The sequence below is a fragment of the Ostrea edulis genome, chromosome 2 (genome assembly GCF_947568905.1).
Source record: "Ostrea edulis chromosome 2, xbOstEdul1.1, whole genome shotgun sequence".
NCBI classification, from domain to species: domain Eukaryota; kingdom Metazoa; phylum Mollusca; class Bivalvia; order Ostreida; family Ostreidae; genus Ostrea; species Ostrea edulis.
In genome coordinates this window covers 46,559,146-47,054,145 of record NC_079165.1, presented here as the reverse complement: position 1 = coordinate 47,054,145, position 495,000 = coordinate 46,559,146, and the positions used below count along the sequence as shown (strand labels likewise).

Sequence of the window (495,000 nt, the reverse complement as noted above, 5' to 3'; positions counted from 1 at the left end):
TTATTTTGGTCTTTTGAACCATCTGTATAAATATTAATTGTAGAATGTTTGATTGTTTTATTTCGGACAATTTTTGTTTGAAAACAACTTGATTTGTTTCAGATTTTGTACATTCAGAAAGTGATGTGTCTACTTTGGGTTTTAGTAGTTTCTATCGTGATATTTCAGAAAGTGATGAGGGTTTTGCGATGTCCAAAGTTAAGTTAGAATCGTGTATGTTTTATACCTCGTAAACCGATTGATTTTATTCACATCTTATTTTGGTCACATAAATGTTCAAACTGCGAATGGAAAACGCAGTTAAATGCAGGATTGTCAAAATTCAATTCAATTTAACAATGTATTCTAAGCTTAGTTTTAATTATTCTACGTAGATCGATAGGTGTTTCGTTTGCCCCAACATTTATACTATTTTAAGGAGAGGTTTGAAAAGCTCTTGTGCAGTCGAAGTCCTCGGTGGTGGATTGAATCAAGGACTTTTATTTGATATAGGTAAAGTGATTTCCTACACACAAAGAACACCGGAAAACACTTATAAACAGATATATTCACAAATACACAGAACAACTTACAAGGGGTTAACAAATACAATGACTACAATGCTGCGCAATTAAATCCCCGTCCTCTTGCCTATAGTTCGCGGGTAAGAGAGAGAGAAAAACACGTGCAGGCTCAGAGGACTCCGAGCCCGACCAGAAATACCAAAAATCCACCCCCCAAAATCACAACACTCCCCCCTGTTTTGAGGAGGAATGTCCCAATTCCAATAAATTAAACCTACAACACTGTAGCTTACATTAGATACATACAATCTACAAATAAATGAATGAATTACACCTATGATTTACAGTATGATAAACTTTACTCTATAATATCATAGCAATTTAGCAGTCCAAAAAGTTCACAACACAGAAAGTCACGGTCACACAACGCATCAAAGAAAATCCAGTAACAGGAAAGTCACATCACAGAGTCACATACGGTCACAAACTTTCCACATGAAAACGCCACAGGACAGGCATCATCTTGGACATCGGACACGGCACATCACACCAGAGGACATCACACATTCCAGGTCAGCAGATCCGAAAACCCCACAAGGAAATACCCCTGCCCAAGAACGGCTGGGTTACGGCAGCCTAATCTACCCTTCCCCGCATTTCGGGGTACTGTGTGCATGGAGGAGTTCACACCCCTCACATAACTCATTAACTTTCTTTCGTACCCCCTTGCGATGACCAAACCTGGGTTGTCCCTGGTTCACTGTTAGTTGAACCTGGGATGCATAGCCATCATCCCACGACCAATGGATACTCGCGAAGCCACAAGCAACAAACCCATCCCATTCATTGCTTAGACGTTTATCAGGAGTAAACCTCTCAGTCAGAGAAGGAACACTACTATCCCACCAGGCCGCACCGGACAAAGCCACAAACCCCGCATCCGCGGAGTCATCTCCACGAGAGGCAGACACAACACACCCTCCAGCAGACCAACACACAATGGTACATTTATCAGGTGCCTTGGGGACAGACTCCCCTGGGAACTGATAGGCCACTGCTTCAATCATAGCTGGGGCATTGGTAATGATTAGACTGTGCCGCTCAGCAACAGTCTCTAACACTACAACTGAGGCCTGCATGCTTTCACTATTGCATGGAATACCAACACAGCCCTCATCACAAACCTCCGCGCATGCATCGATTCCAACCTGGAATAATCCAGACTCACTAACATGACACTCAACTGCATCCTCGCCCCCAGACTCGTCCTCTGCATCCGAGTACTGGCCATCAACAGAATGCAAGACCAGAGCCCGTGCCACATCAATTTCCCGCCGTCCAGCACTACTGGTCCAACCACTCAAACTCAGCTGATCATGAGCTGAGAGAGATGATAAACCGATCACACCAGACCGTGCCTCAACCAGACACCCCAACTCGACTGTGGAAGGATCATCATCCACATCGCAGAACACATCAACAGCCATGTCAACATCAAAACCCAGAGAACACCCAGAGCTACCTCGAGAAGTCATATCACTATGGCAACCAACACTATCCCCGGTGTTCTCCAGCCCACCACCCTGGTGACTAACACCTGCCTCAGTGTCCTCCGGCCAACCACACAACTTCTCATCTGCGCCTGGCAGCTCCCCTGTCTGCGCCGACCATGTGTCCCTGACCCCTACTTCACTCCGGGCCCTCTGAACAACCACACCCGTCGACAACAAAACACTACTGCCCACCACAGACTCACAACTACTCGGTTTCACTGGCATCCTGACCTCATGACATACACTGTCGACCGCCGACCCTGCTGTACTGGAGCTACCTAAAAGGGGTTTACGGAGCACTTGCCCCGACCTATTGTGAGCCTCGGTCCCTTGAGACCGACCAACTAACACGCACTGACTAGACAACTTAGGACCATCCCTACTAGCAGCCTTACAGTCTTCTGTACTGACATGCCTAACGAGTGGAGATCTCGACCTTGACCTGCTATGTCTAATCCCACGTCTGACTGGCGAGAGACCGAAACGCATACCCCTATCTGCATTGCCCATAGGCCTCACCGGCACCTCACTCGTCTGCAACTTCAACTGTGATGTACCAACACCTGACTGACCCTGCGAGATGCACTGGTGACATGGGGGGCCCTGGGGAACTCTCGTTTGCATAGATGGGCAACTGATGGGGAGACTGAGGTTGGTCATGACTACCACCACTACTAGTACGGCTAATGTAATAGGTGTTCTCCAAAGATACCGACCCATTACTGCTGAGGACTCTATGGCATGGCCCACCCACCACGCTGGGACAACCAACCTGCTCGTCCAATATAACTGGCAGAGTTGGTTCAGGGTATCCCCCTACTTGACCTACGGACAAGGTATCCCAACCTGGATTTAAAGAGGAAACCCCCAAATCACCCCTGGGCAGAGGCCCTGGGGAAGAGTTACCTACATTCCCAGGACACCCCGCTAACTGCTGAGCCACTACTATGGAACTGTCGCCACCCCTACTGTTTCTCCTAGACATTGCCTGACTGATCATGTTACTAACACTGTTAGTCAACTGTGCCACCTGGGTCTCTAGCATTAGAAACGCCTGTGACAGATTAACTGTCCCGGTCCCATGTCCCTGACCTGAAGCTACAACAGAACCCATTCTATCTAGCTGGTAATTTTGGTCCGTTTCAAGTCCCCGATATGACCCCGCATTCCATCCTTGGGTGCCCGTCACGCCCCGCGTAACATTACCCCCCGGAATACCCCTGCCACCCAGCGACCCCGCATCCCCTACTTGGGTACCCGCCAAGCTTCCCTGCCCGACTGCCTTACCCCCCGTCACCTATCCATCTCGGACTAACCTGACCAGAATACCAGGCCATCAGAATTACTGCCTAGCCACAAACCAGAATAATACAACACAAGTACAATAATTACATTTAACCATGTAAACTAACAAAATTAACTAAAAAATTCTAACATTTCAAAATGGTTCCCACCTGCGACCACGCGGCCCCCACTATGATCCGCGGCGCAGGTGGACGAAATATCCTACCGGCGACGCCAATAAATTGATTTCCTACACACAAAGAACACCGGAAAACACTTATAAACAGATATATTCACAAATACACAGAACAACTTACAAGGGGTTAACAAATACAATGACTACAATGCACGCCCATTTCTTGTTCGAAAATGTCGATCCTAAGCGAACATGAAATGTCCATCAAAATCGGGATGCTGAGACCAAAGTCATACAAAAATGGAAACTGACGTGAGTAACTACACATTTCGTTTGTTCTAAAATTTTGTATCGTTTTATGAATGGCTTATAGTACTATTAGTGTAAGAAAGTAACAATATACGCAAATGCGCCACTCAAATGAAATTTTGATTATGAGTTTCTATAAAACTGGCATATTAAATTGTTAACAAATCCAGCGCCTCTCTTCTGCATTATTCCGAATTGGTGATCTCCGAGGTCAATACACAATTTAGGGCTGAAACGATTCAGGGTTAGCTCGATTCGGTTCGGTTTCGATTCAGAACAGCACGGTTCGGTTATTTTCGATTCGGTTCATGTTAGGTCCAATTTATCTAATGACACCACAAAAATTAACAATTTTAATGAATAGCATATTTGATTTTATTTCATTCAGGTTATATAACTATGTGTCGTCATTTGTAAGCATCATATTTATTCATAATGGCATTTTATAACTTTGATAGAAAAAAGAAAGCACTGACAGTCTATCAAAATTTGTTATATTAATATGCTGCATAAGTTTTGGATTATTAAACAAATCTATAGTGAATCTAAAATGTATATGATATTGTTTTCATTGATATGCAAAAATTCAACAATTCTATCAATTGAGAGTCTTTGGAAATCTCTCCTGTCAAATCTGTTTCATTACCTACGATGTTGATTTCACTCCACCGCTGACAGAAATGCTATATGTCACGTAAAGATAAACTGCAGTGATCTTACGGACCATATTCTGGTGGTATATGAGTGGTGAAAATGCTAACTCTCAACACAGTAGTGATTTAAATCTCTGTTGCATAAAAAACCACATGTTTTCTACATCACTCGGACGCCATATTTGTTGTTTTGGTGTAAGGAAAATCTAAACCGAACCGAATCGAAATCCGGAATTTGTAATCGGTGCATCGAATCGAATGGTGTGAATCGTGGGTGCACCGAAATTTTCGGTGCACCGCACAGCCCTAATACACATTGCAGAATACGAACAGAGATTACTGTCAGGGAGGTAATAATACATATGTCGGCATTTTCTGCTAATTTGAGGGGTTTGTTGCTTCAGATCCACTCTGATTCAATGAAATAATATATAACAGTCTCGTTTAAAGTCAGCATTTCGCAAATTTTATGGTCCTTATAACGATCTAGTTTGCCAATAAAACCTATCATTGGGTCAAATGCTGTCTGAAGTGTTTCACACCGATTGTTAGGCCGTTCTTGGCACACTAATTTTGACTATGGATAACTCCGTTTACCTGATCAAGATATAGGGCTCACTACGGGTGTGACCTGTCGACTGTGATTGTATCTTGCTTAACGTCTCACTCGAGAATTTTTGACTTATATGGAGACGTCACCAAGGCCGGTGAAAGGCTTCAAATTTAGGCTTATGCTCGGCGCTTAGGGCCATTGAGCAGTGAGGGTTCTTTAGCGTGCCACAACTACTGTGATATGGGTCATCCGTTTTTAAGGCTATCTCCGAGGACCCGTGACATTCACACCTGATGCCGAGCGTTTGGCGATGGAACTGTCACGACCTGTTTTAACTACTTAGGTCTGTCGGGTTCGGGACAGGGGACGCTTACTCCTATAGTCCTTGGCACCTGATCCCACCTCTGGTAAATCCGGGGGTCCGTGTTTGCCCAACTCTTTATTTTGTATTGCTTACAGGTCACTGTTTGTTATCTTCGCCTTTCATATTTGTACCATAGTTTGGCGTACTTGATTTTGTTAAAGGTGTGGGTTATCTGTACATAACCAACAATATTATATGGGGTAACAACTACATATTAAATCACAAATATATTATTCTATTTGGCATAATCATGTTATTCGCTCCGCGGTGCAAATTAGTTTGACATGTTTTGTTTATAAACACGTGTTAAGTATTACTTTTTATAATCATGCTATTTATTCCGTTTGTTAAAGCAAAAATCATTCACATTTACGGAATAAATGCTATATCTAAGTTCGTAGAGTACATGCTAATTCGCTCCGCGGTGCGAATAACATGATGATGCCTTCTATTTGATTAAATGAAATTATCTGTATATTATCGGGCCTCCATGGCCGAGTGTTTAGAGCATCGCGCTCTAAAATCACATGGCCTCTCACCATTGTCGGCGTGGGTTCGAATCCCGCTCGCGCCGGTAAGTGAGAAAGTTTCCCAGTTTACTTCCGGAAGATCGGTGGTCTCTTTCCAGGTACATTGTATCTGGGTTCTCTCTTTCACCAATAAAAACTGGGCGCCACCAGATAACTGAAAAATTGTTGAGTGTGGCGGGAAAAATTAAATCAATCAATCATTTATTTAACGTCAATAACAGCTTGTATTACTTTAAGGTTTTTGAAATGTAAGTCCAAGGTAAAGATCACTAGGTCACAAGGATGGACCTGGTCATGAAACATCTGTAGGCTTTGTGAAATATCAAAGCTTTAAAAGTGTGACGCCGAAGCAGACACCAGAGTCATGACAATTATAGATCTCCGGACAGCTAACAATTGTCAATCATGGCTGTACTTTATATTTCCCAACAATACGCTTTACCTATTGAGTGGTGCACGCACTGAAGCGACGAAAGTAATGTGTTGATGCAGGGTGCACGTGTACTTTTGCTGTTCCATTGTAGAGTATATTTTTGCTCAACGAGTCATTTTCATGAAACATATGTTAATAGTTTTTTTATGAAAATGATTTTATCATGCTAGTTAGCATAAATTTACATGCACGATGTGACCCGGATTACATGTCACAAAGGATAACTATGCACTCCGTGGACTTTGACAAGTGTTTTGTACTTTACTTGAATGATGCAAGAATTTTAAATTTGAACTACATATATATTTTGTTTTTATGTTATTTCACGTCCTATTCGAGACTCTCTTTTCTTCTTCATTTATATGGAGACCTCACCGGCTTTCGGTGAAGTGCCACACCGGTGTAACGTATGCGTGGTTCTTTATCGTGCCAGCAGTCATTTAGGGTATTCTAAAACCATCAAGTTTGGTAGTAGGGGAAAGTTGATACTGAGCAAACGAATCGAACATAGCTTGTTTAGTGACATTGACAAGGGTTATAATTTTACCAACGTTTTAGTGTATTGCGGGTCAATCCCGAGCATTTCGAATCACCGGTCCCGTGGTGATCCGGGTTAGAATAGGTCCTCAGTAGCCCCCTTGCTTGTCGTAAGAGATGACTTAATGGGACGGTCCTTCGGATGAGACCGCAAAAAACAGGGCCCGTGTCACAGCAAGTGCGGCGAGATAAAGATTCCTCGCTGCTCAAAGTCAGTAAGCGCTGAGTATAGGCTTAAGTTTTGCAGCCCTTCACCTTTTCCTGTTTAGTTCAGGTAAAAATCATTCATACATGTAGCAATCGTCAACAAAATAATGTTTATATAAATGACTGCAAGCTGTCTTCCTTTTAGTACAAAAAGGGGACAAGGGTTGGTCCTTTATTTCAGTTCAACGGTTAATTTCATTTTATTTCCTGTACTATTTAATCAAGAGTCCCATGGACCACATCGCTCACCTGAGTCACCTTGGCTCATATCTTAAGATTTTTCCTATATATTCGCATGTAAACCTTTGATCCCTATTGTGATCCCAACCTACTCCCGGGGGCCATGATTTTTTCAAAATTGAATCTTGACTAGGTTAGGAAGCTTTCATGTGAATGTAAAATTTTCTGGCCCAGTGATTTTTCAGAAGATTTTTAATGATTTTCCCAAGGCCGAGTGGACTTGCGCACTGGTTTGACAATCTTGCTAGGCGGTGGGTGCCGTACGTCGCTGGTTCGACCCCGGGCTGGGGCGAAAATTTTCAGTACCTAGTTGTGATTATTTAGTGCTTTATATATATATATATACACATACATGTATATCTTTCTCTCGCATTCTATATTTTAAACCAAAATCAAAGGGATGTGTGTGTTGCAACCTCCGTAACCCCCTCCTCTTCTAGATCCTACAGTGTAATGTGCATATCTAATCAGATATAGTAAATTCTTATATTGACGACTGCAACCTATACTCTGACAGGGGAAAATAACTCGCACTGCATTGTGAAAAATGCATCCCATATAGAGGTCTTTTTATTCAATATAAGAAATTTTACCACGTGAATATACGGTAACTATAAAAAATATACTTAGTCGAGGCGAATTAATCGGACGAATGCATTTTCGTATCGATCGATCGCACAGCCGTGTGTATAGCTTGCTGTGGACGTTGGTATTGCAAATTAGTTAAAACCTTTAAAGCTGTATGACCCGATGTTCATGTATCATTTTTGTACAAAATTACTTTAAAGCAGATTCATTACTTTATAAAGTTATTAACTTTCCCTTAATTACATGCTTGAAAACATCTGCATGTAAGAGAAAACAGTGAGAATATTATTTAGAAAGTAAATATAGTGTGGTGCATATATAAATCATCCCATAAATAGACCCACGCGCGTCAGGGGAATCCCAACATGATGTATAAACTCATACGCAACTGTCTAGTTTTAGGCTGAAAGAGCGTAAAACAACGAATTACTAAGAGGTATTTGATATTTTTATTTCTATTAAACTTATGCCACGGTACTGTTGTAACAAAATACACAGCTTTACACAGATAAGACCACCGATGATCTGAAAGTTTGAACTGGTCACGTGGCTGTCACTTGAAATGGCAGAGTGACGCAGTTATTTGTAAACATCGATTTAAAATCAAATATTTTGGGTTAAAACAGGTGAAATAATGTATATGTCATTACAGCCTCTTAACTATATACGTGCGGTGAATTAATAGCGTTTTTACGAGATGGAAAAAAATATTCTAATTCGGACCATACAGCTTTTTTAAAAGTAAGACTAGTTGCATTATTGAGCTAGCAATAAATAGTTACATCATATAATTAACGATTCTTTTCACTTAGCTCTTCCATCTCCGGATTTGATCCAATTTTTTCTTAATGTTACCAACCTTCGCGCTGTAATTTTCTCGCGTTCTTTGGAACACCTTTTCTGAAAATATTAAGTTGGTATACTACCCAATTTTTTCCCGGCCCATAGATTTGGTGTTTGCACCAATGTTTCTTGTCAGTTTTTGATAGGAGTAACTTGAGTAGTTTAACAGGACAACAACTGTTTTCACATGTTGCATACATCCGCTTGTCGGTGTGAGTATCGTGTGCTTCAACCCCCAACCCCCCTTTTGCAGGGTTTCATGTTTTAGTGCAGCATACTCCCCAGTTTCATCAGTAAAGAAGGCAAAGCTGTCGATATTCTGCTGATGGTGAAATTTCAGCCCTCTTGTGACAAAATCAATGTCTAGAAAGTACCGTACAGCATGATGCAAGACCACAGGTGATGATGGAGCCCCTTGGAGGTACTGTATATCTTTTGCAGGTCATGTACATGTATCTCAATAATTTCCTTGTGTTTTGTAGGTTTGGGGAGACCGAGTTGTGTGCGCTCTTTGAAAAGGCCATCTAAGATTTCGATGGCTGTGCGAAACTCCTCGTCCCTGACTATATTTACATCTCTCCGTAGGTCGGCTAGGTGGCGCTTAATGCTGCTCTGATATTGATTAGAGTGTTTTTGTGGTATAGCGTTTCGTCATCTTCACGTTTTCCTTTTTGCCTGGCTTCACAATAGAATCGTGATAGGCGAATCGACAATGTTGAAATTTCTACCGTCTGCATGTCTAATGAGGTAACAAAGACTTATATGTTGATTTAGAAATGGGTATTGCAGTCATGTTTTAGAGACATTGTGTAACTTTTGGAGTCTTGTGTTTGCTTAAGTAATTAATACAACAAATATTGACTCTGGGAAGAGATTTATACAAATGTCAATTTAAAACTTTGAAAACAATTTGCATACTTTGAAAAATTTTGATACTCCATGCTGTATTTCTTTTTGTTGTTTTTGCTTGTCTGGATTAAAACAATCTATTCATATCCTCATTTGTTACAGTTTTAAATCTCTGAAAAATGGGTTGGTATAGAACCATATTCAAGTTTCACTAATTTCCATTGATTTCAAAATAAAGGTTCTAGGCCTACTACATTGTTTTTGCTTTAAAGTTAGAAGTTAATTCATGTATTTATAATTATAAAAGAATCTAATTAAGATGTTTTAATTGTTTCTATTATTGATACCTTTGCTTGTTCCTGATCAGAGGGATTGGGTATTTCAGGCAATTCAAGTTTTTCTTCCACATGTAGATTTACATTTAAGTTACTGCTTTCTGGTAATTAGTCCCCTACCGACGAAGGGGACTTTAGGTTTGCCGTCCGTCTTGTCTTACCGTCATTCCAGTTTTCCGCACTGTTTTTCTCTGTTCTTCCAGATATTTATTTGATATTTGGTATATTGCTTTGCCATTACAAGTTACTGACCAAGAACGAATTTGGTCCCGGTCCGTTGATTTTTTTATTTAGTTATGGCCCTTGGACTTAGAAAAATAGCATGAATTATCAGTTTTCCGGACTTTTTTTTTTGGTTGTGCTTGCAGATATTTATTCAATATTTAATACATTGCTTTGGCATACCAAGTTACCGATCAAGTTCCAATTTCGTCTCAGTCCGTTGATTGTTCATTAAGTAATGGCCCTTGGACTTGGAAAAATAGCATGAATTATCAGTTTTCCGGACTTTTTTGGTTGTGCTTGCAGATATTTAGTTAATACATTGCTTTGCCATAACAAGTTACCGATAAGTTCGAATGTCGTCTTGGTCCGTTGATTTTTCATTAAGTTATGGCCCTTGGACTTAGAAAAATAGCATGAATTATCCGTTTTCCGGACTTTTTTTGGTTGTGCTTGCAGATATTCATTTGAGATTTGGTACATTGCTTTGGCATAACAAGTTTCCGATCAAGTTCGAATTTCATCTCGGTCCATTGACTTTTCATTGGACTTAGAAAAATAGCATAAATTGTTAGTTTACATCCAAGTTTCTTATCTCTGTAGATAAGAGTACTACACTCATTAAAACTTCTAGCATAGTAATACAACAATATAGCTAAATTATTCATGATCACCTGCATGTCACAGTTTATTGACTTGGTTAAAGACCTAATTAAACCTTATTATAAATTTCTTTTTTTTTCCTGGTCTAGTCTCTACTCGAATAGTAGTTGATTTCCTATCCTGGTTCCCCAATTTTCCCTTTTACTATAACCTACATAATGAACTTTGAATAATGTTGTAAAGTCATTTTTGCAACCGGTAGGGGACTATATATTGCCATGCAATACTCTCAGAATGCTTGTTTCACTAGCATGGAATCAAATTCAGTTTCCGAAAACAGTTCTAAGACGTCCATATCCTCTAAATTTAAATTAGGTTGGAATTCGTCATCCATTTTGACTTCATGTAGTTTCTATTGACAATGTTTACATCTAGCATACTACAAGTAAATGTAGTTCCTGTTGTGTATTCATACGCAGTAATACGGTTTAGAGTGTGTTTTAGGAATTTGAATGCTGTAGATTTCCCATGCCTTTCAATTATGAGAAATACACTGAATGTAAATAATATCTCTATGTATATCAACAAAATAAACATTTACAAGCCTTGATTATTATGATTTTTTTGCAAAAGCTTTGATATTTTAAATAGTATATTATAGTTAACAATAATCTTTGTTAGGGTATACAATTTATCAGCATATAGTTCATGGCCTGATTTATAAATCCTTCACTTGTCCCTGAAGTTCATTAAATTATAGGGAAGACTTGAGGTAAAACATAAATCTGATTAAAACTTATTCAATATATGTTTATAAAAGGTCAAGGATTGATGTACAAAAAACAAATTCAGTATCTAAAATGTCAAAGGTAGGGGAAAATATTCAAAATACACCAAGAATATCCTAATCAATTGTCACTCTCACAGCAACTTCCTTAATTATGGTAATTCATTGGTTAATGCACTTAAACATTAACTTTGGCATTAAATTATGAAATATCAATGAGTTTTGCTCTGCCGCGTGTGACAATTGAGGTCATTTAACCGTAGCTATTCATCTGAATGACTCTTATTATCTAAGATGGCTTGGTGTAAATTGCTGACTCTGTAGAGGCGGAGTCACTGTCCAAATTCAGTCAAAGACAATGCTCTGATAAGTTGCATAATTATATATGTATGTAGGGATGGCGTCTCTATTAATTTCAATTGTAGTATATTTACTTTTATTAATTACCTTGAACTCAAATTCGTAGAATTCCATGCAGCCACTATATAGTCAAACATAGTGTGATGCAAGAGAATTAACAGCTATTAGTATAGGCTATATGATCCCGCTGTAATGCTACTGAGCATCTACAAATATAAAGTTGGGGAAACTATGTTATTGTATATATGGCATGTCAAACGTTTCAATTTCCCATTTGTATTCTACATTGTGTATTTTCCAATTGTATTTTATATTTGTATTCTAAATTTTTCATTTGTATGGTATATTTTTCCATCCATATTGTATAATTTTGTTATTATACCCCCCGCAACAAGTTGTGGGGGGGTATACTGGAATCAGGTTGTCCGTCTGTCTGTCCGTCCGTCCGTCTGTAGACGCAATGGTTTCCGGACTCTAAAGCATTATCCTTTCCACCTACCGTCACCATATCATATATATGGACTACCCATGGGATGAAGATGTTCCCTATCGATTTTGGGGTCCAAAGGTCAAGCGCACTGGACATCGAAGTAGCAATATGGTTTCCGGGCTCTAAAGCGTTATCCTTTCCACCTACAGTCACCATATCATACATATGGACTACCCATGGGATGAAGATGTTCCCTATCGATTTTGGGGTTCAAAGGTCACGCGCACTGGACATCGAAGTAGCAATATGGTTCGGTTTGTCATGCCATTTGTTTTTTACACTCAGAAAAGAGGTAGTTTATACCTATTACCAACACCCTTTGGGAGATTGGGGTAAGCGGGGGGTATTCTTAGTGAGCATTGCTCACAGTACCTCTTGTTTGTATTGTATAATTTTCCATTTGTATTCTATATTTTCCATTTGTAATATATTATTTTCCATTTGTATTCTATATTTTCCATTTGTATTATGATTTTCTATTTGTATTTTATAATTTCCATTTGCATTGTAAACTTTTGCATTTGTATTCTATCCGAGTGATAGTTTATTTTGATTTGTGTAAACCATCTTGAACACCTCGCGCATTACCATAACTTGAGATTAATCCCATGAAATCTTTGGTAACAAAATAAACAATTGGTGGGGGCCCAAGGGGTGAAGTCCCCCGAAACTACTGAGTACGCCCGGTGCTGGATTCGCCATTGCTAGCTAAGTGTTCAACTACTCGTATACGGAACCGGTCGTGGTAGGTCAGTGAATTATCGTTTGGTTCGTGACCGGGAGTTCCTGAATTTGAGCCCCATTACCGCACCAAAACTAAGACATAAAATAGATAGTGATTGTTCCTTCGCCAAACGCTCGGCATGTAGAAGTGAGAATCACTGGTATTTCGGATATGACCTTAAAAGCAGATATCCTGTGTTGTGGGCAGGTGTTGAAATGTCTAAATTTGTGGTACTTCACCTATGGCTGGTGACTCCTCAATATGAGTGAAAAATTCTCGTAGGAACATTGATTAATCAAATCCTTCGTAACAAATCAAAATAAACAATCCCTCGGATACAATAAAAATGAAAAAGTTTAAAATACAAATGAAAATAATACAATGCAAATGATATAATATATTATATAAATTTGCATTTGTATTCTATATTTTCCATTTGTATTGTATAATTTTGCATTTCTATTTGTATTTTACATGATTTTATATGATATATGATACAAATGTAAAAATTATATAAAATAAATAGACAATATACAATAGAAATGCAAAATTATACAATACAAATGGAAAATATAGAATACAAATGCAAAATTATTCATTACAAATATGGCATGTCAAACGTTGCAATACTTATATTGCATAATTTTTTATTTGTATTGTATGGATTTTTAATTGTGATGTGGCTACAATGCTTCTGAAAGTTTCAAAGGTGTTATCCATTTTACTCTGTTTCGCATGAAAGTCGTTTTACCAACAATTTTCCCCCTCTCATTAAAATTTTGTACAATGTTGAGACATTCTGACACAATATTTCCACTCTACTTTTTGAACGTCTGTCTGCGAAATATATGACCTGGACGTCATCATGATATCAAAATATCATGATGACGTTGAGGTAATATATTCCGCACTGTCAAACCTGGTCAGCTGATACATTGCGGGGGGTTGTGGGTTGTCGCGAACTGAAAATAGCTCACTGTGGTCTTCTGTAATTCAATGGCTTTACCTACTCAAATTGTATCCGAATCATATCTTGCATAATGTGAGGCATACGGTTATCTATCTTGCTAGTCAGATAATGCATGTTAGGAAAGGTGTGTTGTGATTTAATGTAGGTCACTCTGACCTCATTTAAGAAGATAATGTATGTTAGGAAAGGTGTGTTGTGATTTAATGTAGGTCACTCTGACCTCATTTAAGAAGATAATGTATGTTAGGAAAGGTGTGTTGTGATTTAATGTAGGTCAATCTCGTCTCATTTAAGAACTCCATAGTTATGCATCTACAAATCATGTCCGGATCATAATGATCTTTTGCACTCCGAGGCGTCTATCAAACCGGGTCAGCTGATGCATCTTAGTGGAAAGGTGTGTGTCATGACCCAAATATAAATCACTGTTGCCTCCTTCTGGAATCTTATGGCTATACACACTCAAACCATGTCAGGGTCATTGCTGTGATGTACATGTGTGCTAGATAGTGTTTATTGACACGTGACCTACATGTAGATTTAAGCCCCTGGAAGTTTCCACATTCTAATTTTAGAATGTATTTTAATCGTTTACATTCCAGAAATAGAATTCTCAAAAATTTTGTTTTTGTATATATAGATTGTAAATTTTGTGTTAATAAGCGCTCTGTAGAATTACATTGGATATTACATTACTGAGTACTGCATTTCACGGCCGATGTTAACAGCGCTAGAAACAACTTATTCTCAGCAGTGGTTGCTTTGTGAATCTTGATTACTGCTAGTTAATATTTTTCATTGATATATTCTTACTGTAAATAATTATCAATAAATTGTTAAATCTTTGTTTTTGCTGGACTTAATATACAATTCTTATGAAATTATATCAGCGACACAATTATATTCAGAACATTTCCGTGTTCACAATTCTATACTTTTTGTTGTTGTTATTTTTGTTTTAATAATATTGTACTCAATATTTTTGACATTCTGATTAAAATATAGATCTCTCAAATGGCACTCTGTGTGTGATTCTGTTTACATTTGTACTTCTATATTTTTGTAGTAACAATTTTATTTAACCAATGCTGTATTTTTGTTTTAGCAATATCTATTTGTGTTTGAAATTTCATATTTTTGTTTTTACTATAGTAATAAATATATACATAAAGAATTAGAGAACCATAATCACATACAGACACAAAAATTTGTAACAATGTTATTTTTAGAAAGTTGAAAAAAATGTTAAAACAAAAATACTGAAGTAAAATTGTAAACAGAATAACAAATATCAAATAAAGTATTTTATGAAATGATTGGTTGTATATTATTTAACGTCCTAATCGAGAAATTTTCACTCATATGGAGACCTCACCATTTCCGGTGAAGGGCTGCAAAATTTAGGCCTATGATCGGTGCTTATAGCCATTGATCAGGGAGGGGTCTCTATCGTGCCACACCTGCTGTGACACGCGGCCTCGGATTTTTCCATCCGAAGGACCGCCCCATTTAGTCGCCTTATACGATATGCAAGGGGTACTGAGGACCTATTCTTACCCGGATCCCCACAGGATTATCACAAAATGGAGATAATAAACAGAAATCAATATGTTGGAATAAGACTGTAAAAATAAAGATATAGAATTGAATTAAAAACCGAAAGAAAAATGTTGCAATAAAATTGTTCAAACAAATCCTGTGTTATGGTAGGTATTCGCACGATTAAGAACCTTCACTACTACGGTCGTAAGCGTCATGTTTTGGGTTTAACACCGTTTTGGAAATATTCCAGCCGTTTTACGGCGGTTAAAATATCGTTTTTGAAGGATTTTTTAATTTCCCTGACGGCTCCTCTTTTTCAAAACCCTTTAACTTCCCGCTCGACAGAGATATATATATATATATATATATATATATATATATATATATATATATATATATCCAATAATAAAAGTCAAGAAACACAAAACTCGAATAACTTTTATTATTGGATGTATTTACTGTATCAAATACCGAATTCTTTATTTACAAACTATATATATATATATATATATATATATATATATATATATATATATAGCAGTCTTATAGCAGTTATGTTCATTTAAGAGTTCATTGCTATTTCTGTGCTTTATATGAAATATTTCGAATGCAATGTGTATCATGTATGATCCTCTTAAAATGTAAGTTAAATAACTGTATCCCATTTCCATTCTCAATGACCGTGTAGCGTGTGACAGCGTGTCGAGAATTCCATCATCATCGAAAGCAAGTTTTTAGACTTGCCAGATGGTCGAGCGGTCTAGCGCGCTGGTTACATGCTGCTAGGAGATTCGGTTCCGCAGGTCGTGAGTTCAACCCCGGATAGGGACGGAAGTGGGTATCCAAATAAAGTGAAATTTTCTGTGCTTTATATATATAAGTAGTTATAGTATTTTTCTGTAAAAATCGCATTCTTGTAAAACTTTTATGCCATGATTGCTGATACATATATGGATTTTTTTCCAGGAAGATCCGCACTACATTATTACTGTAATTCATTATAAATATAAGAGTGCAATTTGCTTGGGATTTCCTTGTCTTTGCTTAAGTATGTTTTCTTTATTGCCATTGATAAATGACAATATCAACTACAATGTTAGTTCATGTTTTTCTTGCAAATGAAAAATTGCACTTAACTTTCGGAGGGAATATATGTAAATTGACATCGTTCTTTCCTCTGCATATTTTAGGAGGAGAGACGGGGTTGTGATTAAGTTTTGACAATGAATTTACCCTCTCCCAGTCCACGGTCCGCACTTTACACAGACATTTAAGATTGATAACATTTGAGGACGTTGACTTCTATTATGCAACACTGTATATTTCTGGAAAACAAAATACACCTGTGTGCGTTTTTGTAATTCATGTATTAATCATAAACTTCACCGCTTGATATATATGTAACCAAACACGTGAACGTTTATTTTGAATCTGACTATATATAAAGTATCATGTAAAACTATTTTCATGCCTGAAATGGATCAGTGGATTTTGCAACACATTAGTAATACCTATCACATTCCAATTTATACGTAAATAACATCTGGACCACACCGTAATTTTATCCTTTCTTTACTACATACATGTAATGGACTATTTAAATGATATCAGTGCATCACATTATGACTGTACATTGACCCTTCTCGGAATTCAAGTCACGTTCTTTATTTCTATAGTATTGCTACTCCTCCAAAACTGTGTTATAGATAATTAAAACCTTCAATGCTGAATTCACACGTGACATAACCGAAAGAATCCAAGGACATTTTATAGCAGTTATTGACCCAGCTCTTCCGTTTCTTTGTTTAAACTTAGACATGACAACCTTTTTTCATTAACCCTGTAGCCTTTAGGTTAAGGATATCTATATAACAATTATCAGTAATTTTACATTCTACACCCGATTTACTATACATTTACCCATAAGATATGAATGCAAAAGTATCGACTACCTATGGTAGCTGCTTTCTATACTATACAGCAGGTACTTTACTAAACAAGGGGTACTGAGGACCTATTCTAACCCGGATCCCCACGGGATTTCAGTGTTACATGTAGAGACAATGAACCGGTTTTATTAAACCCAGTGACCTTTGACGATAAGGTCAATGTAAAAGTCGCCTCATTTCTCCCGCAGGTGTCCTTCATTTGACTCGGAAAGTGGATCAAAGATCAATATCAAACACCAAAAGGCAAGTTACCACGATGCAATAGTAACTATGACACACGTTAGGACTTCGTGAAAAGTAAGTTAGCGTGAAGTGGTGCAGTTCATACCCTCAAGTATTTTCAAATTTGAAATTTATTTTTGTATTTACATTCTACTTTCATTTCTGTCGAAATTCCCAGTCGTTAAAATAATGTACTATATTTATCAAGATTCATACGCACATTGTTCGTTCACATTCATGAGGAAATAGCTATCATTATATCGGTAAAAATATCGAAGGCAAAAACATTGGAAATGTAATTCAATATAGAAATATGAATCCTCTATAAAATCACTTAAAATTCGCTTTGATAAGGATGTTGACATGTTTAGCGTATTGATAAATCGTTTAGATAGCACACCTCATTTCAACATAAGAGACGGAAGTTACCATCTTAGAAAAAATATCCCCACTCAGTTCAACGCCCGTTTCTGTACTCAAACTTAATAATTTATTTGATTGTCAAGATGCGATTCGCTACAGCAATGTATATCGTAAATGATGATGTACTTATCACTGGTCGACACGGATTCTATCAAAAGAAAACAGATACGATTTCATCAATTTGAGAGCCATCTCGCCAAATTGGTCTGTAAGGAACGGATGCTTACAAATCGTGGCGCCTGGTTATAAGTGCCAAAATTAAAAACATTAAAAAGTAGCATAAATGACAGGGGCTGTCATGTCACAGTAAAGAACATTCACCGCTGGGGACCTTGGCGCAATTTATAGATGGAAATGTATGGCACTTCACGTAACACTGGTAAAATGAAAATTGGATTTTATTTTAGGATTTGGAAAAGAAAAAAAAACTTTTGATACATTTGATAAAACCATTGAAAAATTATTTTGGACTAGAGTTTTTACGATAGATTGATATCTTATAAAATAACCATACTTTTGGAGTTAAAACAATGGATTTATCTCAAAAACATGTGCGATAACCAAAGGAATACAACAGGGATGACCAATCTCTGTGTTGCTGTTCATACCGTACTTAGTCTAACAACTGAAATTTTATCTTTAAGAGTCACAAAAAATAAACATGTACATGCAAGGTGGAGATAACGAACAGTGATCAATCTCATAACTCCTACAAGCAATACAAAATAGATAGTTGGGCAAACACGGACCCCTGGACACACCAGAGGTGGGATCAGGTGCCTAGGAGGAGTAAGCATCCCCTGTTGACCGGTCACACCCGCCGTGAGCCCCATATCCTGATCAGATAAACGGAGTTATCCGCAGTCAAAATCAGTGTGCCAAGAACGGCTTAACAATCGGTATGAAACACGTCAGACAGCATTTGACCTAATGCGAGGTTGTATTGACGAACTAGATCGTTATAACGACCATAGAATTTGCGAAATGCTGACTTCAATCGAGACTATTGAAATCCCTGTACCATCAACTTGTTTGTCAGTAGCTTACCTCGATTTAAAAACTGACTATACCCAGAACAAGCTCTTGCATATCGAATCAGTTGAAATATATAAACACCATATGCAGGTGATAATGGAATATTGCTACATAAATGTGGGAAGTTGACGATGGAGAAGCTGAAATCATCCCGTTTGTCATACAGTTGAGTTGTCAGTTTGCCGTTAATGTCTACTTTAAATAAAATATCTAAGTATGAAGCAGAAGTGGACGACTCTGTGGTGTCCTTTATTTCGAGCTCACAGGGATATATCAAATCGACATGTGAATGAAAGTTATTATTTTTAATAGTTAAAACGTCGTCGATAGGTCACAGCGAGAGATTTTTTCTTCTCACGTAGAAGTTTTTGAATAAATTCTGCTTCATATGAATATAAAAACAGGTCAGCTTACAAAGGAGCACAATTCGTGCCCATGGGAATTCCAACAGACTGTTGGAAGACCTGATCACCAAAGACCACGAAGATATTGTCAATGAGGAACTCTAGCATATTTTTTATTTCAACTTCAGAGTACTTGTGCGTGGAATCAGAGTGGTGTTTAACAAAGTAAGTTTTTGAATGACTGATCACTAGATATGAATATTTCCGTTTTCCGTTTTTGTTGAAGAAGCAACTGTCTATGATGTCAAAAAGTCTAGTCCTTAATTTATCGTGAGGAATGGTCGTGTATAGTGTTGAAAAGTCATAGGTTTTAATGCTATTGATTTGGGAAAAATTCTGTGATTTCAAGTTTACTAAAAGTTCTTTAGAATTTTTTAGAATCCACATTTGATTAACACCACTTCTGGCATATGTAGTCGCACAGTAAGTTTGAAGTTTCTCCTTCACAGCTGTTAACATTTTCGTGAGGAGCAAAGATAGGGGCTTGGTAGAGCACTTACTGGATCCAGCAATGTATCTTTGTTTGTAAGGGTTTTTATGTAGTTTAGGAATCCAGTATAGGTACGGTAACTCATATTCATTCGACCCATTGACTGGAATATTAAATGTGTCTAAAACTGAAGCATGGTTTTGAAGAATTTCGTCTTTTGAAAGGGCAGTTGGAGTATAAGTATGATTACCAAAAGTGGAATTAATGCCAAGTTCCTTTAAAATACAGTTGTAATAATGAGCCTTACAAACAAAGACAATGTTGTTACTAGCTTTGTCAGCTGGATCCAAAACATATTCCTCATGTAACCTATCTAATTCTTTTATCACTTCTGGTTTACTAAACATAGAAGGATAGATGGTACGTACTTTTGTTTTCATGTGTCTAATGTGGGATTTTAATATCCCTCTTATGCTTTTAACCCATTCTGACAATGTATCAAGTTCTTTTTCATATTTAGCCCATCGTCTGGCATAATCTTCGACAGAACTCATAATAGAGATGAAGTTCTATCGCCAATTAAAAGACCGAGGTTCTCTGTATTTAGGACCTTTAAGAATAAGTGGTTTGAGGTCCTCATTTTCAACTATATCAACATCACCAGTAATGACATGTCCAGCTGGACTATAGTTGAAAGAAGATGAAGAACAAGAACATGTTGGTGGATTACGTATAAGAATGGTCTATATCTAAGCACTGCAAAGTTTGTTTATAATTAAAAAGTTTGGATGCAATAGTAGAAGTATAGCTGTAGGAAATACAGGGTGTAGACTTGAACTTGAAATAAGTTGGAATACACGACTGAACCCTTTTATGACGAAGAATATTGCTTATGTTGACGGCATCTATTCCTTTGTTTGTAAATTTGAGCTTAAGGAACTGACGACATGGTTTGGAAGGAATATCATCCATGGTCCGTGCTGGTTTATAGAGCCTGTGGTAGGTAACATCCATAATCATAGAGTTCAGTCTATATTCAGGTGTTGAAAAATCCAAGTATAGACTAGCCATAGCTTCTTCAAATAACGTGTGTAAGAGTCAATGGAGATAAGGAAGCCTGGGTGGTCGCCGTGGTAACAACTAGACTATGATCAAGGGATTCCTTGCCGGTGGTCGAGCATATGGGCTCTTCGTCTTAAATGCTCTCGTTTTATGGCTCTCAACATAGCTCATGAAACAAAAGAAACTGCATCAATTTTTTTTATCATTATTGTCATTTTTCACTTTCAATTTATTAGTTAAGCATAATATATAATTCATTGCGACTGTAATTTACTTCTGTTAACTTCACTGAATTATTTTTGGAAAGTTTTTGCCTTCGTTTTACATCATGGCCGACCCTAACAGGCTGAGCTGATTTTATACAAAATGTAATAAAATTCGCTAAAACTTGAATAAAATTATGTATTGAACAATTCAATTAATTTAACCTATGTAACGTCCGATTATTTTCAGAAGCTCATTTTACCTTTATCCTCGTGATCCTTCAGATCAGGTTTTTTAGTTAAATTTCTGCCACCTTGCAGCTTTCTTGTTCGGCAGGAAAAGGAAGTTACACTTGAGCATGCCCAGTCGCATAAATATAAAATACTACGAGTTATCGTTCTTGTTATAGTGAAATAATGTGCTCAAAATAACCTAGTTTATCCTGAGTAGATAAACTTTTATACCAAATGAAATGCAGAATCGATCTTGAACAAAGCAACACTGCGCGATAATTTATCAAACTCTGTGAAATCCAATCTGTTGATGTATCACACTATTTTAAAACAGTCTTACATATTACTTTAACTTCACTTTTAAAAATGATTTCATGCACAGAGATGAATCTATGATTTAAAACGTTATTATCATATATAGTGATCCATGTAAGTAGTAAATCACTATTTTTCCTGAAAATATTTTCAGAAAAGTACGTAACAATAAACATTTGGGGCAAACAATAGACACTTGCTAGGAAAGAACTGTACCCCTATATCGAAATGGAAATACTATCAAAATATTAACTGACAGGTTGGAAATATGTTCATATAATAATGTCGAAAAACGATTGTTCAGTCATTTTTATCGATTTTTATCGATAACCTTGACGTGAGTACATGTAATTGTCCAGGTATTGGTTCGAGTTTTAAAATATTCTACAAAGGTATCACGTGGCTCAGTGGTTTCGCATTGCATTCATGTTAAAACAAAATATGTAATAGTATATGAAATACACATGCATGGGTTCGAGTATCACAATATCTGTATTTAAAGTAATAAACAATCTTATAATTTCTTAGTTGATAACCTAATTATGTTGAATGTACGGTATCTATATTAAGAATATTTATATAAATAAATATTGTCTTTCTTTTCTCTAGCTGTATGTGTTTAGAGTTTAATTGTTTACTTAGAAATATGTCACAAATACCATGTGTATAAATCAATGTAAAGGAATACGAATCTGTTGAAGTAGTTAGGACGTCCTAACTTAAGATGTTCCGAAAATACCGTCGGGATACATCCGAAGATGTGTCCTAAGTTGATCATAGGATGTTCCCAAGTTATATCTTTGGAAGTTTTGAGAACATTGATTCAGGCAAGTAAGACGTGGAGTATCTTTTAATCACATCTCTCAAAGCATGAATTTAGATCCATTAGATCTTTACTAAAATATCACAAATATGCAAACCATAAATACTGAAATCAATATCTGATTTTGCCTTCTTTTTTTTATCAATCATTTGCCAACTTTTAAACAGTATACGCCTTTAATTTAATTCGGTCAGTCTTACAGTCAAAATGTCGTCACTGTGTCCTATTTATCGTAACCTTTACCAGTCGGTATTGCAGTCAAAATGTCGTCACTGTGTCCTATTTATCGTAACCTTTACCGGTCAGTATTACAGTCAAAATGTCGTCAGTGTGTCCTATTTATTGTAACCTTTACCGGTCAGTATTACAGTCAAAATGTCGTCACTGTGTCCTATTTATCGTAACCTTTTCTGCGGTGGTGGTCTTATATTTGTAACAAGTTGCTGTCTTTAATCAAGGACTGCAATGCGTGGACCATAGGGATTTCGTTCTAGCAGGAACTCAATATCCCAGGTTGAAATAAAAATGTGTTTTAAAACAGATTTTTTTTTAAATCTTGATACATGCAAATATTTCTTTGCTAGAGCTGTGATGATATATAGGCATAATGGATATGAACTATTTGTAGCTTTGAATTTTAACCTCAGAATTAAGAGTCATCCTTGTATTTGATTTGGATCTTAAAGTAAAAATTCAACAGGGGACACAATCTGGCCTAGATAATAAGCTTTGAGTTTCATACCTTTATCAAATGATGTGCATGTAATTACCTGAATCCAATGATTACGCGGGCTATGCATTTTGTCTGCAATGCTAGCTACCTTTATTACCCCATGAAACAACAAAGAAAGTATTTCATTGTTTAATGAATATATTAATCATTTTTATTAAGAACACTACAAACCGTTTTTAACAAACAATACAAAACATTTTTTTCTTGACAACTCAGAACATTGTATGAAACATTGCCGATCCTGATAAACATGTACTTGTGCAATTCAAGTTGAATTTGCACAGTCACTTGCTACCCTGCTAGATTCCAGTATTTAAAAAAATAAAGGTCGCATCATCAAGCTCCTGTGATCAATCAACTGTTTTCCGAGTTTGCCGTGAAGACGCGAGAAGTTGCGAATTGCAAACATAGCATAGTTTAACCTCGTTTATATATTTTCTACATGAATCGCAAGGTCCACTCAATAAATCTTTTGTAATGAAACATACTTTTCGGAACTTAGGGTGTCCAATGGCACCATAAAGTACGGTAAAAGCGGAATTTAGCAAGGTCGGTTTACATTCTGAAATTCATAGTATTTAATAAATCTTTTAATTGATGACGATTGGTTGACATTCTCCTGTATATACATGTACTAGTACACACTCTTGTTCACACACAAGTAAGTGACGATATTGACTGACAATTTCTACTTGTTAGAAGTATCGCTCCCAGACAATGTCGGGAAAGAATTCTATTTCAAAATTGAATATCTTAAGTTTGAATTGCGCTGTTAGCGTATTATACGTTCTGAATAAAACTGACATCGTCAGTATTCACATATTGTCATTAAACTGATCAATACATAAATATGCCTTGTCTTTAAACAAATGAGGTGTTGCACGTTGCTTTAATGATCTTTTAATAAGTCAGTGTGCAGAATTGAATTTGTGCAGAACTGAATCTTTATCTTTTCCTTATTATGAAATAACTTGATTGTACATTCTAGATTAAAAATGTATTGTAAAAAATCATTAAATATGTAAGTAATTCATCACCGCGTTTTCCTCTACAAGAGACAGTGAATGCTGATTTGATAACAAAGAATCTGAACTTACTTCACCCCTTTAAAAGAGGAAATAACAGCGAATGAACTTTAGAACTAAATTCACAATGACTAATGAGACACATTATCGTGCCAATTCTGGAATCCGGCATCCTTGAACGCCATCGCGTTGATCTTTTTTTTTTAAAACTGTTTTGACCAAATACATGTATATAGAAGAGGTGTTAAACTAAACTAATAGTAACAAAACATGCATATAAAATCTATACGTTTCATAACATCCATTATATCAATTATTGGTTTTCAACAAATATATTTGAGAAACAATGTCATTAGATAATTAATGGTTTAGATGCATTCTCCTTGTAAATTTATTGAAGAAATATTTTTTTTTTAAATATATGAGGGCATGAACTGCGTTGTATTTAAATTTTACTTTCATTTTTGTCGACATATTCCCAGTCGTTAACAGAGTCATACTTTGTTTATCAAGATTCATACGCTTATTATTCACATGCTAAAGATAGGACGGTAAAAACATTGGAAATGTACATATTACAATATGTAGGACATTCCATCATTCACATGTGTATCCATTTTATGTGAAAAGAGAAAGCATTGTGCCAATGTATGAACACGAGCTTGTAAATTCCGGATATTTCTCTGCAACCGAACTCTCTTAAACATTTCTCCAGCAAAAATAAGAACTGGACACGGTCTCGTTGTGAACAACGAGGTCTTCTGTAGTGATGTGATGCGATAAATGCAATATGATTGACAAGTCTGGCCCTAAATTAACAAGCAAACTTTGTTATAAAATGCTGTATAAAAATATCTACATGTAGTTTTAGTGATAGAGAGAAACAAAATTTCAAAGTCTTTATTACGTAACAGATTGTCATGTTGGTCAGTAATCCCTTATAATAGAAGAGGCTTACTTAAGAGGCTTGTTTTGCTAACATTAGTAGTTGCAGAATGTCAGAACAAACAACTTTGTTTCATAACATCATATGAAGCTTCACAAATTCTGTATAGATTTTGAAATATTAAGAAAATAATTTTGGCCCTCCTGGCCCCTTATTTGAAGGGCTGATCCCTAAAAGTTGATTTCGTTGTATGGTTTTTGTCACTATCTACAACTTTTGTTCTGAAACGTTTTACAAAATCTTATTTCTGTTTCAAGATGATTAGTTTACGTGATTCTTTTAAAAGATTCGTAAAAAGAATTTTCAAGATTAACAACCAACTTTGCTTCAATGATGCTTAACAAATTCCTTAAAAATTTTGAGATATTCAAGAAATACTTTTGACCCCTCCTCGTACGTTATGATGTTGTATTTTGCTTTACAAATTTTCGTACATTATTCCCACATAAATTCCTATTATATAAACAGTGATCGTTTGATGATATCAGAATTTGGAGAAAACTTAACTTCAGTAATGCTTAACTGATTCGCTATAGATTTTGATAAATGTAGGATATACTTTTGAAACTTTCTGGCCCCTTAGTTGAGGGACTGGTCCCTAAAAATTGATCTCTCCTATTAGAAAGATAGGTCTTGTACATGCAATATTATATGTAACTTTTGTTCTACAGCATTTAACAAAATGTTAGTAGATTTCGAGATAATTAAGATATTCATTGGAAAAACTGTCCCTTATGAAAGTGGCTGGCCCCTGAAAATTTATTTCATCGAATAGTTCTCGTCATTAATTACTTGGCTTATTTTAGCTGTTAGATAGCTTTCCGCCAAAATTTCACTCGCCAAATATGCACCCAATTGCGACTTCAGTATTTGCAAGAGAGATGAATCTTCCTTGTCCGCCAAAATCTATTCAGCTAAAATTATTAGGATACCTTTGAATCAGCAAATCGCCAAATTGTAGGTTCGCGGGGGAAAAAACCGCTATACAGTAACTAAAGACTTTTTTTGATCAAATAAGTCAAAATTTTTATCATAGCAACTCAAATCATCCAAGTTTTTCCTATAAGATTTTCAAAATCTCAAAGTTACTATAGTAACATAGAGTTACGTGTATATTTTGTAATTCAACTTGTATTCGCGTATGAGAAAATTTCGCAAGAACTTCATCGCCACGAATATTTCTCGTCGCGAACCAGACCTTGAGTGTCTGTCATAAGCTCAAAAAAGCTCGATCGCAAAAATTAATCGTCGCAAACCAGTTTACCACAAGTGAATCCGCGAATAAGTGGTTTACAGTATAATAAATAAATAGTATGGGGGAGGCAGTGGGCTGAGCTTTGCCCAGGGATCGTATATTGCACTAATATTCCTAATCATGACTTTGTACCAAGTTTGTTTGCGAAATTTTCATAACTAAAGAAGAAAATAAGAGCGCATGCAATAAGGTGCTTCGAGCATGTGATCCATATCAGCGTACGGTACCTTAGGGATGTAACTTTCCACATTACCTTGGGGATCTAACGTTCTGAAACATGGCCAAGGACCCTGGATTTTACGATAATCATTACAGGTGCGATGTGGTAGAATCATTGTGCACCAGTGGTTTGTACAATTTGTTGGTATGATTTTTTAAATATTACACTATTTTGGAGTTGTTGATCCCATCCCAGAGGCCCTTGGAATTCATACCGAAAGTTGCTAGGATTTGGTCCTGTAATTTTAGGGAGGAAACTAAAAATGTACCAAAGCTTACTTCAGACATATAGACCTGATAACGAAGAAAGTTTCGCCTAAAATCACGTGAGTTGATAGAAATATATAAGTATGCATGTAAAACACACACACACACACACACATTATTTGAAAATGCGCAACTTTAATATGTACAAATTTCGAAACACAAGGAAATCGTAACTACTTGTACTTCATCGAATTCAAAACTGAAACCACAACATGGAATAAAGATAGGAAAATTTAACAAAACATCTTAAGAATTACACAACTAAAATATGCTGGAGTTCCTCATTGACATTATTTTCGTAGTCTTTGGTGATCAGGTCTTTCAACAGTCTGTTGGAATTCCTATGGGCACGAATTGTGCTCCTTTGTCAGCTGACCTGTTTTTACATTCCTATGAAGCAAAATTTATTCAAAAACTTCGATGTGAAAAGAAAAAATCTCTTGCTGTGGCCTTCAATTCGACATTTAGATATATCGACGACGTTTTATCTATTAAAATTATAATAATTTTCATTTATATGTCAATTCGATATATCCCAGTGAACTCGAAATAAAAGACACCACAGAGTCGTCCACTTCTGCTTCATACTTAGATATTTTATTGAAAGTAGATATTAATGGCAAACTAACAACTCAACTTTACGACAAACGTGATGAGTTTAGCTTCTCCATCGTCAACGTCCCATATTTATGCAGCAATCTTCCATTACCACCTGCACATGGTGTTTATATCTCTCAACTGATTCGATACGCAAGAGCTTATTCTGTGCATGGTCAGTTTTTAAATCGAGGCAGGCTACTGACAAACAAGTTGACGGTGCAGGGGTTTCAACAGTCTCGTTTAAAGTAAGCATTTCGCAAATTCTATGGTCGATATAACGATCTAGTTTGCCAATACAACCTATCATTGGGTCAAATACTGTCTGTCGTGTTTAATACCGATTGTTATGCTGTTCTTGGCAGATAGTAGTACTTTCTGCAATAAAATATTATTCAAATCTATTGTGAAAATATCATGCCATACAATAGACAGAAGTGTAATTTTCGACATCTGAAAAACTTGAAATTACGTATGTGTTTCAATATTAATACATTGTGAAAGATCTTGTTTAAATATTCTACGCGTTTCAAAATTCATTTTAAGCTCTGTAAATCAAAGTCAGCATCCATTATTCGGAGTTTAAAATGTATAACTGGTATTTATAAAATGCACTTAATAAAATGAAGCTAAAGAATATTTACATAAATTGTAATTACGGTATTAAGTATCATCATCATCTTAATTAATATAGAGATAAATATGTAGGTTTGACTATCTCAAATATTAGCATCCATAACATTACCCCCAAAACCCATTAAAAGTCACGAATCTTGTTATGAAGGTTAATTGTGTTTAAGAATTTCTAGCTCCTTAATGATTTCAAATACATTAATATGATCTGGCGTCTGAATATCATGGCATTTTATTAATTAGTGATTGTTGAAATACCTCTCTTTTCCCTTTCAATTTTCATGGTTTTAAATTTGCCTGAGCTTACATTCATCCATAAGTAATCAGACTTTTAGGGCAGACATTTCCTTCTCGCAATTTTATGACTATGCTTTTTTCAAAATGTCAATCCAATAAGTCTATACAAAAACATTATCTACACCAGTGAAACAAACAATTCATACATTTGTATCAATCGTCAAGAAGCATTTTAAAACTCAGGATTACTGAATTACTATTTCAGATGCTAAGACAGGGGAGTATGGGTCATGTGCTTGAAATAGTCAATCTTTAACACCCTCACCCCCCCCCCCCCCCCCCACCCCTGCAGAACGTTTAGCACATAAACTGCATATATATATATATATATATATATATATATATATATATATATTAGAGGGGCATGGGCACGATTAGAGCTGAAAACTTTCAAATTATATTTTCCCATTTTTAATATTTACAATGTTTTACTAAGGTATTTCTAATGATCAACAAAAATTTGAATGTCAGTTGTCGAGTTACAAGAGAGATACAGAGCTCGCAAATCTTTGTTATGTAAACAATTTTTGCTTACAAATATACTAGTAAATGTTTCATTTAAAGCATATTCTTCAATTTACAAGTTAATTCTGAACACAATTAAACAGTTTCCAGTGTTTGTCAATTGTCACATGATATTTTCTACCAAGCAAGCTACATGTATATGTAAAACATGGCACGATCCTTGTTTGCATAACAAACACTTGTGAGTGCTGTATCTCACTTGTAACATTAACATTTTTGCTGATCATTAGAAATACCAGAGTTAAACGCTGTAAACATTAAGAAGTGGAAAATAATTATTATTTTTAAATTTCAGTTCAAACCGTGTCCATGCCCCTTTAGATTTAAATGTTTTGTGAAATTATTTGTATCGATCGATTTGTTTGTCTATCATCGTAGCTCAGTGGTTAAAGCATTGGGCTGGTGAACCGCAGATCTCGAGTTCAAATACCCAGAGTCTATTGTTCATAGGTGTTGAAATATTTTTGTGAAAATCATGTTTTTATTCAAATTTGCAATTTTTTTTGCCTTTTTTTGCCTTTTTGGCATATATACTTATTGTATATTATCATATCTTTTATAATTAAATTAATTCGTACTGATTTGAGAAACTATTTCTGGGTGTAGTGAGCCATCATGACTCCAGCATCAAGGGGTTCAGGAAAAACCATTAAATTTATAAACCTCTTGAAGATAATCATATGTATAATAGTATTTGTGACTTTGGACACAATATTGAAAAATGGCCATCCCTGGGGCCTAGAGTGGAGCAGACAGGGGTGTCAACCAGTGCTAAATCATTCATATGTCGATTCGATGTATCCCAGTGAACTCGAAATAAAAGACACCACAGAGTCGTCCACTTCTGCTTCATACTTAGATATTTTATTGAAAGTAGACATTAACGGTAAACTGACAACTCAACTGTATGACAAACGGGATGATTTCAGCTTCTCCATCGTCAACTTCCCATATTTATGTAGCAATATTCCATTACCACCTGCATATGGTGTTTATGTCTCTCAAATGATTCGATACAAGAGCTTGTTCTGTGTATGATTCTGTGTATGGTCAGTTCTTAAATCGAGGCAAGCTACTGACAAACAAGTTGACGGTACAGGGGTTTCAACAGTCTCTATTAATGTCAGCATTTCGCAAATTCTATGGTCGTTATAACGATCTAGTTTGCCAATACAACTTATCATTGGGTCAAATGCTGTCTGACGTGTTTCATACCGATTGTTAGACTGTTCTTAGCACATTGATTTTGACTACGGATGACTCCGTTTGTCTGGTCAGGATATGGGGCTCACGGCGGGTGTGACCGGTCGACAGGGGATGGTTGCTCCTCCTAGGCACCTGATCCCTCCTCTGGTGTGTCCAGGGGTCCGTGTTTGCCCAGCTATCTGTTTTGTGTTGCTTATTGGAGTTATAAGATTGATCACTGTTCGTTATCTTCACCTTTCATCTAATGATCCTTACTTTTGTTAAAAAATCTCAGGTTTACCCCGGAGCCGCGTCAAACCCAAGACGTTTAAGGAGGAATAACACACCTGGGAAATCTGACATAAAAAGTAGAGGATGTTTTTAAATTGAAAACTTTCCCATTTACCACATTTGGTTTTTTAAACTGCAGTTTTAGAAAAAAGTAATCTGGAAAAAATTTAAAACCCCCGCTGGACTCGAACCGATGATAAACAATTGTTACGTTAAACCTACTAGACTAAATGGAATATACAATTATTGCCGATATCATGTATTTCTATTCATGTTTGAAAAGGAAGTCAGCCATTATGACGATGTATTAACAACTATCCCGCTCGCGCCGGTAAGTGAGAAAGTTTTCCAGTTTACTTTCAGAAGGTCGGTGGTCTCTTCCCAGGTACATTGTATCTGGGTTCTCTCTTCCACCAATAAAAAAAACTGGGCGCCACCAGATAACTGAAAAATTGTTGAGTGTGGCGGAAAACATCAATCAATCAATCAACCTATCTTAACATAAATAGTTCACGTTCCATCGCCAAGCACCTGGTATTAGAAGTGAAAGTTACGGGTCTTTCGGTTCTGTGTCGCGGATGACGTTGGTACGATTAAGAATCCTCACCGCTACGGCCCTGAGTGACACGGATAGGTCAAAGTTTGTGGAAATCACATGATGAAGTCTTTACATAATTTAAAAAAAAATCTTAAATGGGCGGTACATGTAAAACAAAACAAAAACTTCTGTGGCCTACTGCTCAGGTTCTCGGGTAACCGTGAAGGTGCTAGAATTCCTTGTTTCTTAATTATCTGGTCTTAACTTGAAATGTGATTTGGTCCCTCATTTTAACTTGAATTCTCTTCATCAAGTAACGCTTAGATTATGTATGGTTGAAATAGGCCAAAAGGCGCAAATATTTAAAGTTAACATACGCTGTAAGCTATACAAATCTGCACAGAATGACGGACAAACAGTTCAGACACTTTATTTGACATTCTTTATTTAAATCGAGCAAACGCCGTTCGCGTGACCTATATTCTCAAACGCTCTGTTGTCACCGTTAGCTGATATGCTTATTTTGTCCTACATTTTACTAGACACATGTACTATTGTTATACATAAAATCATTTTACTAGACACATGTACTATTGTTATACATAAAATCATTTTTAGGCCAGGCAAGGTCATGAGAAGTCAACTGTTACATTCTCTCTAGCTAAAAATATCATTACATGTATGAATGATGCAACACAGCGTGAAGAATGTCTGATTTCACGTGTCCTGCACTATATAATTACACAGTTCAAATACATGCACTGTGTGCTATAGAAATGTACTTTCATTTTATATATTTACGTTTCCAATCCTTATGAATTTTATAGTTATGTAAACTAGCAATTTTTCTGCTCTCAGAAGATGTAATTTTGATTTTTTAAATAAAATTTCCCAGGGTGCTTCCTCTCCTCACCTGCTTCTTTTTCGGTGCTTCGCAATGAAGCCTTCGACTTCCATACTTTATCATCATCATCATCATCATCATCATCATCATCATCATCATTTTATCATCATTAAATTCCAACATCAGTTACAAATGTACATATACTATCAAACTTCTACACTTCCACACATACAGACACATACGGAAGGGGTTATATATCATAACTGTTGGCACATGTATACAAGATCAAGAATATATGGGAACAAAATATATAGGAATATAGCCTTAGGCATTATTTGGGAAGACCATCTATTTCAAACAAATCCTCACAGTATAATTTCCTTTCTAATAAATAATAATCATCAAGATATAAAAGGACATCATTAAATGTAATTGAATTTTTTTTCTTGACACTTGAAATATATATTTCTTAACTAATAAATTAAAATAATCAGATTTAAACCAACATCTTCATCTACATCACCAATTATAACATTACGTGCATTAAACATAACTGTTTTGCCTATTTTTTTTCTCTCGGATAAAATCTTCCGAAGATGACCAAATTATCTTAACATTATCACAATAAAGAATTAAGTGTTTAATGGTCTGGTTCCTTTGAACAGAGTGTACAGAGTTGGTTGTCAGTAATCTCTGAAAAATACAAACATTTTTTACTCCCAGAATTCTATGCATAATTCTATACTTAAGGGCTTTGTCTTTTGTCAAACATTTCAGATTAGTATACACTTGTTTCCAATTAAAATCATCTTGAAGTGTTAAAATATAAGTCCACTTTTTTCACAAACAGATGATGAACATGTAATTGAGACATGAAGAAATCATATATTCTTCTTGAACCCTTCTTATCTTGACATGAAACTTTTATAAATTCAGGACGAGCTGGTCTTACAACTAAAGTGGGATCCAGAAGTTTCATTTCTGGAGTTGCGTGCGAAATAGCATCCTCATATACAGTGAAAGGAAATTTTACAGAAAATTTATTTGTTATTGCTTTTATATGTAATTGAAAACCTTGACTTGTAAATAAATCAGAAACTACGTGATATCCCATTCTATATAGGGATTTATAAAAATACAGTTATTTTGTACCTTAATCCTGTCATTGTACCATAATAAGCATGTTGTATTCCTCTGCAAATGTAAAAATACAAAAAGTAAGATAGTGTTTCCTTCCAAAAAGGATTTGAAATTGTTTTCATTTTTTGTTTGATTAGTGTAACTTCCCAACCTGTAATTTCTGTAAATAACAAAGTCCACAAGGATTTGGAAGTCAGCATTCTCCTGAACCAAGTGAGTTTCAGGGATTTTATAAAAATTGTCTAAATTAATTCTACAACCACCATATTCATAGTCTAGTTGTAATGTTTTTCCGGCTATTTGATCAGGTTTGTTATCCCATATGAACTTAAACAGTAGAGTTTCTACTTTTTTAGCCACTGTGCACTTGGTTTAGGCAGAATGCTAAGTAAATGAATGAGTTTGGAGAGCAATGTACTTTAACTACTGTTATTTTACAAAAGTTAGAATTTTTTTCTTTTCGACTATGCAATATCTCTTTTTGGATCCTTTCTAATTTGTTATCAAAGTTCAATTGTTCCATATTTTCAAGGTTTGCTCTATATGTAATTCGACTTCCATTCTGGTCTACAGTGTACACTTATAAAGGGAGCAAATAAAGGAAGCAAATTTCATTTTTGAAAATACTTGAGGGTATGAACTGCAACGTTTCATAAAGTATGTCGGCCTGAAGCGTTGCAGTTCATACTCTCATCTACATCGCTCACCTTGGCCCATATCTGAAGACTTTCCATATATATTTGCATGTAAAACCTTAGTCCCTATTATGGCCCAAACTACCCTTTGCAAACTTGAATCTACACTATGTCAGAAAGCTTTCATGTAAATGTCAACTTCTTTGGCCCAATGGTTCTTGAGAAGAAGATTTTTAAAGCTTTTTCCTATATTTGTATGTAAAACTTTGACCCCCCCCCCCCCACTTGTGGCCCCATCCTACCCCCCGGGGGCCATGATTTGAACAAACTTGAATCTGCACTATGTCAGAAAGTTTTCTTGTAAATATCAGCTTTTCTGACTCAGTGGTTATTGAGAAAAAGATTTTAACTATATATTTGTATGTAACACTTTGATCGCCCTTGTGGCCCCATCCTACCCCCGGGGGCCATGATTTGAACAAATTTGAATCTGCAGTATGTCAGAAAGTTTTCTTGTAAAAATCAGCTTTTCTGGCTCAGTGGTTCTTGAGAAGAAGATTTTTCCCTATATATTTGTATGTAAAACTTTGATCCCCCCTTGTGGCCCCATCCTACCCCCGGGGGCCATGATTTGAACAAACTTGAATCTGCACTATGTCAGAAAGTTTTCATGTAAAAATCAGCTTTTCTGGCTCAGTGGTTCTTGAGAAGAGGATTTTTAAAGATTTTTCCTATATATTTGTATGTAAAACTTTGATCCCCTATTGTGGCCCCATCCAACCCCCGGGGCCCATGATTTGAACAAACTTGAATCTGCACTATGTCAGAAAGTTTTCATGTAAAAATCAGCTTTTCTGGCTTCGTGGTTCTTGAGAAGAAGATTTTAAAAGTTTTTTCCCTATATATTTGTGTGTAAAACTTTGATCCCCCCTTGGGGCCCCATCTTATCCCCGGGGGCCATGATTTGAACAAACTTGAATCTGCACTATGTCAGAAAGTTTTCATGTAAAAATCAGCTTTTCTGGCTCAGTGGTTCTTGAGAAGAAGATTTTTAAAGATTTTCCCTATATATTTGTATGTAAAACTTTGATCCTCCCTTGTGGCCCCATCCTACCACCGGGGCCCATGATTTGAACAAACTTAAATCTACAATTTGTCAGGAAGCTTTCAGGTAAATTTCAGCTCTTCTGGCCCAGTGGTTCTTGAGAAGAAGATTTTTAAATGACCCCACCCTATTTTTGCATTTTTGTGATTATCTCCCCTTTGCAAGGGACATGGCCCTTCAATTGAACAAACTTGAAAGCCCTTCACCCAAGGATGCTTTTGGCCATGTTTGGTTGAAATTGGCCCAGTGGTTCATGAGAAGAAGATGAAAATGTGAAAAGTTTACAGACAGACGGACGCCGGACAAAATGTGATCATAAAAGCTCACTTGAACCTTCGGTTCAGGTGAGCTTCAGGTGAGCTAAAAACGAAACGAAATTTATTTCTTAAATATACATATTGTATTTTCATTTTAAACCGATTTCTTTTCTTCTACACTGAGAATTTGAGAATATTGCAAAACTTATCAACACCGTGGTTTTTGCCATTCACAGTTTTGCATGCATCTTTTAATTGTTGTTATTACAAATATTTGAAAATAAAGCTCTGAACTTTTTGATCAACACAAATGTCTTGGACAATAGTGACCTTAGGACAATAGTGAGTCGAGGTTCGGAAAATTTTCTATAGCAAAAAGACCTACTGAAGTGTGAATTCGGGACTGAAATATGCAAGACGACCCAATTATGCCGAAAAATGGAGAGAAAGAAAAAAGAAGTGGGAGAGATGAAAATTCCAAGACCCTTTGACATACAATGTTTTACTGTAAGATTTAAAAGCACGCTACTTAAATACAGCCCGTTGGTTCTTTGGTGAGGACAGCTCTGGAACGTTTGTAGAATTCATCAAAATCAAGTCTGATGGAAATTTTTAATGCCATTTTCATTGGAATGTTCTGAAATACTATAGTATATAGCATCAGAAGATATAAATCATTTTAATCAAAAAGCGCAACTTTATGAGGCAGGGTCTGAGGCCTTGAGGCGAAGCCCTGGTGGGGGCCCGGGGGGGGGGGGGGGCGAAGCCCCCGGAAGCTCCTAGATTTTACAGATTTTATAGGGCTATGAATATGTCTCCTATGTAGTCAATTTTACTATTTTCTGTCATTTTTAATAAGGTGAAATTAATAAAATTACGCAGATTTTAAGAGTTTTTGGCAAAAAAAAAAAAAAAAAAAAAAAAAAAAAAATTTCTCCCAATAAAGGCAAGTCAATAAATCGATCAAAATATTTTGTCATTTATATCTCCGAGTGGAAAAAAGTATTGTCTCTTTTATCGTTTACATTTTTTTTTTTAGACAAGAGACCACGATTTACCTTAGATTTGAAAAATTTAGGGGTCCCCCACCCCCTTAAATCCGCCACTGGTAATAAATTATTCCGATATATTGTCAACAGTGAAAACTGAAAGTAAATATTGACAAAAGAGAAATATTCTTTTTTTCCCCAAACAACCCTCATTTTTAATGACGGGAAATAGCTTGGTATTGTTAAACATCTTAGGTATCTCGGCGTTTTCTTCTGATCTATCAGTATCTCTCTAGCAAAAAGGCAACAAAAGCAATGCACGTTATCTTATTTGTGTTTCCTTGTAATTCGGGTGGTTGCATGTCAGCTGATAATCATCCTTTAGTTGATATATGAACGCAGCGACAGACATTTGTACTTAAACATGATTGGCGTCTCAACGTACGTAAGAGTGAAACAAAGGAAAATATTTAGCCTGGTTCCCGAGGCCTTCCGATTGAACCAGGCTAACAAATATTGAGCAACTCGCAAACTGAGTACTGACCGACTAGTGAACCACATTGCACTTAAATATTCAGGGAATATGTACATGTACACAATACCAACTGTTTGAACGTTCTTTACACACAGATTTTTACTACGAATTACTCCGTTTATTTGATAAAATATAAGGCTCACGGCGGATATGACCGGCCAGGAAGGGATTCTTATCCCCCCTAGGTACTTGATCTCACATCTGGTGTTTTCAGGGGTCCGTGTTTGCCATACTCGCAATTTTGTATTCTTTATGGTATTTATGAAATTGATCACTGTTCGGTATATTCACTTTTTCATGATACAGAAAACCTCTTGATATATTATTCAATGAAATAGTAAAAATAACAAAAATTCAGCTATTTCAACCTAAAGTATTTCTTTCACAGCCAAAACCAACCAGAAAATTAAACAGACGTTATTGTGTATACTTATGAAGATAATAAAAGATGAAAATGCATGGAAATTTCTAATTTATTACAGTCATAAATTAACAAAATACAAATTATCACAAAATAATTCAATCCTTCGCGAATTTTTTTTTTTTTCATTCCTGGGTGAATTGTAATTTTCCTTATATATCTTATAAGCCCTCACATGCGGTTGACATGGTACATGTAATCTCACATATTTCAAAGATATAATGTACATATGTATGTGCCCATAACAGAGGGTATTATAAATTCCCCTTTTCCCCCATATTGTTTGATGCCAATAGAGAATCTTCAGAAATGACTAATTCAGCCTTGTTCTAGGGTCTCAACTCCTGACCTAGGAGCCGCGAATTTCACACCTGATAGAAACCTCCATGTTCATCATTATTACGAAGTTTATCAGGAGTATAGCAGAGAAAGATAGTAAAAGTTTGTACTATATTTGGAGATTTAGTCCCCTTATACTGGTGGTCACGAGAATCACAATTTCTTTAACAATCCAAGCTCTATGGTTTTACTGACGAACTTAACTATAATAGAGCACAACGGATTGTCAAATATCAACCTTGATTTGCAAACACAGTATAAAAGAGGAAGATGTGGAACATGGTGACAAATGTCTTTTGGTTACACAATTAGCATTTTTGAAAGAACTAGCGTAGAGGCATTACTTGAGGACCTGGTTGATTTGCATACATATATGTAGACTAAATCATGCTCCATAAATTCTGCTAGTTTTAAAATTGTCATAATAAATATTTATAGAGTCAATCTGCTTTTCTCGGAGCCAGATATGTGGTCTCTTGGTGTGCAAGAACTCAACCGCTTCCTGGGGTTTCCAGTTATTGACCTACAAAAGTAATAAATATGCATGAATATCATAATTTATAATATCCCTACCATGGGAATAGGGTCATTTTCTCTTGAAATCGTACACGTAAAAGACTTCTATCACAGTCGCAACAAACTCCGTCATAAAACGCTTGGTATAAGGGCATATTAAAAAAAAATTAGAAAGGTGTTTTATTGGGTCTTTTGGTGCCATTTGATCAATTCCTATTTGGTGAAGGCGACATTCCTTCAACATTTGCTAATCAGCTGAAGTATTAATGCAATTATTGTAAAACAACGTTATATCTAGAAATATCAATCTAAAAACGACGATAATGAGTGTTGTGTAGCATATATTTAAGCTGCAAACATGAATAAATACTGTTTTAAGGATTACAAGAAAAATCAGGTGAACAATCGAAGACAGTGACTCTACCCAAAGCATACCCTACACAAGATAACTGCCGTTATCTCATCAGTTGCGACGTCTTCCAGAAACAGTATGCAAGAGAAACAACAGACCTCAGCAAACGGGATAATAATTCTATCGAAACCACCAAGGCTTGCCAGTAGCTGTACACTGCCAGAAATCATCGAGTGGTGGACATTACTATACTGAGAGGTTATTAACCCCAACCCCAACCCCCCCAAACCAAGTTAGTTTGACACCGAAATGAAAAACTCTAGATCTGGAGGCACAGACTCGACCCTTGAGGTTTCAGCAAACCTATTGACTTCACCAGGATGAATATAAGCTGAACCAGAACTTCAGGACTTGTACGCATAAACATTCTAAGAATTTTCTTAAGTAGGCTATATGTTTAAATTTCTCAAGGACATCATTAGCTAAGTAAGGTTCTTCAGTTCCGTTGCACAAAACTTCTAACATGTGAATTGCAAATGATGGAGAAATACATACATTAATTGTGAAAAAGGCAATTGATTAAACGTTTTTAGATCGATTCCATCATTGATGGCGTGTTTATTACCGTCTGCTGCTTTCTAAAAAATTTCTCAAGTATATGCTTAATTTTCTTTCGTGTGTGAATCTGAATATTGCCTGCAATTCAGCGGTTTTCAGTGATTATGGTGGATCCAACGAGGTTTAAACGTCATCATCATCATGACCATAAAATTTGCGAAACTTTTTAAAACCCTGTAATATCAGCTTATATGTAAGTAGTCTGCTTTTGTTTAAAAATTGAAATTTATAGAAAGACGGACGGACGGACAGATGACAGACAACAGGTGATCAGAAAAGCTCACCCGAGGTTCCCTTGCCTTCAGCAGCTACCCTTGGACAGTAGAACATACCGAGCTGTTCCCAGCATCTGGGGGAAAATATTCTAATGATTGACTAGACATTAAATAACTATATAACAGAGAGAGAGAGAGAGAGAGAGAGAGAGAGAGAGAGAGTATCCAAAAGAATGTCTCAGTGATCGACAATACTTTAAATAAGGAATAAAACACGAAAAGCGTAACTAAAGCTTAGGTTTTTCGTGTTCTTATTACATGTATGTATCATATAAAGTTGTAGTAACCCTGTCCGCTCTCAAAAATATTGATGCTAGAAAATTCTTTCTCGAGTGGAATAGGTAAAAATAGCCATTGAAATAGATAGTCCTATATTATAACAGTTTTTGTGAAAGTAGAAAAACTCTTGCTTTCATTTAAGCACTAATAGGGGGAAAATTGTCTATTTTCCGAAAGCGTCTAATGAACTGACATTATAATAACGATTAAAATATTCATTAATTAACTCATTCAAATGTTATCTGCAGGTATCAGATGCATGTTCTTAAAAGTACATCATTATAAGTATCTCGGTGCGTATGTTCCATATACATGTATAGGGTAACTAAGAGCTAGTAAATTAAATCCAAAGACAAAACAACTATCAGCAATTAGGGATTCATTACATGTAAACAAGAAATAAATCACTGTGTAGCATCAGGAATGACGTATTTCCATAATATGTGGCCTTCTTTCACTTCATAATCTGTTTAGCAATACAAATAATACTATGCAGAAATGACATCAGTTGTATAATTATTACGGATAAAATTAGTAGACTGACCGGACACGCACAAGTAACAGTTGTGTAATAACTCACTTTCACTACTGTGTAAAAACAAGAGACTCATGTGACATATCGCTCACCCGAGCAGTAGAAATTTTGAATGAAAAACTTTAAACCCTACGGTAGTCTCACCATTGTCACAACATCATGGTGTTAATAAATTGGACTTTGTGTCTTTGTGGCTCTTTCCCTATATCTTCTCTCGCTAAATGTTAACCCCTACTGTGACCCTCTATAATCAATCGCCGCGGTGGTCTAGAAGTAGAGTGTTCGCCCCACATGCGGAAGGTCGGGATTCGAATCCCGACCGTGACAGACCTAAGTATTTTAAACAGGTAGTGACAGTTCCACCGCCAAACGCTCGGCATCAGGTGTGAATGTCAAGGGTCCTCGGAGATGACCTTAAAAACGGATGTCCCGTGTCACAGTAGGTGTGGCACGCTAAAGAACCCTCAATGTTCAATGGCCGTAAGCGCAGAGCATAGTCCAAAATTTGAAGCCCTTCGCCGGTATTGGTGACGTCTCCATATGAAAGATTCTCTAGGGGGACGTTAAACAAGATACAATCAATCAATCATATTTCAACGATGAAATTCTATTCCTATAATCATATTTCTACTGTGACATTCTATTACTATAATCATATTTTTACAGTGACATTTTATTTCTGTAATCATATTTCTACTGTGACCCTCTATTCCTATAATCATATTTCTACAGTGACATTCTATTTCTAAAATCATATTTCTACTGACATTTTATTCCTATAATCATATTTCTGAAGTGACATTTTATTCCTATAAATCATATTTCTACAGTGACATTCTATTCCTATAATCATATTTCTACAGTGACATTCTATTCCTATAATCATATTTCTGAAGAGACATTCTACTCCTATAATCATATTTCTACTGTGACATTTTATTCCTATAATCATATTTCTGAAGTGACATTCTATTCCTATAATCATATTTCTACTGTGACATTTTATTCCTATAATCATATTTCTGAAGTGACATTCTATTCCTATAATCATATTTCTACAGTGACATTTTATTCCTATAATCATATTTTTACAGTTACATTCTACTCCTATAATCATATTTCTACAGTGACATTCTACTCCTATAATCATATTTCTATTGTGACATTTTATTCCTATAATCATATTTCTACAGTGACATTTTATTCCTATAATCATATTTCTACAGTGACATTTTATTCCTATAATCATATTTCTACAGTGACATTTTATTCCTATAATCATATTTCTACTGTGACCCTCTATTCCTATAATCATATTTCTACTGTGACATTTTATTCCTATAATCATATTTCTACAGTGCATTCTTTTCCTATAATCATATTTCTACTGTGACCCTCTATTCCTATAATCATATTTTTATTGTGACATTCTACTCCTATTATCATATTTCTACTGTGACATTTTATTCCTATAATCATATTTCTGAAGTGACATTCTATTCCTATAATCATATTTCTACAGTGAACTTCTATTCCTATAATCATATTTTTACAGTGACATTCTATTTTTATAATCATATTTCTACTGACATTTTATTCCTATAATCATATTTCTGAAGTGACATTATATTCCTATAATCATATTTCTACAGTGACATTTTATTCCTATAATCATATTTTTACAGTAACATTCTACTCCTATAATCATATTTCTACTGTGACATTTTATTCCTATAATCATATTTCTACTGTGACCCTCTATTCCTATAATCATATTTTTATTGTGACATTCTACTCCTATTATCATATTTCTACAGTGACATTTTATTCCTATAATCATATTTCTACTGTGACCCTCTATTCCTATAATCATATTTCTACAGTGACATTCTATTCCTATAATCATATTTCTACTGTGACATTTTATTCCTATAATCATATTTTTTTAGTGACATTTTATTCCTATTATCATATTTCTACAGTGACATTTCATTCCTATGATCATATTTCTACTGTGACATTTTATTCCTATAATCATATTTTTACAGTAACATTCTACTCCTATAATCATATTTCTACTGTGACCCTCTATTCCTATAATGATATTTCTACTGTGACATTCTACTCTTATAATCATATTTCTACTGTGACATTTTATTCCTATAATCATATTTCTGAAGTGACATTCTATTCCTATAATCATATTTCTACAGTGACATTTTATTCCTATAATCATATTTTTACAGTTACATTCTACTCCTATAATCATATTTCTACAGTGACATTCTACTCCTATAATCATATTTCTATTGTGACATTTTATTCCTATAATCATATTTCTACAGTGACATTTTATTCCTATAATCATATTTCTACAGTGACATTTTATTCCTATAATCATATTTTTACAGTGACATTTTATTCCTATAATCATATTTCTACAGTGACATTTTATTCCTATAATCATATTTCTACTGTGACCGTCTATTCCTATAATCATATTTCTACTGTGACATTTTATTCCTATAATCATATTTCTGAATTGACATTTTATTCCTATAATCATATTTCTACAGTGACATTCTATTCCTATAATCATATTTCTACAGTGACATTTTATTCCTATAATCATATTTCTACTGTGACATTTTATTCCTATAATCATATTTCTACAGTGCATTCTTTTCCTATAATCATATTTCTACTGTGACCCTCTATTCCTATAATCATATTTTTATTGTGACATTCTACTCCTATTATCATATTTCTACTGTGACATTTTATTCCTATAATCATATTTCTGAAGTGACATTCTATTCCTATAATCATATTTCTACAGTGAACTTCTATTCCTATAATCATATTTTTACAGTGACATTCTATTTTTATAATCATATTTCTACTGACATTTTATTCCTATAATCATATTTCTGAAGTGACATTATATTCCTATAATCATATTTCTACAGTGACATTTTATTCCTATAATCATATTTTTACAGTGACATTCTACTCCTATAATCATATTTCTACTGTGACATTTTATTCCTATAATCATATTTCTACTGTGACCCTCTATTCCTGTAATCATATTTTTATTGTGACATTCTACTCCTATTATCATATTTCTACAGTGACATTTTATTCCTATAATCATATTTCTACTGTGACCCTCTATTCCTATAATCATATTTCTACAGTGACATTCTATTCCTATAATCATATTTCTACTGTGACATTTTATTCCTATAATCATATTTTTTTAGTGACATTTTATTCCTATTATCATATTTCTACAGTGACATTTCATTCCTATGATCATATTTCTACAGTGACATTTTATTCCTATTATCATATTTCTACAGTGCATTCTTTTCCTATAATCATATTTCTACTGTGACCCTCTATTCCTATAATGATATTTCTACTGTGACATTCTATTCCTATAATCATATTTCTACGAATCTTTCTAAATGAAAATCTTATTCAGAATTTGACAATAATAACAGCTTAATGATTGTTTGAGAAATCACAAACTACAGACTAAACTTAGTTGACTAGATATCTAACCCTGTGCCAAAATACATCGTGACAATTATCTTTCCACTTTGCCAGTCTTGTCCTTGCACACTGCACTCACCTTGATTAGATAGCAAGCTACGATTGTTGCACTACGGGTTCTTCCAGCTTTACAATGGACATACACACTACTCTGGTTTTGTCTGTGTTTAAGAATAAATGAAACACCTTTGTCTATGAATTCTTGTGAGGGTGAGGCCACAAAATCAGGTGTAGGCAGCTTAAGTTGTTCTACCCCTAAAGCTTTCCATTCCTGAAATAGTGAATATAGTACTCTATATATATATATATATATATATATATATATATATATATATATATATATATATATATATATATATATAATGATTGTGTACAAAGTTCAGTAACTCTAATAAAATAGCTGACCTCTGTTGAATTTGTTAGCCCCTCTGTCTCGAAATCTTCAGTAAGGGAGACAATTCCACGAATATTTTCTTCTTCCACCAGCTAAAAAATAAAGAAGTTTTTATCAAAAGCAAAAGTTGATCATTTTACATGTGTTTTGATCTTTTAGGTTAAATTTCATTCAAGATCAATTAACATATTATTTCTGGAAAATTAGAAGGAGCAAAACTAATCTACATGTATAACAGGAAGTGAAAAAATGCAATGGACCAGATTGGGATTCAATCCCGGGCCCCCTGAATTTCTAGTTAGGTGCTCTACCAATGAGCTATCTGGCCATCAACGATTCAATCCGTCTGACCACCAAATTCATCCCTTCTTAAATGCCTTCACATTTTGAAGATATCAACCAAGGATTTTTATTCTCTAGTAGGCATTTTCACCTGTCAGTTTCAGGGGCTGGTCTTTGGCATCAAATGTAACAGGAAGGGTAAGCACCTGGCCAGAGATTCGTGGGGCCTGGGTTTGAATCCCGGTCTGGTCCATTGCATTTTCTCCCTTCCTGTTACACATGCATTTATTTGAATTGAAAACATCGAACTCCTTCGAAAGAAATATATGGATTAATTAATTTATTGTAAACTCAAGGCAAACTGAAGACATCTTAAATTGTATAGATGTTGGCAATATATGGTAACAGGTTATATCAATGTTATTTCCCTTACGCGATTAAGGTTTGTGAGATCATAAACGTCTCTGCAGCAATGTATGCTAATTTGGACAAGACACATTTGTAACAGAAATGGAGAAAATGCAACCATCAATACTAATATTTGAACCTGATCAGCTATCTGGTCATCACTGATCAAACCCGCCTGACCACCCCATTTCTCCCTCTTAAGATCTTTATCCCCTGGCAGACATCTTACTTCCAAGGACTGGTCACAACACCAAATGTAACAGGAAAGGAGAAAATGCAATGGACCAAATCAAGATTTGAATCCTGTCCCGGGACCCTATGAATCTCTACCCAAGTGCTCGACATGTAACCAATTGAAGGTTTTATTTCCCCACAGGATCTTAATCCCCTGGCAGAATTTTCACCTGTCAATTCCAGGGGCTGGTCTACGGCACCAAATATAACAGGAAGGGAGAAAATGCAATAGACCAGACTGGGATTTGAACCCGGGCCCGCTGAATCTTTAGTCAGGTACGTGCTCTATCAACTGAGCTAACTGGCCACCAGTGATCGAACTCGGCTGACCACTACAAACCTGAAGACATCAACCCAGGATCTTGATCCCCTGGCAGGCATTTTCACCTGCATTTCAATTCTACAGCTGTTCTAGGGGCTGGTCTACGGCACCAAATGTAACAGGGGGAATATGCAACGGACCGGACTGGGATTAGAACCCGGGCCCCTTGAATCTCTAGTCAGGTGCTCTACCAAATGAGCTATCTGGCCACCGGCGACCAAACCCGGATGGCCGCTACACAACTGTATTATAATACAACTTACAGTCTGGTTCCAACTTTTTAGTGGTAGTGCACCAAGTATGACCGTTTCATCTATTCGATCAAACCATCGTCTACTTGTGATGTATGTCATTAAAACGTTGTAGCCCAGGGTAGGATAGAACAAGACTTTTGTTAATAGCGACATCCTCTATAAATAAAATGAAAGTATATGCGGCCTCTTCGAAAGTGAAAGTAAATCTTTTGATGATAGAGGTAAAAAGAGTATTGGGGGAGCATTCATTAAACAGTTTGAGACATACATTTTTCATTTGGAATTACCAAACTAATATTAATTGTAAATGATATTTTTTATTTTATTTTTTATAAAACATTGATTATTTGATATCTATGACAAAGAATACATACAAACTCATATACGATTCAAATCAACATATTCTCCTTGCAGTCCAAAGGTGAACAACCGTGTCAAACAAAACAACGACCGCAAAATGTCAGGGTTTAGAATTTTAGTTGGCTGCAAACGTGTAATTGACTATGCCGTGAAAGTAAGTTCCTCAGAATTCTATTATGCATTACTCCGTTCATTCAAGGATTGATACTACAGGTCATCAGTCCATGTTTCGAGAGTGCTCATTTTTGTTGTTAATTTTCTAGAACGTTGTGGTGTTTCGATCCGAATTTCCTCATTCTTTATTAAATTTGCTTCTGAATTTATCATTAGGTTCGTGTGAAGCCAGATAAAACTGGAGTTGTGACTGAAGGGGTTAAACACAGCATGAATCCATTTGATGAAATTGCTCTGGAGGAAGCAGTTCGAATGAAGGAGAAAAAACTAGCATCGGAAATTGTTGCCGTTTCTTGTGGTCCTCAACAGTGTCAGGTAGTCAGTTCAATCAAAGGTCTCTCTCATCATCAAAATTTAGGTAATGCAATTTTTGATACTGGAAAATGCATATATTATGCAGGATTTATGTTATCCTACGCTAGGTTCCGGATAAAGCACTGGTATAAATCTGTCATACTATGAACATTAGAACTAGAGATTTATTTTGCTAAATTCCAGTATCCCAATTGAAAGTAAATGATGTTTCACAAAATTCTTACACTGACATTTTAGTTCGCTAATACATTTCAAAGGAAACCTTAAGGACGGCACTTGCAATGGGTGTGGACCGGGCTATTCATGTTGTAACAGAACCAAAAGAATATGAAACACTACAGCCAATCCATGTCTCAAAAATTCTGTCAAAGATTGTCACAGAGGAGAAAATTGATCTTGTGATACTTGGTAAACAGGTGTGTTACACTTAATTTAGTTAATGATAAAATGTTGAGGAAGAGTTACAAATAGAAACTAATTCATTTTTGTACGAAGTTGTAATTTACTGTATAGTGGATATTTACTATGGTTGGAAATTTTTGCAATTTGGTCCATAAATGGTGATAAATTATAAATGGTAGTGAATTAAAATTTGTGTGTTTCCAATTTCTGAAGTTGCATTATACTTATATGTACTTCTAAGCATGTATATAATTATTTTGCAATGGTATTAATGTTTTCCTGCTAAAAATGGACAGCTCACTGCAGAGAATATGCATTGTTCGGTTTTTAAGTTTTTGCCAATTGAGCCTAGAGTTGCCACAATAACAATTTATAGTTGATCATCATTCAGTCAAAGGTTGTTGATTTCCGACAATTGATTTGATACTTAATGATCAATTTAGTGTTTATCTAATGATCAATTATAATTGAAAAATCGATCTATTATTTTATTCCCAGCGACAATCAATTTTTTTTTTTTTTGATAATCGATCTTTCGAAATGTATTAACACATGTTTATTCCAGAGATTTTCCAATTCAGGTTTGAGTTTGGTTGAGACATACAGTTTATAAGTACATGTACATATTAATTTTAAATACCTATATTCTCCACATTCTATATTTTGAAATGACCTGTATTTGAATTTATTTTTAGGCTATTGATGATGATTGTAATCAAACAGGACAAATGACAGCAGCTTTGCTGGACTGGCCCCAGGTACATATGCTAACCTTAAAATCGGGATTATTAATTTATACATGTGTATGTGTATCTGTGCAATTTCATTATGATTAATGTAGAAATAAATTATATATTATCCATACATGATTCATGAGTGAAAGTATTCAGGTTATATACATCAACAGGCAACCTTCGCATCAAAAGTAGAGAAGTCAAATGGTGATCTAATAGTAACGAGGGAAATTGATGGTGGTCTAGAAACTATCAAAGTAAAAGCACCGGCAATTCTGACAGCTGATTTAAGGTTAAATGAACCTAGATATGCCACACTTCCCAATATCATGGTAGGTACAAAGTTCTCATGGAGTGTAACTTACATGTATTTTTAAGTTATGTAGTGAACGGACATTGAATTTTAGTGCTTATTACTTTTCATAACCATTTGCAGACATCTGACTTCAGAAAGTTATCAAATCCTTTTAACATTCCAAAGAAGACTTTAAATCCCCTGTAGTCTGCTATGTATATCATGTATTTAATACATAGAGTAAAGCAAAATGGTATCCCATGACTATAAAAGAAAGACTTGTTGTGAATAAAACTACACTGCGATTTGTCAATTGTGAAACATTATTATTGTCATAAACACAGCTATTGTGAAACCCCAACAGACAACCAATATAGTTTGTGATAGCTGTAGGTTGTTTTATCTTATTACAATCAATATTTCAGTCTCCACATAAACCAGTCAAACCAGTTGTTAATTAATCAGAGAATTAACAAAAGGTTATACAAGATTTTTTATTGAATGATAATTCTCCAAGAAACGATTGGGCTAGTAAAAATAAACAACACTGGTGGAAAATAGACTAGAGCAATCAATCATCTTTTGAAAGTGCAACTGTTTTTCCCACCTAGGGGAATGAATATGATAGTTACATTAGATGTTCACTTTAAGTATCTGAAGGTACTTAAAGTAGAGTTACTACAGGTATACTTTGTCAATATGAATAAGAACAGGAACTATGTTATGTTTTCAGAAAGCAAAGAAAAAGCCTTTAGTCACAAAGAAACCTTCAGATTATGGTGTAGACACATCTCCTAGACTGGAAGTGATTAGTGTGGAGGATCCACCTGTTAGACAGGCCGGACAAAAAGTGGAGTCAGTGGAAGAACTAGTGGGGAAACTGAAGGAGACGGGGCTAGCATGATGTCATAACAAAAGCTCAGATGATGTATAGTAAGGTATAGAAATATTAGGTTTGAATGCAATCTGAAAGATTAGATCCACGTGTTTATCTTCACACTAACATACATGTATGATGACATCGCATTGGGGTCATGTTCAGGTGACCTTACATGATCAATGATTTTAGAGAATCACGCACAGCTAACATTGAAAACTGAAAGAGTTTCATAATACTTATTTGTTCTTTGCACATTCAGCTCTTGTATATATACACATGTACATTTGTTGGATTTTTCACATCATGTTTATAAAGTGATGCAGATGGTAACATAGATTATAGATTTATATACCATTCTCGGTAGTGTTGTTGCAGATGATTCTCGGTAGTGTTGCTGCAGATGATTCTCGGTAGTGTTGTTGCAGATGATTCTCGGTAGTGTTGCTGCAGATGATTCTTGGTAGTGTTGTTGCAGATGATTCTCGGTAGTGTTGGTGCAGATGATTCTCGTTAGTGTTGCTGCAGATGATTCTCGGTAGTGTTGCTGCAGATGATTCTCGGTAGTGTTACTTGCTGCAGATGATTCTCGGTAGTGTTGCTGCAGATGATTTTCGGTAGTGTTGCTGCAGATGATTCTTGGTAGTGTTGTTGCAGATGATTCTCGGTAGTGTTGGTGCAGATGATTCTCGGTAGTGTTGTTGCAGATGATTCTCAGTAGTGTTGGTGCAGGAATATTGAGTTCTCTATTAATCTGTTAAACAGAGCAGTTAAAACAAAGTGTTTTTGTGCTCTGTGAGTCATGTATTATACATGTGTAGTGCATTTCGTGTTAGTGTATGTAGAAGCACAGGTATCGGCTCCTGTGGTAGGTAGCAGGTAGAAGACTCTTCCTTGCTAGTCAAATGTCTATGTATCATGTAGCTGATCGGCATAAAATGTTTGATGGGACAACCCTTTTCTTTCAATTGTTTTTGAAAGCTGAAATATAAGAAATGAACAATTATCAAAAGAATTGTGTTTGAAATATTTGATGTTATTTTGATGTATACAGATTTTTTGTGATTTTTTTTAGCTCACCTGAGCTTTTCTTAGCCGAAAGCTTAAGTTAGCTATTATGATCACCCATTATCCGTCGTCTGTCTGTAAACTGTTCACATTTTCGATTTCTTCTCCAGAACCACTGGGCATTCAAGTTGATTCAACCAAATGTGGCAAAAAGAATCCTTGAATGAAGGGAATTCAAGTTATTTCAAATGAAGGGTCATGCCCTCTTCAAAGGGGAGCTAATTACAAAAATTCAAAAATAGGTTGGAGTCATTTAAAAATCTTCTTCTCAAGAACCACTGGGCCAGAAAAGCTGAAATTTACATGAAAGCTTCCTGATATAGTGCAAATTAAAGTTTATTAAAATCATGACCCCCGGGGTTAGAGTAGCACCACAATAAGGGATCAAACTTTTACATGTTAGTATATACATGTAGGGAAAATCTTTCAAAATCTTCTTCTAAAGAACCACTGGGCCAGAAAACTTCTAATTTACAGGACAGCTTCCTGACATAGTGCAGATTCAAGTTTACCCGGGCCGGGGTAAGGGTGGGACCGCAAAAGAGGATCAAAGTTTTATATATGAATATATATATATCTTTAAAAATCTTCTTCTCATAACATTACTTACTGCAAGACCTTTCATGTGATCCAATGGTATGTGATCTTGTGACTTTGACTTGAAAGTTTGACCTACTTTTAATCAGTCCTGTGCAATCTAATTAAAATTTCTTAGATCCTCGTTGTGTACTCTGCATAAGAGTATATGGTGTTGATCTGTGATTTTAATTAGCTTGAAGTCCCATGGGTACCAATGTACCGGGTCACAGTTCAAGGTCGAAAAATATCAAATTTACATTTCCTCGAATATTAAATACAGTCGTCAATTAATGGGGGCACTGGTAGGGGACGTGTATTGCTTATGCAATACTTTCAGTATCCTTGTCATTTTCATTGTATGATAATCCAGTGGGGATCCGGGTAAGAATAGGTCCTCGGTATCGGGGTAAGAATAGGTCCTCAGTATCCCTTGCTTGTGGTAAGAGGCAACTAAATGGGACAGTCCTTTGGATGAAACCATATAAACCGAGGCCCCATGTTACTGCAGGTATGAAACGATAAAGATCCCTCCCTGCTCAAAGGTCGTAAGTGCCGAGCATAGGCCTAAATTTTGTAGTCCTTCACCAACAGTGGTAACGTCTCCATATAAGTGAAATATTCTTGGGAGGAACGTTAAAAAATATACTATCAATCCATCAATACTTTTAGTAAAAATCTAACCTATATAATATGTCTTGAACTATCAAGGTAGATCTTTCATATCTTGTATACATATTTCTTATGGCAATACCTTTCATTTCATATCATGACCTTTGACCTTGAACTTGGAGTTTGACCTACTTTTAAGAAAACATAACTTATTAAATATATTTGGAACTATTTTTGGTGGGGCTTTAGTAAATTGTTTATACAGAGATTCTTTATGGCAAGACATTGTACACAATATATTTGATCTTTTGACATTGAAGTTTGACCTACTTTATAAAAAACAAAACAACTCTGACCTATTGATTATCTCCTGAACTATTTATGGTAGGGCTTTCATATTTTATATTCAAGTTTTTTATGGCAAGACCTTATTAGTTTGTGAAGTTTGATCTTGTGACCTTAGAGTTGGACTTACTTTTTAAATCTCTGACGCGTTCAATATCCTGAACTATTTAAGGTAGATCTTTCATATTTTTTATATAGATTTGTTATAGTGAGAACTTTTATTTCATTATATGACCTGTGACTTTGAAATTTGACCTACTTTAAGAAAACTTAACCTGTTAAATATTTTCAGAACTATTTAAGGTAGGGCTTTCATATTTTGTATATGGATTCTTTATGATGCAATGGTATTTAATCTTGTGACTTTGACATACTTTCTTAGAAACCTGACCTAATCGATATCTCCTAAACTATTTAAGCTAACATCGTTATATTTTGTAATTAAATGCCTTGATATACTTTAATGTTTGACTCACTTTAATAAAATTCTGACCTATTCAATGTAAAACTTATACGGTACCAATTTTAATGCATCAGATACGCATTTCGACAAATAATGTCTCTTCAGTGATGCTCAACCGAAATGTTTGAAGTCCGAAATAACAATGAAGTTTTAGAGCTATTATAGCCAAAAACAGCGTGCCAAAAAAAGTGGAGCCAAATTTGTCTAAGGATAAGAGCTATGCATGAGGGAGATAATCTTTAATTTTGAAATGAATTTCTAAATTTTATAACAGCAATTAAATATACATCCGTATTTTCAAGCTAGTAATGAAGTACTTAGCTACTGGGCTGTAGAGACCCTCGGGGACTAACAATCCACCAGCAGAGGCCTCGACCCAGGGGTCATAATGTAAAACTTACACGGGGGTCATAATGTAAAACTTACACGGGGGTCATAATGTAAAACTTACACGGTACCAATTTTGATGCACCAGATAACTCCTGAAATATTAAAGATAGAGCTTTCATATTTTGTACATATACAGATCTATGACATTGTGAACTTGGTTTTATCCAGAACAGCAAGATCATGTTAGTCACATTGGTGTTGAGGCATCTCTGTTTTTTCCCCCAGATATGTTGTGACCCTTTTGGGCTAGGTTGGGGCCACAATATGGGGTCAAAATTTTTCATGGGAATATAATTAATGTTTATGTAAAAAGTCTTTTAAAAAGTCACAATATCTGAACAATAGTAGGGCCAAATTGACTCAGGTGAGCAATGTGGCCCATGGACCTCTTGTTTCCGGAATGATAAAAATGGTGTTTAGTTTGAGATTTTAAAATCCAAACTTCACTTTGATTTGATTCATAATATAAATATCTAAAAAAAAAAAAAACCTGCAAAGAAGACTTGTATAAATGTTCTAATTATGGGCCTCAAGAATGTTATGCTTGACACAAAGATTGCTAAAGACCAGTTATCTTGATCCTGAAATAAATACATGGTCATAGGTAAAAAAGAAAAAAAAAGGTTAACAAGAACCCCATGGGCCACATTGCTCACCTAAGTCACCTTGGCCTATATTTAAAGATTTTCCCTATATATTTGCATGTAAAACTTTAATCTCTATTGTGGCATCAACCTACCCCTGGGGCCATGATTTGTACAAACTTGAATCTGCACTATGATATGAAGCTTTCAGGCCCATTGTTCTTGAAAAGATTTTTAAAGATTTTTTCCCTAGATATTTGTATATAAATCTTTGATCCCCTATTGTGACTCCATCCTACCTCCCGGGGGGCCATGCTTTTAACAAACTTGAATCTGCACTATATCAGGAAGCTTTCATATGAATATCAGCATTTTTGGCCCAAATAAACTGGAAAGCCCTTTACCCAAGGATGCTTTTTGCCATGTTTGGTAGAAATTGGCCCAGTGGTTCTGGAGAAGAAGTTGAAAATGTAAAAAGTTTACATACAGACAGACAGCGGATAACAGTCTATCAGAAAAGCTTTCTTGAGCTTTCACTTCAGGTGAACAAAAAACTTTGCAATAGACAGATATTAGAAGTTCGTACTTTACATCAAGGTTGGTTTATGACCCAACATTGTAATGTATTATGACTTTGATCCAATTGGTCATTTGGTCAAGATCAATATCGCTCCAAGATATATTTATCCAGGTCGTGATTTTCTTATGGAGAAATATCATTTCTGACCACCAAAAAGTGATTTTGACTTTGTTGCTTTATGATATGTGAAATATAACACCACTCAATTCCTGCAATATATATCCTTTATATGTATATGCCCACTTTCTTTGATAACAGAAAATATTTGATAATGTATTATCATATTTATGATGTAGACAACTTTTCTGGTAGGCTGTTGCTTTTTGATATGCATTTAGATCCATGTCAGGTTATGACATTTAAATAATGACTTTTCAGACAGCAATTTTGCTGCTATTATATACAATGATGTACATGTTGAACAATAATCAATTTAATGATATACATTGTATATACATATTGTACTAAACATGCAAGAATATTCTAAAGAAATTGAAATGGTGAGATGATCAACTGTAATATATTTGTTTTCTTTTTTCAGGAAAGAAATATTATGCAGCGTTATAACCAGGCTTGTGGACCAAGGAAAATCATTTATTAATGAATTACTCTGAACTGTTTTGTAGACTGAATGTTAACACTCTACAAAAGTTGCATAATATGTAAAAACAATACAAGGTTCAATGTGGGACTATTAGAACTTTCTAATAGTGTTAAAGGGCATGTCAATATGTGGTATATTTAATTTGTAATGAAATGAAGAAAAATTAAAATAAAATGTTCAGTTTAGTTGTTGGTATTTAGTTATCAATGCAATGTCCTAATAGGAATCTTAAATCATGACACTTGCAGATAAGGGGTTCTTTATGTAGTGAGAAGAATACAAAACAATACAATGTAAGCGCTAGTTTTTTGTTTGTTTTTGGTATACTTCTTCAGATTATTCTCAATATAAAACTTCCTTGAAATAAATTTTCCTGAAAATGCACCATTCCCCTCACCTGAGGAGCACACTGAACTCCTGGAAAATCGGTGCTACTCCCTGGGACTACTAGTACTCCCTCATTATCATCATCAACCAGTTTTGATTATACAAGCCATGGATTAATCCTCGTATCGAGGGTGTGGCCTGTCTGTCGAGCGCAAAGTCTTCCTCTCCACGCCTGGCGATACAGTGGGTTGGTAGAGTCCATGTTCAGGGCTACACGATCAAGCTTCACGAGTTTGTCCCAAGGAAAACTTTGGTCTGCCTTGACACCACTGTGCTTTGATGTCCCTGCATCTGACCTGCGAGATCCAGCTTTTGCTGTACTCAACGTGTCCAAACCATCTCAGCCTGCCCAATTTGAGAACTTCAGCAATGTCTCTTATTTTGAGCCTAGATAGAATAGTCTAAAAGTGGATGTCATCTTCAGGCTTGACCAGGCAGGTCCATCTTATCATGGCTCTGTTGTTATGTTGAAGGCGCTTGATGGTGCTCGCTGATGTTGCCCACGTTTCAGAACCATAGAACATGAAACTCCTCACACAGCTGGAGTAAATTTGACCTCTAATTGCCGCAGGAAGTTGCTTGTATGTGGGGATAGGAAGGAGTTCTCTGAACTTTTTCCAGGCTGACTTGCACCACATTATGGCTGCAAGCTCACACCCTCCACCGGTATCTCCGAGGTTGCAAAAGGCAGCGACCATGTCAAGTGTGTCACCTTAAACCTAAACCTTGCTTACTGGCCTACCATCTATTGGTCTTCCTGTGCCCATACAGCGTGGGCATGAATATTGTGGTCTGGTCTGGGTGGACCTTTAATTCCACTACAGTTCTTGTGTACATGTACACAGCAATAGCAATTGGTGCAGAAGACTTTTTAGCTCACCTGAGCTGAAAGCTCAAGTGAGCTTTTCTGATCACCCGTATTCCGGCGTCCGTCCGTCTGTCAACTTTTCACATTTTCAACTTCTCAACAACCACTGGGCCAATTTCAACCAAAGTTGGCACAAAACATCCTTAGGTAAAGGGAATTCTAAATTGTTAAAATAAAGGGCCAGGCCACCTTCCAAGGGGAGATAATCAAGAAAAGGTAAAAATAGGGTAGGGTCATTAAAAAATCTTCTTCTCAAGAACCACTGGGCCAGAAAAGATGAAATTTATATGAAAGCTTCCTTATATAATGCAGATTCTAAATTGTTAAAATCATGGCCCCCGGGGGTCAAATGGGGCCTCAAAGTTTTACATACAAATATATAGGGAAAATCTTTAAAAATCTTCTTCTCAAGAACCACTGAGCCAGAAAAGCTGAGATTTATATGAAAGCTTCCTTATATAATGTAGATTCTAAATTGTTAAAATCATGGCCCCCGGGGGTCGGATGGGGCCACAATAGGGGATCAAAGTTTTACATACAAATATATCGGGAAAATCTTTAAAAATCTTCTTCTCAAGAACCACTGAGCCAGAAAAGCTGAGATTTATATGAAAGCTTCCTTATATAATGCAGATTCTAAATTGTTAAAATCATGGCCCCCGGGGGTCGGATGGGGCCACAATAGGGGATCAAAGTTAAACATACAAATATATCGGGAAAATCTTTAAAAATCTTCTTCTCAAGAACCACTGAGCCGGAAAAGCTGAGATTTATATGAAAGCTTCCTTATATAATGCAGATTCTAAATTGTTAAAAATCATGGCCCCCGGGGGTCGGATGGGGCCACAATAGGGGGTCAAAGTTTTACATACAAATATATAGGAAAAATCTTTTCCCCAAGAACCACTGAGCCAGAAAAGCTGAGATTTATATGAAAGCTTCCTGATATAGTACAGACTCTAAATTGTTAAAATCATGGCCCCCCCGGGGATCGGATGGGGTCACAATAGGGGGTCAAAGTTTTTTTGTTTTTTTTGGTTTGTTTTTTTTTCTTCGTTTTTTTGTTGTTGATATAGTGCAGATTCAAGTTTGTTAAAATCATGGACCCCGGGGATTGGATGGGGCCTCAAAGGGGGCATCAAAGTTTTATATACAAATTTATAGGAAAAATCTTTTAAAATCTTCTTCTCAAGAACCACTGAGCCAGAAAAGCTGAGGTTTATATGAAAGCTTCCTGATATAGTGCAGATTATAAATTGTTAAGATCATGGCCCCCGGGGGTAGGATGGGGCCACAATAGGGGATCAAAGTTTTACATACAAATATATAGGGAAAATCTTTAAAATTCTTCTTCTCAAGAACCATTGGGCCAAAGAAGTTCACATTTACATGAAAGCTTTCTGACATAGTGTAGATTCAAGTTTGCAAAAACCATGGCCTCCAGGGGAAGGTTTGGGGCCATAATAGGGACTACGGTTTTACATGCAAATAGATATGGAAAATCTTCTGATATGGACCAAGGTGACTCCGGTGAGCGATGTGGCCCATGGGCCTCTTGTTGACATAGACAGCTGCTTCTTAAGCAAAAATGGAAATCGCAAATATTCCTATCTAGTGATCAGTCAGTCATTCAAAAAATTACACTTTGATTCCATGCACAAGTACTCTGAAGTTGAAATAAAAAATATGATGGAGTTCCTCATTGACAATATCTTAGTGGTCTTTGGTGATCAGGTCTTCCAACAGTCTGTTGGAATTCCCATGGGCACGAATTGTGCCCCTTTGTTAGCTGACCTGTTTTTATATTCCTATGAAGCAGAATTTATTCAAAAACTTATATGTGAGAAGAAAAAATCTCTTGCTGTGGCCTTCATTCGACATTTAGATATATCTACGACATATTATCCATTAACAATAATAATTTTCATTCATATGTCGATTCATTATATCCCAGTGAACTCGAAATAAAGAACACCACAGAGTTGCCCTCTTTTGCTTCATCTTTAGATATTTTATTGAAAGTAGATATTAACGGCAATCTAACAGCTCAACTTTATGACAAACAAGAGGATTTCAGCTTCTCCATCGTCAATTTCCCATATTTATGTAGCAATATTCCATTATCACTTGCATGTAGTCTTCATATCTCTCAACTGACTCGATAGGCAAGAGCTTGTTCTGCTTATGGTCAGTTTTTTAATCGAAGCAGGCTACTGACAAACAAGTGGTGCAGGGATTCCAACAGTCTCGTTTAAAGTAACATTTCGCAAATTCTATGGTCGTTAGAGATCTAGTTTGCCAATACAACCTATTATTGGGTCAAATCCTGTCTGACGTGTTTCATACCGATTGTTTGGCCGTTCTTGGCACACTGATTTTGAATACGGATAACTCCGTTTACCTGATAAAGATATAAGGTTCACACCGGGTGTGACCGGTTGACAGGGGATGCTTACTCGTCCTAGGCACTTGATCCCACCTCTGGTACATCCAGGGGTCCGTGTTTGCCCAACTCTTTATTTTGTATTGCTTATAGGAGTTATGAGATTGATCACTGTTAGTTATCTTCACCTTTCATTTAACCTTCGAACATGTATCTCTGCTGGTGGACAGTCTGTCCCCGAGGATACTTGTCGCTCGATATATGTTCTCTCATGAATATAAAGAATAACGATACAATACTGGCTGATACGTCGCCCAGAATAAAAAGCTGTCACTCTTTGGAGTCTGTAAGGGGCACAGGCTCCAACAGTTTGGTTGGTGTCCCTCGGATTATCCCTCGAGATATAAGATTTGTCGTATGTACAGTCAAATAATAATCAGCTTTGGTACAAAAATCAAAATCCGTATACCCAAATTAAAGATTGCCATGTTCCTTTAAGATATGTTTTTTATGATTCCTTTTCGGATCTCACGTGCTCGATCTCAAAATGTTCCGTAAAAAATGGTAAAACTTGTTATATACTGATCACTAGAAATTCATTGAGTAGTAATCTCACCGGACGTAGATTATGTACCAAGCTTTTGATAATTTGACTTGTAAATCTTCTTACGTTGTCTACGCTATTGAGTGTAACCTATGTGGCTTATGTGGGGAAAACTAGGGGTTCACTTAATAATAATGGTGGTAACCAACTTCTTTACAAGAATTTTAATTCACCGAACCACTCCATCTTGTCCATGAAGGTCAGGATTTGGGGAAAAAATTACCATCACACAAATAGTCCAACATTAAGCAGTGTGGTGTCGACAATGACGAGGTCGTCAGTGTTACAATCACTCAGCTTTTCCATAGCCCACCAGATCACATTTCTTGGCACTCGATCAAAGGCTTTCTCGAGGTCTACAAAAGCCATATAAAGGGTTTTGTTCGCGGCTAACTGCTTTTGTTGGAGTTGTCGGATGATGAAGATGGCGTCGAGTGTACCTCGGCCTGGCATAAAGCCGAACTGCATCTCATCGATGCATAATCAGTTGCTCCGCCACTCTCTCTCTCGAGTATTTTCATAGTCTGATCTAGCAGCTTTAGTCCTAGGTAATTGCCCCTATCAAGAGCATCTCCTTTTACTTTGTAGATGCTGACGATGTAGCTTTCTTCCCAGTCTGCTTGTATACGGCCCTAGCGAACAATAGCTTCCACAAGGTCTCGTATAAGTTCTACTCCAGCCTTGCCTTCGGGCTTCAGTATCTCTCCTATTATTCCAGATGGTGCAGGAGCTTTGCCAATGCGCATCTTACTGAGCGCTTTTTTTGGTCATCTCAGTGGTGATTTGTACACTAGGACCCTCGAAGGGGGGTTCCTCTGAGAGATCATTGGGGTTCCAGGGGAAATGCACATTGAGAAGTCGTTCATAGTGTTGTTTCCATGCAACCTTATTTTCTTCCTCGTCAAGGGAGAGTTCACCGGCGTCATTTTTTATGGGTTTATCGCCTCTAACATCTAGGTTGTCATGGCGCATTTGCTTAGTCAGTTTAAAGACAGTCCCTGACTTTGGGTTGGTGTTGTGAAATGCCTCCTTATCTGCCCCAGTTCTAGCATTGTAGATGGCATGCTTAGCAGTACGTTTGGCATTGTTGTATTCTTCTCTGCTTCCACCTGCTTTCCAGGCCTTAAAGCATCTCTTCTCCTGCACGGCATTCTTCATTGTGTCATTCCACTACCAGGTTTGGTAATATTCATCAATATATTTAACTGTAAGAGGAAGGGAGAAAATGCAATGGGCCAGACCAGGATTTGAATCTGAGACCTCTGAATCTCCAGTTAGGTACTCTACCAACTGAGCTATCTGGCCACCAGTGATCGAACTGCCACATTCCTCCCTCCTTAAATGTCTTCTTACCTTGAATACATCAGTCCACTATCTTTAAATATTCCCAGGCAGGCATTTCCACCTGTCAGTTCCAGGGGCTGATCTATGGCACCAAATGTAATAGGAAGGGAGAAAATGCAATGGTCCAGGCTAGAATTTGAACCCAGGCCCCCTGAATCTCTAATCAGTTGCTCTACCAACTGAGCCATCTAGCCAATGAATCCATCTGACTGTCACATAACCAGTCAAAGTGCTCTGTAGGTGGAGTGTTGCAGGAATCGTGAGATATGTGTCATGTTTTTAGCACACAAGATAACTTAAGTGATGGCTGAAGCTAGGTCAGAAAAATAATCTTGTGAAATTGATCGTTCAGTAAAACAGTTATAGAATGGGTATTTCAGGAAATATCAAATTTATATGTTCCTCTAAAGAAGACCGATACAGTGTAGCTTTTCTGTCTTGAGGGATGATAAATTTGCTATTTCTCTCATTCCCATTTTATAACTGAATATCATTGTGTGAGAAAACTTACTTTTCCCAGCATATAAAAAATAAAACTCGTGAATTTAACAAGACTTTAACCTTTAACTGATAACAAATATACAGTACATATACTGAATTTCATTTAACACCTGATCTTCCTGGAGATCTATTTATTAACTTATATTGCAAGGAACTTACGAAAAACAATACTTGGAATAAACACATGCATATAAATGATAGAGAAGTGTTCTGTGAAAATGTGCATAAGAAATGGAATTTTCATTTTCAGTAATTTCCCTTTTTAATTTGTTTATGTGGATATGCATTGATCATAATGTAAATCAAATACCAACTCCTGTGCTATTTTATTTGAATTCAATAGATTGCTGGAATAATTCTGTATTTTACAATTTGACAGTATTTGTCCCAGTCTGTTCCGTACTTCTCTTTGCATCCCTGGGAGTCCCGTTTCTCTCTGTCAATCAGCAACATCAACAGGAGGACAAAGCCCACATAAGGCATAAAATGTCCCATACCTTTCAGAATAAAGAGAATCATTTTAATGACGGATATGACCTATTAAAACAAAGTCCATCAAATAAAGATCGGTTGCGGTAGATGAGTGGTAAAGCGTTCGCTTCGTGACCGGGAGTTTCGGTATGTTTTAAGATAGATAAACTTTATTTTAAGTCGGCATGCAAGGGCGTCGGCAAAGGGGTGGCGAATAATTTTGCAAAAAACATTAAAAACAAAATTAGAAAGTTTGTGACGGTGATATCTGCTCATTGGAGCGGCGAGTATGTACACGTAACGGCGATCTGTGGTGAATTGAGCGACAAAGTGTGAACGCTATTGTTTACAAAGACGCAAAATGGTAAGGTCATGTTTGTCTACATGTATACCTGTACCGAGCGCACGTGAAAACACTAAACAGGGAGGCTACAGATGCATTGAACTTTTCGGCAGTCACACGATTGTGGCCCCACCCTACTCCCCAGGAGCTATGGTTTGAACAAAATTGAATCTGCACTATGTCAGGAAGCTTTCATGTAAATTTCCACTTTCCTGGCCCAGTACTTTTTGAGAAGAATATTTTAAAAGACTTTCCCTATATATTTGTAGGTAAAACGTTGATCCCCTACTGTGGCCCCATCCTACCTCCAGGGGCCATGATTTTAACAAACTTGAATCTGCACACATGAAGCTTTTATGTAAATTTTCGCTTTTCTGGTCAAGTGTTTCTTGAGAATTTTTTTAATGACCCCACCCTATTTTTTGCATTTTCGTGATTATCTCTCCTTGGAGAAGGGTGATGTCCTTCATTTGAGCAAGCATGAATCCCTTTCACCCGAGGATACTTTTTATCAATTCCCATGGGCACGAATTGTGCTCTTTTGTTAGCTGACCTGTTTTTATATTCATATGAAGCAGAATTTATTCAAAAACTTCTACGTGAGAAGAAAAAATCTCTCGCTGTGACCTTCAATTCGACTTTTAGATATATCGATGACGTTTTGTCTATTAACAATGATAGCTTTCATTCATATGTCGATTTGATATATCCCTGTGAGCTCGAAATAAAGGACACCACAGAGTCGTCCACTTCTGCTTCATACTTAGATATTTTATTGAAAGTAGACATTAACGGCAAACTGACAACTCAACTGTATGACAAACGGGATGATTTCAGCTTCTCCATCGTCAACTTCCCACATTTATGTAGCAATATTCCATTATCACCTGCATATGGTGTTTATATATCTCAACTGATTCGACATGCAAGAGCTTGTTCTGGGTATAGTCAGTTTTTAAATCGAGGTAAGCTACTGACAAACAAGTTGATGGTACAGGGATTTCAACAGTCTCGATTGAAGTCAGCATTTCGCAAATTCTATGGTCGTTATAACGATCTAGTTCGTCTATACAACCTCGCATTGGGTCAAATGCTGTCTGACGTGTTTCATACCGATTGTTAAGCCGTTCTTGGCACTCTGATTTGACTGCGGATAACTCCGTTTACCTGATCAGGATATGGGGCTCACGGCGGGTGTGACCGGTCAACAGGGGATGCTTACTCCTCCTAGGGACCTGATCCCACCTCTGGTGTGTCCAGGGGTCCGTGTTTGCCCAACTATCTATTTTGTATTGCTTGTAGGAGTTATGAGATTGATCACTGTTCGTTATCTTCACCTTGCATCAAGTTTGATTGAAATTAGCCCAGTGGTTCTTGGAAAGAAGTCAAAAATGTGAAGTTTACAGACAGACGGACGGAGGACTGACAACACGTGATCGGGAAAGCTCACTTCAGCTTTCAGCTAAGGTGAGCTAAAATTAGATATCTAAAATAAATATCGTAAGTTACTATTTAGCAATATTAAAGTTTAAGAAAAACAATTTTACTCATTGATGGAAAAGAGAACATACAATAGAAAATAACCGACACAATATAACAGATTGGTTCGGATAAGCTAAACAAATGCATGGGAACACACCACAGATAGGCTAGCTAAACTAAAAACATGGAAACAAAGCAACAAAACAACAGCGTAAAACAAAAAGCAGAATAAAACAGACACCCGTGTACGTGTTGCAACATTTAAACATCAATGGCAGACATCATAGACAAGAACAAGTAAGGTATATTGCAGATGTGATAAATACATATCAGGATTTGTAGTTCGAGCCCCGCTCGAGCAATGACCACGTCAAACCAAAGACGTAAACAGATAGTGACTGCACCTTCGCCAAACTCTCGGCTTATAGAAGTGAGAATCTAACAACGGAGGTCCCGTGTCGCGTCAGGCGTTGGCACGTTAAAGAACCCTCACTGACACGGCCCAGTGCGCTCTTAGCATCGGTCCGAAGAACTAAATTCGACGATGATCATGATTTATAATTCATACAGTTTCAATTGTGTAAATACCAATGCATTGAAAGATTTGCTATAAAAGAAATAATCATTTGTTTTTAATGAAATAAGTGAGTGCAAATAACTACACATGTATAAGCTTAAACACACACAATAATACACATGTGCATGTATCTGCAAGGTTATTTTTAGCTAGCTTTTCCATTGTGACAGTGTCAAATCGTGTGTAAATCTTTTCACTTTCCATAAGGTTCACTCTCAATTCTATTACTTTTAATATTTCTTTGCGCAATACTTGTGATTGATTGATGTTTTCCGCCACACTCAACAATTTTTCAGTTATCTGGTGGCGCCCAGTTTTAATTGGTGGAAGAGAGAACCCAGATACAATGTACCTGGGAAGAGACCATCGACCTTCCAAAAGTAAACTGGGAAACTTTCTCACTTACCGGCGCGAGCGGGATTCAAACCCGCGCCGACAGAGGTGAGAGGCCGTGTGATTTTGAGCGCGATGCTCTAACCACTCGGCCACGAAGGCCCCTACTTGTGAATGAATTTTATGCTCTGTTTACTTAATCCATTGTAGCATTGTCTAGTATGTGTACGTTCGCTGAACACACCTTTAATGTGCTCAGAAAAAAAAATTAACATAGTGTTTATGTACAAATAAATACATGAAAGGTGACGATAACGAATAGTAATATATCTCACAACTCCTTTAAAGAATACAAGATAGAGAGTTGGGCAAACACGGATCCCTGGATATACCAGAGGTGGGATCAGATGCCCAGGAGGAGTAAGCATATCCTGCTGTCGACTGGTCACACCCGCTGTGAGTCATATATCTTGATCAGGTAAACGGAGTTATCCGTAGTTAAAAATCATTGTGCCAAGAACGGCCTAACAATCGGTATGAAACACTTAAAACAGCATTTGACCCAATGATAGGTTGTATTGGCAAACTAGATCGTTATAACGACCATAAAATTTGCGAAATGCTGACTTTAAACGAGACTGTTGAAAACCCTGTAACATCAACTTGTTTGTCAGTAGCCTATCTTGATTTAAAAACTGATCATGCGTAGAACAAGCTCTTGCATATCGAATCAGTTGAGAGATATGAAGACTAGATGTATATGCAGGTTATAATGGAATATCGCTACATAAATATGGGAAGTTGACGATGGATAAGCTGAAATCATCCCGTTTGTCATAAAGTTGAGTTGTTAGTTTGCTGTTAACATCTATATTCAATAAAATATCTAAGTACGGAGTAGATGTGGTGTCTTTTATTTCGAGTTCACATATACATGTATAGCTTCAAATGTACCCACGCGCCATGTACATAATTGATATGCATTTAATTTAGATTAAACAATGCAATTTAATTCATGTGTAAACGATACAAACCATATGCTGAAGAGTAAAATTGAATGAATATGGGTTGCTCTACAATTACTAAATACAAGCACACAAATCGTCTTTCAAACCATAGCATCGGCCGCATTGAATTATCTAGAATTTATTAAAACTTTCGAAGAGAGTCAATTAAGCTTTTCAAATAAAAATCATAGTGCACATTTGCTAAATAAAAACTCGAAACAAATGGCAAAATACGATGAATTGTTTTAATTATGAGTTTATATCATATAGCCTTGTTTTATGACGTCGCATAAAGTAACGTCAAAATGCATTATAACGTTATCGTAAACTATACTGTATTTACGTATGTATCATATATAGGTAAAGCTTCTGACGAACATATGATAATCAATTCATGAAAATATACACCTCATAAAAGAATTTTTACGAAATTCGTTTCATTTGGACGCCGGAGCCGAATTTTGCCCCAAACACACCGAGTCATTTGTGGAACTTCACTTACACTTCTCAATATGTGCGTAAAACAAACAAAACAATTTATATTAATTGAAGGTATTCGGAATCAAATTCTGCTGGAAACGTTTTCCGATCCCCTATTCAAATAAATTTTTCAAGATTCGAATTCTTTGAGGAAGAAAATTTTCTTTGTTTTGCAAATTGATTTGAGGAAAGCAATTAAACTTACCTGTGCATAATGAGTAGCTCAAAGATATCAACAAATCGCCCAGATAATTTGGATGTCTACACACTCCCCACCAACCAGAGATCAGTAGACGTTTTCCAGATTTTGTTTGCATTGACTTCAAGTCTGTTAAGATACAAAAATCAAATGAAATCTATGCACAGTAATCAAAAATGCATGGTTAACACTTTATGGTGCTTCATTCCGAAAATAGCGTTTAGTATACAAACATGCTAATGCAGGATCGTCTGGATTATGCCTGAATTTATTTTTCTCCGAATTACTGGCTCTGTAGATCCAGTATCCAGTCGCTGTAAAATTAAACAGCATTTTCTATACAATTGCCAGTGTCTTGTGTATTATTGAGAGAAAAAATAGCAAACTTCTCAGTTCAAGATTAATTTACCATAAATGGTAAAAATTATCAGAAGCATAATCCAAGAAGATGAGTATCCAGTTGTGGTCACATATCTCGATTGGGTACAAAATGAGAATGGGATCATCAAGAATTGCATGGCTATATTAAATCCAAGACCTTCGTGTACTATGTCACGTGACATAAGAATTCCCTCCTCCAACCAAAAGTAATCCAACACGTAAAAGAACTGGATCACTTCCAACAGAACCAAGTTCGGCGAAACCGAAATTTTGCTCTCTGCGAATGCCAAAATTAAATTTGCAAAGTTCAGCAACATCCAACCAATGATGCCACTCCGAAAAATGACGTACTTCACGTCGATTGGTCCGATTCGAGGATTGAGCTCTCTTCCAATGAACCAATCGTAAAAAGCATGACCTGCAAAAAAAGGGGCAGATAAGTTTGATTGTAATTGAGTTTCATGTTCCTGCAAGACATAATATGAACTTAAACTAGCATTGTGGCAATTCTTAAACGTTCTCATCCAAAAAATCTCATAATTACTTTCGAGCATTTAGCAACGGTATGGCCAATACCAATTCTAACGTGTCAGATTACTCACAACAGATTACCCGCTGGAAAACTAAGCAAACGTTTTACTAATTAATCGCTGTTCAATTTGACAATAAAGAAGTAAAGATTTTGAGTTTCAAAAATGCACCTGTGTTTCCCTTTGGATTCAGCTTCCAGTCTTCAACTTGTGCTGCACAGAGGTATGAAACACAGCTCAACAAAAGACATGCTAAAATCCCGGCTGTCAACAGCTGCAGCATATTCTGAATGAGGGCATTGATAGGTAAACCAACGATGAAAGCCACAACGAGGCCGAGAAGATTTGTGCTCAAGACAAACAGGCCTGGCAATAGAAAGATCTTCATATATAATTTGAATAAGACGATTGTTTTCAAAATATTTTAAGTTCTAGGAATTCATATAAAGTATGGAACGACGTGTAGTAGAATCCGACTCTAGGTACGGAAAATTCCGAGACGCCCTAGAACGATCCGAATCTAGCCACGGAAAATTCCAAGACCCCTGAGAACAAATCTTATTTTGAAATATTTTTTTCGTATTCTGTGTATCGAAGACGATTATTTTCCTTCCATTTGAGATAACTTGTATTGTTTTCTTCATATTTTGATCAGATATAATTTTTGGGGAACAGTAAATGTTTCAGTTAACACGTTTAGATTTATTGTAAACTATTTTAGTTTAGAAATCTTACCATTAAGTCTGTACTGCAGTGTCTTGCCTCCTTTTAGTGTGGGTCCATATCCTATTTTCCCAACCGGTACTGTATACAAGAGTAGCTGGACCACGAACCATGCCAACAGACAAAGGGAACTGGACGTGTCAAACCAATGTCGAACATCCCAATTTATTTTCGGTAATCGGAAAAGAGTCCATTCACCCTAAGATTACGAGGATTTAATGATATGAAGCAAGTTTCGTTATTTGTGGCTTCTTCTAGAATCTGTATTTTATAAATGCACCACTTGCCATATTTTTCTACAATTGGGTGAAGTAAAATTTTGATAACAGAGGTTACGAAATCGCAATTCTATGTGCTGTGTTTGGTTTGGATATGTTTAATGAATGGACACTTTATCATAAAGAAGTATACACATAACAGTATATAGTGATACCGATGTACATATAGTAAATCATCTTTTATTTGATTCTTTATGAAAGTACAGTACTTTAAAGTACTTTGATATAGCACAAACAACACTATTGTACAACATAGTACAAGTATTCAATATAGATATAGTACAAACAACACTAGTGTACAACATAGTACAAGTATTCAATATAGATATAGCACAAACAACACTATTGTACAACATAGTACAAGTATTCAATATAGATATAGTACAAACAACACTATTGTACAACATAGTACAAGCATTCAATATAGATCGGGAAAAACCTATATAATAGCATCAGTTAGGAGATACCCAACCTACAGAAACCTATTAACATCATGTATAAAAATAAATTCACATTTCACTATCTCGCCATTAATAGGCAATAGAGAGGTTTAGCAAACCAACTTGTAAGCGTCCTTGTACATGTAAATTACAGGGTAGTGTTACACGGTCACCTTACATTTCTTGTACATGTAAATTACAGGGTAGTGTTACAGGTTTACGTTACATTTCTTGTACATGTAAATTACAGGGTAGTGTTAAACGTTCAGGTTTACATTTCTTGTACATGTAAATTACAGGGTAGTGTTACAGGTTTACGTTACATTTCTTGTACATGTAAATTACAGGGTAGTGTTACAGGTTTACGTTACATTTCTTGTACATGTAAATTACAGGGTAGTGTTACAAGTTTACGTTACATTTCTTGTATATGTAAATTACAGGATAATGTTACACGTTCACGTTTATATTACATGTCTTGTTTAACACGTGTTACGTATACTTGTAAATTTTCAAATATAAGTCTTCACGCTCGCTCTTAAAGTGGGGAAATCATACATGAATTCTGTAATCCAAACAAGTCTTTATTTAAGGAATGAAGCTAATTTTGACCTATGTTATACGATATAATGTAACTTGGTGCAGTTTACGCTTTATAATGCGCGAAGCGAATGTGTCTCATCATTTTCTTTCCTTTAATTTGCACTTTAAATACATGAATAAGCTTTTACTCCATAACTTTCTAACTATTCTAATGGTCTACGTGTCATGCTTCGATCAGAAAGTGATTTCTTTTATTTATAACAGCATTTTAATTTTAAAGAAAGAAGTGAATTTCTACAGAATGGGGTCTGTTTTGTTGGTTCACACACACACACACACACACGCGCGCGCGCGCGCGCGCGCGCGCGCACACGATAAATGTAGTTTTATTTCTTCATGTGAATTGCTCATAGACTATTTCTGAGGCACATAGAGGATATTCGTGTCAAGGTGTTAGCATGATAAAGGACCCTTACTGCAACAAACCTTGATTGTCAAGCTACAGATAAGGTAACCATTTATGGCACTTCACCTATTGGTGACGTCATCATATGTGTGAAAGATTCTCAGATAGGATACACATGTATATTACAACAAACAAATAAGGACACGTGACTTACAGTGACGCATTTTTCTGTGTTGAAGTAAGTGAAAGCAATATAAAGGACGGACAGTACAGCAGCACCACAGGGTCCGCCCATCTCATACCGTTTCTTCTCATCTAGGTCATTGTGATCAAAAAAGAAAATGTTATTTTACTTAAATCAATTTCATTCAGCAGAAGTTGCAACTGTAATTCAATTGAAGGAATGTCAAAATGATCGCTAGGTAATTGATGGCCCTTCTAATAATTTAAAGCTGTCAAAAATTGCCAATATTGGTTTTAATTCACCCTACATCATAATTTACCAATAACATAGCGCCGATCAGTAATGTCATATGCTTGGTTTTCTAACTTACTACGCTTTAATGAAAACTGCGAGACTTTATTTGATTTTATTGTAGTGAGCAATCCGGATCTTAATGAATTTTTGGAAGTTGGAGTTAATCCTTTATTATTAACCCAAATTTCGCCCTATTTTTGGTGGATTAAACTTCCAATTCTTTCAAACGCAGAGTTTGACTTTTTGCCAAAAGAGATCTTCGTGCATATAAATGAAGTTTGCTCAACGTAGGTTGAGACAATACGAAATGATGCTTGTAAAAATGTGACAAATACTATCATTAGTGTCGCCTAGAACAATAGTCCAAAGGAGACTACAATGTCGCCAGCTAACGTGGGTGAGTGATCTTCGTTTGATCACAAGAACGCGTCAATGCCTACCCAACTGACTGGGAAAATATACAGAAATGAGAATCTAAGTCGTAAAGGAAAAGCAAAATCATAATCTAAAAATTTCTGATCAGTTAAAGGGACTGATTCACGATTTGACCCAAAATTTTGTTTTTCACTTTTAATGATCAAAATCTACTGTCTAATGTGTTTGAAAGATTTCACATGAAAATTAAGGTTATACATCATCACAGAAGCTCATTTTAGAGAGTTTATTAATTGTTTTGTAAACAAAGATTGCGATATGTTATTGTTTACGGAATTTTCAAAAGAAATGGATATCGATCTAAGTATTATTATATCTTTCATTTTTCAAGCATTTTTGGGGTGAAATGTGTCATCTAAAAGTTAAAATTTGTGACTATGCAAAATTAAGGTGCATTGTATTACAAAATCAATATTTCACTTGTTTGTTTGTTTACATAAAAAGACTCGAGTCTTTGTTTATATAACACATATTTAAGGCTAAAATATTGCTTTCATTCATGCATTCAAAATCGTGAACCAGTCCCTTTAAAGCCAAGACAATCTTTCTTCAAAACAGTGGTGGTGTACTTTGCAAATATTTTTACAAATTTAAAAACCTTCTACACATCCTCCCATGATAGTCACTAGTTACTAGTAAGTTCCATGTCAAGTCAGTATTACTCCTTATAAGACGACGAAATGATAACAAACGAATATGTATACTATGTGGACTATTTAAAAACATACCCTGAACGGCAATATATTTCTCATTCGTAAGACCATTGTTAGAATATGCTGATGTAATATGGGAGTCCCATAGTCGAACAACCTATCTATTAAATTCAAGGAAATATCTGCTAAAATATTTATCCACAGAGCTATTTTCATACCAAAACATCCCCACCAAAACCCCGAAAACGCTTTCCAATAAAACGAACCCATCAATGTTGCGTTGAACTAGGTGAACACAGTGATTTTTTTAATGTTGAAAAGGTCCCCTTGTTGCATAACAGAAACATCTATCTAAGCGAAGAAAATACTAAAACTTCACGCTCATTTGGATCCTGTACAAATGTATGTGATGTATTAAATGAACCCAGTGCAATTAACGCACATCATCAGGATGCTGATCTCATTTCAAGAGTAAATTTCTCTTACCTTTTAGTGACATAGTAAAGATAGTTGATATATTTTATCTGAATTGAAGACTGATAAGGTGACAATCTCTCACCAGAGGGCGTTACGCTACTCACCAGAGGGCGTTACGCTACGCTCCACAACACCTGTTATCGTCTAATTTACAAGAATTTTGTAAAACAGAGCGTCTTTGAAAATAAAATAAATCTGCATCATTTTCATAAATAAAACATACATTTATGAGTTAAAAACACATCGGTAGGTATCGAAACGCTGTATTACGTTAGTGCAACCTCCATATTTATGGAACTATTTTGTCTTGTCAAATGTATTAATTTCACTTTCATTTCGTAACTACAATCTCTACCCAGAGTTGTCGTTCCTTGCTCTCACTTACACTTACGTAAGTGAGTGTAGGGAACGATAACTCTGGGTAGAGATTGTCGTAACTATGGTCTCCACATTAGAAAAGTTAGCGAGATTATATGATGATGAAAATCTGACATAACACAAAGAACAGAAACGTGTCTTTCTGTATCTTTTGGAACAGAGGGGTGACGTATTAGTTAATTTACCTGTTGGTTACGGGAAAAGCTTAATTTTTCATCTCCTACCAAAGGTCTTGGGCACCGACAAGTCTTCGCCAATTGTGATTGTCATATCTCCACTCAATATGATCCATAAAGACCAACTCGATAAATTAAGGAAACATAATATATCAGCCTGTAGACTTAATATATGTTCTAACGTGGATGAGACAACAGATGATACGGGACTGTTTGACCTGGATACAAATGTTGATCTTGAACATGTAAAGAATGGACGGTATTCTGTTTTATTATATAGCTAATAAATAGTCTTATTATATAGCTAATAAATAGTATAATATAAAATCTGCGTAAAATCTAGAGAATGTTAGCGTTCAATATCCTGAGAATTTATTGAACGCTAACTTTGCATTGCGTAAAGTGTATGCGCCCGAAACATTCCGAGTATGAGCGTTCAATATTGACGTTACCGTAACGACGTAAACAAGCCAAAATGGCAGACGACGGTCCTCCGAATCTGACAGAGCCGGTATTTGATATTTACTTAAGCAAAATGTTTTACTGTACATAAATTATGATGTCCCCATTTACAAAATCAGTTTGCTTCATGCGTTAGTGACGGGTTAAATATTGAACAGTTAAGAAATGCATGCTGTTATTGCACACTGCCAATATTGATGAATCCTCGTCTATTTTGGAGTAGTTTGAGTGAAAAGGGATATAATTTAACAACTAAATACTTTAGCTATATAATAAAAGGGTTATTGAACTTATATAGGTGAATATTGGCACTCGTTGGCTGTCAAAATGCACTCGCAAGCTCGTGCATTTTGACAGCCAACTCGTGCCAATATTCACCAATATAAGTTCAATAACTCTATAGTATTATGTCATCCGGAGGCCCTCCTCAATACAAGAAAAGGACAAGCTCTACTTACCGACCCTGCGTTTAGGAATAATGTAGTTGCCATGGTAATTGATGAATGTCACATCATCCAGAAATGGTACGTATAATATTTATTTGTATATTTATTTATTGACCAATCAAGGGCCCTCGATCAGGGGGCATATACAATTTTACCCCAAGTGTTCGAGACAGCTTATTTATAGTATACACACAAATAAATACAGAATACCACAATAGGTACATTTCCATTTGTCATGAGCCAGATCAACTTTTGATCATTATTCATGTTACACAAGTTCTTACAGCAGTTATTCACCAATTTATATAAAACAATTTTTTCCTCCTCATTATGAAAACACGTCAGTAAAAAAAGTTCAATATTTAATCTATGAGTTGATATGCGAAAGCATGCAAAACTTCTTCTTTGCTCACAGCTTTTGAGTAATTCCAAATATTTCTCCTGACCGAAATTTTGTTTAAAAGATATGTAATTTTTTGACGTATTGTGAAGTAGCTTGTGATTTACTACATTACACTTCTTTCAACTTAAAGACATAAATAACTTAAACATGAATGAGGTCAATCCCTTATGTCATTTTTACAATTGAAGGTAAATCCTGGGCATACCTATCACTTTAATATTAAGGAGGTATACTACAGTGTCATAATGGCTGACTTCTATTTAAAACATAGTTGAAGATATAAATATCAGCAATATTTGTCAATTTCTCTTTAAGCAAGTTGGCGTGTCGACTGTTGAACTGTATAGCACAGGTTCAAGTCCAGCAGGGTTTTTAATTTAAAACAAAAATTTCAGATTACCGTCATCTAAAACTGCATTTTTTTTCTTCTACTAAATAAAGTTTTTGGAAAGTTTTTCAATTTCCAAACATTGTTGTACATATACCCCACCTTTCATCCACATCAAAATTCTCTGGTGTAGGTAGCATTCCTCCTGAAATGTTTTTCATCCATTTTTATAACATTAATCCTTTTGTCTTATTAGGGGTGAAGAATTCAGAACTGCTTTTAAAAAACTTGGAAACCTGAAAGTTTTTTCCCCTGATATTCCTTTTGTTGCCTCGAGTGGAACTCTTACCAAAGACCAAAAACAACCTATTCCAAAGCAGCTGTGCCTACAAAATTTTATCACCATTGAAGCAACACCTGATAAACCAAACACTTTTCTCGAAAAAGAGAAAAAGCAGGCAAATATGGATGTTCTAAGTGAATATGAACATATAATTTACCAAGTGTGTGATGAACTTAACCAACAGAGAGAATTGTACCCTGTCACATTATTATTTATACCCATATTTTACATGAGTGAGGCACTGAGATATCTAAACAGCATTTTTGGAGTGCATAACATCTACAATTCAATCTACAGTGCCTTATGCACTGGACAGGACTGTGAAGTCATCAATGAAACCATTGCAGATTTAAAAAAGGACAATCCTAGAATTCGTTTAGTATTGACCACTTCAATTTCTGGCATGGGTTTTGACCCAAGCAATGTGACTCAAGTGATTCACACTTGTCCACCAAGAGACCTTTCCCAATATTTTCAGGAGGTCGGAAGAGCTGGTCGCAGAGGACAACGTGCTGTAATGGGATAGCGCTAAGACTATCCCACTTCTGACACCAAAAATTGTAATGGGATAAAATAGATAAAGATGTAGACTTGGCAAATGAAACACAAAGATTAAAATAACTTGAGATGATGGTTTATTCAGAGTATTGATAAATTAATACCATTATTTACAATAAGAGAAAAATTTCACAATCTTATAAATATTATCTCAGATGAAAAAAACACCAAAAGTATATAATAGCTTAGAAAAATGCTGCAGATATCCCCTAAGATTATACTAGAAATAAATAAGTTAAAGAAATAGATTCTTGAAGAAGGGAAATTCAAAAATAAGATCGATTAATTAATAAATGAATCAGAGACAAAACCTACGTCTAATCAAAAATCTGAAAAATGTCCAAGTCCCCGTCAACCGACGCTGACGAGCTTATATAGTCCCGTTTAGGCCGTTACTAAACGGTCCGTTACAATACAACGGAATCCGTTCTAAATCAACGGATAAACGGACCGTTGAAAATCAACGGAAAATAGTTCTGATAACTATTAACAAGAAAACATTACGTTATTTTCAGAAAACATATTAAAATAATACAAGTTTAATTCATTTGTAACTGTAAAATAAATTAATTACCTTAAAACTCATTATTCTTTCTATCCGTGAATGCAAGAATCAAAGAAGTAAAGCGGAAATAGACCATAATGCAATGCGCCGACATTAAAAATAGAACGAAACCTGTCTGCAGCCTAACAACATGTGTTTACAAGAAACAGGTAAAATAACAATGAATACGTAACGAGATTAAATCCCTGAATAGATTAAGCATACATTATAATATCTGTGCAAGTATTCCAATAAAAGACATCGTAAATATTTGAGACATTCAATGTATTTTTCACACGTGTGGGTCTACTTTCACTTTGTCTACGATCGTATGTTCCAAAACAATACAAAGCAGTAGCACACTGCCGCTAAATATTAACATGCTCAAAAATATTCATCTTTAGCAAAGATAAATTACTCGTAAGGGCTACACTAGTAAATACAATATTCATTAAAATTGTAACAGACAAAACTTTATAGTGCTATTCTTTATTATAATAATCGTGACATTGCACACAATTTGCCAGGCATAACAAATGATATAATTGAGTACTGTAAAAATGATTCCAATTGTTTAAGAAATCAGCTTTTAGCTGTTTTTGGGTTCACAAAAGAAAACAATATTACTGGTTGCAAATGCTGTTCTTTTTGCAAAACACAATGCAATTGTACAATGTGTTGTACACATGATGACAAATGTCTGTGAAGTAAAATTCATGCAATTTTTGTATATAAATGTCATTATGATATATTATAATTTTAACAGAAAACTGTGATGACTTTCAGTTTTTACAATACTATATAATCTTAATTTGTTTTAATAATATGTTGATTAAGCAAAAGTGGAGTACTCGTACATGAATAATCAATAATAACAAAGTTTTGTGAGCTAAATAAAACTGAATACATTTCAAACTTGCAATACATGGTTGTTATAATGTTGAAATGTATGTGAATGTCACTAAATATGTTGACAGAATATGAATATTTCTTTTTCTCATATTTGTTAATTCAAAGTCTATGACGATATACATGATGACAAATGTTCAAATGAAACTCTGAAGTAAAATTCTTGCAGTTTTTAAATGTTATGATAATATTAAACAAGAGGTACTGTGAGCAATGCTCACTAAGAATACCCCCCGCTTACCCCAATCTCCCAAAGGGTGTTGGTAATAGGTAAAACTTCAGTATTATGATCCAAAAGGTATCTAGGAACACAGCATCTCCATGCGATGAAAAAAGCCATTAAAGAATTTAAATGGAAACCATATTGCTACTTCGATGTCCAGTGCACGTGACCTTTGACCTTTTGACCCCAAAATCGATAGGGAACATCTTCATCCCATGGGTAGTCCATATGTACGATATGGTGACTGTAGGTGGAAAGGATAACGCTTTAGAGCCCGGAAACCATATTGCTACTTCGATGTCCAGTGCGCGTGACCTTTGACCTTTTGACCCCAAAATCGATAGGGAATATCTTCATCCCATGGGTAGTCCATATGTACGATATGGTGACTGTAGGTGGAATGGATAACGCTTTAGAACCCGGAAACCATATTGATACTTTGATGTCCAGTGCGTTTGACCTTTGACCTTTTGACCCCAAAATCGATAGGGAACATCTTCATCCCATGGGTAGTCCATATGTACGATATGGTGATGGTAGGTGGAAAGGATAACGCTTTAGAGCCCGGAAACCATATTGCTACTTCGATGTCCAGTGCGCTTGACCTTTGACCTTTTGACCCCAAAATCGATAGGGAACATCTTCATCCCATGGGTAGTCCATATATATGATATGGTGATGGTAGGTGGAAAGGATAATGCTTTAGAGTCCGGAAACCATTGCGTCTACAGATGGACGGATGGACAGACAGACGGACAATCCGATTCCAGTATACCCCCCCCCCCCCCCCCCCCCACAACTTGTTGCGGGGGGTATAATAATTTTAACAGAAAACTGATAACTTTCAGTTTTTACAATACTATATAATCTTAATTTGTTTTGATAATAAAACTGGAGTACTCGTACATCAATAATAAAAAAAATTTGGGAGCTAAATAAAACTGAATACATTTCAAACTAGCAATACATGGTTGTTATAATGTTGAAATGTTTCTGAATGTCACTAAATATGTTGATAGAATATGAATATTTCTTTTTGTCATATTTGTTAATTCAAAGTCTATGGTGATATACCTGCTATTCATTTATGCAAAGTGAAGATAACGAACAGTAATCAATCTCATAACTCCTACAAGCAATACAAAATAGATAGTTGGGCAAACACGGACCCCTGGACACACCATGTGTATATATATGTACACATATATATATATATATATATTACTCTGGACAATGAAAGATACATGTTACAAGTATATTTTAACAGTGATATACATAAAGTATAAAAAGTTGCTGTGAAATGTATCATTACAGAAGTCAATTACTTTAGACTGCATAAAAATTATGTAAACATTATCTTAGAATGATGTTCAATGGGCTTTTGCCAATTATTGTAATTGTGTTTGTGCCAATAAATATTTGTATTGTATTTAAACAGTACCAGGGTTTGAATAAAAAAAATATCAGTTACATTCGCCAACAAATATATGTTCGCTATTGCTACAAGCAAGTATCACTACAAATGTTTCTCCTAATAATAAATAACGATTTAGAGGTAATCATCTTCTTCTTCAGAATTATGCTCACACTCATCATTTTCTTCCACTGCAACAGTCTGACCACGTGTTAACCTCCTGATGATATGGTTAATCCAGTTCTTCATCATAGGAATATCCTCAGTGCTAACTGGGGTTGAATGGAGAGAAGAGAAGCCTTGGCACTTGCGCCCGGGAGAATATTTGAATGGTTGTATTTTCCTCAGTTCTCTGCTGATGATGGTCTGATCATTCACAGGGATGGTCTGAGAATGACGGCCACTTTTGGGTTTTATTTGCAAGGTACTGTCTACTTGGGAACATATTTCTGCATTGGCATCAGCTGATGTGGTAGCTCTAGATATAGATTTTTCAGTTTTATTGGCACCTAGGCTTTTGATCAGGCTTTTCTGGTTGCACACGGAGTGTTCTTGAACTAAATCACTCTCGACACATTTTCCTTTTCCTCCATGAGTGTTCACAAACGATCCCTCCAAAATGCGCAAACTTTGTAGGGGAGACAACAGGTACTCTGTTTGAAGTACATAATTGATGTGTTCCACCAAGTACTTACTCAATTTGGAATGAGAATAAAAGAAGGGAAGAGCATATTTGCAGTTCAGTACTGCCCTGTGTACGTCCCCCTCTTTGGCTGTATCATGCATTTCTAGTGTGTGTAGATACCAGTGACAGAGAAGAATGCAGTAGTTGTACACCTCATCCTCTTCTCCGCAGCATGCTTCGTCTTCAAAGAATTGAATGTTCAACTCCTGTCCATTAACATTAATGGTGGTGTTTCTCGCTACTCTTTCTTGAAATATATTTACTCTAGGTATCAGATGGGGCATTTCCACCATTCCATAACCATAAGTCTTCATGAACAAGAGGTACTGTGAGCAATGCTCACTAAGAATACCCCCCGCTTACCCCAATCTCCCAAAGGGTGTTGGTAATAGGTATAAACTACCTCTTTTCTGAGTGTAAAAAACAAATGGCATGACAAACCGAACCATATTGCTACTTCGATGTCCAGTGCGCGTGACCTTTGACCCCAAAATTGATAGGGAAAATCTTCATCCCATGGGTAGTCCATATGTATGATATGGTGACGGTAGGTGGAAAGGTTAACGCTTTAGAGCCCGGAAACCATATTGCTACTTCGATATCCAGTGCGCTTGACCTTTGACCCCAAAATCGATCGGGAACATCTTCATCCCATGGTTAGTCCAAATGTATGATATGGTGACGGTAGGTGGAAAGGATAACGCTTTAGAGCCCAGAAACCATATTGCTACTTTGATGTCCAGTGCACTTGACCTTTGACCTTTTGACCCCAAAATCGATAGGGAACATCTTCATCCCATGGGTAGTCCATATATATGATATGGTGACGGTAGGTGGAAAGGATAATGCTTTAGAGCCCGGAAACCATTGCGTCTACAGACGGACGGACGGACAGCCCGATTTCAGTATACCCCCCCCCCCCCCCCCCCCACAACTTATTGCAGGGGGTATAATAACTGTATTACATTCAGCACATGAGATTTCTGTTCATCTTGGGGTAGTTGATTCAAATTGACTAGTTCTGCATGCTGTGGCTCACTGTCCAGGTCCTCCATGTTGAAAAACTCCAAGAACTGCTCTGTTATCATTCCCTCTCCTACTGACATTAAAAGGTCGAAATGGGGTTGAAACTTTCCCTTCACTTTGCCTGTGACGTTTGAACGATTTAAAAGGGTCTTGAAGTAAGACAATGTTGGAGCGGTGTTACTGGCTTTGTACAATGTCTTAAAGCATTTCTGAAAGGAATATGAAAAGAGTTACACTTACATGCATCTTACTGATCAGATATCCATAGGCATTAACACAGAAAAGTTTATATTTACATTAAAGCTTCATGACATAGCACAGATTCAATTTTGTAAAAAAGCTTTACATGCGAATATCTAGGAAAAATCTTTAAATATGAGCCAAGGTGAATCAGGTGATCGATGTGACCCATGGGCCTCTTGTTATTATAGTGAGCATTATGAACTTTAAATTTGTCCATGCTTAATTTACCTCCAGAAAATCTTGTTTGTTGTGCCACATTTCACATACAATGGGAGACAAATCATCCAGTCTTCTCTCTGGTGTTACAGACAGGCATCTGAGGTTTTTGGCCTCCTGTAATCTGACTCGTGTAAGTTGGTCACCACCAACTGGCACACCAAATTTCCTCAGGACATCTGTGTTTCCTAGTAGTCCAATTAATAAAGCATACATATTGATATTTCTACAGAAACAATCCTTAATATTCCAAAGGTAATTATTTAAATAATAATGTGGAATGCATTTTTATAATGATGTATTTACCAAAAGCATCTGTGTACATCTTTATCAACTGATCTTCGTAAACATCCATGATGGCAAGGCAATCTTCGTGCTCTGATTCATTTTTGAATTGTATGGGAAGTGGAAACACCAAAGACTTCATCTCCATTTTCTTGGCATATTCATGGGGAATGTGCTCAGGTATAAGTTTCCTATACCCCTGAAAGGCAGGAAGATTGCAAAGGATTCTTGCAAGTAAAATCCTATATGCATCTGAGAGTCTCTGTTGTTGAAAACCTTCTGAAGTCAACATGACATTATCTGCAGTTAGTTTGGTTTCATCAACATTTGGCATTTCATTGGACATGTCCATTGTGGCTATATCCGACTAAATATGATGTTTGATGTAAACAAATGCAGATCTTGGTTTCTCTTCTCTGATGTAAGGAGTGATGTTTTCACATAAATGTCAAGGTTGTCCCCTACAACAGCAACACATATTTTAATAGCTTATTTTTAGATATTGAATATCAAGCAGGGTTGGCATAAAAGTGGTCAATATGAGTATTGACCGGCCGGTGGTCAATACTGGTTAAAACCGGTCAATACTAGTTAATTCTGGTCGATTGAAAATGATTTGGTCATTATAGTCTGTGTTATTTATTTCAAATGTTTAAGTGACCATTATGGTAAATTCTGTAATTCATAACATGCACTATCAGTTTATAATATACTTATAAGTCATAATATTACATAGATAATGTACAAATAACTGTTGAATTGGGGAAGATGTAAAAGTTTCTGTTCAAATTTCTTAGTTTAACAAGAACTACCTATAAGTATTGTTTCATCAATCTTCATTTTAACTGTTGTATAAACATTTGAGGGGGTGGGTCGGTGATGTTTTCATAACAATAACAAGCATGATAGTTTTTTGAAATGGTACAAAATCCATCACCAGTTATTTTGATCAATGGATTGGATTTCAGGTTGTCTATTATCAGCTTTAAGGAACATTCATGCACATTCTCTTGGAACCTAATTCTGCTTGGAGTGGATAAAGTCAGTCCAAGATGATTAAGTCTTGTCATGGCCTAAAAGTAAAGGAAAACAATCATCACTATGTAACATTTGGACTATTCTTCTTTAATATTATTTTCACTCATTTTACCAATGTTGTAGAAGGACTTATGATGAAATAAACTTTCTCGAATGATAATTCTCTTGAGAAAAAATTCAAATCTGATATAAAATTTTGACTTTGCTGTAACAGAAGTTTTAAAATTCAATTTTTTTTTATACTTACATTGTTGACTGAACAAAGCAGAAGAACTCATGCTCTTTGTAAACTGTTTTCAAAAACAAAGCAACAGGGAACTGTAACAAGGTCAATAACAATACATGTTATCTTTATAAAATGCAAATATAAGGAAACTGAAATACCATATAAAAATCTCACTCTGGCATACATGTATATCTACATGTAGCTCAGAGAAATTTTTTTTGTGTGTATATCCCTCAATATGGAAATTTAAATGCAAAACTGACACATATATTCCAAGAATACAACAACAATTTTTTTTTTACTTTACATAATTCTATGTTAACGATAATACTGTATATTTACTATTTTAATAACTGCATTGAAATTTTTAGATTTCCAGGTGGAGAGATGAACACTTGTGAACTTGTGAACACTAATTTCTAAATGCATTATCAATCATGGCATTTAACAATATTAGTATCCAATACCAAAACATAACAATGCATATATAATTATCATGTAAAATAAATACCACTATAAAATATTGGTATATATATCATATATATATTTTAACAATATACTAACCAATACCCATACAAATACATGCAAAAAGAAACAAAATTTAATATCTACTTCAGAGTAAAAATCTCACTAGCATGTATCTCTAGCTCAGAGAAATTTTTTTGTGTACATTTCTCAGCATAGAAATTAACTGTAAAGTTGTTGGATCCTAGACATTTTTACCAACTTGAATCTGCAGTAGGTCAGAAAGCTTTCAAGTAAATGTCAACTTATTTGGCCCAATGGTTCTTGAGAAGAAGATTTATAAAGATTTTCCCTATATATTTCTATGTAAAACTAGGATCCCCTATTGTGGCCCCAACCTACCTCCGGAGGCTATGATTTGAACAAACTTGAATCTGCACTATGTCAGGAAACTTTCATGTAAATGTCAGCTCCTCTGGCCCAGTGATTCTTAAGATTTTTAAATGACCCTACCCTAATTTTGCATTTTAGTGATTATCTCCCCTTTGAAGGGGGCATTGCCCTTCATTTGAACAAATTTGAAAGCCATTCACCCAAGGATGCTTTTTTGCCAAGTTTGGTTGAAATTGACCCTGTGGTTCTGGAGAATAAGATGAAAATGTGACAATTTTAAAACGACGACAGACAAATTTTGATCAGAAAAACTCACCTGAGCCAAAGGCTCAAGTGAGCTTTTCTGAAAATAGTTAGTTCTTTTATAAAAGCTACTGTTGAATCATTTCAATTCGTGGGGTCAACGTTTGTGGAAAATTTCACTGGTTCATGGGACGTAATTTTGTGTTTAAATAGTTTGTTGCATTACACATGTAAGAAGATTCAGAACTGTAAAAATATGTTCGTGAGATTTAAATTCATGGTTTAGGGTGAATACACGAACATTGATCCCCAATGAACAATGATTCCACTGTAACTACATGTATAAGATTTTTTTTTCTTTCTTGTACATAACAAACTTTGCATTTAGCAACATTAATACCCAGCATTAATACCCTATCATCCAATCCTCCTTTCATTCCAATAGCTGTCTCTGATATGTTGATAGGTTATGAAATCTGTGTTTCATTATGATTCCATAGCAGGATGCTAAGATTGGAATCAAGGAAGGAGTAATTTTACCATTGGCTGGAATGGCAGCACAGCAGAGCACCTCAAGCAGTAATGGGACTCTAAAACAAACATTATGATAGTATAACAGTTTACTTCACTAATAATCTATTTACTAGTACTAAATATGAACTAAAGAAGTATAGCACACTTGCTATATACAATTTCGCTTACATAAATACTTCTTGAATATCATTTTTTTTTACAAATATTCTGCTATTATGTCAGTTTATATTTGGGGTGGGGGGGGGGGGGGTTATAAATGTGATACATATATTTTAACAAATATTAGTCATTTTCATCTTAACTTCCAATATTTGCAAGTTACAACTTAAAGGGACTGGTTCACGATTTTTGAACAAAATATTTTTTATTTTTGATGTGAAACATTAAAAATATAACTCATTTAATGTTGTCAGACAATATTTTGACCTACTGAATGCAAGAATAAAAGCAATATTTTAGCCTTAAATCTGTATTATGAAAACAAAGACTCGAGTCTTTTTATGTAAACAAACAAACCAGTGAAATATAAATGTTGTTGTATAAAGCATCTTAATTTTGCATAATCACAAATTTTAACTTTTAGATGACACATTTTACCCGAAGAATGCTTGAAATGTGAAAGATATGATAAACTTAGATCGATATCCATTTCTTCTGAAAATTTCGTAAACAATAACATACCGCAATCTTTGTTTACAAAACAAATAATGAACTCTCTAAAATGAGCTTCTGTGATAATGTATAACCTTAATTTTTATGTGAAATTATTTGAACACATTAGACAGTAGACTCTGGTCATTAAAAGTGAAAAACAAAATTTTGGGAAAAATCGTGAGTCAGTCCCTTTAAAGAGAAAAGGAATTTATGTAGTTTCTGTTTGTTTACACTAATTTCCTGTCCCTGTGTGCACAGGATTTTCAAACCGAAATGTGGCTGACGAAAAGCTAAACAAAACTACAAGAAAAGGGGCACAAATGCACAGCATGTAATAAGTAAAAATAGGTCAAGGGAGGAAAAGAACTATTATACAGTCAGAGTTTCGTCAGCAAAAGCGCTATACCTCTTCCTTTCCAATCCAAACAGATTAGGAAAAATATAAATACACCATTTGAAAAGTTTGTTCTTGATTCCAATAAATGAAAACATAAAAGTAAAGTTAATTAGAGTAAATCAAAATTAATTAATTACATATGTAGCATGCAGTGTACCTTTTTCTCATCTCTAAAATGATGTCTTGTAGCAAGTGTTCAGCATTGTCAATAAGGTCTGATACTCCTCTATACTTCAGCAACACAGATGAAAACATGGCTGTTCTTGAAGTCAAACTCTGACACTCACTCCTTAAATTGGTCATGGCTTCATTACTGTTCTCTTTCATGTTATTGTATACATCCCTGAGGATCATCAAAACAGGGTCAGTATCTGTGTTCATTTGTGGGTCAGATATACTCTTCGACACATAGCCATGTTTTATAATATGGGGTAAAACTGTTCCAGTAGCAATGGTGGGTAATGTTTCTGATAAAGCTGTTTCACTTTCAGTAGCAATGGTGGTTTCACCCCCCAGTTTCAACATTTTTCTTGATCTGCACACCGGGAGTGTTGGTAGGGCATTGCTAGAGGCCGAACGGGGCATCAAAGGCGATAAAGAACTAGTAGAGATCTTCCATTGTTTAAGAATACGACAATATCATAGCATTTAAAGTCAAAGACACACACTTGCGCAGAAAACATGTTTACTAATGAAATAGCTAAATTTCATTTACACTAATTATTTGCATAGAAAAGGTTTTTAACAGAAGAGGGTTGTGATCGAGCATTTCTTGTGCAACACATTCCAATCTGAAAGTTAGCAAAATTCCTCATAAGTGTTATCCCCAAGTAACTGAAACATGTCTGTGTTATATATTTTGAAGGTTCTTTAATCTCCACATGAAACAATGCCAAATCTCCTTTTTAAGGTCTTTCTAGTCATGTATTTCTCATGTCATACTGTGGAATGAATTGCTACTCCTCCTACTGCTAGCTAACTTTTTGATCTGAGAACTGACACTCTCAAACTTCCTCAATGAGTCTTTCTCAAAAAGCTCACCTCTGATCTAAAAATTATAAACAATGTCACAAACATCAGTATAATCAGTAAAGATTTGTATCAGGAATAGTAGTAAATACACAATACACATACATTATAAATATTAATTATGTCATAATTTTATCATAGATAAATAATGAAACAAGTCTGTAATTTTTGTAGAAGATGAACAACCAACTGTGAATTTTGAATGTCAATATATTTCCCTTTTCTTCTAAAGTTTTATATTCATGCAGGTTTTACTTACACAAACAAGAGGGAGGGAATGCTGATGTCTGCTTGTATGCATGCCACATTCGTCACTTCCACTCAGAAATTTCTCATTTTCAATAAAGTCATCTGAAGATCTGGCCTCTCCTTTTTAAAAGGATCTGCATGATGCACCTGAAATAAAACAAGGTAGGTCAGTTCATTATATACAAAAAAATCATGCATTTGTCACTACATGTATTATGTTTTATCAATCCAGAAAATGTCAGTATTGAATTTAATCAATTTGGGATTGAATTTCTTCCACTAACAAAGGGAACATATTTTAGAATATGATAAACTTCTTAACTCACCTTTAGATGCCAGAAATAATTGTTTTTATTATTGCTATAAGAGGTGGGAAACTTGAAATAACAGACTGTAACAAATTGATTTAGTTGTTAACCTGTTCTGGAAGTCTGTAATTCTTTATTCAAGTTGGATGTCAATATTCCTTCCAATATGAATTAGTGTGGAGGAGGATGGGTCCTTGAATACCCCTTTAGAAATTCGATCTTTCTCCATCTCTTTCCATCTGGAGTCTGTAGACTACATGGTAAAATAAAGAGATCAATCTGGTTATCTTTCTTTTCTTTTTTCCGCAAAACTATATTAAGAATCATTAATTTGGTACACAAGTACCACTAGACAAAATTTTCAATACAGTGAGAGAAATTTGTTTTTGGGGATGAATGAGGGTTTCTCCAGATGGTGATCTTCTACATTATTTTCTTTGAAGCTTTAGCAGGTGTGAATTTAGTATCAAATCCAAGCAGTACCAACGAGTTTGTGCAAAAGCATAACAATGAATGTTACTATAGCGCCATATTATGTACTTCAAATTATGTAAAATTTGTTTTTGTTGTTAGATACAGAATTCCTGGCTACTACATAAGATTTTTAAATTGAAGTGTATGAACTCAGTTCTCTCATAAAGAAGACAAAGAATTTGAGTTACAAACAAATGCAAAATATAATGCTAACACAAATATAGAATACCTCAATGTATAACATTTGGCAATATATAAAAACTGTGGGCCGACCCACAAATATAATTTTGGACAAGCGGGACTGTGAGTCGGAGAGGAATAGTAACTGTTGACAATGAAATTGTTAGTGATCCCCTCTGAAATCTGCAGAATATTTACAGTAAACCAAAGTAACAACAGAAACTTTAAATCAAGCCTATTGGATCAAGCATAAAGTTGGCAGGTCAACATAAGAATTAAATAATTGACACTGTCAGAGACCATGATACTGAATTATAAAATGCATAAATAGCCTTATCTCCTACACAAGCAATATATACATCTTATTATACCTGTTGGCATGGTTTTGCATATTCATGAAGCATTATATATGAGGGTGTAAGTCGGTGTTTTTTCACCCACTATCATATGTTTCTTCTTTCCATATGTATGGAAAATTATCTGAAATTAAAACAATTAATAGTACACATGTATATAATTTCGAGAATCTGTAAAATTGTACACTTTAAGTCCAATAAAAGCTTAAAACACCTCCATCATCGCACAAAAAAGTAATCGTTTAAACTTCAGCTATAGCCTATATAGTCTTATCAAAGTAAAACACGTCATGAGATCTATATGTAATCAAAAATTGTCCAAAAATGAGTGGAGGAAATTCGATCTGAAATTGCCGGTTCGAAATAGGAAAACTGGTGCGTGTCATCTATAAAACTCAGTCTATATCTTCACCAGCAACCCTATGCAACCCAACAATAGTAGAAAAAATGAAGTGACACGGTTAGATTTAATTTAACACACGTGAAAAATATGCGAGTTGACGAATCACAGGGTCTATGGGTGCATAGAATCACCGAAATTACCAAATAAATGACCGAAATTACCAATAAAGGGACCGAAATTACCTCAGTATATGTTCATCTATATGTCATCTAGTCACATATAAAATTTCATGATGATTGGTAACGATTTGAAGGAATTGTTTCCATAACCGATATTTGTGAAGCGTAATTCCAAGTTACTTCCCTTTACACAGTAAGCGCATTGAAGACAACTGAATCTTCATGAAAAAATGTCAAATTTGCACAACAGGTGCCCGTTTCATTCATCAATAGTATACCCCATGCACATAACGATCGGAGCAAGATAACTGACATAACTGGTGATTTACTTCCCCTGGGGAATATCGTGATTTCTGCCTGTTTTATCAGTGAAATATGAGGCGCGTGTGGTACTTTTTAAATTGAAATAACTTGGTATAAAATCAAGATATTTCCCCCAAAATGGTTTCATTAGAAAGAAGAATGATGAAAATTGCTATTTCAATCACTTATTAATCCAGAATTTATTTATACATTTTTTTAAATTGCTAATTATTTCAAATTTCATATGAGTGAGATCTTTGGTTTTGTGAAAATCTTCAATTTTCGGTACTATAATGGAATCTGCATCTGGTCAATTTGGTATCCTAGAAGAGCCCGTTAATTACGCTTAACAGATTAAACCAAGTTTATACTCACGGGTGATTAGTGTTTCAGATAATGGCCCGCTAATCTGTCAGGGGTTGTGCGTATTTAGCCTTTCTTCAAAGCAGGGGTAACACATTTAGAAGACTAAATACTGGTTAAAACAAATAAATAAGACTAAAGTCTGACTGGATAATATGACGTTTTAAAACGTGTACACAAATCATAAAGAAATCATCCATGCAAATGTTCATTACAATTTTTTTTAGCTAAAACATTTCCTAAATTTTGGTTCCAAAGAAGATGTAGACCAAATATCAAGGGCGCTAAGTATAGTGACGTTGAATTGCAAGTGTTCAAAATGCTCAAAACGGTACGAATATCTAGTGACAAACTTAATATGCAGGACAGAACACTTTAGAAGACGGCAATAGAATTATGGCCTACGCCGTCAGAGCCTTGATATCCTGCTACGGAGGGGACTGTCGTAAATCGTGTCAGAAATATTGCTTCGCGTGTTGGGCCCTTAAAACGAATAATTTAAAATCTTCTGTGTTAAGGAGACATTTTGATGTTTATACGAGTGACCTTGACGGGCATTTACCATGAATTATCTGAATTTCTCTTTAGGACATAAAATTAAAAATAAAATAAAATTTCTACACTCTACGCAGAAATACGAAATCTCTTAATTGGGTTAATTTACAATAAGGACATTGAATCAAGAAGTCATATAATTATGTGTGATGCTTATGAATGTCAAGGAAAGTCCATCTGACAGTTGCGCAAGGCAGGAGGAGGGAGAGGGGTTATTGTGCAATATGCGTATTGTAAAATTGATGTGAGATTTTGATACGTCTTTTGGATGTGTTAAGTGTTAAAACCGCTTACAACTTGGTACAATTGATCACCATGATGAGAGGAAGATGCATGTGTATGATATCAATTCAGAGTGCATTAAGGTTGCTCACTACACCCTGAAATAGTTTCTCAAATCAGTACAAATTGATTTAATCATAAAAGATATGATGATATATATCAAGTTTATATGCCAAAAAGGCAGAGCTAGAATATGCAAATTTGGATAAAAAACATTTTCAAAAAAAATTATTTCAACAAATATGAACAAAAGACTGTGATTTGAACTCGAGATCTGCGGTTCACCAGCCCAATGCTTTAATCACTGAGCTACCATGATAGACAAACAACTCGATCGATACAAATACTTTCACAAACATTTAAATCGCCATCTTGTAATGTAGTGTCACAAAGAGTATAAGATTTAGTGAAGTGAGCCACCTTAATATTGATAAATCACATGAGGATGGAGCTACCTTAAAGCATTCTAACTGTTCACACTATCACAGTTTTATTTAGACTATCTTAAAAAGTATGTCCTAGCTCGATCATTCAATTTTTCAAACAGTTTTGTCCCTTTCATACCTTTTGATGAACAATCTCATTTGACAGTGCAACTGTAATAGTTCTCTGTACTCTGGACAAATCTTTGAATCTTCTTTTCATGAGTATGCCATACATAAGACCGAATTCTGGGATAATGTCTTTGTAATGCTGCAACTGATGTTGTTTTTTTCGACTTGTCGAAATTGCTAATAAAACATCAACCAACAAAGGGTTTAAATCTAACATTTCTTTCAAAACACAGTTCCAGTCAAAAGATGTCAACCCATCAAAGTCAGTATGATTGAGGTAGCTAAGTTTTCGCTGTGTCAAATACTTGGAATCATCTTCTATTTTCAACATGAATAAATTCCACAAGGATTCTCTTAACTTATCAACTTCAAAGATCTTGTTTGCCAGTGAACTGATGGGGTCCATGTTGAGGATACTAGATAAAATGTCTTGAACAGTAGAAGTAGGTAGGGTACTGTTGTCAATGATGTGTTTTTTCAAACATTTTGTCTTCATGATACCTATAGTATCCCCATCAACATCACTGTATTCTTCCTCCATGGGTGTATCAGTCACAGGTTTTTGTCTAAAAAGAATTCAGTGATGTGCAAGATTCATAGCTACTCAAGAGGACAGTAATATATAAATGAAGCATTCTATTATTTTCTTTTTACATAGTGTGCTATATACATTAATTTTTCAAATATCAATAAATATTAAAAAATGCCCTTGTTAAAAACATTGATAATTTCTATTATGATATTTAATTCTATCAGTTAATAATAAGTTAAGGCCAGTTATAGTCCTTTCCATGCAAATGAGAATCTAAGAAACTCAAGACCAATATTTATTTAGTTTAACAATTCATTCATACTCAACTCCTGTGAGCACAGATGCCAAATAACTTGCATGTAAGTGCACTACATCATGTCATACAATGACGTCACTGCTAATATCTAATTTGCACTGATCAGTCAATCTAGCAGAAGATATGCCCTGGAAATTTGCCAGTGACTCTTTTATAAGGTAATGTGGAATTAAATATGCTTCAATGTTATTACTGTCCTAAATCTGTCAACCAACCTGTTCGATTGTTATTTCAAGAAAGCTATACTGAACCATGCACTTAGTCGATTGTTTCAATTGAAGTATTTGAATCATTATTTATGCAATAAACTAATAGCATTTGGGCAGCAATAAGGATATTGTGTAGAGAATTCTGTTTATTCTCATACTGATATTGTCTCAAATTATCTAGTGTATTTCCTCCACCAAAGTTGTTTTGTTGAAATAGTTTGATTTCCTCCATAGAAGTAAGCAAAACATAATGTCATCATATGACATCAACTGGTCAAAGTCAAACCTACACAGAGCATGTCACATATATAACATGAACAGGCTCAGAATATGTACAAGGGAAGTTTTAATGGACATAACACATTTCAATAATCTTATTTGAATAGAATTACTATAATTAGCCCTAACTCGCATGCATATATGGTTTCTTTACTTATGGCCCAAGTATTATATGTGCATAAAGAAAGGATGATGTGGAGTCTTAAAGAGAATCTATTTTTATAAAAACCTGTTTTCTATGACTGGAATTATTAGATCAGTTTGGCATGCAACATCAGTTTTAATCCGAATTTCATTCCCATTTCTGATGTCTTTGAGAGGAGAAATCAACAAGAAATCATTTGAATCCTGTTCTGTTGAGAGTAGAGTTCTGTTGTAGAAACTTCTGCATGATGCCCCTAAAACATTGTATTGAAACCATTAAACAAAAGTACTGTGTCATACTGATTAAGTACTGTGTCATACTGATTATCTAGTTTCAAGTTCAGAATAGTTATAACATTAATAATTCAAATACTATTGTAACAGGGACAAAAAAGTCAGAAGAAGAAAGGAGAAAGAATTCTAATATCAATACAGTGTAACAAAGTTAATGTGAAATCGAATAAAACCAGTATGTTCTCAAAACTGTGTTTGTTGAGCATAATTGCAAGACAACGTATACCTGTATTTTAAAAATCGATAAAATATTACATACAAGTACTTTATAATACATTTAGTATTTCAAGTTTTCTTGATTTTCTTCCATTTTTTTATCAACTTCAACCATACCTGTCCTAGATGAGTTAACCTCTTTGTTAATTGCAGAGGCACAGTTCCTCCAATATTCATTAGAAATTGGATGGGATGGGGGATTTATGTGCATATATTTTTCGAGACAATTCCTCTCTTTGTCTGTCCACTTAACACCTACATTCTAAAATAGAAACACATTTTTGAAATATACATTTCATCCCTTTATCTCTCTTTCCTGTATATTTCTCACATGTGTATGTAATTGTTGCTCATAGTTGTCTTTTCTCAACTGGTTTTGGTGTTTTCCCAGAAGGTGTTAGAGCATCCCTGTCCCTTTTCCTGTTAACCTTTACAGGAGTACTTGTTACAAGTGCAGTGCAGTATGAATGGTCATTATCATATGGAACTATAAAAGATGGTGCCTTTTCTAACTTCCTTGCATATCCATGGAAATTCTATTAAAAATATTTATAAAATTTGCGTTTTATGAGTCTTAAGATAGCTTATTAGTGCTATATAAATATATTATATAAACATGATAAATATATAAATTGATATACATATGCATATATGCCATAGCGGGTTTAAACTATTGCATTTATCCATGTGTTAGCTGCATGATGAAACACACAATAATTTATCTCTGGCCAGACTTGAACTGACATCTGCACACTTCACAGCATGCCGCACTACATTGTGCTACAAAGATTTGCAAAGTACATTCCATCTGCAGTACACAGGACTAAAAGTGCAATGAAGAGATTTTTAACCGTAACTGATCACTTATGAATCGATTAGCATAACATTTCGACAAAGTTCCATTCATAAAACATTCATAAAATGTACGAAGTCAAAGTAAACATACAACTGACAAGTTGCGCAATCACATGTTCTTCGTGTCGTCAGTTCATCGACTAAACTGACCCATTAAAAGGCTGTATCACGTAAAAACAACTATATTACCTGGTAAAACTAATGCAAATGAATAAAAAATTGCAAAAATACGGAAAGTGACACAGCGATTTGAGTCTAAATTCGTCACATAAAATCTATTCCCATTCACTTACCATGGCGGCGTCCATCTTGGATTGTTCCATACTGCGTTCCCCCCCCCCCCCCCCCCCCCATTAAATTCAACTTTCGGCAGCTCCCTGCTACAGAGTTGCGCATGCGCATTGTAACTTTTCCTTTCGCTTTGAATCCTGAACGGTAAACAAATTCAGTCATGATTGCACTAGCTATTTTCTGTGTGGTATGTTCCTTTTTAATCATTTTTTAAATTAATATGTTGACGTCGTTTAATGGAGTGGGTGCCAGGCCTACTGTGCGGAGCATTATGGGTAGGCCGGAACCAGGCTATGCGATACCTTGAAAATAGACAGGAAGTTCCGAATTGCTATTTATAAATCAGGACAATTTTTTTTTTTTTGGTTTGATATTCATAACATTTTATTGTATAAATCAATGCGATTTATAAAACATATTGCACATATCAATATTTGATATGCAAAGTGCAGATATATACGAATGAATCTGCGATATATGTTTGTTGATATAAAACTTGATGAAGTCAACAATGACAATGCATTAATTCCAATATTAATTCCATGCTGATATATCAAAGAAATCAAATATTATTCATCAGTAAATATGTACATAGACTTAGCATGCAAACATAGATGAAATAACAAAAGAAATTTGGATGATTGCAATATATATAACCATTCTAACAATATATTCAACTCATAAAATTGTGTATAACATGATTCCGACAGACCTACCCAGAAGGGCTTCCTTACTATAGGAAACGGTGCTGTTTTAATTTAGATGAAATTTTCATAATAATAATAATAATGATTATATTGGTAAATGAAAGAACAATTGCAGCAAATATGCATATGCTAGCAGCCTAACACTAGTCATCAGATAGCATGGTAGTTACATGCATATCAAAGTAAGTAAAAATAAATATTAAAAAAAAGACATAAAACCAAAAAAATAATAAAGAAAACTCATAAATATGTCTTTCAAAATTTGATTTTAGCAGACCTACCCTTTCGGGCTTCCTTACTAGGAAACGGTGCTGCATAAATTCCTGAACATCTTAACTTAAATGAATTTAAATCTTACATTTCTTTGTGATAGTTGTGGTCTTTGCATTCCGTTTTCTTTTTACCTGTCCTATTTTCTTTCCATGGGCACGAGGAGCAACAAATTTGGTTTTTCCATCGGTGGAAGTTACAGTATTTGGATTTTTTAAAATGAAGTTCCTACATTTATCAAAGTATTTCTGACGGTCTAGGTCAGTTTTTGCTACCCAAACAGTTTTGCTGACTTGGAACTGCTTATAATTTTGAGCAAGTCGAAATTGTCCTACACCTACAAGAGCACGTCTAATATCTTTGAATTGAGCTTGAACATAAGTGTTGATGGCATTAATTATTTCCGTCAGAGGTTTGGATTTCCAATGTGCCAAATGTTTTAATACATGGTTGATGGATTCTGAGTTGTTATTTGTCCAATTTTCAAGATTATGGGGGGGGGGGATCAAAGTTTTACACACAAATATATAGGGAAAAACTTTAAAAATCTTCTTCTCAAGAACCACTAAGCCAGAAAAGCTGATTTTTACATGAAAACTTTCTGACATAGTGCAGATTCAAGTTTGTTCAAATCATGGCCCCCGGGGATAAGATGGGGCCCCAAGGGGGGATCAAAGTTTTACACACAAATATATAGGGAAAAACTTTAAAATCTTCTTCTCAAGAACCACTAAGCCAGAAAAGCTGAGATTTACATGAAAGCTTCCTGACATAATGCAGATTCAAGTTTGTTCAAATCATGGGCTCCGGGGGTTGGATGGGGCCACAATAGGGGATCAAAGTTTTACATACAAATATATAGGAAAAATCTTCTTCTCAAGAACCACTGAACCAGAAAAGCTGATTTTTACATGAAAACTTTCTGACATAGTGCAGATTCAAGTTTCTTCAAATCATGGGCTCCGGGGGTAGGATGGGGCCACAAGGGGGATCAAAGTTTTACATACAAATATATAGTTAAAATCTTTTTCTCAATAACCACTGAGTCAGAAAAGCTGATATTTACAAGAAAACTTTCTGACATAGTGCAGATTCAAGTTTGTTCAAATCATGGTCCCCGGGGGGTAGGATGGGGCCACAAGTGGGGGGGGGGGGTTACATGCAAATATATATGGAAAGTCTTCAGATATGGGCCAAGGTGACTCAGGTGAGCGATGTGGCCCATGGGCCTCTTGGGTTTTTTTTCTTATCTCGAACTTGTTGCTTATTTTTTGGACCTGCTAACTCGTCGTGCTTTAATGTCAAATCATTGTAGACCTCTAAAGGAGTTTTCTGTTTAAGAAGTGATGACATTTCATCCATTACATTTCCTGGGGTTCTAACATACTCTGTTTCATCTATATTTGCGTTCCCATGACTTGAAAGACCAGGAAAAGTTCCTATATATTCACAAATCATAAAACCTGAATCCTCATTAACGAGGCGTGTAATTCGTTTTTTGAACATTTTGTCCTTTTTGAGCGATGAGTAATACCTTTCGAGTGTAATAAGACTAGAAGGAGAGGGCTGTGGAGAGATTTTATCATAAACGATTTTGCCTTTTACTTTTCTCTGAAAATGGTAAATCCCTTTACGCAAGAAAATGAGCTTTAATTTCCCATCATTTGTTCTGAGAAAGACAGATTTAGGGGTAGCCCCAGATTCGGTTGCCCAAATACCACAGTCATCAGGAAATGAACGTTTACAAAAATACGTTTTCATTCACACCAGGGGGGACATTGTCAAGAGCTTTAGACTTATCAGGGTTTTCCAAAATTGTTACCAAAACCTCAACAGGTAAAAAGTTCCCATTCAAAGTACCGTAAGAAAATACGTGATCTGTGCCCTCTGTGTTTGATACATTTGTGGAATCATCAATAGATTCAGGCTCACAACTTTCAAAAACATTGTCTGAACTTTCATTCGCAATACAATCAGATTCACGACTTTCATCAACATCTTGCACCTCAATTGTTGGTATTTCGCCAGTATCACTCAAATTTCTTGACATAAGAGGCACAAAGTGATTTGGGTTGAAAGTTTCGTTGAATGGCAACATTTGTGACCACATGATAGTGCTTATAGCCTGGCCAGATTTGTTCACACCTTCACCTACTACTTTTCTAGAAAATGGTTCTGACAAAAACTCCATTGTTAGCTGAGGTGGAAAGTATGAACGTATTGGCTGTCCTATACATGCACTTAAAGCATAAATATGCATCATCTCCGAAAATGCCCCTGGTGTAGTAACAGATTTCAATAAATCATGATACTGACTGACAAAAATTCTGTTGTCTTGGATTAGATCTACAAATCTTTTGTGTTCAACGTTATAAAACACAGGATTAGATAGCATTTCAATGGCAGTGAATAATCTGTACAATAAATGATGCGATTCAGTGCCTAACAACGATCTAGATATGGCTCTGTACAAACAATTACCATCACCTACAGTCTTGGCAGGATACACACTAGAGAGTATGATTGGATGAAAATGCTTTAGAATGCCACATGCAACGGAGTCCATGCACATTTGAGGTATATTTGGTACAGCACCCGGTAGTTGAACAGCATATGTTGTGAGCAACATGGTCTCGAATTTAAGTATAGCGTTTCTGTCCTTGGTAGAGGCATTCACTGCACGTTGAAGTCTGAAATAAAAGCATATATTATAACCTCTTCTTTTTCCACGGGAATGATATGATTTTATTGATCGTCATGTCGCGTTTGAGGACACCAAATAAGACAGCCTGTATAACCATTTAATGCGTTATTTTTTATACAAATATTTTGAGGAATTGATCAGCCTTTACTCTGAATAGAATGCATATTTGTTTAGATTAAGAATCATAAACTAAATCCGTTATAAGATTGTGTAAAAATCCCAACATTATTAAGTTTAACGAGTTAATGAATAATCAATACATACTTGTGGTTTTTCTTATCACCATTAACTATAATCATAGTTATAGATGTATATGTTTGTTTGTACCGCATGTACCATTGATCTGGTTTTGAGTGAATAAATGAGTTGAACTGAGACTTTATAATTATTTGCTATGAAAACAGCAATTTACATGTGATTGCGTATAATTAAGTTCTAAATCAACACAATGTGTTATTTTATCGTAATTAGATGCGAGTTTAAGAATCATTTGCTCAATCGTTTAAGAATTAAGGTTATAATTAACTGAATATCAAAGTGACATATGTATCTACTGAGTATATGCCAGACAGTGCATGAGACATTGTTTGTGAATTTTGTGCTTTTTATCACTTAATCACAAGTTGTTTACAACTATGTGCAGTTGTTGACATTCTAATTATAGATTCACATTGACGAATGGCCTACATATAAAAGCAAGATAGTTCCGGAATTTTCTAGATTCGTTGTTTATTTAGATATAAAAGCTTCGATGGGCACCAGGACGTTTAAACAAGAGTTGAACTATATTTCTACACCTGCTCATCGACAAACAATATTTTGCTACAAAAAAGTGTGAAATTGTCATAGTTAAAACTGTGACGGATTCATTAAAGAATTCTAAAGAGAAGGGAGACTGGCGTGAAAATGGAATCGCTGATTGATAATGTAACTTTTTTCAGGAATAATTCACCTGATACTTCAAGTGTGTGTCCTGTTACTGAACTGCCGTTGTACTATGAGGAGTGTGCAAAATATCCACACATGGATGTATCTCAAAGGATGAAATATGAAATTGTCAGGTACTCCACATTTAGTACTTTAAAGAAGAAGTGCCCAATCGCTCTCATGAAGCTTTCTAAAGCAGGTTTTTACCACGATGTTGCTTCAGAATCCATCAGATGTTGTCAGTGTGATTTTGTTTACAAAAATATCCAATCAAACGACAATCCAATGGAAATCCACTCCAGAAATTCGCCTAATTGTAACTTTGTGAAAGAAAGCTACACTAATAGTCATTTAGCTACATGTGAAGTGAGCGGAGATAGTCCACACATACACGCCTCTGATATTGGAGGGGCAATAGGCGGATCATTACACGTTCTTCATCAAAGTCCACAACAAAGAAACATCACTCCCTGTGAGACCCGGGCATTAATGCAAATTGTGCCAATGTATTCTCTAGCAGAAAACCAACCTGTTTTTACAGAGAGGAACACCTCAAACCTGACACCTTCTCTTCAGCAAATCCAGCCAGCTCCTAGTCAGGTGATCCATAGTAAAAATCAGCGGCTTGGAGTTAAAACCGAAATATTCAAAGACCTTGGAATTTGTGTTGAAAAGCCGAAGTACCCAAAATATGCCATCTTGGCCAAAAGGAGGGAATCTTTCCAAATGTGGCCAAAATCAAATCTTGTCAGTCCAGATGAATTGTCCCAAGCTGGATTTTATTATAATGGTGCGTAGTTTTAAGCAAATTTATTTTTAGGATTCAAATTTGAAATAATTTAACTTTCGTTGAATGATTTAAGTTATTCTATTGTTCAACGAAAAGCATGTTTTATAGAGATTTTTCCAGATATGTGAAGTTTGAATAAATGGAGAAGAAATGCAGTCAGATTAGTTTAGATATACAGGTCTAATTTCATCAAGTAAGTGACAACTGCATAAAAGGGGCTACTCTTAAGGTGACTGCATCTACAAAATAATACATTTTGACGACCAACCAAATAACTTTTTTTTAATTTTCAAATCACAAAAACAACAACAAGATACAAACATTTTGTTCATTTTAATAGGATCTAAGGATAGAGTTCATTGCTTCTTCTGTGGTGGAGGACTTGGAGAGTGGGAACGAGACGATGATCCGTGGATCGAGCATGCACATTGGTTTCCCAACTGTCCATTTGTTCGGCAATGCAAGGGGGACGATTTCATCAAATGTGCCAAAGGGAAAGTGGATGAGGAGTTGATGGTGAGGTTACAGATAATACTGAATGTTAAGTTAATGGTGAGGTTACTGATAATTCTGAATGTGTTAAGTTAGTGGTGAGGTTACAGATAATTCTGAATGTGTTAAGTTAGTGGTGAGGTTACAGATAATACTGAATATGTTAAGTTAGTGGTGAGGTTACAGATAATACTGAATATGTTAAGTTAGTGGTGAGGTTACAAATAATTCTGAATGTGTTAAGTTAGTGGTGAGGTTACAGATAATTCTGAATATAATAAGTTAGTGGTGAGGTTACAGATAATACTGAATGTGTTAAGTTAGTGGTGAGGTTACAGATGATTCTGAATATGTTAAGTTAGTGGTGAGGTTACAGATGATTCTGAATATGTTAAGTTAGTGGTGAGGTTACAGATAATTCTGAATGTGTTAAGTTAGTGGTGAGGTTACAGATAATGCTGAATGTGTTAAGTTAGTGGTGAGGTTACTGATAATTCTGAATGTGTTAAGTTAGTGGTGAGGTTACTGATAATTCTGAATGTGTTAAGTTAGTGGTGAGGTTACAGATAATTCTGAATGTGTTAAGTTAGTGGTGAGATTACAGATAATTCTGAATGTGTCAAGTTAGTGGTGAGGTTGCAGATAATTCTGAATGTGTTAAGTTAGTGGTGAGGTTACTGATAATTCTGAATGTGTTAAGTTAGTGGTGAGGTTACTGATAATATTGAATGTGTGGAGTTCAAATGAAATTTAATTATGCAACAAATAATAATGATCTGACGCATTTCTGATCCATTCATTCAAGAACATTTCTTGTATACTAGTATGACAATCAAAATGAATGCATTTATTTTCACTAACCAGATGAACGAAAAAGACCTATTTCAAACAGCTGCGTTTCAAAGTTTGTTGGAGATGGGATATACCAAAGAACAGATCGTGAAGGCGTATGAGCAAATAGAAAACAAAGGTTATTCACTATTGTCAATGTATTACTAAAAGCATAATATATTGATATATCTATCGGCAAGTCATATTATTGTCATCGTTTTCACATGTAAACATACGACTTACAGGTAATGTAAGAAAATTATTTCTCTCCTCAGAAGTGCCCCTTTATGCAAAGCAGTTGCTGGAGCTAATATGGGATACTGAGGACAAAAGCAAAGACGAATGCAACCAAGAAAGAAATCAAGGAGCTTGTTCACAAGAAAATCCTAATCAGGATATACTAGAAACACCTTTACAACTACAAATTGCAGAGGAGAAGCAAACAAAACCAGGTGAGGCAAACAAGTTAGGTAAGGAACCAATTCCAATGAATGGATGTCTGGGAAGCAGAGTGATTAGCGCTCTCACCAGACATTCTAACCGCTGAGACCCGGGTTTGATTCTCCTGATTAGCAGTGTTTGTTTGTGAGAGGGTATAGTAGTCGCCCACTCTGATATGTAGCTTTTCTCTGGGCACTCACACTTCAGTGACCCCAGAATTCAAGCCGACGAGAGACACTAATATAAGTTGTAGAATTTGTTTGTTAATTGTTAATTGTCTTAATGTAAATTAAATTTTAGAAAATAATAAATTTAAAAGTAATTAAGATTCCAAATTCCTTTTTCTTTGATTGGTGTTCTATTTTAATTTTTTTTTTTTAATTTCCCACTGCAGATTTTAAGGCATTGGTTACAGAATACGAGGACTTAAAAGGACAGACAATGTGTAAAGTTTGTATGGATGAAGATGCAACTGTTGTGTTCTTACCCTGCGGTCACATGAGTACCTGTGTCAACTGTGCACCTGCCATGCGCAGTTGTCCCATTTGTCGATCGTTTGTAAAAGGAACAGTTAAAGCAATTTTAAGTTAAGATCACTGATATAATACCTACAATCCATATATGCCAAACAGAAATCAATGTCTACGCAATTTTCCTTTCATTCTGTGATTTTTGTAAATTCATTTATATTTTTATAAATGACTTATTTTTGTGTTGTTATATTGGTATGACTATTTTTTAAAAGTTGTTCAATATAATTTGTGCTTAAGCCTTCTTTGATTTTTCATTGTATTCATATTTTGTACATTTTAATTTCTTTTGTGAGTTCATCGTTTGTTTTGTTTTGCATATTGGAGTCATTAAATGAACTGATATATTTATAAAATAAATTTTGTCATTAACTATAGTGTTTTCTACTTCATCAAATATTATTTATGCAATGAGTGACCGCCTTTCTCTAAACGAATGACCAAATTAGTTATTTGCAGTAGGATAAAAGTAGTACACTTTTAAGAAATCACTAACTATACACGATTAAAATGTGTCAAGCTATCAATAACTATACACGATTAAAATGTGTCAAGCTATCACTAACTATACACGACATTGTTTATTCTTATTTTAACAATTCGAACATTTCGTTTAGAGATGTTCTTTATTCATCCACAGTGGCAATACTGAATGCCTGTAATAGCGAGCGAACCTCGCTCCAATGATTACACATATAATGAGTAACGTGATTTGCTCTTCATCAGCTGAAAAAAGATTGGTATTACCCGTAATGCATCTGGAAAAATGTCGCCGTCACTGCGGTATTCTTCATTGACAATCCTGTAATTAAGATAATTAGATTGTTTAGAAAGTACCATAAACGTTTTTAGCTCACCTGAGCTGAAAGCTCAAGTGAGCTATTCTGACCGTCTGTCCGTAAACTTTTTACATTTTCGACTTCCTCTCCAGAACCACTGGGCCAATTTCAACCAAACTTGGCCAAAAGCATCCTTGGATGAAGGGCTTTCAAGTTTGTTCAAATGAAGAGCCACGGCCCTTTCAAAGGGGAGATAATCACAAAAATGCAAAAATAGGGTGGGGTCATTTAAAATCTTCTCAAGAACCACTGGGCCAGAAAAGCTGATATTTGCATGAAAGCTTCCTGACATAGTGCAAATTCAAGTTTGTTCAAATCATGGGCCCCGGGGGGTAGGATGGGGCCACAAGGGGGATCAACGTTTTGCATACAAATATATAGGGAAAGTCTTTAAAAAATTTCTTCTCAAGAACCACTGCCAGAAAAGCTGAGTTTTACATGAAAGCTTCCTGACATAATGCAGATTCAAGTTTGTTCAAATTATGGCCCCTGGGGGTAGGATGGAGCCACAAGGAGGGATCAAAGTTTTACATACAAATTAAGGGAAAATCTTCTCCTCAAGAACCATAGGGCCAAAGAAGTTGACATTTACATGAAAGCTTTCTGACATAGTGTAGATTTAAGTTTTGCAAACATCATGGCCTCCAGGGGTAGGTTGGGGCCATAATAGGGACTAAGGTCATCTTCTGTTCTTGGTTTGCATAAACGACCTACCTATTGCACAACATTAGATGCTAAAATGTTTGCAGACGACTGCCTTGTCTACAAAGAGATCAAGAATAATACTGACGGAGCCAAACTCCAAGATGATATAACATCCCTTGAGGCATGGGAACAAAAATGGCAAATGTGCTTCCACCCAGAAAAGTGTACCGTCATCAGAGTAACCAATAAACGTCAGCCCCTGCAAACACAGTGTCATCTCCATAGAAGTTGTGGGTAGCGGGAGGTACCTGGGCGTGATCACCATCAGCGAAGACCTACGATGGACAAGGCATATTTCTAACACCATCGGAAAAGCAACAAGAACATTGGCCTTTCGTAGAAGGAACTTAGGACGTTGCAAAACATCAGTCAAAGCAACAACCTACTGCACTCTGATCAGACCGTCGATCGAGTATGCATCAAATATATTTGACCCACATCAATCTGTCGTGGAAAAAAAGGAAATTGAACAAGTACAGCGAAGAGCAGCCCGCTTTGTCTTCAACTAATACACATATACCACACCCAGATGCGTTACCTCTCTTCTTGACCAACTAGATTGGGATTCTCTACAGGACAGAAGAACTCAACATCGACTCGTAATGCGTTATAAAATCTAGAACATTCTTTTGGACAACCCAGATTCTTATCATACCCCAGGATATAACAGAACATGAGGGACATAGATATAGACAACCTAGAACCACCAAGGAAATTTTTAACAACTTCTTCCCTCGATCGATCAGAGAGGGAACCACTTACCGGAGACAATGACTACCGGAGACAATGACTGCAGCATTAACATTGGAAGCATTCAGGGCCAGTTTAGCTTCGTGCCCTGCTTCCAACTACTGCACCACTGAACTACAGCTCGTCTTATTCAAAATTATATATTATATGTAAATATGTTCAGTTTTATCCCAACCGGCTATAAAGCCTTCTGTTTTTGTCCGAGCTGGATTTTACCCAACACTCAATCATGAGTTCAACTCCGTAGTGGGAGAAGTATAGCATGCTTAATCTTATGTTATACGAAATAAACGACTAATTTACTAGAAATATTAAAATATCATGAAGGAACCAAAATGGTTAAAAGCATTTGCATATTGAATTTTAATTGTATCTTTATTTGAATTCACATACTATTATGCAACATCGGTCTTTTAGCATTAAACTGGTCCCCATCCCACAATGCTGTTCACGGAATCTCTTCATTGAACGAGTCCGAATATCGTAGTAATTAACACACTTTCACCACTGCGACCCGTGTCCAATCCTTAGTATCGGCGGTGGTTGTATGTGAGAGGGTATTGTGGTCGCCCACTCGGACATGTGGGCTTCCTCTAGTTCCTCCCACGTCCATGACCCCATGCCGACGAGAATTTTTGTTTTTACATGGTGCGCGAGCGGAATCATGCGATCAGACCATTTTGTGTGCTTATGACGAATAAGCGGTATGCACGTTTATGTACATTTATATATTACTAGATATAACAGATATGTATGATATTTATTTCCACCTTGATTAAATACACACGGTTTATATTTACTAATATTTTGACTTCTGGGGGTCGTTAAGAAGTTATATTTAAATTGAGATAGTTGATCTATAAACAATGCATTGGGGATTCCACTGAGGTGTATCAAACTTGACTGTGACGTTTCATTATCTACTGATCTTGTCTTCGAAAGTTACATCAGATCTATTAAAATGCACAAAAACCTGATATAGCCATACTATAGGAAAGAGGTAAGACGTGTACATGAAATACATTTTTGTTTCAAACTTTTGAAAGATGAAATACCTTATCTAACATGCATATTTTTAGAATATGTGTACGTTGTTAAGAATTATTTTTCACATACATTTTTAACTTTGCTTGAATTGTCTTCAGTTTTATATTATATGTCTGATAAGGTGAAAATGACATACACTGTGGACATAGTTTGCAAATTTAAATATTGATTTGTACAAAGTAAATGTGTACAGACATATTACATAATGGGTTTCCCTTGAATGACACAATCTTAAGCTCTTTCAGAGTAAAGCTTTCTGTGTAAACTAACCGATATTAAAATATTTAGCCTTTTCAATGACGAAATCTAGCTAGCCCTTAAACGAAATAGATTATATTAATCTCGGAAATACAACTGCTGCCAACAGTTCCAAAAATGAAGAAATTGATCCCCAGGTTCATTGTTGATATTGTCTGGCATGACTCTGGCCCAGTCAACCCGATACCCATGGACCACAAATTTCACAACTCCAAGCTCATTATAACTACGTTCTCTGTTTATATGATAGAAGTGCAGGAAGAAAACACATTCTAATCATTATTTGACCAATATGATTTAGATATCTCTGAACTCGTCAGCCATGGACCATGAGCTTCCAAATTTTGGTAGAGATCCCCATGTTTTGGATTTATGTACTACATGTAGATAGGTTTTGAAGCTTGTTTTAAAAGGTTTTGAATTTAATATGCATGTCATCTGTTTCAATTTCTGTATTATAAGATGGATTCTTGTCGCAACTGCAACGAGAAAATGACAGACGTTTTGAGGACAATGAAAAATATGGAATCGGTTTTAAACGATGTGAACACTATGGTTGGTGTATTGGTACAAAATACACTTCAACAAACATACCCTTTGGGAGACGTTACAAGTGCTCCTGGTAAGAAACGACGTACGTGTAGATCTTCACATCGCTTTCCAGAGAGTTCAGTTAAAGGTAATTATCATGATATGCGTTAAGTGATTTTCTGAAGCAAGGAAAGTTTTTATAGACTACCAATTTTTCTGTGTTTCAATCATAAATTGCTTATAACAAACAAAGATCAATATCATATATTTAAGCTTCGATTTCTGTGATACTCATTTATTTCCATGTAGTTCGTGCGTTCAAGTCTAGTAGGTGTTTATTTTTAATATTAGGTTCTACTAAACCGGCATTTTTTTTTCACTAAATGGGGCAAAAATGCTTTTCATTTTAGACATATTATTGTACATGTCCACTTTCCATCCATATCAGACCTCTCTGCTGTGTGCGTGTGGCAAGACGGTAACCTTCTCCGACTTCAAAAATTGCTTCACAAGCTTGGATGTTTATCATGAACTAGACGAACACGCCTAAATCCTGACACAGGGTGTCGGTTATGATATTAATTCTTGAGCTTTTTTGGTACAACATCTCGGTAAAACCAACCTATAACACTTTTGCCCTTGGGCACCGGAATTTGTACGGCTATACCATCACATGAGAAGAATATGCAATAAAGAACCTTCTTTGTGCTAATGGTTCTTTTGGCAACTACAGGCCTTCTACCGTGTTTAGTTAGCCATATTTTGTTTCCAATTTTTCTTACTGGTTCGAAATAGTGAACCCATGTTTCGTCACCAGTAACAATGTTTGCAAATTGTCTTTGATTGAATTTGGGAAACAATTTGAGCAATTGCTTAGCGGTTTGTACTCGTACCCGTTTTTGGTCATCTGTCAATATACATGTATGTGGTATCCATCTGGCAGAAATATTTCATACTTTCAAAATACGCTTCAAATGAAATGCATCCGCGATAGTGATATGCCAACAGCTTTGGCAATACCATGAATCGTGTATCTGCCATCACTTTCAATTATTTCCCTGACTTTTGCCTTGCCTGTTACAGTCACAGGTCGGCCAGATTTTGCTGCATCTTTGACGGACTCTGTGCCTGTCAGAAATTTCTCTGCCAACCTACGAACTATCTTTTAAGATACCTTATCAGACCCATAAACTTCCCCCAATTCAGTAAAAATCTGCATTACCGAATGACCGAGTTTTGTGCGAACTTTTACATAAGCTCTAATTTCTTGAATATTCTCAACCCGATTCCCAACCATTCTTACAACAATGGTCAACGACTGGCTCTATTGAAATGACTAAGTTTTAAACTATGTGGAGCTAAAGGCTCGTGTTTATACCGTTGGAAAGGTATTGAATAGAGCTATTCAAGAGTATCAGCATCCATGAAATCGTGCAAAGCGTCATCGCGCTGTGGTACAATACACATTACATATTGAACAGCCCTCGTATGTTTAAAAGAAAAGAAAAATTCTGGATAAATCAAATCTAAAAAGGAGAAATGTTACCCCCTCTTCCACTTGTTTTACACAACAAGCTATATTCTTATCTTTAAATTGTTTTGAACTTAGCACTTAGTTTTACAGACGGCTAGTAATGAACAATTACAATAGCTACATTCGCTTGGGCTCATTCTTGGGTATGTGATCGTGTAGATGTTAAACTTATACGGTTCCAATTTTGATGCACCAGATGCGCATTTCGACAATTAATGTCTCTTCAGTGATGCTCAAGCCGAAATTTTGGAAATTCGAAATGACAATAAACTTGTAAGAGCTAAAAGGAAAACTAGAGTGCCAAAAACTGGAGCCAGATTCGTCTAATGATCAGAGCTATGCATGAGGGAGATATAATCCTTCATTTTGAAATGAATTTTTAAATTTTATCGCAGCAATTAAATATACAAGTGTACATCCGTATTTTCAAGCTAGTAACGAAGTACTTAGCTACTGGGCTGTAGAGACCCTCGGGGACTAACAGTCCACCAACAAAGAACTCGACCCAGGGGTCATAATGTAAAACTTATACGGTACCAATTTTGATGCACCAGCTGCGCATTTCGACAAATAATATCTCTTCAGTGATGCTCAAGCCGAAATTCGAAATGACAATAAACTTGTAAGAGCTAAAAGGAAAATTAAAGTGCCAAAAGATGGAGCCAAATATAATTAACAAATCATATCCAAAGAATACATTTAATCAAATAAAAATACGTCACTACCTGTAACTTTTACGCCCACCCCTCAATCTATGGCATGTCAAACGTTGCAATATTTGATCTTTTCCATTAATTTGTATAGCATAATTTTTTATTTGTATTGTTTAATTTTTCATTTGTATTTAAAATATTTTTCATTTATATTGTACAATTTCTCATTTGTATTATAATTCTTTTTCGTGTGCATTGTATAATTTTTCATTTGTATTGTATCCGAGGGATTGTTTACTTTGATTTGTTATGAAGGATCGCATTGCTTTAAATCATGGATTGATTATCAACATCAGAAAATCGCACATTTTTATTAAAAAGCATAATGAAAATGCATGTAAAATTAATTGTGGATATCAGGGGAATCGATTATTGTATAACAGACATACAACAGAGAAAATACCAGCAGAAGATCTAGAGTTATTGCCTTTGGCTTTTTTAAAATATAGATGATTATAATAGAAAATATAGACTTATTTTGGTATCAAATAGTTCACCAGATTTTTTTAAATTTCTAACGTGCACGAAGTTAATCAAATAAAGATTTTGCAAAACCCTATGATATCACGTTAGGGTGGAGTTACCTTAAAACAGTAATTTAGTGGCGTAATATGTGTGTCTTATATGACGTAATTAGTAGGGGCGACAATTCTATTATTCGTTTCTATGAATAACGATATTTGAATAGGTATATTGTGTATTTACCTTGATTAAAAAATCCCACAGCAGTCAACTTTCAAAAATGGTTTTATTTTTTTTCACCTTGCCTTTACTTGACCTATAAGTTTACTAATGTTTGTGATGGATATGTTTTTTTCTTTATGTAGAAAATGTTCACAAAGAGGTGTTGCAAGAGAAGTACCAACAAATTGTCAACAGACTTGATTTTTCAAAAGATGACATACTAGATAAACTTGTTGAAGGTGAAGCCATTTCACAGTCAGACCATGAAACCATCCTGAAACTAAGCAGTAAAAGAAAAGACCAAAACCGATTTATCATTTCCCGTTTTCGGCGATACGGGACAGACAACTTTGAAAAATTTTTGGAGTCTTTAAGAGATGAATACCCAGACTTAATGAGTGAAATCAGTTTATCTTATGAGGAAAAAATGAATGCATCTACAAAGAGAAGGTGTGCATACTGCATGATCATACAGACTGTTGATATTTCAGACGTCTTGGATGCACTTTTTGAAAATAAGTTAATCGATGATGGAATCGTAGAGCAGAAAATCAATGGGACGTCCGCGGCTTCTTTGTGGATGCAGGTTTTTGTTCAACTGAGATCCGCGCCATCGACACAAGAATGCAAAGACATTCTTGTCGACACTTTGCATTATAAATACAGAGATATAGCAGAAGCAGTAAAAGTCAGTCATTTTCATCAACTTTTTTCGTGTTCTTGCAAGTTAGTTTGTCGAAAAAGAATGTCGATTGCTGGAGGTTTTCAAACTGACGGATCTGGCAGTTTGTCTGATGTAAGTTCAGCCAGTACCATTAACGAGCAATCTAGATCACACCGGTCACGTCCTTCACCAGAAAAAATACCAGGTACCGAGATAATCAGCACTCCTGGCAACAATAGTGTAATTACAGAAAAGTCCGTTAATGCGTCTCGATCTAATGACAAAGAAATCGATGTTTATTTTAGTACATCGGGAACTGGTCTGCTGGACTATGAAGAGGATAATATTCCAAGCACTGTCAAAAGGGACGGGACACGAAGGCATACGGTAGAAATTTCTGAGAACCTTTCCAAATTCCATGTTGTAGAAAATCTAGTGGAACATAAAAACACATGGCCAAAAAACAAATCAAAAGCGAAATATAATCCAGAATTTGAAGTACTGAAAAGAAAGCTGAAATCTGTAATTCTGCCGACACTGCAGGGTGATACTCAAAAGTCAATCAAACCACGCACCTTTCCTTTAAAAGGAACATATACTGGAATTAATTCAGAGCGATACCAACAGTCAGCTAATACAGCTAAGGATGTGTTGATGGATAAGGAAAGGGTAGCCAAAGTTTCAAAGGGTTCACACACTGATGCTGTTACTTATTGCCAAATGTCTAATGAACCGCAATTTGGAGGTTACAAAGAAAGCTCCTTTGAGAATGCTCAACAGGAAAGTGTGTCAAAACTGTCCATGCAAAGGAGAAAAAGAGAATCACCAAGGTTTAAAACAACATAAATTGTACTGAATCAGTGTAGACTGGGAAATACCATATAAATATACGTGTATATGTCTCCAATCTTCATAAACAACTATGTCGGTTTTCAATTCTGGAAGTACTTGACTTGCATATTTAAAATTACTTTTAGTTTATCTAGTCCTCTGAATTTTTAGAATTATATAAAGTACATTCACTTCGTATTAGAAACTGCAACAATGCATATGAACTACTAAATGGAACTAGGTGTCAAGTCCCCGTTAGTTTTCAATAAATGGTATTTGTCGCATGCTTCATATATGAAAAGTAAACAACATGGACAGTAAAACTCTAAGAGGACAAACAGGAATATCAAAGCTCTCATTGTACTATATGCAGAATGAAATGTTATAAATAGTATTCTTGAAACAATTGCATCCATATAATTAATTGCTAATCGTTTCAACATAAGACAGAACCACCACATTATGCTGCAAAATTTTTGGAACAATTAACACAGTTGATACATATTCAGTTCCTTGAAAATAAGCAAATTTAGATATATGAAATCATGACTGTAAAGATTATGACATGTGAAATGTGAGCTTGAATTGAATAGCGTGGGTCAGAAAACACACAATTAAGTATTCTAGGATTTGAAATTATTAGATAGTTAACATTTTGCATTTATAAGACGGCTTTTCAAATTTTTTACGAAGCATATCTTCGTGAGATGTGCTTAAGAAGAAAACCAAATATTGCAAAGAGTTTACATAAACATCAGTATACAAGTACAGTAATCAACGACCCTGTCCACTTCTCTCTAAATTCTAAGTATGTGAAAAAACGGCTATATTACCTACAATTCAAACATTTATATGGGAAGTAACAATGGAGAAATAGAGGGGCCTGTTCAAAACAAATGGCCATCTTATCTATTAAAATAAAACCCGGTGGCGGATGTAGAGGGGCCAGGACCCCTATTTATAGACCAAAAAAATCAACAACAAAAAATAGTAGAACACCAGCAAAAGATTTGACATTATACATACAAAAATACATACAAAAATAAACAAATCGATTATTTGTTGTTATTTATTGATTTTATTATGTATAGAGAATAACAACCCATAAAAGTAACTATAAAGCCTTCAAACCTTGGTCATTGCCCATTTTAACAAACCCTGCATTCGCCACTGACAATCGTCTACCTTTAGACCTTTATGGTGAAGATATTAACGAACAGTGATCAATCTCATAACTCCTATAAGCAATACAAAATAGATAGTTGGGCAAACATGGACCCCTGGACATACCGGAGGTCAATCACAATCCAGCTAAAAACGTGTTATACTTTTGTCTTACAGGGTTCTAAGACTCCTACTGCAAATTCACCAAACCTCTAATTAGGTGCCTTTTCGTAGACATCCGCAAAGGAAAAGTAAAACAAATGATTACATGACAAAAAATAAAAATATTGAACCAATCACCATAAATTTTCAATGAGTCACATCAGGTGAAAAGCTCTACAATACTTTCTTTGATGATTTCATTAGGATTCTGCTAAAATCCTACTTATACACACACTAAGTAATAACTTAAAAATTATACACACTATCTGTAACAAAAAAAATGTTCCTTCGTCCAGGTACAAAAATACCAGTATTTTCTAATGTAAGTAAAAAAGTAAATAAACACTCTAAATAAGAATCCAGTGATTTACATTTCTAATGTCTTCAAAGCATGCAGAAGAGAATCTAACACTGCTTTGATTATGAAATTAAGGAGAGAGTCTTGGTTGTGCCACGCCTTTCGCTAACACTGGTCCATTCTCATGTAAATACAATGCTGGCCAGACAATGAAATCCAGATACCCCCCTGTTTTGGTATACCGCCTCAGGATATCTGTTTTAAATTCTGTTCCCCGTCTGAATTCGAACCGGACAAACACCGGTGGTTCACGGATTCTCATTCTCCAACACAGGCTTGCACAATGGCGAGCGTACATCTTTGTCTTAGTAGACACCGTAACATCAACTTCCTTTAAAATTGAGGGAAGTCTTGTCAGAAACATCTGAAAAATAATAAACGTTTTCTACTTATGATCTTTAACAATTTCTTCGAGCAGTCATTTTAACAAATCCCATTGTATCACATTCACCAGGATGCTGTGTTTATCGTTATTTCTTCTTTTCTTTTCATTTTGGGCTGAACAACGCAAGAAGTAATAAGAACATAGAATGATTTCCCCCCAAAATGTAGGTCTGGTGAGTCGAGACTTCAATAAATGATTCAGTGCTAAATGTCATCCAAAGAAGCTTCATCGGTTTGCAAGCCCAGAATGTCCTTGCCCTTATTTGTTGTCTTACCTCTTCGATACCTAAACAACAAGCATTGCTCAATGATAGGATTAGCTCTGTGAGGGCTTTCTGTACAGGAGCATCCGCACCAGTGATCTGACGAGTCTTGTAATAATTCAAAACATCTTGTGAAATTAATACAAATATTCACGAAAATAGGAAAATTGTACTTATTTCATCTCCAAGCAAAATTTGAAACCTAGAGCATTCGATACCTCTCTAGTGTTCTCATCTGATAACGTAAATGCTGCTTGTCTAATCCTGGTTTCATAATTTGTCTCTGTTCGGTCACAAAAAGTATATGCATCCTGGCCGAGTAAAATGAAAAAGTGTTACATTTGAAATAGTCTACCTAATAATTGATATGTAATACGAAAAGGACGGGAAAATGATGAAAGCTAATCAATTGTGAAAAAATTAAAACCTGTAAAATTTTCAGGAGAGCTTGTATTGTTTCCTCTTCGTTATTAAAAGTATTGTCAAGCTCTTCAAAGGCATCTGTCCACTGATTGTCATACAGCTCGGAGAATTTCTCTGCTAATTTTGTTGGACGGTTGGTGTCACTAAGGTCAGTTATCGCAGCATTGCCTTGAGTTAACTTTGCACCTGCCACCTTACTTAGTCTGCAGTATAACATGCCAATATGAATGTCAATTTTCTCTTACCATCTGTACAAAAAAATAAATTCTTTTAAAGTACAAGAAACATTCATTATTGTACATATCTACCTTGTGAGGACATTATCCTTTTCTTTTGACACTTCGGCAATATCTTTTCTAAGCTGATTATTTTCAGTCGCTAATTGTGCTATCCGTTCTTCTAAACGCTCTGTTTCTATATTCATATCGGAAAGCTGTTGTTCAGTTTGAGAAATCTTCTTATTTAATTGTGTATGTTGCTGTTGAAGATTTTTATTTTCGACTTGCAATTGATTCAAATTATCATTTAAATGCTGGTTTTCTTGCTCAACTTCAGCTTTTCTACAATGAAAGAATTGTGTAAAATGAACTCAATAAATTTAGCGAGTCTTTTAAAAGAGAACCAGTTTTTATTTTACTTTAAACCAAAATCAACAAGATGAAATGAGTATCACACAACACAAAGCAGTTTCATGTGGATTGCGCATGAGTACATCTTTCAAACTTTAGTTGTATGTTGTCGGTTATCTTCTCCATCACAAAATCATGGCCTGGACAAACATTTCTCACTCTTTTTTAAATGACCATGCATGGTTCATGGTCAAACACATTCTCTGGTCATACGCAAGTTTATGCCATCCATAAAGTTAAGGCCTAGAACAAGTATTTTTAATGTTTCTACACGTGACCTAGACCTTGATGAATTGGTATTATCTAAGGACATGACACCACGTATAAGCAACCTATCCTCATTCACAAAAGCCATGGTCCAGACATTTGTTTTAAATTCAATTTGCTAGTGACTGACCAAGTGATCTTGGTTCAGAGACATGTATTGCTTGCTAGCAAACTTTGTGCCAAGTATTAACGTCCGATCTCTCTAAAGTCATGGTCCAGACTTTTGCTTTAAATTCAATTTACTAGTGACTGACCAAGTGATCTTGGTTCAGAGACATGTAGTGCTTTCTAGCAAACTTTGTGCCAAGTATTAACGTCCGATCTCTCTAACATTTTACCGATGATTTTGACCTTGGTCATATATATTTAGACTTTTAAATACATTTTCACTGTTTGATGCACGAAAGTACTTTGAGGTCTCAACCCCTGAATTAGGCGCCATGAATTTGAAAAGTTTTAGAGTGAAGATCACTAAAGATAGAAAACATTTTCACTATGTGAACCATAGAGACTCGTCCCTGTACCAAGAGCCCTTGATCCTACCGGGACCATGGATTTCACAATATAGGTACAGATCTCCATGTTCATTAAAGGGGCATGGACTGAAAAATTTATTTTTCCATATTTATTGTTTACAGTGCTCAACTAACGTATTTCTAATGGTCAACCAAAATTTGAATATCGGTCTTTGAGTTACAAGTGAGATACAGCACTATTCTTTCTTATGTAAACAAGGCTCGTGCCCTGTTTTTGTTTACATATATATTGCTTGATAGAAAATATAATGTTTAAAACAAAATAAAATGTGCTAAACACTAGAAACTATTAAATTAACGTTCAGAATTAACTTGTAAATAGAAAAATCTGCTTTAAACGAACTTTTACAGGTATATCCAGCTTATTTAACCTATGTAAACAAAAACAGGACACGAGCCTTGTTTACATAACAAAACAAATTGTGTTCTCTGCATCTCCCATGTACCTCTACAACTGACATTCAATTGTTATGACCATTAGAAATACTTTAGTGAAGCATTTTAAACACTAAAAACGATAAAATAAAATTTTAAAATTTTCAGCTCAAATCGTGTCCTTGTCCCTTTGTTTGATGCCCTGAAGAAGGAAGAGTTAAAAAACTGAATTATACTTTTATTTTATACTACCCATAGAGATCTACCATAGTACAAGAACTCCTGTACCACTAATACTATTAATTTCCCAATTCTGTAGAGGCTTTGCTTAAATCCTGAATGTAAAATGCACACAGTTGATCTGCTACATTGACAGATTTTGAATGGATTTGCATAATTTTTAAGGGTTTATTCCATTCCATGACTTCCAAAAGGGCTAGGACCATATAACTTCTGCGGAAACGAGGGGAGGGGGTATTTATATTCGGTCTTGAGAGGGATAGGAAAAAACGAATATAAATAACCCCCTCGTTTCCAAAGAATTTAGGAACCATAAACCTAGATTTTATTGTCCCTATTCAAATATCCTATAGATATTGACAAAGCAGTTTCTGAGTTGAGAATGTTGAAATACACGACGAGGATACGCACAAAAACAGATTGCAAAAGGTCACCCGTTTCAAAATGTCACGAGTTATTACCTTCTCAGTGCGTTGTTTCTTCCTTCTAAAAGTTCTGTCATTTCGTTTTCCTTATATCTGATGCGTTCCTGCAATTGTTGTACATCTCTCCTCTTTTCTTTGAGCTCTACCTCTGAATTTTTTAATTCAAGTTCAGTTTTGGAATGTCCACTAAGGAAATATGTAGAGTGTGATTATACTCATGGTATGCTATTAGGGCAAGGCTGAGATGGGATTCTCAAATTATAGTTGCGATATCGGAATTCTATATATTTCGTATTCATGATAGACACAGTATATACAATCCAATAAGTCGATTAAAGACAAACTTCAATAACAGTACATTTTGGTCCTAATTTTGAATGTGATTTTAAACTAATAAATAGCAAAATGTATATATGAATAAAAAGGTGGGAATTTAAAAAAATGAATTTTAACTTTGGAGAGAATTCATGAATTTATCATGTACATACATTTCCCGCCATTTTTCTTTAAATAGCCAATTCTAAGTAGTATGGGTTCATAAAGTTTGGACCGTGTACATGTATCACAATGAAACTAAGATATGTTACTTATATCACAGTATCACATATTTGGTCTACGCACGAGGCCCATGATTTCTATCAGGTAAAAATGTTTTAAAACTTTGTTTTTGGGAAAACATCAAATGCCAACAACTTTATGATATCATTTCGAAAATAAGGATAATAAATCAAAAGAATTCTGTATCACAAATGCCTTCTGTTACACATAGTCCGTTGGTTACGACAGGTTAATGTGAAACATGTAGCTGTAAAATTCAAACCACTGGTAATATTGAACTATAATCAAGTGAGGCAACATCAAAATCAACGTACAATATACAAGAAGTTCAAGACTTTCAAAAAGCATCTATTCGTTTTAGTAATTCTAACCTTTCTAATGCAATTTTTTCTTCTGACAGTTCTTTCCTCAACTTTTCTGCTTTTCTTTCTTCTTTTGCTAGGCGTTCTTCCAACTCTTGGCTTTTTACTTGTCTTTGTCTATCTTCAACCTTCAAACTTGTCAGTTCACTTAACGTTGTTTCATGTCTTCCAGAAATATTAAAAGCAAGATTTTACAATGTTTACGTAGAAAATATGACCAATGACTAATATGAAAATATCATGTTCTTAATATATTACCTTGCTATTGCAATGTCGTTTTCCTTTTGTAGCGTTGAAATGTGTTTACGAAAATTTTGATTTTCTGTCTTCACATTTCTCAATTCCTCCTCCAACTGTTTGTTTCTGTTTCTGATCCCTTCTTCGTGTGTTGGGGGAAATCTCAATGAATGCAAGTTCACATCTGATCTATAGTCATGAATATATAACTAATTTCTTTCATCATAATATTGTGAAACCATACAATACTGTACATCATGATAAAATTGTTGTTTTGAATCACTTTTATTATATTTTTCTGCATAAGGGCGTTAGCTTCGCAACCAAAGGAGGTCTAAGTTCCATCTCATTCCCGGCGACGCATCAAACCGTTTAGTGTCCATTTGATAAGATCCAGGCATTTCAAAGGTATTTTCGTTATGATCATTGGCACGATGAAGAACCTTCACTGTCAAAATTTGTCGCATTTCATCTAAAGGTGGTGACGTCTCTACATTACTGAAAAATGTGGGTTTATAAAGTATGACTTTCCCCTGGAAGTTTAGCTCCAAAGTGAAACTTCTCCCATGAGGAAGATCTCCAGAGCCGGTCTACCCCCCTCCCCCACCCTCTACGTAAAACTTTCTCCAGGGGGTAAGATTCTTCAGTGAGACTTCTCCCCAGAAGTCTGGTTTTAGAGTGATACTTCCAAACTGAAAGTCTGGCTTTTAGTGAGACCCCCAGGAAATTTGCCTGTAGAGAGACCCATTTATGAAACAGTACTCTTATCTCCGCCAAAATCGAATAGGAGTGAGACCCGCCAAAGTTGAATTTTGCGTCTGGAGTGGGAGTATCCTCATGAAGGAAGACTCACTCTGGAACCAGTCTACACCCCCCCCCCCCCCGAAGTCTGCCTCGAAAGTGAAGACTCCATCCCAGAAATCTAGCTTTAGAGTGGGACTTCAACCTCCCATATTGGTATGATCCTTCTTTCACCATCCCATTGGTGCTCTCCAAGGATCATTTGTGTTTATTAGCTGATCGGTGCTGTAAACTCTAGTATTATGAATAATAGAAATTGACTGTTTATTAGTTCAATAATATATAGTGTAAATTATTTCCCGTGACTAGGATTTTTCTTTCTAGGCCTTTCCATGATAAAATTCATTCTCCATAACCATCAAAATAATGTGTAAATTGACCGTCACAGATTTTGACGAAAATTTACACAAAGTATACTTATTTCAGCCTTTTTATCATTACACCTGCAAATAATTATGTGCTGTGAATTGTGTTTCCAGGACATCTATTTAAAATTTTTCTGGATGCTAAAGTAATTAATCTACTTAAATCCTAAGTAGATTTACTTAGGACGCTAAAGTATTTTCCTTAGTTACGTTATAATAGCTGATTTTTCCAGGTACTCCGGCATCTTCCCACACCAACGACCTCCTCAGGAGGTCAGTATGGGGAAGTTTTACTCTAGAGATTCTAGCTTTCTGGGGTAAATCTCAAGACTCTAGCTTTCTGGGGTAAGTGTCACTATGAGGGAAGTCTCTAGCTTTCTGGGGTAAGTCTCACTATGAGGAAAGACTCTAGCTTTCTGGGGTAAGTCTCACTATGAAGGAAGACTCTAGCTTTCTGGGGTAAGTCTCATTATGAGGAAATACTCTAGCTTTCTGGGGTAAGTCTTCCTACGAGGGAAGTCTCTAGCTTTCTGGGTAAGTCTCACTATGAGAGTAGACTCTAGCTTTCTGGGGTATGTCTCTCTACTAAGGAAGTCTCTAGCTTTCTGGGGTAAGTCTCCCTACGAGGGAAGTATCTAGCTTTCTGGGGTAAGTCTCATTATGAGGGAAGACTTTAGCTTTCTGGGGTAAGTATCACTATGAGGGAAGTCTCTAGCTTTCTGAGGTAAGTCTCACTATGAGAGAAGACTCTAGCTTTCTGGGGGTAAATCTCAAGACTCTAGTTTTCTGGGGTAAGTCTCGCTATAAGATAAGACTCTAGCTTTGAGGGAAGTCTCACTCTATAACACCGGGTACTTGGTGAATGAACAATCATTACCCAAGTTCAACGTTTTAAGTTTGACGCAAAGAAAATCAAACCTTATATCCCTAAGCATATGTCCTAACCTCTGACCTACTTTCACTGGTTGAACAGATTGTAAATACAGTATAACAGCAATACTGTAATGAATGAAAAAGGATAAAGTCGTCATCATGCTGATCATTATTTAGCTTAGAACCCTTGAAATTTCTTTTCTCCTTCTTTTATCTTGGTTATTTCATAATACTTTAAAATTGTGTTTGTGAAAATAAAAGGTTGGGACCAAAAATTGCCCACATATGACTAGCCAACTTTATTACGAGCATGCGATTTGTCATAATTTGATACCACCTGCAAACAAATAAAATGAGTGGGGAAAACAAATAATGCTTGAGTAATACCATGAACAGTAAATAATTATATTTAGATGGATCTACAATATAAAATGGTTAGGGTGGGAGATATTTTACAAAACATTCAGCTACAATCCTGTCTTTATTTTCTGTTTGCATTGTCCCCTGGCGTTGAACCTGGGAGATAACTCTTCTAAATAATGTTTCCTAGCAAGCAGTAGAGATAACTCTGTTTACTAATGATTGCCAACAATGCAGTTATGTTAATTGGAGCCGTGGTAATGGTACATTGATATATTTATGTATCGCTTACGCCTCATCGAGTCTATACTTTTAAGTAAAAAAAATTTTAAAATACATAACTCAAGTACAATCTTCAATACTAACAATTTAATCCGCAAATATGTATAAATACCGTTTAAGATAATCCTCAAGACTTTCTTTCAAACTCAAATTCTCCCATTTTAATTTCTCGATTTCCTCGTGCAGGCATTGGTATTCACTGGGTTTTGACGACATTAACATCACAGCTTTCTCAGAATCAATTAACCTACATAATGATATCATGTTTAATGTTGTTGAATTCTTTGACAATGTTTGTGATGTTCTTTTCTATGAGAAAGAAAGAGAGAATTCCTGCATGTGTTTCTTACTTGGATTGAAGAGATCTTAATTCAAAGTCCTTGAGTCCCAAACTTTCTTTTGCTTTCAAAATCTCGCTATCTTTTTGGCGTATTACACTTTCATGCATCAGTGTTTTGTCATTCTTTTCTTGTAAGCTATCACAAATAATTAGAATTAAATCATGATAACTAAAGCATACAAATGATCAAATCTAATTGGTTAAAAAAAATTTTTCAGAAACATGTATGCCCCTGTTGTCCAAAATTGAAAAGGGTTATACACATTATCATTTAACTGATGGTAGTCCCAAAGCAATATTCTGCGGACAATATGTTCCGATGTCCAGAGTGGATTTACCCTTAACCTTTGACCATATAACCTTAAAATCACTTAAGGTCATCTACCACTTAAGATGTACCAGTGTACCAAGTTTGATGTCCATCAAGTAAAGAGTTCTCAAAATATTGAATGGACAATATCTTCCTATGTCCAGAGTGGATTGATCTTTGATTGAGTGTATCTTGTTTAACGTCTCTCTCGAGAATTTTTCACTCATATGGAGACGTCACCAATACCAGTGAAGGGCTTCGAATTTAGACCTTTGCTGGCGCTTACGGCCATTGAGCAGTGGGGGTTCTTTAGCGTGCCACACCTGCTGTGACACGGGACATCCATTTTTAAGGTCATCTCCGATGACCCGTGACATGCACACCTGAAGCCGAGCGTTTGGCGATGGAACTATCACTATCTGTTTTCACGACTTAGGTCTGTCGCGGCCGGGAGATTGACCTTTGACCATGTAAACTCAAACTCAATAGGGTCAACTACTCCTTACGATGTACCAGTGTACCAAGTTTGGTGTCGATCAAGCAAATGCTTCTCAAAATATAGGAGACAATATGTTACTATGCCCATTTTGACCATTGACATTTGACCATGTGATCTCAAAATCAACAGGGTTCATCTACATCTTACGGCGTACCAGTGTACCAAATTTGAAGTCTGTCAAGGAGAGGGTTCTCAAGATATTGAGCGGACAGTATATTCCTATGTCCAGAGTGGACTGACCCTTGACCTTTGACCATGTGATTTCAAAATTATTAGGAGTCAATAAGACGTACAAAGTTTGGTGTCTGCCAAGCAAAGGGTTCTCGAGATATTGAGCGAACAAGACTTGGTCTACGGACCGACCGACAAAACAATATACCCCCTCTTTTCAAAGGGGGAAGGGAGGTTAAAAATCAAAACAAAAGTCTTATTGCGTTATATAATGATTCACTCAAACAAAATATTAACATTATAAAAACAATTTTAGCTCCACAGAAATTAGTCATCCAAACGTTTATGAATACTCCCCCAAAACATCTGGACGCTTTCTATGAAAGACAAATGGCGTTAAATTAGTAAATAAAACTATACTATGAGGATGTGATAGTGCCTTATAAAACTAGTGCGCTCCATGTATGAAATTTAAACAACAATACTTAATCAGAATTCAGTAATTTAAACCATGTTCATTCCAGGCGTCACATTCAAGTTAACATGGTAATTGTGTTGGGAGTCCAGGGGTATCTTTTTCCAGAGGAAAGATGTTCTAAGCACAAAGTTTGTTTTTCTGTCAGTGGAAATTATATGTTTCAACTTCTAGAGTTTGCTTCAAAGTAGTTTCTATTGGCGTCAGCATTACTTTCTGAGAGAGGATTTACATAATTATGGCTAGCTTTCCAGTCTATTTTGATACTTGTACCTTATACATGTAATTACATATTATCACAAACTTATTGAATAAATATTGTTTGAACTAAGCATTACTCTTTTGAATTTGCCAATCAGCATCTTCCAGAATCTCGATAAACCTAACTCAGAAAAAAATATCGCACAAAGCGTCCAGTGTTTGTGGAGAATGTAAGCAAACGTGGGAATGATCCAGATTACATGGAAAGCGAAAGGTGGTGAAAGATCTGTATGATTTAAATAACACGACTTATGAATATTAAAAATCACGTGAAGCACTTTGGGGTTGTTCACAATCATCAGTTAATCATAAATACCGGTAATCTTCTAAGAAGATTACGTAAAAAGATCGTCATTCTTAATATGATATTCTCTTACCGTCGTCTAAGTTCTTCCTCTAATTCTTTATTTTTCTTTCTTAGGTCAGTAAGTTCTTGGCGGAGGCTGAGAATGTCACTAGCGACTGCAACAGTTTGATTTGAAGGGGTCGGTTTCAACCTAGCAGTATCAGAAAAATCAATGATTAGCCGACATTTGGACAGCTATTGTAAAGTAAATACGTTTTCATAAGTTAAGAACAAGTTTATAATTGGTATGTACGTGTATCACTTTTCTAGAGTAAACTAAGAACTTAATTTTAACAGATCAATTACAAAACTGGGTGGCTTACCATGTATCTTCTGCTTCTTTGATTCTATTCTTCAATTCTGAATTCTCATCGCGGAGATCTTTCATTTCGCTTTTGGATACATTTTCAGTATAAATGTATCTAGAAGTAAAAAAAAATTCTTAAGTCGATACAGCAATGTTAACATTTCAATAGTATCTTACAATTGGTGTCTTTCATTATTGATGACAAATAGTGAAGTAAGTTCAGAGATAAAACATACTTACTTCCTTCGTAAATTTCTAATCTCTTCTTCCAGAGTGCTATTCTTTGCAATGACTGTTTGATTTTCTTTCTGGAGCTCAGTAAATCTATTAGAATGATACATCATTACAACAATATCTACACGTAAGCATATAAACACGAGTTACACATACGTACATGTAACTTGCAGATTGTATCTGTAATACACATTGTATCCGTAATACACATGACCACACTTTATCCACATTTATGTAGCAATATTCCATTATCACCTGCATTTTGTGTTTATATCTCTCAACTGATTCGATACACAAGATCTTGTTCTGCGTATAATCAATTTTTTAATCGAGGCAGGCTACTGACAAATAAGTTGGTGTTACATGGGTTTCAGCATGCCCCTTTAAAGTCAGCATTTTGCAAATTCCATGGTCGTTATAATGATCTAATTTGCCAATACAAACTATAATTGGGACAAATGTTCTCTGACGTGTTTCATAATGATTGTTAGGCTGTTCTTGACACAATAATTTTGACTACGAATTACTCCGTTTACCTGATCAAGGCATAGGATTCACGGTGGGTATTACCGGTCGACAGGGAATACTTACTCCTCCTGGGCACCTGGTCCCACCTCTGGTCTATGCAGAGGTCAATGTTTGCCCAACTCGATTTTGTACTCCTTATATTATGTTATGAGATTGATCACTTCGTATCTTCACCTTTCATCCATTATACGCATAGGTACGTTATATGTAGTCAAGATAGTAAGTTGAATGAGGTTAAGTGGGAAACTGTATGAAATCAAGGCAGTAAGAGATACATTTAGCCAAAGTTACACATAGTCATGGCAACAAGTTACCTTCAAACGAACCAATGTTACAGTCAATTAAGAAGGTAAGTTATGTAAACGGAAGAGAGAAAATGCGATGGAGCAGACCGGGATTCGAACCGCGGCCTCCTGAATCTCCAGTCAGGTGCTTTACCATACAGAACTATCTGGTCACCGGCGATCGAACCCATCTGACCGCTACAGTTACATGTAGACAAACAAGTATCCAATTATTCAAGCCATACCTTTGGACCCAGTGAGAGTGTGTACTATCATTCATCTCAGACAGTGTTGAATATCGAGTCTTCCTTCTATCGAGTTCTTGTTCATATTTTAAGTTGTTGAGTTCTTGATTCAATTCTTCTTTTTCCTCTTCGATCCTCGAAATTTGTAACGAACTTAAAATATAATCAGATAACATAACAAATAGCAACATAATATCTTATTCTTTTATCATGTTGAGAGGATATACAAGAATTCAAGGATTCTTATAAAAGAAAATCCATTGACAGTAAAAGCTATTCTTGGGAATTGTATACTCAGAAAGTCACCGTGGCACTACTGTTCTTCTGAAATTTTTTTTTATCCTTTTTGATTCCAGGACAAATTGTGATTCCATATTATGACCCCAACATAGCCCCATGGGGTTATAACTTAATCGAACTTGAATCCACACAACAGAGCATCCTTCAATATCAATGTGACTGATAAAACCTTACTGTTCTGAAGAAAATATCCTTTCTAAAGACTTAAAGATGTTCCGCTATATCCATATATTATGTAAAATTTAGTCTTCGATATAGCCACACCCCAACCTCAAGGTCCATGAAACAAGAAGCTCATAAACCTTATGTCACCCGAGTATTAGTTAAAAATATCATTAGTCCAAAGGACTATCAAATGTAGAAAGAAATGTCCTGTTCTGTATATCTAAGATAAATTCTAATATTCAGCAGCAGTATAAAAACAAGATGTCTTCTTGAAACACAAATGCCCTAAAAGTACCTATACTGATGAAAGACTTTACATAATGTTAATATTTGTCCCACAGATCATTCACACTGAATTTGAAATAGTTATCAAGAAAAAGTTAAAAATGTTCAATTGTTAACGCACAAGGAACGATGGACAACGACGGACGCAGACCAATAGAAATGTCCTTAAAAAACTGAATTCGCACATCATATGATTAAGTGTAGCCTTGCTAAAGGGGCATGGGCAAGATTTAATCATTTTCAGATTTTATTTTTCTCTATGCAAGGTGAAGATAACGAACAGTGATCAATCTCATAACTCCTACAAGCAATAGAAAATAGATAGTTGGGCAAACACGGACCCCTGGACACACCAGAGGTGGGATCAGGTGCCTAGGAGGAGTAAGCATCCCCTGTTGACCGGTCACACCCGCCGTGAGCCCTATATCCTTATCAGGTAAACGGAGTTATCCGCAGTCAAAATCAGTGTGCCAAGAACTCAGTGTGCCAAGAATGCTTAGAATGCTTAACTAAGGTGTTTATTATGTTCTGCAAAAAATTGAACTCTGTGTTATGTAAACAAGGCCCATACAATGTTTTTGTTTACATAGGCTAAATATACAAATAGATGTTTCGTTTTTAAGCAGTTTTCTTCAATTTAAAAGTTATTTCTGAACACGATTAAATACTTCTTAGTGTTTGGCACATCTCATTTTGTTTTAAACATGCTATTTTCAATTAAGGTTAAATATACTAGTTAAAGTTTCGTTTAAAGCACTTTTTTTTCAATTTACAAGTTCATTCTGTACAGAATTACATTGTCTCGAGTGTTTGGCACATCTCATTTTGTTTTAAACATGATATTTTCTATTAAGCAATATATACGTAAACAAAAACATGACACGAGTCTTGTTTACTTAACACAGATTTGTGAGTGCTGTATCTCACTTCTAACTCAACAACTGATATTCAAATTTTGTTTGACTATTAAAAATACCTTAATTACTTGATAAGCATTAAAATAGAAAATAAAATTTGAGAATTTTCAACTTAAATCGTGCACATGCCCCTTTAAGTCCAACCCTAGTCAAATATAAATCTATACTACATTACCATGCGTGTTTATCAATGAAAAACTAAAGATAACAAACAGTGACCTCATAGATCATACAAATAATAAGACTAATTATGGCATGTGGTTCTTGATGAAAAATTTGAAAGATTATATATATTTCTATGTAAAATGTTCATCACCTATGGGGGTCTTGGGGTAATGAATCTGCAGTACCTGAGGATACTGGCATAATAATGCCCTTACAGCGTTTAAGATTTTCATTTAAAAAAATAAACATCGTCCCATGTATTGTGTAAACATTTTATCCCCTATTGTAGCCATGATTTGAATAAACCGGAATATGCACTTTCTGGGGATACTTGCATATTGATATAACTAAATATGGTTCTGCTGGTGTTGAGATTTAAGATTATTTTTCACATATTTCTTGTAAAACTTTTATCCTCTTTTGAAGCCCCATCCTAGCCCCAGGGACATGATTTGAACGAATTTGAATCAGCACTACCTGTTCATACTTGCATACTACTTTGACTAATCATCGTCCTGCTGTTTCTGAAAAGGCTTTTAAAGATTTTCCACATGTATAAATTGATCCCCTATTGTGGACACACTATAAACAGCGAAGGGGGGGGGGGGGTGATTTGAACAATTTTGAATCTCTTTAAGTTTTATCCTTTGTGGTCCAGTGGTTCTTGAGAAGAAGATTTTAAGATATACCATCATATTTTCCGTATTTCTGAATTACCTCCTCTTTGAAAAGGGTACATGTATACCCTTCATTTGAAGAACTGCGAATTCCCTTCACCTAATAATGTTTGGCTGAAATTGGCCCTGTAGTTATGGAGAAGAAGTCGGATAGACAAACAGACAACTAGTAATCAGAAAGGACGTCTCCGGCATAATGGATTTATTCTCTTCATTTTAGGGAGGCTGTGCACATACATGTATATGTTTTCCTGACCTTTCGTTTGATCACTGATATAAAGCAATATAATTCTTTCCTTTATTAATTGACTGCAATAATTTGTAAACTTGTCATCTTACGTTTTATGAAGATTATTCTTCAACTCCTCTATTTCTTTTTTATCAGCAAACATAATGCTGTGCTCCATATCTGAGATTTTCTTTTGCAGACTTATATTCTCCATTTGCAAATGGTGAAAACTGTATAAGTAACACAAATATTAATGTTATACACATCGATAAAATACTTGGAATCCCTTACTGAAACCCATCAAAATATAAACCAAAAAAGACCTTTGTAATTAAATTTTTCTATGTGACATGACATCATCATGATGTCTATTTTTTCTAATCTAATACATATCATAAACTGGAGTATACAGACATACCCTGTATTGAATTTATCTAAATGTGATTAACTGTGTTGTGAGTGTCCTTTGTCTGCTGTACATTACCTGTCAATAACTAATAAAATAACTATCTCACCTTGATTAACTGTATTGTGAGTGTCCTTTGTCTGCTGTACACTGCCTGTCAGTAACTAATAACTTAACTATCTCACCTTGATTAACTGTGTTGCGAGTGTCCTTTGTCTGCTGTACATTGCCTGTGAGTAACTAATAAAATAACTATCTCACCTTGATTAACTGTATTGTGAGTGTCCTTTGTCTGCTGTACACTGCCTGTCAGTAACTAATAACTTAACTATCTCACCTTGATTAACTGTGTTGCGAGTGTCCTTTGTCTGCTGTACATTGCCTGTGAGTAACTAATAACTTAACTATCTCACCTTGATTAACTGTATTGTGAGTGTCCTTTGTCTGCTGTACACTGCCTGTCAGTAACTAATAACTTAACTATCTCACCTTGATTAACTGTGTTGTGAGTGTCCTTTGTCTGCTGTACACTGCCTGTCAGTAACTAATAACTTAACTATCTCACCTTGATTAACTGTGTTGTGAGTGTCTTTTGTCTGCTGTACACTGCCTGTCAGTAACTAATAACTTAACTATCTCACCTTGCATACAGGTTACCATACTTGTCTTCTATCTTCTTTATTTCAAATCTGCATCTGCAAGTGTAAAATCAAAATATTCATAGATTAAGTATATACATTAATTTTCTCAGGCTTTCTACAATACACATAGCTCAAAAGCATATCTCTTGATACTTTATTTTGATTTCAACTATTTATTTTAAACTGTACTTTAATCGTTGTTCTACTTTCATTGACAAAATTACAATTTATTAAGAACTACAATTTTACAAGAAGATGAAAGCTACAATTCATTAAGAATAAATTAAGGTCAATATAAAAGCTCAAATTATGGCATCTGAGGTCAGGAGGGGTCACATTAGATGTACAGTAACACAAAATTTAACACAAAACAGCATTTATGAAAGTTTGATGTTTATCAAGCAAATGGTTCACAAGATATCGAGTAAACTATATTTGTTCAGAGTAGTTAGACCCCTGATCTTTGACCTTGTGACCAAAATCAAAAGGGGTCATCAACTCTTTAGGAGGGTACTAATGTACCTAGTTGAATTCTATCCAGCAAAGCTTCTTCAAATATTCAGGGGACAATATTTTCTTATGTTTATCTGACCTTTGAACTTATGATATCAAAATCAATAATGGCTATCTACTGCTTAAGATTTACATGTATACCAAGTTTGGTGTCTATCAAGTAAAGCGTTCACAAAATATTAGCAGACAATATCTTACGACCCGTCTATTCTTTAGGGAAAATAGTAAAACAAGTTAATTGATGTCTGTCAAGGAAAAGATTCTCAAGATAATGAGCAGAAAACGTATTTAATTTACTATCTCCAGTTTGACCCTTGACACATTGTGACTAAAAAATTAATTGGGAACATCTACTTCTTAGGGGAAACCAGTATACCAGGTTTGATGTCTGTTAAGCAAAGGGTGCTCAAGATATTGTGATAAGACCTTCCTATGGCCAGAGTAGATTGACCCTTGACCTTCGACCATGTGATATCAAAATCAAAAGTGGCCATGTACTCTTTAGGAGAAACCAGTATAACAAGTTTGAGTCAAGTAAAGGATTCTTGAGATAATGAGCTGACAACAATTGGTTTACCAACCGACCGACCAACATACCAACAGGTGTAAACCTATATGCCCCCTTTTCTCAAAGGGAGAGTGGGCACTAAAACCCAGAATCTACAACATCACTTGATATTGAACAGATTATACAAATTAAATGGTCCATACAAGAGAATAGTTACATTTGTATTTAAAGGGACTGGTTCACGATTTTTGAAGAAAATATTTTTCATTTTTGATGTTAAACATTAAAAATATAACTCATTTAATGTTGACAGCCAAACTTTTGACCTTCTGAATGCAAGAATAAAAGCAATATTTCAGCCTTAAATCAGTGTTATGTAAACAAAGACTCGAGTCTTTTTATGTATATAAACAAACCTGTGAAATAATCGTAATCTTAATTTTGCATAGTCGCACATTTCAACTTTTAGATGACATATTTTACCTGAAGAATGCTTGAAATGTGAAAGATAATAACCTTTGATCGATGCCCATTTCTTTTGAAAATTTCGTAAACAATAACATACCGCAATATTTGTTTATAAACAAATAATGAACTCTCTAAAATGAGCTTCTGTGATAATGTATAACCTTAATTTTTATGGGAAATATTTTAAACACTAGACAGTAGATTTTGATAATTAAAATTGAAAAACAACATTTTGGGTAAAATTGTGAATCAGTCCCTTAAAGCGTATCATCATCTATTCTCACAGGATATTTTTCTGCTGAGTCTGATGAAGAGTGTGATTCAGTTTCCAAATATCCTCTTCTCTCTTCGCCAGTACTTCTTCTAGGCTAAAGATATATCAAACTTTATATCTACATCAAAAGCATTCATACTATGCAAAATATCGTAATTATATTAAAGCAGAACATTCAAAACGTAGTGCAAGGTTGTCCTATCATTAGATTTTGTGTTCCAAGCGATTGTTGGCCAAAGAAATGTTCAATGGTCTACATGCAACATACATGCAGGGCTAGCAAACCTTATCTTTTCCGATTCCAGGTCCCTCACTTCCCACCGCAAACTCCAGAGGTGATTTTCTTTCTTTTGTATCTGTCTCTCTAATCTATAATATATGTTCATGTATTTTAAAATATTCTTATTTACAAATGAGTTTATCTTTGACAATGTTTAATTATAAGTAGAATAGCACGATTTTCCTTTGACATCTTACTCTTCATTGTCCCTGAGCGATGTGTGGTATCTCTGTTGAAGACGAAGTACTCGGTCATCATGAGTTTCCACTACATTCCGCTCTCTAATTATGTATGCCCGACTTTAGAAATAAAGATTATTATTATTGTTATTTATTATAAAAAATAAAACTCTAGTACTTTGTAAGCAGTCTGAAATCTTTTTTGGAAAAATAAATGCATTTTCTTGATAAGCACTTAAAATAGTTGAGCTCCCTTGTCATAGACGTAAAAACTACTAAATGAGAAATATTTTGCTATGTCGTAGGTAACAGATGTCATACGTACCACGTTTGAAGTCGTACGTATGAGATAACTAAGTCCGGTGTACGTACGAGATAACTAAGTCCGGCGTACGTACGAGATGACTGAGTCGTTCGTACGTCTTAAATTAGTATGTATGAGATAACTAAGTCCTACGCCCGAGATAAATAAGTAGTACTACGACTGAAGTATGCCATACGACGAGATAATGAGCCCTACATACGAAATATTTTTAAGTCGTACTACGAGATAACTACGTCATTCGTACGACGTAAGTACGCATTCTCTACCCAGAGTTCCGTGCGGTACTCGCACTGTACGAAGTAAGTGAACTTGCGTTACGCGTCCTCTGGTGAGAGAATGGTAAGTGCGAACGCGAAATAATACTTCAATCGTACGTATGACAAATACTGTAATTAAGTCGTAAATAGGAGATATTTATTATGTCATACGAGATATTTATTATGTCATACGTACGTTTAAATGTTTATTACAAAAGAGTATTACTTCCAAATGAAAATATTTGCTATGTCGTATGCATGAGATACTAAGTCGTACGTACAATATATCAAGTCATACGTACAATATAACTAAGTTAAACGTATGAGATAAATAATCCGTAAGTATGACTTAGTACTACGTCGTAAGAATGATTTAATAAGTCGTACGTACGCTCCTACGACTTAAGATAATAAAATATATACGTCTTCATTTGTCACAACTCAGTAGCTTCAGGGGGTTCCAAGGCAGCCACCAGACCCCCTTCCTTTTACTGCCCCCCCCCCCCTTCAGAAATGTTTCAATCCGTCACTGACTAACACTGCTAATTCAAGTAAATTAATTACTATTTGCTAAATGATTGTAAAGTAAGTCCAAAACCAGTTTTCTCGTTAAAATTTTCCACGTATCTCAATTCTAAATCATTTGCAATGTCTGAAGAGGTTTCTGACATTTGGAGATTGCTGTTACGTAGGAGATTTTATCGTCGATCAAATAGCAATCATAGTTAAGACTTCAGTATGCTCCACATTCCACATAAAGTATGCGAGGTTCGAACTCTGAATGACATTTTCATCCAATATTATTGTGATGTATTATTGTGGGGAAAACCCGATCTGGAATGTATCGCAATTTTCTAAAGCTACACATGAAGTTCAGTTTCCCCCATTTCTCTACTGAAATGAAAATATCAGCAATAAAATCATGGATTGACCTCATAAATACAGGTTACTCCAATTATATTGACGTCGCACCTATTGAATTATCTGTTATACTGAAGTAAAAATAAATCCCTAATATCATTATTTATATGGTGCAACATTTGTTATATTGAACTTTGGGTATAATGAACAATACAAGTCGATTTCCTAAATTTCGATAGATCCGGAGTAGACCGTAATTCTAGAATATATTGTTTAAAAACATGTTGGCTGAAACTTCAAAATATCTCTTTAATATTTTATCTCCTCCTGTCTAAGAAGTGAAAAACGTTTCGCGTGATTTCATTTGAAATTCGGGTAAAATAACTTGACTATATAGACGGTATGCAAACAATAGCATAACCTGATCAGATTGGTCTATGTATCATCTATGTTTGCATATCATTATGCATTCTCAGTAGAAACATAACACAATGGCATTTAACAAAAGATTACATGTCTACCACCAAGACTCAGTCACCTAAGTAAATCAAAATAACATTTCCTAAAAACTATGAATCGTAGAAAGACCCAAAAAGTCCTGCTGAAGAAAACGTGTCCCTCGACTTGCATGGATGTCTAAAGAATGATTAATACATCACATGTACTTCCGTTCGGATACTAACTGATGAGGATAATATATATTCAAATGTCAAATTTGGTCCCCTATTGAGGTCCCATCCTAACACCCCCTCCGCACCCGGACCATAATTTGATCAAACTTCAATCTAAAGTAAAAGAGAATGCTTTCATATTAATATAACTAATAATGGACCTGCTGGTCATGAGAAGATTTTTAAAAATTTCCTCATACCAATGTATATTACCATATAAAACTTTGATCCCCTATTGATCCCTGGCCGCTACATTATGATTAATCATGATCGACCCTGTTGCTCTTTAAAAAAGAGTTTTAAAGATATTTCCTATGGCCCAACTTTAACCACGGGGGCCATGATTTGTACATTAACGACTCATTAAGGAAGCTTTCACATAAGTTTTGTTTTCTCTGGTCCAGTGGTTCTTGAGAATTTTTTTTTTCAAATATGCCATCATATTTTCCCAGTCAGGTGAGCAAAAAAGTATTTCTGATTTGCTCTGACGTATGTACAGGATGTTGAAAGGGGTCTTCATATGCACTCACACTGCATGTTCGTTAGAATGATGGAGGTTGTATAGTCCATATTTTCGCTAGGAATTTGATGAATTTAACGTCATCAAATGAAAAGTCAATTTTGTATATTTTAGCTGACGTTATAGAATGTTACGTAAATCTTTAAACATTGTAAAGTCGCTGTCTGTTTCAGGTCTAATAAGCTAGTAATACCGATTTTCTGCCTTTCTTACAACTAGCTACTGCCCTCTCTGTAGATTTACAACGAGAACGTTGGATGATTCCTGAATGTTTATAATTGGGATGTACGGAGATATACCCAGGCTTCCTGTAATGTGGAAAGACCACGATACTACCGGAGGTAGATTTTAGGACATTAATTAGAGGCGCCATAAACATAAGTAGGCATAGGCACAATCTAACATTTTGTAAAAACATTTGCAATTGTCAGCTAATGTTGGATTTATTTGCATTAGAAACATCAAAATTAAGTTCTATACATTTTAGTAAATCCTTATTATTCTTACATTTTTAGCTCCTCTTCAGTGTCTGACAATCTCTCTTTTAACCTATATTTGATCAAAACAAATCATTGATGTATTAATTTCTAAAACTATTCAAAATAAACACTATACGTATGTTGCAAAACTGGTCCGACAGATCTACATTTGTATATTCGTCATAGCAATAATGATAGAACTGCATTTGTATATTCGTCATAGCAATAATGATAGAACTGCATTTGATGAAATATATTCAGCAAACAGTAATTTGTGTTGAGTTTTAAACTACGTATACTGCATTGAAGACGATGATTGTATATGGCAAAAAATGTTGCCTTATGGATGGGGAGCTTATTCTGCGTGTACCTACAATGTACGATCAGAACGTGCATTCTATGTTCTATCAGTGCCAAAACGAGTTAGACTTTCGGTTGGCTTAGGGTAGGGTAATGTAAATGACATCCCAAGGTGTCTCTGAATTTCATTCTTGAGATTGATTGCAGACGGTCTGTGGATGTAGAGTGCCCTTTCCACTGGAACATGGGCTTTGCTTCCAATCCGCACATTGTTGTTAACGATGAGTTGCACCCCGCAGTACCCCAAAGCCGGAATGCAATACTTAAGAAGTCAAAGATTTCGATGGGAGACAGGAATTTCTGCTTACCAGAAGCGTGGAATCTAGGCCATGGGAAAAGTGCGCATCTGATACCAGCCTATGAATCCTACAATGTATGTAGCAAACAGACCAGTTCATTCGCGTAATCACAATGGCGTACCCATTGAAGAGGGTCTATGAACAGTGCGCCGTATCAAAGGATTGTAGCTAATTAATGACCTCGGGGTGTATGTTCAAATGACCCTGAAAAACGTGGTAACCATTGGAGCAACAGAGATCTATCAGCTAAGTTCTACGATGATTAACCATGCCTCTATATAAAGGTAAAAAGATTTTTTTAAAGAAAGGAACACGAAGACATTAAGTAAAACTTTAGCGCCTCATTTCAAATCTTCAGAAGTTTTACATTTAGTAACATAACGACGTTACGTCACAAACGGCGAAATGAATAAACCTATAATTATACACACATACATTACTAATATTTTTGCCTATGATATCTCATCTTCGCTAGCCTTTGGCTAACGAAGATAATGATAGCTCTACAAACTGTACTGATAGCCTTTCCTCATGAATGCATTGCATTTGAAAACAATGCGCGTATGAATACAGATATATATAGTACGTCTATTTTAACGGCTGGGAATTCCGTCAAAATTGAAAGTTGAATGTAAATATAAGAAATAAGCTTCATCTTTGAAGATACGTGAGGGCATGAACTGCAACGCTTCACGCCAGTATTCCAGTATTCCGGCGCGAAACATCGCAGTTCAGTCCCACATGTATTTTCAAAAGTGAAGTTCATTTCTTAAGTAACCCCGATAGGAAGAAGATGCCAAGCTCAAATTATCTATTGTGATTCGCGTCAACTAGCGTTTCTGGAGCATTGACTTATACGAGTACATTTGCAAGATCAGATGTTGCATTTTTAAAATTTGGTTTCATGTAGAAACGTCACCAGCTTCAGGTGCCATCAATTTTGACCTGTGCATGGCGCTCCAGGGCGTATTAGTGAGGGTTCTATATCATGCCAAAGCCCGCCGAGACACGGGACCTCCATAGTGAGGGTTCTATATCGTGCCAACGCCACCGTGACACGGGACCTCCATAGTGAGGGTTCTATATCGTGCCAACGCCACCGTGACACAGGACCTCCATAGTGAGGGTTCTATATCGTGCCAACGCCACCATGACCTCCATAGTGAGGGTTCTATATCGTGCCAACGCCACCGTGACACGGGACCTCTATAGTGAGAGTTCTATATCGTGCTAACACAACCGTGACACGGGACTTCCATAGTGAGGGTTCTATATCGTGCCAACGCCACCGTGACACGGGACCTCCATAATGAGGGTTCTATATTGTGCCAACGCCACCTTCACACTTGACCTCCATAGTGAGGGTTCTATATCGTGCCAACGCCACCGTGACACGGGACCTCCATAATGAGGGTTCTATATTGTGCCAACGCCACCTTCACACTTGACCTCTATAGTGAGGATTCTATATCGTGCTAACACCACCGTGACACGGGATTCCATAGTGAAGGTTCTATATCGTGTCAACGACACCGTGACCTCCATAGTGAGGGTTCTATATCGTGCCAACGCCACCGTGACACGGGACCTCCATAGTGAGGGTTCTATATTTTGCCAACGCCACCTTGACACGGGACCTCCATAGTGAGGATTCTATATCGTGCCAACACCACCGTGACACGGGACCTCCATAGTGAGGGTTCTATGTCGTGCCAACGCCACCGTGACACGGGACCTCCATAGTGAAGGTTCTATATTGTGCCAACGCCACCTTCACACTTGACCTCTATAGTGAGGGTTATATATCGTGCCAACGCCACCGTGACACGGGACCTCCATAGTGAGGGTTCTATATTGTGCCAACGCCACCTTCACACTTGACCTCCATAGTGAGGGTTCTATATCGTGCCACCGTGACACGGGACCTCCATATTAAAGATGCAGTTTCCTTATAATCAGAAGGTATCGCTTTAATATTGTACCCTGGTACTTGGTGATGAACGATTGAGTTGATCATTGGTTACTTTATGAGGAGCAGGAAACCTAGAGTGGCAATACCTAAGAAAGCCCAAATCCTTAGCGATGTTGGTGCTGAAATTACGATTCATTCCATAAAAAATCCTTGTGGGGGAGTCCTATTTGTAATTTTGAAGAATGTTGATAGAATGGTCCCTATAGTTCATTTCCTCACCGGAAGCGGAGGAATCGGGAGATGAAACAACTCCCCAGACTGAACAGCTTCGTATGGTCTCTTTCTCTATGGGTCAATCGAACTAACTTAGGATGACGCGGCGTGTTACAGTGTAGCCATGTCTCTGGGGAAAATCCGGTGCTGGTTAGTCCAGGAGGTAGATTTTGCTCATTGTATTTTGTATGCCACATATACTGGGACTGCTTACAAGTGTAGCACACCTGGAGGACGACAGTCCGGGATATTTCATTTTATTCGATATACGTGTATAGCGAACATAGAGAGCATACGGAGCATACATCATTTTAACGTTTTGCTAAGTTTGTAGCTCCCACACTCTCAGAAAAGCAAATTACAATCAAATATGAGTGAAAATTACTCCAAGTAAAAGCTATTTATATCGGTAAACATCAATTTTTGTTTTTAACCGAAACCTCTGTTAAGATGCTCTTGCAACTAGTAAAACTTATTCAAATTCTGTATGACAATTGGTTTGTTATCTTTTAGCAAATATCAATACTCTGCATCCAAAAATAAACATTTCCTAAATCAATATTTCTAGCCTCTCATCAGTTCTGCTCTTTAGAAAGGTAGACAGACATAGCCTACATCCATTTCTCTTCGCAAACCTTCATGTTTTGATTCCTGAAAACGTATAAAATGACGGAACCGGTGACGGTTTACGCTTCCATTGACATTTGTTTTGACCAACGTTTAGACACAAATATGCCTGGATTTACGTTAGTTGGTTGTTTGTTTTACATCTCGTTGAGAATTGGAAGGGTGCCCATGATAGAACAAGAGTACCGCAAACGGTACAACATACGCCCATCGGACAGTGATATTCAACCTGGAAGCATATTATGCACACTGAATTGATATCACACATATTCTGAATAGAAAAGCCTTAAATTAGGTCATATTTCACCATTCCACCTGATATGTGCATTCTGAATAAGTAGGCCATGGTACACCAATCCATCTGGCATGTGAGCTGATTATGTATTTCTCTGAGAGGGGGGTTGTGACAAAATGTCATTGCAATATCTGTATCTATGATGAAAAAATGTCCAGGAAATCATTTGATCTACTTTTAGAACTAAAGTAGGTCATGGTGTACCAATTGAGTTGAAATGTAAACTGGTTATGTATTTCACTGAGAGGGAGGTTGTGACTAAATTTTAGGGCAATATTTTCATCCGTAATGAAAAAAAGGTGGAAAACTGTTTGAACTACTTTTAGTCCGAAAATTTGTCAAGGACGGACCAATCCAGCTGAAATGCAAACTGAACTTGTATTTCTCTGAAAGGAAGCCTATGGCTAAATTGCAGGGCAATATCTGTATCCGTAATGAAAAAAACCCAAGGAAAACTGTTTGACCTATTTTTAGCCAGAAAGCAAGTCAAGGAGGGATCAATCCAGCTGAAATGCAAAATGAACTTGTATTCCTCCAAGAGGAAGCTTGTGACTAAATTTCGAGGCAATATCTGTATCCGTAATGAAAGAAAGTTGGAAAACTGTTTGACCTATTTTTAGCCCGAAATTAGGTCAATGACGTACCAATCCAGCTGAAATGCGGAAAATTGTTTGACCTCCTTTTAGTCCTAATGTACCTACATTAAGACTAAGAGTATGTCATGGACGGATGGGCCAATCCAGCTGAAATGCACACTGAATTTGTATCATTAAATTTCAGGGCAATATCTGTACATGTATATGTAATATTAAAAAAAAGTCTGGTAAACTGTTTGACCTACTTATAGTCCTAAAGTAGGTCAAGAAAAACCAATCCAGCTGAAATGCAAACTCACTCTTTCTTGAGGTGAGACCAACAAAGTCGAACATGCATCCGTTACGGAAAAAGTCCGGAAAACATGACCGTGGACAGACAGACAGACAGACAGCCATAGAGACACACGGACAACGCCATAACATGATTCATTTTGGATCCCTTCTCATATCTCTCGGTGCAAGGATAAGTTGCTTATGATCAGATATTCTAGTCTCACACATAAACAGGTGAATACGCAGAGCCTTGTCAACGACCTGTATATAGATTGAGTGCTCTCTCCGCTGGATGTTGATTTGCAACTTTCAGCTTCGCTCCACTCCATACATCTCGGCGTTCAACGATGGAAAAATCCCACTAGAGGCCAGGACACAAGTACAAGACGTTTGAACTGTGATAATGAAGGATTTGAAATGGAGGCAGACAGTTTCTTTTACTTAGTAGGTCGAGTTGAGGGGGGGAGTGCGGGTGCTGACACCAGAGATCTAATGAATCCTGCGATGTGTGTATAAAGGAGACCATTTCAACAACCACGCCTAGTCAACAGGAGGCGTGTAGGCAAGATGTACGCGTGGAAAGTGCACCACCGTAACACTCGTCACTAGAAGTACACCACCGTAACACTCGTCACCAGAAGTACACCACCGTAACCCTCGTCACCAGAAGTACACCACCGTAACCCTCGTCACCAGAAGTACACCACCGTAACCCTCGTCACCAGAAGTACACCACCGTAACACTCGTCACCAGAAGTACACCACCGTAACACTCCTCACCAGAAGTACACCACCGTAACACTCCTCACCAGAAGTACACCACCGTAACACTCGTCACCAGAGGTACACCACCGTAACACTCGTCACCAGAGGTACACCACCGTAACACTCGTCACCAGAGGTACAACACCGTAACACTCGTCACCAGAAGTACACCACCGTAACACTCGTCACCAGAAGTACACCACCGTAACACTCGTCACCAGAAGTACACCACCGTAACACTCGTCACCAGAAGTACACCACCGTAACACTCGTCACCAGAAGTACACCACCGTAACACTCGTCACCAGAAGTATACCACCGTAACACTCGTCACCAGAAGTACACCACCGTAACACTCGTCACCAGAAGTACACCACCGTAACACTCGTCACCAGAAGTACACCACCGTAACACTCGTCACCAGAGGTACACCACCGTAACACTCGTCACCAGAAGTACACCACCGTAACACTCCTCACCAGAAGTACACCACCGAACACTCGTCACCAGAAGTACACCACCGTAACACTCGTCACTAAAAGTACACCACCGTAACACTCGTCACCAGAAGTACACCACCGTAACACTCGTCACCAGAAGTACACCACCGTAACACTCGTCACCAGAAGTACACCACCGTAACACTCGTCACCAGAAGTACACCACCGTAACACTCGTCACCAGAAGTATACCACCGTAATACTCGTCACCAGAAGTACACCACCGTAACACTCGTCACCAGAAGTACACCACCGTAACACTCGTCACCAGAGGTGGTAGTAGTCCTATAAACGTAGTGCCGAAACCTGTTAGTATCAGGGACGCATTTTACGTGTGAGATCGCACTCTCTAGCGTCCACATAGATGAGAGAGAGAGAAGTAAAATTAGAAAATAAATAAAGAATAAATGGCTCTGAAAACGTAGCTATGGAGCATCCTGTCTTATAAGATCTGCGATTATCAACTCATGCCACGTACTCCTCAATCAGGAATTTAAAAACTGTTTTATTGAAGTTTGATCTTCATTTAAAAAAAAATGATATACTAGTAATTTATTGTAGAGAGCAGTTTTAGCTATACCATAGGAGTATGAAATTTTATCAATTAAATCAAAATAAAAATCCGGGGAAAAAAATATCCAATCCGGAAAAAAATATCCATCGTCTTCTGATAAAAAGCACTTTTGTGGCCTAGTTCGATCATCAACAATAGTAACTAGAGTTTAACCATAGTACGATCAAACTGCCTATAGTCGAAACCAGAAAAGGTGTTATTGCGCAAGTCTAGTCTACCAAACAACAACCTATGCTTACAGAATGGTTAAACTTTAGTAACCAGACATGCGCACTGAAGAACACCTACGAACAGCAGTTAAATTGCATTAAATCATGAAATTTTACCAGCGTACTAAAATAAAGTGGGGGGGGGGGGAGAAAAATCAAAGGTAATGAATTCCGAATAACTAACAATCATACGTAAAATTAAAATATTAATAATCTGGATCGTGATGCTATAAATCTTCAATAAATTGAATGTTGTTTTCTGGTCAAAATATCGCTAAAAAACAAATACTTTTGATAAATTTTGCAATGTTATTTCATAATCATGTTTATTTAAGTGGTATACATACAAATAAACAATTAAATTGCATTAAATTATGAAATTTTACCAGCGTACTCTAAAGTACTCTAACGTACTCTAGTGTACTCTGTTTAGTAGTACCCCTTTGGTCTGCTTCTGACTTGTTTGATCATAGTGTATGGATCTTTAAAACAATTAGTTGTGTTACGTATAATGTAGAAAAGGTCATACCGATAGTTATTTCTTCTTAGTTCATCCAAGATTGCTTCTGTCCGATATATCACTTCAATTTCTTTATCTCTCAGTTGATCTGAAATCCTGTCATAATGACAAGTACATGTAGCAGAAGTATTCGCGGTTAGTCTTTTTTCCTACACCAAGATGAGATTTCTATCTCATTTATCCGAAAATTGACTCTCATTTCATTTTGTTAAATTACTGGAAAAAACAGTTAAGGATCAGGAAATTCTTTCATAATTACAAAGAAGTATTTTGTAATAATATATAGATTTATAGTATTTGTTATGTGAAGTGATTTTCGGTACCCTCGAGTGCTCAGTAGTCGTGCGCTTAAGAAAATGTTCGTTTCAAGAAAAAGGAAAATGAAACATTAGCTAATCTCACATGATATTTTAACTTACCATGTTTTAAATCTTACATTCTCTTTATTTAAAATATTTCAAAGCGGTTTATCAAATTTATAATTGAGGCACAAAACAAGTGAAGTTCATCGTCGGCCATATTTGTTTAGGACCAGTAGTCGTGCACCCGGATGTAGCAGTAAAATGAGGCCAAGAAAACATATTTTATTGTTTGGTAACTTTTTATCGCATTCGTTTTATGCATTTACACTTCTATACAGTGAATAGAAATAAAATATTACATGAAATCAAATAAATTCCATATATAGCGCCCTTCTCCATGTGAACTTCCCTTTTCACGTGAAGAGTTTGGATGGTGACACTAGGCGTATACTTATTCGCTGCCTTATGGACACTAATGCACACATCCTTGACATACAGATAGACGTTGATAAGTCAACTAGGACTGTATTGTCTCAACTTAGCATTTGATTTTTTTTCTTTGAAGTCTAAAAATATTAAAAGAGATAGCTTGTATGGCTATAGGCTACACTAATTACCGACATTTTGAGCAACATTCCAAATGCATAAGGACTACCAACTTTTCAGTATACGAACAATTAAATTGTTTGGCCTTATAAATCAATCGAAATACACGAAAACCTTCACATTGGGTTGTGCTAATTAGCCATGTGCTTGGTACGGCCACCGGTTGCGGTTCAGCACGATTAACACGTGCTTTCACAGTCTGGGAAGAAACATTAACAAAATGGCGGGTATTTTGGGTGTATAATTGTATTATTATCATTTCTTCCTGTTTGCTTCCCATATCTCACTCATTGTAAAAATATCGATGCTCTCTTTAATTATCTTCGAAAATCAGCCCCTCGTGACGTAATATTTAGGCACGGGCCCCAACAATGACAACAAACAAAATGGCGCATGACTACTGGACACGCACGACTTTAGGACCTTCAGCAACACCTGTTTCGTTCATTTCATTTTTACATAATTGAAACTTATATGGCAAATAAAAGGTAAATGCTTTTCTCACAGACAGGTGCGTGTCCCAGCTTAATCAAGTAAATGATGATTCCTTGACGGTTTGGGAAGGGAGCAAGCCAACACATCATCATTGTGAGGAATTATTCATCCACTGTGAGACCCCAGAGAGTGGTTACCTTATCTTATAGACATAGAACTTTGTATCAGAACATCAGGAGAAGGAAACTGTGGCACATCAAATGTAACCAAGCTGTTCATTTTCAGACCAGTGTATTATACCAGTGGATTATAATACGTTTCCACTTGTCTCTTCAGAGGGAAGATGAAGCAAGAGGGGTGATACCGAGATCCACAGTACAGACGATCACTGAAAACAAGCATGTGACAACGAGATCCACAGTACAGACGATCACTGAAAACAAGCATGAGACAACGAGATCCACAGTACAGACGATCACTGAAAACAAGCATGAGACAACGAGATCCACAGTACAGACGATCACTGAAAACAAGCATGAGAAGTCAGGAGAAAGCCGAGATCCACAGTACAGACGATCACTGAAAACAAGCATGTGACAACGAGATCCACAGTACAGACGATCACGAGATCCACAGTACAGACGATCACTGAAAACAAGCATGAGACAACGAGATCCACAGTACAGACGATCACTGAAAACAAGCATGAGACAACGAGATCCACAGTACAGACGATCACTGAAAACAAGCATGAGAAGTCAGGAGAAAGCCAAGATCCACAGTACAGACGATCACTGAAAACAAGCATGAGAAGTCAGGAGAAAGCCGAGATCCACAGTACAGACGATCACTGAAAACAAGCATGAGAAGTCAGGAGAAAGCCAAGATCCACAGTACAGACGATCACTGAAAACAAGCATGAGAAGTCAGGAGAAAGCCGAGATCCACAGTACAGACGATCACTGAAAACAAGCATGAGAAGTCAGGAGAAAGCCGAGATCCACAGTACAGACGATCACTGAAAACAAGCATGGGAAGTCAGGAGAAAGCCGAGATCCACAGTACAGACGATCACTGAAAACAAGCATGAGAAGTCAGGAGAAAGCCGAGATCCACAGTACAGACGATCACTGAAAACAAGCATGTGACAACGAGATCCACAGTACAGACGATCACTGAAAACAAGCATGAGAAGTCAGGAGAAAGCCGACAACGAGATCCACAGTACAGACGATCACTGAAAACAAGCATGAGAAGTCAGGAGAAAGCCGATTCGCAGAGAGATTAAGACACGCGTTTTCCCGACACTTTCCAATGTATTTTGTTTATTTTACTCTATATAAAGATCAACTTTTTCAACGTATTAATTCAAAACAAAATGAAACGAACGAAGCAAGTGTTATAAAAGATTAAATCTTATCTAAAAATAGGTTTTATCATGAAACATACTAGTACACATTTGCAAATAGCACACATTTTATTGATCCTTAACTATTTTGTCCACTATATTGATACATGTAAAGTAACAAGTACCCACATATTTTCTCGCTCTCTCTCTCTCTCTCTCTCTCTCTCTCTCTCTCTCTCTCTCTTGCACTGACAATGAAAATTGCTGTTATGTTTGATTTGAGAAAATTTGCTCACTGATCAAGTGATTTGGGTTCATATATCAAAGTACATGTATAAGAGCTTGAGTTTGTTTGCTTTTTGTTGTTGTTTTTATATTTGAAAGTGTTTTATTTTAATAATAATTTTATGGATTACGACTATTTCATTGTCGTATATAAATCTAAATGTTTACATGAAAATTCTAGGTAGTGGTAAATGAAGTGAAAATAGAAATAAATGAAAATGAAATTTTTGTTTTTAGAAATAAGAAAAGTTACGTGTTTTTCAGTCGATAGTACTCCTTTTCCATTCTTTCCTTCTCAAGATTCAACTTGGTACAACTTGAACAATAAGATTTTCGTCCCGTGGGCCATCTGTTATTGTACCTTCCATATTTTCGCAGTAGTATCGATTTTGTATCAATGCTGTGAAATAGAAAATAAAAAGAAGGATCGAAGTCTTAATACAAGATCTGCAAACACCACAAGTAAAGCTAACTAAGTAGCTATACAAGTAAAGCTAAATAAGTAGATAAAGTCCTATTCCAGTGTTTCCCGCCCCATTTGGGATTCTTTTTTCACTCAACCAAGGGTAGGTGAAGTGCCACATTTTTTGTCATATGCGTGACGCTCTAGGTTGTAGCAATATTGGTTCTTTATAGTGCCATCGTGAATGTCATCTCTGAAAGACCCGCGACTTTCTCTTCGAATGTAATGCCGGGCGCTTGACGAAGGAACAGCCACTATACCTACAGTGTATGCTAATCATCCCTAGGTGAGGGAACAGCCGGCCACTACCTACAGTGTATATTGCTAATCGTCCTAGGTGAGGGAACAGCCGGCCAATACCTACAGCACAAGCTGGTATTAAAGGTATCACACCGGTAATTGTCCAATGAAAATGAACAATTGTAGTTCCATATATTTAAAGAAATATTTTTTTCCTTGCCCGATTTTTCTCATTTCCTCCTCTTCTTTCCTCTTAATTTTTGCACCCCTAGTTAGGAAATTTTGTGTAATTTGTAGAAATAACCAGGTGTATACAAAGGAACTATTTGCTGTTGGTAGCTGAGGCTACTTCCTGAGGTGTACTCCGGCTGTTTACACACATGTGAAAAACACGTGGATTTGAGGGTAGTCTTGTTTGCGGGTAATTTATTTTCGAAAATGCCGCGTAGGGTGGTGTTTTTCTGGTGTCGGCAGACGAGATAGGTAACATAGAACGTTTCTGACTGCGTTATTCGGCATCGATTCTGTAAACTGATTTTTAATGAATTTTTTTCCTCTATAGTAATATATAGTGAAAATAATTAACGGTGTGATACCTAAACTGATGATAGTAACGATCGTTACTATCGTCCCAAGATGGCGGAAGGAAATTCCGGGAAGACCACGTTTACTTATTGTATCTATTTGTATTGTTTATTTGCGAATGATATGTAGGTAAGAAATATCATACACTAGCAACAATTACGATCAGGTGTTATTTTATCTTTTATACGGCTCATATGAACAGAAAATTCGTCGTCGAAAAAACAGCGAGGATGATAGTAACGGAATGAATGATGATAGTAACGTAAGAACTTTCGTTACTATCATTGGGATTTGTCAACATCGAAATAAAAGTTGTCCATGGGGAATGAATTAGGCCCCTAAAAGCTGAGTTTTTCTTTAAAAAAATATCTAACACTATTTTCACAATAAGTTGATCGAAGAAGGTCGCATTCGATGTCACTGTACCACGTAACTACCTGTCTAATAAACGAGAGTTTTTGAAATCGGGGCTTAACATTTAAATCTGTTTTGTGGCTAATTATCGCAATACGTCGGCGAACGAACTATCAGAATTAATTACTATAAGCATATAACTGTGCATACTTTGAAAACATGCGATGTGTCCCTTTAAAGACAGCCGAATCAATATTCGTTAAATGGAAATTTATGTCCTTATTGATTTAGCAAATATTCCTTAAGATCATGTCCATGTTTTACACGTAAAAAAATAATGATGTTCCCGATCTTACACAGTGAAACTTTCCTTACAATGATATTTCTTCCGGAAGTCTGGCTGTAGAGTGAGACTTCCCCCGGAAGTCTGGCTCTACATCAAACTTCCCTGATCGAGGAAGACCCACTCTAGAGCCAGCCTTTCCATAAAGAATCAAGCTTCTCCCCAGAAGGTATGGCTCTGGAGTGAGATTACTCACCGGAAATCGTTGATAGTGGGACTTCCTTCCAGTTTAGATGTTTGTAGCTATGATCGTCTTAAAGGTTCATCTTGATCCAATGCTGAACTTACCGCGTAGGAAAGGAGAATGTCTCAATTTAGACCTCACATTGTTACAGCGGGGGGTGGGGGGTCTCACTTTATAACAAGTTATAGAGTGATCTGCACCCGAAAGTCTAACTCTGAGTGCAACTTCCTCGGGGATTGTCTGGCTCCAGATCACGATTTCCCCTCAGGGAAGTCCGACTTCTGAGAGGAGGTGTCACTATCGGGGACGTCTCACTCTATAACACTGGAATGTTGCATTCCGATTCAATTCTATATCAGTCTTTGGTCGTACTCGAAACGAAACACAAGATTTTGAAGGGAAAAAAACTTCTCAATTGTTATTTTGTAATAACACTAAGCTGAGTAATTAACTCATAATTAACAAACTCTTACGTTTTATTCACTTGGAAATTTTTCTTCTGGATTTAGTAAAAAAAAAAACAGGGGGGGGGGGCGTATTTGCAAACGAACAAAATGAGGATGAAAATAAAAGACAAGTATTAAATATATCTTGTACATATGAAATTGACTTTCAAAGACTTTTACTTACTTCAATGGAGGCGCCAATAGTGACCCTCTGGCTCTAGCTTGATTGAATTTAACAGGGCTGTAAATTCCAAAGGACATCTTCAGATGGTTATAACAGGTACAGTAATCTCTCTACAAAACAAATAATTGTTGGAATGCTTGATGAAAGCATTTCTATAATATCATTTGTTTCCATACTCTTGTACATTGTGTATCTTTATAATACAGCATCCGGAACGAAATGACAGACCTTGTTTTGATTATTCGAATTGAATACTAGTTTTAATTCTTCCAAAAGCGCGAAAGCAGATCTATTTAAAGAACGAATGAATCGTCACGTGTTTATTGAACTATTTACGTGGACTAAAGCGGATTTTTCATGTTGTTGGTTTTATACATTTAACATGAAGTCAATCTTAACCAACACAAATCGGCCCCTAATTTTTTTTTAAGTATTCTCCAATAAAACGTTTGTAGGAATTGTAATATGACATCTTTTATGGAAACAAAAGGAACACTTTTAAAGACTCACTTTATAAAAAAGTATAAATAATATCATTTATGCAAGAGCACTTGTGTAGTTTTCAAAATGAAATATCATTTACAAATGTAAATATGGAAGTTTTAGGTACACTAAAATAAAAATATTATTTGAAGAAAATTATGAAAATTCCACTTTAGAGATAAATTTCGTTTTTGAAAATATAAGAGAGTATGAACTGCAATGTTGACATACTTCATGAAGCGTGTTAGTGCGTGAAGCGGTGCAGTTCATATTCTCGTGTATTTTCAAAACAGGAGTTTATTTCTTATATTTTCATTGTTCTTACATTCCTGTTGGAATTCCCAGTCGTTAAAGTAGACGAACTATATTTATCTGTATTCATACGCGCTTGTTCACAATTACAACGTATTCATGAGGAAATGGCTAATACTACAATTTGTTGAAATATTAAAGGCAAATAAGTTGGAAATGAGTGCAGGTGTTTAGACATTCAAATGTGATTCATACATTTATGTATACATGTATCTACCCAATGAAAATGAAAGAAAGCAAATTTTTAAACACATAAAAAATTCATCATCAGGAGATTTTGATTGTGGTTTTCATAATTTTTACTTCAAGTTTCATGTGTATTCGGGGTGCTTTAAAGTTAACTCCACCTCCTGATACCCCGGATCTATGTCCAATTTTCACGTCACGGTGTGATGGATTTTTTTAAACGTAAATTTGTCTTCCAATACAGTAATTGATTCAAGTCCCTTATTACTTAACTCCCTTAAATCTAATTCGTTATGTGGTAAATATAATGTAACTTACGACTTATCTTACAGGGCTCACGGCGGGTGTGACCGGTCAACAGAGGAGGATCACTCCTTTAGGGCAACTGACCCCACCTCTGGAACGTCCAGAGGTCCGTGTTCGTTCGGCCTTTCATTCATTAATATATGTATTAGTAAAACTTTTTCGTTTATTCTGGGACGGGTCGTCCTTAGGATTTATCTGGTTGTTCATGCCGTTGGTCATGAGAGAGAGAGAGAGAGAGAGAGAGAGAGAGAGAGAGAGAGAGAGAGAGATGCGTAGCTGTAGCAATTCAACTAAAATAGCTTTTCTATTTATGAATTTATCTATTTCATACCCAGAAACTCATAACGAATTGTTTTAATCATTACACACTGTCATTCTTTGCAAAAAAAATTCGTATAAAATTATGAATAATAATACCTCATTAATAATGAATAAAATTGAAACATATCAATGACAGCAATTAATTAAGATTTATAGTTAGATATTTGAGAAAAAAACTTTTATTAGAACGTTATACATGTAATCGATAAGGAATTATTCTACCGAACCAATAAAAAAAAAAAATTATTTCCCCATACACACTTACAGAGAAAAGAGTACCAATTCATTTCTCATCGACCAATACAAACCTTTGACCGTCTCACTAATTTACTACATTGATTTAAACAAAATCTGCCAACACTAAGCGCTAATAAGAAAAGCTACAAAAATAAAGTGAGTGTCTCGCTGTTTTTAAAGGTCACATTTGTACTTTTTTACAACATACAACGATCCAGGGATTTGGTACTCTCATGCTGTCTAACACACAATCCCTAATAGAATAACATGATTCTATATTGATTCTATATTGTTTAACGTCCCACTCAAGAATTTTTCACTCATATGGAAACATCACCATTGCCGGTGAAGGGCTGCAAAATTTAGTCCTATGCTCGGCGCTTACGGCCTTTGAGCAGGGAGGGATCTTTATCGTGCCACACTTGCTGTGACACGGGGCCTCGGTTTTTTGCAGTCTCATCCAAAGAACCGCCCCCATTTAGTCGCCTCTTACGATAAGTAAGGGATACTGAAGACTCATTCAAACCGGATCCCCCCAGAATCATCACAACATGAACTACAAGCCTTCCGAATTAGATTGTATCAAGGGTTCTGAGGCGATCGGAAGGCCTTTATTCTATTAAATCTACACCCGCATGTATTGCACGTGTACTTATACAGATACACTTACAGGTTATAGTTTAAAACTTCTCACTCAGTATCAAATCCCGTTGATTAGTTGTGTTTATTCACATTTTCAATACTACATTGGTATGGATATATTCTAGGAATTGGTATGGATATACACTGTGGGAATTGGTATGGATATATTTTAGGAATTGGTATGATATATACTGTGGGAATTGGTATGGATATACACTGTGGGAATTGGTATGGATATATACTGTGAATTGGTATGGATATATACTGTGGCAATTGGTATGATATATACTGTGTGAATTGGTATGGATATATACTGTGGGAATTGGTATGATATATACTGTGGGAATTGGTATGATATATACTGTAGGAATTGGTATGGATATATACTGTGGGAATTGGTATGGATATATACTGTGGGAATTGGTATGATATATACTGTGGGAATTGGTATGGATATACACTGTGGGAATTGGATATATACTGTGGGAATTGGTATGGATATATACTGTGAATTGGTATGAATATATACTGTAGGAATTGGTGTGGGTATATCTTGGACACTCGGAAAGAGATATCTTTTCTGTTTTAAGAGATATTTTTCATTCAAAATCTTATAAAAAAGATATGTCTTAAAGTGAAAGAGATGCTTCTTTAACTGAAAGAGATATCTCTATATTCTAAAGATATCTCTCTAAGTGAAAGAATTATCTCTCAAACTAAGAGATATATCTCTTTAATTCAAAGAGATGCCTCTTACTTACTTTAAAGAGATATCTCTTAAAATTAAGAGATATCTCTCAAAGTTGAGAGATATCTCTTAAACTTAAGAGGCATCTCTCAAAGTTGAGAGAGATATCTCTTAATCCTAAAAGATATCTCTTTAAAGAAAGAAATATCTCTTTAAATTAGAGAAATATCTCTCAAAGTTAAAGAGATATCTCTTTTTCGAATAGATATTAAAACGGCTTGTCATACCCACCACCAATGAATTTGATACTTATTTATCTATTTTTATGGTATCTTACAAGGTTTATTAGTGGTGTCTCCGATGCATAAGAGACTCGAGCCTTTGTGGGTTTTGGAAAGTGTGCAGGAATGTAAATACAAAGAGGAATAAGTCAAATATTATAAGACCTGTGATTTTCACTTCTAAATGCAGAGCGTTTGGTGAAGGAACAATCACTACCTATTAATTCGAACCCGAACGATATAATTGCCTGTGGTTTGACGCGGTCATGGCAAGAGCGGGGCTCGAACTCACGAAGCGAACGTTCTACTACTAAGCTACCGCGACCAGCGTTCTTATCTTTGATAGTTTTACAAATTGTAATGATAGTCATTTCCTCATGAACACGCTTCATGAAAAGTATGCAGGCGTGAAGCGTCACAATTCATATCCTCCTGTATTTTCAAAAAATTCAATCTATTTTTCTTTTTTATGAATTACATTCTACTTTCGTTCTGTTTAAATTCCCAGCTGTTAAAATAGGCGTACTATATTTATCAAGATTCATACGCGCATTGTTCACAACTGCAATGCATTTATGAGGAAATGGCTATCATTACAATTTGTAAAAATATCAAAGGCAAAAACATTGGAAATGTAAGTATTGCTATTTGCAATATGTGTACGTGTTGTCATCATACTGAAAATGCTGGGAGGGGGTGGGGTGTTTCTGTGAGTGTGTACAGTTCATTACATCATTAGGATCTATCAAAGTAATGCAACTGCGAATTCTTGTATCCACATGGCAATAAATATCTTAGCTTCAAAGACGGTGTTATTTTTTTCCTTCTCTTTTATTTGTTCAAAAATAGCTTTTGGAAACCTAAAAATAAGGTTCCCCTATAGAAATATATTGTACTGGTACCATCGAACCTCAGTATAAACGAGAAAAACTTACGTCATAAAAGACACATTATTCCAATAAAAATCAAAATGTAGACCAAAATTATTCTCACTCTCCTCTCTCTCTCTCTCTCTCTCTCTCTCTCTCTCTCTCTCTCGCTCTCAAATCACTACGCAGAGTATTCGGCGCGGATCTGTCTGATTTTGATTAGATTGCTCTCTCTCTCTCTCTCTCTCTCTCTCTCTCTCTCTCTCTCTCTCTCAATCTAATTTGTGTAATTGTATACTCTTTGGATTCGCCCGCCGCAAACAGCATATTGATAACAATAACGAAAGTAGATACACAATATATGATCTCCAAAGCTATCAGAAAACGTACATTTAAAGCTTTTTTAAACAATATTTCCAATGCTAAATATCTTAATGTTCTTCGGATTAGTGGGTGGCCACCTAGTATAAATATCATACACATGATACATTGACCTAGTAGAAAGTCAAGACTATATCTCTCCATGTTTTATACTTGACGGAAGATTGCTACCATATTCATACATTTCTGCATTATTTCGTTATATATACACAGATATAAATGTTTTGACAATTGGAGCTTACCTCAACGCATTTCTTCTCCGCTGTGGTACACAACAAAACAGGGGAATCTACTTTCGTTTTGTTATTTCGAACTACCGTCTTGATCGTACATGTTTCTATGTATTCTATTTTCATTTGAGAGAGAGAGAGAGAGAATCGTCACAATATTTCTTTATACTAAGCGTTATCTTAGGCACAGATCTTTACGAAGAAGCGTGATAAATCAGTCTAATTAAAATTAGCCTTTTTTATTTCATAGATAAAAGTGTCGGTTGATACTAATAAGACTGTGTGATCAATCGATATATGTATCTGATCGATTACTGAACTGATCAATTAATTAGACAGTATCTTATCATGATAACGTATCCACTCGGAATAACTTCAAACTTCATAACTGTATGAGACCAGAGTATAATATTTTTTCTTACTTTGTGTCAGCTCTAATGCCCTACATGGACATCAGTGTTTTACAAACACATCTTTGTTTTTTGTAGCAAAGTAATTCTGGTACCAAATGAAAGATCTTGCCACAAGGAATACACACGTGAATTATGAAAGCCCCAGCACTAAGCATTCAAACGTTATGGACAAGGTTCAAGTTTTTGCGAATCTCCGATTACGGGGGCATAAAAAACAAGATTTAAGTTGCACAAAGTTATCACACTGTTAAGATATTTTGAAGATGGTACATCACTAACGTTGAAACAAATGATTATGAAATAAAAATACATGTACCACTTTTTTAGAAAATGGATTCTTCTCGTCTTTCTTGGACGGGTTAAGATAGTATATTTGTCGACAATTACAGAAATAAACATAATGCGCTTCATGAAGTGTGCTGGTGTGATGAAGTGTGCTGGTGTGATGACGTGTGCTGGTGTGATGAAGTGTGCTGGTGTGATGACGTGCGCTGGTGTGATGAAGTGTGCTGGTGTGATGACGTGTGCTGGTGTGATGACGTGTGCTGGTGTGATGAAGTGTGCTGGTGTGATGACCTGTGCTGGTGTGATGACGTGTGCTGGTGTGATGAAGTGTGCTGGTGTGATGAAGTGTGCTGGTGTGATGACGTGTGCTGGTGTGATGAAGTGTGCTGGTGTGATGACGTGTGCTGGTGTGATGAAGTGTGCTGGTGTGATGAAGTGTGCTGGTGTGATGACGTGTGCTGGTGTGATGAAGTGTGTTGGTGTGATGACGTGTGCTGGTGTGATGACGTGTGCTGGTGTGATGAAGTGTGCTGGTGTGATGAAGTGTGCTGGTGTGATGACGTGTGCTGGTGTGATGACGTGTGCTGGTGTGATGACGTGTGCTGGTGTGATGACGTGTGCTGGTGTGATGACGTGTGCTGGTGTGATGAAGTGTGCTGGTGTGATGACGTGTGCTGGTGTGATGACGTGTGCTGGTGTGATGAAGTGTGCTGGTGTGATGAAGTGTGCTGGTGTGATGACGTGTGCTGGTGTGATGACGTGTGCTGGTGTGATGACGTGTGCTGGTGTGATGAAGTGTGCTGGTGTGATGAAGTGTGCTGGTGTGATGACGTGTGCTGGTGTGATGACGTGTGCTGGTGTGATGACGTGTGCTGGTGTGATGACGTGTGCTGGTGTGAACCGCCGCAGTTCATAACCTCATGTATTTTAAAAAATGAAATTTATTTTTTAATTTACATTCTACTTTCATTTCTGTCGGAGTTCCCAGTCGTTAGAATAATGTAATATCAAGATTTATACGCACACTCACAACATGAGGAAACGGCTATCATTACAATTAGTAAAGATATCGAAGGCAAAACCAATGGAAATATGTATAAATAGATATAATGTAGGGGTATCAGATCATACAAGAAAGAGAAAATTATTTTCTCAATTAATTCTTTCCTTAAGAAAAGATTGGGAGTAGGGCATTTAAAATGGCACTCAAAGAGGTAGTAATTCATAAGAATTTACTCTACTCTGTTTTGAAAATCTCTTCTTTGATTTTGTTGTACAAGAGACAAAAGTTAGTACTTTCAAATTTTTCGAATGAGGAAATAAAGTGATATTTTACTACGCCGTTGTGACAATCTCCTATAATCCAAGATCCCCAGACTTCACTTCAGCGTTCAATATTTGATTGATGTAGTTCTATGACCCTCAAGGTTCATAACTGAAGAAAATCTTATTTGTTTGAATGATGACAATGACCCATCCTTAATTAAGAGAACTTTTTTTGATATATGAAGTTCCAATGAATGGAGACAAATCAACACACTTGTGTTTTTTCATACCTGGGATACAGGGGGTGAGGAAAACCACATCACGCAAGAAATTTGTTTGAACATGTAATGGGAATATATTAGGAATTGGTATGGATATATACTGGGTATTGGTATGTATATATATATATACACTGAATATTGGTATGTATATATACTGAGTATCGGTATGTATTGGTATGGATATATACTGAATATTGGTATATATATATATATATATATATACTGAGCATTGGTATGTATATATACTGAGTATTGGTGTGGATATATATAGATATAGATATATATATATATATATATATATATATATACTGAGTATTGGTAAGTATATATATTGAGTATCGGTATGTATATATATACTGAGTATTGGTATGTATATGTACTGAGTATTGGTATGGATATATATACTGAGTATTGGTATGTATATATATACTGAGTATCGATATATATATATATATATATAAGCACTAAAGTTCCAACAACACCCGATACCTCAGAGTGTCGGATCCACAACATGGATACAAGGTCAAATACAAAAAATTATACAAAGCACTAAAATGACCAACGACACGAACAACGAGATTGTCAAATTTTCGGGACGCCCCGTCCCTTCTTCAGGACAAACGAAAAGAATTACATAATGTGGTCAATATCAACAGAGCATAATAACAAAAACTACATATAAATACATCTAGCACTACAACTGCACTAATCTACAAACGTATTTACAACGCAGACTACATGTTTTTGGTCTTTAGGCTTGCCAATCAATGTTAAAAGTGGGGCGAATTAGGACATGCCTTATTCGTCCAAAGAGCTGATCCAACATGTCCGAAAAGAAAAACAATAAACTTAATTAATCTCAAGTGGAACGAGTTAACCCAATTATGTTGACAAATAGTAAAGCTAACTCGTTCGTGTCGTTGGTCATTTTAGTGCTTTGTATATATATATATATATATATATATATATATATATATATATATATATACACTGAGTATCGGTATGTGTATATATACTGAATATTGATATGTATATACACTGAGTATTGGTAAGTATATATACTGAGTATCGGTATGTATATATATACTGAGTATTGGTATGTGTATATAGTGAGTATCGGTATGGATATACAATGAGTATCGGTATGGATATATATACTGAGTATTGGTATGTATATATACTGAGTATTGGTAAGTATATATACTGAGTATTGGTATGGATATACATTGAGTATTGATATGGATATACACTGAGTATTGGTATGTATATATACTGAGTATTGGTATGGATATATACTGAGTATTGGTATGGATATATACTGAGTATTGGTATGTATATATACTGAGTATTGGTATGGATATACACTGAGTATATGTATGGATATATACTAAGTATCGGTATGGATATATACTGAGTATTGGTATGTATATATACTGAATATACACTGAGTATCGGTATGGATATATATACTGAGTATCGGTATGGATATACACTGAGTATTGGTGTGTATATATACTGAATATTGGTATGTATATATACTGAATATTGGTAAGTATATATACTGAGTATTGGTATGTATATACACTGAGTATTGGTATGGATATACACTGAGTATATGTATGGATATATACTAAGTATCGGTATGGATATATACTGAGTATTGGTATGTATATATACTGAATATACACTGAGTATCGGTATGGATATATATACTGAGTATCGGTATGGATATATATACTGAGTATCGGTATGGATATACACTGAGTATTGGTATGTATATATACTGAGTATTGGTATGGATATACACTGAGTATTGGTATGTATATATACTGAGTATTGGTAAGTATATATACTGAGTATTGGTATGGATATACACTGAGTATCGGTATGGATATACACTGAGTATTGGTATGGATATATACTGAATATTGGTATGGATATATACTGAGTATCGGTTGCTTTTCTACTTTTAAACAAAACTTTGGTTTTGAGAATTATTTGAGATCAATTAAAAATTTTGAGCAAAGGAGAAGTCTAACACGTTTCCGTATATCAGCTCATAGACTAAACATTGAAAGGGGACGTTACCAAAAAATCCCTTGTCACGAGATATTTTGTCCAAGATGCAACAACAATTCAGTGGATGACGAAAAACATTTTTTATTCTCATGTAGTCATTTATCAGAAGAAAGGGTTATTTTATTCCAAATGATAGACAAATCATGTAAGAATTTTGTAAAGATGGACAGTGATCAAAAGCTTATCTGGCTAATGACCAATGAAGATGAAAATATCCTCATCCAAATTAGTAAGATGATTTTAAACAGTGGGATATAATACTACAAATGTTACATTTCATTGCATTATGCACATTTTCTTTCTTCATCATATTTTACACCTGTAGGCTGTCTTGGCTACTGGGAGTACAAGACCAACAGTCTGGTACAACAATTTACCACCAGATTGTTAACAGACACTGTCCCTTGGTGCTCCCTGTAATCAGGTCAACATATCGTGTTTTTATTCTCTCATATAACGCTATTCTCTTTTATATAAGTATTCTAACCTTCCTGCTTTAGACATAAAACATTCAAAACAACTGGATCCTACGTGTACATATGTAATATACTTACATGCTGTATTCAGTAAGATGATTTTGAACAGTGTAATGTGATACTGCAAGTACATGTCTTTGCTTTGTACACATTTCCTTTACTTTACACCTGTAAGCTGTCTTGGTTACTGGGAGTACAAGACTAACAATCTGGTACAATAGATTTACTACCAGACTGTTAACAGGCACTGTCCCTTGGTGCAATCAAGTAAACAATTCACGCCTTCTTTAACACTTCGTAAAAATTGTTTTCATTTATATAATTATTCTATTATCTCCCTGCATTAGCATAAAACATTCAGAACAACTGGATCCTACATGTACATGTGTTTTATACTTGCATACTGTTCTTACTGAAATATAATTATACCGATTTGATTACAATTGCAATTTTATATGTATTCACACAACACTATCATTATCTGCTATCCCAGAAACTGTGAAGCAGTTGGGTTATTTTATTCATCATGTTATTAATTTAAATCTTGTCTGTAATCAGTATTTCATATATAATTATAGATATGTGCAGTGCAGAAGTGTGAACTCTGTCAGTATTACCGGTAGTACTTCTAAATGATTGTTATTTATTTTCATTGTTATAATTAATTGCCTGTTAACATGTACATGCCCCCCGAGGGCCCTTGATTGGTGAATGAATATATATATACTGAGTATCGGTATGGATATACACTGAGTATCGGTATGTATATATACTGAATATTGGTATGGATATACACTGAGTATTGGTATCTATATATACTGAATATTGGTATGGATATATACTGAATATTGATATGTATACATGTATATACTGAGTATTTGTATGTATTTCAAGTTTCAACTTTCCTGGCCCAGTAGTTTTTGAGAAGATTTTTAAAGATTTTCCCTATATATTTGTATGTAAAACTTTGATCCCCTATTGTGGCCCCATCCTATCCTCGGGGGCCATGATTTGTACAAACGAAATGTGTGGATTCCCTGCCTATCTCACCCTAATATTGATTTATATATGTACAATCATTTCACTTTTTTGTTAGCTTTAGAGATTTACCTTCTACTGGTATACTAAAATCACGTTAAAACTTACAAAAAGTATGAAACGATTACATAACTAGAAATTAGTACGAGATAGACAGGGAATCCACAAATTTCGGAAAATTGTCGCCGCAAAAACATCAGGGGGTGGTGGTTACAAGTAGTATCCTTACTTCAGGTGCCTGTGTAAATAAACCAAAACGAATAATACGTACTGCTAAAAAAAAAAGGGGGGGGGGGTAAGTGTACTCCAAAAAGATGCAACCTTCTTGATCCATTAAGCGAAAATCCCTCTCAAGAAACTTTACGACCGTTTCCTATATTTTTGCTGTTACTGCCATTTTACAGGAAATTGAGGGCGTGCTTAATTCTGCGTATCGATGCGGTCCTAAGCTTCAGATAAAATACACGGTCGCCTATCTTGCGATCTACTGAAAGTCCGCATTTTAGCATTATAGACAATATTGAATCAGATTGAGTTCTAGATCTCTAAGGTAACTTGAATAAATCGCACTTGCATATATGGTGCATTTATATGCGCATTTTATTGTATCACCCTACATATTATTTGTAATCATACATGTGTAGTACACGCACTCTTTTGCAATATTTCAATCCACTTTGATATACACTATAAATAGTGTGCTTCTGTTTGAACCTCAGTTGTTGAAGCATATTCGTTATAGAATTAATTGAATAATTTTATAATTCAATTATTATTTTGATGATGCATACGAAGTGTAATCTAAAGTAGTCCTTTGTAATTTATCGAAGAGAAACGACAATTTTTAACATTATCATTTCCTCATCAAGACGATTAAAGACTGTATTATCATAATCCCTTTTCTTTTTTAATCAAAATGACAAAATGTAAAAGCACACTTTTTGGGTCACAATATTTACTTTAGGGAGTATAGTTTCTTTAGTTTCGGAGTTTAGATTTTTATTCAAAATTACATGGCTCTTGGGTGAATGGGAAATCTTTGTGTGGCCAGAGCTGGGCAACAAAATTAATGGTTAATCTTAATGATTACTAATTACCGACAGATATCCTCATCTATCGTTTTATATGTACGCGTACGCTGTTTAGGTACGAATTTACCATACTAAGGGGACCTACTTGTTCCGATTAAAACAATATCACGATCACAAAATACAGCAGTTTTTATTATTCGGTGTTGTGGAAATAATCATAGAAACATAAAATGTAGTTTTAATTAATATTTTTGCAAGAGTTGGGTTACTTAAAACCCAGTATTTACAAAGGGGCTGTGGAAATAGGTCAGTGTCTTCGACCGTGTTTGGGTTCCGACATTCACAAAACGTACTAGATTTACCGCTTTTTGGTAGGTGAAAACTCTGGTTTGGTACGTTTGTAGAAGAATTCTCAGAAACAGTTTATATTTTTTATGCACCTAGGTTACAAACAGTAATCTCTGCAAATTTTGAGTTATTACATGAAGCATTAATAGGGAAATCTAAAAAAAAAAATAAAAAATCGCTATCCGGGTCTTTCGGCTTTCGGGTTTCGGTCGTTCTACATTTACCGCTCACCGAGAATAGGACCGCAACGACGTGTTCAATTTCTCACCAGAGGGCGTATTACGCTGCGCTACAACACCTCTGTCAACGTCTAAATGTCAAGATTCTTGGCAAAACTTACCTATACCTATAGCATCATGGATAATAATTTTATAAGTTTAAGTTTTATGCTTTAAATCTTAAAGTAGGTTCACAAAAACAACGAATTCCATGATTATACTAATATTATTGAATGAATGAATATTAAATTTATATAAACCTTCTAATTCGCTCAGGTGTCTCATATTTACCATCTTCTGATTTTAAAAAATTCAGAGAAGTGTTTGATTTGCTCAGATATTATCATTACAGTTCGATATGCTAAGTTAGTTTTTGTACATTTTGATATAACTTTTTAGACGTTGACAGAGGTATTAGTGGAGCGTAGCGGGAACGATAACTCTGGATAGAGATTGCAACGTGTTATGCGCCACGTGTATTCAGGGGGATATAACTCGTGCTGCACTGGGACGAATATAATATTCACCGTGTACAATGCCACATGCGGGGACCGTGATCGGTGTAGCGCGGGGATGTGAATTCGAAGCGAAGAAAGTAGGTCAATAAGTATTCAAAGACTGATTGTGTTTAATCAAAATAAATCTAGATAGCCAAAAGTATTGCACGGAAGACAGTGGTTATTGGCAAGCGAGCACTAGCAACTGGGGAGTTTAGAACTCTTTGGAAATACCCAAACACTTCGACAATATACAAGTAGGGTAGGCGCCAGGTATATTTTTCGGTGTATTTAATGAGAAATCTCCACTCCTACTGCATAAACTCCAAAGTTTTTTTTGACCAGAAACATTACCTTTGAATGGGACTCAATATTCGACTGAAAAAACCAACACAAAATCATGATATGCCGAGTATTTGACTGAAAACCCTGTGTGGCGTAGGGGGGTGAAAATCTTGGAGTAGTCATGTCTAAGGTTTAATTCTGTCAAAGTTATGATACAATTACATGTAATACCATGAATTTCACGAATATCCAGAAATAAAGCAAGATGAAAGCATATGATATAAATGTTTTCAGGCACGTAGGATTTTTTTCTTCAAAAAAGTGGGGAGGGGGGGGGGGGGGGAGAGACGTCCACTTCACAAGCGTCTGAAAATTCTTGAAAAGCAAAAACGAAACAAATTATGGCATGTCAAACGTTGCAATATTTGATCTTTTCCATTTGTATTGTATAATTTTCCATTTGTATTCTATATTTTCCATTTGCATTGTATAATTTTTCATTTGCATTGTATAAATTCCATTTGTATTGTATAATTTTCCATTTGTATTCTATATTTTCAATTTGTATTGTATAATTTTCCATTTGTATTCTATATTTTCCATTTGCATTGTATAATTTTTCATTTGTATTGTATCCAGGGAATGTTTATTTTGATTTGTTACGAAGGATTTCATTAGTTAACGTCACTGATGTACCACAAATGTTGACGTCCTTAGCACACAGGGCCGTAGCAATGACGGTTCTTTATCGTGCCAACGCCTGTGCACCGATACGGAATATCTGTTTTAAGGTCATTACGGAAAGACCCGTGATTCTCACTTCTAAATGCCGAGTGTTTGGCAAAGGAGCAATCACTGTCTTTGTTTATGTCTTAGGTTTGATGCGGCAATGACAGTAACGGTTCTCGAACTCACGACCTCTCGCCCACAAACCAAGCGATATACTGAGCTACCGCGACCAGGTCATGCATGCAGGACTAGTTATTTTTAAAAATACGTAGTTAGCTCTAGTAATGGCGAATCCCCCCCCCCCCCCCCCCATATCATTTTTTTTAAAATAGAACTGTCCAGAAAAGCATGCACATTTTTATTTAGTTAAAATTCAGTAGATTCGGGGGACTTAATTCGGCTCTTGGGTCCCCACCAATTGTTAACATCGAGTTTGGTTTGTTACAACTATTCAATGGATTAATCTTAAGTTTGAATTTGGTAATGCGCGAGATGTTGAAGAGGTAAAGTTCAGGAGCCACGTTTCCCAAGAATGTACCGTATTTGCTAAGTGTAATGGCGTACCCCCCCCCCCCCTCCCCCAATTAATTGATCGCTTTTATGCGTCTAATGTGATCAGCATATTCAAACTAGTCTACTCTTTAACCACTGGCTGATCTAGATAATTCTGAACGAAAGGATGCAGTAAACTGCTGGATGTCTGGGGACTGTCTTAAGATCCCTAGTGAGTCCAGTGCAAATCCTTGGTGGAGGAAGGGGGGGGGGGGTTGCAGGGGAGGGCGAAGTCAGTGGCGGATTTAAGGGGGGCGCAGCCGGCGCCCCCCCCCCCCCCTTAAAATTTTTTAATTTAAGGTAACTCTTGTTATCTTGTTTAGTGAAAAATGTATTAAACGATAAAAGAAGCAATAATTTCTTCCATTCCCGGAGAAATAAATAACAAAATCTTTTGATTTTTTGAATTACTGTATTGAGAGAACTTAATTTTCCCAGAAACCCTTCAAATTTGCGTCATTTTACTAATTTCACTAAATATTAAAAATGACACATTTCAAGCCCTGTAAAATCTGGGAGCTTCCGGGGGCTTCGCCCCCTGGACCCCTACCAGGGCTTGGCCCTGGACCCACTAGGGGCCGCCTCAAGGCGGCCCCCAGACCACCTGCTTCATAAAGTGGCGCCCCCGTAACCGCAATTCTTGGATCCGCCCCTGTAACAAGTGCGTTCTGACAAAATAAAACGTACGTGCATTCTTTTTTCGACATCTATATACAAAATATCATATTTGTGAAGGGAGGGAGGGGGTCTCCAGGCGCAAGATTCCTCATTGCTAGCAACATGTATGTTCAACTAGTCCTTAAATATGGAACTGATCGCGATAGTTCAGTGATATACCCTTTGGTTCGTAACCGTGAAGTCGCATGTTCGAATTCTACTCGTGTCAAACTTTAGACGTAAATTAGTTAATACTTTCCCTTACGCATTACTATCTAAAAGTGAGAATCACGGATCTTTCGGATAATATGACCTTAAAACCCTGGGAGAAAACTAAAATAGGCTGTTCCTGCTACCTAATTCCATTCATGTACTGAGTATTTGGCAAATAGATATATATTGTTTAAAGAATCCCCACTGCTACGCCACTGTGCCCGTACAGTCTATTTGTGGTACGTCACCTGCAGCTGGTGACAGCTAAACATAAGTGGGACCTAAACTAATGAAATCCTTCGTAACAAATCAAAATAAACAATCCCTCGGATGCAATACAAATGAAAGATTTTGCAATGCAAATGGAAATTATACAATGCAAACGAAAAAGTTATATAATACAAATGGAAAATATAGAATACAAATGGAAAATTATACAATACAAATGGAAAAACATACAATACAAATGGAAAAACATACAATACAAATGGAAATTATACAATGCAAATGAAAAATTATACAATGCAAATGAAAAATTATACAATGCAAATGGAAAATATAGAATACAAATGGATAATTATACAATGCAAATGGAAAAGATCAAATATTGCAACGTTTGACATGCCATAACAAATATAACAAAACCCAGTTTAAATCCTAAATCGCGGAGGATGGAGGGCAAGAGATTGATCGGTTCCTTAAATTTTACAATTTAAATATTATTTTATTAATGGAGGTAGTTTATAGATCAAACTTTGTTCGTAAAATTAACTACCTATGCATGTACAGTAAAAAAAAAAAAAAAAAAAAAAAAACCTTTGGCACTCCCTTCTATTGTTACGTGTTTGATAATTATTTTTGTGTACATTTGAGTAAGTTGATTTACACTAAAATTGATTTTCAAAAGATCGAATTACACATGAGTAAACATATTTCAACAAAAATATTGCATTAGAGAAGCGTGTTCGATAAAATTATCATGTTGCGGTCATTGACTCCTGATGTACATGTATATTTTTGTCCACAGTGTGAAATGATTACAAGATAATACTTGCATGCTTTGTTTGTACATGTAATTTCTGAAAAGTAATAATGAAAACTTGATATTTTAATGACATCCTTACCCTGGTATATTTTTTTTAGGACTGCGAAAAATCACACAAGGGACACATAAATATAATCAATGACTAAAAGTATTGTACAGCGTCAGCAATATCATTTCAAATTGTCAGTAATTACACTATTCCTTAACTGGCACTTATTTACATGTACAATCAGAAATAGTAAATCCTTATAATGCTGCAATGAATTGAGGACCGCAACCAAACTCAGCCAGAGTTTGTTTTAACATGGACCGCAAGCATTCTCTCGCCAAAGGGTGCGTTACGCAAGATTCCCTTACATCTCTGTCAACACTTGCAATCACGTGACAATACAATCAAATGATATACACAGCCATTCTCATTTCCTTTCCTTTTAAAAGTTCTGACAACATGTGATACATCAGGCTCTTTCATAGCGCACTGGCACTTTGATAAGTACATTTTTACCATTAAGCTGTTTGTCTCTTATTTTACAAGTGTTATGGAATGTTTTACAGCCTTCCTTACTTTTGATTCCATGTTTACAGTGATCTCTACCACGTGAATGACCTACATTCATACGCATATTACGAAGTAGTTCCAAATTTAGTATCAGAAAACCGCGATTTTAAACAATTTACAGTAAGCACCCATCAAATTGCACCAAAAGCATTTCATAATATGACTAAATATTTAGTCCAAAACATAAATGTTGAATTATTAGAAATTTTTACCAGATTTCTGTAAAAAGCCGTTGACAGAGGTCTAGTGCTCGTACAATCTAATTAGAATTAGATGTTAGATCCGCTCACATACTCGCTACACAAACATCTAACATCCCATAGAGTGTCACGTCAGAGGTCAAATTTGCAACAGCCAATCAAATTTCCCCCTTCATATCGCAATTCCATGTATTGTTTACGTAAGGAAGAGAAAAAATGGCGGCACCCACGATCGTGACTTATTTATCGCGTGTTTTGTTTAAATTTTAAACTATGGCGACATCGGGGGATCTTTTCATGTATACTTCAACAAAGATGACGTGTAGCGAGTATGTGAGCGGATCTAACATCAAATTTTAATTAGATTGGTGCTCGTAGCGCACGAACCTTTGAGTGGAGAATAGGACCGCAACGTGTTATGCGCCACCTGTATTCAGGGGGAAATATCTCGTGCTGCACTGTGAAAAATGCCTTAAGTTTGATTTTGACGCATATAATATTTCTCACACAAATCATATATATGTGCTTGTTTGGTTGGGATTCCATCATTTCCTCTACATGCAATCAGTTTTACTCTGCAAAACACACATAAGTTTAAACATATAGATAACAGTCAATCATACACTGTGATTTTACTTGGGTTCCCTTTGAACAAAATGATTTGAGAATTTTCCATATAATTTTGAATAAAGACAATATTCGCTGTGCTGAAGATGTGTATTTTAGTGAGAAACTTAAAAGGATTCTCGGCCCCCTTACGCCACAAGATTTTCACCCCCCCCCCCCCCCCCCCAGGCCACACAGGGTTTTCAGTCAAATACTCGGCATATCATGATTTTGTGTTGGTTTTTTCAGTCGAATATTGAGTCCCATTCAAAGGTAATGTTTCTGGTCAAAAAAAACTTTGGAGTTTATGCAGTAGGAGTGGAGATTTCTCATTAAATACACCGAAAAATATACCTGGCGCCTACCCTACTTGTATATTGTCGAAGTGTTTGGGTATTTCCAAAGAGTTCTAAACTCCCCAGTTGCTAGTGCTCGCTTGCCAATAACCACTGTCTTCCGTGCAATACTTTTGGCTATCTAGATTTATTTTGATTAAACACAATCAGTCTTTGAATACTTATTGACCTACTTTCTTCGCTTCGAATTCACATCCCCGCGCTACACCGATCACGGTATCCGCATGTGGCATTGTACACGGTGATATTACTCACATAAATCGTATATGTGCTTGGTTGGTTGGGATTCCATCATTTCCTCTACATGCTATCAATTTTACTCAGCATAACACAGATAACTTTAAACATATAGATAACCGTCAATCATACACTGATTTTACTTGGGTTCCCTTTGAACAAAATGATTTGAGAATTTTCCATATAATTTTGAATAAAGACAATATTCGCTGTGCTGAAGATGTGTATTTTAGTGAGAAACTTTGCTTACGTGAATGGGATTCTCGGTCCCCTTACGCCACACGATTTTCACCCCCACCTCCACCCCCTAGGCCACACAGGGTTTTCAGTCAAATACTCGGCATATCATGATTTTGTGTTGGGTTTTTTTCTAGTCGAATATTGAGTACCATTCAAAGCTAATGTTTCTGGTCAAAAAATCTTGGGAGTTTATGCAGTAGGAATGAAGATTTTTCATTAAATACACCGAAAAATACATCCTGCGCCTACCCTACGTGTATATTGTCGAAGTGTTTGGGTATTTTCAAAGAGTTCTAAACTCCCCAATTGCTAGTGCTCGCTTGTCAATAACCATTGTCTTCCGTGCAATACTTTTGGCTATCTAGATTTGTTTTGATTAAACACAATCAGTCTTTAAATACTTATTGACGTACTTTCTTCGCTTTGAATTCACATCCCCGCGCTACACCGATCAAGGTCCCCGCATGTGACATTGTACACGGTGATTCAGTGATTATATCTTTTACTATTTGGAGATATATCTTCAAATGATTCGAGAGTTCTAATTTGAAAAGGTGGTTGCTACTTTTGATAGTGACGTACATTTTCGTTTCGACAAAAGAGGGTGCCCCCTACAAATCCGCCACCCCACCCCCTAAAAATCCGCCACCGTGAATCTCTACACACACACTCTCTCTCTCTCTCTCTCTCTCTCTCTCTCTCTCTCTCATTCTTTTGAATATTGGCAGTGGTGTGAACTTGAAGACCATTGATCTAAACCGTGTTGTCAAATTATACTATCATCGACTCGTTGATCTTTTTTCCTTTTTTTATTTAAATGATAGGGGCTTAGAACGTCTTTTTTGTACACCCGTTAGGAGCCTCAACGAAATATGGGGGCATCTGCTTCATTGTGACGTAAGTACACACGTGATAGGGTGGGCCAGTGTAATTGATGGGCGCCATTTTGACGGTGAGTGACAGTGTCTTTATGCGAGGTAGGCTGTCAATTAGCTGCCAGACTGCTTGTCAAACGTTGCAATGTTTACATTAATTTGCTTCTTATCATTGAAGATGAGGATTTAAAATAACAGATCAATGTTAATCATTAGTATTTTTTAACAGACAAGAAAAGTAAACTATTGTGATGTTTTTTATGTACGATTATTTGCAATTTGACCTATTTTCGACGAAGTTTATTTTTTCCGGCGTTTGGCACGGCCCCAAATTGTCATTCCTAGATCCAACTTGTCCGCTTTTCATCATAAATCAAATTTGATCAGTTACTTTGTATCTAATTTACTTAAGTTTATCATGTTCTGTAAACCTATTAGATCTAGTCTGTTTGCATTTCGAAGCACGAGTACGAGTGTAATGTTGCTAGCATTTACGATTAAACGAAGATCTTGCTTTATTTTGCTGTGAGTAATTTCGATGCTGTGAGTGGTAGCCTAGTTGTGTGTACTTATTTTGTCATTTAACAAGAAGTAAACATGACTGTAAATTTTCAGTGGTTTGAATACAAATGTTGCCGTTCAAGAACAAGACCGGTGTGTCACTTTTTGACCATTGAAAATGTCCATGGTTCAAGGACTCCCACCTACTTACACTGAGTCCAAATTGTTGAATAAAGGAGGAAATGCAACCTCCTCAGATGTTCACAGGTAAGTCGAGATCAAAATGTGAAAATACAAAATAATTTGTTTAATGAAATCATATCTTTACCCATTTACCGACTGAAAATAGAATAGATATTATATACATATTCAATATGTAAATATGATATTGTTTAGAAAAAAATGAAGTGTAACACTGTTTGATTTTTTTTCCCCGGCCGGAGATTAGAAAGGGTAAACATGCATATGAGTGAACTTTTTTTTTTATGTTATTATAGTTCAGTGGAGTCTATGGGGACAATCACAATACAGGAAATTAATGATGCACAGTATGAAGAGGAGAAGAAAAGAATATATGGGTTTGTAATCTGATTTTGAAAAGTTTTGGAAAAATCGTATATACCTTTCTCTGAATTCCATATCAAAAGCTTTAAGGAAACTAAATAATGTACATTTGTATAGGAAAAACTTAAAAACCTAATATATTTAGAGTGTTCTGAATTCAGTCATATAGATTCCTCAGTTGATTGACTTCAGAACTTCATCACTGTTGTGAAAAGTCGTCACAATTTTGATTCTCCTTTTCAGGCATCCACTTTTTCCTCTGATGGAGCTTCTATTTGTGAAATGTGAACAGGCATCTCAGACATCAGACTGTCCAAGTTCTGATAGTTTTGATGTAGACATACAGACATTTGTGCAGCGTCAGGAAAAAGAAAGAAAACCTTTCTTCAGTGACGATGCAGAACTGGACAATTTGGTGTGTGATCAGAATTTTACTGTTGAAATATTCAACAATAAGCAAGATATTTTGTGATAATTTAATTCTGCAGTTTCATGCAGCAATTGGTGCATCCGAACACCCCTAGGAGTTACATCCCTTTCTGAGCATAATGCATTTTTAAATCAATGAATGATATTTTCACTTTCTTTTTGCAGATGGTCAAATCTATACAGGTATTACGGATTCATTTGTTAGAACTTGAAAAAGTGAATGAGCTGTGTAAGGACTTTTGTAACAGATACATTAACTGCCTGAAGGGCAAACTACAAAGTGAGCAGCTGCTTCGTGTGGACACAGACTTTGATGACTTCAGTGAACATGGCTGCTCCCCACCCCTAAGTGGTGGTCAAGGATCAGGTACAGCGGGAGTGGTGTCTAGCACAGGAATGGTGATCCAACAGTCATCTTCGTCAATGCCCACGTTGAATCAGGTGTATCAGATGGTGCAGACACCGCAAGGATTGGTGGCTCAGCCTATACAGGTACTGCTCCTTTCACTTAATTGTTTTTAAAATATTTCATCTACATGTCACATGTTTTTATGGGTTACAATGAAAAAAGACTAGAAAATAGAGAAAGAATAATGATGATTAGATGATTAATTTGGGGAATAACGTAGATAATAGAGGTTTTGAAAATAAATTTTAGATACAAACCACACCATTACAGACTCCCATTGTGTCCAGTCCAGTGATACAGGGGAACACTACTCTGACTCAGTTGGGAATAGTCAACAGCCAGTCAGCTCAGTCCTCATCTGCCTTAGGTATGGATCCTCCTCAGGATAAGTCTTCAAAATCTATTTTCTTAAAGTTTGAATAGAATATTTCTGTTTATTAATTTCATTTCTGGGTGTAGATTCTGATGATGATGATCCACTTGGAAAGAAGAAAAGCAAGAGAGGGGTGCTTCCAAAACAGGCGACTCAGGTCATGAAGTCCTGGTTATTCCAACACATTGTGGTAAGCACAAGTTTATCTAATACAGAATTTTAGTAAGTGAATCTTTCTCTTTACATTTTCTGATTTTTTCAGAATTACTGTCACAAAATCAGTGAAAACTTGCCTAAAAGTTGAAGGCTTACATAATTTCTTCAGTTTTTCTGATCGAAGTTGCCAATTGTCTGTCTGTAAATTTTCCATAATTTCAATTTCTTAAGAGCCACATGACCAATTTTTTTTTTTTTCAAACTTAAGCTCATTTAGTCAAGGTAGATGCTATTGGAAGGTATAGTTTGAATTTGTATCTGGTCAATAACAATGTCAGATATCAACACTTTACAACAAGTTGTTAAGAGTGGTGAATAAAATAACCAAAATTACATTCACAAACACAATGTATTTAGCTCACCTGAGACAAAGTCTCAAGTGAGTTTTTCTGATGGAAATTTGTCCAGCATCTTTTGTCGTTAACTTTTCATATTTTCATCTTTCAATCCTTGAGTAAAGGGGATTTAAGTTTGTTTAAATGAAGGGCCATGTCTCCTTCGAAGGGAAGATAAACAAGAAAAACCAAAAATGGGGGAGGATGTGTCATTTAAATATCTCAAGAACCATTCAGCCAGAAAAGTTGAAATTTACATGAAAGCTTTCAGACATAGATAATCAAGAAAAGGCAAAAATAGGGTGGGATTATTTAAGAATCTTCTCAATAACTACTGGGTTACAAAACTTGAATTTTACATGAAAGTATCTGGACATAGTGTAGATTCAAGTTTCAAATCATTGTGTTCAGGGATAGTGGAGGGTCATAATAGTGGATCAAAGTTTTACCTGGGGATAAATAGGGAAAATCTTTAAAAATCTTCATCTCAATCTCAACAACAGCAGGACCATGATTAGTTATATTGACATGTAAGCATTTATTGGTAGTTAGAATTCAAGTTTGTTCAATTCAAAGGCACTGGCTTTGGGCCACAATGGGAGATCAAAGTATACAGGAAATTAATTAAAACAAATTCTTTTCAAGAGTTGCAGGGCCACACTAAACCATATAATATAATGCAAACATTCCTAAGTTTGTGCAAATTCAAATTTTTTTCTCTCTTTAAATCCTTACCCCTGGGATTAAGGTAGATCAAATTTAACATACTGCATGTATACAGGAAAGAAAAAAATCTTTTTAAAAGTATTCTTCTACAGAACACCAAGGTTACATTAGTCATATTGGTATTGAGACATCCCCATGTTGTGTGAATTCAAGTTTGGTTATGTTGTGACCCTTTGGGGATAGGTTTGGGTACAATATGGAGTCAGAACTTCTCTTGGGAATAAAGATTGCAAAAAAAATCTTTTCAAAATTACAAACTTTGAACAGCAGCAGGGGCAGGGTAACTCTGGTGATTGATGTGGCCCATTGACCTCTTGTTTGTTTTAACATGACACCCCTGCAGTCACACTGTATAAAAACAATAGGTTTAATTTTATATGTTATACAGCATCCATATCCTACAGAAGATGAGAAGAGACAAATTGCCAGTCAAACAAATCTGACATTGTTACAAGTCAACAATTGGTAAGAATATGAATATACTACAGATCTAATTTGAAATTGTAATTTTTTTATGGGGGGGGGGGGATATAACACATCACAACAATCATTGAAATTGAATTTTTGATAAAGAAATGCACAATATGATATACTTTTGTTTGATGTATTTGAAATGATTGCATTTAGGTTCATAAATGCCAGAAGAAGAATTCTGCAGCCAATGTTAGATGCCAGTAACCCAGAACCTACAAAGAAAGCAAAGTCGAAACCTCAAAATCGTCCATTACAGAGGTTTTGGCCAGAAAGTATAGCCAACATTCAGCCCCAGCTACCTTCAGGAATGCAGGCCTCAGTCAAATCTGAGGCATCTACTACGGTCACGGACACAATACAAACACAGCCTATTGTCATACCCATAGTTACTGGTATGTCTTAGTTTGATTAGCCATGGTAAAACAATGCAGAAAATGAGTTCATGTTTTTGAGCACACAACTTGTCAAGTTTACATGTGTCATATCCATAACAGTGAAATGAGCAGGATAGTTGGTAGTCATAGATTTCATGGTTTTGTCAGGACAAAGATGCAACTACATTGTACCTAGTCTGTGGTGGACATTGACTACAAAATATTACCGTGATATTGTACTACTTCAACTGAATTGCAATAAGATATTACTTTACATTGAATAAATTTCAATTTTAAAACAAAACATCTTAGCAAGATTTTTGTTGAAAATTGAAATCCTATCTATCTTAAATAAATGAAGTGAGCTATTCTGATCACTTTTTGTCTGGCATCAGTCTGTTCATAAACTTTTAACATTGTTGACTTCTTCTCCAGAACCACAGGGCTGCTTTCAGCCAAACTTGACACCAAGCATGCTTGGATAAAGTGGATTCAAGTTTCTTTAAATGAAGTGCCACACCGTTTTTGAAGTGAAGATAATTAAGAATTAGTAAAAAATTTGTGGCATCTTTTAAAGTCTCAAGAACCATTGGGCCAATCTCATTCAAACTTGGCGCAAATCATCCTTGTGTGAAGGGGATTCATGTTTCATTATTCATGGTCCTGTATATCTGAAACTTAGACCTTGGTGGTAACTTTTGAATGATGAGTGATAGAGATTTCATATGTGTTTACCTTTGTTTTGGTAAGTTTTTGACCTTGTGACTGTGACCTTTGAGTTTGATCTACTTTTATGAAAATCTAACCTAAGCAGTATCTCCTGAACTATTTAAGGTAGAGTTTTCACATTTTGTATAAAGATTCTTTATGTCAAGAAACTTCATTTGATGCAAAGATCCTTGAATTTGTGACCTTGACCTTGGAGTTTGACTCAAATTTTAAATCTTAAGTTTTACCTGTTCATAACTTTTGAATAGTGAATGTTACATATTTCATATACATGTATGCATTCCTTATGACAAGACCTTTCTTTTTTGGGACCAAAGAATTTAACTTTGTAATCTTGATCTTGGATTTTGACTGACTTTTAAGAAAAGTTAACTTGGGCAATATCCTAATATCCTCTGAACTGTTTAAGGTAAGGATTTCATGTGGTGTGTATGGAAATTCTTTGTATTTCATACCATGATTTTTTTTACCTTGTGACTTTGTATCATGGTTATGTTGTGACCTTATGGGGCTAGGTTGTGATTGCAAAAAAAAACCTTTTCAAAATCACAATAGCTGAACAACAGCAGGGTCAAAGTGTTTCATGTAAGCGTCTAGCGATATGGGCCTCTTGTTATTTGAAAGACTGCATTTCATCTCGTTATCAGTCAGAATTTCATTATAAACAATCTTGTTGTAATAATAAGTTTTATCAAAGAAATATGAAGATATATTGAACAGAGAACCTATCATTATCTTACAATAAGCAACATTGTGTTCTAAGTTCATTGTAAATGAAGTCTGCTTACTACAAGCCAATCAATTGAAATCTATAGAAATTATGTGCTTTTGATTACAATATAAGATGTTGATAGATTTAAGTATTCAATAGTTTACATTGTAATATTAATCAAAATACAGTGATTACTGAGGTATTCTTGCCTCTGGTGATCCTGTCTCATTTTGTCCATTTTTTGTAAATTTATATACTATTTTCTAACTACATACATTGAATAAGAAAACATATACAAGACAATACTATTACACTATCACACAGATATACACATACACACATTCAATATATAGAGGAAATACTCTATATATAGCACTAAACTTGTGGTCAACGAACTACATGTAACCAGTAATTATCATAAATTATTTTAAAATAAAACACTGAGGAAAAAATTTGAATGTGCGTTCTGCAATATCATTTTTAAAGTTATTCTATGAAACACAAAAATTGATTTCTTATAAAAATGGTGATACTGAAAATTTTGATGCCGTTTGGAACAGATAGAACCAAATATTTTCATAGCTCTCTCTCTCTCTCCTTTCTTTTTCTCTCTCTCTAAAAGAAGTAAACACTTCTGTAATTGTATATTATATGTATATATTATGAAGATATACCATGAACTATGTACAGAATGTTGAAAAATGATATTTAAAAAAAATAGCCTGGTATCTAAAAGACTTACACCCATATGTTTGTTGAATAAACTTTGGTAAAACCGCATATTTTTTGTGTCTAAAAGAATATGGTGCATCTTTAATTTGAATAAAATCTTGTAGGAAGGTTTGACATTGTTAAAAATTCTAGGACATTCTAAGGCCATTGTTCTGATGTGTCTGAGTGTAAGACGGTAATTTTGATTGTTTTAAAAAGGTAACTGTTCTAGTTTTTGTATCATTGTATACGAAATATAAAACTCTTTTTTCATTTTTTTTCCCATTACACCACATAGAAAACTTGATAATTTGCAGGAAACTGTTTAAGATCCTATGGTAAAAGCTGTGTATATTACTGGATATTATTATAACAGCATTCCAGAAATATACTGATGTAGTTCAATCAATTTAGGTCTCTTTAAAAGTGCAACCTATATTTAATTATAGTGCCAGCCGAAAGTGAACAAGAGGCATCAAGTGGCCAGGATAGAAAAGATAGTCAAGATTTGATTTCATTATCCAGCAACAGAGAGGCAATAGACTCGTCCAATGAGGCAGATCCACATTGACAAAGAGACAAGAGGAGAGATGAGTTTTAAGCTGCCAAAGACAGTCAACCAGCTATGTGTGTACATGTTATTGCTGATAAAACAAGGTGTGAAACTCGAAAACAAACAATGCATCTTTGAAAGTACTGTTATTTGATTTGTAGTTTAGTTAATGTGCCAAATCAAAATGGTTTTACTAGTTGTTTTCAGAAATGGTGTACAAATGATGAAATAAGTCAAAACTTCCAACACTTACTCATGCATATTTTAAGCCATGTAATATCTTGTACTATCTAAAATTTCAATGTTTGGCAAATGGAGGAAGTCTAGAACAAATGTATTTCCCCAGGAGGTACCAAACAATTTTCTTTTTACCCCGTAGTCTGGGGCATATAGTGTTGCCTTTTCCCATCATTTTGTGATAAATCAGCTTCCATTCATTATCTCTGCTACAGATGACACATATTCAACTAAAATTTGGTATATGTAAATTCTTATTTGGTTCTGATTGAAAAAAAATTGACAAAGTTTTATCCCTTAGACTTAGAAAATTTCAAACCATTCATAGTTTCTGGTCATTATCTCGATCTGACATGCATGGACATTTTGAACTTTTTGAAATTCAGGATATAGATATGTCACAAGAATTCGCAGGTCAAGATGTCAAAAAAAAATTGGCAGAGTTATGTCCCTTGGACTTTTAAAATTTCATTTGTGTTACTTTTATACATTTAGTTAAGAGGTGTTATTCTGCAAAGTCAAACAGATTCTTCTGTATCATAATACTAGTGTAGATGCTGTATAAAGTGATATTTCATACATTTGTGTTATATCTATTTTGTGTTGAAGCTCATACTTGTCAAAGGGTTTTTATGAACAGACATTTTATGCACTTATACATAGAAGGTTTGAACTGTTTATCAATAATTTAATGTACTCTTGCAAAAAAGGTACAGCTGGAAGTTTGAAATGGCTTAAGCATCATTAGATTATGGTGTTCATTTTATGTTTTTAAAAATGTTTTAAAAAGGTTTTGCTCTTATATGGTTTCATGAGTCTGAATGTACGAGTTTCTCTGTCCTGTTTTATTTTACTGTAGATCAGGGTTTTTTTAACAAGAGTGTTCAGTGAGAGAACAAACTCAAAAAAGAATTGGTCCTCGCAATGTTTTCTCTCATTTAGGTTTTAATATTAGTACCCTATCATGCACAAATATTCTTCTAGTGTACATATTCACAATGTTGATTGAACAAAAATAGATTCTGTCAAAAGTTTCTAGATTTACAGTGTGCATCCTATGGATTTACAGTATGCACAGTAAATTTTACCTTGTTTATGTTGGACTTGAATATAAAGTAAATAATGTATTTGTCATTAAAAGGATGTTATATTTGTATTTTCTGGAGAAAAGAAAGATTAGGAGCCAAAGTAACAGTATTTAAATTAAAAGCATTATCGTTTTTATCCATATTGTGAGCACATCATTGAAAGATGAGTTAGCATTTGAAAGCATTTAAGCCATTGAAACATGCTGTTTACAAAAGCATGATTAAGCTATCCATGTGAATAAGCGAGTGTTTGTAAACCAAATTTCATTATGTTAATATGTAAATAGAAATAGCAGTAGATTGTTGCTTCATGTCGATGCCACATTTTGATTATGCGATATCTGGTGCTTAGCTTTGATACGCTGTATATTTTTCCCCATTTTGTACTTTTACGTACACTGTTCTGTTAAAGAAGAAAGAAAAATAATAAAAAAAACAAGAGGAGTATTTTAAAGGAATTTCATTGTGTTTTTGTGGAAAGATGTCATTTGCATTTCCGCAGATGGTGCTTTAAATACAAAATGAATCGACCACAGGTATACCTTTGGTACTGGTGTTTGTCATTGAATATCTCCCTCCTAGAAATTATCTTGGCCATACACATGTTCTTGTATAAATTTGTTAAAGAAATATCAAAGTATTTTCAGTGAAGACGACATTATGAACTGCAATTACTCTGCTGCCATTTTCCATGATGCGCATTAGTCCATTCAGAGTTATACAATATATATTAGAGAAATTCTTCAACAAATCATCTGAACAACAAAATTCTATAATTTTAATGATACTTAATGGATTAAATTTAAAATATGTTTTAGAATTTGAAAAATGTTTGGGCATATAAAGCTGTTTAATGCCACTTGCTCTTTCTAAGCAAGCCTCCTCATACAGTGTAGATTCAATTTTATTCTCGCCAATGTCCCCCTGGGCCACAATGGGGGTTAAACTTTTGCATTTAGTCTTCTGATTTTATGTTGATTTACATCTTGTTCAAGAACATTTTACTCAGATGGAGACATCAACAGCATAAATTTTGACTTGTGCATGTTTCTCCAGATGACTGAGGGTTCTTTATTGTGCCAATGCCTACTCGGATATAAACTTCTATTTTTAAAGGTCATATCTTTAAGACCCATGATTTTCACTTTTAATGCCAGACATAACAGTCGCATTTAAATGTCTTGGAGGCAGTGAAAATCAAACCGAAGAACAGTCTTTTTGAAAATCTTTTCAAGAACCACAAGGGTGCATATGTCAGCAAGTTTTACTTACATATACATTGTTAATTTCTTCTGAAAATTTTTTCTCAAACCACAAAACATATCGAATATGCAAGCATCCTCATTAAGTGTAGATTAAAGTTTGTGCATTAATTTCATGAGGGACTGGTGAGTGATGGGCCTCTTGGTTATTGCTGCTCCTACTGAATGAGGCAACATGGGATACCTCCACCAAACACTATTAAAATGGAGTAGAGATGGAGGCAAGGAATGTATCTGATAGTTATGTATTGTGAACCCAGAAACCTTATTTCGCTCTCCAAGGTGGAATGTCCAGATAGCTATATACCCTCATCATTGGTGGCATCTGTCGACAGCAGGTTAAACTTTTTGATATTGTTTATTTCAAGTAAAGTATTAACTTTACACGATTCAATCTTGCTTTGATTTTGATTCATCTGTATACGTATTCAACCATTTATGATTTGGATGTCATTGCTCAATGACTATTTTCTTCATGCATAAGGTTTAAACTTGTACAAGAATATATTGGGATGCTCACTGCTACTCGTGATATGGATAATGCATTGACCTACACTCTCTGAATGAGTGATCAGTTTAATATTTCTGCTATATGGTTCAAACTTAACTGTGTAACAGAAAATGCAATGGACCAGACCAGGATTCAAACCAAATGAATCTCCAGTCAGGTGCTCTACCAACTGAGCTATCTGTCCACTGGCGATCGAACCCGAATGACACCACATTCCTCCCTCCTTGTCTCCACACCTTGAATACATCAGCTGAGTATCTTTAAATAACACCAGGCAGGCATTTTCACCTGTCAGTTTCAGGGGCTGGTCTATGGCACCAAATGCAACAGGAAAGGAGAAAATGCATTAGACTAGACCAGGATTTGAACCAAGGCCCCCTGAATTTCTAGTCAGGTGTGTTACCAATTGAGCCATTTGGCCACTGGTAATTGAACCCATCTGACAGCTACAGTTGTCTTCCAGCAACTCGTGTACTATTTAAAGACGTAATTGCTTGACCTTAACCCATAAACAAGAGGGCCATGGGTCACATCGCTCATATTTAAAGATTTTTCCTATATATTCGCATGTAAAACTTTGATCCTTATTGTGGCCCCAACCTACCCCCAGGGGCCATGATTTTTTCAAAATTCGAATGTGGACCATGTCCAGGGCTTGAAGCCAACTTTTTATGTCACGAGTCCAGCTGGACTGATGGGGTATAATTTCAACCAGTCCGCAGAAAAAAATACCAGCCAGTCCAACAGTTTTCCAGAAATAATTAAACATATTTCGTTAATGTTATTAAAATGAAATTTAACCCAATATGCCTCAGACAATATTGTTACACTTAAATGTGGGATTTATATTTACGAATCAGATTCGTCTGATATCTACAGATCGAAGCATGCCATATGTGTATAAATTTCATAAGTATATTTTCCAAAGTGATGCTTTAGAAAATTAACTGGTCCCATCGGAATGACTAAAACAAATGTCAGTCAGTCCGCCAGACATTTAACCAGTCACAGACTGACGGGCATATGTTAATTTCGAGCCCTGGTCTCGGGAAGCTTTCATGTGAATGTAAATTTTTCTGGCCCAGTGGTTTTTCAGAAGATTTTCCCTATATATTTGTATGTAAAACTTTGATCCCCTATTGTCGCCTCATCTTACCCCCGGGGGCCATAATTTTTATAAACTTGAATCTGCACTATGTCAGAAAGCTTTCATGTAAATTTCAACTTTCCTGGCCCAGTATTTTTTGAGAAAATTTTCCCTATATATTTGTATGTAAAACTTTGATCCCCTATTGTGGCCCCATCCAATCCTCGGGGGCCATGATTTTAACAAACTTGAATCTGCACTATGTCAGGAAGCTTTCATGTAAATTTCAGCTTTTCTGGCCCAGTGGTTCTTGGGAGATTTTTAAAGATTTGTCCTATATATTTGTATGTAAAACTTTTGATCCCCTATTGTGGCCCCATCCAACCCCTGGGGTCCACGATTTTTACAAACTTGAATCTACACTATGTCAGGAAGCTTTCATGTAAATTTCAGCTTTTTTGGCCCAGTGGTTCTTGAATAGAAGATTTTGAAAGATTTGTCCTATATATTTGTATGTAAAACTTTTGATCCCCTATTGTGGCCCCAACCAACCCCCTGGAGCTATAATTTTAACAAACTTGAATCTGCACTATGTCAGAAAGCTTTCATGTAAATTTCCGCTTTTCTGGCCCAGTGGCTCTTGAGAAAATTTTTAAATGACCCGGCCCACCCTATTTTTGCATGTTTGTGATTATCTCCCCTTTGAAAGGGACATGGCCCTTCATTTGAACAAACTTGAAAGCCCTTTACCCAACGATGCTTTTGGCCAAGTTTGGTTGAAATTGGCCCAGTGGTTCTGGAGAAAAAGTCGAAAATGTAAAAAGTTTACAGACGACAGACAACATGCGATCAGAAAAGCTCACTTGAGCTTTCAGCTCAGGTGAGCTAAAAATCAATAAATGTCTTCCTCAGTCTGTGTTAGGAATTCAGTGATTTTAAGGAAGTTAGTTCTCTGCATTTAAGCACAACTGTGCAGGATGCTATAACTGTTTAGATACTGATCCAATATCATTTCATTTGTCCAAACATGTTATATATTTATTACTTAAACCTATATCCAGTTGAAAAATGTTATGTCAGTTCAAATTTTGAAAGGGTGTGGAAAGGACATCTTGTGTTGGAAGAATTGTTTAAACAAAAAGTTTTTAATTTGCACGATTGTCAATATTTATACCCCTTAATGTGTATTTCAATTTTGTAATTTATGATACAAGTAGCAGATACTTTGAACTAATTTAAATGTTGTAAATTCATTAATTTGGTCGATATGTTTTTTCAGACAAAACAGCTATTCTTAAAAACATCTATATTTAATGATTTACCTGAAATTTTGTATGAAAATTCAGTATTTTGACCAATAATTCAAAAATATGATCCATATAACGCCTCCTTTTTAAAGTTCCATTTTATACATGTATTTTAAGCAAGACTGGCAAAGATAATCTGTATAATGATATGAAGAAAGTTTTACCTCAAAAAATGCCCTGATCTGACAACTAACCTGAAGCAAAAAACTAAATACAGTGAATGATTATGAACTAGGACAGCACTGCATGATCCATACTCAGAATTGTTCCTATACGTGTATTTGGCAAATTGATAAATTGACAAGAGACATGGATTTTTGTATATAACAATATAATTCAACCAGATTTCAACATGCCTTTTGTACATTTTGATCAAATCATGGCACATTTGACAGTCATGTACTATGTATCACAATGAGATAGCAAATAAATATTTTTTCATAAATGTACCGATTTCAGTTCTGTCTTATAACTTTTAAAAAACACCTTTTGACATTCCAATCATCATTTTGATATTTTTGGGTCAAAATACAGTGGATATATAGTAACTGTGCCTACTTTTATACCTGTGACCTTAATCTCTCACTCAATCTTTGTGCCAGTACTACAAAGCTATTAGTATTGCCTATACAAGACTGATACAGATGTATACAGAGTTCTGAATTGTCATTCCCAGTAATTATGTGACCATTTCCAGAAGACCTCGATAGTCTTCTGAAAATCAGGGAGATAACTCTTGACACTAGTGCATCCCTCACTCAATGTAATTAAATGTAATGACTATTAAGTTTAAACTTTTATTGAAAACATAGGTTAAACAACTCGTGAAATATATTTTCACATACTCAAGTTTTACAGTAAGATACACTATAACTGCTGAACATTCACCTATAAACATGATTTATCTATTTAAGATGAATTGTATCACAGAATAGCTCATTGAATCTTATAAACATGATTTCATTCACAGTGAATGATGGTAACATAACTCTTAAATAAATACTCTTTATACCAGGGTGCATCGAAAACCAGTTTCAGATTCGTAAATATAAGTATAGCCTTGAAGAAAAAAGTTTAATGATAGTAAAAATCCATTTGATATGTCAGAAGTTTCAGTCGCACAATAGTTCTGATTTGCAGCCCTAGCCTTATAGATTACTAATGCCTTGAACACTGCCACTGAAATGTTTTTCTGACAATTTGTTTTTAAAGGTTGGCAGTTTTAGCGGCTTTGGAAGTTCATGAAGACCCCTCCTCTTTGCCAGAGTCTGGTTTACCAGGTTTAGCATTCACTGACAGTATATCTTCCCCTTCTTTGTGAATCTCTTTATGAGCTGCTAAGAGATATTTCCGCTGATCTCTTCTCACTGTAATGTTTGAGAAAAAAGCACATTATCTCTATGACTTATCATAAATATGTACACTTGGCAAATAGAGACCAAATGCTAAATTATGCGTATTGCAAATTCTCCCTGAAATTTGCAAAAACTAAAACAAATTTATAAAAATTTGAAAATTTTACCTTTTTCTCTCATGGTGGTTTTCTTAACTTCAGGTAATAAGAAACAATGAACAAGATCAGCAACGATTTCTTCTGACTGGAGCTGTGTTCGACTGAAACACAACCAATGTTTAAAAGATTATTGTCCATGGAAGTGCATATACTGTCTACAAAAGGTATTCATCTCCACAAACTGTTGCTTTTTTAAATTTCATGATGTAAAGATGAATAAAAACAACCTTCATGGTCATTTGTTACATGTAAAATGTGTTGCAATATAGAATTATTTCTCATGCTGTATATACCTGTCCTCTATTTCATATGCCAGATCATTGATTTTCTCAGCCTGTTCCATGATCTCAGCTCGAGCTTGCTCATCTGCTGTCTTGTCAATAGACCCCAGAATAATATCCTCCAGATATGTTTCCACTGACCTCTGGTGGACCTTGACCACCTGTAAAATACAAATTACCATAAGAGAAATGTACATACTACTGTTAAATAAAGATCTACTATTAATATTAATACATGTGATATATAGTGGACCTTGACCATGCACCTGTAAAATACAAATTACCATAACAGAAATATACATACTACTGTTAAATAAAGATCTACTATTAATATTAATACATGTAATATACATTGTATAATACTTTTCAAATACATGTATTTATAACACTGAATTCCCAAAATTTAACATGTTCATAAAAATTGCACTAAAATAATTCATTTCTAGTCATGAGGTGCTTAATGATGACTGACCTGTTTAAAAACTTCATCCTCCTCGCGTCGCCTCCTCTCCTCAACCTGCCTCCTGCCACTCTCCTCAGCCTCTCTGATTCTCCTCTGTCTCTCAGCAAGCATGGAGAACGCATGTATCCTCCTCTCCTCCTGCAGACGGACCAGTTCCTTACTAAGAAAGTCCAGGGTGTCTCCCAGAGAGGAACCCTCCAACTGGCTCATTGCCTCATCAACCAGTAATTCCTGTTAAGGTCAAAGGTGAAGTTCTTTTTCAAATTTCACCATCTCATTATACTACTTGATGTATCCCAAGCAATGCTGCACTGGTTTTCAGTTTAAGAATATGCATTTCACAAACTAATTCCAGAGAGAGAAACTTTAATGATGTCTTTAAATAAAAATTTGAAAATTCCTGTGTGCAGACCTAGAAACTTTGCAGGATGACTTACAAATGAATCTCTTTTAGATGGATATTACAACACTTAAGAAAAACTGCAGTCTACAAATGTTCCTTTTGCAGATAATTAATTATGCATTGGCCTTGTTAATTAAGATCCCTTCATTTGCCCTGCTTCTAATCATATAAAGATCTTGATATATGAATAATAGATGAAATAGGGATTTGGACATGTTGAAATGGTATGTTTTGTGAGAGAAAATCTTTTTGAAGGAAACACTTTAATCAATATTCCAGATTAAGATGATGTAGTCACATTGTGCATTTTAAATAAGAAATATAAAGGCCAACTTGACAAGGAACTATTGCTTTTACACCTTACTGAAAATTTAAAGTCACTAAATGATTTTCCTGTATTTATGATCAAAATAATGTTACAGATTAAAGGGTTTACTCTGCATATATACACTTTACAAGTAATTTGTAACTCTTCCTGCATATCTACAATGTGCGGCATAACGCTAGTAGTATGAAACACTGTTGAAGACAATAATTTCATACCTTGTGTTCATGGAGCCTTCGCTGGCGTTGCAGGGCTAGTGTTGCTTGCTTTTCCTGTTGCTTGATTTGTTGCTCTGCACCTTGCAGAGCATGTGTACTTCTTAATTCCTTGATTAGTTCCTGTCTTTTCTCTTTTCCTTCGAAAATCTAAAGAAACAAGAAATGTTTTAGAAACCTATATGCAGCCCCCCCCCCCCCCCCCCCCCCCCCTCCCCACAAATATTGAAAAGGATTGACTTTAAATTTAGAATAACTAATGATATTGAGAAATACAGATTATCTACTACTTTGGGGCAAACACAATACTTAGTTTGATCTCCATCAGGTAAAGGGTTAAATAAGCACTAGTTTTTAAATCCAGAGTTAATTGATTTATGACCTTGTGAGATTCAAAATGAAAAGGGGTTAGACCTTGCCACTTGAAATATGCGGGTCATATATTCTTTTCCAGTGTACCAAGTTTGATGTCCGCCATGCAAAAGTTTCACAAGATATTGATCAGATAATACTTTTTATGTCCAGAGTACTTTGACCTTTGACCTTAAAATCAATAGGGTCATTTACTTAATATCTGTTCCTTAAGATGTACCAGAGCACCATGCTTGTCTGTCAAGCAAAGGAATCTTAAGATATTGAGTGTACAGTGTCTCCCTACATCCAGAGCAGTTTAGCCTATGACTTTGTGACCTATAATTCAGTAGGGGCTCATCTACTTATGTAGTAGAACCAGCGTACCTAGTTTGATGCCTTTCAAGCAAAGGATTCTCATGTTAATGAGCAAACAATATATTACTATATCCAGTTTGCCCCTTGACCTAGTGACCTCAAAATCATCAGTGGACATTTACGTCTTAGAAGGAACCAGTGTATCAATTTCATTTGACCCTTAACCATGTGACCTCAAAATTCACAGGGATCATCTACTCTTTAGGAGAAACCAGTAAATTATTCAAAAATCAATAAACTATTGTTATTTGCAAATGCATGCATATGTTTTATGATGAAATGTAAATTTTTGGAATGTTTAACATACATAAATTTCAGAGAATGTTCTATTCTTACCATATTCTGTATTGCTCTTCCTCTGATGACTTGTTGCAAGAAGATAACTCCAAGTTCTTTTTCTTCTTCCTCCTAAAATATTATGAAAGTAAACCAACACATTCAGCTTGGGATTTTTATTACATGACTTTGAGTATAATATATGCACATCAATGCCATATATACATCTCGAGTTATTCTTATTCATTTCCATGTTATTTATAGATAATTTATAACAGTATTCTATATACAAACATATACACCATTCATTATCATCAAGTCTAGAAATAAAGAAAAAATGCAGAAAATTTCAACTTCATAATGAGATGGAATGATTAATCATAAAGCATGATTTCATCAATTTTAGTGTTATACGGAGGGTAAAAAATGTTAATCACTCTTTCCACCATATCATAAAACAACTTCTATATGTCATTGGCAAGCCATTCAGTGATGCCTTCAAACCATAGACAATATGCATGCACATCTATATATGCTCCTGTATTTTTTCCACCATTAAAGCATAATTCTTCTGTAAACCGTGCTGCTAAGGCTATATAATACCGAATATATATCACTCGTGCTTGTTAGTTTCTTAAATTCATTTTTATTTTAAAGCAAAAAGAATATGTAAGCCCTGTTTGATATGCATTACATATATTTATTTCCTTTCAGAAAAGGCTTATTGTTGCTAATTAATTCCCATTGTATGCATAACTGTTTCAAAAGAAATAATTCATTGTTTTTCTTATCATTTGTGTATCATTGAGGCACTGATATTTTGTTAAATCTTATATTGATGATTATTATATATTGTTAATTTTTTAACACTAAAAAAGACGTCTCTCATTGAGTGAAAAATTCTCAAGGAGACGTAAAACTCCAAACAATCAAACAACACAAAAAAAGGGGGAAAATTCCCTAAATTCATGCTATGTAAAATGGAACTCAATCACAAGTTTTATTTAGATGATTTAAACAATGGTGGTCAGATCATTAAAATGGTATCAATGGGAAAAAGAAAATAAAGAGTAAAATCCAAATCAGCCACTCGAATTGCTATATGATATTACATTCCGTGAATAATTACTCGTATTACATACTATTTTATCTCCGGCTCGCTCCAGTTCCTTAGAAATACAAGACATTAGTTGTGAAGGATTATCAAGAAAAGCATTAAATCATTCACTACTTCTGTTAATACTTAATTGTCAACATTTTCTAAACTACCACCAGATATACTTGTATTAAGATGTATCAATAAAAAGGAAAAATTAAATGAAATAAAACTGGTAAATATTCTATCTTGGCTTTTAATTCAACTTTTTACAATCTATGAGGTATTTTATTGTAATAACTTTCTGATTAGCTAAGTACTTTATAAATCAATTTACATTTTATTACTCACTAATTGGGTATTTAAGAAATTATTAACTTGATGAAATATATAATACACGATTTAATAAGATAATTCTGAATGAAGAATTTTGTGTGTTGATAAACTAAACAAGATGTGTTTGTGAAATATTGATGCCCCCATGTGAGGGTCATGAAAGTCTTGAGGTAAAAAATTTTGGTACCAAAAAATGGTCCTGTCACAAAGAATACATATGTGAAATACAAAAGCCCAAGCACTAACCATTCAAACGTTATGGCCAAGGTTAAAATTTTTCAAAAGTAGTTAAAACTCCAAGGTCATGAGTTGAAACAAGGAATACACATGAGAAATATGAAAGCTCTATCACCATCCATTGAGAAGTTATGACCAAGGTTAAAGTATATGCAGACAAACTTATAGAAAGATAGATTAAAAACTATACTAGGAAGTCTAGCATAAAAACTATCACAAAAGGACCCTGATTTGTGGAATATTTTGCAAAGGTCAAGGGTTTTAAATCTTTAGAAAATAGGTCAAGAAAGCCCAAAGTCAAACTTGATATGTAACTCGTTGATATAAGTTCATGTTTAAATTTTTAAATCAAAAGCTGCAGGAATATCCAACAAGAGTACCGCAAATGGTACAACGTATGCTGGTTAGACCTTTAGTGCAATATCTTTATCCATGATGAGAAAAAGTCCAGATAACTATTTTACCTACTTTTAGCCTTAAAGTAGGTCATGGTGCACCAATCAAGCTGAAGTGTGAACTGATAATGTATTTCTCAGAGAGGGAGGTTGTAACAAATTTCAGGATTCATAATGGAAAAAAAATCTGGAAAATTGTTTGACCTACTTCAAAGCATGGTCCACTAATCCTGCTGAAATGCAAAACTGAGGAAGCTTGTGACTAAACTTCGGCACAATATTTGTATCCGTAACGAAAGCAAGGATTTGCTACTACATGATACTACAACCTTGAGAAAAAATAGGCATAAGGTTAATGTGTTACAAGTTTGACAGTCCCAGCCTAAATAGTTTGGTCTGTATTCTGCCTATAAGGGTTTCCTATTAACTGATGTTATGACTTTGACCTTTGACCTCTGACCTACAAAAACAACAGGCATCTTTCTCTCATCATGGTGATTATCTGTTTTAAAGTCCCAATAGTTTGGTCTGTATTCTGCCAACAAGGTTTTCCTTGTAACTGACACTACTACTTTGACCTTTGACCACGGACCTTGAAAACAATATGCATCCTCCTCTTATCATGGTGATCAAATGTACCAAGTTGTGAGATCATGGAACTTACAGTTCACTTTGCATCTTGCCTACAAGGTCCAGGCAGAAGGACAGACATTTATAATCAAGGGTGTAAACCTGTGCACTGAAAAGAATTTTTAAATATATCTGTGTGATGTTTTGGTACAAACAGATAATAAACTAATTCTGACTGTAGTGTGTAAATATGAAAACTGAAAAGCAAAAAGATTGTGGAAATACTCAGGGCTCAAGCCATATAAGTTTTGTTCTACGTAACTCTTGGGTATATTCCCACTCTTAATTAATAATAACTAAGACAGTAATTAATAGTTGGTAAATCATATGTATTATAGGATAGCTTTCTGATATGGATGGTAGAAATTTCAATAATTTTATGTAAGGTTAATGACTTATAAGTCAAAGATTTACATACTGAATTCATGAAAATAATGAAGTGATAGATCAGTTTGAACACCAATAGTAGTTTTTCAACTTCAACATTATGAAGTGGTTTTTTTCCAAGATCAGTAAATTTAGGACAAAATTATTGATTTCCTTCACTGTGTTCCCATAAGCATCACTTTGTTTAATCTTAAGTTCAAAACCACTGGTTTCCTAAACATAAATTTTTAACTCTGGTATAAATCAGAATATATTTTTGATTCAATACAAGGACTGTGTTGCGAGAAAGAAAAGTATTGTGAGGTAACATTATTTCAGAAAAGCACTACAATATATCGAGTTATTACATTGATTGGCTTATACACTACAATATATCGAGTTATTACATTGATTGGCTTATACACTATGATATATTGAGTTATTACATTGATTGGCTTATACACTACGATATATTGAGTTATTGCATTGATTGGCTTATACACTACGATATATGGAGTTATTACATTGATTGGCTTATACACTACGATATATGGAGTTATTACGTTGATTGGCTTATACACTACGATATATGGAGTTATTGCATTGATTGGCTTATACACTACGATATATCGAGTTATTGCATTGATTGGCTTATACACTACGATATATCGAGTTATTACATTGATTGGCTTATACACTACGATATATCGAGTTATTACATTGATTGGCTTATACACTACGATATATCGAGTTATTACATTGATTGGCTTATACACTACGATATATGGAGTTATTACATTGAGTGGCTTATACACTACAATATATTGAGTTATTACATTGAGTGGCTTATACGTGGTTATCAAAGAAAGGAAAACATCATTTTTTATTGTTTCTTTTACAATAAATCTATTCTTATAGTGTTTTCAAATAACTTTCTATCTACGAAGATAAAAGCAAAATTAAGATTGATAATTTCTATTTACCATATATTTACCTGTTTCTAAAATGATGTATGTTAATTTTTTAATTTTTATTAAACAATCTTTGATCATTCTGCCAATTATTAGAAATACTCTAATTCTAAAACTAAAACGGGAACATAATACACTCCGGAAAGTATTGGGAAAAAATAGATACTTCATTTAATATGTCGATGTATCATATCAACCCCTTTGCATCACAATATATCGATGTATTGTTACATCCCTATTCAACACAATGTACATGACTGTCTTGAATATATGTAAAGATGAATCATCAACACAAATTTTTATATTTCTTTTATTACAAGTTAAAGAATGTTTTTTAAATAAGAACACCTAAGTCCCATTCACCTTTGCCAGTATATATATAATGGAAATAAACCAGAAAAGAATTGGGTTAATTACCTCTGATGGAACCTCTACAGTGGGAGTGGGGGGCCTTGGAATTGGTTTCTCAATCTTCTGAAGGAACCTCAATGGTTTGGGGTCCATTTCTCCTTTCTCTTTCTCTTCCACAATTGTCTAAAAAAAAAAAAAAAAGGGAAATAGTTTCTCAGGGTGACATGTAATGAAAACTATAAATTTTATCACGTCCGATTTTTTTCTTTAGAAATTTATATGGAATAATCAAATAATCATATAGAATTACTGTATGCATGTCTTTAAGTTCTTGCTCCTGACGATATTTCCTCTTCATGTACCCAGTCTTTGTCACAGTTTTGGGTTTTGGTGCTTTCACACGGGGATTCACAACAAAATCTGGAAGTGAGGCTTCCAGCTCCAACAGACCCTGGTAAGTGCTCAAATGGCGACTCTTTACAACATACTGTTCAGATCCACGATCCAAAAACATTCCAATCCTAGTCAGAGGGGCATATGTCTGAGATCCGAAATTTGAGAACTCTTGAATAATATCTCTTCTCTCCAGTTTGCCTTCCACCCGTCCTCTTTTTCTTGTCAACTTTCTGATTGCTGTAAATTTTCAGAACTTTAAATATTCCTAAACTGACAGCTGGTCACAAAAGTTACCCCTCTGACAAAATGGTTCTATTAGACAAGATTTTTGTATATCATAAAGTGGGAACATGTTTTTGTATTTTGAAGTACAAAATAACACACATATAACTAATGAAAGATTATTATACATACACTTTATGTGTTCATTCCTAATTTTCTTTACTCTATAATCCTTTTCTTTCTGCTTTTTTGTCCACAATTTGTCCAGTCTCTTGATATTCAATTCTGCATGATTTTCTTCCCTCTTTTTCAGAAGTTGTTTCAACACTTCTAGTCTAGCATCCTGTAACCTGAAATTCATGTCACCTTTTAATGTTCTGCTAACATATAGTTAAAATGCTAATTAAAGTAAACTTTCCTATCAAGCTGTTTACATTCATATTACTCTAGAACTGAAATCTTTAAAGTGAATTCATTTTCTTTGTTTTTGTTTAGATTTTTATAGACTTGAATAATAATTTCATACTTTTCAATCTCTTGCTCCCTGAGAGCCCATTCTTTTCTCTCCATCTCATCCATCATCTTTCTTCTTTTTTCAAGTTGAGATACATCATTCAGAGGAGGAAGAGTTGCCTCCCATGCACGTTTGGTACGAGCACGCTCAATCATTTCCACCTCAGCCAAACCAGCAGGAAGTCCTCGACCTGTAATTTTAGAAATAAAGGACCTGTTATATATTTTCTAAATAAAATATTTTTTCTCAACATCAATGTTACAGCTGTGCATACAAAGTTTTCAAGCCAATCATCATAGGTATTTTACGAAACATGTACAAACCATCTTAAATTTCAGAGAACTCTTACCATGTGACAAAGTGGCCAGAGTCAATAACTCTGGGGCAGACCCTGGACGTACAACATACTCTGGTGTGTATGGATCAGTTTGGGCCTCAGAGTCTCTGTAGTCTGTTTGAATTTCCACTGTTTTCGTCAAAGGGGTTGGAGGACGTTCAAGCTGCAACTGGTCAGGTCCTGCCAGCGGATCTTGCCTAGATAATGATTTAAAAACTTCATTACATGTATAACAATCTATATTATGGAGATTTACAATTTGTAAAGAATTTAATGTTTAAAGTCCTTAATAGCTTTCAGTTTTTTTCACAAACAGTATGGTGAAACTTTGTGGTTATTCCAGCAAAAGTTTTACAAGATGTCTATGTTTAAAAAAAAAAAAAGTCGAATGTCCATCCAGATGTCTGATGTTTTCTTGCCCTTATCAAAGGTATTATAAGTGTATAAGGAAGCTAACAATGCAAACACACTATTTTGTTGAGTGAATTTTATGTATTGATCTTCTAAATATAGTTAAGTAATTTTGAAAAATTGAGTAGTTAATTTGAAATAACTTGCATTAAAAAATTCTAGGTATCAATTTCAAAGTGAGTTTATTGTCTTCTGAACTGATAATGTGACTGTTGTTTTTACAAAATCCATATATCCAAAATGATCACCAACAGTACATGTTAATATAATCCTTTGTTCACAAAGAATTTACTTGATTAATTTTCAGTAAATCTTTTCACACCAAATATAAAATATATGATATATATCACTATTTTTTAATTTAATTTTTTTTTGCACTCATAACCTGCATCTATGCGACTTTTTATTTAGAGATAATGGTCAAGAAATGAAAAGATCTTTGAAACCTAACTATATGAATTAATTACTTTGGTCCATAGGGATCTAAATACCAAAACCAAAATTATAATGGATTTCATATAAGGATTTACAACAGCATAATGTTCTGATCACTGAAACTCACAATTCACAAACCAGGAGAGTTTCCTCCCTACAGAAATGAATGCTGACTCAATATACATTATCAATATCATTTATATAAGCCATTTATCAATAAAAGAGAGTACATTTAGATATACAATACAGCCTTGTATATCTAATGGAAAGCAAATGAAAGTTTGTATCAAAGTACTATGGCTTCAAAACAAAGAGTCAAAATTAATGGCAGCTGAAGATAGTTTTCAAAAATATCTGTGATACTAATATGTTAACTTGCTAGTTCATTGGAATCAATTTACCTTGCTGTGGCAAGCATAACTTCTGGTGGGATTTGTTGTAAAAATGGAATTATTGGTCTTTTAAAAAATTTGTATCGATTTCGTCCTCCAACTTCTGCATTTGCATAATGTTTTGGTGGTACTGTGACACTTGGATCATAGTTAAAACTGAAAGTTAAGCATGAAAGTAAATTAATATAAAGTATCTATTTTACATGGAAACTTCACTTGTTCATAGAATTCTATATTGGCAATGCTTCTAATCTTACGTTGTGTAACGCATCATTGCTTCACGAGCTTGGTCAGCATAGCCTCTCCATTGCCTGGATATGAATTTTGGCACAGGATCTGTAACATCTAACCGCATTTGAAAACGGGGATGATGACGTAGTTCACTAAACATAGTATTATACAAGGGCACCCGTTTCTGGAAAATATACCAATGAACACTAAAATATCTGACATCAAGCACACACTAAATATTGTGAACATTCATATATCTGGCAAAAAAAAACCCAACTTTTCATGCTTCCTTTCTTTACTTACAACACGGTCTGTGCTTGTGTGAGCTTTGAACGTGGCCCTGGCATGATCTCTCTCACTTGACATCACATTATGAGGATCTATAAATATTTGAATTTTAAAAAAAATGCATGTAAAAATATTATTAATATTAGATATACATATAATGTTGCACAAGTTTGTGTTTCAAATGATTTGTGTGTGTGTGTGTATATATATATATATATATATATATATCAGAGACCTGTAATTATCCTGTCTGATCGATATAACACATGTAGTTTCAATATGGCATAACCATGTTATTCGATCCGCGGACTTTACGATAGCATTTATTCTTCAATATCCGTAAAGTTACTAAAACTAATTAAACAGTTGATATCTGGTTGTGGACTTTCATATTTGATGGATTAAGTTTCGAGGCTTCAAAGCAATAAAAAAAAAAAAAATAACAAATACAAATAAACAATGAAATCACAGAAACATTCAAGAATAATAACTTACCATAGAGATAATCGTGGACCCTGGCTTGTTGAAAGCCAGATCGCTTCACTGTTTGAGTCTGTGTCGCCATTTTTCTTATTTAATTCAATTTTTCTACATGTATGTTTAGTCTACGGTATAAAGGCGACCATTGTTATAAACAATATGGCGGTAAGTGTCGTCATAGCTACACGACCTTGATGAGTTATCGCGCTTTACATAATAGGCTTAGAGCTAAAGCTCGATAGTAAGTAAGGCCTAATCTGCCTTTTAAGACAATAAAGCAACTGTAGATAAAGATTTAAATAGCTTTTATGATAATTACTTTTCTGCAGGATGTAAAGTTATGTCACTCATTTTTCGGAAATATATCAAAGGAGTTTAGAGGTTCCGAACGTTACGTTCGATAGGTCTCTGGAGTCGAAATCCCGCGACAATTTTGAAGTAGGTTTCACGTTTTGTGAACGATTCGGTTTGTTGAACTATTGTTTTGAAACTGGCAGCGAGAGTAAGTAGTAAAATAGAAAGCTGCTAGCGCAATTAATAGGTGAATCTTTACACGAAACTTGTCTAGGCTTCGAAATTTACTTACGAAAAAAAAAGAAACCCTTCAAAGTACTATAGCCTAATCTCAGCGAGATTCGTCGAGGCTGGATAGGCGTCAGTCCACATATCCAGCCTCGACGAATCTCGCTGAGATTACTAATAGCCTAGCTAGGCATACCGATCCTCTTAGGCTCTAGAATATTTAGTACTTTATACATTTATGTACTATGTCTTGCAGTCTGTAAAATAAAATTGCAAATAGAAAGCAATGAAAGAGAAATCTCAGGGCCGTAAATTACATGGAGGCGGAGGAGGCAGCTGCCTCCTCCAACTTTTGAGCCAAAAAAAATTAAAATTTAAAGTTCATTAGAATTTATGTTGTTTCCAATAACTAAGAACATGATACCTCCCTTAAAAAGCATTCCAAATCTTTCTTTTAGAATGAGTTAGTCAAGTAACATCTTAGAAGGCCCTAGAATCAAGGATTTTGCACGAAACGTGTTCAGTGTGCACAGACCCCCGCCTAATTTCCTGCCTCCTCCAAATTGAAGGTTAATTTACGGCCCTGAATCTGCAATTATTTTGGCTTTATTTAACTTCAAGGGACAGATCACTATTTTTCTTGCAGTGAATCAGAATGATTACATATAATGAAAGTAAACATACGTATGCACTTTGCCAACATTATACAATTATTGATGTTTTTGAGGTCAATACGATGATTTAGACATCTGAGGAGTACAATATTCACTGATCCCGAAGGGCGAGGTGAATATTGTACTTTGAAGGTGGCTAAATCATCGTATTGACCTCAAAAACAGCAATAATTGTTTTATTAAATGATTAAAAAACCCTTCAAGATTGTTCTTTGCTCTAAAATGTAAGTTTCAACGACCTATGTGGAAAAAATAATTCCTTATGTTCACCTGGAAGGTCTATTTTTGGTTCTATGTGGAAAAAATAATTCCTTATGTTCACCTGGAAGGTCACGTGCAGGTAAACATAACGTAGTATGATTTCTACATTGTTGGATCTCAGCCAATTAGAGAGCTAGGAATTATTCAATCATATAATAATATATACATATATGTATTGTTTATTCCTCCAATCAATCGACTACTTTCACGGTTTACAGTTGGCAGTGGCGGATTTAAGGGGGGCGCCGGCTTCCTAAAATTTTCAAATTTAAGGTCAGTCGTGGTATCTACTCTAGTTTAGAAAAATGTTCACAACGATAAAAAAAGCAATAATTTCTTCCTCTCCTGGAAAAATAAATGACAGAATATTTTGATTTCTTGAATTACATTATTGGGAGAACTTAATTTTTTTCCAAAAACCCTTAGAATTTGCGTCATTTTATTCATTTCACCTTATTAAAAATTATAGGAAATAGTACAAATGACTAAATATGGGACATATTTCAAGCCCTGTAATATCCAGGAGCTTCCGGGGGTTTTGCTCCCTGGGCCCCTACCAGGGCTTCGCCCTGGACCCACTGGGGGCCTCAAGGTGGCCCCGATCCCGTCTCATAGAGTGGCACCCTCTGTAACCGCAATTCCTGGATCCGCACCTGGTTGGGTCCCAGTATTTAAATGATAAAGTAGTGCCTTTTTTTTTACTTTAGTGCACCCACCGACTATACACAAGAGAGAAAGCATTTTAATTCAACTAGTAATAAGAAAATACTTATATAAAGAAATTATGCTGTTGCTGTGTTGGAAACTGCTGAGAACTATTTTTAACAAACCCATTGTCTATGTGAAAGAAAATGTGTACATATGGACACATCTTCCATGTAATATTTGACCATTTTTTTCTCGTGATCTTTGCTCTTATTACTTTTAATTTCTTCATTAGATCATTTTCCATACTTATGTCTACAGTTGCTATTTTGATTAAGGTATGACAATGACATTTACAAGTAACACACACTTTGTATTCATAGTAAATTATGCAAGAGCTTCATCATGTATGGCAGTTCTTTATCATATATTTTCAAAAATTGGAACTGCAAACTTCTGCATTAGAAATATCACAGGTCCTGGAACTGAACAACATGCAACTCTGCAACATCGAACAATTACACAAAGTAACCCGAGTAAAATGATTACCAAATTTGTGACATTTTGGGGGATAAAATTCTACATTGAATTTGATGAGTGAGTTTAGTATTTATAGTTGAGAAATATCAAAATGAGAAATATTCTTTAGCCCTATTGGACAACCAAGTAGGCAATTGTGATTTTACTTTTCTCAGGCAGTCGGACAATCATTAGTGTCAATCCCTGGGTGTGTGAAACTTGATGATTGGGAACTAGTCAAATGAAATCTGATGTGTTCAGGCAAGAAAGTGGTGTAGATTTAGAGTATTTTCAAAACTAATTCCAGTGGCCCTGCTAGAGTCTCATTGCCAATTTCAACTCCCACCCATTGTCAATTTCCAGTTATTTTGATGTACTTTCTAAATCTTTTCTCCTATATTTCTTTTGACATTACTTTCATCATAGACAATGACTTCATGTCTGTTGCAAACTTGTTCAATCCAGTAATAAAATGTCTTTCTTTGTTGTTTATCAGGTGATGGTGATAGCAATCATTTCAGAAAAAATTTGCAAAACCTGCTAACTAGAATTATGAATATTTTCTGCAATGCTTGCTACCTTCATCACACAATAAAACAACAAAGAAAGCATTTTATTGTTTAAGTAATCACTTCCCATAAAATTTGGGATTGCTCTAGAATATATATATTTCCTGTACAAAATTATCTCTCACTTTCATGTTGGAGGTTGGCAGCTATCACACCAGTAGAGTGGAATCTTTTTTCTTCATTCACAAATAGTGACTGGACTGATTCCTCTTGATAGTTATGTTTACTTTTAAGTTCAAATTTTCAATCCTCACTGATTATCGAATGTTAAATTGAACTGAAAGCTTTAGAATTGCCTGTGCATCTGTCTCAAGTATCAACATTTGCCATGAATTTTACCTTTGAATTTCAAATTTTCAAACACTTGTTTAGTGAAGTTGATAAATTAGTCTGTCTCTTGGAATAAAACAAAGTAATTTGTAAATTTTTCTTCAACAAAACCTGTTTTTGCTCCACATTGAGACCTGCCACATTGATTTATTGAGAATTGCTGTAAAGAAACATCTAATTCAATACTGGACACCTGAATGCAGATGTCCCATTGGGCTTGTTTAAGAAAAACTATTAACCATCAAGAGGCACCTGTCATGCAAAATGGAAATTAATGGAGTTGAAAGTGACCAAGTCAATGTTTTCTTCACATTTTTTTCTCACTTTAATGATTTAAGTTTGGCTATCACAAGGATTGACCACAGCATGAAATTCATCCAAGAATAGATATATTTTTTTTTATTTTCTTCATACTTTGTGAAGAACAGGTATTTTCTTTACATTATATATACATAAAGAAAAACCAAAAATCTAAGATGGACATTAACAAAACCACATGTATTATAGCGATACACAAGAGCTTGTTCTGCTTATGGTCAGTTTTTAAATCAAAGAAGGTTACTGACAAACAAGTTGATGGTACAGGGGTTTCAACAGTCTCATTTAAAATCAGCTTTTCGCAAATTCTATGGTTGTATAACAATCTATTTGCCAATACAACCTATCATTGTGTCAAATGCTGTCTGACGTGTTTCATGCCGATTGTTAGGCCGTTCTTGGCACACTGATTTTGACTACGGATAACTCCACAACTCTGTTTATCTGATCAAGATACAGGGCTCACGGTGGGTTTGACCGATCGACAGGGGATGCTTACTCCTCCTAGGCACCTGATCCCACCTATGGTATATCCTGAGGTCCGTGTTTGCCCAACTCTTTATTTTGTATTGCTTATAGGAGTTATGAGATTGATCACTTCGTTATCTTCGTCTTTCATTATATGAAGGAAAGTTGGTTTACAATTTTAGAATTGTTTCTACTGATACTGCAGTCATCCATTGTGCAGTACAACAGGTACCTGTTTATTATTGTGTAGCTGATACTTTATGAACAGAATAACAAAAGTTAGAGTTATTCCAGGCTTTATAAGAAGAGTTGTATCTGTGATGTTTCATTGATCTGGTGACCCTTATTCAAGTTAGAATCTTCTCCTTTATTGGATAATTCCAATAAAGGCTACATTTGATTTACTTGATGATCAAATGTCAAGATCTTACAAGTACATGTATCTATCCCTTTTTCCAAAGGTAAAAAAGTTTATTTATTCAGCATCTGCATGGCTGTGGAAAAGAGTTATTGTTAAATTATGTTAATTCATGTGTTTATGTAATACGGCAATACTTTCAGGTGAAAATATAGACAGCTAATTTAAGTGTCAGTCATTTTCATCTGTCCAGTAGCGAAGATGTCCTAGTGATTCTGCTGGCAACAATGACGATTAATTAGCAGAGATTTGTAATCACTGTGTAAAGAATCAATATGATGTTACACTAAATTATCCTTATGGTGGAACTGAGTCAGTAGGAGTATTGAAAGGGTTACCTGATAAGCGAGGGACAGCAGTCATAAATTAGTATAGTTATGATTAAGTTGGCAAAAAATTTTCACTCCCATTATTTAGACATAGGTGTGAAGTTACAGTATGGTCCTATTCTGTGGACAAGGGTGTCCAGCTGTGTGTTTCTTTGTAGGGAAGGACCAGAAAATGTCCAGTGGAATGTTAGGTATTTTTGTACAGTGACACATTATTCAGAAGAACATTTCAAATCTGTATACTTTCTTATATAATGAATCAAAATTACTGGAGAGATTTAGCAATTTGAGAAGGGGGGTGAAGGTGGTAATATTCCACTGATATTCAATCATGTTTCACACTATACCACGAATAATAACATAATTGTCTTTGTTAGTGTATTATCAGAGTATATATGAAAAGTGAAATGACTTGAGTCATAAGGAAAAAATCAGATTACTTCCTCCCATTGAAAAAAACAACCCAAAAAAAAGGTTTTCTTGTTTGAATGAAATTGGTGTATTTAAATCGAAATTTCTTCATACACATTTGAACTCCACTCATGAACATATCTTTTATAAGATGATAAATTGTATTTTCTTATCACACTATGGTATCAAATTAAAATTCCTGGACAAGATATTACAACTTTTTGACAGATGGGATAGAATTACTAAGACTAACTCTGAAATAATCTTCCCTGAGGTTCACTCTTGGTATGGTGTAACATAGCCATATCATATTGCCTTCTGATGTAAAAAATTGTTTGGAAGTATTTGATTATATTTTTTGATAGGTGAGGTTATGTTAGCTTTAACTAGTAACAGAAAGTCTATTATGTTGTTATATACTTCTATACATTACAGAAGGGTCTTTGTACAGAAATGCAGCAGAGTGTGAAATGCAGACCATAATCCTCTGGACCAATATGTGAAGGTTAGATTTTCAACTTGAAATATATCAAAGTGAAATATCTCTGTCTCTCTCTCTTTCTTTCTCTCTCTCCTGCATTAAAAGCAAAACCACATTTTACTACAAATATTTATTGGATTATTAAAACTTCAAATCAATGGATTACCTGAGATCTTGGAGTATTTTAAAGAGTTAAGTTGACTGATGATTCCATGATAGCTATTACTCTAAATTTACTAAATCTGCAGATAAATGGAGCATTACCAGTAGGCAAATAGTCCATTAAACATTTATTACATTTCATATCACTTTGAAACAATGTGCTTTAATGCTGCTTTTTTTTTTTTAAATTATAATCTTCAGCTGTATGCATATTTCATCCCTGTTAACAATTTTTCTAGCCATGTCTTTGTTGGTAAGCTAAGGGTTTTTCATTGCAAATGTGGTTTTAAAGTGCATGAAATGTCCACTCTGTAATTTTGGGACCCTGTGTTTTACAGGTGATTTAACAGGAATTTTGTGGTCCATTTTGTATACAAAAACTTGGGGTCTGTAGAAAAAGTTTTAAAAAGCAGAAAGTCTAGTTATTGGTCACAGAGCAGTAGAGCATGATTATGAAGTTTTACTATGAAGTATCTTTGTTCTCTAAATAACATACTTGCCTCCATCTGTGTAAAATTAAGGGTATCAGGTGAATAATAATTTGTTTGTATTTAGGGGTATCAGTATTTATGGGTTCCAGAAATCAGGGTAAGACGTTGCAGATATATTATTAATATTGTGACTTTGCTTTCTGTTTGTCCCAGGAATTATCAGATTAAACAATCTCCATTTGGGAAAGAAATGTGGCTGATTTTTCTTCCCAAGCAGCACTTTCTCAGTTTTTAATAGTCATTGTCCCACACCCTAAAAGTGATAGAGTTTCAGCATGTTTTTCTTACTCTAACATGTGCGTGTGGTAGGTACTGATATTCTAGTCTCTTGAATTTCAAGACCTTGTATTGTATGTGTTTGTTTTGGGGTGGGTTTTTTTTTAACAACATGATATGCATTTTTCATAAAGTATTGATTAAATGTTTTGAATGGTACTCAGATTTCTTAAGGTAGTTCCACCCTCCTGAGACGTCATAAGATTTCACAAAGTCAATGATTTAACAAGATTTATGCATGACAGGAACATAAATTTTGTTGGAGTCTTTTTCAATAGCTATTGTAAAAAATCTTGTTAACCATAAAATATTTCAAAAGTCTTAAGTTATATATGAATAATCAATTTATGTTTTAAAATATGAAATCCAAGGGCAATAACTCTGTTTTCTTTAAATTATTTATCAATACGCCAGTTTCGAAATACAAACTCTTCTGTATAGGAGGTGCATTTAGTGGAACTTTGAATGCCTAAGTGGGACAGAGTGGATATACAGTCAACGAGGAAGACGATGAAATGTATTAAAAGCGGCTTCACTTTAAATATGTAAATGTGGGAAATACTAAATACTATCGAAAGAAATGTTTTACCGAAGTGGAAACATACAAACAATGTCATATTTGCAAGAAATATCTTGGATATGGTACTTATGAATAGCGAAATAACGTGACAGGATAAGAATTCCATGTATTTAAATACTCCCTAAATACGTATCACTTACTTTGTTTGTGTATCAATCGAATTCGGGTTATCAAACAGCATATGAGAAACTTACTGAGTACATTCACTTACGCTGTGATGAATATCTGTCCCACCCCCGCGTGTAAACAAATTATTTCGCGCCTTACTATGTACGAGAGTTCTCCAAAGGGAAATAACTCGGACGTATCTCGAAACCGGCGTATTCCATTATGCGATAGATTTCCTTTAATTTTCACAAACACTTTGTGTATTTTTTAAAGGTCTAAACAGTTTTATGAAATAGTTATGAACACTATTATTGTTTCAACCAGTTTTTGTTAAATTTTGATAATGCTGTTCAAGGAAAATTGCTATTTTCTGACGTTGACACATGTATGTGTGCTAATTGATAAAAAAAAAAATTATTAATACCGCAACATACTTATTTTATCATTTTTATCTGTTACTAAGATATATTATTTGAAAAATATCAACAATCAAATATAAGATTGAACCTATAATGTAGAAGGTTGGAATTACCTTAAAATTTAGATAATTGTTTGTTTTGTATTTAGGACGATAAAACACCAATAGTTTTGATATACTTATAATAATGTTGAGTTCATCATTTGTATCAAAGCTTGAAGTGAATCAAAATAATGACAGCAAAGAAAACGCCATCACTATTGATTGCAGTACACCTATGCTTGGTATAACCATGCTTAAAGTCCATCTTGTTTCAAAGTAATGATAATTATTTTCATGTTTCTAGTTTTATGGGAGCAAGGGACATTGTTCTGTTCATCACAATAGATATAAACTCCTTTAATAGAAAAGAGAATATCTGTGACAATCTTGATAAGAACTGAACTTCATTTGATAACTTGAGTCTTGGCAACATGCATGAAGTTCAATGACAAATGTCTCTTTCAAATTAGAATGAAATATAGGGGTGTTCTTCAGCGCTCTGTAAGAGATAAATGAGACTTTAATGAAGTATCCTCTGCTGTTTAGATATCAGATGATTCTCCATGGATCACAGTCGCCTTCTATCAGACCATTGTCTAGCCATTATGTTACTTTTTGGCCTCTTCTTGCTTTTTTTGGATGATGTGTTGAAGGCATAACAATGTCCTTCCATAGAATTTCAAATTAATTTTGATAAAAATCTTTCATCTTTTTTAAAAGAAACTTTATATGATCTATGGTACAACTATAATATTTTTAGAAAACCACATGATACACTAGCTGTGTTTTGGACTGCTTAGGAAAACTTTGCTGATGAAAAAAAACATGTTGGGTGGAGAAAATATGACCTTTTTCTGTATACATGTGAAATACTTTATACTGATTTGAAATTTCCAGGGTAGAAAATTTTCTTTGAACTGAAGTAATGAGAAAGAAAAATGATGTTTATCTTGCTCAGAAATTTAAGTTCTGGAGGGAGTTTTAGTTTTGTATCAAGATTCAGTAATATATAATGTACAAATAATCATCAGAGCCTCTTTCACAATTCACTGCTTTTCAAAAGTTTATTCAAGTTTAAAAGATAAAAACAGTGTCCATTGCACTCTGATGCGAGTCTCGCTCTTATTCACTGGAATAAAGAGAGAATTTTTTAAAACGTTTTAAATGCAATATGAATTAGGCCTACTTCAAATCTTGTGTCAACTTTCCTCATTAAGAAGTATCACCAAAATCTCTCCCAATAGTTGATCAACGATTTAAAATCCAGTATATTGACAAATAAATGATACCAAGTATAATGAGCCAATGCAAATCTTCACGCCCCCTGGGGAAATTGACTTTCTTTTTATGGTTTCATACAGGATTCCAACTAATTACGGGTATTGCTTCATTCAGAGGTATTTGAAGATCTTTGATAACACGAAATTTGAATTTACATCATATTTGTAGGCTTTTTGAATTTCTTTTACAAAGAGCGGCCAGCCCAAAGTGGCATCAGAAATAAACAGCAGTTTATAACACTGAAATTGTCAGGAAGGTTAATATAAATATAAGTCATACAGGTACCAGTAGGTGAAACATTCAGTAGAAGATACTCCGAGACAGTGTTTCAGACACTTTTGTGTGGATTTCAAATCATAACACTGATTGGCTCCTACAAAAAAGCCTAGAATTGATGGCAAATGTCATACAGTAATGATCTTGAACTTAAAGATGTTGCAGACTAGTAAGTAACCTGGTGGCCTCAACCAACAAATTTGATGCCCCTTTAGGCCTTATGAGCCATATATTTTCTAAAGCCCAAGTTTGAAATCTGAAACAGCATGTATCAACAGCACAGTGTAGTACCCTGAAATTTGACCACACAAGATCAAAAAGATAATCTTTTTTGATCTGGTAGAATTTTATTTCTGTGAAATTGCTGTGCCATAAAAAAAATTAGCTGAAGATTTTAAAACCAATGACATAAATACTGGTAGATATTTTGTGCATCAGTTAAAAGATTCCCAATTTCCCTTCTACTGGCAGTTCAAAGGGACAGGACTTGAAATCATGTGTATTAATTATTTGCTGCATATAGTTTGGTCAAGAATAACTGAGGTGACTTGTGGCAGGCTAATTCATGTAGGTCAGTTTTTATTAATTTACACATTATTTATACATGAAACTTGCATTGGTAAAAATCATGCAGATCAATTAATACGGGATATCAGAGAAGTTACAAAAATTATGCTTCATTTGGGCAACTCTTGTACGCAAATTAGTGATGAGTAAAGAAGATTTATTTCCAATACATCTTTGAAGATTGTTTTTCTGAATGTTGCAAGCAAATATCTTACTCAGACCTAGTACCAAAACTGAGCTAGATAAAATTTCTGATGTTTGGTATTGGAAGGCAACACAAACTAATTCACAGTATCGCGTATTTCCTCTACTGTATATGGATATTTACTCATTTTGTTATGATTTTCTCAAGTCACTGTAACAATCCATCACTGCAATGATATCAAAAATTGTAAGATCTCCATGCATGTAGCAAAGGTAGGAGGGCACTCCCCCCCCCCCCCTTTTTTTCTTGACATGTGACATACTTTTCCTTCTAATTATAACATACAAAGAGTTCGATTTATTACATGGTCCCTTTTAATAGTAGCGGCAAATGGTAGTGAATATCCATGGTTAAACTGAGTAACAGTATTGAGTATACTGAAGGATAACTTACCCCACCACCCCCACCCCCACCACCTGGTGTATTTCTAATCAAATAGCCATTTTGACCAAAACTAAATGAGCTCAAGAAATATTTAATAGTATCAGTGATATGTGATACACTACAATGCTGTCACTTTATGAAGCTACATCTGTGTCCCAGGTCTGTGTCATACAACAAACACTCACATAACAGCATCTTTGTCTGTCTCGATCCTTCGTGTTTGTGGAACACCCTTATTGAAAGACATTTTACATTCATTTAAATAAATTGGTTTCATCGATTTGTTTGTAGAAGAATTTTCAAGTGCTGTTTTTTTGGTATAAATTAGTTCTGATGTCTTTTTGACATGTGTGTGTTATTTACTTTAGGGCCTGTCTGGAGAATTCCTGGAGATTCTTTCTTGCTTTCTCCTGTTCAGATATAAAAGCCCACTTGAGATAAAATTCTGTTGTTGACCTCACTACCACTACATTGATATCAACTTAGAAATCGCTAATTTGTTTGAATCATAGGAAGTCTATCTATAATGAAGTGTCTCTAAATATTGTTTATTTTTCAAAAATAAAAAGTTTCATCTATTTATATATTTTTTGTTGAGTTTTTACACTTTGAGTTCTTCAAATTGGAGAGGTATACTGAATACATAAATTTTTGTTTGATAATGAAGTATTCAATTCTAGTCTTGTGGTCCGCTCCAGTTACTCTCATACTTGTCCAGACTGGAACATCAATATGAAGAGAGCTAAATTCTCTTCTGGGGTTTTTATACGCCCGTCTTCAGACGGGACGTATTATGGTATGGCGTTCATGTCCGTCCGTCTGTTAGCTTTTTCGTGTCCGACCCGTAACTTAAATACTACAAGGCCTAGAATCATCAAACTTTGTCTGTAGATACATCTTGGGTAGAAGGTGTGTCGCTCATTAAAACCAGGTCACTGTGACTTTTCATTAAGAAGATATCCGTCTGTCCGTCCGTCTGTTAGCTTTTTCGTGTCCGACCCGTAACTTAAATACTACAAGGCCTAGAATCATCAAACTTTGTCTGTAGATACATCTTGGGTAGAATGTGTGTCGCACATTAAAACCAGGTCACTGTGACTTTTCATTAAGAAGATATGGCCATATATGGCAAAAACTTGTCCGGCTCATAACTTGAAAACTATTAGACCTAGAATCACCAAAATTGGTCAACTAATGCATCTTAGGTAGAAGGTGTGTCGCATCCTACTTTAAGGTCACTGTGACATTTAATTAAGGTGATATAAAAAAAAAAAATGTTTTAATGGGTACAATCTATACTGTTAACAATATGTGACGGGCGTATCATGTGCCGTGGCGGTGCACTTTATTTCCCCATGGTTCTTTCTGGCATACAGACTTGTTTGGCACATGTACCTATAAAAAATAAAACTTTGCTAGTAAGGATGAATATAGACAATCTAGCCTAGTGGTAGGGTGCAACCCGAAGTCAAAGTTAAAAATTTGTGGCACTTCACCTAAAGCTGATAAATCTCGATGTGAGTGAAAAATTCTCAAATTGAAAGAAAAACAACATATTTTCACCTATACCCAGTGTGATATCATAATGCAATTACAGTCACTGCATTAGGTCATATTTACACATTTGATATGTATTGAACAGATTGAAATGTAAATAAAAGTAATAACTGTCATATATATGTGGCAGTCAGAAAGGTTTGATCACCATTGGCCAGATTGCTCAGTTGGTAGAGCACCTGACTGGAGGTGCAGGAGCCCCAGGTTCGAATCCCAGTCTGGTGCAATGCATTTTCTCTTTTCCTGTTACATATACATTGGAGGAAGTAGCAATTTTTCTCTTGCTCCTCTATATTTTGATCATCTCATTTGTTAACTATAAAGAGTTATTCCTCAAATGAGTTGGATTTTTGTATCTTCTGCAGTCATCTTTGATGTTTGAGATTTAAAGCTGACATGAATTAATAAATATAGTATAATTCTATATGTCCGCCATATTTCTCTGCTAATCCGCCATATTAGTTGGAATTTCTATTGTTATATATATCAGGGTTCGCATGGTATATAAGGGGACGAGCTTTGCTACGCCTCACTTCACATCAGTGTCTTCGATTTACCTGTGCGGGTAGTTTCGACAGGTAACACGTACATCTCCGATACTAATTTATAGGACATCAAGAAGAAATGATATCACATTTTGAAACACCATGCAGTGCTCAAAATTCTAATAAACATATTGTACAGTAGTAAATCATTCTAAATATATATATTTGGATAAATATATATAGAATGCCTTTTCTTTACGTGAACGTGCGTACATTTGCAGTAAATATGTCAAAACTATACAAATATGCGGTCAAATATTTTATCTTTTATCTATTGATAAAATGGAATAAGCAAAGATTATACGATCTATACCAATTACAATTACTTCAAGTAAAAGGCAAAGACATAAATACCACTATACTTATGAAAATGGCATGTATGCTCGCCATGAAAATGCATCGAATGCGGACGACTATTTACCTGGGCCTACTCGTAATATCTGTAAAGGACCGCAGATGTACGTGTACACTTGTCGAAAATACTCTAAGTAGTAGTAAAACTCCATTTATTTGCATAATCCATGAAACAAAACGATAAACTCCATTTGCATTCCAACAGTAAACAACATTGTCCATTGTACAGACTGCGACACACTTAGCCCGGGCCGATCAGCTATCTTCAATCAGGGGAAGTATCAGAGTATAATATTTACCCTGTATTGTGCATGAATCCTTATACCATATGATTTACTGGTCAGAGTATTGCCGATTTATAAATCAGGAAATCATTTAGGAACATAAATTTGCATATACAACACTGTACGAGTGTATGGGATGAGAGAGAGAGAGAGAGAGAGAGAGAACAACAAGAGAGAGAGAGAGAGAGAGAACAACGAGAGAGAGAGAGAACCGATGATCTTGTAACAATCGTGCTCTTATTAAGACAAATGATATCGCTAATTCAATAAAAAGAGAACAGTACTATAGCTAGTAACTCAATATTGCTCTCATTAATTGATAATACAGATTTATTTGATTCATTTAAAGCACGCAATAATTAAAAATTAAACATTTTTAAATAATGTTATTTTCAATTACTTCATTTTATGCTAATATGGCGCTCAATAGATCTTATATATCTACGCCATTTTGCGTTATTACATTCTGCGTCGAACTCGACGCAAATTGTACTAACGCAAAATGTAATAATCGAGTTTATCATATTATGCGTCGTTATCAAACATCAAGGGGAGAGTACAAGAGTGTCTGTCACCCACCTTTAATAACAATATCCATTTTTTGTTAGTTTGTAATGCAAATAAAAGATACATTGAGTGACAACCCCTCCCCCACTTACCCCAGCTTGAAAGTTCTGATATAATAGTAAAAGACACACACCACCACCAATTAAGAAAATGAAGATATGAGGCACTCTTAGTAGAGGACTAACCACCCCATCCGACCCCCAACGATTGAAGAAAATGAAGTGTAGGGGGAAATTATTGAGGTAGCCAAAGTAAAAGACTCTTTAACCCTTCACCCCCACATTAGGACTTTGAACATCGGACAAAACATCTTGGTTTGTTTGGGTGTTTTGTTTTATTTTATTGCTGTTTTCGTTCATCTTTTTTAATAATTATTTTGAATGGCAAGAGATTTTGAAGAATCCAATTTTCCATTTTTTCCCCTGTTCTACCCCCCCCCCCCCCCCCCCCCCCCCCCCCATGAAAAATGACGATACATGTCTGGTTATTACATGTACATTTTGCTTTGAAACACATGCATGTATACTAATTGTATGGTGCATGTAGAATTGCACCCTTTACCAAGTTTTCCTTCATTTACACAGTGTAAGGAATGGTAAACCAAAATCACAAAACAAAATGCAATAAAGATCAAGATATTTTCAAGCGTAGGAACTTCATTCATGAATACATGTATTCAGAAAAATCGCATGCATGCATTGCAGGACTATAGCATTTGTGTGTTTTAACGTTTCTGTAACATGCCATAATGATTACTTTGAGGCTTGAGTGTAATTTATTCATAAATATTTTCATTTCGTAGATCTGGCGCAATGGCCATACCGCTGTACGTAGAAATTTCAAATTCAAATGTATTCGATAAGATGTTAGTATGCATAAATCAGTAAAATTCGTGTTGAGGTTTTATTTGATATGATACAATGTCAATATACTGTAATGCATTAGTAGGATATGCAAAAGGCAAGAGTATAAACATTTTCTTTTTTCATTATCAGTATCAATATCTATATGATCACGAAAAAAAAAAACCATTATGATAATTTATATCCGGATTTATTTATACCGATTTAGATATCAATAAAAACAAAGCTGCATAGTTTGGGAGAGGGATTTCTAATGAGTCTGATGAAATTAAAAGAAGGAATCCAACATTTGCATTCAAACTAGATGTACTTCAACATAAATTCATTTCTGCTCTGACTGAAAGCATGATTCTAAATTCGGGAACGAATCTTGCATACAAAATAATTAACAGGGGAACACATAAATTCGAGCTCCTTTGGAATTTAATGAAATGTAGATATGCACCTTTCTTTCAACACGAATTGATATGTTGTTCCAGGTACGAAAACAAGGGGTTGGGGTGGGCAGGAAGGCTGGTCTGCTTTTCCCACTTTTTTTGACAATTTACTTTTTTCCCATTATTCTAACATACAAAGTCCGTATTTTCTACACGCACAGTTCAAACTAATATTCTTTTTTTTAAATTTGTAATGAATTCAATTATAAGCATCAACTCCTGTAAGTTTCCAATATATTGTCAATCACAAATTTTTAGATAGCTGGAAATTTTTAATGCTTGTAAGCTTACATTTATGTAAGTGATCAATTTTCTTTCCTTCTGTGAAATGATATATTATAAATCGAAGTAGGACGGTCTCTCTCTCTCTCTGAATATGGACATACAGAGACCGTAAATAATTATGTGGTTCCAAAAGAGACAACAAAACAATATTTTCGTTTATAAATTTCCTTTCATATGTGTCTTTGTGTAATGAACTGTTTATTATGGATTGCAAATGTAATACACGCATTTGCACACATATGTATATTTTCGATCATTATTCCCTTATTTGTATATCCAAGTTTGTATATGATCATCGAGAAATTTTGAATTGTGCACGCAATATATCCAACCAAATATTAGATTCCCCATTTCTATAAACTGCAAAACCTCGACCAGACAAGCATTCAATGCAGGAAAAATTTTCGACTCTGACATCTCCCCTGATTGAAGACACCCTGTTTGGCACGGGTGAAGTGTGTCGCAGTCTGTATAATGGAATGACAACGTGTTGTAAAGTTCTAACGAGATACAAATGGAGTTTATCATTTTGTTTCGTGGATTTATCAGAATAAAGAGAATCTAATATTTTCGGTAAGTGCACATCTCCGATACCTGTTGAATAGACGCCCGTATTTGATACTTTTTTTGGCGATTATACCTTGTGCATTGCATATTATGCATATAGCATGCACCTTTATTTTGCAAGAAGTGATATAAATAATATATTTTATGCTCTTTGCCTATTCCATTCTATCAGTATGTAATTGGCAAATGATTTACCCGCATTTATTTTATTAGAAAATGCAAATACTTGCATGCATTTGCAAGTATGCAAGAAAAGTTTTTTGTTTTTTTGTATTTTTGTCTAACTTATCTAAACTTCCAGAATGTTGCATTAGTATACAATCAATATTTTGTAAATTTGAGCAAAGCATAATGTTTTAATCTGTTATTTTATTTGTTTCTCATTCCCTATATATTACAATCGGAGATGTGCACTGGTCAAGTCCACCTAGAAAAATCACTCAGGTGTGACAATCACATTTGGGGTATATACGGGTAGAGTAAATTAGGCTACCTGAGAGAAATATGGCGGATAAGATGAGAAAGGTGTACGTATTTATTAATTCATGTCAGCTTTAACTAAGATGACAGAGTTTGTACTTCAAATGAAGAAATGAGTCAGCTGTGAGGTTGAGGCATTGATAAGCTGATTGAATTTTCATAGTTGACCATTTTCATTGTACTGTAGTTTATTTATTTGTAACCTGTCTGTGATGGGTTATATCAATAAAACTGCCTTAGCATGCTTATGTTTATTTACTTTTCCTCAGTATCAATGGTCTTTTAAAGTTTTACTCATTTACTGGAAACAGTCTTCAAACAGACACCCATGTTTATTTTTTTAAATATCAATGGGCTTAAATGGCATATATTAATTTATCCACATGATAGCTATTAGCTATAGGAAAAAATATAATCAAAATTAGACATAGGGTCGTCATGCTAGCTTATAGCAGTCTTTGATATATAAAAAATTTACCTTGAAAGTCCATTTTGCCAGCCATAGCATTTGAATAAAGTGTTTGATTAGATAATTTGCTTGACTTTTTTTTTTTAAGAATTTAGATGTATATTCAGATGATACCATTCAGAGATATTAATAGAATGAGATTTTCACTGCTTTCATACTGCTTGATGTACCGTAACCATTTAAGTTGACATCAGCTTATGTGACGCTCAATATATTACATGTATTATGTATTCATCAGACTGTATTATAGATATGAAATGAAGTTATCTCTGACTTATGGCGGACGAAACGTCAGAACTTTTTAAGTCTTTACTATCAAAGTAATTTTATCCAACAAACAGTATTCGCACAAAATACTGATCTGCGAATGAAAAGCAATTTTGTTATAGTTGCTCAGCTTGTTCCTCAAATGGTAAGAATTCACTTTTGAAGTTTTATATTTTAATACAAAGAACATTAAACTTTTAATTGAAGTGACTCGATCAGGTTTGGGTTTTTTCTTACGTAAGTGCTAAATTCTACACAGCTATTAAACAGTTACATTCGAATTTCAAATACAGTTTTGTGGAATAAGTTTAACCACATCTTATAGCACATTTTAAATCTGTTGTGATACAAACAATTCATTTTTATAGACCATCGGAGAATTCAAAGTGGGACCAAACCAGGTAATCAATTTAGATACCATAGGTAGTATTGACCAGAGGAAGATATTGTTTACCTATGTCCCAAAAGGTATTGAATGATTAAGGTAGCCGAATGGGACACTTTGTATAGGGGAATCGGCCACCACTAAAGACTGCTTATTTTCTTTCAATATTTGCGCAAATCAACAACAAATACTGTTTAGGGGTAATCACTAGAAAGAATTTTTACCCAACTGAGCAAAGTGATTGAATGTGGACGTGTAAGGGATCAAAGTAGATCTTGCTTCAGAAGAAATTGGATGGGAAATTGATATTATATTGTAAGTTAGGTTCATTGAGGAATTTTTCTTGTTGAAGAGGTAGGATAATGATATAACGCCCTTGTGATTCAAAGTTTTTGACATATTTCACATTTTGCTTTCAGATTTAAAACTGTAAAAGTGCTTATTTATGCTGGGGGTTAAGTGCGCGTTTTCTACGTCCAACATTACGCGTGGGGATAAATGTGGTAAATGAATATGATATATATTATATCAAATATTTATAACGATACGCGTGGCAGAAATTTACGCGCTTATTATGTGAACGCATATATAATTAATGCAAATTTCTCCACATGTAAATAACCACTTTTACAGTGTATGTTTTTTATATAGATTGTGATTTACAAAGAATTCATTTTTTCATTTGGTGGAAAAAATCATGAAAAAGCATTGTTAGTTTTAAAATATCCATTAACAACATTATCTCTATTCATCCAGATGGACAATTAACTATTCACATTTTGGTCGCCTAAGGAGAAAGCATTATTATTAGTCACTTGGTTAATAATTCTCCTCATTTTTCCAAAAGATTAACCAGTAAGATCTTCGCGGCAAATGTTCTTTGTAATTAGTGATACTGTAGAATTGTTTAAAGTGTGTTTGTATGCACAAAAAGGGGTATCATCTGGAGAACAATACAGGCCTTAGGGTCCTTGTGACCCCTGTCAGCTAGCCATTGTCCATTCTGAAGGCTAGACAGTTCCCGATTCATGGGTTTATTATAATAATGGTGCAGATTGTTTCATGATACCAGGTACAAATTTCGGGTAATCAGATCTTCGTGATGCTGCTTTGAGTCCGTGTCGCTCTTGGGTATGGGACGGTCTCCCTCGTATGTTACCCAGTGCTGTGTCCCACTGTGACTAGGTGAGGCCAAATGTCATCTGTAATTTGTCATGTTTTACAAACTGTACCCTAAACTTGTCAAAGAAAAGTTTATGTGGCATTTCTAACATTTTTGTCATGGCTAATGTCTTGTCAACATTTTAAATATGTGATTGCAGTGTTTGAAAAATATACTCCTTACTGCTCCAAATTATTGTTCATGCAGGCTTATTCACATGTTTGATACTAATGAAGCAATTTGAAGTTGTGGATATTCAGTTTTGTCTATTGTGGTTTTTCAATAATAAAGTTTAGTACATATGTAATATAGTGTAATTTGATTTGAGACAGAGATATAGAAACATAACAGTGGAATTATGTACTAGTGCTTTTGGTGCTGATACAACGCTACGACTGGTGACTCTATCTGAATGAAAACCTAGAAGCTATATGACAGACCTCAGACTCTCAAACATGGTTGAAAATCTCTGTAATCTTACAATACTGTAATACCCAATGTTGCCAAGATTGGCCAGTGTAATATTTCACAAGAGGCTCAAGATAAGCCTCTTGAGGCCGGACATTGATACTCAATTCTGTGCCAGTGGCATCACCATAAGCTGGCGATGACCCATTCTGAACTGTAGGTGACTCTAGGTATCCTTAAGCCTATCTTAACACTGAATGGCGCAGTTTCCTCTGGCCATGGTATAATTGAAGAAAATGAGAAGAAAATCTGAAAAATTGCAGAATCCATGAAAGTGCAGCAACTAAAGTTTTGGCCTCTTGGAAGTTGATCTAATTATTTTTGCAGAGAATGGGCAGATAATTATGAGGGTATAACTGAACAAAGAATTAATGTCCCTATTGTCTGGGAGAGTAGAGAATTGCCCACTCGATGTTTAATTTCAATTTGAATATTAATGAACATGAATGGAAATTGATTGTTTTTCTTTGTGAATAAATTCCAAAGTTTTCATGCTTCATGTGAAATAGATGTTTTCTTATTATGAATGTGCCAAGCTAATGTCCTGCTAAGGCTCTCCCCAACCCAAGAGATGACCATAAGTTGAGTAACTACTGGACTTTTATTTCATCCTATAACAAGCACTGGACTTAAATAGTAAGTTTTATTTAAATTCTTAAATTGAAATTTGTGATTTAACCAAAAAGTTTTTAATCTAGCAAAATTTTACAAATAAAAAAAATCAGACAAAAAACCCCCAAAGAATCTAAATACTGAAATTCAGTACATCTAGTTGTAGATCAGTCTGACTAAAGCCAGCCCCGTTTATTTCACAGCATTATTAAAATAGTAAGGGATTGCTTGTAAACAATGTATAATTGTCCAAATGAAATTTGAGATTGGAGTAAAAAAATCAATCAATCTCTCTCTCTCTCTCTCTCTCTCTCTCTCTCTCTCTCTCTCTCATGATTAAACACCTTTTTTAAAAAATGATTACCCATTCAATTAACAAGTACCTGAACCTGTGTAGGAAGAGGATGTTTTAATGAGACATATACAGATTCCTCATAGATGTGAACTTCAGAATAGATAAGCTTTTCTTTTGAGAAGTGATTAAACAACAGTTGTTTTGTACAGGAAACAAAGAGGCCTCTTACTCTTAGGAGCCACTGCATGATTAAAGTATTTTATGTTTAACATATAATAGTCAAACTGCATGGAGACGATAGTTATACCTTTAAAAGAACAATATGTTTTTAAAATATATAATATTTGCATGGAACATACATATATATGGTAAGATCATACTAGTTCTGATGAGGGCCATAATTTCTTCAAGCCTTACCATCGCATAGTTTTTAATTTGTTGCATTTTTTTCAGCAATACAAATTTATTTTTTAAACCAAGTTTTGTCAGGGGGAAATTAACCATACAATTTGTCAGAAGATCCCTGGATAATTGATCGTTATTACAAATGTATATACTGTATAGTGTTACTTTTGATAACACTTTTTAAAAAAAGAATTTCAGTTAAGTTTTATTGATTGTCATCTAAGATATTTTAGTTATAATGAAGTTGGAATCACCATGTCACTGTTGGTTCAATTAAAAGGTCTTTTTGTTGTCTACACGTTGTTTGTGCTGGAGACAAATTGACAAATTAACACAGGGAGTAAAAATACTTTTTCGACCATGTTTCTATCCTATCTCTTGTATATAATGTGTACAAAACAGCACAATCATGATTGAGAAACAAATGGAGGGCTCGGTGAGGACAGGATCATGACCCCTAGGTGGATTACTGCGTCCACCTTCAACAAAATTCCTCCATCACCTCTCCTTGCCGGAATTAAACCCGAATTAAAGCAAGTGTTTTTATTGACACCATAAATGGCTTTTTAAGACGTAATGCTTGTCATCTTCCCCCAGTGGATAGTAAACCAGGAATTTAGTTTATACCTGTGTACTCAAACTGGGTAAATATTATTAAACTTGAAGGTAATATTTGCCCACTGTGGCTTGATTTGGGATTGTGATAAGAATTTTCAGATGTATGAAGATAAATGAATTTACTCGCGATACTAAAGCCATGGCATTGCATTTTATTTTATTATAATGATTTTTGAAGGACAAATGTTTATGATTTTAGATAAAGTTTCATGTATTTACTTATGAAGACAGAAAGAAAAAACAATGTCATTGATTCCATTCTGAGTGACTCTAACCAGCCTTAGTTAGAAACTGACACCACATTATCATCAGATGAGATCTTGGATATCCCAGAAGTTGCATGGGTTTTTTGGGTGCTTCTGATTTAAGAGTCTGTTTTTCTTACTTATCAAATATTTTGACAGTGTGAGATTGGCTTGATTTATAAAATCAACAACTGTGTGTCATTATTGAGGCGGTACCAGAGCTGATGTCTTTACCAGACTCATTCTGATAATTCTACTGAGTCAGTTTTATTTTGGATTCTTAGGCTTTTCCTTCATATAAATTAAGTATGTTATTTTTTTTTTGTACTACTTTTAATCAAAGCACAAAATTAGGATAAAGGTACATTTGTACATGTACTGCTATTTAAGTACATGTAAGACTGTTTAATAAGCTCACATCATGACTATCTGCAGTATACTGCTTGCAGCTTCTGCATGATGCACGACACCAAAAGTACTGTATCTCCAAAATAAGTGTATCATCCTAAATCTTTGACCTTCAGAAGTTGGGTATATTTGGTCTTCAGACAAGAACAGATCCTAAGAGATTCATGGCTGATGATTTCCAGCTTTTCATTTCATTGTACTGAGTGATTTACTCCTGTTTTTGTGAGGTGTTACTTCCTTTGGATGCAGATTAAAATCATTCTCCCTAGTTCTTGATGTTTTAATGAAGATTTATATAAAGTCAATCTGACATATTTAGTCCTGATGATGTTCATGGATGGGGTGGGGTGGGCTGAATCCTGGAATGAGTGAATGTCTTCGTATATGTCACCTGGAAATAGACTGTGAGGTAAGCTTGCATCATCTGGCATCATTTGAAATTCACAAACTGATATTCAGAAAGTGAAATTAATACTTTTTGGAGATGTTGTACCAGGGAAATGTTTCAAATTTTGTTGTATTTTGCATGTCAAGTATGATGGTGTGAATTTGGTTTAATAGAAATGATCATGATATTGTAGAGCAGTTACACTGGGTGTTTTATCAGTAGCTTACTTTTGAATTCATGCAATCTACAGGCTATTTTTTTATTAGAATAATGAATATGATATTTCCTGCTTGTTAAGAGCCATCAGTTATTTTCAAGTGTAAAGAAAATTGTTGTGTTATGTTGGTTGTCCATGAAAAGACCCTTTCTTTTAATTTTAGTAAATGATCTGATGTGAAAAGGAAACTCTATACAAGATATTTATCTGTTATTTAAGTAAAAAGTATGTCATTATTTATTTCATGAAGGCCATTAACTGCCTTTTTAAGCTTTAAAAGGGTCAAATTGCAAAAGAGAGGACACCAACACTGGTAAAGTTTAAGGAAAATTAGAAATGTTACTGTCTTCATTTAAAAGGCTTGGTCATGGACCATAAAATCATAATTTGTAAATAATTGGTATGAAAATTGCAGAGAAATATAAATGACAGTAGTTCTTGTCATTTTTGAAAATTTGTGGGGGTATGACGTGCGACGTACGCTTCACACCTCTGGCATACTTCATGAGGCACATCGTGAAAAGTATGCTGGTGTGAGGCGTTGCAGTTTATGCCCTCATGTATATTCTTTATATTTACATTCTACTTTCACTTCTGTTAGATTTCCCAGCCATTAGAATAGACATATTTATCAAGATTCACACGCACATTCTTCATAATTGCACTGCATTCATGAGGAAAATCATTACATTTTGTAAAGATTTCATAGGCGAAAACATTAGAAATGTAGCTTAGATATTGTAAAATATATCATTCGAAGTTAGAATTCTTAGTGATGCATGAACATCTGATACATCTTCAAAATTGTAAGATTGTATAAGATATTTACATATACCAGTAGACAGGGGGTAATTTTTTCCCCTTTTTTAAATAAATAGTGAGAAAATTCTCTTTGCAAATTATTTCATTTTTCTGAGTAAAGCATTAAATTGTCATAGGTGATGTAGCCTAGTAGTTAGGATGTGCATCACAACTGTTTCATTCTCGATACTGGCATCATGTCAAAACTAAAATGGTAGACTGCTCCTTTCCTTCACCAAGTGCCTGATACAGTTATATTAGAAGTGAAAGTCACAGGTCTTTTGGATATTGCCTTTAAAATACAAGTCCCTTGTCATGGTAGTTGTTTGCACAATAAAGAACCCTGACTGCTATGATGCTATAAAGCACCATGCACAGGTCATTATTTGGGACACTTCACCTACACCTCTGTATGGGTGAAAAATGCTTGTATTAGAATTATATAAAACAACATACATACATGCAAAGCATAGTACATTTTATGATATAGCTTTAATTGATATTCTGGTTAAGAGAAGTCCGATGCTGTCAATGTTGACTCTGACAGAAATTAAGTATGCTGGAATGTTGTCTGAGAGACTGCATTAATGATATCTTCATGCTAGCTATATTATAGACTCTAAGTTTGTTTGATCATATTCTGAACAGAAATAACAAAAAATATTAATGTTTGAGATATCTCTTCCAAACATGTATTAGCACTTAAATGTGTATAAACGACTCCACAATTATGTGATGTCATATCAAATTCATACACAGATAAACAACCAAGTTAAATGCAGCCATAAAAATTTAATGGGACCTGCCTTGATTTTGCCACTATTCCATTATATGTGGAACATTTTTACTGGAAAGCTGTTAAATCCAAAGGCATGCATCATTAGTTTCTTCCAAAAAAACATACAGCACACAGTCTGATCGTCCTTCAAGGCAACAAGATAAATGGTTTTTTAAAAATGTTATTTTAAAAATCAAAAGAAAAAAGATGTTGATATGTTGATTTCTGAGATATTAAATATTAAAACTGCTGTGTATAGCCAGTCTGATTTCAGATTTGTATAGATGGTTTGAAGTACTAAATATGGTATGATATGGAATGAAATGAACAAGAAATCGGAACACCTTTGAATAATTGATAGCTTATTTTGTTTCCAGATAAAGCCCCTTATTATTATTTGCCGAGATTCACCATAGTTCTTGTTGTATCTTCGTCTCTTACTATTGTTCATGTCCTTCACTATTACTGCTACATGTCATTTGTTTACCATCCAGTAATGCTTCCATAAGTGAGCCTAATCATATAAAAATCAACTCATAGCAATTATATACAAGTTTTAGATTCTAATATTTCATAACTTACAGGATGAACATTTATAAAATTTTGTAAACAGAATAAACATATCTGAAATAATCAGTGTTGAAAATGAACAATAGACTGATAGACCGAGTCTACGTCAAATGGCACTGGTCTATGCCAATTGTAATTGAGATAGACCAAATTTTCTATGCCCATGTTCTAGGTTTAAGCACATATACATTCATAATGCTGTAGCAAATTAAACATTACACAATATATTGATGATAATTTATCCAAATAATGAAATTCATTCTTCATCGGGTCATGTCCTTGCAAGGCACTCTTACGAATGATCTATTTTCCTTTAAGAGGTAATGCTGTCTATGGAATGTCCAGTTGGAGAAATAGGCTGTGAATGTCCTCAAAAAAGTATTTCATAAATATTTACCCTGACTGTAAGAAGTCAGATTCATAAACCATAAAGAGTTTTTCTATTTTTTTTCTGGGTTTTTTTTTGGGGGGGGGGGTGGGGGGGTTGTGTTTGTTTCTAAGATGACACCTGGATCATTGGTGATAAATTTCAAATGGTGAAACTTCCCTTCTCAGGTTCATAGAACATAGTGAAGAAGGAATCCCATCTGAACCTGTCTCTCCTCAAACCAGAGGGCTGTGTTACACATTGCCGAGTTTCTCATGACTTTTTAGCTCACCTGAGCTCAAAGCTGAAGTGAGCTTTTCTGATCGCCTGTTGTCTGTCATCTGTCTGATCTTTTGAATATTCTGAAATAAGTACACAGACAGACAGGATTCACAGATATAGTTATTAGCCATGTTCAACAGCAAACTACACTGTTAGTTATTATCCATGTTCAACAGCAAACTACACTGTTAGTTATTATCCATATTCAACAGCAAACTACACTGTTAGTTATTATCCATGTTCAACAGCAAAAACTACACTGTTAGTTATTATCCATATTCAACAGCAAACTACATTGTTAGTTATTATCCATGTTCAACAGCAAACTACATTGTTATACCCCTATAAAACAGTTCCTATATAACTCCTTACAAAAATAAGTCCAACATTTCGACTGTTCTGGCGACTGTTGGACCGGGAACTGTTAAAATCGACTGTTAAAAAAGACTGTTGGCCGATGACGTCATATGGCGCTAACTCGAGTTATCTTTTCGTGCCGTTTGGATAAAGAGAAATGGCGGATTCACATTTTGCGACAGCAACGGAAGATGAAATTCATTTAATTCTTCAAAGTAGGGACAGCAAGAATATAGAAAAATTATTTGTTCATTTTCTAGAATCAATTGTATAAGATGAAGTTTACCTATTTTTATTTTATTCGTGTTAAAGCTATACGCAAGTCACATGATTCTTGGGTCTGCTGATTTGTTTACGTAATGGCGAGGTTCACTGATCTGACTGGTGATGAAATACAGAATTTAGTTGATGAAAAGCAGAGCAGATACACGAAATATATAATTATCAATTAGGATATTGGGTATGTTTTCTTTTAAACTAGTGGAATCGGTGATAAATGTACGCAATCACACTGTCCTGTTTAAAGTCAACAAACCATGTTCATCTAGTAAAAACAACCTAAAAATGAAGATGTATAACAAAACAGTTATTGACTGGGTCCTCGGACAACAGTTGTTTTGTTTGACCCTCGAACGGATCGGTTGCCCTCAGCCTACGGCTTCGGGCAACAGACCCGTTCTCGGGTCAAACAAAACAGCTGTTGTCCTCGAACCCCGTCAATAACTGTGTACTGTTAGTTATTATCCATATTCAACAGCAAACTACACTGTTAGTTATTATCCATATTCAACAGCAAACTACACTGTTAGTTATTATCCATATTCAACAGCAAACTACACTGTTAGTTATTATCCATATTCAACAGCAAACTACACTGTTAGTTATTATCCATGTTCAACAGCAAACTACGCTGTTAGTTATTAGGTTTGATGTTGACTGTCTACGGAAATATATTGGGTTAATCAAGCCCACAGATGGTAAGGCATATGGGCTTGAAAAACTTGATGAATTTGCGTAGATGGTGAGTAACAAACCTAATACTTGTTACTATTTTATTTTGTTGAGGCCCATACCACAACAGAAGAGTTACAAATCTGTCTCAAGTTCTGCAGTGTCTGCAATATTACTGGCTATGTTTTTGCTACTATACGTCTGTAGAATGTTTTTATAGCATTTTATCCATTGACAGAGGACATTCTAGTCTGAGGTAAAGTAATATTAGATATTAGGGTTGTCTTTGGCAGCTTGCAATGCTGAGTCTTTATTACTGCACGCTGTAGGTAGTGCTCTTTATTAAGATGTGAGTTGAGAATTTGTTGTGCAAAACTTTAGATATGACACAGGTAGCAAACCTTATTATATGTAAGACATCACTTATATTATTTCCTTCTTTTTATAGACTTCATGTTGTTTCCCTGAGATAAAACTTCTCCAGAAAAAAAAAACCAATCAGATATGAATAACTGGGTAATCCAGTCCTGTGTTTTAGAATTTAATGTATTCTCATATCTCGTAATGACTCGTGAATCATAAGCATTCATCTAACAATTTTGCAAGTTTGATACAAAAAGATATGTATACCATAAAATTTTTGGTGTTTTCTGCTATTTCACAAGTAAACACATAGGGATCTCTTTGTCTGTTTTGCTGTCTGTCAGGAGCCAAACATGCAATACACATTTTATCTGAAGACAAGTTGTTTTACAACTAAGGCTGGTGGTATACTATATATGTGGAAATAACAGCAACACTCTTTCCATGGAAGTTCATCAAACATGTTGACTTTGCTGTTGAAAATTTGAAATCATTCAATTCTTTAATCTAGTTTTATCTCTGAATTAGCAGAATTAGTTATTGGTAGACTTACTGAAAAGGAAATTTGTATTTATTCTTCTGACATGGACAAACAAGCAGCAGATAAGCCATTGATGACACAAGAAGCAGACGGGAATTCTCTGCTTGTGAGATCATGATATGTATTGGGTTGATTTTACACTTGACAAGCCCCATCATTTGCATATAATAGAAAACTTGCAGTATGAAAATTTAAGATCAGTGGATATCTGTTATGACAAAGAAAATTATTAGGGAAGGGGTGTTCTCAAATTGATAATGCTAACTAATGAAGTTACCATAAGAATATATCAAATATTTATTTTGATATTTTGAAATTTATTATTAAAGACAAAGGTGACAGAGGATCAAATGAAATGATTAGTGTTATGGGCATTTCTTATCATCAGCATTTACACACACCCTCTGTAAGCTGTGAAATAGTCCGATTTTATCATTGTAACTGTATGTGTCCACAGATAAGGAAGTTAAACACTGATAAGTTATCTGCCCTTTTTCCAATTGTTATCTACCCTTGGTTGGAGAAGTGTCCTTATGATCTACATGGCTGTTAAGGATGGGTGTGATATCGATTGTTTGTGTGGGTCATGCGTAGTCTGAAAACTCGGTCTTCTTTTTTATGGGAAAGTACTTTAACTTTAATGTTAAATCATCTTCTAAATCAAAGGATAGATTTGTGTGCATAGAAAATGAAAAATGCTCAATGAATAATAAATTTGATAAAAATACAAGGTTTAGAAGATGTATGAAAATAGTGCATCCTATAATTGATTTTAAACATTGCAAATAAATTGTTTTTCAGAATATCTAAGCAGATACAAAGATAGTATGTAATATTTTCTTGTTTGAAATTCAGTAGTTTTTTGCACTGTGTGAATTGCATTAGTTCCAGTGAAATTCTGAACGGAGTAATTGGTTTGTGACAAATATAAATTTATATCCTGGTGGGATTCAAGCTTTATCTATTAGATCAAGTTATTTCTAATCAACCACTCTTATCTTTTCTCAATAGTTGCAGATTTATCATAGCAAAGTCAGTTACCAAAAATATTTGTAAGAATGAAGAAAACTTGATCATTCTTCAGATCCAAAGCAAAATATGTAGGTCTTGAAAGTCGATGCTTATATCTATGTCCAGTAAAATAAAATTTCCAGTATAGGATAATTTCACAAGCCCATCCTTTGGTTTAATATTTATATAGATAATCTACACTTTTTATATAGATAATCTACACTTTTTAAAAGTTTCCTCATGTCATTCTTATAATGCCTGTAAGAGTATATCGACGTGACTTGTACTAACAGAATCTTCACACATGTACATCACAGAATAGCTGGATATGAAGAGTAGCTGTTCAGTTTCCCAAAACGTAGTGACAGGACATTTTGAATCCCTAATCTAAAACATTATCTCATGTCAGGTGCCTTTTTGATAGATCCCAGTCTTTTGGATACAACTTTTGATACACATCTGACACAGAAAATTGTGCAAATTTTTCATCAGAGAAGAAATTTTGGATGAAATGAATTTTTTAAAACTTGAATCTTTTCGGAAATCTTGATAAGATACGGGGAATTCTGGTACAAATGATGAGATGTTGATCTGCACCGCAGGACGTCCTAGCTTGCAAAATAAGATTCAGGTGATAGTATCAATGGTAATGTTACTGCAATTCCACTCAAAAAGTTTATAAACAGCGTTATCAGCCCGGCTGACGAATATTGGCTCAAAAGAATGAGAATACTCCCAGCAAAAAGGTTTAGGATTAAATTAAGCTGAAAACAGTAAGTATAAAGTTGTTTTTGGAAGTTTTGTTTTCCTAAATTTCATATTTTGTATACAATATTTCAGTGCTCACTTAACACTGATGAAAAGTGATGATACATTTGGCATGAAAGATTTATTTCTACACATTTTGAAGATGTTGAAAGCTTGGAGAATAATTGGTCTAGATTGATTGGTGCTATCCTCTGTCCATTTCCAAAGTATAGTGGGGGTTTTTCCTGATGATTTGTGGCAGCTCAATTCAAAGTGCAATGAAAAGTTGAAAAGTGATTACAGTGTGCTGCTTTATGTATACACAATATTACCTTTATATTTTCTGTTTTGGGATTTATCTCTATTTCCTTAATATTAGAGTAAAGCAATTAGAAGTTTAAAGCTTTTGCAAAAAACAGGGTCACTGAATGCAGGGCCCAGGGAGGATTTTGAAAAGAGGATCACATGGTCTTGATTTGGTCTTTTGAGTTTGATAATCATGCAAAGATACTGGTACCTATTGAGGTGCGAATTTTCAATACTGAAAATTTTAAGTGGCCAATTTCGATTAATAATGATCATTATTAACATCCTGTGATATACATGTATAAACCATTCAGAAAATTGAGATCCCTTCTATTGCAGTGAACTTTAATTGGTGTTGGAAATTTAAGATAAAGTGTTAGAATTATATAAGGAAGATTTTGAGTAGGTGAGCAGTATAAACACATGATTGAGACACTGGTACACAAAAGAATGATAGCAATAAGAAAGCACATAATTATATGTTAAATGATTTTTTTGTGTGTATGAATTATCATCTTGTCATTTGCCATGGTTGAGGTTAGAAATCAAAACATCTGAAGAACAGATCTCCTGGCTTTTATTTAAGGGATAATATAGCTTCACTGTGCAGGAAATATTTTACAGCTTAATTGATTATAATTTAGATATCATTTTCAAGCTCTATACTCAGCTAACAGAAGGTATTCACTAGTGCTTGGCTTCTTACTGATGTTGGACCTATACAATTTTGTTGACTGATCTTCAAGGATTACATAGTATGCGAGTCACAAAAACTTCCACTTCCTGACAATACTGGGTGATAGTGCTTATATCCTTGTGATGTTTTTATTACAGAATTTAGACAAAATTTACAATTTTATTACAGTAAGACTTCATATTTGAGGTGTTGCATGTTTGCTCTCATCTTTTTGTTTGTCTAATTCATTGAATTTCACTATTCAAAACCATAAATACAGATGAAAAGACAAGGTGGTTTAATAATCCTTTTGGAAATCTTAGAAAAAATATTGCACCAATTTCACCATTTTTACCTGGGTTATTCACAGTGGTATTGCAAGGGACATGCTAATCTCAGAGCTTAAGAACAGACTTTTTAATTTCTTTATTGTCCCAAGTGTAAGTTGTTTATTTTGAAATTACAATAGCCCAATGAATTATAACACTCAATAAATTCCACCTTTATTGTCCCCTCAGGACTTGATTGGGGAAACTTGTCTTATGTCATAAAAGTATAAGAGAACCTTTAATGAGATAGACAGGTCAACCTGTATAGATGTATTCATATGTTTCTTCACATAGCCATACTCTGATTGCTCATTGTTCCCAGAAAGAGCTTTGCATCATGTGGAGTAAGGTAGAGTCTAAAATGGCATTATAACTCTGTGTGGATAATGACAGACCTATGGCCTAAGTATTAGCTTTCCTTCTCTGCTATTGGGGACAAAAGTGTTAGGTGTTTTGATGCAAGGTGTGGAAAAAGCAACAGGAGATTGGATTAGGTGAGAACAGTAAATGGGTTGGGTTGTTTTTCTAACTGCCTTAATCCTTGTCATTGGTCACTAGGAAGTAGCTAAAATTTGGATTGAAATTTGGAATATTGTTGGTGTTCCTTTTCAAAATCATGATTGTGTGGTATCATTACAGTGAATATAGATGGTGATGATGATCAAAATTGAAATGTCAATATGATGCATATATTTAGGTTACAATGTAAATTGGGGAGGGGGTATATATTTTGAGATATGGCCTGTTAACAATCTGTAATAAATGTGTAATATTTGTAACAATTTGGAATTGGAGCATAAAAGTGAAAGGGCTTTAGCAAAAACATTATGATGACTAAATTTTCCTGATAATCTAAATTTTGCCACAGGAACATGTTTTTCCAGGCAACACTCTGCATGAGTAGAAAAGGGAAGATTTTAGATTAGAGTTGAATTTCAGATAAAATTCAGAAGCTTTAATCTTGAACAAGCAGACACTAGAATATATGTGCAGGTTTTTCTACAGAATATGTATTTCCTTACAGGAGGAGCAGGATTTTTATCTGGTAGCACATATTTTCTGTGAACCTTTATCACAACTTTAACATTCTTGCAGTCTTGAGATGGAAGTCATATAGGGAGAAAGAAATAAATGTCCATTTCTTGTTTCTCAGTGAAGTGCCACTACTTTTTATTGAAGAAAAAGTGTCTAAAAATGCTCAATGCACAGCTCCGATTTGTAATCCTTTATCTAAGGTAGTCAGTCTCTAACCCACACGTAGGTCTTGTCTTTACATAATTTCTTTGCTATGAACACGCAAAAGTGTTTTAGTTTTGTTTTGTTTTTTTTCTTTTTCTTTTTGAAGTTCATGAAAATCTTTCATAACCTAGATATGACGATTAAATAATTCATAAGTAAATAATATTAGCAGTAGATTAGGGACAAAAAGGCACTGCAGTTCTTTGAAGTGTTAAAAACTATGATTTTCTGAAGGAAGGGAGTAATTCCTGACACCGGAGAACAGTGGTGGACACCTTAGCGATGGACATACGAGTGATCTGCCAATACTTGTTACAAAGTTCTGTTACCTGCGATCAACATTTTTGTTTCTTCTGACTAAATCATCAGAGAAGCTATTCTACGTTGATGTTTTTGTGTCATTTTGTGATATGTATGTGTCAACCTTTGATCCTGGTGTAATGTAGGGCAGGTGTAAATATGTACACAAACAAACATGTCCATGATAAGTGTACAGACAAAGGCGTTGTACAAGTCTGAGTACCTGATATCTTCTACAGAAAAAGTTCTCTCTCAATGTACAAGTCTGAGTACCTGATATCTTCTACAGAAAAAGTTCTCTCTCATTGTACAAGTCTGAGTACCTGATATCTTCTACAGAAAAAGTTCTCTCTCATCTATTTCCATGCAAACAAAAACATAGTAAAATATCAAAAGGGAGCATGGGCTTTAAGTCTTGTGATTTTTACTACATACTAGTGTAAGAGACACTGGCGATATCATGTGTCTTGTAAATTTTACTTTTACTGTGTTATGATAAAGGAAAGTTCATCTCGAGGTATGAATTTGAGACCAAACTTCCAGTTTTCAGACATTAATATATGATAATTCATGTAAATGACTGTCATTTTCATTTTTTCTGCAGCGAGTGGTCTCTGTGCACCCTTAACTGTCAATCAGACTCCATCTGCCCAATCATCGATCTCCGTGGCGCACAGGTAAACCCCAGGTAAGCAGAACACTTATTGTACAGGCAGCTGGTCAGCTCCTACAGTACCATGGCTGTTTAATGCCTCCTAATCTCCAGAACTTTTATCTGAGGGATTTTTATTAGCCACAACATTTAGTCCTGTAATTGACAGTTTGTATATGTGGAAGTGGTGATCTCTACACTCTGTGGTAAACTGGAGTATTCGCCGATTCGTTATCAAATTAAGGAATTTAATGATAGGTGCTGAATGGATTAAATTTTTGGGATGTTCATATATGTATCTTATGGATATACAATTTATAGAGGAAGACAATTTTCTTTAAAACTTTGTGATCAGGTGAGAGGATATTTATAGATAATTATGACACACTGTGTATGGAGTATATCTCTTGCAATATTCTGTGTTATCACAGTACACTGACATTGTCGTATATGGATGTGAAACAGGCTGTAGATATTTTCTTTATTTAAACTTGCTAAATTACCTCTACATAGATTGTGAATTTTACCATTTTTCAAAATATAACGAAGTCATAAATTGTTTATACATTTGTAACTGTCATATTCCCCAAAGTTTTCTTACTCATTACATAAAATTATAATGATAATTAATAACTGTCACCAAAAATATTTAGCTATCAGCAAAACATTGAAAATGTATATGTTTTCCCTTTTACTAAGACAGTCAAGTTTGACACCTAACCTTTTTATTAAAAAACTGCCCAGTATTGTTGTCATTCATGCCAACAATTAGTTGACTTTTTATCAGGGAAAAACATACAGACAAGGGCTTTAATAAATTTTCTGTCAACTGAAGATTTTGAACAAGGAGACAGAGATGTAGATGTGTGTCTTTCTGAGAAAGGTTGGAAAAGTGAATAAAAAGAAAACAAGATCATGGCAGGTCGGCTTTCTCCACGTTTTTGACAGCAGTTTCACTTGTCTAGTTGAGGTCCAGAGCACTGATGGACATGCACATGGCTTGTTGTTCATTTGAGATACAGCACAGTTTCATTTTGGTTGCATTGAATCTAAAATGTTCCAATTCTCCAGTGCAAGGTTGATTATTTCAGAGATCTGTTGTAAGTAAATCAAAAACTGAAAAGTGGCAGCATGAGGTACAGTCAAAAATACACCATGACAACATGGAGGTCTGTAGATGTTCTTGATTTATACCGGGATATTATTATTTTATAAAGCTTAGTGAACATATTTCATTATTATTTATTGTGCTTCTTCAATTTGTAGCATAATCAACCTAAGTTTGAAGAGCCAGCATCATTTCTGCTTCTCACAGACAGTTGAATAGAAAGGTAATCTCAATTAATTAGAAAGAGTAAATATTGGGATAGTAAATAATCATAGCCAGGCCCCTCAGTGTGTTTTGTACACAGTCACTGTCTATAAACCATTGGTGGTCTCTTGGTGGTTTTGTTATCAGCTTGTACTATCTTGACCATAGTTTGATAATGTGACAAAATTAATGATATCATATTCAGATAATCATTTTAAAGGTGATATAAATATAGGAATTGATGTCATTTTTCTTGGTACAGATAACAAAACACTTCCTCCAGGGTTTATTAAATTTTCAAGTTTTCAAATTGAGCCTGTAGATGTCTATTTAAAAGTAAGAGATGTCCTTGGCTCATACCAGGAGAAATGTCAGTTTACAAGTCAACAATTCATGTCTGTAGTATTTATTGAATGGAAGAAATTGGAACAAAGCACTCAGTTGTATGCCACAACAATTTACCCTAAAATGGCAGCCTTAAATCGGCTTTGTTTACTGTTTTTCCAAACTTTAATTATCAAAGAGGTACACGCAATCATTACAAAGGTGTACATTCTGATAAAGTAATTAAGCATGAAACAATTGAAGGTTTTTATCCCACACACTTATAAGAAAGTCTGGTTTTGCGTTGTGTTCAATATTTAATCGAAATAACTGCATGCAACCAAATGATATTGACAAGCAATGACTTAATGCTGAGTCAAAATCAAACTTCTCTTGAGGATAGGTTAAATACAGGGGTATAGTGAAATATATCAAACTGTTTTAAATAGACATTAAATTATTACCACACCCAGAAGCAGAATAAATGGGCCTTGCACGATTGATGTATTCTTGTGTCTCCAGTAAGTTTGCTTTCAATGATTTAATATCAAAGTTTAATTTCTCAGATATATAATGTGACCAACCAATTCAAGCTAACGATATAATAGATGACCTTATAAACTTGATCTGTATTCAAAAAACTTTTTCATTTTTGTGTAAAATGTGTATGTTCATTGACAGAAAATATGTCCACTGACAATCAAAAGCCAGATATTACAGGTATTATATTAGAAGTAAAACTCCCCTTCATGTGTGAAAAAATGAGAAAGGCGGGATTTGACAATTTGTCGTGGAATCTGTATATAGGAAAGTTTCACAGCTGCTACCATGCTGTATGTAATCAATGCAAGGAAAATATTAACTGGCAATCGGATAAAACTAGTATGACAAGAACTGTTTCACCCACAGACTGGAATTATATGTGATATTCAGGACAAATTTAATCTTCCAGAATTATTGCACCTTTTCAAGAATTTCTTAAGCTATATTTCTGATGTGATTAAAATATTTCAGATATTATATTTAACTCCCAATTACAACATGAGAAATACACATTAATATTTTTAGTGAATTTGAGATAAATTGGAGAAACTAGAGAACATGACCTGTCATACTTTATATATGGAAACAAAATCAGTTGCAGCATTGTGATTGGCTGATAGATGTCATCATCATAGTAATTTTTGTGGGCATCACCTAGAATGAATATTTCCAGATATTTATCATAAATGCATCCTAATAAACTTTTTATACACTATGAATAAGTAATGTTGATTTAATGAGGTGTTGATTAATATAGCTTTTATATAGATTTAAAAATGAAAGTAAAATGACTATGAAATTCTTAAGGTAGATGTCTTGTATCAAACTATTGAATAGTAATGTGATCATTTATAGATATAGAATAATTTGAAGTTTTAACAGATTTTTTTTAGTTGGGTCTCATCTTGGAGTTGGATAAGTTTCAGTCTCCGGACAATAGTGTTTTTGTGTGTGTTGACAAGAATGTTTTATGAAAAAGGGCACTGAATCATTTAATCTGAGACTGGTAAATCCCTGGTACACCCATATCCCATACATCATTTAATACAGTTTACCATTTAAACTCCCCGATATTTCTTTTCTCCAAACATTGAAAAAAGCTCACAAAACAGTTTGAAATATTCTTCTCAGTGGGATGGGAGTTTCTTTTCTTGGACCATCTTCGAAATTCAAAAGTTAAACCAACACTATTGTAAGGACATAGAATTCTGTCTTGATGACCCTTTTTAGGTGTTCAACAAAACTATTATCCCTTGTTTGTATGTTTGCTTAAATGTGTGACAGACCATTTTCCCTCATTATGGTGGCCCCTCATGAGGATTCAGAAGTATTAGCCATCAGGAAAAGTCCCTATCTTCCTTTTCAAGCATTTTATTTCAGCAATTTTCCTTCTTATCAAGTGATAAAGAGATTTGTTGTGCAGGACTAATATTGAAATTGATCACATAAATCTTGGGAAAGGAAATAGATTGAATTTGAATACACATGTTTTAGTTGACAAGAAAAGTTTATTGTGGGCCTCTGTAATAGCATATCCCTGCACTTCTTAGAATTATAAATTACTGCAATATTGAATCATATAATTATACCATTGTTCAAGGCGGCTTCATAAATTGATGCACTTGATAAATCCCAAACTTGGTTTCTTTTGCAATTTCACTGAACTCTTACTGGGGTTGTGAACTGCAAGGTGTTTTAATATAATATTAGATTGATAAATCAGATGATTGTAGTAATGTGAAGTTTAAGGTATCCTGGAGCTCTCAGGAGATACATTGAAGTCAAGCAGGACAAACACTCTTTAGATTTTATGATCTGCAGAAATAATTTTGATACCATTGATGAATGTCTGCAGCTGTTCTTCAATGTCTTGATAACTTTGGGGGTATAGATTGATATCACCAAGCCTTATCCTATAGAGTTGCAACTTGCAAAAATTTAGGTTGGTTCTTTTTTTATAAGTTATCAAAACTTTCGACAGAACAGACTGGAGTGTGTAACTGAAGTATTAGAATCTTGCTGGAATTGGGGATTTAGACCAGATTTACATGAATCAAGATCTTTTTTGATTTAAAAAAGTAAATAATTCAAAATAAATTCTTTTATCTATCAATTAATGACCATGTTTAATTTTCTAATGTAACCTGAATATAAGGTCAGATTTTCCTCCTTACCCTGTGGGAATATGTTTAATAGGAAGACAATATTATTTTTGCACCAGCAGGACATACTAACATTTTGACCAGACAGATGACCGATAACGAGATAATCATGTTCTTAGTGATGCAAATAAATGAAGCTATGTGAAACTGGTAACCACCATTGGGAGTCATGATTACAAGGGGAGATTACTCTGGAACTGGGCTATCATAGCAAAATGTGATTATCTTTCAGAGGTAGAATACAAAGGGACTATTAGATTTCAAACCAAGCTCACAAAATGAATCCAGTGTTTATGATGTGTAGCAAGTTTATATCTTTTATCAAAGTCACAAGATACTGTGTCACAAATAATTACTTTTTAGAGAAAGGTTGCCATTAAATGGAAATTAATAGTGAACACTAGCTGTGTCTATTGGGAGTGGTATCAGGTTTGATTTTATTCTGATGTCATGATGGCCTCATAATCTTTAGCTGTTAGATTAGATATTGTGTCATCAGCAGGAGTATGTGTCTCCATGGCAATAAGAGAAAATTGACAAGATTTGATCCTGAGTTCAGTAGGTGTGCTGATTACTGTTTTTCATTGTGATGCTTACTCAGGTATACAGGTGAATCAGATGTAGGGGGCTGTTACAACCTCATATTGGTCAAATATTTCTCCACCTTTTCCCTGTACCTAAACAGGATGGGAGCTACCCACTACTTCAGATACACTGTCCAGCTCAATAGTAACTAGACTAAAAGCCATCTGATTATCTAGATATTTAATGCTAAAATCACATGTAATTATTTTTACAGAGATTTCATGGAATAGCATTCTATTAATTTTCCTCTGAACTGGTGTGTGTCTTTTTATATGGCATTTGATCAGTGTGACATGAAGGGAGCCAGCAAAGGATTAGAGATGTAGGGATTGTAGTTAGGGTGCCCAATCTTTTCTGGCAGTGGAGGGGAAAATGAAGTTGTTGCTATTAAAGGGATGATTTCAGAAGATGACTGTGTCCTTATTGTGGTGTATTGCTACATAGGTGTCAATATCTCCCTAAGGCTGAACCACAGGCATGCCCAACTCCAATTACAATTAACTATGTCACACCATGTGACTCAGTGTTAAAAAAAAAACCTCTTGTATAATCAGGATGAAGCATATTTTGAGCAAACTATATTCCACTTGTGGATTAAGTATATTTTTTTCTTGAGCTGAGCAGGCCAGACCTGTACATCAGATTGCTTATATAATAGCAGCCTATTACATAGGTTATGCTGCTCTTGCAAGTGTATGTGTCAAGATGCAGATATGTTGGATGATTAAATCATATAAGTGATCTTAAATCACCTGGTAGTTATTTTTTATATATAGATTCTGCATTATTCAAATATTGCTCAGGTACTGTACATCAGCAGGGCTACATTCTTCAAGTATTTACGAATATTAGTTGTAAGTGAAAGAAAATGTTAGAATTCTTGGAAGCTTGATAAGATTTGTAACACAGCCTTAGCCAATTAGTTGACCATGGGAAGTTTATGGACAATCCAGAGATCTTTGAAGGCAGTTGAATAAATATTTTGCTGGCTGAAATCTAGAAAACCTTGTAGATTGATCAATACATTTATGTGCAAGCTGTCTGTGGTAAGAGAATAAAGGGGTGTGGCCAAGTTTGCAGGTAGAAATTTGTTAGCTCTGGAACTTGTTAATGATGTTGAAAGATGGGAAAACTATTAGTTTTGCATTGCCACATTATATGAAAAGTTATATTGATCCCATGAACAACCTGGAATTTATTTTACTGCAAATATTATAGATTGTACAGGTCGGGTTGCTGAGTGAAATTTCTTTGATGGAAATTACAAATTCTTGTATTTCATATGCTGGTGAAAGAAATGTTATAAATACGTTCATGTCCTTAATAATTTCATAAATGTTTTATAATGAACTGTATGTTACCAACTTACCAGATGAATGTGCTAATAAGAAATGATTTGGTTGTCATAGCATTCAAAACAGTTTTCATCTAACATCCTCAATATCTGGACAATTATGACTTTTGAGTGAATGGTTTCATTTACTGGTACAGCTCAGATATTGAAAACAGATAGAGGAATTATTGCATGAGGAGGTCATTTCCCCTTTTGACCCCCAATCAGAATCTGCATTGGACATGCAATAAACAGTTGAACAGAAGGCATGATGTGTAATGATTGACAACTATGATGAATGTCCGTCATTTACAGCTCATTGGACAGACAAACTTTTTATTGGTGATCAGAACTTCTGGATATATTGACGAGGTTGCACACAATTAGAGGTGTTTTTTTTCTTCTTGATGGAATTCTCAGATTACATATACCAGTTTTTGCAGGCATTAATGTAAGTTTCCTCTTTTTTATATCTGTTTAGCCATATATGATTTGTGAAGTGTTTCAAAATAACATTGAAATAATATGTATATGATTTTGTTTAGGAGGAGGGAGTAATAAAAAAAATATTGATGACCTATTCACACCACATATTAAAATGTACCCTGAATTTTGTTAAAAATGTGTTCTAAATGATTTTGTTTAGGAAAAGGGGGGTAATAAAAAATGATGACCTATTAACACTATATCAAATGTATGCCGATCGAATTTTGTTTTGAAAAATTTCAACAGTTGAAATATGAAATAGGATGTCAAAAAAAATTTATTTGAAGTTTTAAGTGTGTTTTACATATAGACCAACTGTTTGTCATTAAGGGATGAGTTAATTTGATGTTATACTTGAATTCAACTTCTTAATTTAAAAAAAAAATTCAAATGCTGATTAGTTCAATGTTTTCAATATGAAGTATCTTACTTTATATATGTATTGAAGTTTGATTTTGTGGTAAATTTACAGAAATCTGTCACACTACAGCCACTTTAAGGGGAAAAACCAAACTTGTAAACATTTTGTAAATCCAGCATGGTGATATTACAAACGGGATGCCTTATTGTCTGTTCTAAGTGCTCAGAACAAGAGTCTAGTCATGTCTTTGTCACAAAAAAACAGAGAAATAGACAGCTGTAATGATGTACAGGTGGTATAAAATAGCTGACCACTTCAGACCCCTGCAGTGATATTTCATCATTGCATGGTCTCTGTTGGTCATTTCCTAACTTGTGCAAGCATCATTCACTTTTTACCTATTATATTTATTTAATCTCAAACATGCTATTATTGGGTGGGGGGTGGGGGATGATTCATCATGAAGTAGAGAACTTATGAAAACTGACTTCCCAGATACATGTAGATTGCATATTCTTCAGAGTTCATGTTGAAAGGAAAAATAATCATGTATTTGAAAATATAATATTTGTAGTTCTTTGTTCATTTGATTCATTGAGAATTTAATGTCTGTCCAGTCTAAAAGCTCCCCCATGTGTGAGGTGTTAGCACCACCAGGTATAAAGGGATTCCCACCTCTTTATCCATAACCTCCCTGGGAACACCAGCAAACCAAAAGCACATAAAATTTTCCCGTTTGTTCAGGGATTGAGTTCCCTTATAATCTTTATGTCAGCCTTATGAAGTGCAGTAAAAGTACCATAAACTGCAGTCCATGCTGTGATGACTGACTTTACAGCTTAGATTTTAATGATGGCATGACTTCTGAGAACTCTTCGATAAAAGGAGTTAGGATTGTTGTATAGTTTAAGGTTTACAAACTAAATTTAAATGTAAATTGAATTGTGGATGTTCTTTTCATGATAGTTTTTATGGACATATCCTTTTCTGTCTGGCCTTTAGATCAATATGAATGTATTTTATCAATTTATAATGGTAAGTTATAAAATGAGGTGTTTGCTCTGTGGGGTTGATGTAGATTGAATTAACAGGTGAGCAAACTGCAAGCAACAGGTAAATAATTAATTTTCACCAAAATATGCAGTGAAATTATTATTAATGCATGGAATATGTATATCACCTTTCTTATTAGCATTGTTACATCTGTATGCAAATTAACGGAGGTATTACAAAAGTAGAGGTACAAAAATAGCAATTAAAAACCTTGATAATTGAATTTAGGTTTGTCTCATTTCTTCCTTGATTTACCCCATAAAAAGAGAGAGTGTCTGCACATAGTGATTGTCAGGATGACAATGAAGAGCAATTTGTCTAGAGCTCCCCCTGTCAAATGTTCATCAATTAAATTTGCAAGATCACCTATAGACAAGGGTCATAAAACACTTAAGCTGGTTACAATCCATCCTCTGGCCTTGGGCACCCTCAGGTAAACCAACTATCCATGTCCCAAATATCAAAAAGAATTAAGGAGAGATTAGATAGGTGGTGTTGTGGGTCCAGACAGGGAAGGTTTAATTAAATATCGATTACTGATTTACAAAGCTGTGAAATAGGAGACCCACAAGTGATGCTTCACTAGGAAAACTGAAAAAAAGATAAAGACAGTAAAAACCAAGACAAACTTGTTTTCAGCTCTAGGTGATAGTATACTATAGATAAAGGACAACCATCATAAATAACAGAAAGAAAAAATACTGGTTATCAGCTCCAGAGGGATATTGAGTTTTGTATGCAAACTGCTAGGTCAATACACTTCTTCTGAATGCATTTTGTCTTCATGCTGATAAAAGCTTGCAAAAAAAGTCTTTTATCATTTATATATATTTATAATTAGTAATTTGAAAGGAAGAGGAGTGGTAAGAATTGTATGGGTAATGCAATTTAATTGTGCAGTTTATAAACATACCTGTGAAACTGACTTCAAGGTTCCATTTTTGTATTTATAAGTAATGGTCATTACTTTCTTATTATATAGCGGACTCTCTTACAGTACAGAGGTTTCCATATATAGCATCAGGAGCCTCTAGTGTATATGACACCTTGTGTAAGAATACTATCAAACATGAAGAAGGGAATGGGCAGTGTTTATGAGGGGTCCTTATCAGAACATCTCATAACACAAAAAAGTTTAATTCACAAAACCAGTGACCCTTTCCTATCATTCATCATAGCACCAAATTAAAATCCACAACTGTCATTGTTTGTGTCTTTAACCCGTCAGTTTGCATATGCTTTTCATTTTCAATTTGCATAAATTTTGTTTCATTAATTGGTACAGGTGAAGGGAGAACTTTGTAAAGGACAGTGAGATCATTTTTTGGAAGAATCCCACAGTGTGAATTATCAGATCATCGTGTGATTTACTGATGTAGATATTATAAAAGTGAAACAAAGGCAAATTCTTTTCTTTGGATTACTTGATTATGATACAAGTCACAGTGAAATGTCATGTAGAATTCACCACATCGCCTGGATAACGCTTGTCATACTGTCCTGTCTTCAAGGTAACCTTCATTGATATTTTCTAAAGGTGAAATTAGAGATACCTATGTTGTATGATTTGTGATTTATGTAGAAAACCTGATAATTAATTATTTTCATTTAAAAAATACCAAATGGATGATAAGGATTTGAATGTACATAAATTAAAAAAAAGACTAAGTTTTCGATATTTTACAAGATTTAGATAAATTTTGATTTTATCACATGTACAGTCTGTCCTCAGTGTGCAAGGTTACTAAGCACATTATTCGCAGTCAACTAAGTTTCTTTTATTTGTAGATGTTCTGGGTGTAGCATGGGTACAGAGACCCGCTGATACAACCTCCGTAAAAGGAGGGAGTGCTGTCTTCACCTGTATATACACCGGAGCATCTCTGGCAACATGGTCCGGTCCTACGGGTACATTGTTCGTAAACAACATGTCCATGACAGGGGATGATCGGTTTTCTATCAGTGGACTTTTCAATCTCAATATACACAATGTTAAAGAGCAGGACCAGGGGGAGTACACCTGTACCGTGCAGAGTCTGCCACCAGGAAAAGGATATCTCAATGTCTACAGTAAGTATGTCTAAAGATATCTCAATGTCTACAGTATGTCTAAAGATATCTCAATGTCTACAGTAAGTATGTCTAAAGATATCTCAATGTCTACAGTTAGTATGTCTAAAGATATCTCAATGTCTACAATATGTCTAAAGATATCTCAATGTCTACAATGTGTCTAAATATATCTCAATGTCTATAGTAAGTATGTCTAAAGATATCTCAATGTCTACAGTGTGTCTAAAGATATCTCAATGTCTACAGTAAGTATGTCTAAAGATATCTCAATGTCTACAGTGTGTCTAAAGATATCTCAATGTCTACAGTAAGTGTGTCTAAAGATATCTCAATGTCTACAGTTAGTATGTCTAAAGATATCTCAATGTCTACAGTAAGTATGTCTAAAGATATCTCAATGTCTACAGTATGTCTAAAGATATCTCAATGTCTACAGTAAGTATGTCTAAAGATATCTCAATGTCTACAGTTAGTATATGTAAGGATATCTTAATGTCTATTGTATTGTATATGTATGCCCCTGGACTGGTTTTATACTGTATGTATTTCCCTGGACTGGTTTTATACTGTATGTATGCCCCTGGACTGGTTTTATACTGTATGTATGCCCCTGGACTGGTTTTGGAGGCTTACTTAGGGAGTTTCAATGATATGGTAAAAATACTGTACATGATTTTTTGAAATGCTGTCTTACTCTTTAACATTGAAAAAACTTACTTTGGAAAGCTAAGGACATTTTATTTTAAAGAATTAATTATGTTTTATTAGGCTGGCCATTGAAGAGTTGTTGTTAGTTGTCGTCTGGGACAAGTTGTTGTTTAGTTGCTGTCTGGGAAGAGTTGTTGTTTAGTTGCTGTCTGGGAAGAGTTGTTGTTTAGTTGCTGTCTGGGAAGAGTTGTTGTTGTCTGGGGTTGAGGGCAACAGTAATGATGTGAGCCCCCAAGGGACAAACTGTCTGATGTGAAGCAGCGAAGAACAGTTCTCAACCCAACAACTGTGTTGTTAAAATCAGTATTACAAACTATATCTTGGATTTCTAATGACATCATTTTCTTGTGTTTGGTGTCTTCTTGATATCACCAGTGTGGGTATCATTGACTATACTGGATAATTGACCATGCCATTTAATGTACTCCATCTACTCCCCAAGTCTAGTAGACCACATATATCAGTTTCTATTTATTGGGGGGAAAATTCATCATGATTTCTTGACAAGATTAAATGAACATTTGTTCATCTATGATAAAACTACACACTGTATGCCATTGTCTGTGACATTTTGATATAATAGCAAATACTTTTGTGACAAATAAGATATCATAGAGTTGTTGTTGCAGGAAATGTCAAGCTAAGCCTTGCGAGTAATCGATAGTTTAAATATATTGATCATTCAATTGTTTTCAAAGGGAAAACATTTCATTAAAGATAGAGAGAATGCATTACAAAACATGATAGAATTCAGAGACTGAGATAATTTTCTAAAAATTATGTTTTTCTTCTTTCAGTTCCTCCCCATAATATATCTGTTATTACAAATGACACTAGATCATCACAAATTGAGGGGGACTTCATTTCTCTGACGTGTTCCTCCATCGGAAATCCCCCTCCAGAAATCACATGGTACCAGGAAGATACACAATTAACAAATAGTGCCACCACTCAGATCATCCAGAAACCCACCATAGGACACGGAAACATCGAGACTCTTGTCACTAGTCAGCTGATCATCAAACTACAATACACTGACCACAATAAAAACTTCTACTGTTCTGCAAAAAATGAAGTTAACCTTAACAACCCCAGTAAAGTTCCTTTCCTCGTACAAGTGCAATGTAAGTCTGAGTAAAGTGAAATCTTGTAAATTGTATGATATTATGATTCACTGGTAATTAACTTTTTAAAACAGTAGTTGTACAGAAGATGAAAAGATTAGATTGCACTTTAAAAACCTCCCATTAATTAAGTAGATGAATTTTCTCAATGAATCTAGGAATGTTGTGAATCCCTGTTGAGCGATACTGAGTACAGTAATTGAATTCTCTGTCTGTAGATAAACCCAGAATTACTCTGGAGCCCTCTCCTCTGAACATTCTCCTGGGCTCTTCCAGTCAGTTACGCTGTATCGTCAGTGCAAACCCACAGGTCACCCAAGTCAGATGGCAAAAAGACACCCAAGTGATGCTGAGTAAGAAATTTATATTTCAGCATTGACCGTTAATTTGAAACAAAACTATAATTTTATTTCTAATTTGAATTTGCATGTTTTAAGTTAATGATCAGGGTAGAAACACATTATAAAGGGCAATTTTAACTTCATTTCAGATACCAATGTAGTGCTACCATTCACTAATGTGGCGAGAACGGCCTCAGGACAATACACATGTTCCGCCTCCAATACAATTAATGGACAGGTCCAGTCAGACAGCCAAAGTACCTCAGTCAAAGTCATATGTAAATATATTACATCTAATCATTCACAGTTTATATTGATTTACAATTAGTTCACAAAATCTGTGTGTTTGGAAATGGCTTTGTATTAAGAGGATTGCAACAATGTTGGACCTCCATCTGTTACAATGCTGTGGATTTTTTTATAACTCCAAGAATATATTTACACATAATTCATTGAGAAGTATCCGTTACAAATTCTCAAATCTTGCAATATTTTTGGTTTTTTTTCCCTCAGTTTGATCATTGTTTGATATTTTAAATGTCATTGAAAAACAAACCCGTAAGTGATCAGACACAAAAGAGATATCTAGATATCTTGCAGAAATATGTAATTATGTTACATTTATAAAACTGCTTTGAATTCATCATAAATGCAACATGACTTCAAGTACTTGCATACCTAGTCTGTGTCACTGTGCTGAGTTTATACTTTGTGAACATGTATTCATCAATTACCTTGCTGTTACAGATGAGCCTGTTATTACTGTGCCAGCCACTGCAGTTGTCAATGAGACAGGAGAATTGAACCTTCACTGTGCTGTGGATGCCAACCCTGCACCTCTATCTGTCAAGTGGAAAAAGCTGGATAATACTCGAGAATCCACTTCTGCCAATTTCACTGCCTCTCCTGTCACCAGAGCGTACTCAGGCAACTACACTTGTATCGTGATGTATCGACTGGAGCCGTCGGGAGAGCCTGTCATACAAAGTCAGAAACTGGCCTACACCTATGTTCATGTCCAGTGTTAGTATATATTCTAAGTAATCAACACATTTTTAAGTCTATCAAATGAAATTTGGAGACTTATTCCTACGTTATCATCGCCATATTTTTGGCTTATGTAGGTTTTGGTGAATTTTGAGTGCCGAGGATGTTTTAACCCATTTCTATACTCTGTGTCTGCAGTATATTCTTGTAAATGTTTATCCTTTTTTTATATTCATTTTCAGTTCCCCCAGGAAATTCTTCAATCAAAGCTGTCTCTAATCCTTTGAACATTGGAGAACGCCTTTCTCTGTCGTGTACCATATCTAATCCAGGTACATAATGTGAACAAAGAGAGATAACCCTTATTCTGAGACATTAACATCAACCATTATTTTAAAACAACCTCAAGAGGAATAACACACCAGAGAAATCTGATATGGATGGAAAGCGGATGATATATACAATAATACTTTGAAATTGAAAAATTTCAAATTTACCTTATTTACTTAAAAAATGTAGTTTTAGCCGAAAGTAATCAAGGGTGGGGGGGGGGGGGGGGGGGGGGGGGGGGGATTAAAAACGGTTAGACATGAACTACAGATCAGCAGTCGACACATCAGCTTATTGAGCTACGCAGTAAATACATGTATTGCTGATATCTATATACACATCAGCTTACTGAGCTACACAGTTAATACATGTATTGCTGATATCTATATACACATCAGCTTACTGAGCTACGCAGTAAATACATGTATTGCTGATATCTATATACACATCAGCTTACTGAGCTACACAGTTAATACATGTATTGCTGATATCTATATACACATCAGCTTACTGAGCTACACAGTTAATACATGTATTGCTGATATCTATATACACATCAGCTTACTGAGCTACACAGTTAATACATGTATTGCTGATATCTATATACACATCAGCTTACTGAGCTACACAGTTAATACATGTATTGCTGATATCTATATACACATCAGCTTACTGAGCTACACAGTTAATACATGTATTGCTGATATCTATATACACATCAGCTTACTGAGCTACACAGTTAATACATGTATTGCTGATATCTGTATACACATCAGCTTACTGAGCTACACAGTTAATACATGTATTGCTGATATCTATATACACATCAGCTTACTGAGCTACGCAGTAAATACATGTATTGCTGATATCTGTATACACATCAGCTTACTGAGCTACGCAGTTAATACATGTATTGCTGATATCTATATTTTCATTCAAGTTGCAAATGGAAGTCGGGCATTATGATGATTTATCATTCCTTCTTAAAGGAGTAAATAAAAATTGCAATTTATATTGCCTTTTCAGGATATCCTGTTCCAAAGTATGAATGGAGAAAGATTGATACCAATGAAGTCTTGTTAAACCAAGGAGCCACATTTACAGTTCAGTCTGCCAGACTGAGTGACAGTGGGCATTATGCTTGCACTCCCTTTAATGTCATGGGTAGAGGTGGCACAGCTACTATCATAGTGGAAGTACTAGGTAGGAGTTCAGCACAAATATATTAAAATAACAATTTCTTGTACTGGTTAAATCCCAATTATTGCCACCTTTTTATAAGCCCGTTACAAATGGACCATATTATGATGTGATGCAGTGCATCCATCAGCATCTTGTGGATCAAATAAAAGCTACTGATAAGGCTAGAATAATCAAACTTGATACACATACTCATCCATCATAGATGGGATGTATAATGGTATGGTGCAGTTTTTATCTGTGTGTCTGTCAGTTCACACATCAAGATTTTACAGGAAGGATAAAAAGAGTACTATTAAGGCTAGGATCATCAAAGTTGCTGTACATGTTCCCTATGGTGTTGGTTCCAAGTATATTTTGAAAAGTAATACTCTCTGGTATTCCAGAAAGTGTCGAAAGCACACAATGAGAGCCATTTTTATTATTATCTGGCAGAAACATGTAATTTACATATCCTAATGTTGTAACCAGAGTGATGAACTTTCAGAAATGAATTTTTTAGCTTTTAAAAGTATTGATCCACCTGAAATGAAGTCTGTGATATTGTTACAGAAATGCTTAGGTGGCAGTAATTTTACCTTGCAATGATTTCACCATGATCCTATTCTAAAATATGAAGTTCAATGGAAAATAAGTTTATTTTAGTGTACAGTGAATAAAAAGTAGTAGATCCTTGATTCATGATACTGTATGTTTTTAAAGTGAACTTGAAACTAGCATTCGGGAATTGAAAGGTCATTTTCAGATTTTGTTTTCATCAAATAATGAGTGCTGATTATTTCAGAATCTCCCCGATTCATCGAGTATCCACCAACCAGTGCCACCATCGCCTCTAGCCAATCCACATATTCCGTCCGTTGTAAGGTGAGAGGCCTGCCTAAACCAAATATAGAATGGCTGAAAAATGGCCAGGTCATCCGAAGTGGGCCACTGTATAACATTACCGAGGAGGTCACGTCTGTTGAAACTTACAGTAAACTGGTCACTTCCAGATTACAATTTGCAGGTATGTTCTCAGAAAATGTGATAAAAGGGAAATAACTCTAGAACTTATTCTATTAAGCCATTGTCATTTAGATACTTGATTTATTGATTCTCTTGATTTGAAACTGAACTGCACTAACAACAAAGAAATAAAGAGTTGATGTTTTTGGTTTGTGTAACAGGTTCTGGGCGTCAAGGCTTGATGATAGATGATATTGGAAATTTCACCTGCCGTGAGGTGTCACGTGGAGAACAACACAATCTGGAGCTTTACATAATGTGTAAGGAGAGGAAATTTTACTTCAATTTATTCTTAATTTCATGAAACTTCAAAACTTGGAAGAACCAACATAATGGCAATGCCTAGCTGAAATTTATTGTCAAACAGAATTGTATTTCAAATTACCATTAGTAAAACAGTTGTATATGTTATCACAGAATTGTAATAGAATGTGAACAATTTGGAGTTGTTCATTGTGAAGATAATTTTCATTTCTCTTTTGCCATAGTTAAACCCTCAATAGATGCTGATGAAAAGGTAGCCACAACAGTTAACCAGTCTACCACCATCACCTGTAAAGGTCAAGGTTACCCCCTCCCTACATTTGAGTGGTTCAGAGACAATACAATCATTCAGACAGAATCCCGGTTTACAGTGAACCCCACCATTCATCTGAGTGCCACTGAGGCCAGCAGTTCTCTGTCCATTAGTAATGTGGTAGCTGGTGACTTTGGGGCATATGTGTGCATTGCTCAGAATTCTAATGGCCAAGGTCACAAAACTGTGCATCTGACTGTTAAAAGTAAGTTTATCTTTATATCTTAGTGTAGAACAGAAACAACTTAATTTTCAGAAACAAGTAATTGAAAGGAATCAGGTGATGACTTTAATAGTAGTTTTTAGCTTACTTAATTTTCTTTACCAAAGTTTGTCCATCACCTATGTGTATTTGTCTGACTGGTGTAAATATCAAACTGCTTCAGAAGAGCTACAGGCTTAGCACAGATGTTCCTGTAATAGTCATGATGATATTTATTGCTTTCTGGCGTAATTGCAATTGTAACCTGACATTTTTTACTTTCCGATGTATAATGAGTACTGTATTTTTGTAATCCCACATGGCTGATTTGTTTCTTCCCATGTAATTGTAAATTCATGTTTGTGGGATATTTTGTTATGCTTCAACTTTTGTTGCATTACATTCTCAGATCGGCCGGAAGCTCCTTATAATTTGTCTGTGATATCGTACACCTGGGAGTCAGTCTTCCTGGGCTGGACACCGGGGTTTGATGGAGGGGAGTCCCAGGTCTTCATTGTCCACTATACCAGTAGTGTTCCTCCAACATACACCGGAGAAATAACTGTCTCACCGGCAGAAGCCACTCAATACAACATCACTGGTACTTGTTCATTTTCAAATTTGTTGTAAATTAATACAGGATCAGTGTATTATAAGTAAAGAATAAATAAATTTGTATTGTATAAATGTGTGCATTTTTTCATTTATTTTTTTTTTTTCTTTTAGATTTGATGCCAGGTGTTGTGTATCAGTTTCTAGTGTATGGCAAGAATTCCCTTGGAAAGGGAAGCAACTCCCAAAAAATAACTGTAAAGACCAAAGGTAATTAGAGTTATAACTCTTTGATTGTTTGGATAAATGAATGCCTCCTCAGTAGAACACCTTCAATCACAGGATATTATTTTTTTCATTTTTCAGACTTTGGATTTCCATTAGTAAATAATATACCTGATTATTCAGCCGAAAACAAAAAATTAGTTATTCCATTTACGCTGAATTCCACATACTGTCTCAAAGTGAAAATAAGTGTAAATGGTGGGACCACATGGCAGACCATTCCAATGGGAGGAAAAGAGTGTTTCCCCACCAGTGAGAACACTCAAGAACTCAGTCTCCAGAGTGATAGCATCAATCGCCTCAATGTCTCCATCTGCTTGTCTGTAAGAAATGATGTTTGTGGAATCCATTTGGCCGCAATGATTAGTAAGTATATACCCTTGTGTTGAATTTGAATGCTTGTTTTTTTTTACTTCAATATGTTGAAGTTATTATATCATACTGTATAGAAAGGAATTTTTCAGACCAAGTGGTCTGACTATGCTATGTATTTGGCATATTCAAGTTTTGGACCATGCCATATTTTCTCTCCTGTGCACTTACCAATATTGGATTTAATTCAGATACTGCTGGGTACTATTATACAAAGCTTGCTTAATTGAAGACAGTGTAAATAATGAAAGGAAAAATAAATAACCAAATGGAGTGGATACAAGTAATCTGTGTAGAATAGTTGTTACAGGAACACTTGTATCCACTGTGTAGCCGTTACTAGTGTTCTGGTGCATACTGAGATTTTCAGTCTCAATTGTATTGCTTTGTAAATTTTAGGTGACTATCCACAATATGGTTTCCAAAGTAAGTGTTGGCTGTTATAAAATGTATAAGCCTTTATCCAAGTTACTTAACTTTTCTTAAAGTCAAAAGCCAGCTTTTTTTTTTTTTTTTTTTTTTTTTTTTTTTTTTTTTTACATTACACTTGCAATATATAATCCAGAAAAATAAAATAGAAGTACTGTAGTGGTTTAACAATGTTCACCACTCATTTTCTGAAGCTTGCTAACAAAGTGCAGGGTTTTTATATATTTATAGTACTATGTATTGTAATGTGTGTGATGTGAATTTCTTGTCTTTATGCGGTTGTTTGGGTGTTGCACCATCTTGTCCCAGTGACATTATTGGGACACTTTTCTGCTCACTTTACATTTTAGCTCTACTGGTCAAAAACCTTTACATGTATGTGATGGTAAAGTGTCCATTGTCAGATGTCTGTATAAAAAAAAAAAAAAAAAAAAAAAAAAAAAAATTTAAAAGGCCACCCTCCTACAGTTCTGTTTGAACTCAGTTGGACTTTGTACAAATTATGTATATTAGTTTTCCATTGCAGTGGCTGCTGTATGTTTTGTCAAATCATTTCAAACCACTTCTCCTGCATAGCAATGTATATCTTTGTACATGTATCAGTTTTCCATTTTGATATTAAACAACATGGCCATTCACTCTAGCATTTCCAAATATTCCTCTGACAAATTTTGTCTGATTTCCACAAAACTTGAAAAACTATATATGAAAATGAATAGTTCTGATTATTCTACGTTTTACTGAACATTACATGTGACAGCAGTTTTCAAAACTAGATTAATCAAGCAATTCTGCAAATCATTTCAAAATGATGCTCCTCCTGCAGTTTTTGTCTAATATCAGTGAGACTTCATACAAATGAAGACTGTATATATAAATTTTGCTTATGGTATCTGTGGGTGGACATTTTCTCTAGAATCTAACAACTCAGTTATTTAATATATGCTTGGGATAAAACAAAAATTAAAGGTGTGTCTTTGCTTGCATACAGTTTTAGCTATGCAGTCTTTCTCAAAATGCCATTTTTTTTCGTCATTTTTTTTTTTTTTAATTTAACTTTTTAATATGAAGTGTACTTGTATAATTTCTGAATAAGGTTTAAATCTTTATATTGTAGTAATATATTATTATATTTTGTATATTGGTGTGGTTAGATTACCTAATTAACAATACAAGGGTCCCGGTTTACCAGGAAAACTGTTGCTAGTTATGACAAAATCTTGTGAACGCTTCTCCTCCTATATGGCTTATCGGATAGACTTGAAACTTTGTACAATGCTTCATTGCCATTTGTAGATGTGCATATTGTAGGAACAGGAGGATCCAATTGTTATCCTAAAAGTTATAGTACAGAGGTTGTAAAATACTGTAAACGTATTATATTTGGCGTGTACTATATTTGGCGGAAATTGTTTTTTGAACAAGTTAGCGTAGATTTGATTTAGCGCATTCCTGAATTACTTTAAACATCTAGATTTACAGATGGCATTTAGCGATGTACTTGATTTAACGGAAGCTGCGTTCTGCCAAAGGCGCTAAATAGAATACACAGCCAAATGTAATACATTTACAGTAGTTTGTTTAAAATTTGCCTTTATGGCTTATCGGAGATCATAATGTCTGTTCCTGCTCATGCTTTCTCCTCCAAACCATGCAGTACATTAAGGGGGGGAGGTTTCATTTGGAGCACTTCAAATTTGGGGAGCTGAGGAAACATTTGTTTTTCATAAAAAACAATATATAGTTATTTCTGATTGATCCAATGATTTTCTTCCCTCTTTTCTACATTAACTTAGTCATATAACATAATAGTCATATAACATATAAACAAATACAACTTTTTGTAAGACAATAGGAGCCGACTCTGTATTTTTAGTTGCCACAATCAGGAATTATCAAAATATATTTATTCTAAAACAGGCCTGATTATAAGCTTTTTTGTAGAATCAAGATCAGATGCAAGTGAATTGTACCTGAAATGTACAAAAAATTATACATAATTAAAAAAAATTCACTCATATGAAGACATCACCATTGCCACTGAAGGGTTGCAAAATTTTGGCCTATGCTTGGCGCTTACGGCCTTTGAGCAGGGAGGGATCTTGATAATGCCACACCTGCTGTGACACAGGGCCTCAGTTTTTGCAGTCTCACCCAAAGGACCGCCCCATTTAGTCGCCTCTTACGACAAACCAGGATCCCCATGAGATTAATGTCAACGGAGTCAAATAATATCTCTAAATTTCATATATAACTATCAAAGAAAAACTGATATGTGATGAACTGATAAAAAGTTAAAGTTTCCTGTCCCATGGTGTGAAAATAGTTGGTTTGAATGTCTAGTGCCATAACTTAATGATCACAATTAACTATAATTTTAATAAGGGGGGGGGGGGGGGGGGCTTTGTCAGAAACACACATATGATATATAGGTATGTCTCTGGCTTTGTATGATAAAATTAATTTAATTAGGGCAATCATTTCTATACAAAACACCTATTGCCAGTGTGATGTAATGTATTTCATACTTGGTTTAAATATTCTACCAAATGAATTATGAATAATAGTAAAAGATACTTTGCGGACTAAACTAAAAAAAAAAAAATCACTTATCTAAAAAAAAAAGTTTACCTGTGTACGTCAAACTATTGCATTGTACCACTTGTAATCCCTTTACTCTAAAATTGAACAATCCAATAAAAATGCAAATATATTAAATAGGGAATAGTCTATTGCTATTACCAGGGGAGGACAGGCTATACCTGAGAAGAAAACAACTCGATCACCTGGATGTTTTGATCCAAGTGTGAGAGAATAGGGGCCACACACAGGATATGTAAATAAGCAAATACACATTTTTCGTCTATAATGTTGCACACAATTTTTATATCTAATCTTTATAAGTCATTCTTTAAAAAAGGAAGAAAAATTGTGCGTCCGTATCAATGGAAAGAGAGTATTCATGGAAAATGCTATTTTCTGTAGACGCACCCCCATATAACACGCATTTGTTTGATTTCAAGCACATTCGCGAAGCAGGCCTTTACCTGACTAAAGTGGAATGAGAAAAATGGCTTCCTCAAGAAAATAAGCAATATTTTGACAGTGTCTCCCGGGTCTTATATTAGTTTGATTATTAGTGTGAGGAGTACATATATGTGTCTACACCTGTACTAGTAAATACATCCGTCTCACAGCCAGTGCTATGTGTTAAGCGTCAGATCTAAGGCAGGCAGTCGTTAGATGGTAATGTTATCAAATTCTGTAATCACTCTGCTGGATTGTTAGTAAATGGACAAGCTTTCACCCTGGGGGCCGATTGTCTACGATCGACCTGACCATCCCAAACAAGTCTGAGAAAAGGGCTTTACCTCACGAACCCAGGGGGAATCGTAATGGATTCTAGAGCCCAGTTCCTGGTGCAGTACTGGTGAATTTATTGTGTTGGATGCAATTTATTAATTACGGACACTAACGTTGATTGATTCTCTGAAGGATAATTGTAGTATTCAGCGCGTTGTGTTAACTGTTTGTGACAGAGTACAATCATGTGGCATTCTGAAAATTTGACATAGAGAACTCTTGCTTTGGTGTGCCTTATACAGATTCAAAAATGTCTGGTAAGATCTCTATTTTGCACTGTTTAATCATTATCTGATACATAACCAGTTTAGGTAAGCATATTTTCTATGTGAAGTCAGTCATTTTCACAGCATTCCTTTACTGATCCTTGATTAATATACTGGAAGGATAATCCACTGTAATCAGATTAACTAAATGGAACAAAGAGTAACAGACTAAACTACAGTCCATTTAATATACCAGAAAATAGCATTGGTGTCTTTTTTCTTATTGAACATGAGAAAAGAAAATATATTAAATGCCTCTACAAGATTGTTAAATGAAAAACCGACATCAGTAATGACTTCTGAGGTAGGTTCTGTTAAATAATGTTCCTTCTGAAGTTCAAAGAACAAAAAACTTTAAATTTTTTGTAAGGTCTAAGACATGGGATTGTGATTTTACAAATAAGCTAAATCACTCATGCTGAAATGAAAGAAGATCAATTGAAAACAGTCCTGTTTTTAATGGAAAAACAAAATTCGGGTCAGTGATCAAGTAGAAAGGTATGTTGCTTAGGTACAATGTAAGCTGTCAAGAGTGTCGTGTACAGGGTGAAGAATTCCGCTTGAGAGATGATAGAATGGTACATAAAAGTGGTCATTGTGACATTAATAAAGGCTTTAGGTTGAAATTGTACATTTGTTCTGTCCAAGGCTACAAGTCATCCTTGTAATTCCATACTTTGGATATATATCTGAGATGATGCTTACTGGATTCACACACAATTAAGTGTCCTGTACAAGGAAACATGAAATTATGAACCTAATCAGTGATATTCATGTATTTGGCAATAGTTATTTTTGATTTTAACTGACAGTTGAAAACATTTTACTTTAAAAGATTTGTGTGTGTGTATATGTGTATATGTATATATAAATGAACAAGATTTTAGTCTAACTTTTAGTGATATAGACCTATTGTGAGGAATAAAGGTAGTCTATTTTTCTAGTGGCCAACAGGTCCTGTCAAATTTGTTTATGCATGAGGCCTATAGAAAGCAGCTACCTAAGTGGTCAGTGTAAGACAATGTTTACACAGGGATAGCTGTTTGTAAAGGTCCCCAGTGTAGGCAAGTAAAGTGCCAAGGTTGCAGGTGGCAATCTGCCAACAACAAAAAAAACCTCTCAGAGCACATCCTTACTGTATATATATGTGTGTGTGTGAGGCTGAATTAAACTGGCATGTGAAAGCATTAGGGAATGAGAGAGGGATGAAAAAGGGATTTCTGTAGTAAATGTACAAAAGTCGTAAACTAATTGAATATCAAGTTTTTAATGTTTTTACAATTGATTGTCCAGTATCATTGAGTATCAATTGTGGGTTGACGCTCATTACATCTAAATAAGAACAGAAATTATAACTAGCTTTTGAGAATCACCTGGTGCATTGGAAGGGATGACTCATAGGACCAGGGATCTTCATTTTACCTAAGCTGTGTATTTACTCTATGCTTTAAACATATTAATTACTCATTAATCTGTAAAACTATTCATCCCTATCAAGTTCCCATGTTTTTCTGGTGTATCTTGTAAATCAGTATATGTGTAACTTGATAAAGGTTTCTGTAAATAATTGATGTCCTACTTTCTCCCCTGTCTTGAGCCCCCTTTGCTGTTCAACACATGGACTTGAGGATTTTCTCTTAGGGGTTTTCTTTGTTCACCAATTTTTTTGACAAGATGTCTTACAGTACAGAAAATGGAGTTAATTTAGAAAGTAAGTCTTGTTCCTTGTCATTCTTGTTGAAATTTATTATTTACTTCTTTTAGACAATTTAAATGTTGGAGAAAACTGTCACAACATGGTCATTGACTATTAATTCCATTAACATCAATGAATGATTATAAGGAGAAGTTTTACATTGATATTGGACATCATACATTTATGATAAAAGGGTGTTGCACCTTTGGGGTTAATGATTTATATCTAGGGAAGCTGTTGCTATGAGATATCCTCTTGCTTTTAAATCTGGATCTACCTGCTCCAGGAATATGGCTTTATTATGCCTATCAAAAATGTTTAATCTGTTCAATATGTGATAAAAAGAAAGTACCCGGAAATATTTTAGCCATGCAGTTACAGAGTTGTATATGTTCAGCCTGACAAATACCTGTATGTTTCATTGCTTGGACTGACAAAATTCTCTTAACATCTGACATTTTCTTGTATTTTGACAGTTTTATGGTTATGATAAAAAAAAATGTTGTGCATCTCTTTCCATTTCCAACATTGTCGTCTTCACAACAATGTTATGTAATCAAATGTCAGGTATAATTTTTTCATCATGGTTGCCAATGCCTCTGAATGAACATGATTTTCACATAAACATTGATATAACAATGATGTTAGGGCATTTTTTTTATATCGTCCTACATCAGTTATATCGGCCCCTCATCCGGACAGTTTTAGGCTGATATAAAGCAACCTTGGCTGATATTATAGGATGTGATTATACTTTTTATTAAATGTCATGTAAGCTAGGGGTTAGATAAAAAAAAAATCACATGTTGGATGAAAAGCAGATTTAAGCAGGGAAGGGTGGGTGGAGAGAGGTATAAATTTCTGACATGCATGGTTACACTGTTTAATTTTGGAAAAAATGAATTTTTTACTGTATATTTCGGGAGTGGATCCAGAAAATTTTCAAGAGTGCAACCCTAGTTTGTACCATTATGTTCCCCCAAAAAGGGGGTTTAAAAAAGACCTCTTTTTGTGAAAAATGTCCAACCAGAGAGAGGGGGGTTGCAACCCCCTTTATCCCCCACTTAAAGTGGCATTGAAAGATTCATTTGTGAAGAAAAGGTATTTGAAGTGTAATTACCCCATTGCGAGAGGGGATAAAGTATTGAAACCATTCATGTGAGCTTGTAGATACTCTTCAGGCCACGCTTTTTGCTTGATTGATTTTATACTTCACATATTATAGCTCTGTTATCAAGAAAGAAAGAACCCTATTGATTTGTTTTAGGTCAAAGGCCAAGGTCAGTACAGGAGTTCATAGAAATAGCTTATAGACACTCTACAGGCCAATTTTTAGTTCATTTTTTGCTCGATTGATTTGATAGCTTTGTTATTGAGAGGAAGAACCCTATTGATTTTGGGGTCCAAAGGTCAAGGTCATTGTGTTACTTTATAGAAAAATCTTGTAGTCACATATTGCGAGTAGATATGACCTGCCTTGCGGAGCTCTCATTAGTACCTGTACTTCATGATGTAGATTGATATTTATCATGTTTATAATTTTAAGGATAGTCTTGATGAAAAGTGTGAATTTAGTTTTTTGTCAGATGGTGAACTTTTGATTTTTGCCCCTTACAATTTCTGTATTGTACATTTATTGACCTCTTATTCTTGCAGATGACAGCTTGACATTTATCTTCCTATTTTTATTGAGAAAAAAAAGTGTTCTTATTGTGCAATAAATAAATTGATATTTATGACCTCAATTTTTTTCAGATAACATTCTTAATATTCCTTAAATAATTGTTCCTTGAACAAAAAACAGGTTTCATCTGACTTGCTTTCCCAGGCCTACATGAGATATTTCTGACATGTTATTATGTAAAGTGATGATCATTAAGTCATTTTACAGCAGTTTAAGAGAATGTTCATGTATCCCACCAGTAGATGAAGCGTGGGAACAGAATCTACAGGCTCTATATACAATGTTCCACCACACTGTTTGTTGTCAGTTTTCTAATAGCTATGCTTTTGTGTTGAGGGATGAACATAAAATTTCCATAATCTTAGACCCATGACTGTATAATCAATGATATATTGACTGGAGGAGGCAGGCAATGTAAAGAAATCTGTCCCATAACCTGTCTGCCAGGCAGATAGAGTGTCATTGTGTCTGTTACTAGGCTCTGTTTACCTTAGTGTAGTCATCATTGAACTTGTAAAACTCCCTAATGCATATGTAATTCATCATTTTTACAATGTGTAAATACTATGTCCATTATGAATAAACAAATCTGTTTTTTAGAATATGTCATAATTTTGCTTTGAAGTGCTCATGCTACATAGTAAATTCATCTTTATATTAAAGTCCTTTAGAATCTTTCATTGTTTTAGCAATGATTTCTGATTGAATTGCAGGACAAGCTCAGAAAACTGATCTAACAGAGACAGAGGTCATCATCATTGGAGTCATCTGTGCCATCATCTTACTTGGTCTTATAATTGTTCTCATTGTCATCATCTGCCGACGTAGAACAAATGGTATGTGAGATTGTGGATAATTAGTCTTCTTGCTCATGATTGTACTGTTCTTTCTGCATTAATGTGTTTAACTCTACATTAGCCAATTTCTTTTTCTGATTTGTACAGACATTTCTGGCAGTGTTGAAGTGTAATATACAAAATCTCCAGACTGATTAAATGGAGCAATTTTTTTTTTTTTTGAAAATCGGAACCAGCTGGGGTTCCTGTTTAAATGTTTGTGAAATAAATACCTTGGTACTTATTATTATTCCTAGACATGCAATGTTTTGTTAATAAAAAAAATTTTGATTTGATTTTTTTAACAGCAAAACAGTTCGGCAATCCAACCAGCTCAGTAAGGTAGGCGTCTGTGTATTACAGTTGTTAGATAACAATACAGTGACCTGTTTCCTTGATAGAAACATGATCATACCAAGACAAAAAAAGGGCTGTATACTACACATTTTCGGGTTTAGCCTTGCTTTATGAAGGTTTTTGTGTCCTGGTAATCTGGCAAAATGAAGATTGAATTGCAGAAAAAATGTCCCTAAAGACAGAAAAATTTGCTCTTGCCTTAACTGGGTTTTATTTCTTCCTTTAATATTTTAATTTTTGTTCTATTAACTTTTTCCTTTAAGACCATTCCTGTACACTGCAAAATATTTGAAATTAAGTTATGAATTGTTAATATTTTTAGTCGGCCGGTGCCAAGTCTTCAGACCAATGGAAATTCAGGTGGCCCGCCCAAACCCCAACGCGGGCAGGACAATCAAGGTATAGATTTCCTCTATCTCGATGGCTTGGGTGTAGCTGGTAGTCGTGGTGTTAGTCACTATAGTAACCATGCATATTGTGAGTACCACTAATTCTGATTTGTCCACATCATGGACAGGATTGAAAGTAAAAAGGTCATGACAAAAATTTCATAATGCATATATCTAAATTATGAATTTTGCAACTATTTTGTTCGTGTCAAACTGATGTAATGCTATTGATGTTCTTTGTGTATTAATATCAATCCTGCTTATGATGGACCAGCATGTGTTGTTCAGCATGTTTGTTAACCTTGCATGATACTGGAATTTAACGATAGATGTACAATGTAATACATAGCTGTAGCCATCACAACAGTAACAAAGTCAAGTATACCAGCAGCATTTCACAGTGACTAACAGAGCAGTCACATTTTCCATAGCTATATGTGGTGGAAATTTTTGTCCCAAAAGTGATTTCTTTCAAGTGGTAATAAAAGTTAAAAATGAGAGGAATTACCTAGTTGTATACCAGGGAAGATGGCTATATACAACATCCTATGTTGTGTAGTCTGTATGTAATTTATGTCTGCACAGCATGGTTTATATCACTTTCATTAGTGTAGGAAAATTAATTCTGTATGACTGCTTGGTGTGTATGCTTAGTAGATTGGAATTTTTATCTTCTACATATTTTCATTCAGATTTTTTTTAAACAGTTTATATTTTACATTGACATGTTTGAGAATGAAAACACGAAAAATTGAAATATATCAGTTTTATTCATATGGTACTGTATATGCATGTTGGCGTATATTTCACTTGATTTTGGTTTGATGCACGTCTTTGACCTTTCATTTGACCCCATGTTGCAGGTTCACTCGGAAATGGTTTTGATCCACCACCACAATACCAAAGTGTCATTAATAATGGGAGCATCCCCCTTGATACCTCATATGATTCTCAATTAGCAAAATACGAAAATGAAATGAACATGCGAAATATGCATAGTAAGTATCCTGAAAATTCTGCTTTTTCTAGGGCTGTGGTTAGGCTTTAAGATGAAGTCATGGCTAGGGTATCCCTTAGTAGGAAAAGGTTAGCCAGATATCTCATTGTGGCGTTAATGTTTTTCTCCCCACAAGTAGACCCGTCTCCCATGTGATCATTGTGTGTTGTGTTTTTGGTGTGTTGTGATGTACTGGTAGTTATGTTTTGTTATGTTGGGATTAATGAACTTGCGGTGACTGAGTAGTCAGTAGTAAATATAGAAAGATCATTGATAGCCATCATACATTCATTTGATACTTCCCTCATGGAATTTAATTTGTGGTTCTGTAACTTCATTAGTTTTTACATAGCACATAATTGACTTGTTTGTTGAAATTTTCTGCATATGCATCAGCTGATATAAATGCAATTTTGATTGTTTCAATAGATCTCCTTAAGAAATTTTAACCACTGAAGTTTGCTTTCTTGTTTTCTACAGATTTAAAGAATGAGGCGTTCTATAGGGGTCAAAATGGTAAGTATCTTATATAAATGTCTGTAATGGAGTGATAAGTATCTTATATAAATGTCTGTAATGGAGTGCTCCACCCAATATACATCCAGTTGTTTTTTCATCTAATCTTTTGATACATGAAGTCATAAAACAAGGCAGTGTTTTATCTTCATACCTCATAGCCTGAAATTCCTGTTTATACTGTATTTCAGCATTCTAAGATATAATAAGCTACAGGAATTGAATTCCATGCTAAATAGTTCTTGAATTAGATTTTTTATTGCCAGATAGAAAAGTATGTTGCATTACTGAAGCAACATATTTTTAAAAGAGGCTGATGCAAAAATAATTTGTTTAAATCCTAGTTATAAAGTGCTTCCCTCTCCCAACTTTATGATAAAGTTATTGAAATTCCTATAGGATTAAATGAAATGCCATTCAAGTTTGCTGTATGTGAAAGATTTGATTTCTGGGTGTGTGGGTTTTTTTTTGGGGGGGGGGATTGTTTTTTTTTTTTTTTTGTTGTTGTTAAGGTAATCCTTTCCTATAATTGGGCAAAAGACCATTAAAAAGAAATTTCTTTTGCTTTAGGTTCTCCATCAACTCTAAGAAAAGATCCTCCTAACTTTCTGGAAGCACAGGACGAAAGGAAGGACACTTCTAAAAGTGGTCAGGAGAGTGGGTACTCCACTCCTGAAGGACAACAGAAACCCAAAAAGGTCATTTACGAAGTTGTTGTATGATGTGTACTCCTGTGTTACACTTCCTACTTCATTATAAAAGATCAACCAATCAAATCAGGAGGATGTCATGTGATTTCAAAGAAAAAAGACTGATAATTCTGCACTTGATTTGTCAAGGTTAGACAAATCGTTCCATGGGAATTTGACCTTGACCTTATTCTAGTCAGGTGACATGGCAACTCTGGATTGGTGGCCTTTATGAATGTGACCTTATCTATGTTGTGAACCCATATGTGCTTCCATTTCTTGGGATGTAAACCATTTCCATGTGAATCATCACTATGGTGTTGTTTGTACTAAGGCCTTGTGGGAAATTATCATGGCAGACCTTCCAACTTTTAAAAGATGGTGCTTTTTCCCTTCATTATGGATGTATCTCATATGTGTGTAAGCAGTACAGAACAATATAACCCAGTGCAATCAAAAGATATGTCCAAGAACATACATAAACCATATGATCTCGTGTATTCACTAGCGGTGTGCATATAAGAGGCAAATTGTGCTTCATGACGCAATTTTATACACATATACTTGTAAACAGAATGAAGCAAAAGAAAACCATGTGGTGCTACAGAAACATGCACTACCATAGAAACAGGAAGTGAAGTATTGCATGATCATTGACATTTATCATACTGTATTATTGCCATGGCAACTAGGGATGAAAGATGGCTCAAATGAGTTTGAATAAAAGTGTAGTGTTACAAAAGATAAAGAATAAATGAAGCTTGTAAATAGTTGGAAATAATAAGATATCTATTTTTCTATATTAAGCACATGTATCTTGAAATACTCAAAACAGCATTAAACTTGCCATGTAGTAAAGATAAAATATTGCACATTTTCAAGAAAACTGAAACTAGTTGATCTAAATAATTTATGTTTAAGATAAGCTCAACAATTTATATATATTCAGTGTAGTAGTAATTCATTTTGTTATTTTACTTTTAGGGGGGTGTTGTTTTGTTTGGGGGGAGGGATACTTACAAATTCTACATTGAAACTGCTATGTATAATAAAAATGATGAATTTGTTGCAAATGTACATGAGTTGTGATGTATATATTGAGAGAGAGAGAGTAATTAAAGACAGTAAAAGTGCCCACCTGTATAGAGTTAAACTCACAGTTATTATTCAGTTCTGCTTGCTGCAAGTATTTGGTGTCAATTGGTCAAATTAGGCATTATCTAAATGGATAAGGGGGGGGGGGACTTCACACCTGTTGTTGCAAAGGTTTTACCCCCAAAAAATTAGATTTAAGTTTCTTAAAACTACTACAACACTGCCATATCCTGTAACTAAATGCTAGTGTATGAATTCCATTGTTTACAAAGTTGTGATAGAAAAAACATTATCCTTTGTCCTTTTTTGAACTTGTACATGCAGTTTTTGTATTTTTCAAACTTGTTCTATAAATTTTTAGTGTTTCATATTTTTTTTAATACAAACTTGTTTCATATTCAGTTCATTTTAGAAGTCATTCATCATCATTATATTTTAGAAGTTGTGCAAGAAAGTTGTATTTATATTGATTAAAAGTAATTAAAACAAGTTATGTTTCTAGTTTTCGACCAGAACTACTTGCTAGGTTACCTGAAGAGGCTGTGTTGTTTATATATAGACGTGGAGGCACGTCACCATTCTATAACAAGTATCGTTGTCCGAGATGTGCATGAAGATCTGCACAATTATTACTGGGGGATTAAAAAACTCTCTCTCAGAAAATGAAGAAATCCAGTGATGATATAAAACTTGTCATCATAAATTTTTGTGCAGTTGATTGACATAAAAAGCATCTCTGCACTAAATGTAGCACATTTATGATTTTTTTTTTTTTCTAAAATACCAAAACTGTAACATTGAAATCAAAATATCCCACTCCCTATCTGTTGTGCATCTTCTGTTGACTTTTAGAATTAATTTTTACCAACTTTGGTGTGCAGCATAATTGGAAAATGGAAAACAAAATGTGACGATGGCATATTCTTTCCATATTACCATGTAATCTTTTCTACGATATAGGAAATTGTAGAAACAATTAAAAAAGTCATTTCTGCAATTTAGTAAGTCTTGCAAACCATTTGAAAAGTAATTTCTGCACTTAAGTAAAGCATATTTAAACAAGAGGCCCATGGGCCACATTGCTCACGTGAGTCACCGTGGCCCTTCCATTGCTCAACTCTATTAATTTTTAAAACATTTTTTATCAATCTTTATTCCCATGAAAAATGTTGACCCTCATATTGTGGCCCCAATCTAGCCCCAAAGAATTACAACATAACTAAAAATGAATTCTCATAACGCAGAAATGCCTCAACACCAATATGACTAACATGAGCTTGCTGTTCTGGATAAGACAAAGGATCATAGATCATGATCATGGTATGATACAAAAGACCTTGCCATAAATCTATACACAAAATATGAAAGCTTTATCTTAAATAGTTAGATATTTTATTATGTATAATACATAAAAGGATTGGACAACAGGCGTTGCCTTTATAAGCCCTCCATACAAATACATGGTCAAGATTCATGCAGATATAGTTATCATATAATGATAATGAAGCAATATAATATTAAATACATTGATATGTTTAACAGTTTTCATTTCTGTGATAATTTACAGCTTGATGTATGACTGACAAATATAATTTAGGTATGGATATAGAAATTTACTACACAGGAAAAAGATATAAACAAGTTGGTTCTGTGGTTTGAAAATGAAAGATTTTAAGAAATTAAACAAATCTATATGTAGACAAAATAAATTCATGTACAATTCTGAAAATTGAATAGTTGAGAAGATGTTGAATAGGTATTACAAAAGATTTTTAATAAAAGTAGGTCAATGTCAAACATTGAAGTAAATCAAGGTCTTGTCATGTACATCTATGTGCAGAATATAAAAGCTTTTATCATTGACCATTTTTAACTTCTTGATAACTACTAATCCAATTTTTTTTTTAATTTGATATGAAGCATCTTTGGGACTAGGGGGACGTAAATTGTAAATTTCGGGACTCCTACACCCTTGGGGCCCTAGGGTTGAAACAAAAATTGACCAATTTTCAAAAATTAATGCATAGTGATGTAGAGCAGGAAGGCATCTCTCAAAATTGTAAATTTCATGATCCCCGAGGTAGGGGTTCTGACCCCAGGACAGAGTCAAACTTAATATATAGTGTTTATGTGTAAAACACATCTTTAGTGCTATTGATACTTAATTAAAACTAAATGAATATTTAGAAAGAGCAGGTAGTCCTTTACCAAAATTGTAAATCCCATGATCCTAGGGGATAAAAGTTTGGTTTCAGGGTGGTGTCAAAATTATAATAATGATTTGAAGGATTTCTTTAAGTTTGCTGATACAGTATAAAATCTAAATAAATACTTGGGAATAGCAGAAAAAGATGTACAAAAAATGGTGAATTTCACAACCAAGGGTTTTGACTCTAGGATGGGGTCCAGATTAGTCGTATTTTTTTAGCTAACATGAGCTGAATTACTGATCGCCTGTTGTCCGTCTGTAAACTTTTTACATTTTCGACTTCTTCTCCAGAACCACTGGGCCAATTTCAACCAAACTCAGCCAAAAGCATCCTTGGGTGAAGGACTTTCAAGTTTCTTCAAATGAAGGGCCATGTCCCTTTCAAAGGGGAGATAATCACAAAAATGCCAAAATAGGGTGAGGTCATTTAAAAATCTTCTCAAGAACCACTGGACCAGAAAAGCTGAAATTTACATGAAAGCTTCCTGACATAGTGCAGATTCAAGTTTGCTAATATCATGGACCCCGGTGGTTTGATGGGTCCACAATAGGGGATCAAAGTTTTACATACAAATATATAGGAAAATCTTCTCAAGAACCACTGAGCCAAAAAAGCTGAGATTTACATGAAAGCTTCCTGACATAATGCAGATTCAAGTTTGTTAAAAGCATGGCCCCTTGGGGCCACAATAGGGGTTCAAAATTTTACATACAAATATATAGGGAAAATCTTTAAAATCCTTCTCAAGAACCACTGGGCCAGAAAAGCTTAAATTTACATGAAAGCTTCCTGACATAGTGCAGATTCAAGTTTGTTAGAATCATGGCCCCGGGGGTAGATTAGGGCCACAATAGGGGATCAAACTTTTACCTAGAAATATATGGGGAGAACCACTGAACCAGAAAAGCTGATATTTACATGAAAGCTTTCTGACATAGTGCAGATTCAAGTTTGTTAAAAATCATGGCCCCCGGGGGTTGGATGGGGCCACAATAGGGGATCAAAGTTTTAAATACAAATATATAGGGAAAATCATTAAAAATCTTCTGAAAAATCACTGGGCCAGAAAAGTTTACATTCATATGAAAGTTTCCTTACATAGTCCAGATTCAATTTTGAAAAAAAATCATGGTCCCCGGGATTAGGTTGGGGCCACAATAGGGATCAAAGTTTTACATGCGAATATATAGGGAAAATCTTTAAATATGAGCCAAGGTGACTCGGGTGAGCGATGTGGCCCGCGGGCCTCTTGTTATGTTAATACATATATCATGTAAAACCTTTTGAGGGCATTTAAGTTTTAAGAACACATCTTGTTTTATACTGTTGCTGAACATTAGAATTTAACTTTAATAGATATTCAGAACGGAATTTTTTTTTTAGATTTCATGGGAGTAGTGATACTTTTCACTAGTACTCAGGTGACTGATAAGACCTGTGGGCCTCTTGTTTTTATCAATCTTTATTCCCATGAAATATTGTCGCCCCAAAGGATCACAACATAACTGAAAATGAATTCACTTACCACATCAAGGGATGCCTCAACACCAATATAACTAACATGATCTTGCTGTTCTGGAGAAGACCAAGGTCAAAGATCATGATATTATATGAAGACCATGCCCTAAGAAATCTACATACATAATATGAAAGCTCCATCTTGAATAGTTCAAGAGATATTAAATGGGCAAGATGAGGTCAACCTCAAGGTCACAGGGTCAAACACCGAAATTTATCAAGGTCTTGCCATAAGAATCTGTATACAAAATATAAAGCTTTAAATTACCTTCAATAGTTCAGGAGATATAAGAATCTGTATACAAAATATAAAGCTTTAAATTACCTTCAATAGTTCAGGAGATATAAGAATCTGTATACAAAATATAAAGCTTTAAATTACCTTCAATAGTTCAGGAGATATAAGAATCTGTATACAAAATATAAAGCTTTAAATTACCTTCAATAGTTCAGGAGATATAAGAATCTGTATACAAAATATAAAGCTTTAAATTACCTTCAATAGTTCAGGAGATATAAGAATCTGTATACAAAATATAAAGCTTTAAATTACCTTCAATAGTTCAGGAGATATTGAGTCAGGTTTTTAAAGAAAGTAGGTCAAGGTCACAAAAAGAAATACGATTGTATCACAAGGACTTATCATAAAAATTCTGAATACAGAATATCACAAGCCCCACCCAGAATAGTTCTGAAGATATTTAACAAGTTATATTTTCTTGAAAGTACATCAGAATTGAAGGTAACAAAATCAAAGGCCATAGTAGTGAATAAAAGGTCTTGCTATAAGAAATCTATATACAAACTATGAAAGATCTACCTTGAATAGTTCAGGAGATATTTGAATAGGTCAGAGATTTAAAAAGTAGGTCCAATTTCAAGGTCAAACTTCACAAAATTAGAAGGTTTTGCCATAAAGAGCCCACATACAAAATGTGAAAACCCTGTCTTAAATAGTTCAAGAGAAATTGAATAGGTTAGAGTTTTTTTTAAAGTAGATCAAATTCAAAGATCAAACACTGTCTTACCCTAAAGAATCTACATGTATACACAAAATATGAAAGCTTTACCTAAAATAGTCCCGGATATATTCAGTAGGATATGTTTTCTTAAAAGTAGGTCAAACTTTTTGGGCCCAGTGGTTTTTTGAGAAGATTTTTTCTATATACATGTACTTCCATGTAAAACTTTGATCCCCCTTTTTGGCCCCATCCTACCCCCGGGTGCCATGATTTGAAAAAAACTTGAATCATCTGCACTATGTCAGGAAGGTCTCGTGTAAACTTCGACTTTTCTGGCTCAGTGATTCTTGAGAAGAAGACTTAAAAATATTTTCCCTATATACTCTTGTGTAAAATTTTGATCCCATATTTTGGCCCCATCCTATCCCCAGGGGCCATGATTTTCACAAACTTGAATCTGCACTATGTCAGGAAGCTTTTGGCCCAGCGGTTCTTGAGAATATTTTTATAGGTTTTCCCTATAAATTCGCACGTAAAACTTTGATCGGGGGGGCATGATTTGAACAATTTTGAATCTGCACAATGTCAGGAAGCTTTCATGTAAATTTCAACTTTCCTGACCCATTGGTTCTTAAGATTTTTAAATGACCCCACCTTATTTTTGCATTTTCATGATTATATCCCCTTGGAGAAGGGCGTTGCCCTTCATTTGCACAAACTTGAATCCCCTTCACCCGAGGATGCTTTTTGACAAGTTTAGTTGAAATTGGCGCAGTTGTTCTGGAGAAGAAGTGAAAATGTGAAAAAAAGTTTACGGACAGACGGACAACAGGTGATCAGAAAAGCTCAGGTGAGCTAACCATTTCAACAAGATGCCTTATTGGTCACCTGGGTATTATTTAAAAGTATCCCTAGCCCCAAGGGCTTTGTAGTCTATAATGATTTTCCTGTTCTGCTTATCTAAGCTAAATTCAAATATAAAACTATAGTAAAATACTAATTTCTGTGGTTCCAAATGAGGGGGTTATCGATGTTCGGTCTTTCCTATCCTCTTATATATAGGAAAGGCCAAAGATAAATAATCCTCTCATTTCCACAGAAATTGGTCAATTGCTGTCTGACGTTAGGCCGTATTAGTTAACTTGCTGATTTCGACTACAGATCACTCCGTTTACCTGATCCAGATATTGGGCTCTCGATGGGTATGACCAGTCGACATGGAATGTTTACTCCTCCTATGCACATGATCCCACGTCTGGTATGTCCAGGGGTCCGTGTTTGCCCGAGGTTTTTAACATACCATCCCATAAACGGAATGTTACATGTATTTTAGTGCGTTATAGAACAAGTTAAATGACTGCTTCACGGAATATAAATTCCAACAGGGAGGGGGGCACAAATTGTCACGAATTTGTGTTCTCTGCGTTGAAGCACGAATATTTCAAAGGAAAGTGCGAGAAACTACATCTAAATGTGTAATAGGTGTGGCACTATCTCTCCGATGCAGCCGCTAACTCGGCCAACGTTTTTGGGTCCTTTTCCTGAGTTGGGAAAGGGAAAAACTTGAACTCTACCATGTAACTATACATCCCAGGGTAGTCGTGTCAGAAGATATAAATCATACATCCCAGGGTAGTCGTGTCGGAAGATATAAATCATACTCGGGAGTGAATTTGATAACGTTGACAGATAGCATTCTCAACAGATGGCGCGTTACGCAAGTGAAGTTGAATGTTGTAACAGTGTCCTCGGGTGAAAGGTCACTGTCCATTATAACATGCTTATTTACGATCAAAGAGAGGTCATTCTGGTTGCAATTACCAGACCGGACCATGTGCATATGCTAAGCTGTGATTTTACACACTCGCAAGCTCATTCACTCGCCTGAGCTGAAAGCTCAAGTGAGGTTTTCTAATCCAGGTTACTCTGTAGTCTGTCTGCCGGTAAACTTCTCACATTTTCATCTGCCCCTTGCAAGAGGAGATTTTAAAAAGATGGTGGAGGATCTACCTAACCTCCGCTTTGCATCAAATCCTCATTCACCCGTGACATCGCAAAATGCAGGCTATTATGAACAGTGGTGACCAAAGGATTAGAAAATCCTGATTTATTTAAAGTGGGTCTCATGGATGTGAAACTATACCCAAGATCTGGCGTTCTCCGATCTAGATGACTAGAACTGTGTTCAAAATTCATTAAAAAAAAATTTTACACTGAATGTTTGTGGGTTAAATCTAAACTAAGGGTACCAGATTTAGAGATTTAGAATTGTTATGTCAAGATTATGTTATTGTCTGCTCTTTTTTTTTTTTTTTGTCTTTTTTTTTTCTTTTCCCTTTTTTTTTTTTTTTATTTTTTTTTTTTTTTTTTTTTGAAACAAAATTAATATTATCAACTTTATTGGTCCTAAATCGCAAAGATTGAAAATGAAGTCGGGTGGCAAAGCGGAACAACTGAAATGTTTTATGGTTTACTTTTTTCTGATCCAGTTGTTTTTGGTTTGTGTATAAGTCATTATAGTTCAATTGATATTTTTATATACAGTGGAGTCTCGTTAATCAGGACACGTTTGTTCCCAGCAAAATCGTCCGGATAAATGAAGCGTCCGGATTAATGAATCGCATTATAGATCTTCGTAAAAGTAACCAATATGCTTACTTTATTGGTGCGTAGTGAATTAAACTGTTCTGGGAACTAATCACAGGCACCTGATCGAAGTGTAATAGTTTGTATAGATCTTATGTACATACCCCCCCCCCTTCTAGAATGACTCAAAATTATTAAGGCTGTCAATGAACGTAAAAGCTCGGGTACGTTGAAATAAATGGCAAAATTAATACGACAAATAAAACGGATATGGCATGGGTTTTAGACGAAAGACATAAGTAGTAAAACATTAGCCTGACGACATATTCGCAGAAATTCCTTCGATAAAGTTGGTTTATGCCCTGTGAATCGGTCTCGAAGCAGGTTTGTTTGTTTACATGATTTGTTGCACACCTTTACTTATATTAGTATCTCACATGTGGTAATCTCAAAAGCTTACAGAAGGTAGAAACTGACTATTCAGAACGACTTGTGAGGGTGATCAGTGGGGAAATAACATAGTTTGGATAAACTATTGGTTCTGTATAAAACAATTTTTTATTCTAGAAGGGCCGGGCTATGTACATAAGATCTATACAAGCTATCCACACTTCAGGTGCCTGTCCACACTTCAGGTGCCTGTCCACACTTCAGGTGCCTGTCCACACTTCAGGTGCCTGTGCACACTTCAGGTGCCTGTCCACACTTCAGGTGCCTGTCCACACTTCAGGTGCCTGTGCACACTTCAGGTGCCTGTCCACACTTCAGGTGCCTGTGGAACTAATTTCATACAAAAACGCAAATGTCCGTTTGATGGGTGATTTTAACACTCGTACTGGAATTTTTGCCTGTTGTTGATCAGATTTATCTGGGGTGGTGGGGACATATTTTATTGTAACTGGGTTTACAAGGGGATTGAGCACAAGTTCTTAAAACTTAGAAAGCTATCTCCCATATTCATATATGTTCATGTATATATATAGCGATTTATTTTGGTATGGGTGGTAAAACAGTCAATGTAAATCTTGATCGCTTAAAGAAAAACTGAGTACTGATAAATATATACAAATTAATCAAAACGACCTCTATGTTTGATACAAGCTTGTATGAGAGTAAACAAATATTCGTTTTCACTATTACTAAGGGAGTTGTCGCCCAAAAGAAGAACATGAGTATTGACAATATGCAAGTTGCTAATTCTAAATATGCCATTAAAAGAATATTTCTGGCTTCTTTATACCTAGGGCATGTAACCAAGTAATGATATTCATCTTCAACTTTACCACAAGTATATAAAGGACTATTAAGAATAAATCTGTTTAATATACAATTGTTCCCAAGCCCTGTATGAAGAACATTTAAAAAAAAATATTCATAAATATCTCCAGAGATTCACTTCGTTTGATTTCAACAGGCAGGGAATTCCATTAATTTATAACAGTTGGTACAAATGAAGTTTTATAGATTTGAAGTTTAGGTACATTGTAATTTAGTGTATTTCTCATGTTGTAGTGTGTAGTTTTGTTTGGAAAAATGTCTTTAAAATAGTTTAAAGTCAAATTCTGGTCCACTTTACACACTGGGTTTTTTTCGCCTAATGTGAGGCGGTTCCCATCCTGTTTCCAAATAGAGATTCTCCTGATGCTAGTAAAGTTAGTCCTATAACTTCTTGCTGCACTTAATCGAAATTTTTCTTCTAACTTTTCAGATTCCATTCGATATATATATCCTCCTCATACTTCTGAGGCGTATGTTAATTGTGGTCTTATAAAAGAAATTTTATCAGCGATAATGTTTTACGATTAAGTTTGAATTTATATTTTTTCACAATCCCCAGTTTTTTCTTGGCATTGGCAAGTAATGAGTTGATATAATGTGACCTATTTAGACCTTGAGAGAAAACAATGCCTAAATGTGATGATCTACAAATTCTAATTGACACTGTAGAAAAGATTGGGATAGTCTACACCTTTCTTTCTAGTGAAAAATACAACCTTTGTTTTTTAAGGATTGAATTTTAAAAACCATTTTTGTTAATGGACAAGATCATTATCTAAATAACGTTCGATCGTTTCCAAATTATCAGATGAATGTTGTATTGTGTTATTTATTGACTAAGAACCATACAGTTCATAGGTATAAAGTATATACAACAACTTATACAATGAAATGATAACAAAACATAATATATCATACTGATGTACATGGACAGGATATATACTGAGGATAGTCTTATAATAACTGAGATCTAATGAACATTTATATAGGTATTTACCAAGTTTACATAATTCGGTAATATTTCCAGTTGATAATAGTTGGATAAGCTTGAAAGTGGAGGGGTGTTTATAATAATATTTCTTTAAATACTGTTTTCTACAATCATTATAAAAAGGACATACTAATATAAAATGATATTCATCTTCAATACTATCTGAACATAATTTATATTTTATTTCGTTTCTTGGAATATTGCTAAATCTACCTTGTTCAATTTCTAATCTATGTGAGGATAATCGGTATTTACTAATATTTTGAACATACATACTTGGAACAGATTTTGTAAGATACAATTGTAAATTTAAAACCTTCATTGACATATTTATATAGGTTACATTTTGGTGACGTCTCAAAAACACTATAAATTTCTTGTATAAACGCATCTTGTAGTCTTTGTTTTACTTCAGATAAAAATTTGTTTTCATTTATATCATAATTTCAATTCCATACATATCCAAATCCTAAAGAATATAATAAATCTCTTGCATATGTCAACCAACAAGTATAAGAATTTGAGTCACAAACATCTAACATTTCCTAATAAATACTCTTTAAAATACAATTATTTGTCTTCTTTAGTTTTAACCAATATTTCAATATTCTATACTTTCTTAGCACATGTAGAGGTGTCCGTCCTAATTCATTGTAGACCATCATAGACATAGTAGACTTCTTGACATATAAAACTTTTTTACAAAAATTCAAATGAACATTTGCCAAATCATTTGCTGGATGTGAGCCCCAAACTTCACAACCATAATTTGCTAGACTTCCTATATACGTATCAAACAATGACAACTGTACTTACATTTAAATGCAATTTTTTTCATTTTGGTTAATAGGCTACTTAAACTTTTTCTACATTGCGCTGCTAAAACATTTTGTGTTTTGTGAAATTTTCCATTAAAATTTAATGTTATACCCAAATCATTAAAATTTTCAACAATACTAACCAGCTTGTTATCATACTTCCAACAATAATTATTTTTTAATTTCCCACCTTTTCTAAAAACAACTATTTTTGTTTTGTCCACATTAACCTTTATATTCCACTTTGAGGTATAATATTGTAAACAATTCAACATATCTTGTAAACCTTGTTCTGTCTCTGAAAAAAGTACCGTATCATCAGCATACATAATTAAAAACAAAACAATATCTTTGATTTCAACTGGGATACACATGTTTTCAATAAATTTCATCTCGAAATCATTCACATACAGAGAGAAAAGAAATGGTGAGAGTGATTCCCCTTGCATCAAGCCCTCGTTACAATTGAAGGGTTCTGATAACTGATTTTTGTGTCTTACACATGATTTAATGTTAAAGTACATAGACTTGATAATTTTTAGCATTTGACAGTCAACATCATGTTTCGCTAATTTGAAAAATAACATTTTTCTGTCTATTTTATCAAAGGCTTTTTGATAATCTACGAAGCAACAATATAATTTCTTACCCTTAGCAAGGTTTCGATTAATTAATGCATGTAAAACAAAAATTGCATCTGTTGTACTAAAACCAGATTTAAATTCAAACTAAGCATCAGAAATAATATCTTCATTGCTTGACCACACATTTAATCGTTCATTAGGTATGGCTGTAAAGAGTTTTGTAAAGGGTTATCATCGGCGTATAATCTACAAAAGGTGACTATTTTATCTGCAATACCATTGATATACTACATATAATAGACATCAGGGCACCAAGAACAGAACCTTGAGGAACCCCTGCACCTACGTGTTTGACATTGTACGTAATAAATCTGACATGACTAGAAACAATAGATGTGTAGGTAACTCGCCAGTAGATAATTTGGGTAAACGCGTACTTGATTTATGTAAAACTCTTGATGTGCATATCATTTACAAACGGAATACTATGTATTTAGAAAATAAAAAATCAAATGGCCAAGTCACCTGTAAGGGACTCACCTGGGTTAATTATTGCATAACATCACCTGGTACCTTTTAGAGGTTTTTAGAATTTGAATTATTATCCTTTGACCCAGCTATAAGTATGTTCATTGTGCATTACACTTTATTTATGTAAAAGAAAAACCTAATTACCCTAGTCACGAGTCTGTTGATGTACGTTTGAAACCCAAGTGGGATAGTGAAAAGAGTGTAGATTGCTTTAGTAATTTGAATGAAGAATGTAAGTTGTCTCTAGCTGTTGCTTACTAGAGACAACTTTTAAAAGCTTGCGCACAACCACCATAAACGTCACTCTTTCACAAATATGCATTAGAAAATCATCGTTTTCTCCTTACATCGTATAGACCAATACTCCGTTAATACCCGTATATAACTTGTCGAAATTATCAAATCGTATTATTCTTAATAGTTTATCATACTGAATCATACTGACAAAACTTTGGTCTAGTTTTGTCACCTACATTCAGATACAATGGTGAAAATGTGTCTGAAGAGAGTGGGTTTGTTATCTAGCTGTCACTTTCTTGAACAATGTTTAGTTTACTGATGAAAACTAGAAGTGTTTAGATTTACCAATTGATATACTGCTTAAACTGTTTGACAGCATATTCGCACGTATATCTCTACACTCTTATGAGGTCTTGGACTTTCAAAATAACTAAACCATTGAAACATTATTTTTCCAATTTTATAAAATGTTTTAATAGTTTTAAACTTGAAAATGTCCTCCCCAATAATGTTTTACTTGGTGAATCAGGCAGATATCCAGTTGAAATATTAAATACAGAATTATTGGCTTTTGACAAAGAATCATCAAGTACGGTAGATTTTGGGGTATCGACATGGATGATGATAGAATGTGCAATCTGTAGAATTTAGAAATATTGCGAGATTATTTCATTACCTCCTCGATTGATTGATCGATTGATTGATTGGGGTTTTACGCCGTTTTTGGCAATATTTCAGCCATTTTACGGCGGTATTACCTCCTCGAAAGAAACTTTTACCTCAATATATTGAAAACACCACTGTAGTTAAAGGGGCATGAACACGGTTGAACTGAAAATTTTATATTTCAATTTTTATTGTTTATGTACTGTGCTTAAAGGGACCGATTCACGGTTTTACTCCACATTAAATGATCAAAATCTACAGTCTAATATGTTTAGAAAGTTTCACCAAAAACAATTGAGATTATTCACCATGACAGAAGCTCATTATAGAAAGCTTATTATTTGTTTTGATAACAAAGATTGAGGCGTGTTATTGTTTACGGGTTTTTCAAAATAAATGGATATTGATCCAAGTTTATTTTATATAAATGTTTTGAATTTGTGATTGTACAAAATGAAGATGCTTTAAATCACAAAAGACTCGAGTCTTTGTTTACATAACACAGAATCAAAGCTAAAATATTGCTCTTATCCTTGCATTCAGGCGGTCCAAATTTTGGTTGTCCACATTAAATGAGCTATATTTTCAATTTTCAACATCAAAAATGAAAAGCATTTCTTTCGAAAAACGTATTTCTAATGGTCAACCAAAATTTGAATATCAGTTTTTGTGTTACAAGTGAGATACAGCACTCACAATTCTTTGTTATGTAAACAAGGATTGTGCCATGTTTTTGTTTACATATAGATTGCTTGATAGAAAAAAGCATATTTAAAACAAAATGAGATATGTTAAACATTAGAAACTATCAAATTATGTGTATAATTGACTTGTAAATAAATAAAATCTGCTTTAAACAAACTTTTAGTGGTACATCAGATTATATGTAAACAAAATCAGGAAACAAAAACAGGGCACGAGCCTTGTTTACATAACAAAGAATTGTTAACGAGCTCTGTGTCTCCCACGTGCTTTGACAACTGACTTTCAAATTTTTGCTGACTATTAGAAATACCTTTTTAATTTTAAACATTAAAACTGGAAAAACATTCAGCTCATATCGTGTCCACGTCCCTTTAAATCTCGTGATTTATTGAATAGTGAGGATCCTTAGCAAACTATGTAAGATTTTGTCGTCAGTAACCAAGAAATGAATAAACTATATTCTGTAACCTTTATATACAGAAATATACTATATCTTATACCGCACCTACATGTAACAAATCCCTTTATTCACATTGTTCCAGTGGTCTGTACATATACATGTATACCCCCGTTGCGCTAGAAAGATTCGAAAATTTTAAAGCAAGAGGGGGGGGGGGGGGGCAAGGGTGGTGTCACAGTAGGGGATCAAAGTTTGAAATGGGGATGTATAGGGGGGAAATATTCTCAAGAACAAAAGGGTCTTGAGTAATCATATTGATATGCGAGCAACCTTAGGTGATGTAGATTCAAGTTTGTTCAAATAATGGCAGCTGGGGTATAGTGGGACCACAATAGGGTAACAGTTTTATATTACACTTTACACATTTTTGACTTCTTCTCTAGAACAATCTAATTAAAATTAGATCCATTGGTCCGCTACGCAAGGTGTGTAGCGATATACATAAGCGGATCAACGGCTTTAATTTTAACTAGATTGTCTCCAGAACCACAGGTAGTAAATTTCAACCAAACTTACCATAAAACACCAGTGGGTAAAGGGAATTCATATCGCTAATTAAGAAATAGTGAAAATATGGTGGTATCGTCTTCTCAAGATACACTGGACTAGAACAGACAAAACTTAATTTAAATAGGGGTATATAAGAAAAACCTTTTCAGCAACAGCGGAGCCTTGATTAGTCATATGAATAAGCAGGTATCCTCAAGCAATGTAGATTCAAATTATGATCACGGTGGGGGTGGGGTGGAGGGGGTGTTGGTTAGGGTGTCGTAATAGGGGAACAATGTTTCATATTAGACTTTACACATTTTCACTTCTTCTCCAGAATTACTTGGCCAAATATTCAACCAAATTTACCATAAAGCATTATTGAGTACTTGTTCAAATGAAGGGTTAAATTCCTTTCATAATTAAGAAATAGCGAAAACATGGTGGCGTCTTTTGAAAATTTTCTTCTCAAGAACCACTGGACCAAAATAGACAAAACTTATGTGAAGGCTTCCCTAGAGAATATAGATTTAAAATTATTTGAATCATGACCCCCAGGGAAAGGATGGTTCCACAATACGGGGTCAAAGATTTGAATGGGAGTATTTTGAACCCCCCCCCCCCGAGAATAGAAGGATCTTGATTATTCGTATTAAAATGCCAATCTAATCAAAACCAGGTCTTCTCTGATCGTTACACTAGAGAATATACAAACGTCCTCATGTAATGCAGATTCAAGTTTGCTTAAATCAAGGCATGGGGGGACACAACAAAGAAATATTCTTTTTATGTTTTAATTAGAAAATATAAAGAAAAAACCTGAAAAATCCCTTTTCCAAAAGTAGCAAAGCAACGATTAAGGATATTAGTATGCAAGTATTCTTAGGTAGTTCAAGTTTATTGAAATCTTGGCCTCCGAGATGGTGGTTGTAGGATAGGGTCTCTACGGGGTGAATATATCCCTTTTTTTAAATCTTAAATTCGGACCAGGGTTAGTCGTATCAATATGCAGGCATCCTCGGATAGCGCAGATTCAAGATCCACAACCCCCTCTTGTGTATGACCAAACAAAGACCGTATCATCACACCTATCGTCGGCATGGTCGGGTCACATTGATATCACATTTCTTTATACATCATATATATACAGGCCTACTCATTAGGGAATCTGACATAAGTCGAAACTAATTACTTGGATTCATATGTGAGATTTTACTCAAATAACAGGAGATATTACTTAGCGAGATAAAAAAGGACAGTCGTTAGGATTATGGAAGATTGATTTTTATTTGGATGCTGCTAAATATTTTTTCGACATACATGTTGCTTGAATTTCTTTATAACTCGCTGCGCTCACTAATATGTGAAATAGATCCCTTTAAGAATGTTTGTTCCAAAGTATGAAAGTCATAATAAATATTTGTAATGAAATATATTTTTATTATCTATGATCTATGATGAATTACAAAATCTGAAAGGATGAGCGAGATGGCATTGAAGAAGGAATACTACACCAGAGAAACCTGAGATGGATGGAAAGCGGAGGACGTGTACAATGATATGTTGAAACTGAAAAGTTTCAAATTTACCTTATCTAGTAAAAAATACAGTTTGAAGAAGAAGAAAAAAAACCCAAAATCTGTAAGACTGGACCGCACGAACTACAGATCTAGATCAGCAGTCAATCCTACTCAGCTAGGCAATGAGATTCAATAGGAAGGATTTTAAACAAGAAATAATTAGATTAACTCGTGTAGGTTACTCGGAGGGGGGTGGGGGGTGGGGGGTGGGGGGTCCTGAACACAAGGCTTGGAACACCTGTGAATACATTATATAGTTGTTGCGCATACAAATTAAAGCGTCTCATACGAAGTATGATTTCACCATTCAAAACAGTGATACAAGCCTCCCCCCGACATTATAGTTACTGTGATCGTTATAATCGAACACCAGGAAGACGGCGATTATATGTTATAGTTTTTGTAAGACGACCTTGATTAACTGTAGGCCTACCTTATAAAATATTAAATTGAATTTTTTATATGGTAAGTCATCATTGCTATATTATTATTTTATTATTGCTATTATTCTGTCTTTGAAAACTGTTGTATGCTCAGTACTTACAGAGGCTAATTAATGCAAAGCACATGTTTGTTTTTAAAAGAATGTCAATGTACATAAGAAAGAATGTATGTTAAAAATGCTGTACACTGATGAGTTCTTTTTATTTCTTTGGAGATATAGCTACTTCATACAATGCGATATTATCTAATGCAATGGAATATTATCCAATATATGAACAATAACCTAAACCTGGCAGAATGAACTAGAATCTATAGAGAAAGACTAAATGTAGGGAAAAAAAATAAGCTTTGATTTTCTTTAACATGAAGGTTTCTAAATGGTTTGCTTTCATACATGTACATTGTTTTGATGATTGCCGTCAAGAAGTTGAGGCCGAATATATGACGTTTAGTGTCAATAAGTTATCTTGAAGTTAAAGGTATGGCAAGCCCTTTCACTATTTATTCGAAAAATAAGATTTTTTTTTAATTAAAGAGATATCTCTTCTTATCTTAAAGAGATATCTCAAGATTGTTTTAAAGAGATATCTCTTTAAAATGAGAGATATCTCGTAATTTTAAGAGATATCTCTCTTTTAAAAAATAGATATCTCTCTCACATAGAGATATCTCTTTTACTTTTAGAGATATCTCTTACACTTAGAGAGATATCTCTGTCCCTTAAAGAGATATCTCCTACTTTAAGAGATATATCTTTCAATTAGAGAGATATAACCTTCAATTAGATAGATATTTCTTTGACTTAAAGAGATATCTCTTTTACTCTGAGAGATATCCTTTTTTACTTTGAGAGATATCCCCTTCACTTAAAGAGATATCTGTCTAAGAATTCCTAAAGGGATATCTCTCAAAATATAAGAGATATCTCTTTAATCGTTGAAAAAGAGATTCCTAAAGGGATATCTTTCAAAATATAAGAGATATCTCTTTAATCGTTGAAAAAGAGATCTTTCTCAAAAACAAAGAGATATTTTTTATTAGTTTGAATACTTAAGGAATTCTCCCTAAACCGGAAGCCCGACAAAGCAAATATTAGGATCTTGTCTGCAATCCCGGGGGAAGATTTTACGTTTACTTCATGTGAAGTGTATACAGGTACCAAAAAACAAAGACAATAAATTGATAAAATATGTGAGCTAGACTGGATTTAACCTCGATAACTTGATAATGTTACCCCAACCACCTCTTCAATTTTTCCCGCCATTTTTACACTAGAAGTATTTTGATTGGTAAAAAATAGGTTATATCATATTAATGGCGATGCAACAGGGAGATGTCATTATGATCACCAGGGGGGAAATTTAAAGAGGTATCTCTTTAAGTTAAAGAGATATCACTTTTTGAAAATTTAGATACCTCCCTAACTCAAAGAGATATCTCGTTTTAAAACATTGATAGAGGGATACCTCTTTACGCTAGAGATATCTCTCTAGCTTTAAGAGATATCTCTCAAAGAGAAAGAGATATCTCTCTAGAGTAAAGAGATATTTTGTTTAAAGAGATATCTCCCTAGTGTAAAGATATCTCTCCAACTTTGAGAGATATATCTACAACCAACAGAGATATCTCTCTAGTGTAAAGATATATCTCTCTTATTTAAAGAGATATCTTATCTTACGAATAAATAGTAAAAGGGCTTGTCATATAAAGGGGCATGGGCACGATTTGAGCTGGAAAAATTTTCAAATTTTATTTTTTCATTTTTAAGGTTTACCCATCTTCACAAGTCAAGGGTTATTGATTCGTTACCTCGCACTAACCCTTGACATCAGTCGCTATTTAAAAGTTGGGCTCGAGAAGAAGCATATGATTGGTTTGCAGCCTGAAGCTGCAAACCAATCAGACAACGGCTTTTATATCGGTCGAAAACAAAACTAAACAGTAAACACGCATGGCGAAGGCATTATGGTGTAAAATTTGTGGCCAATTAGTACAAGACAGATACCGTCGATTGATTTTCGGGAGTTCGTTTTGCTTGAAGAAACAATTAGACGAGGATTTGGGGTATGATCCGAATGAAAATGATGGATTGTCGAAGTACGTTTGTCGACTATGTTTTAACAAATTAAACAAATTGTCCAAAATAATGCGAACAACTTCGTAAGATAGCGATTTACCACTGCCGGTTTTAGTCCCAATAAAAACATCTTTTCCTTCTCTGATACATGATATCGAAAGTTTTGGTTTTCAGTCAAATGATCGATTTGATGTTTTTCACATATCTTTTCGTCAACGGACGCCAATTTTTACTTTCTGTTTATTCCCTTACCAAACTTTCATCTGAAACAAGAAATTCCATTGGCTGATTAATTTTAGCGTATTGCGTCATCCTTCTTCTCGAGCCCAACTTTTAAATAGCGACTGATGTCAAGGGTTAGTGCGAGGTAACGAATCAATAACCCTTGACTTGTGAAGATGAGGTTTACCGTGCTTAGCTTACTATATGTATATATCGAGGATCAAGATGAAAGTAAATCAAAGAGTGATTAATTATCATAATTATTCCCGAACTCATAGAAAGAATACATACATAATATACATATAATTTCAGATCCATAAAAAGCAAAAATACAAAGATGCCAAAGACTTTGAGAAGACTGTCTACTACTCCGACTTCGTACCGTTCGCACATGATCCACCTGGGCACACCTGCGGACTACCTTGTTGTAACAGCGACCTCTACATCCGGCTAAAGGTCAGTGGGCATCATGCTGGTTGTATGTCGATGCCGTTTCAACATAACGAAACAGAAGATGTAGAAAACTTCACCCTTCGCAGAAACCAGCTTCATTTACTGAAGGGAAAGCCAACTTTCAAAAATGGTGGATTTTACTCCGTTCAGCAGAATCGAAACGAACAACGAAAATCAGTCCCATCTTTTTTAACACTTCCACGCAACAAGAATGGTCAGCGTCACTTTTTGCAAGGTAGAGGGATCACTCTCCCGCGCATTGATTCCTCTAACACATCTGATAATGGGGAAAAATTTGGTCAGTTGGAAAGCGATGAAAGTGACTCTAGTTCGGAGTCAGATTTAGATCTTCTAATGCTAGGAAATGTCGAAAAGAGGAAGATACCACAGAGAAGACGTAGTTCTGACTTGCCGCAGTTGCCAAGAATCCACCCTCTTGAGTTGCTAGAGGCCCGAAGAAAGTTCGGCATAGCAGACGATGATTCTTCAAGTAGCACCGACGAATCAAATTATTACAACGAAATTGTTATGAGTAATTTTAAACTTCAACAAAGCGATTCACAAGAAAAAATGACGTCAAACACGTATGACCATTCTGACGACGTATTCATTCCTCAAAAGGAAACAACGTACTGCACGCTCAACTTGGACAAAACATTTGTGTATGACTCAAAAAGGAATACTCTGGAACGAATGACAGGTCGAGAAAAATATCCAGACTTGTCTACATACGAGTCGATGGGTCTTGGAAATTTTCAAGCTAAGGAACCACGGAGTGGCAGAAAATACAACAAAGAAAAGGATGTGATGAATAGCTTTGATATCGACATAACAACACCAGACTGTGATTCGAAAGAATCACTATCATCAAAATCTTATGGAGACCCTAGTACAAAATTTGCTAGTCCAAGCGTCGTACAGTTAAAATCAGCACTGAAATCGAGGTCTCTACAACATGATCAGATGAAAAGGAAATCCCCCCACACCCCAAAGACTGCCAGCCTTGATCGACACGGAAAACTTCTGTATGGCTATGAGAATCGTGGGTTTGTTGATGAAAAGCGAATGTTGAATGGGGAAAAGCATGACGAAAATGTTTTTGCAAGACAGAGCCACCCTCTTGATACTATTGATGAATTACCAATAACCTTGATTCTTTAAACAAGAATTTGGAGTACAACGGAATTCCTTCAGATGTAGATGCCTCGCAGTCTGTTTTATATCAGTAATTCCTTTCAATACAGATACCTTTTTAGAACTGAAAATTGGAATTCTATTAACACGGACACCTACTTTTACAACTATCACGCTATCAATGCCCATTAAAAGATTGACGAGAAAACCAAAATCATCATAGAGGATAGACAACCTGACTATTTACTTTTGTTGTTGTTTATTGTTTGTTGTTCTACGTCCTATTCGATAACTTAGAGACGGTCAACAGCTGTAGCAGAAGTGACACACTAAAAGATAGTCAGCAGCTGTAGAGAAGTGACACACTTAGAGATGGTCAGCAGCTGTAGAGAAGTGACACACTTAGAGATGGTCAGCAACTGTAGAGAAGTGACACACTTAGAGACGGTCAACAGCTATAGAGAAGTGTCACACTTAGAGATAGTCAGCAGCTGTAGAGAAGTGTCTTACTTAGAGATGGTCAGCAGCTGTAGAGAAGTGACACACTTGGAGACGGTCAGCAGCTGTAGAGAAGTGACACACTTAGAGATTGTCAGCAGCTGTAGCAGAAGTGTCACACTTAGAGACGGTCAGCAGCTGTAGAGAAGTGACACACTTAGAGATTTTCAGCAGCTGTAGCAGAAGTGACACACTTAGAGATGGTCAGCAGCTATAGAGAAGTGTCACACTTAAGAGATGGCCAACAGCTGTAGAGAAGTGCCTTACTTAGAGATGGTCAGCAGCTGTAGAGAAGTGACACACTTAGAGATGGTCAACAGCTGTAGCAGAAGTGACACACTTAGAGATGGTCAGCAGCTGTAGGGAAGTGACACACTTAGAGATGGTCAGCAGCTGTAGCAGAAGTGCCACACTTAGAGATGGTCAACAGCTGTAGAGAAGTGCCGCACTTAGAGACGGTCAGCAGCTGTAGAGAAGTGACACACTTAGAGATGGTCAACAGCTGTAGACAAGTGTCACATTTAGAGATGGTCAATAGTTGTAGAGAAGTGACATACTTAGAGATGGTCAACAGCTGTAGCAGAAGTGACACACTTAGAGATGGTCAACAGCTGTAGCAGAAGTGACACACTTAGAGATGGTCAATAGCCGTAGAGAAGTGTCACATTTAGAGATGGTCAACAGCTGTAGAGAAGTGCCACACTTAGAGATGATCAACAGCCGTAGAGAAGTGTCACATTTAGAGACGGTCAGCAGCTGTAGAGAAGTGACACACTTAGAGATGGTCAACAGCTGTAGCAGAAGTGACACACTTAGAGATGGTCAGCAGCTGTAGAGAAGTGCCACACTGTTTTACCTATTCATGGCACTGAAGGCTGTAGCACGAAGGGTTTTCATGAGACATCTGTTTTAGGGTCACACCGTAAGACTTGTGACTTTAGCATCTAATGTCGGTATTTAGCATCTAATGTCGGGTATTTAGCAAAGAACAGTCACTACCTATGATAAACGTCTAGAACTTTCACATACAGAAGTTTTTGAGAAAATAATGATCATTTTTGTCTCCATCAATGAAAAAGCATATGATTAGCTCACCTGAGCTAAAAGCTCAAGTGAGATTTTCTAATCACCCGTAGTCCGGTGTCCGTCCGTCCGTCTGTAAACTTTTAACATTTTTGACTTCTTCTCAAAAACCACTGGGCCATTTTCAACCAAAGTTGGCACAAAGCATCCTTAGGTAAAGGGAATTCTAAATTGTTAAAATACAGGGCCAGGCCACTTTCCAAGGGGAGATAATCAAGAAAAGGTAAAAATAGAGTAGGGTCATTAAAAAATTTTCTTCTCAAGAACCACTGGGCCAGAAAAGATGAAATTTATAGATCAGCTTTATTAGGTAGTGTAAATTCTAAATTGTTAAAATCATGGCCCCCGGGTGTCGGATGGGGCCACAATAGGGGATCAAAGTTTTACATACAAATATATAGGGACAATCTTTAAAAATCATCTTCTCAAGAACCACTGAGCCAGAAAAGCTGAGATTTACATGAAAGCTTTCTGACATAGTGCAAATTCAATTTTGTTAAAGTCATGGCCCCCGGGGGTCTGATGGGACCACAAAGGGGGATCAAAGTTTTACATACAAATATATAGGGAAAATCTTTAAAAATATTCTTCTCAAGAACCACTGAGCCAGAAAAGCTGATATTTACATGAAAGCTTTCTGACATAGTGCAGATTCAAGTTTGTTAAAATCCTTGCCCCCGGGAGTCGGATGGGGCCACAATAGAGGATCAAAGTTTTACATACAAATGTATAGGGACAATCTTTAAAAATCTTCTTCCCAAGAACCACTGAGCCAGAAAAGCTGATATTTACATGACAGCTTCCTGACATAGTGCAGATTCAAGTTTGTTCAAATCATGGCCCCTGGGGGTAGGATGTGGCCACAAGGAGGGGATCAAAGTTTTACATACAAATATATAGGACAAATCTTTAAAAAATCTTCTCAAGAACCATTGGGTCAAAGAAGTTCCCATTTACATGAAAGCTTTCTGACATAGTGTAGATTCAAGTTTGCAAAAACTATGGCCTCCAGGGGTAGGTTGGGACATGCAAATATATATGGAAAGTCTTCTGATATGGACCAAAGTGACTCAGGTGAGCGATGTGGCCCATGGGTCTCTTGTTTGGATACAAGTTTTAGTAGTTATCAAAAGTAGCAAGAAGTATTTAGGATCACTAAAGCAATTATCGGACCAAATAATTTGACATGCAGTCGTTCAGCTATATGAAGCATTGACTGTCACTCCGAAAAGTATAGGCCTAATACATCTTTGGTAACGGAGCATTTGTAAGAAGTATCGTGATTGGGTGTGCAGCCATTCCGAAGATGGAGCTGTACAAAGTATATTTACAAATGACGACGAAGGAGATCCAGTGATGACAATGGTCCACATTGGTCTTCGGCCGGATGTAATGAACAGGAATTACGATATCTGATCTATCCCAGGTCCCAGGCACTGACGAAGCAAATTGTTACAACGAAATATTAATTTGTTATGTGTAATTTTGAATTCACAAGAAAAGGTGACGTCATACACATCTGGCTATGCAGGCCACATGTTTATTCCCCAAATGGAAACAAAGTTATTCCTCGCCTAATTTGGATAAAACATTATTTTTTGTGTTTGACTCAAAAGGAATACATATACCTGGGAACGAAAGGTGAAATGGACAAGTTTATACACCGCTGCAAATGCATGTTTATCCAGTCTGCATTGTAATAACGAACCAGTCAGCAGTTTACATATTTATGTACAAAACGTTAATCAGTTTTATAGTTTTACCCGACTGTAAGTCAGTGAGAGAATCTGGAGTCATTTATGACAAGCCCTTTTACTATTCATTCGAAAAATAAGATATCTCTTTAAATCTTTAAAGAGATATCTCTTTAAAATGAGAGGTATCTCTTAATCTTAAGAGATAAATTAAAGAGATATCTCTTATTTTGAATAGATATCTTTAAAATGAAAGATATCTCTTAATTTTAAGAGATATCTCGGTCACCTAGGAAGATATATTTCACTTAGAGAGGTATCTCTTTCACTTAAGAGTCCAAATATCCAGTCTCGAAAGGAAGAGTCGTCAGTCCAAATATCCAGCCTCAACGAATCTCCCCGAGATTAGTAGAGCACCTGACTGGAGACTCGGGGAGCCTGTATTCAAATTTTAGTCTGGTCCATTGCATTTTCTCACTTCCTATTTCACCATTTAACTTCTCCAAAACAGTACACCATAGAGATATTTGATAAAAGTATCTTTCGATTAGCGTGCACATTCCTATGTGCTGTGCCACAATGATTCGAACATCCTTGAATACGAGTATACACGGTACAATAATGATATAGATCTACTCATGAAAGGCGAAGATAACGAACAGTGATCAATCTCATAACTCCTATAAGCAATACAAAACAGAGAGTTGGGCAAACACGGACCCCTGAATATACCACAGGTGGGATCAGGTGCCTAGGAATAGTAAGCATCCCCTGTCGACCGGTTACACTAGCCGTGAGCCCTATATCTTGATCAGGTAAACGGAGTTATGCGTAGTCAAAATCAGTGTGCCAAGAACGGCCGAACAATCGGCATGAAACACGTCAGACACCATTTGACCCAATGATAGGTTGTATTGGCAAACTAGATCGTCATAACGATCATAGAATTTGCGAAGTGCTGATTTTAAACGATACTGTTGGAACCCCTGCATCATCAACTTGTTTGTCAGTAGCCTGCTTCGATTTAAAAACTGGCCATACGCTGAACAAGCTCTTGCGTATCGAATCAGTTGAGAGATGTAAACACCATATGCAGCTGATAATGGAATATTGCTACATGAATATGGGAAGTTGACGATGGAGTTCAAATCATCCCGTTTGTCATAAAGTTGAGTTGTTAGATTGCTGTTAATATCTACTTTCAATAAAATATCTTAAAGCTGACATGAATTAATAAATATGAACACCTTTCTCATCTTATCCGCCATATTTCTCTCAGGTAGCCTAATTTACTCTACCCGTATATACCCCAAATGTGATTGTCACACCTGAGTGATTTTTCTAGGTGGACTCGACCAGTGCACATCTCCGATAGTAATATATAGGGAATGAGAAACAAATAAAATCACATTTTAAAACATTATACTTTGCTCAAAACTACAAAACATTTATTGTATACCAATGCAACATTCTGAAAGTTTACATAATTTAGACAAAAATGCAAAAAATAAAGCTTTTCTTGCATACTTGCAAGTGCATGCAAGTATTTGCAGTTTCTTATGAAATAAATGCGGAGAAATCATTTGCCAATTACTTACTGATAGAATGGAATAAGCAACGAGCATAAAATTTATTATTTATATCAATTCTTGCAAAATACAGACCCTGTGCATGCCATATGCGTAATATGTAATGCACATGGCATATTCGCCAAAAAAAAAACAAGTAACAAATACGGACGTCTACTCAACAGGTATCGGAGATGTGCACTTGCCGAAAATATTAGATTCTCTTTATTCTGATAAATCCACGAAACAAAATGATAAAACTCCATTTGTATCTCGTTAGAACTTTACAACACGTTGTCATTCCATTATACAGACTGCGACACACTTCACCCGTGCCAAATAGGGTTTCATTCATTCATTCATACTTTATTTCCTCCTTTAGGAGATTATGAAGAAAATACATTTACATCAATATAATTACAAATACATGTACATACAAAGAAAGAAAGAAAAGAGAAAAACACATTATGTACACAATATAAACAAAAATAGAAAAGAATAGGATATTCTTAGTTGTACACCTCAACATATGAGTACATATGGTAGCAGCTGTCCCTTTTAAAGCCAAAGCATATTTAATATAGATATATTTACTGCAGTGAGCATCTGTAGTATAGGGCTGAAGTGCTGCGCACCAATTTAAAGTTCAGCAGACGGAATGATGTGGCGTCCATCTTATTTAAAGGTGTAGATATTTGGCCACCAAGAAGAACAAAGTACCATTCAAATTCCGAGAGCCCACAGAGTTCTGCACACAGTTCGACACTGAAGTTATTAGCGATGGCGTTCCACCACTGTTCTCGTATGCTGGCGGTACTTAGACACAAACAAGACGAGTGACAGAAAACATCCATGAACGAATTACCACATAAATGACAGAAATGAACAAGGCCATTTACATGCATACCTGTATATATTTTGCATATGAATTTGCAAAGTTCAATGTTACCTAATTTCCAAATTGTGGCAGGTTTTATATCTGAAAATATTTGTCTGAATAAATGGAAATCCGGACTGTTCATCCTCAATTGCCGCTGGTCTTGGTGATACAATGATACGGTATTTCTGGATATCCTTTTCCAGGATAACTTATCTGGGAGGAATCCGTTGTCAAGCCATGTACTTATATAATTGGTAAGATTGTATGTTTGCAAGGTTTGAATGCTTGTCTGGTCGAGGTTTTGCAGTTTATAGAAATCGGGAATCTAATCATATACACTGAGCATCTGGTTGGATATATCGCATGCACAATTCAAAATTTATCGATGATCATATACAAACTTGGATATACAAATAAGGGAATAATGATCGAAATATACATCTGTGTGAAAATGCGGGTATTACATTTGCAATCCATAATAAACAGTTGATTACACAAAGACACATACAAAAGGAAATATATAAACGAAAATATAGTTTTATTGTCTCTTTGGGAACCATATAATTATGTACGGTCTCTGTATGTCCATATTGATTGATTGAACAGGAGAGAGAGAGAGAGAGAGAGAGAGAGAGAGAGAGAGTTGGATGTACAATATATAATTTCACAGAAGGAAAGAAAATTGATCACTGATATAAATGTAAGCTTACAAGCATTAAAAATCTCCAGCTATTTCAAAATTTGTGATTGACAATATATTGGAAACTTACAGGAGTTGATGCTTATAATTGTATTCATTACAATTTAAAAAAAAAAATATTAGTTTGAACTGTACATGTAGAAAATACTGACTTTGTATGTTAGAATAACGAAAAAAAGTAAATTGTCAAAAACGTGGGGAGAGCAGACCAGCCTCCCTGCCCATCCCAACCCCCTGTATACATGCCTGAAACAATATATCAATTCGTGTTGAAAGAAAGGTGCATATCTGCATTTTATTAAATTCCAAAGGAGATCGAATTTATGTGTGTCCCCTATTAATGATTTTGTATGCAAGATTCGTTCCCGAAGTTAGAATCATGCTTTCAGTCAGAGCAGAAATGAATTCATTTTGAAGTACATCGAGCTTGAATGCAAATGTGGGGTTCCTTTTAATTTCATCAGACTCATTAAAAAACCCTCCCCCAAATTATGCAACTTTGTTTCTATTGATATCTAAATCGGTATATGAATCCGGATATAAATTATATGATGTTTTTTCCTGATCTTTATATTGATAATGAAAAAAGAAAAGGTTTATACTCTTGCCTTTTGCATATCCTACTAATGCATTACAGTATATTGACACTGTATCATATCAAATAAAACTTCAACACGAATTTTACTGATTTATGAATACTAACATCTAATCGAATACATTTGAATTTGAAATTTCGACGTACAGAGGTATGTCTACTTTCAGTATATATCCATTGCGTCAGATCTACGAAATGAAAATATTTATGAATAAATTACACTCAAGCCTGAAAGTAATCATAATGGCATGTTACAGAAACGTTAAAACACATATATAATCTAGTCCTGCAATGCATGCATGCGATTTGTCTGAATACATGTATTCATGTATTCGTGAATGAAGTTACAACGCTTAAAAATATCTTGGTCTTTATGCGTTTTGTTTTGTGATTTTGGTTTACCATTCCTTACACTGTGTAAATGAAGGAACACTTAGTAAAGGGTGCAATTATACACCATTCAATTAGTATACAAGCATGTGTTGCAAAGCAAAATGTATATGTAATAACCAGACATGTATCGTCATTTTTCATGGGGGGAGGGGGGTACAACAGGAAGAAAAAATGGAGAATTGGATTCTTCAAAATTTCTTGCCTTTCAAAATAATAATTTAAAAAAGATTAACGAAAACAGCAATAAAATAAAACAAAAACCCCAAACAAACCAAGATGTTTTGTCCGATGTTCAAAGACCTAATGTGGGGGTGAAGGGTTAAAAAGTCTTTTACTTTGACTGCCTCAATAATTTCCCCCTACACTTCATTTTCTTCAATCGTTGGGGTGGGATGGGGTGGTTAGAGTCCTCTAGCTACTATGAGTGCCTCATAATATCTTCGTTTTCTTAATTGGTGGTGGTGAGTGTCTTCTGCTATTATATCAGAACTTTCAAGCTGGGGTCAAGTGGGGGAAGGAGGATTGTCTCCCAATATATCTTTTATTTGCATTACAAAATAACAAATATGGATATTGTTATTAAAAGTGGGGGACAGACGATCTTGTCCCCTCCCCTTGATTCTATGTACTTGATAAAGACGCATAATATGATAAACTCAATTATTACATTTTGCATTAGTACAATTTGCATCGAGTTCAACGCAGAATGTAATAACGCAAAATGTCATAGATATATAAGATCTATTGAATGCCAAATTAGCATAAAATGAAGTAATTGAAAATAACATTATTTAAAAATATGTTTAATTTTTAATTATTGTGTGCTTTAAATGAATCAAATAAATCTGTATTATCAATTAATGAGAGCAATATTGAGTTACTGTTCTCCTGTAAATGAATTAACGATATCATTTGTCTTAATAAGAGCGCGATTATTACAAGATCATCACAAGATCATCGTTTGAATCCCCCCTCTCCTCTCAAGTTCATTTATTTTCACTCACACCATCTCTCTCTCTCTCTCTCTCTCATCACTTACACTCGTACAGTGTTGTATATACAAATTATATATGTATGAACAATTTATGTACCTATAAATGATTTCCTGATTTATAAATCTGCAATACTCTGACCAGTAAATCACACGGTATAAGGACTCATGCACAATACAGGGTAAATATTATACTCTGATACTTCCCCTGATTGAAGATAGCTGATCGGCACGGGCTAAGTGTGTCGCAGTCTGTACCGTGGTATTTACTGTTGGAATACAGATGGAGCTTATCGTTTTGTTTCATGGATTATGCAAATAAAGGGAGTTTTACTACTACTTAGAGTATTTTCGACAAGTGTACACGTACATCTGCGATCCTTTACAGATATTACGAGTAGACCCAGGTAAATAGTCGTCCGCATTCGATGCGTTTTCATGGCGAGCACACATGTCATGTGCATAAGTACATTAGTATTTATATATTTGCATTTTGCTTGAAGTAAGTGTGAATGGTATAGATTTTATACCCTTTGCTTATTCTAACTTTATCAATAGATAATAGATGAAATATTTCTCCGCGTTTTTGTATAGTTTTGACATATTTACTGCAAATGTACGTACATTCACATAAAGAAAAGGGATTCTATATTTATTTATCCAAAGCTTTTAAAATGATTTACTACTGTCCGGTATGTTTATTGTAATTTTGAGCATTGCGTGGTGTTCCAAAACGTGATTTCATTTCTTCTTGATGTCCTATAAATTAGTATCGGAGATGTACGTGTTACCTGTCGAAGCTACCCGCACAGGTAAATCGAAGACACTGATGTGAAGTGAAGCGTAGCAAACCTCGTCCCCTTATATACCATGCGAATCCTGATACATATAACAATAGAATATCCAACTAATATGGCGGATTAGCAAAGAAATATGGCGGACATATAGAATTATACTATATTTATTAATTCATGTCAGCTTTTAAGTATGAAGCAGAAGTGGACGACGCTGTGGTGTCTTTTATTTCGAGTTCACCGAGATATATTGAATCGACATATGAATGATTGATTGAATATTGTTTAACGTCCCTCTCGAGATTATTTTGCTCATATTGGAGATGTCAACACTGCCGGTGAAGGGCTGCAAATTTCGGCCTATGCTCGGCGCTTATGGCCTTTGAGCAGAGAGGGATCTTTATCATGCCACACCTGCCGTGACACGGGACCTCGGTTTTTGCGGTCTCATCCAAGGACCGTCCCATTTAGTCGCCTCTTACAACAAGCAAGGGGGTACTGAGGACCTATTCTAACCCGGATGAAAATTATTGTTAATAGATAATACATCGTCGATATATCTAATGTCGAATTGAAGGCCACAGCAAGAGATTTTTTCTTCTCACGTAGAAATTTTTGAATAAATTCTGCTTCACAAGAATATAAAACAGGTCAGCTAACAAAGGAGCACAATTCGTGCCCATGGGGATTCCAACAGACTGTTGGAAGACCTGATCACCAAATACCTCGGAATATATTGTCAATGAGGAACTCCATATTTTTTATTTCAACTTCAGAGTACTTGTGTGTGGAATCAAAGTGGCGTTTAACAAAGTAATTTTGGGATGACTGATCAATGTAATAGGTTGTATTATGTCATTTAAATTTTGAATCAAAATCTCCATATACAATGTAGATCTGTGTGTAAATCACAATGCTACCAGAATTACGAACATACTCATTTATTGTGTGGAAAACATTTTGCATGATGAAAACAACTGAAATAATAATGTAAAGACTCGCTGACAAAATATATCTGTACAAGGAAGTTCACGACATGCGGAAATTTCATCCATCATACACTCCATAATATAAAACAGTCCACACCAAGTCTCTTGCAACTGTTTTCAATAATGCTCAGTCTGCAAAAATGTTTGATCTGCTTAAAGGGCAACTGTTGGCTCTCAATGCAGAAACATTCAAATTGTGATTGTTGTGATAATCATTAAATCTATTTGTGTAATGTAATTTTCAGTTATCTTATAAATGTGAAAATATGGTTCACCTGAATATTCTATAAGCATATATAGGACTGAAGTGTCAATGGACAAGATCGTGAAAATGAAGCCCTACAACATACAAGTCATCCACAGAACTTGTCAACCTACAAAGATAAAAATAACGCGCCTGCTTATTGAACGATTGTTTTTATATCAAAACTCAAAAATATGTATATAATAAGCAGAAATATCAAGTAATTTGTTAACAATATCAACTTTTACATTGAGCAACATATTCACATATGATTTCTGAACTTTGATGCCCTGTAAAACCCCAATATGTAAACCATCAGTTTAAGGACTTTTGCTTGGTGAACTTTAGATGCATTAAAATTATTAGTCAAATGATACACATGCATGTACATTACATTCTATAATAATCTACAATACAGGCGAATCATTCACTTTTATGGGGTCATATTTTTGTGGTTTGAGATTCATAAGCATGTCCAAGGAGACTTGATCTCCGAGTTGTCATTCTTTATTAGTCCCCAGTCCATTAATTCACAGGAGTGTCCATTCAGTGTAGACAATGAAAATAAACCCCAACAAAAATTAGTTATATCACTAGGAGAGGGTGTTCCAAGTTTTAAGAACTTGTGCTCAATCCTTTTGTTATAACATCTCGACAATAAAATATGTTCAAATCAAGGAGTTATACAGGATTTCAAACAACTCCTGCAAAAATCTACCCAACAGCCTTTTTGATAACGATTAACTCTCTCGTACACAAGTTCATGTAAAATCTCTATGGAAGGAAAACCATTTAGATTTGTTGCCCTTAATCATGAACAAGTATTCACGTCCTATTTCTGTACCATAAACTGAAAGCAGCATACAGTAATATCATGCACTTACACTTCTGCACAACATACTGTATTTAAAGCCCACAGCTGTGTTATGAAAAGTACATTGTATCATCATCAAAATTACACATCCACCTAAGCAATGGTGTAACTGGTCTGATGCAATATAGTGTCACCTTTCAAATTGCGTTGGTCAAATTAGACTTGCAAAAAAAAAACAGAAGTCTTTTTTCCCCTGAACATTCAAGAACTTATGAAATACTTGCCTGAAGAAAAAGTGTTTAACCATAACTTCTTTTACAATGATACTTGTTTCTCTTTCTGAAGCAAGATTGTCTGATTCAAACTCTTTTATTACATGTGTAAACAAAAGTATCAACAAGAAATGTTTACTAATGGCAAACTGCGTGCTGATACATGTACATAACAATGTTCTCTGTTGACAACATTCAGGAACTAAAAGAAAGTATACCTGGGGTTTGTAATAGACACATATACAGTATACACAAAATACATATACAAGAAAAATCAGATATACAAAAATCATTTAATTATGATATTTAATACACATTAATTGTAAAGAAAAAGTTAATTTAATATATAATATTACACAACAAATATTCACAGTCACAAGTATAACAAAAGAAATTCATGTATTCTGATTCCCGGTTACTCAATTTACAACAACTTTGATTACAGTCAAGTTTTAATGATTAAAATCAGCTGAAAGTCTAAACTTTCAGCATGCATATAATACTTATAAATAATATACATATGCAGTTAAAACAAACATGAAGAAAACTGATTAACAAAAAAAAAATTTAATAGTTATTTTGTTTAAATATCTATATTCAACTGCTTTCATGAAAAAACTACATTTTATTTGATTCATGAAATATTAACTATGACAGAGTACAATGAACTAGAGTACAATGAACTAAGTATATGTATATCCTCATTTTTGCATAGTTTACAGAGCATTTGGGAGAGTCACAAGCATATACTTAAGTGTAAAGATGAAAATTACTACTATATCGAAACATAACACTACAATCAAGATCACAAACCACAAAATAGACTACTGGTAAATAATGAATTAAACATCTCATTTTATTTATTTGTATGGTACAACTGTAAATGCCATTTTCATGTGCTGAGCTGAAAAACTAGGACCACAAAAAGCTTAAAGTGCCAGGACTAATACCAAAACAAAGCATTTGATTTAGGGGCACTAGATAGACAGTATATTCAAATGCCTTATAAATACATCCAAATCTTTCTAAATGATCTAAAATAAATAAACAATCCTTAGCTATTTAACCAAAGTTACTGCTCACACAAAACTTTTACTGAGCTCATCAATTTATATTGAACCACCGTATAAAGAGGATTATACATGTACGAAATGAAGAAGGTAAAATTCATATATAACGATGTAGTCCTAAACTGATATAAATCTTACTTTTATAAACACAATACATGAGGCTTAAGAGATTTTGATATTTACATTTCTTTTTTTTTTTAAAGATATAAAATTTGGGGGTAAATCACACAGTAAAATTTACAATATGAAAGCCTATTTCCGAATCTCAAAAGCTACAGAAAAACCTAATACCGAATCTCAGACAATTTTGTGATGCAAAATTCAACAATAAGCACGACATGTGTTCCAATCAAACATGACGTATACAAATGTGGGATCTTCAAACAAGTCATTAGTATTGTGATCGCTGTTACAGAAAAAACTGACAAAAATGTGGAATGGGAGATACCTGCTTTAAAGAATGTCACTGAATTTTCTGCATTAAACAAGAGATAAGAAAGGACATACTTTGCAATTTGGACATAACTATAAATGTTAAATTAGAATTTGGATAGACATATTCACAGCTTTAAAAATGTTCAATGTTTTTGTACTGTCAATATGTAAATGCCTATTTATTTGACTGTGGTACATTACAAATAATTTTCAAATGTATTTCAAAATTAAGTCTACAGAAATACATACTTGCAATTGTATATAACCAACAAGAATGCAGACATTAATATACTCCATGTGCCTTTTTCAGATTACATTGAAACTTATATTATGGGGTAAATTACTCAAAAAAACAACAAAAAAACCCCAACACCCCCCAAAAAACATGAGCACTATTCATTCAGAATCTTAAACTTAGTTCAACATACATTAAACAGAATTACAGATGGCAAGATGTGTTCATTTGAGGAAGACCATTTTACCACTAAACTAACCTTTCTTGAACAGGAAATACAAATATGGTACACACAGATTTACTGGCCCTTTCAAACAAAGCACAAACAGTTTTCTAGGCTTTATGAAGGTAATTCTTTCAAATTCTAAAGAATAAGTAATTGTGATAATTGTTGCACACACTAAACACCTGCAAACTAAAATGCTGAGGTAAGTGCAATACATGTACACATACACATATATACAAAATGACAGTGTATTTACACATACATGTATATACAAAATGACAGTGTATTTACACATACATGTATATACAAATGACAGTGTATTTATCAATTTAGAGTTCAAATTGCTTGTGCACACCCATGAACACAAATCTGTGATATGACAGACTAGTTACCACATTGTGTTAAAAAATACATAGCATATCTCATTGAAATTGTGTGTCCACAGCATGTAAATATACAAATCAATTCAAATTAATTCTTGCACATTGCATTCTTTCATTAGTTAATGATCATAATATATCATACACATACTACCATTCCATCTGCAGTAGTGAAAATATAGAGATATCATGTTACACTTGCTGTGGCGATTCATTTACGATATAACAATATATATGTATGTCTTTTATGCATGTTCTATACTATACTTCACATTTGTAACAATAAAAATTCTCATTATTATACATTCAACAATAGAGCACATTCAAAGGTTCCATAAAACCTTATGTTTAACAATACAGCACTTCTAAAGGTTCAATAAAACCTTACATTCTTTAGCACTTAAATTAAGATGTCTTTCAGTACATATGTTACGACACATTCCCAATGTTCACTTTCTTTTATAATCCAATGCCCAATATTTGTTAACTCATCACTCTTCATTGAATAGTGATTGTATTGATTAGCAGAAAAAGTTCCTTCTGAAACAGCATAGATCTATGAAAGACTGTGGTTTGGAATGATCAGCTGGACATGGATTTATTTTCTCTATACCATTCCACAAATTCATCCAATAAAACTGGCCCTGAAATTCATAAATATCAGTCAAGTATAACAATATCTGCAATATATTAATGGACCAAAGCCCTCACCTGACTCAATCATCTTGTTTGTGTAGGGAATTAATTTTGCACCGAGAATCTTATTGTGGCACAAACCTACAACGCCAAAGATTCAAAACAAAACCTGAAGTACATTATACAAGGATGCTTGCACATGAATTTGTTGTTTTCTGTTTGGAAGAAATTTTTAACTACAGCTATGCAACTTAGCAGGTACTGTACTTTCAATTTCAGATGAATCAAATGAATTCATTTGATCATGCAAAATATGCTTGGGAAATGTATTCATAAGATACCAAAAAAATTTGTTATGGAGTTTTGTAAAAGTATTTGTAAATGTTTTAACATTACTAACAAGAGGCCCACAGACTTTATCAGTCACCGGAGTATTAGTTATAAGTATCACTAGTTCCAAGGCCTATGAAATCTAGAATTTTTCCCCCCTGTCTTGAATACTAATATTCAACAAAAGTACAAGGATAAGTTGTAAGAACACGTCTTTTTTTTAAAAATGCCCTTGAAAGTGCCTAAAGTGATGAATTATATGGTCCCAAAGCATTCTTCCTTCCATTATCTTTTATGCTATTGGAAAGGGATGCGACTCTTCATTTGAACTCCCTTGACAAAAGGATGCTTTGTGCAAAGTATGGTTGAATGTGGTAATGTGGTGATTGAGAAGAAAGTTAAGTCAGACAGGTAGATAGACAAATGCCTACTTTGTATGGTTGAATGTGGTAACTGAGAAGAAAGTCGGACAACCAGACAGACAGATGCCTACTTTGTATGGTTGAATGTGGTAACTGAGAAGAAAGTCGGACAACTAGACAGACAGATGCCTACTTTGTATGGTTGAATGTGGTAACTGAGAAGAAAGTCGGACAACCAGACAGACAGATGCCTACTTTGTATGGTTGAATGTGGTAACTGAGAAGAAAGTCGGACAACTAGACAGACAGATGCCTACTTTGTATGGTTGAATGTGGTAACTGAGAAGAAAGTCGGACAACTAGACAGACAGATGCCTACTTTGTATGGTTGAATGTGGTAACTGAGAAGAAAGTCGGACAACTAGACAGACAGATGCCTACTTTGTATGGTTGAATGTGGTAACTGAGAAGAAAGTCGGACAACTAGACAGACAGATGCCTACTTTGTATGGTTGAATGTGGTAACTGAGAAGAAAGTCGGACAACCAGACAGACAGATGCCTACTTTGTATGGTTGAATGTGGTAACTGAGAAGAAAGTCGGACAACTAGACAGACAGATGCCTACTTTGTATGGTTGAATGTGGTAACTGAGAAGAAAGTCGGACAACCAGACAGACAGATGCCTACTTTGTATGGTTGAATGTGGTAACTGAGAAGAAAGTCGGACAACTAGACAGACAGATGCCTACTTTGTATGGTTGAATGTGGTAACTGAGAAGAAAGTCGGACAACTAGACAGACAGATGCCTACTTTGTATGGTTGAATGTGGTAACTGAGAAGAAAGTCGGACAACTAGACAGACAAATGCCTACTTTGATCCAAAATGCTCATTTGAGTTTTGGCTCAGCTGATTTAAAAGTGATGCATTTTAAAAATTATTTCCACTTACATGCTCCGTCTTCATCATAATTGGATAGGTCTGGCAGAATAGATCTACTGAATTCCAAAATGTTACACCACTGGTCTTTATTTATCACTTTATATTTGGACTGCTGTAATTAAAATGTATTCATTATGTTATCAAATGCATTTATGGTATAATAAATCATAAATTCTTTAATCTAACATTTACATTTATATACAAGTCATTTTTTGTACTAGAGATAATAATGAATCAAGATCCCCCCCCCCCCCCTCTCTCTCTCTCGTATCCAGTCTAAATTGCGTAGATTGTTTTTATGAAAAACAAATGTCTCCCCAGCTCCCAAAATTGGAAGTGCTCCAAATGAAACCTCCTCTCCTTAATGTACTGCATGGTATGGAGGAAAAAGCATGAGCAGGAACATAGACATTATGAACTCCGATAAGCCACATAGGAGACGTGTTCACAAACAATTTTACACCCTTCAACTATCAGATCCACTATAACTTTAAGGAAAAGAATTGGATCCTCCTGTCCCAACAATATGCACATCTACAAATGGCAATGAAGCATGTACAAAATTTCAAGTGTATTGGATATAGGAGGACAAGTGTTCACAAGCTATTTTACATCGTCCACCCCTCTTAGATCCACTATAACTTTTAAGAAAATAATTGGATCCTCCTGTCCCGACAATATGCGCATCTACAAATGGCAATGAAGCATTGTACAAAGTTTCAAGTCTATCCAAATAAGCCATTTAGGAGAAACATTCACAAGATTTTGTAACAGACAGACAGATGGACAGAAAGTGCAAAAAAACAATATGTCTACCCCTGAAAGAGGGGAAACATAATAATTTGTTATATGTTAATCTTGTAACTTACTTCTATGAACTGATGAAATGAGCCAAACAATGGCCAGTGTTTCCCCAACAGTAGACCCAACATTGCCTTGCCTGTCTCTACATCCATACTTCTTTGGTCTTTGTTCTGAGGGAAATCAACTTGTTTAAATACTGAACATTTATGTTGAAATGTTTTTCTAAAACAATCAGGTTTTCTTTTTCTTTAAGATTAGCACTAGAAAAGTCTCAAAGTATTATATCAATGATCACTGCAATTACAATACTGGTACTGATAACATTCTGACATTCCTATTTCTTACAACTAAATACAATTAAAAGGGTTTTATATGGAAACCAAATATGTATCCACAAATTACCCTTGCGAAATCGAATGCATATCTGTAGATATTTTTGAAATGTACAGGATCATCAAGAATTGACCGCAAGTAATCCAAACGACCTTGTAACTTTGATATACAGTCACACCTGGAAATAGAAAATTTATAGTAACATACGTGTATGACTGTACAAAAACAGTCCAAGGTAATGATACAATAAAACTCCATTACAGTAAATTCCTGGAGGTCCCATTGATTGACTGTTATCTCCATAATTCCCTATATCCATATAATGAATTATTTCTACAATTAATACCAAATTCTATATAAGAAGGTATAACTGGTAATTACAAAGCCTAGAGGACCCCCCTCCCCTCCCAACATTCATCTTTGTTTATGGAATAAAATTGATGATTACCATAAAAAGCAACACAAAACTACTTGAAATTACTGCAAAATTTCATTTTTGAGGACACATGGAGAAATTATGGAAACCTTTAAAGCTTACTCTGTAAAATGTTCATGTACGCCACTTTGAAACCAGCTAATTCAGTAATACGATCTCAATCAAATTAAACTGATCTTATAAAAATAATTTTTATGTCAAGTATATTTAACAGTAAAGCAAATGATAATCAGTACGTGTGTGACATTCGATTCACATTTGATTAAATTAAACATAGGTTTTGGTTTGGCTAGTTTTACGAAATAAAAAGTCACTGAAACCAGGCTATTGTATATTATTTTTGACACCTTAAGCAAGGCTTGTCTGTCACTTGTACAAACACATGGATATATCAGTCAGGATTCTAATTGATGGTTAGCAATGTTATTTCACTTGACAGACAGAATTAATTATGTGTGGTTTCCAATAGAAGGAAATCTTAATGGCTTTTCAGATTGCCCTTTGTGGGGTCAGCCAAAGGCCAATCTATGAAAAGTCATTCAGATTTCCTTCTTCACCCTACCAAATGTAAGAGGTTACAATTATGAATTATATCTAATTATTAAGTTTTCATACAAGTTTATGGTTTGCCCCAGCCTAGGGCATTATTGTAGTTGGTTGCAATTGATAAAAAGAATAAAAAATGCCAAAGAAAATTACATAGGTCTACATAGGTATAAAATTAGATTTTTTCCCACTGCAAAATGGCGGACAAGGGACATAACTTGCAGTGAAGTGTTGATGTGCTGATTAGTATCTAAATATCTATTGTGAGGGGTGTCCATGGGTAAAAATGAAAGAGGACACAATCCAAAAAATGTAGATGAATTACATGTAAATAAAGATGATTCTCTTGCAAAAAGAATTCATTACACAAATGGGTACAGATATATTATATTGTTTAATGCATTTGGGGAATGAAAATTAATTTGCTATATCCTTAAATTTGCTAATAACCAAATAAACATTAAGATTCAGGAAAACTTCACTGTATCCATAAATTTGTTGTATCCATGTATATACTAAACAAGTTTTACTGTACATACAACACCCATGGTTCATGGGGACTATTTTAATGACAGCTCTAAAGAGCTGTAATCATTGATATAAAAAATCGGGCCCCCGAAACCTTCACACTCACCAAGCAATGCTTTGTGTTTGGACTTACTGTAGTTCTGTCATTCCTTTTAACCATTCTGCTTTTGTGAAGAAACCCATAGATTTTGCATCCAGTTTCCATGCCAAACATAGCATTACAATCTAAATAGAAAAAAACCCAAAAAAGGATACAAAATGAAAAGAAATAAAAGTTAATTTAGGTAAACTTTTAAACAATACTAACAAAAAATACTTGTATATCTATTGTTTTGGAGGTCTGAGCAGCAAACTACTTGTACCCTGTTAATATCTTAAGAAATATATGTATCAAATAAGATCATAAATTATTGCATGTTTTCGGTGTTTCTATGAATATTTCTTACATTTTCTGGTTCAACTCCAATGTCCTCACAAAATTTTTCCATTCCTTCTGGTCCCAATACATCTTCATCTGAATCTGTAGAATACAACACAAATCCTAAATGCCACCAAGAGTCACGAAATTAAACTAGACCTGTCCTAACAGAACTAATCTCAATGCATGGCTCATCCATATTGGGGCATATTTGAAATATTGTATAGTTGAAGACCAGAAAGTCAAATGAGATTCATGAATGCAAATGACTGTAGATTCTTTATTTTACATGAGTACTTAAAATCGTAAAATGACTCGTACAGGTAAAGATGCGAGAACATGAATTTGTGAGTTTTTACGTGCATTTCAGCATACAAAAATAAAAGCAAATAAATATATTTGCAAGTGGTGCCTCTTACTAAATCATGCAATAATGAATTCTTCACATATATTTAGGAATCTACAGTATAGGCGACCCCCGATTGTTATTGATTGATATATACATGGACCATAAAAAGGAGAAAATACAAATTTGAGCGATACTGAAAAACTCTTTGGTCACCAACTTGAATCTGCACTTAGAAATGTCAACCTACCAGCATCATTATCATTTAGAAATGTCAACCTACCAGCATCATTATCACTTAGAAATGTCAACCTACCAGTATCATTATCACTTAGAAATGTCAACCTACCAGTATCATTATCACTTAGAAATGTCAACCTACCAGCATCATTATCACTTAGAAATGTCAACCTACCAGCATCATTATCACTTAAAAATGTCAACCTACCAGCATCATTATCACTTAGAAATGTCAACCTACCAGCATCATTATCACTTAGAAATGTCAACCTACCAGCATCATTATCACTTAGAAATGTCAACCTACCAGTATCATTATCACTTAGAATGTCAACCTACCAGTATCATTATCACTTGCAACCTCCATGGTGTTCCTCCTTAGATTTATATAACAAGATGTGTTCTAAAACACATACACCCTAAAATGCCCATACCGATGAAAGACTTTACTTAATTCTTGCATATAAACTCTTCGACATGAAGACTTATATAATAAATAATGATGCCTGGTAAATAAATTCATCATTGTATAAACATGAAAATAAAGTCTCACGAAATAAGTGATCTACAGTAATCCAGGTGGCAAGGTCTAAACATGTACAGCCAGCATGCGTTAAATGAGAAATCTGCCTTAAAAATTCTGAAAGTCTAACACAATAGCAGACAATGATAGTAATATCCTATTACATGTATCATCCACAAGGCCTTTGTTAAAGGGGTTTAGAAACAATTTGAGCTAAAAAAAATATTAATTTTATTTTCCCATTTTTAATGTTTCCAATGTTAAACAAGAGGTACTGTGGCAATGCTCACTAAGAATACCCCCCGCTTACCCCAATCTCCCAAAGGGTGTTGGTAATAGGTATAAACTACCTCTTTTCTGAGTGTAAAAAACAAATGGCATGACAAACCGAACCATATTGCTACTTTGATGTCCAGTGCTCTTGACCTTTGGACCCCAAAATCGATAGGGAACATCTTCATCCCATGGGTAGTCCATATGTATGATATGGTGACTGTAGGTGGAAAGGATAACGCTTTAGAGCCCGGAAACCATATTGCTACTTTGATGTCCAGTGTGCTTGACCTTTGGACCCCAAAATCAATAGGGAACATCTTCATCCCATGGGTAGTCCATATATATGATATGGTGACGGTAGGTGGAAAGGATAATGCTTTAGAGCCCGGAAACCATTGCGTCTACAGACAGACGGACAACCCGATTCCAGTATACCCCCCCCCCCCCCCCCCCACAACTTGTTGCGGGGGGGTATAATTATGGTATTTGTAATGATTAGCAAAAATTCAAATGTTAGTTGTTAAGCTAAAAGTGAGATACAGTACTCACATTTCTTTGTAATCTAAACAAGGCTTGTGACATATTCTTGTTTACATATAAATTGCTTATTAGAAAATGACACAAACCTTGTTTACTTAACAAGGAATTGTAACTCGACATCTTGACATTCAAATTTTTACTGAAAATTAGAGATATATAAGTTAAGCATCGTAAACATTACAAATGGAAAAGTATAATCTGAAAATTTTAAAGCAATACAAGCTGTAACTGACGTTATTTTTTCAACTATCAAAATATGCATCAATTAACTTCTATCTGTATAACTAATATAATCCCCAAGATTTGAGAGCATATTTACAATGAGCGTTTCGTATAAACCGCCATTGCGTCGTATACACGGACATGGGAACAATGATTGCCAAACATAATCGGGTTGCGGAGACCGAGGTTATATACATAGATGGAAACTGACATGAGTAACTACATGTTTCGTTTGACAAGAAGTACTACAAGTGTAAGAAAATAATAATTATGCAAATGTGCTACTCTAATGAAATTTTGATAGTGAATTTTCTATAAAATTAGCATATTAAATTATTTACAAACCTGACACGTGCTCAGTGCCTCTCTTTTACTTTTTTTTCCTAACTAGTGACCTCAGAGGTCAATGCATATCAGAGATTACAAGCAGGAATTACTGACAAGATGACAATGATTCATGAATCGACATTTTCTGCTGATTTGACAGGTTTATTGCTTCATTAGATTCATTCTGATTCTATTAAGTTGTAAATATTCAATCACAAATATGTTAAATATTTGTTCTTTTATTTTTCAATTTATTTACCGTCAGTTACAGCTTGTATTACTTTAAGCTCAAATCATGTCCATGCCACTTTAAAAGACTACACCAATTACATGTAAAATATCCCTTTTGAAAAGTAATACTTCAGTTTTCTCTGAGCGATTCATTTACGACAAGGTCATCAGATATAGCTTACAGCTACCAAATATCAAAGCCCTGTTCCTAGACAGACATGCCAACTTACAAAGTGCCTGTAATCAATCAAATCAATCAAGAGTATAAAACAGTACCTGTATACTCATGGAACCATGCTATGCATCTCTTTGTACTAAAATCGTTTTCGAGTTCATTACGTCTGGACCTGAAATTGATTGAAAACATATTACTATATCTCTACATCATTTCATTCTTATCTGCCCCTGTTGCCCACCCATTCTCAAAACAAGAGCCCCACGGGTTACATCACTCATCTGAGCAGCAGCTTCCAACTGTAACAAACAGATTTATTTTGTTCTTTTTCCTCATCAAAGGAGTCATGGTTGAACAAATCTGATGCAGCAATGTGAAAATTACTTGCTACTCATTTCACAATAACCTTTTTCAAAGCAAAAAATTCCACACTTGTGTTCATATAATCTAACATGAAATGGATTCAATGTGAACCTCACCTGGTTCAAAAGGGCAACAATCTGATTAAAATCATATCCCTTTTTAAAAAAGATTTATACAATATACATCCATGTAAACTTTGGAACCCCATTGTAGCTCCTTTGTGGACATACCGGTCACCTGCGTATTAGATAAAAGTATCACTTAGTCCCAAGGACTACGAAATCTAGAAAAAATTATTAAACAAGATGTGTTTTTAAAACTTAAATGCCCTTGAAAATGACTATACTGATGAAAGGCTTTACATGATATAATATATGTAACATAAACACAACATCACTAATTCGGACCCATCCTAGAGTCAAATCCCTGAAGTTGTAAAATTCACAATTTTGGTACACCCTTTTCTGCTTTTCCTAAATATGCATTTTATAGTTTTCTATATTGTATCAGCAAACTTAAAGAAGTCTTTCAAATGATAAAGACAATAAGGTAGCAGGGGACAGTTTCGCACTATAGGCCCGGTCAACTTTTTCAAAAAATGGAATTACCCTGTATTTGAAGTGATATTACATGTGTAAAAATGTATACAATAATTTTAGGATGCATGTCAAATGTAGCTGAGTGCTTAGTAAAAATGTTGATATACAACATGTAGGTGTCACCATGATTCCTAGCATATAGATGGGTGCAAATACGAAACTAAGACACGTGGTCAGTTGCTGAAGAAATTCCGGTGAAAACATGCAGGGTCTAGCAAAAGGTCTGTAGCTGTGAGGGAAGGTGGATGGCCCCATATGAGAGGTAGATTTTTGAGAAGGGCAGATAGGGTTCTTGATTGTGCACAGTGTCTAAATCCCCATGTTTGGTACTGTGATGGTGTGGGGGTGGTGCGGATTAGCCCAAATGAGGGAAAATCAAAGCAAAAAAGGGGAACCTGCTCAGAGCATGTTTTGTGCACCAGCACCAGTATTTATAGATTACATGTAATTTAGGGTCATAATTTATTAACTACACTAATATGAAATACAAGTATTGACATAAAAGGGAAATATGATTTTTCATTAGTCTGTCATAATCTGACTTTGGTGTATACCCCCTATCCACATGTTTCAAAACCAAAGAAACTGTCCCCTGCCACCTAATCACTATCATAATTTTAGCTCCATCCTGGATCCAAACCCCCTAGGATCATGAAATTTACAATTTTGGTAAAGGACTACTTACTCCTTCTAAATACCTATTTAGTATCAATAGCATTAAAGAAGATATTATTTAAATGTTTACACATATACACTATATACCAAGTTTGTCGCTGCCCTAGATTCAGAACCACTGCCCCAGGGATCATGAACTTAACAATTTTGGTAGAGGTCTCCCTAGTAAGGACCTTTACATCACTATCCATCTAGTTTTTCTTAGATATATGAGGTTGTAGAGAAGAAGACTTTTGAAAATAGGTAAATTTTTGGCAGTTTTTGCCCAGTCCCTAAGGCCCAGGGGATGCAGGAGTCCAAATATTGACAATTTAAGTCCCCCTTGTCTGAAAGATGCTTCATACCAAATTTGAATAGAGTTGGAATGGTAGTTATCAAGAAGATGTTAAAAATGTTCAATTGTTAACACATTTAATCACTGACCATTTTGGCCCCACTCTGATACCAAAACCCCACTGCTGGGATCATGAAATTTACAATTTTGGTAAAGGGCTACCTGCTCATTATAAATATCCATTTAGTTTCAATTTAGTATTAATGAAAGAAAAAGTGAGCATACCCAATGCTCCAACATTGCTTGACAATGCCTCACATAATGAATGGTAATGCTATGCAGGACAGATGGGCTCAAACTTCTAATTTCAAAAGGGGCATACTGTAAACCAACTTTTATTCATGTGAGAAAATTTTGCAAGATTAGCGAGAACCCCATCTCGTGAACCAGTCCTTGAATGTCTGTCATCTGTAATGAAAAAGGACTTGATTGCGAAAATTATTTGCCATGAACCAGTTTACCACAGGTGAATCACGAAATAAAGTAGTCGCGAATAAAAGTTGGTTTACAGTAACTCCCAGAAAAATTCTTGAGTAAAAATTTCCTGGGGATATGCATATCTACACCAATGTGTCCTTATTAACTACAAAGTTTCACGAAATTCTGTTGAGCTGTCTAAAAGGAGTTATGCTGATATGAACAGGACAGATGGGCTCGGAATTCACAGTTCAAAAGGGGCATAACTCCCAGAAAAATCATTGAATCAGAATTTCTTGGGAAAATGCACATCTACACAGTGTATCCTTATTAACAACAAAGTTTCACGAAATTCTGTTGAGTAGCCTCAGAGGAGTTGAGCTGATAAGAACAGGACAGATGGGCTTGAAATTCTAAGTTCAAAAGGGGCATAACTCCCACTTTTTTTTTATTGCATCAGAATTTCTTGGGAATATGCACAAAAAATGGACTGACGGAACAAAAACATTATACCGTCCACAACTCGTTGCGTGGGGTATAATAATGCCAAAAGATATTGAAGTCCTGTTTTCTTCTCAATACAAAACCACAGTATTATAACATACCCCTGCCTATCACCATCCACCAACACATTTTGTGCATAAAATGACCCAGTCAAATGCCATTAAACCACTCCTACTGATTACATGTATTGTCAGTCAAATTTTCCCCAGAAAATTGTTGTTCACTTTGTTTAGTTTAACTCAGTAGGGAAAATTTAAAATCTTAAATGTATGAATGTAGATAGAGGTCAAAATCTACCTCACTTAGTTTTGAGAATTCTGGGTGCTGCAAATAACCAACAAATGACCTTAGCCTTGGGAAATCGTTATGACATGTACAAGACCTGCTGGTTCCGAGGTATGACATGTCATAAATATTTCTAGATCTTGACATAAATTTTGAATCTTTAGAATCCATAACAAATGAAGAAATTGAACATTCACAACAAATATACACAATAGCAAAAACTTTTTAAGATGTGACAATGAAGACCACCTACACATGTCCCTACTCTCGTAGATGCATGAATTATGATTTCAACAAGCTTGTTTGGAAGTGTTTGCTAAAAATGATGAAATAATAATAATATAATAATGATAAGATTTATATAGCATCTTATATAAAACAAATTACTCCGAGACGCTTTACAAGAGTAAGAAGAGGAATAAAACACAATTAAATGTCATAAGGTCTTATATCTGCAAAATTATCAAAATAAAACACTATAATCAAGACCAATTTTTTATTTAACGTTGAGCACTATGCAAAGTATTAGTAATCAACAAATTGGATAATAGGCAAACTAAAGCTGTGAATATTTTCATGCACTAGTTGGTCACTGTAATGTACCAATAATAAAAAATATATCCATACTGCATCAAAGCCTTTTGGACTGAGAGTATATATTGATAACAAATTTATTGATTACAACTACAATCAAAAATAAAGTGGGAGGAAAAAATTTTCTTGTGTATATATCATACCATGTAGACACCTTTGCCTTTTTATTCCTTGGATCCTCAGTGGTAGGTGAGCTTCGTTTTCTTCTTATTGGCATACTGAAGTAATTTGTGCAATTACTCCAAAGTCCAGAATTAGCCAGAGAATTTCTCTCTCCAAGAGACTGTAACAAATGACATTTGAAAAATTTTAAGGAAAAAAAATCAATACTTATCTCTAAAGTGTACTGTTCTTGTTCACAGATTTTAATATTATGTCAGCTGTAGGGCCAAGATGACATATGTCTACATCAATATCTATCTCAATACAACTGTTTTGATATGACACAAATCGCATTATTTCATATTCCAAAGAATGTCATTGATTTCAAGAAAATCATATAACATCATTCCACACATCAAACTCTTCATTTTTGCTGTCCATGTCAATATGTAACAACCACAGTAAGACAGAAATGCTGATTCAATGAATAGTTTTAAAGCTGTAACTTGAACATACAAACATCTTCATGTCGCAAAATAATTTTTAAAGAGTTCACAATTATCATTAACTCTCTAAATTCATGTATAATGATCCCAAACTACCCCATTGGGGTTATGATTTAATGATAAATGAAACTCAAATCCACACAGCATGGGGATGCTTCAATATCTACGCACATTGATTAAGAATTCCGTCCAATTTTCCCTATGATACTGCCATCAAGAAAAGAATTATAAGATTCATTTCTTAAAGAACATAATAGGACAACTGTCAATTTTTCAAATTGCATATGAATTACAAAAAATATTGCCTTAACATTGAAAACGGAAGTTTAAAAAGTGGGGGTTACAGATAATTTTTTTTGAAATTATTGACCAAAATACTAAATTTCAAACAAAAACTTCAATCAGGCATATTAATATAGACTTTTAAAAGAATTGTTGTTCTGCTTTTTCTATGAATTATGCATTCAATTTTTATACATTATCAGCAAAATGAAAACTATATATGCCATATTCTTTGGGTATTATCAAAGGTATAAAAAGCATGTGTTTTATACCAAGTTATATAAGTTATACACTTTATGCAAATTATGCAATTTAATTCAATTGGATTAAAATGTAATCAAGCTAATTTCCTATTTAATCATGCATTCTCCGAGTCAGATAGTGAACACCCAATGTGACAATGCTCAGGAATTTTAAAGTAAACGAATTACATGGCAATGTAAAAGAGTGGATGACCTGCAGGCTGTAGACGGGACACATTCAGCAATAAAAGACAGTCAGATAGAAAACATGGTAGAAAAAACCAATTTGAGCAATAGAAGGGGAGTTATATTTCATGTTTAACATGAAATCACCATTCAGTAGGACTACATACTGTACAGTAGACGAAATTCTTATCTCCCATGATGCTTCTAATAATAATTTTCTCACGTGCTTGCACACATTCACCATTAACATCATTCCTTCATAAACATGCACTAGAAAATCAGTTTCCCTCTTATATTGAGTAGACCAGTACTCCTTTAATACCTGTATATAATTCGTTGAAATTGTAAAATCATATCATTTTTCAAAGTTTATCATACCGACAAAATACACGGTCTGCTTTAAATATTGAAGAAAATAATGTTTAATACAGTACATATACCTTTAAAGAAGTCTTTCAAATGATAAAGACAATGATAAATTTAGCCCTACCCTGGTACCAAAACCCCTACCCCTGGGATTGTGAAATTTACAATTTTGGTAATGGGCTACTTGCTCCTTCTAAACATCCATTTAGTATCAACAGCATTAAAGATGTTAGTTACATATTTTACACATAAACATTAAATACCAAGTTTGGCTCAACCCTGGAGTCAGATGAGCGAAATATTCTCGAGAGGAGATAATGAAATTTACAATTTTCATAGAAGCATTCATGCTGTACATGACTACATTTAGTTTTTCTTACATATGTGCAGTTGTAGAAAAGATGTTTAAAAATTAGTAAATTTTCAGCAGTTTTGCCCCACCTCAAAGGGAAAAGAAGTCCTGAAATTCAAAATCTGTGTCCCCCTTGTCTCAAAGATGCTTCATATCAAATTTGAAAGGAATTGATATAGTAGTTATCAAGAAAAAGTTAAAAATGTTGAATTGTTAACTCACGATGGACACAGACCAATAGCAATGTCACCCGACTCAGGTGATCTAAAAATTCTACTCAGTTTGGCTATTAGAATAAAAAGACAAGTTCCTAAAGTGTAACTTGAAATTTAAGTGTAAGCTTGGAAAATGAGAATACTTACCTCATCACGCATAAAGTGACTTCCAAGATCTTTTAATAAAAACAATATTTAATTCGAAAAAAAAAGGGATTCGGAAAAACAGGGTTATGCCTATACATATCCTCAGGGTTGAAACTTTACTGAAATGTTCAAGACACATGTGTGCTCCTGAAATGTTATTTCTGGGAGCCCACAACAAAACATGCTAGCCCACATCTGATGAAATATAATGCAAGAAATCCATGACATGTTTGAATGGATCATATATTTTGAGTTTGTTTCATTATACCGTTTGAATACATAGCAATATTTAGAGAGGTTAAAAATAGGTTTCCATACTTTTTTATTTTAAATAATATGCATAAATATACATGTACTATACTACAAAAACATTATCAAATTATTTGTATTCCAACTCAATATTTTGCAATTTATTCTGACAACAACACTGCTTTTTTAGTACAAACAGTAGCTTTTTATTTTTTCATATCCCTATGTCATAAACATCATGAAGACTGCAATCGTACCCTTCTTGCCAACAGCTCAAAAACATCTAGCTGTTTTGAAATCAGTGATCTTGCAGATCCACTTGGGTAAAAATCGCACATGGTTTACTTTCGCTTTAGAAGGTCTTCAAAACGCTTTAAATATACATAATGTAGCTTGTAAATAACTCTCGGAAAAGTGTCTGGTCACTAAAGATATAACAATTACCAAACCCGATACAATTATGACCAAATCCTATTAAAAGAAATCACTCGCCATGAGGGCAAGCGAGACAGCGAATTTAGGTGCCCATTAAGTTTAAACTCTGCAGTATGCAATATACTCTTATCCTTTGGTTGAAATGCTACATTTATACAGCCAGATGTACTGAGAAATCATTGAACATTCGTTTTGCAATATCCTACTTAGAACTCTTTTATGAAACGCAAAAATTTGATACCCATTGGAACAGATCTTTCCTTAACGTTCTCTCTCTCACATATAAAAAACCGGTCTGTATTCCTACATGATCCTTGGTATGCATATTGAACATGTATTATGATCTATACAGATTGTTCACAAAAATAATAATTTAAAAAAAAGAGTTTAAACCCTGATCCTGTCCATGACTCCAATTTGCACAATAGAACTGTACAGTATTTGATAAATACTTCAATTTAAATAAAGACTCTGAAGCATACTACTACACCAGTGGAATGGTGAACAAATGCTGAACAGTTTGGGAACGACAACTTTGTTTGGAGAACGAATGCTGAATGGTTTGAACAGAACAGTTCTCATTGGGAATGGAACGCTTTAAAATCAGGAATGAACAGTTCTCACAAAGAACAGAACGCTTTGGTCCAAGATGGGAAAGAACAGTTTGGGCTCAATTTCAAATTCTGCATTTGGGACACTTTTTGTCTTTTTTATTCATACATAGACATTGCGTCCGCTCCCCTATAGACTAGTACATGTACACCATTACTATTGATCACTACGTACCTTCATACTTTCTTTTGAAGATGACAACACACCAGTTGAAATTCATTTTATCTTTCCAACATTTTCACCATTTCAAAACATATTAAATTCATATTAGTCTAAGAATTATGCATATTAAATGTAGATCTCATAATTTGACATTTTGTTTGTACAAAAATTCTCTATCGAACAAAAAAAAAAAAAAAAAAGAAAGAAAGAATCCCCACTGCACAAACTTTTTCTTTTCATCAACAGTAAATTATTCATTTATTGGTTTCAAAAAGAATAATCCATTTTTACATATTTTCTTCTTCAGTAAGTTGATGTCCATTTACAATTTTGATGAAAGTAAATTTCCCTTTTACCCCAAAATGAAAATATGCTCTGCCATGTCATAAGGAACTGGTATTTGTCTGTAAACTTTTATGGATCTGATCTGCAGAACTCTCCATCCTTGTACAACAATAAAAATAGATTATCTAATCAAAGCAATTATCTTCTTCCATCTCCACTAAGCGCCATGTTGAGCTGCACGAGTTCCAACTGACCATGCGGGGATGAATGCTTTGAGGGAAATAACTTTTTTAGATGAGAGAAGAATACTTTGGTCTAAGAACAAAATACTGAATGGTTTGATGTGGGAATGGAATGATTCTTTAAATATTGGGAATGGAACTCAGTGCTCCAAGTTGCGAGTAAAATGGTCGCATTTGTGACCAGAAAATCAATTTTGTGACTAGAGATTATAATCAAGTCACATTTTCGCGAGTGGAGAAAATTTGGACATCCAGTAAAATTTTATAATCGGGATCGGAAGTCTGAATAAATATTTTTCAGTCTCGGTCTAAGAATCAAGATGGCGGGAAACGAGGGTTAGAGCACTTTGGATTTATCAACTGGTAGTGAACAGTAGAAGCCTCAGCCTAGTACATGTAACGAAAAAATTCAAGAATCACACGGAGAAGGCTCTGCATCTAAAGACGACGTAGTTGTATCTGAAGAAAAAAGCAAAAGTAAAGAACCCCAGTCTTGAAATGACTGAAGGAATTTTCGTGGTTGATATACAGAGATAGCAAAATGTTTTGAAGAAGTTGTGAGGCCAATCAGCCAGTAACGTCCACCATTTCTGGACACCCATTATCTGATTTCGCTACGACCGGGTGAACATTTTTCAAATGTAGAAGTGTAACTATTCACAGTAACAGTAAAAGCCATGTCTTTGTCTGTGACTGCATTATTGGCTCAGTAAGTCGAGTGGGGCAACTGTTGCTGCTAATTTTCAAAGACATTTACAAACTTGGGATGTAATGTTGTTATACATGCTGGTACTGATTGTGAAGCAAAAGATCCAACAAAAATAGAAGCTCTTAAATTATTCGCATAAGCAGTGAAGACCCACTTATTAAAGACCTTGTGTGGAACGCTGGGTTTTCTTCTCCAGAAGCGTACTGTAAAATATACAGGATGGCCCAATGCAATATAACTTTTGCCAGAGTAAATACTTGACTTGTTAACATCCAGCATGTTTCACGGCACATTTCTAATCAGTTTAAAAATAAAACAAACAAAACGCATGCATGGATGTCGAGTTTTTTCTTGAAAGATATTCAAATTAAAAAAAAAACAACTTCGTAAGTCTTATTTACAAAATCTTTTACCATGGCGAGTAGAAATTTTGGAAATGGCCACTAGAAATTTGATAATGGCGATCAGAAGTCTTGAAGTCGCCATTTTGCGACCTGTTCGCAGATGTGACTTGGAGCACTGGAACTTTGACGTAACAATTTAAATGGTGTAGTAGTACGCTTCAGAGTCTGTAGGACATGTCAAATTTTCAATTTTAAATAATCATGCAAAAATTGTGTACTTCATCATATCTTAATATTCCAATTATAACAAGAGGCCCATGGGCCACATCGCTCACCTGGGCTCATATTTAAAGATTTTTCCTATGCGCATGTAAAACTTTGATTCCTATTGTGGCCCAAACCTACTCCCTGGGGCCCATGATTTTTACAAAATTGAATCTGCAATATGTCATGAAGCTTTCATGTAAATGTAAACTTTTCTGGCCAGTGATTTTTAAGAAGAAGATTTTTAACGATTTTCCCTATATATTTGTATGTAAAATTTTGATCCCCTACTGTGGCCCCATCTTACCCATGTGGACCATGATTTTTACAAACTTCAATCTGCACTATGTCCGGAAGCTTTTGTGCAAATATAGATTTCTTTAGTCTAATGGTTCTTGAGGAGAAATTTTTTAAAGATTTTTTTTGTATTTATTAGTTATGTAAAATTTGATCCCCTATTGTGGCCCCATCCTAACCACAAGGGTCATGAGTTTCACAAACTTGAATCTGCACTATGTATGGAAGCTTTCATGTAAATCTCAGCTTTTCTGTTGAGAAGATTTTCCCTATATACATGTATTTGTATAAAAAACTTTGATCCCCTAATTTGTAGCCTCATCTTACTCCCGGAGGTCATGATTTGAACAAACTTGAATCTGCACCATGTCAGAAAGCTTTCATGCAAATTTCCACTTTCCTGGCCCAGTAGTTTTTGGAGAAGATTTTTAAAGGTTTTCCCTATATATTTGTATGTAAAACTTTGATCTCCTATTGTGGCCCCATCCAACCCCTGGGGGTCATGATTTTAACAAACTCAAATCTGCACTATGTAAGGAAGCTTTCACGTAAATTTCAGCTCCTCTGGCCCAGTGGTTCTTGAGAAGAAGATTTTTAAATGACCCACCCTATTTTTGCAATTATCTCCCCTTTTAAGGAGACAAGGCCCTTCATTTGAACAAACTTGAAAGCCCTTCACCCAAGGATGCTTTTGGCCTACTTTGGTTATAATTGGCCCATTGGTTCTGGAGAAGAAGTCGAAAATGTAAAAAGTTTACAGACGAAGAGACACAGACAGACAACAGGTCATCAGAAAAGCTCACTTCAGCTTTCAGCTCAGGTGAGCTAACAAAACTGAATTGGTATGCCTCTTCAATTATTCCCATAAACTGATTATTGTGTTTTCCAGTTGATTCCCAATACTAATGAATATGGAATAAAAGGAAATTCAGACACAGGTTATTGTTTGCAAAAGTAAAATATCTGTGTGCAAGCGTTGGTTTAAATAAAAAACTTTAATATATGAAACAAACATATACCAGAGATGTGAACCTCCTATCTAAGTAAGGACCAGTGCTCTCCTCCTCCAGACTGAAAGCTACTGGGCACTCATTACACTCTGGAAATAAATTTAAAGTATATTAACAATATCTCCATCTATTTTAGTCAAAGTCACCAACCACTATAGTACTCAGTTTGATTAAAATCTATCCTATCTTTCAACATTTTCTCTCAATGTTCAAATGCTGGTGAAACACTGACATTTGGACAAAGTTTATTGCGTTCTCAAAAACATGTATGCAAATGGTGTCCCCACTTCTTATTGAAACATTTTGAGAAATACCCAATAGTAATTGACAGAAGCAAATCTAGCATTTACCCGTTGTTCTTAAGAAAAAAGGTAACTCATAATAACAAACATTACATTGATTTTTTTTTTCTCTTCAGTTTATCGACCTGGTATTTACCTACTTCCAAATCAGTACGCCTATACAATGCAAGACATGGTTTAAGAATAACCTATCAATTATTGAAAAATTAAACATTCAATCAATTTCCCTCTGAAAAGAAAATGTTTTAATTCGCCTAACCTACGGTAAATATTCAGGATTGTCCCTTCTGTAACTTTTGGAGGAAACCTACCGGAAAATGCTGACGAGCATGCGTTCTGAGTTTGTCAACACAGACCATGACATTTTAGAAAAACTATTTTGATTGGCTTCTACGCAAAGGCGTCCAACTCAACCAATCAAATCATTTGTTACTTTACCTTGGTTCTAACATTCCATGTTGGTTCGCAAAATGCAGACAAGACGTAAATGAATAGGTGATATAAAGATTCAGGTAAAGGAAAATGATTTATTTTTATTAGGTAATATGTTTTACAGCACAATTGTTAAGGAGGGTGGGACCAGATATAGTAAATTAAAACCCCTGAACCCCATATGTAGACATTTTACTTTATGTTTTCAAGAGATTCAATGGAGCCGGTCCGAATCCAAGTTTGATAATTTGGGATTATCCCCCACGATTCTTTAACCCATTTTACATTTGATGTCGTTTACTTACATCTGAGATTGACAGATGAAAATGTGTCAAAGGAGAGCATGATGATTGTTTTTGAACACGAAGACAATGATATAAATTTAATCTTGTGTCGTTGTGACTTCAGAATTACAGGTTACTTAGGTCTTTACATATATATCGGTGCCTGGAATCTGTGCAATACCCCCAAAAAAGTGCTATACCCAGAAAAAAGTACACTATACCCAATACTGCGATAATATACACAGGATATCCTCTTAGATGAGTTGAGAAATGGTTATCTGGAAAAAATGGTACACTGAATTGGTACCGTTACCGTTATACAGACAATTCATAGAAAAATCCAATACATCCGGCGCCATTTGCCGGCGCCATTGCTTGTGACGTATTATAAGGTATACCACGCCCGATCAAATTAAAGACGATGATGTAGTTTAAATGTTGGTGGGTCTTTCTAAGTTTATAAATTCAAGTATATGTATAATTTTTTATTTTTTAATGTAAGATGATGCCCCATCACCTGTCATTTTGTCACCAAAATGAATTCAATGGATTTTTAATTTTTTTTTTTTTATTATTAAATATCATGAATTTAACACCAGTATTTAATTATTTCAAACACTTAACACTTTTTAATCTCAAAAGCAGGCATGAGTATGTAATTTAAGTGATTAAATAATTTTTTTGCAAGACAAAATTTCTTCCTTACAAATTGTTTACACTATAAGCTATGTATATTGCTTATGCACCACAGGTTAAACAAGCAATTAATTATAACAATGAAAATAAATAACAATCATTCGGAGGTACTGATACTGGCAAAGTTAACACTTCTGCACTGCACACATCTATAATTACATTTATACATGAAATACTAATTGTAGACAGGATTTAAATTAACAACCTGATATATTAGATAAGTTAACCCAACTGTTTCAGAAACAGCTGAAAATGATATTGTTGCTTGAATACATATAAAACTGCAATCAAATCAGTATAATTATAGTTTAGTAAGTACAGTATGCAAGTATAAAAAAATATGCACATGCAGGCTCCTTTAACGTAGTACTTGTTTTCTCTTTTTTAATTGTTTTATTAGTACTTACCTATTCCATTTAGAAATTCAATGAGAATTTTTAAAAGAAATGGTTGCCATAACTGGAAATTAACATATATTTGTCCATTGATATGTAAACATAGTATACAGTACTAGGTCATAAGTAAGTTCCCAAAAAAAATGTTCACTATATATTTAATACAAAACCATATACTTTTAAACAATTTTTCTGACCGCATTTCTTCATCAATTTTGATGAAATAAAAAGCACTGATCTCAGAAGTATTCACAGTAGCATATAATAATTTAAGAATAAATATATGATAATATATTGTAAAGATATGACGATTTTAACACGAATCTTAATTTGAGAGTATATACTATTTATATAAGTATGTGTAATTTGGGGGGGGGGGGGGGGGGGGTAAGAGAAGATTTTGAAAAAAAGATAGATTTGCATTAAATATATAGAGAAAATTCTCTTTGTGAACTTACTTATGGCCAACTACTGTAGTAAGGAATACCGTTATGTACAGAAATGAAACGTACGTTACAAGCCAGAGCAGGTATTTTATATTTCATTATCAGTGATATATAAAAGGTACGCATAACAACAGATTTTTTGATGAAGTTCGATAGCATGAATGAGTTGAAAAATGATAAGTTCTATTGTGTGATTTTCAAATTGGTAAATCGCAGAGCTCAGATAAGGTGCGTATCAGCGTAAATACTCATTAAATTTTACCAAATACGCATTTAAGTTGAAAACCATGCGTATAATTACTCATTAGCGAATGTAAATACGCTTTACACTCCCAAAGTAATGCTTATTAGTCCCCGTATTTGTGATACATGTAGTATGATATAAATATGAATTATCTATTCATATGAAGTGAGGTTAGCCCAGGGATTGATCATACATGATATTTAGCGCTATGAAATACATTTGGATGACAATCACAATTTTGAAAAATTGGAAGAGTTAACTCAAAACACTATTATATATTCCTAATTGTTATACTTTCTTTCTTAAAGAGTTATTGTGCGGTCGAAAGCACAGGGAAAAAAACCTTTGTATTATCGATCGTGGACGAATGATATACAAAATTAGATCATAATCATGTGACTTGAATGTCTGACATATTCAAATTTAATGCATCAATGATAAATATCAAATTTCAAATGACAATGAATAGTTTTAAATTAAAGAACTACAAAGGATTTTCTCCGTAAATAGCTGGAGCGGCCTTTTAGTATAAACTTTAAGTTCAAGTTTAACGGAAGAAGTATCGTTTATCTGGTGACATCTTCTGTGCTGTGCAAAAGAACAACGATAATCAGTAAATTAAAAAAATACACTTTTGAATTCTTCTGAAAAGCAAAATACTCATTGATTAGAAAATCAGGGGGTAAATACTCTTTGAGATAAAAAATTAACTGGAGCTCTGTAAATGTGTATCTTATAAAGTCATGTCGCCGATCCATAGGTTTCATTTTTTAAAAGAGAATATAGCCTTTGATTTATCCAAATTTTAATATTGTGTTCTCTTAGCGTATGGATAAGAATGAAACGTACAGTATTTCATGTTTTGAAAAAACGAGTTTTTCAATGCAATATATGCCTGGTGAAAATAGTATAATACATGAAACATGAAATACTGTACGTTTCATTCATCTTGCGTATTTGTAATCGAATATAAAAAATTATGAAATGTCCTTAACCTTTGTTTAAGCAACAATGCATTGTTCGAAACCTGCGTTACTGACTAGCATACGTTACCAAATCATACGACATTGTGTTAAAAATTTGTCTAATTTTGCACAAAGTATATGACCGCGTGGTTTTGAAGTAATTTATGTTTAAGATTCTAATGAAATCAGAAACAATGCAGAAATTAGTAATTGGATACAAGTTTGACGAGATCACTGATTTTGAAATCTGGTGATGTAAACAAATTTAACATGGATATGCCAATTTTTAGACGATATTGTTCCCATTTCTGAAATTGTAGATGATGATTCTGACTACATATTATTACGACATTATGGGGGGATGCACCTTATATATTGTAACGTACATTTCTTATATCATAAACTACTCAATTGTATTGAAGATCAAACTTTACATTCCGTCAATCATGATACATTATTTCCACTGTCAGAGAATGATAGTGTCAAATATTCCAAACATTAATATATATTGTTTGTAACATACACGTACGTCTGTTAGCAATGCTAGATTGAAGGAACGTGAAATATTGTATGAAATATCAGTTGTAAATGATGGTTTTCCTATTAGATATGATGTTTCAATGTGGTCCTATCAAATCCTTTACAAATACGATTTATAGCTTGAGAATTGTGAATAAAGACGATAGAGCATTTATATAAAAAATTATCCACCATTTTTTCTGCTTGTCAAGATGTTTTGAGAAGCCAATAAACTTTCAATTTGTGATTCCGACCCCCTTTCCTTTGAAAAACGATGATACCCCCTGGTCAACGGATATTTATTGTTAAGGCAATACTAGTTATACTTGATGATTATGATAGCCCCATATAGACAATTTCATCTCTATTCATATTTGCAGAAAATGTCACTCAACAGAGCGGAAAGTCGACACATACACACACACACACACACACACACACACACACACACACACACATATATATACCAAAATTAAGTATGGAAAATGAGTTTTGCAAACGTGAAATGTACGTTATGTGTGCGTTATCTGTTTTGGAACCCCATGAGCGCAGACACTTAAGGTTTCTAGAATGTGTATGATTTCCTTTATGTCTGAGTTTATAATGTTTGACAACAATATCTTAACACGGTTTCCATTGATGTTTTCAATATTCTGGCAGCATAATTTCGTATCAGACATTATACGTATTGATAGAGACACTAATGCAATATCACCTTTCAAAAATGAATACATGATCTCAGCGAAGCGTACATTGTGTTAATTTACTTGGTATTGAGGGTGCTTATGTTTGACATTGTGTAAAAAATGAAACGCATTATAATTACATGCATATAATTATATTTGTCTTGTCTTTTCTGCAAACATTTAGCAATATGAATAAGTATAGAAGGACAGTTTTGGAATTCTTTAATTGTTTTTTCAGAATAAAGATTTGTGTACATTAACTGAGAATTTATCTATCTATCTATCTATCTATCTATCTATCTATCTATCTATCTATCTATCTATCTATCTATATATATATATATATATATATATATATCAGCATAAAAAGAATTCTGAGTTTTAGCTAAACACTATGTATTATATATATATATATACATGTGTATATATATATATATATATATATATATATATATATATAATTCTGCTTTATCCAACGATGAGAATTTCATGCCATTTCATGAAGGCCATAATGCTGATCCCTTTATTTGTGTATGGATCAGTCATTAAAACCTTTTTTTCTTTAAGCATGAGATGGTTGAACTGTAAGATGCGAATTGTAAGTGACTGCTCAAAGAAAAAATATATGCATCAAAGTATAAAATTCCGCTAAAAATCTGTATAATGTTATTTAGATTACGGAGAGAAAGTCACAAAATCCGTAGGACAAAAAGTCACAGGACAAAAAGTCACAATGATGATTTTTGATTAGATAGGACAGATAGGATAAAAAGTCACAATGGTGACTTTTGATTAGATAGGACAGATAGGATAAAAAGTCACAATGATGACTTTTGATTAGATAGGATAAAAAGTCACGGGACAAAACCTCACTGGACTAAAAGTCACAAATATGCTCACTAAAGCTGTTGTTCAGACACCAGACAACAAGAAACAAGCCAGCTTTGTGATATCACAGTTGTTTTCAATGAATTATATAGTTAAATTTAATGCTGAGAAGTGATTGATTTCATTTATCATATTTTTAATCCCAATAAAGGTCATTAATTATTGAAAGTAAATGATACAACTTGACTCTTTGAAGACACCCTATTGTGTATACACAGTTACCAACACATGACCCCCATATCCTGTTACTGTAGCCTGTTTAACACCCCTTTGTGTATACACAACTACTGACAGAAGACCCTGTTTATTGAAACCCTATATAAACCTCCAATGACACCTCAGGCATTTGGTATTTTGCTATTTGTATACATGAAATATGTATGATTTGATGAGAAATATAAATTTCTTTGTGCTATATGGAATATAGTCAAATGTATATTAATGAGGGGGAAAAAAAGAAATAATGATACATAAATAAGTCAGTGATTTCAATGCATTGCTCTATAATAAAATGGTTATTTAATAAGCAAACAATTTACCACTTTGTAACCACCATCATATTTATACAAATCAGGACATTAGCCATAAGAAAAATATGAATTTTTGAATCATTCATAGTTTCCATATGTTTCCAGCTCTAGCCACGTGAAGGCCTCCTTTCTGTAGAGCCATAATTTCTGTTTTTGAAATGAAAAATTTATAGCCAAAGGACCAAAAACCATGAAGAGTAGAACATACAAAAAAATTATATCAAAAATAAATAAATTTTGTGATACTAACATTAACCAATTTCAGTTGTTGATAATTTGTTTTTCTACTGTGTGAAATAAAATTAGTGAAGCGTAATAACCAAAACCATAAAGAATGTAGTGGACAACAATGTAAATTACACAAAAAATCTATGGTATTTCATTAACATAATACAATTTTTCTGTTTGTAAAAAAGAAAGTATTAAAGTCAAAGGACCAAAGCCATAAAAATGCACTAGATAAAAAAATGTAAATACTACATTTGTACAATAACATTATCATAGAATTACAAACATTTAATGAAACAACTGAATTTCTTCCTAACCTACACAAGATCAAGCTGTATTCACTGGACACACCCGTCTGTCGGGGGAGGAATAAGCCTGAAAGTAACCCTACTCAAAGTTCTAACCTACACAAGATCAAGCTGTATTCAGTGGACACACCCGTCTGGCGGGGTAGGAATAAGCCTGAAAGTAACCCTACTCTAAGTTCTAACCTACATAATATCAAGCTGTATTCACTGGACACACCCGTCTGGCGGGGGAGGAATAAGCCTGAAAGTAACCCTACTCTAAGTTCTAACCTACATATTCATTTTTTAAAATTATAATGTAGTAAATTTTGAGAACTTAGAGCAGGGTTACTTTCAGGCTTATTCCTACCCCGCCAGACGGGTGTGTCCACTGAATACAGCTTGATCTTGTGTAGGTTAGAACTTTGAGTAGGGTTACTTTCAGGCTTATTACTCACCCATTCCATTTGCATTTTGTTAATTTTAATGTTCATATGTTCTGGCCTTTAGCTGCATAACTTTTTTTATGCTAATATAATGTTACAAATGTTTCTTTTTCAATTATGAATCTCATATGGTCTTTTAAAATTCTCTAAATATTTATTTTTTTGTTTTGTTGTAATGGTTTTTGTTGGCATCCTCTTTTTCCCAAACAAGGATATCGTAATGAAATATATAATCTTAATGATTTTTATATGAAACGGATTGTTTTATTTTTTTTAAAAATTATAATTATGTAATATTGAAATATTTTTTATAGTATTAAGTGTTTATATTCCTATCTCTTTTCATCTATTGATCTGTTCTTTTTATGGTCAAGGTCCTAAAATATTTCATTGCTTCATTTAAAAAACAAACTAAAGATGTTTCGTGTATTTTTAATTTTTGTCTCTCGTATTTATAGTTTTGGTCCTTTGGTTTTGATATTTTTATCTAATGAGCAGAAAATGACATGCCAATGAAATTCTTGTTTGTAAATGTAAAACTAAAGATGTTTTAAATTTTTGTCTCTTATATTTTTGATAGTTTGGTTTCCTTTGGTTTCAATATTTTTTATTTAACATAAGCAAAAAATAAATTATAAATGTAAATTTACAGATGTTTTATGTGTTTTAAATTTTTGTATGTTGTGTTCTTCATGATTTTGGTCCTTTGGCTTTAAATTTTTCATTTCAAAAAAAAGAAATTATGGCTCTACAGAAAGGAGGCCTCCACGTGGCTAGGGCTGGGAACATATGGAAACTATGAATCTTTAAATAAATTTCAAATTCATGTTTTCCTTATGGCTAACTTCCTTATTTATATTAGTGTGTATGTGTGTGTATTTGTGTGTATTTGTCTTGCAAGAAAATTATTTAATCACTTAAATTACATACTCATGCCTGTCTTTGAGATTAAAAAGTGTTTGAAATAATTAAATACTGGTGTTAAATTCATGATATTTAATTTTAAAAAAAATTAAAAATCCATTGAATTCATTTTGGTGACAAAATGACAGGTGATGGGGCATCAACTTATATTAAAAAATAAAAAAAATATACATATATTTGAATTTATAAACTTAGAAAAACCCACCATCATTTAAACTACATCATCGTCTTTAATTTGATCGGGCGTGGTATACCTTATAATACGTCACAAGCAATGGCGCCGGCAAATAGCGCCGGATGTATTGGATTTTTCTATGAATTGTCTGTATAACGGTAACGGTACCAATTCAGTGTACCATTTTTTCCAGATAACCATTTCTCAACCCATCTAAGAGGATATCCTGTGTATATTATCGCAGTATTGGGTATAGTGTACTTTTTTCTGGGTATAGCACTTTTTTGGGGGCATTGCACAGATTCCAGTAACCCCATATATATGAATACACATCTAACCTTATACAATCACCTGTGTTCAGAATGTTGTGTAATATTGGATGTGATAAACAGCTGAATTAATTATATACAATGTCTCAATATTCAGGGTTCCAACTTTGTCTGAATACCGTAGGGGCCAAGTGGGCCACTGAATAAGAAATCATTTGAGACCACATGAAATTTTAGTAGCCCAAATGTACATGTATTATAATAAAGATTGAACCTTTCATGTCATGTTTTGTGCACACAGCACATATCATCCCCTTTTTGCCTTCACTGAGCCATATTCTCCCTTCTTTCCATTTTGATAAAAATTAACAGACTCTTTGAAGTAACCCATGCATTGTTCAACTTCTTCTGGTTTTTGTTTTTGGGGGTCGATACCCCAGGAATGTGTTACCACATGGCAAAAACTCAACTGGAAATTGAACTCCCATTATAGTAGGATTTGGACTGGTCGGAAAGAAAAATGTTGATCTGACAATTATGGTTGTCAAGTGGACAACGAGAATGGGAATTTGTGGTGCCCACAAGCAAAGTATGGTCATCAGTGTGAGTGGACGAGCGGTAATTTGGAACCCTGATATTGCCAGACTGGCTATTGGTATTGAGTTGCATATTGTTTTAATTTTACCAAACCCAATTAAGCCCAGTATCCAGCTCCACAGAGAAAAAAGTAGTGACCAGTAATCTGAAAAATACAGTACTTTTATTTTTTACATATTCTAGATCACAAAATGCCTACAGGCGATTCTAGAAAGGATTACATTCTAGCTACAACAGCAAACTACTTTGGAGTAGGAGTTGCTGATGCTGCAATCACAGCTCTCCATGATTCCACTGCACTGAACAGCTTTCTAGATGATGGAAACATTGATCTGTGTGCCGGAAGAATTGAAACAAGGGGGAACGCTAAGAGACTAGCCTTCTCAAATAAGGTAGAAGTCAAAGAAAATCTTTTAATCATTTACTTCAGGCTTTGTGCAATACTCATGTATAGAAAACAAATGTTACATTGGAACATTAATCTGTATCTTATCAAACTGGGTTCTTCTTTATAACAACAAATAATCACAGGCATATCAAGACAAATATTTGTACATTTTAAAGGCAAATTTCTACTACATAAGAAAACTGTATGTGAACAAGAAATGATTGTGAAACATATATGTCTCATCTACTTCTTAGAATGTACCAGTGTTCCAAGTTTAATGTCTGTCAAGCAAAGGGTTCTCAAGATATTGAGTGAACAATATCTTGCTATGTCCAGAATGGATTGACCCTTGACCTCAGACCACATGACTTCAAAATTGATAGGGATCATCTACTCCTTAGGATGTACCAAAGTGAATATACCAAGTTTTATTTCTGTCAAGCAAAGGGTTCTCAAAATAATGAGCATACAGTACATTCCTCTGTCCAGTTTGACCTTTGACTATGTGACCTCAAAATCAATAGGGGTAATATACTCCTCAGGATGTACCAGTATACTAAGTTTGATTTCTGTCAAGCAAAGGGTTCTCAAGATATTGAGCAGACAGCATCTTCCTATATAGTGGATTGACCCATGGCCTTTTGACCTCAAAATCATTATGATCAATTCTACCATGTTATTGCACAGATCAAAGGAATGCTGCAGTTATTATTCTGCGATATATCTTCATACGTAAGAACTGATTATAGGAAATTAATACTCATCTTGCTTCCACTTTGTATTTTACTAATCCAACAATAAAGTTGATAATTCGATTTTATAATCATAAAAATCAATCAATATATACTGTACAACAAATCCATAAATGACTGAAGAACATTTGTCATTCAGTATTTAAACCAATCGTTTGCATTCTGAGAGTGATATACGTGTAAAGTGTAAACATGGCGATGCACAGACAAGTTTTATTGCACTTTGTATTCAAACAATAGATATAATCCTGATTATTGTAAAAAATCTTATTTACTTGACATCAGAGTATTCTAGTATATGTGTAAATATTTCAATATTTCCTATTGCATTTTTCAGTTGGAGCCAAATGAAAACAAAGAAAAAGTCATCGTGTTTTTTAAAATTCGTCCAGATGTTATAACTCCTGATAACCTTCACTCAAACACCATTGTGTCTTCTATGGTGGAGTCCCCTCTCAGCACACTGTATCATGCTGTGCAGAAAATCTATGCACCCCTGATGTTAGAAGATGGGAAGTGGAGTCGAACTCTAGACCCTAAGTTACAGAGTTTAATCAGTGAACTTGAGGCAGGGCTAGGAAGTGCCATTAGGAAACAAGATCCATCATTTAGAGGGAAGGGAGACAATGCTGATAATTTAGGAAGTATGATATTTTTTAATTTTCCTTTGGGGAAACTTTCAGTATAAAGATTTTTTGGTGCCAGTATCCTTTTTTTTTTTTATTTAAAAAAAACCAAACTTTGTACTCTGTGCAAAGAACATAGCATCTGTTTTAAAAATTGCTTTAACTTCTAAATGAAAAAGGAAAGAAACCAATGTTTCCTCCAACATGATGGAGATACAGTGTATATTAAATTTTCAGTATAAATTGTCCATCTGTTTATCCTGAAGTCTGTCTCAAGTTGTGCTAGAGCTATGTTTCAAACATTAGTATGCTATTGTATGTGCCTAAAAATGAATTTAGATCATATCAAAGTTACAGAACAATAAAGTGTGGAAAGCAGACTGTAATTATTTCTTGCTTTGAATGATTTCAAGCTCTGTTGTATGATGACCTTAATCTTGAATCAAAAGGTCAGGGTCATGTAATTAAAGTCAAGGTCACAAGGTAATGAGATGTTGAAATTTTATCGAGTCTGTTTGTTATGTTGCCCTTGATTTTTTATATATGGAACATGAGAGATGATTATGGTATATTTGTAAAGGTATTTTGAGTCCAGTGGATGAATTCCAGTACTGGGGTGACATGGCAAGAAGTGATGAGAGAGCTTCTCAATTTGTGGACCTCTTTAAACCTATAAGTAAAGAGTTTGGGGGGCTGGACACCATGGACATGCAGGATGTTATGGAGCTGGTGGACATTGCACAAGACACGCTGGATGACGTCTGGAAATGTCTGGATTTCGATGCATACCCTGAGCCCAGAATGAAACACCTCATGGACATTATTGGTATGATGTTTTTGTCATGTTATCATTTATACACACAGGGCTGTCATAGTGGATATTTGAGAAAACCGAAAAATACAATGCTTCCAATATATACAAAACATGCATTTTGTAAATTATTTAAAAGTATTGAATTTAATTATCCAATGAGAAAATTTACATGACAAATAGAAATACAATGTACTGTGAACTTGGATATGAGTACAGTTACACCTGCCTAATCCGACACCTGTGTAATCTGTTTTGACTAAAAATTTCATTCCAAATGTCTTTTTCCATGTTCTTTAAAGGGGCATTAGCTGTAAAAGTGATGCCAACATTTTTTTTTCACAATCTTTCAATGGTATGGGAATATATATTAATGACTTTAATAAAAACATTTATTTTGTACACAAAGAAGAGAAAATTAATAAAACTACATTTAATAGATAATAACTTGTAGTGTAAAAAAATATATAAGGAAAAATATTGTTTTGCAAAACAATAATTACTTAATCACCAAAATTACATATTCATGTGCCTGTTTTGAGGGTAAAATGTTTGAAATCATTAAATACTGGTGTTATTAATGAAATATATAAGATTGGGCAATTTTTATTGAAATAAATTTTTGGTGACAAAATGACAGCTGATGCCCCTTTAACTCTGCAATTCAATATTGTGTCTATTTTGACAGCAAAATTTGTCTCCTAGAACATGTGGGATGATACAGGTTTTATGGTATATTTTTTATTGTTTACAGGTGGAAGTCTTGGGAGATACGTACAAAGAAAACTATCAGAAGTTGACCTTTGGACAGGAAATTTTGGAAAGGTCAAGGAAGACCTGAGGTCAGGTGTAGCCATCTGTGAAAGGTGGGTAGGAGTATGTGAAACCTTAACAACACAATTCTGGAAGAGTTTCCGTCCCCATCCCTGGAGAGGCGAGAGATATGTTCCCGAAAATTTAAAGCAGCTAGCAAATCGGTTGGAAGAGGTGAATCTTTATATCACTCGAATTTTTGTTGTAAGGTCACTACTGTAACAGAAGAGTAATTGTTAGCAAATTTAACTTCAGTGTTTCAAGAAATATTTCCATTACCTGCATTTTTTCTGTGTATATTGTAGATACTTACCCTTAGAATAGTGCATGAGCAACAGATACGTTTGCTTTCAACATCAGAGCAGAAGGACCTCAGAACATCAGAGGCCTTTCATCCATTCATGGGGCTCAATCCTCTACAGTACAACCCATACACCATGCCATTGTGGAATGCTGCTGTGGCACAGTACGATAAGATCATGAGTCCTGTGGAGCAAAAAATAGCAGGAAAATTAAGGTCACAGTTCAAAGGTCTCGATGGATATCCACAGCAGGTAAAGTGATGTGATTCATTGTTAAATCGCTGACTTTGTTGGTTAAAGGGTGCATGTATTAGGTCTATATTCTCCTGTTTTTACAGCTGCTGAGAGAGTTCCAAAGATATAAAGAGCTGATAAAGAGGCCAAGTATAAAAAAGGAGATGGTTTCTGAGAGGTAAATTAGTGGTCTATCGTGTCAAAAAGAAATTATGATCTATTTGTGTATACCAGTAGGTTGAGTTAGAGTGGATGATCATTTCACTTTTAAGGTCACCTGAGTCACTTTTGCTGTTGATCTGCATCCGTTGTCGTGCGTCATCTATCATGCATTAACAATTGAACATTTTTAACTTCTTCTTTATAATTACCCTTCCAATTTTTTTAAAATTTGGTATGAAGCATCTTTTGGACAAGGGGGACATAAATTGTAAATTTCAGGACTTCTGCACCCCCAGGGCTATATGGGTTGGTCAATAACTGTCAAAAGTTGACCAATTTTCAGAAATCTTCTCTACAACTGCACATGTGTAAGAAAAACTAAATGCATAGTCATGTACAGCAGAAAGGCCTCTACCACAATTGTAAATTTCATGATCCATGGGGTAGAGGTTCTGACCCCAGGACAAGGCCAAACTTTGCATGTAGTGTTTATGTGTAAAACATTTAAATAATATCTTCTTTCCTGCTATTGATACTAAATCGAAACTAAATGGATAATTAGAAGGAGCAGGTAGCCTTTTACCAAAACTGTAAATTTTATGATCCCAGGGTTAGAGGTTTGGTACCAGGGTGGGGCCAAATGGTCATAGTGATTAAATGCACAGATTTTCTACACTTTTTTGGGAATGGAGCTTGGAACCTTGGAATTGGGGATTTAATGACAATCTATGACAAACTGGGAATTTGTAGTATAATGTTGTTTTTGTTTTTTTTAATGAACAGTAAATTAGAAATAATATTTGATCTTTTATTACACTTCTGAAAGAACATCAATATTATAGCATCATTGTCACCAGAAGAGAATGGTAAAGTTTTGATAAGTCACTGTTTGGTGCAGGCTTATAAAATGTTTATCAAGGATTTTATCTTACCATGTGTCAGTAAAAACAAACTAAAAAGGTAGTTTTGCTTTCGTAGAAATGTTACAGAATTTCATTTGGGCTGGTACTATTTTTTTCTGTTTGCATACAACCCTATTGCAGTGTAATTTACTTTATTACAAACATTTAACAAATTCTCTTAAGTTCCTGTTCCATTTTGCTCTGGAGAAGGTTGTCAGATAATACTTGGAATGATGGCTGGACATGATCTATGGTCATTGTTTTTCTTGTATCCCGATTCTATTAAATATGCTTGCATTTTGATTATGACCACATCTTGAACTGTTTGGTAAGTTTAAGCACACTCTGATCCCTAACAATTGAATAAAGCAGTCAAATTTTGGGAGAAAAGTAAGGGTTTTGCAATTGGGAATGTGGCCAAAATTCAGCCTCACATGGGGCAGTGGAAAATACATGAAGATGTCTTTATCATTTGAAAAACTTCTTTGATTTTGGTGATACTATATAAAAACTAAATGCATACTTAGGAAAAGCAGAAAGGGATGTACCATAATTGTGAATTTTGCAAACCCAGGGGTTCAAAGTCATGGGCAGGGTGAATATGGTAACAAATTATTATAGATTCCGTAACCTTTGGGGCTAGTGATACCTCTAACTGATACTCAGGTGACTGATAAGGCCTGTTGGCCTCTTGGTTTTTTTTGTTGATAATCCTTAAAAAAGAAAATTGAGAATGCTTTGTTTGAATATTTATACATTTGTCTACAGGGTCAAAAAGTTGTTTACTAGTTTAGCTGTACATTTATTTGCCAACAGAGGTAAGAAATTTTACATCATGTTATTGTAGGGAAACGCTGCTAGGACAACTGAATGTGAATTTGAAGGAGACAGAGGATGATTTCCAGAAGAGAACAGGACAGAGGGCTGGTAACAAGGGAATTCCTAAGGGGAAGAATCTGCCAGAAATTGTCAATGCCATCGTGTTTGTCAGACAGCTAGAGGCTAAGGTACTGAGGACTAGATGCATATATAGCAAGTTACAGCCATTGCTGTTGACACTGATCTCAATCCCATTTCTTTTTAGAAGACTCTTTGAAATGCTATTAGAAAGGTCATAATGAATTTAATGGGCTAGGTTCTTTTAAAGTGCTGTTGGGCAGTAACTGAGTAGATAAGAAATGTTTTATTTTCTTAATTATTACTCCCCTAATGGTTTGTAAGCCTGAAGGGGACTATAGGTTTTTTTCTACGTCTGTACCTCTGTCTGTCAGTCAGTTTGTCCCGTTGGTTTTCCAGACTTTTTCCCGTTATGCTTACAAGGATTAATTTGAAACTTGCATTATAGTTTTAGAGTGACAAACTGCAGATCAAGTTCGAATTTCATAACGTTCGATTGACAGGTGTGAAAGAAATTAGTTTTTACATTGTTATGTTTTATATTCATCGGGATTGTGCTCTGATAGAAAGGCTGTTAAAGTAGAGCATTTGAAAAGAATATGTTGACGAACCTTGGTTGCTAATTGTCTGAATAATAACTTCATTAATTTAACATTTCAAACTCATTAATCACAAAAGGAACATATCAATGAAAATATATATAAAATCTGTTAATTAATCATCTGAGTATTATTTCAGTAGTGTGATCAGTCTGATCAGGCAGAGTATTCAATTTACCACATTCCAGCAATCCAACTCAAATCGCCAGTATTTGAAATTGGCTTTCGAACAGTTGATAGTAAATAATTTAAAGTTCAGAAGTCCTTTATAAATAAGTAATTAAAATGCAGATATGAATGTTATATCAGTGTGTTGTTATGCACAATTATTTTCCCCGCATATTTTTTTATTGCAAAAACAGTGAGCCAGATTTGATGCTTTCTGAACTGCATTGAAACTAGGTAAAACAAATTTTTTGTCTTATTAAAATTTTAACACCATCTATTCTGATATAGAATATAGAGGGTCAATTTGTGAGTTAACAGTACATCACACTATGACGAAATTTCAGATTTTCTTTGTTATTATTAGTTATTGAACCCAAATTTACTATGTGACATTTAGAATATATGCAGCATGTTTATGCATTGAATTTAAAATTATAGAGTTCTGAATAAGACAATTTCATCCCTGATAAAAGCTACATGTGTCAACTGTATGAAGAACAAAACATCAAACTAATTCAATACTGGTAAACATGACTTGGTACCGATTATTTTAGGTCAAAGTTCAAGGTCAAACAATATTAAATGTGTATTCTCTCAAATTACATCTGTCAATGGAGCACCGGTAAGGTACATGTATTGCTTATGCAGTACTCTCAGAATGGTTGTAATCAATACAGTGGGACACCTCTGTACTTGTCAATGTACTGTTAATAATTTAGACGGAAGAAACCATCAAGACAGCAGAAACTTTACTAGGAGATTTGTCTGGGTTCTCAAAATTCCGCAAGGAGGCCCAGGATCTGTTGGATGAACTACGACAATGGCGCCAGGAGCAGTTCGATGACTGGACGCGAGACATTATGGATAGAATCAGTGACCCCAAAGAACCTCTCAGGTCTGTTCTGTCTACTTGTTACTGTATGTATACTTTATTAAATGAATTTCATTTTTGAAAATATATGTGTTATGCACTGTGATGCTACACACTAGCATGCTTTATAATGAAAAGTTCTGTTGGAACTCACAGCTGTTAAAATAGACTGGACTATATTTATCAATTCATCAATGCACATTGTTCACAACTACATCACATTCAAGAGGAAATGGCTATCATTACAAATGGTAAAGATATCAAAGGCAAAAACATTGGTAATGTAAATCTGATTTAATGCAATTGAAGGAGACATTCTACTTTGCTGGTATAATGATAAACTAGCATTACTGTGTTCTATGATAACTGATAAATTTATTACAGTGCAGTCCATAAATTAACTCTTATTTTGGTTACATTACAAATGCACTATTAGAATATAGGAATTCAACTTAATTAGGTACTGGGGTATCTGGTAGTGAGATTGTTTGAAATGCACACTGTTACATGTGAGAGTTAACATCCATGCATATCAGATTAACCTGGAGTCTCCCAGAGTGGAGCTTTAAAAAATGTCTCTCGTTGAGAATTAAAAATCTCCCAGATCTCCTCAATAAGGTCTATTAAAATTCAAATAATAATAATAAAAAAAAACAACTCAGCCATATCATTAGAAAATGGAACCCAGTGTTATTTTGATTGACCAGATTAGACACCCCTTGATGCAGTGGCTTGTTTGTCCAATACATGGCTATAATTATTAGCCTAACACTGTACATAATTGTTTTCAATGTTATGACTGTTTTTTTAAAATGGGATTGAATATGCATATATCTGCAGTCTCTCTCCCTCGTACCTCCAGCCTCCCATGTGGAATTTGGGTTAAAATAGGAGTGATGCATCACATTTTGGCTATTACTACAAGACTTGACTAATTAACAGACAATATTAGTTACTTGAGTTTGAATAATGAAGTGATGAACAATAATTATTTCAGTTTTTATCTCCAGTATTGTCTGCACTATGAAGGTCGTTGAAGGTGATGCTAATACTCCTTAATGCACAAAAATCAATTAAACAGATTTTGTTTTGTTAAAAGTAGCTCCCCTTCTAATATTAATGCTCTCGTCAGAGAATAATTATTATCATACATTCCCTGAACATGTATTTAACTACCAAAATTTGACGAATGAATTACTGTTCTGAAAATATAATGACATACAAATGTGTCAAATTGAAGATAATTATAAAAGAAAGACATTCTTAAGATGATATTTAATGGAAACAATATAAATAGATATTTAATAAACTATATAGGTCTTTGTCCTCAATTTTTAAAGTAAAAATTGGGATAATTACTTCATATGTTGAAAAGTGTTTATAAAAAATCTATTCAGAGGTATCCTGGTTTGGATCCAAGGCCTTATCTCATTTATGGACTCCATTTATGCATCGTACATGTACATTTTAATAAGATTCTGGTAGGACTTAATAATAATTGGATGGCAATAGAATTTATCCTGGAAGTAATGGTGTTCTATAAAGGAAAATCTTCTCACGTTTGAGATAGGCAGTATATTGAATGTTAAAGAGAAGTTTGTAGGAACACGGGAAAGATACTTGAAAAGACATGGCTAAAGACTTAAAGATAGACAATAAAAATGTGTAAACTTCATGTAATTTCAGTCTTGAGACGAATGGAAGATTGATGGAACTGAATCACAAAACTGGGAAGTTGCATGTGAACTATGGGGACCGTCTAGTGACTCTGATGAGAGAGGTGAGACAGCTCAGTGGCATGGGGTTTGCTGTTCCCTCCAAAATCCAGCATGTCTGCAACACAGCCCAGAAGTTCTACAGACATGGTGTAGTTTTAAAACAGGTAAACATTTATTTTTCTTCTGTATGCTTTATGCTCATGTTTCAGGTATAGAGCATTATTTACCTCATTGTTTAATTTTATGGACATTGGACTTTATAATGTTTTGTCAATCTTTATTTTCATAGGTTGCCCATTTTTACAACACTCTAGATCAACAGATGATTGCATGCCAGCAACCAATGATGTTGAATTCAGCCATTGCTTTTGAAAAACTGGTGAAAAACCCTAAAACAGGTAAAAATTGTTGTTATATTAAGACGTTGAGATTTTTTGTCCACAAATTGGATATTTGACATTGCAACTTCTCATTTGTTTATAGGTAGCAGGGCTAAAGGAGAAAATGTTGAAATCACCTGGGATGATCCCGAAGAACTAGACAAATACATACACAAGCTTCAGAAAGCTGCAGAGAGACTGACCACAGAGAACCGCAAACTGAGGAAGTGTCACTTGACTGTTTGTGAAAAAGTACAGATGTTGATGGGGGTGGATTTACTAAGGCAACAACAGAAGTGGAAAGATGGGCTGATGGAAATCAGACATCTCATGGCTAATCTTGTGCAACAGGTACAGTCAAGATTTAGATATTCCTACAGAGGCTGAGATATAGGGACATGCTTACAGAACTTGAATGTCCTATCCTATATTGATAAACATGTATTACAATGAAAAATTTTCTTCCCCTAAAAGTGGAAAATGATCTGTGAAGAAGTTGATTCGTGTTTTAATGCAATGCTAGAGAGAATTTTTCTTCCATATTTGAACCATTTATCATGACAGGGATTTTCCTCTGATCACATGCGACCCTGGAAAGCTCACTGGGACAGACAACTGTACAAGGCCTTAGAGCACCAGTATCAGATGGGACTAGAGGCGCTCAATGAGAATCTGCCAGAAATCAAAGTGGAATTAACATACAGGTAACAGGAAATGGGGCTAAGAATGAGGAAAATTCTGTACAGAGAGGGTCACTGGTCAGATAGATGAGAGATATTTTAATGATGTGCTGTTTTCTTACTTTGCCTATCTTCTTGTTCCCGCTAGCACATAAAACCTTGTTTTAAAGCATACAATATGTCAATTATGATGCCAAAGTCTTTTCATTCTAATGATTTTTCCATAGGCAACAACAGCTGCAATTCCGTCCTCCATTTGAAGAAATCAAAGCCAAGTATTTCCGAGAAATGAAGCGATTTATCAGTATTCCTAACAACTTCAAAGGAGTGGGAGATGACACCACGAACCTGATATTTCCTGCCATTATCGACAGAAATGCTGAGGGGTTTATTACATGTTATAGGAAGGCTGATGCTCTCTTCAAGAGACTTGACAAAGCCCAGCAACAATTCAAGGTTGGTTATAGATAGCAAAATAACAAATTTTAAGTTAAGAAACATCTTATTCCTTTTAAAACATTAGTTTACAATGAATAAGGATTGAACAGTAGGCATGCTTTAATATGTTAATAAGAACCATTGTTAAATAAATCATCCATTTACAAATAAGAGAGGGTTGGCTTAAGTTCATTCATACTTAGAAAGCATAATATTCTTCAAAACAGTAAAATTACAGAAATCTTTTTGTGCTTTTTATGAAAGCATGTACTTTATTAACAAAGGAATAGTTTTCATTCAAATGTACTAAGTAAGCTCCATACAATGTATTACTTAGATTAAGTTGTACATCATATGATAAATTTCTGTCTATGAGAGCTATTACACTATAACAAATAATGAAAACATCTTCAAAGTGATGTCCACAGTGTTGATACTGTAGGATGAACTTTAAAAAAGGCCTGCATTCAACTTGCTTAACTGGCAATAGAGAATATTATCTATTACCATAACTGCAGTTTGAGCTGTTTATGGGCACATTAGATGGCAATTTACTTTGCTGAGATCATTCCACAGACAGAAGATGGAATAAAGCTGTTGTAATAAGAAGCAGTTCTAGCAATTGATGTGCAGAATGAATTTCTTTTTTTTTTTAAATTATGGGGATGTTGAGTAGTCAAACATTATTATATCAAATAGTACATATTTAAAACATTAGTGTGTGCTTGTGATGTTTTCATCTTGTACTCAATGTTTCCTGCCCCATTCCTGATACAAGGCATTGCGTCTAATACCAGTAATATTGCGAGTGAGTAACCTTTATCTGAAATCTTTCTAATGATTTACTCTGTTCCTCAGTACAACTGTCTTATATTACATCTTTGTATTCTAGAACTGGGTGAATACATATCTTTTGGTCAAAGAATCCCTCTTTGATATGGATTTTTGAGAATATTTACATGTTTTGCCACAGATATTTTCTATATGTTTAGACTAGCTACCATTAGACTGCAGTATTAAACATGTCAGTGGATAATGTTATTTAGTTGTGTTTTCTCGTGTAATCTGTGAGTGCACGCGATGGGATCAAGAAAAGTTATTGTCTAATTTGTTCAAGGCCAGCAGTATGCTAATTGCATTTTGGAAAAACACAATTACATATAGCATACTGCTGACATTGTGATGCAGTTTTTGGCATTTTATATCAGCTCTCTTTATTGTTGACAGCAATGGTGTGTCCTTGGATCAATTGACCTTGACCAGTTTGTGGAGGACACTCTTACAGATCTGTCTGACTGGGAGAAAAACTTCAAGGGCTTAAAGGCAAGAGGCAGGGATGCAGAAAAGTTACCAAGGTAAAGTTTCTTATAAAAACTTCAAAGACTTAAAGACTAGAGGCCGGGATGCTGAAAAGTTTTCAAGGTACAGCATCTTACATATCAATGAAGCATACTTTGGAATCATTATACATATACTAGTATTTCATGGAGGCTCAGTATTTGTGGATTGTGTGGGTACCCCTCTCCCATGAAAATAAAACCACATCAAAATACTCAATTTATAACATGTTTCAATCTACAAAAATCAAATTAGAACATTACTGTAAAATCTTGGCATCCACAAAAATTTGTTTCCCAAAAGTTTAGATGAGGGTCATAGTAAGTATTTACTGAAACTAGTTCAGCAGTAGGTATTGCACAATGATCACTTGATTGTATGAAATAAATTGTATCACAATTTATTTTATGACCTAGTTCAGAATTGACAGTTCTGGACTTGAATTACATGTGAATTGATAATGTTAATTTTGAGAACTCATGTTAAATTCAATGAAGTTTTGCATTGAATACAGATATATATTTTCAAATGGTTTTATATGAAAATTATTTATGTATTTTCAGTCAAATTAAGGTTGACTGTATCACCGTGAATACAAACCCAGTGAAGGCAGTCATTGATGATCACATCCAACGGTTATTTGATGCCCTTTTGAACTCCTTAAGGAAGGCCATCGCTTTTGAAGTCAACTCAATCGATGTCTTCCTCAAGGAAGCCATGGAGACTCTTTCCAAACGTCCACAGAGTGTGGAGGAAATCGGGGAAGCCAACGGGAAGCATTCCGAATTCCTCAAGAAAAAGAAGGAGGTAAATCAAATTAGGATTACTTTCATATCATTGGAAATTTTACTCATGATACCAATGTTACCACAGAACATCAGTTTAAGTTTTGCTTTAATAAATGGTATCATGTTTTGAGAACTTTGACCAGTATTGATGATTTAGAGCCGTGGGATGTGGAAGTGGTTTGCTGGAATGGCCAAGGAGAGATATGCATAATAGCTCATCAAATTTCATGTTTATTTTTCAGATTCAGCCCCTGTTTTTGAAGGCTGAGGCTAAGAACAAACTGCTGCGGTCAGTGGCTGGAGGTGGAGTGGATTCTCTGAGCTCCCTCCAAGCTTTCTGGGACAAGTTTGAACTGATGATGGAGAGTCACCAACTCATGGTCAAAGAACAGGTATGTAGAAAAATGATAAGATGATTGCAATTTACAAGGCGAATGTAAGATTGGAAATTGAAAATAAAGTTAAATTATTTGCTAAATTGTCACTGACTAACAGCTGACTGTGTATGTATATATGGAGAAATAAGAGGGAGAAGTATCAATAATGCTATTCTACGCATTCAGATATGTTATGTTTCATTAGATTAAAACTGCATGATTTAAGAGGTTTGTAAATTCACCACTTTTCAGGTGGAGGTGATGAAGAACAATGTGGACTCCAGAGTGAAAGCCTTTATCCAGGAGGTTGATAAGTTTTCAGCCCGATGGCATCAGCTGAAGCCCGGGGACGATGCTCTGGATGGTGACAAAAAGAAGTGTGAAGCAGCAGTACAGGTCATCAAGGACAAACGTCAAGAGTTTGCTGAGCTGGAGAAGACAAGGGAGACCCTTGTGTAGGCTCTAATTTCATTTTTGAATATGATTTTGATGACATCATAAAATTGCTTTAGGATATACTTTCCTTGCAGTGAACCAACAAAATATTTACAGAAAATGTGTAGCATACTGATATCTACAATGTATATTCAACTATCATTTTCTAAACATTTCTAGAAAGGAAATTTCTTGTTGTGTAAGTCCCACTCCAAAACAAATTATTTCAAAATGGTTACTTTCGAAGTGTGTACAACATTTACATGTTTTTCTTCCACACATGTACATTTTCATATTCATGTACACTGACTAATTAAATAATTATCCAGGGATTGTTCATGTCAAAAGCTGTCTTAAGAGACTGTCCATTGAAAATCAGGCACTGCCAATAGGATAAATGCACCTTGTATGTCAGGGCCTACCATATTTTGTTCTACTACCAAATTTTGTTCTATTCTTGAGGTTTTACCACATTTTTTATTCTTCTTTAACAAATGTGGTTGTAATACACAGTGGAATTTCACCATTCCAGTACAATGACAAGAGTTATGCATCCTTTATAATGGTTTTGATACATCCTTTATAATGGTTTTGATGCATCCTTTAAAATGGTTTTGATTCATCCTTTATAATGGTTTTGCAGAGTGATCTGCCCTTTTATAGTGGTATATATAGTGACTTTCATGGGATTTTACATCCAACACATTAACAGAGTTTGAAAATCAATTTTATATTGTAACACAATATATTATTTTGAATTAGTTGAAATTTGCCGATTCCAGACATGTGCCAACCTCTGCCTGATTTTCCTTGCTCAGTCTCTTCATATGTTTCAAAATATATCTTCTCACGTCTTAGACATGACTGTGAACACTTTGGAATGGAGCTTCCAGATTTGGAGATTGCCAATGAACTGAAGGCAGATATGGCTAACTATGAGAGCATGTGGGGGCTGTATGAGGACTTCAACAACGGACTCCAGGAACTGGCCAAGGAAGACTGGATCTCATTCAGGTTTCTACATTGGTTTAGATGTTTTGTTATTTTTGCAAGCACTGAAGAAACTGTGAGTGTTTATTGTCAACAGGATGTAGTGAATTCAATGATTATGGTAGTAACAAATGTTGATAAGGGTTCTATTTGAATAGGAGCAAAGCCTATCTGTTTGAGGAATTCTTGAGTTCTTGGTATGAGAAACTGAAATCAGAGGAGCCCACTACAATGACAGTGCGTCTGCAGAAAGACATTGACAAGTACAAGGTTTGTATTACAGCAACGACTAATTATCAACTGAGGAAATTGCTCAAGTTGAAAGAACAGATAACCATTTAATTGTAGAAATGCTGTTGTTAAATGAAGATGATAGACTTTAAACTAGATGCTTTACTACATTACTGTACATTAAAGCTGAACTCCAAAATTATTCTTCAGAACGTACTCCCAGTTCTGAAGTGGGTCAGAGGAGAGCCTCTATCCCAGGATCACTGGATGGAACTCTTTCGTCTGCTCCACATGCCAAAGGGAACCACTCTGGAGAAGCTAAACTTTGGTCAAGTTCTTAATGCCAGTGATGAAATCATCAGAAATGCTGATGCCCTGAAGGAGTTGAATCAGCGAGCCCAGGGAGAGGTGACTATTCGAGAGGCCATTCGTGAGCTGGACCTGTGGGGAGCTGGTGCTGTGTTCACATTGACTGAGTATGAGGACAGTCATAAGAATGGAATTATGCTGATCAAGGACTGGAAGGACCTTGTTAGCCAGGTGAGGAGTTGGCTCACTTGACTAGATCAGGATTTGATGGAATGATCTGATTGCACATGATTAAAACTTGTCTGTCACTTTTTTACCAATTATCACAATGCTTTATAAACTGTCAAACCAAATAAATTTCATATGTGGGAACTTTTGTCTTATGACTTACTGGTAGTTTTGTGCTTATGACCTTGAAACAAAGTAGATTCACCAAGATTCTGAAGAAAAAAATCCTCTTGTGATTTTAATGTATCAGTAAATGTTTGTATGTATGAGGCTCATTTTTTAACAGGTTAATTTATATGCATGCAACATTCTTTAGGTTGGGGACAACCAGGCCTTGTTGCAGTCCCTTAAAGATTCCCCATACTACAAGAGTTTTCAGGACAAGGCCTCGGTTTGGGAGCAGAGGCTGGCTGATCTGGACGAGTACCTTCACAACCTGAACCAGATCCAGAGAAAGTGGGTGTACTTGGAACCAATCTTTGGCAGGGGAGCTCTACCCAAGGAGCAGGGAAGATTCAAGAGGGTTGATGATGATTTCAGGTAATTCAAACTACAGTGTAAGAGGACATAGGTTGTATACCATGTTGATTCCTATATCCACAAATAGTGCATATGAACTTGTATGTAATTGTAATCCCAAACAGAACCATATAGATTTACTTCACACTCTTTCAGTTGAATTTCTTACATGGACATGAAGATTTGCATTTGAAAAGTTTTATGCCATGCATTAGGAATTACAAATACTGGTAGTGCAATTTTATGATGTACATGCTTTTATACACCTGTCTTTTGATGCTGTACTGAGTATTGGATTTCCCATCTATTTGTCCATCTAGCCCTTTCATGTCCAGGTCATATCACACTGTCAGGCCTACAACTATCAAACTTGGTCAGTTGATTCCTCTTGTGGGGAATGTGTCTCATGAACCAAATATTATTGCAAAACATATACAAATCGTATCCAGATCATATCTGAGCACTTAAGGCATAGGACCATCAAACTTGGTCAGTTGGTGCATATTGGGGAAAGGTGTGTCAAGACCTGAAAGTAGGTGACTGTGACCTGATTTTGGAATTGCAATTGACAGCATCACAGCTTGTGACTTCTAGCATGCAAACATAGATATGCATTATATACATTTCATTACAGAAGGGTGTATCATGTATATCAGACATGTGTATCATGTGTATCAGACATGTGTATCATGCATATCAGATGGGTGTATCATGTATATCAGACATGTGTATCATGTATATCAGACATGTGTATCAGACATGTGTATCATGTGTATCATGTATATCAGACATGTGTATCATGTATATCAGACATGTGTATCAGACATGTGTATCATGTGTATCAGACATGTGTATCAGACATGTGTATCATGCATATCAGATGGGTGTATCATGTATATCAGCAATGAACTTTATTTTTTCAATGACCAAATGTTCTGGAGGAGTATTTGCAATTCTTTTGTACATGTACATAATTACACGAACACTTTTAGGATCAAATTTTAACTAATGTAATTTATCAGGAACATAATGATGGACGTCCGCAGAGACAACAGAGTTTTGTCCTTAGTGAGTAAAGCTGGACTCCGCAACCTTCTAACCACCATGCTGGATCAGCTCCAGAGGTGTCAGAAGTCACTCAATGAATTCCTAGAGGTATGGGTTATATGTCACATTATATAGAATATTAGATAAAATTTTGAAGTTTTGTTGACTCATAAATTCATCCTCAAGAAATTACATGTAGCTTCTAGATTCAGGAATGATGATAATAAAGGGAATCATATCAAAGAAATTGCTTCCTTCTGCACATTGATACTGAATTGCAGGAGAAGAGATCCTTGTTCCCACGTTTCTACTTTATTGGAGATGATGATTTACTGGAGATTTTGGGACAGTCCACCAATCCCAGTGTTATCCAGACTCACCTGAAAAAACTGTTTGCTGGCATCCACAGTGTGGAGTTTGATGATAATGCCCAGCATATTCTGGCTATGAAGTCACTTGATGGAGAGGTGGTACCACTGCTCAGAAAGGTTAAAATCATGCCAGAAGTGGAGGTATGTGAAAGATAAGGAGGGTGTTTTTAAAATCAGTGTACAAAATTAAGATTCTCCTGATTTATGATTTTTTTTTTTTTTTTTTTTTTTTTATATACATATTATACTTGTTGAACAAATTAGAATTAATGAAAATAATGTTCTACTGATAAATCTCACAAGACAAACTTGCAAAAACAAAATCTTTCAAAATGTAATGGATTTATGGTACATGTATATTATAAAAATATATATCAAACAATGGGCAATTTATCTAATTTATCTAATATTGCAGTGTTTTCATGTAGGCTTGTGTCACATGACCACACAGATTTTCCTCTCTAGGATAAAATCAATTTTAGAATTTCAAATTTCCATACTGGTTATTTCATGTTTTTAGATGCAGAATTTCTATGCTTTCTCTGGTGCATATTTATCAATGTGTGTTATAGATCTGGCTTGGAAAACTTGCTGATGAAATGAAGGAAACTTTGCAAGAGTTGCTAAGGGAGTGTTTGAAGGATGCCAAGGGGGGCAAGGGAAGTCTAGATCCAGGAAAATATCCCTCCCAGGTTAGTACACTGCTTACAAGAGTAATCTAGAAACAGTATCAAAAGACAGCTTCTTAAATATCGGTCTTACACAATGTCATCAATTTTCTATTGCAGGTATTGTGCTTAGCTGAGCAGATTCGCTTCACTGAATGCTGTGAGCATGCTATCACTAAAGGCACTCTGGCTCAGTACAACAAGGAGCTAGCCTCCCAGCTGGAGTCTTACACCGATGTTGACCTGGGGGACAGTTCCAGTGACACCCAGACACATGTCCTTGACCTGAAATTGAAGGCTCTTATCCTGGACACAATTCATGCTATAGATGTCGTCCATCAGCTGATGCAGGCCAACACTCGCTCACCGACGGAGTGGATGTGGAACAAGCAACTTAGGTGTGAATTCAAAATAAGTCAGAATTTTCTATGTATGTGTTTTTTTTAAAGGATATAAATGCCCACAAATTTACAAATAAATGCATGAGTTTAAGTGATAAACTAGGAAAAAATAGTCCAGTTTGGTTTTTAGCTCACCTGAGCCCTCAAGTGAGCTTTTCTGATCAAAATTTGTCCGTTGTCTGTCCTCGGTGTCATTGTAAACTTTTCACATTTTCATCTTCTTCTCAAGAACCACTGGGCCAATTATAACCAAACTGGGCCAAAGGCATCCTTGGGTAAAGGGCTTTCAAGTTTGTTAAAATGAAGGGCCATGCCCCCTTCAAAGGGGAGATAATCACAAAAATGCAAAAATAGGGTGGGTCATTTAAAGGTCTTCTTAAGAACCACTGGGCCAGAGGAGCTGAAATTTTCATGAAAGCTTCCTGACACAGTGCAGATTCAAGTTTGTTCAAATCATGGCCCCCGGGGGTAGGTTGGGGCCACAATAGGGGATGAAAGTTTTACATAGAAATATATAGAAAAAATCTTTAAAAATTATCTTCTCAAGAACCAATGAGCCAGAAGAGCTGAGATTTACATGAAAGCTTCCTGATATAGTGCAGATTCAAGTTTTTGTTCAGATCATGGCCCCCTGGGGTAGGTTAGGGCCACAATAGGGGATCAAAGTTTTACATGGGAAATTGGAAATAAATAGAAAAAATCTTTGAAAATCATCCTCTCAAGAACCAATAGGCCAGAGGAGCTGAGATTTACATGAAAGCTTCCTAACATAGTGCAGATTCAAGGTTGTAAAAATCATGGCCTCCAGGGGTAGGTTGGGGCCACAATACGGACTAAGGTTTTACATGCAAATATATATGGGAAGTCTTCAGATATGGGCCAAGGTAACTCAGGTGAGCGATGTGGCCCTTGGGCCTCTTGTTAATTTCTGTTACACATTAACAATTCATGTCAGAGTTGTATTATAACAGTACCCATGGTTATACGTTCCTCTTTTATACTGCAGATTCTACTTGAACAGAAAAGGACTCTGTAGCATACAAATGGTGGATGCTGAGTTTGAATATACTTATGAGTATCAGGGCAATGCTGCCAAACTGGTGCACACACCACTGACAGACAAATGCTACCTGACCCTGACACAAGGTCACACCCCAGAATACCTTTGGAATGCTAAATAAATTTCATAAATACAACTACTTTTTTTTTCAAAAGTAGATTTGCAAAATACTGGTATTCTATATAAAAGATATCCAGAATTGAATTTGACGAGATATTCATGTTTACTATTAATTTGATATAGACATTAAATCTGTATGACCTGGGGTTTTTTCTTCCAAGCTTAAAGAATTATTTCAGTTTAACTGATTTAGTTTTAAAAGATATCAACTTTCCCTGAATTATATGCCTGAAAACATTTTAGTTTAAATAAAAATATCTGGAAAGATTATTTATAAAATGACTACAGTGTGGTAACAGCCTAAATACATTTGTTAATGATAAAATGCCCCAGTATTCATGTTTGTTGACATCTGAAATGATCACATGACTGTCACTTGAATCTGCATTACAGAAGGCTGAGTGACATGTATGGTTGTTTGTAAACACTGATTTAAAACCAAATACATAAAGCTTTGATTAAAACAGTTATAATATGAGACATATGTTAGATATCCATATAAATACACACATACAAAAAATAACTGTTTTTATCAAATGGACGAGATTTTTCAAAAAATTACGACAAATTTATTTTTTCTCTTCAATATAGATTTCGCTGAAGCTCTGATATATTATAGAGTATACTAAGATGAGTTAAATCAATGAAAAAATTATTAGGTTTCTGGGACAAATTTTTACAGGGAGTGTGTCAAATGTTAATAAAACCTGTTTCAATTGACTAGAGAATGTGACGGTAAATCCCCATGTAGAATGTTTTGAAATAAAATCGTTAGATATTTCAGTTTATAATACCATTATTCATCAAAATCAAAGAAAAAATAACTTGGAATTATATTTTTGCAGGGCCCATTGCAAAGTTTATATCACTATGCATTAAGTATAATGTATTAAGACTAAACTTGTTTTTACTTATTGCATAATATATATATAAAAATTCACAATGCAAAAACAAGTGAAATATGTCAACATGAAAGTGACAATAAAATACCCTTATTTTGAAGACATGGTATTTGAATACTATGAAATATATAGAGAAAAGAAAAAAGATTACAAATAGCACAAATCCTGGGTAATATTTCATATCAAAATCAATCTTTAAGACTAGGCCATATCTGGTGGTTTGTGGGTCGAATCCTTTGGAGGACGTGTAGGTTTCAAATTAGCTACGTTTTTTTTTATCCTTAAAACCTCTGATGTTTCTAAAGCTTTAAACTTTTTGCTGGAAACACAGGATGAGTCAATTGTGTATATATATTGTTGTAGGTATGCACACAGGATGAGTGAATTGTGTATATATATTGTTGTAGGTATGCACATGGGATTAGGAGGTAACCCCTATGGCCCGGCAGGTACAGGAAAAACGGAGTCTGTAAAGGCTATGGGTGGGTTGTTTGGTCGTCAGGTGCTGGTCTTCAACTGTGATGAGGTAAGCGAGCTAGATGGCATTCAACAATAACTGTGTTTTTATCAAATGGGCAAGATTTGTAAAAATAAGTACGACAAACTTATTTCTTCTCTTCAATAAAGATTTTGCTCAAACTCTCATATATTATAAAGTAAACTAAGATGAGTTAAGTCCATTAAAAGCACTATAAAGTGACTGGGACAAATTAGGGAGTGTATCAAATGTTGATAAAATCTTGGGTCTATTTTACAAAACAACTTACAACAAAGTAGCAAGTCTTAAATCGTATTACACAATTATTGGTTTCAATGAATTAATTAAAACTTTTCTTAGGCTTAAATTTCTACTTTTTTTAACCATTTTGCATTGGAGTGAATGATCTTGCCATAAACGGGAAAATCTCAGTATATAAAGTTGGTCACAAGTTGTAAGTTCTTTTGTAAAACACAGGGCACCTGTTTCAGTTGACTATAGAATTTAACAGTAAATCTCCATGTAGGATGTTTTGAAACAAAATTGTTAGATATTTCAGTTTATAACTATAAAGTCACATATCTATATCAATAGGGGCAAAGTTTAGCATTTCTTCTCCTCTTTATCAAGTTTGTGATGGATTACACATTTAGAACTGCCAGTGAAAAAAATAACTAGTATTACACCTTGCTAATATTGCTAAAGGAAAGCCGTATTTCATGTAAATGCCAATATACATTAGTGCTATTCAGTATTTTGATTTGATATGCTTCCTTGCATTCACAAAATCTTTCCAATACATGTTATGATAACTTTACAGAATGTTTTTAAAAAAACACATGAACGGATCTAACAGTTCTGTATCAGTATGCACGGATCTAACAGTTCTGTATCAGTATGACACGGATCTAACTGTTCTGTATCAGTATGCACGGATCTAACAGTTCTGTATCAGTATGCACGGATCTAACAGTTCTGTATCAGTATGCACGGATCTAACAGTTCTGTATCAGTATACACGGATCTAACTGTTGTGTATCAGTATGACACGGATCTAACAGTTCTGTATTAGTATGACACGGATCTAACAGTTCTGTATTAGTATGACACGGATCTAACAGTTCTGTATCAGTATGCACGGATCTAACAGTTTTGTATCAGTATGACACAAAGTTGGATAACATGATCAGCATATTTATTTGAACAGGGCATAGATGTGAAATCCATGGGGAGGATCTTCATTGGTTTGGTGAAGTGTGGGGCCTGGGGATGTTTTGACGAGTTCAATCGTCTGGAGGAGGCGGTGCTCTCAGCAGTGTCCATGCAGATCCAAGTCATTCAAGATGCAATAAAAAACCGGGCCCCCATGGCAGAGCTGCTGGGCAGAAACGTAAATTAGAATCATAACATTCTGATTCACTTTTGTTCTTGAATTTAAAAGTTTGATCCTTGTTAGTTACCACTTCACCAGTTATTATTTTCATTTCTTTACCATATATACTCTCAAATAAATATTCTCTTTATATTTAGGTGGAGATTGACCATAATTCTGGAATTTTCATCACCATGAATCCAGCAGGCAAGGGTTATGGTGGTCGACAGAAGTTGCCAGACAATTTGAAGCAGCTGTTCCGACCAGTGGCCATGTCTAAGCCAGACAATGAGCAGATTGCAGAGGTCATTTTGTTCTCAGAGGGATTTAAGGCAGGCAAAGAGCTGGGAAGGAAACTGGTGGCTGTGTTCAACTTGTCCAAGTGAGAATAAAATCCTATTTATAGATCGAGAAAAAAGGTTTATTCATGTGAGATCTAGTAAGCAGGTTAATTATGCAGCAATATTAAGGCTGTTTTAATTATGTAAAGTTAGTAAATATGACACTTCACAAATCTATTATCATATTGCTAAAATTCATGTTACTGTGCAGATATTCATTATTTAGAGGAAATTAGGTATATTTGTTATCCCACAGAGAATGTTTCTTTAAGTGTCACATGATTAAATCAGTCATGTGACTCGATATTTAATATTCCACAGAGAATGCCTCTTTTAGTGTTACATGATTAAATCAGTCATGTGACCCAATATTTAATATCCCACAGAGAATGTCTCTTTTAGTGTCATGTGACCCAATATTTAATATTCCACAGAGAATGTCTCATTTAGTGTCACATGATTAAATCAGTCATGTGACCCAATATTTAATATCCCACAGAGAATGTTTCTTAGAGTCACATGATTAAATCAGTCATGTGATGCAATATTTAATATTCCACAGAGAATGTCTCATTTAGTGTCACATGATTAATTCAATCATGTGACCCAACATTTAATATCCCCCAGGGGATGTCTCTTAGTGTCACATGATTAAATCAGTCATGTGATGCGATATTTAGTATCCTACAGAGAATGTCCCTTTTACTGTCACATGATTAAATCAGTCATGTGACCCAATATTTGTACATTCCAAAGATTTTGTAATAAATAGCTTTTGTGCAAGTGGAAGATGCCATACCAAAGAAATATAAAGTAATTAGAGAGATAAAGCATAGTCAGATTTTCTTGAAATATCCTTGGGATGTCATAAAAATTCGCAGCATTGTTGATATTGGACCAAAATTGTCAAACATTGTCAAATTTAAGGGTAGTTTCAATATATTGAACATATATTATGATATATACAGATTGTTTACAAAAAAACCAAAATAAGATTAAGGGTATTTTTTGCAAACAATGATTGATTATAACTACACCAAAAGAAAATTGCACCTTCCTCCAGCAAGATATGTAGAGATACATGTCAAGATATCAGCAAACAAACCTCATCTTTTCACTCGCTCCAATGGTTATGTGGAAATTTACATGTTAAAATAATTTACAACTTGGAAAGAAAGATAATTTCTTGTAAATATCCCTCACATGTCAATTGCTTTGTATTATATAAAAGTAGTGAAAGAAATTTCTACTCATTTTATAGGATGTAAAGCAAGTTGGGTCAGTTTAAACATAATAAACCACTAAGTAGTTTATAAAAGAGCCTAAACTGCCCCAACTTACTTTATATTGTGTAAAATAAGTAGAAATTACTTTCATTCCATATGATCAAATTTAGTAAAACACATTTGATGTATTTCAATGAATAGCTATAAAGAAGATTTGAATTTTAAATGAAGCAGAGCAATATTGTCTTAACAACAAATTGGAAACAGGAGCCAGATGTACTGTGAAGTCATTCCTAGGACATCAACTTAATGGCAACTCTGTTTATACAATGTAAAGAATGTTGATAAAGTCAAATGAACCAATCAAATCGGGTTTTACAAAAGAAATTAGATTATTTCAAATTAAGATGTATGACTTTCCTATTGAGAAAGTCAGTGTAGATCATTATCATAGTTTATCTGTCACTGTGCGAGTGACTTATTTGTGTCTCTGAATACCCGTGAGTCCCATATAACAGGTCACATAATGACAAGCCATCTGTTGTTGGAAAAGGCCCCACCTCCACCAGAAGCACAGCTATCTGTGAATAGACCAGGGAAGTATTTGATGACCAAGTTCGTACTGGAAATTGTGTGAAGCCATTAAAGTTATCGAGAAACTCCAATGATATACAATGACAATGATCTACACTGACTTCCTCAATAGTGTATGGCATAGCCAGTTTAATGAAAATGATAAAATGACAGAAGTCTAGGGCGGACTTCAAAGATCAAAATTTGAGTCGGATGATGGGGGTAAAATTATTTACTAAAATGGCTTACGTCTCTCACATTACGTCAACTAAATTACGCGAGAGTTATCTTTTGTTGTACACAATAGGCCCAGGTGAATTGCTGGTCTCCATAACGGGAGTTAATTTGTATAGCGTTAACTCTAATTACATCGACACTATAAATCACTCAGACTGTTTGGCAGTTTTTGTCATGGCTTTATATATAAATCAAATGATTCACTGAACAATGATATCAGCATTAGGAGAAGTGAATATACAAACAATACTCAAACATGAGTTATCCTTTTGATTTTTGTAATTAGAAACACACAAAAAGGTCAATGTCTAGTGTTGTCTATTGAAGCTTATCTCAAACAATTCTTACAACACATTCTCAATAGCTTAAGAAAAAGTTTTTTATGTATTTCTATTTTACAGGGAATTACTTACACCACAGCAACACTATGACTGGGGGTTGAGAGCCCTGAAGACTGTCCTCAGAGGGTGTGGAAACTTACTGCAGCAGGCCAAGAAAAAAGGAGGTAGGAAAGATTTTTGTTGAAATAAGGAAACAAAGTTCATTCTCTTTCAATCATTACAATACTTAAAAGTTTTCAGAAGTCCACTTGTTCAGATTCAGATTACCTGTCATAGATTATTGAACTTTCTCTTTGCATGATAAAAACAGCCAAAGTGGACAGCAAGTTTGAGGCCAAGTTGGTCGTACAGGCTCTGAGAATCAACACATTGTCCAAATTGACATTTTCCGACTGTGCTCGATTCAATGCTTTGATGAAAGATGTTTTCCCTGGAATTGAGTTTAAGGACATTGAATATGAGGAGCTAGCCACTGCCATCAGATCAGTCTGTGAGGAAACCAACCTCAAGGTCAATGAAGTCCAGGTAAGGAAATGTAGGAATTTCAGCACGGTATTGTGAGTGCATCATTTGTGTTTTCCTGCACTTGATAGAAGGTGTCTTGTAAACTGAGATTACTTTGGGATTGGGTTGTATTCTGAATACCGTATTTTACAGATCTGAACTGTCAGTTTATCTGATGGTTGTACTAAAGTAAAACTGTATGGAATTCTCTGGTTATCCATACATGACAGGAACACTGATTTATGATTTTATCAAACAGTGCATCAGCTCTGAATTTTTGCCTTAATTTTTGAATGCATTAAAACAAATATGCATACAGTATGAACTGCATCAATATCTGAAGAAATATTAGGGTACCTAACTGATATGCTTTTTAAAACTTTTTCCAGATCAAAAAGGCCTTGGAGCTGTATGAGCAGCTGAGACAGAGGACTGGTGTGGTGGTGGTTGGCCCCAGTGGTTCTGGTAAAACCACCCTGTGGAAAATTCTCAGACAGGGGCTCCACAAACTTGGCAAGGAAGTCAAAAAGTATACCATGAACCCTAAGGCCATGCACAGGACACAGGTAAAGATTTCAGTGGCCTTACCACACATAGAAAAAGGAAATATCCTTATAATAAGAAAGTAAAGTATTCTTGCTATACAAGAACATGGAAATGTATAGGTAATATTTTTGTATTTTAAAAGACAATATTTACATTTCCTATGTTTTTGTCTTTGATATCTTTACCAATTGTAATGATAGCCATTTTCTCATGAATGTGCTGCAGTTGTGAACAATGCGCATGTGAATCTTGATACCCTTATGTATTTTTAAAAATGAAATTTATTTCTTAAGTATGACCATTAAAATGTGGGTTTTTTTTTGTATATTTAGTTACTGGGTCAAATCGACATTGATACAAGAGAGTGGACAGATGGAGTACTTACCTACAGTGCTCGACAAGTAGTCAAGGAACCCCAGGGTAGGTGGTAATAGTGGTTAGGAATATTGATACAGGGTAGGTGGTAATAGTAGTTAGGGATATTGATACAGGGTAGGTGGTAATAGTAGTTAATAGGAATATTGATACAGGGTAGGTGGTAATAGTGGTTAGGAATATTGATACAGGGTAGGTGGTAATAGTGGTTAATAGGAATATTGATACAGGGTGGGTGGTAATAGTGGTTAGGAATATTGATACAGGGTAGGTGGTAATAGTGGTTAGGAATATTGATACAGGGTAGGTGGTAATAGTGGTTAAGAATTCATACAGGGTAGGTGGTAATAGTGGTTAGGAATATTGATACTGGGTAGGTGGTAATAGTAGTTAGGGATATTGATACAGGGTAGGTGGTAATAGTGGTTAAGACTTGATAATTGTAATGGCTGGTAGTTATTATCCCCTCACAGGTCATTGAGAGGGCAGATATAGTAACGGGACTGTTAGTTTGAACTTGTAGACACTCTACAGGCCACATTTTTTGCTCAATTGATTCATATTTCACATGTAGCAGGAAGAACCATTTTGATTTTGGGGTCAGTATGTCAAAGGTCAAGGTCACTACGGGACTTTATAGAAAACCTCGCAGACACTCTATGTGCCACATTTTTGCTTGATTGATTTGATACTTCACATGTAGCTATGTTAGCAGGAGAGGAAGAACCCTATTGATTTTAGGGTCAAAGGTCACTGGGGCTTCATAAAAATAGCTTCTAGACACTCTACAGGCCACATATTTGCTCAGTTGGTTTGGTTCTTCACATGTAGCTTTGTTATGAAGTAGGGGTGTGTAATATAACCGATATTGATATATTGCAGTATGACCTGTGGTAATAATATACATCTATAGTGATATGAGAATCAAGTACTGGTATTTTAAAATAAATTTATCAATATGTAGAAAAACTTGATAATCATTAAAGTATTAAATAAAATGGTTTGATAATTGTAAGTTATGTTACAGAAAACTACTAGATGTGAAATAGTGACACAAACCTCAGATATGGTTAGACCACTGACATACAGGGAATCACTAAATTGAACAGAGATATATCACAGAATAATTTTCACTGGCAATATCCAACTCTATTATCAAGAGAGGAAGAAGCCTATTGATTTTGGGGTCAAAAGATCAAAGGTCATTTACTGATTGCTTATATTGTTAGGGGATGCCCTGCTTTGCGGAGCTCTTGTTTTAAGTTGAAACTACATTGATTTTGAAACAAGGGTGCATGCATATATTCAGCATAAATTATGGTGCAATGTTCATATTCATCGGCATAACATTTGTATGCATAATTTAGCAAACTCAGGGATCACTTTGTTCATCAATCATCTATCTCTGTCCATCTCCCCATTTGTCCATCTTTCCATCCATCTGTCTTGTCTGTTATATTTTTACCTTTGCCTCTGCAAGAGACAAATGTTTCTTGGAATATACAAGTTAGTTTCATATACAGTCCATTGATCAGAAAATTTCAGGAGGTAGAGGGAGCAGTAAATTTTCTAGGAGGTATGTAACTTTACAATATCAATAATTCTTCCACTGTTTGTTCACAGAGATCCAGTCCTGGATTATTTGTGATGGTGACATTGACCCAGAATGGATTGAGTCCCTGAATTCAGTACTGGATGACAACAGGCTTCTGACCATGCCCTCTGGAGAGAGAATCCAGTTTGGACCAAATGTGAACTTCCTGTTTGAAACACATGACTTGAGCTGTGCCTCTCCTGCTACCATCTCTAGGATGGGAATGATTTTCCTCAGGTTAAACAAAAGCAAACTTTCCTTCCTTGTCTCCTTTTAAAGTGACATTTTTCCTTGCACATCATAAAAACCTTCAAAGAACACTTTTATAACACTGTAAACATGACCTACTCTTATTTGTACTACAAAGTGGTTAGGGTGTTCACTTTACAACCAGGAGACCCAGGTTTAGCTATCAATCCCAGCACTGCATCAAATCTAAGATATTCAACAAATGTTCCAAGTACCCAACATTAGCAGTGGAAGTCACAGGTCTCTCGTATATTAACAGTGGAAGTCACAGGTCTCTCGTATATTAACAGTGAAAGTCACAGGTCTCTCGTATATTAACAGTGAAAGTCACAGGTCTCTCGTATATTAGCAGTGAAAGTCACAGGTCTCTCGTATATTAACAGTGAAAGTCACAGGTCTCTCGTATATTAACAGTGAAAGTCACAGGTCTCTCGTATATTAACAGTGAAAGTCACAGGTCTCTCGTATATTAACAGTGAAAGTCACAGGTCTCTCGTATATTAACAGTGAAAGTCACAGGTCTCTCGTATATTAACAGTGAAAGTCACAGGTCTCTCGTATATTAACTTGAAAATGAAGGGCTCCTGTCATGATAGACATTGTCAAAATAAAGAACCCCTCGCTGCTTCAGCTATAAGTGCCACGCATGGGTCAAAATTTGTGGCACTTCACGTACAACTTGTGACTTCTCAACATGATTTAAAAATTCTTGAATGGGATCTAAAACAACATACAAACAAAGAAATCGTGATGATCATATGCCACAATGAGCCATAATTAGTTATTGTCAGGCATTTCCAAAACTGCACACAGCATCATTTGGCACTCGTGTCAACAAAACATGTAAACCCTGGCTAAGCATATGTACAAGTCATTTTGGCTAGAATTAGCATGAACATTGTACTGTTCCATGTGTTTGTAAACATTCTTAGCTATACTCAGCAACTTGAGATTTTGTTTGGTGGAATCCCACCTTAAGACTTATTTCTTGTTTTGTTTTGTATTTTTCTCACAAACTGGCATCACCTGGTGGTGTGCTCTCTGTAGATTCTTTGTCATACATGGATAATTTATATCAATGTATGAGAAGCTTCTCTAGTGAAATCAAAATTCTGTTAAATTTATGTCCTTAAAGCACTTACAATTTCATTTTCTTGTGTAATGCAAGGAATTGACAGTGATAGGATTATCATATCTTTTATCAAGCAAGAAGCTAAGGAAACTGTTAACAATATTATGCACTGATTATGCATGTGCTGTTGGTCATGTCACTTTTAAATCAATTTGAGGAAAATTTTAACAATATTTATCCCACTCCATTTTAGGGGTCAATCATCGTCAGAAACCTATGGTCGGTGGCACTTAAGTCCTACCGACTGGGTTTCTGACAATAAGGGTCAATAAGCAATTCATACACTATGCTCTATTGAATCAGTTTATTGTATTTCTTTACATTTACATCTAGTGATGAGGATACAGACATCAAGGCAGTGGTGAACTCATGGTTGAGCTCCCAGCCTGAGAGTGAACAGCACATAATGTCCGGCTGGATTGAGGATCATTTCTATAAGGCTGTGGATTGGGTCCTTAAGCAGGTCAGCTGAGTGCTTGAGTCTACGTTATAAAATATTGTGAACTGTATACAATAAAAGATTTGCTCCATTTCTCATATTGGGATCTAGTAAGGTGGTGGCAAAATTGAACATTGCAATTATATCTTGTGAGAAACAGAAACTTATATCCAGTATTCCTTTGTAATTCATCATTGACAGAATGACTTTGTGGTGGAAACAAGTCTGATTGGGGTGGTGCTAAATGGACTCTCTCACCTCCACAACGTCAGAAATAAGGCTCACTTTGCTGTCTGCTTGATCCATGGATTAGGGGGGAATCTTAACGAAGGAAGTAGAGAAGCATTTGCCAAAGAGGTAGGATGTGGTCATAACAAACCATTGTTCACACCCACCAACACACCAACTAATGGTGGAAGATGCAGGTACATGCAGAAGAATTTTCTGCTGGCTGAAAGTTAATATTGCATACTTTTGATGATTGTAGGTATTCACATGGACCCAAGAGATGCCACCAGACTCTAGACATCCGCTGGATACATTTTATGATGAAAACATGGGTCGTCTGATGACCTACAGCATGGAGGTAAAAATTAATGAAAGGAGAAATAAAAACCATTAAAACTATACAGAAAACAACTGCTTTTGATAATTCATTTTTTGTATTTTGATTTCCATTCTAAAATGATTTGCAAATATTTCAGGTTGAAATTTTTGTTGATGGGGTAGGCATTGAGTTGTTAGTTAGTTGATTATTCTAAATGATTGGAATGTTTGTCTTGATAAGCCATGTATGCAGACAGTGGATGAGTTAAAGAACTACCTGGTACATGTATACATACTGACTGACAATCCCTACCCCAAAAATGTCAGTGTAAAAATTGAGTCTGATTATCATATCATGAAAATGTAAATACAATTTCACAAATTAAGAGTTTTGAAAGCAAAAGGGGGTATTTTATGTCAGGATTTTAGAGTGGTAAACATAAAGCAATCACTTTAATGTTATGAGGATGATTCCAGTGAAATTGCTGTTGGAGCATGACAACCCTTTGTATTTTCTAAAGCTGAAATTAGACAAAAGTAACTTCATTTTGTCTTGCTTTTGAGAAATTGTGGGAGATAGGTAAATTTTGTTTTACTGCATCTAAAACAAAAAGGATGTTGTTGATTGTTCTACGCATTGAATACTTGTTTATTTCTGATCGTTTATCAGATTTTATGTTTAATGGGGCTGAATATTAGCCCCTAAAAAGTGATTCATTTGTTACAGTGGAACATATGTAACTACATGTAGTTTACAATTTCAATGAAGTACAGTGTATATCTAAAGGTGGTTTATCCAAATTATATGTAAGAATACTAAGAAGGACAACAAAGCTTATTTCTTTCTTCTATAGAGATTTCATGCAAACTTTTATACAATTCATGTTCAGTGTGTATGATAGAGTAACCTTTGACGAGTATCAATGAAAAAATATATAGGGTATCTGGACAGATTTTTGTAGGGAGTATGTCAAAAGTGGCCTAAAACTGAATATTCATAGATGAATATTTTATTCATATTTCAGTGGAACATTAACTAATCTTAACTAACCATTATTCATTAAATCAAATGAGAAAAATATTATCTCTATCCTAAAATTTTGTGGTCCTTTTGCTAAGTATATTTCATGCTAAAATGTATTGAAAAATCATGTGAGAATCACATTTGCATGTTGTAAATGTATTACATACTGATAATAAAATGTTTATGATGAAATATACCTATCGTATCTGAAATCTATAATTCACTTTAGAAAACATTTTATTCATTTCAACATGTCAGTAAGTTGCAACCAGCACCACCACATTTTGAATACCTACATAATACCTGTGCAGAGTTCATCAAATTCAAATGAATTTCAACATCCTTAGAGTATTTTGAAGTACAATCTGATGTTTTATATGATAAAACCTGTCTGTATACAGTGCTTATGAAATATTGTTGCATACTTGTATTCTAGTTAGATCCAGTTTAGTTTTATTAGAACAGTTATGTATTAGAACAGATCTGCTATGGGGAACACAGGATAATAGATACTAAAGTAAATTTGTATTTTAAATACTTTTATTGAATTCTAGACTTGCATTTGCTTTATGATAACAAAATCTAATTGAAATTCCTGTTTCATCTTTGTTTTATTCATGCAGTTTCAATGCATTTGTAATGAACAAATCACCAAATCAGTAAGCAAGCAGAAATAAAAGAAGATCTTGTATATTCTGCAGGCTGTTCGAGACTTGAGTGTGGAGAACTTCTCCTCTGGGGGTTCTCTCCCTGTGGTCAGGACTGGGGATGTTCAGCGGGGTCTGGATTACTTTGCCCCCTGGCTACAAGCTGACAACAAACAGCCCTTCATCTTGGTGGGACCTGAGGGGTGTGGAAAGGGGTAAGTACTCTGTAAGGAAAGAACTATAATCTCTGATATAATTTTTACTTCTATAGTTAAACTTTGTCACCTGAAAACCAATTTGAATTTTCTGTAAGACTGTAATTGTTGATGAGTAAGAGGCTAATTGTATGACCCTAGGCTTGCATCAGATGAAGCTTTTAAAATTTACTTTCAATTTGTGGAATGTTTTTCCCTGTGGTTATGTACAGCAAGTGTAGGATGGAAAGAATAAATCAAGAATGGAATTTTGGAAATATTAATTGTTGCAGGATGTTGCTGAAGCATTGTTTTGAGCAGCTGAGGTCCACTCAGGTTGCTGTGGTTCACTGCAGTGCACAGACCAACCCAACACATGTTCTACAGAAGCTGAGTCAAAGCTGTATGGTGTTAAACACCAACACTGGCAGGGTGTACCGACCCAAGGACTGTGAACGTCTAGTTCTATACCTAAAAGATCTGAACCTGCCTAAACCAGACAAGTGGGGAACATGTCAGCTAGTGGCATTCCTCCAACAGGTACCAAGTTACTCTGGAGTCGTTAAAAATTTTAGAGGCCAATTTTCATGGATGTGTATTTTTTTATCTCCATAAAACTGAGTTGCAGTGGGCTGATATTATCTTATTTGTTTGTTTGTATGTTTGTTTTTGCATTCATTTATTTGCATTTTCTTGGTTTGGCCTTGTGGAAAAAATTCAAGCCACATTTCTCCTCTTCTTGTCTTGTAGACGTAAAGACATATTACTTTTAATATAGATCTATAACTTTCAAAGTTAATTATGAAAGGTCAAGGTTACTGTATGGGAAATTCAAACAATACAATGCAGTAATTGAAATCTTTAAGATTTGCATGCATGATTAATGAAATGTTTGAAATGATGATGTACCACGGATTACCTTCGCTTTAAAAAATGTTGAATTATTTGATATTTTTGACAGAAAATAACAGTTTCATTTTATGGTGACTAAACTAGACCCACATCAGACAATTCAAAGATGATAAGTTTACTTGCAAATAAAATACATCCCTATATTATGTATTTCAATGCTCATTATTATAACTTTTCCCTGTATAATAGAAATATTGCATATGAACAAGTTTATCACTTTTATTTTAGGTCATCACTTACAATGGTTTCTATGACCAGAATTTGGAGTGGGTTGGCCTTGAAGGAGTACAGATTGTGGCCAGTATGAATGCTGGGACAGGCCTTGGCCGTCACAAACTGACCACCCGCCTCACATCCATTGTCAGAATCTGCTGCATTGGGTAGGTCATTTCTTCATCAGAATAATCTATAGTATTTTATGTAAATGTAAGTATTCTTAACAAAAATTTAGATGAATTTTCTAAGCATTCATTTTCATACATTTCTTTTCTTGAGGTTCAAGTACACTTGGATCATACTAAAATGCCGTTAGATTTTAAGATTTTAAATCAAAATGCAAGTAGGAGAGTTACCCAATAGAAGGGGGGAAAAATGCAAATTGCTTTTTTTTTTTTTTTTTTAGATATCCCGACAAGGAGCAACTTCAGGCTATTTATGGAGCCTACCTGACCCCCATCATGAATAAACAACTGGGTCGCCACCCTGTTTGGGGAAATCCCGCCAAAGTGTATGCTTTGGCTGGATCCATGGTTCAACTGTATGATCAGGTATGGACTGGTTTTAATATCACAGCTCATCAACACAAGTTCATCCAGACAATAAATCTAAAAGTTTTCAAGTGAAGTTATTATTTCACTTTTAACTTAGGTGATGCCATGATGATAAGGAAAAATCATGTTACTGTATACAGGTTTATTTTTGCCCTTCTACACTTGCAGACAGTGTAACCCCATTTTAAATTCACCTAGATACAGTTGAACTGTCTTGTTCAGTCTTAAATTTGCATACTGACAACAAGAGTGAAAGGGACAAACAATAAAAAATATACTGCAAAACTAGAGAACTACACATTCATATAGATGAATGTAATTATATGATGCAAAAACATACATATTTGGACGCACCTATGAATATGTAGAATATCAAATTAGAGCAAATTTGAATTCAAAATTTTTTCCTTTACAACTTTTAGTATTTCAGTAAGAGATTTTTGCAACGATTTGATTCTTTTCAGCTGAGAACAAGGTTCACTGTTGATGACTACAGTCATTACCTGTTTACTCCCCGGGACCTGACGAATTGGTGTCTTAGTCTACTGAGGTATGACCTGAATGCAGGTGCCAAGGAGGGCTCCAGTGATCATGTCTTGGAGATCTGGGCGTACGAGGCTCGCAGACTCTTCAGGGACCGAGTGGTTGGCACTGAAGGCCAGAACAAATTTGACAGCACTCTCATGTCTACTGTCAGGGCAGACTGGTCAGCCAACATATTTGACAACTTGGACAGTAAGTTACATGTGCTAGCAGCCTAGCAAACACATGTATATTTATTCTGAATTTTGTACCCAGATAAAAATGTATTTACTGCCACTTAAATCATATGAATTGAGAAATTGATAAGGGATATTGGAACCATCTCCGATTCCGTCACAGTTTTTATATTTAGTATGTTCAATGAGATCTTGTTTTCTTCGTTAACTTGGGCAACTTTCAGTAAACAAAAAAAAAGTACATGTTCATAGCTAGTACATGTATCAGATATTATGTGAGTTCAGACACTAAACATTGTTTTTGGAAGTGGATAGGGAGAGAGGGGAGGGGGGAGAAAAATTCGCCATCATATTTGTCAGAATATTCTTAGTTAGTGAGAAAATAGTTCTGCATAAATCTCAAAATCATGGAAGGGAGGGGGTGTTGGGGTGTTTATCCTTTAGTAAACTCAGTACATGCATGAGTTCAATTTATTTCCAGTAGTACCATTTTCCACTACCATGAAAAGAGACCAGCTAATAAATCAAATTTTGTATGTGATAATAGTGGGAAAAGTATGGCACGGCAATAAGGGGGTGGGGGCTTGCTCCGTGTCTGAAGATTGATGCATAAAATCTTATCATTAAATAGCAGTCGGCAGTTACAATAGCTTGAGAAAATCTAACAAAATGAGTGAGGAAATACGCGATACTGTGAATTAGTTTGTGTTGCCTTCCACTATACAAAACATCAGAAACTCGTGTTTTTTGGTACTAGGTCTGAGGAGGATATTTGCTTGCAACTTTCTGAAAAATAATATTCTGTGGCCATCACTAATTTGTATGATAATCTGTGTATTCTAAAGAGTGCTGTGTTCATGTAAGTTGGCTGAATGAATGTGTCCTAATTTCAGCTGACTACTTTGTGACCTGGGGAGCCCGCCATGAGGATGGGGGGCCGGCGGTGGCAGCAGGTGCCCCTCTACCTCCTACAGGGAAACCCCTGGGGAAGCTGAACACTGATGATCTGACTGCAGTGGTAGAAAGAGGACTCAAACTGTACAGTATGTTGCTAAACTTGTAACAATTGTGTCTGGTCAGCTGAAATGCAATATGTCTTAGAATGGTACAAAGTTATATCACCTTGCAAGGATATATCTATAGTTAAATCTATAATCTTTTATGTAGCGGTGTTTAGTTTCCTTATTTATCTAAAACTCTAAATATATAAGATATTGCCCCATCAGAAGTTTTTGATCTCAGCATGATAAAGGCAGAGTTGAAAGATTTACATGGCAGAAATTCCCCAGTACTGCTACAACAGAAGTTGTAAACTTTGGAATGTCAATAAAGTTATATCCTGAAATCCCCCCCTCCCAAAATCCCTTATGAAATGCTTATTTGGGAAACCTGTAGGCCAAACTCAGGATAGGGAAATCTATAGGCCAAACTCAGGAGCAAAGGCAAGTGTGATTTATTGTCCCATCTTAAAAAAATCATGCAGAGTTATTTTAGAGAAGTGATTCTCCAGGTTGGAATACTGTACAATGAAATTGATATGTATTTTCTTTACAGGTCGAGAGAATAGAGACCTTGATATCCTGATCTTTAGAGAAGTTCTTGACAACATTGCCAGAGTAGACAGAGTGCTGACCCTTCCTGGGGGCTCGCTGTTGTTGGCAGGAAGAAGTGGGGTGGGGCGTAGGACTGCGGTTCTCCTGGTGGCTCACATGCACCAGATGCACTTGTTCTCACCAAAGGTCTCTCGTGCCTATGGGATGAAGCAATTCAAAAATGATCTGAAAACTGTAAGGAAATAGTTTCAAAGAGAATACGGTATAGCAGGTTTTTTCCACGGGTCTAAAATTTGGTGGTTTTTTGGCTCAAAGGTATGCTAATAATTTTAGCGGAATAAATTTTGGCGGACAAGGAAGAGTTATCTCTCTTGCAAATACTTAAGTCACAATTGGGTGCATATTTGGCAAGTGAAATTTTGGCAGAAAGCTATCTATCCTCTAAAATAAGCCAAATTTATCACACCATGGAAAAAACCCTCTATACAGTACATGTATATGTGCTGTTAAGCAAGCTGGTGTCAGGATAATTTGAAGATTACATGCATCAGTTGTGATATTCATTTGGCAGTAGTTGGAGCCTTTGAATGAAATTCCTAGTGTACTACATTAATTAGGTCATTTCTGTTTGTAGGTAATGCAACTGGCAGGAATTGAGGGTGAACAGGTGGTGTTCCTTCTAGAGGATCACCAGTTTGTGGAGCCTCAGTTTCTGGAGATGATCAACAGTCTTCTGTCCTCAGGAGAGGTTCCTGGGCTGTACTCCCCGGAGGAGCTGGAACCTCTCCTGTCTCCTCTCAGGGACATGGCATCAGAAGCTGGCTTCAGGGGAACACTCATCAACTTCTATGCCTCTAGTAGGTTTTCTTGAAGCATTCATCAAATTATTACTGACCTTATATAAAATGTCTTTGATTTAAAACATGAAAACAAAATTTTTATCCATTGTGTAATTTGTGATTGTAGTAAGATTTTTGTTTTTTATGCCCCCGAGATCGAAAATCGGGCGGCATTTGTTTTTGTCCTGTCTGTCATTCTGTAATTCTGTCATTCTGTCTGAAACTTTAACCTTGCTAATAACTTTTAAACAGTAAGTGATAGAGCTTTGATATTTCACATGAGTATTCCTTGTGACAAGACCTTTCCGTGGGTATCAACATTTTTGACCATGTGACCTTGACCTTGGAGTATGACCCACTTTTTGAAAACTTTAACCTTGCTAATAACTTTTGAACAATAAGTGATAGAGTTTTGATATTTCACATGAGTATTCCTTGTGACAAGACCTTTCGATGGGTACCAAGATTTTTGACCCCGTGACCTTGACCTTGGAGTTTGACCTACTTTTTGAAAACTTTAACCTTGCTAATAACTTTTGAACAATAACTGATAGAGCTTTGATATTTCACATGAGTATTCCTTGTGACAAGACCTTTCGATGGGTACCAAGATTTTTGACCCCGTGACCTTGACCTTGGAGTTTGACCTACTTTTTGAAAACTTTAACCTTGCTAATAACTTTTGAACAATAACTGATAGAGCTTTGATATTTCACATGAGTGTTCCATGTGACAAGACCTTTCCGTGGGTACCAAGATTTTTGACCCCGTGACCTTGACCTTGGAGTTTGACCTACTTTTTGAAAACTTTAACCTTGCTAATACCTTTTGAACAGTAAATGATAGAGCTTTGATATTTCACATGAGTATTCCTTGTGACAAGACCTTTCCGTTGGTATTAAACCTTTTGACCTTGACATTTAACTTACTTTTAATTTTTTTTTTACATTGGTCATAACTTCTAAATGGTAAATATTAGAGCTTTCATATTATACATCAGCATTTCTTTTGACAAGATCTTTCTACTGGTACCAAGATATTTGCCCTTGTGACCTTGGCCATCTTTGGAATTGGCCATTATCGGGGGCATTTGTGTTTCACAAACACATCTTGTTTGATATCTCAAGAGATTTGAAGTTCTTCTTTAGATTGATATGCACATTTTGATAACTTTTGTGTTGCAGGAATCAAGACCAATCTGCACATAGCCCTGATTATGGACTGCAGTAATAATTCCTTTACTCTGAATTGTGAGAGTAATCCAGCCCTGTACAAGGAGTGTGCTGTCCAGTGGATGGAGTCCTGGAGTAGGGACTCAATGGTCAAGGTACTCATCCAAACAGTTTACATCTTTTAAATCATTTCATGGAATCAGATAATAAGAAAGAACACTCATTTTTGCTGATGAGGATTCTGTAGGTCTCTTTTATTTTGTGATGCATTATTTTCTCAAGGATACAATGATGTATTTATTCGTGACACATGACTTCTGAATCATCATTGCTTAAGTGTTCTGAATTTAAGAGTTTATTCATGAGAAATAAATTTTTGTGAATGACTAGTTGCACGAAATTACATGTAAATGATATTTTCATGAATAAAATATGATTTACAGTATCTACTGAAAAATTGGATGGAAAATTTGCTTATCAAATGCTACACACTTTGATGCAATTTTTGTCCAGTTTTTCATTTGACACCTCAATTATTTAAAAGATGCTAGAGGTAATTTCTTAATTACCTTTGTAATGCATTTGGAACAACATGAGTAGTTTTTAATTGTTAGAAGTTCCTTCATTGGCATTTGGACTCATAAGGCAGTATACATTAGAGTGTTAATGGCATTGTGCACTATAGAGCTTATATGTTGATTATGCAAAAATTAATTTTTTCATTCCATTGACTTAGTTTTATCATTCCATTGACTTAGTTTTATCATTCCATTGATAGGTACCATATATGCTGCTGACAAAACCCCCCAAAATAGAAGGGGCCAGCATCGGCGAAAAGAAGAGGCATCAGAGGAAATTGTCAGGGGGTGAGGAGTTACTGAAGTGTTTCCTCCATGTCCATGAGTCCTGTGGGCAGGCCAACATGGGAGCCACCCCCCGCCGATACATCGCATTCCTCAACACGTACCAGATGGTGTACAGTAACAAAAAAGCTGGAGTGGAAAAACGACAGCACCATCTACAGGTGGGTGTAGGAATATACAGGTATTGTCAAATGTAGGAAGAAAAGGATATAAGAATATACAGATATTGCCAAATATGCCGTATAAACTGGCATAAAAAGTCGGATTTTGGTTGTAAAATTTCTGACTCAGAAGTCTATGTCTGACTTATACATGCATACTACTGCTGGATTTTTTTCTTGCCACACAATTTGTGACATTTTAATGTATTAATGTATTAAAGCATTAATGCCGGTTGAATCAGAAACAAATCAAGAAGGGTGATAGTTTGAATAACAATATTAAGTACTTACCACTGTGATGTTATGAATGAAAATATGGCTTGGAGCATCTCTAAAATTAATTTCTCTCTTTTAAAGTATCCAAGTTTTATGTGGTTCAATTATAGTTCCAATCACCATGCTGAAAAGACAAAAATTGAAAATGTGATGTTTAAGAAATTATTTTCTCACTCGTTTGGTGTATTTAACATGAGGTTATTGGTATTAAAGATCAAGATCAACATTCAGAAAATATATTTAGCAAAGAACACACCTCTTTCTAGAAAATGAATATTAAGTTGAAGAACAATCTGATCAAAAATTCAATCTGACTTATAAGAGGGTCAATGTCAAATTCCTAAAAATTTCTCAGAAAAATGGGTCACTGACTTAAATGCATGTCGACTTGTTATATACGATAACGGAAGAACAGGGTGTAGTGTAGAAATATATAGGTATCGTCAGTTGTAAGGATGTAAAGGCTGTAAATTACACATAAGTATGTGAATCTAATTGAGAATATGTTTCACTGAAAGGTACTTTTTATATTGGATTGACAATACTTTCTCTACAGTCCTCCATTTCGCTACTTTCCACTCTTTGACATTTTGCACTATTTATTATTCAGGCTGGTGTATCTAAATTGAATGAGGCTAAACAGTTAGTGGATGAACTGAAGAGAAAAGCAGGAGAACAGAGTGTGTTGCTGGCAGAGAAGCAGGCTGAAGCAGACACAGCTCTGAGGGAAATCACTGTCAGCATGCAGGTATCGGATTATGTTTTTGAGATATCGAATTCATGCATTCTTTGTGCTTGTAACGTAAAAGTGTTGGAACAAGATCCTTCCTGAAGAAAAAAGTCTTTCAGTGGCGGATTACTGATAAATAACAGATTTCTTGGGGAGGGGGATTCAGTTTCGCAGTTTTCATGCTATGGACATACCCACTGTATTACTGTAAATCCTACACCAACAGTGGTGATTGAACTATCACCAGATGAGAGAATGTTGTACTATCACCAGATGAGAGAATGAGAAGATATCATTTCTTGTAGAATGCTAGTGACCAGAAGAATGAGATGGAAGAACTAAAGAGACAAGCAGCCGAGGAAGACAAAGTCCTCCAGACAAGGAAGAAAGCCATTGACAAGGAGCTGGCAGAGGTCGAGCCACTTGTGCAGGCTGCCAAGTCTGCTGTGGGAAACATCAAGACCGAGTCTCTGTCTGAGATCCGCTCCCTCCGTGCCCCGCCCGACACCATCAGGGACATCCTGGAGGGAGTCCTGAGGCTGATGGGAATATTTGACACTTCCTGGGTTAGCATGAAGAGGTATGTGTTTCTTCATTACTTTTATACATCCATCGTACACCATATTATGGTATGGCACAGTGTGTTTTTCCTTCTGTAGATGGGTCTCATTATGGTATGGTGGAGTGTGTCTTGTCTGTTCATCTGTCAGCACCTTGTGGATCAGATAAAAACAGTTCTTATAATGCTAAGATCATCAAACTTGTAACATTTGTTCTCAATGATTGGAGGATGTTGGGTAATTTTATAGGCACAAAACAAGATAGAAACAGACTGATAATATGCATCTGTCTGTCTGTCTGCACATTTAACCGTCTGTCAGAACCTTGTAGGTCAGATAAATGCAGTTCCTATAAGACTAGGATCATTAAACTTGGTACAAATGTTCCTAATGATTAGGAAGAAGATTATTGTTTTCAAGGTCAAAGGTACATGGGTAATTTTATATAGGCATAAAACAAGATAGAAACAGTACTAATATGGCTCGAATAATCATATTTAATGCACATATTCCACCATCATAGACAGGATATATGATGTAAGGTGCAGTTTTTCTGTGTGTCTGTCTGTTGTATGTCTGTTCATCTACCTTGTGGGAAGGATAAAAACAGTACTCAGGCTAGAACAATCCTGGTACATATGTTCCCCATGGTGAGAGGAAGGTGCCTGATATTTCTCAAGGTCAAAGTCGTACTTTAATAGGTAATAATGAAAGGAAAACAACATGAGAACCTTTTTTTCTTACCAAAGAATGGTTTATTTGGATCTTTCTTTGATTACTACCACATTTCTGAACATATTGGAAGGGCATATTTTGCAGGTTGAGCAATATTCCTTGTTATAGTTAGGAATAGAGATACTTTTTACCTTGGAACAAACGTAGCTACCATTAGCTTATTTAATGATGACACACTTTTTTTTTTATAGTTTCTTGGCAAAAAGAGGTGTGAAGGAAGAAATTCAAACATTTGATGCCAGAAAGATCAGTCCTGAAATAAGAAAAGGAGTAGAAGACCTCATCAGGAAAAGCAAAGACTCATTCGAAACTGCGGTAAAAATAATCCTTAGAACCCTATAGTGATCAGCCTGTGCATGTGTCCATGTGTGGGTGTGTGTACATTGACAGCTTTCCAGACTTTTTTGCCTATCCCTGCAGCTATTGAATTGAAAATTCATACATGAACTTTCAATGGGTTACAGAACAAGTTTAAATTTGGGTATCATTGTCCTTTTTAGCTCACCTGAGCTGAAAGCTCAAGTGAGCTTTTCTGATCACCCGTATTCCGGCGTCCGTCCGTCTGTCCGTCTGTAAACTTTTCACATTTTCAACTTCTTCTCAACAACCACTGGGCCAATTTCAACCAAAGTTGGCACAAAACATCCTTAGGTAAAGGGAATTCTAAATTGTTAAAATAAAGGGCCAGGCCACCTTCCAAGGGGAGATAATCAAGAAAAGGTAAAAATAGGGTAGGGTCATTAAAAAATCTTCTTCTCAAGAACCACTGGGCCAGAAAAGATGAAATTTATATGAAAGCTTCCTTATATAATGCAGATTCTAAATTGTTAAAATCATGACCCCCGGGGGTCGGATGGGGCCACAATAGGGGATCAAAGTTTTACATACAAATATATAGGGAAAATCTTTAAAAATCTTCTTCTCAAGAACCACTGAGCCAGAAAAGCTGAGATTTATATGAAAGCTTTCTTATATAATGCAGATTCTAAATTGTTAAAATCATGGCCCCCGGGGGTCGGATGGGGCCACAATAGGGGGTCAAAGTTTTACATACAAATATATAGGGAAAATCTTTAAAAATCTTCTTCTCAAGAACCACTGAGCCAGAAAAGCTGAGATTATATGAAAGCTTCCTTATATAATGCAGATTCTAAATTGTTAAAATCATGTCCCCCGGGGGTCGGATGGGGCCACAATAGGGGATCAAAGTTTTACATACAAATATATAGGGAAAATCTTTAAAAATCTTCTTCTCAAGAACCACTGAGCCAGAAAAGCTGAGATTTATATGAAAGCTTCCTTATATAATGCAAATTCTAAATTGTTAAAATCATGGCCCCCGGGGGTCGGATGGGGCCACAATAGGGGATCAAAATTTTACATACAAATATATAGGGAAAATCTTTAAAAATCTTCTTCTCAAGAACCACTGAGCCAGAATAGCTGAGATTTATATGAAAGCTTCCTTATATAATGCAGATTCTAAATTGTTAAAATCATGGCCCCCGGGGGTTGGATGGGGCCACAATAGGGGGTCAAAGTTTTTTTGTTTTTTTGTTTTTGTTTTTTTGTTTTTTGTTGTTTTTTTATATAGTGCAGATTCAAGTTCGTTAAAATCATGGACCCCGGGGATTGAATGGGGCCTCAAGGGGGTCATCAAAGTTTTACATACAAATTTATAGGAAAAATCTTTTAAAATCTTCTTCTCAAGAACCACTGAGCCAGAAAAGCTGAGATTTATATGAAAACTTCCTGATATAGTGCAGATTCAGGTTTGTTGAAATTATGCCCCCCTGGGGTAGGATGGGGCCACAATAGGGGATCAAAGTTTTACATACAAATATATAGGGAAAATCTTTAAAAGTCTTCTTCTCAAGAACCATTGGGCCAAAGAAGTTCATATTTACATGAAAGCTTTCTGACATAGTGTAGATTCAAGTTTGCAAAAACCATGGCCTCCAGGGGTAGGTTTGGGGCCATAATAGGGACTACGGTTTTACATGCAAATACATGTAGATTTGGAAAATCTTCTGATATGGACCAAGGTGACTCAGGTGAGCGATGTGGCCCATGGGCCTCTTGTTTTGAAAGAGTTATGGACATTGAACTTAACAAATAATGCCACAAAGCTGGGCCCTTTTGTGATGATTGTCATCACAATGATGTCTATTATGACCCTGAACCAAGATCATGTGGACAAGGTCAAGATCTCTGGTGAAAAGAAGCTTGCATGTATGTTTTGCAACGGAGAGACACTAGAGGCATATACTTGTCAGAAAAAATGTTTGTGGTGTGTCATGACCTAAATCAAGGTGATTTTTAATGCCAAAGACAAGGTCACTGGTGAAAAAAGTGGTATTATTTTGTCCCTGCCATATTTTGTAATTGAAAGACAATAGAATTTTGTACTTGACACAAGAGTTGTTTAAAAATTTCAGATGGTGTATTTTAACCCTGATCAAAGGTCATTTGGCCAAGATCAAGATCACTTGTGGAAAAGATTAAATTTGCCACTGTTTGAATCAACCCAGGGGAGGGGAGGTAATTTGACTTGTGAGGGTGACCTGTGATGGTGAATTGAGAATGATTTTGTTGACCTGTGAGGATGACTTGAGCATGATTTTTTTGACCTGTGAGGATGACTTGAGAATGATTTTGTTGACCTGTGAGGATGACTTGAGAATGATTTTGTTGACCTGTGAGGGTGACTTGTTAGGTTGACCTGTGAGGATGACTTGAGAATGATTTTTTTGACCTGTAAGGGTGACTTGAGAATGATTTTGTTGACCTGTGAGGGTGACTTGTTAGGTTGACCTGTGAGGGTGACTTGAGAATGATATTGACCTTCTGCTGTTTGACCTTTATTTCCTATTTCTTGATTTTGCATTTACTACATTTACTTGATTCTTAACAACCATGCTGGGGCATTTGTGTCCTATAGATATATGTCTAATGATGTATGCATGTGGTATTTGAACATGTCTGGCTCATGTTGACAGAATGCCAGGAGGGCCTCAGTGGCAGCAGAGCCCCTTGCAGCATGGGTGAAAGCAAATGTACAGTTTTCCTACGTGTTGCAAAAGATTGAGCCACTAGAAAACGAACAGAATGAACTCATAAGGTATGAATATCTGTGAAATTGTCAAAATTCTAAATTAGAAAATCCATAGCAGCTTATATCATTTTAAGGCCAATTTTAATCCAAATTAAGTTGGAATTTCTCTCCGTGGATTGGGATTTGTATTCACATACATTTTCTTTGAAGAAATCTTAAGAAAGCAGAATCCAGAATGGATAAACTGAAGAGGGCTTTGGATGAAGTGGATGCTAAAGTTGCCTCCCTCAGAAACAGGTTTGAGACTTTGACCAAAGAGGCTGCTGAGCTAAAAATCAAGCTGGACAAAGAAAATGAGACAATACAGGCAGCCGAGACCCTGGTAACAAAACTGGAAGGCGAATACCAGAGATGGAGTAGACAGGTTAGAAAATCATTTCAGGGTTTAAGAACAGCCACTTACTTTTTCCTTGTTTTCATATGTGTGTTCTAGATCCAATAAGAAAATGTATTTAAAAGGGTAGATATCAGGGATTGAGTCCTGACTAACTAAGTTATTGATAATCACTGCACAGGGTGCGAGTAGATTAAAGGTATATAAAGATATGTTCTACGTGGGATTATTGTAATTTTTCTATACAAATAATGCACGATACGACATCTACATAAACAGTAGAAATAATTTTGTTTTAAAAATTTTACAATGAATATTTTATCTGGAAAATATACTTGTAAATACAAAATACGATGCTTTAACAAAACAAAAAACAAAACTATCCTGTTGTAAGACAAAATCAACAGAATTAAATATCCTGTTGTAAGACAAAATCAACAGAATTAAATATCCTGTTGTAAGACAAAATCAACAGAATTAAAGTAATTTCCAATATTTCTATAGTTTGCTTCACTCAATTTTGATTTGTAAAATTCTTAAGATTATTTGAAATAAGTAAAAAAAATTCTAATCGAAATCCTTTGTGAATGTTATCAAAAGTGTTGATTGCTTTCTTAATTCTATTTCTTGTTCTTGTTTTCCAAGCTGAAATCATTAGATTTTTGTGGATTTTACGGATACCCCTATCCCATTGAATTTCAAACCACAATGAAATACATTTATGTGATGTTCAATGTACGAAAACCATGTTCATGAAATTATATCCCAGCAGCACTGTAAAATCTTGCCAATCAACATTTAATTGATTCTACAGCATTGTCCACTTGGCTAAATTAATCAAAGTACAATGTATTCACAAATGTTCTTACGTTGGTGGATTCTTCAGTATACCCTAATATTACAGTTTGCACATTGATGTTAAAAAAGATTTTATCAACAATTGTTCACTATTACCGATACCGGTAGTAACTTGCACTCAAAGGTAAAAAAAAGATTTAGAATGTTCATTTATAAGTGCATAAAACTTTTGAAATACCCACATAGCAAGGAGATACCTCTCTCTACAGAGGCCTTGATTAGGTTTGTTTTCATACGTAAAATGACAGAAAATACTACCACACAACAGATAATGACATGATGAACTTAAACTCATATTTACTTCATACATCACAATCAAAACTGTAATTTGAATGTGTTCTTAAACATAAAGAGGGCAGTGTTCACATGTCATTTTTCCCAAGTACATATTTAGTCATGTAATAGTCAATCAAAGGTAATATTCTCTGTTACAGGTGGGGGAACTCTCAGATGTGTTAAAGGAACTTCCCAAGAGAGCTCTGCTGGCCTCTGCATTTATTACGTACCTAGCCCAGGCACCTGAGGATGTCCGAAGGAACTTCATGAACAGTTGGTCAGAGGCCCTAGGGCTTCAGCATTTTGACTGTCGCCGATTTCTCAGTACTGAAAGTGAACAACTCATCTGGAAAGCAGAGGGGCTACCCTCAGATGAATTGTCCATGGAAAATGCTCTGGTTATACTGCAGGTAATTGTCATTTTCAAAATACATCAGTCCTGCATTAATTTAATTAAATGCTACATTTTAATCATGCTAGATAAAAGTATCTGTAATTTCAGTTCTATAGTAATTGCTAAATTGTACTTATAGATATGTAAATACATCAGCATATATTAACATAATTGTATTATCCGCATGATAAATAGATAAATTTTGATTTTCAATACCAGCATGTTGCTAGAATTGATTGCCTGTAATTGCTACATATGATATGAGGCATGCTGTAAATATATTCACTGTATATTTTGTGTATCTAGTGTCTTCAGCCAGCCATGGTAAAATTACTAACAGTTAAACAAAGTATCCTAGATCTTAGATTGGTCTTATGTATTGTTACATTTTACTTGTATAGAATTTTAGCTAGTTAGTTTTGAATATCATAATATGTAACATATAGGGTTGTGTATCAGCTTGTTAGTGATTGGGGCTATAACCGATATTTTCTTTTGTGTATATGCATATTAATATTGTACTTATTCAATGTAAACACCAGATCAATGATATACCAGCAGGGGTAAGATGTCCACTCCGTGTGTTGTGATTTTGTTCTTCACCACTTTAAGTCCACACACATTGCTTTGTCATCACTTTTAAGTTGATTCAAACACATTGCAAACACTGACTTCTAACTCCAGCTATCTTCAATTTTGTTTTGTAGCTTGTGCTCTTTAGCTCACCTGAGCTATAAGCTCAAATGTGCATTTCTGATCACCAGTTTTCATCTGTCCGTCCATCTGTCTGTAAACTTAAACATTTTTTACTTCTCTAGAACCACTGAGCCATTTTCAACCAAACTTGCCATAAAGCATTCTTAGGTAAAAAGATTCAAAATTGCTCAAATGAAAGGTCACATCCTTTTCAAAGGGGAGATAATTAATGGTAAGAAATGGTAAAAATATGTTGACATCTTTTGAAAATCTTCTCATGACCCACTGGACACAAAACTTCTATGTGAAAGCTTCCCTAAAGAGTGTAGATTCAAAATTGTTCAAAGCAATTGTGTAAATTATAGCAAGTTTATGGGATGCTCCATCATGGGGCATTATTGTAGTTGATTGCAGTTGATGAAAAAATAACAAATACCAAAGATATATATCAGAAAATTACAAAGGTCTACGTAGATAAATACTATTTTGTAGACAAGGAATGTAAGTTGCGCTAAGTATTTGAATGTATAGGGAAAAGTTTTTAAAATCTTGTTTTCAAGAGCAGCAAGGCCATGATTAGTCATATCAATAAACAAGCATCCTAAGGTAGGGCAGTCAAGTTTAATCAAGTTGTGGCTCGTGGAGGTTATATGGGGGCCACAATAGGGGATCAAAGTTTTACATAGGAATATACAGTGAAGTCTTTTAAAGTCTTTAAAAATCTACTTCTTATAAACACCTATGCCATGATTAATCATGTTATTAGTAAGGCATCCTTAGGTTGTGCAAATTCAAATTTGTTGAAATCAATGCCCCCCCCCCCCCCCCCCCCCCCAATTGTAAGGTGGGGCCACAAAATTGTGTTAAATTGAAAGTTTTAGTTGGAAATATATAGGGAAAAAACTTTAAAAGTCTTCTCGATCAGTGATATTAGTATGCAAGCAACCTCAGGTTGTTCAGATTCAAGTTCATTCAAATCTTGGCTGGGGAGGGGGGAGGCAGGATGGGCCTCAATAGGGATAAAAGTTTTTGCATAAGAGGAAATCTTTCAAAAATCTTATTTTCATGAGCAACACGGCCAGGATTAGTCATAATAATATGCCAGCATTCTCGGTTAGTGCAAATTCAAGATTCTTTAAATCAATGCCCTGGGGGTAGGTTTAGACCACAATTAGGATTCAAAGTTTTACATGAGAATGTATGGTTAAAAATTTGAAAATCTTCTTTTAAAGAACCACTGGCCATGATTAGTCATATTGATGTGCAAGCATTCCAGTGTTGTGTAGATTCGAGTTTGATCAGTTCATTGTCCCAGGGGCCAAGGTGGGGCTAAAATAGAGATTGAAAGTTTTACAGGAGAATACATGTAGGAAATTTCAAAAAATTATTTTCAAAATGGCAACACTATATCATATCAATATGCAACCATTCCCAAGTAGTATGGATTCAATTTTTGTTTTTAATATGGACCTTGAGATTAGGGTAGGGCTAGAATCTGGGGTCAAATTTTACAGGCACATGAATGTTGGGCATTCCACTGCTGTGTGGATTCAAGTTTGGTTAAGTTATAACCATATTTGGCATAGGTAGGGTCATAATATGGGTGGATAGAGATGGGAGAAAATCCTTTTGAAGAATAGAAATACCAGGTTGACTCAGGTGAGCATTGTGGCTCATGGGCCTCTTGTTTAAAATTGTTTTTGAAAAGTAATCTGCTCTGGAAATTTCACAAGACCAGGCACAAACTGTATTTCAAGGAAATTCTCTGCTTCTTTACAAGACTGGGGGAAAAAAATGAAAATTCTTAATCCGTCTACAGCACCTTTGAATCGCTTGTTCTTTGTATCTGCTTCAATAGATGAAAAGAGTTACTGCATTGTTTTGAGTAAAATTTATTATTTCAGATATTCTCCTCTTTCTTTTTTAAATTAAGCTCAGCTTGAGCTGAAAGCTAAATTAAGCTTCCCTGATCAATGTTTGTCTGCCATCTGCCAACTTTTTACATTTTCATATTCTCCAAAACAATTTGACCAATGTCAACCAAACATGGTATAATGTAGCGTATCCTCGAATGAAGAGCCATTCAAGAGGAGATCATTGGGAAATACTTTTGGGGTGTTTCAAATATCTTCTTCTCAAGAAATTCTCTGCTAGAAAACAAATCTACAACTTGCATGGCCTCATATAATGAAAATTAAAGAGCAATGCCATAAACGGGGTTTAAAGTTGTACATATTAATATATTTTAAAATGATCTTTTAAAAGGTTTTTTAAGCACAACATTGGTACAATTGGTTGAACTAATATGCAATTACATGTATCTTCATGTAATGTAGATTTAAGTTTGTTCAAACCATTAACCCTGAGGGGAGGATGTGGCCACAGTTAGGTTTTAAGTCTTGTATAATGGAAAGGGTAGATCCACACCTGGGGCTATTTGTTTCACATGGAAATACTTAGGGGGGAAAATTGTCTTCTTAAGAACCACCAAACTATACAATCAGTCAAATCATATTCACTTTAGTATCCTCATTTTGTTTAGACTCAAGTTTCTGAGTCTTATATAGGAATACTGTAGATACCTAATTTTTCATGAGTGTTTGATATCATGAATTGACTTCTAGGCATCATATCGAAAAAAACGTGAATTTGTGAAAGCTGGGGTGGGGCTACATTAGGGTATTGAATCCTGAAGCTGGGTAGGGGCTACATTAGGGTATTGTGAAGCTGGGATGGGGCTACATTAGGGTATTGTGAAGCTGGGGTGTGGCTACATTAGGGTATTGTGAAGCTGGGGTGGGGCTACATTAGGGTATTGTGAAGCTGGGGTGGGGCTACATTAGGGTATTGTGAAGCTGGGATGGGGCTACATTAGGGTATTGTGAAGCTAGGGTGGAGCCACATTAGGGTATTGTGAAGCTGGGGTGGGGCTACATTAGGGTATTAAATCCTGAAGCTGGGGTGGGGCTACATTAGGGTATTGAATCCTGAAGCTGGGGTTGGGCTACATTAGGGTATTGTGAAGCTGGGGTGGGGCTACATTAGGGTATTAAATCCTGAAGCTGGGGTGGGGCTACATTAGGGTATTGAATCCTGAAGCTGGGGTTGGGCTACATTAGGGTATTAAATCCTGAAGCTGGGGTGGGGCTACATTAGGGTATTGAATCCTGAAGCTGGGGTGGGGCTACATTAGGGTATTAAATCCTGAAGCTGGGGTGGGGCTACATTAGGGTATTGTGAAGCTGGGGTGGGGCTACATTAGGGTATTGAATCCTGAAGCTGGGGTGGGGCTACATTAGGGTATTGAGTATGTGTACCTGTTTGAACAAGGTGACTCAGGTGAGCACTGTGACCTTTGGACCTCTCGTTTTTAGTCTTGTCTATCCTCTAGAGGTACAATCCTATCTTTTTTCTTAGGATTGCTTTTTGATACTCCATTTCAAGTCATTCACTCCAAAATGATAAACTGTTGACTTTTCCACAAATTGTTTCTTCAGATGTCAGAGAAATTATCTTATCCAGGCACAATGTACATGTGAATTATTGGGTGGTGGTATTTGATATTAAGATTTGAATTACTTGCTGTAAAGGTGCTAGAGTATTGGAGATTATTTATTTTACTTATCAAAAGAAATGGTTGATATTTAATAGATTGGTAAACAATGACAAAAAAGAGATATCAAGGTCAACAACGAAATTCAATTAAATTCTATCAAATATTTCTATATCAACTTTTACATAAAAGATAAACTAACAGTTTTCATATTGTGTTTTTCTTGGATGAAGCATAAATCCGTATGTAACCTGTTATTTCTTTTTTAAAAAGTTGGATACATCCTCAGCATTCTTATAATTTTGTCTTGTTTTAGAGCACACTGAGGCCATTCCTGATAGATCCATCATCCAGAGCCACAGACTGGCTGAAAACTCACCTGAAAGATCAGCGCTTAGAGGTCATCAACCAGCAGGTCAGTCAGTATTCATTCAAATCTAATGATGGAAAAGGTAACTGTAAACGGAAGTGATGAAGAGTTAGAAAAAACAAATTAGAGGTTTTCATATCTATGATTTAATGATTACCAGCACATGGAATGGTAGATAGCATATGACATTGAACTGGAGAGAGATAAAGTGAGAGGGGGGAGTCTGCTTCCCAATCCAATTAAACTTTCTGAATAGAATTATTTCTCTCTTAGGATGCCAACTTTTCAACAGCTTTGGAACTTGCAGTGAGGTTTGGAAAAACTTTGATCATACAGGAAGTTGATGGAGTGGAGCCCATCTTGTATCCATTACTTCGTGGTGACCTGGCAGCTCAAGGTCAGAGGCCATAGTTCATGTCATCCTGCATGCAACTCTTTGATATCTATAACTTATCTTTCAACAGCAAAACAATAATAAACATTTGATTAGCCTTGCATCTCCAGTGGCACCTCGTTTATCCAGACACTTTGGTTTCCAGTCTGTATAAATGAAACCTCCAGATATCTGAATGCCTTAATTTCTGCTACAGCTTGTATATGGCTTTTCTTACTAATAGCAGCAAAGAAGAATACTGTATTATCATTACATGTTTTATACTGTGATATATACATATTTAAGCCATACTCAATAACAAATGTTCAAATAAAATAAACACTACTAACAAATAAAATAAGCACTATTACATAACACAATTAACACTACTAAGGTAAAAACTTATATACATGTACACTGTATGTATGTATGTATTATCAACATAGTAAAAAAAAAAAAAGAAATTGAATTACAAAAACATTCTGAACACTTTTCTTTACCTGCTTGAAGAGATGGACAATCGTAATTAATTCGTATTGGCTTTGAATTCACCCAAGCAGCCAGTCAGTAGCGTCTCATTTTAATTTAAATGCTCAACCATGATGAATATGCACATATGCTTATCATCCACAGCACGATCACACGTAAAGAAGGTTTCAATAAGACCGATTTTTGGCCCTTGTGTGGTTGGTAATATTCAGTAATGTCTCCTCTGTCATATTTTATGATTTTTGTTACATAACCAAGATGACCTATAGTTAACTTTGCAGGGAATTATTAATAATCATCTTAAAAACAGATGACAAGACCAGTGTTTTTACAACAACAAACACCAAGCTTGGGAAAGCTGACCAGAGTCAACAGACCAATTAAAAATTACTGTTCAGATAAATGAAACAAAATATGATGGAAACATGCATGGGGGGGGGGGGGGGGGGGCTATGTAGATCCAGAGTGCAGAATTCCAGATAAATGAGACAAAGGAACGTTTAAAAACTCCGTTCCCAAGAAAAATCATTCAGAAGCTGAAGCATCCAGATATCAGATGGTCCATTGAATTATATTGAAAAGGCAGAGTGAAGTTAATGTTTAGGTTATTAACAGGATTATTGCATGTAACAGAAATGATACTGGTACATTGTAGGCCCCAGGTATGTTGTCCAGATTGGGGAGAAGACAATTGACTACAATGAGGAATTCCGACTTTTCCTGACAACCAGGAATCCTAACCCTGAGATACCTCCTGATGCTTTCTCCATCATCACTGAGGTCAACTTCACCACCACCAGGGCGGGGCTGACAGGACAGGTAGAAAAAGAGGGCACATACAGATCATTTGGGATACGACATTTCCTGCTTTATTGCTTCACTGAATGCATTTGTTTTATAGAGTACTTGGAGTGAAAGATCGTGAAAAATGATTTCCAAAGTTTTCTTTGTTTAATGGTAAATGTACATTGCAGTGCTATACTTGTATAGAGAAAATCAAAACTAACACCTTTTCCAATAGTTGCTGGCTGCCACCATACAGAATGAGAAACCAGAACTAGAAGTCAGAAAGACGGATTTGTTGAAAACTGAAGAAGATCTTAAAATTCAGCTGGCCAAAATGGAGGAATCACTGCTGGAGGTAACTCATGCAAATAAAATTATCTGTTCTTTTTTCTTGAATTATCCATGAAACACCATATATAGTTCAACCTCACATAATGCTAATATGGCAGTGCTTGTAATTGAAATCTTAAAGTCAAAATTTATTCTACTTAATCTAATAAAGTGACTAAAGTTCAACACTATATGCTGTTCTGTGTTTCAGGAATTGGCCAATGCTAAGGGAAATATTCTAGAAAACAAAGAGTTACTGGACTCTCTGAACAAGACCAAGGCCAGCAGTATAACCATCTCGGAGTCCCTGACGGAATCCGTTCGTCTGCAGGCCTCACTGGACCAGGTCAGTAGAGGAACTGGACTATAGTATTTGAATATTTGAAGACTAATGAAAATAAATGATGGATGATTAGGTTGTATTTTATGAGGCTGACAATATACGCTATTTATGTAAATTCCTTTCCAGGAGAGGAACACTTACCTACCACTGGCTGAGAGTGGCAGTAGGATGTACTTCGTCATCAGTGACCTTGCCAAGATCAACAACATGTACAGGTTCAGTCTGTCTGCCTTCCTCAGAATATTCCAGAAAGCTCTCAAGACCAAACAGGTATTCCAGTCTCCTCTATTATGTAAAGTACTAGAATCACTGATAGTTTAATTTGACCTGAATACTGACAAAAATTTAAATCTATTTAAAAATATATACTTACATCACACTACATCACAAATTTATGGATTTCCTGTCATTTTCTTTCAACATCCCAAAAATCACTAAACTGTTATGCATTTTTGCTTCAGAGAGTCTTCATGCACTATAGTGATATGGAGATACATTTTTATATGTTATGCATGGCATCCATAATTTCTTGGCCGAAAAAAAATGCACCAAATTGGTGATTTCATATTCGAAAATTGAAATTTTTGTCTCTTGCAACTTCAAGGGCATAAAAAACTTAAACCATTATACTCAAGATAAACAACCGTTTTTTTTTAGGATGGTAGTGGAACCGACCATAGAATCCGAGCCCTAACACAAAGACTACAGAATCTGGTGTACGAGTACGTCTGCCGTTCACTCTTCAAGGCTGATCGCCTCATGTTTGCACTTCACATGGTGCATGGAATGAAACCTGATCTGTTTGATGAAAATGTATGTTCATGCTAACCTATAATCAATGAATAGAATTACTTTAACATAGGCTTCAGAACTTATCTGTTTTCATTCTATGTCACACTTATTTTGTCTCTGCTGATTGACAGGAATGGGAGGGGTTCACAGGAATCCTTGTATCGGATGCAAAGTCAGATGGTGGACGAGGAATGCCTGCTTGGATTGATCAGGAGAGACACGGTGCTGTGGCCAGTCTTAAAGTTAGCATATGTTTCCATTGAGGACTTTTGCAATTTAATTGTAATGCATGTATTCAAACACAGAAGAGTAGTGGTGTTTTTTACTTCTCTTTATTAAGTTGAATTGAAGGCTCCTGTGATCAGGATGATGTGGTCTGTGGATAGAAAATAACAAGAAATAAATGTTGTTTTTGATCAGTAGTTCAAATTTCCTCAATCATATCCTCATAAGATCCATTCCATCACAGAGTGCATTTTGTTGATCAAAAGTGTGTTGGAGTTGAATATGTAACATCTATTTGTTACAATTAATGAAATCTTTTTATATTTGAAGACAAACCAACATAAATGTTTTTAAATATGTGACTGGTTTATTGTAGAACAACTTTCCCAAGCTGTACCAGGTCCTGAACTTTGATGATGGCTCTCTGTGGTCCAACTTCTCACGCAGTAATGAATGTGAGAAGGAATTTCCGTCTGTCATTGAGAAGCGCGTCACTCTCTTCCAGCAATTACTGGTAGTCCAAGCAGCCAGACCAGACAGACTGCAGACGGCTATGGGATTGTTTGCTTGCAAGGCTTTAGGTCTGTTTGCTTGTTCATCAGTACAGAATGTTCCCATAATGCATTTTGTAGTTTTTGGCTCTGTACATGAGGAATAGGATATATAGGTTGTTTTCTTCATGGCTACAAACATGCATACATTGTATTTCATTTTGCAATAAGATATATACATTATAATTCTTGTGAGCAATCTTTATGCATGATATCTTCTAGCAAATGAAGTACATAGCAATTATGGTAAATCAAATCCTCCCTTTTACTTGTAATGATGTTTTTGAAAAACAGATATTCTCTCTCTCTCTCTCTCTCTCCGTCTCTATCTGTGTCAAAAGATTTGCTTTTACATTTGTAAGCTACGTAACTGATGGTCATTCTCATTACTTACAAATAATGGTTACTGTCTCAATGTTACAGGGATGAAGGAGCTTTCTCCACCCTCTGTAAATCTCAAACGACTTCTGGAGACAGAGACCTTGCCCTCAGAGCCTATTCTGATTATTATATCACCTGGTGCAGACCCCTCACAAGAGTTACAAGATCTAGCTGCTCAAACAATAGGGGGTGACAAATATCACCAGGTTTGTTACTGTTCAAATTCTGGAAATCAAAGCTATACAAAACATGTTCCACCTTATTTAGCAGCATAGTAAATCACTTTGTATTATGTTGTCAGTCTGGATGAGTTTAACATTTTTTGTGGAGTTTTTATTATTCAAAAATTATTTTGACAGGTTGCTATGGGTCAAGGTCAGTCTGATATAGCAATGCAACTGTTGAGGGAGTGTGCTCAGAATGGAGAATGGCTGTGTCTGAAGAACCTACATCTTGTTACAGCCTGGCTGCCACAACTGGAGAAAGTAATTTGGTGTTGTTTTAGAAATCAAAAGCACAGCATTATTTACCATCTATTTCTATAGTATTTCCATAGAAGTTTTTGAAATCTATCCATTGAAACCTTTATTTCAGGAAATTAATACACTGAAGCCACATGAGGATTTTAGACTGTGGATGACTGCTGAAGTCCATCCTAAATTTCCCACAATTCTTCTGCAGAGCAGCTTGAAAATAACATATGAGGTCTGGTTGAATTTACTTAAAAGTTACTGTTATTCAAATTTGTATGAAAATTTCCATATTGCATAGTGTGCCAAGGATAACTGTCATACAACCAAAATTATCATACACTGTAGCTTATACAGGTAACTCAAGATAGCTCGGACTTCGATCTCTCAAAGTTCTTGGTCTCTTGAAGTGAAATCACAGTCTTGATTATTTTTTTTTGGATATATATCTAAGCAAATTTACTCTTACAAATTATTTCTGCTGGGACTGGACCTGGATAATGGTGATAGCTTGTGACTGGGGCTAGCTTGGTCTTGTTAATTAGGTGTCTACATAGGTGACCCATTGCCTGTGCTTCTTTTTGGGGGGGGGGGGGGTGGGGGGGATAGGACGTTAATTTTTTAATTGTTCAGTATAAACTGGACTGTCCTTTGTTTTTGTTATATATGATGGGACTGTAAATAAAATTTTACAGTTTGTTTTAACTTGACAATGAGACAATAATTTTGAGAAAATAATTCAGGGACATGTCTCTTTTAGCATGAAAAAGCACTCATAGAATACATAAACATAATAAAATCTTTATATTTAAGTTATTGTTAAGATCAAGTCAATTACCTGAAAAATATGAAAGAAAAAGTGTCAAAACAATCCCAGGATGTTGTAAATATGCAATCCGGTTTCTATAAAATCTTATAATGGTTGGACCTTTGATATCTGAATTTGATCCGACCTCTCAATCTCTCAAAGTTTTATTAAAGTCTCTTGAACTTTGAACTATTGAGGGTCACCTGTAATGTCATTTTCTATGTATATATAAAAATGAAATAAGACTATGGAAGAATGATCCAATTGTTGTCTGCATAACTTACAAATAGAGTCAACTTGATATTTCTAGGCTCCCCCTGGAGTGAAGAGGAACTTGATGAGAACATACGAGTCCTGGAGCCCTGAGTACATCAGTAAATCCGGCAGTGTTTTACGAGCCCAGGCTCTCTTTGCTTTGGCATGGTTCCACTCTGTGGTTCAAGAAAGAAGAATGTACATCCCCCAGGTAAATGATTTTGCTATTCTACATTAAAGCCAGTCTTGCTAACTGTATATTTGCAGATAACTCAAACTCTCTGATTTAGTGACATTTGATTAATCTTACTGCATATTTTGATGTCCAAATATTTGTTGAATTCTGTTTTCATGAATTTTGAACATGAAACAGCAGATTTTGGTTGCACAGTAATGCAATTTCCAGTTTAAGAAGCATAACTGTCACAGTTAATCATTTCAATCTGGATTTCTGTTGATAGGGTTGGACAAAGTTTTATGAGTTTTCACTGTCTGATTTGAGAGCTGGTGCAGATATAATTGACAGATTGATCAAAACAGGTTGGTACAATTTGTCTCCAGAAGACTCACATGTGTTAATGAAAATAATGACTTGGCTATCATTTTGAAAGACACTTCATGTCAGTCAGCACAGATATGGGATATAACACAGACAAGCATGCTTATTTTTTGATACAGAAAAGTTTTTCTTGGTTTTGGTGACCATACAATAGATAGAGTACTGTAACCTCACTGAAAAGTGTTTGTGTGCTTCTTAATATAATATGATATTTTGTATATTCTTTCAACAGGAAATGACCATGAGTGGAAGTTTGTGCATGGTCTGTACGAGTCTGCGATCTATGGTGGAAGGGTGGATAATCCGTTTGATGTGCGGGTCATGGTCTCGTACCTGAGACAGTTTTTTGATGCCAATATGTTGGCTCAGGGAAGAAATAAACGTTTAGGACCCTTAAGATTACCAACATCTACAAATTTTAGGGTAGGCTGTGTAATTTTCTAGAATGAATATTAGTTAGATGATTAAAAGAAGCATTTTGCTAAAACTGGATACTCTCTGAAAATACTGCATGTGAAACTCTGGTATTTGAGTATAAATGGTTTGGTATAGATAAGGGAAATTTCCTCTAGAATATTTTTTGCTGACATTTCAGGATTACATTGAAGCTATTGAAGAGCTCCCAGAATTTGATAAACCTTCATACTTTGGTTTGCCTGAGAACATTGAAAGGTCTGCGCAGAGGATTATAAGTAACCAGGTCATAGGTCAACTTAAGGTTCTGCAGAGGGCAGATGCCAAGGCCAACAAGTTTGACAAAGAGATCTGGGCTACAGAACTTGGACCAACACTTAATCTTTGGAAAAAACTTAATCAAGTAAGTTTTATCCCATCCAATATCCAAACTTTGGATTCTATACTTCACATCACATTAAAATGCACTCGGAAAAAAATATTATGATTTCCATAAACACATCTACATTGATGATCATAAACTTTTTTTTTTATAACTTAAAGACCAACGAAATAAATCAATTCCTTTGTGGCAGGGTTCTAAAAGTTTTGATGTCGGTATATTTACAATCACCAATATTTTGTTTGCTATAAACCTTTGCCGTTTCATTACTAGATTAAGGTACTGTAATATGCAAGTGACCTTTCAACTGTACACACATGCATTTGTAAGGGGGTATGAAAACAATGAAAGCATGGGGTTATTTACCCCCAGTTGTTTTCATATCCCCATAATTCCACTGAATGAAACATTTTCAATATTTTGTGCAAACTCCTATTTTATTTAATACTAGCATCAACATAATTTTGGGTTGTTCTTTCTTTTCATTGTAGGGTTCTCAGTTAATCAATTCCAAAATCAAGCCCCCAAGTGATAGAACAGGACAGGAGGCTCCTATTATCTCCTTCATTAAACTGGAGCAGTATAATGCCGTCAGACTGGTTCAGAGCATCCACCAGTCCCTGGCATCACTCAGTAAGATTATCAGAGGAACCATGCTACTCACCAAAGAGGTCCAGAACCTAGCAGCAGCTCTTCTGAATCAGGAGGTACAAAAACTTATTTGACCAAATCAATATATTTGTGTTGTAGAACTGTGATGTGATTTACTTATTTTTATACATATTGTGATAAATAACCTGAGAAAAAGGTCCGAATTAAAAAGAAAACACACGTAAAACTCCCTTTTGTTAGTACATGTCTCAGCTCTCATTAACTTCTGTGAATGAATGCTTCAAAATTTCCAAAGGAAGTGTGAACTTACAAGATTTTTTTTTGATTTTTTTTATACATATGAATAACATTTTATTGAATGTTTTTCCTTAGACCCCTCTGAACTGGCAGGCAAAATGGGATGGTCCAGAAGATCCAATGCAGTATCTTAGAGGACTGGTCAGTAGAGCTACCGCCATTCAAACATGGGTAGAAAAGGCTGACCATGGAACCTTGTTGAGGGATACACTTGACCTGTCTGAACTCTTCCATCCAGATACGTTTTTGAATGCACTAAGGCAGCAGACAGCTAGGTACTGTAATCTATGCTCTTTTACACATACCATTTGCATTGACTCTGGCAAAAGATCTTGAATGGATGTGTCTGTCTTTGAAATTTTTGTAGATACACAAAATGATAACATTTTGAATAATTTCAAATATTTTGATACTAGTTACCATTCATTTTTTTTTTTATTTTAGAGAGGTAGGGTGTTCTATGGACGGTCTGAAATTTGGTGTTAGTTGGAGAGGAGGGGTGCAGGGAGCCAAGACTCAAGTGAAGGTTGGGGGACTTCAGCTAGAGGGTTGCACTTTTGATGGAGCCCGACTCTCAGAGAACCAGAGAGACTCACCCAGTGTGTCTGCTATCCCTCCCTGTCATGTTGCTTGGATTCCCAAAGTAAGTTCTTTGGATTTCATCCATTTGGCAAAAATTTACTCGTTAGTAATAATGTATTGTATCTTGTAAGTTTTCTGGAAGAAAAAACAATTAATCTTTTTGACAAACGCATTCAGAGACATCTTATATTTTTCACAGGGCATTTTCATCTCTGTACTATTATATATGATACAATGTATATCAAAAGTGTAGAAAATAGAGTCAAGATTTGAATGCACACTGTAAGAAATACAATAAGCACTTCATTATCAATTTTAAACTATCTTTGCAGGAGGCACCAGAGCCTTATGGCCTTGATGATGTGATCTCCATTCCTGTGTATACAAGCAGTGAGAGAGACCATATTGTGACCCGTATGGATCTCCCATGTGGTGGTAACCAAGGGATGTGGCTACAGTGTGGTGCAGCTCTCTTTTTGAAGAGCACTTAGACTGTTGTTAAACATTTGTATTTAATGTAGGTTTGGACAAGTTTTGAGTGTACACCTTGGGAGTGTACAAAATTATTATAATGATGTTCTTTGGCTATCCGTCCATATTTCCTGTGATATTTTTATTTTGTATGTGATGTTGACCTGACTACTGTGATGATGCTTTTATTCTTCTTCAGTAAATTTAATGTCTATTAAGGCAAACACTTCCTGATTAACTTTGTACACAGAATAATAAAGATATTGAAGGCAAGAATTGTTTTTCCACTGCATATATGGTTCTCTCGATTGGCAAATTCTTGTTTAGATATTGCATAATTTTAATGTTAAAAACTTAGTGGGATAAAAAATATATATAAAAACAATGGAAATAGGTGTTGCATTTTTAAAACAGAGATAAAGAGTCAATGAAATACATTTATTAATGCAACATGTTTTATAATCTGTGTTTTTCAGGAAGGGTCCTAATTTGGCCCTTAAAAAATGTGAAAATTCATGTGAAATTTTCGAGATTCAAAATATGGTCCTTTTAAACCTCACTTCTTGTTTAACAAATTTATGATGATATTTACAATCAGTTTGCACCATTTCCTGTAATTTGATGTCAGAAATGAAGCATTTTATTGTCTGCCAGAATTTTTCCTATTGAAAATTTACTTTTCTTTCTACCACTAGACACACTTATCGTAATATATACATGTATCGTGTTCTTTAATGTGTGCTACGTGTTTGTGAAAAGAAAAAACATAGAGGTGTGCACTTTCTCTTCAAAAGTTAAGAAATCTGGGAAAAGTTGTATATTTGTGATGATATAGCTCGAGATCACAAGCATTATTCATAATATTAATCAAAAAATAAACTTTGCTTTAAAAAATTGAAGTTCACTGTAGGGGACTTATTATGCCCATACCATACATGTGTGGTAATATGTGATAAAATGATTCAGTGATAATGTCCTTTTTTGCTCACCTGAGCTGAAGGCTTGTGAGCTTTTATTGTTGGGCATCTTTTGTTGTCGTCAACTTTTCACATTTTCATCTTCTCCAAAACCACTTGGCCAATTTCAGTCAACTTGCACAAATCATCCTTGGGTGAAAGGGATTCGAATTTGTTCTATTGAAGGGCCACACCCCCTTCAAAGGGGAGATAATTAAGAAAAGGCAAATCATTTAAAAATCTTTTCAAGGACCACAGGGCCAGAAAAGTTGAAATTTACATGAAAGCTTCCTGACATAGTGTAGATTCAAAGTGTTTCAAATCATGACCCCCAGGATTAGAGTAAGGCCACAATAGGGGATCAAAGTTTTACATGGAAATATATAGGAAAAAGCTTTGAAAATTGAAAAACGGGATCATGATTAATAATATTACTTTGCAAGCATATCCATGTTGTGCAGATTCAAATTGTGGCCTCGGGGGATATAAGTTTTACATGGGAAAATGGAGGAAAAATTCTCGGCAAGCATCCCGAGATAGTGCAGATTGAAGTTTGTTCAAATCATGACATGGAGCTACAAAAGTGAATCCAGGATTTACATAAGAATATATAGGGAAACATCTCTAAAAAATCTTGATTAGTCATACAAGTATGTACAGGTAGTGCAGATTCAAGTTTGTTCAAAATATGACACCCCCCCCCCCCACCCCCCCCCACCCCCACCAGGGTAGGGTGGGACCACAGTAGGGGATCAAAGTTTTATACAGCATGGCCATGATTAGTCATATATTCTTCAGGTGGAGCAAATTCAAGTTTGTTCAATTTATATGCCCCATGTGTAACTTGGGGCCACAATGGGAGATCAAATCTTTATATGGGAGTATAAAGGAAATTGATTAAAACCATTGTTTTTAAAGAGTAGTAGGGCTACAATAAATTATATCAAAATGCAAATGTTCCTAAGTTGTATGGATTCAAGTTTTTTTTTTATACCCTTGTGACGAATGTTGGGGCATATTGTGTTTGTCCTGTTTGTCTGAAGCTTGTACCTTGCTCATAATTTCTGTGGAAATGAGGGGGTTATTTATATTTGGTCTTCGGGGATAGGAAAGACCGAATATAAATAACCCCCTTGTTTCCACAGAAATTACCTTGCTCATAACTTGAATGATGTGTGCATTTCTTGTGACAAGATAATTGTTTGGTACTAACCTTGACCTTCTTTTAAGAAAATCTAACTTAGGCAATATCTCATGAACTATTTAGTTAATGATAAGGCTTTCATATTTTGTATGGCTCAAACCCTGCTTATAACTTGTAAATGGTGAGTGACATATCTTTCATATTTGATGTATGCATTCCTTGACAAGACCTAGCTTACTTTAGGTACCAAAGTTTTTTTTGTCCTTGTAACCTTGACCTCGAATTTTGACCTTTTTAAGAAAAGTTTATGTAGATGATACTCCTGAACTGTTTAAGGTAGGGCTTTCATATTTTGTATATAGATTCCTTATGACAAGGCCCTACAATCCATATCATGATTCATAATTATGTTTTGGGCCACATTATGGGGTCAAAAATTTTCATGGGAATAAAGATTGAAAAAAAAATCTTATTAAAATCACAACAGCAGGGCTAAGGTGAGCAATGTGACCCATGGGCTTCTTGTTTAATATGTGTGAATTTGTTATTTGTAAATCCTCATCTTTAATGCATGTTCTGCAGTGGGTGATTCTCAGATGGACATATCCTTCGATGGAGTTTACATCCAGTTGAAACATAATTAAATGAAATGTTGGTCCTTTTCATGTACCAGGGTATACACACCTTCATCCACAAATAACTAATGGTATACACAAGAATAGATGTTAACTTTGTATAATTGGAAGAGTGTTGTGTCATTTGAATTTTGGTCAAAGACATGATGTTAGGCTGAGGTTTAGGAAGAAATCGCTTACGATTTGATCACTTTTAGTGATGAAAGTTAAATCTTCATAGAGATAGGAGTGAAAATCCAAGAGACAAAATAAGATTTTTGTTATCATTTCAGGGCTAAAATGAGGCAAATGATCAACATATTTACATTCAATCATTTTTTTTATGCCCCTGTGATTGTCAATGTGGTTTGTTTGTCTGCAAAAACTTTAACCTTGGCCATAACTTTTTGAATGGATGATGATAGGGCTTTCATATTTCACATGTGTATTCCTTGCGATAAGACCTTGCTGTTTGTTTTTTTTTTTGCTTTGTGATCTTCACCTTGGAGTTTGACCTACTTTTGACAAAAATTAACCTAGGTCATAACTTTTATTACTGTGCACATTAATTGCATTGCTACACTAAAATTCAATTAAAGAGAAAAATTCAATTATTGTGCACTTTAAATTAAGGTGTGCATTAATGGAATCACTGCTCTCTTCAATGGAATTGTATCGCACATCAATTCAATTGTTAATTCATTGTCTTATTTATGACGTAATAATGGTATCAAATAAGCAACAACTTTGATTTAAGTTGAGATAGTATACTTGGTATATATTTAACTTACTTAAAACACAGATTAAGCTTTATTCAAGACAGAGAATTTTTTTAGTCTTTTATGTACACAACCGTACCTTGTTCTTTGCAGCCCTTCACTGGCAATAGTGAAGTCTATATCGGTGGAAATTTTTTAAGCAAGACGTAAAACAATATCAAACCAACCAAAATTCAATAGATATTACTAGTCCCAGGGTCTTCTGGGACGAGAATGACAGGGCTTACAAACTAGTATCAAAGTGGTATAACTTTAAAACCAGGACTAATAGCAATATAGGATCTTCAGAAATGATAAGAGGATAATAGGACTTTCAAGCTAGTATCAAGGCCAAGTGATTCCAGTGACCTCTGGCCTTGGAAAATTGGTATTACTTCAGAGCCAGGTCTGATAGAGACATGGGACCTTCAGAAAGGATGATGGGATCTACAAATTAGCATCAAGGTCAAGTAACTCCAGTGACTGGTATACCTTTATAACTGGGACTGATAGACATGGAATCTTCAGAAATGTTAGAAGATGTTGTGGCCTACAATCCAGTATCAAGGTCAAGTGAATCCAATGACCTTGACCTCTTACCTTGAACTTAAAAACTGATATAACTTCAGTACCAGGTCTGATAGGGACTTGGGATCTTTAGAAATGATGGGAGCTACAAACTAATATCAAAGTCAAGTGACTCCAGTGACCTTTGACCTGGATTATGAAAACTTTGATAACTTTAGAAATGGGAATGATAGAGAGAAATAATGAAAGGATGTTGGGACCAACAAAATAGGATCAAGGTCAAGTGACACCAAAAGGAAACGGGAATTTTGAAAATTTTCAAAATCAAGATCTTTGTGGTCGAGATTTTTTTAAATAAAATTTAAAAATGGCATGGTTTTTGTGCAAACGAGTTAATGTGGAAGTAGTACTCAGAAAAAGCCCACTTTTATACAGCCATCATGTTCCAATTTGTTCCACTCAAATGCGGCAAAGAAAAGCCTTCGAATGAGGAAGATCATGTTTTGTTTGAATACCTGTTTTACAGGTTAAATGATAAAATAGTAACCAATGGTCATGGCTTTAATTTGAGACATAATATAGAACACGTGTTCTAGAACATATGATGAATTAATGTACTTTGTTTGGGACACTTTATAATCGGCAGATTATAACCATATCTTGTTATTTATGGAAAGTAGTGTATAGTACAGGACAATCACTAGAGGTTTTTTAAAAAACATCTGCATATTATATTTTGAACTGTGCAGAAATTAAATGTCATGGATTCAAAAGTCTCTATTCAGAGATTTTTTGAGCTATTGTCTTCTTATTAGATTTACAAAACCAATATGGAGTAAATACAGGAGTGGAGGGGATGTTTGTATATTTTATAAAAGCTTGACTCCTCTTGGCAATATGACCTTTGAAAAACTCAACTTTTACATGGGAAACATACAGGCATATTTTACATAAGGAGAATCACAAAAAGATACAGTTTGTCATTTATTTTGTGGAAAAAAAACTCAGATATATACACAATGTCAATACCATAACTACTTGATGTCGATGCAGTTTGAAATAAATACCAATCTTCCTAATGAAACTCTAAACAATAAAAGATCATTAAGAAGAAAGTTTATATGCAGTCCATTTCAGCCTTAACTAAATAAATAACAAGTGTTTGTATGAATTTGTTGTAATTAGGTGGAATATACAAAACAAATTATCATTTAATACAATAGTTTCTATATATAATAGTAGATATCCATGCCTTCCCCACCAGTTTCTTTGAAAAATGCCATTATTCTGAATAATGAGGGTTTGAGTTCAGACGGTATGGGCTGCATGCACGAGTCGACCATGATCAAATTAATTTTCTTATCACTGTGTTGCATGTAAATGGAAATAAATTTGGTTCATCATGCAGCCCATAATTTCTTTTGAAAAAATTGCCTGAAAAGTTGACAATATCGAGGAAATGTATAACAGCAGCAAATTGTGATATCAGTTTTGACAATAGAATCATCTGCGGTGAAAATAAATTTTTGTTTTTGTTTTGCAATATTTCAATATAGAAATGAATTACAGAGAAATCAAGAATGCTTTTCAAGAAAAAAATCAGACTGCAAATATCTGTGGTAGTACCAAATCCTGCAGTCCATAGTTTAAAATTGATTTAAAAGGTTAGAATAATTATTTCTTTTTTACTGATTACATGGGCTATCAGTATACATATATATTTTTACTCGGGTCAATGAGAAATTTTACTGTCCCACTAGAAAAAGTTGCAGTGCTCAAGAAAGTTTTGATCAAAATGTGGGAAATGTTTTGAGTTCTTCAAAAAATGAAACATTGCACAAACTTTGTCGATTTTACAAGCCCAAATGTGATAGAATATTCATAAGCATTTGAAAATAATTGGTCCAAAGGGCACAGGATCTTTCCAAAATACTGGCCCCCAAAAAATTATTGGCCTGACAGACCATCAGCCCTGAATTATAATGTAATAAATTTAAAATAATTTAATATAAAGTACCATATTTAGTATATGATGAAAGACAAAACTGAAAATGCTACATTGATATTAATTACAGTGCACAAAAGTACAATGTAAAGGACGGGTGCCTTTCACAAGGGAGATCACTACAGGTACATACACTGGCAATATTGATTGCCTTTTCTTCCCCTACACTAAAATTAGTGAGATGGCACTTTTAATATTAGGAAGTAACAACATCTAAGGAATTCAATGATTACAAAAGATGAATCAAATGTATCCTAACAATGTTTACCTTGAATTTTAATAACATGGATCAAATATTTATGAACATGTAACTTTTGAAATTCATATATATATATATATATATACATGTACATATATATATATATATCGTGCAAAGTGAAGCAAGATGTTTCCAAAAGTCATATTGTATTACATGTATTTCTATCACCATACAAGTTATGTATTGCCCAACATCTTTGTAGCAGCTGACAAGATCTAACTGATGTCACATCTAAAGTTATATGATATGAGAGTTTGAGACCAAGTTCACTAATTTTAAATCATTTCAAAACAACACAAAGAAAAAAGACTAATACAAAAACCACATGTATTTTTTGTGGAAGCCTTGATCTCCTCGTCAGAATAAATAAGACAGCTACAACAGGAAGAACACTGTATCATACATAGTTTGTTTGTCGCTTGGCTGTTTGACTGTATTTAATAAAAGGTTTAATATCCTCTGTGTAAGAAACGGGTCGAACACGACTGAAGCCCACCCTCTCCTTACTGATAGTGTCCATGTGTCTGACTGCTGATCGCAGTTGTTCCAGCGGAGGCAATAGCTGCTGACTGTACATGTCTGGACTATTGGTGGTTAGTCTCTGGTTACTGAGGGAGTACTGAGTTTGTGTGCGTAGTAAGGGGGACGTGTTAGTGGGGCTGGAATATTTCCCACCACTCACTTTAAACACTGGCTGTGCACTACTTTGCCTGTTTGCTACATTTAACCTATGAACTACAGATCCTTTGCAGATTTTCTCTTTTTTGTAAACTTTGTTAGTTTGAACTGGTTTTCTGTCGAAGCTTCGGTCACTTTTTGGCCGGACAGAGAGACTCCCTGTGTGTTCAGTCCCCTCAATAATGTCAAGATCATCATTCAAGCTGTCATTATAGGTATTAAGCACTGTTTTCTTGTCCAACAAAACCACCTGCTTGGTGTTGGGATGGTTGCTCTTCAAACTGCTGCTTGTTTTGCCTGTGTTTCTGGAAGCAGTTCGCATTGCATCACTGTCGGGTCTCTCCTGTTGTTGTGACATCAGCAAGCGATGGAGGTCACTCGATGATCGTGATTCGTATGGGTTGTTTGATTTCTCAGGAAAATCACGTAAACTGGAGATCTGAATTGGTTCAAAGTACACATTTCCATTGTACCCTTGCCATGCCTATAAAGAAAAAAACCTTTTCATACAGTCTGTCATTAGCTTGCTTTATCAGCATGTGTAAATCAACCCCTGTATATCAGCTCAGTTTTCAATTGAGGAAGGAACAAAAGATAAGATTTTGAGTTTTGTCTGTATAAAACAAGTTTAAATATCCCTCAAGAATACTGATAATTTCAAAAACCATTGAATAACTTTGAGAATCCAGATGCACAATGATATTTAAAGAGATGTTTAAATACATTCTCTGTTATAATGAATGTGAATACACATATATTGCTAAACAGCTAATTTTATACTTGGGGTCAATGCAATCAGAATGAAAATCACACCTTTAGTGGTGGCATCGGGGTTGGTCGCTCCTGTTTGATGTAGAAATACTGGGGGACCTGCACCCCAAAGGAAGGAGTCCTAGCTGTTCCATAAGGTGTCTCCATACCTGGGGCCGTGCTGGTGCAGCGTGCAGTGATCAAATGCATGGCTCTTCTGTACATCGCCTCACGAGACTCGGATGGAACACGAGAGGTGTTTCTGCAAAATTAACATTTTCATTCAAAATTTGATACACTAGTACTTTCTGTATTCCCATGATATCAAGTATTTCACTTCAAATGATATTCTTCTTCCACTAATCACTTTTTAATATGAGCAACATCCAGACTAAAGACAATGTTTCACCAACAATGCGCTAGCATGAAATTTAAAAATAAAAATTCACTCAGCAATCATTATATAAGTATCACCAAGTGATTCAATTTTTTTTAGGTGATTCAATAATGAAACTCATCCAAAAAAAAAAAAAAAAATAAGAAAAACCAAAATAGTCATAACATGGAGAAAAAATTATGGCTTTACATGGAATCAATTATACTCATTTCCTCTTCACACATGGCTATCTGAGGAAGGTGTATCATAATACTCGTCTTCATTTTCCACGCTTTTCACAGACCACATAAAACCCCTTGCGAATATTCAAAATCAGTCTTCAGGAAACACCATCTTGCCGATATTGCAGTTCCAAAATCAGAAATGTACTGTGTAAGTGAGAAAGCTTAATGCCTAATCTCAATCAAAAACTAAACATGGAAATCTGGTCAAAATCCAAATACAACACACTTGCAAGTGTAACATAATACAGCTTTTAAAACCTGAAGGTCTTAAAAGCTTTGGAACCCTGCACTGGTCCCTTGAAAGGCCTGTCCAAATTTTACTGCAAAAGATAGAATTGTTTAAAGGTGTATTCTGTAATTCCATTTGTGATTGGACCTAGCTACTACAAAAGTTTTGACATCTAAAATTGTTCCGATAACACCTTGATATAAAGATCAATATCAAGATATTGAAAAAATATTGGAGATCGAAGATCAACATCTGTGTTGCCATGACTCAATCATTCCATATATATATATTAAATTATATGTGTGTGTGTGTACACGTAAAAATCACCAAAGAAATCAGCAGAGGCTCTTTTTCTTGTAATGCTTGTAACACGCACTTCATTCCTTTTGGTAAAATTTAAAATTAAAAAAATTGGTAAAAAAGGTAAACATGTTCATGGATTTCAGATTATGGTACATTTAACACTACATGGTCAACCTGTATAGCCCAGAAGACAAGTGTACCTATACCATGATCATTAGATTTGGTAAAGTGATTTAAGGTCAAGATGTAAACTTAAAATTTTCTTAATTCTTAGTGGTTTAATGTATGAAACTTACAGGTTTCAAATACCAGAAAGGATATGATTAAAGACATGCTATGATTAACAGATAATCCTGCTGAACTCTTATAATGGCTATAGAGTAATTTAAGAATTAGGCAAAGCATGTATGAGCTTTGGAAGAAAGACAAATTTTACGCGAGATCTTCATCATGACAAGAAATTGCTTTCATCAGTGGTTGCATTATAAGCATTATACTTGAGCAAATGCAAAGGATGTTGAGACATCATCAAAGTAAAACCAATTATCTAAATTAACTCCAAAACATCTTACATTTTTAACATTTATTTGTCATAAAATCAACAACTACTGCAAATCTAACCCTGTCATTTAATACATCACTGGATGTAGTCAACCACTATCATACTCCCTCAAATTTTGGTGTCAAGGGATAGACTCAGGGGCACTGTATGAAATCATCCAACATCATATTTCTTAAATTCCTTAAGTTTCATTGTGGGGAGGGGAGAGACTAGAGGAGGGGGTGGAGTGGGGACAAGTAACCTAATTTAAAACCTCTGTAGTGGAGGTGCAGACTGCCTACCCCCTACCAGTAACGTGTGTATCTAGAATACCAAGTACCAGATAGGTTGTCAGGACAAAGTAATAAGCCCCACAAAAGCAGATTTATAGGGGATTACATTGACAAATACAGCACCTTTCACATTAGAAACCATTTTCGTCTGCAGTATTTACCCGATCTATCGCCCCGTAATTACATTTCATGACAATGTCTTTGCATATCACATCTTTGATGTTTCATTTTATTTCATACTTCAAAAAGAGATAAAATTGTTTTGATTTAGTACAAATCTCTTTTGAACTGGTGAAGTTAAAACAAATTTATAAATTGTCAAAGTCCCATCCATATGACCAACAATTGAGCTCTGAATATATCTGTAAATGTTCTGTGCAAAAAAAAAAAATTAATATGGCATAATTTCAGATAATTTCATTTAACAACATACATTAGATACTTAGTGGTGGTTGATAATTTAATCAGTTGTAATCATAAATGATAGATATTGAAAATTGTTGCATAATATGGATGGCTATAAAATTTTATTTGAGAAAAAGAAATGAATGAATAAGAAACTAGGCCCGACCTAACAATACTCCCTGCGGGACTCATCCACATTGGGGCATACTTGAAATGCTGTATAGCTGAAGACAGGAAAGATTCATAATTCACCCAAATGCATGTTTATTAATAATCATGGTACAATGAAGAGAGTGCAAATTTTCAAAAAAATTCATGCACAATAGTCTCTTAGAAAGTGTCTGGATAAAATCATGTCCACAGAGAGATGGACAGACAGGCAGGCAACTAGACAGAGGGATGTACAGACTGACAGACAGAGAGAGGGATGGACAGACAAGCAGCTAGGCAGAGGGATGGACAGACTGGCAGATGGACAGAGGGATGGACAGACTGGCAAATGGACAGAAGGATGGACAGACTCACAGACAGACAGACAGGCAGCCAGACAGATGGATGGACAGACAGGCAGCTAAGCAGAGGGATGGACAGACTGACAGATGGACAGAGGGATGGACAGACTGGCAAATGGACAGAAGGATGGACAGACTCACAGACAGACAGACAGGCAGCTAAGCAGAGGGATGGACAGACTGACAGATGGACAGAGGGATGGACAGACTGGCAAATGGACAGAAGGATGGACAGACTCACAGACAGACAGACAGGCAGCCAGACAGATGGATGGACAGACAGGCAGCTAAGCAGAGGGGTGGACAGACTGGCAGATGGACAGAGGGATGGACAGACTGACAGATGGACAGAGGGATGGACAGACTGGCAAATGGACAGAAGGATGGACAGACTCACAGACAGACAGACAGGCAGCTAAGCAGAGGGATGGACAGACTGACAGATGGACAGAGGGATGGACAGACTGGCAAATGGACAGAAGGATGGACAGACTCACAGACAGACAGACAGGCAGCCAGACAGATGGATGGACAGACAGGCAGTTAAGCAGAGGGATGGACAGACTGGCAGATGGACAGATGGATGGATGGACAGAATGAGAGACAGACAGAGGGATGGACAGACTGACAGCTAGGTAGAGGGATGGACAGACTGGCAAATGGACAGAGGGATGGACAGACTGGCAGCCACACAGATGGATGGACAGACTGGCAAATGAACATGCTAATTTCCAATATACCACCCTTAAACTTTGTGGGTGATACAAAAAAAAAAACCCAGAGTATTTAAAAAACTATTATGTTTAAACATTAATTTGAAATGTGGTAAAACTGAAACGCACCTTTTAGACCATCGATTCTCATGCAGAGACTTATACCAGCATCCTTTGTAAACAATTATAAGATCCGACATTCTGCACTAAACCTCCAGTATTACCCAATGAAACACTGATGGAAAACTTGGATGTTTCCAGATCACCTCATAATGAGTATTCAACTCCAATACACATTCAGATAATCCAAACCTCATTTGAAAAGGAATTAAAAGTCAGTGGAATACCAATCTGGTACAATATTTACATTTCATATAGAAAGGCAAACACACAGGACTGCTTATAACAATACCTACTTTTTATTTCTTCATTCTAGCAGGGTCTACCTTTGAATCATGAAATCATCTCAAACAATAACCTAGGAATAGTTAATTTCATTCTAAAAGCATGTCAGAGATAAGAAATATTGCATTAGATGACATTTTAAAGGGCTTATCAATGAAATTATACTTATTCATCCATTAATATTAACAAAACGATTAGGGTTTAATTTTTCATTTTGTGGAACAACTTAATTGCCAAACAGAATACCCAACACTGTTCCATGTTTGAAATACCGCATCAAACTGAAATATCAGCTTCAGTTAAGGATTTGAGTTTATCTCTTAATCCATGAGTGCATATTACCAAACAAAATTTGAATTCTCCTCAAATAAAGTAGAAAGTCACTAATTCTGTGTTTGTTATTACCTTTAATTCTATTGTTTTATGAATATTCTGATTTGATATTTTCCTATTATAAAATAAAAGTGAAAATAACAACATATCTTATGTTTGATCATCTCGGAAAATGACATGTAAATTCAATGAGACAAAAGTTCATCTATTTTCTCAAAGTCAATACATGAGGTACAAAACCTGCTTATATACAAAATAGAGTAGGTAAAACTTTTGTGAAAGTGCATAATATAATAATTTTATTATAATCCATTGAAACATTCATTAGATCTAGGTGGATGACGTAGAAGAATCACAGTGTCCAGACTGGCTAACTTCACAGTTAAGATAGCTGATCAAACAGTACTTAGAAATATTTAACCATTAATGGCATATAATTGCCTGGCAATTATGACATGTAGACGTGGAGGTATAAATAGCTGGGTGGAATAAAATATTGACTTTGAGAATTCATAAATGCACTGAGAAAATTCACACTCACACTGTTACCTGGATCGAAGGCAAATAAACACAATTAACAATTTGGTGTTTTATTACTCCATTACTCATAATGCAATTAACAATTAATTTCTTAAGCTGGATTTTAACATGACAAAAATAAATTTAAAAAGCACTCAGATTTTCCGGGGTTAATTGCACAATGTAAAACTCCTGTAGGACATGTTCCCATGCAGGTAAAGGTACATGCTTCTCAGATACCAGGTAACATAGATGGCCATTATCACTGTGTATTTTAAGTCCCTGTAGTTGTTTTGAACACTCTGAAACATTTTTCTGACACTTAAAATGAATGACAGATTCAAGTTAAAGTGACCAATGAGAATATTTATATGTACTGCATATTATAATTTTCCAACCACTGACCTCCAAACATCTGATAAGTAGTTGGTTTTTTTTTCGATTTTTAATTACAAAAAAAAAGGTAAATGAAATACAATTTATCCAACTCTAAACAAAAGAATATGATTCAATCAGTGAAAGTGTGGGCAATGTTGATATCACATGGAATGAAAGTTTTGATTTCGACTGTATTATACTAATATTTATTAACTTGCTTGAGAATATACTGAACTATTACAGAGACATTATCATTCAAGTGAAACATCTTTCCAATATAGAAAATCACAGTTAAATTAATTTGATACTAGGAATATTTCAAACTGAATACATGAGAGTGGAATTGATATAAGTCCACATGCACTTGTTTTCCAATAAGCATATGCTCTTGTTTGTTGAGCTTTTTACAAAAATAAATACAGTCCACTTCTTCCTCCTTCCTTACCTAAAACCCCTATCCATGCATTTCTTTTCTTTCTACCATTTTTTATGATTGCCTCCTCTTCCCTTCTCCCACCCATTCCCCTGCTTCTTTCTCCTTTTCTTCCCCTCCATTTACCCTGTCTGCCCTCACATGTCTGACATGTGACAAATAGATTAAAGTTCAACACAGAAAACATTTAAATCATGGATACGGATCTGGTAGTCTTGCAACTGCCCTTTAGTGGCTTTAAGAATTCAAAAATATACCCTGACAAAAGGCTTTGATCTATAGGTCATTTTAAAGATCAAAACAGGTTATATACATGTATTCATCTACTTAAACATCAAATCTAAACTTATAACAAGAGCATATTTTTCTTCTTTGAAAGTAATACTAATTTCTACGAGATATCTTGAAATTTTCAAATGTGTTGACATAAAAATAGAACTAGCCAAGAATTAAGCTTTGAGTGTTGTGTGTGCTAAAATGAGGTAAAAATCATAAAATAAATGCTCATGAAGTTTATGTAATACAGTTGAAGAACATCCTTATACAATTCATATTTCAAACTGAAGCTGCACCAGCCATGAACCTGCTGTTAAAGTTCCATCTTATTCAAATCATATTCAACACATGAACTTACAGAACACTGTTGATGTCATATATGGTACTGGGTGGGGTATCAAAGACAGGCTTCACTCCTCGATCATAAGCACTCATCGTGTTCGTAGAAAACATCTTTATGGCCAAAGCATAGTCCCTCTCGTGATCCATATTTACACGAGGCTGGGAGTTTTACACAGTTCTTTTACAACTGGCTAGATTAAATTCTCCAAATTGATTATTAGAACGTAATGTCGCTATTGCTGATTTTACAAATCTCCAAATTATACATAACTATAAAGTCAGTGCAAGTCTTTGGATATCAACAATATTGGTATTACTGGTTCCTATCTAGGAAATGTCCATTATTCCTACAATTTTAATTCCATGAACATAGTTTTGAATCAAGCAAATAATTCAATGACACCTTCCTTGAAATATTCAATCGTGCTCAATACAATGTACAAATAAACCCACGTGCGACTTGACCACAATGAAACTAAGAAACTGATAAGGAACTATTTCACGTTTCCAATATCATCTCCATGCAATTGGCAATTTGGTGTGCACCACAGCACTATATTTAACTTAACTTTAGTCTTGAAGATTAAGGAAAGTTGCTGTCATGGCATTTAAATTGAAATAATTTTAACTCAACTATCCTTCTTTTCCTACATATCAAAAAGCTGATTATCTTTTTTCTATTGTGTATTCTTATCCGAACCTACACATAACATAAAAGCAGTCCATTTCATGATCCCCGGACTAATTATTACTGTGAATAGTACAAACGTGGTGCATTGCCAGTTGATTTCCTACAATGAGCACTGCAACCTTATACAAGTTGATCCGTGGTAAAAGCTAGTGATTACAAGTGTAAAATCCTTTAATGCCCATGCAATTTTTACCTACCTTATACATCAAAATCCTAGAACAAAAGATTTCTTGTTTAAGGTTAAGAATGACCAATTCTTAAACATTTAGTCACATTTTCATAGTTAACTCTGAAAGAAATGATATACTTTAGTCCTCTGCAGCGTGTGCAAATGGTGTTTATCCCAAAAGAAGAATGCACTCTTAAATATAATGATCTGCTAGTATCTAAATCTGATATAGTCATATAATGAAATACATGTAGTCAGTTATAGGGAGGTGGCCTTAACCTATGGTGGATAAAAAATATATTATACAAGCATGTACGCACTGTCAAATCCTCTCGTCTTCACCTGATTATCTACCTTTACCCAAAGAAGAAGAAAAAAACCTGATACATGTATTACCTGACATGTTGAGCAAAACCAGCACTAAATTCCCTACCTCGCTGTCTTTTTGACTTGTACAATAAACCATGGGTACTGGAAGGAACAATCTAGCACCCTGAAGTTTTTATAACCACATGGTTAACATTCTCAGACACAAACACATTGTTCACAAGACCACAACCAAGTACACTTTTTTCTAAACGACATCTATGGATTTCTTTAACAAGTAAATATCCTTCCTCCTAAAATTTTCTGGTCTTCTACAAAACCTGTGATCAATTTGTTTTCTGAACCAGAGGAATTGTGTACACAGGAAGACTTAAATACACAAAGTGAAATGATCAATATTTGATCATTAAACAATTATATATTCATCAACTATAAGACACCAAAATGTGTTTAGTAATAAAATAATATAAAAATCATTATATTGAATATAGTTTGGTACCAGTAAAGCCTTATGAAAAAGTAGGACTTCGATTCAAAACTGACCAATTTTGAAAATGCTATTCAAAAGGTGATATTCTGGTATAAAGAAATCTGTTTGAAAAACACAAATACCTCCAGTAATGGCAAAACTACAGTGTTTGGTCTCACAAAACATTCATAGACATTAAAAATCATATGTATGAGGGTTGTTTGGAAATTATTGAGGTATTGCAATCTGTACTACAGATGTATGAAATTTCAATGTCTCTAGCAATAGTAAATCCATCACAATATTCATTTATGATTATGCATGTTGATTCACCCAGAGCACCCTGTAAACATTATCAGTCCCCCGAAGTACCCCAGTCACATCATCAGGTATAACAATACAGCAATACATCAATCATATTGATCACAAGTCTGCATGATACGCATATTATATCATCAGTACCATAGCATGATACACAGTTGTAAAGTCTGCATGATACGCATATTATATCATCAGTACAATAGCATGATACACAGTTGTAAAGTCTGTATGATACGCATATTATATCATCAGTACCATAGCATGATACACAGTTGTAAAGTCTGCATGATATCCATATTATGTCATCAGTACCACAGCATGATACAGTTGTAAAGTCTGCATGATATCCATATTATGTCATCAGTACGATATCATGATACAGTTGTAAAGTCTGTATGATACACATATTATATCATCAGTACCATAGCATGATACACAGTTGTAAAGTCTGTATGATACGCATATTATATCATCAGTACCATAGCATGATACACAGTTGTAAAGTCTGTATGATACACATATTATATCATCAGTACAATAGCATGATACACAATTGTAAAGTCTGTATGATACGCATATTATATCATCAGTACCATAGCATGATACACAGTTGTAAAGTCTGCATGATATCCATGTTATGTCATCAGTACAATATCATGATACAGTTGTAAAGTCTGCATGATACGCATATTATATCATCAGTACCATAGCATGATACACAGTTGTAAAGTCTGCATGATATCCATGTTATGTCATCAGTACAATAGCATGATACACAGTTGTAAAGTCTGCATGATACGCATATTATATCATCAGTACCACAGCATGATACAGTTGTAAAGTCTGTATGATATCCATGTTATGTCATCAGTAAGATATCATGATACAGTTGTAAAGTCTGCATGATACGCATATTATATCATCAGTACCATAGCATGATACACAGTTGCAAAGTCTGCATGATATCCATATTATATCATCAGTACCATATCATGATACAGTTGTAAAGTCTGTATGATATCCATATTATATCATGATACAGCTGTAAAAATATGTCTATAATTCATCTGGAATGATTCAGAGTGTGGCATGGTTTACTTGTTATACAGCCAATGAACATGTTAATACAGTTGTATGTATTCATATGATAGTAGATGTACTTCCACTACAAAATAAACAAAAGAAAACCAAGAAATTCTAAGTCATTAAAAGTCATGAAAAATGTATTATGATACACATCATATTGCATGTTCATATCATGATGCATATCATATGGTGAGGTAGCCCACATTACTCCTGGCCCAATATTATCAGGATGTCATTTGATGTTGTGTCAATTTGATATATCAATTTACATCTCCAATGTTTTTGCCTTTGATATCTTTACAAATTGTAATGATAGCCCATTTCCTCTTGAATGTGCTGAAGTTGTGAACATCTTGATAAATATATAGTTCATCTATTTTAATGGCTGGGAATTCCAACAGAAATGAAAGTAAAATGTAAATATAAAAAATAAATTTCATTTTTGAAAAGACATGAGGGTACGAACAACTCTACATTTTCAAATATTTACTGTAAAATTTAATTTCATCATATACAGTTATAGAATGGGTACAAGGCGAATTTATGGTACCCCGAGACAAGAAAGCTATTTCCTGAAGCAGCAAAGCCACCAAGGAAAATAGCTTTTTTTGTCGAGAGGGACCTTACAATGGCTGTTTCCTAAAATACTTATTCTATAACTGTTTTATTATACCGAAACAATTCTAAATGATAAACCTAGCTACAGTCATCTCTGCAGTTGATCTTATGAAATATGCTAAAACATTATGTCACATATTCAATCTGATTTTATCTTTGATCCGCTCTGATATTTTGATATTGCCAATACAAAGATCTGAAGACCTAATGGATGAACTATGCGCATTGATGAAAAAGTTTTACGCCCAATTCTTCCTATGATACCGCCATCAAGAAAAGAATTATAAGATTAATTTCTTAAATGGACTGTATCAATTTGTACACGCATATACTTGCACACAATTTTTCTTTCAATTTTATTTTGAATATGGTAAATGATCACAATTTGTCTTCTATATTTTACTCAAAATTAAGAGTCAACGTGCAAAATGAACTTTATGATCAAATACACATTAAAAAGCGGACTGAAAGGCCCCTCCATACAATAATGCTCTCTTTATTCTAAAATGAGATCCTGTATTTAAAATGAACTTAATCTTTTGTATGTTTAAACTTAGTCTATTCCCAGAGGAGGCATTTGCATTTTCTCCACAAAAGGCCATTTAAAGCACACAATAAAATTACTTTCAGTTCTACATTCAATGATATTGCAAAAAAAAGAGAAAAGAAAAAAAAGATGACCTATTACTAAACAAAAAGATCTATATACGAAAAGTATGGACTAGACTAGGTCTACGCATGTGTTTTGATGGAAATTTCTATTCATCTATCTCTTAAAACATTGCTAAAATGGCCGGTACTTCAAACAGATATTATTTATAGATGCAAAAAATCCACTTAAAGTCAATATTCTGACCAAACTGAAAGGAGTAATGTTCCCGTACACTAGATTTAGAGCAACAACCATACTTTTCATTGCTGTCCCATGGTTGGTCCTCATTTTCTTGTGCCTCTTTTGTAAACCCCAGTTCCTTCTCTTCTTCATCAGAGTTCTCCTCATAAAAGCCTTGTTCCTCTGATTCCTCAATCTTGTCCACTGCCAAGCTCCGGCAAAACATGCAGGACGGCTTCACAGATACATGCACAACCGACATTGTATCCTTTTTGTTTCAAATGCTCAATTCAAAATTCTCTTTCACTTCACATTCCTCGCTGACCAACGTAAGAAGAAAAAGAAATCCTCCTACACTGATCTTAGAATATGTACAAACACAAAAATAACTGGAAAACTGCTGCAACCACCATCAGAATATAAAATTATGTAATCCAGACATTTCCAAAAATATCAAACACACTGTAGGATAAGTAATTAACTTTCAGGTGCTATTCAGAATTAAGGACATGCAGTTATCCTCTAGGAGTAAGTAAGGCAAGATTATAATCTACATTGGTTTATTAAATTCTATTTTGTGATTGCCTGCACGGTGCTTTAATCACAGAATCTAAAACTAGAAGATGATTGGACATAGATGGCATTTAACAGCACTATAAATCTTCCTCTATCCTATTTTTAAGGGGTTATTAATTCCTAAATTGAATTTCTGTTTGCATATGTCATAATCACATGTTATCTCTTTAGAAAACATGAATACATTGACATCTGAAAGTTAAATCACAGCAGGAGAGAATGCCTATTCTATAACAAGGCTTAATTAACACTTACTGTGATGAACTTGTACCGATGGAAGAAATAGATGGAAGCTTAGAAATTGCGTGTTTGGTAAAGTTGACTCTTGTTGGCTCCGGATCGAACCTTGGCGGATTATTTCCAGGGTGTACATAGCTGGATGGACGGGAAACAGAAGGAAAGTCTGAATGACTATCACTATTTAGTCGTGCTGGCAAATTGTTAAGGAACTGATAACTCCCTGGTCTGCTGTTGGCATGGCTGGTGGCATGTGATGTCAAGCTATTTCTGTAACTGACTGGCATCGAAATATTGGTAGAAAATGACACATAACTTGCAGGTCTTGATGGGAATTCTGCATTACTCTCTCTGTATGTTTCATAATCCTTTTCAGATTCCACTTTCATGTAAGACCGATTTCTAATAGGAACATAGTCTTTGGATCGTGCCAAGGATGTTTCAAACCGAACCCTCATCTTATAAACACTTGAAGCCATTGGGTAAAACAGAAAAGAACTTATACCTGGGATATAATCAGATTTCCAGTTATTCTTCTCGAGTGTTTTAACGCACTGAATATATTTTCATGTGTCCCAGATCTGGAGTTGTACCTTTCCGAGGTACCATCAAATCAACTTCCAACAAAAGTTTGTTCCATTTGCCAAACAGAGCAACCAATTAAGTTAAACCAACAATAGCATGGAAGAAAAGAAACCAATTCAAAGGTTTCATAAAAAACTGTCCAAAAACAAAATAAAGAATGATAATTGTTATCTTCTTTTTAAAACCCACCAAGTTCATAATAAAAGTTAGTGGATAAAGTCAAACAGAAAGTTAGTGAAAGCAGATAAGAAATTTCATATTACTTTGTGTCAAAACCCTGAAATATTCCCTGCTGATATTAAAAGTCTAAAGCCGTTCAATATATATATGGAACCTGGAAATGAATTTTAAGTCTCATGGTCTTAAAATGTTATGTAAAATGACATCAAGATCTATTATACTGTTAATAATCCCGTCTTTAACATCATGGTACAACAAATTTTGATTAATTTGTCATGATTTTCATGACATTTGGCCATCATTGTGTCATATGATATATATATATACAATGAATTTTAGTGCATGTCTCTTAATTGTTCTAGCAAAAATGATTTAAAGAATTTAAAACATCTGAGTACAGCAAAATAAGGGAATCTGGAGCATGTTCTTGGTCCTTATTGACAAAACACACTGGTTTGTGGAATAAAAAGCCAAAGCATTTGTATGGAAATGCATGGCCTATCTGATTCTATTTCAGTTTGTAAAGGTCCATTTTACACAAAGCACAATTCCATTTTTTAAAAACTTAAGTCAAGTAATATGTACAAAATGCATCATCTTCTATAATCTGAATTAATTGCAAAAAACAACCCACCAGCTTTAACGCGAATTGTCTTACCTGGCTGGAGCACTTTTGACCATATTCCGAATTAAATCTCTGCGGTAATCCAATTTGTCTGCCATTTTTCAAACTAATTTAAATCTTTTTTACTTTCAAATTTAATCAGTTTCCTCTCTGATATATATATAAGTTGGCTAGTCACTTTCACATATCACTGCTCTGTCCTATTTACATACATAGTGTTCATAAAATGAAATCATATCAGCAAAATGACCATTTATCACTAAAATTCCAACACCATGTTGATTTGAGAAACTTTTCAGAGGATTGCATATTTGGGAAACCAGATTGACACAAAGTTTAACAACACTGACATAAACCAGCGGCTAATTCTGCATGTCTTTGTGTAATCATAATTTGTCATATCTCAAAACACATGAAGACAAATGATTTAACTACCTTAAATGCCCTAAAAATTTCACAGGTCTGCCAATTTCATTAACAGACTAATTTTGAAAATTCCCAACAATCATACAGGGGTGTACATTACTTTCAAACTGTCTGCATAAACCATCAATGGAGCCAGTGAAAATCAACAAAAAGAGAAAATGAATGATTTTTATCAATGTTTTATCCTTCTTAAATCCATCTTCAATGCAACCAAATACTGAATGAAACATATGGTCCCTTTAAAACAGTCGAATTAATGTTGATTTCATGTGAATTTCACTGATCTGTGTGGTGATTACTGCACTATACATCAATTTCTTCCCTTTACAAGAAAAAAACCCCCACTTTCACTTAAAAGCATAGAAAAAGTTAATTTCCTGTGTTAATTTCCATACTCTTTTCTGCTAAATCAAACGTAAGTCCAACAAATCTTTTCCATTAAAATCTATCTTCATAAAGTCTAAATCTATCAGTTGCTTCAGGACTGACTTCCTCAATTTAACATAACGTCTACGGTAACTTTAGGAGAAGCAGTATCAATGCTGTATTAGTTGGCATCATTCAAGTGTGAATGTTTTGTTTTTGTTCACAAATATATTAATTTGGAAGATATTCTTTTGACTCTGATTGCTATCAGCAAACATCAGCCTATCTGAAGTCAGCTGTGATTTAATTAAGATTGTGTTGTGCCAATCCATACAGCCGTAATTTCCTATTCAAAGAGTCAAAAGGGGTATAACTCTTATTTTACAATTCAAAACTCATGAGAAAAAGGTGTGTTCAGTAGATAGCTCTATATATATATATCCTTTCACTATTCCTACATTATGAATTGGTAAATTTGTGAATTGTACAGACTTACAAAACAGATAGACTTAAAAACAGTATGTTTCCAATCTTCAATTAAACAGAGGATGACTGATTCATGGACTTGACTTCAAATTTAACCTAGAGATTGTTTTTATGAAAAACAAATGTCTCCCCAGCTCCCTAGATTGGAAGTGCTCCAAATGAAACCTCCTCCCCTTAATGTACTACATGGTATGGAGGAGAAAACATGAGCAGGAACATGGACACTATGAACTACGATATGCCACATAGGAGAAGTGTTCACAAGCAATTTTACACCCTCCACCCATCAGATCCACTATAACTTTAAGGATAACAATTGGATCATCCTGTCCCTACAATATGCACATCTGCAAATGGCACTGAAGTATTGTACAAAATTTCAAGTCTATCTGATAAGTCATGTAGGAGGAGAAGCATTCACAAGCTATTCTAACATCCTCCACCCCTCTTGGATTGACTATAACTTTAAGGAATATAATTGGATCCTCCTGTTCCGACAATATGCACATCTACAAATGACAATGAGGCATTGTACAAAGTTTCAAATCTATCCAATAAGCCACATAAGAGAAGTGTTCACAAACTGTTTTACATCATCCACCCCTCTTAGATCAACTATAACTTTTAGGAAAATAATTGGATCCTCCTATCCCAACAATATGCACATATACAAATAGCAATTAAACATTGTACTAAGTTTCAAGTCTATCCGATAAGCCATATAGGAGGAGAAGCATTCACAAGATTTTGTGACAGACAGATGGACGGATGGACAGAAAGTACAAAAACAATATGTCTTCCCCTGAAAAAGGGGAGACATAATTCTTTGATCAAAGTTTTGTGGAGCCTCATCACATTCATGTCATGTCAGCATATCACAGTTCCATGCTACATATGTAATATCAAACACATGCACTTTAAATGTATGGGGCTCTCATAATGCCACTTGCAACTTCACTCTCAGGGCGAAGAAGTGAAACTGTAAGACAATGAAACAAAGTTGCAAGGGTGAAAAAGCAGAAATGGCCTGATCAATCTTACACATGTCCATTACTGAAGAAATATAGACATACAACATACATGGACCACGCAAATATGCAATAAGTTCTGTGCAAATTATCAATCAACACTTTGATAGAATGAGCACATGACATTCTATTTCAATGTACCTGTATTCATTGAATAGATTTCGATAGATTTTTACAGTCTTACCTTGATTCTGATGATACATCTGTGTAATAACTTGCTGGGGTATTGGCCTTCCCACGAATCCCTGACAGATGTCGGGCTTCATCATACCGATTGTTAACAGCTGACCAAGTCACTCGGTTTGCATTGTCATCATAAGATAGAAGACCTTCTCTAAAATTCACAGAATTTTCTGAGTATCGTGTATTTTCATGTCTCACAGCATCAAGTGGATTTGGAATAGCAGAATTTCGCAGGATAGGTGGTGGCATTTTAGGTTTTTCGCTAGTTGTTTCAGGAAGGGCATCATCAGATTTATCTGGTTGATCAATGTCATCCAAGTCCTCTCCCGATTCCCCCGGGTCATCATAGATACCAAGGTCATCACCTTCCTCCATTTTCTGTATTGGAATAGTGACTACATGCATGTCATTAGGAACAAATCTCAGTGGAGAAGACTTTGTCTGAAGTTTCTCTTCCTCAGTCATAGTGTCATCATTTGTGACACTGGAAAGTTTTTCTCCATGTCTTATAGACAGTTTTGCTTCATCTATCACACCTTGACGATCTGTTGGAGCATTCTTTGCTGATTGTATTGTTCTATCATGAGTTTCAGCCTTTTCCTCATCGTCTACTACCACAGCCTTTCTTTTAACTTTGTTATGAACCTCTTCTGTCGCATTAGTGAGAGTTATTTCCCCTTCACCAGAAACCATATCCACAGTCTCTTCAGTAAGATTTTTTTCAATGTTGTCCATCATAACTAGTTTGGATTTGCTGACCTCATTTCATCTATTCCCTGTAAAACTATTATTGATTTCTGATTAAAAGGTTTAATAACCAACTAAACATGAAGATAAAAGGTGTTGAAAGTAAAACAAAGAACAAATTTAGTACGACTGTGTACCTAAATAGGCCCAAAAAATGTCTCTGTTTTAAATGTGTCTTGAATAAAGCTTAATCTGTGTTTTAATTAAGTTAGATATAATATAGCTATATTATGCCAAGTATACTATCTCAACTTAAATCAAAGTTGATGCTTACCATGGTATTTGATAGTATTATTACGTCATAAATAAGACTTTTTCGCGCCATTTTTCAAAAACTGCTTGATACCTGTTAAATTTCATCCACATTATTGCTTAGGAAGGTAAGCCCATCTGTCGAGCAAAATGAAATTAATATATTTATTGTGTGTCATTAGAAGATGAAAAATGTATTTGAATATGAATTTGCTCAATGCATGGGCTGTATGTTTTCTGAAAGGAAATCCCCTTGAAATTATGAATTTTTTCATTGATTTGGCATTTTTGCAATTTTATGCCAACTTCACACTCCTTTTGTATTACCCAGAGCAATCTTTTTATCAAATTAAATGTATTTTGGGTTTGCTTAAACATTCTTTATTTGAATGCCAGATTTTGGGACTCCTGCTGAAATCATATATTTTGTGGGCCAGATGACTGCTTCTTTAACGTTTCCAATCTTCACAAAAAAACATTACCATATATGACATTACTATATGATCAAATAATTCCATGCTTTTCGATTGGACAAGATCCAATAACCTAGGAAAAATAGAATGTTATGTTCACCTGCACATGCTTTTGAGGCAAATATAATGTACATTTGAATTCAACCAACATCATGCCAAAAATAAATTGGGAATTTCAAAAATAATATGATTGGTTATTATTTTTGGTAACTCAATGAAAACCTGTGTCTCTACTCATTTTTGACTATCTTGCAATATGATTAATACGATTGATTATTAGTTTAAATTAGGTCTATAACTGTAAAGAAAGGTGTTGGCTTCTATACTGGTGTAACAATTATTGAATTATAGTAACTTAGAACCCAATCTAAAGATGACTGCTTCGTTATCATTTGGCAAATTCTACATGATCTAGTGCCAGGTTTCAATGTTTTGAATAACTGTAGAAGTACTTTTTTCCGCGCGGTATTAATTTAGGCTATGTACGCGGTCACAAATTTTCCGCGGAAATTTATCCCAGCGTACCTAAAGTAAATGAAAGACATTAAGTAGCAATCTAAGAAATCCGCCCAATTTTCTACCCGCAGAATAAACAGAAATTGTGATTCCGCGGACTCATGAACCCGTGGAAAAAAGTCTGTTTACAGTATCTATGTCATGTAATAAACAACTAGAATTGTCCTAACAGGACTAATACCCCCACAGGAGAGTGGGGAAAAGTGAATTTATGAAGGGTTTTTAAGATATACGGGACAATGACAACATATCCCCCCCTAAAAATGGGGAAAATATCCATTATTTCCTAGCTTGAATGTCAAACAAGAGGTCCACAGGCCTAAGTTTTAGTTAAAAGTATCATTAGCCCCAAGTGCTATAAAATCTATGATAAATTTCCTGTTCTGCATATGTTGGATGTATTTTTAAAACACAAATGCTCCAAAAGAGCCCATACTGATGAAAGACTTTACATGATATAACATATATCATATTACACTACATGACTATTTTGGACCCACCCAAGAGTCAGAGCCCATTTTGGTACATCCCTTTCTGCTTTCCTAAATATGCCTTTAGTTGTTTTTTTAATACAATATCAGCAAAATTAAAAAAAATCTTTCAAATGATAGACAATAATCACAATGATTTGGTCCCACCCTGGAACCACAACCTCTACCTCTGGCATCATGAAATTTAAAAATTTTAAATTCCAAATTTGGCCCTGCCCTGGAGTTGGAACCTCTACCCCGGGGATCATAAAATTTACAATTTGGTAGAGGCCTTCCAACTCTACATGACTATGCATTTAGTTTTTCTTACAGATATGCAGTTATAGAGAAAAAGATTTTTAAATGTTGGTCAATTTTTGGCAGTTTTTGCTCTGCCCAGAGTGCAGGAGTCCTGATATTTACAATTTATGTCCCCTTGTCCCAGAGATGCTTTATACCAATGGAGAAGAAATTAAAAATGTTCAATTGTTAACACACACATTTAATCACTTATATATGACAATTTTGGTCCCATCCTGGTACCAAAACTCCTACCCCTGGGATCATGAAATTTACAATTTTGGTAATTAGAGCTACCTGCTCCTTCTAAATTATGTTGTTTCAATTTAGTATCAATAGCACAATAAAGAAGATGTTATTTAAAAGTTTTACAACTGTGACTCAGGTGATCTAAAATTCTCAATCAAAATAGCAGGTGCACAATTTTATTATTCATTTAAGATGTACACAATGTTTTAATCAAATCTGTTCATCAGTGTTAAAGATATACTATGGACAAGTTATGTCTATGAAACAAAGGACAAGGTGATTCCATTATACCCTTCCTTAAACTTCATTAGTGGGGGTATAAAAAATTGTGTCTCATATAACTTTCAACTAGGTCTCGCAGTCTAGCTCTATACAAAAATGGCCGACCAGGTATTGTTTTGTTCTAGGTAAGCTCTAGTAGGTATTGTTTTGTACTAGGTAAGCTCTAGTAGGTATTGTTTTGTACTAGTTAAGCTCTAGTAGGTATTGTTTTGTTCTAGGTAGCTGACTAGTAGGTATTGTTTTGTACTAGTTAAGCTCTAGTAGGTATTGTTTTGTACTAGATAAGCTGACTAGTAGGTATTGTTTTGTACTAGGTAAGCTGACTAGTAGGTATTGTTTTGTACTAGGTAAGCTGACTAGTAGGTATTGTTTTGTACTAGTTAAGCTCTAGTAGGTATTGTTTTGTACTAGTTAAGCTCTAGTAGGTATTGTTTTGTACTAGGTAAGCTGACTAGTAGGTATTGTTTTGTACTAGTTAAGCTCTAGTAGGTATTGTTTTGTACTAGTTAAGCTCTAGTAGGTATTGTTTTGTACTAGGTAAACTGACTAGTAGATATTGTTTTGTACTAGTTAAGCTCTAGTAGGTATTGTTTTGTACTAGTTAAGCTCTAGTAGGTATTGTTTTGTACTAGGTAAGCTCTAGTAGGTATTGTTTTGTACTAGGTAAGCTGACTAGTAGGTATTATTTTGTACTAGTTAAGCTGACTAGTAGGTATTGTTTTGTACTAGTTAAGCTCTAGTAGGTATTGTTTTGTACTAGGTAAGCTGACTAGTAGGTATTGTTTTGTACTAGTTAAGCTCTAGTAGGTATTGTTTTGTACTAGTTAAGCTCTAGTAGGTATTGTTTTGTACTAGGTAAGCTGACTAGTAGGTATTGTTTTGTACTAGATAAGCTGACTAGTAGGTATTGTTTTGTACTAGGTAAGCTAACTAGTAGGTATTGTTTTGTACTAGTTAAGCTCTAGTAGGTATTGTTTTGTACTAGGTAAGCTGACTAGTAGGTATTGTTTTGTACTAGTTAAGCTCTAGTAGGTATTGTTTTGTTCTAGGTAGCTGACTAGTAGGTATTGTTTTGTACTAGTTAAACTCTAGTAGGTATTGTTTTGTACTAGTTAAGCTCTAGTAAGTATTGTTTTGTACTAGTTAAGCTCTAGTAGGTATTGTTTTGTACTAGTTAAGCTCTAGTAGGTATTGTTTTGTACTAGGTAAGCTAACTAGTAGGTATTGTTTTGTACTAGTTAAGCTCTAGTAGGTATTGTTTTGTACTAGGTAAGCTAACTAGTAGGTATTGTTTTGTACTAGTTAAGCTCTAGTAGGTATTGTTTTGTACTAGTTAAGCTGACTAGTAGGTATTGTTTTGTACTAGTTAAGCTGACTAGTAGGTATTGTTTTGTACTAGTTAAGCTCTAGTAGATATTGTTTTGTACTAGTTAAGCTGACTAGTAGGTATTGTTTTGTACTAGTTAAGCTCTAGTAGGTATTGTTTTGTACTAGTTAAGCTCTAGTAGGTATTGTTTTGTACTAGTTAAGCTCTAGTAGGTATTGTTTTGTACTAGGTAAGCTAACTAGTAGGTATTGTTTTGTACTAGTTAAGCTCTAGTAGGTATTGTTTTGTACTAGGTAAGCTAACTAGTAGGTATTGTTTTGTACTAGTTAAGCTAACTAGTAGGTATTGTTTTGTACTAGTTAAGCTCTAGTAGGTATTGTTTTGTACTAGTTAAGTTCTAGTAGGTATTGTTTTGTACTAGGTAAGCTGACTAGTAGGTATTGTTTTGTACTAGTTAAGCTGACTAGTAGGTATTGTTTTGTACTAGGTAAGCTCTAGTAGGTATTGTTTTGTACTAGGTAAACTGACTAGTAGGTATTGTTTTGTACTAGTTAAGCTCTAGTAGGTATTGTTTTGTACTAGTTAAGCTCTAGTAGGTATCGTTTTGTACTAGTTAAGCTGACTAGTAGGTATTGTTTTGTACTAGTTAAGCTCTAGTAGGTATTGTTAAGCTCTAGAAAACAATTCTGTACAAGGCTGTTTTATCACTCCCATTATCTCACAAGTTAGAAGTGTGTGATCCTGCAACACCTTTTTCATAGCAGTATCACAAAGACACTGTAAAATGTAGATATATATATATATATATATGTTTGATTGAGGAGACAAACTGAAAGAATGAACTATTACCATTCATTCAATGGGGTAATCATATCTAATTATTTTGAAATTAATGCATGCTCAACAGATCGTAATACATGTACCAGTATATAAACAGCCTACATTCAGGGACTCAATCTTCTGTAGCAAAGGTGTAAAGAATTGTTGACCTACAGTTAGAGGCTTACTCGAACACAAACCCACAACTTAACATTTTCATCTTACTTAACTAAGCCGTATTTGACATAGGTGTAAGAATATCATAAATATGAATACTGCAAACAGTATATCACATGCCCATTGGACAGTGATGACAAAATTTCAGTGCAATATCTTTATCCATAATGAGAAAAAGTGCATGAACTGTTTGACCTATTTTTAGCCTTAAAGTAGGTCACAGTGCACTAATCCAGCTGAAATGCAAACTGATCTTGTATTCCTCCAAAAGGAGGCTTGTGACTAAATTTCGGGGAAATATCTGTATCTGTAATGAAAAAAGTCCGGAAAACTGTTTGACCTACTTTTAGCCCTAATGTAGGTCATGGTGCACCAATTCAGCTGAAATGCAAACTCACTCTTACACTTCTTGAGGAAGAAATTGTGACCAAATTTCAACACTGTACATGTATCTGTTATGGAAAAAAGTCTGGAAAACATGACCTTGGACAGACACACAGACGGATGCATGGACAGTGCCATATAACATAATAATATCTAACAACAAACGTATAATGATGAAAATCTGCATTACAGACAGAGAGAATCATGGAACAAAATTGGAAATTCATTAAGCTCTTATCATACTGTATGTAACTATGATGAAAAAATAAATCATTTGTCGTGTATACCTCTGGTGAGCCAAATATTTGTTTCGAAAGAAACTACATAATAGTTGTGCAAAATAACTAGACTTATCTTTAAATCTACATGATCACTTAAAAAACTAAATGTGTCGGCATGACACGAATGCCCCCGCCTGCAGTAAAGTCAAATGTAAGAAATCCATCAAAGTATACATGTAGCATTGAATGGGGTATTCAGATTGCCATGTATGTTACACACATTTAGTACAATGAAGAACTGAACTACAATCCTTTATATGTTTTAACAGCCATAAAATAAATACATTAATTTTTCTATGTTAAAGGGGCACAACTTCATTAAAAATCACCGAATCGGAACAAACCTCAAATTTGATCTGTAACTTATTAATATACATCTGTATACAAAAAATCAGTTCAATATCTCAAAACGTTAATCAGGAAAAAAGTCCAGAAAACTGGTCGCAACAGTAATTTTTCTAAGTTAAAAGGTCACAACTCCATCAAAAATCAATGAACCGGAACAAATCTCAAACTCGATCTGTAACTCATCAATATACACCTGCATACAAAAAATCAATTCAATATCTTAAGACATTTAGAAAAAAGTCTGGAAAACTGGGTGTTGTGGAAGGACAGATAAGGGTAAAACTATATGCCCTGACCACTTTGTGGCAGGGGCATAAAAACACAGCAGGGGCTAATGTATGATGACAGACAGTCCCTCCCTGATACTACTTTTACAGATCTCATTCTATTAAATGACAAATCTTCAAAGCGTGTGTCGAGATCACAACCTTGAGTAATCAAATCTTAATCAGTTACCTTGATCAGGTACCAAATTAAATTTACAATCATGCAGATTTTATCAAAAATTTCTAGGCGGCTTTGAGACTGGGGTACATTTTGCAAGACTGTCCATGCACTTACAGTAGTATATACTGCACAAAATCGTGTAAAGACACCAAAAGAATGGAATAAAGAACCCTTTGCTCTCTACATGTATGTGCAGATAACCTACAAACTACATCCTTTTAATGTAATAGTTTCTACCAGAAAACACAGTTATCTCATTTGCAAATCTTGGTATTTAAATACAAAATCAATGAACCATTGTTTGTAAGTGATGCAAAAATCTAGATCATTTATTGCAAATCAATTGTGCATTACTCCAGATTTTACAGAAAACAAGTTCACTTCTCTTATGAAATTAGAAAACGTTCATGCAGAACACCGCTGGTCTGCCGTCATTCCAATAGAACTTGTATTTTTAAACATTTGGTAATGTGCTTCCCAGTAGATTTGTGCAGACTTCTTGTATATTGGTAGTAATTACTGGTATGTTTAAGATCAATCAATGAAAGTCATTTTTCAGTTTGTTGATAAGTTAAATGACTAAAGGACATTTTGTTAGATTTGGTAAATATATCACATGCAACAAGAATTTAAATTACATTTTAACAAACAAAACAGACAGAATTTTTAGCTTGCATCATTTAAGCAAGTCATGGTGGTTCATTGATATTAAAACAATAATATACCACATACATGAATACTGAGTAATGTTTGACCAAAGATCAGTATTGGGGTGCCAATTGCCGAGATTTGAAATTCTACACCAGCTCCCTAATCAATAAACAAACAATGCTTCCCAACTTTCCTATCGCAGGAACAAGTCAATCTGACAGGAATGGGTACTGTAGAGAAAATATTGACCAGCTAATTGGTAGAGTCAACATTGGGTATGTTCATGTGTCCCAAACATAGTGAATCTCATTATCACAGAGACAACAGTTAAAGCCCCACTGACGACAGGAAGGTCCACTTGGTAGAGAAAGGATCTGTTTTTTGAAAAACATGTATTGTCAGAGTACCACCCAAGGCATGCAAGATTTTAAAGGGTTAGATGGGTTCTATTTCCTACAAATCAAGGCCTCTTACTGGTATTGTTCATTTCTGATTTGAAAATTTAATCAAGTATGTGACATTCCAAATTATTTTTAATGAAAACATGCTGCTTACTCATTTGCAAACTGAAAAAGATTGAACATGCAATTTTCAGAGCAGGTTATAGTTATAATCACAGAATGAACAGACATAAACATTTCTGCTAATGTTGAGTGTATTTCATTTTGTTTACCATAGCAACACAGTCATGGCCTTTTTCTTTGCTACCTTTTGTGAAAACATCCCTATTTGTGTCCACATATTGTTCGAAATTTAGGAATTTTAATCTCACAAATACCCACATTAAACCACGCATTGAAATGGGAAGAACTGTGATTACATACAATTACATTACTGTAATAATCCTTTGGCAAATCAGTCACATTTAAATGACTTATTTCATAACATGGAATTAACTATCAACCAAATAGACTGTTTATTGAAAATAATAAAAAAGGAATTAAAACTGATACAAAGGCATTAAATGTAGTGCTCATTATAATTCAATATCATCAAAGAATTTTGAAATATGTTATTAGTTTTATAGATTTCATTTCTATTTTTCATGGAAATGAATGGCCCACAAATCTAGGTATTATGGAAGATTTTTATTCTAGTACCAATGTATTCATGAGATTTGTTATTTACATAAAGTTTTACATGTTTACAAGTTTATAGGTTTTGTTATTTACATAAAATTTTTACATGTTTACAAGTTTATAGGTTTTGTTATTTACATAAAGTTTTACATGTTTACAAGTTTATAGGTTTTGGTAAATTAAGTTACCTTTTTCATCACGTACCTGAATTTGGGTGGAAAAAAATGGGGTCCTTGTACTCTTCAGATAGATCCTCAATCTATCCACAACATGTACTCCAAAAAGACTCTCAATCTATCACAACATGTACTCCAAAAAGACCCTCAATCTATCTAAAACACGTACTCCAAAAACAAAAACAGGATTTACTGAGTTTACATCAGATGACCTATAACTTGCATATGATACATTAATGAATTCTAATCCATACTCTGCCAACAGCACTGTCAACATCGGATAATAAAAAAAAGCTCAGTCCTTTTAAATAAAAACTTTGGTTCATTACCAACGAAAAGGTTAGACTCTACTCCTGCCTTTAAATCAGCGATTGATATTATCCTCAAACGTTAAAGTACTACTGCAATATACGGCCCCAGGTGTCATATAGTCTTGGATGATTTTCATTTAAATCCAAGTTTACACCTTACAAGGGGTGAAGTTACCAATGACCTCATACAAAGTATAGACAACAAGAGCCTCTTGAAAATTACTTGGAGCATGGCGCTGATTGATTTTCCCCAAATGTACCTGACACGAGGTGGATTTAGACTATGTGTACATAATAGCATTTTGTGTTGTTATAATACCAGTAAATAATTTTACATCTTTTGGTGTCAGAAAAGTGACAGTTCAATTATACATAGAACTTTAAAAACTCACAAGTCTTATAAATTATAAAATTTTAAAAACCTAAACAAAAATGTGATAATTCAAGAAGTTCAGTATTAATTTTTCATCACAAACATGGAACGTAAAAAAAAAAAGTGACACAACTCAAGAAAGTTTCCAATTATGTGTATATTCTAAGGAAATCAGTTTATAAGAAAAACATACAAGTATACAACAAGATATGCCTTTTTTCCCAAAAAAGTATAATACATTTTCTATCTATATTGATGAAACAGCAAGTTAATGCAACTTACCCAAGTTTTAAAATAAGAACTTGACATGAAAATAACCAAAATCTATCATGTAAAAATGCAAATATTTACCATCTATTCTGTTGCTGTGCAATCTCAAGTATGCTGGACGACACTGTAAGTAGAGTTAAGGACGTCTGCTATTCAGATGACTGTTTAAATTTGACAAATCCTTCTCTTATGAAAACTCCACTCAATCTCCTAAACTTTAAGCTTATAAACAAAAATCAATGCAATTTACTCACTGGTGTCTCACATTCATCACACCATGGGATACATTTCAACAACAAATGTTCAAGCTGCAAAGTACCATTTTACATTCTGAAATATGAAAAGCAATTTCAGTTTTTTCTCCCCATGCAGTCAACTGAAGTCAAAAAGATCAAATATTGATCAGATTTAAAACACTGGAATGAAATGGATTCCTTTATTCTTCTAACAACGCATAGATACAGAATGGCCCGGGTCTGTTAGAGATAAAATATGTTAGCTTAGTCAATTCAAGCAATGGAATAGTTTGAACAAAATACTTGAAGAAATTCAACTACATATCAAAACAAACTAGAATAAAATCAAAATATGCATCTATTATAATGTAAAAATGCAATTCAGTAATTTCTTTATCAGTATAGATTCACAGTTTCAATATTTTAACTTGCAGTAAACTGAATCTGGTTCTGAGAGTGAAGGGTTTGAACAAAACTGAATCTATACTACCTAAGAAAATGATTGGGTATAAATAGGTTCCATAACCAGTGCAAGTTATTAATTGTTTTTCCCTCAAACTTGAGTTTCTGAATTTTTTAAATTTTGAACAGACATGAGGCTTGCTGAGTGTATCTTGAAAATTTAGAAAACTAGAGATTGTTTATATGAACAAGAGGCCCATGGGCCACATCGCTCACCCGAGTCACCTTGGCCCATATCTGAAGACTTTCCATATATATTTGCATGTAAAACCTTGGTCCCTATTATGGCCCAAACTACCCTTTGCAAACTTGAATCTACACTATGTCAGAAAGGTTTCATGTAAATGTCAACTTCTTTGGCCCAATGGTTCTTGAGAAGAAGATTTTTAAAGCTTTTTCCTATATTTGTATGTAAAACTTTGACCCCCCCCCCCCCCCCCCCCCCCCACTTGTGGCCCCATCCTACCTCCCGGGGGCCATGATTTGAACAAACTTGAATCTGCACTATGTCAGAAAGTTTTCTTGTAAATATCAGCTTTTCTGACTCAGTGGTTATTGAGAAAAAGATTTTAACTATATATTTGTATGTAAAACTTTGATCCCCCTTGTGGCCCCATCCTACCCCCGGGGGCCATGATTTGAAGAAACTTGAATCTGCACTATGTCAGAAAGTTTTCATGTAAAAATCAGCTTTTCTGGCTCAGTGGTTCTTGAGAAGAAGATTTTTAAAGTTTTTCCCTATATATTTGTATGTAAAACTTTGATCCCCCCTTGTGGCCCCATCCTACCACCGGGGGCCATGATTTGAACAAACTTGAATCTGCAATATGTCAGGAAGCTTTCAGGTAAATTTCAGCTCTTCTGGCCCAGTGGTTCTTGAGAAGAAGATTTTTAAATGACCCCACCCTATTTTTGCATTTTTGTGATTATCTCCCCTTTGAATGGGACATGGCCCTTCATTTGAACAAACTTGAATCCCCTACACCTAAGGATGCTTTTTGGCGAGTTTGGTTGAAATTGGCCCGGTGGTTCATGAGAAGAAGATGAAAATGTGAAAAGTTTACAGACAGACGGACGCCGGACAAAATGTGATCAGAAAAGCTCACTTGAGCCTTTGGCTCAGGTGAGCTAAAAACTACTGTCTCCCCAGCTCCCCAAATCAGAAGTGCTCCAAATGAAACCTCCACCCCTTAATGCACTGCATGGTATGAAGGAGAAAGCATAATCAGGAACATAGACATTATGAACTCCCATAATCACATAAGAGAAGTGTTCACAAACTATATTACACCCTCCACCCCTCAGATCCACTATAATTTAAAGGAAAACAATTGGATCCTCCTGTCCCTACAATATGCACATCTGCAAATGGCATTGAAGTATTGTACAAAATTTCAAGTCTATCAGATAAGCCATATAGGAGGAGAAGTGTTCACAAGCTATTTTAATATCCTCCATCCCTCTTAGTTCCACTTTAACTTTTAGGAATATTATTGGATCCTTCCGTTTCACAAATATGCACATCTACAAATGGCAATGAAGCATTGTACAATGTTTCAAATCTATCCGATAAGGCTTATAGGAGGAGAAGTGTTCACAAACTATTTTACATCCTCCACTCCTCTTAGATCCACTATAACTTATAGGAAACTAATTGGATCCTCCTGTCCCTACAATATGCACATCTACAAATGACAATGAAGCATTGTTCAAAGTTTCTATCCAATAACCCATATAGGAGGAGAATCGTTCACAAGATTTTGTAACAGACAGACGGATGGACGGACAGAAAGTACAAAAACAATGTCTCCCCCTGAAAGAGGGGAGACATAATTAAGGAACGAGAGGTTACTATCAAGCAAATGTTGTGGGAACAGTTTCTCCCATTATACACTTGCAATTTTTGTAAATGTCTTTCTTCATCTGATATACATTTATACGCAATAGACACAAGTGACCTCATGATCTGTTGAAATGAAATATACAAGGAGAAATTTCAAAGAACAGCCAATCAGATATGTCCCAGGGTGTTGCATAACATGCTAGTAAAACCACAAAAGAACTGCACTGGAGTGATGAAATAAAGTTGTCAATGGGAAAACATTTACGTTTTTGTTAGACCTGTTCACTCATAAGAACATTGCTGCCATGACCTATTTTCACTTTTTCTCAATTTTCTTCCCCTAGTACTGACACAGTTCCTTCATTCACAGTTAAAACTTAAATTCCCTTTATAAAAGAATGCCTTGTGCCAAATTAAGATAATATGGCTCAATAGAAATTGAGAAGATGTCAAAAAAAAAAAAATATGAAGAGCTTACAGATAGACATCCTCACAGATGAATAGCTGAGACAATAGACACACAGAAGTTGGACAAACTCTTACTTCAGTCTCTGGCTGGAGTGAGTTAAAATGCAATATATGCATATGAGTTTTATCACTTTAACAATTGTTTATGCTTGAGAGTAATAATAAATTCTAGAAAAACAAGAGGCCCATGGGCCACATCTCTTACCTGAGTTACCTTGGCCTTGCCATTGTTCAGCTGCTGTGATGTTTTTTGATCAATCTTTATTCCCATGAAAACTTTGACCCCAGCCTAGCCCAAAGGATCCCAACATAACTGAAAATAAATTCATAAAACACAGAGATATCTCAACACCAATATGATTAACACGATCTTGCTATAACAGAGATATCTCAACACCAATATGATTAACACGATCTTGCTATTCTAGATAGGACCAAGCGAACTGATCATGGTATGGTATCTAGCCATAAAAAAAAAATCTATATACAAAATATGAAAGCTCTATCTCAATTAGTTTCTGAAGATATTGAATAGGAAGATTTTAATTAAAAGATCAAACTTTCAGGTCAAGGTCACAAGGTCATACACACAAGTATAACATGGTCTTGCTATGAAGAATCTATACACAGAATATGAAAGTTTTAAATAGTTCAGGACATACTGAATAGGTAATATTTTTGTCAAAAGTACTCATGGATGCTCCCCAAACCAATGAACAACTTCATATGACGAATGACTCGCAAAATGATCAATTGAAATATTGTTGAAATGGTTTCTTTTCCATATATAAGGTACATGTTGAGTGATGTTGATCTTTATAAAATGACCTTGAGTGACCTTTGTCTGAAAGCCATTTCTATTACTTATTTGTGTGATAAATGATCAACATCTATTAAAAAACTGTTGAAATAAGACACTTTTTCCTTATTAGGTATGTTCTGAGTAACCTTGAACTTTCCAAAATGTCCTTGAGTAACCTTGGTCCAATGCATCAAAAACTGTTGAAATATTGTTGAAATGAAGATTTTTTTTATATATATAAGGCATATAATCTGAGTGACTTTGACTTTTATAAAATGACCTTGAGTGGCCTTTGTCTGAAAGCCATTTGTCCATTACTTATTTATGTGATATATGATAAATACCTGTTCAAAAACTGTTGAAATAAAGAACTTTTTACTTATATAAGGTATATGTTCTGCTTGACCTTGAACTTTCCAAAATGATCTTTGTAAAAAAAAAGGTCCCTGTCTCAAGGAATATTTGTGATCAATTATATCAATTTCTGGTGAAAGGTTTAGGAGATATGAACTCAGAAGGATGGTCAAAACATGACAGCAACTGTATGCTCCCCAAAATTTTTAAGGGAGCATAAAAATATGAAAGCCCTAGTAAATAGTTTTCGAGATATTTCAAAAGATTTTCCCTATACATCAGCATATTACACTTTGCTTCCCTATTGTGGCCCCACCCTACCCCGTGGACCACAGTTTGCATAAACTTGGATCTACTCTATGTCAGAAAGCTTTCATGTAAATTTCTACTTTTCTTGCCCAGTGGCTTCTGAGAATTTTTAAAACATCTTTAAAGATTTCCATTATCATATACTCACATGTAAAACTTTGATCCCCTATTGTTGCCCCACCCTACCCCCGGGGGTCATGCATTCAACAAACTTGAATCTGCACTATGTCTAGAACCCTACTTACTTGACTTAATCCTCTGGGTTCCCTGAGGAGCATAGGGCCACGACCACACTCTTCCAACATACACAGTTCTGGGTTATCCTCTTTAGCACAGCCCATTGTCATTCCAGCAGCCTTCACTTCTTTGTTGATGCTTCTGCGCCAGGTCTGTCTAGAAGCTTTCATGTAAATTTGAATTTTTCTGGCCCAGTGGGTCTTGAGAAGATTTTTCCATATTCACGTATAAAACTTTGACCCCTATTGTGGCCCCAACCAACCCCATGGGGCCATGATTTTAACAAACTTGAATCTGAACTATGTCAGGAAGCTTTCATGTAAATTTGAACTTCTCTGGCCAAGTTGTTCTTCATTTGAACAATCTTGAATCCCTTTCATTCAAGGACGATTTGTACCAAGTTTGATTAAAAACGAAAGCCTAAAGAATGTGAACAATGTGTCTATGAATCTGATAAATATTGTACGACTTTTAACATCTGGGAATAATTCCAACAAAAATGGAAGTAAAAATGTAAATACATGTATAGAAAATAAAATTCATTTAATGAAAGCATGATGGTATGAACAGAAAATTCATGCCAGCATACTTCTCATGAAGTGCCAAAACACTTCTTTTAAAAGTATGTAAAGCCAAGCATTTTATGCCCTCATGCATTTTCGAAAATGCCAGGAAGGAATGAAATTTTCATCATAATTCCTCTGTTATAAAGGTATATATACTTCAAAAACATAGAACTTCACACTTTTTAATAATTAAAACTAGATCAAAATATCCATAAAAGTTTGTTGATAAGTTTCCAAAAGGCTTAACTTGTACCAACAGCAGATAAATAAAAAATCCAAGATAAAGCCTTGTAAATTGAAAATCTGTACCTGGCATATAATATGGTGATTCTCACCTTGTATGGTGAACTTGATTTAACAGTCAAACTTTGCTTGATTTACAACCCTGGTTTACAATCTTTGTAAAATAAATGAGGAAAGTATGAAGAACCACACGTAATGAAAAGGGCTTTAATCCCCGTCACATATCAACAATAAGTCTCCTGAAAAATCAATGTCTGCAAGACTTATAGTCATGAAAAACTAAATAACTATGTGGTCACCTATATTTGATGTGTAAATAATTTCAATCAGCCTGCCATTTTTAGAAATATCAGAACATAAAAAATATATGAGCTACCTTTCATCTGTTTACTATTATAATTTGTTTTATCAAAGTATTTTTGAAGAAAAAGGGTGCTTTCCGTTAAAGTTGCATTGTTGACAGTGTTGCCAGTAAACAAGGAAAGGTGAATAGGAGTGTAAAGGATTCTTCAAAATCAAAATCCTGAAAGACTTCAACGACAATCAAAAACAAAAAAATTGTTTTAAACATTGTGTAAGTCATATTAACATACTGAAACAAAGCATTGTATTTCATTTTCTTCATCATTCAGTATTCATTCTAAACATTGATTTCATCTTCAGTTTCAATCAAGCATTAAATGATTTTTATTTCATTTCTTTCTGTAACCTGGAACAGGTGTAATGGCAGATTGCATAATGAACATTATGAAAATTTGTCTGCACATCTGTTCAATGATATAGCACAATGGTTATAAAAACAAACCACAATCATTTATATATTGCTGTGAAGTTTAATAAATATACTTATGAAATAAGATTTCCTACTACTTTGTTTGCTGTTGAGTCAAGGAGATATAACAACCCGGGCTGTTTGAGATATAACAAACCGGGCTGTTTGCTTACATTTGCACTGTGATGTCATCATGATTGGTTGATGGGCACAGTAATGTCACAATGATGTTGTCCTATAACATCATTCGATGAAAAACAATTAAACTGCGATAAAATATTTAACACTTCAGGATTATCATTGTGAAGCAAATGGTTATTAAATCTTGTTGATTTATCGACTTGAACATCAATTTATGATGTATTATTTAATTGTAGATTTTCTGTTGCTGTTTATCAATGAGTACAACACACAGAACCAGTGTTTACCACCATCCACTTCACCTCCAGAGTGAAACTCAAAAGATTACTTCTCTTCTCATACTCAGCTATAAAATTATTCCATGTAATAGTACATCACAAACACCAAATAATTTTAATCCTCATTGGTATATAAACAAATCTCATAAAACTAGTGATTTCAAGTCATCTATTTATTTTTACTAATCATTTTGTTGTTGTTACACATTTGATGCATTAATCAGAACATTACTGACTCTTAATGGTTGTACATGGTATCCAATAAATCCCTCCAAATCACATTCCAGCATACACACATATTATAAAATTCTCACATATCTATTGAGATTCATCAGAATTTGTTTTATAACATCAAAGTCTGTGAGCATTGAAAACAGTGCCCAGAATTCCTTTTAAGCATACCCTCGGAATACAGATATGTGGTGGGGAAAAAGTTTTTCACCTTGTTTCACATCAAATAAAATTGCCCATTCACCTTCATTTTTTCCTGCAACAAAATAATTTAAATAAGAACAGTAATTCCAGAGTTATTTCCCTTTTAAAAGATGATCAAACTAGACTAACTTTTTATTGGTATCATAATTCTTAAAGACACAGCTGCAAAATGGTATGTCATTTTGACACATTCAAGTATAATTCTTTTACTATATATAAAGGCATAGGTTAGAGTACCCCTACCGTTTCTTCGGTTTACTTGGTCTGGATATAGAGGGAGGGGACATTATGTCGGAGGCAGCCACAGACCCTGGGTTCGAGATGTCCCCGCCTTCACTCATCTGAGCAGGGGTTCTAGGGGTCCGAACTTTTATACTACTGGGGTCATCATAATCATCCAGCGTGCTGACCCTGGTGCTAAAACAAATGTTACTTTCAGAATTATGATTTCAATAAGTGTTTTTATAAAATTAATTTTTATACAAATCAGCCTGAACTTACTTTGTGACAGGAGTGTCAACAGGCTCAGTTTTAATGCTCTCTTTGGTCCACTTTGACTCCACTTCTGTAGTAAGTCCGCTTGCAGACTCATGTTCAACTGTGATTTCAAATCCTCCCAAACCTATCAAGAAATGATAAAAGATGGTGTACTTATGTACAGTTACCAGTTTGTCATATAGAAAGTTTATACAAGTTTTCAAAGTCTATCTATACCTTGAACTTTGTGAGAGTGTAAAATGACAACCCATATTCCATATTTGAATTATCAAGGGAAGAAATAACAAACCCTCCAACTGTAACAACTGCTCTGCATCATTAAGCTCATCATTTTCATCCAAAACAGGAAACTGGATTTCTGAAGAAGACTCCTCCTTTATCCTGAAGGGAAAAAATAAATAAATTAAAAAAATTTCAATGCAACCCCCCTCCCCAACATTTGCTAGCCATTGGTTAACATGTTAAATCCCCTATAATCCCTTCAATCAGCTTCAGCCTAGGAAAATGATGAAAGGATGTGCACAACTTATCAATGTAGGTGCAAAATAAATTACTAGTTTATTAATTTAAAATCTTCCTAGCTCATTCAAATTAAAAGTCAAGATACACAAATTGTCCAGTCACAGAACATTGAGAATTTCAGTAATATTTAAGAAGAAAAGCTATTGAGAAAAATATCTCAGTAGTCAATACTATTAAGCACTTAATTATCATAACCTAATGACTGGCACTGTATCCATTTGCTTTGTCATGATTGGCTGGTTCAGCTTTTCATACTCAGTCATTAGCTGGATACATGTCTGTTGCATGGCAGCATGGTGATTGATGACCCGTGACTGGTAAAAGTCACGAACGTTTGTAACACTTCCGATTCCAATCTCATGATAAACTTGTTCCGCTATATCCTAGAAAATAACAATCAAAGTATTAATACATTGTTCTCAAAGTACCACGACCGACAACATTCAATTCCTTGATTCATCATAAAACCTGCAAAATCAACACATATCACACTTTCATGACAAATATAAGCACAAAATTTGCAGCTCTATGTACTATCATTAACTTACATTTCCTAAGCCTTATTCAGCATCATTTGGTGGTGCTTCATCTGACAACAATTAGCAGTACATGTACTTATATAGACTTAACTGAATGACTGACTATAATAGGTTCAACAATTGTGCTTGGGAAAAGTATGAACTATTCTGGTGCTAGCTGACGCTGTTATGATCTATCACTGTTTTCGAAAAATACCCCCCCCCCCCCCCCCCCCCCCGGACACTTTTGGTAAAAAATATTAATGATGCTAGGGATGTTTAATTTTCCAAAGCATTTTCAAGTAAATCTTACTACGCTTTATCTCTCTAACTATTTTATATTTCAAATCAGTTAACACTGCTGCGGAAATGGTAACTATTGTAAACTGCATGACACACGTCGGAATGTATGCGAGATACAGATGTGTGAAAAAGGTGTAAAAGTCACAACTTATGTGATAAATAAATTACTTGAAAATAGCATGGAGACGATCGAGTCAAGCAACACTAGCTACAGGCCGCGGAAGTGTTGTTGATCTTGTTTACAAACGAAGTAGTATTTAGCTCTATGTTGACGTTAAATATAACCTAATGGTTTGAAGGAAGAGAAATTGTAGGGCTAGACGTTTTGTCCGAAGCCATGTCATGTATAATATACATGTATACCCTCCCCCCGGCAATGAAATTTTTATTTTGTTCTCTTTAACTCAATTTTTGTCCAATAATCACAAAATTTCAAAATCTTTCAATAGGTTCACAAACAAATATAATTTCTAACAATGTATTCCAAAACAGGAACGTAGCATTAGCCCCCCTCCCCTTCCCCCACGTCTTTGACAATGAGCATGTTTTATTCTCCCCCATTATTTTAACAGTAGTTGTATATGAAAAGAATATAAGCTTGTAAGTTATTAATAAAAATATTTTGCAAAGTATGAGCATTGATAGTATTGAAATCCCCCCTCCCATACACACACAGCTAATTATATCACTTGGATGAGAAAGAGAGAGGGGGGAGACAGTCCACATATGACCATGTATCTGAGGAAATAAATGATTATATAGCCATCATTTCAATACATAAAAGTGTTGTTTCCTTATTACTTGTACATGACCTTTAAGTGCAAAAAGGTCAAACTTTAAAATATAATTCAACAATATTATTGATATTGTGTTGTTAAGGATATTGTCCGTACCGGTTTAGATTTTATAGTACGTTAGACTCTGCTTTGTGTACATATGGGAAGATCCCGCATTGTGTTGATAAGAAATTTTCATCTTATTTTCCAGTTGTTAGACAGTCCAAAGAGTACGTTTTATATGCAAAATGTGTCATACTATGTACTTATCAAATACGTGAAACCACACTTATTTTCATGAAACTGTTTTTGCATATTTTGACGAAACATGAATTTGGAGATTGCACATGGTCACGGCATTATGTGAAACCTGGATTAGATATCATTTTCTTTGCCATTTTATTACATTTCCATGACTGTCACATGTAGTTACATGTATTTACTAGTCAATTTGATATATTCTACTAGAAAGATTAACATGTGTACACCAAGTTTTTGTCATAAATCCCTATTTTCATGAAATTTGGAATTTTGGCATTGTGTAAATCATGGATTGGCCATTTGGTGCAACTTTGGGAATTATTGTCTAAACTTTTATTTTTTATAAGATTGATGTTTTGTGATTGTATGTTTTTGTCTCTTATTACCACTTTGTAAGATGACCTTTTACTATTGTAGTCGCTTACCCTCTGAAGTACATCTATGAATGAGGAGGCCAATAAACATCTTTGAAAATCTTTGAAGCTTGTTTGTGCACAGATATCATTGTCAAATCAGCTAAAAATTACCATATGTCCGATATATTATTTACAAAATGGTTGAAGAAGTCACTGACTAAGTGGAACCACTCATCACAAATAAAATACTATACATGTGGAATTATGAATGTATAACTTAAAAGACGCCTACGTCAAAATCACGGTTTAAGCTATTTCTACAGGAAGTTAGGTATATGAATAACTTTTAACTGCAGTGTTTGCAAAAAAAAGTTATTGACAGGTTTTTTTAGCAATGCTTGATTTAGTATCTGGACCAAAATTGTTAGATTTCCCAATTTCTTATTATGTAGTTATATTTAAGCATGTTATTATCATTTATTCTATATTCTGCATGTATTCAAAAGATTATTGTAAAAAAATATACATAAATTCCATCAATTTTTTTTTTTTTTTGAATGAAAATCGGAATGATGTTGGAAAATTCACAATTTTTGAAAAGGGGGGCAATTCAAAGCTTATTACCTCCCTTGTATACTTAGAGAGTGGCCATGATATTTGTATATATTGTAGAGGACATCCCCATGTTGCTTCATGCAAAAAAGAAAAAATATTTATTGACTAGTTGTTTTTGGCCATATCGTCCCGCATGTCCCTAATATTGCCCAAATGATGACCTGTTGACAACAACCCTGGGGTTGCGAAATTCACAATTTTGGTACATCTTTTTCTGCTTTTCCTAAATTTTATACCGTAACAGCAAACTTAAAGAAGTCTTTCAAATCACTATAATAATTTTGGCCCCACCCTGGAACCTAAACCTTTACCCCCTGGGATCATGAAATTTACAATTTTGTTTAAGGGCTACCTGCTCATTCTAAATAATAAGATCCATTTAGTTTCAATTTAGTATCAATAACATTAAAGATGTTTTTAAAATGTTTTACATATAAACACTACTAGTATATACCAAGTTTGGCCCCACCCTGAAGTCAGAACCTCTACCCCAGGGATTAAGAAACTTTGGTAGAGATAATCCTGCTCTATATCACGATGCATTTAGTTTTTCTTACAGATGTGTGAGTGTAGAAAGAGGATTTTTGAAAATTGGTCAATGTTTGGCAGATTTTGCCCCACGAACAAGGCCCCAGAGGTGCAGGAGTCCTGAAATTTAAGATTTATGTCCCCCTTGTCCCAAAGATGCTTCATACCAAATTTGAAAAGAATTGAAATGGCGGTTATCAAGAAAAATCTAAAATTTTAAAAATGTTCAATTGTTAACACATTTAACCACTGACTATTTTGGCCCCACCCTGATACCAAAACCCCTGCCCCTGGGATCATGAAATTTACAATTTGGTAAAGGACTACCTGCTTTTTTTAAGTATTCATTTAGTTTCAATTTAGTATTGATGGCATAAAAGAAAATGTTTTAAAAACATTTTACACATAAAAACTATATACGAAGTTTGGCCCCGCCCTGGAGTCAGAACTTATTCCCTTGTTTCATACCGAATTTGAAAAGAATCAGAATAGTATTTATCAAGAAGTTAAATATGATCAATTGTTAATGCATGACTGATGCCGACAGATGCTGATCAATTGCAATAAGTCACCTGAGTTGACTCAGGTGACCTAACAAAATTGTTTTAACATATAACAAGTTAACCAGTAAATTCTTGATCTTTTAATGGAGACTTTGTATCTGAAGGAAGAGACCACTTTCTTTCCAGTCTAAAGCACTCTAAATCAGCAGTCCTCACAAATATTTACTATAGTGTAGCAAGATTTGCTGTAGCAACCACCGTTGTCATGGTCCCAGTCCATGCTTCTGTACCCACAAAATACAGGACAATCTATGTTAAAGAGGTTCGCACCTGGCATTTGGAGTAATGTCAATTTTTTGGGAAGTGTATTTTTAATTTCTGCATTGAAGGAGAATTTGGAAATTGAAAAGAAAAACTGCGGTCGCAATGTTTGTTAAAACTTGAAATGACACAATTTTTTTTCAACTGGGTATGGTTCAATAATAGATGTGTAATATATTTGCACCAATGGGATCAGTATTGAACCAGTAAATACTTAGTTGTAGCATCCTGTGCAGTTGTGCTCAAAAGCTCAGGAGCTTACTTCCTTAAGAGAAGCAGTTAATTCAAAATAAGTGTTTGTAATACAATGTCATTTACTCTGTCCCTTTGGAGACAATAATGAACATTAACTTACAGGAAAGCCTGAATATCCATGCAAAAGTTTGTTGTCTGCTGCATTTCTGAGTCGTGTGCAGAAATCTTGGAAATATTCATGTGCTACATCTGTTAAAGTTTCCAAAACACTCTCATTGCAAGCTAGGAAAGAAGAATATATACATGTAATCTATTCATAATATCAGTAGTTTCTTCATTAGCCAAGGGCCTCTCATAGAAATTGAGAAGGGGTTAAAATCTACAAAGATGTAGTGAGTAAGAGAGAACTGCCAATAGATGTACAAAATCATGTCAACCTTGGTGCAACCATAATTACAGAAATGATATTTCAAAACATATTTTCATTTCATCACATGTATCTAAAATAATTTCGATCATATGGTAAAAATTATATAACAATTTTGGTTTGTACAAACAAATTATTTCCACAGTCTTATACTCATTAATTAATCTTTAACTTGACAAATGCAATTTGGCTCCAATCAAAATGATCTTATTGCATGTCCAGCTGAACTCCTCGAAACACCATATGGCTTAGTTCATTACTTCCACGGGACAAATGGAAACTTTAACTGAAAAGATGCAATTAGGCTCTTATCAAAATGATTTTGCATGTCCATCTAAACTCTTTGAAATACCTTAGAAAATTAATCCCATGGGGCCATGGTATTACTTTGTTGTGTGATGTGCTTGTTAAGGCTGGGCATTTTCATAGTACAATATTGCATATTTATGTCATTATTGTTAGAAACAATAATAGTTACATACTATATATATTAGACAAATTTCATGAAAAAATGTGTATTTCTTGATGTAATATTTTTTCAATAAGGTTACTTACTGTACCACTATCTTACATTTGTAAGGATTAAAAAAGATTTTTTTTTGTTTAAAAAAATACTGGGTCATCTTTAAAGTTTTAATGACTTGATTTTATGCTGCAATTGACATCTCTTTACAGATGCACTGACTGATTACGTTTGTTGATTCTAGGACTCAAATCTACACGAGCCTGAAAAGGGTTAAGACATATATGGTCATATCGTCTTAATTAAAGTCACAGTGACCTTAATGTAAGGTACGACACACCTTCTACCCAAGATGCATGATCAAATTTGATGATTGTCGGACAAATAATTGTTCAGTTATGAATCAGACAGGGTTTTGCCATACTTGGCTATATCATCTTAATCAAAGATGACCTAACTTTAAAGTATGATATATCATCTACCCAAGATGCATCAGCTGACAAAGTTTGATAATTCTAAACCTCCTAGTATGTAAGTTATGAGCAGGACACAAAAAAAATTAACAGACAAGATGGACAGAAGGACGGACAGACATAAACGCCATACCATAATATTTACATTTCCAATGTTTTTGCCTTTGGTATCTTCACCAATTGAAATAATAGTAATTTCCTCATGAATGTAAATGATGTGCATATGAATCTTGATAAACATAGTATGACTACAATTCATTTTAACAGCTGGGAATTTCTGACAGAAATGACAATAGAATGTAAATATAAGAAAAAAAATTCATTTTGAAAATACATGAAGGAATGAACAGCAACATTTCACACTGGCATACTTTTTATGAAGTACTAATGCGCTTCATGAAATATGCAGGAGTAAAGCACCGCAGTTCATACCTTCATGTATATTTCAAAAATAAAATTTATTTCTTAAATTTATATCCCATCTTAGATGGGCATATAAAAACACAGTGCTGCTATTCATAAAATCATGTCTGAGAGAAACTACTTCTTGACAAATTCACAAATTTTGATTGAAACCAATCCAGAAGTTTTCAATTTCTTGGTGTAAGCATTATAAGGTCAGCAATTCATCTACTATTATAACTTTGAAAGCTACTGAAGAATACCAGTATTTTTAAAACAAGAGGCACATCTGTCGGCGCGAGTTCGAATCTCGCTCATGCCGGTAAGTTAGAGAGTTACCCAGTTTACTTTCGGAAGGTAGGTGGTCTCTTCCCAGGTACATTGTATCTAGGTTCTCTCTTCCACCAACAAAAACTGGGCGCCACCAGATAACTGAAAAATTGTTGAGTGTGGCGCAAAACATCAATCAATCAATCAATTAAAACAAGAGGCCCATGGGCCACAATGCTCACCCGAGTCACCAAGTTCCTGCTGTTCTTCTTCAGAAGGTTTTTAAAACATCTTTACACTCTTTATTTTGACCCTATATCATGACCCTAACCTAGCCCCATGGGGTTATAAAAGGGACTTAACTGAATTTGAATCCACTCTACAAAAGGGATACCAAAGTATCAATATGACTAACATGGCCTTGCTATTCTAGAGAAGAAAAGTTTCTAAAATCTGGCTGGGATTTCTTGAAAAAATGTCAAACTTAAGTTTGAGTTTTCTGTTATTTGAGTAGTCAAAATTGACTAAAATTTCAGACATAAGTCCAAGTTTCAACTTAAGTTCTATTTTCCAAGAAATTCAAGTCAGGTGATCAGAAAAGCTCACTTCAGCTTATAGCTCAGGTGAGCTAAAAAGGCCAAAAGGAAACATTTTGTTTTTACACTTTGAGTGCTGTGAGAGTCTCCAGTTTAATTTTAGATTACATACTGTCAAATCCTAGATGTGCACACAATGCTGCAGTTGACTTGCGGAGTAATTTTCTACATGCTTCTTCATCAACTGCAGGAGGAATCTCCCCCACTCCTCTCACAAAGTCACTGAAATATTCAAACATGGACAAATTAATGAGTAGTCTTATATAGGTGACTCTTGATCAAAGGTCAAATCTAATCTGGAAATTAAAGGCCCGACCATTATGGTCCAGAGTGCATATTTAACATCCCGGCATTGTTTTAACATGTTGTCCTTCATATTTTTAGGTAATTGACTTGATTTCAACAACTTGCATAGATATAAAGATTTTTTAAATGTTCATGCATTTATTTGTTCTTTTGTCATGTTAAAATAGACGTACATTTACAAGACATATTTCTCGTCCATAATGAAGTTTCACAGTCATTAACTACACAGAGCAAAATTTTCAGTCACTTAACGCAAAATGCTATTCAGTACTTTTAGTTGATTTTATATTGAAAAAGAGATGAATATATGCTACACATGGGTTTGCTTGTCAAATAACTGACAGATTAATAACACTCATCATGTAACAGATGTGTTGTAAGACATTAATGTGAATTAACGAAGTCCTCTCCTTTGCATATAGTGGGAGGGCTAAAAGTATTGCGATTGAGTTCTGACAGATACACCACCCTCTCCATAACTCCAAACTCTGCAGTTAAGTTTTTCACACTAAGCCCCATAGATATTGGTTGAATGCTTTAGGGAGTTTGAGGCCATCATGTAAATATTCTGTCTGGGTCAGATGCTCCACTTCTGTGCCAAAAACTTGGTAATAGAAGTGAATGTTGATAGTTCTTTAAAATGAGGACTTTGAAAAAATAGATCCCTAGTCATGGTATGCTCTGGCACAATAAAGACCCCCTCCCCCCACCCCAACCCCTGCAATTGTACATGTCTGTTGCATTGAGGCAGTATGAATGACTTCTTTTCAAAACAAGATGCATAAATATCAATCATTAATATTTTTGCCCTTTTGAATTTTGTTGCCTAGCTGATTAGCAAAATGGATTTAAGGAGCAGTTATGCATAAATTATCAGTTTTCCATTGTATTCAATCACATTACCCAACAACTACATGTAATTACTAATTCCTTATACTTATATTTGAATTAAAAATGAACATATGAAATCAACATATCAAAAATATTGCAAAATAGAAATTGAAATACACATGGCATTCCATGTTAATTTCCATAGTCCCTGCCCACTGACATCATGACAAGCTGCTCATTTGCATGCAACTGAGAAATTAACATGCTGATGTAGTATGTGGGGAAATTAACATATTGGAGCTTCACAGTTGGAAATGTACATATCAAAAGGTTTAAAGCTGTCAATCTGTAAATCATGAGTTCGAATCCAATTGGAGTTACAGTAAAACATGGTTATTGAGAACCTATAGGGCCAGCAAAAACAATCCGTTATAACCAACTTCGTAATATCCAATAAAATTTTCATTATTTTCCTCACATAGGGGAATAAATATTATTTTGCAATAAGCATTAATTCATTATAAGCATGTTCATTATAAGTGTGTTTACTATACATTTTTCCCCAGTGATTTTTCACTAAAACCACAATTTTTTAACTAATGAAAGTACCATTTGCCATGCAAGTAAATTAAATGCAATGATGGTGTATATACACTTTATAACTCTGAAGAGTCATTTTTGCAGAACTAGTAATAGTTGTATATAAAGTGAAGTGGTTTTAAAAATAACCTAGGATGGGCTTTCTTTCTGTAGGTTATTTTAATATTTGGACACAGGGCCAATTTTTAATAATAACACACCTGTTTCTTTACAATTTGAAAATAATATTGCCTATTATCTCATAATATACATCCTCTATAATTCTCTTTAGTGAGATGTACCTCTTAATTCTATATTTAGCACCATGCCTACCTGTATATGGTGTCATCATAGTATGAGTGAAATATTCCTGCTCAGATGCATAACTTCTTTATGAGCGTAATTATTTGAAGCTCAAACAATGAAAAAAAATTGTTTCTATGGCTGTACTTGAAACTGGAAGATAATATCATGACCTTATGCAAGCATTGTATTAACTGATTTGAATGATCAAAGTGAAATGATTTAATTTCAATTCTAAACAAGAAATTTGATTGGTTTAGAAAAGAATGTTTTTTTCTTCAACGAATTGGTTTGCACATAAACACATTGTGATATCATGAAATTGCATGACACCCTAAAACACAATTTGCTTTCAACTTCATTCCTTAAATAATAATCCATATAGTGAGAAGAAAAAATATTGAAACCTCTCTGAATCTTTAGGAAGAAATGGAACAGGTCCCATCATTGAGCTCCTAATCGGTGGTCCTGCGTATTCTGGTATAGGTGGTGCAGGCGGGAAGCTTAAATCGACATCCTTGTGGGAGAAAAATATGAAGTAATTTTGTGCTAGCTTGCAACTTGCACTTTTAACATTTCAGTAATATCATGACATCAAAATAAAAAATTCTTACATCAATATAAAATTCAGAGTTGTGAGATGTTCTGTGGCTTCATTAAATAGTGTTATATTTTTTTTCAAACACAACAAATACTCCTATCATTCCATCTATCAAACACACAGCATTAAACACAACAAATACTTTTACCATTCTATCTATCAAACACACAACATTGAACACAACAAATATTCCTACCATTCCGTCCTGCTGGTGTTGTATGCTACTGATCAAGCTCCTTAATTTCTTTGCATGCTGCATTAACTTTATGGTGTGTACTACAACTGGGTCCATCTCAAATTTCTCAGATGGTAGAGGACTAAATACAGAAACAAATAAATAAGTAATTAACATATATATAAAATAAATGTAACAATTAGATATTAAATGAGGATTACAGGAACTGTACAATATAACATGTTTATAACTGCCCATGTAACTGTTCACATCTCAAATTTTGTATGCAGATTCTTTGTATAGACTGTTGTTGTTTTTTTTTGAAAAACATAAAAATAGATCCATATGAGAAAGAGAAATAAAGAATCAACAAAAAACACCTGTGGTATGTCAAATATCCACATAAGAGAGATTCAATAGAAAACACCTGTGGTATGTCAAATATCCACCCGAGAGAGATTCAATAGAAAACACCTGTGGGATGTCAAATATCCACCCGAGAGAGAGTCAATGGAAAACACCTGCGGTATGTTAAATATCCACCTGAGAAAGAGTCAATGTAAAACACCTGTGGGATGTCAAATATCCACATAAGAGAGAGTCAATGGAAAACACCTGTGGTGTCAAATATCCACCTGAGAGAGAGTCAATGGAAAACACCTGTGGTGTCAAATATCCACCTGAGAGAGAGTCAATGGAAAACACCTGTGGTGTCAAATATCCACATGAGAGAGAGTCAATGGAAAACACCTGTGGGATGTCAAATATCCACATGAGAGAGAGTCAATGGAAAACACCTGCGGGATGTCAAATATCCACATGAGAGAGAGTCAATGGAAAACACCTGTGGGGTGATGAAGATCCACATGAGGAAGACAATTGATAAAAAACACTGTAGGATGCCAATAGAGGTGTTTCGCATATCATAAACTATTAAAATCAGAATGTTGTTTTTTACATAAGAATATGTTGTAATGTTTTCACTAGTAGAACACATATATATATAAATATATATAAACACATATATCTATTGTGTCATTAAAGAACGATCATCTACATTCTTAGTGTAAACATTCATAATATCAACTCTCATATATACTTATATCATTTGATTCTTTTGTATTCTAGTCTCCTATTGGTCAAATACAAACTAGGATATGTCAATTTATTTTGTATTACATGTATATGGTTTGGTGGTGGGGGGGGGGGGGGGGGGGGGGGGGGGGGCTTGACAACGAGCATCTGGAACTACTCAATAATAGATTAAAACAAAGATATTATATTCAAATTAATGGTATACCTAGTATTTGTAAATTTTACCCTGTTCATTTCAAAATTATACATTTCTCACTGGGGAGTGGGGGACTACAAGAGGCCAATGGCCAAAATCGCTCACCTGAGTCACCTTGGCCTATATTTAAAGATTTTCCCTAAATATATTTGCTGGTAAACCTTGATCCCCTATTGTGGCCCCAACCTACCCCCGGGGGCCATGGTTTTTACAAATTTGAATCTGCACTATGTCAGGAAGCTTTCATGTAAATGTAAACTTTTCTGGCCCAGTGGTTCTTGAGAAGAAGATTTTCCCTATATATTTGTATGTAAAAATTTGATCCCCTATTGTGGCCCCATCCTACCCTTGGGGTGCCATCACTTTAAATCTTGAATCTGCACTATGTCAGGAAGCTTTCATGTAAATTTCAGCTCTTCTGGCCCAGTGGTTCTTGAGAAGGAGGTTTTTAAATGACCCCACCCTATTTTTGCATTTTTGTGATTATCTCCCCTTTGAAAGGGACATGGCCCTTCATTTGAACAAACTTGAAAACCCTTCACCAAAAGATGCTTTTTGTCAAGGTTGGTTGAAATTGGCCCAGTGGTTCTGCAGAAGAAGTCGAAAATGTGAAAAGTTTACAGACGGACAATGGGTGATCAGAAAAGCTCACTTGAGCTTTTACTCAGGTGAGCTAAAAGGGGTCAAATTTCATCAGATGATGTCACCTCATATTGACTTGGGATCACGATATGTCACTTGCTTAAATTGTATTTTACTGTATTGGACTTAATGTTGGCAACAACGTTGCAGGCAATGGTAAGTTTTAATGTAGTAAAAATAACTTTCATAAAATCAAAAGTTGCAAATTACTACATTTTCTTATATTTGAAGACTTGTTTTGTGTGGTGTCAAAGACTAAACAATTTCCCATATTTACTCAATCTCTGTTAAAGCAACTTCAGAGTCGATCTTAAAAGGGCAGAAAAATATGCATTACATGCATAACCTACACATATTTTCTTTTATGAAGTTCACAGCAAACTTCACCTTTAATAACTACATTTACAATTTTGATAAACAGGCTCTATAAAACTAAAATGGCTGCCTTCACAGCTCAACACTTTGTCATGGTTGCCAAGTGAATCATTGTGCAGTGCAATAGATTGGTATTTTTCAGTATTGCATAATATACATGTACCCCAAAATCAAATTCATTCCTTAAATTTAAGTCACAAGACTCATATAACATCACACTTACTCTTTAGAAGGAGGTTGATGACGACTGGATGGCTGATGAAGACGAGGGCCTTCCACTTCAATAGATCTCAGCTTTGTCATTTGTTCTCTATCCAAAGCTGCTATACCCCTATCCATATCAGTCAGCTGAGGAAGCTCTCCCCAATATGTCTGGCTGGACATAATGATTTTACTACCAATATCTAATCAAGAGAGATATCAACTTAGTTTATATTTCTCTACTATTCAAAATGAATTCGCATTTCTTTTAAATATTCATATTTTGATTTTTCATCATTTGTAATAAACAGGATATACAAGAGCTGTCACAGGGATTAATACTCCTGCAGGGTACACCAAAATCTGGATATAATTGAAAAAAATATATTTCTCAGAACACCACATTCGCCCCAAGTAAACTCTGATGCAGCTTTTTAATTTCATTTCAAATAATGCATCTTTATATACCCAGAAACTTACAATGAGGCGATATATGCGCTAAAGTCATTGTTTATAAAGATGTGTTATTTGAAATGACAACAATTATCATTAATTTAGTATGAAACTGAATGCTGTAATTTGGATTTATTCGCAGAAAATCATCCATGGATTGATTTATGTAACCTGAAATGATATCGAATGGAAGCGCAACTGATGCAGTAAACATTTCCTTCATACTTTATACAGGCTTGGACAGAAACGATGGGGACAGGAGAGACCAGACAGAAATGATGGGGACAGAAGAGACTGAATATAAATTATCTCCTTGTTTCCTAAGAAATTAATGTGTCCTCATTTACTTTAGGGGACCCACGCACTATACAGAATGATCTTAGCTACATGCTACCTAGAGGAAACTTGATAGATGCTGGGTCCCTCAAAGTTAAAAATTGCACAAGTGCTTTTATTTACTAAATAGGAGAATCACAAACTATAGATACTTACCCAAGTTACATACTTGAATAATATACATGAGTCCCCAAAAGTAAATGATTGCAGTACTTACTGCTTGTTAGCTTAGGGGGCTCACAATCTATCATTACAGGAATAGCATACATTTTCACTGTTTTATAGTAGGTACCTCCAACTCTCTTGATTGTGCGTGATGGTCTTTAAGCAATATGAAGGCTGGGAGTATGTAGACATCAGAAACATTTCACAGAAAACAAAGATTAATGGATCAGTCATTGTTTATCATGGAGGCGAATTTGATAGCGAAAGGATGTAGTGTTTGAAATGACGACGATTATCGTTGCTTTAATTTAGTGTGGAATTGAATGGTTTCAATTGTATTCCCTTGCGGAAAAATCATTCATGAATTGATTTATGCAAGTTTTCGAACGATTCACATCAAATATAAGCTGAAATAAATTCAAACCGAAGCGTGACTGATTTCCCACATACTTTATGAAGGCTTGGACAGAAACGAGGGGGATAGGAAAGACCGAATATAAATAATCCCCTCGTTTCCACAGAAACTAAACGGATCACTGATCCAGTGCGCACAATGTGGAGCAAAAACCGGTCTAGAGTAGAAAAAATCCATTGTGATGTTGGCAAATAGGCATATATCAATTAAAATGAATATAGATTAAACCACAGGCTAGGCTATAACACTTTGTTTATTTCGTTCACCAGCTGTTTTATTTATTTTTTTAAACTGTCTCGCCACGCTGCACAACACATGCACGTATTTTTGCGATATGAAAAAATAATATATTTACCATACCTCTCTAAATCAATTATTAGTCAAATATTGGGCGTTGTGACCCATTTAATGATACTTTGAGGAAAAACAAATCTCACAGAAACAATCACCGGTCCTGGCCGGATGTTTACATTCTTGATCGATGTTTCGCAGCAAAAGAAAAATAAAGAAATTTGATATTATAAAAATAGTTATGAAAATAACTAATTTAAATCATTCATCAAATGAATTCAGAACAGGTGTCAAGAATTTATAATAAAAATGTCGTAAATAAATTTAGTATATTCACTGCGGGATGATATTGCTACCATGTCAACCAAAAACTAATGGCAGACAAAGTGAAACGAGAGTAGTCACTGAAGTGCTATAAATCTGGGAGTTTAGGTAACTAACTAGTATATCTAATGGGTAAATCAATATTTGATCTGATAGGAGGATTTGAATTGTATCAATGAATATATTCCAACTGTATTATTGAATTTATTTGGAATGGTACACAGACTGTGTAAACTGGGAACATCGGCTAATTCGCGCTAACCAATAGGCTATTGCGTAAAAAATATACATATCTGTGTTGTAATTGCATTTTTATTTCAGTAAATGTAATATCCATAATGGCGGCCACCCTGCCGCCCATTACCAAGTCCGCTAGTGGGAGCAGACAAGGATATGCAGTTCCTGCTCCCAAGGGACCGCCTAGTGGAAAGTTGAAACCACTGAGAAAAATTGGAAAAACTGATAGAGAAATTTTATTTAAACAAGAAGTACTGAGACAACAACAACCAGATCTATCAAAGAAACAAACCTCGAGGTATTGTATTCATAAATAATTAATGTAAACACACTGTCAAAATGACTGATAATTTAATGTAAAGCATAAATCAAACCAGAAACTTTGAAAAGTAAATTAGAAAGAAAAGAATTCTAAAGTACTTAATTTCAGTTTCACTTTTACATAATAAATTGTTTAAGTCATACTTGAATTGTGCATTATACATTTGTATAATTATCTTTCTACAGCTACAGAAACACATACAAACATAATTTGTGTCTGGATATGTTGCAAGATGGATATCACAAGTCTTTTAGTGAACTATTTGCTCTTATAAAACAACAAGAGGAAGACAGACTTGCACAAGGAGAAGAATCATTAATGTGGACACAGACAATGTTAAAAGATAGACATCAAGAACTAGACATGCTTAAATTTCATCTGACAAAGGCAGAGGAAGCTCTGAGAAAAGGTGAACTAATAAATTTCTTTAATCTTTTAACATGAAAAGGACATTACTGATATGCCTTGTATTTGTCTTCTGAATTGCATAAAATTTACTAAAATTGATACTTCTAATTCAGTGTAAGTTGGTATTTGTCTTCTCTTAGAAAAATATGAATACATATACTGGACAGAGTGCTATCATACTAAATATCCAAAGTACGCCAGAAAGTTTATTCTATTGTATGTTTTTTTATTAGCATGTTATGACCTACGTAACCCTATGGTATAAAATTCATTTAAGTAATATTTTTCAACATTTCTTTTTCGTGTACTGATGACTAATATTGAGACTGTCTAATTTTACAGGTGACTACTCAGAGGTGTACCACAACAGATTTGAGCTTGCTCGCTATTTTCAGTCCACAGGTGATAAATGGTTATCTGATCACTTCTTCAACACTTGTCTGGATACCAGCAGTAGCATTGAAGGGGATGGAGGGAAGCTCCGAGCCCAGGGCTACTACAATGTAGGAGCTGCTCTTGAAGACAATGGTATGCACATACATGTACTGTAAAACTGAATGTTCAAAACAGTAATTCGTGTGAGCATTAAGTTTTTTATTTATTTTCAAACTTTTAACAAAAAATTCTGAATCAGGCTACTGACAAACAAGTTGATGGTGCAGGGGTTTCAACAGTCTCATTTAAAGTCAGCATTTTGCAAATTCTATAGTCGTTATAACAATCTAGTTTGCCGATACAACCTATCATTGGGTCAAATGCTGTCTTACGTGTTTCATACCGATTGTTAAACCGTTCTTGGCAGGGCGGGTGTGAACGGTCGATAGGGGATGCTTACTCCTCCTAGGCACTTGATCCCACCTTTGATGTGTCCAGGGGTCTATGTTTGCCCAACTCTCTATTTCGTATTGCTTATGGGAGTTATAAGATTGTCACTGTTCGTTATCTTCACCTTTCCTTTCAAGTTTAATACTGGTAAAAAAAAAATTTGTTTTGATTATTTTAGGACAATACTTTGAGGCAGCTGAACACTTTGAGAACTACTACAAACTTGCAGTGGAACACAAGGAATGGATCCAAGGGGATGGTTTTACCTATCACACAGATGCCTGTATCAATTTAAGTCGCATTTACACAACTATTGGTGAGAAAATGGAAGAGGAGGATCAACAGAAATCACTAGAATACCTCACTAAAGCCCACAAGTTTGCCACAGAAAGTAAGGAAATACTGTTTTCACATTCAATTAAGGGAAAAGGTATCTTTTTTTAATAAACAGATACAGTTGGTCTCATGATCAGATTCTAACTCTAAGTATATTATATTGAATTTTGCAAGACTTTATTTCTGTAAAGTTGCCTTGTCAGATTTATTAGTAAGACATATAACAGTAGTTTTGCAAACATTCAGTCTAATTAAAATTGGATGTTAGATCTACTTGCATACATATCAATGCGAGTGGATCTAATATCTAATTTTAATTACATTGGCAAACATTCAGTTTGTTCATCACTATACCTACAGTGTATATTTAAACAATGATAGGTTTATTTTTGCGCTAATGCAATGTTGCAAATTCAAATGTAAATCAAATTTATCCTGCACATATTTTGACTACTTGCTTTGTTTGATAGGCATTGATAAAATTTTGTTTGATAGGTAATGATAGAGTTTTAGAAGGCCAAGCTGCCTACAGACTGGGACAAGCCTATGATAAAATTGGAGAAGGTGAAACTGCTCTGCAGGTTGGTATCTTTTGAAATCCTTCTAAGCATACTGTGATTCCTTATATTATAGCGGAACTTTATTTGTCAAAATTCTGCTCAACTTCATTTAAGAACATGAAATCATGATTGCTCTACTCTGAAGGACTCAATTCTATGATTCTATATAAATTATTAAATGATAAATGATAACAAGTGAGACTTTTGATTTTTTGCAAATTAATGCAAATATAGGATAAGCAATGTACAGTATATTTTCCTTATGTCTATCATGCTATCAAACATATATACTGAAAAATCTATGTGACCAAAATTGACAAATCAACAAGATGATAAAATGATAATGTAAATATGCATTAAGAATATAGCTACCATGGAATTATTTAGATTCATGGGGCTCAATTTTTGCAGATTGTTGAGATTTTACTGTTTCGTTTGGATGTAATTTTGTGGATATGATATCTGTACATTGATACATGAAATAGATTGTGTATTTTGTTGTCATTTGAAAATCATGTGATAGGGGTACCCACGAAATTTGAGCCTCCATGAAATCTAATGATTCTACTGTCTCTTACTGGTTTGATGACTTTATCCATCACAATTCAGACCAGCAAACTACATTTCTACAGCTTGATCATAAGAATACAGTAGTACATGCTGCATTTTTGTTTGCAAATTAAAACACTTTAGAAAAACATTCAGAGACCACAATCTTCTCCAACACTCTTCCAATTTCTCTTTATCTGTAACTGTTCTCAAACAGTAACATTGCGGTTGACGTCTCTAGCAATATCAGCTACTCTTATCTACATTACCAAAATTGTCAGTGAGCAATATATATTCTATTATTGGTAATTTTAGCACAATACTTGTATTGACGTTTCAAAAGGAATTTTTATTTACATGTAAACAAGATGTGCTTGTGAGGGAAACACAAATCTCTCCAAAAAATTGCTAAGGTCTATTGTAGCAAGGTTGACCTTGACACACAACTGTGACTATATATCTATATATATATGTATATGTATATATATATATATATATATATATATATATAGCTCAAAAGTAATTGCCGTGGTTTAAATTTTATTCTCTCTGTGTTCAATGTTTTATTCTCTCTGTGTTCAATGTTTTATTCTCTCTGTGTTCAATGTTTTATTCTCTCTGTGTTCAATGTTTTATTCTCTCTGTGTTCAGTATTTAGGTCCAAAGTTATGACCAAGGTTATTCAAAGTTCTTGACAGATGTACAGACATTAAAAAGCCAAACAACAAAATGTCTCTGATCTTTAATCTTTGTGCATAAAAATGTTGATTTGGTTTGGAATAGAAAATCACAAGTTTCTGAATATGTATATTTTTTCTTGCAGCATTTAAACAGCTATTTAGACACATGTAATGCTACCAAGGATAGTGATGGCATTGGCAAAGCATGTGATGCGATTGCCAAGTCTTATGCAAGGTTGGTTAAAATCCATGTGTCATTTATTTGCAGACAATTTTCAAGTGAGGAGAATAAAATAGATATATAATACTGGTTAATTTAATTACATTTTACTACGGTATTATGGATACATGTACAGCATACTTGCAGAAAAATAAGGTGGATATAAATTGTTTCAACAATTCAAGCAATCTTTGCTATTTCAGACAAGGCAAACTGGAAAAAAGTATAGATTATTTGAAGAAATTTGTGGAAGTAACAGAACAGAGTGGAGAGGAGAAGGGACTTAGCAGAGCATGTCATAATCTGGGAAACATATTTAACTCACTGGTGAGTGAAATAACAATTATATTTAACCTTTTAAGCCAGTTTACAACATCTTCACAAGTCAAAGGTTATTGATTTGTTACCTCGTACTAACCCTTGACATCAGTCGCTATATAAAAGTTGGGCTCATTAGACCATTACACAATCCACTATAAATAAAACATCCAATGAAATCTCTGCATCTTGTTATGGTGTACATGGATACAAATGATGCAATCTCATACTGCTGTATTGATAAACATGCACAATTGTAATATTTACACCACTAATTATTATACCCCCGAACGAAGTTCTGGGGGTTATATAGGAATCACTCTGTCTGTCTGTCTGTCTGTCTGTCTGTCCGTCCGTCCGTCCGTCCATTCGTCTGTCTGTCTGTGCAGATTCGTGTCCGGGCCATAACTTCTTTGTTCTTTGACTTAGGCATACCATATTTGGCACACAGGTGGATCACCATGAGACGATGTGTCGAGTACCATCATGACCTCTATATGACCTTAACCTCAAGGTAAACCCCCCCCCCCTTGGCACGCAAAAGATTGTTTCCCTGATGTTCGAAAAAGAGTAGGCTCACTGGGAGCCGTCAGGGAAACTCAAACACTCACAACCAAACATAATTGAATTAGTTAACCGCCGTAAAATGGCTGAAATATTGCCAAAACAGCGCAAAACCCCAATCAATCAATCAAAATTAAAGGTTTTTTACAATGGATTCGTGTCCGGGCTATAACTTCTTTGTTCTTTGACATAGGCATACCATATTTGACACATAAGTGTATCACCATGAAACGATGTGTCATGTACTTTCATGACCTCCATATGACCTTGACCTCAAGATCAAAATTAAAGGTTTTTACAATGGATTCATGTCAGGGCCATGACTTCTTTGTTCTTTGACATAGGCATACCATATTTGACACATGAGTGTATAACCATTAGACGATGTGTCGAGTACCTTCATGACCTCTATATGACCTTGAACTTTGACCTCAAGGTCAAAATTGATTATAGGGTTTTGACATAGTCATACCATAAGACATGGGTGTATCACCATGAGACTATGTGTCATGTACATTCATGACCTCTTTATGACCTTGACCTCTGATCTCAAGGTCAAAATTATAGGTTTATGCCATGGATTTGTGTTCGGACTATATTTTCCATTTTTTTCTACATAGGCATACTATATTTTTACACTCAGGAAAGAGGTAATTTATACCTATTAACAACACCCTTTGGGAGATTGGGGTAAGTGGGGGGTATTCTTAGTGAGCATTACTCACAGTACCTCTTGTGTTTATTGATAGTAGATCAAGTTTGGAAACCTTTTTTTCTTAAGACAATATTACTTAAACAATTGAAATAACCATAACTGTAGGTATCAATGCACGTGTTTTTATTTGAATCTCTCGCTTCGCGTTGTTATAAATAGAACTGCATTCTTATTGGTTCCCACTCTTTTGTGGAAACAATCAGAACGAGCCCAACTTTTTGATAGTCACTGATGGCAAGGGTTAGTGCAAGGTACTGAATCAATAATTACCCTTGACTTGTGAAGATGGTTTACAAAGGCTTTTGACATTATATTTTCCTCACATCACCACTGTATGTTACATAGTTCCAAACAGTGTGTCTTTTTCATGTCAACTCAATCACATATAATTGTGTTCTTTCACTATGTCATCTCCCTTTGACCCCATTACTGGTTCCGCAGCTTTTACTTGTGAAGCTTTATGTGAACGGAAAAACTCAGAAAACTCATCCACAAGTCCTATGGATCTTATATTCATAATTTAAAGAATTCCCACATTGATTCATTATATTGGAATTTTACAAAGTTTTTGAGCACTCTTCTCAAAATCATTCATCTCATTTTTTTTTTCTGACTCCCAATGAATTCCATTTTCACCTGGAATCAGGAAACTTATCACCCATAGACTCATTCCACTGAGGAAATACTCCATTTGTGTGAGTCAAAAGATCAAGGTCATCAAATCATAGGAATATATTGTTCTGGGGTCAAATATAATTCCTTTTATACTCCAGAGTTGTTAAACTTTAATGACCAAGTACTTTTATTACTTCCAGTGAAATAGGATATGCCCTATTGATTTTGTGGTCAAAAGATCTATGATTAAACTTATGAAATGCTGACAAATGGAAAATGGTTTTGCATTCTAGTCTAATTCCCATCACCAACAGAATCAATTAAATTTAAATTTCAAAGCATCCTCATGAAATGAGAATGGGCTCTGTTGATTTGGACTAGAAAGGTCAAAGTTCAAACTCAGAGACAAGAAAATTGAATTTCTCTCTACATTCTGAAAATGAAGATGGTCAAAGTGTAAGAACTTCAGATATGCAGTATTTTTGAAAATATGTCCCAAGTTTGAAAGGGTAGAGGTGGGAGGCACCTGGTAGTAATCCCTCAAGGACATTTTCAGGTAAATTGAATAAAAGAACTATTTACTTTGTATGATATTTTATATGTTAATACATTTTTTTTAGGGTCGCTATGATGAGGCCACAGAATATTTCAGTAAGGCTTACAATATAGCCAGATCCATGTCAGATTTAGAGTCCATTAACACAAACCGAGTCCAGTATGGCATAGCCATGGCTCACAAAATGTTAACGGGACTGAATGAGCATATTGTGATGGGATCCAGACCTGCCCTGGAGAGACTGTGTGAATGGAAGGACACCAGGACAGATGACTTCAAAAAGCCTTTCCCAGAGCCAAGTATGTCATATTGACGTTACTTGCATGTTATATCAATTTAGACGCTGAATACCTGGAAATCTTTACCCCTGTTATATTTTTGCCCATTTTGCACTCATCCTGAATAGACAAATTCAAACCTTAATGAACATAAATTTATACTCAAACCCTTAAACTAAAGTTGTATAAATTGTTTTGGGCAAATTTTGAATCGGTTGAATTGTGAATGGACGAAAGTAACATGGGTAGAAATTTCTCACTATTGATATTTTGTATATGTAGTTCTAAATAAAAGGCTTTAGGACAAAGTTACCTGAGCACATGTACATTATACATTTTATAGAGATCCTGATATACATTATTGTGAAGTTTAATACTATGTTATATTGTATAGGACTACGTTATATGCAGCACCCCTCTCACATAATTTTTTGCTATATGCTATATTAACATGGCTGGACAGAGGGCTTCTTTTCCTACAAAGCATAAATCTTTTACATGAAAATTTCTTTTGCAGAACCTGAGGAACCCCCTGCACCTCAAGAGAAACCTCAGGAAACTGAAAATCCAACATCTGAAAAAGATGAGACTGCTGAGGCAAAAGAGGAGACTGAAGAAGGGGAGGAAACTAGCTAAAGGGAAATGAATTCATCTTGAATTTCCTTGATGGAAAACTGAAGTAAATTCTAAAGACAAGAAAACATGAATGTGCCTTTCTGGAAATTAAAGAAACTTGAAAATCTTGAAAATGTGAGAGAAGAATTTATATGTGATATTTGATTCTTGACAATATATGTTACTTGCATACTTCATTTTATTCCATGTACAAGAACATGATTATTATACATGCTAGTCCATTTATAGTATATAATGCCTTGTTGAAAAAAATGGGGGTATGTCTCATTGTGCAAAATTTAGAACTTTGGAACAGGCACATTGACTCTGTACTGCATTCTTTTCTTGTTAGTGTCATTGTCTACATTATGTTGAGTGTACATTTCTGTTTTGTAATACTATCATAATTAAATACCATAAATATCAGAAAATGAATATTGTTTGAGTGAATATGATGTTGCATATGAGGGTAGAAAGCTGGTTTCATAATGGATTTGAAATTGAAGAACAATTGTTTTTTCATCAACCAATGATCCCAAACAACTAAATCACAGCAGAATATATTCTTATGATTTTATACATACTTCACCCATGTATTGATGTAAGTGAGATTGTGCAGTGATTTTGACGAAAGAATCCTCTAGTTTCCCCAAAGGTCAAGCTTAGGTCTTTGTGCAAAATCTTTATGATGTACTCATCTTGGTATGATTTCATTACCCTTGGTTCAATTTTTTTTCTATTCACCAATGAACTGAAATTTGCTGGAACTTTCAATGGTTTATTGAGGGATGTGCAGGAGGTTATACAGATCCTTTACATCATGAAATGCATTTTATTGAAATTATGGATACATCAAGCCTGAGTCGTCCTACACTTAGGTCCTCACATGAACAAATTCTCATAATATACTAAATGTAAATGTGTACAAACTTATTGGGGTTTATATTTTGGTACAGTTGCAAGTGCATTGCTAAAAGATTATCTTTAAAGTACGAATCTGCATGCATGAAATGTACAGTCTGAGAGATGCAGATAGTGCTAATTTATGATAGCACCAAATTAGGTTCAGTCTACAGCTGTGTTGATTTTGATTTGAACATATTTTATTTATTTATATTTTATTGTATAAATATACAAAGGGATTAGTAACAGGTTCTAGCAACTTAGAAAAGATGTGCTTAGTACACTTAGAATACTTTACAACACAAAATTCATGACCATCCTACACAAATTCCATTGATATACATGTACATAATATATAAAGAAAGACTAATTAGGACTTTCAAATGAGGTGCATTAGGCCCCTTTTATTTGGAAAGATCCTGTGAGCTTCCAAGGACTTATACTAATGCTCCATTTTCCAAGGACTTAAACTTGTTCCTGGCCTTCATACGAGTAATCATGGTCCTGTTGTTATTGAGAAGATTTTTAAAAGATTTATGCTATATATCCCCATGTAATACTTTATATTGACCCCTTATTGTGGCCCCATCCAATCCCCATAAGGGACCATGATTTTAACAAACTTGAATCTACACACTGTCAAATTTGAATCCTCTGTACTCGAGCATGCTTTGTGGCAAGTTTGACTGAAATTAGCAACTGCTCTGGTCTTAAATCTCATTTTAATTTACTGATTTAAATTGAAATAGCAGTCAGCATTACAGGATAGCCTGTTTTTCATTGATGTTGAAACAGATGTTATAGAAGCACAAGGACAACTCATTCCTCTGCCTGGATATGATATGATGAGCTTTCCATATGGCATCATTCAGATGCCGAATCATGGTGGTGTGGCGTGTCAATTCCTGCATTTTTGTGTCATAAAATTTTGAAAAGTTCATTTAGACAGAAGCTCTGCGGTGAACCCAATTTTTTTTTCTGGATGACAAGTAAATTGGAGTTGTGTCAGAGGGGAAGGGTGGGGTGGGGGGTGTTCACATGTTACTGGTTCGCAATTTGAGCAATTTCCATTGGGCAACATCCTTTTGTCCACTAGTTGGTACCTCCTCACAGTTGATTCCACCCTGAGATTTTTCTGCATTAATGTTTCACAAGTTAAATACAAGTGACATAATCACCAGATTCAATGGAGTAATTGCAGATTGAGATGGTGACGAAATTCAAGTCCCTTTTGCAAGAAGAGTTTTGAAGGATGCAAATTATGGGTGAAGTTTCTATTTTTAATTAAAGATAGACAAATATTTTTTCCTGGACCTGTCACCTCAATTATATCTCTATGTTGTAAGTTTAGATCAGATTTCATTCTTTCTTTTGAAAGTCTGTCCAGATCCAGATGATGTAATTTTGAACTCCTAATCTCAGACAATTTATCAGTCTGGCCTGGAGCACGTTTTCAAACTCTGTGCTCAAATTTATAAAATCATTCTCACACTCAAATGGAGTGCATGCTCAAGATTTTTCAAGCATGTTTCGAATCTTGCTCAAAGTTATACTCAAAACAAACATGGCCAAGTTTGAGTACAGTAAAAGTGTTATAACCTCCAGGCCCAGACTTCCGATTCCTTGGATCATTATTCTTACGTAATGTTTCTGTAGAGATTTTATGAAGGTTGGGTTACGATTCCCTATGAGTGAGGTGATGGGTTTGTAACTCCAGCTATCTTCTCCAACACAGATTCACAATAAATTTCATCAAAATTTCTCCCACCGACAACAAATATTGCTTGCATATCAAGATATTTTCCACTCATTATATTTCTTAATTCCCTTATCTTACAATTAAATGTCATTCTATTTTTTCTTTTTAAGTACATTGTATATACAACCCATTAAATTAATTTTTTATAATATAGATTTTATGAAAAGAAGTAGGGGTAAAGCTGTTATTTGTTGTAATGTTACCTTAAAACATTTTATTGCCCAATGCTGTATCCTTTTTTATTGGCTTTTATTTGCACGATTCATAATATAAATGTTCAAATTTTTTGTCAGAAACATGTGGGAAGTGCTTTTAGTTAAGGCCAACATAAGAGTTCACACGGTGTTGGGGTGCAATATTAATTTAAGATAAGCTAGATGATTTCTTGATGGCCTTCATTATCTTCAGATCCAGAGTGGTTGGATTATAGGCATACTGACTAATCATCACTGCTTACATCAACTAGTTTTACTCACTAAAACCATTTCAAATTTGCCCACGGACTCCATTGTTGCGAGATCAAAGCAGACAGTGCGTAGGTTTGATTCTGGACTATTTTTCATCTTTTTTAAGTCTGCTATTTTTTCAATATCTTTACATTAAATCAATCAGTTTTGCAAAAAATAAATTTTAACTGTTCATTGGCATCTATTTATTTTCAGGGCTGAGAGGTGCAATTAGCATGTTGACATCTTACTTCACACAAACTTTTGAATTCTTTGCACATTTTCCGCTTCCTTTCAAATTTGCCAAAAAGCCATTCTTAGCCAATTTAGAGTAGCAAGTACATTTACATTTGCTTAGTTTGAAATTTACCCATTTAAGACAAGGGCAAAATGGATGAAAATTGCCCTGTATAGAGCATTGAAGGATCAATGTCCAATTTTTCTTAAAATTTAAAGTCTACAGACATTACAAATCAACTCCATTTCAAGTCCAGCAATTTCATTTTCAAAATCCAAATTTTATTCACAGAAATACCATGAAAATTAATATCTATACACAAATATATGCAAAAACCACATGAAAGAGTAACTGAATATTGGCCAGTTTATATATACCTAATATTTGGGGCATAATCCTTGTTATTTGTCAGATCTGCAAAACCATTCCATAAAAAAAATATATTGAAGCCATAAACTAATACAACAATCAATTATATTGTACATTCTTTTGAATAACAATGTCTCAGAAGTCACCAATAGAGAAAAGTTTTAGCATAATACATGTACATGTAGTAACATAAATGGAGACAAAAAATAAACTGGTATTGAAACAAGAACAGAAAATCAACACTTAAATTTTACGATGATCCTTAAGGTTAAAAGTATCTAAAAACATTTAAAAGCTAGATCTCTGTTCACAAGATGCTCTGTATACACATTCAGGCCATGTAGCTTCCATCCGAGGTAACCTTAGCCTTGGTCTGAATGGAATCCAACACCTGACTGATGTTGCCATCTTTCTCCTCCAGAAGGCGCTGCAACCATCCTCCCTCATTGTGGAAACCCATTCCCAGCATCTGTTGCAGGGCAGTGGCAATCGTAGGATCTGAAAGAAATGTTGTTTAGTATGTCAGTGTGTAAACAAAATTTTCAAAATTTGTACACATTGACTGCATGAAAAAGATTTACTCTGAACTAGTTGCAGAACTGTAGCTATCTGGGGGGAAAATGGGTCTATCCCAATTTCCCCCCAGACTGGTACAGCTAAACATGTGTTTATAGTGTGGATCTTTATTTTTGTGATCTTGTAGTATCCAATTTAATTTGATTTAATTTAATTTAATTTTCATGACAAGACCACCTTATGAATTTATGTAAAAATAAAATCCTCATAAAGGTGATTCACAATATTGTAACTAAACATCTAATTACCTGTGGGAGGATAGATCAGCTGGACTGGAGGAGGCTGAACTGGAGCAGCGGCCATGGGGGTGGGCCTTGGACCTGAGTTATCACCATCCTCCAAGATGGTCCAGGTCTCCAAGTCCTTGTATACAGTCTCTGGGTTGCTTCCTTTGCTGGTGGATGGACCATCAGTCTCTGGTTTGTCAGCATTGTCAGTGGCCATTGGAGTTGTCTCCTCTGGAGCCTTCTGACTCTCTGGTTCAGGTTCTGGTTTATCAGATTCCATTTTCTCCTCCTGCTCTCCCTTCTTTCCACACTTCCCTTGTCCGCATCTTCCACCTTTTCTTCCTCTGCATTTACTGCCTTGGCCCCATGCTGGACATCTTCGTCCTCCATGTTCCACATCCACTTCAACATCGATACCTGTGTAAGAGGAAACAGCTTTAGTTCATAAGCCAGTTGCAACTTTGTTCAAAATCAATGTCAGACAGAATTTGGAAGTTCCATAAACATATTCGTAATTTTGAGATAGAATAAATCAATGATCATCTTGCTCCAATGTATTATCTGGTAAATTCTTGATTTATTTTAAATTCAAGTGAATAGAACATGATGGCTGCTGACCTAGTGGATCCAGCATGGCAGCCACAGACTGACCAACAGACTGTAGGAACTCCTCCGGGTTGCAGGAGTTCTCACATTTGGGTTCATTTGATGCCTTTTCCTCAGTATTTCTCTGGGTATTCCATGGGCAACCTGCATTTTCTCTGTTCTGCTGTCTTCTAGCCATTCTTTCCATCCACCGGAAGAAATGTGGAGGGGCACACTGTAAATATTTCATTTTTGGAATAAGGAGTTTTCATTAATGTGGATTTTTTGGCATTTTTGGTAGAGTTGCAAGGAAGTTCACTGAAATGATGATTGCCAAAGTATAAAGCACACGACTTACATTGCAATATTCTACATGAGCTTTATACTATTTTAGCCCATATGTGAACCTAGGGTAACTCCATATTTGAACTATTATGGATTCAAAGTAGAAAAATTGTATTTTAAAATTTCTATTTGACACTAGTTTAATTCGATCAATTATCAAAGAAAATACACCAGCATATATTGCAGACTTTTTACTAGTAAAGAAGTAAATTTATACGTCAACATAAGAAAATTGCACATTTTCATTATACAGCATAATAAAAATACATAATAATTGGTTAAAATGACAGAATCTTAATTTTAGAAGTTTTAAAAAAACTGCTACTTTTAAAATACATACGAATTAAGGACACTTGATACAAAAAAAAAAAAAAAATGGATGCATTGGTTGATAAATATAGATATTTTTTGTTTATTTTGGTTGTAATAAGAAGGGACTTGTGACTTGTAAATTTTCTATGATGTTCAAAAGTTGAAATATACTAACCCTCCTTCTATATAACTCATTACAAATTTTATCTTGTAATGTTTTTGACTTGAGATATCATGGGAATAAATTACATTCCATATGGTACATTTTATTCATTTTACTTATAAAAACCATGAATTTAATTTTCATCAATTCTGAAAAAGTTGTTTGTAGCAAGACATGTTGTGAATTGTGGATATCAGAGAAATCATTGCATAACAGACATACAAAAGAGAAAATACCAGCATAGGAGTTATCACCCTTGACAACATTTTTTATATTTTTTGATATAAGAAATAAAAACTTTAATTTACCAAATTTTTAATGTACCCAGTGAAAAGAATTCCTACAAACAATACATTTCTACTATGCACAGTTTGATTAATTACAGATTTTGCAAAATCCTATGATGTCCCATGAGGCTGGATTTTCCTTAAGTTTATAAATGAATTTATTCCCAGTGGTTGATATATCTAATATTTCAACTATGACCATTGCATTGAGTGAGAAGAAGTTTTTGTCATTAATATGATAACATAATGCACTACTTGAATTTTGTCAATTTGACTTAAAAATACTGCAGACTGTAGTTCTTTCGATTGATCGATGATTTTCAGTGAATTTTTTATTTAGTTGTTTTGATCATGACATGTTTTAAAACACATATACTATACTGTAGTAAATCTTGACTGTATTGTTTACAAATTATGACAAAATTGTGATTTAATTTCAGTCATTTTTATGATGTTATAGTATTATTCTTAATATTTCTAAATAGCTAATCAATTGCAGTAGAATTTTTAACATCATATTAGTTTGACTATGGAAATGTAGGATTTCATCACAATCTAAAGACTCAATATTTAGAGCAAAATAAATTTCCTAACTATGCTAAGAATTGGTACATACACAGTACATAATGATACAGTAACACATTAAGTTTCCCTAGTTGGAGTACTTTTAATACTTACTGGTGGTCCTTGGCCATGAGGTCCATGTCTTGGGGGACCGCAGAAGGGGAAGCCAAATCCTTGGGTTGGGGTATCATACATAATGAAGTTGTGCTCAGCGTGGATTCCCTTCGACTCGCATGTCTGACACAGGTCATAATCAGGACAGATAGTGCACTTGTACCGCCTTCCAATCACTTTTCCTTCGCAGCCATCACAGACAATTCCTGGATGCTCCTGGGGAGGGACATTTCCAATTGGATTGCTATTTGTGGACTGGGTAGCTATGAAAGTGAGCATGTGTACGTGTATTTACAATATGGAACTTATTACATACATGAGGAAACTTTTTTCTTACTATATTATTTTTCTATATTTAATACTTACCAATTATTTGAGGTCAAATTAGAATAACTTGTACACCATTCACTACATTATCTGTAATTTCTTGCCTCAGACTATCAATTCTTTACTGAACACCCATACATATCATACAACTGTAAGAATCACCTCCCAGGTTTTCATTCTCCTCTTATGATGGATTATATAATGAGTACTATAAGTTGCTATTTAATTCTCTCCAAATGCTGGTCATTTGAAGCTTTAAAAATCATTACAAATAAATTGGTATGTATTAGAACTTGCGTCCAAACATTTCATAATATTTAAATGCTTTCCATTTCATAATACTTTAAACAAAAGGTATTTTTTAATCCACTACCCTAATGCGTTACCGTTAAAACTCAGTTTGCAAAATTAACCAGCATTAAAAAATCTGATTCATGATTTCCCCTAAATTTTGTTTTTCACTTTTACTGTCTAATGTGTTTAAAAGGTTTCACCAAAAAATAAGGTTATACATTATCACAGAAAGCTCATTTTAGAGAAGTTATCATTATGTTATTCAACTGTTTATGAAGTTTTCCAAAAAAATGGATATCAATCTAAGTTTATTATAATTCTTATCACATTTCAAGTATTCTTAAATGTGTCATCTAAACGTTTTTAACACCTTTGTGACTGTGCAAAATTGAGATGCTTTAAATTACAAAATTAACATTTCACTGGTTTATTTGTAAATATAAAAAGACTCAATTCTTTGTTTACATAGCATCGAGTTTGGGCTAAAATATTGCTCTTATCCTTACATTCAGAAGGTCAAAATTTTGGCTGTCAACATTAAATGAGTTATATTTTTAATGTTTAGCATAAAAGGGAAACATATTTTTTTCAAAATATGTGAACCAGTCCCTTTAACAGTCACAAATAAGAAATGAGAAGATAGCTATTTATAGCTGAAAACATTTTATGGTATTGCAATGTACAAGTACATGTATGTGTAAAATTAGAAGGAAGTTTTCTTCTTTACAATTTTCTGACAAGTAATGATTAGTCTAATTAACTTACTAGGTCTGATGAAAACACGGAAAAGTCCATTGTCAACAAATCCCAAGGCCTCCAGCAACTCCTCTCCAGTAGAAAAGGCAATCAAATCTCCATCCTCATCTAAAATAGTGTTACAAAAGCCGCTATAAAAACAGTTATACAACCGGGACCAACATTTAGAACATGCATCTAGCTGTATAGAAACACCATCTGACATAACAAATGTTGCACTTAAACTTACCTTTCCAATACAGGGAAAAATTCCCACGAGCAAGACCTGGAAAAATCTCGGCAATTTTCTTCTGCAGGTAATCAAAACTGCTTGACACGTCTGTCGGGACCGTGAAGCGCCGAATTTCAGCCTTCTCGTCTCCTCCTTTCATCAAAAAAGCTTTTACAGTCAACGACATTTTGAGTTGATTCCCTCGATGACAACTAGTATATTCTTCAGAAACAGTTTCTTTGAACTATTTTCTTCCTGTTTTTGGTTTTCTCTACAGCGCAAGTTTGATAATGGAGGCACAACCTGCTTTTTATAAGAGCTGTCAAATTTACAAAATCATGGTCATGTGACTGCGCAACCAAAACATTTCGTCATGTCATAGTTATTTTTAGAATACTAGAAAGTTCCTTTGCATATCAGCATGATAAATGTTATTTTGGGGGTTTCCGCTACCGCTTCTCAAAATCTCCTGAAAAATCCTGTTCGGAATTTATTGGAAGCTAATATCATGACATGAAATAATCAACATTCATCTTTTAAAAGGAGCTCCCATATGAGCTGAAAATGTTCAAATTCTATTTTCCTTTTGTGTGTAGATTGCTTAAAGTAAAAAATACCATGTTTAAAACAAAATGAAATGTGATAAACATACAGAATAAGGTAACTCCATACTCGCATATACAATATCTGATAAAAGTATATAGAGTGTATTTATTTCCATTTATTAGAGTTAAAACGAATAAAGTATATTGGTCATCACTCTTTGGAAGATGCGAGACATACATAAAAAGAACCACCCCATATATATCAACGTCAGAAAATTGCCATTTTCCTTCAATGTTCAGCATTATCAACATTTCACAAACACTGGTTATACAACGATATGTTAGTGTTCATAATAGTTTCAACATTCTTCTTTATGAAACAAGACAAAACATATACAAGCATACAAAACAAATGAAATACATATATAAGATACAATGTACATAATATATGGTTATTATTTTACCATGGAATCAAAATAGATACAGTGGCCTATATGTCAAAATATTGTAGCTATTGATTTACATATGAATTTTTTGTTGATTTATTTATTTCATCTTCATAATGTCAAGATTTTCACAGCATAATTTCAAGAGACGGGATAATACAATACTGCGTATGAAACATATTTGGTACAGTGTGTGTACATAATCCAGATATTTTTTTTAAACGCCACGCTGCCACAATGAGTCCACACAGGCCCGTAGGCAGGATTTTTCAAGGGGGGTTACATAGACTCGCAACGCGAGTCTATCACCTCGCACCGCGAGGTGCCACTACGGCAGGGCTCTGGGGTATTTGGTGCAAAATCCTGCAATCTAGCAATTTCCTGGCACTTAATTTGAATTTTGGAATCATGCCTTTTTTACTATGAATTTTCATGATTTTCATAAAAAATCCCGACTTTAATAGTCACAATTCAAACAAAATGCCGACTTTAATAGTGCTTAGTAGTTTTCAAGGGGGGGTTCGTACGAACCCCACGAACCCCACCCCCACCCCCCCCCCCCCCCACCCCTGGCTACGGGTGTGCCACACATATCCGACTCATTGGGCAGCTCTATTAGAGAACAGGACCCTCTGAATAGTGGCTCAGTTTAGATATGACACAAATACATATAATGCACAGATATACATATGTATACATGCATATGCACAGATGCATGTATACATATTATAGTAACAGTAGTAACAATGTTTAAATTATATATATATATATATATATATATATATATATATATATATATATATATATACACATGTATATATATATATGCTAAAGGTTTTGATATAAAGAATTTTCAGTTCAAATCGTGTCCATGCCCATTTTTAAAGTAACATTAGAAAACGCACAAGTTCATGAAAACTTGTATGACATTTGTAACAAACGTATAACATACCCTTGTGAAATTAGCAATTTATGTGATTATGATTGATAATTCTGAAATTATTTTAAAATTAAGAATCATTTGAGAACAATTTCATTCGGCGTCCCATAGAGAAATTAACGATATATTTATTTATTATATGTCGCCGTTAGAGAGCGCAACCACTATATTAAAACTGTGGACTAACATTTAGTATTTTACAACTGGAAGTGCATGTAATAGGCAATTATATTCATTTTCTATCTAGCCCATGGGTGGTTAGTTCGGACTCCCCATCGAAATGATTGATTGATGCTAAATTGATGCTAAATCACTGTGCATAAATATGCATATGGCCTCTACCAATGATTTAAAAGAAAACGAGAAAAAGAAATTGCATAAAAGGATGATATAAATTTTCAAAATCACAATTTAATGGCAAGTGGTGAACATTTAGGAACATTTATCTAATAATTGAATCCCCTTGTAGCAATGCCGTACATGTATTTCAATTTACCATAGTAATTATGCATTTTTATGCAATATTTGTGCATTCGCATGTAATAGTAAATAAATTTCTACATACCTAAACTCCCTCCCTCCTTTTTTTCCTCGTTACATAGACATCATGTACGTCTCTGCTTGGTGTAATACTGTAACGGGACTGTCTAGGATAACCCCGTACATATTATATCCAGAAAGAATAACGAAATTAACATAAACAATATAATAAATCCAAGAGAGCAAGACAGTTACCATTGCTTGATATAAAAACCTGCTACTGCTGCTATAGTTTCTATGGAAACGAGGGGATAATTTATATGCTGTCTCTCCTGGACAATATAAATTACCCCTCGTTTCCACAGAAATTATTGTTATTCTCCGTTCTACAGGTGGAGTCCAGTGGCGGATTTAAGGGTGGGGGGGGGCAGCGTGTATTCTCCGTCATACTTGTGAAACCACAATAGTTATTTTATAATTTACTTGAATATTCATCGTTTTTACACCCTATTTGCCCCTCAGGTTTCAAAGAAAATTCCACATTGTACATCTACAGGACACCACCAATGATATCCCAACAGATGATTTGGCTACTGCATAAAATGTAAGAGGGGTTCTAGGAACCAGGTTTTTCTATAGAAAAATGTCGTTTCAACTCCCCAATTCTGAAACCTTTATTGCACATCAATTCCTTCCAAAGGATGATTTGGCTACTGCGCAAAATGTAAGAGGAGTTTTGGGAACAAGGGTTATTTGTCGAAATAAAAAAAAAATCTGTTTTTTAAACCCTCATTTGTTCCCCAGGGTGAAAATGAAAATTCAAAAGATTATTCTGCAGGATACCAACAATCATCTTCCAATCTGACAAGTGATGGCAGAAAAGCAGGATGACTTCAGTTTCTCCTTCATCAACTTCCCATTTTTATGTAGCAATATTCCATTATCTCCTACATAATCATGGTGTTTATATCTCTCATCTGAGCATGTTCTGCGAATTAACAATTTTTAAATCAGAACAAACTACTGACAAATAGGTGATGTTAAAGATTTCGACGGTCTCGTTTGAAGTCAGCATTTCGCAAATTCTATGGTTGGATTGATGCTATTTGCAAATACAACCCGTCGTTGGGTTGGATGCTGCCTGGCATGTTTCGTACCAATTGTCGGACCATGCATGTTGATTTGGCTGCAGATTGCTCCTTTTGCAAGGTCGGGATAAGGGGCTAACGGTGGGTGTTGCCGGTCAACAGGGGATGCTTATTCCTCCTATGCAACTTATCCCACCTCTGATGTGTCCAGGGGTCCATGTTTGTCCTACTCTTAATTTTGCATTCTTTATGGGATTTATGAGATTGTTCACTATTCGTTATCTTTACTTTTCATATTTTTTCCAGTAAAACTGAAAAAAAATCGAAAAGGTTAGAAACATGCGATGTGTCCTTTAACAAGTTTGATAAAGCGCAAAATGGCATTAAGGATTGATGGGCACATAATCGAGAACATTTCAGGAAATATCTATTATTAGTTTTTGCACATTGAACAAGGGGGGGGGGGGGGGTAGATCAAAGGAAGTGTGAGTCCTAATGTCGAGTGCACATGTTCTGTTGCGGTTCAGTAGATTACCATACCAAGAAATCCAAGGGTGGATCGAGAAATTTTCAAAAGGGATGCAACCAAAGATGATACCTATTCCGCCCCCTAAAAAGTGGATTGCAGACTCCAAATAGACAAGTTTTCAAATGGAAGATTGCAACCCCCGTAAATGAATTCTCTTACATGTATATATAAATGAATTCTCTTACATGTATATATAAATGAATTCTCTTACATGTATATATAAATGAATTCTCTTACATGTATATATAAATGAATTCTCTTACATGTACAATGTATATATAAATGAATTCTCTTACATGTATATATAAATGAATTCTCTTACATGTATATATAAATGAATTCTCTTACATGTATATATAAATGAATTCTCTTACATGTATATATAAATGAATTCTCTTACATGTATATATAAATTAATTCTCTTACATGTATATATAAATGAATTCTCTTACATGTATATATAAATGAATTCTCTTACATGTATATATTTTAGAATTCTCTTACATGTATATATTTTAGCAGCGATTTCGTGCAGTGAGTTTCCCTGTGCTCTTCCTTTATCAGCTATTTATATTGAAAATTCATACAATAAAGCGTCATGTACGAGGAAAATAATCACACAATTTCAATTATCACAGTATATACATGTACATGTATATACCAATATAGGGAAACATTTCTTTGAATACTTGAAACACCGTAAGTGTTAACTAAATGGCAGATAGGACGGTTAAGGTTCATTTGATGAGGGGTGGGAGGGAAATATCAGAAATACGACGATTTTCGTACCCATCAACGACTACCTTCAATCAACTATACGAAAGGATAAAAGCCGTGTTCCCTGAACTCCAAAACAAAACCTTTAGTCTTCAGTGGCAAGGTAAATATTTCATCTAATATATCGAAACTAACAAAATTCAGAATCTGAACTTGTGGGTATAGGAAATTAACCTAGCTCTTTCTCTCTCCAAGACGTAACGAGTTGTCTTTTCTTTTTTTACATCTAGACCACTAAACATTGTACATATTCGGAAGAATTGTCTTGTTTGATTATAAAAGTGGCTATGAAGTCGACTATATGTAGAGATTCCCCGTTGTGTCATTGTTTATGAGAAGCGAAGTGGACCGAAAATCCTCGGTTAGCGAAGTAGCCCTATATCTTGATCAGGTAAACGGAGTAATCTGTAGTCAAAAGTAGTATGCAAAGGACGGCCTAACATTTGGTATGAAACACGTCAGACAGAATTTGACCCAATGACAGGTTGTATTACACAAAAGAATCTGCTAAATGCTGACTTTAAACGAGACCGTTGAAACCCTTGTAACATCAACTTATTTGTCAGTAGCCTGCCTCGATTTAAAAACTCATACGCAGAAAAAGCTCTTACGTATCGAATCAGTTAAGCGATATAAGCACCATATGCAGATAATAATGAAATATTGCTGGATAGATATGAGAAATTAACGATGGAGAAGCTGAAGTCATCTCGTTTGCAACAAAGTTGGGTTGTTAGCTTGGCGTTAACATCTGTGTTCAATAAAATATCTAAGTATGAAATAGATGTGGAAGTCTCTGTGTTGTCTTTATTTCGAGTTCACTGGGATATATCGAATCGACATGAATGTAAAATGATTATTGTAAATAGATAAAACATCGTCAATTTTTTTCAAATGTCTAGGTGAAGGCTACAGCAAGAGGTTTTTTTCTATTCACGTAGAAGCTTTTGAATAAATTCTGCCTTGTAAAAATATAAAAACAGCTCAGCTAATAAAGGAGCACAATTCGTGTCTATGGGAATTTCAACAGACTGTTGGAAGACCTGATCACCAAAGATTACAAAGATATTGTCGATGGGGAACTCCAGTACTTTCTTTTATCAACTTCAGGGTCATCTTGAGAGGATGCTTCAGGGTACTTGTGCGTAGAATCAGAGTAGTGTTTAATAAAGTAACCTTTTGAATGACTGATCACTGAATATAAATATTTATGAGTATTTCCTTTTTCATTGAAGAAACAACTGTCTATAGTGTCAAAAAATCTAATAATCTTTGATTAATTCATCACGCAAAACGGCCGTGTCAAGTGTTGAAAAAGTCATATGTTTTTATGTTGTAGATTTGAGAAATGTTTTGTGATTTCAAATTTACTGAAGTTCTTTAGAATTTTTTAGAATCCACATTTCTGGCATATGTTGTAGCACAATACATTTGAAGTTTCTCCTTCACAGCAGTTGATATCTTCGTAAGGAATAAGAGATACGCTTGGTAGAACATTTACTGGATCCAGCAACGTACTAGTAACTATGTAGGGTTTTTGTGAAGTTTAGAAATCCAATCTAGTACGTATCTCGTAACCATTCGTCACATTGACTGGGATATTAATGTGTTTAAAACTGAAGCATGACTTTGAAGAATCTCATCATTTGGAAGGGAAGTGGCACGCCCTTTTTGAAGTGAAGATAATTAAGAATTCAATAGTAAACATTTTGTGGCATCTTTTTTTTAAAGATTATCAAGAATCACTGAGCCATTTTCAATCAAACTTGGCACAAATTCTTGGGTAAAGAGAAGTTGGTTTTTTTTTCAAAGGGGAGATAACCATGAAAAACGAAAAATAGAACGTGGTCAAGAACCACTGCGCCAGAAAAGTTAAAATATATATGGAAGCTTCCTTGACATAGAGTAGATTCAAGTTTGTTTAAACCATGGTTCCCCAGGGTAGGGTGGGCCACAATAAGGGATCAAAGATTTACACTGGATACCCCGATACATATATCTATACTTATAAATTAACAAATTTTGCCAATGAACTTCGAAAAGCTTGCTCCAGAGTTACTTCTTGCACCTTTAATATTGTTTCAAATGTGAGGTGAGGTCCGTAAACTATAATAGAATCGTGCATGATAAGTTAATGTCGTAAAATTAATTAAAAATCTACTTTCGTTTTCGATAAACTACCCCGAAATAGCAAACATGAGAGTAAGTAGCGGACACACTTTGGAGGATCTAAGCCATTTTTCTTTTTTTCTTCTAATGACAACTTAAGATAATACGATCTGAAGTAAATCCGTTGTTTATCGATGCTTGATTTTGATCTTACATAGGAAATAAGTTTTGATAATTGTTGAATAGATAAGATATGCCTGTTCGTTTCTTCAATTGGTAGTTTTAGTCTTGAATCCGCTTTATGGAAATTTCCAGAACGAAGCGCCCAGAATGAGGCAACATCATTGACGCTTAGGTCTACAACCAATCGCACGTTCTCGGGCCTTTCCGGCAAGCTGAGAAATTGCGATTGGTTTACAACATGATCAGCATAAAATTGTGTAGGTATTCAGTGTTAGTTATACTTAAAATAGCTTTGACTTGGCCCATATTTATCATTTTATGAAGATTTACAATTATGTTATTTATATAAATCTCATTAAACGAAGGGCACCACCCCCCTCACGAGACCAACGACCTGACACATCGATAAAATACGATATTCATCTGATAGTTTTGATGTTCTTAATTTTTTCCGTGATTATAGAAGTCGCTGTTACGACTTTTTGTAATAATTCATTTACACAGTTACTGATATGTACAATCACATTGATAAACCAAAAAAAAAAAAAAATTTTTGGTTGAACATGTTTTGTAATGACACAGATCTTGAAAGTAAGTAATAAGTCGAAAACTGTCCAATGTGTCAGACTATCGAATGGTCTGGGACTGTTCTGTGAAGTTTGCGCCTTAAAACTGTGAAGTTTAAACGTTTGACCGAAATTAGTATATAGTACACTACCTGACAATGTCCAATAATTAGGCCACTGTTTACAATATAGAAGTTTTTCTGTTTGTCATTCATATAGTGCATTATCTAATTTTCAATACGGAGAGAGATCATTTATGTTACATATTAAAGGAGCATTTAATTTGGAGTTTCAAATTACTTAAGGAATGACTTTAATTCTGGGGCAAGTTATACGAGTATAACCTGGTTTGGGTCAGTTTACGCTTTACGCGAAGCGGATTATAAAAAAGCGTAAACTGACCCAAACCAGGTTATACTCGTATAACTTGTATTATAATTTAATGCAGGAGACAAAGATATTAACCTTTGTTTATCAAAATGTACATAAACTCGGAAAAATACAAGTCAACTGAGCCGCGCAATGATTCACTTAGAAGAGTCTACACGTGGCTGCGGAGGTCGCCATCTTAACTCCGTTATTTGTCTGTACCGAAGGCGAAGGTGAAGTTTGTCATGACGGAAAATATGTGTAGACTATGGATGCAATGCGTATTTCGCTGCCCTTTAGAGATCGACTTTGAAGTCGCTCATCTCCGACAGATTGAGAAAATACGAGAAATTGCATTGTTTAGGCCTAGATCTACCCAAAGTCGTCCTTTTCCGTATTCGGTTCATTTGTGGTTACGGAAATAGCCGAGTAGATACGATTGACCCAAAGTAAGTCTTCAAATATCAGAAAATGCAATAATTTGCGGCTTTTAACTCTGTGAAAATTTCTACTACATGAAAACTTACCCTTGCATGCAACGATTACGTTGTCACTAATGGTAAATCCAACACAAGAAAATATGTAAGCAAGTGACAAATCGCGATCCACATCAAACTCCCCGTCGAGGCCTCATTACGTCACCTACGAATAGTAATGTAAGCAAACGAACTCTGGCGGAAGTTTGTGATCCAAATGTCAATGTGACTGACATCATGTGGTAAAATGTGACGTATGATTTTATTTTGTTTTCTTTGTTGTGTGTGACTTATCAATATCAATGGTTAAAAGCAGAAAACCTGTATTAATTTCCATTCAGTATAGTTTGATTTAATCGATGACCAAAGAAAATGTATATGTTGCCATCTTTTTAAAGCTGTCAGATAAGTATATACGTATATATAAATTATATATCAACATCAGAAAATCGCACGTTTCCATTATTGAAACAGCAAGATAAAAAAAATAATAAATGCTGTTTAAAATTGCATAGTTTATTATCAACAATTCAAAAAAAAAAACCTACTGTAAAAATATATTTAAATGGGTATTATGGAAACCATTGTATGATAGAGTTAGAATAGAAAAAAATACCAGCACTGATTGTCATTGACAACATTTTTTAATGTTGATGATTGATTATTTATAGAAAATGTATACTTTTTCAGCACCAAATTCTTTTTTATTATACCCTGTGAATATAAATCCCTCATATAATATATTTCTATCATGCAAAGATTTGAACAAAACAAAATAAAACAAACTATGACGTCACATGAGGGCGGAGAATTTTTTTTAAATGCATGATATATACTAGCCTAACTTACGTCACCTCGCAAGTATTTCTCTGTATGGGGAAGGAAATTCATTATCATGAAATGATGGATATATCGTGCTTATTTTGGAATGCCAGTTTCCAAAGTGTGTGTACAATACTTTATTTAGAGAAAACAAAAAACAAAACAAAAAACAAAAAAAAAACCCAAAAAACCAAACTACTACTGTAAAAATATATGTACATGTATATTAATTGTGGATATTAGGGGAATCATACAATAGAAAAAATACCAGCATAGGAGACATTGCCCTTTACAAAATTCTTTAATGTTGATGGTTATTTATAGAAAATGTATACTTTTTCGGCACCAAATTCTTTACCAGTTTTTATTTATTACACTCTGTGAATATGATTCCTTCCGCAAAAAATATATATCTATCATGCAAAGAGTTTAAGTGAGATAAAGATTTTACCCCCCCCCCCTCCCCAAATAAACTATGTGACGTCATGAAGGCGGAGAAAAAATTCAAATGTATGAAGTACATAGCATACGAGCCTAACTTACGTCACCCCGTAAAATAGAATACAGGGAAGTATTTCTCTGTATGGGGAAGGAAATTCATTATCATGAAATGATGGATATCTCGTGCTTATTTTGGAATGCCAGTTTCCAAAGTGTGTGTACAATACTTTATTTAGAGAAAACAAAAAACAAAACAAAAAACAAAAAAAAACCCAAAAAACCAAACTACTACTGTAAAAATATATGTACATGTATATTAATTGTGGATATTAGGGGAATCATACAATAGAAAAAATACCAGCATAGGAGACATTGCCCTTTACAAAATTCTTTAATGTTGATGGTTATTTATAGAAAATGTATACTTTTTCGGCACCAAATTCTTTACCAGTTTTTATTTATTACACTCTGTGAATATGATTCCTTCCGCAAAAAATATATATCTATCATGCAAAGAGTTTAAGTGAGATAAAGATTTTACCCCCCCCCCCTCCCCAAATAAACTATGTGACGTCATGAAGGCGGAGAAAAAATTCAAATGTATGAAGTACATAGCATACGAGCCTAACTTACGTCACCCCGTAAAATAGAATACAGGGAAGTATTTCTCTGTATGGGGAAGGAAATTCATTATCACGAAGTGATGGATATCTTGTGCTTATTTTGGAATGCCAGTTTCCAAAGTGGGAAGTGTGTACAAGGTACATGTGTGCACAATACTTTATTTAGAAGCCTAGGGGGGAAAACTGTCTTAGGTACGTGCAAACGTGGAATCTGTGCAAATATGAGCTTTTCCCAGCAATTAGCGGCCGATCTATGAGGGGGCGGGCAGGGTGAGAAGAAGGGGTTGTGAAGGGGGGGGGGGGGTAGAGGTTTAGTGGAGAGGTACTTATACTTCTTTTTTAAAACTCCTTTCGTTTTTCACCACTAATCTGCATCAAACTGATCATACCGAATATACGTATTCGATGCCGTTCCCATTGTGTTTTGGGTCTTAAACCTGGGGCGGATCCAGGAATTGAGGCTACAGGGGGCGCCACTGGGTGAGGCAGGGGGTCTGGAGGCCGACTTGAGGCCCCCAGTGGGTCCAGGGCGAGGCCCTGGTGGGGGCGCAGCCCCCGGAAGATCCTGGATTTTACAGATTTTATTGGGCCTGAAATATGTCTCCTATTTAGTCATTTGTATTATATTTTATCATTTTTAATAAGGTGAAATTAATAAAATGACGCAAATTTTAAGGGTTTTTGGGGAAAAAAATAAGTTCTCATACTCAAGTAATTCAAGAAATCAAAATATTTTGTCATTTATTTCTCTGGGAGTGGAAGAAATTATTGCTTCTTTTATCGCTTAGTACATTTTTCTAAACAAGATACTACGATTTACATAAAATTTGAAATTTTTAGGGGGGGGGGGGGTCGGCTGCGTCCCCTCCTTAAAGAGACACTACAGCTCATTTTGCGCAAAAATCATTAAATGACAATTTTCCCAGCGATTTTTCAATTTTTGTTGCATTGTTGAATGTATGAACTTTGCGAAAATAACACTTATCTAAAGTCAAAAATTCTCGTTTTAACGTAAAATTTAATACTTTTTGATGGCCTATACAAAAAATATCGAGTCTCCTCCTTTCGGTCTTCAGACGCATGCGCACAGACAGTAAACAGTGCAGCATGTCGTCCAGTGAGAGGAAGTGTAGTGGATAGATAGATCCAGAATTTTGACAGATTCTGTAAGAAAAGAGGTAAAAATAAAATGAGATAAAACTAATATGTGAAATAAAATTGACCTTGCGATCAGTATGACTGTTGGAAAACAAAAGGCTAGGAGAAATGATTATAACTCAGTGGCGGATCTAGCTAGGATTTCCGAAGGGGAATGAGAAAGTCAAATATTAGCCAAAGTAATCGGGTTTCTGGGTGCAAAATTTGGATTTTCACTCACAATTTGTGGCGAGAGGGAGGGGGATCCTGCCCCCCCCCCTCCCTAAATCTGCCATTGGGACTAGCCGCGAAGACACTGCTTTTTAAAAGTAAACTTGTGCTATTTTTATCTGAACACACACGTGTTAGTTGTAAAAACATCGGTCAATTGGAACATGGAAGGGCTTCTGTTGAAACAATGATTTATATAATTACTTATTATAAGGAGCAGGGAATAATCTTATACTTGAAAGGTGAGTGTGGACCCCCTTGAAGGGGAATTTAAATAATTTCCTACACAACACCTTTGCTGTCATTCAAAACCACGTGATGTAAATAAGCATTCAATAGTCCGAGTCAGTATGAAGAAACCTTTGAATTCCGGACGATCTTCAAAGCGCATTTGAGAGTAAGTTGATGCATCCAATTGTTCAAAATTGTCAGTATCGATATGATATTTATCATTTTATCAATACGTGTTTTAAAAAACACTTTATTAAAATGTGGAAAATGAGCTGTAGTGTCTCTTTAAATATTAGTTCCATGCGCTCCTCGCACTGCGTAACGCGCCCTCTGGTGAGAGAATGGGCTGCGTTCAAGATCGTATCGCAATCGGAACTCCTCGAATGTCTCGCGCACTCTACACAGATCTCGGCAATCTCTACCCAGAGTTATCGTTCCTTATACTCACTTACGTCTCAAAATAAGCAATGTTATTCCACATGTAAATCCACTTTTTTTTACGGCTAATAAAACTAAGAACTATTTTATGAAATATCTGGAAAATGTAGGACAAGCAACTATTTGTAGATTTTTTTCCATTACTATATATTCTTCATGTACCTATGTATAGAACTGCCCAATATCTACGTTTCAATCCAAATCAATGCTTCTTGTGTCACAAAAAGACTTGACATCTGCTCAATATTTATTTATTTACGTATATTTTTGTAACTGAAGTCAAAACCATACTTTATTTGAGCATACGTGCCATTTTACAAAAATCTTGTAAAACCCTTGAGACGTTTACAGAGGTGTAAGTGAGTGTAAGGAACGATAACTCTGGGTAGAGATTGAGATCTCGGATGTAATACGATGGCATCCATGAGTGAATTTGATGCATTGCCAACTGGCTAGGTATGGTGGTTGATTTGTGCCATTGGGCTATGAAAAGAGCCTGATGTCATCACCTGTTACCAGAACTTTTAAACGGAAAGGAAACCGAGAATTCTTGTTTATATCATGTGATTATATTGTCACGCGATTCCAAGCGTTGACAGAGGTGTATGTGAAGCTTGCGTAACGCGCCCTCTTGTATAGCGGCTAGCTTAGGGGCTAGGTATGGTGGCTGATTTGTGCCATCTTACAACGTGTTGTCTTTTCGTTATTTTGAGGCGAAAAGTAGCTGATATTATCATTTTGTCGTCTTTTCGTTATTTCGGGACGAAAAGTCGGTAAATATCGTAACAGTTTTGGTGTTTTTTCGCCTCGAAATAACAAAAAGACGATAAGTTGTAAAATGACACAAATCAGCCGCCATACCTAGCCCCCTATGCTAGCCGCTACGATCTTGAACACAGCCCTTGTTTAAATTTTCAGATTTTATTACCATGGCAACCAATTTTCAAAAATAATGTATATGCTTCTTGAAAGTACACATGTGAAAGATTTTAAAGGTCCATCATGACATCTGCTGCTAGCCTGGAAATGGGTTGAGATACACTCAGGCACCTGCCATCCTGGAAGTAAAAAATAAATAAAAATGAGGAAAATATACCCATTTTCAACCCCTAAATATTTTTTTTTAAAATTCCAAATATAATGACAGATTTCAACTATCAGCAAAAATCCTAACATATCCAACAAGGCCAAATTTGCATTTGGGTCCTTGATTCCTTTTCGAGATATTTTACATCAAAGATGCAGCCATCTTCGCTAGCCAAGGGTGACGCTCTTTTCAACTTACCGTTCAAAGTGAAAGTAGAATTGCCCGCCTAGAAGTCAAACTCATCTCACAGTCACAGTTTCGAATCCCATAAAAAAGCACTTGATCAATGTAGAATGGTCACCTCCCTATATCAATACAGACGTCAACAACAATTAAACTTTTTAAAGTCTATAAAATACTCTTTTAACATATTTACATTTTAAACCTGATCATTTTAGCTTTAGCTTTGTATTGGCAATTCGCTGGGTATATTGCATCGTCGGATATACCCACGGCTGATCTCGTCTTCTACGAGTAGAAGACGAGATCAGCCGTGGGTATCCGACGATGGGAATATTGAAACTTTGAGAGAAACAATTTACAAATACAATAAAGAATACATTCATTGGCGGATTTAAGGGGGCGCAGCCGGCGCGCGCTCCCTCCTAAAATTTTCAAATTTAAATCGTGGTCTCTTGCTAAGAAAACTGTAAACTATAAGAGAAGCAATAATTTCTTCCACTCTCAGAGAAATAAAATGCCAAAATCTTTTGATTTATTGAATTACTTTTAATGGGAGAACTTACATTTTTTCCAAAAACCTTTAAAATTTACGTCATTTTACCGAAAATAGTAAAAATGACTACATAGGAGACACATTTCAAGCCCTATAAAATCTGTAAAATCAAGGAGCGTCCGGGGGACCCAAACCCCCTGCCTCGTAAAGTTCCACCCCCTAACCGCAATTCCTGGATCCGTCCCTGACATTTGCAACATCGCGCAAACCTGTTATATTCATATGTATTATAACCGTTGCAGTGCATAGGTAAGAAAGTGGCATGCAATACACTTCAGCACCCAAATGAAATGCAATTTATCACTATTCAGGAGAAGGGGGTGGGGGTGGGGGTAAGAGGGCTATCCCTTGTCCGCCCCCTCATCCATTTGTGGTTGTGTTAGAAAATGCGCATGGAGAAATGAGAAATCATATATTTTGATTTTTGTTTCGGTAGGATGATTTCTTATCAATGACATGAATAACAGATTTTGAAAAAAATACAGAAATATCATTGTTGATTACTGTAATCAATACATTCATTAAACAAATATTTCATACGAAGCTCCTCCCCGGAATGGCAGTGTGTAGAATATAGAAGCAACTCATTATGAGGTTCCAGATTTATTTAACATAATGAATTGATAAAAACAAGAGTTATTTTTGCATACCATCATGATGGTACTTCAACATTTTATAAATCAATATTTAGGTTCTTGGATGCAAATTTCCTTTATTACATCTGTAGCTTAGGCGGATTTAGGATTTCAATTCAGTGGGGCGTGGGGAAAAGACCTGTTGGTTGCATTTAAGTCCCCAGTTCGCTCCGATGGGCGTCAAAGGGGGCGAAATCCCGGAACGTCCCGTGTTTATTATTATTCAATAATGAAATCTGGTGTAAAACTAAAAGAATCTAAACTTCATCCAATAATTATTGATTACAATGTTAGTTCCCTGTGTCTAGCATATTTTTCATAGACACACTTGCTTAACGTCCGTATTTTGTATATGCTTTCTATGAATTTCCTCGATACACATGATGTAGCTCTAGAGATGCACCTGCTGATTCTAAAATCATTTATTTAAGTTCAAGTTCTGTTGCAATATCAACCGGACACATCCATTATTTAAACCTAAATTTTTTTAGTGCTCTTACATAGATGATAGTATTGGTGCTTTTTTAAAAGTGTATTTGAATTAGATTGTTTCTAAATTTTGTTTCCATTTTTAAATGAATTATTTCATATTACAAATTCCGTGTGTGTGTGTGTTTCGAAATAGTTTATGAGTTTATAATATCTAAAATTTTAGCTACCGATTCTATTAAAGATGCTTTGCATCAAAATTATCTTGTACATGTATTTATATTCACTGAATGTTTTCTCTTACATTTCTTTTGAAATTGAGATTGCTTTTATTACATGTTTGTTGTTTCAAATCCATTTTGTTACTTCAAAGGGGCATGGACACGATTTGAGTTGAAAATTTTCTAATTCTGTTTTTCCATTTTTAATGTTTAGAATGTTTAACTAAGGTATTTCTAATGATCAGCTTTGAATGTCGGTTGTCGTGGTATATGGGAGATACATGTACAGAACTCACAATTCTTTGTTATATAAACAAGGCTCGTGCCAAGGTTTTTGTTTACATAGGTTAAATATACCAGTACAAATTTCGTTTAAAGCAATTTTTCAATTTACAAGTGAATCTGAATACAATTAGATAGTTGCTAGTGTTTAGCACATATCATTTTGTTTTAAACAGGATATTTTCTATTGAGCAATATATACAAAAACATGGCACGAGCCTTGTTTACATAACAAATAATTGTGAGTGCTGTATCTCACCTGTAACTCAAGTCAACTGATATTCAAATTTTGTTTGACTATTAAAACTTCCTTCCTTAAGTATTCTAAACCTTAAAAAATGGAAAAATAGAATTTGAAAATTGTCAGCTCAAATCGTGTCCATAGTTTAAAGTAACAAAATGGTCAACGATATGTATTTCAATCTAGTTTATATGTTTTAAAAATACATAAAAATATAAATAATGAATTGTCTTTGTTGTTTTATCGGGTGATGAGGGTAGCAATCATTGCAAAAAAAAAATTACATGAATTGTTTGTGCAATTTTAGCTACATGTACCTTCATCACCAATAAAACAACAAAGAAAGCATTTAATTGTTTATACATATTGTTAATAGAGATAGAAACTTTGAGCATATTTCAGATAAAAGAAATCCGTCTTTTTGCTTTATATCCTAGATGATGACGGTGACTTTGTGTCCTTTTCTTCGAACGAAGAAATGTCGGAGTTTACGAAGAATGCGGTAGACGGTTGCTTGAAAATATACGCTAGAGGTAATTCCAAGATATTCACACTGTAAAGTTCAGAGTTCAAACATTCTTTTGGAGAAAAATCATACCCCGACTGGTATTCTATAAATTGATATTTTTTCCAGTGCACACACGTACACCATTTCTCAAGCCAAAACTTAAGGCATGTGCAACAAAAATTCCAGAAGTTGGAACAGAAGAATTTGTGCAATATATTACCATCGGCGTAAAACTATTCCCAGATTACATGACTGGCCAAGGTGAAGACGACTACCGGTACCAATTACAGTGCAATTTCAATGGCATTTCTATTAAACATGTTAAAAACATTTTTAACATTCACAGGAAATGCTGATCAAAGGGTTTCCGAAAGCGCTGATCGATTTGAAAATGTTGACGTCACCAACGAGAGCACCGAAAATAACAAAGAATCAATTGACATCGACAAAGAAGTAGAGCGTGTCGACCAGAGTAATGCTAAGAGCGAGCAGAACACAAAACCCGAGAACCAACTGGAAGAAAACACAGTGACCGAATGCGAAACCAGTGAAACATTTATTTCTGATCCATGTAAGAAGTTAGAACGTTAATTTTGTTCTTAGAAAAAACATTATTGTCGTTGTTGTTAATAGAAACTTCGAGATGCTCAAACTTGATGAAGTTTTCGGAGTTTGCTTTCACTGCAACAACATAAATTCCTCTTTTTAAATTGAGGGCAATATGCCTCCACCATTGCAACGGTCACCCCAATGATGGTATGATTCACAACAACATACTATATTCCTGAATGATTAAGATATTTTCCTGTAAGAGCACGGGAACAACGTTTCTTCCCAGAATCCTTCTCGAAATCTACAAGTGTCGTTACAAGTTATTGGATGAATACCTTCATTGCGTATTTCCATTTTTGCATAGAATAACTCACAAAAGAATGCTGATAAAATGACTTTCTCGTTTAGTTAGAAAGCATTTACATGTATTTTTGGAAGAAATCATTATATTATGTTTAGAGCGCATGGATAAAAGTAAAATCAGAAATCGGCAATTTTCTATCCCATTTTGAAAATTTACAGAGGGGTGTACTGAGGATCATCCATACTACCACACGTAAATTTTCAAATATTGATCACATTATGAAAAATATTCCCTTAGTTGAAATGTCATCATTCCATGATACACATGCTTTTTCACATTTAAAACAAGCATCACTTTATTGAAAACGGTAGAGCATCTGCAAACAAACATGATACATGAAAAGTATGTAAATTGTGAGCTATCCTACTGTTCACTTCCATGTCGTAAGAGGCGACTAAATGGGGCGGTCCTTCGAATGAGACCGCAAAAACCGGACCCCGTATCACAGCAGGTGTGGCACGATAAAGATCCCGCCCTGCTGAAAGGCCGTAAGCGCCGAGCATAGCTCTAAATTTTGCAGCTCTTCACCAGCAATGGTGACGTCTCCATATGTGAGTGAAAAATTCTTGAGTAATATTCAACCAACCTACAACCATAACTGCAATGACATCACGGTGACTAATTCGTAACTGTATAGGTAAACGACTTTATATTTCTGAGCCGAAGTAGGATAGAAATGAAGTTTTTGTTTTCGTGGATGATGCAGGGTAATCTCCTCGGTCTCGAAATGTTGTCTGAAATATATTATTTTCTTAAATTTTTGTATTTCAGGCAATGAAATTGAAGAAGCCTTACAACAGATGATGTCAATGGGTTTCCACAACGAAGGCGGATGGCTCCTCCGTCTTTTGCAAGAGAAAGATGGTCACATTGAGGAAGTGTTGGAAAATATTCTTATTGAAGAAACCCCTCAGCGTAAACATAAACTATTTAAAGCATAATACATTGAATACATTTCGCTTCACTTGAAAACAAAAATGCTCTTTTGACGCAAACATAAAAATACTATCTCAGTTGATAAAATGTGAATTTAAGGTGCTCCAAAGATTGAGGGTCTGTCTATCTGTTGGTAATTTGTAAGATAGATACTTCTTACTAGGTCAACTGAAAAGCCAAGGTCAACGGATGTTTCAAAAGCACTGTAAATGATAGAGTCAATCGTCAAATGTCAAAACGATCGAGCATGTTTTACCTAACTAACTCTTCTGTGAATAAGGTACAAGACGACAAAAGGAACAGGGAACAGTACCAGGCACGTGTGGTGGTTGCCATAGCAAGTCGATGACATATTCGTCTTCGGGGTTTCCAGAGGTACTTACTCTACATACAGTAAATACCGACAGTTAGTGTGATCCCATACAGTAAATACCGACAGTTAGTGTGATCCCATACAGTAAATACCGACAGTTAGTGTGATCCCATACAGTAAATACCGACAGTTAGTGTGATCCCATACAGTAAATACCGACAGTTAGTGTGATCCCATACAGTAAATACCGACAGTTAGTGTGATCCCATACAGTAAATACCGACAGTTAGTGTGATCCCATACAGTAAATACCGACAGTTAGTGTGATCCCATACAGTAAATACCGACAGTTAGTGTGATCCCATACAGTAAATACCGACAGTTAGTGTGATCCCATACAGTAAATACCGACAGTTAGTGTGACAACATACAGTAAATACCGACAGTTAGTGTGATCACATACAGTAAATACCGACAGTTAGTGTGATCACATACAGTAAATACCGACAGTTAGTGTGACAACATACAGTAAATACCGACAGTTAGTGTGATCACATACAGTAAATACCGACAGTTAGTGTGATCCCATACAGTAAATACCGACAGTTAGTGTGACAACATACAGTAAATATATTTATTTAATATTCTATCTTAAAATCAACTGTTCACCAAATTTCCATTTGCTAAAACATCTCCAAAGGGAAATCAACCGAAGATATTTGTGTTGGCATTTTTATATATCGCTGTCCATGCATGGTCTTTTTAAATAGAGCAGCAACCTATTTCAACACATTTTTCAACACCTGAGAGTGTATTTTGTTGAGGAAGGGGAGGATATTAGAAGTGAAAGAAGCAACCAGTTGCTAGATCTCGGGAAAGACTCGATAAGAATATTGGGTAACTATTGATAGTACTACTGTACATGTATATAGTTTATGCAGACGTAACTTTATATTGAGGGAGCTGTGAAATTATCTCATCATCAAGAATAAGGAAGTGTTGACTTTCTCCAGATTCTTTTTGTAAATGATATCATAAGAACAAGATATTTTATTGTGTCTTCCCCTCGGAGTTCGTTAGGAAAGTCTTCATTGTTAGTATCATATACCAGTACTAAGTACCTGCACTTTAATTTATTTTTTGGGGTGGAAGGAAACTTAGCCGAGCCGAAACATTGCTTCTCAAAGCCTGAATACACCAAAGCAACAGACGAAAGGGAACCCACTACACAAACAGAAAACGAGGATTCAAAAGAAAGTGTTCCAGAAAGGAATGAGAAATCGGACGAAGATGTCGATGGTCCGGCAGCGGGAACAGACTCGTCCAAAAATGACGGACACTGGACCTTTGTAGAGGACGAAATCCCGCAGACCAGGGCCGAATCAAATCCGGAAGAGAGGACAGAAAGCAAGAGCTACCAGGCAAACAGCCCTCTTACTGCTGAAAACTCTCGGGGTTTTCAAGTAGAGGATCCACCAAGTGGACTTGGTAAAGTAATATAATATACCGGATCACATATTTGTCCTCAATTCTGCGAAAATGAATAATTAACACGACCACAGCGAACATATTTATAATACATTAAGAATGCTTACTTGATATAACAATAATAGTGATTTTTATTCCGGCGTTTAGCAAATCAAAGAGAGGAAAATAGGATGCAGTAAAACACACCTCCATGATACGTTCTATTATGATATTCTTCTATATAAAGAATTCCCTAAATGAGGGCCTGCGTTTTCTTTCTAGTATCTTCACATTATGAAATTCTTTAAGGAGATATGGTTCATTCATTATAGGGCCTAATAGAAAAATAGGCACATTTTCGTATTTTCAGAAGTGAAAATTATTTCTTATATTTACACTACTTCCATTTCTGTCGAATTCTTGAGGAAGTTCTAAGCTCCCCAGCTTTTGAGCACATCCCATTGATCCAAGCATATTATACATGCATCTATTTCTTAACCCTATCCAGTTGAAATCCTTTGTATCAATTTCAATTTTGAAAGGGTTTGGCAGGACTACATTTTGTGGTGGAAGGATTGTTTAATCAAAATGTTTTAAATCTGCATGTTATTACAGTTTCTGCTTTATCCAATAAATCCTAAATTTTCATACCCCTATACGTGTATTTCAATTTTATAATTTATGATACAAGGTAGTTGAGATTTGGAACTGATTCAGATGTTGTGATTCGTGAATTTGTTTGAAAAAAGAGTTTTCAAACAGAACGCCTATTCTTAAAAAGTATAAATTAATATAATCGAAATTTTGTAAAAAAAAAACAACAAAAAAAAACAACAAAAAAACAAAACAAAACAACCAACAACCCTGGATTATATATCTATTTTATGTAATGATTGGACTGTATTGTTTATGTTGTATTGACACTAACAGGAATATCAAGATCAAATGCATAGATCTTGAATAATTTTTAAGTTCAAATCCCTATTCTCCTTCAACGTAGAAATTAAAAACACTTCCCCAAAAATTGGCAGTACTAAAAAACTCAGGTGCGAACCCTTTTAACATTGACGTACTATATTTATCTATGTTCATATGCAGTACGTTCATGAGGAAATGGTTATCTTTACAATTCATCAAAGGCAAACGCATTGGAGATGTAAATATTGTATAAACATTCCTACATGTATATGTGAGAATTCCTCACAACTGAATTACTGGAAGGGCATGACAGGGGATTTTCTAACCATAACTGGAGATTCCTTTATAGATACAAATTATGCAGGTACATTAGTTCAGTTCAGTTTAGTTCACTCAAACCATGGAATGGTAGGAACGCATTGACACGTATACAATAACATATGGGTCAAATAGAAAATCAACAGACAATATCATTGATTTCTAAAATGAGCAGACATAACTTTCATAGAGATACAGAATCTCTAGAAGGATTAAGTACACATCGATCGTGTTATCCTCTCTGACAGTGTGTGATAGTCGTATTTTCTCTCCTAGCTGACAGTGTCCTCTCTGACAGTCTCTGATAATCGTATTTTCTCTCCTAGCTGACAGTGTCCTCTCTGACAGTCTGTGATAGTCGTATTTTCTCTCCTAGCTGACATGGTCCTCTCTGACAGTCTGTGATAATCGTTTTTTCTCTCCTAGCTGACAGTGTCCTCTCTGACAGTCTCTGATAATCGTATTTTCTCTCCTAGCTGACAGTGTCCTCTCTGACAGTCTGTGATAGTCGCATTTTCTCTCCTAGCTGACATGGTCCTCTCTGACAGTGTGTGATAATCGCATTTTCTCTCCTAGCTGACAGTGTCCTCTCTGACAGTCTCTGATAATCGTATTTTCTCTCCTAGCTGACAGTGTCCTCTCTGACAGTCTGTGATAGTCGTATTTTCTCTCCTAGCTGACATGGTCCTCTCTGACAGTCTGTGATAATCGTTTTTTCTCTCCTAGCTGACAGTGTCCTCTCTGACAGTCTCTGATAATCGTATTTTCTCTCCTAGCTGACAGTGTCCTCTCTGACAGTCTGTGATAGTCGCATTTTCTCTCCTAGCTGACATGGTCCTCTCTGACAGTGTGTGATAATCGCATTTTCTCTCCTAGCTGACAGTGTCCTCTCTGACACTCTCTGATAATCGTATTTTCTCTCCTAGCTGACAGTGTCCTCTCTGACAGTGTGGGATAGTCGTATTTTCTCTCCTAGCTGACAGTGTCCTCTCTGACAGTGTGTGATAGTCTATTTTCTCTCCTAGCTGACAGTGTCCTCTCTGACAGTCTGTGATAATCGTATTTTCTCTCCTAGCTGACATGGTCCTCTCCGACAGTGTGTGATAATCGCATTTTCTCTCCTAGCTGACAGTGTCCTCTCTGACAGTCTCTGATAATCGTATTTTCTCTCCTAGCTGACAGTGTCCTCTCTGACTGATAATCGTATTTTCTCTCTTAACTGACAGTGTCCTCTCTCACAGTCTGTGATAGTCGTATTTTCTCTCCTAGCTGACATGATCTTCTCTGACAGTGTGTGATAGTCGTATTTTCTTTCCTAGCTGACAATGTCCTCTCTGACAGTATGTGATAGTCGTATTTTCTTTCCTAACTGACAGTGTCCTCTCTGACCGTGATAATCTTGTTTTCTCTCCTAGCTGACTTTGTCCTCTGACAGTGTGTGGTAGTCGTATTTTCTCTCCTAGCTGACAGTGTTTCTCTCTGACAGTCTGTGATAATCGCATGTTCTTTCCTAGCTGACAGTGTTCTCTCTGACAGTCTGTGATAGTCGTATTTTCTCTCCTAGCTGACATGGTCCTCTCTGACAGTCTCTGATAATCGTATTTTCTCTCCTAGCTGACAGTGTCCTCTCTGACAGTGTGTGATAATCGTATTTTCTCTCCTAGCTGACAGTGCCCTCTCTGACAGTATGTGATAGTCGTATTTTTTTTCCTAACTGACAGTGTCCTGTCTGACTGTGTGATAATCTTGTTTTCTCTCCAAGCTGACTTTGTCCTCTGACAGTGTGTGATAGTCGTATTTTCTCTCCTAGCTGACAGTATTTCTCTCTGACAGTCTGTGATAATCGCATGTTCTCTCCTAGCTGACAGTGTCCTCTCTGACTGTGATAATCGTATGTCCTCTCCTAACTGACAGTGTCCTCTCTGACAGTCTGTGATAGTCGTATTTTCTCTCCTAGCTGACATGGTCCTCTCTGACAGTCTGTGATAATCGTTTTTTCTCTCCTAGCTGACATGGTCCTCTCTGACAGTCTGTGATAATCGCATGTTCTTTCCTAGCTGACAGTGTCCTCTCTCACAGTCTGTGATAGTCGTATTTTCTCTCCTAACTGATATGGTCCTCCCTGACAGTCTGTGATAATCGTATTTTCTCTCCTAGCTGGCAGTGTCCTCTCTGACAGTGTGTGATAGTCGTATTTTCTCTCCTAACTGACATGGTCCTCTCTGACTGTGTGATAATCTTGTTTTCTCTCCTAGCTGACACTGTCCTCTCTGACAGTGTGTGATAGTCGTATTTTCTCTCCTAGCTGACAGTGTCCTCTCTGACAGTGTGGGATAGTCGTATTTTCTCTCCTAGCTGACAGTGTCCTCTCTGACAGTGTGTGATAGTCTATTTTCTCTCCTAGCTGACAGTGTCCTCTCTGACAGTCTGTGATAATCGTATTTTCTCTCCTAGCTGACATGGTCCTCTCTGAAAGTCTGTGATAATCGTATTTTCTCTCCTAACTGACAGTGTCCTCTCTGACAGTCTGTGATAGTCGTATTTTCTCTCCTAGCTGACATGGTCCTCTCCGACAGTCTGTGATAATCGCATTTTCTCTCCTAGCTGACAGTGTCCTCTCTGACACTCTCTGATAATCGTATTTTCTCTCCTAGCTGACAGTGTCCTCTCTGACAGTCTGTGATAGTCGCATTTTCTCTCCTAGCTGACATGGTCCTCTCTGACAGTGTGTGATAATCGCATTTTCTCTCCTAGCTGACAGTGTCCTCTCTGACAGTCTCTGATAATCGTATTTTCTCTCCTAGCTGACAGTGTCCTCTCTGACAGTCTGTGATAGTCGTATTTTCTCTCCTAGCTGACATGGTCCTCTCCGACAGTGTGTGATAATCGCATTTTCTCTCCTAGCTGACAGTGTCCTCTCTGACAGTCTCTGATAATCGTATTTTCTCTCCTAGCTGACAGTGTCCTCTCTGACTGATAATCGTATTTTCTCTCTTAACTGACAGTGTCCTCTCTCACAGTCTGTGATAGTCGTATTTTCTCTCCTAGCTGACATGATCTTCTCTGACAGTGTGTGATAGTCGTATTTTCTTTCCTAGCTGACAATGTCCTCTCTGACAGTATGTGATAGTCGTATTTTCTTTCCTAACTGACAGTGTCCTCTCTGACCGTGATAATCTTGTTTTCTCTCCTAGCTGACTTTGTCCTCTGACAGTGTGTGGTAGTCGTATTTTCTCTCCTAGCTGACAGTGTTTCTCTCTGACAGTCTGTGATAATCGCATGTTCTTTCCTAGCTGACAGTGTTCTCTCTGACAGTCTGTGATAGTCGTATTTTCTCTCCTAGCTGACAGTGTCCTCTCTGACAGTCTCTGATAATCGTATTTTCTCTCCTAGCTGACAGTGTCCTCTCTGACAGTGTGTGATAATCGTATTTTCTCTCCTAGCTGACAGTGCCCTCTCTGACAGTATGTGATAGTCGTATTTTTTTTCCTAACTGACAGTGTCCTGTCTGACTGTGTGATAATCTTGTTTTCTCTCCAAGCTGACTTTGTCCTCTGACAGTGTGTGATAGTCGTATTTTCTCTCCTAGCTGACAGTATTTCTCTCTGACAGTCTGTGATAATCGCATGTTCTCTCCTAGCTGACAGTGTCCTCTCTGACTGTGATAATCGTATGTCCTCTCCTAACTGACAGTGTCCTCTCTGACAGTCTGTGATAGTCGTATTTTCTCTCCTAGCTGACAGTGTCCTCTCTGACAGTCTGTGATAGTCGCATTTTCTCTCCTAGCTGACATGGTCCTCTCTGACAGTGTGTGATAATCGTATTTTCTCTCCTAGCTGACAGTGCCCTCTCTGACAGTATGTGATAGTCGTATTTTTTTTCCTAACTGACAGTGTCCTGTCTGACTGTGTGATAATCTTGTTTTCTCTCCAAGCTGACTTTGTCCTCTGACAGTGTGTGATAGTCGTATTTTCTCTCCTAGCTGACAGTATTTCTCTCTGACAGTCTGTGATAATCGCATGTTCTCTCCTAGCTGACAGTGTCCTCTCTGACTGTGATAATCGTATGTCCTCTCCTAACTGACAGTGTCCTCTCTGACAGTCTGTGATAGTCGTATTTTCTCTCCTAGCTGACATGGTCCTCTATGACAGTCTGTGATAATCGTTTTTTCTCTCCTAGCTGACATGGTCCTCTCTGACAGTCTGTGATAATCGCATGTTCTTTCCTAGCTGACAGTGTCCTCTCTCACAGTCTGTGATAGTCGTATTTTCTCTCCTAACTGATATGGTCCTCCCTGACAGTCTGTGATAATCGTATTTTCTCTCCTAGCTGGCAGTGTCCTCTCTGACAGTGTGTGATAGTCGTATTTTCTCTCCTAACTGACATGGTCCTCTCTGACTGTGTGATAATCTTGTTTTCTCTCCTAGCTGACACTGTCCTCTCTGACAGTGTGTGATAGTCGTATTTTCTCTCCTAGCTGACAGTGTCCTCTCTGACAGTGTGGGATAGTCGTATTTTCTCTCCTAGCTGACAGTGTCCTCTCTGACAGTGTGTGATAGTCTATTTTCTCTCCTAGCTGACAGTGTCCTCTCTGACAGTCTGTGATAATCGTATTTTCTCTCCTAGCTGACATGGTCCTCTCTGAAAGTCTGTGATAATCGTATTTTCTCTCCTAACTGACAGTGTCCTCTCTGACAGTCTGTGATAGTCGTATTTTCTCTCCTAGCTGACATGGTCCTCTCCGACAGTCTGTGATAATCGCATTTTCTCTCCTAGCTGACAGTGTCCTCTCTGACACTCTCTGATAATCGTATTTTCTCTCCTAGCTGACAGTGTCCTCTCTGACAGTCTGTGATAGTCGCATTTTCTCTCCTAGCTGACATGGTCCTCTCTGACAGTGTGTGATAATCGCATTTTCTCTCCTAGCTGACAGTGTCCTCTCTGACAGTCTCTGATAATCGTATTTTCTCTCCTAGCTGACAGTGTCCTCTCTGACAGTCTGTGATAGTCGTATTTTCTCTCCTAGCTGACATGGTCCTCTCCGACAGTGTGTGATAATCGCATTTTCTCTCCTAGCTGACATGGTCCTCTCTGACAGTGTGTGATAGTCGTATTTTCTCTCCTAGCTGACAGTGTCCTCTCTGACTGATAATCGTATTTTCTCTCCTAACTGACATGGTCCTCTCTGACAGTGTGTGATAGTCGTATTTTCTCTCCTAGCTGTCATGATCTTCTCTGACAGTCTCTGATAATCGTATTTTCTCTCCTAGCTGACAGTGCCCTCTCTGACAGTATGTGATAGTCGTATTTTTTTTCCTAACTGACAGTGTCCTGTCTGACTGTGTGATAATCTTGTTTTCTCTCCAAGCTGACTTTGTCCTCTGACAGTGTGTGATAGTCGTATTTTCTCTCCTAGCTGACAGTATTTCTCTCTGACAGTCTGTGATAATCGCATGTTCTCTCCTAGCTGACAGTGTCCTCTCTGACTGTGATAATCGTATGTCCTCTCCTAACTGACAGTGTCCTCTCTGACAGTCTGTGATAGTCGTATTTTCTCTCCTAGCTGACATGGTCCTCTATGACAGTCTGTGATAATCGTTTTTTCTCTCCTAGCTGACATGGTCCTCTCTGACAGTCTGTGATAATCGCATGTTCTTTCCTAGCTGACAGTGTCCTCTCTCACAGTCTGTGATAGTCGTATTTTCTCTCCTAACTGATATGGTCCTCCCTGACAGTCTGTGATAATCGTATTTTCTCTCCTAGCTGGCAGTGTCCTCTCTGACAGTGTGTGATAGTCGTATTTTCTCTCCTAACTGACAGTGTCCTCTCTGACAGTCTGTGATAGTCGTATTTTCTCTCCTAGCTGACATGGTCCTCTCTGACAGTCTGTGATGATCGTTTTTTCTCTCCTAGCTGACATGGTCCTCTCTGACAGTCTGTGATAATCGCATGTTCTTTCCTAGCTGACAGTGTCCTCTCTCACAGTCTGTGATAGTCGTATTTTCTCTCCTAACTGATATGGTCCTCCCTGACAGTCTGTGATAATCGTATTTTCTCTCCTAGCTGGCAGTGTCCTCTCTGACAGTGTGTGATAGTCGTATTTTCTCTCCTAACTGACATGGTCCTCTCTGACTGTGTGATAATCTTGTTTTCTCTCCTAGCTGACACTGTCCTCTCTGACAGTGTGTGATAGTCGTATTTTCTCTCCTAGCTGACAGTGTCCTCTCTGACAGTGTGTGATAGTCGTATTTTCTCTCCTAGCTGACAGTGTCCTCTCTGACAGTGTGTGATAGTCTATTTTCTCTCCTAGCTGACAGTGTCCTCTCTGACAGTCTGTGATAATCGTATTTTCTCTCCTAGCTGACATGGTCCTCTCTGAAAGTCTGTGATAATCGTATTTTCTCTCCTAACTGACAGTGTCCTCTCTGACAGTGTGTGATAGTCGTATTTTCTCTCCTAGCTGACATGGTCCTCTCCGACAGTCTGTGATAATCGCATTTTCTCTCCTAGCTGACAGTGTCCTCTCTGACACTCTCTGATAATCGTATTTTCTCTCCTAGCTGACAGTGTCCTCTCTGACAGTCTGTGATAGTCGCATTTTCTCTCCTAGCTGACATGGTCCTCTCTGACAGTGTGTGATAATCGCATTTTCTCTCCTAGCTGACAGTGTCCTCTCTGACAGTCTCTGATAATCGTATTTTCTCTCCTAGCTGACAGTGTCCTCTCTGACAGTCTGTGATAGTCGTATTTTCTCTCCTAGCTGACATGGTCCTCTCCGACAGTGTGTGATAATCGCATTTTCTCTCCTAGCTGACATGGTCCTCTCTGACAGTGTGTGATAGTCGTATTTTCTCTCCTAGCTGACAGTGTCCTCTCTGACTGATAATCGTATTTTCTCTCCTAACTGACATGGTCCTCTCTGACAGTGTGTGATAGTCGTATTTTCTCTCCTAGCTGTCATGATCTTCTCTGACAGTCTCTGATAATCGTATTTTCTCTCCTAGCTGACAGTGTCCTCTCTGACTGATAATCGGATTTTCTCTCCTAGCTGACATTGTTCTCTCTGACAGTATGTGATAGTCGTATTTTCTCTCCTAGCTGACATGGTCCTCTCTGACAGTCGGTGATAATCGTATTTTCTCTCCTAACTGACAGTGTCCTCTCTGACAGTCTGTGATAATCGCATGTTCTCTCCTAGCTGACAGTGTCCTCTCTCACAGTCTGTGATAGTCGTATTTTCTCTCCTAGCTGCCAGTGTCCTCTCTGACTGTGATAATTCATATTTTCTCTCCTAGCTGACCACCTCGTCTCATTGAATAGTTTTCTACTAGTACTGTATTAAGTAAATGTTCTGAAATGCCTTCAGATGCTTTCCATATTTATCTTACAGTGACATAAAGTGATTTTGATTTACTATTGACATTGCACTACTGTTTGCAATTCATCGGTCCGAAGAAGAATGTTAAAACTACAAGTACTCATTATGTCCTATAATAGAATTCCAATCATCTAAATTTTCCTCGTTTTTCTCCTTTTTGAATTGAAAATGATTACGAAATTCAATGAAATAAGTCATTTGGGAATTTCCATGTTCAGGATACTTCAAACAATACTGTAAGCTCCCCGCGGATGTCCATTTGTTAAATAGGGAGTACAAAGTATAACCGTAATACATCTTGCTAATCAGTTTCTGGTCACTCTCTGATACAGGCGGTGTTAAAAGAAGACAAAACCTTCTTATAATTCATAAAACAATATGATTGTTTTGGTGATCTCTATACTGAACAGCAATGTGGGGATTATGACATTGTGTAACGTTATTTAGACTATAGAATAGGCAAAAATGTTTGACAAAATATTAACAGGTATCCATTGTGTTTAGAGATCACTATCTTGACTTGCCTTCACTTAGTATACTTATCTAAGGTAGCTATACATGTAAATGTTGACTTCAAACTTTGGCGCCCTGCATCTGACAAATTATCTGCCGATAATGGCTAGCTCAGCCTTTCTGTAAGTGTTACATGATAGGAATTAACCAATAGAAATACTGTACGGACACGTTCAACCAATCACAACAAATTACGACGCCGTACAGCACACGGGTTCAAAAAAATATATCGTAAACATTTGTACAACTTAAAATATACAAGTAATTCGACATATACAAAAAGGATCATTCAACCAGGACTATAATGGACATTTGTTTTCACTGTAAGTAAAGACTTCATTATCAAACCATTTATATTCCATGAGTAAACAATGTGAGCTACAGTAGATGATGTCTGGCATACGTGGAACAAGGCAAGGGTGACAAAACTATAGTTCTGGGCAAATTTACGTAATGAATCATAAAATAACATAGGCTTAGCACCAATGTTATAATTTTTGCGTCACAACGAGTTGTGACCGCAGCTAGTCATCAGCTAAATTATGCTAGAGTAAAATACGAAACTGTGTGTACAATTTTACGAAAACATGGCAGTGACGTTTTAGTGATACTGGTGTATTGTGCTGTTACAGCTATTGATATAAGCAGCAGCATGTGTAAAACAAGACTGTGTAAATACAATTGTACCATAGTTTGGCGTGCTTTCTTTTGTTAAAAGTGTGGGTTATCTGTACATAACCCACACTTTTCTTCAAACCCCGCCCACATTCTCGAAAGAATAAAACAACATCACTGTCCACTGTATGAAGTTCCTCCAGATCAAAATTGCACATATCAAACATGGATAACTCACTCAGACTAAGTTCTCCAAATACATTATAGATATTTGCACTGAATCTCACTTAAACCTTGATACAAGATAATATCGTCAATGGTTTCGTCCCAACGACTTTCTATTTCCATATTCTCCTCAAGTCGAGAAACACGTGTACGTAGAAATACGGGTAGCATTTATAAAGAGTTTTATAAAAGACCCAGTCACGTGATAAGAATGCGTTTGAGAGATAAACTTGTTTAGCGGACAGAGTGAATCAGACTTGTGTTTCTTTTATGGTTTCGCATCTTATAATTCTTAATTTTTTCTCTCTTATGTTTCACCTTTTTTAAAAATCTATTTTATATACATGTAAATGTTTTTCCAGCCAATTTAGTCAAAATATGTATCAAAATGAAGGATATCAAATAGGATTTTCAAAAGAGTAACCACCATCATCAGTTGAATATATTGCTAAATTTTTAAACAGAAAAATGCATGAATATGGGTTCTAAGAATTTTATTTGAATTTTTAAATTTCAATTCTTAAAGCCAATGCCGGTACTAAAAGTCGACGAATGCGTAAATGTTAAATAAAAATATCAAAACCAACAGTCCAAACATTTATATGTACTTTAAAAACGGCTTTTTAAAAACAATTAATGAACATACATTTTTCGGTGATAGAAAGTAATCATGATAGAAATGTATGGTGTACAAAGTGTAATTTAAATACATAACAATTGGCATCATATTGTAAACAGGCGACCGCGCTTCCGAAAGCTATAATAAAATATAACGAATAATAGTAAACTATGGTACAAGTCACTTACCCCATATAATATTGTTGATTATGTAGTAGTTACCCCATACAATATTGTTGGTTATGTGCAGATACCCGATGGGCGTGGTCATAAGGACACGAGGGAGCGTAGCTCCCGAGTGTCCTTATGACCACGCCCATCGGGTATCTGAATAACATAATCAACAATATTATATGGGGTAAGTGACTTCTACCATAGTTTACTATTATTCATTATATTTTATTATAGCTTTCGGAAGCGCGGTCGCCTGTTTACAATATGATTCCTATTTTTTTTTTTATTTTTTTTATTTTTTTTTTTGTCTTTACATTGCACTTTGTACACCATATATTTCTATTAAAATGACTTTCTATGACAAAAAATTGTATGATCATTAAATTTTATATATATATATATATATATATATAAAACTTTTTTTGAAATGCATATAAATGTTAGGATTGTTGGTTTTGATATTTTTATTTCGCATTTACTCATTTTACGACTTCTAGTACCCGTATTTGCTTTAAAGAATTGAAATTAGATACAATTAAAATTCAAAGAACCCATATTTATGCATTTTTCTGTTTAAAAATTTAGCAACATATTTAATTGATGATGGTAGTTACTCTTTTAAAAATCCTATTTGATATTCTTCATTGTAATACATATTTTGACTAAATTGGCTGAAAAACATTTACATGTATATACAATGAATTAAAAAAAATCGGTGAAACATAAGCGAAAAAAATATTAAGAATTGTATGGCGCTGAACCATAAAAGAAACACGACAAGTCTGATTGGCCGCCGCTGTTCACCCTGTCCACAAAACAAGTATATCTCTCAAACGCGTTCTTATCACGTGACTGGGTCTTTTAGAAAAATCTTTATAAATACCTGTATTTCTACTTACACGTGTTTCTCAACTTGTTCGCACACATGGAGGAGAATATGGAAATAGGAAGTCTTTGGGACGAAACTACTGACGATATTATCTTGTCTTAAGCTTCAAATGAGATTGAGTGCGAATATTTATTTGGCGAACTAAGAGTTAGTTATCCATGTTTGATATGGGCAATTTTGATCAGGAAGAACTTCATACAGTGGATAGTGATGTTGTTGTTTCGAGTTTGTGGGCGGGGTTTGAAGAAAGGTGTGGGTTATGTACAGATAACCAACACTTCTAACAAAAGAAGACATGTCAAACTATGGTACAAGTGCAGCTGCACATAACCAACAATATCATATGGGGTAACTACTACGTAAACCCCAAGTAGAAAATATCTGTCAAGTATAAAACAACTGGTTGTTTAGTCCACAAATTGAGCGGAACCTTGTATATAAAATAATCGTCAAAACACCTCAATAAAATCCACCCGCAACCCATCATAGATTATTGCCTGTAAAATTTGCTCAAACAACATTTTAGTAATATCTATATGGTAATTAAATCCACCCTCAAATCTATACGTAAGTTTGCACTAGCACGTCCAACAATATTTGATCATTTTTGCTATTTTAGACCCGAGAATTGACGAATCTTTGACGCAAATGATGTCAATGGGATTTCATAATGACGGAGGATGGTTGCAGTGCTTGCTTCGAGAAAATCACGGCAGTATCGACAAAGTACTGGACATCGTACAGAAGAGTGTCAAAGAAAACAAATAAACTAGTATCGAAATAAATTTTCCTATGATTGTTCTACTATTTCTATGAATTATTTTCAAGTAATATATAATTACTCACGTTTGTATATATATGGATACGTAATGTACTATTTTCAGCATACATGTGTATGAGCAAGAATATTGAGTGAGATTTTTCTGTTGTCAGTCTGCAAAATAATGTCCACCTCATCACGGATTTCTGCATGGTCATAGGATGAAACCACATTTGTAGTGCAGTTTTCCATTTGGGCATAGCGGAAATCCGTACAAATATTCTTGAGCAGTGCAACTAGGTTGCAATTATTATTAGACGATTAAACATTCTAGAATCGATATACAATATGGATCCAAGATTGTTCCAATTATGATTTCCTGTACGGCTAGTCCTGCAGGAATGATAACAAAAATTTTATAGTTAGATGTTCCGAGACATTCAATGCCTAATCTCGGTTTAGTGTCACGAGCTCACGAGTCATTTCCGCATTTGCATTCCACTACATTTTCCCCATAGGATCCAAAATATAAACGAGAGTACTTTTGTCCCCGCCCTCGCCACTCTATCTAAGAATTAAAATGGAGACGTAACATTAAATCGAAAGCCCCTTTCATGTTATAGAATTCCTGTAAAATTGAAATTATGCGACACCGGTCAAAACAGTTATTGAAAAGGGTGAGCCAGCTGTTGCATGTTTTTCTGTATAATCTTTGTACATTTTAAACCTCGAGAAAACCACAAAGCGAATTTCAACAAACTTACACAAACGATTCTTTTTTTAAAAAGGGAGTATTAGCTTTTGTCAAAATCGGACCACGTCCTCTCCTAAAGGTGTGGATGAATAGGAAATGGCGTGGATATGTCACTATTTTCTTTAGTAAATCTTGCATTCCTGAAGACTAAAGTTTCAATCACATTATCAAACTAATCACGTTCACTTTGGCAGCCATGGTTGTTGAAGGAAGTGATCGATTTCATAACTGCTATAAGGAATACAAAATCAAGAGTTGGACAAACACGGCCCCCTGGTTAATTGGTATGTTTGGGATCATAATGTATGGAGACTGTACCGTTACGAGGTTCATATGATGATCCAGGTGAGCGTTGTGGTACATGTATATATAGTTTGTTTTAATTTATTATATTTCCCCCTCGATTGTTTGACCACGTTATCAAACATAAAAAGAAGTGGACATGGAGGCCCTCTATTTCATTATTTTGTGCTGATGTAAGTGTAATGATATTTTTATGCTTGTATTTTTACAATCTTTAGTCAGATTGGTATTTTTATTGAGACCTCAAACATTGGTGACTAAATATAATAAAAAATCTTTTTTAATTTGTTTTCGATTTATTTCGATTTTAGGTATGTATACTGAAAGATACCCTGGCATTATTATAAGGCCTTTTATACCGGTATCATTCGTCTGAAATGTTTTTAAATAACATATCCCATAAATTTTCGGTACTTAAAAGTAATCAAAATTAAAATGATTAAAGAGTAAAACAGCTGTGAAAACGGACCATACTCCTTATGTTGAAAGGGGGCTATTTAATATCTACTAAGAACTGACAAACTTGAAAGAAGAAATTAATGTTCCCCCATCGTCGTTAGCCACGGTTACTGAGTTCGGTAGTACCTACCCTAATAGCGTAAACGGGGACAATATAGGCGTGGCTCGCGACAATGATGTTCCCCATCATTCACCTTATCAGTTTCATTATGTACTAGAATGCACGCACTTTCTTCATTACAAAAAAGGAGATATTCCTGTACCCCAGACACAAATTTAGAGAAATTTTGTCTTCAACTATTGTAGAAATGCTGAAGTACTCTCTGATTTTCATTACATATAATTGGAGCGACTGAGTTACAGTAACGGGCCTTTCATGAAGATCTTAATTCAAAGAATTTTCATATATATATATATGCCTATACTTTTAAACCCCTCTTGTGGCCCTGTTAAGACCACAAGTTGATGGTGTTTACATTACATAATGAGGATGCTTGCATTATATAAATATTATTAACATGTGGTTGAGGTAATTTCGGCTCGGCTGAATACTTGGACTAATGCCCTCACTGAGTCTCAGATCTGCCCTTCATAATTCAGGTCTGGAAATTCACTTTCAGCTTCCGTCGGTTCTAGCAATTAATTTGCACTTCTATCTAGTGAGAGAATGGTATAACGGTCAGGGGCGGATCCAGGAATCGCGGTTGGGGGGGGGGGGCAACATTATGAGGCAGGGGGTCTGGGGCCGCCTTGAGGGCCCAGTGGATACAGGGCGAAGCCCCGATGGGGGCGGCCCCCGGAAGCTCCTGGATTTTATTGGGCTTGAAATATGTCTAGGACTATTTAGTAATTTTTACTATTTTCTGTCAGTTTTAATAAGGTGAAATCAATAAAATGACGCAAATTTTAAGGGTTTAAATTAGAAAAAATGTAAATTTTCCCATAAAAGTAATTCAATAAATCAAAAGATTTTGTCATTTATTTCTCTGAGTGTGAAAGAAATTATTACTTCTTTTTTCGTTTACATTTTTTTAAAGAAGAGACTACGATTTACCTTCAATTTGAAAATGTATGGGGGGAGGGGGGGGGGCGCCGGATGCGCCCTCTCCTTAAATCCGCAAATGACGGTGTGACAGTTGGACTGAGCAAAGCATGGAATGACCATTGGCATGTTCCAAATGATAATCATAATACAGTAAAATACGTTAAATATCAAAGCACGCACGCGCATGCACACACGGACCCGTTACTACGAGGAATGTTCGATCTGTAATTTATATTGAACGATATCTCAAAAGCATTCGACTCAAATAGTGAAATGAACATTACATCCCTTCAAAGTATTCTTCGCGGTTTGAAATCTCTGAATCCATTTTTGAAATGCGTCACGGTACGCTGATTTAGGTATACCTCTGAGACACTGACTGATGGCTGGGCCAAGAGCTTGTCGGGACTTGTAATGACGACCAGATAAGAACTTTATAAGTTTTGAAAAAAGGAAAAAGTCGCATGGGGCTAGATCTGGAGATTATGGTGGGTGTGGCAAGACGGTAACCTTCTCCGACTTCAAAAATTGCTTCACAAGCTAAGATGTATGTGATGGAGCATTATCATGAAGTAGACGAACGTGCCTAAATCCTGACACAGGGCGTCGTTTATGATAATATTTCTTGAGATTTTTTAGCATTGTTTAGTATAACATCTCGGTAATACCGACCTGTAACACTTTTGCCCTTCGGCACCGGAATTTGTATGGTTAGACCATCACATGAGAAGAATATGCAATAAAGAATCGTCTTTGTGCTTATGGTTCTTTTGGCAACTACAGGCTTTCTACCGTGTTTAGTTAGCCATATTTTGATTCCAATTTTTCTTACTGGTTCGAAATAGTGAACCCATGTTTCGTCACCAGTAACAATGTTTGCAGACTGTCTTTGATTGAATTTGGGAAACATTTTGAGCAGTTGCTTAGCGGTTTGTACTCGTGCCCGGTTTTTTGTCATCTTGTCAATATATGCGGTATTCATCTGGCAGAAATCTTTCGTACTTTCAAAATACGCTTCAAATTGAAATGCCATCCGCGATAGCGATATGCCAACAGCTTTGGCAATATCACGAATTGTGTATCTACTTATTTCCCTGACTATTGAGACATTTACCTTGCCTGTTACAGTCACAGGTCGGCTAGTTTTGCAGCATCTTTGACGGACTCTGTGCCAATCAGAAATTTCTTTCTCCACCTACGAACTGTCTCATAAGATACCTTATCAGATCCATAAACTTCCCCCAATTCAGTAAAAATCTGCATTACTGAATGACCGAGTTTTGTGCAAACTTTTATATAAGCTCTAATTTCTTGAATATTCTCAACCCGTTTCCCAACCATTTTACAACAGTGGTCAACGACTGGCTCTATTTAAATGACTTGAGTTTAAAAGTATGTGGAGCTGAGGGCTCGTGTTTATACCGTTGAAATGGTATTGAATAGAGCTATTCAAGAGTATCATCATCCACGAAATCGTGCAAAGCGTTATTGCGCCGTGGTACAATACACATTACATATGATTATCGAACAGCCCTCGTATATTCCCTCTCATATTTGATTTGATCTGATACTTCACATGTAGCTTTCTTATCAAGAGAGGAAAAACCCTATAGCTATGGAGTCAAAAGGTCACTAAAGGACTGAATGGAAAAGATTTGTAGACACTCTACAGGCCACATTTTTTTGCTCCATTTATTAGGTCATCTGAGAAAACTCAGGTGACCTATTGCATTTGGTTTTCATCCGTCGTCGTCCGTCGTGCGTCGTGAATATTTTTAACTTCTTCTTGATAACCACCAGTCAAATTTGGTATGAAGCATCTTTGGGATAAGGGGGACATGAATTGTAAATTCCAGGACTCCAGCACCCCTGGGGCCCTAGGGGCGGGGCAAATACTGCCCATAATTGACAAATTTTCAAAAACCTTCTTCTCAACAACCACACACATGTAAGAAAAACTAAATACATAGTGATATAGAGTAGGAAGGCCTCTATCAAAATTGTAAATTTCATGATCCCCGGGGTAGGGGTTCTAACCCCAGGGCGGGGCCAAACTTGTTATATAGTGTTTATGTGGAAAACACTTAAATTACATCTTCTTTAATGCTATTGATACTAAAACGAAAGTAAATAGATATTTAGGAAGAACAGGTAGTCCTTTACCAAAATTGTAAATTTGATTATTTCAGGGGTAGGGGTTTTGGCATCAGGGTGGGGCCAAAATGGTCAGTTATTAAATGTGTGAACAATAGACATTTTTAACTTCTTCTTCATAACTATCATTTCAATTCATTTCAAATTTGGTATGAAACATATTTGGAACAAAGGGAACATAAATCGTAAATTTCAGGATTCCTGCACCCCTGGGGCCTATGGGGCAGGGCAAAAACTGCCCTAAAATGACAATTTTTCAAAAATCTTCTTCTCAATGACCACACACATGTAAGAAAAACTAAATGCATAGTGATGTAGAGCAGGAAGGCCTCTATTAAAATTGTAAATTTCATGATCCCCGGGGTAAGGTTCTGACCCCAAGGCGGGGCCAAACTTGTTATATAGTGTTTATGTGTAAAACACTTTAATAACATTTTCTTTAGTGCTTTTGATACTAAATTGAAACTAAATGGATAGAGCAGGTAGTCTTTCACCAAAATTGTAAATTTGATTTTCCCCAGAGTAAGGGCAGTGAAGTTTTAAGAACACGTCTTGTTTTATACTGTTGCTGAACATTAGAATTTAGCTTAGATATTCAGAACAGGAATTTTTTTCTAGATTTCATAGCCCATGGAAGTAGCGATACTTCTTCACTAGTATTCAGGTGACCGATAGGCCTGTGGGCCTCTTGTTTTATTAAGAGAGAAAGAACCTTAATGATTTTGGGGTCTAAAGGTAAAAGTCAATTAACGAGAAAAAGCTTGTAGACACTCTACGTACAGGCCACTTTGATACTTCACATGTAGCCTTGTTTTCAAGAGAAGAAGAACCCTAGTGATGTTGGGGTCAAAAAGTCAAAGTCACTACGGGACTTCATCGAAAAAGCTTACATAGAAACTCATTGCGAGGGATATATCCAGCTTTGTGAAGCTCTTGTTCCGAATTAGAATAGGTCTTCGGATGAGTCTGTTCAAACCGAGGCCCCGTGTCACAGCAAATGTGGCACGCTAAAGATCCCTCCTTGCTCAAATATGTCAAAGGCTGTTACAAGCGCCGAGCATAGGCCTTTAACGGCAATGGTTACGTCTCCATGTGAGTGAAAAATTATCGAGAGTGACGTTTAACAAAATAATATCAATCGATCAATTGATATTATTCTAAATTAATACACTCAGAATTTTCTTTAACTAATTTCTTACAATCTTTTTTAAAATTATTATTATTTTCAAGGTTGTAACGTAAAAAAATATATTCCCAACTTATGGTATAAAGATAAAAAAAAACAACCTAATAAAAAATGGCTTCAATGAGTTTAAAAACACATACATTGTATACACATTTTTTTATTACATGTGTAGTGAAAATATCAAACGTTCCAATCGATCGATGGCCTCTGTCCACTGTCAGTAGCCCAGTAAACTTTCGTCCGGTTTTCGACGAGGGATGCCTCTTCAATCAGAAAAGCTCACAAACTTTCAATTTGTGTGAGCTAAATCACAAGATATCATATAGTGATATATGTCAACATCAGCGGATAATGTCAACATCAGCAACGGATATCAGCTCATAAATTAATGATTGAAGTTGGTAGATATTCTGGCATTACTAGGAATGAACGAATATGTAACAAATGCAACTCCGGTTCATTAGGTGATGAGATTCATATTTTGATTAAATGTGAAAAGTTTGTTGATGAAAGGAAATCTTTTTGTGGTGCTATAGAAAAAACAGTTAATTTTTTTTTTTACTAAACTCAATGATGAAGAAAAATTAATTTACATACTATGTTCTGAAGAGCCATCTATTCTAAATATAACTGGAAAATTTATTTTGAACAATATATGACACTGTATTTGTATATAACTATGTGTTATGTAATCACTTCTTTCTTTACTTGATATGTATATGTACATTATTTGTATGTATTTTCATGCTGCCCCTTGAGGGCCCTTGATTGGAAAACAAAATATGTTCTATGGAAAATAAATATAGTATATTAAAGTAATTCCACCCTCATGTGACGTCATAAGATTTTGCAAAATCAATGATTTATTTAGATTCATGCATATTAGAACCATAAATTTTGACAGAGTCTTTTCCAATAGTTATTCGAAAAAAATCTTGTTGAATATAAAATATTTTAAGCGTCTAAGTTATATATAAATAATCAATTATATGTTTCAAAATATTGAACCCAAGAGCGATAACTCTACTTTCATTGATTTTGTTATCAATGCGATATATTTCCTTTATTATCCACAAACATTTTGGATATTTTTGTGAAGAAAAAGTTTCATGAATTTGTTATGAATACAGAATACTATCATATCGTTATTTTGGGTTTACACCCACCCAGTAAATTCAAAATTTACAATGACACCTTTTCTCTCAAATGGATATTTCGCCCCAATTTGAGGATATCCTCATGACCACCAAACTGCATATATCCCCCCCCTCCTAGCCTATAAATAAAATATACATGTAAATAGAACCATTGAAAGATTCTCATGGGGATCAGGGTTTCGGAGAAATAAATGACAAAATCTTTTGATTTCTTGAATTACTTTATTGGGAGAACTTAATTTTTTTTCCCCAAAACCCTTAAAATTTGAGTCATTTTATTAATTTCACCTTATCAAAAATGATAGGAAATAGTACAAATGACTAAATAGGAGACATATTTCAAGCCCTATAAAATCCAGGAGCGTCCGGGGGCTTCGCCCCCTGGGCCCCCACCAGGCCTTCATCCTGGAACCACTGGGGTCCTCAAGGCAAGGCGTCCCCCAGACCCCCTGCAACATAAAGTGGCGCCCCCGTAACCACAATTCCTGGATCCGCTCCTGCATATATTGATTAATTTTTATGATAAAAAATTTAATTATCAGTTATTTATGATTTTTTTGAAGAAACAGTTTCTGAAAAAGTGCGATGACCTATAATATTTTATTTGATAACATATTAGTTTTAACTCTAATAAATGGAAATAAAAACACTTTCTATACTTTTTTAAAATTAATAATGCGAGTAAGAAGGTACAGGTACCTAGTCCGAAATATCTGACGTTTTCCTGGCTTTTTAAAAATGATTTTGATATTAACTGTGCCAGGAAAACGTCAGATAAGGTACCATATAGCCTCATTATAGGACTAGATTTAGTTGGGTTTATTTTTTGACACGTGTGCAGCATGTGAATAACACGCATCACCTGAATGAACATACATGTATAACAATTAACGTTATGTAGCCTAGTACAGATCATATTTATTTTTAATCTATTTTTAGAAATGTAATCATTTCAAGGGATTCCACGTATATCCATATATCATGATGTGAAAGTCGTAATATTTAAATTCATACACATTGACCTTTTTTTCCAATAGCATCTGATTTTTTGGTTTGAACATGTTGATATCGTTCGCATGTTTAACTTCCGGAGTCACTCAGAATAAATTATGCAAATAATGAAAACATGTTCATGACGCAAAATCACCCCATCTCACGCGTTATTTTGATTGGTTAGTAATCTATGGTGTTACTGTTCTTCGTCCAGCTCACTTTGACATGGAGAATCTAGAAGGCTGGTCGATTCCAGCCGCCGAAAGTGTAGTTGACCATGGGAATGATTTTTTATCAGGAAATGACCTCAGTAATGTAGCTCTTGATGACATCGATGGTAAGTTTCTTTTAAAGTCTGTTTCTTTCAGGAGTGATTGAAATATAATCGGAAAGCTGAAGGAACCCCCGACTCCCGGGAATAGGAAAAGAGTGGCAATGTTAGCGTTTAAACTGTAACTTTAATTTACTTTAATTACTAATTTGAGTACTGATACATTTGATGGAAGGAGTGTCCTAGTTTTTGAAGGGGGGGTGCAACGTTTTCTTGAATTTTTGTTTTTACGACTGATACGTATTGCAGTATTCCGGTGATAACTGAAGATAATGAGTATTCTGCAATTGTGAAAAGTTTTTGCTGATAGATCTATGTCGAAATTTGTAGTAAACTTTGTGACTAGTGGTATACATATTATGTGTTAATCTTTGTTTTACAGATATTGTCCAGTACATGTTATCTGACACAAACTCGTCAAAGAATGACTTGTTTGATGGTCAGCTGAATTTGTTGAAGCCAGATACAGAGGGGTTTGTAGATTCTCAGCTTCTGTCAGATCCTTTGAAACAGGAACTATCTATCGATGAACAGTTTGATTTGACCAATTCAAGCAGTAGTTCAAGTGTGTTGCTGAATGATGCAAACTTTAGCAGTGATAGTTTAAATTGTCTGGAAGGTGTGGACTTATTGGATACAGGAGGTGGAGGTACACTTCAATCTCCTCTTGTTAACATCTCCCACTTTAATGGTGCTCAACAGCTTCAACAGGCTGCATTGAAACTTCAGAAACAAGCTCAACTTGTTCAACAACAAAAACAGTTGCTGGTACAACAACAGCAACAACAGCAGAAACAACAACAAGCTCGATTGTTGCAACAACAATTGAGATTAATTCTTCAACAGGCTGCTCAAAAGACTACCCCAGTTGTTGCACAGCCTCAGCCACAGGTTCAGCAGCAAGTCAGCTTACAGCAGCTGCAACAGGTAAGGAATAACACTAATTCCAAAAGGGTCGAAATACCAAATCCTTACCAGAAAAGGTTGATATGATGTGTGTGTGTATATATATATATATATATATATTTATTAAGCTTTGATGTATTCGCATACATCCATGAACTTTTTAGAATAAAGAATTTACAGTTTTACATTTCAATTCATTTTAGTACATTTTCTTTCAGCTTTTGCTGCAATCTCAAGCTTTGAACCAGCCTGTTATATCTGCAATTCCTGCTACGACATCGTCATCACCATCAACACGAACTTCACATATCATTAAAACACAGAATGCTACCACCCAGTCACAAGTGGTATCCTCATCACCAACTATCGTCACACTGTCCTCTCTCCCTCCAACCACCCTGACCCCTCAACAAACTGTCACTACCACCGTCCCTCAGGTTCAAACCGTTGTAACAAGTATTCCAATTCAGGTGGTTGATAGTGAGAAAGTTCCCATAAACCGCCTTAACAATCCCAACAAAGGACCTAAGAAAGGAGAGAAGAGAACATCTCATAATGCCATCGAGAAGCGGTATAGATTGAGTATAAATGACAAAATTACAGAACTTAAGGACTTGGTAGCAGGCACAGAGGCAAAGGTAGAACTTCAATTGTCTAATTTCGTGATTTGATGAAAAGCAGGCTTCTTTAACAGGCACTTAAAAATTGATTCATTCCCAGATATTCATGCATAGGCCTAGGATTTGTCAAGACCTCATTACAAATTTTGTGCTATTTTTACAGTTGAACAAATCTGCTATCTTGAAGAAGGCTATTGACTACATCAGGTTCTTGATTAATACAAACAACAGATTGAAGCAAGAGAACATGGCTCTCAAATTGGCAGCATCTAAACACTGTAGTAAGTATATAAAATTATTTGATGTTCAAAACTTGTGTACACCAAAAGCCATTGAATATATTGTTTGGAGTCTTGTGTATATGGCTTTACTGTACTATTTGTAGATATTGAGGATTTAATAAAACAAACACCATTAACTCCTCCAAGTTCTGAGAACGGATCACCTATTCATATTTCTCAATTTGGAAGTGATGGTGAATCACCACCTGGTAGTCCCATGTATGAATCAGGTTAGTAGGGTGTTAGTGGAAAGTTGGCACACATTTAAAATTGCTCTTTTGTAGTTACTGTTCTGCAAATTCCTTTCCGGGATCCAGCATAAAATGCCTTTTTGCTTGATATAGAAATTATTTATTTCTCTCAGACTCCCAGTCAGACTCCAGCGTTTCTGGAGGAAATGTCATGCTGACCATGCGGGATCAGACTAGGATGGCATTGTGCATATTCATGTTTGCAGTCCTTGCATTCAACCCTTTTGGAATCCTTCTGGGATCAAGTTCTAATAGTGATGGTTTTGCAGGCCAGCATGCTGGCAGAACACTTAAAAATGTGAATGGTAGGTGTTATCTGTGTGAGATTTTTTCCAATCTGTTATATCCCTAGCATTATGATTATTTTCAAGTAATGCATGGTGTTCATAACTTTATGGATATATTTTGTAATTATATTACAAAAATTTATTAATATTAATTAGTAACTTCTTTGAAAATTGACTTTTGTTTTGATAGATGGAGAAGCAAATGGTTGGATGGACTGGATGTTCCCTTCTCTGTTGATGTGGGTATTGAAGGGTGTCATCTGCATTGGTGTGTTGGTACGACTTCTGATCTTTGGAGAACCTGTAGTTAAGAAGGACACTGAAGCAGCAGTTTCTTTCTACAGACACAAGACTCAGGCTGAAGCTCATTTAGAAAAGGTCAGTGTTAGATTACTGTTGTACTGAAGTGATGTGAATGTCTACATTTTGTTCCCCAGAGAATTAACACATTTTTCTTATTTATTAGGGCAATTTTTCATGGGCAACAGATCAGTTACGGAAATGTTTAGCTGGTTTGGGAAGACCTTTGCCAACATCAAAGCTTGAGCTGGTGTCTGGACTGTCATGGAATTTACTGAGACAGATATTTCACAGACTTGTTGGAAAGTGGTTGTTTAGCAGAGCTACAGCAGTCCGCAGTAAAGAAGACATCAACATGTCGGCCAAGAATGCTGCCCTGGTTTATCATAGATTGAACCAGCTTCATTTGGCAGGTAATGACATGTTCATATGCCGATAAATTTTCTGTATTGTTTATTTAATAACTATGCTTATTGTATTATGGAGCTCATTTGATTGTTTTAGGTCATATTCCTGGAAGTAGTTGGTGGGGAGTGAATCTCAGTTTGTGTGCCATTAACATGGCTGAAGCTGCAGGAGATGCCCTTCCACTATCACAGTTGGCCGAGATTTATGCTACGTGTGCAATAAGAATGCAGAGTAGTTTACCATGGAAAATGAAATATCTATCTGTAAGAATATTTTGTGTTTTATATAAGAAGTAAATTTCATTTTTGACACACCAGCACACTTGGTGCTTCATGAGAAGTATGTCGGTGTTAAGCATTATAGTTCATGTCCTCTTGTATTTTGAAAAATGAAGTTCATTTCTAATATTTACTTTCTAATTTTATTTCACGGAATATACCCAGCTGTTTAAAAAATTGCTAGCATTACATTTTGTAAAGATATCACGGGCAAAAACATTGGAAATGTTAATATGAGTGTGTTTATATATAATATATATATATATATACACACACACATAGCGAACCCCCAGGGCCATGGGAAAATTGTCGTTACACCCAAACTTTGTTATATCCAATCCAGTATATATCTATCATAGGGAATAATATCACATTGCAATAAGCATGAATTCATTTTAAGCATGTTTTACTGTAGATTGGAAAAAAACAGCAATGGAGGAATTTTATTACTTGAGATGGTTCAAAAATTTCAATTAAACAATACTGGTGTAAAATTTCATATTTTATTTTATGAAGTATGCAATTTCTACTATGGAGTATGCAATTTCTTGCAGAAGTACTTGCTGAGTCGGGCCAGGAAAGCATGTTTAACTAGTGGAGATCGCCTACCACCCAGTATCCAGTGGCTTTCTCATCCAGAAGGTTATAGATTTTTTGTTGGTGGAAAATGGACTCTAGGTGGACAAACTAGCCTCTTCACCACTCTTGGATGCGAAGGTTAATATAAAAAACTTTCACTTTCCAAAAAAAGATTTGAAAATAGTGTTTTATTGTTTTTAGTTTTATTTTCACTTTTGGTTTATTGTATGAAGGGCAAAAATTGTCAACAGTACACAGCATGGTGAAATTATATGACCATAGTCATTACTTAATATAAAAATGAAAAATTATTTTAATGCACTTGAAGCTGGAGCAAGTTCAAAGTTGTGTACATAAGACATAGCCAATTTAATCTTTTTCATTGATGTTGCAGCTGATCCTTTGGAGCATGTTGCTCAGATGTTTAGAGAATACATGTTGGAAAAAGCACTGTTTTCATTGGTCAGTCCTGCCAGGAGCAAGGAAGGACCAACACAATCTGCAGAAGTGTCGCTGTATACACAGTTGCTTTCTGATAGTGCATCCTCTACCACCAAGCCAGTCAGCTTATCAGGAGGAGGCATCAGCACCATCACAGGTTGGTAATTGAAATAAGGATGTATTCTTGTGCAAATAGATTGAGAGAACCATGTTTAGCAACTTTGACCTCATGCAGAAATAAATCAATAGTACATTTTAATATAGTATAATGGAAATGTGAATGTCTGCTAATTAGTATATTGGTAATTAGCTTAATTTTCATCGATTTTTGTGTTCTGTATTTTAGGGGGTGATGAATTGGGACAGTGGTGGTCAGCTATTGTTACTGTTGCCATTGAATGGTTAGTCGGAGATGAAGAGAATGTAGAAAACCAGTATCCCATGTGCGATTCCTTCCCCCAGAAACTTCAAAAGTCCGAGTAAGCATTACCTTTGAGTGTCCGAATTTAAACGGAGTAGCCTAGAATATTAATGTTGGCAGTTATTTAATTCTTTGTTCTTTACTTGAAAGTGATCCTCTGCCTAAAGCTGTCCTGGTCGCTTATCGTGCAAGGAGAAATTTGATGAATAATACTCATGGATCCCCCCATTGCATTCGTCAGTGTGACAGAGCTGGTCGCTTGTTGAGAGAGAGTCTGAAGCTGTCATATGCCAAACAGAATGAACAAATTGTACAGGTGAGGAATTTCAAGTGCGAATGTTTGTTCTTGTTTCAATTGAGTTTGCAGGACAAGAAAGAAACTTGCTATTGCCATAGTGCATTGTAGTTGCATTGCATTTAAACAAAGTGTGCAATGCATCTGCAAAGCAAATATGGAGATAGTTTTGTCATTTGGTGAGATGCTTGCTGCAGCACTGGATTATGGTAAATTATATTCATCTTATGCTACAGTTATGATTTAATTTTAAAAAAAAAAATTTTCTTATTGAAATTCTCAAACCCTTATTAACAATTTGATATACTAGCTAGGATCTTTATTGTCATCATTATTATTGAATGAATTAGTTGTACTCACTATATGGCACCATGCTGGCGATCAGCATACATGTATTCATTACTGTATATGTAGTCATTTTATTAAAAGATGGCCCTCACAATTTTATTTCAATCAAATATTTGAACAAGCACAGGCTCATGATGCTATAAACATGTAGGAACTAATGCTTAGACTGATCTGGAAAAATATTGTTCTTATAATTAACAGTTTGCAGAAGAATCCAATGAAATATATATAAGAGGGTTGGGGTAGGTGGGTACTATTGGCCATAAACCTTGCATGACTAACAAAAAGCTTGTCCTTTTAAACATAGTTATATATATTTTTTATTTTTGTAGCTTCTTCAGCTTCTTGTTTGTGACTGGCTGCTGACTACAAGGACAGAACTATGGGAGAAAAACAGCAAAGAGGAATCCAGCGTAACTTCGCAGACTGAAATGATAGCATTTCAACAGGACCTGAACAGCTTGAGGAAACTAGCTCAAGTGCATAAAAATATTTTGCCGAAGGTGATTAGCAGCAAGATTTACTTCACAATTTACTATGTGCATTATTGTCACAGAATAAAATTTGCCTTAGAATGAATAATAAGAGTTTTTATGGAGAGATTGTGTATTTGTTCAGGTGTTCCTCCATGAAGCTACAGCACGGCTGATGGCTGGTGCTAGTCCTGCTAGAACTCAGCAACTTCTGGACAGAAGTATTAGGAGGAGACATACAAGTAAAAATGACAAAGGTTAGTTTTTTTGGTAGAAGAAAGAAAGAACTCTTGCATCTATAATTTTCAACCAATTTACCCTTGATATCTTGAAAACAGTATTTAAATGTATAAAAAAAGTTTCTGAAAGAGGCTCGTTTGATTTTGAATGTCGTGTATTCTTTCAGAAGATGCTAACCACATGGAAAGTGAGACAGCAGATAGAGACCAGGCAAAAGCATTACTGATGGCAGGCAAACATCTACCTGCAAATATGTTGCCATGCAGTGAAGACAGAATAGCTCTGATTTCTGAAGCTAGTAAAATGTACGAATCCCTTGGGGACAAGAAATCCTTACAGAACTGTCGACAGATGATCATGCAGTTTGAGGACAAGGTGTCCCCGCCCCCAGTTTTATGTTAATGAATGTTGACTGTGATATCCTTCATTCTTCATCAGTATGAAAGATTTATTTAATTTGTGAGACTTAAAATTGTGAACGTTTTTTGTAGATATTGTGCTTGTGCAGTGTATTTCATCATGATCATGGAATCAATTAGTATTTTGGTTTTGAAAATACATACTGAAATGAAATTGACTATGTTGTTTTTGTTGAAGATTTTTTGCTGTTATGCAAGGAGCAAGATATCTATTTTGTCCTATTTTTTTGCACTTGAGGCCTGTCCCCTACTGATTTGGGGGTCAAAAGGTGAAAATTCAAGTCACTATGGGACTTAATAGAAAAAGCATGTAGATACCCTACAGGCCACAACTTTTAATTGATTGATTTAGTACTTAACTTGTTGCTTTGTTATCAAGAGAGGAAAAACGCTTTTGATTTTAGGGTCAAAGTTTAAGGTTACTGTAGGACTTCATAGATAAGCTACATTTTTTTGCTTGACCGTTGTGCAACACTTGAGCTTGTAAAACACTCTACAGGTTACAAATTTGAATTGACTTGATACTTCACATGTAGCTTTGTTATCAAGAGAGGGAAGAATCAGTAGCGGATTTAAAGGGACTGATTCACGATTTCCCCCCAAATTTTTGGTTTTTCACTTTTGATGATCAGAATCTACTGTCTAATGTGTTTAAAAGATTTTCACACAAAAGTTAAGGTTATACATTATCACAGAAGCTCATTTTAGAAAGTTCATTTTTTGTTTTGTAAACAAAGATTGCAGTATGTTTTTGTTTACAAAATTTTCAAAAGGAATGGTTATCGATCTAAGTTTATTATATCTTTTACATTTCAAGCATTCTTCAGGTAAAATGTGTCATCTAAAAGTTAAAATTTGTGACAATGCAAAATTTAGATGCTTTATATTACAAAATTAACATTTCATTTGTGTGTTTGTATACATGAAAAGACTCGAGTCTTTGTTTTACATAACACAGATTTAAGGCTAAGACATTGCTTTTATTTTTGCATTCAGAAGGTCAAAATGTTGGCTGTCAATATTAATGAGTTATATCTTAATATTTCACATAAAAAATGAAAAGTATCTTCAAAAAATCGTGAACCAGTCCCTTTAAGCATTTTTTAATTTAAGGTAAATCGTGGTCTCTTGTTTGGAAAAATGTAGACATTAAGAAGTAATAATTTCTTCCACAATCGGAGAAATAAATGACAAAATCTTCGGATTTACTGAATTACTTTTACTGTGAGAACTTATATTTTTCCAAAAACCCTTCAAATTTGCGTAATTTTATTAATTTCGCCTAGTCAAAAATGACAGAAAATAGTTTAAATATTACATAGGAGACATATTTCAAGCCCCTATAGAATCCAGTGGCTTCGTCCCCCTGGACCCTATGGGGGCCTCCAGACTCCCTGTCTTATAAAGTTGCGTCCCCCTAACCGCAATTCCTGGATCTGCCCCTGAGAACCCTGTTGATTTTGGGGTCAATGTCACTATGGGACATAATAGAAAAACTTTACTGATAGCCTACATTTGAGAGGATATTCCAATTTGCTAGCTCAAGTGAGCTTTCTGATCGCCTTGTCCGTTTGTCAGTCTGTAATTTTTTTTTTTTTTTTTTTTTTTTACATTTTTTACTTCTCAAAATCACTGGGCCAATTATAACCAAACTTGGCCAAAAGCATCGTTGGGCGAAGAGCTTAAGTTTGTTCTAATGAAGGGCCTTGCCCCCTTGAAAGGGGAGATAATCACAAAAATGCAAAATAGGGTGGGTCATTTAAAAATCTTCTTGAGAAACACTGGGCCAGAAGAGCTGAAATTTACATGAAAACTTCCCGACATAGGGCAGATTCAAGTTTGTTAAAACCATGGCCCCCCGGGGATTGGATGGGGCCACAATAGGGGATCCAAATTTTACATAGAAAATCTTTAAAATTTTTCTCAAAAACTACTAGACCAGTAAAAGTGGAAATTTACATTAGAGCTTCCTGGCATAGTGCAGATTCAAGTTTGTTAAAATCATGGTCCCCGGAGGTAAGATGAGGCGACAATAGGGGATCAAAGTTTTACATAGAAATATATAGGGAAAATCTTTTTAAAAATCTCTTTTCAAGAACCACTGAGCCTGAAAAGCTGATATTTAAAGGGCAGCTTCCTGACATAGTGCAGATTCAAGTTTGTAAAAATCATGATCCCCGGGGGTAAGATGGTGGCCACAGTAGGGGATCAAAATTTTACATGTATTCAAATATAGGGAAAATCATTAAGAACCTTTTGAAAAATCTGGGCCAGAAAGTTTACATTTACATGAAAATCTTCCTAACAGTGCAGATTCAATTTTGTAAAAACCATGCCCCCCCCCCCCCCCCCCCCCCCCCCCCCCCCCCCCCCCCCCCCCCGGAGTAGGTTGGGGCCACAATAGGGATCAAAGTTTTACATGCGAATATATATAGGAATTTTTTTTAATAGGAGCCAAGGTGATTCATGTGAGCGATGTGGCCCATGGAAAAGTCTTGATTTCTCGACATAAAAAACCCCAAACAAAAACGAGTAAATGGTGTTTAATAAACTTCTAACAAAACTGAAATTCTCAGTAGGCCCTGGGTTCGGAGTTCTGGTGCAGGGTGGAATCTGCTCTTAAAGTGAAAGTGCATTATTTCTTTTAAAATATTTGCTCCTTGACAATGAAAAAAAAAACCAACCACCCAACAAACAGTACATAGAAATAAAGAATTGGAAGCCTGTATCAAGATCGTCACAAACATGATTAGGGGTCGCAACTTTATAAGACAGGAGTCTGGAGGCCCCCAGTGGGTCCAGGGGACGAAGCCACCGGATTCTATAGGGCTTGAAATATGCAGGCCCGTAGGCAGGATTTTTCAAGGGGGGGGGTGGGGGGGGGGGGGGGGGGGGGGGGGGGGGCGGGTACATAGACTCGCAACGCGAGTCTATCACCTCGCACCGCGAGGTGCCACTAAAAGCAGGAGGTCTGGGGTATTTGGTGCAAAATCCTGCAATCTAGCAATTTCCTGGCACTTAAAATTTGAATTTTGGAATCATGCCTTTTTTACTATGATTTTCATGATTTTCATAAAAATCCCGACTTAATAGTCACAATTCAAACAAAATGCCGACTTTAATAGTGCTTAGTAGTTTTCAAGGGGGGGGGGGGTTCGTACGAACCCC

At 35.2% G+C, this 495,000-nt stretch overlaps 19 protein-coding genes, 2 long non-coding RNA genes and 1 pseudogene across 82 annotated transcripts; 10 read left to right on the top strand and 12 right to left on the bottom strand.

Moving 5' to 3' along the window:
• Positions 1 to 37,190: 37,190 nt before the first annotated feature.
• LOC130051734 (phosphatidylglycerophosphatase and protein-tyrosine phosphatase 1-like) lies at positions 37,191 to 45,745 on the bottom strand. Its single transcript, XM_056154301.1, has 4 exons — positions 45,531 to 45,745; positions 44,033 to 44,113; positions 43,707 to 43,898; positions 37,191 to 38,014 (listed from the first exon to the last, which is right to left on the bottom strand). Exons 1-4 carry the CDS (start codon positions 45,672 to 45,674, stop codon positions 37,877 to 37,879), a joined length of 555 nt encoding a protein of 184 aa, XP_056010276.1. The 5' UTR covers positions 45,675 to 45,745; the 3' UTR covers positions 37,191 to 37,876.
• LOC130051733 (electron transfer flavoprotein subunit beta-like) lies at positions 39,153 to 54,085 on the top strand. 2 transcript variants are annotated; one of them, XM_056154299.1, is made up of 8 exons: positions 39,153 to 39,170; positions 45,936 to 46,035; positions 46,212 to 46,370; positions 46,628 to 46,786; positions 47,468 to 47,530; positions 47,680 to 47,838; positions 48,535 to 48,739; positions 53,838 to 54,085. In XM_056154299.1, exons 2-7 carry the CDS (start codon positions 45,979 to 45,981, stop codon positions 48,703 to 48,705), a joined length of 768 nt encoding a protein of 255 aa, XP_056010274.1. In that variant the 5' UTR covers positions 39,153 to 39,170; positions 45,936 to 45,978; the 3' UTR covers positions 48,706 to 48,739; positions 53,838 to 54,085. The 2 variants fall into 2 exon arrangements, with proteins under 2 accessions (XP_056010274.1, XP_056010275.1); XM_056154300.1 differs by lacking the exon at positions 39,153 to 39,170 and adding an exon at positions 45,754 to 45,824.
• A 6,209-nt stretch (positions 54,086 to 60,294) lies between these two features.
• On the bottom strand, positions 60,295 to 70,330 carry LOC130051729 (delta(14)-sterol reductase LBR-like). The gene is made up of 8 exons (XM_056154297.1): positions 70,233 to 70,330; positions 68,395 to 68,495; positions 66,526 to 66,712; positions 65,962 to 66,156; positions 65,289 to 65,678; positions 65,113 to 65,193; positions 64,886 to 65,008; positions 60,295 to 60,484 (listed from the first exon to the last, which is right to left on the bottom strand). The coding sequence occupies exons 1-8, from the start codon at positions 70,243 to 70,245 to the stop codon at positions 60,324 to 60,326; spliced, it is 1,251 nt and encodes a 416-aa protein (XP_056010272.1). The 5' UTR covers positions 70,246 to 70,330; the 3' UTR covers positions 60,295 to 60,323.
• A 699-nt stretch (positions 70,331 to 71,029) lies between these two features.
• Positions 71,030 to 73,285, top strand: LOC130051448 (bifunctional 3'-5' exonuclease/ATP-dependent helicase WRN-like). Its single transcript, XM_056153387.1, has 3 exons — positions 71,030 to 71,036; positions 71,643 to 71,763; positions 72,673 to 73,285. The coding sequence occupies exons 1-3, from the start codon at positions 71,030 to 71,032 to the stop codon at positions 73,283 to 73,285; spliced, it is 741 nt and encodes a 246-aa protein (XP_056009362.1).
• A 2,864-nt stretch (positions 73,286 to 76,149) lies between these two features.
• LOC130051730 (uncharacterized) lies at positions 76,150 to 79,719 on the bottom strand (annotated as a pseudogene).
• A 132-nt stretch (positions 79,720 to 79,851) lies between these two features.
• LOC130051732 (uncharacterized) lies at positions 79,852 to 81,807 on the bottom strand. Its single transcript, XR_008799988.1, has 3 exons — positions 81,641 to 81,807; positions 80,148 to 80,190; positions 79,852 to 79,935 (listed from the first exon to the last, which is right to left on the bottom strand). It is a non-coding gene; the product is annotated as an uncharacterized LOC130051732 (long non-coding RNA).
• Positions 81,808 to 83,446: 1,639 nt separating this feature from the next.
• Positions 83,447 to 84,557, bottom strand: LOC130051731 (uncharacterized). The gene is made up of 3 exons (XR_008799987.1): positions 84,509 to 84,557; positions 84,101 to 84,237; positions 83,447 to 83,860 (listed from the first exon to the last, which is right to left on the bottom strand). It is a non-coding gene; the product is annotated as an uncharacterized LOC130051731 (long non-coding RNA).
• A 6,717-nt stretch (positions 84,558 to 91,274) lies between these two features.
• On the top strand, positions 91,275 to 107,476 carry LOC130051727 (uncharacterized). Of its 3 annotated transcripts, none has more exons than XM_056154293.1 (3): positions 91,275 to 91,310; positions 102,877 to 103,093; positions 106,020 to 107,476. In XM_056154293.1, the coding sequence occupies exons 1-3, from the start codon at positions 91,284 to 91,286 to the stop codon at positions 107,384 to 107,386; spliced, it is 1,611 nt and encodes a 536-aa protein (XP_056010268.1). In that variant the 5' UTR covers positions 91,275 to 91,283; the 3' UTR covers positions 107,387 to 107,476. The 3 variants fall into 3 exon arrangements, with proteins under 3 accessions (XP_056010268.1, XP_056010269.1, XP_056010270.1); XM_056154294.1 differs by lacking the exon at positions 91,275 to 91,310 and adding an exon at positions 99,946 to 101,813; XM_056154295.1 differs by lacking the exon at positions 91,275 to 91,310 and adding an exon at positions 99,946 to 102,109.
• On the top strand, positions 94,271 to 99,188 carry LOC130051728 (inhibitor of apoptosis protein-like). Its single transcript, XM_056154296.1, has 6 exons — positions 94,271 to 94,677; positions 95,469 to 96,521; positions 96,862 to 97,037; positions 97,878 to 97,983; positions 98,120 to 98,296; positions 98,680 to 99,188. The coding sequence occupies exons 2-6, from the start codon at positions 95,711 to 95,713 to the stop codon at positions 98,874 to 98,876; spliced, it is 1,467 nt and encodes a 488-aa protein (XP_056010271.1). The 5' UTR covers positions 94,271 to 94,677; positions 95,469 to 95,710; the 3' UTR covers positions 98,877 to 99,188.
• LOC130051726 (uncharacterized) lies at positions 105,165 to 147,604 on the bottom strand. Of its 10 annotated transcripts, XM_056154283.1 has the most exons (24): positions 147,482 to 147,596; positions 142,534 to 142,643; positions 139,988 to 140,134; positions 136,768 to 136,854; positions 129,584 to 129,625; positions 126,461 to 126,562; positions 126,269 to 126,352; positions 125,994 to 126,077; positions 124,221 to 124,274; positions 123,284 to 123,403; positions 120,436 to 120,588; positions 119,385 to 119,468; positions 119,161 to 119,259; positions 118,869 to 118,988; positions 116,786 to 116,911; positions 116,548 to 116,682; positions 113,776 to 113,943; positions 113,527 to 113,682; positions 112,634 to 112,783; positions 110,434 to 110,685; positions 110,130 to 110,328; positions 109,921 to 110,013; positions 109,715 to 109,810; positions 105,165 to 109,419 (listed from the first exon to the last, which is right to left on the bottom strand). In XM_056154283.1, the coding sequence occupies exons 1-24, from the start codon at positions 147,593 to 147,595 to the stop codon at positions 109,126 to 109,128; spliced, it is 3,069 nt and encodes a 1,022-aa protein (XP_056010258.1). In that variant the 5' UTR covers position 147,596; the 3' UTR covers positions 105,165 to 109,125. The 10 variants fall into 10 exon arrangements, with proteins under 10 accessions (XP_056010258.1, XP_056010259.1, XP_056010262.1 ...); XM_056154284.1 differs by lacking the exon at positions 136,768 to 136,854 and having other exon boundaries at positions 147,482 to 147,604; XM_056154287.1 differs by lacking the exon at positions 112,634 to 112,783.
• A 14,303-nt stretch (positions 147,605 to 161,907) lies between these two features.
• Positions 161,908 to 170,840, top strand: LOC130051725 (homeobox protein PKNOX2-like). Of its 9 annotated transcripts, none has more exons than XM_056154280.1 (10): positions 161,908 to 162,032; positions 162,571 to 162,723; positions 162,954 to 163,034; positions 163,264 to 163,435; positions 163,615 to 163,941; positions 164,129 to 164,225; positions 164,318 to 164,421; positions 165,897 to 165,973; positions 166,136 to 166,374; positions 168,958 to 170,840. In XM_056154280.1, the coding sequence occupies exons 2-10, from the start codon at positions 162,635 to 162,637 to the stop codon at positions 169,077 to 169,079; spliced, it is 1,308 nt and encodes a 435-aa protein (XP_056010255.1). In that variant the 5' UTR covers positions 161,908 to 162,032; positions 162,571 to 162,634; the 3' UTR covers positions 169,080 to 170,840. The 9 variants fall into 9 exon arrangements, with proteins under 9 accessions (XP_056010255.1, XP_056010254.1, XP_056010249.1 ...); XM_056154279.1 differs by having other exon boundaries at positions 161,908 to 162,057; XM_056154274.1 differs by having other exon boundaries at positions 161,911 to 162,032; positions 164,108 to 164,225.
• A 4,496-nt stretch (positions 170,841 to 175,336) lies between these two features.
• Positions 175,337 to 187,028, bottom strand: LOC130051724 (cilia- and flagella-associated protein 91-like). Of its 2 annotated transcripts, XM_056154272.1 has the most exons (16): positions 186,862 to 187,028; positions 186,382 to 186,458; positions 186,105 to 186,262; positions 185,857 to 186,003; positions 184,622 to 184,806; positions 184,285 to 184,462; positions 183,951 to 184,108; positions 183,451 to 183,773; positions 183,207 to 183,323; positions 179,901 to 179,927; positions 178,819 to 178,890; positions 177,757 to 177,903; positions 176,820 to 177,041; positions 176,360 to 176,508; positions 176,076 to 176,167; positions 175,337 to 175,920 (listed from the first exon to the last, which is right to left on the bottom strand). In XM_056154272.1, exons 1-16 carry the CDS (start codon positions 186,929 to 186,931, stop codon positions 175,793 to 175,795), a joined length of 2,250 nt encoding a protein of 749 aa, XP_056010247.1. In that variant the 5' UTR covers positions 186,932 to 187,028; the 3' UTR covers positions 175,337 to 175,792. The 2 variants fall into 2 exon arrangements, with proteins under 2 accessions (XP_056010247.1, XP_056010248.1); XM_056154273.1 differs by lacking the exon at positions 179,901 to 179,927.
• Positions 187,029 to 192,654: 5,626 nt separating this feature from the next.
• Positions 192,655 to 250,450, top strand: LOC130051723 (hemicentin-1-like). 27 transcript variants are annotated; one of them, XM_056154245.1, is made up of 25 exons: positions 204,140 to 204,401; positions 204,625 to 204,657; positions 219,682 to 219,765; positions 220,996 to 221,060; positions 229,174 to 229,399; positions 229,677 to 229,958; positions 231,467 to 231,793; positions 232,012 to 232,146; positions 232,284 to 232,412; positions 232,882 to 233,157; positions 233,364 to 233,453; positions 234,478 to 234,654; positions 235,436 to 235,657; positions 235,818 to 235,916; positions 236,145 to 236,438; positions 236,845 to 237,036; positions 237,162 to 237,257; positions 237,354 to 237,638; positions 238,044 to 238,070; positions 245,796 to 245,918; positions 246,227 to 246,260; positions 246,598 to 246,752; positions 247,528 to 247,662; positions 248,142 to 248,177; positions 248,748 to 250,450. In XM_056154245.1, exons 5-25 carry the CDS (start codon positions 229,339 to 229,341, stop codon positions 248,897 to 248,899), a joined length of 3,327 nt encoding a protein of 1,108 aa, XP_056010220.1. In that variant the 5' UTR covers positions 204,140 to 204,401; positions 204,625 to 204,657; positions 219,682 to 219,765; positions 220,996 to 221,060; positions 229,174 to 229,338; the 3' UTR covers positions 248,900 to 250,450. The 27 variants fall into 27 exon arrangements, with proteins under 27 accessions (XP_056010222.1, XP_056010220.1, XP_056010242.1 ...); XM_056154247.1 differs by lacking the exons at positions 204,140 to 204,401; positions 204,625 to 204,657 and adding an exon at positions 192,655 to 192,815; XM_056154267.1 differs by lacking the exon at positions 247,528 to 247,662 and having other exon boundaries at positions 246,598 to 246,674.
• Positions 250,451 to 281,502: 31,052 nt separating this feature from the next.
• On the bottom strand, positions 281,503 to 303,407 carry LOC130051722 (DCN1-like protein 5). Of its 3 annotated transcripts, none has more exons than XM_056154243.1 (11): positions 303,326 to 303,407; positions 302,774 to 302,853; positions 298,156 to 298,184; positions 295,901 to 296,040; positions 292,088 to 292,158; positions 289,135 to 289,208; positions 288,822 to 288,913; positions 287,248 to 287,356; positions 286,911 to 287,015; positions 286,051 to 286,153; positions 281,503 to 284,414 (listed from the first exon to the last, which is right to left on the bottom strand). In XM_056154243.1, exons 3-11 carry the CDS (start codon positions 298,165 to 298,167, stop codon positions 284,353 to 284,355), a joined length of 768 nt encoding a protein of 255 aa, XP_056010218.1. In that variant the 5' UTR covers positions 298,168 to 298,184; positions 302,774 to 302,853; positions 303,326 to 303,407; the 3' UTR covers positions 281,503 to 284,352. The 3 variants fall into 3 exon arrangements, with proteins under 3 accessions (XP_056010218.1, XP_056010217.1, XP_056010219.1); XM_056154242.1 differs by having other exon boundaries at positions 303,330 to 303,404; XM_056154244.1 differs by lacking the exon at positions 298,156 to 298,184 and having other exon boundaries at positions 303,330 to 303,404.
• An 84-nt stretch (positions 303,408 to 303,491) lies between these two features.
• On the top strand, positions 303,492 to 372,699 carry LOC130051721 (cytoplasmic dynein 2 heavy chain 1-like). Of its 7 annotated transcripts, XM_056154235.1 has the most exons (77): positions 303,492 to 303,578; positions 312,261 to 312,469; positions 313,555 to 313,861; positions 314,424 to 314,669; positions 315,409 to 315,641; positions 315,773 to 316,021; positions 316,108 to 316,181; positions 317,915 to 318,074; positions 319,451 to 319,626; positions 321,289 to 321,484; positions 321,610 to 321,718; positions 321,804 to 322,051; positions 322,265 to 322,404; positions 322,608 to 322,836; positions 324,046 to 324,173; positions 324,720 to 324,963; positions 325,187 to 325,336; positions 325,574 to 325,776; positions 326,615 to 326,770; positions 326,905 to 327,016; positions 327,188 to 327,517; positions 327,831 to 328,054; positions 329,056 to 329,188; positions 329,362 to 329,592; positions 330,024 to 330,143; positions 330,240 to 330,517; positions 331,527 to 331,666; positions 333,010 to 333,128; positions 334,288 to 334,470; positions 334,611 to 334,834; positions 337,231 to 337,334; positions 337,481 to 337,695; positions 338,064 to 338,240; positions 338,553 to 338,640; positions 340,219 to 340,426; positions 341,904 to 342,033; positions 342,211 to 342,366; positions 342,497 to 342,595; positions 342,714 to 342,734; positions 344,281 to 344,441; positions 344,714 to 344,960; positions 345,561 to 345,712; positions 345,955 to 346,099; positions 346,567 to 346,837; positions 347,715 to 347,864; positions 348,376 to 348,608; positions 349,009 to 349,231; positions 350,398 to 350,540; positions 351,164 to 351,409; positions 352,296 to 352,433; positions 352,721 to 352,995; positions 353,902 to 354,025; positions 356,710 to 356,831; positions 356,976 to 357,189; positions 358,452 to 358,703; positions 358,994 to 359,011; positions 359,230 to 359,250; positions 363,253 to 363,351; positions 363,580 to 363,703; positions 364,824 to 364,987; positions 365,190 to 365,309; positions 365,496 to 365,630; positions 365,754 to 365,897; positions 366,285 to 366,440; positions 366,551 to 366,661; positions 367,021 to 367,225; positions 367,619 to 367,782; positions 367,936 to 368,061; positions 368,171 to 368,281; positions 369,165 to 369,320; positions 369,571 to 369,649; positions 369,901 to 370,091; positions 370,264 to 370,485; positions 370,956 to 371,171; positions 371,449 to 371,648; positions 371,818 to 372,016; positions 372,288 to 372,699. In XM_056154235.1, exons 2-77 carry the CDS (start codon positions 312,269 to 312,271, stop codon positions 372,444 to 372,446), a joined length of 12,957 nt encoding a protein of 4,318 aa, XP_056010210.1. In that variant the 5' UTR covers positions 303,492 to 303,578; positions 312,261 to 312,268; the 3' UTR covers positions 372,447 to 372,699. The 7 variants fall into 7 exon arrangements, with proteins under 7 accessions (XP_056010210.1, XP_056010212.1, XP_056010211.1 ...); XM_056154237.1 differs by lacking the exon at positions 342,714 to 342,734 and having other exon boundaries at positions 303,495 to 303,578; XM_056154236.1 differs by lacking the exon at positions 358,994 to 359,011 and having other exon boundaries at positions 303,495 to 303,578.
• Positions 372,700 to 377,397: 4,698 nt separating this feature from the next.
• Positions 377,398 to 405,748, bottom strand: LOC130051719 (uncharacterized). 3 transcript variants are annotated; one of them, XM_056154233.1, is made up of 4 exons: positions 405,640 to 405,748; positions 395,628 to 396,402; positions 380,182 to 380,380; positions 377,398 to 379,852 (listed from the first exon to the last, which is right to left on the bottom strand). In XM_056154233.1, the coding sequence occupies exons 2-4, from the start codon at positions 396,362 to 396,364 to the stop codon at positions 379,088 to 379,090; spliced, it is 1,701 nt and encodes a 566-aa protein (XP_056010208.1). In that variant the 5' UTR covers positions 396,365 to 396,402; positions 405,640 to 405,748; the 3' UTR covers positions 377,398 to 379,087. The 3 variants fall into 3 exon arrangements, with proteins under 3 accessions (XP_056010208.1, XP_056010207.1, XP_056010206.1); XM_056154232.1 differs by lacking the exon at positions 405,640 to 405,748 and adding an exon at positions 404,633 to 405,031; XM_056154231.1 differs by lacking the exon at positions 405,640 to 405,748 and adding an exon at positions 404,633 to 404,948 and having other exon boundaries at positions 395,628 to 396,410.
• On the bottom strand, positions 386,576 to 392,359 carry LOC130051720 (uncharacterized). Its single transcript, XM_056154234.1, has 3 exons — positions 391,766 to 392,359; positions 387,310 to 387,325; positions 386,576 to 386,768 (listed from the first exon to the last, which is right to left on the bottom strand). The coding sequence occupies exons 1-3, from the start codon at positions 392,224 to 392,226 to the stop codon at positions 386,763 to 386,765; spliced, it is 483 nt and encodes a 160-aa protein (XP_056010209.1). The 5' UTR covers positions 392,227 to 392,359; the 3' UTR covers positions 386,576 to 386,762.
• Positions 405,749 to 412,427: 6,679 nt separating the features above from the next.
• Positions 412,428 to 427,887, bottom strand: LOC130051718 (STAGA complex 65 subunit gamma-like). Of its 3 annotated transcripts, none has more exons than XM_056154230.1 (11): positions 427,760 to 427,887; positions 426,058 to 426,238; positions 423,548 to 423,668; positions 423,158 to 423,267; positions 420,844 to 420,953; positions 418,261 to 418,382; positions 413,920 to 414,107; positions 413,492 to 413,583; positions 413,206 to 413,326; positions 412,948 to 413,121; positions 412,428 to 412,756 (listed from the first exon to the last, which is right to left on the bottom strand). In XM_056154230.1, the coding sequence occupies exons 2-11, from the start codon at positions 426,216 to 426,218 to the stop codon at positions 412,747 to 412,749; spliced, it is 1,209 nt and encodes a 402-aa protein (XP_056010205.1). In that variant the 5' UTR covers positions 426,219 to 426,238; positions 427,760 to 427,887; the 3' UTR covers positions 412,428 to 412,746. The 3 variants fall into 3 exon arrangements, with proteins under 3 accessions (XP_056010205.1, XP_056010203.1, XP_056010204.1); XM_056154228.1 differs by having other exon boundaries at positions 427,765 to 427,884; XM_056154229.1 differs by having other exon boundaries at positions 427,842 to 427,879.
• Positions 427,888 to 428,030: 143 nt separating this feature from the next.
• On the top strand, positions 428,031 to 436,252 carry LOC130051716 (tetratricopeptide repeat protein 29-like). Its single transcript, XM_056154226.1, has 10 exons — positions 428,031 to 428,127; positions 428,341 to 428,554; positions 428,764 to 428,987; positions 429,329 to 429,514; positions 429,990 to 430,202; positions 430,643 to 430,728; positions 432,080 to 432,171; positions 432,360 to 432,483; positions 434,989 to 435,223; positions 435,720 to 436,252. Exons 2-10 carry the CDS (start codon positions 428,358 to 428,360, stop codon positions 435,836 to 435,838), a joined length of 1,476 nt encoding a protein of 491 aa, XP_056010201.1. The 5' UTR covers positions 428,031 to 428,127; positions 428,341 to 428,357; the 3' UTR covers positions 435,839 to 436,252.
• Positions 436,253 to 439,422: 3,170 nt separating this feature from the next.
• Positions 439,423 to 444,893, bottom strand: LOC130051717 (sequestosome-1-like). The gene is made up of 6 exons (XM_056154227.1): positions 444,312 to 444,893; positions 444,092 to 444,190; positions 442,706 to 442,968; positions 440,954 to 441,155; positions 440,357 to 440,752; positions 439,423 to 440,030 (listed from the first exon to the last, which is right to left on the bottom strand). The coding sequence occupies exons 1-6, from the start codon at positions 444,478 to 444,480 to the stop codon at positions 439,864 to 439,866; spliced, it is 1,296 nt and encodes a 431-aa protein (XP_056010202.1). The 5' UTR covers positions 444,481 to 444,893; the 3' UTR covers positions 439,423 to 439,863.
• Positions 444,894 to 448,938: 4,045 nt separating this feature from the next.
• On the top strand, positions 448,939 to 478,244 carry LOC130051715 (sequestosome-1-like). 3 transcript variants are annotated; one of them, XM_056154225.1, is made up of 10 exons: positions 449,090 to 449,201; positions 451,523 to 451,647; positions 460,793 to 460,888; positions 460,990 to 461,124; positions 461,210 to 461,434; positions 462,551 to 462,694; positions 462,996 to 463,090; positions 463,799 to 463,925; positions 464,181 to 464,516; positions 476,763 to 478,244. In XM_056154225.1, the coding sequence occupies exons 2-10, from the start codon at positions 451,629 to 451,631 to the stop codon at positions 476,909 to 476,911; spliced, it is 1,326 nt and encodes a 441-aa protein (XP_056010200.1). In that variant the 5' UTR covers positions 449,090 to 449,201; positions 451,523 to 451,628; the 3' UTR covers positions 476,912 to 478,244. The 3 variants fall into 3 exon arrangements, with proteins under 3 accessions (XP_056010197.1, XP_056010198.1, XP_056010200.1); XM_056154222.1 differs by lacking the exon at positions 451,523 to 451,647 and having other exon boundaries at positions 448,939 to 449,201; XM_056154223.1 differs by lacking the exons at positions 451,523 to 451,647; positions 460,990 to 461,124 and having other exon boundaries at positions 448,939 to 449,201.
• A 6,828-nt stretch (positions 478,245 to 485,072) lies between these two features.
• Positions 485,073 to 491,986, top strand: LOC130051714 (sterol regulatory element-binding protein 1-like). The gene is made up of 16 exons (XM_056154221.1): positions 485,073 to 485,291; positions 485,668 to 486,212; positions 486,410 to 486,829; positions 486,975 to 487,092; positions 487,197 to 487,322; positions 487,457 to 487,648; positions 487,821 to 488,008; positions 488,097 to 488,343; positions 488,435 to 488,601; positions 489,171 to 489,333; positions 489,590 to 489,793; positions 489,983 to 490,115; positions 490,208 to 490,373; positions 491,033 to 491,203; positions 491,319 to 491,430; positions 491,580 to 491,986. The coding sequence occupies exons 1-16, from the start codon at positions 485,180 to 485,182 to the stop codon at positions 491,813 to 491,815; spliced, it is 3,300 nt and encodes a 1,099-aa protein (XP_056010196.1). The 5' UTR covers positions 485,073 to 485,179; the 3' UTR covers positions 491,816 to 491,986.
• The last annotated feature ends 3,014 nt before the right edge of the window (positions 491,987 to 495,000 follow it).

Bases quoted from the DNA above. Each gene is read 5' to 3' on its own strand.
- LOC130051733 (XM_056154299.1), top strand. From the start codon at position 45,979: ATGTCAGGGTTTAGAATTTTAGTTGGCTGCAAACGTGTAATTGACTAT. The intron at 47,531-47,679 runs GTACATATGCTA...ATACATCAACAG, and splicing joins CTTTGCTGGACTGGCCCCAG to GCAACCTTCGCATCAAAAGT. The intron at 47,839-48,534 runs GTAGGTACAAAG...TTATGTTTTCAG, and splicing joins CCACACTTCCCAATATCATG to AAAGCAAAGAAAAAGCCTTT.
- LOC130051724 (XM_056154272.1), bottom strand. From the start codon at position 186,931: ATGGCGACACAGACTCAAACAGTGAAGCGATCTGGCTTTCAACAAGCC. The intron at 186,004-186,104 runs GTAAGATTAGAA...CTTAACTTTCAG, and splicing joins GCAATGATGCGTTACACAAC to TTTTAACTATGATCCAAGTG. The intron at 175,921-176,075 runs GTAAAATTTTCA...CAAACATTACAG, and splicing joins AACCACCATGAGAGAAAAAG to TGAGAAGAGATCAGCGGAAA.
- LOC130051717 (XM_056154227.1), bottom strand. From the start codon at position 444,480: ATGTCGTTGACTGTAAAAGCTTTTTTGATGAAAGGAGGAGACGAGAAG. The intron at 441,156-442,705 runs GTAAGTATTAAA...AAATATTTACAG, and splicing joins CTCATGGCCAAGGACCACCA to TGTGCCCCTCCACATTTCTT. The intron at 440,753-440,953 runs GTCAGCAGCCAT...CCTCTTACACAG, and splicing joins TGCCATGCTGGATCCACTAG to GTATCGATGTTGAAGTGGAT.
- LOC130051723 (XM_056154247.1), top strand. From the start codon at position 229,339: ATGTCATGTAGAATTCACCACATCGCCTGGATAACGCTTGTCATACTG. The intron at 235,917-236,144 runs GTAAGGAGAGGA...CTTTTGCCATAG, and splicing joins TCTGGAGCTTTACATAATGT to TTAAACCCTCAATAGATGCT. The intron at 248,178-248,747 runs GTAAGTATCTTA...CTTTTGCTTTAG, and splicing joins GTTCTATAGGGGTCAAAATG to GTTCTCCATCAACTCTAAGA.
- LOC130051725 (XM_056154274.1), top strand. From the start codon at position 162,635: ATGTCCATGGTTCAAGGACTCCCACCTACTTACACTGAGTCCAAATTG. The intron at 162,724-162,953 runs GTAAGTCGAGAT...ATGTTATTATAG, and splicing joins ACCTCCTCAGATGTTCACAG to TTCAGTGGAGTCTATGGGGA. The intron at 163,436-163,614 runs GTGTGTGATCAG...TTCTTTTTGCAG, and splicing joins ATGCAGAACTGGACAATTTG to ATGGTCAAATCTATACAGGT.
- LOC130051448 (XM_056153387.1), top strand. The intron at 71,764-72,672 runs GTACGTATAATA...TTGTCTTATTAG, and splicing joins TGTCACATCATCCAGAAATG to GGGTGAAGAATTCAGAACTG.
- LOC130051718 (XM_056154230.1), bottom strand. From the start codon at position 426,218: ATGTCCAGCCAGACATATTGGGGAGAGCTTCCTCAGCTGACTGATATG. The intron at 414,108-418,260 runs GTAAGTTAATGT...GTTATTTTCTAG, and splicing joins ATGGATATTCAGGCTTTCCT to GATATAGCGGAACAAGTTTA. The intron at 413,584-413,919 runs GTTATGATAATT...TTTTCCCTTCAG, and splicing joins GATACAGTGCCAGTCATTAG to GATAAAGGAGGAGTCTTCTT.
- LOC130051734 (XM_056154301.1), bottom strand. From the start codon at position 45,674: ATGTCGCTATTAACAAAAGTCTTGTTCTATCCTACCCTGGGCTACAAC. The intron at 44,114-45,530 runs GTAAGTTGTATT...TTTATTTTTTAG, and splicing joins TAAAAAGTTGGAACCAGACT to CTGGTGGAAGAAGAAAATAT. The intron at 38,015-43,706 runs GTGAGTGCAGTG...TTACTTTTGTAG, and splicing joins TAGCTTGCTATCTAATCAAG to GTCAATAACTGGAAACCCCA.
- LOC130051720 (XM_056154234.1), bottom strand. From the start codon at position 392,226: ATGGCTTCAAGTGTTTATAAGATGAGGGTTCGGTTTGAAACATCCTTG.
- LOC130051716 (XM_056154226.1), top strand. From the start codon at position 428,358: ATGGCGGCCACCCTGCCGCCCATTACCAAGTCCGCTAGTGGGAGCAGA. The intron at 429,515-429,989 runs GTATGCACATAC...TGATTATTTTAG, and splicing joins AGCTGCTCTTGAAGACAATG to GACAATACTTTGAGGCAGCT. The intron at 432,484-434,988 runs GTGAGTGAAATA...CATTTTTTTTAG, and splicing joins GAAACATATTTAACTCACTG to GGTCGCTATGATGAGGCCAC.
- LOC130051721 (XM_056154235.1), top strand. From the start codon at position 312,269: ATGCCTACAGGCGATTCTAGAAAGGATTACATTCTAGCTACAACAGCA. The intron at 348,609-349,008 runs GTAAGGAAATAG...TTCTGTTTGTAG, and splicing joins TCAAAAATGATCTGAAAACT to GTAATGCAACTGGCAGGAAT. The intron at 372,017-372,287 runs GTAAGTTCTTTG...CTATCTTTGCAG, and splicing joins ATGTTGCTTGGATTCCCAAA to GAGGCACCAGAGCCTTATGG.
- LOC130051726 (XM_056154283.1), bottom strand. From the start codon at position 147,595: ATGAAAATAGAATACATAGAAACATGTACGATCAAGACGGTAGTTCGA. The intron at 123,404-124,220 runs GTGAGATAGTTA...TTACTTATACAG, and splicing joins TATGGTAACCTGTATGCAAG to TTTTCACCATTTGCAAATGG. The intron at 118,989-119,160 runs GTAAGCCACCCA...TGATACTGCTAG, and splicing joins AAAGAAGCAGAAGATACATG to GTTGAAACCGACCCCTTCAA.
- LOC130051714 (XM_056154221.1), top strand. From the start codon at position 485,180: ATGGAGAATCTAGAAGGCTGGTCGATTCCAGCCGCCGAAAGTGTAGTT. The intron at 485,292-485,667 runs GTAAGTTTCTTT...TTTGTTTTACAG, and splicing joins AGCTCTTGATGACATCGATG to ATATTGTCCAGTACATGTTA. The intron at 487,093-487,196 runs GTAAGTATATAA...TACTATTTGTAG, and splicing joins GGCAGCATCTAAACACTGTA to ATATTGAGGATTTAATAAAA.
- LOC130051722 (XM_056154243.1), bottom strand. The intron at 288,914-289,134 runs GTAAGAAATATT...TTTTCTATTTAG, and splicing joins TTGGAGTTGAACCAGAAAAT to ATTGTAATGCTATGTTTGGC. The intron at 287,357-288,821 runs GTAAGTCCAAAC...TTCTATTTCCAG, and splicing joins AAAGGAATGACAGAACTACA to GTGTGACTGTATATCAAAGT.
- LOC130051729 (XM_056154297.1), bottom strand. The intron at 65,679-65,961 runs GTGCATTTTTGA...CTTTTTTTGCAG, and splicing joins GAATCCAAAGGGAAACACAG to GTCATGCTTTTTACGATTGG. The intron at 65,194-65,288 runs GTAAATTAATCT...TTAATTTTACAG, and splicing joins GATAATTTTTACCATTTATG to CGACTGGATACTGGATCTAC.
- LOC130051719 (XM_056154233.1), bottom strand. From the start codon at position 396,364: ATGATGGACAACATTGAAAAAAATCTTACTGAAGAGACTGTGGATATG. The intron at 380,381-395,627 runs GTAAGACTGTAA...TTAATTTTGCAG, and splicing joins GATGTATCATCAGAATCAAG to AAACACCTCTCGTGTTCCAT. The intron at 379,853-380,181 runs GTGTGATTTTCA...TTTTCTTTATAG, and splicing joins CCCCGATGCCACCACTAAAG to GCATGGCAAGGGTACAATGG.
- LOC130051727 (XM_056154293.1), top strand. From the start codon at position 91,284: ATGATTGCACTAGCTATTTTCTGTGTG. The intron at 91,311-102,876 runs GTATGTTCCTTT...CTGTATTATAAG, and splicing joins CACTAGCTATTTTCTGTGTG to ATGGATTCTTGTCGCAACTG. The intron at 103,094-106,019 runs GTAATTATCATG...TTCTTTATGTAG, and splicing joins TCCAGAGAGTTCAGTTAAAG to AAAATGTTCACAAAGAGGTG.
- LOC130051728 (XM_056154296.1), top strand. From the start codon at position 95,711: ATGGAATCGCTGATTGATAATGTAACTTTTTTCAGGAATAATTCACCT. The intron at 96,522-96,861 runs GTGCGTAGTTTT...TCATTTTAATAG, and splicing joins AGCTGGATTTTATTATAATG to GATCTAAGGATAGAGTTCAT. The intron at 97,038-97,877 runs GTGAGGTTACAG...TTCACTAACCAG, and splicing joins AAGTGGATGAGGAGTTGATG to ATGAACGAAAAAGACCTATT.
- LOC130051715 (XM_056154222.1), top strand. From the start codon at position 449,036: ATGGCAGATAGGACGGTTAAGGTTCATTTGATGAGGGGTGGGAGGGAA. The intron at 461,125-461,209 runs GTGAAGACGACT...TAACATTCACAG, and splicing joins AGATTACATGACTGGCCAAG to GAAATGCTGATCAAAGGGTT. The intron at 462,695-462,995 runs GTAAACATAAAC...TCTGTGAATAAG, and splicing joins TATTGAAGAAACCCCTCAGC to GTACAAGACGACAAAAGGAA.